The sequence below is a fragment of the Uranotaenia lowii genome, chromosome 2 (assembly GCF_029784155.1).
Source record: "Uranotaenia lowii strain MFRU-FL chromosome 2, ASM2978415v1, whole genome shotgun sequence".
Lineage (NCBI taxonomy): Eukaryota > Metazoa > Arthropoda > Insecta > Diptera > Culicidae > Uranotaenia > Uranotaenia lowii.
The window spans coordinates 207142116-207718831 of NC_073692.1; the positions used below are offsets into that span (position 1 = coordinate 207142116).

Genomic DNA, 576716 nt, shown 5'->3' on the forward strand with positions numbered 1-576716 from the left:
AACAAATGATTTCTAAGGATTTTTACGTTGATCACTCTTCATGATAATCAATGGAATAGTTGTGTCAAAAAATAGAAAAATTGAAATGTAGCTCAAATAAATTTTTCATAATATTATAAAATGGGTGATTTCGGTTCCAAGGTGATGTGTTTTTTGATAACTTTAAAAACTATTAATGAAACTTTTGACATCTAAAACAACTTATCATTCTCATCATAAGTACAAATTAAATTTGAATATACTACTCTACGATAGATCATTCATTTTGATAAGTGAGATAATCTTCAAAAGAGGTCGTGTGCATATGTTTACAAGCCTATGATATTGGAATTTCATTAGATAACACATGGACAAGATGAAAAATACATTGTTATCATTTGAAGATTATATAAAAAGACTAGATTTATTCAAGCTTCCCAAAAAAATAAAAGGTTGATGAGGTTGCCAGAATTTTTCCGGACGTCCGGACCGAAAAAATCTGGGCAATTTTCTGACACAATCCGCGTAGTTGATTTCAATACCAAAAATACCCAATCCGGGCAATATCCGAGCAAATTTGGTACAAACCACGGAATTATTCAGTAGAAATCAAGAAGAGAACACTTCAAATATTTTTTTCATCAAACCTCATCAGCGGATGTATTTTAGACTTTAAAAACAAGTCAGGATGAAACTTGCCATTAAAAATTCCTTTTTGAACGTTAAAATGGAAAATTGTAAAAATTCAATTTAATTTTTTTTTATGTTTTACAAATAAAATGAATTAATCCGGGTGAAATCCGGGCTTTTTCCAACGAAATCCGGTCAACCGGGCCGGACCGGATTTCCCTCAAATTTTGTGTCAAATATTCGGACAAATCCGGATAAATCTGAGCAATCTGGAAACCTTAGTTTAAAATTTTGTTCTTGATTCGATGAATAGGCATTCAAGGGACATTATTTTAGCAAACCTAACAAGGTTTTCAATAATGTTAAAACGATAAACTTTGTTAAAAATCCAATTAAAACTTCTAAAAGGCTAACAAAACTAACAAAGCTTAAATGGCAAAACATGGTCAAATTTGTTAAAATGATGAATGAAAAGCTTTCAAAATTTCGAAACTTAAATCAGTTTTTATTCATCTTTTATGCGAGCCCGAGCAAGGCCGGGTAAATCAGCTAGTCTAATATATAAAGATGAGTTGGACTATATATGTTTGTTTGTTTGTATGCACCTTATACAAATCGACACCGCTTAACCGATCAGCCTGAAATTTGGTACAGAGTTGTAGTTGGAACAGGGTAAGGTTTTAGTAATAGTTCTGAGACCCTCCCACCTAAGAAAAGAGACCCTCCCATACAACTTTCGTTTTATTCCCACAAATCAAAAGTCATGGCACCCATTTTGGCAAACCGATTATTTTTCCTTTGGCGGGGTTTTTTTCACCATCACTATAGGCCGGGCATTAGAAGCGACCATCCAGAGTTCACGTGTACTGAAAGCAATCAAAGCTTGCTGAGCATTTAAAATTTGAAAGGGGAAATTTTGGCGGGTGTTTTTATTCCTTCTTCTGTTCAAAGCACGTGGTACTGGTACGAGATATTCGGATGCAATATTGAGCCTACATTTTTGATAGAAAAATACAACTGTTAGAAATATTTGGAATAGAATTGTAGAACTTTTCAAAGTGTTCCGTACCACCCTAGGGGCGGCTTTGAGAGTCTTCAATCATATATAGTGAACAGTGAATTTACTTTTTTAGCTGAATAACTATTTGGACAGAGTTCTGAAAACTAATCAAACGATTTTCGTAAATTAAAGCTTTTTAGAACCAACTATTTTAATATTCCTGGAGTTTCCATAGAAAAAGAAAAGTTACCTTTTAAGATTTAGAGTTATAAGGCTGCGATTCAACGCATTGATAGCCATCTGGGAAATCAAACGGAGGATTCGAAAATTTATTCTGATCTGAGGGTTTTTAGTTTTATACAATTCAATTTCATTGGGCAATCTACAACATTTGAGTTATTATTCGTCATCAATGTGTTCAATTCCTCCATCCAATTCTAACCATCTTTACATTTATCACTGTTAGTGTTCACAATAATAATTAATGGGATAAAGCTGGAACAAAAATCAATTTCCCCTTTTGCCCCCCCCCCCCCCTCCCCTCTCGAAATCTCCAAAAAAAAACGAAGGGGATAATAAATAAAATTTGAAGTATTTTAAGTAAATTTCGAAATATAAAAATCAAATATCCTAAAGATTACAACACCAAAAAATAATGGAAAGACTGGAATTATTTCACCTTTTAAACTCTTGATTCATAGGTTTTGTGCAATGATATAGTATAAAATTTTGTTGCATACAAGGTTCCGTGCAATTTATTATTAATTTGTGTTTAGCATTATGTTTTATTATATTTGCTGCGGCCTAATTGTGGTCAAAAAAAGAAAAAATTAAATAGAACTCAAATAAAACCTTTATCATAACATTATAAAATGGGTGATATTGGTTTAGAGATGATTTGTTTTCGATTACTTCAAAAACTATAAGAAGAAATTTCAAAATTCAAAAAACCTTATCATAAAACAATGTGAAATAAAACAGCGAAAAAAACACACATTCATTTGGAAACATGCAAAAAGAGCCTTCAACAAGATTCGGAAGTTCTTTTTATAGAAGTTTCTTAGTAAATTAAACGTAAATATACCACTTAACGGGGAGATCATCCATGTTGAAAAATGGGATTTTCATTAGATGGGGGATGGGAAAGATAAAAAACAGTTTTCTCATTCGAAAATAAAAAATATATTGCCATATCTATTCAAGTGTCATAAAAAATGGTGGATAAATAATGTTTTTCGTGATAGAACTAATAAGCATACAAGGGAAATTATTTAAAAATTTTATTAAAGAAAACCTCATAACTATAAGTTTTTCAATAATATAAAAACGATAAACACAGTTAATAATCCCTATCAAAATTTAAAAAAAAAACTAACAACTTACAATAATGAATATGAAGCTTTCAAAATTTCAAAAAGTCAAACGACTCATTTTGATTTATATTTTTGTGAACCCGAGCAAGGCCGGGTAAAATCAGCTAGTCTTATATATAAAGATGAGTTGGACTATATATGTTTGTTTGTTTGTATGCACCTTATACAAATCCAAACCGCTTAACCGATCAGCCTGAAATTTGGTACAGTTATGTGTTTGAACCATGGTAAGGTTTTAGTAATAGTTTTGAGCCCCCCCCACCTAAGGAAAGGGACCCTCCCATACAACTTTCGTTTTTTCTCCCACGAACCAAAAGTCATGGCACCCATTTTGTTGTCGATTTTCGGTTCCTTTGGCGGGGTTATTTTCACCATCACCATGGGCTCCAGAGTTCACGTGTACTGATGGCAAATCAAAGCTTGCTGAGCATTAAAAATTTGAGAGATAAAATTTTGGCGGGTGTTTTTTTGTCCTCCTACTATTCAAAGCACGTGGTACCGGTACGAGATATTGGGATACAAAATATGCCTACATTTTGAATTGAAAAATACAACTAGCCTGTTAGGAATATATTGACTTGAATTGTAGTGGCTTTCGAAGTGCTTTTTACCGTCTCTGGGGGGCTTTGAGGGTCTACAAAAACATATAGTGAACAATAAATTGATTTTTAAGCGGAATAACTATTTTTACTGAGTGTTGAAAAACTTATGTACCGATTTTCATAAATTCCAGCTTTCCCCAGCTTCAGCCATTTTCATATATTTGGGAATTTTCATAGTTAAAGATAAATTTATTAGATTCAGAGTTATAAGTCCAAGGCTATGATTTTAACGCTTCCACAGCCTTCGAGGAATTCAAACGGAGGTTTAGAATATTGATTAGGAAATTAAATCCAAGGTTAATACAATTCAATTTCATTGGCCAATTTCTAACTTTTGAGCCATTTTCGGTCATCAATGTGACTTGACAGCATTGAACACTTTTCGAAATAATTAATGGGATGATTATGTCCAACAATGGAAACATTGAAGTATAACTCAAATTAAATCTATTTCTTAAAATTATAATGGTCTCTTCGGTTCAGAGATAGTTTGTTTTCGATAACTTCAAAAAAACTATATGTAAAACTTTCAAATTTAAAAACAAGTACTCATAGAGCAGTGTGATTTTAAAAAGCACACATACTATTGAAAACATGCAAAGTGAGTTTTAAACATGGTTCAACAATATTCTAAAGTCTTTTTTGAAAATTTCTTAGTAAATAAAACTTGAATATACCATTGTACAGGGAGATCAGCCAGTTTGAAAAGTGGGATGATCTTCAAAAAAAAAAAAGAATTTTATCAAGTGAAAGTTTAATAAACAGTTTCATCAGCTGAAGATAAAAAAAAATCAGGTAAAAGCTATTCAAGCTCCCTTCGAAATGGTGGGTGGAAAAAATGTTTGTTTAGATAGGGTAAACAAGCATTCAAGGGAAATAATTTTGAGTTACTTTGAACACAAACCTCATAACTATATTCAAAATTATGAACACGAGAAAAACAATAAATAATCTCATTCTAAACTTAAAAAAGACTAACAAAATTTACAAAGCTAACATGGCCTAAAATTGGCAAAATTTCTTATATCTTATGATGAATACAAAGCTTCCCAAGTTTTGAGAACTCCAACGACCAATTTTGATTTTTATTTTATGCAAACCCGAGCAAGGCCGGGTAAAATCAGCTTGTTCCTTATAAAGGATGGACAAAATATTTTTCAAAACTCTTCATTTTGCATAATAAAACTTTACAGATAGTAATAACGTATTTTTAGTTTTAAATGTGCATAAAAACATAAAATTATAGGTGGCCTAAGATGTGTGGCCCACGATTCCCCACAAGCTATGATTTACAAATTGGTTGCGTTATTGATGTTTCATCAAAAATTCCTTTTCCACGTGAAAGAACATGACAAAATAAAGATCATACGCGTATAAGCATATTTTTGTTATGAACTTTAGGTTCCCCATCGAAGCATGTAGCTTGTGCTTTTTTAATTACGTAAGTAAATTTTTCTAACTTTTTAAAGCTTGATAAAGAAAAGAAGCATATGAGTCAACAACATATAGAAAAATTTGCTTACGCAAAGTGACGACGATAATAGTTGGTTTGAGATTTTTATCTCAACACACATCTGAGATATTCGAAGTGGCCACGTTTCCCCATGGCCCACGTTACCCCACTCTTCTCTACTATTTAAATTTCTTACTGTAAAGGGAATTCCAATATTTGTATCCTTTTGTTTGAAGAACATTCCCAAAATTTTGAAAATTCAAGGGTATACCGACGAGGAAAAATTCTAAATTTTCACAAAAAATTCGATCGTGTTCGTGTTTTTTGAAACAGGTTTTTCTCGCTTGGTGAGGGGTGGTCACTCTGATCAACCCCCTTCTCCCCCCATCACGGTGTCTCTGGGAGAAAACTTTATTTTTCACTCTGTTGTGTTGTGAGCCTACTTGGTTGAATCATTCAACTGAATCAAAGCAATCGAAAGATTCCTTTTAATTGAACCACGGTAAATGAAAAGTCGATACGTTTTCGAAAACGTTCACTGAAGAAGGTGGTAAGTTGCTATCGAAATACCGGTATATGAACTTTTCATTTACCGTGGTTGAATTAAAAGCAATCTTTCGATTGCTTTGATTCAGTTTATTTTTCATAAGTTAGCATCGCTAATTTTTGCACCATTCGAAAGATGGTACTTTCCTCCTTCATTTAAATCCAAATTCGAAATGAAATAATCCATCGGAGGATCTTGAATAAGGTTGCCAGAATTTTTTCAGCACGTATTTGGGCCGGACCAACCGGATAATTTTATATAAAAACCTGGTAAAATCCGGGCATTTGATTTCAAAAGTGACGATCATAAATTCGGGCAATATCCGGGCAAATTTTCTCAAAACCCAGAAATTACTCAACAAAAATCAAGAAAAAAATTGAAAAAAAAAGTTTTTTTCATCAAAGCTCATGTACAGATTTTGAAACATATTTTAGGTTTTTGGAAGCCTTTCGTGATTGTTTTTATAAACCATGCACAGAATATTTCGTTATTGAGGCGGTCTTTGTTTTTTGTTTTGTTTGATTTGTCAAATAAAGTGAATATAAAATAAATCCGGGCATCCGGGCCGGGCCGGACTGTTCCCCAATTTTGTATCTGGCAATCTGACAACCTTAGTCTAGAACATTTTTTTAAAAGATTTTCAAAGACAAAATGATACTAATAAATGCGAAAACGCTTGTCTTACCTCTAGCATTAATTCAACTCTATATGTCAACAACATGATCTAACAGGAAAATTCCCTGGCTACAACTTTGTAGAAGACATCAAAGTGATTCAAAATGAGATAAAAGGGTCAGAATGTCACAATCAGTTGGTTAATGATTGTAGAGTATTTAAATTTTCAGAACGGTTAATTTACACTTAAAATCAATCTTTTACATAAATTTGATCAGGATAATCTTAAGTCAGGAGCATTTATGGGGTTTTATAATCCCGGAACAAATATCAAATTCTGTTTTTGTGAATACGTTTTTTCCCAAAACCCCGAAAGGGGAAATTATCAGAGTTCAAGGTTTTTTAGACCAAAAAAATTCTTCGAAAATTCAAATAGTTGAAAGAGCGAAGCTATAAAAGATGGGATTGAATCACCTGTTGTTTAGGATTTTTTTTTTCAAATTTTCGATCTAAACTATATCGATTTTTCGATTTTGTGCAATGTAGATTGTATATCAGTTTGTTGCATGTTAGGTTTTGTCCAATTTTATTCCAATTTATTGAAATTTTAAATAAGGTTTTATTACTCCCCTCATGAAGTTTCAACTCCCAGTGACAAAAGAAGGATTTAATATTTGTTCCAAGCTTATAAAAAAATGATGACACGTGCTTTACTTTAAAATGTTGTTGCTATTTCATACTTTGAGCAATGTTATAACTTGAATATGTGCAAACCACTGCAATTAATTCTCAGCGTGACACGATGTTACCTTTTTGTTTCCATAAAAAGTCTAGTAAGTAAAAAGTAAGAAAATGACTTTCTAGGGGAAAGTAATGCAGAAATCCACAGACAATTGTTTGCCTGTTCCCTACTAAATACCAGATAGAAACCCGTATTTTTTTTATTTCATCTAGGAATTTAAAAAAAAATCGTTAATTTGAACAAACGCAAAACTTTTAGAAAACGAAAGTGAAAATTTTTCTTTTTCCTTTTGATAAAAGACATTAGCTTCAGTTCGTGTACTTTTGACAAAAATGAACAATCATGAATTTTCGCTTAAAATCTTAAATTCGATCACATTTTTACATACCCGAATGCCTCCAAAAAACGCTAACTTATGCAAACAAATATGAACAAAAGGTTGAAATTTATTTTTGGTTCTATATATGCCACTTTACCATTCTTGTGATACGTCGTTTCTAAGGTTTAACAATAGATTAACAGTGAAAAGTATAAAAACCTTCATAAACCATCAAAAGAATGAAAGATTTTCAACAAACTTATTTTATTTTGTGTTAACAGATCTGATCGGGGTACGAAAAACACGTGCTCTTTTTGCTCCCATATGTGTTTTCGTTGCCTTTTGGGTCATCAAGCATCAGTGTTAAAAATTGATATGATTGATTCCTGAGTTAGCCAACGTGTTTCAATTTTGTATGGAAATTTGTATGGAAGAAGAAAGTTTTGGACATTAAATCATCCAGAAAATGCAAATAAGCTTGAAATGAAGTTGGTCTTTGATTTTATGTTTGAACTATTCTTAAGCTTCGAGTTTTGCTAACAGAACAAGCAGCTAAGCATTTCATGGAAAAAGTTATATCCATTTCAAAATAAAAAAAAAATCCTTTCAAAAGTACTTAAAAATGACCCACTTTGCTTGCTAGAGCTTCTAATAATTTCATGAAATGTTTTTGCAAGAGTAATATAAATAAATAAATTCCCTGGCTATGCGAAGCAGTTTTTTGAGATTTTTTTTTCTCATCCTACCCTTACGCAGCTTTCAAATAAGCTAAAATAAAAAAAAATATAATAATAATTAAGATAAATCGCCGAGAATATTTGTTTGAAAGTTCGTAAGCACTGAAAATTTCGCGGTGCGAACCACGCGAGATCAACCCTGTCCGAATCTAACATTTCAAATAGTTGATTCGTGCTCGAGCAAAAGTTAAGTATGTGCTGAACTGCCGCTATTCGCAAGACTGTCCCATGTGCATTTTCGTCATTTTTCAGTTTACCTCGAAAATCGTTCAAATACAGTTAGTTCATCAATTTAGACTAAAAACTTTCATAACTTTGTTCTCAACATATATGAAAAAAATACCAAGTCATGTCTGTCCCATATGAAATATACCCGCAAAGCTGTCCCATATGTCTATTTATACAGAATGCTTCAAAATTGCTCCTCTAATTTAAGTTAATTTTACAAATATTCATACAATGTGTGTGACAAATTAAGCATTCATTGAAATTGCGAAACTTAGACTAGATAAAACAGTACAGTAAAGTTAAAAATAACAATCTCCATAATTTTTACAAGCTTATTTTAGCCTAATGGGTTAATTCCATCAAACTGTTCTTTTTTTTAAATTTCGCATGAAGCTTATTGAATTGTTCTTTGTAAAACATGGAAAATAGTCAGCTACAAAGCCATATTTTCTAGGATTTTGTCATGCTGTTACTTGATGCTTGGACTTTCATAAAATCTATGAAAAAATATACGAGTACCTGGTAGCACACGCTTGAGTCATATTGAATTGATTTTTCTCATCAAATATTTGCAGCCGAGATACTTTACTGTTTCTGATTCAGCATTAATTTAATTTGAAGGTATTTATACACCCTTATTCTTGTTTACGGCGTATCTGACTTTCGTTCGAACGGATACTTTCGATCGAATTCGAAAGAGCTATTCTTGTTTTCGTTCGAATGCGATACGTTCGTCGTTGGTGTTACCCGATGAACTTCGAATTTTCTAAGCAGCCCTTGGCAGGCAAATGACAGCTCTTGGCGTAAATATTTATTTTTTTCATTTGTGGAAATTTGTTCATCGAGCAACGAACGGAAAAAAATCAGATTTTACGACAGAAAAAGTGAATTTTAGAGGTGTGCTGGATGATTCCTTCCAGGTTGTGCTTATTTGGTGAATTAATGGACAATGATACAACATTAGCAGTGGCTGTGGATAATACCAGCAACAAATTTTGCTCGTCAACATAATGGAAAGCAGCAGCAACAAGCACCATCCGACATCGATGCTGTTCGTTCAGCTGTGACCTGTGTCCTCGATGGTCTCCGATCACAAAAATACACCCTTAATGCCCGACTGTAAAAATGATGGCTCTGCCGCTATTTGTATGCTGTTCTGTTAAAAACACCTCTGCCGAAAAAATAATTGATACACCGTTTAAATAAAAAAAATGTTGTAACATTCATGATAGAAATTTCTTTCAATTAAATCCTCACTTTTTTCCGAATATGAAATTTGGAGATTTTCCCATAAAACTTATTTTCAACCGTTCTCAACTTCAAAAACGCTCCCGGTTCGCAACATCTGACTTGCGTTTGTTGAGCAGTAGTAAAAATACACTGTATCAAAAAATTGTCCGTACAGCACGTACCTTGAGATCCGAACAATCAAAAAGTGCACTTTTTTAGTCAATAAAAATACTACAATTACATCATTCGCTGCAGAAACTAATCCTTTTTGTAGATCAGTATTAAAAATGTTGATGAATTAAACCTCAAAAATTATCAAATTCATTTTGTATAGAAAGTCCCAAAAACGATATCAAAAAATTGTCCGTACACTGAGGCCTTTGTCAAATATTAGTCAAGTAAACATTTATATGTCAGTCTGTCAAACGCAGAAACGTGAGTTGAATCTCAGCAAAGACGATTTCCAGTGGTCTGAGCGATAAATACGGTAAAATGAACTTTATCTAGCATAAATCAGTAGATTTTCGTGTTTCCGGATGTCAACGGTTATTTTTTTGTGAAAAGCAGACATTTTCATGTTTATTAAATCCACAAAAATTAACAAGAAAATGTCTGCTACTCACAAAAAAATACCCGTTGACATCCGGAAACTGATTGCTGACCTGAAAAATGATGGTAAAAGCTGGTCCTAAATTGCAGGTATAGTAAAACGGCCACGAGCGTCGGTTCTGTATGTCCTTCAGAACTTTAAGAAGACTAACTTCCTGGAGACCACTCCAGGAAGAGGCCGCAAACTGAAGCGTACGGATCGTCACCATCGCATCATTGTCAGGGAAATCAGTCAGAATCCTAAAATCAATGCCCTGAAACTAGCAGACAGCCTGAAGAATTTTGAAAACATACAGGTTAATCCTCAAACGGTACGGAACATACTTCATGAGAAAAAAATACCGAAGTCGTGATGCTCTGAAGAAGCCGTTTATATCTGCTAAAAATAAGAAAAAACGGCTGGAATACGCTCAAAAGTATGTCCTGGAACCGGAAGAGTTCCGGCAGAGCGTCATATTCACTGACGAAAGCAAATTTAATATTTTAGGGTATGACGGACATGTAAGAGTATGGCGTAATCCAAATACTGAATTGGATCCGAAAAATTTGCAACCGACAGTTAAGCACGGGGGTGGCCATGTAATGGTGTGGGGTGCTTTCAGCGCAAATGGCACCGGAAACTTGACATTCATTGATGGAGAAAAATCAATAGATTTATCAGTCATATTACGCGTCTACAGGAATATAAATATGATTGTTTCAGATACGATCAAACCAACCATCAGCTTATGCGATTAGTCTCCAGGGAGTTAGTCTTCTTAAAGTTCTGAAGGACATACTGAACCGACGATCATGGCCGTTTTACTATTCTATGCGTAATTCGAAGACAAGTAAATAAATAAATTTCGGACAAGCTTTTATCGTCATTCTTCAGGTCAACAATCAGTTTCCGGATGTCAACGGGTATTTTTTTTTTTTTTGTGAGGAGCAGACATTTTCGTGTTAATTTAATCCACAAATTGTTGAAATCTACTGATTTATGCTAGATAAAGTTCATTTTACCGTATTTATCGCTCATACCACTGGAAATTGTCTTTGCTGAGATTCAATTCGCATTTCTGCGTTTGACAGACTGACACATAACTGTTTACTTGACTAATATTTGACAAAGGCCTCAGTGTACGGACAATTTTTTGACATCGTTTTTGGGACTTTCTATACAAAATGAATTTGATTATTTTTAAGGTTTAATTCAAAAACATTTATAATACTGATCTACAAAAAGGATTAGTTTCTGCAGCGAATGATGTAATTGTAGTATTTTTATTGACTAAAAAAGTGCACTTTTTGATTGTTTGGATCTCAAGGTCCGTGCTGTACGGACAATTTTTTGATACAGTGTACGTTCGATCGAAAACGAGAATGCCATCATTCGTTCGAACGAACAATGTTCGAAAGATCGAACTGTTCTCATTCGTTCGAACGAAAACAAGAATGCAAAATTGCAAAACTTTCGAACGAATGTCATTCGATCGAAAACGAGAATAAGGGTGATAGTCTTTCTAAAAGATAATCGACCGAAAAACTTTCCAAAATATGATGGTACAGGTTGTTTTATTCATGGAACGTTGTTATTCATTTTATTTTAGACCCACTAAATTCTTACGATAAACTTTCTTTATCTTTGACTATCTAAACATGTCATTAACATCATTTCAAACTTATTATTATCAGTAAACAACCAGTAAAGTGAATAATATAGCGCGGATAGAGAAAATCAAATGATCAACTGACAAAAGAAAAGCCAAATATGGGACAGCTTTGCGGGTATATTTAATCCGCATGCGAAATATACTCGCATTATTTTCTCTTCCGCATCAACAACTTTCAAATCAAAAACACATTGGACGAAATTCTACAACAATTATCTTAATATCTGTGAAGAAAGAAGTAGAAAAGATAAAGTTTCAACCGAGAAATCCACGAAAGTTAATAAAAATCTTCAAAGCCGTTTTCTCGGTTCATTGTTTTTGCATATGGGACAGACTTGCCGGCAGTGGCAGTGAACATGCTTCTTAAAAATTTCTACCCGTTCATTTTCAATATCTGTAATTTTCTTCTTATCTTCTTCTATCCATCTATAATTTTAAGTTCTTGAAATGTGAAATATGAGAACATAACATTTACCGATAAGGCCGTTAAAATGGGAGTTGTAAAAATTTAAGAACTTCTAATTTTCATACAGAGCCTGCATCGGTCAACAACAAGAACAAATGGTCAAGGGTTAAGCCTTGTTTAGGGTTACCATATCCTTCAACGCCAAAAAGAGTACGTTGAAATCATAATTCAAAATATTTGGGAGAAACCAGGAGATTTAAATTCAAATAGTGACAATTAGTTGCTAGTTATGTGACTTACCTGGCAATTATGACTTTTCAAAAATACTTTTACTAATTGAAAGTTATCGTTTTTAGTTTTTGTTCATTTTCTTGCAGATTTTTAGTGGAAAGTCAAAGGGTCGTTGGATTATTCGAAGAGATAGAGATAAGAACATAGCAAACATGAAAAAATATTGCATTTCTAAAAGAGTTCAAATTGCTGTTGTGCTCTGTGCTAACTGCTTGGGCACTAATTGCATATTCAAAGGCGCTGATTGCCTGCACAGTTTATTTCGATGCCTGGGAGAAGCTTTTCTTAAGCGATTATAAAACTTTTGAAGCTGTTGTATTTGACTTATAGAAAAGAACTGCTGATGAAATAGCAAACTTGATTTAAACGAAAAATTTAGATTTTAGTCGATTTGTGATGCTTTTCATTTTGAAAACACAACAAAGCAGAAAAACCTGAAATACCGTGCCATGAATGCATAAAGTGTTGCATTTCTTCCAGACTTCATGTACATTTATAGGACTGGAAGAAAAAAATTCGTTTTTCTGATAAAATGTCTTTCAACAATAAAGAGTACATTCCGCAAGATTTTACCAAAAGAAGAGTACGCTCATTTCTCGATCGAAAAAGAGTGTATGTACTCTCAAAAGAGTACGTATGGTAACCCTAGTTAAAGGGGCCCCTAAGAGTAAGCATTGCAGAATTCGGGCTGAGCAAATCAGGATCACTTATTTTAAACCGCAAAAGCTGAGCTAATATTTCCAATTTTTACTCACAAAATGAGGACAAATGTTCTCTAGCTAGTAGAAAAAAAAACCAAGAAAGTGAGAAAAATGACCTGAATTTTTTTTTAATAACGCGAACAAATCCTACAAAATACGAACTTGTTTTAACAATATTCTGGCAATAGGGCTTAACTTTACTTTGAAAATCCAGGCATGTTTTTTTCAACCAACCCTCCATACTCTTCCATACCAACAAATCTCCATTAACCCCCTGGTAAAAAGGACCCTACAGTTCTCAGCACATTTGGCACAAACACTTTGAACATCATTCTATTAAAAAAAAAGAATTTTCTTCTATTTATTTTAGGGTCCTGACTTAATAAGTCAGGACCCTAAAATAAATAGAAGAAAGTTCGAATAACACACCTATTTGAAATGCTTTTTTTTTTAATAGAATGATGTTCAAAGTGTTTGTTCCAAACATGTAGGGTTCTTTTTACCAGGGGCTCAATGTAGCCTTTTGGTATGGAGGAGTGAGGTAGGCCGCTAGAAAAAAAAATTACGGAATTTATGATCAAAGTCATCATGATTTCAGATTAGTTCCTTCTGAATGTTGTTGCCCCCATGAGTGTCCCAATCTAATCCAGGAAAGTGTGTGATTACTACCTACTTTTGCAAACACGAGGGACAGTCATCGGTTGACGATTGAAGATGCAAGATGCACGCACTGTTGACGTTCAAATTATCGCTACACGTCCTGTTTGATTCGCTTCAGTAGGCTAACGTAAAGCAAGATTTGCATGGCCAGACCCCAGACGACTAATCCTAGAATATCGTAGCCCCAGGCAAGTTCTGGCATGGCTACCAGTTTAAGGAATTTCTTTAGAGTGAAATAGCAGAACGTTTCCGGGCAGGGGACACTCTGGCGTCCGAAGCCATAGAAGATGTGAACCGCCGATTCGAAGCTGTACCGGACAAAGGAAAGATAGGACAGCGGCTTCATGTACCAGGCCATTTGGTCCAACACGATGAAGAATCCGGAAAACAAAGTGGTCAGAATAATCACGAGAATGGCGTGCAGGATGGCCTCATTGACGGGGAAAAGTGCTCCCAGGGCCAAGCCGAGGACCAGCGTTATCCAACCGGAAAGGATGGCCGTTGCCCAGATGGCTAGAACTCGGTACCAATCCAACGGTTGCGAGGTTAGATAGTAGATGATAAAGATGGCTGCTGACGTGGAGAAAATCTAGATTGGGGGCGAGAGAAAGCGGTCCGATGTCAGTGAGCGTTCTATCAGTATGTGTTGTTAATTGGCGAAAATTCGTGCACTGACTTACCAATGAGGGCATTTCGACGAGCAGTTTCGAGATGTAGTAAGGCGTCAGTGCGTACCAGTTGTTTTTGTGCTCCCGAATGAAGGCTGCTGACTCGAGGGGATCTGTAAAATATACATAGGTACATAAACATCGATTTCATCTTTTAAGTTTGTTACCCTTTAAACGCATTATCATTTAGTTTTTTTTAAAGAATTTCTTGCAAAAACAAGGTTCCATGTTATGTTCATCATTTATTTCAAAACTTCAATTTATATATCTCAATAAAACGTAGTAGTACAGTGCAGTTTGACAAAAATGGTACCTACAAATTATTAGAACAGATTTCAATTAATTTAACAGCATAATTAAACGCAAAACTATTTGGATTCAGCCCTCTCAAATTTGTCAAACTTAACAAACTTAAGTTTTGGATTCTCAAAAAAAAATTTTTTTTTTTCGTAGACCTAGAGTAAAAAAAGAAAAACAAATGAGAATTAAGTTTATTGAGAACACAAAGAAAGTTAAATACAAAGTTAAAGAAAAGGTAAAAAAATTTGAATTCCGGTTACAATGGTTTTTAAAGTGGCTTCCAGAGGACACAAAGTGCAACTTGGAATTTTTGGAAAAGCTTAAAGATTTGAAGGGGTCCATAAATTATAAAAATAAGTTTGAATCGATATGACTATTCGAAAGATCGGGTAGTGGATTAAATAGAAATGATCAAAGTTTCAACATATGTATGAATTGATGTGCTCTTCAATATTCCACGTCATCTTAATAAAATTTCGAAGAAAATTTGAAACTGTTGAGCTGTAAACTTTTAAGCTTGTTTTTTTTAATGCTTTATTGCTTCTTGAAGTAACAAAGCAATATGATAGAAATATTGCGAAAAAATGTAAAAATTTGTTGTAAGATGTTTTTATATTTATTAATTTATTTATTTATTAACTGTTTTCTAGCAGTTGGATGAGTCTGAAGACTGTTGTCAACTGCTCAAATCGGAGATTTACGGATGTGCACGTGAATAACAGTGCGGAAGTGGATGACCGGCTGGTGGTGTTCATATTTCTGCTTTGCAACAGGTGTAGGATTGGGTAGGGTAGGGAATGGTAGGATGTTAAGAATGTAAAGCTAGAGGATAATTTGCTATGCTTTTTGCTCCCAAGAGTCCTTGTAAGTAGGTTTTGCCGCGCCTACGTTGCTTTGCTTTTGTGATTGTCTTGGGAGTGCTATGCATATAATTAATTTTGTTACGGCGAAGCAAAGAGACATCGAGCCCCTCGGATTAACCAAACTATCTTTATACTGTAAGGCTTCGACAAGGCAGGTAGATGCCTCTAAGCTGAGTTTTCTTAAGGTGAGTTGAAGAGAAGAGATTCCAGATTTTTCTTGAATGTGTCTATATTCCTGAATTCTTTATTGTCAACGGAAGTGAATTAAATAAATTCATTCCACGATGTACTAAGCTGCCCAGCAAATATTTAAGGAGGTATATCGCAGGAACAACAGAATTATTCAAACAATTATACCAGATGAAAAGATTGTATTAAACTTACCAAAATAGCATATAGCTACAAAAGTGGAGGCGATATATCTACAATGACAAGCCCCACAAAGTGCAAAATAAACGATTTTGCAGTCCGGTATCTCACCACGATGCCAACTCATCAGTTGGTATGATCCACGCTATAGCTCTATAGGTGAGATTTTCTTTTTACGAACCAGTCATAGAAAGAAAGGGAAAGATCGGATAGAGTTTAAATCGATGGACTGCCCATTTATCGTAAATCAGTTCACTCAAATCGTAAATGTCGAACTAGCATATTCCCAGCTTTTTGCAGACATATTTACGAATTGACTATACCGTTATCCGACTCAACTACTTTTGGGCAAAGCTTGTCGTAAATAAATGATTAAAATCATTCAATACCAACTTGTTTATGCTTTTAAGTTTAAAGTCTCTCTAATCAAACAATCAATCAATCAATCAATCAATCAACTTGTTTACGATGATTATTGAAAATGTCTTAATATTCGATTTGAATTATCATTTCTTTTTTTTTGTGTTTTATGCAAATTGTGTTCTTGATCTAGCAATAAAAAATCACGTTTCCAGCGCTTCTCGTATTCCTAGCATGGATGTTGTTAATATAAATAATTTCTAGGTTTGACTTAAGGAGATTTTTAGAGATTTTATAAAGAAAACGTTTAAAATATAACGTATCAAATTTATTAAGCATTTCTAGAGGAAGCGGTTTTGAATTGTATAACAGTCTAGTGGAAAATAATCTGGGTAACCTTCTCCCAAATTTTATAGCGATATTTTGACGATTTTTCAGGTCAGGTCTGAGGTCAGGTTTAAGGTTGCTTTTTTTTAGCACGTATACGGGTCGGTTAAATCTGGGCTATTTTAACTAAAAACCTGGCAAAATCCGGGCAATTGATTTCACAAAATTCCGACCAAAAATCCGGGCAAATCAGGTCGAAGCTCAGGAAATACTTTACAAAAATCAAGAAACAAAACTTGAAAAAAAAATTTTTTCATCAAAGCTGACGAGCTGTATTTTAAATCATATTTTGGGTTTCCAAGAATATTTCAAGACTATTTTTTTAAGAATTGCTTAAAAAATATCGTTTTGGACGCAAGAATAAAAAAAAAAATTACAAAACAATTAGTTTTTTTTTCGTTTGATTTGGTAAATAAAGCTAATAAATCCGGGCAAAATTCAGGCTATTATTAATGAAATCCGGGAAACAGGACCGGACCGGACTTTTTCAAAATTTTATATTAAAAATGCGGCAAATCCGGAAAAAACGTGCAATCTGGCTTACCTGAGCGTTAATATTTACACGGTTAGATACAATAACCTAATTTAACATAAATTTTTAATCTTCTTAAAGATTTTTTTTTATTGAAACATTATTTTGTATAAACATAACTAGATATGGGCGCTTAGATTGATTTACTTTATAAACCGTCAATTGACAATAATTATAAGGTTTATTTGTTTATTTGGTTACATCTTAACGGGTCACATGTTGATCCCAATGATTCAATGTATACAAAGATTATATATTAAAACGATTCTAGCTCTACTCCACCACAACTTTATTTAAACTTCGCTCTACTTGAACTTACAACTTAGAAACTTGAATCAATACTAACTCACAAATTATTAGACTCTGTATTTATATGATAATGGAATGTTCTGGAAACTACGGAATTATACCACTGAATTAAGTATAGACTATTCTAGATTCTTCTAAGGAATTATAATAACTTTCTAAAAACATCAGAAAATACAATGATATGGAATGGAACATTCTGGAACCTTCTATGGTAGAACATGCTAAATAGTAATGGAATATTCTGTAACTTTCTATAATGGAACGTATTGGTATACGCTGGAACATAGTCAATTTGGATTTTGTGGTCAACAATTCCCCACCATTTATGAAAATAAAAAAAAAAACTTTTTTTAAAATCAGACAGAACTCAGGGAAATGAATTTATTTAAAAAATTAAAACATTGCCTAATAATACTTCAAAAATGTAGAAAACCTTCCATTTGATTTTTTTTCTATTTATCTATATATATAAAAAGCAATTTCTGTATGCTTGTTTGTTTGTTTGTTTGTTTGTTTGTTTGTTTGTTTGTTTGTCCTCTATAGACTCAGCCGTCTTAAGAGCTAGAGGTCTGAAATTTGGCATGGATGCTCATTAGGACCAGTAAAGATGAAAAATATTTTCGGATTTTCGAATGACCCCTTTTGAAGGGGGTCGTCCATACAACACAAATATTGTTTTCGCGATATTGACGTTACTTATCGTCGGATTGTGTTGAAAATTTGCACATGGATGTTTTAAAAGACGAGCAATTGATTTCAGGTGTTAAATTTTGCGTAAGGGGTCAGCCAAAGGGGTCGTCCAAATTAACTGTTCGCTGTTTTTGCGATATTGACGTTATTTTACATCGTATTCAGATGAAAATTGGTACACGATCGTTTTGAGCGACGTGCAATCGATGTGAGGTATCAAATTTAGTGTAAGGGGTCGGCAAAAGGGGTCGTCCATATTAAATTTTCAGTATCTTCGTGATATTGTCGTTTTTATACATCGGATTGAGATAAAAATTTGCACATAGCAGTTATAAGGGACAACCAACTGATTTTACTTATCCAAACTAAAATCAGGGGTCGGCCAAAGGGGTCGTCCATATTACCTATTCACTGTTAATGCGATATTGTCGTTATTATACATCGGGTTCAGATGAAAATTTGTACACAAGAGTTTTGAAGGATGAGCAATGAATTTCAGGTATTAAATTCAGTGTAAGGGGCCGGCGAAGAGGGTCGCCCATATTAAACTTCCAATATTTTTAAAATTTCGTCGTTATTTGACATCGGATTTTGATGAAAATTTGCACACGGTAGTTTTCAGGGAAGGGCAATCGATTTCAGATGTCCAATGTTTTGGCAGGGGTCGACAAAAGGGGTCGTCCATATTAATTAATTTTTCACCGTTTTTAGCAATATTGACGTTATTATGCAATGGATTGCTTTGAAAATTTCCACACGAGGGTTTTGAGGGAAGGGCAATCTATTTCAGATATCAAAGATTGTACAAGAGGCCACCGTTAGGAGTTAAACTTTTTGGCAACAAATGCGTTGTTATGCAACTGTCGAGTCAAAATTTATACACGGGGTTTTTTGGCACAGTCAATTGATTCCTGAATTCAAATTTAGTAGCAGACGACAGAAAAAGTGATCGTCCAATAGTTTTGCGATTATTACTGAACAATGAATTCGGAAGTGCATCTGGAAAATGCTTGGAAAATGCTTGGAAATTGACTTTCATACAAACTGTTCATGACATATTCCAAGTTGAAAGCGAAACGGAGTTCGTATGGGATCAGCTAGTCTTTTATAATGAAGAAGCTATGAAGCAAAGAAAAAAAATAGGCCATGATACCCTACACTCCCCCAATTATTCCATATATTTGTATATGGAATATAATTGATTAATTGTAAGATTTTTTGTATTCAATGGAGTTGTTTTAAAAGCTATCAAATCAGTCGCAAATGAGTGAATGCCCGTCAGAAAAATGGAAAGTTTTGAATTTTACGGGGAAACTTTTAAATTTTCTAACAAGATGAAAATAGATCATCTTTTGATAATTCATAATTTATAAAAATCAAATTATTGATACTGAAGATAAGATACTGAAAATAAAGATTTCAAGAGTGCAAACAAAATTTGAAGAAAAGCTTGAAATTACGTGACGTGAATTCAGTTCACAAAGCGGTTCTGTTTAAACTGAGTGAACTCACGTCACAACTTTAAAGAGGCATAACATTGTTATTTGTTGTTGATATAGAATGCAACGTATTTCAAATTGTGGGTATCGTAAAACGGGGTTACTTTGACCAACAATAAATTTTTCCACATTATCATCAATAACCCTGTCTATAGTTTGAAGTTTTGAAAACTGTTTTTAACATTTGAAAGCCTGTTAATTGAGTATCAAAAAGGCAAAATTTGGTTTGTATTTTATATATTTTTTTCTTTTATTTCAAAATCTTAAAACATCTAATTTTTCCAAGGCTCACAAACAAACAGCTCTCTTGATGATACCAAAAAGCATATAACAAACGTGTTGTTGAATGTGAAAAAGCAACTTTTTTTTCATTGTATATGCATAGTTATAGTGCTATTTTCATAGTCGTTTAATGATAATTTTATTTTTATAAAATAAGGACATTTTCCAAGATTACGCCCGTATTAATTGGAAAAAATCGATAGGAACCCTATCAAATGGTTAACTTTGAAGAAAAAAATTAAAATGGAAATAGTGGGAGGGCCTAGGAGATGAGTGGCCAACATTTTCAGGTGGCGGGCCAAATTTTAGAAATGTGTCTACACTTTTTTCTACTATCATTCAAATATGTTTTAAACATACCGTAAACTTGGAAAACTTTGACCACTTTTTTCATTCCTTTTTGAGTATGGCTGTGTGGTAGCAGCCTAAAGAATACTGCCACTGGGATACTGGTTCATGTCGTACGAGGCGACTTATCCAGTACTTCCCAGATACGTTTATCTCATATTTCTGTCTATTGGAAATCAATGAGGCTGTATCTGGGAGGGGGAGAAAATAGGTCAAGGTCAATTATTGCATGCAGAGTTCAGATGTTTTTAAAGTTCAAAACATTGGAATGAAATGTTTTGAATCTGATTCAGTTTTAAATTCTTGCTAGTATTTTTGAACTTTTGTACGTATTTTCTCTCTAGAAGAGTGCCAATGGTGCATATGTAGTACATGCATTTGCACAATCATTATTCTTCCATATTTTCTTGTTTTGCCAATTTGGAATTTGATTTTTCATTTAACTGATCTCTTTGCTCTCCTAGTAACTCTGTTCAATAAAATCACAAGTGTTCAAATGTGAATCGCAAACGCATCGCTTACGGTCCCATTGCTTTTGGCTATCTGTTAATATTAACCGATTTGAAATCATAGAAAAATATGATCTAAATTACATCAGTTATATCTGTTACATCAAGCGCAAAATTAGTGTATTTTCCTTATAATGGACAAGTGTTCAGTCCCTTCTATCTTTGGATTGGTAACAGAATTTTGTGGAGGTAAATGTCATTTAAAGATTTTTTATTTTTAAAATTGCGTCATGGTTATTCAATCATTCAAGCCGTACAAATATCGTTTCCATGGAAAAAATGTTAAAAAAAATTTCTTTTAGGTTACCAAAAGGCTTTAAAATTCCCATTAAATCAAGCTTTTGATCAAAACTTGTATCGCATGTCGACAGTCATATCTGTTCCACCTAATATACACATGTCACTACTCTTGTACTGACACATATTCCCTTAGCTTTAGAATAGTTATAGTGTTAAGAAGAGTCAAAGCTCCTCTAATGTCGCACTCTGATATTTCGATATCATACGTCAATCCTGGTTCTGGAATTCACTGCTACAGCTTCGTGGAGTGTTAATATCGCTTGTTTCGAAATTTGTCGTCACAGAAACTCATTGTAGTCGTCTAACCAGAGCGCTAACTGGTCAGTTAAATAAAAATATATAAATACAAAACTTTGTTTTCTGAATATCCTGTATGGTTAAGCTATGATTAAGAGGTACTATTGTACCTATATTTACCTTCCACATAGTGTGTACATGTCCCTCTTTTGCCCGACTACATTTCCTTAATGTATGTCAGAATTTAACAAGTTAGGTTAATAAAAGTCCTTATTTCCAATATTATAATTAAAAGCTTTATTGCTTAAAAATCCCTATGTGGTTAGGCTGAATGCCAACTTTGCCATTATAAAATCGTTTATTAGCCCTCATTGTAGCATCCTGGTTAAAACATTTTCTGATCATTGTAAACTCAAACCTCCTGAATTTTGTAGCTGTGAATCAAAAATGTATGATTCATTTCAGCTCATATATGCCTGTTTTTCGTTTGCTAGGAAGCTTTTAGGTACTCTCGCCTATCCTGTTATAAGTGTATCTAATTCAAAGAATTTAAACTAAAATAACAATCTATCATTTTTCACCCAATGTGGTTATAAGCTTCAATGCTTCAAAATCCCTAACTGGATCGGCATTATGCCCTGAATATTTGTTTATTTTCTAATCCTTTTATGGTTTTCAGGTTTCTCAGGTATATGATGAAATCTGTGAAAAAAAAGGCTAGGCACAATTTTCCCGTTTGTTTGGACGTTTTAACGTGCTGCTTTAAGCCTACCCCTTTTCTGATACCTTAAACTTGGAAAACTTTGACCACTTTTATCATTCGTTTTTTAAATATTTTTGAAGGGATTGCATTTTCGTAATACCTACAAACTTTAAAACACTTACTGAGGTGAGGAGTTTAAAACGTGATCAATGACTGCAGTACCTTCAAACGACATTGGTTGTTATGATTAAATGTTTGTTACAAAACCAGACTTCGAGTTTCGGGGTAACTTTGAACACTATGGTTTTTACGTACCTCAACATCTTCAAAGTTATTGCCATTTAGCACAGAAGGCATAAAATTAATAACAGTAATTTTTGTTAGAACTGAACTGATTTTAAAAGGTTTTTTTTTCAAAAAACATTTACTATCAAAAGATGGACAATGTTGCTGCATTCATCTAGGGAAAAAAATTATAAACATTTCTCAATGTCTATTGGCCTAAAAAAACTAATGGAATTTTTCCTTTTTGCAACTCCCTAGGTCCTCGCACTGCCCCCATTTTCTTTTTTTCTTCAATTTGAACCATTTGATGGGGTTTTAGCCATTTTTACTAAACGGGACTCATAACAATAATAACACTCAAACTAAACATTAGCAAATGAAGAAGAGTTAAACTTTCTCATAAAACAACCCATTTGCTCCTAAATGCTTAAATTTGATCAGGAGGTTGTTTGTGAGCCTTCGAAAAACCAGATATTTTAAGATTTTAAAATTACATTTTAAGTACTCAAAATCAAAAATTTTCTAATAATAACCACATTTAGCTTATATGTTACTCAATATATAGACTATCAAACGCAGTAAACAGTTTTCAGATATTTCAACTATTTACTTTCATAATGATGATTATCTGAAAAAATTTCATGCTGATCAAAGTTCCCCCAGTTTACGGTATTTAATTAAATTATGAAAAAGCATTTAAAGTTATGAAAATATTCCAGAACTTTAAGGAAATTGACTCATGGTATAACTATTACTTAATTTCAACATGAAAAATGACTTGAATCGAAACATCAAAAGAGATATCTAGGATTGCTAGCGATTTTTCCAAATTTTCCCGGATTTCTCGATGAAAAATAAGGATTTTCCTGAGTTTTATTACATTAGTTTTCAATATGCATACATCTTAGCTATTTCCTCGTAAAACTCCGCCGGATGTTCTACTTGAAATTCCACAACGTTTAATTCAATATGCGAAACTTTTCCTCTTGTAAAGTGGTCTACCACCATCACTGCTGTACGTGTCAAGATTGAACTTGTTACACATTTTCACCTTGGTTGAGTAGTTAAGGTTACTCGGTCCTTTGCAACGTGGAGACAGGCAGGCTACCCGACGGGGTGCAAAAATTTTAAGAGTTTTGAGCAAATGAGATCCGCAGCTCTATTTTGAAATTTTAATAATTTTAGACTTCTTTTGAGTCATACCATAAAAGAGAGAATATTGGCTCCTGAAAACTTTCCCAGAGTTGTACTTAAATGTACATAGGGTGAGTGCTCCTACTTTGGGCCTAGAGCCTACTTTGGTCCTAAAATACCGAAAATCGGAAATAATTAATTTTGTTTGCAAAGATTCAAGACGCCTGAATGTAAATAATGAACTTTTATTCTTCCTTTATCCTACCATACCGCTTTTTGCCATAAAAAGTAATTCCAATAAAATTTTCATCGTTTTAAAGAAAGAACTTTCTCTTTAGTGGTAAACCAGACAGCTTAATTAGTGGGAAACCTTTAGAGAAATTAGAGAGATTAAGAATAACTCACATTATTTAATAGGCCAAGCCGTATTTTAAAGGAAAACTACCATTGCTATGATGAATATAAACTATACTATCGATTTTCCTTAAGATAATTGAAAATCATTGGAAAACCCGGAAAATAGGTATAGGGTCCAAATATAGGACACTTTCGGCCATGATGTTCCTTTCGTAGACCTACAAAAATAAAATATTTAATTAGATTTTTGATTTTTTTTCGAGAAATCTTACTTTTTACTGGTATTTTAGATCTAGGTCCAATGAAGGGTACAAGGCCAGTACCAAAATAGTAACAGTGGGTTCAAAGTAGGAAATTTTGGGCATCCATATCTTTGTGAATCTATCAAAAACGGCAAAACCAAATATGAAAATTTTCATTGAAACTTACAGAGAAGACCATTAACTACGAATGAGTTTTCTAAAAACCACAAAACACCCATCCATGTATGAGAAAAACATGGGTTTATATAAACCACCGCTTAAAGGGTCCAAAGTAGGGCAATTAACCCTAAATAGCTAAAAATAATCGAAAATGTATAACGCAAAGAAAAGACTACTTCCAAAAGCCGTGGTGGCTAATCAATGTATTAAAACTCCATAAAGTTAATATAATACAAAACAGGATAGCTTGCGACGATTAGGAAATAAACTATTCATCAGATTATCTTATCAAATGGAATAAACGTAAGCTTTAATTAAAAATCATTCACCCTCAAACTTTTATTTAACAAAAATTATCTTGACTGAAGATTTGACTTCGTATGTACTGCCATGTAAATATCTTTAAAAACATAAAAAAATGTTCCTAGGGGCTTGTGATATAGCTCAGTTAGCAAGTCAGTTGCTTTCTGAGCCGATGTCCGTGAGTTCGAGCCCAAGAGTAAACATCGATCACAGTTGTACCGGATAAGTTTTTCAATGACTTGTCCGCCAACTTCATCGTTGATATAAGTCGCGAATGACATGAAGATGTTAAAACGACTATAATCGAAACAAAAAAAAAATAAAAAAATGTTTTTTCAATTAGTTCACAAAATTTAAAACTTTCAGATAACTTGAAATAAGGCAAGGCGACGAATCAAAATATCAAAAATAACTCTTTCACAAATTTTGTTTCCTTTTTGATATACAAAATCAAAATCTTTAAAACTATGCGTATGCAAGTCTTTGAGTAAAAATATTTTTTTTCAAAGATGTAAAAATGTTCTAACCTACCTACCTAAGGGTCCAGCGCCGATTGACCGGCGCATAGGGCTGAGATAAAAGATCTCCACTGCTGGCGATCCGGAGCCAGCGTCTTCACTTGCTGCCAGCCAAGGTTCTCGTCAACTGTGCGGATTTCAGCGGCTAGACTTCGCCGCCACGAGCTTTTGGGCCTGCCTCTTCTTCGATGCCCATCTGGATTCCAGTCAAGCGCCTCTCTGCAAATCTCGTTTTCATCTCTTCGCAGCGTGTGCCCAATCCATCTCCACTTACGTTCCCGAATCTCGATTTCTAGCCCCTTTTGATGACACCGGCGATGAAGTTCAACGTTTGAGATCCAGTTGCCAGGCCACCAAGCGCGGATGATGCTCCGCAGGCAGCGATTTACAAAAACTTGCAGTTTTCGCGTCGTCACCGCATATGTGCACCAAGTTTCACACCCGTACAGCAATACGGATTTGACGTTTGAGTTGAAGATTCGGATCTTAGTTCGTAGAGAGATCTGGCGTGACCGCCAGATGTTTCGGAGACTCGCAAACGCAAATCGGGCTTTTCTGATCCGGGTTTCGATGTCCTTCTTGGTACCACCATCAGGCGTAATCTGGCTACCAAGATACTGGAAGCACTCCACTGTCTCAACCTGTTGTCCAGCTACCACGAAATTGGAACGATTTTCTGTATTGATTTCCATCGACTTGGTCTTTCCGACATTGATTTTGAGACCTGCTGCCTTGGAGCTTTCGGTGAGGTCGTCGAGTTTGCTCTGCATGTCTTGTTGTGTTTGGGCGAGCAAAACAATATCGTCTGCCAGGTCAAGGTCGTTCAGTTGCTCCATGGTTGAAGGATTCCACGGCAATCCTCGGTTTGGTCTACAGTCAATCGATCCAGTCAAGATCTCATCCATTACGATGAGAAAAAGCAGCGGTGACAAAATACATCCTTGTCTCACTCCAGCAGTTACCGGGATTGGTTCGGACAAGACACCGTCGTGCAAGACCTTGCACGAAAATGCCTCGTACTGTGCTTCGATGAGATGGACTAGTTTCTCTGGGACCCCTCGTCGTCTAAGAGCAGCCCAGATGTTTTCGTGGTTCAGTCGGTCAAATGCTTTTTCGAAATCAACGAACACCAGCAGAAGAGAGTCCTGGAATTCGTTGATTTGTTCCAGTATTATTCGTAGCGTTGTGATGTGGTCCACACATGATCGTCCGGATCGGAATCCAGCTTGTTGCCGTCGGAGTGTAGCGTCGATTTTCTCCTGGATCCTGTTCAGGATCACTTTGCAGAGTACTTTAAGGGTTGTACAGATCAAAGTTATGCCACGCCAGTTACCGCACTCTGTTAGGTCTCCTTTCTTTGGGACCTTTACGAGGATACCCTGCATCCAGTCGGCCGGGAATGTTGCAGTATCCCAAATGTCAGCGAAAAGACGGTGCAACATTTGTGCTGACAAGGCAGGGTCGGCTTTGAGCATTTCAGCAGGAATGCAATCGATTCCAGGCGCTTTGTTGGATTTCATGTCCTTGATTGCCGCTTCTATTTCAGCCAGCGTGGGCGCTTCCGAGTTGACGCCATTAATGCGACTTACTGTGGGCGCCTCGAGCTGCGGGTTCTGTTGGCCATTGCTATTTGTAACTCGGAAAAGTTGATCAAAATGCTCAGTCCAACGCTTGAGCTGATCTGTTCGATCTGTCAGCAGCTGACCTGCTCGGTTTTTCAGCGGCATTCTTGCATTAGTCCTTGCACCACTAAGGCGGCGAGAAATATCATATAATAATCGGATATCTCCAATGGCGGCGGCTCTTTCTCCCTCTTCGGCTAGGGAGTTTGTCCAGGCTCTCTTGTCTCGTCTACAAGCTCGTTTAACTGCCTTTTCCAGCTCCGCATATCGTAAGCGGGCGGCTGCTTTGGCTGACCCGGTACATGCCTGCTCAATTCCGACTTTCGCCTTTCTCCGATCATCGATCATCCTCCAGGTTTCATCCGACATCCATTCACTTCGTCTTCCACAAACTTTACCGAGAGTACCATGGCTCGTCGTGATAAAGGCATTCTTGATTCCACACCACTGTTCTTCGACTGTTCCGTCTGTCGGCAGTTCCGAGGCTCGGGATTCTAGCTGTTCAACGTATGCCCTTTTCACCTCTGGATTCTCCAACCGGCGGACGTCGTATCGACACCCAACTTTCTCCTCGCGCCGTTGGGCACGCGCAACTCTCAGTCGTATCTCGCCAAGGACGAGGTGATGGTCAGATGCAATGTCTGCGCTTCGTTTGTTGCGGACATCAAGAAGGCTCCTTCTCCATTTTCGACTAATGCAGATGTGGTCAATTTGATTTTCTGTTCGGCCATCTCGGGATACCCAAGTGACCTTATGTGCTGGTCGATGGGGGAAGAGCGATCCACCGATCACCATGTTGTTATTGCCACAAAATTCTACAAACAGCTCTCCGTTTTCGCTCATCTGTCCTAGACCATGGCGCCCCATGATGCGCTCAAAGTCCTGATTATCGGAGCCAATCTTTGCGTTGAAGTCGTCTAAGTGGATTTGTATGTCACCCTTCGGAATTCTCTCAACCACGCTGTTCAATTGACTGTAAAACTGCTCTTTCTCCTGCAAATCGGCAACGTCAGTTGGCGCATAACACTGGACCATTGTAAGGTTTCTAACCCGTGTTCTGAATCTGGCTACGATTATTCTTTCGTTTATCGGTTCCCATCTTATGAGGGCCGCATGGGCCTGCGGGCTTAACAGGAAACCAACTCCTCGTTCCCGAGTAGCATGTTCTCCTCGTATGCCAGAGTAAAGCAGTACTTGCCCGGACTGTGTCTTGTGTTCTCCAGTGTTAGGCCAACGGACTTCGCTCAGTCCCAATATCTCTAGCTTGAGGCGGCTAGCTTCTCTAGCAAGTTGAGCCAGCTTTCCTGGCTGGGCAAGGGTCAAAACATTCCAAGTTCCAATTCTAGTCCGTGTTTTCATGCTAAAAGTCGTTACCAAAGTTCCAATTCGGTTATTTCTTCTCTCAGTTTCTGTAACAATACAAGGTATCAGGAGCAGTAGGTTGTTAGCCTAAAGTCCCTATCCCGCGATGGGGCTGCCATCTTGGACTTAGCTGGCGGGAGCCGCATTTCATAAATTCAGCCGCTTGCTGCAAGACAGACGCTGTTTGAGCCGCCCCTGACCTGGAGAACAGACGCTCGGTTGTTGTTGCACGCCGCCCCTGACCTGGGGAACAGACGCGTGCGGCCACCTTCTCAGTCTGCATGCGACCAAAGCATCCACCGGGGTTGGGTACCCGATCTCCGCTTAGGTTACTCGCACCCCAGCCGGCACCGCGGGGAGGTAGAGATAGGAGTTGTGAATAAGAGGTGATATGACCACTATGGGGTCTCGTGTTGCACATTATCCACCGTTTACCAGCCGTAAAAATGTTCTCATGCTTTTTAAAGAAAAAATAAAGCCTGGATGATTTTAAACTGAATTTTGTTCAAATCAGTTCTTTGACACGTCTGTGATTAATTTGCTGTAAACTTTCAAAAATTCTGATGAAAAACATTTTTATGCATTGAAGAAGCTTTGTTTACATCAAATTTAGTTAAAGTTAAACTCAAAAATTTCTGAAATTCTTAATAGGATTTTTATCATTTGTAGGAAAATTCCGAAAAAATTACAATGTTTGGGGCTTTGTGCTGAAAATCGCCGTTTTTTATGGTTTCCTGGTGAAGGAATACTTCACCTCATCCAAATTTGTTTTTGAAGCCTTCGAGACCAAATTGATATTTTTCCTTTAAATGGGTATTCCATCACATTTCGTGGTGTTCCATTTGTTTGTTCAAATTTTAAAGACTGAATGCTCGAAATAAATTCGAAGATTTCAATTTAAATTTTCAATCTACCAAAGGTTCACAAATATTATGATCTTGCTCTGTTTTATAAGTATAGAGATTTCTTCATTATATTCAAACTTGTGAAAGCCCCGCGGGCCACAAATTTGCATTCGCGGTCCAAATGTGGCCCGCGGGCCACGGTTTGGCCACCTATGACTTAGGAGAATGTGTGAAGGTAAAATTTCATTTGGATTTTGAAGCTAAACTATTTAGCCATTGTTACGATTTTGCCCCTAAATGTATGCAGCATCATTGTTCTTTTTATGATTATACATGGTTTCAAAAGCAAACGTTAAAAAGCAAGAATAAATTGATAAACTAGCAAATGTAAATATTATGAAGGTGTTTTGTATCCTTTATGATCAATAAAACTCGATAAAATCGTCAAAATAGAGATTTATAAATGTTACCCATCAAATTCTGAACAGAGACAAAATCGATTTTTAAATTAAATTTAAAGTAGTCGAATAAATTTCTGCCACAATGTTTTATGTTCATAGGAGTCCAGTACTGGTTTTAAAATATGAAACATGCTACATTCCTTTTAACAGAAAAAATAATCGAAAAATATTGAAAAAAAAAACTGAATAATCTTACCTCGGATTACGGTAATTATTTCGTTTAAAAAGTGTTCTCAGACATCATCATTCTTTTTTTTTTTTTTGAAAACAGAAAATTGAAGTTATGTGTACTGCAGTCAAAAATGACCAACTCTTGCTTGAATTCAGGTCACAAAAGTAATCGACCGCATCACAAAAACATTAAATTCTTTCACACAACATTCATTTCAAATGAAATTTTATTTGTGACCGTTTACTACTATTTTTTTCATTCTACAGTAAATTGATTGACCTCTAGAATAATAACAGCTCAGAAACGTTCGGAAAAGTTTCACAACTTAACGCTCATTGCACAGAAAGCGAGAATTCCTGGGAAATCAACTGACATTTTACCAGATTCCCGTAATGAAAAATGGGAATGGTAAAGATGGGCGTTTTTAATCCAGAATCGAACACTCTTCCGTTTATATCATTGAAAGCTTGTAATCATAAGCTGTAGGCATCAAAAACGGAAAGCTGTTCAATTTTATTTGTAAAGCTCCCTCTAATTACTAAGATGACAGTTTTTTGCCACTGCTTTTATATGATCAGTAATGCCTGATTGACTCTTGCAAGTTTTAGGTCAAATTTACCCCGTCATTGTGCCCGCCATGCTTTATCCACATACTGACTTTCCGAAATATTATTTCCCGTTGCAAAACATAAATTAGGGTTTTTCAATAAATCTCTTAATGAGTCTAAAGTAGGACAACCAGAAATTAAATCTGTCAAGTTTGTGTACCATCCAAAGGTCTTTTTGATTTTTTCCTAAAATATTCCTGCTGTGATAAACTATAGATACTCACATGTCAGAATTGCGGCAAACAACGTCACAAAGTATATCAGAAACATAATAACCACTATTATCGATGTATTGGACAGCAATTTGGCAGCACTGCTCCCAACGTCATAAAATGTTACTCCCACTAGGAGCGCTGTCGCTATACACACCAACGTTCGCGCCTTCAAGTTGTACTGGAAAAGACACGCTTTATCTTGAATCATGCTAATTAATTTGCTTCAGATGCCAATCGTTTACCGAATCTCGTAAGGCACACCGAAAGGAACGTCTCAGCAAAACTCCAAGCTGTTGCCACGAACTAAGCATAAAGGATTGTTGTTCTTCAATGATGGCTCCCCGAGATGTCTCTATTGCTTCTACGAAATAACTTTTGTTGTTGTTATTTTGCAATTCCATTAGCATCTGCAGCCGTTCATCTTCAAAATCTAAACTGGCCACTTCCAGTGCTGGAATTAAGTTTTGATGAATAAATTTATTCAGCAAAGTTTAATACCTGGAGCCTACCAAAGTCAGCAGGATTGTGCGATAACGGACATTCGAGCTGGGCTGTCTTGAATGTTTCAATCATTTGATCCAGTGGCCCACAGTAGAGTTCTCTTCCTCTTGTCAGAATAAACATATCCTGGAATAACTGCAAAAGCTTCGATCCAGGTTGATGGATCACGCAAATGATCGCACGATTTTGCTGCGTGGTTAGCCGTTGAACGTAGCTTAGCACTTGATAAGAAGAAACCGTATCAAGTCCACTGGTCGGTTCGTCCAGCAGTAGCACCTTGGGATCCGAGACCAATTCCACGCCGATGGATAGGCGCTTCAATTCGCCTCCCGAGAGATTCTTCACCAAAGTTTGGCAACACTTTTCGAGCCCGATAACTTCGAGAAGTTCCCGACAGATCTGCTGCTTTTCGGGCTTGGAAATTTTCGGGGACAGTTTAAAATCGGCGGCAAAGGCCATACTTTCTTCGACCGTCAAGTTCATCCAGAGACATGCTTCCTGAGGGGTGTAAGAGATCAGCTTCCGTTGTTGTTTTGAAGTAACCGGAACTCCGTTGAGCCTCAATTGACCGGTGACACCAACCTTCCTGAATCAAATTGATAAGGTTTAGTGAAAAGGATGAATAACCCCTGACAATATAATCACACCGATGGCCGCTCAACACGTTCAAAAGGCTTGATTTTCCTGCACCAGACGGTCCCAAAATACAGGTCAGCCTCCCGGATGTGAAGGATCCGGAAACATTTGTCAGAATTTGTTCACCTTGAAATGATAACAAAAGCTGCAATAATCCTTCCAAATATTTTTTTATGATTAGTTACCATTTTTCGAACTGTGATAACAAAGATCGTGGAACGAAAGCGTAAAATTATCCGATTCTTCCATCGTCTTATCCTGACTCAAAAAAAAAGTTGCTGACTCGCCGTCCGCGTCCGCGTGATTAGAAGTTTAGTTCCGTACTGAGCACAAATTAAATCAGTGTGTTCTAACCCGTCTCATTTTCCGCATTCGGGGTGATAAGAACTACAAACGACGTACACATGCACATGGTTCAGAATTCGAGTCGAAAGTCATTATCATTTTGAAAATACCTACTAGCCCAGTTTTAGTGAGTCAGGTCATCGTAGGGTCTAGTACTTCAATGCAATACTTATTGATCGGTTGAAGAAGAACGTTCAGTGAGACGACTGTTATTAGTCACGCCTCTTGTGTAGGCGACGGCGTGGAAATTTGAATAGAAATTACACGTTGCACGACAAGTACCATTTTATGCCTAAGGCAACCGTAAACTCATTTAGTAATTGTTGTATTGGAACTTTGATCTCTCATGGTTCAAAGTTCTTAGGGGGTGTCGAGGATCGCTATTGAATGAAAAAAAATGTATAATGTGCCCTGCATTGAAATCTACCTGATGCAAAATAAAACGCTGAAAACTGGGAAGTGCCTTAAATTTTACTTAAAAGTTGCGATTTGGTGTTATCGACAAATAAAAAAAAATGGATGAAAATGTTTTTTTCGAAACTTCAAAAGATATTTGAGATTCTTAGTTAAGCGATTCAGGCCATTTATCTACTCTTTCAAATAAAGGTCGAAGAAATCTTTAAAAAATCTTTAATTTCACAACATTTGTAAGTCAATTTGTCACGAATTTCAGAAATTTCTCTAAGAGTTTCCAGAATTTTAAAATTTTTCAGGCATTATAAAAAACTCTTTCTAATCATTTTTGATTTTTCTTTTTAAACGTTATTTTGCTGTGTAAGATGGATAAACTAACACTAAATTCGAGCTTTCTCAAGTAGGGGAGTAGCGGGCTATTTGCCGGCCTGTGCAGAGGGGGTGGGGGGTTCCGAAATTTAAGGTCAGCTAGGAATAATAACAATACCAAAAATGCACAACAAATAAGCAAATTGATTTCTTACCCCACATTTTTAAGGATTTTCAACGACTGTCAGTTTTGATTTTTTAAGTGAAATCGACTGTAGTAAAAAAGTCACCAAAAACCAATCTAATCAGTCGCTCCATTCATAAATAAAACCATTTTTTTACTCATGTATGATTAAGCTTGCCAGATTGCCCGGTTTTATCCGGGTTTGCCCGGATATTTGATGCAAAATTTCGAGAAAGTCCGGTCCGGCCCGGTTGTCCGGATATCGTGAAAAAAGTCCGGATATTGCCCGGATTTTTTCACAATTTTCACAAAGAAACCAAAAAAAAAATCTAAGTTTTTGCGAAAGTTTCAGCAAAATCGATTAACGGTATGGAAATTTTCAACGGTTGTTTCAAATAATTACGCTGATTTACTTATTAAATATTCAAGTGTTCCAAAAAGTTTTTTGAAGTCTGCAATTACATTAATAAAATATTTATTTCATTTTTTTTGTATTTTTTCTTTGCTTTTATATATAATAACACCTAAATTTTGCCCGGTTTTTGGATTTGAAAAATTGAAATCCATGCCCGAATTTTGCCAGGTTTTTTTTGAAAAAATGCCCGGAATTGCTAGGCCCGGATGGGTGTGGAAAAAATTCTGGCAACCTTAACCTAGCTTAAGCTTGCCAGATTGCCCGGTTTTATCCGGGTTTGCCCGGATATTTGATGCAAAATTTCGAGATAGTCCGGTCCGGCCCGGTTGCCCGGATATCGTGAAAAAAGTCCGGATATTGCCCGGATTTTTTCACATTTTTGACAAAGAAACCAAAAAAAATCAAAGTTTTTGAGTAAGTTTCAGCAAAATCGATTAACGGTATGGAAATTTTCAACGGTTGTTTCAAATAATTACGCTGATTTACTTATTAAATATTTAAGTGTTCCAAAAAGTTTTTAGAAGTCTTCAATTACATTAATAAAATATTAATTTAATTTTTTTTGCATTTTTTCTTTGCTTTTATATATAATACCACCTAAATTTTGCCCGGTTTTTGCCCGGTTTTTGGATTTGAAAAATTGAAATCCATGCCCGGATTTTGCCAGGTTTTTTTGAAAAAATGCCCGGAATTGTTAGGCCCGGATGGGAGTGGAAATAATTCTGGCAACCTTATGTATGATCATCACAAATGCTAGAAAAAATAATAGTTTAACTGATACGATTCAAAATAATCAGAATCAACGTTTAAAATTATTGCGAATTCCGATACATTATTGATAAATTATTCAGTGATAATCCTTATTCTAAACTAGAAATTTGCTAGAAAATAAATTTTTAGAAGTCTAGTTTACAAACTTGAACTAAATTTTTCAGAAACAGCAAAAATAGAGTTCGAATTAAATTTCGAATAAAACCAGAATTTAAAAGAAATCAAAACCCAATTGAAAAATAAATTTCAGAATTCCATTCGTCATTGAAAGTTTAAACTGACAATGTTAAAGTTTGATAAAGGACATTCTTTGAGTGTTCAATAAGGAACTGACAGAAATGTAAATATGAAATTCCCAGTTTTGTTAATTATTGAAAGAACGAAGCATATACTAATTTTCTTTGCATTGCACATAAAAGCTTAGCTTTACAGCTGCTACTTCGAATCATTTTCCGAACTTTATATGAATTATAAAAAAAAAGGTTAATTCAAGAAAGATGATTGAAAATAATAAAAAAACACAGTCAAACATTATTCATTTTTGAGCGCGATTTTTAAGCTCTAAATGTTTTGCCATCGTCTTTTGGAATATTGATTCCAAGGACAAAGTGTAGAAATTTTATTTTTCGTACCGAAAATTCAGATTTATAGGATTCCAAGATGATTATCTTTTCCCAAAACAAAAATTCAGGATGGAAATACAAAGACAAACTTACTATAAATACTATAATTTTTTATAAAGTCTTACTTAAAAAAATCGAAAAAACTGAAAAAAGATTCTTTAAAATTTGGTAAATTTATTTGGAAATTAGAACTGAATATGAAAATGGAACAGATTAGTTTTTTAACAATTCAGAAGGAAATTTTTCAATAAATATATCTTGACGTTTTAAAAAAATACGTAAAGAATAAAATTGATTACTCAAGGAAACAGCATTTTGGAGCCTACGATTGAGAAAAAATGGTAGGTAGATTTTAGCGTCCTGAACTCCTGAAACTTTTGTCAGATTTTGTCTGTCATTTTTAGTTTTGGAAAAATGATCTTTATGAGTTTTAAAATAAAGTTTGGTTGAATTTTGAGTTAAATCAATTATTGATAACTGATGAAAATCTACATTAAATAAATAAAACTGATCCTGAATTTATTTTTTAAACTTATTTAATTAGGGAATAATGTCCTGATGAATAAAATAATAACTGATTTTGAAAATTCAACAGTTTAAAATACAAATTAAAACTATCATAACTCGTATTACTGACATTAGTAAAGAAAATTTGAAAAACAGATTTTATTGCATTCAACAAATTTTCGAAATCCTGCAAAACGGTTTGATGTTTGGTTCATAAGATATCTAAAATTCAATCTGATCAAACTCTTAAAAAAAATCGGAAAAACTCCCGGATTTTACAAAATGGAGTGAATTTTTTCACTGAGTAGGAAAGTTGATTATAAGTTTAAAAACTTTATTTAACATTTTAAAGGTTTTGACAAAAAATGTAGAAATTTTTAAAATGATTTTTACCTATTTTCAAAAGTTATTTTAAAACTAAAAGCTTTTAGAAAAAAAATTGAATATTTGAATTAAGGGCTCCCAAATTAACCATAATAATTTTTTGATTTCTTTGCACCTTGAAAAAATGTGAATTTTGTGGCCTTGTGTAATTTATCAAAACCCCTTTGAATGGGAATATTTCATTCTAGCATAAAATTTGCAACGACAGAAACGATTTTCGAGCAATCAACGATATTGGTAATAAAGTAATAGATGCTAGGTTTTAGATTTTATTTTTGCTTATTCTATTGACCATTGTGAGTATTTAATACCTATCACATGGCTATAAACTTTTGATAAGTCAAATAATAATCATAATCGATGCATGAATTTTGAAGTTAATACGGTTGGTTACAAATTCTGAACTTATTTTTTTACACTTCTTGAAATAAACCCATTCTTGAGTAGGGTTTTTGTGTGTCACGATTTGAGTTTCAATACCAAAGGTTTATTAAATCGCAACTCTAAACTTACAATAAAAATAAGTTTCAATTCGTGAAGGTCATATAATGTCGTAAAATGAAAAGTCTTTGGCCAAGAGTGATTTAGGAAAAACTTCTAATTTTCTGATATGTTTGTATAAACTTATTTTTGAACACCTTTTTTGATCAAAAAATTTCTGGATACTAAAGTAAATTCATTTCAAGGTCTGAAAATTTTACATGAAAAACGCACGGCCTTGGCTATATGCGCCTATCAAGCAGAATACTGATTTAATCAAATATTACATCAAATATTTGTACAAAAACTATAAACACATGTGCAGGCATCTGTTTTCGAGAAAACGAATTTATTATAGCTGATGTCTAAAATGCCGAACCTCAAACCGTGCGGGCTAAATGCGCCTTCTTATATTTTGTGCAAAATCCCTGTTTTTGGGAAATATTTCATTATTATTTCAGTTCATCCAAAAGAAAAACTTTATATGTTAATTAGCAGTTGCTGCACGTTTCAATCTAAAATCTTTCGAGAGGACCCTTCTCCAAACACTTCCTCTAAGTTTTCTACTCTGAAAAATCTGATATTTTTATAATCTGTATTTCTGTTTCATTTTTATAAAATTTAAATTGTATCGAACGTTAAGTTCTTTGGTTTCAGAGATTGTTCTTTGAATGTTTTGAATGATTTTCTTCAAAAAGTGGCAAATAATGGTTAGTCGTTTATTTTTTCACTATTAAATTGAATAATTGGTTTGATATTTATCATCTTCTACTCTTATCAAAACATGTTATATTTGAAACTCTAATTCTATATTTATTGTTTAATTCTTCATTAATAAAATTTTTTCGTTTCTTCTAATTGAAAATAAAGGCACCGCATTTTGAGGTTAGATAAGGAACGAAGAAAAATTTCAGGACCTGCAACCTTCTACAATTCTAACGTTTGCTATGCTGTTGTGTTGCAATGAACGATTTTTTGACTAACTCCTCTTAATCAGAATTTGCGTTGAAATCAAGTGCACAAAAATCAATGTGAAATCGATAAAGTTGTTAATTCAAAGCACTTCCATATGACTCCATCAATTGGTTTTGGGAAACAACGTTATTCCAGCATTCTTTCGCGCACGGAGCATTGCATTATTTATCAGTTGGTGTCCAAATGCTAGTCGATGTGGCGTTAAATTTTTGGAACATTTTCTCAAAACTTGAGACGGATCTAAAAAGTTTCTTAAATATTTTTATTTCAGGAGATCTAAATAATGTTTAAGATTATCATGTTACGAAAAGTTTCTTGGTTATTTTGATGATATCATTTATACCTCAAAACGCCTTGATTCCGAAAACCTCCTCTAGAAATAATCTGACGTTGGGCAGCCTGTCAATGTCGCTGAAATTTGGCATACATTTTTTGCCAGAAAACTGTAAAATACAGAAGATTAAAGAACGAAAAAATTTTGAATCATATGAACGATAACGTTATTCGTATTTTCTTACCATATTAAACTCTTTGTCCACAGTTCACTACGGAATCGGCCACAGATTATTGTCCACAGTTCTTTGGATCCAAAAGCTGCTGCACCGAAACGGAGGTGGGAATTTAAGGAAAAACACTTTTTCACTTCCCGGATACTTTATTGTGTAATAAGGACGGAACACATATCTATTGCTTCTATTGCCACCCCCCTCCCCCCATCGAAATTTCCAAAAAATCAGAAGGGGAATAAATAAAGTTTGAAATAGGTAACTAAAATTTCGAAGTATTTATCAAATATCAAAAAGATTACAAAACCAAAAAACAAATGGTGGAAGATGGGTGTTTTAGTTGTCTTGATTTTATTGAATTTCTAAATAAAAATTTACTTGATTTATAAATTTTGTGCAATGATGTAGTGTGCAATTCGGCTGTATACAAGCTTTTGTGCAATTTATTCCAATTTAATATTTTTTGCATTAATGTTTTATTAATCTCCAAACCCCACTCCTCTCGGCTCCCCCCCTCCCCACCCTAACGATGTTCCAACTCCGAGTGACACAAAGAGGATTTGAAATTTGTTCCATCCTAATACACTCTGGTAAAGTGCTTTTCCCTATCACAAGACCTTTACAGTCACTATTTATAAAGAAAATCGACGTTTTTAGGGAGATTGAAAAACGGTGTAGGGGAGATGAGGGCATAACGAGAACCCGGGGCATAGTAAGCACTCCTCTTTTCTGCAAATGTACATATTTTCTTATATAAATTTTAATGAGGATTAGTTTCGTACTCCCTGTGTTGTGAATTTTTCAGCAAAAAAGAAATCTCCCTATCATCTTTAAAGAAATGTTTAAGAAAAACCAACTACATTATCAAGTGACGAAAATATTATAACTTTTGAGCACCAGTAAATAAACTCTTATGATCGTTAAATAATATTGATCTATAATGTACGCACTGCTACACACATTGTTCCTCAACTTTCACCATTATTAAATTTTAGATATTTCACTAGAATCAATTTTAAAACGCTTTTTTACTTTAACTTGTTGACTCGGGGCGAACAGAGGACTTTTGACCGGGTCACGATGAGCGTTTTCTGCCGTAGAATCTAGCAGCGAATTCAACTCGATGAAGTCAACTGCTTGAATAGTTTACATCTGACGATTTAGCCTGTTAGCAAGATGTCAGAGAGGTAATCAGCAGACTCGAGTTCGATTCCTGGCCGAGTTGTTTTTTTTTTCATTTATCATTCATGATCGATTAATTTGATTAATACATTATACGACTAGTAGCATCATCCGCCAAGCGAAACACCAGAAACATAATGTATGAGTGGGTGTGAATTGTTTGTATTCTTCAAACACACATACAATGTTTCGGCAAAAACTCAAACAATATTTTCATCGAAGAAATCTAAACTCTTAAGAAAAATCGTAAAGCAGACATTGCTTAACCCACATCCGCATTAGATTTCATTACACTTATCAGCACTAGGAGTGTCAATTTGACACCACAAGCTCAAATCGTTATAACTTTTGGTGTGTTAAACTGATTTAAACAAAACTTTCATCAAAAGAAACCTTGTAATGCCAGTAAAATATGTTTAGAACATTATATACAGCTAAAGTTACAAGTTTTCTCGTTATTCAGCATGAAACAAAAAAAAACCGAAAAAACATGCCACCCGAAAACTGCTGTAGTTCATATATAACACGTCCAAAAAAATATTTGCCTTATGCATTATTTCTTCTCTCGGCTTCGCTCTCTGCCCGAATCACCACCCACCGTACCTACTCGGAGAGCAAACAAACACGTTTTGCTGGACGCGCTGCTTGTAGTTCTAGAAATTCAGGAATGATTTTACGTTTATAATTTTCATATTTTTGTGAATTCTCACAGCATGAATTGTTGCCCCTCACTAGAATGTAGATTAAATTCCCTTTTCAATGGATATAGTTTTGATTGCTTCAAACGGCGAGAAAGCACTGAAAATCCGGGTACAACCTGACGGAGGACCACAAAAACAGATGAAATTTCAGTTAGTGAAAAAATCGCACAAAGTAGCCAACTTTGAAAAATTCCAGTAAATTCAATTTTTGTTGCATCGAAAATCTAAAGACAGCAAAATGTTAGAATTTCAATAAAGTTTGTAGTCATATTTTTGCTAAAACTCTACCATCGCTCAAACAGTATTTACTAGCAATCGAATGAAAAGTAGGTTTTTAAGACCACTTTTTTGAACTTTTTGTGACCATTTCATTAAAAAAATATATAAAAAAATATTTCTTGTCTTCATGATGTAGGCATTAACTACAGCTTTCATATGCATAAGGCAAATATATTTTTGGACGTGTAACATATGAACTACAGAAGTTTTCGTGAGGCATGTTTTTTCGTATTTTTTTCTCTTTCATGCTGAATAACGAGAAAACTTGTAACTTTAGCTGTATATAATGTTCTAAACATATTTTACTGACATCACAAGGTTTCTATTGATATAAGTTTTATATGAAGTTCATAATAATTCAAACGACTTAAATAGATTTTACTTTTGTGGTGTCAAAATGACACTCAAAGTCGGAAAAGTGAGTTTTTTTTTGTCCAGGCTTCCATAGTTCGTTCATTAAAAAAAGAAAAGATGCAATATTGAAGAACTTTTGGATTCATTTAGGGTCCCCGAAGAAATTTTTGTATTTTGAAGCTTCTGAAAAAAGTTACAAGCCCTCTAACTTGCAATGGTGTCAAAATGACACCCTAATGCGGATGAGGGTTAAACCATTTCTTAAGGAAAAACACATGTATCAAACTAATCTACGCTACGATTGACGAAATAAATAAATAAATATTATTTGTTGTTGCTTTGTTTGATGGATCTATGACTCACCGTTTAGTTCAAAATGCATCGATCATGAAAGGTAAATGAAAAAAAAAACCACTACGGTCAAAAATCGAACTCGAGTCATCTAATTATCTCTCCGGCACCTTACCGCTAGGCCAAAGCTAGGAATCTGAGGAAAAAAGCTTAAATCTGTCAAAACGAGGGGAAAAAAAGGGAAATCTGATAGATGTGCTCCATACGGTTTCAATAGCGTTGCCGCTATTTTCTTCAGATTTAAGCTTTCGTCTCCTATGCTTTCAAGGCAAAAAAAAGCTTAAATCTGAGGAAAAAAAAACTTAAAAACGAGATCCACGAGCACATATTTAAAAGATGTTGGTCACACGATACATAGACAAATCGTGTTACGTTGCAGGGATCTGTCTGCAGCGCCGAGTGATGTTTAGATGTGAATGGGGAATGATTATTTACGCATATAGAATAAAAGTCAAACAACTATCCACTACAAAGATCAAAATTTCATTTGACATTTTCTTGCTCTCCGATCAAACGATTGCGCTCTCCATGATTGTCATGAACGATGTGCTGTAGTAGATGTCAGCGGAAAAGTTCAAACGATGGTGACCACAACCCCCTGGCAACTTGACGTTTCCCATACTAATCGCGTGTGCCAGTTTTTCTGGTTCTCTGGTTCTGTCAAAATCTCATTTTCACACAACAAACATATCGAGAGGGTGGATAATGAAATGTTCGATAAATTAAGGTTTCAAAAATATTTTTTTTATAGAAAAAAAAAGTTTTTGAAAACAATGATAAAGAATCACCTATTAAGCGGAAAAGGAGTTGATGAATGTCAGCGTTTCAAATGGCTTTTCCCAACAAACATTTTTGCTGATTAAAAACGCCAATTCTCTGATCGTATACTGTTTTGAGGTGCTGATTGCTGTTTCAGCTTTCTGGCTGAAGAAAGAAATATTTCAGCGTTGTTTCAGCGTATAAGGAAGTTTTATTTCAGCCAATAGAAAGTAGGGGAAAATTGGCTGAAGAATAACTCGTTCAGCCTTTGTCCAACCATTTTTGACACCTTCAAATTTGACAGCCGTCAGGATAGCTTCGAAAACGTCTTTCAGCAATATCAAACTTTTTGTTATTCATGATGAATCAAAATAATTATCTTTTGAATCGTTCTAATGATTCGAAATTTCTCATTTTGCATGATAAAATGGCCTTGCCGGGAAATTTACATTTTATTCTCGTAGCAATTTCAATTTTTTCATATGAAATTGACCTTGGTTGAGAAATATTTTGGTCGCTTAAGAGCGACACTTTCTGCTTCTTCTCAGAATGCATGGTTGGTTCTGCCTTCTGCGGCATGAGACCAACAAGTCGTAGGTTGAGTTCGAGACAAGTTCAAATGAAGAAAATATAACACGGGAGGGGAAAATAAGCTGGCAAACATCGGACATACATCGGTCAACATTCTTTTTGTTTTTTTTTTTTTGTTGCTCCGTCAATTGACGTTTCATGTGGTTTCATGTCATCTTCGCTGATTAATTTCTCCAGATCTCGATGTTTAAGGGCTGAACAGCAGCTTCTCTCTGAATTTGGGTTGCCTTCTTCGAGCAAGATAGCTGATTTAAAATTAGAACTAAACAATGTTTCAGCGGTTGTTCAGCAAAAAATGTTTGTTGGGTTATTTATGAAATACACAAGCAAATTTTAATTCAAAAATCTTTGTAATTGGTTTATTGCATAGTAAATTTTAAAAACAACATTTTATTCATTTCTAAACAATATTTACTTTGTTAGTTTTTTTTTCGAAGAGATTCTTTAGAATCATTATATTGCTTAGCGAAGGATTCCATCCGAAACTTCAAATAAAAACCAACACATAATTTCAACAACAAGTTTCGATGGTTAACTAAAGCATCTTGATCCTGTTCGGCTAATCCTCTAAAACATCCCGTGCATCATTTGAAACCCGTGTCAGAGTTCGATTCATTATGATACCATAATAGTATGCTAAGTTTATACTTTGATGATTTTGTTCTACAATTTTTACCTCCAACTCGGTTATTCTGCACACCTTTAACACATCGGCATTAACTTTTAATCTGCCAATAAAACTATTGAAAAGTTCATTTCTGCAATCTTCCCATTTGATGGTACGAACTATTTTTTTTTAAATTAAACTTGCCGAAAGTTCATCTGTACGTCACTTGTGCAAATGCAAAGCCATCACCTCAACTCGTTTCCGCTTTCATTCTCAGTGTTTACTATCTCAACATATTTGTTAAACTAATATTTCATAACATTCAGCTGGATAAAATTTTACCGTAATAAACTTAAGGAAATAGCGGAACTATTTCAAACCGCGTTATGTTTAACGAAAGAAACTCATTACTCTATCTGGTGACGCCTTGTAACAAAAACACAACGGATTCGGATGAAAGATGGCCATTTTGTAATCTTTGCTATAAACAGAAATTTTATTAAGTTGGAACCGAGAATGGAACACAAATAGATTGAAATAAAATTACTAATTTCATTGACAACTATTTTAAAATTTAATTATAAAGTTATTTATTTTTCTTTTTTTGCATCACTTTTGATTATGTGCCCTTTTAAAATGGTATTTCGTCAGTTGAATTGCATCCAAGGATGCCGAAACAAAATCAAGTGGTTTCAATGGAAAATGATCGTTGCCGCTGCTAGGGACGACCCAGGATGCATGAAAATAAACGTGACTAGTGCGACATCTACAATTTTGAAGACGGCACAGCAAACTCGACTAAACTGTCAAGTTGCCAGGGGGTTGGGTGACCACAAGACTGGATAAGAGCCGATTGGTTGTGGAATCGGAGCAAGGCCAGGAGCGAAGCAAGAGGAACACTTATTTACTGTTGGCGACGATTCATCGTTATTTTCTCTGGTAAACTATTCACATTGGTAAATTTTCACTTTCTTCTTCTCCTTAGTCGATGAGCAACGCTGGTTGTTGCTTTCTTCTGGTGGCCTTGATGCAGTCCACTGCTGGCTGGCTCTCTTCTTGAGCCGCTCTCGACTCTCTCGTGACGATGTTGCTCGCTCGACAATTGGAATTAAACTCACTCCGCGTTTTTTTTTTCGAGGAAGTTTAACTGCCAAGGTCATTCTTCCCTATCACTCCGCGTGGACGCAAGACGCAACTGCTTGCTTTTATAGCTCTCGCTACTTGGGCGTCGCACAACGGGTTTTCTCCTTTCTCTCGGTTTCTCCCATTCTTCAGTCCGCTTGGTGGACTGAACAGTAATCTTCGATATTTCTTAACGCATATGTCAACTTGTTTTGAAGTTTTCAAAAAAGTTGTAAAAAGTGGTCTAACTTTCAATACCAAATACTCGAAGACTTTTTTGAATGATGTCAGAGTCAGAAATAATTTTGATTTTCGCCATCCATGAGGATGCATCCGTCGCAGTCGCGGTTTCCATCAGGTGTAACTTTTTTTGAGACAGAACGAATCGTAATGAAATTTTCAGCACTGATAGAAAAAAAAAACATTTCAAAACAAAGTATTGTCAAACATTCTAGATTCGACAACTAGGAGCACTATGGTGTAATAAACAATGCGCCCATATTTAAGATGAACTATGCTTTATAAACGGTTTATTACGGAAATCTCGCGTTAATATACTCAAAATTCAGCGCAAAGTTGAATTTAAGTCTTAAAAAATCTTAGAAATTTCTAATTGTCAAAGGTTCGGAAAATAACTACCTTTGAAAATTCGTCAAAAAATCCGTGTTTCGTAATTTGAAAATCTAAACATGCAAAAATGTCCCAAATAACATCAACCCAATCCTCTATTCCAAATTTATCTGGTGTGAATCAAACAATTTTGTTTATTTATTGATTGAAAAGTACGTTAAAACCTTTTTCACTTTTCTTTACATTTTTTGTAGTCTCGATTTTAAAAAAAATCCTTATGTGAAACGTAAAGCTTATATCTTCAGCTTTCTTGAACACTAATTGAAATTTTTTTAGCATTCCGTAGCTGATCAACAGTGTTTTTTCCGAAGCATGTTTTTATCGGTTTTTTTTTTCTTAGACTTTGAATTACGGAAAACTGAAGTGCTGTAGCTGAACATTGTCGGAGAAACATATTTGAGTTAATTTTGTAAAAATCGGATGAGGAAATAGAGAGATATATTGGTTTTGTTCAGAGTTCAGGAGTACCAAATTGACAATCCAGGGACTATAACGGGTAAAAATTTCAGGGACGGATGAGTGTTAAAAGAAAATGATAGATATCTACTTTTTATTTTTTATGGAAATAACGGTTTTTAATTAATTTTTTGTTTTTCCTATCTTTACAACATCTACATACATACTAAGTAATCACACTCAGGTTTCAATACTATCACTACACAGCATCTTGACGAATCCTTTTCCTAAGGCTCAAATAGATCAGAACGTGTAACAGCAGACATCCCACTGTTAATCCCAGCACATCGAAGCTCCAACTCAACTCCGGCATCCCGAACATTGCCAGAAATTTATTCAAAGTAAAGTAACAAAACATCTCCGGACATTCCAACTCTTCCCTGTCAAATCCGTAGATGGCATTAATGGCACCCTCCAAACTATACCGCGTGTAGGACAGGTACGTAAATGGCTTCAGGAACCAGGGCATATCTTTGAGTGTCACGAAGAACCCGGAAAATAAACTTATCGGTATGATAATCATGATGGCTGCAAAGATGCCGGTCTGCATTGGATAGATCGTGCCGAACCAGAGCCCCATGAGCAGCGTCAGCCATCCGGAGAGCAGAGAGATGATCCAGAGGACGCCAATCCGGAACAGTTCCCATGGCTGTGAGGTTAGGTAGTAGATGATGAAAAACGACGTCGATGTGGAGAAGATCTTTGGGAAGAAGAGAAATTGTTGTCAATAACCACTGAGCTATACGACTTAATTCATCAAATTACCAAAGCCGGCACTTCAACGATAATCTTAGAGATGTAATAAGGGGTCAGATCGTACCAATTGTTTCTGTGCTCACGTACAAAGGTGGCCGATTCCAGTGGAACTGTTGAATGAAAAAAATTATAATTTAATTCAATCTATCTGTTTTCATTATAACAAAACGCTCTAAAACACGCACACGTAAGAATAGCTGAGAAAATACAGGTGAAGCACTGGCTATAGACGGCGATCATCAGCACCGAAGTGTTCGAAAGAACTTTGGCGGCATTGTTACCGGTATCGTAAAATGCTATCCCAATCAACAATCCGGTGACCAGGCATATTAGCGAACGAGCTTTGAAGTTGTACTGTAATTATAGGAGGGTATCATTAGTTATTGATAAAAAAAAATAAACTATCGATATACAGGTAACGTACCAGATCTCGCATCGTACATTTTGTCGTTCGATCGAGTAGGAGGATGATTTGTTGGAAACTGGCGAGTTTTTTACTCTGTTCAATGGAAGAGTTTTCATGTTCATTGGTTACCAAAGGTCTCTCCAGATTTGGTTCTTTGGCGTTCGATATCAGCCGGTCAAGTTTGTCACTTCCATGAACTGATCTAGCCACCTCGAGAGCTGAAACAATATTAATAATTCACTATTTATCAACGAAATTAAAAATTTTATAAAGGCATAAAAAATCGTTCCTGGAAAATGTCGATATAAAAAATCTTCGAGAATTTGATGAAATATATTTTAACGCTTATAATCTTTATCATAAGCATTTGACCATCAAAATAAATTTTAATGAGATTTTTAGAGGGGTCGACTGGATGATTTAATGTTATTGTTTTTCGGCATTTCAATCTTTATTTTCTTGAAACGATGTTTTGAGTGATCATACGTTTCGATGCTGGTTTGCATCTTCCTCAGGGAATTGTATAAATTTTATTGATTTTAAAATTTCTAAATTCAGCGTTCTATTCTTCTACTTACAAACTATCGTTCTGCATTAAATTTCTGTGCTTATGTGAAGCGTATTGCTCATTATTTTCCTTAATCGTCTCTATGTTTTTGAACTTACTGTGGAGAACATATGGATATAAGACATAATAAATTGGGTTGAAACTAAACTTTTTTTTTTTTAATATACACACTTTTGGATTTTTCGTTAGATTTTTCGTAATCGAACTTTTAATCGGTATAATTTTGAAAATGGCTACTGTTTATACAAAAGCCCCTCGACCCGTTCATCAAAACTGTCAGCTACTACACCGCACTACACCACGATTTTGGTGCGATCAACCGAAGTAGTTGATCCTCGGCCGCGATTGTCCAACCATCGTTCGGCATTGATAATTTTTGCGTAGAATTTAGGTTAGAAGAATAAAGAAAACAATAAATTAAGTGGAGTTATTCTTAAATTCAATAAAGTTGTTTTTTCAACGAACTATGGAAAACAAGAAGTTTATATCATTTATATCCGAATTCATAACGGCACTTCGGTTTCAATGACTTAAGGTGGATGTGAGTAGTCAATCAAGCTCAGCTAGCTAAGCTAAGCTAATTCAATAAAGTTGTTTTTTCCTAACTAAAATACGCGAGTGTTATTCCATTTTGGACGGTATGATTTAACGTTACCAACCATAGATCCTATGGTAGGATCTATTCACCAACAACCACATCCCAAGGTACCTTCGATGAAAAGAACCTGGTCGGTTCTTCATCATTATTGGTCCTTCGAGCCGGATGTTGGAGGTATCGGACCCGGAAATTGAACGTTTTTGGAAAAAAATAGGAATTTCTTTCCGCCATTGCCGCGTGGTCGCACGAAAGGATCAGGAAACAAAAAGAATCAACTCACTATACCATCGGACGTTATTGCACCAAATTAACTTTATGCAAATCGCGTGGAACCTTTTATAAGTATCCAATCTTCAATCGGAACTTTCGGATTTGGATTTGGTTCGGAAGCTGATTTTGGAACTCCGCAACCTTGGAGTAAGGTTTTTTGATTTTGAATTTACAAGGCCTTGTTAATTCAAAAAGATTGTGAGTAGTTTTCCAAATTTATACATCAGTTTGCCCGGTGTTTCGCTTTTCGTTTTTTGGTTTATGTATACTGGTGCTGATTGATTCCGAGGACATTGAGAATCGAATATTATCCCCGTATTTAACGCGAAAATAACCTGGCCTAGTTGGAACGTTATTCTCATCACCCGGAGGAGTTCCATTTTGGCGGTTGGCTTGGATCAGCTCAATGGTTGGAGGAACGGTAGCCTGCTTCCCGATATTTATTAAAAACCAAAGGCTCGAATTAATCGGGAGCAGGTGAGTACCACTCCAAACTTTCTTCATCTATGGTGTACGGTGTTACGCCTGGACTATTTTCTTTATTCAAGCTGCTGCGTGACATTGTTTGAGAAAGTTACGGACGGTAACTTGAAACAAATCTACCTCATCGTATCGATTCTAGATCTGGGCAAGAATCTTTACCTAAAATGCTTTTCGGAAATCCGAAATTGGTACTGTTGGTGGGCCGAAGATGATTTTCAGCTACGGCTCTGGTCATCGTTACAACGTTTTAAGCTGCGTGCAAAGACACATTGGTAAAAAAATACAGTTTTGATTTGGAGCAGGTGCGTACCTCTCCAATCTAATTCTATCCCCCCAGGGTGCAAGGGGCGCCACCATACATGAGTTTGCTTCAAAGCGGAAGAGGGCCAAAATTCACAACGGGTGAAATCTGGTGGTCCTAGGATTGGTCAAGCAGTGAACGAAGGTGCATCCACTACTACGATGGTGCGGAGAGGGTTGCTTCAAATGTGGTCAGAACAGCTCAAAAAATTCTCTTGGCTACAGCAATTGTTTGGGTGCAGGACGATTCTGGGCGCAAGGTTCCCGCGAGAGCGCTGTTGGACTCTGGATCAGAATGCAACATTATTTCAACGTCACTTTCCCTGAAGTTACGAATCCAACATGGAAGGGTACAGGTGCAAATCAGTAGGACAGGTTCCTACAAATACAAAGAAGAGAGTGCGAGCTAGGATCCAATCACTTCAATCTGATTTCTCGCAAACGATGGAGTTTTACGGTCTGCCCAAGGTAACAGAGGATCCTCCCACGTCGAACGTTTCTATTTCTACTTGGCGCTTACCAGAAGAAATTAAATTGGCTGATCTTGACTTTTTCAAATCTAATCCTATCGATCTTCTTCTTGATAATGAGTATTTTTTCTGCTTTTTCCCAACAAAGGAACGGATTCAACTGGGTGAAGGACTTCCAATGCTGGTTCACTCAGTTTTCGGATGGCTGGTTACTGGTCGATGTGGTGTAAGCAGTGGAGAGGCTCCTATCTTAATGCCAGTATCGCCACAGAACCGAGAAAACCGGGAAAAAAACGGGAATTTGAAATCGAACCGGGAAAACCGGGAATAAACCGGGAATTCAGACCCAAAACCGGGAAAATTTACAAAATGAAATCAAAATTCAGTTTTGGTTCCAAAATCAGGGATTGAACCCAAAGTTCATAATTAGGAATATTATTTAAATTTCCAGGTAAGAGTTCAACAATTAAAAAAATGTGTGAAAAGAAATTCATAAGTCTAGAAATTTAAAGATAATTCTGATCTCTCTGCAATTCTATTCTATTCTATTTTTATTTATTTGAAGAGAATTTCAACCTTCGTAGTCATTCACCCTCTTTCTCTTCAATAACCTTTGAATTGAAACAAAAACTCAATTTTCACCGGAACCCAGAGTTCAAAACTGTCTCTAAAAATGAGATAAGACATTAAAAAAGTCACTTAAAATTTGTTCAAGTACCGCTAGTTTTTTGAATGATTGTACCATTAAAAAAACTATAAATCATGTGAAAACAAGTGAATTAAAATTAAATTTTGAATGCAGAATTCTTTGTTGCCAACTTGGAAATGTGAAAAGAGTGTTAAACACAAGACATAAATTAAAAATGATCTAAAAATCATCTTGACGCATCACACGGTGTATTTTTTTGTAGCTTTACAAAAACAAATTCGACATCTCTCAAAATTTGCAAAGTTAAATAAGAAACGGTCTCCAATCAAACGCTCTGTTTGAAAAAAAAATCATCCGTATTATATTTTTTTTCAAGTTGATCTTTGAAATTTCACTTTTTTAAATACAGATTGGTGGTCATAATTTATTTGAGAAACTGCAAATTAAACTTTCCAAAGCATGAATATGTAACACAGCAAATTTTTAATTGCAGGCTCGTTTTCCAGTGAAATTTGCAGTAATAAAATTGCTGGAAACGATCAACAAACTGAGTGTCTGGAAAATCAGCAATCGTAAAGTGCTCGCAATCATCAATTGTTTTCAAAAATAACCGGAAATATTTGAATTCTAATTTTATTTCAAATTTCAATGGTTCTCAAACTATGTATAAATCGAAATTGTGTGTGTTCATTATTGGTAAGTGCGCCAAGCCCTGAATATTCCTCCCCCTAACCCTTGATTTAATCGAAATGTTGAGTAAAACAATTTTTGAATCAATATTAATTGAAAAATCATTTGCAATTATATTTTTACCTCGCAACTCCGGCACCGTCATTGTTGAAACGAAAAACAGTCTTCACACGCAGCGAAAAAAAAACTGACGAAACAACTGGTTTGCTGGTTTTTCAGCAATACAGAATAAGTGCTGGAAAAATCAGCAGGACGGGGAATGTTTGCTGGAAATTTCCAGCAATTTTTTTTTTGCTGGAAATCGAGGCCAAATTTACAGTATACGATTCCTGTGAAAATTTTCAAAAACTGAAAATGAACTGATCCGTAACGAAAAATTTCAGTGATCAGTGTTCAAAGTTTTGAAATAATACAGTTAAATTCGAGTTACAACCGATTTTAACTGCAAAATTGTGCATTACAATTTTACTACGCTATAAAAATAAACTTTGATTTTATTACCGTAAATTTAAAACCGTGAGTAAATCTAAATTGAAACAAATGTTATCATTAGAATAAGTCGACTTGGGTTCATTTTTTCTCGGGACTAAAAAGTTTCGTTTTGGTACAAAACTAATCCATGATTTTGAGCAGTATTTACAAGTAACGTAAAATTGAACTTTTAGGTTTGTTTGGGAAAATTGTTTGTTTTATTCTGAAAAATAAACCTCATTTTTGTTTTTTTCTGGAAACAAGCCTGCTTACAGTTTTTGTACCAATTTATAAATTCTTTATACTTAATTTTCCACTGAACAACAGACTTCGTATATTATATGGCAAAAAACTGCAATTGAATTGCGATGTGGCATGGCAATGCAAAACAATTAATTCAACTGAACCATAAGTAATCTCGGATCCACAAAAGAAACAAACATGAGGTTGATTTTTCAAAACAAAATATTTTATTTTCCCATACAAACCTAAAAGTTCAAATTTATTCATGTAAACGTAGCTTAAAAATTCTGCAAGTGAACATGGATGAGTTTCTAACCAATACAAAGCTTTTTACACCCCAGAGTTTGAAAAATTAAAAAATGACCTTTAATCGACTCAGCATTAATGTATTATTCATATTTTTTTATCTCATCCTTTGATATGCTATAATAATCCCCAAAACTGTAATCTCTGGAGTGTTTAGATTGTTGACCATATTTTTTTAAATTTTCGCAATGAGAATTCTTAAGTGAAATCGTGATTTCAAAATTATGCAATGAGAACTTTAGAATTATGATACAACAACAATGTTTGATTAATTGTTTCTGAAAAAGCTACTTTAACAAAGAATTAAAAATGATTTTTTTTTCAATTTATGGGCTTTTTCAAAAAAGAAATTTTTTTTATTGAATTGTAAAAAAAATATTTTTCGTTATAAAACTCGGATGAGAAAACAGAAAACAAATATGTCGAAACATGGTTGGGTCAACTCAGAGTAATTATGATCAAAATTGCTCTGATTTTTGGTGAACATGATTTAAAAACATCCAACAAAAATATTTTTTAAATGCATCATAATAGTGTTGCCAACTTCAGCTTTTCTGTACCCATAACGATTTTGTGTAGGATGTTTTTTCATCATTTTTAGCAGTGATTGAAATCCTCACCAATTTTCTCATCAGAGGCATTCAAAATACACACTTTGAGGCCTCGCATAGCTATACAGGAGACGATACATATACATTCATTCAAACCTCCCCCCATGAGGAGGATCTGCTCTGAGAGACACTATCCGTTTGCTGCCCCGAACGAACTCTCTCAACGTTCGGTTGCTACATGATGCATGAAGAAGACGAGGCACACATACTCATTTACGTTGTTGAATTTGAATAACTCGAGCCGACCGCAAAGGTTGAGGCAACAACAAAAACAACCGAACTTATTGCGTTGCACGGCCCGCAACGTGTGGTGAAAGAGGGGGGAAGAAAAAGAAATGAAAAAACTAGCTGCCTGCGTGCGGTTGCTGTGCAATAATAGCAATAGCAGAAAAACCTCACGCATTCGATCCAGGCACAAACGAGGAGACTCGGGTTTGCTCTGCCTTTTGAATTCGGTTCCCTCAAGGTTGTGACAGGAGATGAGTGAGAGCCATTCGTTTGGTTTTTTGGATTCGCTGCCTCGAATGTATATTGCTTCATGAAGGCGGCCATGTTGAGAGTGTATACATCATCGGTTTTGTCGTTTTCGCTGCCTCAAAGCAACCTTTGCTTCCGAGTAAAGCGTTGAGCGAGAGAAGGTTGATCAATTCATGCTCAGCAAAATTCAATCACTGATTTTTAGAAAAGGTGATAAAAACCTTAAAATAGAATCGAGTTCGTCTAAATGTGTCTAAATCCAAGCCTGGAAAACCTTGAATTTATGACCGGGAAAACCGGGAAAAAACCGGGAATTTCAAAATGAAAAAGTTGTGGTATTCATCAATTTCACAATCCTTGGAAAGATTAATGAGCAAATTTTGGGAAATCGAAGAAGGTCGGTCTTTGTCCAAATATACAAATATCCAAAAGAGCAGACGATGCACACAGGAGTATTTCACCCAAAAACCTGGCCAAAACTCAAATTTTAAATTTCATTGGTTACTTTTATGTCAATGTTTATTTGATTCTTGAATAAATTTAGCACCATGTACCGGTCAGTTTTTTGACATCTGATTTGTTCATAAGCTGTTGCAGCTGTCAAAACTTTAGTATTTTTATGAGATAGAATTTTTCTACAAATCGTTGAATCAGCGCGACTACGTCATGTCAATGAATAAAACTTTCTTAAGTGACTAAAAATAAAAATTTGAAATGGAAAACTTCAATGGAGGGATATTTAATAATTTTAAGTGTAATAGACAAAATTCGATGACTATAGAGACAGTACGCAGTGCTTTGAAAATTCTTCTATTAGTTTTTTGTTTTAAACGTTGATTTTTTTACAAATTAGTGTTTTTGTTTATGTTCCTAGCAAGTCCCGGCAAAATGTTTGATATCATTTGAAAATTGATAACTTCAATAATCATGTGCAAAAGAAAAAACTCGCGCAAACTCGCGCATTTTTGATATTTTTAAGTTTGAAGTTAAAAAATATTGATAGATTTTTTCCACAAAAAAATCTCTAAAGTCTTCGTTTATTTTAAATTAAAGCTCAGTAAAATTTATGTTCTTTTTCGAATATTTTCAAATGTTATTAAACTTTCAAAAACAAATAAAAAAATCTGGATTTTTTTGAATTTTACAACTATTCTAACCTGGATAATCTATCATGTCATATAAATGTTAGAAAATTTCTAATAGAAAATTATGTAAAATTACGAAAACGGTAAAAAATATATTAAATGATCTTAAAAACGTTTGATAAGTCAAAATAAACTATTTTATTGATTTCAAAACTAAAAAAAACTTTTGGCCAACTTTTTCTTCTACGTACTCCTGTGTGCGATGGTCGGTACATAGTTGGTTTGCCGAAATCCCTCGAAGCTGTGGCACGTCTCGGAGATTCAAAATCTGCCGCTTTGAAAAGATTGCTACAGTTAGAACGCCGCACACAGGAGTAAATGCACCTATAAGCGATCAAAATAATTTGCGGACAAACGATAAACGGACATTTGATGTCTTGGTAACATTTTTATATTTTTTGGTGATCTATCAAATTCTCTAAAGAAAAAAGTTATTTTTTCACCTGGAAGGGAGATAAAAAAATATTTCTTAAAATAATTTCTTCACAAAAGTTGTAGATCTTATTATTATAAGAATCTTTGTTGATGACACCGTCAAGATCCCATGAAAATCATAAAAGTTACGAGCATTTTAATATAATACAAGTGATTTTGAATTTTTATTTAATATCTTTACGATTAACAAATTTGGTATATTTGAAAATGTTGTTCAATTTATTGAAACACACATTTTGTGGAACATGCAAAATACATATTTCAACTAAGAAAGGAGATATACTACAAAATATCCAAAATAATGCCTTTTTTCAGTAAATATAACCTCAATAGTTCGAACAAGTTCGTATAATTTTTTTCAATGAGTTTTGTTGGTCAAATTATTGGCTTTCCATTGATATATAAATTTAACATTACTTTTCGATAGATTTTCTGCAAACTAGCAATCAATAATGAGCTTTTTCCTCTAAAAACACTTAAAATTCGAAGAAAAAACCCTCAATTTTTGCTGTCCAGCAATATGGTTACCGTGCAGCAATATGGTTACCGAAATCCAGGGTAAGGTTGATCACTTTCTTCAATATTTTTCGATTATTTTTTCTGTAAAGGGGAATGTGGCATGTTTCATATTTTTAAAACCAGTACTGCACTCCAATGAACGTTAAACATTGTTGCAGAAATTTATAAGACTACTTAAAATTTGGTTTAAAATACGATTTCGTCTCTGTTCAAAATTTGATGCTTTGGGGTAATATTGATCAGTCTCTAATAGAGACTCTCTATTTTGACGGTTTTATCGAGCTTCCTTGATCACAAAGGATACAAAACACCTTCATAATATTTACAAATACTAGTTTATAAATTTTAACTTGATTTTAAACGTTTTCTTTTGAAAGCATTTATAATCGAAAGATAAACAATGATGCTGCATACATTTAGGGGCACAAATTATATTAATCGTTAAATAGTTTTTGCTTCAAAATACGCATGATATTTTACCTTCACACATTCTCGTAGGCCCTACAACTATTTCCATTTTCATTTTTTCTTCAACCATTTGATAGGGTTCCTATTCATTTTTCCAATACGGGATAACTTTTGTAAATTGTCCTTATTTTTTAAATATAAAAAAAATATCACTATAAAAATAGCACAACAACTATACATATACAAAGAAAAGAAGTTGTTCTTTCGCAGTCAACAACCCGTTTGCTTCTAAATGCCTTTTGGTATCATCAGGAGAGCTATTTGTTTGCGAGCCTTTGAAAAAATAGATATTTTACGATTTTTTAATTACATTTTTACTCTTAAATTCAAACTGTAGACTCAGTTATTGATGATCATGTGGAAAAATTTATTGTTGGTCAAAGTTACCCCGGTGATCAAAGTTTCCCCGTTTTACGGTACCAGCCTACTTGAGTCATGATGATCTCTTTTGGAGTATGTGTTTTGCGTTGATTTTTTGACGTTTTCCATTAGATTTAGGTTTGCTCTGTATTTTTGGGTTTTGAGAGAGTTGAAGAAGGATAAATAGGTTTTTTCTTAAAGAACGATTTAGTACGAAAACTTTTAATGTAAAAAACTTAAAATTGAATAGCCATATAGTATCAACCAATTTTTTTAATTTTTTTTTATAATCCTACATTATTGGACAAAAAATCATAGGTAAAAACTAGTCACAACTCCCCCCACTTCCCTCCCACCCATAAGCCGGTTTTTCCTACGGCGCAAATTTAGGTTCCAAACTAACCAGATTCTTGAACAGTTTAAAATATTTTAACCATCTCTGAAAGTAAGTTTCTATTTTGTCACTGAGGCTTTCATTGTACAAATGTAACTAACCATTTTAAAAATTTTCGGACATATTTTCAAAAATTGCTATTGAGCATGAAAAACTATTGATTTATAACACTCCATTTTTTTTTAAGTTTTTTTTTTAATTCATGCATTGAGCTTAAATATCATAGAAAACAGACCCTCCACCCCATGAGCGGTTCCTTCTGCGGCCCTACATCTGAGTAGGTATGTATTCGTCAAATAAGTTGTGTGTCAAAATTATTGAAAAAATTACACCTCCTAATATTCGATCTTTTTTTCTTAAAGCGCATGATTTGGATAGTGTCATTGCGCAAGACCATTTATTTTTGAATATTATTGTTTCTTCGTTATAAGTATTCTCGCTAGATCCGTCTATTTACTGTGCATTCTCAGAAACTATCCTTTAGGAAAATGTAGAAAAACTTCTGCATGATGGCTGCCTGAAAATGTCTACTACGAAGAAATTGTCGTAAAACCGTGCATATTAAGTCATTTTCCATATTGATTAAATATATTTTTTACAATAATTTATAGCATGGTTAAATGGTTTTATAATTATTTGAAATAAAACTAACGCATTTGTCAACTTTGCAAAAATGAGATAATTCCTTGCAACCATGTTGAAAACTAACTTTAACCACAGAGAACAGACGTACAAGCTATCTCACGAAACTTGTGTAAAATTTCCAACGAACATTTTAACCATTTTTTTCCTTTTTGACTTAACCACCAGATGTTTCCAAATAAACCAAAGAGATCTGTGAAAATTTATTTATAACTTTTGAACGGCGCAATAGATGACACTGTTTTAAGTCAAGTTTCATTGTATTTTTTGGGTGTCAGCATTTGAAATTTTACACACTTTTTAAAGATTTTTTGTTCGAGCTTGTACGTCTGTTCTCTGTGCTTTAACATTCTTTGATATGCTATCAAACTATATCCAATAAAATAGGAATATTTGTCCATGAAGAAGCTCCCCTTCACCTGTCAATTCGACCGGTTATGAATATTAAATTTTCCAGTCCTTCCATAAAATGTAGTTTGGGGGAAATGGATTGATCGATGTTGTAAGCTAGTTCTCAAACATTCCGTATAAATTCATCGACGTTAAAAAAAACTGAACGAGTGAAAGCCGATTTTCGGCCAAATGATTTATTTCCGGAATAGCACCAGATTTTATGAATTTTCAAGTCATTTGGCATTAAAAGTGAAACTCTGATTTTCCCGATTTCGTTTGGTTCCCCCTTTGGTAATTTTTTACGGTAGCATTTCGTACCTTTGAATGCTCTGGGGCACCTCCACATCAAGATCGACTGAGCTGAAAAATTTTCACAGGCAAATACGTTTTTGTGCCAATCAACAAAATGTGATCGGTTTTTGATGTTTTTTGTTTCCCATACATCCATTGCCACCCTAATTATACTCACCATAATCCGCTGGATTGTGCGATATCGGACACTCCAGCCCGACTTTTTCGAACGCTTCAACCATCTCATCCAAGGTTCCACCGAACATTTTGCGCCCTTGTGAGAGCACCAACAAGTTGTCGAACAACCGCAGCACCTTGGAGTTGGGCTGATGAATAACGCAACAAATCGCTCTACGCTGCCTCTCGGCTAGACTTTGAACGTAGTTGAGGACCTGATGCGCGACAACAGAGTCCAGCCCTGTGGTTGGTTCATCGAGAAGCATGATTTTGGGATCCGATACAAGTTCTAAGGCTATCGATAGGCGTTTGAACTCGCCACCGGAAAGGTTCTTCACTAGGGTATCCGAACATTTTTCTAGTCCTAAGATGTTTTGAAGGTTTTGGCGGGATTGCTTCTTTTGATGGTGTGTTTGGGTTTTAGAATGTTTGAAATCAGCAGCGAAGCTTAGACTTTCTTTGACTGTAAGATTAAGCCAAAGCGCTACCGTCTGTGGTGTGTACGATATGAGATTCCGCATTTGGCGTTCAGATAAAGGTGACCCATCGAGGAGAATCTGCCCCGATACACAGGCCTTTCTGAAAAAAAGAGTTGCTCGAATTCATCTGTTTTTTTATCCAACATTTCTCTTATCACCAACCTGTAACCACTTAGCACATTCAACAGACTTGATTTGCCGGCTCCAGATGGTCCCAAAATGCACGTAAACTGGCCGGACTTGAGCGATCCCGATACATCATCCAAAATCAAGTTGTTTGGCACATCTGCAATTTGAACTTTGTATCATTGAACACCTTCTGGTCATCGTAAAACAAATTCCATTCATGCGCACCTTTAGCCCTTTTACCGCTCCTCTCCGCACTAAGCTCAAGGTTGTGGAAAGATAGTGTGAACTCACTGCTAGGGCCCGATGCATCACTAGCTAAACTTTTTGCCGCGTCTGCGTTATTCGTCATCGCCAAGCTAAAACTGACTGTGTGCGCACGGTGCGCCGGTTCGGAACCTACAATTGAAGTACGTCCAAGAGCAGCGGCGACGTACTTGATACTGATTACGCTTTGATAGCAATTTACCTCCACAGCCCACTAGGCAGGGAACAGCCAGCAGATGGAAAGGCTGATTAAGGTTGCGTGGACGTCCCGAGCGCAGAGAAGTGCTTAAATGATGTTCAATATGTTATGAATTTCAGAATAAAGTTTGCAATGATCAATATTTTTTTGGTTTCATTTTAATCTTCATAAGACATAACTACCTACATATGTGTAATTGATTTAAGGGAAGTCTCAACATTATTTTTTCAACTTTAGTATATCCTCAGCTTTTGTTCAAATTCATTATTCATTTATTATAGTCAAATACTTTTTTCATTCATGATGATATTACGCTACTAACTAGATTCCTGAAATGAGAGACATTCGTGTCATGAAGTTCCTTCCAATGCCATGTGCCTTAATCGATTATATCTACGCTGATATTAGCACTTCTCACGCTGTGTGCTTGAAAACCTGTTCTTTCGTGATGTTCAGCTCCAACCGTTCTTGTTTCGTTCCCATGAACATTCGAGAGGAAGGTTAGATCTGTATAAAACGATGTAAAAAAACAAAGAAAATATTTGGTTTAACTCACGGATTGGACTATTTTTCAAATTAATGTACTGAGGAACTGAGGGCTACAGAAGAATCTCTTATAACTCGTAAATAAAGAATGCAAACCAGTAAATTCGACACTAGTTTTGAAAAGGGGACTGTTCTTCACCAGAAATACAGCAGCACTTAAATAAATACTACAAGATTTAATGGTAATCTTTAAAAGATCTTCTAAAGCATGATTTCCGGTTCGATAGGGGCAAAATGCACATATGTGAGGATTCAAATGAAACGGGCAATTAGACCTGTTTTATTGATTAAAGGCCCTATAGTGGTCATATCACCTCTTATTCACAACTCATATCTCAACTTCTCCGTGGTGCCGGCTGGGATGAGAGTAACCTAAGCGGAGATCGGGTATCCAACCCCGGTAGATGCTTTGGTCGCATGCAGACTGAGAAGGTGGACGCAAGCGTCTGTTTCCCAGGTCAGGGGGGGCTCAAACTGCGTCTGTCTCGCAGCAAGCGGCTGAATGTATGAAATGCGACTCCTGCCAGCTAAGTCCAAGATGGCAGCCCCATCACGAACCTTATAGGCTAACATCCTACTGTTCCCGATTTATAAAATTGTTACGGAATCCTATAGAAATGACCGACTTGGAACTTTGGCGACGACTTTTAGCATGAAAACACGGACACGAATTGGAACTTGCCCTTGCCCAACAAGGCAACTTGCTAGAGAAGCTAGCCGCCTCAAGCTAGAGATTTTGGGACTGAGCAAAGTCCGTTGGTCTAACACTGGAGAACACAAGACACAATCCAGACTGTACTGCTTTACTCTGGCATACGAGGAGAACACGCTGCTCGGGAACGAGGAGTTGATTTTCTGTTAAGCCCGCAGTTTTACAGAACAGCGTGGTAGAGAAAATTCCGAAGGTTGACACTCAAATCCATTTGGGCGACTTCAACGCAAAGATTGGCTCCGACAATCAGGACCTTGGGCGCATCATGGCCTAGGACAGATGGGCGAAAACGGAGAGCTGTCTGTAGAATTTTGTGACAACAACAACATGGTGATCGGTGGATCGCTCTTGCCCCATCGACCAGCACATGAGGTCACTTGGGTATCCCGAATCGAATTGACCACATCTGCATCAACCGAAAATGGAGAAGGATCAACCTTGATGTCCGCAAAAAACGAGGAAAAAGTCGGGTGTCGATAAGACGTCCGCCGGTTGGAGAAACCAGAGGTGAAAAGGGCATACCTTGAACAGCGTGAATCCCGAGCCTCAGAATTGCCGACAGATGGACCAGTCGAAGAACAGTGGTGTGGAATCAAGAATGCCTTTACCATGACGAGCCATGGTACTCTTGGTAAAGTTTGTGGAAGAAGAAGTGAATGGATGTCGGATGAATCTTGGAGGATGATCGATGATCGGAGAAAGGCGAAAGTCGTAATTGAGCAGGCATGTACCGGGTCAGCCAAAGCAGCCGCCCGCTTACGATATGCGGAGCTGGAAAAGGCAGTTAAACGAGCTTGTACACGAGACAAGAGAGCCTGGACAAACTCCCTAGCCCTAGCCGAAGAGGGAGAAAGAGCCGCCGTCAGAGATATCCGACTATTTTATGACATTTCTCGCTACCTTAGTGGTGCTAGGACTAATTCTAGAATGCCGCTGATAGACCGAGCAGGTCAGTTATTGACCGATCGAACAGATCAGCTCAAATGATGGACTGAGCACTTCGAACAACTCTTCCGAATCGCGAATGGCGATGGCCAACAGAGCCCGCAGCTCGAAGCGCCAACTGTAAGTCGTATTAACACGTTCGTCGCCAAGTCACCCATATTCGGCAGACGGGTGTATTTCCTGGGGGGCTCCGTCACATCAAAAAGCAGGTGACGCTCTCTTACTTGAGTTTACCGCTCAGCTTCGCCACACGTTTCAAATATGGGAGTTCTCCCTCTTTGCATTCTCTCTCTGAAAACTTCGTTCGGCCCGGCTAGAAAAACTACCAAAATGAGCGTGGCGACGAACGTGTTAATGGCGTCAACTCGGAAGCGCCCTCGATGGCTGAAATAGGAGCGGCAATCAAGAACATGAAATCCACCTGGGATCGATAGCATCCCTGCTGAAATGCTGAAAGCCGACTCTGCCCTGCCAGCACAAATTTTGCACCGTCTTTTCGCTAACATCTGGGATACTGCAACATTCCCGGCCGACTGGATGCAGGGTAAAGGTCCCGAAGAAAGGAGACCTGACAGAGTGCGATAACTGCCGCTACACTCCGACGGCAACAAGCTGGATTCCAATCCGGACGATCATGTGAGGACCATATCACAACGCACAGTGGGGATTTTTGATCAAAAAAAGATACCTATTCCTGTGACGATCGCCTAAACTGTACTAAATTTCTTAAAAACTTTCATTTCTTATGCAAAAAACACGAGGAATCGAATGTTCTACACTGCATTCTGATTAAAAGACTATAAACGCCTCATTTTGCCGGATTTTCCCTATTTTTTGGGTGTAAAGGTATAATTATGATTGTAGCAATCTATCTTGCGACAAACAAGTTATATAAACCATATTTATTTACGTAAAAATGTCGGCTGAATCGATAGGGGTACTCCAATTTTTGTTTTTACTACGACAAGTGACTCATTTTGCCTCTTTTCCCTTAAACTGAAGGAATTTTCAAAGAAATGAAGTCATACAAAGTGTAATCCAACAATGGACTTTTGATAGATTTATTCATTGCACGAGAATGAATAAAAATAGCTTAATATCGCCAACTTTCCCTAGCTTTTTCAAATTTGTGCATACATTTCACTGTAACAATCGAGCAATTCACATACTATGCAAAAACCAAGTTATTTAGTGTAAAATTTCGCGCTGAATCGATTGGTGTACACCACTTAGCGTTAAGTTGACGAGAATAGCCATCGATGTCCCATAAAATCGAGCTTAGCGTTAACGAGAAGAACCTCAATCACCCCTGCCCCAAAATAAGGCGATATGTACCAAAATATCGTAGTAACAAATATGAAAGCATCAGAAAATTCACAAAAATGATTGAATCAGATTTTAAACTTAATGCTTAATTGAATGATCAATACCGCTTAATATTAAGTTTACGAGAAAGGTCTCATTTCCTTCAATTTCCCCTGAATTCATTCATAAATTCATGCAATACAATTTAAAATATCCAAATGAGGAAGCACCAGCAAAGGTTATAAAAAATGAAATCAATTTTTAAACTTACTGTTCAATCTAATGATATCGTTTAGAACTCAGTTAATGAGAGCAATCCCAATCACCCCAATTTTCCCTAGAACTATGTCATATAAAAAAAAATTTGTAACAATTGAGAATGCGTCAGAAATTGCTCAAAACTGATTGAATCATGCATCAAACTAATTGTTCAATAGAACCTAGTAGCCCATTAACCTTCTAAGCTTCCTGATGTATTATATGATGCGTACTGTTCAGCGCTCAGTTGATGAAAAGAGCTTCAATCGACCCCATTTTCCCTGAATTCATGAAATTATATTTATTATATTATTTAAATCCTTGAAATAAACGAGATTGGTGCAGGCGCGGTCCTTTAGGTCTTCCATCCCATTCCTTCCATCACCACAATCAATTTCACGTCTTCGTCCTGACTCCAGAAAATGCTTCAGAAAAGAATGTATCGAAGAGCTCTGAAGACCAATAACAGCTCATCCGAACGAAAGTTTCGAGGCTAGAGAGTCTATTTAAGCCAGCAAAACGATATAAAATTTCGTAAGTCACGTCACTCGAGTCGCAGAATAAGCCCCACTATGTCATTTCTGACATCATAAAGGGGCGTTTTGAATTTTTTAATAGTATTTTTTTAAATTTATTTAACATCTATGTAGAAGATTGCTAAACGATTTGTTTTCAATAAAATCTAAAATTCATTTTGGTTTAACTTTTTTTGAATTTTGAACAAATTTTTGAAATTCCGTGGAAATGTAAAAAAAAATCAAGGAGAAAACTTATGTAACTTTTTCTGAGAAGTCAAAATTATTCACTCATTTCATTTACAGTCATCGAGAAAGTTGATCATTTTATCAAAACCAATATTTTCAACAGTTTTTTTCAAAAAAAAACGCACGAGTGCTTTAACACTTCCAAATCAGTTAAAATCACAGCATTATTTTTAATTATTTCTAAAACATCGAAGAAAAAGGAAAATTAAAAAAAAAAAACCGTGAACATAATTTTTCATTTTATTTATTTCATTTACCCTCTATGTTGGAAAATTGTTACTATTCCAAACAAATGATTCAAATTTCTATCCATTCAATTCAGATTTTACGATGTTCTAAATAAAGATAGAATAGAATGAAATTAAGATTTAGAAATGAATTTCTTGAACTACAATTCACAATGAGAAATGAACTTAAGAATTGATTGAAAACAACGTGATATTTTCGAATCATCATTCTGTCTGAAAAATTTAACGGTATAAATAAGTGTTTTAAAATCAGTTTGAAGTTTTTTACCATTATAATCTAAATAAAATCCAAATATTTGTTTCGCGAACGTTTAGTTGCGAAATGAAAATCATTTAAATTTCATTCATTCATTCATCAACAGAAATTAAACGGTGTCCAATATTTTATTCAACAGTTTGTTTTACAGGGACCAAGTAAGGACACTGGCTCCGAATCGTCAACAGTGAAGGTTTTTCAGTAAGCGATTGGCGATTAACGCTTTAAGCTTAAAGCACTGATCAGTGCTTGAAGCGATAACTTTTTCAAAATATATAGCGGTTTCAATTAGCGATCGCTAACTTTAAATGAGTTAGCAATTTTATAAACGACGCTAATTTTTCAGTAAGCGATGCCGAACACTGATAGAAACACAACGCAATGTGTGTATATTATATCCGACGTTTCGACCTTTTACCTTGGGCTTCTTGAAAGCGAAGAACTCTAATCGTTTCAAATGTATTTTGTAGCACTGATTGATTGTTATTACACAAGTCATAGCAATAAAAAAGAGAGCAAATTGTCTAAGCTATAATTATTTTTAATTATGTTGAATTTATATCTAAAAAGAAATCCAATCCAGGAAACAATATGGTTTCATTCAAATATTAGAATTCAGAGGAGAGAATAGGTTCGATAAAGTAGACCCCCTGTGAACCATTTGCCACCAGAGGCAGCACCTGTTCCGCAGCCTCGAAACAGAGTGGGTGCCACGCATGTGTGTGCGTTCGGTCCAGAAGCATTTCTCGTTCAACAACATGTATCAAAACAAGGCTGCAACATCGCCACGGAGGATTCCGATGCAACAAAACAAACCATGTCGGCCGAGTTGTTTTCTGACTGGAATCAGTTGTTTCTTGCTCGTCGGCTCGTTCGGTTGTCTTCGGTCGGATTGTCGGATGCTCGGAGTTTCGGCTAAGGATAGTGATACCCTCTGCTGGATTATTTGTTTGTGTCCTGTTGTCGGGTCCTAAGAAGGGTGGGGGGTTGTGTTTGGAGAAAGAATATTCTTCTTTTGGGTGGACTCGGTTGAGGGTTTGTTTTGGTTTTAGTTTTTGTGTTGGCTTGTCTGGATCTAATGTCAATTCGTTTTGGTAAAAGCGCCCGATGAGTTTGTGCGTGTTTATACTTAATAGTAAAATAATTCTCGGAAGAGCTCAAAGTTCGTGTGAAAAGTTCATCTGTGCTCATCATAAGAATGTTTCGTGTTTACAGTCGATTGTCGACATCCAGTGCAGGCCAAATGATTATTGTTTTGAGTAACACGACGGCGTAGCAGCTAGTGTGGTCAAAATGTATTTCAAGTCGTGCATAAGCCGGAAGATAGTGATCGGATTTATCTGTTTCCTGTTACAAATTGGCCACGGGATTAGCCAGCTGGTCATCAATGTACAAAATCAGGTTTGTCTCTCCCTTCTACTCATAACATAGAATATATTGGCCTCATAAAACATTCGCTACATGTGTGTATACATCGGCCTAAACTTTTGACGTTTCGTCTTGACGACTGATCCATTGATGTTTTGTCTTTCCTTCCTCGCTTCATTCGACGAGAGCGTATTTGTTTTGTTGCGCGACTCCAGGGCAGTGTCGTACCCCTCGTACCGAATGCTAGTCTTCGTCGTCGTAACACCGTAAACAACCAGCTTTGACATGTTTATTATTCCGAGAGCTGTTTTGTCGTTTCTCTTAGCCCCGCGTGCTGATTAGCTTTGGGCTTTATGTTTATTTTAGGACACGGATTGGATGTTTTATTCCAAAGGATATGAATTACTAATCCGGCTTTTGGTATCGATTTTTCCAGCCCGATGGCAACAACGATTAAAGTGAAAAAAGCAAAAGCTGACAGCCCAAACGAGAGACGCGTGTAACTTTGAGGGAAGGAACTACCGCTAGATGGAGACTGATGGCGCTATTAAGCAGCCAAGATCCATCGGTTATCTAGCAAAATCGTACAAATATGCGAGATTAATTCATGTCACATATGGGCAATGAATTTTGTTTTTTTTTTCACTAGCGCCATATCGTCGACGTCTCCATCTTCGTCGTCATGCATCGTCGAGGAGGAAGCTTGAAAAATTTGCGACGCCGTACCGTCGAGGATGAGAGAATGTTACTTTGTCAATCATTAGAATTCAAGACGGCAAGGGGTAGAATTTCTCCCCATCCCCATTTCATTCTCAGGGGGAGGCCGGCAAAAAGGCGGTTGATTGAGTGATTGGTTGTGTGGTTTGGGTTGTTGTAGAGCTTTTATGGTCGGCGCTTCGAGCGAATCGGAAATGATTTTCTCTCAATATTTTCCTATCCATCCCTCCCGTTGGGCCTACATCCTATATCGTTCTGTCAGACAGACAGATAGGCAGCCAGACGTTTTCGTTTCGTTTCAGATTCTTGTTGCCTGTAGGCGGTAAACTTGAACCCTTTTTGATTGAATCCAAATTTAGAGGATATTGTTCATTGATTTTTCGAGATTAGGTGATTTGATGGGGACATTTGATTCGGACGACAGGGAAGCTGATGTGTGGGGATGTGTAAGACGATGAAATATAAGCCTGAAGCAGATCCATTTGAAATGGGCTGATTGAATTTTTAGCTCATTAGTGCAACGGGTAAGTTTTTTTTTTTTTTTTTATTTCTTAGCGGCCCACTACACTCCCCCATACCATAGTTTCGATCAGCTTAAGAAGATTTTTGAAAAATTTAATAGGTTGGAATTTTCAGTCAAGATAACTTTTTTCAAACCTAAATGTACCATTGTTCTTTGAGATATGATAAAACTCTAGCCAAAATAAGCATTCATCTTGATAAGAGGTTGGTGCAATTCTCGACCATTCTTTGGTATTGGGAAAATTTCCGAAACCGTTTGAAAATCTAATTGAACCTCTCTGCTCTGATTTGCGAACTTCTTAGGAAGATTCAAACGTATAAACTGATTAATGACGTATGCATTTTCGATTGCAATTTTCTCATAAGTTAGCTTCCTCAAGACAACAAATTCTACAATAAAACAATCCACATTCACAATCTCACATTCAGAACAACAAGTTTTCAAGCAAAAAACTGGCAGTTTAAAATGAATATAAAAGTGATTTCTTAACAAAACACTAAAACTGGTTTTAGACTCTACCCGGCTTTTTACAAGCAGGATAGCACTGTTTGGCTGTATTTATCATTCAGATGATGAGCTATTGGGAAAAAGTACATATTCTTCATGGAATTCTTGACTAAAATTTTTGTTAGCAGCATAATTACATTAGCAAATTAAAATTACAAATTTTTATTTTTTAAAACAAAGAATTTTTGACAAAAACAAAACTGAAAAAAGATAAATAAAACATTTTTATGTACTTGGATAAACTTTTTTTTTAATTCAAGGTGATTAAACCAGTTATAAGTTATTAGGTTGATCACTAAGCATTGATCATTTTTCAATAAATAAAGTATATTAATTGATTTGAAATGTTCAGCAAATATTGCTTTTTTTATAAAAAGGAAAAATAATTTGCTTCCTTTTTATTTATTAAAAACGAAAAATATTGAAAGTCGTGGTTCGTTAAAAGATTTGAACCGTTTTCTGAGAAAACTCCTTTTTTGTTCGACCCGATGCGATGTTTATTTCGTCATTACTTCCGCTTAACCAAACCACAGCAATTTTTTCTGTACCTATTTTCAATTCATTTTTATCAGATGACGTAAAACAGGGTTTTTTTTCAAGCATGAGTCTCTCTGATTTTAAAAATGTAATTTAAAACTGAAAGGACATCAGATGACTTGTCGTTACTAGGGCGTATGTTACCATAGAGATTTGGTTCCGGTGAAGTATGGTAAAATCATGTCGAGACAGGTCCCAAACAATTTGAAATTTCTTGTTTGAAATTGAAGAAGTTGAAGATCTAATTTGAGCAAAATATCTTTAAAATAGTTGTTTAAAAAACGAGCAAAACATTTTTTGGAAACTTTTTAAAAACATAGGACAAATCTGAACAAAATCTAAGAATAATTCTAAAATATACAAGAGAAAAAAGAAAGAAAATTATTTGAAATTTTAAGTTTTCATTGAATCACAGCATCAGTATTAAAGTTGTATCTGAGGATTAAACAAAAATGTATGTTCATTTTGAATTGTTTTTGAATACAAAACTTTAAAAACTTTTTAGGAAAAATTTAAGTTTTTTCTATGATTTAGAAAATAATCTGAATAATACCGAACAAAATCCGGGAAGTTTTGAACAATTTCTGGGCATCCCGGCCAGTTTTTACTCATTTCGAATCCTTAATTGCATTCAGAGTTAAGTCCGCATATATCCAAGAAAATCGGAAACAAACAATAATCCAAGTATGTGTAAAGCGATACTTACTCGTCAGTATTCTCTTGTACGATCTACAGCGAAAGATAAACGGATACGCCCAAGATGTTTTATTGAATCCATAAGTTTTCGATGGATGTGTAGCTTCTTCATCTTTATTCTTGGATATTTTATAAAATTTCCAAAATCAGTTGAAAATTTTGACCGAATTCGGCCGAATACTCAGCTCAACTATTCGGTAAGCCGAATATTTGGCTTAACGATTTTTGGGCGGTATTCGTCGCCAATTATTCTCTACTTCTGTGGCAAAATGTAGCTCCTGAACTTTTTACGGTGTTTACAAAAAAAAAAAAATTAAAGACATTAGTTAAATATTGTGTTTCTAATAACTTTTTCTTAGACTCTTACAAGTTTGGATGTATCGTTGTAGCTACGGAACAAAACAATACACTTTTTTCCAAAACTAACAGAAAACGCCGATTTACCAAACTTTGAAAAAATATCGAAAAATAATTCTATTATATTAAAACAAGTGGGAATTAGGCACTTGAAGCTCAAACTGAAGAACTAAAAATATTGGCGAACAACAGATTTTCATATTATATAGGAACAGGTTTAATTTTATTTAAGGCATAGAAAATGTACCGAATTGTGAAGAGATTCTACAACCTCCTCTTTGGGTGAAGTGTTTTTCTAAATTTACAACTTGTTAGATGTTTATGTTTCTGACTCATTTTTTTCTCCATATTAAAAAAATAATTTGTCTAACTTAACTAGTAATATTTTGACTTTATATAGAAAAAGGTAATGTTGCAAAGCATGTATACAGAAGGTGTCACCGGGCGCGGTTCGCTTTTTTTGTGTCTCGAGCGTGCACTTGATTTTCAACTGTAAATTGTGTAGTGAAGAGAATTCTATGAACGGCTATATCAAGATGAACTTATTTGGGAGGGAGTAGATATTAAATGTTTCTATGGAAAATATTAGGAACAGTGGAATTAATTCGAAAATCTATGAAACGATTTGGTGCGAGGAGGCAATGAGAAGACTCTTTATTGAAGAGTTTATTTTTACCGCTGGGAGAAGACGAGATGTTTTGTTAGACCGAAACAAGTGGCTTAATTTCGAGTCGAAAAATGGTTATTTCATTAGTTTCTATAAGTGCGAAGTTTGAGGCAAAATTCTTTGATTTCAAGGTATGTAGTTAAAAATTTCAAGCACGTCCATTCAAGCTTGTTGTGACACGTGTGCAAATTTGTTGCCTTGGTAATATGCGGCATGGTCATGGAATTTTCGGAGATTGGAAATAAAATCGGCGCTTGCTTGGATGGCTTTGTCGCTTCAGTGGTTAGAATTGTGAGGTGCGGGTGGGTGGTTTGCGAAAGTGAATCAAAAATAAATGGAACAGGAAACCGAAGGGAATTGTCAGAAAGTGTATCTGAGCTAAGGAAAAAAATGCAGTGAGACGAAATGCATAACATCGGTGAAATAAAAAGGATTTCAGGGTCAGGAATGCTGGAGGTTTAATTTTTGAAAAAATGAAAGACAAGTGGCACACTGGTTCTTGAAAGAAGTGCTCGAAACTATCCTGAAGTTGCTTCGGATTACTAAGTATTCAGCTGTGAAATGTTCTCCATCGATATCAATTGGATTCAGATAGAAGCGGATGTCCAGATGAAGCAGGAAACCAAAGGATGAGGACGTGAATTTTTGGAGGCGTAAGAAATTTGGTGAGATCGTTCTGAATTTTTGTTTTGTTTTGTTCTCTGCTTGCTGCTGATGGTCTGAAAACGACTTTACTGCCATTAATGCAAATGTGGCGGGTAGTAGAAGCTCGAGAAAAGACAGTTTCTTTCAGCGTTGCAACAAAAACAGATTCTCCAATCATTTGTTCAAATTTATTTTAATGGACAATATAACATCATTCAATTGTTCAGTTCGAATTTAAAACAAAAATAATCAAAAAAATATTTGCTACTTTCATAAACCTGAAATTTCAATGCAAGAAAGCCGGAAGAATAAAATTTTTGATAGATTCATTTCAACTAGTTATTAGCTGATTTTCCATAAGTTTTCCAATCGAGTATTAACGTGTTAATTGTTGTTATGTACCGCAGAGTTTGATCAAGATCTAATTATCAATTTAAATTATTTTTTTTAAAAGCTTAAAGATTTTTCGGAGTTTAATATAACGCTTAGATCAAAATTTTGTTTTTGATATAAATTGTCGATTGAATAATTATTTTTTATTATATTCTAAAATTTATTGTTATCGAACTTGATAAATTATTGTGCTTTTATTATCATTTTTTCCATCTTTGTCATGTTTTTCTATCAAAGTTAGCAATACTTAATCAAATTCAAAAATCATTTTCAAATTATTTATTGAAAAACATAGGTACATGGCTTTTGTAGTAAAAATTTACAAGACAGTTTATCATGCGTTAAAGTATTTTTTTAGTTTCTTATGAATTAACATTTGTTTATGAACTTAAGCGATATTGTTTTGAGCTTTTTAAATAAGTAAGTTCATTGAACTTAATTGTGCATTTGTTTTGTAATGTTTTTTTTAAATAAAGTCAATTTTAAAGACAGTTTAGCTAATATTTTTCTTGATATTTTCGAAACAAATAAATTATATAGGTATTTCCTGCCTTTATAACGTGCATATCAAGTACAACTTATCAAATGGAAATTGAATAAAATATTGATAGGTATGTATAGAATTTTTCCATACATATTCACCAACACATTATTATCTTTATTGTTTCATTGTTATATTTACATATAATTGTTATTGTTCTATTGACTTATTATTATTCTTATTGTATTGACATAATATTATTATTGTTATTCTATTGTTTTTCATTATATTGCATTATTATATTTTTTAGAGGGAATACATCTGGGGATAGCCTAAAGAAACTATTGCAAGCGGAGTAGTAGCCAACCATTGCAGGTTTCTGAAGGTTGGATGTCTTCTCTCGACGAACCATCGGCCGTTGAAGCCTTCGGGCCAACCACACAGACATAGGCAGGTCCTTGCTACCGATGGGGGAACCATACATACATACATACATACATACATAAAGGTAATGTTGCAAAGCTGGTTTTTAACAATGGAAATCAGGTTTTGTTACTTTTCCCAAACACATTTTGTATTTTTTTTTTGCTAGAGTCTATAGAAATGAGATAAAAAATATGCAAAAAAAAATCAAATTAATAAAAAATAAAATAAAATCTTTGTTGTATTCGGCAACACTGAAGATTAGTGAAGATAAATAAAATATTTTTTTTATTGGCTAAGGAAGCGCAGATTTCTAAGACTGTTGCTGCTGATTGTTTACTTGGAATTGGCCTTTCGGTGGAAAAATTCGGAATGGCTTAGGAAGAGGATGCTTTTGAGGCAGCTTCTACTGATAAAAAAAGGTGACAAAAGATGGAATGGCTTAGGAACCCCAGGTTTTTAAGGTAGCTTACTTGCTTGCTTACTTACTTAATGATCCCGCGCCGATCCTCCGGTGCATAGGGCCGTGGTAAAAGACCTCCACTGTTGACGATCCGGAGCCAGCGTCTTTACCTGGTCCTAGTCAAGATTCTCGTCGACAGTTCGGATTTCAGCGGCTAGACTTCGCCGCCACGAGTTTCTGGGTCTGCCTCTTCTTCACCATCAGGCGTTATCTGTCTACCAAGATACTGGAAGCACTTTACTTTCTCAACCTGTTTCCCAGCTACCATGAAACTGGAGGGATTTCCTGTGTTGATCTCCATCGACTTGGTCTTTCCGACATTGACTTCCGACAATAACTGACCTGCTCGGTCTTTCAGCGGCATTCTTGCATTAGTCCTTGCACCACTTAAGCGGCGAGGAATGTCATAAAGTAATCGGATATCTCCATTGGCGGCGGCTCTTTCTCCCTCTTCGACTAGGGAGTTTGTCCAGGATCTCTTGTCTCGTCTACAAACTCGTTTAACTGCCTTTTCCGGCTCCGCATGTCGAACTTTACCGAGAGTACCATGGCTCGTTGTGATGAAGGCATTCTTGACTCCACACCACTGTTCTTCGACTGTTCCGCCTGTCGGCAACTCCGAGGCTCGGGATTCTAGCTGTTCAACGTATGCCCTTTTCACCTCTGGATTCTCCAACCGGCGGACGTCGTATCGACACCCGACTTTCTCCTCGTGCCGTTGGACACGCGCAACTCTCAGTCGTATTTCGCCAAGGACGAGGTGAGGGTCAGATGCAATGTCTGCGCTTCGTTTGTTGCGGACATCAAGAAGGCTCCTTCTCCATTTTCGGCTGATGCAGATGTGGTCAATTTGATTTTCTGTTCGGCTATCCCGGGATACCCAAGTGACCTTATCTGCTGTTCGATGGGGGAAGAGCGATCCACCAATCACCATGTTGTTGTTGCCACAAAATTCTACAAACAGCTCTCCGTTTTCGCTCATCTGTCCTAGGCCATGGCGCCCCATGATGCGCTCAAGGTCCTGATTGTCGGAGCCAATCTTTGCGTTGAAGTCGCCCAAATGGATTTGATTGTCACCCTTCGGTCTCTACCACGCTGTTCAGTTGACTGTAAAACTGCTCTTTCTCCTGCAAGTCGGCAACGGAATGTACGTAGTATGAATAATTTAGATAAATTTGATTGCATATTACAAACTATTGATCATTTTAATGTTTGTATCGATGTTATTGTTATTTGTGAAACTTGGCTTGGTAAAGATAACTGTTGTATTTACAACATTCCGGGATATACATCTATTTTCTCTTGCCGTGATCAACCATATGGAGGCCTAGCTATGTATATAAAAACAAATTTGAATTTTAAAACTACTGAAAATATAACTTTTGATGGCTTTCACCGAATAAGTGTCGAAATCTGTACAAGTGGTCAAGTAATTTGTGTTCATGGCGTATATAGACCCCCTGCATTTTCGTTTAACAAGTTTTGTGATCAAATTGAATCTCTTCTAACGTCTGTTGCTGATAATCACTCCTGCTTTATTGTAGGTGATTTAAACGTTCCTGTGAATCTGGTTAATTTGAATACCGTAGCAAAATATAGATCTATCTTAGAATCTTTTGGATACGCTTGTACAAACACATTTCCTACTAGGCCAACAACTCGGAATATTCTAGATCACGTAATATCGAAGCAAATTGACTTAGATCGATTGAAAAATGATACAATCTTTTCTGATGTTAGTGACCATCTACAAATACTCACGTCCTTCAATTTATTAGGTGATAAAAATGTAACAATTCTAAGAAAAGAGATAGTTGACTACGCTAAACTAAACAGCTTATTTGTGAATTATTTAAACAGTATTCAACTACCAGAAAGTGTTGATGAAGGCCTACAAGAAATCACATCAACTTACAATCGCTTTGTGAAAGTTTCTACTCGTACACTTAATAAAAGGGTAAAACTTAAAGGTAATTGCTGTCCGTGGATGACATTTGACCTGTGGACACTCATCAAAATAAAAGATAATTATTTAAAACGATCAAAAAAGCATCCTAATGATAACAATTTGAAAGAGATGTTAATTCATTTAAATAAAAAAGTGAGTGCAAAAAAACAAGAATGTAAAAGGCTCTATTACGAGCGCTTATTAAATAATTCTCCGCATTCTAAGCTCTGGAAAAACATAAATACGCTCTTAGGTAAATCTAAAACGACTTCCTCAATCAACCTTTCAGATGAAAGAGGTGTTATAACCAATAGTACACAGATTTGTGAGAAATTTAACAAACATTTTTCCACAATTGGAAAGAACCTGGCTAAAGAGATTCCAATAGACACTGAAAATGATCATTTGTCTCATATCGCACAGGTAGAAAATACAATCTTCTTACGACCCGCTAATGTAAACGAGGTTCGATTAGTTATTTTTTCACTTAAAAATAAAAAGGGTCATGGACCAGATGGCTTCCCTGTTAATGTCCTAAAAAACAACCATGAAACATTCTCGTACATACTCACACAATATTTTAACCAAATATTAGAGTCAGGAGTTTTCCCGAACTGTCTAAAAATTGCGAAAGTTATCCCTGTTTTTAAGGCTGGCGATTCGCTTGACGTCAATAACTATCGTCCTATCTCGACCTTAAGCGTTTTTAGTAAAGTGTTCGAGAAGCTTCTTGTTAATAGGATTGTAGACTTTCTAAATCAGAACAATATACTCTATAAACTGCAATATGGATTTAGATCAGGCTCGAGCACTCAAATTGCCATCTCAGAATTAGTGGAATCTATCATATGTAAAATAGAGTCAAAAAATGTTGTTGGGGCATTGTTTTTGGATCTCAAAAAAGCTTTCGACACTCTAAATCATGACATATTATTGTCCAAATTGCATAAATACGGGATAAGAGGAACAGCAAATAATATCCTTCGTAGCTACCTAGAAGATCGCAAGCAGTTTGTGGCTATTGAAAATACAAGAAGCGAATTAAGAAATATTGATATCGGTGTACCACAAGGGAGTAATATCGGGCCATTACTTTTCCTCTTATATGTAAATGATTTATGTAACCTTCAACTTAAAGGCACAGCACGTTTATTTGCCGATGATACAGCAATTTTTTATTCAGAAACTTCACCTGATATTATAATTCAGCACATTGAAGACGACCTAAAACTGCTTTCAAAATATTTCAATTCAAACCTACTTTCACTTAATTATACAAAAACCAAATACATGTTGTTTCGTTCTTCACATAAAAAACTGCCTCGTACTAATGACCCAGCTATGAATGGTAATACGATTGAGAGAGTTAGTTGTTTCAAATACTTAGGAATTTACTTAGATGAAACTCTTTCATGGAATCGTCAAATTGAACACCTGGAAAAAAAAATTACTCCTCTTTGCGGTGTTCTTTGGAAACTGAGAAATTTTGTTCCCCAACATGTTCTCTTTAAATTTTATTTTGCGTTTATTCACTCTCATTTGAACTACCTTGTTATGATATGGGGAAGAGCTTCTTTGTCTCACTTACAGAAACTTCAAACGCTCCAGAATAGATGCTTGAAAAACATCTTAAAACTCCCTTTGTTATTCCCTACCTTTCAGCTATACTCTTTAAGAACGCATAACGTTCTTCCAATATCTGAACTCTGTGATTTGCAAACTGTTATATATATCTATGATAATCTACACTCAACTGAAAATATTCAAAACCTCCATTTTACTACGGGGTTGCGAACTCATAACACTCGCCAGTCAGATTTCTTGCAACGAAGCCGATCCACAACATCATTAGGGCAAAAAAGAATTTCGTTTATTGGACCTACTAAATACAACACCTTACCAACTGATATTAAAAACATAACCAATCGTTCCATGTTCAAAACCAAAGTGATACAGCTTTTGAAAGAAAAATTGAACCATTAAAACAGTCGATCATCAACCAGTCTTTGTTTTGCTTACCTTTTGCATATTTGTAGCGTTAATTTCTAATATTATTATTCTTTAAAAAATTGTAGTTTGTATTTTTATCTTATTAAATTATTGAACATAACTTGATAAAATTAGTAAATATAATTAGTATAATAGTAAATATAGTATAATGAATCTCTTCAAAGGAAATTATTTTCCATTGAGATTCATATTGTTGTCAATTTAGTTAAATAATACATTTCCTCGCACGACATTAAACAATTTTGTGTTCTCAGCATGATTAAAATTTGCTCGCGTTAACTTTTATTATTCATTGCTGCCAGACATGCTGAGAACAGTAGCGTCCATTACCAGGGGGCTCAATTGAGCCTTTTGGTGTGGGGGAGTGTGGTGGGCCGCTACATTCTTAAAAAAAAAACGTCAGTTGGCGCATAACACTGGACCATTGTAAGGTTTCTAACCCGTGTTCTAAATCTGGCTACGATTATTCTTTCGTTTATCGGTTCCCATCTAATAAGGGCCGCGTAGGCCTACGGGCTTAACAGGAAACCAACTCCTCGTTCCCGAGTAGCATGTTCTCCTCGTATGCCAGAGTAAAGCAGTACTTGCCCGGACTGTGTCTTGTGTTCTCCAGTGTTAGGCCAACGGACTTCGCTCAGTCCCAATATCTCTAGCTTGAGGCGGCTAGCTTCTCTAGCAAGTTGAGCCAGCTTACCTGGCTGGGCAAGGGTCAAAACATTCCAAGTTCCAATTCTAGTCCGTGTTTTCATGCTAAAAGTAGTTGCCAAAGTTCCAATTCGGTTATTTCTTCTCCCAGTTTCCGTAACAATACAAGATATCAGGAGCAGTAGGTTGTTAGCCAAAGTCCCTATCCCGCGATGGCGCTGCCATCTTGGACTAAGCTGGCGGGAGCCGCATTTCATATAGTGTTTTCGTTTATTGGCAGTGGCAACCTCGTTACCCACGAGTTTTGCCCTAACTGCTGTTATTACGTTCGGTTATTAATTCAGAAGTCCACTAGTTTTGCCCGAGATTTGAACCTCAAGCAGGCGGTTACACCCCGTAAAAATTGTCAGTGTTGGGGGTAAGCATAAGGGTGAGTATAGCAACCATATATTTGCATCGTCCTGGGTAACGATTCTGTTTGTTTATTCAGAAAAAGTTTTGCCCCGCGCGAGTGGAGATAAACGAAAACGGCAATAGATTCAGCCGCTCGCTGCGAGACAGACGCTGTTGAGCCGCCCCTGACCTGGAGAACAGACGTTCGGTTGTTGTTGCACGCCGCCCCTGACCTGGGGAACAGACGCGTGCGGCCACCTTCTCAGTCTGCATGCGACCAAAGCATCCACCGGGGTTGGGTACCCGATCTCCGCTTAGGTTACTCGCATCCCAGCCGGTACCACCGGGAGGTAGAGATAGGAGTTGTGATTTTTTTTAATTGGTTAGCTGGTAAAATTTTAATGCGATTCGATGTGCTTTGACGTTGGACATTGACAAAGTTATGGGCTTTTGAAAAGAGGGAGATAATTTTGTTTTCGAAAAAACTTAAACGTTATCTAACTCGAAAAATAAAAGTCTTAGAAATCTGCAAAAATACATGTTTTTTAATGGTACTGAAACGAACAAAATTTGAAATTTTGGAGAAAATCCGAAGACCCCTGGCGCAAACCCGTCAGATAATAAAAAAACACATATTCCAAAATAAAATTTTGTTTAAGAGAGCAACAAAAGTCAGTAAATAAGAGATGAGATGAAGGATATGCAGGAATTAGAAAAAAAGTAGGATGGAGAGTGCAGATATGGAATATGGAATAAAAATGAAGGATATTTGGGAAATAAGATTCTTTTTAGAGAAAAAAAACCATAGGAAAAACGTTAAAAGTTTTAATTATGAAAAGAAGTTAGAAGGAATGTAGAGATGAGATGAAGGATATGCAGAAAATAAATCAAATTTAATCAAAATAAAATGTAATAATAGTTGTGATAATTATGACAGAGTCCATGTCAAATTCTTGCGCAACCATGATATATACAGTTGGTCTTGATCTTTAAAAAACCAAAACTATAAGACAGCTCTTTGTTTCGATTGAAAAATGTACCTGTTTTCCATGGTATCGAGCCCGAGAATCTCGTCAAGTTTGTGTAGGAGAATATGGAAAAAATATCATACATCTAGATGATTTATCCACAAACATCCATCCTATTTCTGCTAGTTGAAACCCCATCCAAAAAATGTACCCATACATCAAATGTCGTCGCTCGGTGATCTTCAATATTTCATTTACATATCCTGTTGGGAATTTCGTATACTTGTTTTTTTTGCCCTGGATCACCAGCACCAAACCATTAAACAGCCAAGCTTCAGATAGGAACCTTCTGAGCAGCGAGCAGCAACAAAGTAAGTGAACCGATCCGATCCGCCAAGTTCATGCCCAAACCCAAGCCAACATCGTCCGGGACCGGAATTACACTATCGTCAGTCGGGGAAGTAATCCTTTGCTACCCAATGTTCCGGTTTTTTTTTGCTTCTGCTTAGCTCCACACCCAAACGCCAACGAAGCCAATGAAAGGGATACGACGACGACGGTTGAACCGGAACTTGGGCAACCCCAGCAAGACACAAACGACAAAAATGAATAGAGAGGAAAAAAAGCAAGCTCCGGATATAAATAATAGCACAACAAAAGGCTCCCCGGCTTTAATATTACATTTTTCGCATTCACCGGAGAATGTCCCCGTGGCTAAATCAGGGAGGTCGGGTCCTGGTTTCATGGATGATGGAATAGGCGAGCGGAAACAACAGCAGAAAAAAAATGGTGGAGCCGAAAGGTTTCATAGTCTCAAAAGAAATGACGAAAGTTCTCCTCCGACAAGTGGGGACGCTCAACAACCACGAAAAAAAAACGGTTTTCATCTTTCACACCAAGAAACGAGGGATCAAACACACTTTGGGGCCAACGTTGGGAGTAGGGAATTGAAACTGGGACGTTCGTTTAGAATGAACAAGGCGACAAAAACTAACTCATCGGTAAAGGAAAGGGTGTTGTTGCCTGATGCTGGTGCCAAAGCGTTATCGAACCGGAAGTTGTTAAAATGTCTTGGCAAAGATGTAAATGTCTCGGGAAGCTCGTATTTAACCGGGTGCCATTTTCTCCTGATAGGACTGGAAGTTCTGAGCTTTTTTCCGCTGTCGAAGAGTTGATACAAACTGGGATGCTGAACATTAGTGGAAGCATTTTTTTTGTTTTGAAAAAAAAAATGAAACTCAACTCATAAGAGCCGTTTTTCACTATCACACGTTAAATGTGTTGTGAAATTTCAATTCCACTAAATAATTAAAGCAACAAAAAACATGTTATGAACAAAACAAATACCATAATGATTTGAGATATCTTTTACACCAATCAATGAACATGATTCTTTGCAGATTAAAATAAAATAATTTCTAAAGAAGAAGTTAGGTTTTATCAATGAAGAAATAAAACCATATATAGAAAGCACACTTTAACGCACCTTTTTAAATATTAAAAATAAATAAAATCAAACTTCTGTAAGAAATTGTTAGAAAAAAACTTAAAATTGTTCAAAAGGAACCATCTGCATCATCAAAAATTTGGCAGAAAATGTCATTTTGTAGCCCATTTGATTTCCCAACTTTCTCCTCAATACACAAAAATGGACCATTCATTCTTCTTAGAATAATGAAGGAAAATGTAACTTATAATTCACTTTTACTTAAATAAAGAAAAGCTTATGTTAGGGTTCTCCCGGATGTTGGATGGTTCCAAATTTACTTATAAAAATTAAAATAAGAGGTCTGTGATGAGATTCCAGATTCTGTATTAAATTTATTGAACTTAATTTTCAGTTTGGATCATCATTGCGACAAAATTCTGATTCAAATATTGGTTTTGCATTTCAAACTTAACTCAGATGCATTTCCCATATTCGAAACTCATCATTTAGGAATACGAAAAAAATATTTAAAATAACGCATGTTCTAGATAAAAAAATTCAAAAAATTACCAATTTTTAAGATTTGGATTCAAAATTTGAGGAGCCTTTAATTCGTATTCAAAATTGGAACTTGATTAAGCTTCATAATGGTGAAACAGTTTCATCAATCGCAATTTTCATTAAGCTTCACAAGTTGAATCACGAATATATAATTGAAGAAAGATATGTATTGAAAACCAAAAATTCAGAATTCAAATTAGAGATTTCTGGTTTTAACACAAATTTCGCCTTTTTATTATTAAGAATCATTTTTATGAATTCAGATTTGAAAATCGTTCTTGAATTTGGAATTTGATTTTTAAACTCAGATATGCAGGATTCAGATTCGGGGGAAAAATTCAAAATCTAGATTAAGCTTCTGTTCATATTTAAGTTTTTTAATCAAGATTAAAATATCAATGTATGCATTTCATTAAGGAATCAAATTATGATCTTGGAATACATGATTATGAAAAGTATTGTTGGTTGAAAAACTTGCACTTAATGTTTAAGTGAAAATTTAGCAGAAAATATATTAAATTGGTTTGATGTTTAACATTATGCATATTGTAGACTCTAAAAAAACATAGTCTAAACTGAAATGTTTGATTTGAAGCAAGTTTACAAGAGCAGATAATAAATGTGATTTAAATCGCAAACGTAATCTGTAACTTTTTTTTCTTATATTTCACCAATGCTTTTATAATGGTTATGCTCGTTGTTAAGCAAAATTAACTTATAAATACAAAATGAAGCTTTCAAAATCTCATATTTATTTTTCAAAATTTCATAAAAAAATCGGGAACTTCCATGACTTATATTAAAAAGTTAAGATTTAAAATAAATAACTATTAAGGTAAAATAAATAGAACCTGAAAAATTAGAAAGAACCCGATAGAATCTAAACATTTTTTAATATTCTTTTTTCACTATCATTAACATTTTTTATCAAAAATTTTTATAGAAAAAAATTGTCATTTAAACCTAACCATTTATCTTAACAGACTGGATTACCATATTTCAAACACCATATTAGGATCCTTATTACTTTCCTTTCAAGGTGTTAAAACATTATAAGGATAATGCTTTTATGAAAAATCAATGTTATCCGGCCATAGACAAGTTCCCCCTTCAAGTTCCAACCAATAATCTAAGTTGATATCATATTTTTAATGCAATTTTTCCAATAAAGGTGGATTCAAAAGTGGAGATTTCCGCTGACAAATGACAAAGCTTGGTGCATTACAAAAAAGGTATAAAATTTTCCCCAAAAAGTCTATCCTCCAATATCTCGGGAAATGTATTTTTTATCCGCAAAAATAATCATTCGGTTATTAGTCACAAGAAAGAGAAAAAAATGAAGTTTGGTTGAAAACTGAGACCCCCGGCGCAAATTGATAGAAAGTAGAAAATATGTTTTTATTTACACTTGAATACTCAATTTAACTTTAGGATTTTAGTATGAAACTTTGTCATTTTCATGAAACCAATAAAAGATATTTCCAGTTGAGTGATTTCACCATCAAAAATTTATAATTAATAATTTATTAAACTTTTTTTTTAATTAAAATTTAAATTTTTCAAAGAACTAAATATTAAAAATAAATCCAAACATTACTTTATATTAGGGATAACTTTTTTTGTGACTCAAAACTTACTTTTATAGAATTTAAATATAATTTTGAATCCTGAATCAAAATAATCAAACTACGAACTCCTGATATTTGAATCCTTGATAAAATTCCAGATAATAATTCCTACATATTAATTACTAACCAAAAAACGTAATTTGTACCAGAACCCTTAAACGAAAATGTGTTATTTGAATTCTGAATTTCTAGATCAATATGAATTCTTTTCAGTTACTTATTCAAAATTCAACTTGTGAATTTAAATAACGATTACGAATATTGACACTGCTTCAATTCTGGATCACCGTTATGAAACTTTCCGAAGTTCCGATTCTGCAGAAGAGTTAAAAATTAAAATTTTTAGTCCAAATCTTAAAATTTTTAAATAATATCAGGAATTTTTCTTTATATTCTGAATCGATGCTTTCCGATTCGAATATGCAAAATGTAACTAATTTAAGTTTGAAATAGGTACAAAACCAAGATTCGAAATTTGATTTTGTGTCAGTGATGAAAAACTGAGATTCAAGAAATAAATTGGATACAAAGTCCAAAATTTGAGTACAGTTATCAAATTTTAGTGTTAATAAGCAGCTCTAAAAACAAAATAAATTTAGTAATTCCAACCTAAGCTTTCCAGATATTTTTCCGCAAGTATCTGGACCGGGCAAATTCGAGCTATTTTTCTAATTATCCGCCAATATTAAAATAGTTCAATCGAAAAAATATTTTTAAATTTTTTTTTTTTAAAAACATCTCAGTAAATTTTAAATCACATTTTACGCTTCCAAAAATTATTTATGTTAATTTTGCTCAAATAACTTAAAGCAAAATACAAAAAAAAATATCGCAATTTAAATTTTTGTTTGCTTTTGCAAATAAAGTGAAACAATTCGGGCGAAACCTGGACAATCTGCCAAGTCTAACCTTATTGGAATTCAGTATTTGGGACTAAATTTCTATCAATCAGTCGAAAAACTATAGTAGAATTGATAACCTGGGATGAGATTTCGAGTTTTTTGTTTCAATTCTGAGTCGAGATCGTTACTCTTGAACCATTTTGATCATTTTTGAATCCTCATGAGGGGTAAGGGGAGGGGTTGGTGGTGTTGGTGTTTAGCCCCCGATTTTTCATTTAGATCTAATTTTCATTTAACTATACGCTTTTGTAAACATTGTCAGATGAAAATTTAATCTTGCCTTATACACAAAAAACTTGTTTACAACTGTTTTAAGGAATATTGAGTTTGCTAGAAAACTTCGCTGAAAAACATACGGTCTAGATTCTGTTTTAAAAATTCACCAAGAATAACAGTCAAGATCTCGACATGTGACTTTGGGTAAAGCTGAGATAATAAAGTGGAAAGTTTCAAAAGGGCTAAACTTTATGTCGAACCATTTTGTTTTTAAGATTACTACTTTTCACATAAGAAAATGTACACGATCTTCCCAAATACTCAAATATGCTAAGTGTCAGAAGGATGCAAGTAACATTGTTGGGATCAGAAGGGTGCAAGTGAATTTTTCACAGGAATTAGTTAGCTTTAACCAAAAATAGCAACTAAACTGTGTTTTTTTAACTTTCAGAAGTATCCTTTTTAAACCTTTTAAGGGTCACCGAATCCCAAATTTTAGTAAGTCGGTCTTTTGTCACTTACATACCTCTGATTCTAAGCGCCTCATTTGTAGGTGGCGATACTTTTAGGGTGTCCCATCATGTCTAAGCACGAGATTTATACAACCCCCATCCGTCCGGATATCGTTACAACAGCTGGTTTCTGCTGTGTGTTGTTGCCAGTGATTGAATTTTGCTGAGCATGAATTGATCAACCATCTCTCGCTCAACGCTTTACTCGGAAGCAATGGTTGCTTTGAGGCAGCGAAAACGACAAAACCGATGATGCATACGCTCTCACATGGCCCGCCTTCACGAAGCAATATATATTCGAGGCAGCGAATCCAAAAAACCAAACGAATGGCTCTCACCAGCCTTGCCAGATCTACGGATTTCTCCGTAGTTCTACGGATTTTGAGCATTTCTACGGAGCTACGGATCGATGCTCGAAATCTACGGGTTTTCAGCATTTCCTACGGATTTTCTACGGATCATCGAATAAATTCAAGGGATTCTGCGGATAAATGAATATTCTACCTGTCGACCAAAAAAAAAAAAGGTCATCAAGTTTTATGCTAAATCAGTATATTTTTCGATTTTTGGAAAATCTACGGACTTGAGTGGTTTTCAATCTGGCAACGCTGGCTCTCACTCATCTCCTGTTACATTCTTGAGGGAACCGAATTCAAAAGGCACAGCAAACCCGAGTCTCCTCGTTTGTGCCTGGATCGAATTCCCGAGGTTTTTCTGCTGTTGCTATTATTGCACAGCAACCGCACGCAAGCAGCTAGTGTATTCGTTTCTTTTTCCTCCCCCCTCCTTGCTTCATACGTTGCGGGCCTATGCAATGCAATAAGTTCGGTTGTTGTCGTTGTTGCCTCATCCTTTGCGGCGAGGTTGAAGATGTTCTCCTCAACGACAGCTATCGGCTTGAGTCCATCAAATTCAATAACGTAAATGAGTATGTGTGCCTCGTCTTCTTCATGCATCATGTAGCAACCGAACGTTGAGAGAGTTCGTTCGGAGCAGCGAACGAATAGTGTCTCTCGGAGCAGATCCTCCTCATGGGGGGAGGTTTGAATGAATGTATATGTATCGTCTCCTGTATTACTATACGAGGCCTCAAAGTGTGTATTTTGAATGCCTCTGATGAGAAAATGGTTGAGGATTTCAATCACTGGTTGTTGCTTACAGTTCAACTTAAAACTCGGTGTATCGTGAGCTTAAGTTTTCATAATTTTCGTGAAAATGAGAAGCATTTTACTTGAAACATTTCCATGAGTCAGCTGGCGAAAATGGAAGAAGCGGTCCGAAATGCGATATGGAAGTATGGAGAGCGAAATTCGTGAACAAAAAAATCTGGACTGAAACCGGGTGGACAAAAATTTGGACCGGAAAGTTATGCGTGCTTACGCCAGTTAGAAGACAGCCTCAGTTCAGGAAATGGCCAAAAAATGGGATCTACTCTCAGCACAGTTCATTATGCCAATTGACAATATTTCTTGTTCGATTTGATAAACATTTTTCAGCCAGCTTACCTCTTATATGAATATCAAATTGAACATCAAGGTCTTGCACGATGGTGTCTTGTCCGAACCAATCCCGGTAACTGCTGGAGTGAGACAAGGATGTATTATATCACCGCTACTTTTCCTCATCGTAATGGATGAGATTCTGACTGGATCGATCGACTGTGCACCGAACCGAGGATTGCCGTGGAATCCTTTAACAATGGAGCAACTGAACGACCTTGACCTGGCTGACGATATTGTTTTGCTCGCCCAAACACAACCGGACATGCAGAGCAAACTCGACGATCTCACCGAAAGTTCCAAGGCAGCAGGTCTCAAAGTCAATGTCGGAAAAACCAAGTCGATGGAGATCAACACAGGAAATCCCTCCAGTTTCATGGTAGCTGGGCAACAAGTTGAGAAAGTGGAGTGCTTCCAGTATCTTGGTAGCCAGATAACGCCTGATGGTGGTACCAGGAAAGACATCGAAACCCGGATCAGAAAGGCCCGATTTGCGTTTGCGAGTCTCCGAAACATCTGGTGGTCACGCCAGATCTCTCTACGAACAAAAATCCGAATCTTCAACTCAAACGTCAAATCCGTATTGCTGTACGGGTGCGAAACTTGGTGCACATATGCGGTGACGACGCGAAAACTGCAAGTATTTGTAAACCGCTGCCTACGGAACATCATCCGCGCTTGGTGGCCTGGCAACTGGATCTCGAATGAGGAACTACATCGCCGGTGTCATCAAAGGGCGCTAGAAATTGAGATTCGGGAACGTAAGTGGAGATGGATTGGGCACACGCTGCGAAAAGATGAAAACGAGATTTGCAGAGAGGCGCTTGACTGGAATCCAGAAGGTCATCGAAGAAGAGGCAGGCCCAGAAACTCGTGGCGGCGAAGCCTAGCCGCTGAAATGCGAACTGTCGACGAGAATCTTGACTGGGACCAGGTGAAGACGCTGGCTCCGGATCGTCAACAGTGGAGGTCTTTTACCACGGCCCTATGCACCGGTGGATAGGCGCGGGATCATTAAGTAAAGTAAGTAAGTCAAAATTAATAAGGTCCCCAGATCTATAAATACATCTCTGATGAACGAAGAAACATGGATAAAATCATATCAATTTGTGATACCCCACTGTTTTAATGTGTTAATTCTCCAAGAGTAATACTATGTTATAGAAATGGATGGATGGTATTCATCGTTGTTAATGAGTCGGGGCGGTCTAACATATTGACGCTTCATTAACAGTGATGAATACCCTCGTAAAGAAGTTAGCTCATTTTTGAAGCCTAATAACTTTTTTTATCTTAACTCCTATCGATATGCAGTCTTCGGATGAAATATTTTTCCTAATTAAGGCTTTAAGAAAAACCGTTTTTGAAAGAAATCGGCCGAAAAGAACTAAAGTTTTTTATGAAAAACTGGTTTTTTAGGTTTGTCTCGAACAAAATGTCTCAAAATCCCATGCAAACTTCAGGCTCGTTGAGCGACCCCTTCCCGTAATCCGATCTGGCTCAAATTTGGCATGAGATCTTGTACTAGGCCTAGGATCAATTTTAGCCTGCAGCGCATAACTTTTTCAAATGTCATTTGGGGCAGTTAAGAATTTTTTAATGGATTTTAAAATGAGTTTGAATATCCATCAACGATAACACATAATTTTAAAGAAAAACAAAAAAATCAAAATTTTTTTCAATGTCAAACGTAAGAATATTCTGATAACGATGATGTTTGTTGGGATTTCTACGGAAAATAGTTAAAACAAAGAATGATGAAAATAATTGAGGCCCTTAGAATCAGAGGGATGAGGTGCCAAAATCACAAACTTTGAGTTAAGTACATACTAATCGATTCTTCATATCTCAATCTACATCTGCTGCAAAACTCTATTTTTTGATAAATTTGCCAACACTTTTTCGATTAAACCAAAACGATGATGTTCCAATTAAAAATTACTTTATCGCACACAGAATTTGTAGCTCTGGTTTCTGAATTATGAAATTTGAAATATGTATGTATAATCAACGATGAATTTCGGATGAATGACGGATCTTTAAATCAAAACTTAACAACTTGGATTCATGATTCGAATTTTAACTGATTAATATTGATTGATATTCTCATTTAATTTTTTTTATCTGCAATTTTGAGAACAAAAACCGCCCTCCTATCCTAAAATTTTGTTTTGTTCCATTTTGAATACTGAGTGAGCCTGAGTTCTAAATACTTGACTTTGGACTTGGCATTTTAATCTAAACTCTAAACTCTGAGTCTGAATTGGCATTCCAACCAGAAAATTTGAATATCGTAAATCAAATTTTAAATTTGAAGTTCTAATACAAATTTTGAAAATTATTCTTATTTACTTTTTAAATTCGCTTTTTTTATTGTGACAGTATCTTAAAGTGATTCGTGGCTCATATATTTTTATTATCTGTATTTTTCTTTTAATTCTTAATTAATAAAGAATGCGGTTTCTCACATTTTCCCCGCATATTCATATGATTTCCCGACTCTCAAAGGTTAAAAATTGAATTTATTTGTGAAAAATAATTTTTTTGAACATATGAGAGATAAGTTCTTCGCGCTTGTCAAAAATTTGTAAATTTGTAAATGTCAAAAATAAGTAAATTAACAAAAAAAAATTTCAATATATTTTGGATTTCGATCACTTTAGAGCACAAAAAGGTATGTGCTGAGCAAAAAATATCGATTTTTCAAGAAGTTATCGACTTTTGCTCACATTTTCTCCATGGAATTTTAATCTCAATTTTATATCGCATTTGAAAAAAACTTTTTTTTGATATGAATGAATTTAAGAACTCAATTGGTTTATAAAGGGGAAAAATGATCCATAAAGAATTTTCGCCGTTTTGATTTGAAATTCCCGTTTTTTCCGGTTCCATTTTCAATTCCCGCTTTTTTTTTTGGTTTTACCGGTTCGCTGGCCACCCTGCATTTTCTTCTTGAATTTTCTAAATTAATTTCGAAGCTCAATTATTGGAGTATTTAAGCTAAAAAAAAGGTAAACTTTTGCTTGGTATTCGATAATTTTTTAATCATGGAACCCACAATTCTTCAAAAAAAAATCCTTAACAGGCTGGAAACGTAGAATACCATCAAAAATACTTGAATTTAACACTTCAACTGATGTTCCATTAAGATTAAAACGCAAAATAAAAAAGTGACCAACATTCCATACTCACCATAAGTGATTCCAAAAACACAATACATGTACCTATAACAAATTCATTTTTTCTCGCCAAGGCATTTCAAACTGAAAACTCCGAAATCAAATGTGCAACCATGGATAACCATTATTCTCAAGCTAAACCATAAAGGGCACGAAAAATTTGATAGCACAATGAACACCTGAACCTGGACTTTACAGAAATTGCTTTAATGTGTCGTTTCCCAGAATTTATAGTAGGCTGCTTTAGAAACACGTCATCTTCGATAGAGTAAAAAAAAATGGCCGCTTCTTCCTGAAGTCATTCCGCAAAAACCGCGCCGCCCGTCGGAAAACTCCACTCAAGAATGGAAAATAAACCATAAAATATGTGATAATATGCTGGGACCAAAATGTGGGCCATCATTTCATTTCATTACACCACCACCAACCAACAAACCAGAACCGGGAGCATCATCGGAAACCGCAAAATTCCCCGGTGGGGCGTGTAAAAACAAAAACAAAAACACCAACAACGGTTTGGCGGCTGCCACGGGAAGCAACATCAACAATGATAACAACATTGGCAGGCACAAAGTACTTGAACGTAAAAATCGCATTATATTTTCGACTTGTTACTCGAATTGGTGCACAGTTTTTTTCCCGGAGGAATTTTTTTCCTCCGGTAGGGCTGCGGGAGTTTGTGAAACAAAGTATCAGTCAATTTGAATATCGGATCGTTTGTTTTTTTTTGTGGAAAAAGGTTTGCTCGTCTTGATCAAGTGATAGTAAAACTGGTATGTGTAGGGATGAGATGAAGAATATGCAAAAAATAATATTTTTTTAAATATATAAAATTAAATGAAAGTTGAATTCGACATCACTTCTTCTTCTTCTTCTTCTTCTTCTTCTTCTTCAAACACCAACCTGGCCAAAGCTTGTAGGCATCCTAAAAAGTGAAACACTTGCGTTCGTCAGTTTTCTTTTCAACGTAGTATCTGATACTACTACGGCCAGGCCAACCGTGTGATGAAATCAAAAAAGATACAGGAACGAGGGAAAGATGAAGCGTGGAGTTTCCTGCCAAACGCTTCTTATGATTATACAGTGAGCGAAACAAGAATAGTACCACTATGTGTTTTGCTTGTTAAAATATGACTGATTGAAAATCACCTAAATTTTCTTCTACAATTTATTTTGAATTGTTAAATGGATAAATCAAGCATAAGTTCACGTTTTTTGGAAGGAGCATGCACAAATATTTAGAAATTTGTGTCTAAAAAAGAGTAAATATCGCAGCACTTTGACTTGGAAAAATCTTAGTTTTCTATCCGACCTTCATGATGAATTTAAGAAAGAACATCAAGCATTGTAAAAAATCTATTCCAACCTTGGCCTATTTACGCTGGAGGGTAGAAAATTTCAATAAAAGATCATCCTTTCCTGTCAAGTGAACCCGACAGCATCAACCATTTCCCATCCATTGATAAGATGCTACGGCACATTTTTGCACCAAACAGAGACGGCAAAGATGATCCTTGGCTGTAATCTATCCGGGCCAAAGAAGTTGGAAAAAATAGTAGTAGAACCCACTATTATTTCTTCTTCTGCATTTGCACGGATGTGGTTTAACGAGAAAGTCAAGCAGAAGCAGCAGCGGAAGATGATGTTTCTATTTTTCCACTGCTGCTGAATCATCATCAACTTTCGGGATGGCACTAGGAAAGCATTGTCTGTGGCGGCTCAAGCGAGATGTGCCAGAAAAAAATCAACAAAAATAAATAGCCGCAAAGATTACTCAAGCCGCCAACTGGCTTCTACCCTCAAGGAACGTCAGAAAGAAATGGAAGCTAACAGGATGTGGTTTTGTTTGGGGAGGCCCTTGAAGTTGTTATTTTCCGCTGCAGCAAAATATGATGAGCCGAGTTTGTGTTTGTGTCTATGTTTAAGTATGTGTGTGTGTGTCTAGGAAAGCTGAGATGGGGGAAAAGCATTCGGGATTCTTTTTGATGGATCTGTAATAAGATAGTTTTGTGCTGTACTGAGATAAGCTCGTTACCGGACTGTGCTCTATGTGAGATTTGTTATTTCTGGGAGTTTTGATTTGATTCTAGATTTGATTGCACCAGGAAGCTTTTCATTCATCAGTTCAAAGGAACCATAAAAATTGTTTGTTAGTTTATTCCGAGGAATCAACTTATCTTACAAGAATATCATGAGATATGAGTTTTAAAACTGCTTCTGAAGACGTTTAATTTTCACAGCACGTAAATGTCGAAGAAAAGTTGAATCGAGTCAAGATTTTATGTAGTAATGCTTGGCTCAATGTTTATTTAGATTTTTTTGTGGAATTAAATTTTGAATGTAATGATTTTTTTCAGTGCATGAACTTCAATGAACTTTAATGTTTGACTGAACCTGAACATACTTTTGATGCTACATTCATGTTTGGTTTGAAATGATAGTAGCGAGGCAATCCCCTTGAGAAAAATGAACCTGTCATTTTTTAACAACACAATGTTCAAAACCATATGTTCATATGCAGCAACATGAACCGGAAATTAGTTCGCTTTGGACAAAGAAACTGCAATCTGCAAACTGCAAAATGTTACTAGCCAGAGCACGATATTTCAAAAAGGCAAGAGCATCTATTCGATGACAACAGCCTACGATGTGTAGAGATGAGATGAAAGATATACATAAAATAAATCAAATTTAATAATAATAAATTAAAATAATAGTTATATTTGGCAACACTGAAGATAAACTTAAATCAAGGCGGGTAAAGCTTCAGGTGTGTTCTTATACCAATGCACGGAATCGTCCATCTTGTAACAGGCAATCGTAATCGTAGGTATGGTAGACGAACAATTCGCTGTCAAAAAACGCTCCGTCTCCACCACCAACCAATGAGAAACTTTTGGTACCCCTTGCCTACTTTTCCTCAATATGCACCCACCCTACTGACCCACCCTGACTTAAATAAAATAAATTTCTAAAGCCTAGTCCACACTAGGAGACGGTTCGTCTCGAGACGGTCTCAGCGTCTCCCATTTTCTTCGGGAGACACAGAGACCGTCTCAGGTTTCCAACAACAACAACAACAGACAACAAAGTTCGTCTCATAACAAAAATCGCAGTTCATGTTGCCTAGTGTGGACTAGGCTTAAGGCAACGTTTGTTATTTTGGCAAAACAAGGCCTACCAAACAAAACAAAGTCAGTTTGAGTGAATCTCTGAGATGAAATTCATAAGAATCGTAAGCAGGCCCCGGTAAATAAGACGTAGACGAGGGAAAAGCGCAGATTGTTAAGGCCCCGGTAAATAAGAAGGAGAGATTTGAAAGCGCAGATTGTTTAGGCTGCTGCTGATTTTTTATTTCGATTTGGCCTCCCGGTGGAAATCGACGGAGTAGGATTAGGAAGCGCAGATTTTTAAGACTGTTGCTATGATCGAATATTTTGATTTGACCATCCGGTGGAAAAATATGGAATTGGTTTAAAAAGCGCCGATTTTTAAGGCTGCTGCTGTTGATTGTTAGTTTTGATTTGGCCATCTGGTGGAAATAACGGAATGGCTTAGGAAGCGCAGATTATTACAGCAGCTTCAGCTGATTGTTTGTTTTGATTTGGCATCCGGTGGAAAAGGACGGGTTGGCTTAGTAAGCGCCGATTTTAAATAAGGCTGCTGCTGCTGATTGTTTGTTTTGGTTAGCCTTCCGGTGGAAAAATGACAAAAATGGCAAAAATGAAAAAAATGACTAAACTGACAAAACTGACAAAACTGACAAAAATGACAAAAATGACAAAAATGACAAAAATGACAAAAATAACAAAAATGACAAAAATGACAAAAATGACAAAAATGACAAAAATGACAAAAATGACAAAAATGACAAAAATGACAAAAATGACAAAAATGACAAAAATGACAAAAATGACAAAAATGACAAAAATGACAAAAATGACAAAAATGACAAAAATGACAAAAATGACAAAAATGACAAAAATGACAAAAATGACAAAAATGACAAAAATGACAAAAATGACAAAAATGATAAAAATGACAAAAATGACAAAAATGACAAAAATGACAAAAATAACAAAAATGACAAAAATGACAAATATGACAAAAATGAAAAAAAATGACAAAAATGACAAAAATGACAAAAATGACAAAAATGACAAAAGTGACAAAAATGACAAAAATGACAAAAATGACAAAAATGACAAAAATGACAAAAATGACAAAAATGACAAAATGACAAAATGACAAAAATGACAAAAATGACAAAAATGACAAAAATGACAAAAATGACAAAAATGACAAAAATGACAAAAATGACAAAAATGACAAAAATGACAAAAATGACAAAAATTACAAAAATTACAAAAATTACAAAAATGACAAAAATGACAAAAATGACAAAAATGACAAAAATGATAAAAATGACAAAAATGACAAAAATGACAAAAATGACAAAAATGACAAATATGACAAAAATGACAAAAATGACAAAAATGACAAAAATGACAAAAATGACAAAAATGACAAAAATGACAAAAATGACAAAAATGACAAATATGACAAAAATGACAAAAATGACAAAAATGACAAAAATGACAAAAATCACAAAAATCACAAAAATGACAAAAATGACAAAAATGACAAAAATGACAAAAATGACAAAAATGACAAAAATGACAAAAATGACAAAAATGACAAAAATGACAAAAATGACAAAAATGACAAAAAAAACAAAAATGACAAAAATGACAAAAATGACAAAAATGACAAAAATGACAAAAATGACAAAAATGACAAAAATGACAAAAATGACAAAAATGACCAAAATGATAAAAATGACCAAAATGACAAAAATGACAAAAATGACAAAAATGACATAAATGACAAAAATGACAAAAATGACAAAAATGACAAAAATGACAAAAATGACAAAAATGACAAAAATGACAAAAATGACAAAAATGACAAAAATGACAAAAATGACAAAAATGACAAAAATGACAAAAATGACAAAAATGACAAAAATGACAAAAATGACAAAAATGACAAAAATGACAAAAATGACAAAAATGACAAAAATGACAAAAATGACAAAAATGACAAAAATGACAAAAATGACAAAATTGACAAAAATGAAAAAAATGACAAAAATGACAAAAATGACAAAAATGACAAAAGTGACAAAAATGACAAAAATGACAAAAATGACAAAAATGACAAAAATGACAAAAATGACAAAAATGACAAAAATGACAAAAATGACAAAAATGACAAAAATGACAAAAAATGACAAAAATGACAAAAATGACAAAAATGACAAAAATGACAAAAATGACAAAAATGACAAAAATGACAAAAATGACAAAAATGACAAAAATGACAAAAATGACAAAAATGACAAAAATGACAAAAATGACAAAAATGACAAAAATGACCAAAATGATAAAAATGACCAAAATGACAAAAATGACAAAAATGACAAAAATGACAAAAATGACAAAAATGACAAAAATGACAAAAATGACAAAAATGACAAAAATGACAAAAATGACAAAAATGACAAAAATGACAAAAATGACAAAAATGACAAAAATGACAAAAATGACAAAAATGACAAAAATGACAAAAATGACAAAAATGACAAAAATGACAAAAATGACAAAAATGACAAAAATGACAAAAATGACAAAAATGACAAAAATGACAAAAATGACAAAAATGACAAAAATGACAAAAATGACAAAAATGACAAAAATGACAAAAATGACAAAAATGACAAAAATGATAAAAATGACCAAAATGACCAAAATGACAAAAATGACAAAAATGACAAAAATGACAAAAATGACAAAAATGACAAAAATGACAAAAATGACAAAAATGACAAAAATGACAAAAATGACAAAAATGACAAAAATGACAAAAATGACAAAAATGACAAAAATGACAAAAATGACAAAAATGACAAAAATGACAAAAATGACAAAAATGATAAAAATGACCAAAATGACCAAAATGACCAAAATGACTAAAATGACAAAAATGACAAAAATGACAAAAATGACAAAAATGACAAAAATGACAAAAATGACAAAAATGACAAAAATGACAAAAATGACAAAAATGACAAAAATGACAAAAATGACAAAAATGACAAAAATGACAAAAATGACAAAAATGACAAAAATGACAAAAATGACAAAAATGACAAAAATGACAAAAATGACAAAAATGACAAAAATGACAAAAATGACAAAAATGACAAAAATGACAAAAATGACAAAAATGACAAAAATGACAAAAATGACAAAAATGACAAAAATGACAAAAATGACAAAAATGACAAAAATGACAAAAATGACAAAAATGACAAAAATGACAAAAATGACAAAAATGACAAAAATGACAAAAATGACAAAAATGACAAAAATGACAAAAATGACAAAAATGACAAAAACGACAAAAATGACAAAGAAGACAAATAAGACAAATAAGACAAAAATGACAAAAATGACAAAAATGACAAAAATGACAAAAATGACAAAAATTACAAAAATGACAAAAATGACAAAAATGACAAAAATGACAAAAATGACAAAAATGACAAAAATGACAAAAATGACAAAAATGACAAAAATGACAAAAATGACAAAAATGACAAAAATGACAAAAATGACAAAAATGACAAAAATGACAAAAATGACAAAAATGACAAAAATGACAAAAATGACAAAAATGACAAAAATGACAAAAATGACAAAAATGACAAAAATGACAAAAATGACAAAAATGACAAAAATGACAAAAATGACAAAAATGACAAAAATGACAAAAATGACAAAAATGACAAAAATGACAAAAATGACAAAAATGACAAAAATGACAAAAATGACAAAAATGACAAAAATGACAAAAATGACAAAAAATTACAAAAATTACAAAAATTACAAAAATTACAAAAATTACAAAAATGACAAAAATGACAAAAATTACAAAAATTACAAAAATCACAAAGATTACAAAAATTACAAAATTTACAAATTGACAAAAATTAGAAAAATTTCAAAAATTACAAAAATTATAAAAATTACAAAAATTACAAAAATTACAAAAATTACAAAAATTACAAAAATTACAAAAATAACAAAAAAATCAAAAATTACAAAAATTATAAAAATTACAAAAATTACAAACATTACAAAAATTACAAAAATTACAAAAATTACAAAAATTACAAAAATTACAAAAATTACAAAAATTACAAAAATTACAAAAATTACAAAAATTACAAAAATTACAAAAATCACAAAAATTACAAAAATTACAAAAATTACAAAAATTACAAAAATTACAAAAATTACAAAAATTACAAAAATTACAAAAATTACAAAAATTACAAAAATTACAAAAATTACAAAAATTACAAAAATTACAAAAATTACAAAAATTACAAAAATTTCAAAAATTACAAAACTTACAAAAATTACAAAAATTACAAAAATTACAAAAATTACAAAAATTACAAAAATTACAAAAATTACAAAAATTACAAAAATTACAAAAATTACAAAAATGACAAAAATGACAAAAATGACAAAAATGACAAAAATGACAAAAATGACAAAAATGACAAAAATGACAAAAATGACAAAAATGACAAAAATGACAAAAATGACAAAAATGACAAAAATGACAAAAATGACAAAAATGACAAAAATGACAAAAATGACAAAAATGACAAAAATGACAAAAATGACAAAAATGACAAAAATGACAAAAATGACAAAAATGACAAAAATGACAAAAATGACAAAAATGACAAAAATGACAAAAATGACAAAAATGACAAAAATGACAAAAATGACAAAAATGACAAAAATGACAAAAATGACAAAAATGACAAAAATGACAAAAATGACAAAAATGACAAAAATGACAAAAATGACAAAAATGACAAAAATGACAAAAATGACAAAAATGACAAAAATGACAAAAATGACAAAAATGACAAAAATGACAAAAATGACAAAAATGACAAAAATGACAAAAATGACAAAAATGACAAAAATGACAAAAATGAAAAAATGAAAAAATGACAAAAATGACAAAAATGACAAAAATGACAAAAATGACAAAAATGACAAAAATGACAAAAATGACAAAAATGACAAAAATGACAAAAATGACAAAAATGACAAAAATGACAAAAATGACAAAAATGACAAAAATGACAAAAATGACAAAAATGACAAAAATGACAAAAATGACAAAAATGACAAAAATGACAAAAATGACAAAAATGACAAAAATGACAAAAATGACAAAAATGACAAAAATGACAAAAATGACAAAAATGACAAAAATGACAAAAATGACAAAAATGACAAAACTGACAAACATTACAAAAATTACAAAAATTACAAAAATTATAAAAATTACAAAAATTACAAAAATTATAAAAATTACAAAAATTACAAAAATGACAAAAATGACAAAAATTACAAAAATTACAAAAATTACAAAAATTACAAAAATTACAAAAATTACAAAAATTACAAAAATTACAAAAATTACAAAAATTATAAAAATTACAAAAATTAAAAAAATTACAAAAATTACAAAAATTACAAAAAATATTAAAATTACAAAAATTACAAAAATTACAAAAATTACAAAAATTACAAAAATTACAAAAATTACAAAAATTACAAAAATTACAAAAATTACAAAAATTACAAAAATTACAAAAATTACAAAAATTACAAAAATTACAAAAAATTACAAAGATTACAAAAATTACAAAAATTACAAATTGACAAAAATTAGAAAAATTTCAAAAATTACAAAAATTATAAAAATTACAAAAATGACAAAAATTACAAAAATTACAAAAATTACAAAAATAACAAAAATTACAAAATTTACAAAAATTACAAAAATGACAAAAATGACAAAAATGACAAAAATGACAAAAATGACAAAAATGACAAAAATGACAAAAATGACAAAAATGACAAAAATGACAAAAATGACAAAAATGACAAAAATGACAAAAATGACAAAAATGACAAAAATGACAAAAATGACAAAAATGACAAAAATGACAAAAATGACAAAAATGACAAAAATGACAAAAATGACAAAAATGACAAAAATGACAAAAATGACAAAAATGACAAAAATGACAAAAATGACAAAAATGACAAAAATGACAAAAATGACAAAAATGACAAAAATGACAAAAATGACAAAAATGACAAAAATGACAAAAATGACAAAAATGACAAAAATGACAAAAATGACAAAAATGACAAAAATGACAAAAATGACAAAAATGACAAAAATGACAAAAATGACAAAAATGACAAAAATGACAAAAATGACAAAAATGACAAAAATGACAAAAATGACAAAAATGACAAAAATGACAAAAATGACAAAAATGACAAAAATGACAAAAATGACAAAAATGACAAAAATGACAAAAATGACAAAAATGACAAAAATGACAAAAATGACAAAAATGACAAAAATGACAAAAATGACAAAAATGACAAAAATGACAAAAATGACAAAAATGACAAAAATGACAAAAATGACAAAAATGACAAAAATGACAAAAATGATAAAAATGACAAAAATGACAAAAATGACAAAAATGACAAAAATGACAAAAATGACAAAAATGACAAAAATGACAAAAATGACAAAAATGACAAAAATGACAAAAATGACAAAAATGACAAAAATGACAAAAATGACAAAAATGACAAAAATGACAAAAATGACAAAAATGACAAAAGTGACAAAAATGACAAAAATGACAAAAATGACAAAAATGACAAAAATGACAAAAATGACAAAAATGACAAAAATGACAAAAATGACAAAAATGACAAAAATGACAAAAATGACAAAAATGACAAAAATGACAAAAATGACAAAAATGACAAAAATGACAAAAATGACAAAAATGACAAAAATGACAAAAATGACAAAAATGACAAAAATGACAAAAATGACAAAAATGACAAAAATGACAAAAATGACAAAAATGACAAAAATGACAAAAATGACAAAAATGACAAAAATGATAAAAATGACCAAAATGACCAAAATGACAAAAATGACAAAAATGACAAAAATGACAAAAATGACAAAAATGACAAAAATGACAAAAATGACAAAAATGACAAAAATGACAAAAATGACAAAAATGACAAAAATGACAAAAATGACAAAAATGACAAAAATGACAAAAATGACAAAAATGACAAAAATGACAAAAATGACAAAAATGACAAAAATGACAAAAATGACAAAAATGACAAAAATGACAAAAATGACAAAAATGACAAAAATGACAAAAATGATAAAAATGACAAAAATGACAAAAATGACAAAAATAACAAAAATGACAAAAATGACAAATATGACAAAAATGAAAAAAAATGACAAAAATGACAAAAATGACAAAAATGACAAAAATGACAAAAGTGACAAAAATGACAAAAATGACAAAAATGACAAAAATGACAAAAATGACAAAAATGACAAAAATGACAAAATGACAAAATGACAAAAATGACAAAAATGACAAAAATGACAAAAATGACAAAAATGACAAAAATGACAAAAATGACAAAAATGACAAAAATGACAAAAATGACAAAAATGACAAAAATGACAAAAATGACAAAAATGACAAAAACGACAAAAATGACAAAGAAGACAAATAAGACAAATAAGACAAAAATGACAAAAATGACAAAAATGACAAAAATGACAAAAATGACAAAAATTACAAAAATGACAAAAATGACAAAAATGACAAAAATGACAAAAATGACAAAAATGACAAAAATGACAAAAATGACAAAAATGACAAAAATGACAAAAATGACAAAAATGACAAAAATGACAAAAATGACAAAAATGACAAAAATGACAAAAATGACAAAAATGACAAAAATGACAAAAATGACAAAAATGACAAAAATGACAAAAATGACAAAAATGACAAAAATGACAAAAATGACAAAAATGACAAAAATGACAAAAATGACAAAAATGACAAAAATGACAAAAATGACAAAAATGACAAAAATGACAAAAATGACAAAAATGACAAAAATGACAAAAATGACAAAAATGACAAAAATGACAAAAATGACAAAAATGACAAAAATGACAAAAAATTACAAAAATTACAAAAATTACAAAAATTACAAAAATTACAAAAATGACAAAAATGACAAAAATTACAAAAATTACAAAAATCACAAAGATTACAAAAATTACAAAATTTACAAATTGACAAAAATTAGAAAAATTTCAAAAATTACAAAAATTATAAAAATTACAAAAATTACAAAAATTACAAAAATTACAAAAATTACAAAAATTACAAAAATAACAAAAAAATCAAAAATTACAAAAATTATAAAAATTACAAAAATTACAAACATTACAAAAATTACAAAAATTACAAAAATTACAAAAATTACAAAAATTACAAAAATTACAAAAATTACAAAAATTACAAAAATTACAAAAATTACAAAAATTACAAAAATCACAAAAATTACAAAAATTACAAAAATTACAAAAATTACAAAAATTACAAAAATTACAAAAATTACAAAAATTACAAAAATTACAAAAATTACAAAAATTACAAAAATTACAAAAATTACAAAAATTTCAAAAATTACAAAACTTACAAAAATTACAAAAATTACAAAAATTACAAAAATTACAAAAATTACAAAAATTACAAAAATTACAAAAATTACAAAAATTACAAAAATTACAAAAATGACAAAAATGACAAAAATGACAAAAATGACAAAAATGACAAAAATGACAAAAATGACAAAAATGACAAAAATGACAAAAATGACAAAAATGACAAAAATGACAAAAATGACAAAAATGACAAAAATGACAAAAATGACAAAAATGACAAAAATGACAAAAATGACAAAAATGACAAAAATGACAAAAATGACAAAAATGACAAAAATGACAAAAATGACAAAAATGACAAAAATGACAAAAATGACAAAAATGACAAAAATGACAAAAATGACAAAAATGACAAAAATGACAAAAATGACAAAAATGACAAAAATGACAAAAATGACAAAAATGACAAAAATGACAAAAATGACAAAAATGACAAAAATGACAAAAATGACAAAAATGACAAAAATGACAAAAATGACAAAAATGACAAAAATGACAAAAATGACAAAAATGACAAAAATGACAAAAATGACAAAAATGACAAAAATGACAAAAATGACAAAAATGACAAAAATGACAAAAATGAAAAAATGAAAAAATGACAAAAATGACAAAAATGACAAAAATGACAAAAATGACAAAAATGACAAAAATGACAAAAATGACAAAAATGACAAAAATGACAAAAATGACAAAAATGACAAAAATGACAAAAATGACAAAAATGACAAAAATGACAAAAATGACAAAAATGACAAAAATGACAAAAATGACAAAAATGACAAAAATGACAAAAATGACAAAAATGACAAAAATGACAAAAATGACAAAAATGACAAAAATGACAAAAATGACAAAAATGACAAAAATGACAAAAATGACAAAAATGACAAAACTGACAAACATTACAAAAATTACAAAAATTACAAAAATTATAAAAATTACAAAAATTACAAAAATTATAAAAATTACAAAAATTACAAAAATGACAAAAATGACAAAAATTACAAAAATTACAAAAATTACAAAAATTACAAAAATTACAAAAATTACAAAAATTACAAAAATTACAAAAATTACAAAAATTATAAAAATTACAAAAATTAAAAAAATTACAAAAATTACAAAAATTACAAAAAATATTAAAATTACAAAAATTACAAAAATTACAAAAATTACAAAAATTACAAAAATTACAAAAATTACAAAAATTACAAAAATTACAAAAATTACAAAAATTACAAAAATTACAAAAATTACAAAAATTACAAAAATTACAAAAAATTACAAAGATTACAAAAATTACAAAAATTACAAATTGACAAAAATTAGAAAAATTTCAAAAATTACAAAAATTATAAAAATTACAAAAATGACAAAAATTACAAAAATTACAAAAATTACAAAAATAACAAAAATTACAAAATTTACAAAAATTACAAAAATGACAAAAATGACAAAAATGACAAAAATGACAAAAATGACAAAAATGACAAAAATGACAAAAATGACAAAAATGACAAAAATGACAAAAATGACAAAAATGACAAAAATGACAAAAATGACAAAAATGACAAAAATGACAAAAATGACAAAAATGACAAAAATGACAAAAATGACAAAAATGACAAAAATGACAAAAATGACAAAAATGACAAAAATGACAAAAATGACAAAAATGACAAAAATGACAAAAATGACAAAAATGACAAAAATGACAAAAATGACAAAAATGACAAAAATGACAAAAATGACAAAAATGACAAAAATGACAAAAATGACAAAAATGACAAAAATGACAAAAATGACAAAAATGACAAAAATGACAAAAATGACAAAAATGACAAAAATGACAAAAATGACAAAAATGACAAAAATGACAAAAATGACAAAAATGACAAAAATGACAAAAATGACAAAAATGACAAAAATGACAAAAATGACAAAAATGACAAAAATGACAAAAATGACAAAAATGACAAAAATGACAAAAATGACAAAAATGACAAAAATGACAAAAATGACAAAAATGACAAAAATGACAAAAATGACAAAAATGACAAAAATGACAAAAATGACAAAAATGACAAAAATGACAAAAATGACAAAAATGACAAAAATGACAAAAATGACAAAAATGACAAAAATGACAAAAATGACAAAAATGACAAAAATGACAAAAATGACAAAAATGACAAAAATGACAAAAATGACAAAAATGACAAAAATGACAAAAATGACAAAAATGACAAAAATGACAAAAATGACAAAAATGACAAAAATGACAAAAATGACAAAAATGACAAAAATGACAAAAATGACAAAAATGACAAAAATGACAAAAATGACAAAAATGACAAAAATGACAAAAATGACAAAAATGACAAAAATGACAAAAATGACAAAAATGACAAAAATGACAAAAATGACAAAAATGACAAAAATGACAAAAATGACAAAAATGACAAAAATGACAAAAATGACAAAAATGACAAAAATGACAAAAATGACAAAAATGACAAAAATGACAAAAATGACAAAAATGACAAAAATGACAAAAATGACAAAAATGACAAAAATGACAAAAATGACAAAAATGACAAAAATGACAAAAATGACAAAAATGACAAAAATGACAAAAATGACAAAAATGACAAAAATGACAAAAATGACAAAAATGACAAAAATGACAAAAATGACAAAAATGACAAAAATGACAAAAATGACAAAAATGACAAAAATGACAAAAATGACAAAAATGACAAAAATGACAAAAATGACAAAAATGACAAAAATGACAAAAATGACAAAAATGACAAAAATGACAAAAATGACAAAAATGACAAAAATGACAAAAATGACAAAAATGACAAAAATGACAAAAATGACAAAAATGACAAAAATGACAAAAATGACAAAAATGACAAAAATGACAAAAATGACAAAAATGACAAAAATGACAAAAATGACAAAAATGACAAAAATGACAAAAATGACAAAAATGACAAAAATGACAAAAATGACAAAAATGACAAAAATGACAAAAATGACAAAAATGACAAAAATGACAAAAATGACAAAAATGACAAAAATGACAAAAATGACAAAAATGACAAAAATGACAAAAATGACAAAAATGACAAAAATGACAAAAATGACAAAAATGACAAAAATGACAAAAATGACAAAAATGACAAAAATGACAAAAATGACAAAAATGACAAAAATGACAAAAATGACAAAAATGACAAAAATGACAAAAATGACAAAAATGACAAAAATGACAAAAATGACAAAAATGACAAAAATGACAAAAATGACAAAAATGACAAAAATGACAAAAATGACAAAAATGACAAAAATGACAAAAATGACAAAAATGACAAAAATGACAAAAATGACAAAAATGACAAAAATGACAAAAATGACAAAAATGACAAAAATGACAAAAATGACAAAAATGACAAAAATGACAAAAATGACAAAAATGACAAAAATGACAAAAATGACAAAAATGACAAAAATGACAAAAATGACAAAAATGACAAAAATGACAAAAATGACAAAAATGACAAAAATGACAAAAATGAAAAAATGACAAAAATGACAAAAATGACAAAAATGACAAAAATGACAAAAATGACAAAAATGACAAAAATGACAAAAATGACAAAAATGACAAAAATGACAAAAATGACAAAAATGACAAAACTGACAAAAATGACAAAAATGACAAAAATGACAAAAATGACAAAAATGACAAAAATGACAAAAATGACAAAAATGACAAAAATGACAAAAATGACAAAAATGACAAAAATGACAAAAATGACAAAAATGACAAAAATGACAAAAATGACAAAAATGACAAAAATGACAAAAATGACAAAAATGACAAAAATGACAAAAATGACAAAAATGACAAAAATGACAAATATGACAAAAATGACAAAAATGACAAAAATGACAAAACTGACAAAAATTACAAAAATTACAAAAATTACAAAAATTATAAAAATTACAAAAATTACAAAAATTATAAAAATTACAAAAATTACAAAAATTACAAAAATTACAAAAATTACAAAAATTACAAAAATTACAAAAATGACAAAAATTACAAAAATTACAAAAATTACAAAAATTACAAAAATTATAAAAATAACAAAAATTACAAAAATTAAAAAAATTACAAAAATTACAAAAATTACAAAAAATATTAAAATTACAAAAATTACAAAAATTACAAAAATTACAAAAATTACAAAAATTACAAAAATTACAAAAATTACAAAAATTACAAAAATTACAAAAAATTACAAAGATTACAAAAATTACAAAAATTACAAATTGACAAAAATTAGAAAAATTTCAAAAATTACAAAAATTATAAAAATTACAAAAATGACAAAAATTACAAAAATTACAAAAATTAAAAAAATTAAAAAAATTACAAAAATAACAAAAATTACAAAATTTACAAAAATTACAAAAATTACAAAAATTACAAAAATGACAAAAATGACAAAAATGACAAAAATGACAAAAATGACAAAAATGACAAAAATGACAAAAATGACAAAAATGACAAAAATGACAAAAATGACAAAAATGACAAAAATGACAAAAATGACAAAAATGACAAAAATGACAAAAATGACAAAAATGACAAAAATGACAAAAATGACAAAATTGACAAAAATGAAAAAAATGACAAAAATGACAAAAATGACAAAAATGACAAAAGTGACAAAAATGACAAAAATGACAAAAATGACAAAAATGACAAAAATGACAAAAATGACAAAAATGACAAAAATGACAAAAATGACAAAAATGACAAAAATGACAAAAATGACAAAAAATGACAAAAATGACAAAAATGACAAAAATGACAAAAATGACAAAAATGACAAAAATGACAAAAATGACAAAAATGACAAAAATGACAAAAATGACAAAAATGACAAAAATGACAAAAATGACAAAAATGACAAAAATGACAAAAATGACAAAAATGACAAAAATGACAAAAATGACAAAAATGACAAAAATGACAAAAATTACCAAAATTACCAAAATGACAAAAATGACAAAAATGACAAAAATGACAAAAATGACAAAAATGACAAAAATGACAAAAATGACAAAAATGACAAAAATGACAAAAATGACAAAAATGACAAAAGTGACAAAAGTGACAAAAATGACAAAAATGACAAAAATGACAAAAATGACAAAAATGACAAAAATGACAAAAATGACAAAAATGACAAAAATGACAAAAATGACAAAAATGACAAAAATGACAAAAATGACAAAAAATGACAAAAAATGACAAAAAATGACGAAAATGACAAAAATGACAAAAAAGACAAAAATGACAAAAATGACAAACATGACTAAAACGACAATATCGACAAAAACGACAAAAACGACAAAAATGACAAAAATGACAAAAGTGACAAAAATGACAAAATTTTTTGTAATCTTTTTGAAATTTGTTACTGAAAATGATTATTTTTTTTTATAATTTCCAATTTCCTTTGGTTGCTCCGTTCATGAATTTTAGAGTCAAAAATCGAAATTTCAAGAGTTAGAAGGCATTCCAAAATCTAACCCGATGGACATGAAATTTTGCACAGGATTTAGAAAAAATCTATAGAATGAATATGATCCATTTTCGGAATGCGACATGACCCTTTTTGCTGCCACCCTGATTTATGATGATCATGATGGACATGTGAAATGAAGCACTTCAAAATCAAAACGGAATGGTTTATGTGAATCGCCAGAGCAATTCACATTTGCTGAATTGGTTATCACGTTTAAATTAATGAACGCTGAACACGCAAACTGAGGCGTTGCTAGTCCAAGCACTCAATTTGATAAAAGATTAAGCTGATTAAAAGATCAACAGCACAATCCCACGCAGGGACTTAATCAGCAAACGCAAAATTCTGCACGAGGAAATAAATTGCATTCGAAGGATTTTGCCGCCTAATCACACCTTCAGCAGATGAGAACACAAAGAAAAACACGTCTAACATACATCAATACACAAGCCCTCCCCCGAAGAGGAAAGTTCTTAACGCCTTAATTAAGTCTGGGACTGTTTGGTGTCCCCGAGATCACGAATTTTCGGCTTCCCCCTCCTCGGTGGGGAGACAGAACATTGGCGTCTCTTCTAAATGGTATCGTATACATACATACCTTGCACAGAAATACAGAACAAGAAGTTGCTGAATGACGGCAGCGCCCATCCTCATCAAGAAAAGTTCAAGTGACAAGGTGAAATACCATTGCCTTTTTTCGAAGTGGAACCGGGAGTCGGAACTTCGAGACTCTCCCCTCCTCTTTTTTTTTGCCTTTTTTCGTCCGTGTTGGGAGTATTTTGTCGTCTCTATGAATCACGCCCTTGAAAATCTTCTCATAAACCGTGCCGAAATACGATTTCTTTCCGGCTCCTCTCGGTTCATTCCAGTTTTTTTTTCCTTCAGACAAACTTTTATTTACTGGAAAAGTGAGGAAAACGTTTGGCAACAGCAAGGACCTATGTATGGCCTTGAATTCTTTCCATACAGAATATGTGGGGAAAACGATAGCTGGTTGCCTAGGAGAGTAAAGATTTTTCAAAAGTTTTTCCTCTAGGGCTCTTGAAGTTGTGTTGGAATAGAAATTTAACACCTCCTGGATAGCTCCGTAACAGCACCTTCAAGCTAGCGTTCAGAATGTGTTTGAAAATTGTTGAACCGAACTGAAACTGAATGTTTGCATTTAAGATCCCGTTCAGAAAATATCCGATATCCGACAGAAACGCTCTTTGCACTTTTACTTCTTTGGTTCTGAGAACCACGTAGTCTTCACATTATTATGGCACAAACAATTAGTTCACAATTTCTTGGATATGGTCAGTTAAATTTCGGTGACCTTAGAAGACTTAAAATAATAAGTCGCGTTTAAATCAATCTACTATCATCACAGGTGGATTTTTTTTCGAAAGTCAGTCATTGATCTTGTGAATGCTAGATGTGTCTGAGTTAATCTCTGAGTTCAGAATCACAAGAATCGTAAAATCACGACAATGGCGTAGCAGTTAGTAAGATGAGCATAAATAAGCAAGACTGATGCTCAGTGTGTTTATAAATGGTACCAGATCCGGGAAATAAGACGAAGAGGCTGGAATAGCGCAAATTGCCTAGGCTGCTGCTTTGATTGTTCGTTCCTCCGGTAAATAAGACGGAGAGACTAGAAAGCGCAGATTGTTAAGGCATCTGCTGGTTGTTTGTTTTGATTTTGCCTCCCAGTGGAAAAAGACGGAATTAGCTTGGGAAGCCCGTGGTTTTTCAGGACTGTTGCTGCTAATTGTTTGTATTGATTTGGCATTTCGGTGGAAAAATTACGGTATGGGATTGGAAAGCGCTCGTTTTTTTAGGGCTGTTGCTGCTGATTTTTCATTTTGATTCGGCCTTCCGATGAAAATTTTGATGATTTGTAATGATTTAGTTGGAAAAAATACGGAATCGGCATTATAGGCTTAAATTTTAAAGGCTGCTGATACTGAATATTTGTTTTGATTTGGCCTTCTAGTGGAAAAAGACGGAATTGGCATAGGAACCGTAAATTTTTAAGGCTACTGCTGCTGATTGTTTGTGTTAATTTGGCCTTCCGGTGAAAAAAACGGAATTGACTTAGAAATCGCAAATTTTCAAGGCTGCAGCTGCTGATTGTATTGATTTGGACTTCCGGTGGAAAAGACGGAATTGTTATAGGAAGCGTAACTTTTTTAGGCTGCTGCTGCTGATTGTTTGTATTAATTTGGCCTTCCGGTGGAAAAAGAAGGAATTGGCTAAGGAAGCGCAAATTTTTAAGGCTGCTGCTGCTGTTTGTTTTCTTGATTTACCCTTCATATGGAAAAGACGGAATTGGCTTGGGAAAAACAGAGTTGGCTTAGGAAGTGCAGATGATAAAGGTTCATGCTGATTGTTTATTTCGATTTGACCTTCCGATGAAAAACGACAGAATGGCTTAAGATGCGCAGAATTTTAAGACTGTTGCTGCTGAATATTTGTTTTGATTTGGCCTTCTAGTGGAAAAATACGGACCGAGCTTAGGAAGCGTAATTTTTTAAGGCTGCTGCTGCTGATTGTTTGTGTTAATTTGGCCTTTCGATGAAAAAAGATGGAATTGACTAAGGAAGCGCAACTTTTCAAGGCTGCAACTGCTGATTGTATTTCTTGATTTGGTCTTCCGGTAGAAAAGACGGAGTGGGCTTAGATATTGCTTCTGCAGGGTGCTTCTGATTGTTTGTGTTAATTGGGTTTTCCGGTGAAAAAAGATAGAATTGTCTTAGAAAGCGCAGATTTTTAAGGCTGATGCTGCTGATTGTTTCGATTTGGTCTTTTGGTTGGGCAGGCTGTTTCTAAGAATACTTTCGGATTATTCCGATTCTGGTAAACAGAGACAGAGCGTCCAGAAAAATACAAATTTTTTTTCCAAAGTGTGTTTTTAAATTTAAGCATTTTTGACTGCTTATTTGAAAGCTATTTACTGTAGAACAGTGTTCCGAAAATCTCTCAAGAAAAGCAATCAGGATTGGTTTCCATCTAGAAAATGTCTTCTTTGATTACTGCGATACGCACGTGGTTAGTGTTAAGGTCGTACGTTTTTCAAAAATTAACACAAACTAGATACAAAAAAATCAACCGAGCGGCATCGTGTGCTCCCTTTGCTAGTCGTAACGTGGTCAATCGGAGGTGATCGACATACTTGTTGATACATTTTGAGCGTCGCTCACTGACTGCTTCACAAACTTTTAGCCCAAACTTTTAGCATCATTGTCGCTCATGTTTGTTATTGATTGACAATTATGAACATTTCATAAGGAAAATTTGAAGAAATGCCAGGATTGCATGTTCACAAATCGTGTTGCATGGAGTCAGCACTTCATTGCGGTTAGGTTGTAGTGATTGGTACCTTCTGCGCAAAGCGAAAAGTAAACAATCATCTGATAGCATTTCTAGCTTTATTACATTAGCATGAGCGTTGTAGACCGCATCATTCTATAAAAAAGTTCATTCCGAGCGTAGTTCTGGATACGGTTTGTTAGCTGAAACGGTCTTGTGCTGCGCAAACTGCTACGTCATTCGTTAGGTGAAATTCATGACAACAAATACGGTAAAAAAATATTTATCACTGGTTAGATCTTTAAAAACAACACGTTGATTGATTTTTTACGATTTTCCAGGGCGTCCAATCCTACCAGCATACATAAAGCTCGATATTCCGGCATTTCGTCATGCCAACCAAGGTTCCTTAGTGCGTATCTCGGAAATCTTTTTTGGACTCGTTTTATTCTGTTTTTTTTGTAGGGGAACTGGGTATAAAATGCGCAGTCGGGACAAGATGCGCCACCATCAGTATTTCACTAAACAAACATTGTTCAACATTTCTGAAAATGCCAGTTTGTTTTTACACTTTAATGCTTTTATAAACATTTGTGGACCTTCTAAGTTTTCTATTTTGCGTAAATTTGACGAAAAACGAAAACAAAATTTTTTGGGAGTATTTCTTGCAATTTTTCAACTTTTCTCGTAATGATTTGGGGCATCTATCAGCAAACATTTACCTGGCATCTGTTCCAATGATTAACATTGGTCTTGACAATAATCACACATCGAAAAATTTCTTTATTCAATTTTTTTATGTTATTTTAAGCGATTTTTTATAAACATGTCTAGACAGGGCAAAACGCGCCATATCCGTTTATCTTTAAGCATGTCTCATATTTGTTTAAATTTATATGCAGTTTTAATCACAACAATTTGAAGGTTATTTATATGTTGAATTGGAAAACGTAACTTGAATATAAACGAATTTATTTGAAATTCCTAAATTTAATATAGATTTAATTAACTATTCACAAGAACGTCAGTATATCTGGCAGCACTGCGCGTACAAATACATTTTTCCATCTGTGAAGTAGCAAAGAAGTGTTTTTACCTGGCAAACACTTTCGGATGCCTTAACACATTAACACTTATTAATCGTTGAACGGCGCGTTTGGGTATACACATATGTGCACTTTGCCCCAAACGAAATGGAAATCATACTTTAGAAACTCTTTCATAATTTAACGATTAAGACGTATATAATTGGTATAAGTGTTACTGTTTGTATATTTCCGGTGAAGAACAGTCCCCTTTTCAAAACTATTGTCGAATTTACTGGATTGCATTCTTCATTTACGAGTAATGAAAGATTCTTCTTAACGTGTGCGTCTAACCCCCCCTTCCTCTACATTGTAGTATGGCTGCCACACTATACTAGCGTATTCGATGACAGTTCGAATAAGACCAACATAAATCGGAGCAATGGTGTAAGGTTTTTTCAGCTCGTGACAAATCCTACTTACCATACCGTACATGGAGTTTGCTTTGGCAACGACTTGTTAGATATGTTTTGAAAAACTGAGTTCCACATCCAACTCAACGCCTAGGTGCTTCACCGACGATTTTCTAGCAATGATACTGCTACTTTTCGAAACGATATTCATGCAAGATGTTATTCATCTTCCGAGAAAAGGTTATCGTGCTACATTTTGAGGCTTTAATTTTCAATCCAAACGGGCTGCAGCACTCAGAAAACCTATATACCGCGTTTTGTAGAGTCAAGCAATCCCTTCAGTTTCGAACTGGGAAGAACATTTTCAGATCATCTGCGTATATCAAAACATGCACGTCACGCAACACTCTGGGAAACTCGTTCATTACAGTGATGAAAAGAAGGGGTCCCAAGTGACTTCCTTGTGGTACACCACTGTTAACCGAGAATACGCTGGATCTCGCATTCCCAAGCTTCACGAATTGTACTTTTTCTGTTAGGTATGAACCAATCCTCTGCATGCAAGTACCGGGAACTCCATTTTTACATAAAACTGACAGGAGAGCATTAATGTTCATCACGTCAAAAGCCTTTGACATGTCGGTATACATGGTATCAACTCGTGATCCCTACATCATCCATTTAGTTGTTCGAGAAACGAATTCCGCCAAGTTCGTCACTGTTGAACGTTTTATCAAAAAGCCGTGCTGAAAATCTGACATCTCTCTGAAAATCTGACATGGGTACATTTGATCGTAGAGTATGCTTTCGAATAGTTTGAGAATCGCAGAGAGAATTGCTACCCCACGGTAGTTATCAGCAGGCTGTTTTGAACCATTCTTATGAATCGGGAAAATGTGTGAGATCTTCCATAATTTTGGAAACCGACCTTCACGAATTGAAGCTGAAAATAGCAATTGCAAAGGCACTTCGATGCCGATTACGCACTTTTTGAGGAATGGATTTAGAATTCCATCAGGACCACTTCCTTTGGATTCATCGAGCTCTCAATTCAGGAATAATTTCGGTTGCGGCTTGGAATCGTAGTTCTGTATTTAAATCGTTAACGCTGTTAATACAGCGAAAATGTTCGACGGATAATTCTGAAGGCTCATTTAAAGTATTTACTTTTTTATTCGTTTACATACGTGATACATTGGGCTCTATGCAAAGTGTTGAAGCATTGGCCGCAAATCGGTAAGCAGTTTTATCCAGCTGAGTTTTACTTCTACGATACTTATTGTATTTTTTTTATCTTTATGAAGACGAATTATTTTCGCGTTGAACCATTCCGGATATTTGGTTCGATTCGATTGTATGGATAAAGTGACTTATTTGTTCAAAAGTGTAGCCTTACCATTTTTTTTTCAAACTAATTTTCTAGAGCTGCATCGATTCACAGAACAAATTTGTCAGAGACCGCAAGTTTCTAAGCCCAACATATAAAAAATCCAAAATCGTTTGATACTTTTTTTGTTCAATGGTTTATTACAAATGTATGTTCATTAGGTTGCTGCAAGCTTTGAATGGAAATTCTTAATTCATAAATTTGTACACCTCTTATAGCTTTTTTGGGTGTTTTTACTACCAGAAATAGCTATAAAAATTATGGAAGCAACTCATTCAGTCCAGAATTGACGCAACAAGTTGAAAATGAAGGAAATTTGTAAGAGAAAACAAAATTTTCATTTTAAAACGACTAGAGATGTACTGTAACTTCCAAAAATGTAATTTTGAATGTTCAATATTCCGTTATTCTTGCACTACATTTCATGCGAACAAGCCACAATCTTAACTTCCGCTTCAGAAAAAATGTTGTTCAAATTTTTTTTTCAAAATTTATTTTTTAAATTTTAGCACTTTTAATAGCTGTTCAACCTAAGGATGAAAATAAGAAGATCGTAAGTAGCAAAAAAAATGGCTATTCAATGAGCTTGTTGATTTATAAAACCTTGGCAAAAACATTTCATGAAATTGTTGAAAACTCTAGCAAGCAAAGTTTGCCGTTTTAAACACATTTCAGTGGATTAAGATTTTTAATTTTGCAATGACTCTTTTTATGATACACTTAGCTGTACTACATGTGCAGATTGAAAAGTGCCTTTCTTCTGACAACGATGCTGGTAATTTTTTAGCTTTTCTAGAATAATTTCTGGAAATCATACCCATTTTTTGGTAACCAGATGTTTCCCAGCGCTTTCAAAAGTAAACTACCCTTTGATGTTGGTTGAAATGGCAGGATAAAAAAGGCCTTTGAAATAAGATTATTCTTTCATTCATATCTAAACACTTCTATTAAGCGTAGAAATGCTGTAATATTGTTTTCAAACACATCGCTGCTTCAAAATATGGGAAAAAAATGAAACTTTGAATGGCGAAAACGATGTCACAATTTACTCAACAAATCAGTTCGAACCATATTAGCTTAGCTTAGCTTAGCTTGGTTGACTACTCACATCCACCTTAAACTATGAAATTCGAAAATGCTTCATATTAAGTTTTTATTTTGTTAATTAAAACAAATCATATTTTTATACGGCATTCAACAACTTTACTATTAAAATCACTTTAATGCATTTCGAACTCCACAGTCGCAGGCGTGGCTCAGTAGAACAAGTTCCACATTGCCAATGGTTGCTACTCCGTGATTGACCGAGGCCATCAATTTTGTACAAAGGTCAAAAGAATGGTACTTGAGATTAGTAGCTCATTCTCATTGTACAAAACTGATGCTCTCTCTTTGATCGTCAATAACGGCGCCGGCCACGTCCTAGTAGTCAATAGATAGTTGGGAAAAATAGAGAAAGGGATGAAAGGTATAACTTTGCGCTTTAGGACCGAGGTCACCTCTGCATCCTAGCAAATAATTTTGTTAAGGAGAGTGGGCAAAAGGATATGATCTGGAGACACTTTTGACTGTGTTGTGATCTTAAAAAATGAACCAAATATACTCCTGTACTCATATTGTTTGTGTAAAACGCCAACTATAAACCAATTTAGCTATAAACCACTTCTAACATATTAACTAAGAAAAGATTGGATTTAAACGCATCGTTTGAATATTAGAATTCATCACTATTATTTGCAACATTTTGAAGCACTTTAAAGAAAAATGAAATTTTCGAAATTTTTTGTATAAAAATCGTATATTTTTCATGTAGCAGAGAAAACTGTTTTTAACTAATGGCTAACTTTCGCATAACTTTATCGTTTTTTCAAGCCCGCTACAATTTTAAGTAAAAAAAACTAAATAAGGTCTTCTTCATCGCGATAATTTGAAATATTTAATGAAATCTGGACACATGGGAAAAATTTGAATAATATTGCTTTAAAACAGTTGTATTCAATAACAACCCAGTTTATTTACTTGAACTATCTACCAGTTGAATTAAAATTTAGATACGCCAAGATATAAGAGGTAAATAGGATACCATCATACCTCTACTTTTACAGTTTTAAGATGCGATTTAAACAATTCGAAGCTTTCCTGAAACACCATTCGAAGATTATCTACGAAAAAAATCCTAGCAAAACCTGGTTACAAACAACACCAAAGTTGTGATTATTGTTCATTTGAGAATAATAAAACAAACATTCGAGGTTGCTACCGTGTGACACATTTGAAGTAATCCACAAAAATTACAAAAGATTTCTAGTGTTTAAGTCCCTATACGCTGGCCATATTGAACCTACATTGAACCTAGAAAATAAACTATCATTTGTTATAGGCAAAACCTTACATTGAAAGCGAAGCGATAATTAAAATAAATAACAGCTATCGTGTTTTAAAGCGGCCTCATGTTTATGACATGTACTCAAACGTTTACAAATCTTACGTTAAGTTTTTGCCAAAAAAAATCATATCAGCAGGTATTTAAATTTTTAATCACGAACGGAAATCAAAATTTTTAAAATCGAAATTTTACTCAAATGGATTTACACTGCAAAATAAACTAAAGTATAAATAGAAAGTATAAATAGAGTAAAATAAAGGAACGGGCTCACCAAAAATGCCAATCCTATAGGATCTATAGATGAAAAGGAGTCCGCGGTTCCGCAAAACAGCTATTTTAATCTGGAGGGGGAGATTGTTTGCTTTCCGGGAGATCCGTTTCCGTTACTCGATTTGTTAGTTCCGTCAATTTTCCGGGATTTGAATTTTTCTCTAATTTTTCGATGACAGAAAAAACCTGTCCTCCTCACTCAGCCACAGCCTACCAAGTCTCCGTGCTACTACCTCAACAAATCAGTTCGAACCATATTGTTGATGAACTTCTAAATGAGAAATTTGCACTGTTTGCATTTCGAATTGGTCATAAAATGTAGAATAAAATAATTCTTCAGCTTCGGTCAACAACGAAACACCAGCTTTCACAATAGTGAAAACACCGTAATCAAAACCATTCTGATTCCAAAGTGTGCATTTTCAATTCCACCGGGGGGTCACATCGAAAGCCACCCTCAGGGCGTGTGGATGTGGCCACATTTTAAAATCCGCTTCCGATGTCCTGCTGCTTCGGAGTGGAACGGGTAGATTAAATTTCCTAACCCCCAACTGTCTCCAGAATAAATAATTTGCTTAACCTGCTTCAGATGACGTCGCTCTGTGGAAGGACAACACAAAATAGTTTTCCGACAACCATGATGCCGCCATTTTGGAACGGAAAAATAAAAAAAAAACAACAGAAGAAGAGCGTCATGACAAGTCGGCGGCACAAAAGCGCAAAGAAATCTTTTCAAACGTTCAGCTTGTTTAATTTCATGACTGACAGGAAGGACGACGGCGACGACGATGTTGCTACCAACTAACTTTGGAAACGAGCCCATCATAATGTTTGTCAACGGGCCAGAAACATGTCACTCACAAGAATGCTGCCAAGCTCGGGACGACGACTCAAAAGAAAATTATTGCATTTGAAAGTTGGCAAAACTGGGGCACCGGCAAAGAACTTTCTGGATGAGTTTTATGGAAGAACAACAATTACGTCATCGAAGAAACAATTAGTTTCTTTAAAAACTTGTAACGATGCGATGATTTAAAAAAAATAGTAAGTTTCATCCTGATTTTTTATGCAGGGAAACTACTCTTGATGAAAAACTATGAATTCATGCTCAATCTCTATAAATCGCATTGGAAAAATTTCTTATTTAGACTCAATTTCAAAACAGAACGATCTCAACCTGTGAAATTCGCCTATCTCAAATTAGCACTTTCCCAAATCTCGTTTGAAAACGCCAAACAGAATTTCCCCTGTCAACATCTCGTGCCAATGAATTATGCTTAACGTATCTAATTAGTCTGACTAAAACCGGGCTTGTTCTATTTTTGGATGCCACGGCGCGATTGTTTCGAAAAGCCTTGGTTTGTACTAATACCCGATACGTTTATGGAAGGTATATTTGGAGGGATTGTCAAGCGAAAAAAAGGGAAAACAAATGTCGTGCCCAACAACTAAAGGGGGCTTCGTGCCACACGACGACGGATGAATCGGAATTAGAATCGTGAAGAAAAAAAATTGCTTTGAGGCTAGGCTTATTAGATAGAAAACATCACGTGCCATTCGGTCATTTAGATGCAACCTCCAGCGAAATTTAAGTACCGTGCTGTTGAAGTTTTCAAATTTTATCGCTGATGGAATACGAAAGGCCGCGGGAGTTGATTAATGTAGCGTAAAGTTTCGTTGAGTTACGACAGTTTGACATTAGTTGTAATAAAAAATAATAAAAAAAATATGCAGAAGTATTCCTAAGCTGGAAAGTGTGACATACGGAACACATTTTTTTTTAACAAAAATCAAAACATGAACTTTGAGGAAAATTTGTGTTCATCAAGTATTTCAACAAGCCATGAGATATTTTTTTATTACATGCTAAAGAAAATAAGAGAAAATTACTGGTCTCTTTTTTGAACGAAACATAACTCTCTGAAAAATTGTAAATATATATAGTGAAATAGTTAAAAAATAGCAATAAACATTAAGCAGGGTGAAAACTTGTGTTTAACACCATATGTATATAAGGGTGTCCCAAAATTGCAAAATATCTGGAAATCTGGGGGCTCACGCCCCAAATGGTAGATTAGACTGTGGAGAAAAAACTTTTGAATGGAGCCAACTAAAAAAATCATGTTTTGAGGTTCCGCAAACGCGACCTTTGAAAAAAGTTCAAGTTTTAAAGATTTGATTTTAAATGAATTGTGGATCCAAACATTTTCACAATACTCATATATTTTATATTTTTTTTCATTTTGTTTGGATTAAATACAACACGTAAAAAAAGAAAAAAAAATAACCAAACTTGTATCAAAATTTAAAATCAGCATTCTATTTTCCAGATAAAATATTTTTCTGTCCAAAAATTTGGTATTCAACTGACCAAAAGGCGTACCTAGTCTTGATTCCTATTTTCTTGAATAATCATTTTTGCCTTTGATATCTTTACATGCAAGTTGAATAGGTCTAAGAAAGGATATGTAAGCACTAGCTCCTCTATATACAACCAAGCGGATCATGTTACTATTCGATCACGAAGGTTTATCAAATACATCCCCAGCTGTTATCAATGATAAAGAAATTGTAGCACATTGCCAAAACTTAAATAGAATGCGAAGCGCATCTAAACTTAACACAATTCATTAAAATTTAGTAGCAAGAAATTATACTATCATTTTAGGAACCGAAACAAGCAGGGATGATAGTATAAAAAGCGAAGAAATTTTTGGATCGTGTTATAATGTCTACAGAGATGACTGAAATTTCAATTCGTCTGACAAGAAATCAGGCGGAGGCGTTGTAGTAGCAATAAGCTCTGCTTTTGATTCTGAGCTTATTGAAATAACTATGCACAAAGAATTTGAGCAGGTGCGGGCAAATGCTCAAATCTTCAAGGAAACCCATATTTCTGGATCGATCTACTTTCCTCCAGAATATGCCAGTAAAGAATATTTTCAAAAGTTTCTACTGAGCATTACAGAATTATTCAAAAGCTTCCAACCCGAATTGATTTCAATCAATCGAATCTGCAATTTATACCCGATGAAGATAATGAAGCAATCCTCTTACCCATTTTTGCAGATAATGAAACATTACAATTTCTATTCGACAATCTTGCTATCTTATGTCTTCATCAAATAAATCATGTGAAAAACGCCTGCAGTCGCTATCTCGATTTACTGCTTAAAAATTTGACTGATGACTTTTGTGTTTTGGAGGCTACTAATCCAATTTGGAAAAATGAGATCTTTCATACAGCAATCGAGCTTTCAATAACATGTTCTGACAACAAAGGAATACCATAATACGAATATTAGTAGACCCTTGACTTTTTCCATGTATATTACACGATGATTAAAACTGAATTACAATCAGTTAATTGGCAATCATAATTTCAAAGCTTCAACGAAACTGTCAATCAGGTAGATTTTTTTTATAAAATTCTTAGTAATATCTTGAGTAAATATGTCCCAATAAAAATAAAGCGACGAACGAATAATAACAGAAATCCACCATGGTTTTTAAAAGAGCTCAAGCATCTTAGAAATAAAAAGCAGAAAGCGCATAAAAACTGGAAGAAGACGCCATCGCTAGCTAAAAGTTTAGAATATCGAGAAGCATGCAACCAACTAGCCAATTATGTATTAATACCTCCTTCGAAGAATATAATAGGAAAACAGAGAAAAACATAAAATCCAACCCAAGAAACTCCTTCAAGTATGTAAGTTCTAAATTGAAAAGTAATAATTTTCCATCTCGTATGCACTTGAACAGCGCTAACGGTAATAATTCTCATGAAATATGTAATTTGCTTGCCAATTTCTTCCAAGCAAGGCTGATAAATTTCAGTCAATTTCTTTCGACCCGACCAACGTCTAGTAGTCAATGTAATCGAAAGAATATCAAAGTCATCTACGAGTTGAATGACCAAGCTACAATGTCGGTCAGGCAGCAGTGTCAATATTAAATGACATTTTTACACTCCACTCGCACCACAAATACGATCATCTTTCTATTTCATTTTCTGACTGTTTTGGGAGGGATTTTACGTTATAAGTTGCGCTACAGTTGAAAAAATGTTGCTGTTGGCCGTAAGAAGAAAAAAGTCGTAGCAAGCATGATGTCGTTCATTCAACTTGGTCATGACATTGTAAGCACATGTCGCTGACCAAAAATCAGTATCGCATGACATAGACATGCAAAGCAGTATCAAAGTCGGCTGACATTGGCTGTCTGACACTGATAATTTGCAGCTCTGCTTCCAAGGCTTTAACACTAGTGTTTCGGAAGCCGATCGCGATACTGCGTTTTTCGATTATCTTTCCGATTCAGCTTCATTGACTGTGGTAGATTCAATCACTCTTAAGCAAATACACAAATCAATTGGATACAATCCCTGGATAGCTCCAAAGTACCCGGGCTTTATGGAATTCCTCTATTACTTTAAAAAAATCTTGTAAATGAACTTAGTATGCCCCTGTTTTTTCTGTTCAACTCATCGTTGAAATCCGGTGTTTTTCCTCAAGTATGGAAAGAATCTTTTCTTGAACCTATTTTCAAGTCGGGGAAAAAGTCTGATATTCAAACTACCGGGGTATAGCAATCTTATCGTGCATACCGAAACTTTTTGAAGCAATAGTGAATGAAAAAATATATAATCAATTGAAAACACTCATAGCTGAAAAGCAACATGGATTTTTAAAAGGACGATCTACAACGACTAATTAACTTGAATTCGTTTCTTATAATATCCACTCCATGGATCAAGGAATTTCCGTTCAGACTTCAGTAAAGCTTTTGATAGAATCGACATCCCTTTGTAAATGTCTAAACTACATAAAAACGGATTCAGTGCACAACTGCTGAAATGGATTGAGTCGTATTTGACAAACCGTACACAAATTGTTAGATTCAATGGTTCACTTTCGAAAAGCATCTCCGTTACATCTGGTGTGCCTCAAGGCTCCCATCTCGGTCCCTTATTATTTATCTTGTACGTCAATGACATTACTTATCTACTGAATCAGCTAAACGTGCTTATCGTCTGCATATAAGGCTATGATCATTTAGTATCCGGGCAGTTACAAACGCTTGTATTTTAAAAACTATTCATTTGATCGAAAAACTTTCTATGGAGGAAATGAAGGTGTTAATATGACATTTAATGTAAAAATATAAAAAAAATTATTTATCAATGATTTCAAGAAATAATCTCACTTTTTCATAAAATCTCTTTTTTATCTTTGCACACTTGTGTCAGTCATGTATTGATCTATTATTTTTACCACAGAAGTAAAAACTTTGCAAAATCATGATATTTTTCACAAACTCACCTGGAAAAAGCAATTGGAATCTGGTTGGAACATTTTCATGAGTAGGCATCTCGAGAAATTTGATCTCTTAAATCCGGTTTTAACATAAAGTTCTTCGTCCATCAGGACACATCTGTCGCATTGCTTAAAAACCGGTTGCACATATTGCAATCTAAGGAACTGTTCACTATTAGTTATTTACTTGGTGTCTACTAGTCAGACAACACTTTTTGACTGACGGAAATGGATTAATTGCATTATTTAAAGGGTCTGCATTCAGTTATCCCCAATAATCATAGACTTTTTACCATATTTAAGATCAAAGATTCCATTCCGATGCTTGATTTTAACTTCTTGTGGATTTTAGAGTGGCTCCTTATACTTCTTAACCATTCGGTCCAAAAAAGAATCAGAAAAAAATCAACAGTTTATGAGTTTTCAAGTCGAAAATGAAGTATTTTCGAGGCGCAAAATGCGCAAAAGGCGCAAATTTGTGCAAAATTATTTTTACCATGTCTTTTTGCATCGTAAATATCTCAAACACAGATTAACTTAAAAATCTGGCAAAAATAGGCAAGATAGTCCTTTTCATAACCAACACAACGCTGCTAAAGTTTTGCATATCCAAGCTCTAATAACGTAGTTATCACCGAAATAAAGTGCCCGGATACTAAATGATCATAGCCTTACGATATGAAGCTTTACATGAAAGTTAATAACGAAGAAGATTTCAGAGTGTTTCAAAATGAAATAAATATTTTTTACAAATGGTGAAGTAAAAATCTTCTTGAACTAAACGTGAAAAATGTTCACATATTGTGTTTACAAGGAAAAAATATCCGTCATATGAAATTGTTACATTAGGAAATGAGCATGTGGAGAGAATCAATAAGATAAGAGATCTAGGTATTATATTGGACTTAAAACTTACATTTGTAGATCACTATAACTCAGTAATTCAGAAATCAAATAGTATGCTTGGCTTCATAAAACGTTTTAGTTATAATTTTCGAGACCCATATACAATAAAAACATTGTACACAGCTTATGTTCGATCCATATTTGAGTACTGTAGCGTAGTGTGGTCCCCCTTCCAAATTTCTCTTAAAAACCGTTTAGAATCCATTCAAAAACAATTTGTTCTATTTGCTTTACGAAATCTAGGAAGGTCTCAGACTCAATTACCAAGCTACGAATCTCTTTCGTAAACGACATAATTAAATAATCAGCGCGTTCAGTCTACTTATCTACTAAATCAGTTAAAATTTTATTGTCCGTGTCGGCAGTTGAGAACCAGAAATCCGTTTATTTTAACCTCTGCTCGAACTGATTATGGAAAAATTAGTCCAATCAATTGTCTAATGCAGAATTATAATAAAAACTACCAGAACTTATATTATACTATGTCTACACAGCAGCTAAAAAGTGCATTTTACGGCAACAGGCACAGCACAACCTAACATTGTAGTATGTAAGTTAATTTTAAAATTGTAACTCCTAGGTTTAAGAATATATATGTAGCCTACGATGTTTGGCGAAATAAATCAATAAATGATTATTGTGTGTAATTTATGTTGCAACACACGAGATCTGATTTACTCGAAAATATTATTCCAAAACACCTTTTTAACAATATATACGATATTTTTTTGATAAATTCGCTATTTATTTTGAATATTTCTGTTTATGCTAATTAAATTTCAAAGCATTTTGATGTATTTATTTATTTATTTATTAAGTCAAACTATGTAGACTACAATACTTAAAACTACTTAAAACTAATGTAAGCTATTGTTTTGTTGTTCTATGAAGTTGTTTTTAAATGCCTTTTTTTATTGTGTTTTGCTCATCGCTACGTCTATAATTTCATTTTGTAATTTGTATTTGTACATAATTTGATTAATAGGTTGATGTTTTGCATAGTCTTTGTCGTAAAGTTAAATGTAGAACAAATGTTTATTTCTTAATGGACGGGAGGATGCGTAAAAATTTAGTTTTCAAAGCAATTCAGGACTGTCTATTCTTTGTGTAACAACATCATTTACAAATACAATTTGGGAAAATTCTCTGTGTTTACTGAGAGGTTCTATATCAATAAGCTTACAACGAGATTCATACGATGGCAGAGGAAAAGTGGTCCAATTGATTTTACGTAGCGCATATAACAAAAAATGTTTTTGAACTGATTCGAGACATTGCTCGTGAATATCTGAATAAGGTCAATACTCCAATATCGAATGAACATAGGATATATAAAGTGATTTTACGGTGTACGGATCTTGAAAGTGTTTGCTGAAACGTTTTACATATCCTAGCATGCAATTTGCTTTATTGATGATATTGTTTCGATTTCGGATTAAGGGGGGCAATAGGGGCAATTTCCTTGCCCCCTTCCGGCTCAGGGGGGACCCTGAAATATAACAACTAAAGGGGCCGCCGTGAAATAATATCTAGAATAGTTTTTCTCTTACAAGGGGCTCCCCCTTATTTCTAAATGAAGTCGATTTGTTTTACGAGCTTTATGTAGTTGGTTCTAAAAAAAAAGAAAAAAAATATTTTTAAAATGCTAACTTCTGTTAAATTCGGTGGATTTCAGCATTTCACCCAGCAAACATGAAATAGTATCAGACATGATAACTTAAGTCGTTAAATGGTGTTGCGAATCGCATTTCCAACTGCATAGTGAAAAGATCGTATAAAATGTCGTTTGGAGTCAGTTTTAATCGGATATGATAAAGTCGAAATGATTTTGCTCCCGAGTGAGTTTCAAGTGAGAAAATCATCGTCATGTTCTCTCTGCAGCTGACAGTGCATCCAAATGGCTAAAAACCAGATGGCAATGAGAGAACTGGAAAATATTGTCGCTGAAAACGATTTGATGGCTATGACAGCAAATCCTTGCGCTCTTTCGTATTCTTCCGATAGGTACGAATAAGATGTCGGATAGCGCCCAATTGGTATTTAGAAAGAAATTAATTTTAGGAAGAAATTAAATTTATGCAAGTATATTTCCTCCACTTTGGTAGGTAAATGCTGTTTTTTTTTCAACTTTGATTCAATAATGTATATGGAACGTATATCAGAACAGCATAGGAATAAAGCTACAAAAATGTTTGCTGGTTCAGTAAATTTCAAGAATTCATTTTCCGGCAATTATAAATAGAGGGGATCCAACATAAGTTTAGACAGATATCCCGGATCTTTCGGTAGAAAAAAACTGGCTTAAAAAAGAGATGTCCAATTGTTGCTTTTCTTTGCTGTATCTCGTCTTTCAATCGATCGATTTTCTCAACGAAAATTCATGTTTTCCTCGTTAATTTGATTATCATTTCCATAGAACACTCTTGGTCTCTCAAATATCTGAGTTCTTAAGTATTTTGGAATGATGATTATGATGATTAAAATGATCCTATTTCTAAATTGCTTAAACCTTGAGGACTCAAAAGCTTCATTTTGTTCAAAGCTCATCCATGATATTTTTTTAAGAATGATTAAGTAACGAATACATGAGGAAATTTGATTTTTCAGAATAAAATATTCGATTTTCCCATACAAACATGGGCAAATCGAATATTTCATTCTGAAAAATCGACATCAATTTTGAGAGGTATGTAATCAATTCAACTGACATCACTGCTTGTGTGTGGCTGCGTATTCAATGACTTCTATGCAAGCAAAACCTCGCTTGGCACCAGCAGTGATGTCAGTTTGATTGATTGTTTTTTCAGTGCAAAAACTACAATGGTTTTCAGCAGAAAGTTTCCTCAACAGAATTTTTAATTAGGCACCAAAACCATCAGCAGGCTCCGTTCCATAGACGTAATAACAATTATGTTAATTTTTCTAACAAAACATTCAATTTTTCTATACAAATTTTAAAGATAAAATTTACTCATGCGAACATTACCTAAAAATTCAGCTAAAAATCATGGATGAGTTTTAACCAAAACGGAGATATTAAGACCCGATGGTTTGCAAAAATCAAAAACGACCCTATATCGACTAAATCTAGTTTACTAAGGAAGGATGTTTCTTTTTGTGCTTGTATCTTGGTTTATGGTCATTATTAATTTTTTTCTTAAAAAAATAACTTAGACTATCGTTTTTTAAACCAAAACCTTTCATAAAATAATCATAAAACAACAGATTTTAGCTAAAAAGCTTGTGAAGCTTTAACAGCAAATTTGTTCACCAACCCTATACGAATTTTCATCGTTGCTTTGGGATTTTCGGTAACCTAACTTTATCAAACTGTTTATCAAAAACAACTTCCAACCAAGTCCGATTCGGAATCAAGCAAACATATTTACATTGTGTGTGTATTGGTGTGAATCAAATAAACTCGGCGGCATTGATCTGGCTGATTGAAAGTCTGAAATTTAATTTCGAATGATTGGGGCTCATTCAGCTAGCAGCATTCGACCAGGGACACTTCCAGAGACCCCTCCGGGAAAATCAATTCCAACAATGGCACCCTGCCAACACAGATGGCTCACTGGAGATTGTTCCAGAATCACTCGATAGATCAAACACTACCGAGTAGACCCATCACGCCATCTGTGTATATATCTGTATGTGTGTGTGTGTTTGTATGTGTCCGATTGCGTGCGTTTGTGCGTGTGCATGTGTCTGAGTCAACGTTCAACCCGAAAATTGACCCTGTCATATAGCTGTCATCACTTCAAGCTTTAGAAAATCTTTGGCGCCCCCATTCTGTTGTTGTTACACGAGACGCTATTGTGAACGGATGAAAGAAAACATTGTGCTTCCGGTCGCTTTTCTGACCCCGACCTCGACTGACTGGCTGTCGTCATTGATGGCGTTGAATGGTGTCAGCAACCCCTCCGTCATTCACATGTATGTATGTCTGTATGACAGAGATGAGGCACGCATCCATTTAGCCGCTCGCTAAATCTCGGGGATGATTTTCTCCATTTGATGAATCCGATCTCGGGCAAAAGTTGTAATCTTTTTCGCAGCTCTTTGTGTAAGATATCATAGATGAGGAGGAGTTTTTTTTAATCTTTCTCTGGCCTTTTTGAACCTTTTTTTTTTATAAAGGAAAACAATTTCATCAAAAGCGCAAATAATCTTTAAGGATCCCTTTGAAGTTGATTCAAAGAATAGTTAAACATCTGAGTGAGAATCCTAAACCGTCTGCTAGGAAATACAACTTTTCACCTTAAAAAATCTTAAGCATTGACAAAAAACAAATTTTAGTCAAGAAAAATGCAGTACCAGATAACGAAATATTTCAAAACACTTTTAAAGGGTAAAGAGACTAATTTTTATCTTGTATTGAAATTTGTACAATATCAGCTATTTACGAAAGTTATTTTTTCCGATTTGATTTAATTAATTAATTTTTACTACGCCATGAACTTGAAACACAAAAAGCATCAAAATTAGGTCTTGGATCCTTATCCTGATTTGGAGCTTCACACTTATCCTGTTTCGTAATCAGTCAAAGTTCTTATTCCAATCCTAATTTAAAATCTTATTTTGACTCTGATCCGGTACAAGATCAAAGTCGTAATTCGAAACCTGATCTTGATTCCGATCCTTTTCCTAAACCTAATCCAGTTTCCTAGAAAGTTGATCCCTAATCTGGAAAAGTGTCCCTGAGCAGTGATCCTAGATCCTGATCCCGAATCAAATTGCGGATTTTGATTTTGAATACTTGAAATAGTGGATCTTGATCCTGGATTCAGCTGCCATAATCAGCGCCCATATACAAATGTTAATCCTGGATCCTGATCCTGATGGTGATCGTGTTTCTGATCTTGGAAAAAGATCCAGATCCTGTATCGAGGTTCCTAATCTCTATTTTGCTTCTGGATCCTGATTATGATTGTGAATCGTGATTCCAAACCCTTTATAACGGTCTCGAATCCTGATTCTAGATCCTGGATCTAGAACCAGGACCGATATTTTGAGCTCGGATATTTTCGAATCATTATCCCGAGACACGAATCTTGATCTTGAATTCTGGATCCTAGATCCTGATCGTATATCTTAAACCCTGATCCGGATCATGAACCTTAATCCTGGAACCTGATCCTGGACCTTGAACAGATTTTATTAGCTACCTTGGATACTGATCCCGGAAAAATTTTCACACATTATTTTGATTGTGTAAGGAATCATTCCGAAAAATAGACGTATTATTCAATTCAACAATCAAAATGAAATGTTGAGGTTGTCAATGGTTTAAAGAAAACAGTATTTTGTTTCTAGATTTTTTAATTGCTGTATATTTAACCTTGGATCAAAAATCTCAGTTAGTTTACATATTCATTTAAATTGTGGCGATTCTGATTAACAATAGAGGAGATGGGTATTTAGCGGTTCAGAAGACTCAGATCAGAGTTAACCTCAACTTAATGATCACAACTTTCTCGCACTTTTCAATGACCTTAGGCCCAACTATTCCAGATCTAATCTGATCCGAAGATTATATTTAAGGAAAACAGTGAATTTTTATTCAAAAACGCATGTGAACACTTTGAAATAACGATAAAAATTGCCTATTCACTCTCGTATCAGCCTAAACCTTCATCTGTCAGTCTGTTACACGATCGTCGATCGTCGATGAGCATGATCATTCTCGATCAACCGAGGGGTTCGACTTGGCGCTGCAAACAGTTTCCCCAGGAGTGCGGTCAAACTCCGCTTTACGCTGAAAGCCAACGTCGAGTAATGCCAATTTTACCGCTGGTATTTCGTGGATACCATGAGAAGTTTGAACCGTAGCTTTCCGGACTTTGGCCATCCTTGGATGGTATCGTTCCTATGATCCTACCTTTAGGCAAACAGTTGCGGGGAGCATCAGGATCTGCAATCACTACAATATCACCCAGTTGAATCGGTCGAGCTAGTGCATTTTGATCTTCTTTTTAAGCATGGCAGATAGTCGTTTAGCCAGTGGCGCCAAAAAATATATGCTAGTAATTGGGACGTGTGCCAATACTTTTTCAATGCTTTCGCGCTGTCGTCAAAGAGTGCGAGGGTGTTAATTCCATCTGAAAATCCGAGAATGAAGTGATTCGGAGTTAACACAGCTGCATCTTCATCTTCGTTTGATACATATGTCAGGGGCCTAGAATTCAAAGTGCCTACAATTGTGGCTTTGAACCATCTGCTGCTTGATGTTATATCGGGAACACCTTTCCACTTCGTCCCATCGTAGGCAAAATTTTCCTTGGACGGGACCCAATTCCACTCGTTGATGTCAGTCAATTCTAGGATTTTACTTACTCGTGTTACCACAAACGGACTATACCGTCGGTGATTCGACTTAAGCCAGCATAGAAGATTGCGGGAATCAGTCCAGTAGAAACGCTTGTGAATGGGGATGGAAAAGTTTTTAGTTACAATAGTGGCAAGTCTAAATCCCAGCAGACCTGCCTGTAACTTCGACCTGGGTATAGTCAGAAATTTTAATGGCGATACTCGATGAATCTCGTAGACCTCCTTGGCAATTCGGATAGCATCCTCTTTCATCTCAACTCTTACTAGTGCATCATCTACGTCAGGGGTTTTCAGATCGTGCTCCGCGGAGCACTTGGTGCTCCGCGAAGCTTTTGAAAGTGCTCCGCGACGTACGCAACGAAAATCATAAACCAACTTTGAAAAACTCAGATATTTTTTGATCGATTCATTTTTATCGAAGCATGAGAAGAAAAAAATTCACAGGGCAAACGGTTTTGTTTTTGTTTTTACTGGCGGCTTAAGCCCTGTTGGCAAAGAATGGTGGATTGTTAAAATGCCCAGCTTTGATCGAACAACGTTGTGTTGCAGGACTGAGCGTGCAAAACACTCAATGGACAGGCTGTTCTTGCGCAGTACTTAGTGAGCTACCGATTGGAAAAGCTGGAGAAGCGCATCCTATTGCTGAAAAATTATTCAAACCTTGAATTCAAGAAGTCGTCCGTATCGTGGTTGATGATAAAACAGTGGAATTGATAAATTCGATTCCCATATCTGACCATACGGATTCTTGGGGAATTTGTGACATGGCTGAAGATGTTGGAAGCATTTTAGTTTCTCGATTGGGAACTTCAAAATTCGATATGCAGTTTGACGAATCCACAGATGTAGCAGGACTAGCAATTCTGATGATATACATTCGCTATCAAGGTTCTGAAGGTTTCGATGAAGATTTGTTCCTTTTCAAAACGTTGCCAACTTCCACGACGGGGGCTGAAATTTTCAAGCATATTGATGATTATGTTACGGACAACAATATTCCATGGGGAAATTGCATTGATGTATGTACGGACGGCGCAAAAGCTGTAGTTGGAAATACTGTTGGAGTCGTTGCCAAGATCAAAGAAAAGACCAAAAGTTGCGGTAGTTGTCATTACATCTCTCATCGACATGCACACGGTATGAAGAAACTATCATCATCTTTGAAGGAAGTCTTGGACGAAAGCGTAAAAATAATCAAATTTATTAAGGCTCGACCGAAAAATTCAAGGTTGTTCAAGGCGTTGTGCGAAGAGATGGGTAGCCAACATTCCACGCTACAAGTTCATACCGAAAATCTCTGATTATCTCGTGGAAAAACGTTGTCTCGCCTGTTTGAATCAGAATCGGATATCGGACGTTAGAGCGTTTTTGAGCTACAATAATTTTGCATTGGGGGTACGATTGAATGATGTTGTATTCCTGATGATGTTTATATTCCTTGGTGTAAACTTAAACTAACAGGCCCACGTGTCTAATGAAGTCATTTACAAATACAATTACAATGTTTTGCCGCAGGATTTGGTGAGCAGCTTACAGCAATATTTCCTCTGAGAATGACATAAAATTTTAAAAAAATCGAAGACATTAAATGCGAAGAACTGTCTTTTTATAGGTTAAAGAAACCAGAATCATTAACATCGCAAGAATATGAATGCTTGATCGGAATCGGAATCGGATTCAAAGCTTCAGGAAAGATTTATATCCCAAACGTCGCTGGAGGAGTATTGGTGTCAACTGAAAAATAAATTTCAAATTTTTTCCGATAAAGCAAAACTTATTCTTCTGCCGTTTCCACAACTTATCTATGTGAGACTGGATTTTCCAAGAATCCGCAACAAAGACAAAATACCGATCCCGACTTAACGCGGAACCAGACGTCCGGCTACAACTGACACAAATTTAACCAAACTTGTTAGAGAAGACTGAGTCGATTTGGGGTCATTTTTGAATTTCTCAAACCCTGGGGTCCTAAAAGCTTCGTTTTGGCTCAAAACACATCCTTGATTTTTTGCAGAATTTTTAAGTAACGTTTATATGAATAAATTTGGACTTTTAGGTACTTCATATCTTATTTGACAAAAAAGTTATTGGCTGTTTAACAGGGGTACGTCTTTCGGCATCGATAAACAATAAATTCAATAGACACCACTGCTGGGTGCCTTGCGAGGTATTGCATAACTTCTTTTGATGCAATACTTCGCGGGGCACAAGCAGTGGTGTCAGTTTGTCAGTTTGTCAGTGTCAGTCACCCCAGGGTTTGAGAAAATCAAAAATGACCCCAAATCGACTCAGTCTATTGTTACAGCTTGAAAAATCGAAAAAAACCTATTTGTTCTATTGAAATCATTAATTTTTGATGAGAAATATTTTGTTGATAAAATCAAGACTATTCAAAGAGTAGCCATTCATTACTGATGTTATTGACTACGATGACAAGACACATCTTATTTAAAAGATAAATACTATCAAGTTTTCAAAACTCGGGTTTTACATTCTTTCAAAAATGTAGGTGCTCCGCCGAAAATTTTGGTTTTAAAAAGTGCTCCGCCGAGTAAATGATCTGAAAACCTCTGATCTACGTAATGTCGATTGATTATAACATCGACAGCTTCAGGAAAACGGGTTTGAAACTACTGCGCATTATGCCGAACGTCATAACACGCATGATATACTCACTGGGAATGGAGAATGATCTATTGTCTTTCCAAAGAAATCTTTGGCACTGATGTCTTATATTCCCGAAATTTAAGAAGAGCCGAGAAAAGAGAATTTAAATTGTCCGGACCTTTCAATAAGACAGAGTTCAAAGAAATGCCGTGGCTTTTTGCAGCGGCATCCCATACCATGCGAAGTTTCTCTGGCTTATTCGGGTTTACCACCGGGAATATGGGTAGGTACCACACTCTGAGATACTTGGCTGCAATTCGTTTTGGGTCAATTTTCGTATGTAACCTTTTTCGAGTTAACCTTTTATCTGCGTTTCCATGGATATAGCCAAATTTACGTCCTTAGTCAATCTCCGAAGCGCCATGAACCTGCTGTTTGAAAGCCTCACATTTTCGTACTTCCAAAGAAGTCCAACTCCAAACCTTCCTTTTACTGGTCTGATTTTGGCACACAACTGTTCAAGATCTTTTTGGTCCTCAGATGATAACAGGGTTTTTGTTTGAGTTACACCCACGCTGTCTAAGGAGAAATAATCTTTCACCACCTTGTGTAAAGCTTCGTCGATGCTACACTCGCACTTGGGTAGGAAATGAATATTGACGAACGAACTTGCTGGCTTTTTGTCCGTGCAGCTTCCAAAAACGATCCAACCCAACCTTGATTGCGATCGGCTGGTTGAGACTACCCTTTCGGATTTTAGTAGCATTACCAAGATGCGCGTGATTCAAATCGATTACAATTCGTGGGGTCGCACGGTCATAACATTCGAAAGGAATATTCTTAAGATGCAAATATTTTTTCTTCATATCATCTGCTATTAAGGATTGGTTGGGAAATTTTAACTCTCGAACGGTTCACTTTGGACAAGGTGTGGGATTTTCCAATGGGTTTTCCTTTGCCTGAAATTCGTAGGTTTACGATTTTAGACCGTTCTTCATACCGACGATTGTCTCCCGTCCACCTTAAGCAGAGTGAGTGTTGTGGGCCTTGCAATTCCAGTTGATCGGCTAGGGTTTCTTCGATCAGAGTTATTTTTGACCCGTCGTCCAGAAATGCAAATGTTTATACCACTGCCTTTGGACCGTAAAGCGTCAACGGAACGATTCTGAACGGAATCTCGTTGAATTACGATTGATAAAAATTGCAAATTTTTTCATGTACTTCTGCGGCGTGGACCTCGAGCTTCGTATGCATCAACTGGTGATGCTTACATGTATAGATGCAACTCCTTCACTGCAGCCCATTTCGCTTCGTAGCTCATTTCAATGAATCGTTGACATTTGGATACTGTTGAGCAGGTTCCTTTACAGATGCTACACTTCTTGCTCTTGTTCTCCAGTGGACGACGATCACGTTGGGAGAATTCCTCAGAATATTGCAATTCGCCTCGCGGCTCGTAACTGGAATGAACGTTCAGATATTTTTCACCTTTTCGTGACTTCCGGCTGGTGGGCGCTGTGATAAGTATCGAAGACGCTTCCTCCGCCAAGGCATACAGCCACGAGCTCAAATCCGAAAGTTTTGGAGATGTAAAATTTCGAGCGTGTCTTGTCCACTCTAGTTGATGTTTTGTAGGAAGTTTGTTTAGAGAAATCATACATGAAATCGCTCACCTTACAAGCGTCGACAGTGGCGCAAAGATTTTCAACGGATAGCGCAAAGCTGACGAGAGTCTCCAAACGATCCATGTCCGGTGTCGGTAGCGTTCTTATTTTCATCTTGATGGCCTTCACAATTGTTTCGGGTTTCCCAAAGAGCATTTTGAGAATCGACAACACCTTTGCTACGTTCGTCGGGTGCAATAGGTGACACCTTACGGCATCTAAAGCTCGACCCTTGAGGCACTTCCTGAGGCGAAGCATATTTTCCTCGTTGGTAAAGCCGCACATGGCAGTTGACGAGATGAAGGTACAAAAGAACAATGGCCAATCCTCAGGATGCCCGTTAAACTCCGGCAAGTCCTTGGAAACTACTTGCCTGGATGCAAGCTGGCTACGATTCAGAATGAACGAATCTAATTGACCGTGATTCTCAGATGATCTGCTTTGATCGATTTGGGCACACGGAGACGATTTTTGTTCCGGACGGAAAACTTGTAGTGCGCTTTCATACGAGTGATGGTTGCCAGAACCGTGAACAGCTTGTTTCTCCAGTGGACTCATTTTGCTGGGTGTTCGGGTAGGCCAATTGAACCCGACATCTAACCTCCGGTTGATGCCTATCAGCGTTCCTGTTCCCCCCATACTCCTCCATGCCATCAAGTCACTGTCGTATTCTACCGGTTCCGCGTACAGATCCTTCGCGGTCAGAATGAACTTTAGCTTGTTCATCACCACATAAGCTTCCTGCGTCGTTGATCTGAAGAAGCATATACTTTTCTTGCAGATACTCTTCCTCTTACTGAGCCACACAGCCAAAATTTGATTTGGGAAAAAAAAAAATCAAAATATCAAAACATTTATTGCTCAAAAATTATATGAACCATTTTGAACTCAAAGATTTAAGATAGATGTGAATAGCCAAACGAGCTTAGCTAAGCTTTTGAATAAGTCCTTCAAATCATGTTCTTTAAACTTAAAATCTTTGAAAACAAATTTTATGATACATACTTCTAATGTTCAGAGCATATTAACAATAAAGTTTTTTTATTGGCAATTTTTTTAAATTCAAAAAATTAACAATCAAAATATTTAATTCAAAATCAAAATCTTGGGCTTGCGATCCATGCTATTTTTTTTTCTAAATTCTCAATTTTATCAAAAACTTTAACTTTTGATTCTTCTAGGATTGTTCAAATAGAATTTTAAATAGAACTAGCTTTTGTTTCTGAGCTCTGAATTATAGATACAGTAAAATTTCAAATTAAAAAAATGAGTTAAAGTTATGCAATGTTATCAGCATTCTTTATTTCAGAACTTGGTTTCTAAAACAGATAAGTTATTTTTTTTTAATCTGATTTCGAAATTTAATTTTAAACGACAGATCTCATTTTGAATCGTTACTTATGGGTTCAATTTAAAAATCCAAACCTTTCTAGCATTTAAATTTTGAACCAAAATACCAGAAAAATTCGAAATTGAATGACGAAAAAAATGTTTTTACTTCTTGATTTTGCCAGTGAAATTTAGAACTCGTTTAGATTTGGAATGTTGAAGGCAGTCTCAAAGCTCCCTCATGATTGAAACTCATTTGTATCAGTTACTTTTTCAAAGTTTATGAAAGGCACTTCGTTGGGATCTGTACTACCTTCCCGCGAAAAATCGTTGGAAAACCTAGTAAAGTTATGCTTGATTCTATAATGAAGTATACATTTTAGGTTATTATTTTAAAATAATTGATCAACATGAGCGATGAAAGCAAGCGTTTACAAAAAGTTATCATCATCAATCTACTTAAAATTAATCTGTAAAGTTGAGGACATCGATATTGGTGAACTTTTTGGAGGTTTGTTTAGAGTGTTTAAATTTAGTCATTTGCTAAGTATGCTCGTTTCCAACAATTTTCTTCAAACAGATTCTTTTATCCTTCGTCGAAACTGTGTAATAATACAATATCCCCCGCAGTAAGAATTCCACTCCTTCGAGAAGCTTTGGCTCTTGATTTTCTCGCCATGGGATTTCGTTAAGTTTTGCTTAGTTAACGGTAGGTACGTCCAGTCTCGAGGTGGAAAGAGGTTAATTCCACTTTCATCGTTGTCGCCAGCAGCCGGAAATTAGCGATGCGAAAATTATTCGCCAGCACTTTGAGCGCTTGGCGGTGTTTGTTGGCCTTTTCACCATTCTGTGGTTTTCAATTAGCTACCTCAAAAATGAGGGCGACTTTTTCATGCTTTTAGAACTACTGTTGGATTCAACGCATAAAACAAATTGAATTTGGTTTAACCTAAGATTGTCAGAATTTTTTCAGCTCGTGTCCGAGCCGGACAAATTCGGGCTATTATATTTAAACACCTGGCAAAATCCGGGCATTTGATTTAAAAATTGTAGATAAAAAATCCGAGAAATATCCGGGCAAATTTGATCTAAGCCCAGGAACAACTCAACAAAAATTAAAAAAAAAATTGTTTTTTTTTTCTATCAAAACCCATCCAAAGATTTTGTATCGTATTTTTGGCTTCCAAAAAACCTGTCATGGTTATTTTTATAATACTTACTCAAAAAATTCCGTTTAAGGCGCATGAATAAAAAAATAAACAACACAATTTGTTTTTTTTAGAGGAATCTTAAAATCAAATATTACAGCTGACTTCATAAAATCAAACTAATAATGGTTTTTTTTTTACTTTGTTTCAGGTTCGTGTTTACAATAATGCACAAATTAGTTTGGTATAGTTCGTAAGTATAATTATTAATACTGAATAAAGATTTCAAAACTGTTGCTTAAATTTTATTGTTTTCAAATCATTGATTTTTGTTAACTGACAGCTCATCAAATACTTTATCGTTTTTCATTTCCCATTGAAAGGAAAACACTTCAAATCGATCGACAAAAATTTGTAATGACAATCAACGGGCCAGTCTGCATCAATGTCTTTTCCACGAATCGGTTCTTTAATTTCAATTTAATTACAGAGTATTGAAAATCAATACAACATCAGCAGGTGACTCCCGACTTCGCCGAATGCAATTTCCTTCCTATTAAGTTAATTATTCGACATTCGTCGTCGATAAATCCTTTTTACCCCGGAAAGCGATTCAGTTCCAATTTAACATCGAAAAGCATCCCCGTGAAGTGTTTCCCTTGTTCTGATTCGTTTTCGGCGGTTTTCGGTAGATTTCTCGGGCTTCCTGATGGAGTACATGAACTAATTTTTTACTTCTGTGAATTATAAAAAAAATTATAAATTTAAACATTATTATCAGTTGTATTACCTGTAGTTTCCAAAGTTGATTTTAGAAACTTGTCTCGTTTTTTTAAACAATAACAAAAGACAATTCTTGGAAAAGATACCTTTAATTTCCCCATCCAGATGAGAGGGCTTTTCAAATGAATAATGAGCTCGTTTTGCTCTGTGGATCGATATATTTTAATGAACCGAATAATAACAACAGCAAGCAGCAAGAGCAACAACACCAACGCCATCAACAACCGCCCGGTGAGTGTCTTGTAGCTTAAATAAAAGCTCTTTCTCGCCACGGCGTTGGGTAAAATTACTGGCTACTTGCGGGAAAAACGACGAACGCGAGACGGGAAGCTCTTACTCCTGAAAGTCGGCTGCCGGCAGTTTTTTTTATATTGCAATTAATTTACCAAGGCACTCGGTGGGTGGTGATGGTATGGCGCTGACTTTTTTACTATCCCGGGTGGTGTTGAGTACTTGACGAATTTTTAACCATGGTTTCGAGAGGATGTTTCATCGAAATGATCCGTTTTTCGAATTTGCTTACTTATTACTTTCAATAGATTTACGAAATTCAAATACTAGATTTGATGCTGTTCTCTTTACATGGCGACCGTCAAAGTGTGAAATTTTAATTGTTTTTTTTTATATTTCCTATATACATTAATCGACCAAAACTTGAGGAGGATCACAGCAAGCTATGCTCGGGACCAAACGTGTTTTTCAATCGATGTGTTGTTTTCCGGATTTTGCTCTTTTGCTGGCTATGAAAAATATCGTAGAGCTGACTAGAACCTATATATCAACTATCTGAAATTTTTAAAGAATGGTAGGGTTAGTTGCCCTACTTTGGACCCTTTAAGCGGTGGTTTATAAATAATCACACTTTTCTCATAAATAAACGGGAGCTTTCTATCTTTAAAGAAATTTATTTATAGTTCATTATCTTATCATCAAGTTTCAATGAGAATTTTCAACATAGGTTTCGCCTTTATTGAAAGATTTGCATAGATATTGATGATCAAAATTTCCTTCTTTGAACCTACTGTTCCAATTTTGGTTCTGTACTGGTACCTTCAATTGGACCTATATCTAAAATTCTTATAAAATATATGATTTTTCGAAAATTAATAAACAAATTCATCAAAAGTGTAATCTTTAATTAAATATTACCAAACCAAATATTACAGCTTTTTAACGGCTAAAAAAACTTACATTTCTGTCATGAATATTTAAACACTTTTACTCCCCGTCAGCTCTATCAGCAGAATAATAGCTCAAACTTTTATATGTCTTCTAACTTAAGTTAATTTGCGTAAAGCTAACAAAAAATGTAAGAAATGTTCAATATTGGTTCTGAATTATGCCCCAATTATGCCCCAAGTCTCCTATATTTGGACCCTTTACAAATTTTCCGGGTTTTCCATTGATTTTCATTTATTTTAGGAAAATTAGGTAGTCTGGTTCATATTCTCCATAGTGAAAGTAATAACCCTTCAAATATTGGCTCGGACACTGAAAAAACGTGATTTTTCCTTATTTCCTCTCATTTCTCAAAACGCACCCCACTAATTGAGCTGTCTAATATACCACTGAATAGGAGGCACATTTTTGAAAACGTTGAAAATTTTATGAGAAAGACTTTTTAAGGCAAAAAGCGGCATGGAAGGATTCAGGAAGAATAAGAGTTCATTGTGCACTTGGCAGCATCTTTATCCTTTGCAAGCAAAATGAATTATTTACAATTTTCGGTATTTTAGGACTAAAGTAGGCTCTAGGACCAAAGTAGGAGCACTCACCCTACTTAGTAGAGATATGTATTTCGTGGCATGGATAGAGAAGAAATCAGAAGATTGATAAATTCAAAGGGGATCCTCTATTTCACACGAAAGCCAAGCTGGGAGGACAAGGAAAACCGAATGGGAATTGATACTTAGAAAGGGAATTTGTGGATTCCTCATGCTCTGGGAAATGCTCACAATTGATGAAAAGCAAAGTATCTAAAAGTTTAAAATACTTTTTTTTTGTTTCGATTACAGTCGTTTGACCATATTTATGGCATTCGCGACTAAATCAACGTTGCAGTTGGCGGATCGTTATTGAAAAACTTATTCGGTACAACTGTGTTCAATGTTTACTCTTGGGCTCGAACTTGCGGACATCGGCTCAGGAGACAACAGACTCGCCAACTGAGGTATATTACATGCCCCAAGTTTAAAATACGTTTTTTTTAAATTGAACATATTTTTTGATAAAGGTATAGAATCAAAATTTGACGGAAGTGTAACCGAAAGCGTAATTGGAGTTTTCTGCATCCTTTTGTAGTACCTTTTTCTTCATTTTTGGACTACAGAGTAATGAATAAAAACTTCGTTTAAACATACCTAGCGATTTTTATGGGAATCATATTGACCAATTCGATCTCAAAGTTATTTGATTTTTTTTTTATTTCATAGATTTAAACCTTTTTGAAAAGACTTTTGTAAAAATATTCGAATGAACTAAGGCAAATTCCCTTTTCTTTCTACTGTTCTGCTTGAACAATTGTAAATGGTTTCAATAGCGTAATTTTCCATGTTCTGCATATTAATCGAATTCCGTGTTCAAATATTTGTGGTTATTCATCAGCAAAGGGTAATCATTTGGAAGAGTATTGTTATTTGCAATGAAATCTTTCAAATGTGTTTTCCAGAGGATTTCATGGAAGTTCTAATTATGTTATTTCTGCAATGTAGATAGTATATAAGCTTGTTGCAAGCCAGCTTTTGTTCATTTTTTCCAGTTTATTGAAAATTTGAATAAATTTTTATTTTAAACTCCTCAACCTTACCCCCTCCCCCTCTCCATGATGTTTCATCTCCAAATGACAAAATATAGATTTGAAATTTGTTCCGGCCTTATTAAAAAAGATGGCACCTGCTTGACTTGTAAATTGTGTTACTTATTTCATACTTTGAGGAATGTTACATTTTGAATATGTGCCTAACCCTGGCAAATATATGTTGACCAAATTTTTTTTAGGAATTTGATACCGCTGTTTTAAATACTGTTCATGACATCATTATATATGTTTTCATAGAAGTAAGAAAATAACATTCCAGGGGAAAGCTAAAAATGCAGAAATCCAGAGTAAAATGTTTGCAGTGTTCCATACTCTCAGATAAAAACCCTTTTTTTTATCTAGGAAAGTTGAAAAATAAATCATCAATTGAACTAATGCAAAATTTTTAGAAAATGAAATAAATAATTCGCAGAAAATCTGATGACTTTAGATCTGACAACTAAAAGTGAAATGAGATTTTGTAATCTTCTTTTTCCGTTTTATCAAAAAATCAATGAAAAACATAAGGTTCAGTTCGTGTACTTTTGACAAAAATGAACAATCTTTAATTTTTTGCATGAAAACTTAAATTCGACCACATTTTTACATACACGAGTACTTTCAAAAACACTAATTTATGCAATCAAACATAAACAATAAGTTTTTTAAATTTTTATTTATGACATCTTGTGATCATGTGATCATGTCGTTTATGCCATCATCAATTGTCATCAATGACATCCTTGTGATACCCGTGTCTAAGGTTTTACAATCAATTAAAAGTGAAATGTATGAAAACCATCAAAAATCATCAAAAAGGATGAAAGATTTTCAACAAATATGTTTGGTTTTGAAATCAAAGTGAATTGTTTAAAAATTTGGGCTTAAGTGTCAGAAGTAAATCTAATTTGTTTCGAAGTCTCGAATGTTTGTTCATGAAGTATTCACACTAACTTAGCTCAAAATATAAACAACTAAATTTTCAAAAAAAAAATAGGAAACATTTTTTCCAGAATAAAATCCTACAAATGATCTTTACTTCAGATTATCCTGAACATGAAAGATGAAAGATTGATTTTTTAATGTAAATAAACCACCTAAACATCCATAGACTCTTCAATAGATAACTAAGCTCGTAGAATACTAGTCTTAGTACAATACAATCAGTGGTGAGATGTTTTATAATCACTATGTTTGTCACATTAATTCTCTTTTTTCTTAATTTATATCACTTTGCTGTCTTCTAAAAAATTGTAGCCAGCGAAATTTTCTATTAGATCATGTTATTGACATATAGAGTTGGATTTACGCTAAAAGTAAGACAGAAGTTTTTACAGTGATTAGTATGATTTTGTCTTTGAAAAAAAAACAGGTTAAAAAATCTTCAAAAAAAAAAATAAAATATTCTAGACCCCTCGATGGATTATTTCAAATTTGGGCTCAAATGAAAGGGGAAAGTCCTACATTTCGAATGGTGCAAACATTAGCGATGCTAATTTTCGAAAAATAAAGATTTCTCCCAGAGAACCCGAGCCCAACGTAAGGACTATCCCATCAAGCAAACGTATGGTACTGTTGGCTACGTTTCTTTCTCCCTGTGTTACAGTTGTCTCTGCGTTCAATACTGCACGATGGGCCCGGCCTTGTTTTAATGAACAGTAAATGTGCTTTAACTATTTTCCGGGATGCTGACAAGATCTGTCCGTGTATGTATCATAAGCATAAGCAAGCATCAAGCGAGAAAAACTTGCGTATAATGAGGAAGTCTGTACTGCAACGTACGAAATATTGTTTACCATTTCAATAAAATGCCAAATAGTTGCGTAGTTAAAGCAATCAATTGAAATCAACATATTTTCCTTAAATTAGTTGAAAGTAATGATTTTTCCCAGGTTCCAGTGTTGGAATAACGTTCAATTTTATTCAATGCCTCAAATTTATAACAAGATTGAAGCTACCCACTGCAGGAGCTTTCACTAAACTGTCACTGTTAAAACTGTACAAATCTCTAGCGTTCTGTTCTAAGATCGTCACACAAAATTAACTGCTTACACTGCAGTAATCCCTAGATTCAAAGAACGAATTGGCTTTGCATATTATATCGCAAAAAAGTTGACAGAACAGTCAATAAGGCATAAACAGTAGACTTAGTCGATTTCAATTTCTCAAACCTCAAATTCAAAGATAAGTTTCGGTTCTAAACTCATCAACGATTTTTTGCAAAACTTTAAAGTTTATTCATAGTTCCGGTGGCAATTAAGATTCCGCCAGTCAGACCCGTGCAAAAGACTTGTCCATGAGGGAGTGCCCAAGTAACAATTTAAGCTTTATTATGGTCAGCAAAATGTCGTTTGGACCATAGCATTAATCTTCATAAAAAGCTAAAGTACATTCTATAACATCACCTGGACTCTAATAAAGCCAAAATTAGGCTATTTGGCCCTAGGAACGTCATCATGACCAATCATTGTTAGTCATCAATATTGGTCACCAAAGCTTTTAAAAAGCTATTATAAAACATGTTAGAAATTTTTGTTTTTTTCGGTTCTGTCAGTTCTCGGAGTTTTTTTTTTGTTTTTTCCAGCAACCGTAATGGTTGATGAATGATGATTGCATTATTCAGATATAAATCTGGTAAAATTAATAGCTAAAAAACCAATGTTTTACCCATATAATGAGCGTCTTTTCTACTGCCAGTCAAGATTTTAGGTAAAATGTATATGAAATAGTATCTTAAAATAAATGCGCCTCGTCAAATCTGATGGTCAATCATGATGGGATTGATGGAAAAAAGGCCTGAAAAAATATTTTCCAATGCTGGCATTGTGAATCCATCAACATGGCGTCATTTTGTACCCTTCGATTTTGCAACCAACATGGCGTGAGTCAATTCATAGTTTTATTATGGTTTAATGATGACCCCAAAAAAAGCTACGATTTGACGTTTCTCTCGCAAGCAAACCAATTACACGCTAAGGTTGAGTTGCTCATTTCTGAGTTGTTAATCATTAGTACAGTAAATGAGGACAGACTTTTTGAATAAAAAGGGATTGGTTTTCAATGACCCGTGGAATAAATCATGAGTTGAAGTCAAATTTCGTTGTCTGACGCCATCTTGAAATCCAAGATGGCGGCTTCCGCTGAACTTTAAAATGGTGTAAATGACTTGAAATCGCATGAAACCCCAACAAAATGGGTATCGGGTGAAAGTGCTAAACGAGTGGAAGTCGAATTTCGCTATCCGACGCCATCTTGAAATCCAAGATGGCGGCATCCGCTCAACTTTTAATGCTTAATGCTGACAAAAAGTCGCATTAAACCACCACTATACGAGTATTGAATGAAAAGGCTAAGCTAGAAGATGTCGATTTTTTTCTTTCCGACGCCATCTTGGAATCCAAGATGGCAGCTTCCACTGAATTTAAAATGCTGTTAATCAATGAAAATCGCTTGAACACAACTTTTTTTCACGTAATACTACATTAAAACTACTATTTTAAAACAATTTAGATCATTTTAAATCACTTTTATTATTTTTTCATTATGTTTCTAATGCATTTAGAACTTTTCTTGTTTTGTTTATAGTTTTTGATTTTTTTTTTGCCATTTATGTAATTCTTTTATTCCTATCATGCTATTATGTCTAAATTTTATTGGTCTTATTCTAGCGAAAACTATAAGGTTATGTTGTTTCTGTTAACCGTCTGATTTTGGCACATGTGCCAAATTCGATGTTTCCAAAATCGAATGTTGCCAAAAACGAACGGGGTCTGTATTGTGGTAGTTTTTGTGGGATTTTCAGTCACTTACAGATTTTTAGAGAAACGCGAAAAGAGATATTTGACTTCTATCATTTAGCCTTAGCACCCAATACAATATATTTGGGAGTTTCATGCTATTTCCATTCATTTACAGTATTTTTAAGTTCAGTTGAAGCCACCATCCTGGATTTCAAGATTGCGTCAGAATGCAAAAATAAACTTTTTATAGCTTATCCCAATTGACAAATATCCATATTTTGGAGGTTTCATGCGATATTCAATGATTTAGAGCATTTTTTAAGTTTATAGAAAGCTGCCATCTTGGATTTCAAGATGGCGTAAGATAGCAATATTCGACTTCTACTCGTAAACCCCTTCACCCACTACCAATTTGGGTTTCATGTTTCATGTCATTTTAAGTCATTCACTACATTTTAAAGTTTAGCGGAAGCCGCCATCTTGGATTTCAAGATGGCGTAAGATAGCGTAATTCAACTTCTACCGGTTGATTTCTTTTAACTTATACCCCTATAATATGGGTTTTATGCGATTTTCAGTCATTTACAGTATTTTTAAGTTGAGTGGTAGCCGCCATCTTGGATTTAAGATGGCGACGGGCAACGAAATTTGACTTTACTTTCACCTTATAACCATATTATTACTTTCACCTTATAACCATATTGTGAAGGTTTCACGTTATTTTCAGTAATTTTCAGCTTTGAAAATAAAAGAGGAAGCCGCCATCTTGAATTAATGATGGCGTCAAGCAACAATTTTTTTTCCTACTATTTGGGCCCTTTCACTCAATACTCATATTGTAAAGATATTCATACCACTTTCGGTGATTTCAAGTTTTCAAAGATGTATTTTTTTAATTTAAACTCAAAACCAACACGCATAACTTACCAAAAATGTGTAAAAATGGGAGTTCCAATTCAAATATGTGCTATCTAATCTGAGCGTGTCCTGTTTTGACATTTTGATCGAGAACTGTCACTAAGTTTTATGGCGGTTTAATAATCAGGCACTGAGTGCTATTATAGAACATGCAAAAGAAAGCTTGGAGCAAACTTCTAAGTTTGTGTTTTATTATAGTTTTAAAAAAGCATTCATAACTCTTTCAAAATAACTAAAACAGTATGTTTAATAAAAGTTTTATTAGCGTTTTCAAAACCATCTGCAAACATATGGTCGAAAAAAAATATAAGCATTCTGCATGACCATAATAAAACCGTCATAAAACGAGCTGCACAAAAAAATGCTGTAATTAAACCATAATAAAACTTCCTAATGCTAGTTGGCATAATCTGTGTTACTTGGGTGGTTTCGAAATATGAATTTAGCTAAAAATAATTAGAATACACAATAAATTAAGACATGGATTTCTAACACCATTTGATAAATTTTCGAAAATGATGTTCCGTATTCTGACCCAGTAATTTTCTTCAAAAGCATTTCTAAGCAGTCTAGTTTTAAAATATATATATTTCAAATATTTTTAAAATACAGATTAAAAAAAAATAATTTTAAAATAATTATCCGATCTGCTGACAAATTAACCAGGATTAATTGCAAAATGATATTAATTTATATTTATTACTATCTGACCCAGCGTGCTTTGCTACACCTTACAAAATCGAATGATATTTTCAAATTTATTCAAATTTTATTGTTTTGTTGGCATTATTTTAAATCAAATTATAACATAATTCATAAGCAACCGCTATAAAATGAGAGCTGCAGCTGGAGTTTCAGATTACAACAGAAAAATAACTAAAACTAATATTCTGAATCTTGATCTATAAATTTGTGTTAAAGATCTGATAATTTTAATCTGTTTCTTCAAGCCTAGCTCTAAAATAGGAGGGTCTCAAATTAATCGTACGCAAAAAATTCAACTGATAAAATATGGTTGTTTTTGCTTGATATGTTCTGGATTTATGCTGAAAAACTTATAAGAGTTTCCCCTTCGGTTGAATGGAGATCGTGATCTTTAATAATCATACCCATTTTTTTCGTTCCCAAAAATCTCTTGTATCAAGTAGTGTTCCATTAGTTGATAAGTTTAAAATCTTTACAACAAAATTTATAAGGAACCCCTTTCTTTCTTCTCCTCTCTACACTGTAAAGTGTAAGGGTCTATAACAATCGTAGAAACATATCTCGTAACCAAGTACCTTTCCATGCCATATTTATTTTAATTTGTTCACTTCGTTAGCATAAATTGAGAACTTATGCTAACAAAATTGTATTGGGCTCACTTCTCTCCTCCTATGTACATACTCACTGAGAGCAGGGGGGTGTGTCAGATAATCATAGAATCATAACCAAATGATTTTCCATTGTAAATATTGTCCATTTCTCGGATTTTGTAAAAAAAAAGTTAAATGTAAGCTTTCCTGTTCCCTCCCTTTATTCCAAATTCTATCATCCCACTGCAAGAAAGGAATTATTTGACATAAAAAAATTTCTCGTATTGAAATACCATCCCATGCCAAATTTGGTTTTATTTGCGTTCTAAATTCTTGAGTTATGCATAAACTTGAAAGGAAGTATCATCCCCCTTCCATACTCCCCATTGAATGGAGATGTGAGAACTTTTTGGGGCTTAAATTTATAATAGAAACAACATTTATCGTATCCAAATATCCTCACATGCCAAATATGGTTAAATTTGCTTGATCAGCTCTCGAGTTATACTGAAAATTGTAAGGGAGACCATTCCTCCCCCTTTTCACCCACGTATTTGAAGGAGTGAGGGATATCGTTCCATGCCAAATTTGGTTCCATTTGCTGTTGTAGTTCTTGAGTTATGCAACAAAAATTGTATGAAACTTCCCTTGTTATAAGACAGCGATGTAGTTCGATTTATAATTTATTCTTTTGGAATAAATTTAAAATTCCTAAAATAAACAAAGGTTAATACAAGCCAGGTTTGTTTTACGTTAAACTTACTGTAAGTGATCGGCCGTCACACAACTAAGTAGAAAATGTCGTATCAGCAAATAAGTAAAAGCGATCTATAACGGTTTGAGGTTAGAATTGAATGGGTGCATTCTAGTACACTTTTTGTTACCTTACCGTTTACTTTTTATGTTTAAACGCCTGATTGCTTGATCACTATCTTTATGCTGAATTACTGCGAGTATACTGATAGTAGAATTTAATGTTAGTTTCCCCTTTGGGTGGTAATTTAAATATTCTTACCGATCGATGCTTTTATCTGTTGCAGAAGGCAACCAACGTGGAGTAGAGTAGTAGGAGTAATTAGCCTGGCTAGATACCGTCAACTGGGGCAACATGCAACAATTTTGAATTTCATTGGCTTCTAAAAACTTTATGTTCACAGTTAATCATACCTTTTATGCATTAAAAGTTTCAAGGTTGACGAGACATCAAATTGGCGTTGTCAGAAAAATTATTGGTTTCTTCAGATATTTTTAATTTTCTAAAAACATGCGATTTTCATCCTCCTCAGAAAATGGGGTAACTTGCAACAAACTATGTTTTTGATAAGAAATCTTATGAAAACGTATGAAAATGTATAGTTTTTGATAAATTTTCGATAAATTCAAGATCATTACGCATGAAAACACCATTTGCAGTGATTTTTTGTTTTGTGAAAACTTATTTTCACATTTTTTCTGAAAATTAGGATGCTGCATACATTTAGGGGTAAAACAATAGTACTAAAAATTGAAAAAAGCCGAAATCATGAAAAAAAATGTTTGGATGAAAGAAATTTCAGTGTTGACAAACGCGTGGTGCAAAACAATCATATTCCAGCATTTGGATATGAGATTTATAAGGTGTGGCTTTGATTTGCATTTTGTTGCTTTTTACCCCACACTGGTAACTGAATTATAAAAATATTTATTTAAAAAAATTGAGTGATTTTTCGAAAACTATTTTTACAACAATAGTGTTGGTATAGGATGAGGAAACCAGTATAAAGTTTGTAGGTTTTTCAACATCAATTTTCCCTTATCTAGTCCCTGAAATTTCATCTAAGTTGGATTCATTTCTCTACAAAAAAAAAATGTACATTTATTGTTCGATTTTTTAAATTTAATATAAAAATCAAAAACTTTAAAAAACTATCTCAGGATGCTAAAAATTATATCATCATCATGCTGTAATCATTAAAAGATATCTTTATCACATTACATTAAATTAAAAATTGAATCAGTGTGGTGTTATCTAAATGTTGCATCCAACCCCGCTGTTGCATGATGCCCCGTTTGACGGTATACAAATTCTTGTTACATAATATTCCAATGATAGTTCTAAATAATTCATGTAATACCTTCGAATATAAACCAACGCAATTATAGGGATATAATTAATTTACCCGTCTTTAAGCGTGAAATGGAACTTTTTACTTCGATTTCTTCTTCTAACATAATACGAAAACGTTTCCACTGTCACAGATGACAGCGCATTTGACAGAGTTTTTATAGGGGAGTGATGTATTCGGAGCACTAGTTGGCACTCGTAACATCCCTCCCTCTATTCTTTCTCCCCGCTGGAAGAAGGAAGGGGTCTCAAAAAATTATTAGAACATGTCACGCTCCCAAATATCCGCCCATGCCAAATTGGGTTCCATTTGCTTGATTAGTTTTTGAGTTATGTAAAAAATTAAAAAGAGAGCTCTCCCCCCTTTATACCTCCCTAAGAGGGATAATCATTGAAATATTTTTCGTATCCAAATACCTTCCCATGCCAAGTTTGGTTCCATTTCCTTTATTAGTTTTTGAGTTATGTTAAAAATATGAAAGAGCCTCCCCCCCTTTCAACTGCCAAGAGGGGGAGGGGGGTCTCAAATAATCATTGAAATATTTATCGTGTCGAAATACCTTCCCATGCCTAATTTGGTTCCAATATCATGATTAGTTATGTTTTTAGAACACCAAAAATTCAGAATTGAAAAGCTAAGATAAACTTCTCAAAAATGTTTCTAAAATATAATTAGTTTGACTTTAAAATTCGGTAAAATAATTTAAAAATTAGAAAAAACTGTTCTAAAAAATTCGATAAATTCAATTGAAATCTGAAACAAAGTATGAAGATTAAAACATTATTTTTAACCATTAACCATTTAAGAAAGATTTCATTTCAATGAACACGTTTTACTAAAAAAAACTTACTTGTTAAATTTAGTTGATAACTCAAAGAAGAAGCATTTTTGTGCTTATGTTTAAATGATTGATTTGGTAGATTCATGCGTTCTAAATTCGAATCTTTTAGTTTTGGTGACACGGAGTTTTAAAATGTGTCTGTTTTGAGTGAAATCAATCATTGATTAATGATAACTGATTAACTTTCAAACCTATTATGAAGAAAAATCTGACTCTGATTTATTTATTATAGTTCATTAAATTAAGGAATGATATTCTGATTATGATGATGCATGATTTAAAAAAGTAAAATTCAACAGTTTTTAAAAATTTGAGAAATATTATTGGCCACAAGTTTTTTTTTAATTTCTGCAGAAAGTTGAAAAAAAACCTTTATTTCATCTAATAAATTAATTGAAACCTGAAAAACGATAAGATTTATGCTTAAAAAATATTTAAATTGCATTTGGTTTAAAACTTGATGATGGCCAGTGAACATATGAGGTCCTTAGAGCCAAAGAGGTATAAGTGCATAGAAGTTTTTTTTCGAGAAAACACGCTTTAAAGTTGTTGTGTTTGGTCAATTTCCATATATTTTTCGTAAATTGGTATTTTTCTTTCGAACGTAAAAGTATGTAAATAAAATTTTAAAAATATGAAAAAATCATCGAATATATTTTGAAATATGAAGAATCGTTTGGCATCATTAACTCAAAATCGACCATTTTGTCACTTATACCCCTTTGGTTCTGAAAGCCTCATATATAAAACTTCTATAACTTTTTTCGCGAAACTCAAATAACGAAAATCGAAGATTGATTTAAAACCTTAATTTCAAAATCTCATGTTTTTGTTGTAAAGTTTTGTCAAAAGTGCAGAAAATTATTGAATGTGATTTACCTATTTTCCAGTGTCATTTCAATAACAAAAGCTGATAGAAGTATTGTATGTTTAGATTCATTGCACCAAAATTAGTCAAAATTACCATTTAAATTAATTGCAATTTAAAAAAATGTAAAATTTGTGGACTTTTGTAATTTATCAAAACCTTTTTAAATGTTCTATTGATTATTCAAAAGAACAAAAAATACGAAATAAAATTGAGACTGAAATTGGTTTTCTTGAAAAATACTAACATCAGCATAGCATTTGTATTTAATTAATTTTTTTTTTCAATTTTTTTTTTTTTTATTATAATGATAGAGGATATCAGATATGAATTTTTGTCCGCTTATTCTGTTGCTCATCGTGAGAGGTGAAATTAATTTTAAAGTCGAAATGGTTCGTTTCAGACTCTGTTCTTGTTTAGTTACACTTTTTAATAAAAACCCATTCTACAGACGAGGTAGGGTTTTTGTATGTCAAGTTTTGAGCTCCAATACAAAAGGTTTATTGAATTGTAACTGAAAATAAGTTTCAATTCGTGAACGTCATAAACAGGGTCCGGCAATTGAAGTGCTACATTGAAATAAACATATAAATTGATCAAAACAATTACTTTTTATTTCAAATTCATTTAATTTCTCTCGAAAACAAATTAATTTTTCAAATTCCACTTGTAAATTTCGACTTGTTCACCCTTAAGTTTAACCACTCACCGCAGACGGTCGAGGAATGCATCGTATGAGGCCCGCAGGTATTCTTGTGGAATTATATCCCAGGCTGCCACGAAATGTTGCATCAGGACCTCCACAGCTTCATGTTTCTTAGAGCAGACTTCGGTTTCCATCATACTTCAAACAGCGAAGTCCATAGGGTTCAGGTCTGGCGAACTCGCCGGCCACTCGGAGCTCGAAATGAACCCTGGAAAATGTAGCGCAATCCAAAGTTGGGGTTTCTTCGCTTTGTAAGCCGACGACGAGTCCTGTTGGAAAACCCGATTCCTGGAACCAAAATGTCGACGTGCCCACGGTCCTTCAGGAACAAAAACCAGCGGAGTCCGGCCATCACGAGGGATTTCTGCCCAAACCATCACCGATGCCGGTTTCTGTGGCCGGTGGCCGTCAGCAAGTCGGCTTGGCTTCGTAATCTGTCTGGCAACCAAACTCCGTCGTTCTGCTTATTCACGAACTGCTGTATGATGAAGAGTTTCTCGTCGGTAAACACGATATTCTTAAGCCTACCTTCCGCGGCCCTCTACAGCAGCGCCTTCGCTCTTTTTACCCGTTCTTGTTTCTGCTTCACCGTAAGGTCTGCAACCTTTTGGATCTTTTAGGGCTTGGTCTGAAGTTTATTTTTCAGGATCCGACGAAGACTTCGATCCGATATGTTGAGATCCTCTGCCAATTTAGTGGCACTACGACGAGGATTTCTCTTAGGGCGCTTCTTGACGATGGCAGGTGTCACCACAGTAGGTCGGCGTCCCCCACCATACCGTTTTTTAGCACTTCCGGTCTCCAGGTATCTTTTAACTATACGGTATACAAAACTTCTGCACACACTTATATCGGACAGCTCACGGACTATGTCCTTCTGCCGTTTGCCAGCTAGGAACAAGGCAACCACAGCGCTACGTTTCTGATCGAGATCCATTTTTCCGGATAACATCTGATTACAAAAGTAACACTTACATCCAATGATAGCTAAGACTTAATGCAACAAAGCGACGAGGGGCCGTTCAATACTGTTTCGTGTGCAACGAAATAATTACTGTTGAAGTAATGTAGCAGTTCAATTGCCGGACCCTGTAGTGTCGTAAAATGAAATGTTTCAAGCCTAGATTGACTTAAGTTTAAATTCCGCCGGAGGCGAGCCAAATTTATAACTTGCTTGTTAATACTTATTTATAAACATTTTTTAATATCAATTAATTTCCCGTCACTACGGTACTACGGTGAATATTTAAAAAACGTGAAAAAAAATCTTCATGAAAGGTTATACCCTTAAAAAATCCCCGCCGCCAGTGAATGTATGTTGAGTAAAAATTAGTGCTATTATATGTTTAACTTCAAGAAATGGATAATATACACAAAAAATTGCCCAGAAACAGCTTCAAATGACAATATTAAATACAGACAAATAGAAAATAGTAAAAGAAAAACCATTCACTTCCGAATCTCGACCCACCCTAGTAGAAGTGAATTCGACTGATGAAAGGAAAACATGTACACACAGAATTAATTATGTCGCTCTCATGCCGTTCTTTTGGCCCAAAACGGAGAAGGAAAAAGCAGCAAGTGCTCCACCACCAATTTGGCCGGCCTGATGCCGATGGCCATCAAATTCACCGACGAGAAGGAAAGCAAGCAAGGACCAAAACATGTTCGTTCAGCGTGCAGTTTACTCGACAAACTCTCCTGTTCCTCCGTACTTTCCTCTTCCTCTTGGAACTACACCGCTTTCGGTGGTTGTTGTTTGCATGTGTTTGTGTATTTATTTGTTTGTTTTGGCTGGAGTTTATGGGGTTTCCATAAAAGTCGAGAAATCCTGGCCCTAGTGATGGGAAATTTTTTACTGCCCTTTCTTTCGTCCTGCTTTCTGGCCTCACTGCACTAGCCAGAAAGACAGAGTTGTTTGATGGTGGGTCGTATCTTTTTTATGTGTGCTGCAGCTTATAAATGAGTTGTTGTTTTTTTTTTCATTAAATTATATGATGCAAACAGTTGACGATTAAAAGCGCACTAATAAATACGGTTGAAGTAAATTGATCAAGTCACGTGTTTTTAATTTGAACAAGCGGTCATCAGTAGACACATTCTTCTGAAAAAAATAATCAATGTCAATGGGGAGCTTGAACATTTTGGAATTTTACGTCCACGAGCTTAAATACTAAATTCAGCAAAAGAAGACATTAATTGAGGACATTTGGCGAAATTTTCGACATTTTCGAAATCCTTCCCTTTCAAGGTCTTTTCTGGTAGCCTAAGAATTATCAGAAATGGTAAATTTGGTAAGATTTTTTTCAATCATTGAAAAACTGGAAAATTAAAAAAAAAACTATTCATAAAACAAGGCTTTGTACCTAAATATCTTTATTTTACTATATTTTAGAAATTGTTATAATAAACATAACCGTCTACCTACCAACAATTTTAAATTGTTTCTTCAAACCGGTAGCAATGACTGACCATTTCAATGCCTCCATTATCCGGAAAGAAATAATACTCAAAGCCATCATCATTGGAGGTCAATCACTTTAATGGCCGTCGTCAAACAGTCTAATGCCAACGCAGGAGAAACCCGGCTGGCCAGCCACATTGGCTTTCGGATCGGATCACCGATTTTGCCGATGCAGCCATCTAATCCCCCATTCCCAGAGACCAACCACGTCAGCTGAAGCCGCCATGTAATTGTGCAATCAAGCATGTGAATGCAGACCACTACTCTGCTTTCCCCCCTGCATCCTCATATCACTTTTCCCAAGCTCAAACGGCTACGTTATTCTGGACCAGGCTCATGGAAAAGGAGTATCAACACTCACTCTCACTCGCTTTCTGGTATACTGAACAGAACACATTCTACACGTTCCGTACATTATGGGGGCAGCAAAATGGTTCCGTAGGACGGCAGCTGGCACGTTGTCGTTTGTGGTTTTCCATCCGTCGGGGCTTCTGGAAGCTTCCTTCCCAGTAACACAACTAGTAGTTCTACATATTACGATTTGACTTTCCGCTACCTTGCTAGCTAGCTAACTCCTGCTTTCGACGATAATAGTCGAGCAGGATTGAACATTGATAAGAGCAAATGCATCGGTAATGGTGGCTAGTAATCATAAATTGTAGTGCCACGTGCTATCATTAAAGGTATAGGAGGGAAGAAATATTCAAATTTCGGGAACAGACCTAATAGCTGTAATATGGGATCAATAGCATGATTGTTAGGTAATCGTTTTAATGTTTGATACTTTCTCTGTTATCAAAAATTCATTGAAAGTTGTTTTTTTCCGCTGCTTTTCAATACCTTAAGCATATTTCATGAATGTTATTGTATATCAAATTATTCACAGGTGAGTAAGAGTTAAAAGATACACACGAACGTCTACTCTCTGGAACCACTTTTGAAATCGTTCTTGGGCTAGTAGTCATGCTAGTGTTCTTCATTTTAGAAATTTAATTCAATAATTTGCTAGCGGCATAAATAGCTTATTTTTATTGAAAATTTTACTGTTGAAACTGAAACTGTTCAAAGTTTGTTCCGGCTGAGTATCGAATATTAATAAATCTATCGTCTGATTTGCACATGATGAATTCAGCTTTGGAAGATTTTTCTCATATTAACATGAATTATATTATCCGGGCAAGCCCATCGTTGACTGCATGCCAAGTGTTGATTTCATCACACATCTTCAAAATGCTTTTAAAAGTACACCTACAGCACCATTCATAATTCGATACAAATGGGATGCCTGCGCATTGAAACTTCAACTATGATCTTTCATAAAATTTTACTCTGAATATTTTTTTGTTCATGTTTTCTTCAAATGATAAATCAACATACAAGCAATTGTTTCCCAAAATTTGACATCTCCATTTGTGACTTGAGGTACAGAAATTCCACTAATTTTTTTCTTTTAACATTCGATTTGAAATATCTTTGAAATCACGCAACGCTGTTGAAATTTTTGGAAGTTCACAGAAATAATCTGTGTTGAATTTTTGAAAAGTTGTATCGGTTGGCTACAAAATAACGCCCGGTACAATATTTCACCTTTGGTTAAAAATGCAATTTTCATAGAATTTTCGATGATTGTTTTCAAATGAATAATAATAGAATAATATAGTAATATTTTTAATTAAATCAATTATGAAAATTTTCTTTCTTCATCATGAGATTCTGTTTTAAAATCATTAACGAATCATTTTTTTCATTTTTCATTTTCGTTATTACTGTAGCCAGAAATTCACAGACTGTTTGGTAGAACGAAAACATATTGTTTTCGTGATCCTTCCAAAATTCTATTCTATACTTGAATATTTCAGTTCAAATAAAAAATGTTTTTAAAAATTATCATGGTAACTACCATTCAGAGAGACAGACTTCGAAGAAACATCGTTCAAGAAGAAACGTTCAGATTGGTGTGATGAATGATGATGAAATAGTGAGTGTTTTGAATATTGATACTTCACTCTATGATGGCGATGATACACTCTCAAAAATAGCGATTTGAAATAAAAAACGATTAGATTATTTCCAATACCTTGACGATGAAAGGTTTTGAACCATTATCACTCAGACAGAACAAAACCGTTTGCCTATTTAGAAATAATCCAAGAAATGGAAACTGCTTGAAGAATCTTGAACTTCAAGTGTAAATTTATCAATTTATTAAAAAAAAACTATTTGTTCTTTAGTTGCAATAACATTCACTTTTAAACGAGGCAAAATGATTGGTATCTTATTCATTTTTTATCTTAACATAATTTTATAAACAAAATTTGAACGGATAATCGAGTCAAAATACGCGGATAATTTAATCAAGGATAATCGTGGCACCAGATAGTCGAGACCGCCTGTACTGAACTTTGTTTTTGAAAACTGGTATCAATTTAAGGAATTATTTAAGATTTTAAATCTTTATCAGTTCAAAATTTTAATTCGTTTTCGGGATTCCAACTAAGATTTTAAAATTTTAATTTTGAGTTTGAAATGATGAAGCTTCTTGCTTTTTAAAATTTTTTATTCTGCACAATTATTTGAGACATGAACTCTGCATTGCATTTTTGTGGTTCACAAGTATATTTCTAGAGAAAAAAATTTATTTTTATTTTGACTTAGACTTTTTCAACTGAAACTTAATTGTAAGGATGAATGTTTTATCAGGATTGAGCTTTCGAGTTTAATCAAACGATCTGCAGTTTTATTTTGCGTTTTTAAAGCAGAGATATAGCTTGTGTTTAGAATATGTAAATAAACTAGATTATTTTTAAAAACTGCTACTGATTTATCTTTGACTAAAATGAACAAAAATTGGGGGCTCCCTTGAAAACTGCCCTGGGCCCCCAATGGCTTCATCCGGCCCTGTCACCAATGTTTTTCACTTTTCAATGGTCTACGATTGACCAGTCTCGTTTCGATTGGAGTATGTGTGCCAAATTTGGTGGAAATCTGTTAGAAAACCTTTTCCGCACATATAGGGTGTCCCATTATCAGGGTGGCCACAGAACCGGGAAAGCCGGGAGAAAAACCCGGGGATTGAAAATCGTACCGAGAAAACCGGGAAAAAACGGGAATTTAGAACCAAAACCGGGAAAATTTACAAAAGGAAACCAAAATTTAGTTTTAGTTCCAAGATCGATGATTCAACCCAAAATTCAAAATTATTATTAAAATTTCTATGTCAGAAACCGGGAAAAAAAGATGAAACTTACATACCCTTACACAAAAACTAGAAAAGACTCTAGAGGCAAAAGAAATAGCACTCGCTTCTTTTTTAGACATTAAAGGGGCATTCGACAACGCATCTCACACTTCAATCGAAACAGCTATGAAAAGACGTGGGTGCCACTCAGCAATTGTTAACTGGACTAGTGCCATGTTAATAAACAGAACCATTTATGCAAGCTTGGGAGGACTTACAATCAAAGCCACACCAACGAAGGTATGTCCCCAAGGCGGGGTTCTATCACCGTTGTTGTGGTCCTTGATAGTGGACGACCTCCTAATCAAACTTGTATCCATGGGATTCGAAGTTATTGGCTGTGTAGACGACGTAGTTATTATAGTTCGGGGAAAACATGAGAATGTGTTGTCTAATAGAATGCAAACTGCACTCAACTACGCACTATTTTGGTGCAGGGATGAGGGATTGAACATAAACCCTTCCAAAACTACTGTGATAGCAAATTACAGCCCAGAAAAAACTAGCGAAGCTCCAAAGACCAGCAACGCTAGCTATAACTGGCGCAAAACAAAGCACACCGAATGAGGCTCTAAATGCACTACTAAATATTCTGCCTCTACATCAATTCATTGAGTTAGAGGCGGAACGTAGTGCCTTGAGACTCTCCAAGCACAAAACTCTTTATGAAGGAGATCTTACAGGACACCTCAAAATCCTAAAGAAATTTAAATTAAACTCACTTGTTGTGAAAAATGATGACTGAATGGAGCCCATTTTTAACCTAGACATACCTTACAATTTAACTATCAATGATAGGGACGTGTGGGAGTCAGGTGGACATGCGGTTCCTCCCAGATCGACTGGGGCAGGGGTCTTCGGACCTAGACTCAGGATCTCAATTCCTATGGGAAACTGACCAACAGTATTCCAAGCTGAAATTCAAGCAAATCTAGAATGCACTTTAGCCTGTTTGAAAAGGGGATACAGATACACAAACATCTGCATGTTCTCTGACAGCCAGGCTGCTCTCCGAGCACTAAGTACGTTCATCACATGTTACTCCAAACTAGTATGGGAGTGTATAGTTGCACTAGTTAAGAAACCTGGCCATACGGAGCAGAGTATTTTTATTCTGGGTACCAGGCCACTGCGATATCCTAGGGAACGAAGAAGCAGACCAACTAGCTAGGGAAGGATCTCAGGGCCTGGTAATTGGACCTGAACCTTTCTGCGGAGTATCGAGGAGTGCCTTGAATATGGAACTCAAAAACTGGGAAAGCACCACTATTGTCTCCAATTGGAGAACAGCAGAGGGAGCAGCTCAGGCGAAAAGATTCATTGAACCAAGCGCACGACTCTCCAAAAACATGTTGAACCTAGGTAAGCATGAGTTTAGTACTTACACAGGTCTCTTGATCGGACATTGTCCAACAAAACAACACCTCAAACGGATAAACATTATTCAAAACGATGAGTGCCAGTTCTGCGGGCTCGAAAAAGAAACTGCAGAGCATCTTCTATGCAACTGCTGCGCCCTCCTAAAGAGGAGAGAGCGTGTACTTGGGGCAAAGTTAATAAGCGCACAAGAAATATGGTTGCATATCAGCCCTAAGAAGGTTATATCATAAATCTTTGATATCATACCCGATTGGGATAAAATGCTTAGTCAGCAATCAACTGTCACTTCAACCCATAGTGCAGGTGAGCCTGATAGCATATATTAACGCGGGGTAATTACCACAATAGATCAACTACTGGTCGCAGTAGACACAAGAAAAAAAACCTACTGCTCGAATGCTATTTCTCGTATCAAGTTAGCGATTGTTGGTGCGATGATGGGTTGATAGATAAGTTGCTGTAATGTACTCGATTTGAGGTTTAGCAACCATTGGTAGGCATGGTCTAAGACCAAACCCACCGGGCGTTGCTATTTCGGTCGGTATTTAAGATGTTTTGATAGGTTGCGATTTTAACTACTTACTGATTTTCGCACCCATTGTTGCCATCCAGGTTGGTATTTGTGTTTGTTTATTTTCTCCGGCTGCGTTGCTACCGGGTTGCTACATAAATGCATCCTGTAACAACCTACTGCTCGAATGCTATTTCTCGAATCAAGTTAGCGACTGTTGGTGCGATGATGGGTTGATAGATATGTTACTGAATGTACTCGATTCGAGGTTTAGCAACCATTGGTGGGCTTGGTCTAAGGCAATACTTCGGCAGGGGGTGTCTAATTTACGCATATGCAACACTCGCCAAGAAGTACATATTTAAATTAAATATCATCCATACCACCCAAGATCATCTTCACGTTGTGGTCCCATCGGCTACGCTGATTGTTTTGCGTAGTTCATTTCATAGCTTCGGACTCTTTGAGCTTTGTAAAGTTAACCTACGTTATCCTACGTCAATCGCAATTTGCGTCAGTCTCCAACTCCTTAGCAAAGCAGTCATTATCCGGGCGAGCCCATCACTGACTGCCTGCCATGTGTTGATGTCATCACACATCTTCTGCAACATGTTGTCCGCTGTTGTTTCTGGTCCGCAGGCGGCGAGTATGTTGGCACGTTCCTCTTCAAATCTTGGACAATAGAATACCACGTGTTCGGGTGTCTCGTCCACGTCACCAGATGGATGTTAGGCAGCTCAGCGAGGCCGCATGTCGGAACCTTATGGTGATGCTTCATGAAGCATCCATGACCAGTCAGGAATTGCGTCATGCTTTCTCTCCATCTACTCCTTGATGTTTGGAATCAAACGATGGGTCCACCTTCCTCTTTCTGAGCTGTCCCACAGTTGGCCATGGAGCTATCTCTGGCTCGTGTTCTTACGTTTTGCGTGCCTCTATTTTCGTACCAACAAAACCGAGATGGACAAGACTCCCACTACAACGCATGCAGCTTCCGACGAAACGGTGCGATATGCACTGATGACCCGCAAATTCATTCGCCTTTTTACACTGTTCAGCTTCTGCTGGTTACACTGGATGTTAAGACCAGGCCGCCCCTCCATACCGAAGGATTGACGAAACTACACTTGAAATTATCCTTCGCTGACTACTTCGGATCCCCGAGTTGTTCGCCATTATCCTCGTGACTCACGAGTCGTGAGTGCGACTGTTGCTGTTGCCTTCTTCTTGCATACATACTAAATGTGGTTTTTAAATCTGAGCCGGTCGTCAATCATCACACCCAAATATTTAAGCTCACGCATCACGTATGACATCAGGGCCTTCTCGATTTTGTAGTGAGCATACTGCAAACTTTTGGAGTGCATCCAGCTCTCTACCGCTTCTACAGCCTCTGAAGCTCTTAGTTGGACGATTTTTTGTTGAGTAACCCGTCGCTAGTAGCACGACGTCGTCCGCGAGACCAACCAACTTTACTCCCTCTGGCAGGCTCAATGTCAGCACCTCATCAAACGTGATATTCCACAGAACCGGGCCCAATATCGACCCTTGCGGTACTCCAGCTGTAACATCCATTTCCTGAAATCCTTCGCTCGTCATGTATAGAAGTTTGCGGTTATGGAAATAGCTTTTCACTAATTTGCAGAGATATTTCGATACCTTCATTTTTTAAGCGAAGAAGCAATCGCTGCCCAGCTGACACTATTGAAGGCGTTACGCGCGTCCAATGTTACTGACGCACAAAATCGGTCCCCTCTTCTCGTCTTGAGTCTAGCTAATAAAGCCGTTTCGATGACAGGTCGAAAGGCGTCGACTGTGCATCACACGATAACGAATCGCAAAGTGGTCACTATGAGTGTAGTCGTCGCTCATCCTACAATTACTTGTCCACCTGGGACTAGCAAATGTGATATCTATAATGGATTCACGTCCCTCTCTATGGTTGGTTCTAGTATTACCTACGTTCGCCAGGTCCACATTCAGCCTTGCAAGTGCTTCAAGAAGACTCTGTCCTCTGGCGTTCGTAAGGGAACTACCCCCCGCGATAATAACGGGACTTCGGCCTGTGAGCAACTCGACTATCCTATCCATCGTAGCGCTAAACTTCTCCAAGGTCCACCTCGGTGGAGCGTAGCAGCTGCAGAAAAAGATCCCATTGACTTTGGTTATCACGAAGCCTTCCTCATTCGATGTGACCACTTCTTGTATGGGAAACTTTCCTGTCACCCCTATTGCGTCCAGATTGGCACTATCGGTCACCCAATTTGTGCCATTCAGGGCTCTACAATAGGGGTCTGCTACTAACGCTATGTCTAGCTTCTCTTCCACTGCAATTTGTCGCAGAAGCTGTTGTGCTTCGTGACAGTGGTTAAGGTTGATTTGAATTACTTCCAAGCCCTTGGTATCGCTGCTAGCGCCTTTTGGTAGGCAGAACACCTTGGGTTGCCAGTTACATGGTCACCAGTGCAAAAAAGGCACTTCGCCGGCTTACTGCAGCTAGCCGTTATGTGACCGGATTCTCCGCACCCCCAGCATAATCCTCGTCTGTCAACTCCCTTGAAGTCAAACGACTTGTGGTTGTACTCCATGCATCGAAAGCATACCTCTGGTTGCTGGGAGATGGTTATCTGACAAACTGACCATCCCACCTTTAGCCGCCTGCACACGAGTGCTGCGTTGGCTGCTACCACTGTAAGCCTCACACTTGCAACCTGTGTTCCGGATTTGGGAGGACCCTGTCTCAATCGGATCGAGATCTGATCTTCGCCGATCTTACACTGATCGACTAGCGCTGTCCTGACTTCATCTTCTGTCGTAATTTCGTCGAGGTTTTTGATACGGATGGTTACTTCGTGACATAGCGCACGCATCTCCGCCTTCTCGCCTAGAACTTACTTCGCTAGCACCTTGAAGTTTGAAGGATGCATTTTTTGTTACTGAACTTCGTTTCAACTCGAGGATCATCTCACCGGAACGAGTACGACGGATCCTCCTCAAGTTTTCATCTAGTCCAGCAAGCTTGTCGTCGGTCCGCATCTGACAAAGCACGTCCGCGTACGTGCCCTCTGGCGCCTTAACTATGATAGTTTCATCTTTTCCCCCTTACGTGATTCCGCTGCTTTTTGGGTTTGGGGTTTGTTTTCGTAGCTTTCTTTTTACGGTGTTTAAGCGTCACTGTTTGCCATTCGGAGGGCGCTCCCTCTTTGGGTCTGTCGTCCTTGCCTTTCAGTTGACCAGGGTCCTGTCGAACCATCGGGTCTCGGACCCTCTTCTTTAGGGTGCCAGGTCTTGGATCACCTGGTGACCCTCGTTTCCTCTTTACACTCTTAAAGCTTTTCGGAGTAGTAAGCTCATTCCTCACCGTTTGAACGAAGGCATCGATCCGTTTCGGGCGACTGACATTCGCCTTAGAGGGTTTCTCCGCCTCTGTTCCTCTACTAGTAGCGCTGCCATTTGGCGCTCTTACCATCTCTAGGACTGCTTTGTTTGCCTCTGTAAAAAGAGCCATAGCCTTTACAAGCTTGTCCTTGACCTCCTTATGAATGTTTTGCTTGCTCAAAACCAAGCTAGTCAAAGCCTTCATTTCTGTCATCGCTTCCTTCATTGCCTTCGGCATAGGAACTTCCTTCTTCTCTGGAGAGCTGACAGGCTCTCTTCCTTCTTCCGCTATGGAGCCTTCTGGAGTTTCTACCAGTTGGACAGCAAGCTGCCGAGCTGGAGATCGCTGTAGACTCCTGCCACCGAACGGATTAGGGCTTGCATCCTTCTCCGCACTCTCCTCCTTCTTTCTTTTATCATTATTAGTATTAATTTTAGTATTTTGAATCATTTATGAATCCCACGAGTAGCTAGGGAAATATACGGTCGACTGCGTCAGTGCCCTGCTTTAGCGCAGCAAGGACTGCGCAATACTGTGGGGTTTGTCCCGGTGCCCCACAGGCTACCGTTATCGACTGACACATTTACAACCCGCCAGCCTTCCACCTCATAAGCACGGTCTTATGCATGGGACCGTTTTAGCGCTCCCATGAGCAGCACACCTTGGGCACCTTGGGTTGTTTCTTTCCAATTGGTCCAGTAGGGTAATCCAGTTCCGTTTGCCATTGTCGTCATCGAGAGGGGGGTTGCTGGATTTAGTCGCCCTTTACGACATGGGCCAGTGTCCCAGGGGTAGTATTCTTGGGCCGATATCCCACGGCTTTCAAACTGAAGCGTTGTTCTGTCTCTATGCAATGTTGCAATAGAGCCGTTTTTCCTTTGAGAACAGAAATTACGTGTTGCTTCCTTGGGGTATTGTTGATGGCATATTCAGTCAGTAGTTGATTCAATTTGTTGATATTACTTGCGTGGCCTCCTATGCGTGTTTTCAACGTGTTGGTGCTATATCCAACATATTTCGCTGGGCAATCGTTGCACGAAATGCAGTAATCAACGTTTTTTTTTCATATCTGGCAAAATTGAGTCTTTAGTTCTACTGAAAAGTTGGCTTGAAAGGTGCTTCCATTCTGGATGAAAGCCGTCGGGAGTCAGCATTGCTCATACTGGAAGTTTGTCACATCATCAACACAGATGCAACAGTGGATAAGAGATCCGATGTTGACCATCTGAGCTCTACATGTTCCGGGATCCACGGCAGGGACTCACAGTCAGTCCACGATATTTTTACGCTTTTCCGGGAATATACTTCTCATTTTCACGAAAATAATAAAAAGTAAAACATAAACATAAAGAAAAGTAGATACAAGAAATGTTGTAAATGATTGGAACTATTTTAGTTTGCGACCTTCCTAACCATTTGAAACGTTCAAAGGAACCGTCCATTTAACAAGCTACTCACCCCTGATTCAGAGAGTTTCGACACGAACGTGCGTATGGTTAAATGAAAATCCTTTTAAAAGCATCTCGCGGTATCAGGTAAACGACATCGGTTTCAATCCAATCCATCTACCATCATGCACACTGTATAATCCCATTTAGATTCTCTCTTTACTGCTCAATTTGACGCGGTATCGAAAGTCCCCAACTTATTACAGATTGATGGTTCAGTAATCGAGTCCGGCTGCTCACTTAGCACAACACCTACCCAATATATACATAAGTAGACGTCCCGACGCTCACTCACTCACTAAACAGCACCGCAAGCGTCGTCTGGTGTGGCTCAGTTAAAGTTTAAAACCAAATTACCACCATCGAATAACAGCATCATCGTCGTTCGTGTCGAATCCTGTCCTGATCATCCTGATGCCGTGTATCTCACACCCTTTGGACCGATTCCATCACACAGGTCAGAGCCAATTGATGGCTGCTTGCTGGTATTTAAGCTCTCTCATCAGAGTGAGGAAGAGTACACCGAATGCAGGAGGTACCCACACAGAGCTTAAGCCAACATCCTCACTACTAATGGATGGGATTTGAACCTCACCGGATCTGGTGCTTCGCAAAGTACACGTTTTAACCGTTCGACATAATAAACACCAGCTCTTCCGCCATCGGCGTCGTCGTTCTAGGCGTCATCATCATAACCATCATCATTATCGTCGTCGTCATCGGGCGTCCGCAGCCAATATTATAGTCATCGCCATCATCATCAACATTTAAAGGCTTCACAAACCGGCGGCAGCAGCAAGCAGCTTTTTACTCGACATCGCTCGACCGGAATGGATTGGATTAGATGGTTTTCCCCGAATGATGGGGATGTGGCCTTGATTAGGCATTCATTCCATTTGAAGGATTCATTCCGGCGGAATAATCTATGATAACGGCGGTATTAGCTAGTTTGATCGGAGTGAATCCTTCCATTATTGTTTTGTAGAGAATTGAGGTAGGTTGAAATTTTTTTTAAATTTAGCCGTAGATAACCATAATTTTATGTAGTGTGTAAAAACTTTTCATGAAAATTTATTTTTACAACCTTGAACGAACATGTGCTTTCACTTTATTGCTCCTTATCATCTTTAGCGAGTTTTTCAAATGATCTTTTCTCACAAGGATATTCTTTTATATGATACTAGCTGACCCGGTGTGCTTTCTAAGTTTTTTAATATCATAATCACCAATGAAACTTTGCCACAGAAGTAAAAATCTTTGGTTTCAAAATAAACCAACTAAGTTAATCGTTACAAACAAACATTTTATCAAATGTAAACGTTGGCGTTCACTGTTTTCAATAATTCATTTTGAAACACAAAACAACTGGATCGAAAGTGTTTTATTTTTATCTCCGTTATCTGGGTATTCTACCAAATGCCATCACTTCAGCACTTCCCACATCTGGCTGTCAGACAACTATTTCCGGAAGCAGAGCGGTCCAACCAAAAAGGGAACCAGTAGTCAGTAGAAGAGGAAAACTTTCACCCGAAAGCGGTTTTGCTCCATAAATCATAATCCTTCCACACTTTCGTTTCCGTTTTTGAGACTTTTGGCGGGATCCACCATCGGAAAGCATCCACCCACAAAAAGAACAAAAATTTTATAGACGACTGTGAAAAAAAACCACACGCAGTCAGAAGAATCGAAGACCGGAAGTCAGCTAGCCAGAGGCATGGGAGAAACATGGTGGGTGCAAATCGACTAGCTACAGCCACATATGTAGCTAAGTGTGTGTGTGTGAACAGGGACATGGAATGTGGTTTAGCTCCCATGCCATGTCCGGGTGCTGTTTTTCCCATGTGAATTCCGGAACCGATCACATCATAACTTTCCGACAAGCAGCAAACGAGCGGCTGTGGTCAGGACCGCACTTCCGTCCGAGCATAGATTCTGCGTGATGTTCCACGGGATTACGGTTACTGATCCGCCGCGGGACTTGGGAAGAGCTTTCAATAGAAATCTTACCAAAAAATTCACAATTTAAATAAAACTTATAAGTAGGTACTGAAAAAATACTTCTAAGTGAAAGAATTCTGAAACCTTTCAGAAAGAACCTCAGTGATAATTCAAAATCTTTATCAGAGCTTTGGGAGCATTTTTTCTTCTTGTATTTACCGAAGGCAAGATAGAGTTAAGAAATGAATGAAGTCGTGTTTGGAGTCTATCTGTTGAAACTAAAATTTTTTTCGTAATCCTTTTTATGAGCGAGAAAGTTTTTAATAATTGCCACGATAAGTGCCCCTAATCTGGAAGGTGCTGTAGTAAGTCTGTTGGAAGATTCCCATAATTGTGTGACCTGTAAAAGATCAGATTCCGCTCAGAGCATGGTTGCCTGCGATCAATGCTAACAATGGTAGCATTACAGCTGTACAGGACTGGATGCCTCGGTACTGCTGCTAACCGAGCAGTCGATTTGGATAGAGAGGCACCAGAGAACTCTTCTGAAACTACCACAGTGCGACTGAACGAAAGTGTTATGCTGGTTGTCGAACCGAAGCGAGTATCTGCGATCGCCATTCCGGCCGTCCACAGTGCTAAGCAGCTTATCAACGTGCCCGGAGCTGGCTCAATCATCTCTTTGGGGACTAATGCTCGTCTCCGGCTTAAGCAGCTAGAATAACAGAAGCTTTTGGAAGACCGGATCCGTGAAGAAAAGGCAGAACGAGAACGGATGTTCCTGGCTCAGAAGCACGAGCTGGAAGCAGAGATAGCTCAAGATGAATCGCGTGGTGGAAGTGAATGCAGCTTCGGAAATCGCAAAGTACGTAATGTGACCCACTGGGTTAGCCAACAGCGTGAACACGTACATTCTTCAACTCCAATACAACAGAATGCAGAACATAGAATCAGTGATCTTTAACCGTGATGATCGTCGACGACAACGACCAGCAGTTCCCACCGGTCAACAGGATCTACCGAACACTGAGGCACAACTACCCAGCGTATTTGAAAGGAACCCTCCCCCAGCTCAAGCTCAGACGCCAGCAAGTCAGAACCTAGTTCCACCTGTGTCTGATATTCCGGTACATCCGACTGCGATGTTTCAGCCAGCTAACGCCGGCTTGAGTTTTCCTCAAGACCCAATATTTTGTGCAAATAATGCTGCCTATCCCGCACTCGGTCCCGGGTACATGTTTCCGTATAACCAAGGCCAACCTCAACTTCAACTACCGATGAATTATCCGGTCAGCGGTCAATATCCGCCAACTTCAACGTTGAACCCCACGAAGACCATGTGTGATATCCAACTGCTATATCCGATAGCTTTTACTATTTAGTGAGGTCAGACGGATGGAAGTAAAACGCTTCTATTAGTTTCAGGCTTCAAAGTACAACTGTCTTTATTAGTGTATCTCGTAGTGAGAGAAGTGTAATTCAAGTGGTACAATTGGGGTTCTTATGATAATTTCAATTCTCTCTCACATCTTCCCCTTTAAGATTGTATAATAAAAAAATATAGCTTATATACTATTTTCCTTATTATCTAGTTGATGCTTTTTTAAATAATAATTCGAGGTTCAAGATGTCATGCTTTTTTCCGGTTGTTCTGTTTGACCGCCTAAGAGTAAGGGGTTCTACATCTGCTACAACACTTTCATTTTTGTTTTTTTGATGTAGTAATACTTTCATCTGTTTCATTTGATCGTCTTGTTTAGCAAAAGAAGCATCATTGGCATTTTTGAGGATAAAAGAGTTATTACAATTTTTTTTAATTGGTTTACATGGGCTTTTTTGGTTGATCCTTCGAACTGTATGAGATACGTCATTTTTGAGTTTTTTTTTATGATTTCGGCTTCAATGCTGAATGTTTTCCCATTAATTTTGTGCGTATAAATCACTTTTTCGTTCTTTTTGAATTGCTTTTTAGTATCATCATGCTTAATATTTTCGTTAGGATTCAGTCCTGATAGAATTGTTCGAGGGAGAAATGCAAAAATTTTGTTATTTGGAATTATTTGATCTTCTGTAGTTGGAGTTTGATGATGTTCGTGCAGGAAACTTCGAATTCTATTGTCTATCTGAAAAGAGGAAATATTTTCGGTTTCAGTCATTAATTTATCTAGGACTTGTTTCGTAGTTTGAACAGCTCTTTCTGCGAGTCCGTTACTCGCTGGGTGGTAAGGAGGAGAAGTTATATGATAAACGTTTCGAGCTTTACGAAAGTTTTTGAATTGTTGACTGTTAAATGGCGGCCCATTGTCACTAACGATGATATTTGCAAAACCAAAAGTTGAAAATATATCGTCGAGTGCTTGCGCGACGTGTTGTGCGGTAGTTAGTGACATTCTTTTAATTTCGATCCACCGCGAAAAAGCATCTATTAAAATTAAAAAGTTTCTGTTATATTTGTGGAAAAAGTCGATATGAACTCTTTCAAATGGTTTTTTTGTTTCTGGCCAGTTTCCGTAGATTTTAGAACTTCTATCGATATTAAGAATTTGGCACTTAGAACAGTTGGAAACATAGTTTTCGATATCCGATCCCATTCCTTCCCAATAAAGATATAGGCGAGAAAGCTGTTTCATTTTTAAAGATCCGCGATGATTTGCATGCAAAAGTTGAAGAGCGGGTGGTTTCAGAGTTGTCGGAATAACTATGCGTTCTCAAAAAAGGAGACAACCTGCTTCTAAATCCAGTTCATGCCTTTTTCCAAAGTAGTTCTTTAGTAATTTACCTGTTACATGGCTGGGCCACCCGTTAAGAGTGTACTGTTTAACCAAAGAAAGTAAAGGATCTTGGGATGTCTTTTCGCTTATTAGATTTGTATTAATTTTTGAAGTATTTTCACTTATTAACCCTCATCCGCATTAGGGTGTCATTTTGACACCATTGCAAGTTTGAAGGATTGTAACTTTTTTCAGAAGCTTCAAAATACAAAAATTTCTTCGGGGACCCTAAATGAATTCAAAAGTTCTTCAATATTGCATCTTTTTTTTTTTATGGACGAACCCTGGAAGCCTGGACAAAAAAACTCCCTTTTCCGACTTTTGGTGTCATTTTGACACCACATAAGTAAAATCTATTTAAGTCGTTTGAATTATTATGAACTTCATATAAAACTTATATCAATAGAAACCTTGTAATGTCAGTAAAATATGTTTAGAACATTATATACAGCTAAAGTTACAAGTTTTCTCGTTATTCAGCATGAAAGAAAAAAAATCCGAAAAAACATGCCTCACGAAAACTGCTGTAGTTCATATGTTACACGTCCAAAAAAATATTTGCCTTATGCGTATGAAAGCTGAAGTTAATGCCTACATCATGAAGACAAGAAATGTTTTTTAAATTTTTTTTAATGAAATGGTCACAAAAAGTTAAAAAAAGTGGTCTAAAAAACCTACTTTCCATTCGATTGCTAGTAAATACTGTTTGAGCGATGGTAGAGTTTCGGTACGGTACCATCGCTCAAACAGTATTTACTAGCAATCGAATGAAAAGTAGGTTTTTTAGACCACTTTTTTGAACTTTTTGTGACCATTTCATAAAAAAAAATTTCAAAAAATATTTCTTGACTTCATGATGTAGGCATTAACTTCAGTTTTCATATGCATAATGCAAATATTTTTTTGGACGTGTAACATATGATCTACAGCAGTTTTCGTGAGGCATGTTTTTTCGGATTTTTTTTCTTTCATGCTAAATAACGAGAAAACTTGTAACTTTAGCTGTATATAATGTTCTAAACATATTTTACTGACATTACAAGGTTTTTTTATGTAAGTTTTGTTTAAATCGGTCTAACACGCCAAAAGTTATAACGATTTGAGCTTGTGGTGTCAAATTGACACCACAAGTGCTGATTAGGGTAATGAAATCTAATGCGGATGAGGGTTAAGTAGTTAATATTGGTCATTGAACTACGTATGTTCTCATCCAAATCTTTTTCGCACAACTCTTGATCTAATGGGAGCCTTGACAGACAGTCAGCGACAAAATTTTCTGATCCTGGTTTATAAATTATGTTATAGTCAAAAATGGATAATCTGATAAAATATCTTTGTAACCTATTCGCGATTACCATCGGTCCTCCTTTTTTGTTGCAGAAAACGCCAATAAGTGGTTTATGATCAGTAAAAATAGAGACTTTTTGACCTAGTACATATTTATAGAATTTTTCCATCGAAAAAACTATAGGCAGAGCTTCCCTATGCAAAATTGGATAACTTTTCTCCGCTTTTGTAAGCCTACGCGATGTAAAGAAAACCGGAAATTCTTTGCCGTCTATAAGATGACTCAAAACTCCCGAAATTCCTTCATCGCTGGCATCGCACGTCACGATTATAGGTTTTGATGGATCGAAAGGGGTTAGTATTTTGGCACTGCAAATCGCTTCTTTACTTTTCTCGAATGCTTTTTGGCAATTGGTGTCCCAATTCCAAATTTTGTCTTTGCATAGCAAATTATGCAGAGGAGCTAAAACAACATTGAGTTTTGGAATGAATTTCATATAGAACGTTATCATTCCGAGAAACGCCTTTAGCTGTTTTTGGCAAGTTGGCACTGGCACGGCCCTAATTGCCCTCACCTTCTCCGGATTTGGCGACACACCTGCCTCCGATAAGATGTGACCTAAATATCTCACTTTAGGAACGAACCACTAGCATTTCTCGGCATTGACTTTAACGTTATATCGAACAAGCCTTTCTAGAACGACTTCGATCCTCTTCAAAAGCTCCACATCGGACTCTGCCCAAATCAAAATATCATCAATGTAGCTTTGTGCATTGGAAACTCCGGTTAAAATTTTATCGATCGCGGATTGAAAAAGGCTAGCTGCAGGTTTCACATCGAAAGGTAATCGCTTGTAGGTGTAAACTCCCATATGGGTGTTAATAGCTAAAAGCTTTTTTGTGCGCTCTGAGACTATCAATTGCTGGTAAGCTCCTCTCAAATCAATCACGGCGAAAGATTTGGCTTTGCTTTTATTGGTAATGAGATCTTCTATGGTGGGTAAGGGGTAATGATGTGTTTTGATATAAGGATTGATTGTCTTTGAGCCATCCATACATATGCGTATGTCTGATTTGTCAGGTTTATCCACTACTACTATGGGCGACGCTCAATCTGTGTACTCTGTTTTCTCTAGTATTCCCTTACTAACTAAAGCTTTCAAATGGTTCGCTACCTTCTCCCTATGCTTGTATGCGACTGTATACGGTTTGTGTACTATACACACTTAATCTTTTCTCCTGTGGTCGGGAGGATTTCGTCCTGTATTTTCAACAGCTGAAATTACAGGACGATTTCAGGACAGAAAATCACTACAGGAAAACAACTGTCAAATTGTCCTGTAGGCTTGCAACGGCTTTCTCCTGTGATTTGCAAGGAAATTCTTGGGACTATTCTGTAGGCTCAGGACTATTTACTTTCTATGTTTACATTGAATTGAATAATGCAAAAAAATACAAAAATATTACTATTTTGAATCACTATAGAACATTTATTAATCTTAATGAGAAGTAGTTAAGTTAATAAAATAACGACGTCGCTGCTGATCTTAGCATTTCATGATGTTGGACGGCATTTTAGCTGAAAACAAACAACAAAAATGTCAATGTTTATATTTCATTTAATTTAGAATAAAATTACCAGGTTCTGCACTACCAAGGGTACATTGACACGAAATAAGCCATACAATTAGGCTCCTGTGAGACTCCGTCGGTTGATCCTTCAAAAACAATGTTCCATGCGCACGACTTGCAGCCACACGCACTTCTTTAGCTTTACGACTGCTACTGAGAAAGGTAAAATTATACGGAACGTTATGCGTAAGATAGAAAAGGATGAACTATAAAAAATGCGACAGAAAACTTTTGATAGCTGGAGTTTTCCCGTCATACAGGACAATATTCAGAGTGCCTGTGCATTCGTGAATATTATGTCCCGGATATCAGGAGAAATCAAGTGTCCCAAGATTCGGGAGGGTTCCCATACGAACTTCGAATAAATTCATCCATGCCCCTGTGGTTCAGAGAGTCAATATCCTGAGGGGAAAACTTGCAATCTAAGTGTGTAGGTACCGCGTTCTCGCTCATTTGAATATCCACCACAATATCTTTGATGGGCTGAGAAAGATCGTCATCGAAAGCTCTAGAATACTTTTTTTTAAGTTTACCAACTGTGCTCTCGATCCAAAATTCTCTAGAGTTTACGTGTTCAACTTTGTTAAGAGAGAAAGCGTTCCGCCAGTGTGGCCAAATTACGTTTAACCAATCTCTACCTAAAAGAGAAATGAATGGTTTTGAAGAATCTATAATTACAAGAGGTAATTGAACAGTTTTATTCCTAATTTTTAAAGCAACTTGAATTTTTCCTAAAACCGAAACTTTTCCTCCTGATACAACATAAAATTTTTAGTTAACTTACTTATTCTACAGTTTTTGAACTTTTCTTTGAATGTTTCTAAAGAACAAATTGATGCACATGCACCCGTATCGCACTCCATCAACAGATCAACATTGTTTACATTTAATTCTACAAACACTGGGGTTGTATCGGTTTTCGGCTCACCTATCAAAACATTGTTGATCAAATTGTTGTCATCAACCTCTACATTCGCATCATCTGCCGACATTTCTTCAGACGACTCCTCGTCCTCTAAATTTGATCGAAGCTCTTCCATAGCAGCAGTCAACTGATTTATCCTCTCTTGAAAAAATCGCTTTCTGCCCCCTCGCCCCTTGGGAGGTTTGTTGTTCCTTGGTTTTTTTGCCTTCGGGAATGGACACGAGTAAGAAATGTGCCCCTTTCCGTAGCAATTGTAGCACACCGTTTGGCTTGTGTTGCCCTCTCCGTCTCGTTCACGGTACCTGCTGACGTCGCCTTGTAAGTTACCAGCACTCAACTTACTCGGTCGTAAAAAGCTTCCTGTTCGGGTCACGAAAGCTCGGCTTGGCCCCACGTAGTTGACGTTGTCTACCTCAGATCGGGCCATTTTCCGCGCCTCTGCTGCCGCCACCTCGATCGTTTTCGCCTTCTCCAACAGTTGGGAAAGATCCAACTCCACACTGCTCTCTTTGATCATGGCTTCGCGTGTTCTGTCGTTTCTAATTCCCGCCACAAATACCGTTTGCACCAAGGTTGCCTCGGTCTCCGTACTTACACCGCAGTGTTCAATAATGTTCTGTAGCTCGATCGCATAGTCATCCAGCGATTCTCCTTTTTCTTGTTTACGTGTTATCACTTTGTAACGTTCCGCGAACACGTTTTTCTTAACTTCGTGCAATTGCTTGAATTTAGCCACTATCTCACCGTATGTTTTCATAACTATTTTCGCCGGTTTAAAACTGCCAATTATTCGATCGGCGGTTTCCTGGCCGACGCTGGTTATGAATTCCAGAGCCTTTTCGTCCTCAGGTGTTCTGTTCAGAGCAAAATATATCTCAACGGTTCGTAGATAGGAGTTAACATTGAGGCCTGGAACGAACACCGGGAATTTTCCCTTCACTCGATTCTCTGCCACCACTGATGGCTTGACATCGCTACGACCGTCATTTTCCGAGTTATTTGGCATTTTAATATTCGCGTTTCTAACCGTTTAAATCCTCGTCGCCAGTATGCTATATCCGATAGCTTTTACTATTTAGTGAGGTCAGACGGATGGAAGTAAAACGCTTCTATTAGCTTCAGGCTTCAAAGTACAACTGTCTTTAATACCCAGACAACCAGAAGTCGTATTTTCTTTTACAGATTACATCGTATAGAATGTTATTTATACTCATTTTCGTATATCTGCACCTACAATGTGCGATCCATGCATATTCTTTATCGTATTTAAAAGCATTGCATGATTTTATCACGACAAGAAGAGAGACTCGTATTTATGTACATATGAACTCGACCTTTGTGTACGACAATTCGCAAAAAATCCGTGAAACGACCGATATACGGTGATCAGCCGTGACTGAGAGATTTTGTCGTGCTATGCATAAAATAATTCGAAACAAAAAACGTATATAACTGCATTGATTCGTAATAATGTGCATGCAATCGTATACCTTTGCAAAATAATGTGCATGTCTGATTTTCGTAAAACGTATTTGCTGGCAATCGTAAAAGAATACAAAAAAGTTCAATAAAATCGTTTATGATAATGGGACATCGATGATTGGAATCGTATTAAAGGATGCTTCAAAATGTTGGTCTATTTTTAGATCATCGATGACGTGATCTACGATTTAAAAGATTTAAATTATAGAAATATACGATTTGCTTTTGGTTTAATATCTTTGAAGAAAATCCCCTTGAATTCATATATTCCAGATAGCGTCGAGGAACCATCATGAGCTGCTGATCGTATGGTCAGGGGATCAAGTCCAGGTACTAACAATAACTTCATGAACGTTGAAAAAAATCAGCAATCAGGCAAAAATAAATTTGTACAATATAAACTTGAATTTGACAGCAAAAAAAGCATTGCTTCCTTATTATTTTTGGGAATGAATAAACCAATTGGTTTAAAGTACAAAAAAAAAATCTTATTTTTATTCAACTGACAGAAAATGAGAGCCCTGCACTCAAGTCGCAAAAGACGACAAAATAAGTCGTCAAACTTTCCATATTGTTACGAAAAATGTCGGATATTACAACCTCAATCATCTATATGATGATGTAAATTGTCATAGTATATTCCAAAAAGAATCAGGGTAGCCGTAAATGATGCGCATGGCAAGTCGTGCAAATCGTAAGTCAATACAATCCAAATCAAGAATATGTTTGCTTATGTACCTATATGGCCTCCAAAATGATACGTATATACTGGTTTTGCTACATTATATACGATATGTTTACACGTATATTTGACCATATATTTGCGTTGCAAATTCGAAATACCCACCAAATGGTTGTCTGGGTAGTGTCTCTCGTAGTGAGAGAAGTGTAATTCAAGTGGTACAATTGGGGTTCTTATGATAATTTCAATTCTCTCTCACACCAACCAGCTGAAAATTTTTCTAGGCTACAAAAAAGTCTGGTCGGCAGTGCTCGCGAGAGGGTGCTAAGTATTTTAACAATTTCCGATGCGATTCCTGAAATTATCAGTGTATTACGTAACGAATGCGGTAGGCCGGATCTTTTGATCCATTGTTTGTTGACCAGAACACGTAAGACGGCACAACCCAACATAAACAAATTGGATACACTTGAAGCATTTGGTAGAGAAGTGAGAAATCTTGTGACTTATATGCAATCAGCGAAGCTGCACTTTTATCTGGCAGACCCTCTTCTTCTCGCAGAGCTCGTATCCAAGTTACCATCAGATCTACTCCTCCAGTGGGGTCATAAGCTTGCGGATATACAGGAACCGACACTGACTGATTTCAGCTCCTTTATTTCATCCCTTCGAACTGCAGTATGCAGGGTAACGATGCCTAAAGAGTTAGGGTCAGATGACCGATATTCAAGAGGAACAACGAAGAAAGAAAAAGCTGGTTTTTTAGCATCCATTCCAGTAATGATCGTCCTTCGTCTAGAGAAGAGCCGGTAAAGGTAAAATCGGAACCAAAACCCTGTCTAATGTGTAAAAGTAATGGTCACAAGATAAAAAGTTGTATGAAGTTCGAAGAATTGTCTCTCGAAGAAAAATATAAATTTGTTGCTGCCAATGGCATGTGCAAACGCTGTTTATTTCCTCATGGTAAATAGCCTTGCCGCACCAAACAACCTTGCGGGATCAACAGCTGTAGGGGAACATGCCCTATTATGCGCCACCTAAGCGAATCACTGATTTTCTATGTATTCCACGTACAAATTGTGTTAAAAATGGGTGCAATAGTTGAAGAAAATTGTTTTCTACAAATGCCTATGATTTTTTATTGCTTAAATTGCTATAGTTGATTTAAAAACTTGATTTTTTAAAACCATATTCAAAGCCACAGAACAAAACTGTGTTGCAAATACGCGCCGCTGTGTATTCAATACGCGCCTAGCAGCCGAACACCCGAAAGCAGCCAAAGACCGAAAACACACCAATACTTACAGACACTTTGACTGAAAAGAAAATCAAAATGAACTAATCAAAATTTTAAAAAAATTAAAAGTAGATTTTTTGGGGTGAATTAACGCTCAAAATATGGTTTTAGACTTTTTGTTCATTTTCAATGAAAATTGGCCTTTTTGAAAAATTAAGGCTATTTTCAGCCTACTACGATTGGCGCGTTATAACGAGCGCATGGGCCGTTATAGAACATACCCATAAAAAGCATCAGGTATCAGGTCGTTTTTCTCTGCTTGGTGACACCTTATTGAAAGTGTTTTAAAATTTAGATCGAAATGAAGAAAAACCTAAATTGTGAAATTATCACGACACAGGGCCATTTTAAGGAAAAATTCATACTTGCCATGATCAATCACAGTATTTAAAACAAATTGGTAATATATTGCTGGCTTAAAATGTTTCAGATTCTTCAAAACAAGGGTGGCGCGTATTAGCCACATGGGGCGTTATATGAACTTTTCCCCTACGGAAGCTCACCATAAACTTCTCCACCCGGTGCCGGAAAATCCATCGAATGGCAGAGAACAATCAGGTCCAACACATTCAGTAGCAGCACATCGTGACCATCGAAACCATGGTGTAACGCTGTTCAAACGTAACTACGTTCGCCTTCCTGGACGACGGCTCTGATTTGACACTCGTAGAGGATCATTTGATCGATCAACTGGGCCTAACTGGGGAGACAAGTACCCTCTGCCTGCAGTGAACCATCCAAGTTACCCGAAAAGAGAATTCCTCGCGCCGAGTGGATCTGGGTATTTCCGGAGTTGGTAACGCCAACATCTTCCAAATGTCGAATGTGCGATCAGTCTCGAATCTCGACCTACCGATGCAAAGCCTAAACTACAATGAACTGATACAGCGTTATACTCATCTCAACGGCCAACCTATCAGCAGCTATCAGTTGGCCACACCGAGGTTCCGTTGTCGAGGAATCGACAACGCTAAACTTAATCTTGCGTTGAAGAAAAGAGAGCGGGGCGACGGAGAACCAATCGGAGCCAAGTTCCGTCTTGGTTGGACTAAATTCGGAGGAAGACGACTTTTCGAAACGAGCGGCAGTATTTCCGTCCACACTTGTGAGTGCGGTGGAAACGAAAAGTTCACGATTTGGTTCAGCAGTATTTTGAGGCGGACAACATGCTGCTCTCTGGAATCAACATTCCGGAATCAGAAGAGGATCAGCGAGCAAGACGAATACAGGAAACCACGACGATACGCACTTCTTCCGGTAAATTTAAAACAGGATTGCTGTGGAAAAGTGACTGACCTATTTTTCCCGATAACTACGCTATGACAGTGCAACGCCACGGTTGCTTCGAGAGACGTCTGCTGAAAGATCCAGAGTTGAAGGCGAAGGTTTATCACCAGATAGCTGAGTATTTAAGAAACGGATACATCCATAAAGCCACCTCTGATGAATTGTGTAACGCCGATAAAACCAAGGTTTGGTACCTGCCCATAAGCGTCGTTCGAAATCCTCGCAAGCCAGCAAAAATTCGTGTTGTCTGGGATGCGGCAGCCAGCTCGGGTGGAATTTCCTTGAATTCTCAGCTTCTCAAAGGACCAGATCTGTTGACACCTTTATTGACAGTCCTGAGTAAATTCCGTCAAAAGCAGTTCGCTATTGCAGGTGAAATAAGGAAAATGTTCCACCAGCTTATTATTCGTCCCGAGGATAGGCACTTGCAGCGATTTTTGTACAGGACAGATCCAAAAGGGAAACTCGATACTTATGTTATATGGATGTCGCTACCTTCGGGCGACATGTTCGGCATGTTCAGCTCAATTTTGCAAGAACAAAAATGCTTGGAAACACAAGGAGAAATATCCAGACGCGGCCGCTGCAATCGTTAGTAATACCTACGTGGATGATTTTCTCTATAGTCGTGATACTGCTGCCGAATCTGCAAAGTTAGCACTCGAAGTAACCCTTGTAAATAAAGCAGCCGGATTCGATATTCCCAGTTGGCAAATGGGTTGGGGTAACTGAAACAGATGATGTGGAAAACTTTACGATCGAGAAAACAACAATAGCAGAACGTGTCTTGGGCATGATGTGGGCCCCTTGTGACGACATTTTTCCATCTCTGCCAACTTTCGTCCCGACTTACATCCTCTACTGTCTGATGAAATCCGTCCATCAAAACGACGAGTTTTACAAGTGGTCATGAGCCTGTTTGATCCGCTGGGTATCGTCGCTTGCTTTACGATCCATGGTAAAATCTTAATATCGATCCGTTTGGCGTTCCGGAGTGCAGTGGGACGATCCAATCTGCGATGAAGAGTATGGTATGTGGCAGCGTTGGATCAGGCTGGCCCCGAATCTAGATAAGGTAAAAATCCCGCGGTGCTACTTTCCAGGCTACCGCCCAAGTAGTTACGAGTCATTAAAACTCCATGTCTCTGTGGACGCGAGCGAGTTAGCCTATTGTGCAGTCGCTTACTTCAGGATTGTGGATGACGATATTCCTCGATGCGCTTTAGTAGCTGGAAAAACTAAAGTCAACCAATTTCGCCCCCAATCAATTCCTCGCAACTAATTATGCTCTGCGGTGCTTGGTTCCAGATTAATGAAGTCCATAGTCGAATATCACTCTCTGAAGATCTGCCGAAAATTTTTGTGGACGGATTCCCTGACAGTCATGGCCTGGTTGCCTGCTGATCCCCGGGAATACCAACAATTTGTTGGGTTTCGTGTAGCTGAGATATTGGCACTTACGGCAGTAGACGATTGGTATTAGGTTCCATCTAACCTCAATATTGCGGACCATGGTTGTCCATTCCTCCCCGAGCGGCTTGAAAAGTGCTACTCAGTGAACTTTTCGTTCTGAAACACTTGCCCTGCTCTGTTAAGACGCCAGGCGCACACCCAATCTAGGAGCAAAGAAGGCTTCGCCAGGGTGAGAGCAAGAGAAAAAAAAATCATCACATTATGTGTAGGGGAGCAGCGCTAAAGCAACTCAGTAGGTTTTGTTCGTTCCCAACAAGAAAAGGAAGAAGAAGAAGCAATATCGTTTCGTGCTGTTTATTTGCCTACTATGGTAGGAAGAGAAGGAAAAAATTGCTCTTCAGTTGTGTGTTTCGGGATTTCTCCTTCACACACAGCAGCGTTGCTACATATTGGGGCACCGGTTTTGCTCGGCACACGGCTTCGGTTGTACTCGGAAACGAGTGTAGAGCATTTCGGAAGGAAGTGTGGTGCTCTACAAATCGTTGAAGATAACGGTGCGATTTACACAGCGCACTGTCTGATTTGAGAAGTGCGGACCAACCATGTTGCGGACCACGGTACTAAATGGGGAGATGGTCCTAGTTTCGAACCTGACAGTCTTTGGTACAACGGACCTGAGTTCCTCCTTCTGCCGTCCGAAGAATGGCCGAAAAGAAGCAACCCTCCGAAGCTCCAGCAGATGAATTACGAACCGTACACCTTCATCGTCTGAAAACTGAATATTGTATAACGTATATTAGTAAAATTTCGCAATGCGATCAATTGATCAAAAAACTCGCTTACCTCTACCATTTTATTCATCGTAGTCGCACCAAGAACCGTACTAATACCGATTTAAAATTCGTCGTTCTTAATCAAGCGGATTATGTCGCAGCTGAAGCGGCTCTATGGCGAGTAGTTCAACAAGAAGAGTTCTTCGAATTTAATGTTCTTCGGTCAATGAGCAGAATCGATCCTGAAGCTTCGTACTATTCCTTTAATTTTCGAAACCCAGTAATTGTGCCAAAAGACCACCCTGCTACCAATGTTTCACGAACAACCATTCGGCATTGAATTTCAATCCGCCCTCTGCTCCACATATTGGTGGCGTCTGGGAGCGAAAGGTGAGATCCGTGAAAAAAGCCTTTAAAACTTTATCACACAATCAGAAACTCGACGACGAAGCGCTCAAGGCACTACTTTCCGAAGCCGAAATGATTGTGAACTCTCATCCACTCACCTTTGTCCCTCTGGAGAAGCCGGAAGACGAAGTCTTAACTCCAAACAACTTTCTGTGGTTAACCTCTGGGGAAGATAGCAGACCACCTAGAGTGCCATCGGAAGATTCAATTTCTCTGCGATCTAACTGGAAACTGGTTCAGCAACTGGTCAACCAGTTCTGGAAGCGATGGATCCAATCCAACCTACCAACGATTGCTTGCTGGACGAGATGGTTCGAGGAAACCCGCCCAGTCGGTCGGGGATCTTGTAGTCATCGTCGACGAATCGGTACACAACGGATGGCTGCGTGGGAGAGTAGTTAAATCGTATCCTGGAAGAGATGGTCAAGTTCATAAAGTACACGTGAAGACTTGTGATGGCAGTATCTTTCAGAGGCCAACGGTCTAGGTGGCACTTCTAGACGTGCAGGAGAATAGTAAGATCGAATGACTACGACGTTACGGGTTGGGCTATCAGCACGTCTGGCAACAAGGGCAGTGAAAACCGACGTCGACGCCGACGCTACCACGAGAGTGCAATGATTAAGAGAAGTATTACTAAGGAGAACGTTTCCGGTATAAGTTAGAAGAAAGTGGCAAGCGAAATTTGTAACAGATAGGAGTGATTTAGCAATAATTTCTGATTATTCCAAGTTAGTATTACTTATATTAAATTCATTTATCCTTATTGTATTTTGAAACACTCGTAAAATTTTTTTAAACTCAATAGCGAACGATCTATACTTACAAGTCCCACAAAAACCAAGATATCACGAAAGGCAAGTGGCATTATTGTATGCTTACGAAGAAAACTTATTTGTAAGTACATCCATTACATCGATTATAACTAATTACACCACAATAAATATTACAGTCGAGTCGCTCATAAAATGGACTAGGAGAAAGTTTTTCATTTCAACACTATCGAATCTACATAAGATAAATTGTTGAGTATGTCGATACACTGCAACACAAACATTTTAAACAAAGGGACCTCAAAGAATATTCAGTAGTCTGCATTAGTTCAAATATTTATAAGTATTCATATCATTTAGTTTCATATACTTTCTTTTTTCTGACGGTCGCCTTGTTAGAGTATATGAGTATCCATGAGTTTCTCGATAAAATTAGTTATTGAATAGATATAGTAATTTCATGATAACCAGCGGTCAAGATCCTTTCAGACGATAAATATATCTTTTTAAGCTCTAAGGATCAATTAAACTCATAACATACATTTTTGAAAACTTCTTCTTAAAAAAAATTAAGAGTTTATTATTGCTTTGAAATAACGGTATTATGAAGTTCATATTCTACCCTAAGAATTGACATATTGAAATAAATATTTTTATCATAGTTTTTTCATGAAAGAAACATTTTAAAGTGATAAAAACATATTACAATTCCCTTTTTCAATTTTAAAAATACAGTTCAATAACTCAAAAAATAAAATTATTAAAATTTGTTGAGATAGCAACATTGTTGTTTTGTTTTATTTGGCACATTTTTCTAGAACATTTCTAGAACATTTGACATTCCTGTTTCGAGATAAAGTGAAGGAATCAAGTATCCATAGGGATAAATTATCCTCATTCTCCTCTACACTATTCTCTATCAAACTTGGGGAACAGTTTTTTACGTTATTCAAATATATCTACATACATGATTTGACAAATGTGGAAATTGTTGAAACGTGCTCCACATTATCTCGTCACATATCTGAGCAACGCTTTCCAAATCCGGTAAAGTGCTTTAAAACAACGCACACAAAACTGCATCCTTGATTCTGTCTGCAAATGGAACAGATAAACTCGCTTATTCGATGGAAGCCATTAAGCTTTAATCTTGCCACTTTCGAAAGATTCCGAATCCGGATCCCGGAACTAGTACACTTAGATACACAGACCGCAGCAGCACAGTTCCTGCCAGGATAATTTTCACTCCATGAAACACCATTTTCCGGGATCCAATATCGCTTTTCCAAGTATCAAGAAGGCGTCGACAAGGATGACGACGCCAACGACGACGGCGACGTTAACGTCGACTATGGCAAGTTGTGCATCAGCCACCGAGTTTGTGGAAGAGCTGGTGGGTGTTCCGACTTCGGCGCGAGACTTTTACGCGTAGAATTACATTTTCCAGCCATTCTCTAGCGTTCCCATCATATCGTTTCCCTCACATTTGGTTGGTAAAGATAAACGGATCGTTGAGGAAGGATTTTTTACCCCTACTAGACATACTTGCTCGTTAAACTTTGCGAGTAAGCTATCGAGCAGGAAATCATCGCGAACTGCATGAAATGATGGCAATGATTAGGGCGTTAGTGATGAATATGATGATGATGAGCTTGATTTTCGATGAGTTTGCTTCCGAAAGTTCAATTCAGTTGCCCCATTTACCGTGGTGGTTGTTGATGGGCCATAGCCATTAGTTAAAATGTGCTGATGATCCAATCCATAAACAACACTGATAATTTAAAAAAAATGTATTCGTTCGAAACGTAATGTAATGAAAGGTAATTCGTTTCAAAAAATAGCATCTTTCGTGATAGAAGACAACTTCTCTAAGACATTGACAGAGGAGGTTTGGGCCTTATTGATCCGGAACAGAAATGCAAAGCATTGTTTATGACAAACAAAGTTATTGGAAATACCGAAGAAAATTATATTTTGAGCTTTAGAAATTTAGAGAGGTTTACAAGAAATGGTAATTGAACCCAGGAATTTAAAAGACAATTCGTTGATGGAAACAACCAAGCAACTTCATAGAGCTTTGATTTATGAAAACATTTTTAAGCTTAAAATAGAAGAAATACACCCACAAGTACCATGGACCTGTTTTGGTAACTATCCTTTTCTGTCCTTTTAGATTGATCAAAAATATATTTTCTGATAAATGATTTAATAACGACTTAATAAAATTACGTGACTACGGCATTGGCATTGATAATGCACTTTGTGATGTTTGCCTTGAACTAGACTCAAATATACATCGAGTTGAAACTTGTAGCTCTAATAAAGATGTAAAAAAATGAGTCAACATGATTCTCAGAAAACGGTTTAGAGTAATCTAATATGTAAACATTATTAACATATTACTAACCGATTCACAAATCCTCATCTGGTTGGTAGCTCACTACGTATCATTTTATCTAGATAGTTTTCCCGATTTTCATTTGTACATGATCCAGAAAAGCGTTCGGGATTTAAGGTGATTTCACAGGAAATTAGTCATAAAGTATTTTGATTATAATTTGAATATATGTTAGGATAAGGTTGCTAGCTTGCTTGGTTTTATCCCGGTTTGCCCGGATATTTAATACAAAAATTGGGAACAGTCTGGCCCGTTTGCCCGGATTTTGCCACTTAAAAAAAATATAAACTTAAACTTTAAAAAAATTGTTTAGTAAAAATTTATTATTTATGCCTCCAAAACGAATTTTTTTAACAAGTTTTATAAATTTAACTATGAAAGGTTTTTTAGAAGCCTAAAATACAATATGAAATATGTCAATAAGTTGTGTCGGAAAAAAAATTGTTTTCAATTTTTCACTTGATTTATGTTGAGTTTTTGCCAGGTTTTTATATCAAATTGTCCGGATACGTATCGAAAAAATTCTGGCAACCTTATGTTAGGACAAATGTAGTAAAAAAATCAAAATGTATATAATCCAATGTAACCGAAATGTGTAAAAAGTTGTTGTGATTAATACATTTAAAAAAAAAGTATTAATCTAACATAACGATCCAGCATCAGAATCAGTTTTAGGTTCAGCATCATGATCAGGAATCATTCCAGGGTGAGAACCAAATGAAGAATATGGTAAGAGGGAAGACGATAAATATACACTCAGAGGAAATCTTATTATAAATTTCATAAGATACATCTTATGAACCACTTTTTTGCGTCCAAACTAATTTTTCATAAGAGTCTTATGAAATTCTTTCAATTTTCATACGATGTTCTTATGAAAAATAGAAGAAACGGCATTGTGAAAAATTGATGAACACATTCATTCATAGCATCAGTTTTTTTTCATCATCTAACAGTACGAAGCAATCGCCAGTTCATAGTTATTATAGTTTTCCTTCAATGTTATTGTTATCTCCGGAATGGTAAGTTCGATTTGATGTTTTTGGTGTGAACGTTGAATATATTAGTAAACCAAAATACATTATTTGTTTACTTTTCAGCAAGCTGATCGGCAAAAAACGAAAGGTCGAAGATTAAGATGCGGCAAAAAAAACTTTGATGGAGCCGTCTGTTGATGCGCTGCTGATGGTGACCATGAAGGATTTAATTTTAAACAAATTTGGCAAACAATAAAGTGAATGTTTTCAGCATGAAATATCGAGATTTTTTCTTATTAGAAAGTGATTTACTGTAACAACCTCTCATTGAAGTAGGCGTTCATCTTCAGAATTCATTCGCGTCATAAGACAATCTTATGAATTTCATTAATTTTTCTTATGGCGCCACTTCATAAGAGAATCTTATGGCATACTTAATAGTATTTTTCTGAGTGTAGGATTCGTTTATAGAATCTGGATCAGGATCATGGATCTCGACAAGGTACCATGATCAGAAGCAGGAAAGTTTGTGCGTCCATGCATGGGATTCTATTCTGATAATATATCTTTTCAGCAGTGATGATATACACTTCCCAAGCAACATTTTTAATCTTTTTTTTGATCATCGCTCCACATTATCACTTTTTTACTTCAGCTATGCTACCTAATCTAGTTCCTTACAACCCATTCTTCATCAAATTTGCCAAAAAAACAGGCAAAACGAGGCATATTTTCCAAAATCAAGAAAATTTAACATTTTTCAATGTGCAAAGAATTTAAAACGAAATTTTAACTTATTTGTGTAAATATGCAGTTTTTCTATCAGCTTTTGATATTGAAAAAACTTTTGAAAATAGGTGAATATTATTTAAGAAAGCTCTCTAAAATAAAGGTTCCAAATCAATTATCAACTTTTTCCAAGCCTTCAAGTAATTCTGAGTTCTGCGAAAAAGGTAAGGAGGTTTTCTATTTGTTTACTTTTCCTCATTTAATGTATTTTTAAAGAAGTTTTAAACCAAATTGAATTTTAGATTATTTTTAAAACAAAAATCTAATCGGTTTGCCGAATTCAACAAATTTTTTGAATGAAATCAAGGTTTTTATTCACTTTCTGCACTGCCGTTCTAAGCAAGATTGTCCCATGTGGAAAAACGTGCAAACGAGAAAAACGCGATTGAAATATAAGCTATATTTCCAATTTTTCTCTCAAACTTAAAATTCATCGACAGTTTTTTCGTAGTGAACAGTTCAAGTTGATCATTTTACAATGTTTTCTGCCAAAAAAATACATTTCCTGCAAAAAAAAACAGCAAATTAGAGCCAAAAATTCTCCGTGTGACACTTTTGCGTAGAATCAGAACGCATGCCGATGCTAGTTCTACGAAAGACTGTCACACGGCTACAATTTTTCTATCATTTTAATAGCTTGCGTAGTTTATTTTTTCCCAAAAACTCATGATAAACCGTAATTTGAGAAATACTTTCCTCTTTGTTTATAAAAATGTATAGTTGAGTATGAATCTTGTAAGTAGTGCCTACCGAAAAGTGTTTAGTGAAAATTTCTCTGAATAAAACACTCAAGGCTTTTCGCTCCTCCTCTGCCTTCTATTTTAGTGTTCTTTTCAGTGAATAACATTAAATTCAACAGTTTGAACTCATCTTAAGACAATTTTTTGATAAAATTTGCATTTTTCATAGAATTTTCTCTAGTGTGACATTCTTGCGTAAGACTATCAACATGTCAGTGGTTGTCTACCTTGATGAAAATTTCGCATAAGTTCAGAACAAAATATACTTGTATGTGTTTTTATTCAAAAGTTAACACGAAAAGAGACCGTTTCCAGCAAAAAATGAAAATGACCCAAAAGTCACATGGGACTTTCTTGCTTAAAACGGCAGTGCAGTAATGTCAAAAATTCTTACACCTTATCATACTTTTCAATTTTTTTTCAAAAAACTGTTGAATTTTACTTTTTTAGATCATGCATCACCATCATCAAAATGTTATTCCTTAATTGAATGAAATATAATAAACAAAATCCGAACCCAATTTTTTCTTAAATGTTTGTTTGATAATTTAATCAGTTATCAATGATTAATAACACTTAAAACTGACACATTTTTAAAACCCATATCACCAAAACTAAATGTGATAGTCAAAATTTGACAGAAGATGCAAGTTTGGGACGCTAAAGTCTCAATTTAACAAATAAGTTTTTATAATAAAAAGACGTGTTTAGTGAAAAAAAAATCCTTCTTAAAAGGTAAAAAACTTGTCTTTTAATCATCATATTTTATTTTAAGTTTCAAGTGAATTTACCGCATTCCATAGTATCTACAGTATTATTTCAAAGTCTTAAATAAGTTTACCGACTTTCGAAGTTAAACAATTCCAAATTTTAGGAATATTTTTGATGAATTTTTCTATGTTTTTCAATTCTGAATTTTTGGTGTTCAATAAACATTAACCTTTTTTTCCCAATCTAAAATTAACATTTTGAATCGCGATTTTTTTTCCAATTCGAAACATTACAGAGGATTATTTAAATCAACGCTTCAGTTGAAAATGAAAAAAAAATTAAGATGAATAATAAATAACAATTATTATTATTTTCCTAACAATTTATCATGGTAAATTTTTACCCTGATCTCACTCTTATTTTTTGAATTTATTTTGTTTCTTAACTGTGTGTTTGGAAAAATTTATTTCAAAATTCAAAACTAGACTGCTTAGAAATTATTTTGAAGCAAGTTTCCAGTTCAGAATTGGCGATTTGCAGCTTAAAACGACACTCAGAGGGCACTGCGATCAAAATGATGATGTTAGAAGCTCTAATGTCAGAACACATATTATTTTTCCAAAACAAAGTTCAAATTTTCAAAATTTCGGTCTCAAATATATTTAATATTGGATTTGAAAACACAATAAGGTAAGAAAAAGTGAATTATGTTGATCTGTTCAAAATTAAACCTTAATCTTATTTTAGTATCTGTCTTCCTGTGGTAATCGTGTTTCCAGTGAAGGAATTTGGAAGCAAGGTTATTTAAAGGGACCAACTTTTTGAAGAAACAACTCAAACAAAATGTTCTTGTTCGAAGCATTTCAGAGGCGCTGATTTCATCACTGGTATTCTTGAACAAAGATAAAATTCTTAAAAACTTTTTTGGTATTTCTGGAACGTTCACTTGTAGATATCCACCAAATTTACAAGAAAATATTTGTTTGGACGAAAAAAAAAGCACTCGGATTGCAAGAAATTGCGTGTGTGAACGAACAACTTATTTTGCTTTCCCAAACTCTAACGGCAACTGGCTACCCACCCACTGGAAACCCAAAAATTCAAACGAGGAGATGAAAATTTTTAATTTATTCAAATCATTCAATTTTATGTTGAACATTTTATAACAAATGAGATTTTCTAAGGAAGTTATTTAAATTTTGAAACCAAATTTCAGAAATAAACTAAGAATCCAAAGGGGCCATGCGTATTTGAAATCAGTTATGCAAGTTCAAAAAAAATTCAAAATAAGGTGACAAGTTCAAACAAATAAAAAATGAATAAAAAATACCCAAAATATGACAATTTCAATCAAGTTTTTGGAGGAAGAGCGATCAGATTTTTTTTTTATTTTGGATCATTATTCGAATGATATTTTAGGATCTTGAACCTTAAAAATCTCTGAATGAAACATGGATCCGTTTAATCGTCATGTCACTAAGTCTTTTTTACGATTTTAATGGCCAATTACTAGTCTATTCTTCATAATGGAGATTCTTCTGCGTTTTATGATATCCTCTCTAGTTCTAAATGAAACGTTCTTTTAAACGTTGTCCGATATAAAATCACGTTGGTTTTTTGATAAAAAGGGACCAAATTGTCAAAAAAAAATCAATTTCTTCTGAAGAAGAATCTCCTTGATTCCGATTCAAAATATCGATGGATTATTATAAGAAAAATCGCGAAAACCCCTATTTATAAATGCAAAAACCATTGAAACTACTAAATTGAAGATTTTCTAAAAATATTCAGTCATTTTCATTATCTGAAATTTAGTAGGTTTTCCAGAAATCTCAATTTTAGAAGCCATTTGTATTCACAGTCGTGTTAAAAAACAGCTATCGTCACCCTTTTGTTAGTTCTATATGTGAAATCCAGTTGGCATTGCAAGTCAAACAGCTTTGCTGCAAATCGCCAATAGGAACACGGAAAATAAAAAAAAGGTAAAATTTACCTTTTTGCGAGGTGAATTTTTTCCACCCCTCTTTCGAGGTAAATTTTACCTTTTTTTCATTCACCTAGCAAAAAGGTAGATTTTACCATTTTCTCATTCACCTAGCAAAATAGTAAATAATACCGTTTTCTCATTCACTGATTTAAAAGGTAAATGCTTGTTTGTTTGATTGGTTTCTTCAATAATAATTAATTTAAAAAAAAAACACAATTCATGAAAAAATTGGTATTTATTTGAAATAAATAGGGACTGTTACCTAATATTTATTTTTGAAATATATCACCGTGTTCTTTAAAAATTGTTGAGGCAAGTCCTTTGTTCGCCAAGCTTGTCAGGTCCGGCTTTTCCGGAATAATATCTGAAGGCTGACGGGAATACAACACGAAGCTCTGTGGGCCGATCTGAAACAAAAGCAAAGTATTATGTAGAGAACCAGCACAACTAAATGAAATCTAAGAAAACACTTACCATTACTTGTTCCTAAACGGCAAAACAGCTTAACCTCAATAAACGGATTCGTCAAATAGTTACTTTTTTTCGAGATGATTTGTACCGTTTTGTTTAGCTCAATCCAGGTCAACTTCACCTCGCTACGAGGTAAGTTTTACCTTATTTGGATTTACCTTTCTTTCTAGGTGGATTATACTTTTTGATTCAGCTCAATTCAGGTGAACTTCACCTCGCTACGAGGTGAAATTTACCTTTTTTGGATTCACATTTTTTCTCGGTGAATTGTACCTTTTTTCATTCTTCGTTTCAGGTATATTTTACCTCGCTGTGAGGTGAGTTTCACCTCGAATAGGTAGAAGTTACCTTTTTAGCTTTTGCGAGCATTCACCTTTGCTGTCTCGGTAAATTTTACCTTTTTATTATTTTCCGTGAAACATTATTTTGAAAAATTGATCAATGACTATCCGAGAATATCATTGATTTGAAATTTTCATTGTGATTTGATCTGGAAGTTTCGCATTTATTTTATCAGTAAAATATATATTTTTTTGAATTTGTGCGACGATTATAAGTAAAAAAAATGATGTTAGAAATCCCTTTCCTTATTCATAGTATGGGAGAGTGGGGAATCATGGGCCATTTTTTATCGTTGTTCCATAACTTTTTTATTGTAAAAGATAAAATGAAAATAAAAAATGATATTGTTTTCCACATTTTCAAGGTATTATAAGGTATTTTTTTACTCTGTTGTGGTATGAGCCTACTTGGTTGAATGATTCGACTGAATCAAAGCAATCGAAAGATTCCTTTTAATTTTAATTTAATTTTCCTAGTAGTAGCTTACCTAACCGGGACAATATAAGGGAGGGAAACGATACACATTCATCAATCGAAAACGTTTACTGAAGAAGGTAGTAACGTGCTATCGAAATACTGGTATATGAACTTTTCATTTACCGTGGTTGAATTAAAAGGAATCTTTCGATTGCTTTGATTCAGTATTTTTTTAATTTTTTTTTAAAATTCATATTCCCCAAATTCTGACTGTTTGAAGAAAAGCAATATTTTTTGGATTTTCAAAAATGGTGGGGAATCGTGGGCCACCAAATCCAAATTGACCAAAAATTAATAAAAAGCAATTTCAGATGACGAAATTAAAAAGAGAGCTGTGTATGATCGCATAGATTCCAAAATCTGGCTCGCGAACGTGTTGGCAAAATTTCTTATATAGGATGGACAAAATATTTTTCATAACTCTTCATTTGGCATAAGCAAACTTTGCAGATAGGTAAAACGTATTTAAAGTTCTGAATGTGAATAAAAACATAAAAATATAGGTGATTCAAGATGTGTGGCCCACGATTCCCCACAAGCTATGATTTGCCAATTGGTTGCGTTTGAGTTGATGTTTCATCAAAAATTCCTTTTCCAAGTGAAAGATCATGAAAAAACTAAGATCATAGGCGTATGAGCATATTTTTGTTATGCACTTTAGGTTCTCCATCGATGCAATTAGCGGGTGTTTTTTTTAATTAAGTAAGTAAATTTTTCTAACTTTTTTTAGCTTGATAAATAAAAGAAGCATATGATGCGTATTTCAGTCAACAACATATAGGAATAAATGCTCACGCAAAGCGCCGACGATGACAGTTGGTTTGAGATTTTTATCTTAACACATATCTGATATATTAAAAGTGGCCCACGATACCCCACTCTCCCCTACATTTTTGGTATTGAAATTTTTATTTAAAATTTCTTTATTATAGAGTTTTTCAGCTTTCATTTGGTTCATCTCTTGGTATAATTATTATGATTTTCAGATTATCAGACTTTTTTTAAGGACATCACTAATGGAAATAACGGTTCTGTAGACGCCTTAACTAACACAACAGAGGAGATAAAATTCTATTCATCTGTTTTATTGAAGATTCGTTTGATGTTCTCAACATTTAACTACAAAAACAATTATAATTGAGAATTTTTTCGTTTTTAAAAATCAGGACAATCAGAGCATTTTGAAGACAAATTTTCAAAAATCAGGGCAATTCGAGAGTTTTTGAAAAATAAGGATGGTCTCTCGAAAGTCAGGACAAATCCTGAAAAATCAAAACATCTCTGGCATCTCCTGTTTGGATAACGGCTTCTTTTCTTTTAAACGTTCCATGATAAAACTGTGTTAGATCTCAGATTTCTCCTCAACACAATGCGTAATAAATTTTCTCTGAGAAGGGAATTCTTTTCATCAGCGGATATGAATGCATTTGCTCACTCTTTTGTGTTGACAATCTCACTCTCGATTGCTGTGCAATTTATCTCTTCCCGCACAGCTTGGTGGGGAGCAGACCAAAGAACTTGCACACTCTTTCACTGGACAAGCTGATCTGAGGAGTTTTGCCATCTATGAACGCCTATAAGTGTTTAATGGCCAATTTACAAGAAGTTCAGAAAAGCTATTTTAAATCCAATTTGATAATATTCGAGTTATTAAAAGGCTGTACTAAGATTTATTCCAGATAATATCTTCCATGATTTAGTTTCATGTTTATGTTTTATTGAGAAATACTTCTTCATAATTACTTTAAAAATATGAAAACTAAATTCTCTTAAAAACTTGCCACAGAACGAGAAATCTAAACGCACGCTTCTTTTTCATTCTATAGAACTTTTTCATTCTATAGAATATCAGACGCCTTTTTTCAAACTTTATTTTTGAGACTTGACTTTTAATAACGAACTAAGATAAAGCGCTGGTACGATATTCATGATTTTTTTTCTCACTCATGAAACCTATGTTTCACAAGTTAAAAATGTAAATTTAAAGGTAAATTTTTGAATATGAATTCTTATCTCTATTTTATCAGTTTTTTGTAGAACTCTGCAAATGCGGTGCTGAGGGTCAGTTTTAAAAGGGTTTGTCTGTAATTTTAATTTTTTTTTTAATGAACTAATGCAAATTTGTTCCTTAACCAAGCTCTCGGAGGGGGGAAGTTCAGTTGCTTAGCCAAAATAACTCATCTGCTGTGATATGACTAAGTGACGCATATCCATTTTTTTCGATTCTGACTTTTTGACGCTATTGTGTGCGTTTTCCTATGAGCTTTCAAATGTTTTCAAAAAATCCAGCAAATATCAAACAGTGTTTAAGAAAATCAAGAAAAACGAATCGCCAAAAGTGCGATTTATACGCCGAAGTGAAGTATATCCATGCGTAAGGTTGCCAGAATTTTTTCCACTCACATCCGGGCCTAGCAATTTCGGGCATTTTTTTAAAAAAACCTGGCAAAATCCGGGCATGGATTTCAATTTTACAAATCCAAAAACCGGGCAATAACCGGGCAAAATTTAGGTGTTATTATATATAAAAGCAAAGAAAAAATGCAAAAAAAATGAAATTAATATTTTATTAATGTAATTGCAGGCTTCCAAAAACTTTTTGGAACACTTAAATATTTAAAGGTTTATAAAAGTAAATCAGCGAAATTATTTGAAACAACCGTTGAAAATGTCCATACCGTTAATAAATTTGGCTGAAACTTACTCAAAAACTTAGATTTTTTTTGTTTCTTTGTGAAAATTGTGAAAAAATCCGGGCAATATCCGGACTTTTTTCACGATATCCGGGCTGTCGGGCCGGACCGGACTTTCTCGAAATTTCGCATCAAATATCCGGGCAAACCCGGATAAAACCGGGCAATCTGGCAAGCTTATCCATGCGATTTTGATAGCAATACAAAACAACTTCAATAGCCCGTATAATTTTTAAGCGACATTCTTCAGATTTGGAAAAAATCAATTTTTAACATGACGATTTTTTCAAAATAAAAAGGGAAGCCCTCCCCCACCCCACCCTGAGAAAGAAGGGGTCTAAAACAAAGAATTTTTCGAATCTGTTTGGTAAATAAAATTTGAATGCAAATATTAACAAACAACAATAAAACTTATTTTTAAAAGATTAACGTAGTTTTTTTTTCCAGAAACAATTTGTTTGTGTGATGAAATCAAAAGCATTATTTATTTTTAAACCTGTGCTCTCCAGGCCCATGCAAAAAAAAAATTATCAAGGATATCATCAAAAAAAAAACAAGAATTATAAGTTAAAACTCCTCAAAAAAATTTTTTTTAATCGAGTTTTCCCCAAAAATCTTTCTTATTATCTGGCATTAGTGGACAAAGTTTCTTTAAAATCGTTTTGTTTCTCAACCTCTATTCCTCTGTTTTCATTTCTAAAGTGAATAAGAGATTTAAGGTCAAAGTCCGAATGCGATACTTCTGTGAGTTGTTTCACTGTGAATAATAAAAATCGCTTCCAATCTCCAAACAAGATTTATAATGAAACGAAAAAGATTCTCTGACGAATTTCACCTCTTTGATTTCGGCCAGTTTTGGTCGCTGGAAACCCTATTTTTAACACCATATAGTTCTTCCTTACTCGAATACAATTTAAGAAGATCCAACGCACTGACCATTTTAACTGAAGAACGAAATTTGTTCCAGTTGCACGATGAAACTATGGATAAACGTCACTCCGAGGGAGAATCGTCAAATCAAAACAAACGTTTATACAATGAACTGACGCATATCCATTTGAAGCAATTGTACGTGTTTTACGCAAAATAAAGATTTGTGTTTCAGAAGGCTGCATTTGTCAGAAATTCTACAGATCACAATAAAGAGAAAATAGAGAAAATCGCTTTTATTCACTAAAATCAAAAAATGGTTTATGCGTCACTTCGGCGTAACACGGCAGTTATGTCATTCTTATATCTATTACTTCTGATGACATGAACAAGTCGGAACCGAATAAAGTTTTACAATTTATCGGTTTGGGTGCTTCGTTTTTGGCAATGAATCGAATCTGCCCAGACATAGAAAAACTTTCTTCTTGAAAATCTTACATCTCCGATAAACTCACTGGCACATTAACTTATGTGTAGAAATTGTTGAAACTCTTCAACATATTTCTATTTCTAGTTTTTTAATGATACCCACTTCTTTCTAGCCCACTATGCGATATTAATCCTTAGTGGTGTTTTTGAAACTTCATATTTAAAAACTAACAGTTTTTATAAAAATTACAAAAATGATGGTTAAAACCTTCAGTTTATGATTACGCATCTTAACAAATTTGTGTTTTCGTTCTATTAAATCCTGTTTGTATCCCACTGTCGATGGCAAAAAGAGGAAGCCGGAATAATGGCATCACTTCGGAAAAGCTTTTTTCTCAAATCCACTGTAAAGCAACAGCAATGATGGTGGTTTCCATCGCATTTTGTACCCATTAGGTTTCTCGCAAAGCTCGGTGTTGTCACAATTCCGCACGGAAGACTTCCCAATGCATTCGACAATCTGAACCGCACAAGTTGGAAAGGAAGCAGCGAGTAAGTAGAAGGAAGCAGAATGAGTGCAATGCATTCAAACAACTACCCATAGTAGGAATACTGTTACCATTGCAATGCAATGCATTGTCGTCGCCATCATCTTCCTCATCATCGACGTCGTCGTCGTCGTTTTCTCTATTTGGCGTCGTCGTCGTCATAAGAAAGACACACACAAACACTGCAACAGGATCAGTGCCGGATCAAATCTTTCTCTGCCGGTGCTTTCAAATTCGAAATTGCAGGATAATGGTCCTGGACTGGAGGTTTTTGAAGTGTTGCACAGTAGAGTTGAAGTATACTTTCCTTCTACTCCAGAAGAACATGCTTATTTTCCCAGCTGGATAGGACCACAAAATGAATATTCAATTTTGCGCACTGTAACTTCGAGAAAGAGCCCTGGATTTCATCGTTTGGAAACAACAATGCGACGTGTTTAGATAGTGTCGTCTCGGTGAGTGTTTCTGTTCAGAATCTAGCCTTACAGCGTTTACGGACTTGAAATTCTCGCTCATGTTGTTGTTTTTTTAACACTGTTTAATAGCAAATTTTCGGACGGACTAAGTTTTCAGACAAACATTACCATTTTTTGAAAAAAAAAACACCATTTTAAATCTTGTTCATATATCAAGGTAAAACTTTCCTTGCTGAATTTGACCCATTTTTTCAAAGACAAGAAAACGTTGCTATGGGGCCAAACATTCCACCATGAGAAAAAAAAGTATCTTTTTTTGTTTCAATTAAAGTCGTTTCGCCATCTTAATGGCATTCGCGACTCTATATCAACGTTGCAGTTGGCGGACAGTAATTGAAAGACTCATTCGGTACAATTGTGCTCGATGTTCACTCTTGGGCTCCTACTCGCAGACATCGGCATTGGAGGCAACAGATTTGCCAACTGAGCTATATCACAATGGACTGAGTTGATTGGGGTCATTTTCGATTTTCTCAAGCCTTGGCGTCTTAAAGCTTTGTTTTGGGCCAAAACTCATCCTTGATTTTTTTCAGAATTTTTAAGCAACGTTTACATGAGTAAATTAGTTTTTCCGATGCTTTTTCCATTCCCCTCTACACATAGTATACATACACAGCAAGCACAGCTGATTTTTGCTTTTTCCCCCTGGTTTTCTGGTTTTCCAGCTAAATTTCCAACTATAAGAATTGCTGGGAACAATCAGCAAACTCAATTTCTGGAAAACCAGCAATCTGAAAAAAAATTTTTTGGAAACCTACAAATGTTCGGAGCAAGTAAAAAATTATTTATCAGTCGTTATCGTTCAAATTTTCTAAATTTACAACCTTTAAATTCTTTTGTTAGATATAACGATCTTTATTTATATCAGACACACGTAATTTGAGGAATCTTCACATCAACACATGAATAACACATGTTCCAATTTTGACAGATCGATTTCTAGGTTTTCAGCAATGCAGATCAAGTGCTGGAATACTCAGCAAGATGGAGATTGTTTGCTGGTTTCCAGCAAAATTTGGATAGCTGGACGCTTCCAGCATTTTTTATGCTGAAAATTGAGGCGTAAATTCACTGTGTAATAAAATGCACGGTATGTATGTAAAATCTACAAGAATGGTAAATTGCTAAAATTACCTAAATTGTCAAAATAGACCACATTGACTAAATTGTCGGGACTGCGAAAACTGACGGAATTGCAAGAATGGTCGAATATTAGAAAATTGACAAGATTTGCAAAATTTACAAAATCAACAAAATATACTGTATTGACGAAATTGAACAAAATTTTAAAAAAATTAAAACTCGAAGAAATTGATAAAATTTTAAATTGACAAAATTTACAAAATTTAGACAAAAATGTTTAGTATGACAGAAATGACAAGACAAAAATGATAAAAATGACTTTATTGAAAGATTAAAAAAAAATGATCAAAATTTATCAAATTGAAAAAATTACAATTTTGGTGAAATTTAGAAAAAAAAACAATATTTTGGTCCATATTGGGTTTTTTTTTGACAAAATTGGAAAATTTGATAGATTGGAAAAACTGAACATTTGATGACAAAATTTAAAATAAAATGGAAAAAATGACAAAAGCATAGCTATCATAGGGTACACACAAAATGCATTGGCTGAGACACAAGATATAACTGATAATCAAGAACAACGCAAGATGTCAAAATAAGTATCTTGATTCAATATTCATTCCAAGTGCTGCTATTGAAGATCAGTTTGGTGCCATGATGCACACCGTGACAAGTCAATGTAATCATAGAAGGGATTATCTGAAACAGCATAAATAACTTTTAAGGTGCAGAGAACATTCGACCCATAAAGCTGTTTCAGAAAGGTTTTGGAAGGGATTTAGGATTGACGAAATATGTACATAAAAGTAATTAAAATAAAATCTCACCAAAGTCCATTGATACGCAATGTGGGAAGGAGGCAGCATGTTTTAATTTGTATTTGATGGTCTTGTTGTTCTTATGGTGATCATCCATGCACCCTCTAGTCACTGTTGCTTGATAATCCAAGTGCTACTGAATCACTTTTCAGGACTTGAGTGCATCTTTTCTTCTGCAGATATTTTGTTTAACACAATCGTTACTTCTATCCAACCAAAAATTACAAAAAAAGCTCCAAAACAGAAAAAAATCATTGTATTTTGAAGAGAAAAAATACAAATGAGAAAATCGCGACCTCGAAAAAAACACGTCCGTTCTCTTGCATGGCTTGCTGTGACCTCCCAGAAAAGTCTCAGGAGCCACAACTGTCACGAAAACCATAAATACAAGCTTTAGGAATAACAAGTATTAATTCTTTTCCGTAGGGCATTGGTACTCCGTCTAACTAGTTTAGCTTCCTATTTCCAAGGAGTATTTAAGGTTTTCGTGGCAGTAGTGGCTCCTGAGACTTTTCAATGGAGCCGTAATCGTGATCGCTGACTGTGGTAAGATTCTTAACATTGATTTTGATCCATGAAAAAAAAATGCTATCCTCACCGACAAAAAGCTGAATTTCGGGCCTAGCAATGTGTGAACCGCATCATAACGCTGCGAAAAAACTGGAACAAATCAATGAATTCACGGAGTCTTTTTTGTGGGATAATCACAGTCGAATAGGAATCGTCAACGAGAATTTTAATTGGCATCAAGTGAAGACGCTTATGCGGCCCAATGCGTTGCAGAACCGGCTTTAGAACCTTAAATAAGTAGTGGCTCCAGAGATTTATCAACAGACGATTCAATGTTGCCCTCAACACGTCGCATTGCACACTGGTACAGAACATGAATCTAGCGGAACAAAATTAAAAACGTTCAGTGGTCGGAAAGATAAGTTTTTAGTATCTTCGGAAACATTGTTCAGTTTAACAAGGCGCATAGTTCGATATAGTATTTAAAGCCAAGGGGCCCACCAATCTATTTATCTAAGGGTCCGAGAATCGAGATTTTCACTGCTGGCGATTCGGAGCAAGAGTTTTCTAGGCGACCTCATCTCTTTGCAGCGTGTGCCCAAATAATAAAAAAACAACCGACCGAGCCCACTGTGGAGCAGAGAACACAGATACATCAAGATCAATGGGAAATAAGGAGCGTGGACACCAGTGCCATTCGCTTCAAGGGGCAATGTGATCGTTATTTTTGCTCCAAAAATGTATGAACGAAAAAAAAAATACAAGATAGTTCAGAACCTACCAATTGAATATTTATTTTCAAGGTTTTTTAAGATAAAAGTTTTTGGTAGTATTGTAGTCAGATATACTTGAACCGATAAACAGCACTGAACGAGAAACCGGGAGATACGAATAGCGCTATCTGGCGACAGAAATGGAAGTATTACACTGATGATGATTTTTTTCGGAGCTTTGATCGGCGATGCCAGGTGCCCTGATTTTCCATTGACAATTGCTAAAAGTGTGGTGTAGCATATCGAAAAGGCGGCAGTAAAATGAGTACTTTTTTAATAAATAATAATTATGAACAGCGCAAATTCTTACAATTCCTAAAATGTTATCCAAACCCTTAAACATCGCGATAGTTATATTACTATCGATTTAGCACAAAGTTTAAAAAAAAGAATGAATGAAAAGGGAATGTTATAAGACTCAAAAACGTTAAGGTCAAGCATTCGTAATAAATAACTAATTTATTATAACTTCATAAATAGCTAAAAATACATTGAATAACGACATCCACGATAAAATCTGCCAGCACAGATTTCGACTTTTTACATTGAGAATTTCCGCCAGCATTTCACAAGTAAACAAACAAACTAAATATTCTTAATCAAACATTTGCGCCTTTTAGTTTCTTCTAATCGAATTCCATAAAATTTATTTTATCTCTGTCTTCCTTTTGAGTTTTTAACAACCATCCGTTATGTCATACAATACGGCAAATCAAATAAGCGGAAGATTAATAAAAATACAAAAAAAATAGCTTAGAGACGAAAATTAAATCTAAATAAAGTAAAACAAAAATGGAAATTCAAAAATGATTATTTTTAGTTATTCCTAGTTATATTTAAATAGTTTTTTTTCGTGTTTTGGATAATCATTTTTTTTGTAATAGTAGAGATTTAAGGAATAATAAAAATGTTTCATTTCAAAACCAACATACATGATATGCCATTCGGAACCTGAGATAAATTTTTATTAATTTCGTCACATTCCATGGCGGGAACTGGATTTTTTCTTCTTGCTAATAACAAATCACATGAGTTTAATGTGCACTCTATTTTCGTGTTAATTTAAAGTAAATGTACTGAAATTTATTTTTCTCCTCATTAATCGTTTCTGTGCAGCTTTTTCAGCTTTGATTTTTCATTTATGTAGATGTTTGAAATATTTCGCATTTTTTTTCAAATTTATCTCAGGACAATTGGTTTAAATTTGGAAGAAAAAACAATTCTTTTTCACACATTTGTCTCTCTTAATAAAAAAAATCAATTTGTGCCCTATCAAAATGTTTATCTAGAACTGTCGCAATGCTGATCAGGGATGCCGCCCGAGCATATTTTCATCACATTTTTGTTTAGTTTACGTACACCGAAAAAAATTAAATTTCGCTTATTTGTGAAAAGAATTCGAAATTCGCACCACCAACTTACACTTCTTTCAAGTTTTTCGGAAACTTTAAAACATTTAACAAGTCCCTAAGGCATAAATCCTAGTCCATTATTAGAGTACATGGATATTAATTGTTAGGCTTTTGTTTTTTTGGAGCTCTGGAACTTCGGAAACGATTTTTTAACCAATTCATTAATTATAAACATTTAAAAAGAGATTTTTGTTATGCCTAAGCTATTAGTTAGCAAAAAATTCATAAACAGCTTAGCAGTTTTTTCTATTCTGACCGATTGAATTTAAAATCTTTTTCTTAAAAAACACTTTATGCCGATTCAAATCTATTTTTTAATAATAATCAAATAAGGAAGGGAATTAGAAGTTATTACTCCGCTCCATATTTTGTTCAGAAATATTTACAAGTATGGAATGGAGATAAGGAGGTTAAAGAACCTATTTTGTTGTTTGTTTGTTGATTCACTAAAAATTTTATGGTGCCTCAATAGAAATAATGAATTTTATTTATTATAACTGGCATCCCTGATCAAATCTTTTTTTTGTTTCGATTATAGTCGTTTTATTATATGTTATATGATTTTAATCGCCGTAATTTATATGATCATAATTTTGGGTTGCTACGTTTTTGCTCGTTTGAAGTGTGCGTAAAAACACGCTCTCAAACCACTGGGCTCGCTATACATGGGAATTCTCTTTCTGAGTTTCTCAGGTATAGTTAGCTAGTGAAGAGCAAAGGCGGGAGCAATCCATGGGAGCTTTTCATCAACATGCCCTCTAGCCTAAAATTTCAACACCTATCAAGCTTTCTCCTATTGGCGCACTAATGCCTGTCTATCCACCTTTCTTTCAAATTTCTATAAAATAAATTCTCTCTAGTTTTCATTCCGCCGCACATGCCATTAAAATTATAATCATATAGTCGTTTTACCATCTTTATGGCATTTACGACTTCATCAACGGTGCAGTTGGCGGATCGTTATTGAAAAACTTATCCGGTACAGCTGTGTTCGATGTTTGCTCTTGGGCTCGAACTCGCAGACATCGGCTCAGGAGACAACAGATTTGCCAACTGAGCTATATCACAAGCCACGCTTAACACATTTGATTTTCACTTAATCCACACAACTTATTATTCTTATGAATTTGAGCGTTATTAGTGTTGGAAAACGTAAATCCAATTCAAAACCACTTCTATTGAAAAATTTCTCATAAACGAAAAAAAAAATAAATCTAAAACAACGTTAAATAATTGGGTAACGTGTTTTGTGACGCCTAACCTTAACAAAAGCGTGGCAGGTACCTTCATACTGTGTTCAATGATTTATGCACATCTTATCCAGGCTTTCATTCAAACGTCTCGACAAGGAGGGTACAAAAATCCACTTGAGTAACACTCTCTTGCTCGGTCGCAAAGTTGGTAAAGAGAATGAAAAAAGTAGGGAGAATAAAATAGTAAGATCGGCAAACCGAGAACAAAGATTTCACGACACAAAAACACTTGTTGTTTGTAAAGTTTTTCGGTGCCTTTTTTCTTCTTTTCCTTGTTTTCAGGCTAGTTGCTTTTCTTTGAAAGCTCCCCCCTCCCCCCAATATTGGTGCAAAAGAAGGAAACAAGAATGAAAGAAAATTTCATCCGCCATTTTCCCCCCTCCCACCTTTAGCCCATGGCCATTGTGGAAAGTTGTGAATTCTTTTGTTGCTGCCTGTTATTGCTTTATAGTATTGTCATTGTAGCTGACATTAAGTATTCATGAAGCAGTTTTTCCATCGGGTGGGACACATACCCGGAAAGTAAGATGCAGAAAGTTTGAATTCGATTTCCCATTTTATGTGGCAGCGAACAACCAGCGAGAAGAAACGCGCGATGGATTTCTTAATGTGACAGACGGTAACAAGATTACTCATAACTTTTCGATAGGAAAAAAAAAGTCCAGTGAGGGAAGAAAAATGGCACTGAAACGAATTAGCCGGAAGTTGTCAGATTAGATCAATGAGAAATGGAAATTTGTTTGTTAGGAAGAATGTTTAATGCCCATTGGCATGAATAATCGATTGAATTACTTTGAGTAAATGATTTCTATTTAAATACATTGTTACAATTTCAGCCAACAAAATAAGTATTCGAGTTTTGCATCAAAATAGAAAATTTAAACTTCTTTAATGTGAAGATTAAATTTTCAGTTTCAACTTCAACTGTTGAGCTTATTATGGGGACACGAAACGAGAATATATGTATATCATGACAGGTATCAGTGCGTGAAGCCTAAAAGCTGCTACTGATCCAAAGGTTGTATTTTTGTGTCACAAGAAAAACAAAACGTAGAACACGTTAGGATGGCAACTTTTTTTTTGCTGAGTCGTGTTTCTTAGACCGAGGGGATGTTTTACAAATCCTTCGTAGGGTAAGTGGAGTCATATTTTATTCGGAGCTGTCAGACGTTTTGAGAGCATTCTTTTTCTTTTATTGGAGAGCTTATCAGAATTTTATAACGCTACCCACTTGGTTTGTGGAACTTAGCAATACTATAAGGGATGAACATGAGATTTAAAAAAAACTGAGTTCTTTATTAAAAATTGATCATTCTCGTGATATAGTGACAAAATACTGTTTTAGATTTATTGATTATTATTTTTTTCCTTAGTATTCCGTCTCACAACATAACTTGGTTCGGCTATAAAGGTATTGAATCAAATCACATTCACTCAGGAGAAACAAGGGATGAGTAAAGCGCGGTCCGCGGGCCACATGCGTCCCTCGAAAGGCTCGGCCTTTTTTTTCAAATTTCATTTTTTTTTTTACTTTTTAACGCGACAGATTGAAAATTATTATAAAATACTAGTCCATACAAGACCTAAACAATTAAATGCCAATAACTTGATCAAATATGCATTTGACTTACAATTATTCAAATGGTAAACTTTTTTTCGAGAGTTTTGAGCATTTATTGTGTTCTTTCTAAAGCAAAAGTGTAATATAAATAATTTTCAAAAAATATAATTAGTTATTTTATTCTGATTTCATTTTCTTCCTATAACTCAACTAGAACATTAAAATTCACAATACAGCAAACAAAAAAATTGGAAGGGTAGAGAAGATCACAGGCTTTTCTAAGCCCATTGCTCAAATACTGTCAGAAAAAAACTATTGACAAAATAACCATTTTCGTTTTTGAATATTAAGTGTTCTTATCGACATGATCGACATGAGATTCTAATCGACTTCAATCGACATGAGTTCTCGACAAAAATAATAGCTGTTTGATTGAGGAAGTCTGGAACGACTATTTTCAGAAATTTCTTTCAGAAATCATGCCAAACATCGTAAAATTGAGTTACTTTACTTTAAAATCAGCTGTCCACATTATCAAAGTAAGATTAGCTTTAGAAATGCTATCCCAATGGTATCTTAATTAAATTTAAAAATTCATTTAATATATAACAAAAAAACGTAATATTTGATGAAACTTGTTGAAAAATCTGTAAAATTATGATTTTTTTAAATGTGTAAAGTTTTTAAATCTGCAAAATTATGATATTTTCTAATTAAAAAATATTTTTTTCATCGTTTGTTTGAAAAGAAGTTACCTTTCCAATAAAATAAAAGGGAAGCAAATGGTGGCTATTAAGAAAATGAAAAATATGGATAAGCTTTCAATATAATGTAAAATCCTCCGAAGGCGATAAAGTAACTAATCGTTATTTAGTCAGCCGCTCAGGTGGTTTTTCTAAGCGAAAATAGTGGAGAATTTTACCTGGTATGCATGACATCACGATTGAGAACTGTAATTTTCACAAAATTTGCTTTTTTTGTAATTTAGACAATTTTCCTCAACGTCAAATTCAAACGGAGTTGTAAATAAAAAAGCAGCGGTTTCTTCGTTTGTAGCGAAATAAAAGACTTCGAATAAAATTCAATTATTGAAAAATTTAAATAAACGTTTTTGAAAAAGACGAATTTTAGTGAATAAATTTTGCTAAAGATAAAAAATCTAACGTTTAAGCGTTAGAGAGTGATTTGAAAATAATGTTTTTCTTACTGTTACTTATCACTGTGTTAAAGCTCCTGAAGACTTTGAAGTTATGTTTTTTTTAAACGGCTTGTCAAAGTAAAAATCAATCAATAAATTGAATTATTTAAAAATTTTAATTAAAAGCAATGAAGATTAAGTTATATACCATATCAATTTTCGCTGGATTTGTCCTTTTAAGAAATTGTGTTGAAAGTTCCTTCAAACTTTGTAGATAAATTATGCGCAAATTTATATTCTTCGAACACTACCCATAAAGATTATATTTTTTTTTAAATTTTTGAATTTTTAATTGAAATTTACCAATTTAAAATTTAAACTGGCCCGTTGGTTCAAAAGATTGCTCACCCTGTTATAAACTCAAAACTCATAGACGGTAAGTTTTGTAGAAGGACTTAAAGAAAAAAATACAGTATCGCTCATTTTTGCAGGGACAGAAAGAAGAGTTTTTCCCCATTAATTTCCACCAAAAAATCAAATATTTAGTCGATGACCCAAATACAAAACTTTTTTTTAATTTTCTTTTTAAAAACTTCAAAAAATACATAAATTTGAAGTGTTTCATAATTTCATAGGTGCTTATTCTCTTAGCATCTATCTTTTGCATCAAGCAAATGTGATGCGATAATCTGATATTTTTTTCTCTTACTTTTTTTTTTAAATTTGTTGAATAAAGTTTTTTTTAAGAAATGGAAGGCTCTTTTTTAAAAAAGGAACTAAGTTTTATCCACCAGATTCTTAAACAAATTCAAAGATTTTCACCATCGATTAAAGCGAATTTAGCTCACCTTTTAATTTGAGGACCAATTTTCTAAAGTAACGATTTAAAACGAAAACTTTAAACGTAAAAGTTCTGATAAATGTAGTAGGGGAGAGTGGAGTATCGTGGGCCATGGGGAAACGTGGGCCACTTTGAATATCTCAGATGTGAGTTGAGATAAAAATCTCAGACCAACTGTCATCGTCGTTGCTTTGCGTGTGCATATATTCCTATATGTTGTTGACTGAAAAACGCATCATATGCTTCTTTTATTTATCAAGCTAAAAAAGTTAGAAAAATTTACTTACATAATTAAAAAAACACCCGCTAATTTCATAGATGGGGAACCTAAACTGCATAATAAAAATATGCTCATATGCTTATGATCTTACTTTTGTCATGATCTTTCACGTTTAAAAGGAATTTTTGATGAAACATCAATAAGCCACACAAACGCAACCAATTTGCAAATCATAGCTTGTGGGGAATCGTGGGCCACATATCTTGAATCACCTATATTTTTATGTTTTTATACACATTCAGAACTTAAAATACTTTTCACCTATCTACAAAGTTTTCTTATGCCAAATGATGAGTTATGAAAAATATTTTGTCCATCCTATATAAGAAATTTTGCCCAAACGTTCGCGAGCCAGGTTTTGGAATCTATGCGATCATTCACAGCTCTCGTTTTTATTTCATCATCTGAAATTGCTTTTAAATAACGAAATGGATTAGGAAATAACAGTTTTGGGTCAACTCAAATACTTTGCATGTTATTTGGTCAATTTGTATTTGGTGGCCCATGATTCCCCACCATTTTTCAAAATCCAAAAAATATTGCTTTTTTTCAAACAGTCAGAATTTGGGGAAAATAACTTATTGAAAAATTTAAAAAAAAATCCTTATGATACCTTGAAAATGTAGAAAACCATACCATTTTTTATTTTCATTTTATCTTTTATTATAAAGAAGTTATGGAACAACGGAAAAAAGTGGCCCATGATTCCCCACTCTCCCATAATATTATGAAATTTTATTTTATTTTTTTTTTGTATTCATGCATTTTTGGGCAATAAATCATAGGTAAAAATCAGTCACCAAACCACCCACCTCCCCCCCCCCCCCCCCACGAGTCAGTTCATCCTACAGCCCTGCCAGGTATAATAAGAATTTTCTAAAAAATTTGAAATCAAATATTAAAAAAAAATATTTTTAGAAAATAGAAATTTAAAATCTTTTTGGGCGTTGAAATTTTTTTTATGTTTCGGAATTACAAAAACTGCAATAAAAACTTAATAAATAAAATTTAAAAAAATAACATTTCTGTTCGTTGCGTTGGGATAATTTTACAGATAAAAATTTATAAATATTGACTACAAATCCTCAGAAAAAAAAGCGTAAAGAAGCTCACCGACCAAACATTTTAATTTAGCCTGAAAAGACTCAGAAAAGGCTAAATTTCCCTTTACTTTTTTTTTCTTTAAACGTCTTCTATAAACACATCGTGCATACAGATCTTTTTAAACATTAAGAAAAACGATTCCAGAAGTTTTAAACTAACGAAAGCTAGGAAAAAAATTTCAATACAGGATTTCTTTCATCCGCAGTAAATTTTGGAACAATTTTAATTATTTTTTATACTTTGATTGTTTTAACTCAAATAGTTTATCACTACTTTCACATATGTTTACGTTTATCTTATTATTGAATGAAAATCGTTTAAGAAAAAATAAAGATAGCACAAACAAACAAAATGCTTAGTGCCTATATTTCAATAACTAAGTTGGGAAGATTTTCACATCCTAAATTCGAATCATCCGTCAGATTTTGACTATCCTTTCTAGTTTTGGTAATATAACGTGTAGAAATTTTCAAAGTTGATCAGTTTTGAGAAAAATGAAACGTGAGAACTACAAACTGATTTTGAATTCATTTATTCTTCTCCAATCAATCAAGGATTCAGATTTTGTCTAGATTTTTTTTCTTTATTTTCTAATTGGCATTTCAGTTTTTAGGAAGAAAATTACAGAATTTTACAATTTGCCCGACGTTTCGGCCTAGATTCGGTCTAGATTTTTTAGTTTCAGAAATTTATTTAAATTCGAATAGCTAAGATTACAATTTTCTCTGATATCATCCAACAAAATCTTTGGGTATTAAATATTGTAGATTTTAACCCATTTAATAACTTTGTTGAAGACTGCAAAAAGATTTGATAAACTGTTTGTGAAATATCAAAGATCTTATTTGAAATCTTCCTTAAAATTTTATCAAAATACAAATTTTTTAGTAGAGTTGACCAAAATTGACAAAAAGAAAATTTCAATAACTTTTATCTCAGAATTCAAAATTACTCATGTTCTTCGGGAAAATGAATCATTGATTTAAAACCTTCATTTCCATAATCTTCGCTATGTTACGTTAATAGTTTTGTCAGAAAAGTGCCCAACGTTGATGCTTTTTTACCTATTTTCATAAGTTATCTCGGAAACAGAGTTGATGGAAAAACTAAATGTAAATTCCATCAGCGCATCCCAATTATTCAAAATGAGCTTTAAATGCATTGGATTTTTGAAAAATTACAATTTTGTTGCCTTGAGTAATTCATACTTTTTAATGGAAGTTATTTGAAATTGATCGAAATTTGATGATTAGTAGGTATCGTATAAAAATTGATTAAAATTTAACGTAACTCTGGTAATATGTTTGCATTGAAGTGTTCTAAGCTTCAAAGACTATAAATTTTTTTTTCTTCTTTTTTCAGGTATTTGAATCGATAACTATTGGATCACCAATTGAAGGTTTGGAGTAATATGACAATCCATGTTTTCGTATAAAATTCACATTTCCAATTTTGTACATACTAAGCTCAGACAGAAAGCAAAGCGCTGATGTGATTTGGCGGATAAACTCGCGTGAGTCGGGTTTATGTGTACTGTACGTGTAAGCATACTGGGTTCGATTCCCAGAATCGGCAAGAAACCTTTTGAGTTTGAATTCAATTAGTTGCCGACAGGTAAGATGTGTTTCCACTAGAGATGTACCGAATAGTGGTATTCGGCGAACGGCCGAATACCGAATATTGACCTTTTCAACTATTCGGCCAAACGAATATTCAGCCGAATATTCGGCCGAATATTCGGTCGAATATCCTGTTGAGTTTTCAATAGAAATATTTCTATTTCTACTTCTATTTCTAATAGAAATCTTCTATTTCTGCCACCTTAATGCCCCTCATGTTTTTAAGTCAATTATTCCCAACCAGATGTATCAGATCTTTTTTAAGTAGAGGTCTCTTTGATTTTCAAAATGTCACCATTAGCTGAAAGGACATCAGATGACTTGTCGCTTCTAGGACGTTTATCACAAGAGTGATTGGATTCCAGTTAAATCTAGTACAAAACATGTCAAAACTGGTGCCAAGCCTTTTGGAATTACTTTTTTTTATATCGCATTAGATGAATGTCTAATTTTTGCTAAATGTCATCAAAATAGTAGTCAAAAAGTACGATAATCTTTACCCTAAAGCATACAATACTTTCTGCGATATATATCCACACGGTCGAATCTGAACAATTTTTTGAAAAACTTGTAAAAAAAAGACAAAATTTGAACAGAAACTAGGCCTTATTCTCAAACATACAAGAGCAAAAAGAAACAAAATTACTTGAAATCTTTCATCGAATTACAACAGCAGTGTTCAAATCGTATCCAACGGAGGGAACTTTAAAAAATCGGTTTTGTAACACAAAATTTAAAAAAATAAAAAAGCCTTTGAATTTTTTTCTATTTGATTTATCAAAAAAAAAACAGAATGAACCCGGATAAAATCGGGAAAGTTTAAAAAATAAGTGGCCATCCCGGTCAGACTTAACTTTTTTCGAATTCCTTATTTTGTTTATGGCAGGCATGTCAAACTGGGGGTTTGCGGGCCGCATGCGGCCCGCGGCCTTGATCAATGCGGCCCGCGTAGCCCCGTCTTAAATTGTCACAAAAAAAACACCACTGATTTTTATGTAAAATATTGCTGCAAAAAAACTAAAGTTGAATGTAAGGTTTTCAACTTAATGCAAATGTTTTTCGATGTTAAAATGTGTTGCTCTGAACCACAGTTTGAGGTGATTCCCGTTTCCGTGTAAGATTGTGTGTAAACATTCATAGCGTAAACAATATAAATATCTTCCAAGTATTTTGGTTCTATTATTTTTATTTTACCGAAGGAACAACAGACATATTGTGATATTTTTTTTTTTTTTTTAATTGAGGATGTGAAGTAAGCGTGAATATCATCATTATTCATTGTATAAAAGAACATCCTAAATAATCAAAAATTTTCCGTGATTAAATTTGTGATTAAAATTGTAAAATGAAAAAAAAATAATTGTGTTTTAAAAAAATATCTTCAGCTACTGTTCATAAAATTATCTTTTTCTATAATCTGACCAATGAACTGCTCTTTGCACAATTTTTTTTTGACTTCTATTCGAATTCAGAGGTCGATTTTAAATTTGAAACTTGACGTCGATAAATAAAGTTAAGTTTTTTGTAAACAATTGCTATCACAATATGAGGCCCTCAGAGCCAAAGGGGTATAAGTGCAAAAAAGCTACTTTCGAGATAGCACGCTTCAAAATTTCTTTGTTGTGCGATTTTCCATATAATTTTTGGGAAGTTGGAGTGTTTGTCCGTTCAAAAAAGTATGAAGATAAAATTATAAAAATCTGAAATAAGCACTGAATAAGGATGTTAATACAACTAGTGCTGCAAATCTGCTTGCGAAAATAAAGGAGACCTAGCAATTTCAAATTTGCTCATTTTTAATGTATTATTCACCAAGAGACATTATGCGCAAAGCAATTAAAGTTTCAAAATGTGTTAAAACCAGTTTAGATACTGTAAATTTTATCCGTTCCCGTGGCTTGAATCATCGCCAATTTTCGACATTTTCGGAAGACATTTTACATGGATTCGATTGTGTTTCTTACTACACAGAAGTACGCTGGCTTTCCTGCCACAAAATATTAAAAAGATTTTTTTTTGCTACGAGAGGAAATAATATTATTTTTGGAAATGAAAGGTGAACCTGTTGAACATTTTCAAGCTGACGAATGGGTTCAGGATTCGGCATTTGCCGTTGATCTTACTGGCCATCTGCAAGATTTGAACTTAAAACTTCAAGGGAAAAAAAATATCATAACTGCTTGTGATGATGTAAAAACTTTCAAGCGAAGTTACTGTTATGGATGAACCAAATTTCCAAAGAAAACCTTGTGCACTTTTCTACGTGTCAAGAACTGAAAAGATCAAATGAGGCTGCATCATTTGGTAAATACGTACTTCACCTAGAATCGTTACTAGATGCATTCAAAAGCCGTTTTCATTACTTTCATTAATACGAGCACGAATTTTCGTTGTTTGTATCTCCATTTTCGTTTGCTCCTGAAAATGCTGCTGATAATTTGCAACTAGAGTTGATAGAGCGGCAGTGCAATTCTTTATTAAAAGCAAAATACATTGAAGTGGCTGTAGCAAAATTTTACAGCTATTTGCCTGAACGCTACGTTGAGTTACGGAAATTTGTTGCCAGAATTCTTGCTATGTTTGCAAGTACCTATCTATGTGAGGAGTTTTTTTTCCATAATGAAAGCTACAAAAACTTCTCATCGTTCGAGATTATCTGATACAAATTTATCATCAATAATGAAAGTGTCAGTGACAAATTAACTTCAACCTGTTATTAATAAACTAGTATCTCAGAAAAGATGTCTAGCATCAGAAATCAGGACAATAGATATGATGCATTAAAATATAAGAATGTTAAACATTAAAAGCTTTAATAAAAACTTAACGCAAAATTTCATTCCAAGTTTACTTATAACTATATTCCATTGTATCGTATCTAATCTCCGCGAAACTAATAGATATGTTATGTTTTCTAACTGATTTTGGCTGCGGCCCTCTACGTCATAGAATTTTTTTAATGCGGCCCGCATACCTAAACGAGTTTGACATGCCTGGTTTATGGGCATGCCTGAATAAATCAAGAAAATTTGGAATAAACGATAATCAAAGTATAAAGCTATCTACAGTGAAAAATACACGGACACATCCAAAATGTTGTCTGAAATAATAAGTTTTTTATGATTTTGAAGCTTTGTCAACATTTTTTTGGATAATTAATAAATTATCCAACATCAGTTGAAAAAATTGACAAGTCTCTTCTTGTGTAAATTTAAAAAAATAAATATTCGGCCTATTCGGCCTATTCGGCCGAATACCTAGCTCAACTATTCGGTGAGCCGAATATTCGGCTTAACGGTTTTTTGGCGGTATTCGGCGCCGAATATTCGGCCGACCGAATATTCGGTACATCTCTAGTTTCCACTAAATATTCATATACAGTACCGTTCATAATCGTATAGAAATTGGAAGCACGCGCACAGTGCACACACTTCGATTTTGAACTTCTATAACTTTTTACTCTGATAATATTTTTTAATCAAATTTTCTGCTTAACATAGATCAATTATCACAAAATTATATGCCAAAATTTGAGCTTCTTAAGATTGTTTGGCCTAAGATACACTTATTATACGAAAATCACACTTTTTGGACTTTTACCATTCAAACTTCAATATCTCAGAAAATACAAAATTAGGCTACGTTTCAAATTGAAGTTAATGATTGTTGAAATATAAAGTTAGCATGTCTAAAAATTTGAAAAATTCTCTCGATGGGATCAAAAGTAACGCGAGGTACAATATTTCAAGCATGAACCTAAAAAAGAAATTTCTATTAAATTTTGACTTAGGAAGCGCAGATTTTAAGGCTGCTTTTGCTGATTGTTTTTTTTTTTTATTTGGTCTCCAAATTAAAAAAGTCGGCTTAGGAAGCGCAGATTTCGGAAGCTGCTGCTATGATCGTTTGATTTGATTTAGTCTGTCTTTGTAGAAAGACGGAATTGGCTTAAGAAGTGCGGATTTTGAAGACAGATGTTGCTGAATGTTTGTTTTGATTGTGCCTGCCGGTGGAAAAAGACGGAATTTTCTTAAGAAGCGCTGATGTTGAGGATTTTTGGTCCAAATAAACAATCAGCAGCAGCAGTAGCTTCAGTAAATTTGCACTTCTTAAGCCATTCCGTTATTTCTAACGGAGGTCCAAATCTAAATAAACAATCAGCAGAACAGTCTTTAAAATATGTATATCCTTCATCTTATCTCTTCATTCCTCGATGGATTTTTACCGTGAATAGTGCGTGAATAGGGGAAGTCTTCTCTATAAGTGGCAAATTTCAAAGATGCCAAAAAAAAAAGAAACCGTGTTATGTTTGTTTATTTCACCAGTGCTAAATGTTATTTCTTCTCAGATAGGATATATGTTTCTTTAGTGACCGAACACGAAACAGTGCTATTTTTCTTACTTTTCACTGATATCAGAAATTTTCAGACCCCAGAGGTTTGTATAAAGAATTTCAATACATATTAATAGATGATATGTGATTAACTGAATCTAGTTTCAGTTAAACAATTTTGAATATAATTTTCAGCACAATCAACATTCTTGATTGCATTCTTCCCATAATTCTACAGTTTTAATCAGTTTCTCTTCAGTCGAAAAATTATTCGCTTGAGACACTCTAAAAACTCACGATCTGATGATTATAAGTGATGGATAACTTTAACAATGTTGTCGGAAAATATGAATCCAGATAGAATCTAGACGATAGAAGTTATTGAAACACATAAGTGTACTTTTATGTATTTATGTACTGCAGATGCAGACCTAATAGGGGAGATGAGGGCATAACGAGCACCCAGGGCATAATGAGCACTCCTTTTTTCTACATAAGTACGTATTTTCGTAAAAAAATTTTCATAAGGATTTGTTGCATACTATCCATAGTATTAATTTTTCACCAAAAAAGAAATATCCTTCTCATCTTTACAGAAATATAAAATAATAACCAGCAAGGTTCTCTAGTGACGAAAATATTATAATTTTTGAGCACCACCAAATAAGCTTTTATGACCTTTAAATCATTTTGATCTGAGATGTACGCACTGCAACATGATCTACACATTGGTTCTCAATTTTCAACACCATAAAATTTTTGATTTTTCACTTTAATCAATTTTAAAACGCTTTTTCACTTTAATTTGTTCACTAGAGGCGAACAGAGCACTTTCAATGAAGGCATAATGAGCATTTTCTGCCGGGGAATCTAGCAGCGAATTCGACTCGATGAAGTCAACTGAATAATAGAGCTACAGCTTGGCTTGTTTCGTCTGTCGATTTAACCTATTGGTAAGGTGGCCGGAGAGGTAATCAGTAGACTCGAGTTCGATTCCAGTTCGAGGGGATTTTTTTTTTGCACATACCATTCATGATTGATTTTTTTTATTGTTACATTATACGGCTAATAGCATCAAAGCATCATCCGTCAAACAAAACACCAGCAACATAATGTATGAGCATGTGTTCATTCTTTGAATTCTACAAACAGACCCAGATTATTTTGTTATTGCTTTGTTTGATGAATCTACGCCTCTCCGTTTAGTGCAATCATGATCATGAATGATAAATGAAAAAAAAAATCACCTCGACCAGGAATCGAACCCGAGCGTACTGATTGCCTCTCCGACATCCAACCAATAGGCCAAATCGTCAAGTTAAGCTGTAGCATTATTATTCAGTTGACTTCATCGAGTCGAATTCGCTGCTAGATTCCCCGGCTGAAAATGCTCATTATGCCTTCATTAATGGTGCTCATACTGCCTCGGGGGGTTTCTCATTATGCCTCTACAGTGACTGGTTTTCAGCTTTTGGCAAAATTTTTTAAAATGCATTTTTAAACGTTTTTATCTACTTTTTCAAGTTTCATCCAATTAGGCAATAGACTATTTGAGTGTCTGAACACGAAACAATGATGTAATTCACACATAACAGCTGTTCTCTATGGTTAAATAAGCGTTTTTCTTAAGGTGGCCATTATGCCCCCATCTCCCCTAGATAAGAATAAAACCATATATTCAATCAAATTTTATTAGTTGACTTGGCAAGCTAATAAGGATTTGTATTGTATAATGTATTTGTGATAAATGTAATATTAAGTAAATACTATGAAAATCGAAAAGTTCAAGAAATTTTTGACGGTTGCCATGCTCAGAAATGTCATCGTTCACAACACTGATGAGCTCCTGATACCACTGCACACCTGATCATCTAAACACAAAAACTTAGATTTAATAAAATTTTAATAAAAACTTACTTAATAAAAACTTTTTTAATAAAAACTTAGAAAATATGCATAGATAAGTTTTAGTTTTGCGTCAAATATCTTCTGAGTGTTATAATTCAAAAAAATATATATAAAGAAGACATCTCAAGTACACAAATGCTGCAAGAAAAAAAAATGTTCCAAGTTTTCTAAATTCTCTAAAGCATGACATAGGGGAGATAAGGGCATTAAGATGCCACGATCAGGAGTTGAACTCAAGTTTTCTGATTTTCTCTCCGACACTTTACCAATAGACCAAATCGTCAGATGAATCAAGCCAAGCTATACCGTCAAACGGGGCATCATGCAAAAGCAGGGTTAGATGCAACATTTGTACACCACAACACTCATTCAAGTTTTATTTCAAAATACTCTAATAAAGTTATCATTGAATGACAACAAATTTATGATGACATAGTTTTTAACCTCGTGAAAGTGTATTTAAAAGTTTTTGATTCTCATAAAAAATTTAAAAAATCAAGCAATAGATGTACAATTTTTTACATTTTTAGATGACGTGAAAAACTTTACCTAGTGTGACGGATTGGCTTAATGATATCACCTACAAACTTGATATTGCTTTCATTATCCTATACCGACACTGTTGGTGTAGAAATATTTTTCGGACAATCACCATTTTTTTTTAAATAAATATTTTTATAATTCAGTTAGCTGTCTGGGGCAAAATGCAACAACATGCAAATCAGAACTAAATCTCATAAATCGCGTTTCTTTATGCTGGGATATGATTGTTTTTCATTATGCGTTTGTTAACATTAAAATTTCATCCATCCATTTATTTATTTTCATGATTTAAACTAATAGAATATTTTCTAATATTTTTACCCCAGAATGTATGCAGCAGATTAACACTTTTTTCTTAAAAACATTTTTGACAGAAAAAATGTAAAATTTAATTCGAACAAAACAAAAAATTACTGCAATTGGTGCTTTATGTATTATGACATCACAATTGTTTCAAATACTATAAGTTTTCAAACGTTTTCATTTGATTTTTCATTATTTACAGATTTTGTTGCAACTTACCCCTTTTTCTTAGTAGGGTGAAAATGGTATGTTTTTATAAATTTAAATCTGTTTTCTATGGTTAAATAAGCGTTTTCCTTAAGTGACCAATATGTCCTTATCTCCACTAACTGGCTGAACCCGTAAACTGTTTAAGAACATCCATAATATACAAACAAGCAATTCCTATACTTTGTAAAAGAATTTTTTTAATCCTTTGGTAACTATTGTATTTCCTCTTCTTCGATCAAAGTTTTACTTCGATTTTTAGTTTGAACCTGAAAATCTTTCCTTCTAAGCTCATCCCACAACCAAAAATTCTTCCCAGCACAGGAAACGACCTGGCCAATCGATAGTATTCGTATTGCTGGGCTCACCATATCTCAAAGTGAACGTGTTCACCAATAAATCACAATCAATCACCTTTCCGCACTGCATTCGTTACTGGCGGCAGCAGCTTACTCCAGCATACTTTCCAATCCTGAGCAACCATCAATCTTTTCCGAACACAGAAGGTCATCAGATTCGTAAATAGAAACTCGAAGCAAGGATTTGAAATGTGAACTATAACATCGATTCATCAATTCAGTGCTGCAATACCTGGTAACATGTGTTTTTCATTTGAAAAGTCTTAAAAAGCCAGACAGCATTTCTAACTGGAAAACTTGCACCCATTGGGCATTCAAGCGAAAAAGCTCCAAATGCCAGAACCATGGCCCGTTTTTAACTTCTGTGGAACCAAAGCCAAACCAATTGACAAAGTTTTGGAGACACTTTTAGGAAACCATTCGGAATCAGAGGGGGTGTATTTAAGGAAATTTCAATAACAAAAATATGGCTCAAAATTGCTGTTGGAAAAGGTTAAATTCACTTTATTATTATTTTATATTGCAAAACTGAAACGAATAGTATCTTGGAAATCTCAAAGCTTTTGGAAAGCTCTGGATGCCAATATAAACTTTGAATTTGAAAATGAAGAATTAGGGAAAATTTATAAATGAGGGCATTAATTATTTTTCCATTTCCCCCCCTTTAAAAAAATTTGTTTCGTGTCCCACCATTCATGCAATTAATACTTAATAAAGGAAGCAGCGAAACGAGAACTATGACATTAAGATCAACTCATTCGCATCAATAAGTTTTAAGTGTGCTCATTGCCCTTTTATTAAAAAACGGAAGTCTTTTATCGGTACCATATAGGGTTGAATGTATGACATCACTTAGTCTAGCCAGAAAGGAATCCTAAAATCGGTCCCCATGTTCAATTTGTCTGTGCATGATGTCGTCTTTTGCGTTTCGTTCTAAATATATACTTTACAAACACCACCTACACAAGTCTATCACACATGTTTTATCTGTTGTTGTTGATGTTAAAAATTTATTGGCAACAGTTTTGTGTTCATAGACCAGCTCTATGTATGAGCATCTAGCCCGTATGACAGGAAAGGGGACATAGTTAAAAATTCAAATGATTGGTCAATGAAGTTGTTCATTTTCTCTATGTGGTCCATGACCGTCTCGATTGGTTTTAGGTTGGTAGGACCTATTTAGTATGTTTGTCTAGGTTTTCTGGTCGGAGCTAATATTGATGAGACATGAGATTTTACCGAGGAATGTGTTTGATGAACATTCGTTGCTGGCAAATAGACTGATTGTCTATTCTGAGAACATGAACAGACATTTAAAAATTTACATACAGTACGCGACAAAATAGACTACGCACGTGCTATCAAAGTGTTCTTATAACTTTTTTCACATAAGCAATATCAATTAAAAATATCATATTCCAGCATTTAAAAGGCGAATCTTTGATTTGGATTTTAATGCAATTTAGCCCTGACTGATAACGGAATTAAAAAAATATTTATTTTAAAAAAATTGGTGGAAAATTGTCTGGAAAATATGTTTACACCAAAAGTCTAGGACAATATAATCAAAATACAGTTTGTAGGTGATATCATTAAGTCAATCCGTCATACTGGGTAAAGTTTTTTACGGCATTGAAAAATGTGACCATTGGAACATCTATTGATCGATCTTTATAATTTTCTATGAGAATAAAAAAATTTAAAAAACTTTCTCACGATATGAGAAACTATGTCATCATTATTTTGGTATCATTTGAGGATTATTTTGAAACATTATATTAAAATTAAAAATTTAAAAAGTTGTTTAAGTAATTAGAACAAAAACATCATCAGCATGGTAGAGTTGAAGTTGAAAAGACAGACATTTCTCTAGAATAAAGAACGGTCTTGAAGTTGGTAATTGTTGTGATATTATAAAGATGTAATACTATATTGTATCGGAAACTGAAAACATATAATTTTTATTCTCGTCAAGTCTTATAATCATGTAAGGTTACAATAGTGATTGATATGTCGGATTATCCATCCGTTATATTGACAACACTTCTCTAATGATTTCCTAACTGTTCACCTGGCATCTATTCCAGTGAACACTACAAATTCAATCTTCGTCGATTCTTAGAACAATAGCGAATTAACGTCCTCTCTCACTTATTGTTTACATTTGCCACGCGGTTTGTTAGTCTATATTACGTGCACTATCATAATCAGATTCATTAACGTTACCCACGTGATGTTCTTCAATTGAATCTTCATCGTCAACCACGATGACTTCGGGCTCGTCTTCAACATTCTCGTTACCCACGAGATGCTCATCTTCGTTACCCACGAAGTTCTCAGATGCTTCTGAACTTTTGCTGGAGGTTCGGGTTCTATTGATGGCGTATTTTGGCTTGCTGGTTGCGAAATTGTAGAAATCATCAAAGACTACGCTACGGTGTATCTCTACTGTACGCGAGGACTTGTTGTATGAGCTGTAGCCGTTGTTTGCGTAACCCGCAAAGATTAGCTTCTTTGTCTTTGGATCCAATTTCTGCCTCATCTCTTAAGGTACTAGAGCAGTGGTTTTCAAAGTGGTCCCTACCGCCCACTTGGGGGCGTTGAGAGTTTCAAGGGGGCGGTGTGCTCAATTTTAAAATTTGGGGGTCGTTGGAAGGGCTCAGGGGGGCGATGAGGTCGTAATTCACAATTTCACTAATCACAGAACAACGTAGATTAGGAATAATAACGAGTGGGTTCGATGCAAAACAATGAAATTACGTTTCAGAACATGAGGTTCAAGACTGAAATATCCATAATTTCACAGAGCTGCAAGCTATTTTTTCCAGAATCTGAATAGTTTTTTCTTTAAAATGTATCTAAAGATTTATTTAAATTGTTACAGATTTTGTTTTTTTTTTTTTTAAATATATCTTTATTAGTACCAATTCATCATTACATTTATATTACATTAATACATTAAATCAGGTGTTCAGTTCAATAATGAACTTTCAGATCCCTATAGTTTAATAATCACTAAAATTTATTTATTCGACTTAAATTTGCTGAGCACAATCAAGCATTTTTATAAAGGAGAACATCCTGTAGTGAAAAAAAAATATTTTAAACTAAAAACTAAAGCTATCCTAAAATTAAACTAATTGTAGAGAGAGCGAATCTCTGCGATGGAAGACTGCATCGATTTGCCTCTGAAGTTGGAGATGATTTTGTTGGCCATCTCTTCGATAGATTCAATGCCTGCAATCCGATGAAGATCTTCAGTGCTGTGCCAAGGTGGAAGCCGCAAAATCATTTTCAGAACCTTGTTCTGAATCCTCTGGATGGCTTTCTTCCTCGTCGCGCAGCAGCTAGACCAAATCGGAACTGCATACATTATCGCTGGTCGGAAGACTTGCTTGTAAATAAGCATCTTATTCTTCAGGCAAAGTCGGGATTTCCTGTTGATGAGAGAATAAAGAGATTTAGTGTATCTAAATGTAATAAAGATTGAATATCTTCAATGTGATTCTTAAAAGAAAGATTCCGATCAAGTGTGAGTCCCAAGTACTTCACGTGATCAGACCATTCTAAAGAAACCCCATTATAAGTTATGGAATGATTTTCATTAGGTTTTAAAAAATTTGCTCTTGGCTTATGGGGAAATAAAATAAGTTGAGTTTTGGAAGCGTTAGGAGAAATTTTCCACATTTTCAAGTAATTCAAAAAGGAATTTAAATTTTGTTGCAATCTACTGCGTACCACCCGTAAATTTCGACCTTTGGCTGAAAGCAAAGTATCGTCAGCAAATAATCTTCTACCTTTTCCTTCTGGGACATCAGGAAGATCAGAAGTAAAAATATTGTATAAAATAGGCCCAAGTATACTGCCCTGAGGGACCCCAGCTCTAATGGGTATCCTTTCAGAGCATGAATTTTGATAGCTTACTTGCAAAGTTCGGCTAGTCAAATAATTTTGAATAATTTTGGTGAGATATACAGGAAAATCAAATCGAGCTAATTTAGCTACTAAACCTTTGTGCCAAACACTGTCAAAAGCTTTTTCAATATCAAGAAGAGCAACACCAGTTGAATAACCCTCAGATTTGCTAGCGTTAATCATATTAGTTACACTCAAAAGTTGATGTGTAGTAGAATGTCCATGACGAAAACCAAATTGTTCATCAGGGAAAATAGAATTCTGATTAATGTGAATCATCATTCTATTCAAAATAACTCTCTCAAATAATTTACTTAAAGAAGGAAGCAAACTGATTGGTCGATAACTTGAAGGCTCTGAAGCACTTTTTCCAGGTTTCAAAATTGGAGTTACTTTGGCATTTTTCCATTTATTGGGAAAATAAGCCAAGTGAAAACATTTATTGAAGATTTTAACTAAAAAATTTAAAGTGCTTTCAGGCAACTTTTTAATAAGAATATAGAAAATCCCATCTTCCCCCGGGGCTTTCATATTTTTAAATTTTTTGAAAATCAATTTAAGTTCATCAATATTTGTCTCACAAGAACTTTCAAACACAATTTGCTTAGAAAGAATATCATCAAATTCTAGGGAAATTTGAGCATCAATTGGACTTACAACGTTTAAATTAAAATCATGAGCAGACTCAAATTGTTGGGCTAATTTTTGAGCTTTTTCTGAATTAGTTAAAAGAAGTTTATCCCCATCTTTCAAAGTAGGAATTGGCTTCTGGGGCTTTTTTAGAATTTTAGTTAATTTCCAAAATGGCTTTGAGTAGGGTTTTATATCCTCTACTGCTTTAGCAAAATTTTCATTACGAATGAAATTTAAACGACGTTTGATCTCTTTTTGAAGGTCGCAATAAATGAATTTCAAATAAGGATCCCTAGTTCGTTGAAATTGGCGTCGACGAATGTTTTTCAGTCGTATCAAAAACTGAAGATCATCATCAATTAAAGGTTGATTAAATTTATGTTTAACTTTAGGTATTGAAGCGGCTCTAGCATTGACTATTGAAGTTGTCAAATTTTCTACAGCCAAATCAATATCTTCTATTGAATTCAATGGAACGTTTACATCTAAATTACGTTCAATAAAATTCATATATCGCTCCCAGTTAGCCTTTTGAAAATTAAAAGTTGATTTTAAAGGGTTTTCAATGGGACTTTGGGATAAAGAAAATGTTACTGGAAGGTGGTCTGAATCGAGGTCCGCATGAGTAACTAATTGACTACAATGCTCGCCTAAATCCGTTAGAACCAAATCAATTGTGGAGGGATTTCTAATTGAAGAAAAACAAGTATGCCCATTAGGATATTCAACAGTATAATAACCTGCAGAGCAGTCATTAAACAAAATATTCCCATTTGAATTTGATGAAATATTATTCCAAGATCGGTGTTTTGCATTAAAGTCACCAATAATAAAAAAATTAGATTTATTTCTGGTGAGTTTTTGTAAATCTCCCTTCAAAAAATTTTTCTGTTCACCGCTACATTGAAAAGGCAAATATGCGGCAACAATTATAATTTTCCCCATAGAAGTTTCTAATTCAATTCCAATTGTTTCTAAGACTTTTGTATTGAAAGAAGGAAGAAGTCTAAATTTGAGACGACTAATGATGACAATAGCTACACCCCCACCTTGTCGATCAAGTCGATCATTTCGTAAAATTTTAAAGAAAGCATTGCTTTTCAAGTTATTGTCTGGCTTTAAAAAAGTTTCAGTGATGGCAGCAATATGTATGTTTTGAGTTTTCAAAAATAAAAAGAACTCGTCTTGGTTAGCCAGCAAAGATCTAGCGTTCCAATTCATAATATTCAAACATCTATTTGGATCCATGAGGGAATCGTAAAGTCATAATAATTTTGTTAGCATAATTAAAAGAAGTTTGGAAAGCTTCAAACATTGAATTTGCTTTCAACATAAGTTGCATCATTTCCATTAAATTTTGATGCAAAAATTTTAATTTTTCCTCAGTAATCTCACCCAAATCAACAAAATTGTTAGAATCAGAAGAGGAAGGAGAAGAAAAAGTATTTGAATTTCGGGGATTTTCCCAAGCCTTTGCATGAACGTTGAGACTTGGTTTTTTCCCATTTTTATTAGTTAAACCTGAAGAGGGCAACCCATTTTCAACCACCTCTGAGAACGATAAACAACGAGTCTGTGGCGCAGAATCAGCCCAGGTAACATTAAAATCACTTCGGGTATTACCCAGCCGTGATTCCAATGTAGGCCGAGGCTGACTGCGAACAGGCAGGTTGTTTGCCGGTCTGACGTGTGTAGACGAAAAAGAGGAAGGAGGAGAAGAAACTTTTCTGGAAACTTTGGGGTTTTTCCTAGAAGCAACAATTTTTGCCCTAACGGGACAATCTAGAGAATTCGAGGAATGATTACCTGCGCAATTCGCACATTTAAAAAATTCAGTTTTTGGCTTATCACCACCAAAAAGGCATTTAGATTTTTCATGATCGAATGAGCCGCAAAACATGCATCTGGCATTCATTCTACAATTTTTAGTGCCATGACAAAAAGCTTGACAACGACGACATTGCGTAATATTTTGTAAAAAATTGGTATGGGATTTACGAAAAGGTTCAAATTTTACTCGACAATGAAACATAAGACGAGCCTTTTCCAAAATTTTCAAATTATTAACCTGATCCTTTTTAAAATGGATCAAATAAAGTTCAGGAGCAAAACCAACACTACTGGTATTATTCGTGTTGGTTCTTTTCCTCATTTGAATTACTTGAATTGGAGAAAAACCTAACAAAGAATTTAATTCATTTGTGATCTCATCCGGTGTCTGATCGCCGGTGAGACCACGAAGTACAACTTTAAAAGGACGATCATCTCTAGTGTGGTACGTAAAAAATTGGTGTTTTTTATTATTCAAATAATTTAAAATTTTTTGAAAATCATTAAAAGATTCCGCCAATATACGAGCAGTTCCCCTTCGACCGATCTGAAAAGAAATCTTCACATCCTTGACGGAAGTGACGATTTCTTTTCGAAAGGCATTGAAGTCAGGAATCGTGACCGTTATTGGTGGAATCTTTTCGTTTTTAAGAGTATAAGAAGAAGAAGAAGGTTTCTTAGTACTCTTGTCAGAATTAAATATGAATATTTCCTCATCACCGATGTTATGAAGGACATCGAATGAATTGGAAATTTCAACTTTTTTGGCAGATGGCCCTGGATTAGGTTCAGCAATCCGTTTTCTTCCGGCCCTTGAGCCGGCCGAAGACTTCCCCATGCTGGAAAGAAAAGAGAAAATATGAATAAAAGAAAATGAAAATAATTTTAGCACTGAAAAGTGCTGATTGAAATACAGGTAAGGAAAAAATAAATAATGTAAAATGTTCCTGCAGGTACACAGCAACGATACGATGCTCCGGCGTACGTGTTGACGGCTCAACGGTACAGATGGAAGTGATGTTACAGATTTTGTAATTTTGCGTTTTGATCTTGTTTTGTAAAATTATTATGGATAAATACTGAAAAAGATTAGTTTTTGATGGCAAAGCTAGATAATCTCAAAATGTATTGTCTCATAAAATCTGCTAAACAGAAAATAAAAATTCGAAAAATCAGTGTAAAAAGGTGTTATCTGTGATTTGATGATAAATTTGTTGGAAAGAAAATATGGAAGAATTTTTGGAGGTAAGTGTTTTTTTTTATTTTAAGTTATTATTTGTTCATCTTTATTTCATTTGATTAAAAAAATCTATTGTGCCACTTTTAACCTCTCCGGTTATTACTAACATTGCCGGAATTCAGTTATTAGAATCTTATTTAAATTTTAAGACCCGTTAATGCTGCCTAACTGTGAACAGGATTGAAATGCAGATAACAAGAAATAAATCTATTTTTTATGTTATTTCACCGGCTTGACAGTAATTCATTTGTATTCAATAATGTAAATAATATAGAATTGAATAAAGATATATTTTTTACCAAAGTTCAAGTTTGATTAGATAGATATGGAAAATATGATTTGATATCAAAACAAACTTATCAATCAGTTCAAGTATTTTTCCAGGAAATTTTACATAGAGTTAAGTCTTTACTGGAGGTTTGAAGCAATTTTCCGACACGTATCCGGTCCGGAAAATCCATATAAAACCTGGCTAAATCCGGGCATTTGATGTCAAAATTGACGACCAAAATCCGGGCAATATCCGGGCAAATTTTATCAAAACCCAGAAATCACTCAACAAAAATAAAAAATAGAAAAACAAATATTTTCATCAAATTTCTTACACAGATGTTAAATAAACCTTAGGTATGTATATGATTTTTTTTATAAAACTTGCTGAAAAATTTCGTTAGGTGTAAATGAAAAATTTTTACAACACAATTTGTTTTTTTTTGTTTGATTTGCCAAAAAATTGTGAATGAATCCGGGCAACATCCAGGAATATTTTAATATAATCCGGGCAACCGGTTTGGACTGGACTGTTTTTATGAAATTTTTTATAAAATATCCGGGAAAACCCTGATAAAACCGCAAAATCTGGCAACCTTACCTTGGAGCCAAAAGGGTATAAGTGCAAAAAAGTTCATTTTCAGAAAACACGGGTTTGAGTTGTTATGTTTAGTAATTTTCCATAAACTTTTCGAAAATTTGCATTTTTCCTTCGAACAAAATTGTATGTAAATAAAATTCTAAAAATCTGAAAAATAACGAAATAAAGTTTGAAGTTTGAAATATGAAGCATCGTCTGACATTATTAAATACCCTACCCCTAATATACCCTACCCCTTTGCCTCTGAGGGGCTCATATAAATTTGAATGAATTTTATTTTAAGTTTTACAACAACATAAAGCCAAAAGCTAAAGGTTTAACACGTTCGTCGCCCAAAATAAATCTCGGAGGGTAAGCGGAGCGGAGTAAAGCAAGAAAGCTCCAGATTTTCAACGCGTGGCAAAACTGAGCGGCTATCTTGCGTAAGACCCGTTTATTCCCATGGCGACAAAACTGTTAACAACGATCCAGATTATAATTTTTTTTTAAGATTTTATAAAAATTTGCCCAGGGGGGGCGTTAAGCTTGAAATTTTTTGCAAAAGGGGGCGGTGGGTGAAAAAAGTTTGAAAACCACTGTACTAGAGTATATATATTGCAGCCAAAAATGCGTAGATTGCTCAAGTCAGGCTTCTTGCCATATCACATTTCGAATGGCGTCTTGTTACCCACACAAGCTTGTGTGGGCGGTCGATTTGTGAGATAGGCTGCGCAGAACACAGCTTCTCCGCGTAACGATTTCGGAAGATCGCATTCATAGAGTATTGCTCGTACTTTCTCCATTAACGTTCTGTTGATTCTTTCACTCACGCTATTCTGCTGAGGAGTATACGGTACTGTTAGAATCAATTGGACGCCTTTTGCCATGCAAAATTCATGAATATCTCGTCCAACGTAATCAGCGAACACGCTTCTCGCTTTTCGTAGAGGCCTTGGCAACAATCTTTGCCTGACCGACGTCTTTCTTCCGGGTTCCGTCAATCTGCGGAGGAGCCAACTTAAGAATTCCGCTAGCCTGCGGAGATGCGACCTTCGAAGTTGTGCTCGAATGCGAGGCTGCCACGCCTGCAACCGTAGATCTGAGCTGCTTGCGACCTGTACTTAACTGCCTCGCCAGGAATGGTGACGATGAGCCGCACCGTTCTAGCCGCTGCTTTGCGTTCGGCAGCTGCACGTAGAGGACCAAAAGTGCTAACCGCCTGGACGCACGCCTTTTCTGTCTGCTTGCGCTTCACGTGGGCCAACATTGTGTGAGCGCTGCCTTTGTCACGCCTGGAACCGTTATTCTTGGCCACCTTCAGCTTGGGACAGCGCGAATTGAAGTGACCCTTCTCGCCGCACCAGAAGCACCGACTGTCTCCTTTCATCAGCGCGATCCGCAAAGCATGGTTGGTTACAGCTGACTCTCCTCGATATTGGTTTAAAGAAGTGCTGGTGTTTTGGAGGAGCTCAGAATCAAGAAACAACTGCATGATATCGACCTTGAGTTGAGCTCCTCTGGTGGCAGAACAGCCAGCGCACCCTGAATGTGGCTGTAGCCTGGCGGTATTGCTAGCAGCAACGAGTGGACCTTCTCGCCTCTGCTCAGGTTTGCTCCCATCCGGTCCATCTCCCGTATGATGAGGTCGTACTCATAAAAGAGTGACGACAGTGAGTCGAACCTCTTCATAGGGAAATTGTTCAATCGCTCTAGCATTGCGAAGATCGCGCTGGTCCCCTTTATCAGGTAGGAGTCGCAGAGGATTCCCAAGGCGTCCTTGACAAAATCGACCCCAACAATTTTGTTCAGGACATCGTTGTTGACAACCATCACTAGTTCGTCCATCGCAACTCCTCCTGTTCCATCCGCCTCTGGAACCTAACAGCTCTGGCGGCTTCCTCCTCGGCATTCTCCAACGGCAGCGAGTCCGCCTCCTCCGTCGGAATACCCCACGCCAAACCAGCCTCGGCCTGAGGTAGCTGCTGGCCTCCAAAGGTTGGTTGACCACCAACAGCTGGTTGACCACTAGCTCCGCCTACTGCGATGCACCCTTCGAACTTCGGGTTCGACATCGCAATTCAAAAATAGCAGTAGAGATAATTAAATAGAGAGCTACAGCCAGTTAACCACTGAGCCCATAACTTGTTGTGAAATCAAAAAGATGTAATACTATATTGTATCGGAAACTGATAACATAATCATTTTTATCCTCGTCAAGTCTTTTATCAAGTAAGGTTACAGTAGAGATTGATAGGTCGGATTATCTATCCGTTATATTGACAACACTTCTCTAATGATTTCCTAACTGTTCACCTGGCACCTATTCCAGTGAATACTACAAATTCACTCTTCGTCGATTCTTAGAACAATAGCGAATTGACGTTCTCTCTCACTTGCGCCTCTCTGTTATTGGAAATCAATGAGGCTGTATCTGGGCGGGGGAGAAAATAGGTCAAGGTCAATAATTGCATGCAGAGTTCAGAAGTTTTTCAAGTTCAAAACATTGGAAGAAAATGTTTTGAATCTGAATCAGTTTTAAATTCTTGCAAATATTTTTTTAACCTTTGTACGTATTTTCTCTCGAGAAGGGTATGCCAATAGTGCATATGTAGTACATGCATTTGCACAAGCAGTATTCTTCCATATTTTCTCGTTTCACCAATTTGGAATATGATTTTTCATTTAACTAATCTCTTTGCTCTCCTAGTAACTCCGTTCAATAAAATCTCTTCATAAGTGTTCAAATGTGAATCGCAAACGCATCGCTTACGGTCCCATTGCTTTTGGCTATTTGTTAATATTAACCGATTTGAAATCATAGAAGAATATGATCTAAATTACATCAGTTAAGGCTATGATCATTTAGTATCCGGGCACTTTATTTCGGTGATAGCTACGTTAATAGAGCTTGGATATGCAAAACTTTAGTAGCGTTGTGTTGGTTATGAAAAGGACTATCTCGCCTATTTTTGATAGATTTTTAAGTTAACGTGTGTTTGAGATATTTACGATGCAAAAAGACATGGTAAAAATAATTTTGCACAAATTGGCTCCTTTTACGCGTTTTGCGCCTCGAAAATTCTTCATTGTTGACTTGAAAGCTCATGAACTGTTGGTTTTTTCTGATTTTTTTTCGAATCAAATGGTTAAGAAGTATAAGGAGCCACTCTAGGATCCACATGATGTTCAAACCAACCATCGGGGTGCAACTCTTGATCTTAAATATGGTAAAAAGTCTATGGTTATTGACGATAACTGAATGCAGACTCTTAAATAATGCATAAAATCCATTTCCGGCAGAAAAAAAGTGTTGCCTGCCTAAGCAGACACCAAGTAAATAACTTATAATTATCAGTTCCAAAGATCGCAATCTATGCATCCGGTTTTTACGCAATATGACAGATGTGTTCTGATGGACAATAAAATTTATGTTAAAACCGGATTTAAGAAATCAAATTCTTGGAGATGCCTACTTATGAAAAAGTTCCAACCAGATTCCAATTGCTTTTTCCAGGTGAGTTTGTGTAAAATATCATGATTTTGCAAAGGTTTTGCTTCTGTGGTAAAAAAAAATAAATCAATATATGATTAAAAAAAGTGTGCAAAGATAAAAAAGAGATTTTATGAAAAAGTTAGAGTATTTCTTAAAATCATTGATAAATATTTTTTTTTATATTTTTACATTAAATGTCATATTAACACCTTCACTTCCTTCATAGAAAGTTTTTCGATCAAATGAATAGTTTTTGAAATACACACGTTTGTAACTGCCCGGATACTAAATGATCATAGCCTTATATCTGTTACGTCAAGCGCAAAATTAGTGTATTTTCCTTATAATGGACAAGTATTCAGTCCCTTCTATCTTTGGATTGGTAACAGAATTTTGTGGAGGTTAATGTCCGTTCATATAAAGATATTTAATTGCTAAAATTGCGTCATGGTTATTCAATCATTGAAGCCGTACAAATATCGTTTCCGTGGAAAAAAATTTCAAAAAAATATTTTTTTTTTTAGGTTGCCAAAAGGCTTTAATATTTCCTATTAAATCAAGTTTTTGATCAAAACTTGTATCGCATGTCGACAGTCATATCTGTTTCACCTAATATATGTCACTTCTTTTGTATTCACACATGTTCCCTTAGCTTTAGAATGGTTATAGTGTTCGTCAGAACAGAAGAGTCAAAGCTCTTTTAATATCGTACCCTGATATTTCGTATCATACGTCAATCCTGGTTCTGGAATTCACTGCTACAGCTTCGTGCAGTGTTAATATCGCTTGTTTCAAATTTGGCGTCACAGAAGCTCATTGTAGTCGTCTAACCAGAGCGCTAACTGGTCAGTTAAATAAAAATATATAATATTAAGACTTTGTTCTCTGAATCTCCTGTATGGTTAAGCTATGATTCAAAGGTACTATTGTACCTATATTTACCTTCCACTTAGTGTGTACATGTCCCTCTTTTGCCCGACTTCATTTTTTAATGTATGTCAGAATTTAACAAAATAAGTTAAAAAAAGTCCTTATTTCTAATATTATGATTAAAAAAAAGCTTCATTGCTTAAAAATCCCAATGTGGATAGGCTAAATGCCAACTTTGCCATTATAAAATCGTTTATTTGCCCTCATTGTAGCATCCTGGTTAGAACATTTTCTGATCATTGTAAACTCAATAATGTATGATTCTTTTTAGCTCATATATGCCTGTTTTTCGTTTGCTAGAAAGCTTTTATGTACTCTCGCCTATCCTGTTATAAGGGTATCTAATTCTAAGAATTTAAACTAAAATAACAATCTGTCATTTTTCACCCAATGTGGTTATAAGCTTCAATGCTTCAAAATCCCTACGTGGATCGGCTTTATGCCCTAAATATTTATTTATTTTCTAACCCTTTTATGGTTTTCAGGTTTCTCAGGTATATGATGAAATCTGTAAAAAAAAGGCTAGGCACAATTTTCCCGTTTGTTTGGATAACGTGCCGCTATCAAGCCTACCCCTTTTCTGATACCTGATACCTGAAGGTTACAGTAGAGATTGATAGGTCGGATTATCTATCCGTTATATTGACAACACTTCTCTAATGATTTCCTAACTGTTCACCTGGCACCTATTCCAGTGAATACTACAAATTCACTCTTCGTCGATTCTTAGAACAATAGCGAATTGACGTTCTCTCTCACTTGCGCCTCTCTGTTATTGTTTACATTTGCCACGCGGTTCGTCAGTCTATTTTAATCGCCGCGGAGTAAACACGTTCGATCGTCGCGAGTGAGTTTCAACAGTAATCTTCATGCGTTAGTTTGAAATTTCAACTGTTAGCGGCTAAATTTTCATAATTTTTTTAAGAGGGGCGGCGAGGTTGAAAATTAAGCAAAAGAGGGTGATGAGTGAAATCAGTTTGGAAATCATTGATCTCCATGTTGGCTATCTATTTAGTAAGAAAAAAATTGTAATTTTTTTGGCGTCTCAAAATAGATCCGAAAGGAAAAGTGGTCAAAAAAAGATGGCGGTTTTGAACAAAGATCGTGATTATCCTGGCTCGAAAAATAAAATTTCTCTTAACCAGCTATAAATATAAGCTGATTCAAAGATTTATTTTAAGAAAAAAAAACTACTAGCCTGTTAGGAATACATTGACTAGAACAATGAAATTGATACATTAATGTGTGTGAACTCCCTCTCACCTTTTCTTGGTACAAAAGATTACCCAGTCATTTTCTCCGAATCCTAATGCTCTACATCATACATGAACAATCACCCAGCTCGAAGAGTAAGTTGTAGCAGCTTACAATAAATTGTCTTGCCACTCACGCTCCAGCAAAAAACACCGGTAGGTACGGATTAGACCCGGCAGCATGCATTAGAACTTTCACCTTCGTTTTGAAAATTTTTCCCATACTCATCCCACGAAATTCAAGTTCCCAAAGAAAAACGCTGATATCAGGAACGCTCTGCACCATCGGAGTGTGACGAAAATTTGTCTTCCTTGAGTTCAACCGTCTTTTATACCACTTGAACTGGTGTGAAGGGGGGAGTGGGGGGAGGGGTTATCATTAAAAAATTGTTCTAAGATATGTATGCCTCGACTAGATTCCGTCGTCATTTCTGTCTTCATTCGCGGATTGTGGCCATTTTATCATCATCAATTACGGTTGCTCTTGAATGAATGTTTGTGTGCCACTTATCGGGAGCATAACCGAACGTAGGAAGCGGCAGTAGGAAGAAGAAGAAAGCTTCAATGACCTAATCTTAGTATAGAATCTTTGCATTGAGTGGGGAGCCTGGTAAGGGGGGATGATGACGACGATGCTCTCGAGTGAGAATGATTGAGGCGATGTGATAACAAGGCCGACTTTATCCCCCCGGTAACTCGAACGTATGTTACGGTATCATTTATAATGTCACCTCAGGTCTCCTCACCTTAGATCCGACCCTCTCCCCCCTACGCACCCTAATGTGAGAACAGGTGAGGTCGGATTTGTGTCGGAACAGGAAGATCGATGTGTGCCAAGTTTATCAAAGCATTAGTAAGGGGTGGCGGCCATATTTCCGGAAAGCTTTGGCAAATGAATTTTAAATTAAGATTAAAGTGATTCCATCGCCTAGCTTAACGACAATTATTTGTCACACACAAGTCAGATGATTTCTGGTTTCTAATGGGGATTGCCTAGCCTAGCACGGAAGATTGGTGGTTATGGTATTTTTTTTCTTTTTGCGCCTTTTGGATTGATGGCGGAGGATTTATTACGATTTGATGGGCGATGTGTCGTGAGAGAGTGATTGTGTTGAGCAAAGAAAAAATTCTTAACACCTCTATAAGTAAAATTCTTCGAACGTATATTTAACGTGTAAACTGAAGCGATACATTGATTTAAAAAAAATTCAAAAGATTTGTAAAAAGAATCATGGATGTTGTGTAGGGTCTTATTTTTTCACATCCAAATTGTTTAGAAACTCCGATGATGCTTAAGTGTTGTACACCATTGGTTTGACAGAATTATAAGAATATAAGACCTTTAGCTTTTGTTGATGTGGCGTTTCAAGAACTTTAAATTTAGCAGTTTTGGTCAGTGATAACAGTTTTACAGAAAGAACACTTCAAAACCAATAAGTTATTTTGAATAAATTTGATGTCCTTAGTTCAAACCAGGTTCCAGTTTTCGTGTGGATATCAAAGTGTATGAGTGTATGAGTAAAAAATTTACTGAATATGAAGAAGATTCAATGGATTAAATCAAAACATAAGGCTTTGATCGTTTAGAATCCGGGAAGTTACAAATGTGTGTATTTTTTAAACTATTCATTTGTTCGAAAAACTTTCTATGGAGGAAATGAAGGTGTTAATATGACATTTAATGTAAAAATATAAAAAAATATATCTATCAATGATTTTATGAAATACTCTAAGTTTTTCATAAAATCTCTTTTTTATCTTTGCACACTTTTTCCAGTCATATATTGATTTATTTTTTTTTACCACAAAAGCAAAACCTTTGCAAAATCATGATATTTTACACAAACTCACCTGGAAAAAACAACTGGAATCCGGTTGGAACCTTTTCATGAGTAGGCATCTCACAGAATTTGATCTCTTAAATCCGGATTTAACATATTTTTTTTGTCCATCAAACACATCTGTCATATTGCGTTAAACACGAACTGCGATCTTTTGAACTGATCATTATTAGTTATTTACTTGGTGTCTACTAGTCAGGCAACACTTTTTGCCTGCCGGAAATGGATTTTTTGAATTATTTAAGGAGTCTGCGTTCAGTTATTCCCAATAACCATAGACTTTTTACCATATTTAAGATCAAGGGTTGCATTCCGATGGTTGGTTTGAACTTCGTGTGGATCCTAGAGTGGCTTCTTACACTTCTTAACCATTTGGTCCGAAAAAAAATCAGAAAAAATCAACAGTTCATGTGAAAGTCAACAAAGAAAAATTTTCGAGGCGCAAAATGCGTAAAAGGAGCAAATTTGTGCAAAATTATTTTTACCATGTTTTTTTGCATCGTAAATATCTCAAACACACGTTAACTTAAAAATCTACCAAAAATAGGCATGATAGCCCTTTTCCTAACCAACACAACGCTACTAAAGTTTTGCATATCCGAGCTCTATTAACTCACCTTTTTTCGGTAGTACAAAGAATTTAAGTGCTGGTTTTGACTTGTTTGGAAGGGTCAATCCAATTATGCTGTTAGTTTTTCTCTATCTCTCTATAAAAAAAAATATTTTAAGCGTTCAAATTAAAAGTTTCAAATAAAACAACTTTTTCGAATGCTTTAATAGTTTTGACTTCTAAGGAAACTCGATATGATATACACTATCTGATTAAAGATGCGAAGCTATCCAAATATTTGTTCTGCAATGATTTTTGGCATAACTGCTGCAAGTTTCCGTGTTGTATAAACCTAATTGTATCTTCAATTTCAGGCTACGAATATTTCTGGTGCTCTAACACTCATTGCGAAATTTTTATAAGTTGAATTGATAAAAGAGTCTACGGAATTTTTAATTAATTACTTTGAACTTTATTTATTTCTTCATTCTGGATATTCAAGAAAACCCATGGAGGGTGCAAAAAATAGAACATTTTGATATTTGATTTGACCTCATATGATTATAAATGTTCTTGAAAAAAGCTACAATCTTATATATAAAAATGAATGCGTTTTTTGTAACACCATCACGTATGAATGGTCTGTCGGAATGAAGTGAAATTTTGTATCCGAGAGTTTTTCAGGCCAGAGATGGTTTGTATGATAGTTTCGTGATTACTACTTTTTATGGAATGGGGGCTCCTATACAAAATCAATCATAAACGGTACAAAATTTGAACAACATGAAGACGATTTTCATGAAAACTTATTCACGAGCACGAAGAAGTTAAAGAACTGTAAATATGTTCCAACGATTTATTAAGTAACGGGTAAAACGAAGTTTACCGGGTCAGCTAGTAGTTCTATAAAACCGTTTTTTTGTTTCTGCATAAAAGTTTTCTAGAGCTTTCTAAAGCACTTTCAAAAATTAAAACCTCAAGCATGTTCCACAAGAAATCTTTATAGCTGCAAAAAAATTTACAGTCAAAATTTATCGCTTTACATCCCTTTTATAAGAATTAAAAGGCTTTTAAGGCCCTGATATCAAAACTGTGGCTAAAGTTTTATTTATTCAAAAGTTCATTTTAAGTATATTCATTTTGATTTTTTCAACCATCATCCGTCCTAGAAAGTTTTACCCGTTAGAGTTCCTGGAGTGTCAATTTGACTCTCCTTACTTGAACCGCTATATCTCTCTTGTTTCTCAACTGATTCGATTTTTTTCTCCCATATTCAGCTTCAACACTTCAGCTTTCCGATATCAAAGTCCAAAAAAAAATCCGAAAAACATGCTTCGCAAAAAAATGTTGATCTTTTTAGAATTTGCTTTGTCTAATACTTAAGCTGTGAAATGAGAACTAATATAGCAAAAAATAGTAAACGGACCTTTTATCTTTGGATTTTGCTAGATTTTTGCCTAGGGTTATGGTACCCTGAATCAAAGATCAAATCTTCTTTAATAAATGATCAAGTCTCCTTTAACTTAAAAATTATCACTATTTTTTGTGTAACAAAAATGCTTCTAGTTCATCCACAGGTTCATGTATCAATTTAACTTTTGGAGCATATAAAATATAAATTAGACGCTGTCAGTTGCTCAATTTTTCCAAATATATAATGAAAATAAGAAAAGGGGATCAAGTATCCCCATTCTTCCCTATGTTGCGCATAAGGTTAGTGGAGAATGGTGATACTTGATCCCCTTTTCTTATTTTCATCATCGTCGTCTTCTGTATTTCTGACAGCGTGTAATTTCAAGCTACAAAAAATAAAACGATACATGAACCCGTGGATGATCTAGTGGCGTTTTCGCGAGACAAAAAAATTGCGAGACATTCCTTGACAACTAAAACCAGGAGAGACTTGAGGGGTTTAGTGAATCAACTTGGATTGAACTGCACCTTCCTCTATAAAAATCAATGCATGTAATTTCAAAGTAACAAAATGTTTGAGCTTTCTAAATAAACATTTAAGCTGTCCTCTGGAATAAAAAATATATTAAACTTATATGTCAATTGCCAAAGGGGGCAATCAGTAACGCCATCCGCCATCCATCATCGCAAGTTCTTGACTGACAAGACAGATGAACTCCAGCATGACCTTGCGAAGGGAAAGGGGTATTTTTGGTTGGTACTTTCGATTGCATTTTATTTCCTGGGTGAGCAGTACGGTAGAACAGCGAAATGCCATGACAGTGAAGAATGGATTGGTTTTTGAGTTTTCTTGCAGCGTTTTTGTTGTTTGTATAAAAATTCAATTTCAAACTTATTTATTGCTATCAAGTATTTTCGACTACATAGATAACCTAGATTCTTATTGAGGTTTTATTAAATATGCAATTTTTTATGTATTTTTTTTCAGGGAGGCGAAGTTGTGCAGGAGACAATAACGTCCAGCGTAAACGATGATACGTGCACGCTGGAATTTCAGCGTAGTGACGGCACACTCATAACGAAGCTGATAGACTTCCGAAACGTAAGTTTTTTTTTTTTAATTTAACTTATCTGAAGAAGTCTGAAGTGTCAGGATATTTTATGAAACATATGAAATCCTTCTTGATGGATTTGTTCTGGGAAAATGGATTTATGGTTGGGTATTGTATTGAAAAATATTTTATCACCGTACCGTGAGGTTGGGCTTGTGATATAGCTCAGTTGACAAGTCTTTTGTCTCCTGAGCCGATGTCCGCGAGTTCGAGCCCAAGAGTAAACATCGAACACAGTTGTACCGGATAAGTTTTTCAATATCGATCCGCCAACTGTAACGTTGATAAAGTCGCGAATGCCATAAAGATGGTAAAACGACTATAATCGAAACAAAAAAAAACCGTACCGTGACGTAATTTATAAAAATCAACAAATCTCACTACAATGCACTGTTTAGAGGTGGTTTTAATCTAGGAATATGACCAACATCAAAAGTCATCAAGTAACAAAAATCGTAACAGTGTTCATAATTACCCCATAGACAAGGGGGTAATTATGAACAAACGTTCTACGCCCACAAGATGAAACTTAAAAATTAGAAAAAGAAATCCTAGAATGAAGAAGGGAACTAAGAATTTATTTTTGGTTACTTTCCAGAATTTTAAAATTGAAGAGCTACTTGTTTGGGCTGATTGTATAAAAAACTGAGTAATTTTGTTCAGAATTACCCATCCTAGCAATAATTGTTTTCTCAAGATTTCTAAAATAATTTTTTTGCAAAATTATCTACAAATAAACACAATTTCTATCGTTGTCTGCACAATTGCAATCATTTGTTCCACAACTTGTCGAGGGTTATGTGAACTAACTATCTATAGTATTTATTCTCATTACAAGATAAGTCAGCATAACTAATAAGTAGAGTAAAGAGTTAAAAAACGAAGCCTGCCCGGCAAACCTTTTTGTAGCTATATTTTTATGCCGTTTTAATATACGTTCCATATATGTTTATTATAGAATAACCGTATGAAATTTAAAAAAAAACAGTATTTACCTTCCAAAGTGAAGGCAAAATACATACATAAATTTCTTTTGTTTCTAAAACAATGAAAACTATACCAATCGGGCATTATCCGACACCCTTCAAATCGTTGCCTTGCCAGCGATAATATTTTCCAATTCTCTCATTGGTCAATGTAACTCAATTCCATCTGCTTTTTAGCCTTCTGGATGCACTGGTTGCCGAGAGAACAGGTCGATGATTTTCTCACTGGCAACCCGCGCGAGATCAAAGTATTTCAATTAACATACATGGCGGACTTTCTATCATATCCGACTTAAACTGACTTCATACGACATTTTATACGATCTTTTCACTATGGAGTTGGAATTGCGATTCGTAACACCTTTGTAAACGACTTAATTTATTATTTCTGATACGACGTCATTTTTGCTTGGTAGAGAGAAGTGAGTTTGTAGTAGAATAGATGGTAGAAAGAAGAAAAAAAGAGAATATATTCTTGAAAGTACAGAGTAGAGAGTCACGAAAAATGAGTAGAATATAATAAATACAGTAGAATGTGAAGAGTAGAAAATAGGAGTTGAGAGTAAAGAGAAGATATAAAGTTTACAGAATAAATTATGGGAAAGTTCAATTTTGTAAGTGGACTGCGAATAAATAATAGAGTTTAGAAAATATAAATTAAAGGTCGACAAAAAGAGGAGAGAGTACAGTAACAGAGAGGAGTTACTAGAGAATATAGAGCAGTATGTAAAGAGTAAGCAGGTGAGATGTGAAGTAAAGTGTAGAGAGTACCGAATAGAGATAAGAGAGTAGCAGTGTTCGGCATCGCTAACTTGAAACTTAGCGCTTCTTATAAGAGCGCTAACTGAGTCAACGTTAGTAATCGCTTATTTTAACCGATAAATGTGCAGAAATAGTTAGCGCTACTATCTAAAGCGCTAATTGCTAAAGTTAATTGATGACTGTTTATGATCAGTAAATAAACTGAACAATTATGTTTTTTTTTATGCATTGTCAATTCTTTGTTGTAGTTTTTTATTTCATTTTTCCTACAGCAGAGAAAATGTGCAGTTATGGGTAATTCGGGTTGAATGATCAAAATCTGCGAAATTGAACTTCAGCCCTCTGGTATTTCATTCTGTCACCTTATCACAAAGCCGACTTGTCAGTTAGTTAGGGTGAGGCTATAGCTCTGTAACTGAGTGTTGTCAAATTGTCATTTCTCAAGCCTGTGAAAGGAAGAAAGGAATAGACCCGATTAAGTGTCGATTGAAGGACCACTACGAATTGGCCTAGTGATAAGCTTACGGTCAAAAAGCTTGGGATTCAGGAGCTCGATTATCGGTCGGGATAAGCAAAAATTCAAGGTTGGTTACATCAATCGTCAAACAAAGCACCAGAGAAAAAAAACCTAAAAGAATTTTAAGACAATTTTCTTCAAATAAGACCGAATTTCGAACATATCAAAAACTGTTCATTGACATTCCAAACCACTCCCGGACTATCAATTGGCTCAATTATAATTTCTCTACAAAATTTTGGACCGAAATGGTCGCTGAAAGACCCTGCGGAAGTTACGAAACGACTGTGGAAGAAAACATTTTCCAATAAAAATTTTGAGCTTTCCAATTTCATCCAGACCTCTTCAAAATTGTAAAATTGGTTGAACATCATTTACAGTCGAAGCTGGTCATTTTACTTAAACTAAACGATGTTGTTTCGGATGATTTATTTTATTTTATTTTTTAACGATTTTTTTAAGCGTATTGAACAATAAAATTAATCCATTGCAATTTGAGAATTATTTCTTTAGTGTTTTGTTTGGCGAATGGTATGACTCGCCGTATAGTATTCAAGCAAAATAATTTATCATTACCATTAGTAATTTCAGATACCTACAAGATAAAAAAAATTCACCCTACTGAGATTCGAACTTCAGTCCTCTTACTTCTCTTATCGACACCTTTCCACGAGGTCAGCTAGTCATTTAAAGAGATGTTGATCTAAGAGTATGCTCCAATCAGTAGCTACCCGTGAGCTTAAAACAATTTTATGAGAGTTAACAGTCTCTATTAGCGAAATCAAATATTAGCAGATCTTTCTAATGCGCTAGCTCATTCAAAACTTAGCGATAAAATGAAAACGCTAACGAAAAGTTAGCGAACCAAAAAGCAATTAGCGAATTAGCGTTTTTGTGCCGAACACGGGGAGTAGAAAGTAGAATGTAGAGAGTAAAGAAAAAAGCATAAGGAGTTAAGACTTTAAGAGTAGTGAGAAGAGAGAAGACAACATAGTGGGGAGATAATGAAGAATAGTAGAGAGTAAAAGGTAAAAAGGAGAGATTACAGCAACATACAGTAGATTAGATATAATGTGATATTATTCGATACTTCAATGGATTAATTTTTTACCTATTCGATTTAGCTTATTTAGGAGGATTTAGGATATCCTCAACCAAGAATATCTGGCAAATCGGAATAGACCAGTGCTGCCAATAATGGCGTTGAAAGGATGAATGAGATAAAAAAATCCAAACGTGCAGCAAGATAGCGCTTTCTGTAAGCGCAGCCATTCCGTTCGTTGCCCTGAGGGGGTTCCATTTTGTAGAATTAGTTGTAGAGGTAAAAAAAAACTGCGAGAACTCTTGTAGATAGACTGCCGTGTTTTTGGAAGAAAAAAAAGTTGATGTTTAGAGTTTTTGGCAAAGTTAGCTGCAGGGAAGTGTCTGCATGGATAATGCGGACGCTTTTCTTTCCCGATGGAGTGTTATGTTTGGATGTTTATTGTTTAAATTTATGTTACGTCTCCCTGTTACGAGGAGAAGAAAAAGTTTTCTTCTGAATCATCACGGAAAATTCAGTAGAATTCTGATGTTCTTCGTACTAAAACAAGCAACTTGACTAACATCTATTGTTTTGTGTAGAAGTGGGTATAAAAGTGTAGTTTAAAAAATTTGTTCTTCAAAAATTTAGCAATCTTTCAGCTTTTGGAACGTTGAGAAATTTTTCTTCTGAAGTGACGAAATTAATTCAAATTGAAAGCTGCATCTAAGGAATCAATGCATTCAATTCTGAATTCTCTAAACTCAATTTTATTGAATTGATGTTGACACCTTTTCTCCATCACTGTTCCGAGATGATACCGAGTGCTGACAAACCTGCCACTCACCTTTTCTCCCCAAAAGCAATTTAAATTATATTTACCAACTCTGTGTACCGACCGTAGAGAGGTGTTGCATTTCATGGGTCTCCTTAACCACTTCTCGCTAATGGCATCGAGGAAAAATATCAAGAAGACCACATCAAACTGTCCATTTTCACACCCACTTTTGTCCAACTTCCATTCTTCATCGACTCCACCTCACTGACTGGTCTTCCTTAAAAATGTTTCGACTTGCTGGCGGTCCCTTTTTCCTTATCGCCGGAATTGAACTTTTCCCCCTTTCAACAATCCCGCTCCCAACTCCCGCTTCCTGTTGTTGACAGTTTTTCAGCAACGAGAACTAAGTTGGTGACAAACCTCGAAGAAGACCCTCCGGGGGGTAATTAAAAAGGATTCCAAATTTCCAAACGGTCGCGGCAACCATCATCATCCTCCTCTTTCAGCAACCATCCCAAAACGAAGGACCTAAGCAAGGGACAGCTTAACGGCCGGAGATCGAGAACAGTTTGATTAGCTTAATTTAATTAATTCCGCACACTACTGACTGGTTGAAATGGGTTTTTGCCCGCTGCTCTCCCTTCTTGGTGACTTTCTTCCTTCTTTCAATCTTGCACTTCAAAGTTGTACCAACATTAAGTGGCTAGAGACAGAGAGGTCGTGGGAAAGGTCTTCTGAACTTTGATGACCCCTCGTCGGGTTGTATTCGAAAAACTGACTCATCGGACTGTTTATTTTTTTCGATGCAAAATATTGATTTCAGTTAAATTTTCAACAAACTGGTTAATTTTGCTTAACAATGCTAAATTTAACTCAGACCTATGGTTATGGTTATGAAGCCGAAAGAATCGCGATGACTTTTCGTTTTAAAAAAAACCCGAAAAATAATTTTTTGAAATGGAGGAAGGCTGGCTACTGGCTCAATTAAAAAAAAAACAAAATCCCTGCAATACTGTGAAAACACTACTTCTACTGTACTCAGTCATGAATTTCACGAGGATGGCATTGGGCTGGGAAGAATGACAGCTTGCTGTTAAATTCCTTTAAAAAAAAGAGGATGGTATAGTGTTATAATTAAAACCAATAAAATTAAACTTCTACTCTTGACTTTTGTGTTGTCAAAAATTCAAGATCAAACATATTTTTGAAATCCTTTTTAATTGTTTTGACGCTTGAGAAACTAGATTTAAATAGTTAAGTTGATACGTTAAGTTTCTGATAGAACTCAACGCATCCCGCAAAGGCTTCGTGCCGCAAGCCGAAATGTGCCGGGATAAGGACGGGGGTATCCTGACGGACAATCGTGAGGTGATCAAAAGGTGGAAGCAGCACTTCGATGAACACCTGAACGGCGCACATGCAGGAAATCAAGACGATGGAGGAAGGTACATCGCCGGCGTAGCCAACGACGAAGAGGAGCCACTCCCAACGATGAGTGAAGTTAAGGAAGCCATTCGCAAGCTGAATAGAAACAAGTCGGCTGGGAAGGATGGCATCGCAGCTGAACTCATCTCAAAATGGGCCCGGACAGGTTGGCCGATTGCCTACACCGGTTGATAATCCGGATCTGGAACATAGAACAGCTACCGGAGGAATGGAAGGAGGGGGTTATATGCCCCATCTACAAGAAGGGCGTCAAATTGTACTGTGAGAACTACCAAGCGATCACCGTCCTCAATGCCGCCTACAAAGTGCTGTCCCGAATCCTACTCCGCCGCCTAACGCCACTAGCAAACAGTGTCGGGGGAAGTCATCAGGCCGGCTTCATGGAGGGACGGTCAACGATGGACCAGATATTCACATTACGGCAAATCCTCCAAAAATGCCGGGAACACCAAGTCCCTACGCACCATCTATTCATCGACTTCAAAGCCGCATACGACACGATCGACCGTAACGAGCTATGGAAAATCATGGACGAGAACGGCTTTTCCGGGAAGCTGATCAGACTGATCAAGGCGACGATGGATGGAACGCAGTGCTGTGTGCGGATTTCGGGTGAATTGTCGAGTTCATTCGAATCGCACAGGGGGCTTCGACAAGGTGATGGTCTATCCTGAATGATGTTCAACGTGGCGCTAGAAGGTGTTATTCGACGAGCGGTGGGAGAAATGCGGGGCACGATTTTCAACAGATCCAGTCAACTTAACTGCTTTGCCGATGACATTGATATAGTCGGCAGATCATCTGCGGCGGTAGAGGAGATCTACCGCAAACTGAAACGCGAAGCAGGAAGGATCGGGTTAATCATCAATACGTCCAAGACGAAGTATATGCTGGCCTGCGGATCCGAGATCGACCGAGCCCGCTTGTCCAGTAATAACAAGGTCACGGTCGACGAGCTGAGGATAATTGATGACTTTGTCTATCTCGAATCACTGGTGACCGCAGACAATGAAACCAGCCGTGAGATCCGACGGCGAATTATCAGTGGAAGTCGTGCCTACTATGGACTCCACAAGCAACTGCGGTCGAGAAGACTTAGCCCTCGCACGAAGTGTAACCTGTATATGACGCTCATTAGACCGGTTGTTCTCTACGGGCACGAGACTTGGATATTGCTCGAGGAGGACCTGCGTACACTCGGAGCTGCGTACTTTGGCGGCGTACAGGAGAACGGAGTGTGGAGGCGAAGGATTAACCACGAGCTCGCGCGACTCTACGGCGAACCCAGTATCCAGAAGGTGGTGAAAGCTGGCCGGATACGCTGGGCAGGCATGTTGCGAGAATGCCGGATGACTGTCCTGCAAAACAGGTGTTCGCTACGAATCCGGTAGGAACAAGACGAGCGGGGGCGCAACGAGCGAGGTGGTTAGACCAAGTGGAGCGTGATCTGGCGAACGTGGGGTGCCCGAGAAATTGGAGAACGGTTGCCATGAATCGAGTGAATTTTAGGAATTATGTTCGTCAAGTTATGTTGTAAGACGGAATACTATGTAAATAAATAAGTTAAGTTGATAGAAAATAGCTACATACTTTTTCTAACAGCTTTGTTTCCCTTAAAAATTGTCCTTAAATTAAAATATAAACAACTTCGAATGCACACATTCAAGAACAAAATTTGAAAGTGAGCCTTTTAAAAAGAAGTCGAAGGAAGTTTTAGGCCAGAAACACAGTGTATGCGATTGGTAACCATTTTTTAATCCTCTGTTTTATGACTTACTAGCTGAACCCGTACGAACTTCGTTTCGCTTTAAATCATCGTCAAAATGAGTTTAGAAAATAAATTCGAACATTCTTTCGACAATTTTGGGGAAAAAATTCAACAGTGTTTAAAGTCGCTACTATTACTATTACTTGAAATTCAAATTAAACTGTTGATTGGCTTTTTATTAAAATTTATGTGAGAGTGTTTTCTTCTCGATCGGTTGCAAAATCTAGACATTATGGCAGAAACATGTACTATTTGTTTGTGTGCACGACTCTTTTGCTTGACCTTCACACTTAAATTGGTATCAATTAACTGCCTCCAACAAAATTATTGCACAAAAGACTGAACTTTCAATGAAACCCTCTTTTTCTGTCCCATGGCCCGAAATTCGATAATTGAAACCAATTTCACGTTCCTCAAAACTCCCTTGTGCCATTTTTTCTTTTCAAATTATATGTAAAATTACGTCAGGACATTTTTCGAGGTGTTAAAGGTGTCAAGTGATCAGTGAATATAGACGCCCCTTTCGCCGACCTTTGACACGGAACATGCTACCTGGATTCAATTGCTCATAGTTAATAACCCTCATCTGAACATTTTCATCTCAATCCGATGCATTATCACGACAATATCGCGAAAACAGTGAGCAACTAACATGGACGGCCTTTTTTTACCACGATTCAAAACTTGACACCTGTAATCAATTATCTTTTCTGTTAAACTCCCATGTGCCAATTTTCATTACAATTCTATGCTCAATCAAGAGAATATCGTAAAAACAGTGAACAGATAATAACCCCTTTTGCCGACCCCTGAGTCAAGATTTGAAACCTGAAAGCAAAAGAGCGTCCCTCAAAACTCCTATGCGGAAATTTTCATCTCAATCCAATGAAGAATAACGTCAAAATCGCAAAAACATTAAAGTTGGGTATGGACGACTCCTTCTGATCCGTAATTCGAAACTTGAAATCGATTGCTCGTCTTTCAAAACACTCATGTGCAAATTTTCATTACAATCCAGTGTATAATAACAAAAATATCGCAAAAACATTAATCAGTGAATATGGACGACCCCTTTGGCCGACCCCTGACCCTAAATTTGATAACTGTAATCGATTGCTCGTCTCTCAAAACACTCATGTGCAAATTTTCATCACAATCCAATGTAAAATAAAGCCAACATCGCAAAAACATTAATCAGTGGATATGGACGACCCCTTTTGCCGACCTCAAACCCTAAATTTGATAACTGTAATCGATTGCTCGTCTCTCAAAACACTCATGTGTAAATTTTCATCACAATCCAATGCATAATAACGCCAATATCGCAAAAACATTAATCAGTTGATATGGACGACCCCTTTGGCCGACCCCTGACCGTACATTTGATAACTGTAATCGATTGCTCGTCTTTCAAAACACTCATGTGCAAATTTTCATCACAATCCGACGGAAAATAACGTCAATAACGTGAAAACAATATATGTCTTGTATGGACGACCCCCTTCAGAAGGGGTCGTCCAAAAATCTAAAAACATTTTTCATCATTCCTGGTCCTAATGAGCATCCATGCCAAATTTCAGATCTCTAGCTCTTAAGACGGCTGAGTCTATAGAGGACAAACAAACAAACAAACAAACAAACAAACAAACAAACATACAGATAATTGCTTTTTATATATATAGATATATATAAAAAGCAATTATCTGTATGTTTGTTTGTTTGTTTGTTTGTTTGTTTGTTTGTTTGTCCTCTATAGACTCAGCCGTCTTAAGAGCTAGAGGTCTGAAATTTGGCATGGATACTCATTAGGTCCAGGAAGGATGAAAAATATTTTCAGATTTTTGGATGATCCCTTCTGAAGGGGGTCGTCCATACAACACAAATATGGATTTCGCGATATTGACGTTATTTTTTGTCGGATCGTGTTGAAAATTTGCACTTGAGTATTTTGAAAGACGAGAAATCGATTGCAGTTATCAAATTTAGGGTCAGGGGTCGGCCAAAGGGGTCGTCCATATCAACTGATGAATGTTTTTGCAATATTGGCGTTATTATACACCAGATTGTGATGAAAATTTGCACATGAGTGTTTTGAGAGACGAGATATCGATTACAGTTATCAAATTTAGGGTCAGGGGTCGGCCAAAGGGGTCGTCCATATTCACTGATTAATGTTTTTGCGATATTGGCGTTATTGTACATCGGATTGTGATGAAAATTTGCACATGAGTGTTTTGAGAGACGAGCAATCGATTACAGTTATCAAATTTAGGGTTAGGGGTCGGCAAAAGGGGTCGGCAAAAGGGGTCGTCCATATCAACTGATTAATGTTTTTGCGATATTGGCTTTATTTTACATTGGAGCGTGATGAAAATTTGCACATGAGTGTTTTGAGAGACGAACAATCGATTACAGTTATCAAATTTTGGGTCAGGGGTCGGCCAAAGGGGTCGTCCATATCCACTGATTAATGTTTTTGCGATATTGGCTTTATTATAGTTCGTATTGTGATGAAAATTAGCACATGAGTGTTTTGAGGGACGAACAATCGATTACAGTTATCAAATTTAGGGTCAGGGGTCGGCCAAAGGGGTCGTCCATATTCACTGATTAATGTTTTTGCGATTTTGACGTTATTCTACATTGGATTGAGATGAAAATTTCCGCATAGGAGTTTTGAGGGACTGTCTTTTGCTTTCAGGTTTCAAATCTTGACTCAGGGGTCGGCAAAAGGCAATCTGTTCACTGTTTTTACAATATTCTCTTGATTGAGCATAGAATTGTAATGAAAGTTGACACATGGGAGTTTAACAGAAAAGATAATTGATTTCAGGTGTCAAGTTTTGAATCGTGGTCAAAAAAAAAGGTCGTCCATGTCAGTTGCTCACTGTTTTCGCGATATTGTCGTGATCATGCATCGGAGATGAGATGAGATGAAAATGTTCAGATGAGGGTTATAAACTATGAGCAATTGACTCCAGGTAGCATGTTCCGTGTCAAAGGTCGACGAAAAGGGCGTCTATATTCACTGTTCACTGTTTTCAAGTTCCTGACGTAATTTTACACATAATTCGAATAGAAAAAATGGCACAAGGGAGTTTTGAGGAACGTAAAGTTGGTTTCAATTATCGAATTTCGGGCCATGGGACAGAAAAAGAGGGTTTCATTGAAAGTTCAGTGTTTTGTGCAATAATTTTGTTTGAGGCAGTTAATTGATACCAATTTAAGTGTGAAGGTCAAGCAAAAGAGTCGTGCACATAAAGAAATAGTACATGTTTCTGCCATAATGTCTAGATTTTGCAACCGATCGAGAAGAAAACACTCTCACATAAATTTTAATAAATAGCCAATCAATCTTTTAATTTTAATTTCAAGTAAAAGTAATAGTAGCAAATTTAAACACTGTTGAATTTTTTCCCCAAAATTGTCGAAAGAATGTTTCGAATTCATTTTCTAAACTCATTTCTACGTACCAATGATTTAAAGCGAAACGAAGTTCGTACGGGATCAGCTAGTGACTTATAAACTGTGACATTAAAAAAAGCAATATGTATAGCCAATTTTTCCTGAGTAAAACATCAAGTTTTCTCGAATAAATCGCCAAGTTTTCAGGAACCTTTAAAATGTCATTATTTCTTTCGCTCCACAAAAACACTTCTCATTCATCTAGGGCAGTGGTCAGCAATCAGCGGCTCTTCGGATGTAAAGCTACGGCTCTTTAGCTCACGGCGCTAATATGATTTATTTGACTAAAACCGATTAAAAAAAATATTGCCTAATTGATATTTGAGTTTGACGTCCAAAGCAGATTTTTTATACCGACTACAGATTTTCAAAAGTCCAGAAGGACTACGATGGCCATCGCTTAAGAAACATATCAAAAGGCCCAAATACCAAAATTCCTCAATTTGATTGGAGATAATTTTTTTTTATTGACTCTAATTTTGAACAAAAATAAATATTAATGACTATATTTTCCATTAACCCTCTAATAGATAGCATTTTTCACAAACAACAATAATTAATATGAAATAATGGAATAAAACGCGTCAGTGTTTTCAATTCTTTTTTTTTTTTCATTTCAATTTTAAGAGATAAAAGAAAATAATTCTTTTGAAAACTATTTTGAGATTTAAAGATAAAAATTTAAAAAACCATACAAAAACTGTTTCAATCCTTTTCTTTCGTGTTATTTGAACTGAAGAAAATTATTATACTGGGTAAGAATTTAGTAAACCTGTCCATTAGACTGCCCCAAATTCGTATGGAAAATTCAAAACCTGTGAAATGTTATGCGCTGCAGGCTAAAATTGATCCTAGGCCTAGTACAAGATCTCATGCCAAATTTGGGCCCGATCGGATCACGGGAAGGGGTCGCTCATCGAGCCTGAAGTTTGTATGGGATTTTGTGACATTTTGTTCGGGAGAAACATGAAAAACCAGTTTTTCATCAATAACTTTGGTTCCCGTCGGCCGATTTCTTTCGAAAATGATTTTTCATAAAGCCCAAATTATGAAAAACATTTCATCCGAAGACTGCATATCGATAAGAGTTAAGACAAAAAAGTTATTAGGCTTCCAAAATGGGCTAACTTTTTTAAGGATGGTATTCATCACTGTAAATGAGTCGGGGCGGTCGAACTTATTGACGCCTCATTAGCAGTGATGAATACCACCGTAAAAAAAGTTAGCCCATTTTGGAAGTCTAATAACTTTTTTGTCTTAAATCTTATCGATATGCAGTGTTCGGATGAAATGTTTTTCATAATTTGAGCTTTAAGAAAACCCGTTTTTGAAAGATATTGGCCGACGGGAACCAAAATTATTGATGAAAAACTGTTTTTTCATGTTTCTCCCGAACAAAATGTCACAAAATCCCATACAAACTTCAGGCTCGATGAGCGACCCCCTCCCGTGATCCGATCGGGCCCAAAATTGGCATGAGATCTTGTACTAGGCCTAGGATCAATTTTAGCCTGCAGCGCATAACTTTTTCTAAAGTCGGGTCATTTGGGGCACTCTACTGTCCATTTTAAAATATCATGCATTAAAAAAAGAAGTGATAAGAAGTGCAAACTTTCAATTTACTTATTAATTAATTAGAATCAAGAATCCAGAATTTACAAGTTTAACAGTATTTTAAAATTAAAAAAACCGTGACAGGCCCTAATTCTGCGCATTTTATAATTTTAAGACAGTTATTTCTAAAATTTAGGAGAAAAAAATGTATCGACTGTACAAGGCGATTGATGAACTAAGTTTGTTCAAATTTTTAGTTGATTTTAAAATTGGTATTATTGTTTTCGATCTTTCAAATGCGTAGAATGAGGGTCTTAACTGCACAAAATTAATGTCGTTTTCGGTAAGTGTTTACATACATCAGCTCTTATAAGTTTATTTTAATTTGTCATATAAAAATTTCTTAAAAATTAACTCAAAAAATTAATGCGAACTACGAAACTTAAGCCAGATATATGAAACATTGGAAATCGAATCTCATAGTTGAATTCTCGAACTGAAACACGAATTCTTGAATCATAGGCCAAAATTTGGAACAAAGTTTCAGTGACAAATATTGAATTTGTGTCTAAGAATAAATATTATTTCATTTTGAGGCTTATTATTTTCAAATACCTAATACTCCAACTTTTTCAACTCAAATTTGAAATCTTAATTCATAACTCTATATCAAAAATTGTGAAATAGCCTATGAATAGAACCAACCATTCCTTCAAAGAGCGATAATTCGCTCACAGGGATGGTTTTACATTTTATGAAAAAAAAATTTAAATGAATTGTGAAACTGTTTTGATAGAGTTTTGTGCATGTTGGAGAAGAGGCTTGGAAGAAGCTTAACTCTAGTGGGCTTTCCCCCATCCGAGGAAAAAAAATAAATAAATAAAAAAAATACTGAGTTATCATGCCAGAAGAACACCTTGAGCGTACTGATCAGATATTTTTTGACCTTAGCTTTCCATTAAGTTCACGAAATAGTTTAATTTTTCATTCAGTTTCCAAAAATGCCCAGCAGATGCCCAAAAATTCTATCTTGGTTATGCGTGAAATTTTGCAGCCGCATACGCTAGAAGGTAGAAAGGTATAAAAAATTAAAAATGACTTGTATAAAAATGACATAAGTCGCCTGAAGCATGATTTTAGAAGACCAAATTTATCGAACACATGAATTGAATCTTACTTAACCTCACATTTCTGAAACATTTATATGCTTCGTTAAGATTAAAAAAATGTCAGATTATATCACTTTCAACAGGGTTATAAATTGTTTCTTACTCATGAAACACATCTTCCAATTTATTTTATTCTATTTATTTCAATTTATTTATACCTACAAGTACGTAATTTTAAAAAGAATTTTTGGTTTTTTATGACTTTAAAGATTGTTTTCTACGGAAACGATACACTTAGTTTTGTCGCGAAAACAATAATGCGGCTCTATCAATCTCTGAAATTTTGGCTCTCAAAAGATTGCCAACCACTGATCTAGGGGATTCCGTATCGCACAATTTTTTGGAGCATATACATTTTGAATGGCATACTGTCACAAACTGTAAAACACAATGAGATTTTAAATGGTTTTAAAAATATTGAAACAAGGGAAGGAAATCAAGTCACCTCACTTTTACCTACCAAGTGAATTTTCTTAAATCGATCAGGTAAAAAATACTTTCAACACAATTTAAACAGCATAAATATGAACCCGTTGAGAGTCGTCGAGAGTCGTCTACGGATATATGTATCTTCATTGACCTCTGAGCTATTTATGCTGGAAAAGCCAAATTGTTTTTCAAAAGTTTTTAATGTTTAATTGTTAAATAAAGCCTAAATCATCTTAAATCAAGACGCATTAAAACGAGTTTATCTCGGAGCTATGTAAACGAAATTAAAATGTTATGTACTCAAAATGTAGGTCTTTCATTGACCTTGAAAGGAAAAATAGCAAAAAAAAAAAAAATTCCGATGTGATTTTGATGAAATCTCGAACTTTTCGGAGAATACAACTCATCATTGTTTGGACACCCTATTTGCTGACCTCAGCGGCCATTTTGTTAAACCATCTCTTCATCTCTGTTGCATCCGAGTCGTCCTACCATTCTTCTTCATCTTCTGCTTGAAAATTACCCAAAATTTTTCGATAGGGCAGAATTGAGGGCAGTTGGGTGTGTTGATGTCCTTTTCGACAAAATCTACGTTTTCTCAGGCACTCTTCCTTTTACATTTTAGAGTCCATCCCAGCAAACATGAAATCGTATCAGAAATGATAACTTGAGTCGTTAATAATGGTGTGGCGAATCGCAATTCCAACTCCATAATGAAAAGATTGTATAAAATGTCGTCTGAAGTAAGTTTAAATCCGATGTGATAGAAAGTCCGCCATGTTTGTAAATTTTGAAAAGATTTTGCTACTGCGCGGGCTTTAAGTGAGAAAATTATCGTCACGTTCTCTCTGCAATCAGCATTACATCCAGATAGATGGGGGGGAGATGGGGGCATAATGGCCACCTTAAGGTAAACGGTTATTTAACCATAGAAAATAGCTATAATATGGAGGTTACATTATTGTTTCGTGTTCAGACACTTGAAAAGCCTATTCCCCAACGGGCTGAAACGTGAAAAACTAGATGAAAACGTTAAAAAATGCCCTTTAAAGTTTTTTGCCAAAAGCTGTAATGAGAACCCCCCCCTGAGGCAGTATGAGCACCATTAATCAGGGCAAGATGTGCGTTTTCTGCCGGGGAATCTAGCAGCGAATTCAATTCGATGAAGTCAGGTGAGTCGGAGATTCATCAAAAAAGCAATAACAAAATAATCTAGGTCTGTTTGTAGAATACAAACAATTCACGCACGCTCATACATTATGTGCTTTGTTCGGAGGATGATGCTACTAGCCGTATAATGTAACAATAAAAAAATCGATCATGAATTGTAAATGGAAAAAAATCACCTTGAACAGAAATCTAAAGATAGTCTTTTGGTTACCACTCCGACACCTTATCAATAGGCTAAATCGTCGGATGAAAACTAGTCAAGGTGTGGCGCTATAAATCAATTTTAATTCGCTGCTAGATTCTACGGCAGAAAATGCTCATTATGCCTCGGTAATATGGTGCTCTAAATGCCCCTAGTCAACAAATTTAAGTAAAAACATGTTTTAAAATTGATAAATGTTAAAAATCAAAAATTTTATGATGGTAAAAATTGAGAAACAATGTGTACATCATGTTGCAGTGCGTACATTATTGATCAAGGTTATTTTAAGATCATAAGAGCTTATTTCGTGGTGCTCAAAAATTAAAATATTTTCGTAACTTGAGAACCAAGCTAGTTTTTTTTTTAAATATCTCTGTAAAGATGATAAGGAGATTCCTTTTTTTGTGAAAAATTAATACTATAGGAAGTACGAAACAAATCCTCATGAAAATTTATTTAAGAAAATACGTTCTTTCGTAGAAAAGAGTAGTGCTCATTATACCCTGGGTGCTCGTTATGCCCTCATCTCCCCTAGCCAAAAATAAGATGCGATGTAATGTTGACCAATGGGAAAACTGGAAAATATTGTCGCTGAAAACGATTTGAAGACTATGAGAGCAAAATCTTGCGCCCTCCTGTATTCTTCCGATAGGTACGAATAAGGTGTCGTATAACGCCCAATTGTTATAGTTTTCCGTCGTTTTACAAAAAATAAAATTAAATGTATGTATGTATATTGCCCTCCACTTTGGTAGATAAATGCTGTTTTTCAACTTTCATACGAATATTCTATAATGTATATGGAACGTATATACATACATATATCAAAACAGCATTAGAATGTAGCTAAAAAAAAATGGAGTTTTTCGTCCGCAGCTGCAAATACCTTGCCAGATCAAACACTTTCTTGCAAACTTATCGGCAAAAACGAATTGCACTTACAGGGGACATCACTCCGACCAGTTGCTTTATAAAATTTTTGGCCAGGAAGCTGCCCAAATTTCATCTTCACGTACGTTTCGTCATCCATGATGATGCATCCGTCGTACTTCGTTAGAACCTTATTGTATAACTTCCAGGCACGTCCTTGGGCTGCTACATTCTGCTTCAATGTCCGGTTTGGTTGCTTACTGTCCCGATAAGATTGTATTCCTTCGCGTAGATGAATCCTTCTGACGATGCACCGGTCGGCATTGAATTTCTTGATGATGTCGTAGTCCGACTGTCCTGCATGGATTTGCCTTGATCGCTCTCAACACTTTCAAATGTACTTTACGATCCTTAGTTCCACTATGACGCCTGATATGAACCTGTCGATCGATAGTATGCAACTCACGGAAACGTTTGAGAACGCTGCACATCGATCTTGCAGCCACAGTCCGTGACTGCGACCATTTTTAATGATTTCGCGGTTTTTCAACCCGTGTAACTTTTTTGAAAAAAAAAAAAACGAATAGTAATGAAATTTTCAGCACTGAAAGTGGAAACATTTCAAAACAAAGTACTGTTAAAACATTCCGTAGATTTTCCGATTGACAATTTCAATCAAAAATAACAATAAACAGCACGTTTACATATTATCCATCGTTTCGGCCTTTGGTCTTGGCCTTCTTCTAAGGAGAATCTACAATTTTATTATATTTTTGTGAAAATTAATTAATATCTAATAAACTACTTTTATAGATATGGTGTTGCACTTACTAGGTATTGTACTGTAGATCTGGCTATGGGTGTGGGACTAGATGGGAGCTTTTGCTACGTTTTGCTTGCTCAGTCATCATCATATCATCATGAACAATCACCTATAAGTTTAAGCAACCAAACTGATATACTCCAACAATTGTAAACTCATATTCAACACACACAGTATAATCTTACCATCCAAACACAAACCAATATCTGTACTCCATTCCCAACCATATATTTCACCAATACCAAAACATGCCAAACGTAAACAATTCCAAAAATAAAAACAACAAAACAGTTAAGAGTAGGCTTACAAAAAATAGTAGACAGCTAGTACAAGTGAAACACTAATTAAAATGTGTTAAACCCCATTTCGCAAAAAACCGTAAGTTACCATATTTATCTCTCCGCTCCTAAAAATCATAACACACAGTATACCAACAGCAGAACCACCGTAGCAAAAGCTCCCATCTAGTCCCACACCCACACGCTCATTTTCTTATAACCATTTATGGTTCTTAAATAACCATTTTATGATGTTTACTTCAAAATCGCCAATATGGTTATTTTTCAATAATTTTTCTAGAAAGAATTTTAACCATTTTGGTAGTTTTCGAGTATAATCCATAAATTGGTTGAATAATCGGATATCGCCATTTTGAAAGCGATTTAAACTGCAGCCGGGCGCCCAAGCAAATTTTTTCTTCCGCGGAACAGCATCCAGTTTCCTGAAAAATCGGTTCTGGAAATCGTGCAAACTTCGGATTTGTAGAAGATGGAGAAAGGTGAGTGATTTATTCCAATTATTTGTCGATCCCAACATCATGAACAAAGTAAAATTTCAGAGTTCGCTCGTAGCGCTCGTGGGGGAATTTTACTCCTGCTACCAGATTATTCGGCTGCTGTTGGCGTTTGCTTGAAGCTAGGTGGCAGTCATAATATACAAAAAGGCTCAAATTACTATAATGGGGTATATTTTATAAGTATTAAGTACAAAAACAATAAAATTAATGTTCTGATAACTCTTATTGTTTCAATTCCTTCAACAATTGCAATCAAATCGCACAAAACAACCCCTACGGTTGAAAAATAACCACTTTTGAATTTCTACGGTAATCTTCCATGCGGTTAAAAAACAACCATATTTCTACTTCTCCCCGAAAAGTCATTTTATGGGTTCTCATGGAGAACTCATAAAATGGCATTTCCCGGGAAAAGGTCAAAAATGGTTATTTTTGAATAATAAATGGTTTAATAGTTTCTAGCGTGCATAGCCAGATCTACAGTACAATACCTAGTAAGTGCAACACCATATTTATAAAAGTAGTTTATTAGATATTAATTAATTTTCACAAAAATATAATAAAGAAGAAGAAGGCCAAGACCAAAGGCCGAAACGTCGGATTATATGTAAACGTGCTGTTTATTGTTATTTTTGACTGAAATTGCCAATCGGAAAATCTACGAAAATCAACCAGTCGTTAAAACATTCCAGAACCGATAACTAAGAGCACTATGGTATAATATACAGTGCGTCCAAATTTAAGAAGATCCATGCTTTAATATACAATCCAGCGTCCAGATTCAAGATGAACTATGCTTTAGTGACATCGAGGGAAGCCACTAAAGCTGGGTGATTATCAGACTTTCAATTTCTCTAAAGAGAATCACCGACGTGCTCGGTAGAGATTCTCTGAAACGCACCGCAGAGATTTTTAGCTGAACCTCCTTAAGCGGTCCACAGACTACATAACATTTGTACAAATGCGATGAAATTCGATGAAATTTTGTCGCTGTAAACACGATTTGCATAGTGTATGGCACCCCAAGCAACATTTTAGGTTTTATAATCGGCTACAAGACCAACTTTAAGTTTCATAAGAGGCCTGGAGAATATTTTAAAACAATCAGTGTTACTTGGGCACTGCTTGAATGAGCGCCCAAACGGTTAGAGTAAAATCGGTCGGAGTCGAAATATTTTTTACAAATTATCCTCCCAGCCGGGGTGGAGATGGTTTTTTGTTGTTGCTGTTGCTGTTTTCGCCAGCAATCTATTGTGTTCACGTGAAATATGTTTGTATCGTGTGTGGGCGAGCATAGAAGCAAACAATCGTCGTGTAATCATCGAATTGGTACAGACCATTTGTGTAGTCTATGGCCCGCTTTAGAGATTATTTTCCGTTCTCTGTCTTTCACGGTAGAGAATGGCATCTCTGATGACGAGAAACAATTGTGACGAGAGGAGCGGAAGCTAAATCAGTCGGATTCCTGAAGCCTTCGTTTATGAAGCAGAGGTCTAGCATACGGCCGTTTTAGTTTTCGAAGCTGTTGATCTAGCGAAGAGTCCAGGAAAAGGTTGGAAGGAGCCGAAAAATAGGAACGCATAGGATCTGGGCACCATTTCAAGCCAGTATGTTGATATCATCGATTTTACACGTTCATCGCCATGGGACCCATATTCGTGTGACGGGTCTATTTCCTGGGGAGCATCGTCACATCAAAAAGCGGGTGACGCTCTCTTACTGAAGTTATCCGCTCAGTTTAGCCACACGTTGCAAATCAAGAAGTGATCCCCCTTTATTTTCTCGCTCCGAGAATTTCTTTGGGCCCGGCTAGTAAAACTACCAGAATGAGCGTGACGACAAACGTGTTAAAATATGTCATCTTTGAGAGGCAGCGCGAGAAGGACTCAGCTACAATCAGATCACTAGGACGACCAGGGGGCATGTATACTATGCATAAGTACAGTTTCCGGTCATCGAGATCAATGCGGGCTCAAAGCAGTTCCAAATCGTTCCAATAACTGTCTTCGATAAGCTGAGCTGAGAGTCTGGACCCGACAGCAAGTAAAACTCCGCCTCCAGTTGTCTTTTTGCTGTTCAGGAGACTTCAATCACGATTAAACACTGCATAGTCTGGGCCGATAGTATGACTGGATAAGGTGCGGTCGTTTAGCCATCCCAGCTAACATGAAATCGTAATAGATATGATAATTTAAATCGTATAAGATGACATTTGCAATCAGTATCGTTGAAAGGAACTGCACTGGGTTATATGCTGTCGATTTTAAATGTATAACAAATAATATTCGACTCATATATGATTTATTCTAATCCGTACATTTGAAATCAGATAAATGTTTATTGATATCGCAAATGTGTCGTTAATATGTTGTTGGAATATTCGATTTACGAGTTCAACACTAAGCTGTTGGAAATTAAAGTTCAGTCATGATATATAGATTCATTTCAAATCACAATACTAGAATTAACGAATGCTTGGTCAAGAATCATATTAAACTTCTGAATAGAGCTAGCTGTCTACATTTACAGTCTAGTATAAATCAAATTTTCGCAGGCAGCCGTAGTGTTTCATTCAAATTGCTTTTAAAAAAATGGTTCCAACACCACCGTTGAAATATTTTGATTTGATAAAAAAAGCCAAAGTAACAAAAATGAAAAAAAGTGGAACTTATAGCCGTCTGCTCCAAAAATATAGAAAACTGTGGAATGAAAGCAAAAGTCAAAAAAACATTCCGGAAAATCCTGTAATCCAAGAAGGCGTTTCAACATCAAGTCAAGGCAGACAAAATAATGTGTTGTGCAGTGCTGGTAACATCAGACTAAATATAAATATTATTAACTGTTTTAACGAAACGTTAAAAAAACAGATCCAGTAACGATCTCAGTCGACGAAAAAAACTTTTACTCCGAAGCTCCCGTAATACAAGGTAAAAATATTGTATTTACTTCAATTTAAGTGCTTAAATAATTCCTGAATTCCTTCCAGATACCCGTCATTCATTAATTTCATCGCTACGGGAATGGACATCTAATTACGGAATAACACAAACTGCACTAAAAACATTGATCTGTGTGCTGAATACACATCTAGCATTGAACCTCCCAAAAGACCCCCGTTCGTTCATGAAAACTCCTGCCAATCTGGACATAATAACAATGGGAAGAAACGGTAGTTATTGGCACCAAGGAGTTGAAGCATGTTTGAGAAGAAATTTTCAACAATTAAAGGATTCGACTACCATTTCACTCAACATCAATATAGACGGACTTCCAATTTTCAATAGCTCACAAAAAAATTTTTGGCCCATATTGTGCAATATTTATGAGTATCCACAAAAACCTCCTATGGTAGTTGGTGTTTACTATGGACCGGAGCATAAGCCGGATGATGTGAATGAATTCATGACACCATTTATCAATGATTTAATCCCATTATTAGAAAATGGTATGCTGATCAACGGGAACAAATTATCGATTAAGATAAGGTGCTTTATATGCGATACGCCAGCACGATGTTTTTTAAAATCAGTTGTGAATTTCAACGGAATCTATGGATGCGTAAAATGCACAACCAGAGAGAAATATTCACATGATTCCAGAACTGTAATATTTCCGAATTCCAGAGCTGAAAAACGAACGGACGACATGTTTCGAGCAAAAGCCTATATTAATCATCAACGTGGAGAAACCCCCTTGGTCAAATTGCCGATCGATACGATTTTTTTTTTTTTTTTTTTTGTAGCGGCCCACCACACTCCCCCACACCAAAAGGCTCAATTGAGCCCCCTGGTAATGGACGCTACTGTTCTCAGCATGTCTGGCAGCAATGAATAATAAAAGTTAACGCGAGCAAATTTTAATCATGCTGAGAACACAAAATTGTTTAATGTCGTGCGAGGAAATGTATTATTTAACTAAATTGACAACAATATGAATCTCAATGGAAAATAATTTCCTTTGAAGAGATTCATTATACTATATTTACTATTATACTAATTATATTTACTAATTTTATCAAGTTATGTTCAATAATTTAATAAGATAAAAATACAAACTACAATTTTTTAAAGAATAATAATATTAGAAATTAACGCTACAAATATGCAAAAGGTAAGCAAAACAAAGACTGGTTGATGATCGACTGTTTTAATGGTTCAATTTTTCTTTCAAAAGCTGTATCACTTTGGTTTTGAACATGGAACGATTGGTTATGTTTTTAATATCAGTTGGTAAGGTGTTGTATTTAGTAGGTCCAATAAACGAAATTCTTTTTTGCCCTAATGATGTTGTGGATCGGCTTCGTTGCAAGAAATCTGACTGGCGAGTGTTATGAGTTCGCAACCCCGTAGTAAAATGGAGGTTTTGAATATTTTCAGTTGAGTGTAGATTATCATAGATATATATAACAGTTTGCAAATCACAGAGTTCAGATATTGGAAGAACGTTATGCGTTCTTAAAGAGTATAGCTGAAAGGTAGGGAATAACAAAGGGAGTTTTAAGATGTTTTTCAAGCATCTATTCTGGAGCGTTTGAAGTTTCTGTAAGTGAGACAAAGAAGCTCTTCCCCATATCATAACAAGGTAGTTCAAATGAGAGTGAATAAACGCAAAATAAAATTTAAAGAGAACATGTTGGGGAACAAAATTTCTCAGTTTCCAAAGAACACCGCAAAGAGGAGTAATTTTTTTTTCCAGGTGTTCAATTTGACGATTCCATGAAAGAGTTTCATCTAAGTAAATTCCTAAGTATTTGAAACAACTAACTCTCTCAATCGTATTACCATTCATAGCTGGGTCATTAGTACGAGGCAGTTTTTTATGTGAAGAACGAAACAACATGTATTTGGTTTTTGTATAATTAAGTGAAAGTAGGTTTGAATTGAAATATTTTGAAAGCAGTTTTAGGTCGTCTTCAATGTGCTGAATTATAATATCAGGTGAAGTTTCTGAATAAAAAATTGCTGTATCATCGGCAAATAAACGTGCTGTGCCTTTAAGTTGAAGGTTACATAAATCATTTACATATAAGAGGAAAAGTAATGGCCCGATATTACTCCCTTGTGGTACACCGATATCAATATTTCTTAATTCGCTTCTTGTATTTTCAATAGCCACAAACTGCTTGCGATCTTCTAGGTAGCTACGAAGGATATTATTTGCTGTTCCTCTTATCCCGTATTTATGCAATTTGGACAATAATATGTCATGATTTAGAGTGTCGAAAGCTTTTTTGAGATCCAAAAACAATGCCCCAACAACATTTTTTGACTCTATTTTACATATGATAGATTCCACTAATTCTGAGATGGCAATTTGAGTGCTCGAGCCTGATCTAAATCCATATTGCAGTTTATAGAGTATATTGTTCTGATTTAGAAAGTCTACAATCCTATTAACAAGAAGCTTCTCGAACACTTTACTAAAAACGCTTAAGGTCGAGATAGGACGATAGTTATTGACGTCAAGCGAATCGCCAGCCTTAAAAACAGGGATAACTTTCGCAATTTTTAGACAGTTCGGGAAAACTCCTGACTCTAATATTTGGTTAAAATATTGTGTGAGTATGTACGAGAATGTTTCATGGTTGTTTTTTAGGACATTAACAGGGAAGCCATCTGGTCCATGACCCTTTTTATTTTTAAGTGAAAAAATAACTAATCGAACCTCGTTTACATTAGCGGGTCGTAAGAAGATTGTATTTTCTACCTGTGCGATATGAGACAAATGATCATTTTCAGTGTCTATTGGAATCTCTTTAGCCAGGTTCTTTCCAATTGTGGAAAAATGTTTGTTAAATTTCTCACAAATCTGTGTACTATTGGTTATAACACCTCTTTCATCTGAAAGGTTGATTGAGGAAGTCGTTTTAGATTTACCTAAGAGCGTATTTATGTTTTTCCAGAGCTTAGAATGCGGAGAATTATTTAATAAGCGCTCGTAATAGAGCCTTTTACATTCTTGTTTTTTTGCACTCACTTTTTTATTTAAATGAATTAACATCTCTTTCAAATTGTTATCATTAGGATGCTTTTTTGATCGTTTTAAATAATTATCTTTTATTTTGATGAGTGTCCACAGGTCAAATGTCATCCACGGACAGCAATTACCTTTAAGTTTTACCCTTTTATTAAGTGTACGAGTAGAAACTTTCACAAAGCGATTGTAAGTTGATGTGATTTCTTGTAGGCCTTCATCAACACTTTCTGGTAGTTGAATACTGTTTAAATAATTCACAAATAAGCTGTTTAGTTTAGCGTAGTCAACTATCTCTTTTCTTAGAATTGTTACATTTTTATCACCTAATAAATTGAAGGACGTGAGTATTTGTAGATGGTCACTAACATCAGAAAAGATTGTATCATTTTTCAATCGATCTAAGTCAATTTGCTTCGATATTACGTGATCTAGAATATTCCGAGTTGTTGGCCTAGTAGGAAATGTGTTTGTACAAGCGTATCCAAAAGATTCTAAGATAGATCTATATTTTGCTACGGTATTCAAATTAACCAGATTCACAGGAACGTTTAAATCACCTACAATAAAGCAGGAGTGATTATCAGCAACAGACGTTAGAAGAGATTCAATTTGATCACAAAACTTGTTAAACGAAAATGCAGGGGGTCTATATACGCCATGAACACAAATTACTTGACCACTTGTACAGATTTCGACACTTATTCGGTGAAAGCCATCAAAAGTTATATTTTCAGTAGTTTTAAAATTCAAATTTGTTTTTATATACATAGCTAGGCCTCCATATGGTTGATCACGGCAAGAGAAAATAGATGTATATCCCGGAATGTTGTAAATACAACAGTTATCTTTACCAAGCCAAGTTTCACAAATAACAATAACATCGATACAAACATTAAAATGATCAATAGTTTGTAATATGCAATCAAATTTATCTAAATTATTCATACTACGTACATTCCATTGCAAAATTCTAAAGGATCTTGAATCATTATTAAAACTACTTAAATTAAAATCTTCTACATTTTCGTGGTATCTATTAATTAAACTATCCATTGAATAAAATATATAAAAGTTTCAAACAGTTGTAGATTTAAGATCTTATTTTGATCGTGGATCAGCATTGTTCCTTTTTCGTTTGGGTGAAGGACTTTCATTTGGAATCGTAGATGTGTTATTTCCTTGCTGAGTGACATGCATGCTCATATAACGATTCATTTCGAGTTTAGTTTTAATTATATCAGGTTTTGAATTTTCTGTTTGTTTGACCAGAATGGCACCATTTCTTCCGGGCCAGATGTATTTGGCTCCAATTAAATCTTGATATTCGCGCAATTCAGTTAGAATTTCCATAGATAAGGGCGTCAATTCATCCCTTATTGTGACGTTAAGCGCTTTACCATCAACTACTAATAAAGGATCTATTGAAGAAGAGGCAAGTTTCCCAAAAAATTTTTTTTTACTAAAAATTTCTTCTTTTATGACTGTATCTTTTAATAAAACTTTGATCGGTGGACACTTTTCATTGGGTTTGTTCGAGGATATTAACCTAACAGCGTTTAAAATGGACTCAGTTTTAAGCTCGTAGCCAAAAGTGCCACATGTTTTGCGTACAAGTTCTTGTGTATTTTCTCCATTTTTGTATGGCATTCCGAAGATCATGAGGTTTTTAGAAACAGCTTCCCGGTTAAATCGGTCGAGGTTTACTTCTAATTTAAGGACCTGATTAGAAAGATTTGAATGCTTAGATTTGAGGTCAGTTACTTCTTTTTCAAGAGCATCGTTTCGGAGTTTTATGTCTTTGAAATCAGTCTGAATTTCAACGAATTTCGTGGACAAAAATTCCTGCGAAGCCTCTATCGCAGTAGTAACTGATCTCATATCTGTTTTGATTGAGGTCAATTCATGTGAAACCACATTATAAACGGTCGATTCAATTTTAGTATGGATATTTTCGATAATAGTTTCATGATCTTTCCGTAAACTTATTATTTTGGCGTAAATACATGCACAGTTGGCATCGCAAAAGTATTGCTGCGCTTTCATTTTGCGAGCTGCACTGCCAATCAAATTTTTGCACCGAAGATGAACGCTCTTGAAACAATATGCACAAGTAAGTATTTTATCAAGATTATTTTCAGTATTATTACACTCTATACAGATAACTTCGTCATCACATTCCATGTTCGCCATCGCCATAATACAACGATTAAAAGCTAAAAGGAACTAACTCGTTTGATGAAACGCACAACTAAAGCTAGAAATTATTAAAATTAAGAAATAAGAGACTTATAAATTTATTTTTAATAAATGCACAACTAAAACTAGGATTATTTAAGAAAACAACACAATAAATATTAAAAAGGAAAGACTGTTATGAAAAGAGGAACAAAAATTTAATTAAAAAAACCCTAAGCTATCTTAAATTATATGTATGTACGGAGATGAGAACTATTTAATTAAAAGCGTTATTTAAAAGGGTTCAATGTCAAAATCGCAACTCAAATTAAATTTTAAGGACAAAGACAAACCTAAATAATGTGTGTGTACGAAATTAAAGATAATGTAATTTAAAGCGCTTGAAATAAAAAAAAAATTGATTACATAATATTAAACGCACAAAAAAAAATCTAATAAAAATCTAATTTTAAAACAAAAGAAAAATCATTGCTTTCCAAAAAGAACAATTTTCAAGTTTATGTTGCACTGTGTACGACTATCAAGAATACAAGTGACGAGTCACCATTAAAACCAGCACACGCTAGTTCCAACAATGTGTGCTACTGACGGAAGCAACAATACTTTCGTACCTACTCATGTGCGCTGGCTGCGTTTGCCTAATCTTCACCGCTAGCGATCGAGATTGACTAACAAGCTAGCAAGTGTAAGAAACACAACCCTTTGAAGTGCGCTAATAACAGAGACACACACTTTCGCACTACTTGCAAGTGCCCCGAGGTTGGCCAAATACTACACCGCTCAGCGACGAGATTTACTAACAGCTGAGCAAATGATAGAACCACAAGAAGTTGAACAGCGGCAGTTTTTTTTACTCAGATAGACCGACAAACGGTGGACGCATGCAGATACGGTTGAGATATATGCTTGGTCAACGATTTGTTGCTGTGCAATATACTCTTGAGAATGTTAGTTGTGAAAAGTAATAAGAAAGAAAGTTCACTTTACTCACCAACCTAGAGGAGTGACTTTCAAAACACAGCTCACTACACGAATGCTTGGGGTATGTTTTTTTTTTACGTGTTACGGCACAAAGGAAAACTCAATTTTAACACATTTAGGACAATTTAAAGTAGAAAATCATAGTACGGTTTTGCACACTGAACACTAAATAACGCCACTTAAACTCATCACAGATTAAAAAATACGTATTTCTAGTAAATATTTCAATAAAACTGCGGGACAATAAAACAAGACGGTCGATCAAAAACCAGCGCTGCCAGAAGAGGGATTGAGGACATCGTAGTGGCAGACTCGCTTCACTTGCTTGAATTAGGAATAATGCGGAAACTATTGACTACGTGGAACACCGGAAAAATGACAAACCGTGCTAAATGGAGCACAAGTCAGAAAGGAGAAATTTCTAGTTTTCTGGAACAGGTTCGATTTCCCATTGAAATCCATAGAAGAATGCGTCCTTTGAATCACATATCACTTTGGAAAGGATTAGAATTCAGAAATTTTCTAAATTATGTTTCCATCGCTTTTCTTGAAGAGTACCTTTCTCCAAAATACTACGAACATTTCCTTCTTTTATTCTGTGCTGTTCGTATTTGTTCATCGCCAAGATACAAACATGCCCTACCGATTGCTCGGAATCTTTTTCAAGATTTCATAAGCCAGTTTAAAGCTTTGTATGGAGTAGAATATGTTACAAGCAACGTTCATAACCTGAGTCATATTGTGGATGAAGTTGAACGATTTGGTGTTTTGTCAACACTTACAACATATCCATTTGAGAATGCGTTGAAATCTTTAAAAAGAAAAATAACAACCGGTCCCAATCCGCTTGCACAAATTGCAAAGCGTATTTTGGAATCAAACGAAATTCAAAACAAGTTCCAGGATAGTAGCGAATCTATAAAATCATATCCTTGTAGCAATAACGGGAATTTGGAGTTCGCCAATTTCACTTTAGGTAATTCGTTCAACGATCAATGGTTTTTATCAAGAAATTCCGAAATTGTTCAGATGACTTCTTGCTTGCAGAGTGGATCAGATCTGTATGTCAAAGGAAAAGTAGTTTATAAAAAGCAGCAACATTTTGTCAAGCCGCTAAATTCTGCATTTATTGATATTTATTCAACTGCAAGTTTGTGTAACGACACTACTCATGAAAAGCTTTTCAAAACAGATCAGATAATGTGTAAACTAGTTCCAATCAATTTTAGAACCAAAATACTATTTATACCTCTTATACACACGATTCAATAAAACACATAAGAATCACCAATAATTGAAAAAAGTAATTAAATTCTATGTTCAAGATAGTGAAGTTCATTTATTTGATTATCTGATTATTATTACACTTTTCTCAATAAATTCATACTGATTAATTTTTGAAGAGGACATTTTTAAAATAATTCATTATCAAAAAACATTGAGGGTGAAAAAAAATCAATGTATACAAAGAATAAAAAATAAATGATTAAAGTTAAAAAAAATTATTGCTCATCCGAAGATAGTTCAACTTCTTCAAAACTTTCTTCATTTGAATCATGTCCATCGGTCTCCTCAGATATATCCTTACTATTTCCATGGGTCAATGGGTTTTCGGCGGCTTTATCAGAAGAATTAGTTTTTTTAACGCGGTTTGGCCTAACAGCGGATTTTCTCAACATTTTTGATTCAGCCCTTGCCTTGCTGTATCGGAACAATTTTGTTCTGAAGAAACTCTCCAATTTTTGCATGGTATATGTTGGATCTCCAATCGAGGTTATATCGAAAATCAATTTAATGATATTCCCGAACTCACGGAATCCTCGAGAAGACTTGCCGCCTCGGCTAACTCCGGTCCACGTGAACAAATTCCAAAAAGTTCGGCAAAAAAACATATCCGCAATAAAATATACTGCATTATCACCTTTCTCATGGTATGAGTTTGGAATGATTACCTTAGCCGAGTATTCCAACTGAAAATAAAATAATGTGAGACCTTAGTTTTAAAGAAAAGAAAAGGTTTTGAATAAAATCTGACAAAAAAAATTAAAAAATAGAATTACATATTTGTTCCGTAAGGTTTCGTCCGACAATGCAGTATTCCATTCAACTAACTGAATCTCGTTCTCAATCGGTTTATGCAGTTCTACAGAGCTCGAGTTCTCTGGTCTCTGGTTTTTGTTCATTTCAGAAAGTGAACTCATCCTTTCAAAATTTTTCTGGAAACAAGCTTCGACTACCTTCTCAATTGTTGTTTCGATGTGTGCTTTTAAGTTTTCGATAATTTGAACAATTCTGTCATCTTGAAAAGATATAATAAATATTATGTTATGAAATATATATTATTTTTCGGCTTACCTGAACTGGGCGTTTGATTCAATGTTGTTGAAGTTTGGGGAGCTACATAGAATATTTCATTCTGTGAATACATAACACCATCTACAATTAAATGAAAAACAAAAGTTAAGATGAAAAAGGACGGCAGATTGAATATTAATTTATAAATACCTTGTGACATAGGCGAGTTGGGTCCTTCTACTATCAATTGGGTCTTCACATCATTTGCTCCGAAATGTTCCACCAAAGGCTGGATGGAACAGTTAGCAGGTGACTGAGATATATCCTGGTAGGACACAATTTGATTTGACGAACCGGGATATGCTTCGAACGTTGTTATGTGGGACGGCAGGTTATTTGAAATCATGTTCCCGGTCGCTTCCTCAACTTCTATCTCTGTTATGATTTCCCCTGCTGGCTGTTCAATTTCAAGAATATTCGGCCCAGCTTTTTGATGACAAACCACATCATTGGTTTTCAAAGAATCTGTTGTAAGATGAAGAATTAATCTAAAGCTCAATAAAAATGAAAAATAAACTTACCAACGAACTGCTTGTTGTAATCAACTGGGGGAATTTTTTTAGCCTTACACGGCTTGCTGGCTTTAAGTTTCTTGCGTTTCGTCTCTATGTCGGACACATCCGTGTTCGTCAGAGCAAGAGTCGCTGCCTCCGCCGACGCCAAGTTCCTGAATTTTTTATGAATTATTACAGGAATGTCCTTAGTGACACCGTAGTATGCCATTCCGCTGATTCTTAAAGCCTCCACTTTTTCATTGGATAATTTGGGCCACTTCAAAATGTGGCGCTGAATCCACGAAGATGGGACGCACATCACTTTGAACTGCGATGCTTCAATGAATTGGACAACCGTATACATTTTCGTTTAGAATTCAATTTGAACCGTACCGTAGCTTCCAAATATCCCAATTGACTGTTTTCAAATAACTTTCAGTGGTGCCAGACAATCGTTTTGTTATTTTTTCAAATTAACCAATTCGATAAAAATTTTCAAAAATCTTTCATACATATTGAATAAAAGGTTTGGATTTTTTTAATAACAATATTTTAGAAGAAACCCGTATGAAATTAAAATATCCAGTAAATTCTCAGAGCGAATTCAATCCGTTTTTTAAGCCTTTTAAGGATACACGTATTTCGTCAATCTGGCAGCCTTCATTACAAATGCAATTCATATTGTGGATAGCAGTCGCATATTATAAAGTCGCAATTGTATATCACCTACATTAGGGAATTCATTTCGTTAAAATATACTTACTATCATTTATTAATACTGTTGAATCGTATACGATTCTTGAACGGTTTATATCTACATAAAAATGTAGCTATGTAGGAACGATCTATTTATAGAATTGCCGAAAAAAAAGTTATGGGCTATCCATAAACTATGATATTTTTTCAAATAAACCATTTTCCTCTGTGCTACTAAATCCATCCAACATCCCATACTTAAGAAAATATCAATTGATAAATATAACTTTAAATGATTTTAGCAAGCGGTACATTTAATGTAATAAGCTAACCAAGGCATCATTGTGGTAATACTTTTCGGCCCCGGATCTATGCCATTAGCGCGAAGTATTTTTAGTCCACTGAGCTCGGCGCAGTTGTACATAACCATGGTTCGTTATATTTATTAATGAAATTTAAGAAAGAATGGATTTGTTGTACGAAATGAATTTATACATATGGGAAACTTGAAGCTTTTTTGAAAAGCTTAAGACTCGCATATCTATAAAATCACTTCGCATTGACAAATTTCAAATTTAGGTATCTAACTGATAATAGCAATATTAAAACTGGCTTAATAGAGATATTATAAACGTATGCATTCCATGACACAGATCTACGAAAAATGCATACCAATAATTGGAGAACAAAAAACCTTAATTTTCAAATAGTTGCAATTTATGCAAACAAAAGGTTGTTTCTTGGAACGATAAAAAACTTAAAAAAATTTACTTACAGTTATTGCTAAAGCTGCGGCAATTTATGGTGGTACTGCTTCTGGATTCCAGTTAAAGGTCATCATGTTCTTCTTTGTTCAATTATCACAGATTGACCCTTCGATAGAGTATTGAACTAAAAATAAAAGTTGTGAGAAATTTTGCGAAAACTTAAATATAAACCTTGATCTGCAACCGTTAGGTTACAATTATTTGTTAGCATTTTTTCCACAATGGTTTTAGGTGCCTCAATTTTGAAACAGGATTTCCGACCAGCAGCATCTCCGTAGTAAAAAAACTTTTCCATATCACACAAAATACTTATTTTCATAACTTTTGTCCTTCAACTTAATTATTTTCATTCCTGTTGTTCTGTTTCTTTTCAAATTTTTCGAGCATTCAGTTGTGTAAATAAAAATTTTCCAACGGCTACTATTTTTTTCTGAAAAGGTTACTTTGAAATAAACTTTTCTTGAGCGTACAAATTTCAAAAGTTGTTCACGGAGTGATGAAATTTCATTAGGAATTATGTACGTATGAGCGTGGAGATGTTTGATGTTTTGTTTCATGAACAAATCGATTTCGATGAAAATGTGTCAATTTATTTGATCATATACACTCAGTTACATATATTTTATAAAAAGAACCATCAGTTAAAAAAAGAAATACTGAACTTGCACTTTTAGCAATTGTAAAATCGAATATATCCAGAATATAAGAAATCCGATGATTAAATTCAATTCAATGTTGCATTGTTTATGGACGGCCATCACTCTATATTTGAGTGGTTCTTGAAACGGGTTGAATTGATTGCTCCAAGTGACAGAATATGTTGAGCTCAAGTTCGAGTATTACGAATTGGTGATGTGCCATAGTGGTAGAATCTTCGGCAGCTAACTCAGAGGACCGGAGTTCGAATCTCGAAAGGTAATTATATATGTGATAATATAGAATAAACCACAACAAACACACAGTGTAGGACGTTTCTATATGAGGGCCAAAGTTTATTTTTATTTTTGATCAAAACAATGTCGTATATCGTGATAAAATATCATGCTATTCGGGTTTGAAACTATCGTAAACTCGTACAAATCGAATCCTATGTCTTTGCAATTTTGAAATAAAGCAAATGACATCTTATCGTATATATATTTTAATGGAAGATAAACTAAATCGTACATTCAATGTTGGAAATTTCTTTTCATATTTATATCGCCTCCATTTCTGTAGCTATATGCTCTTTTCGTAAGTTTTATACGATCATTTAATGTGGTATATTCATATGTTTAACTCAACTGTTTCAGAAATATACCTACAAAAATGTTTGCTGGGATATTTATGTAAAGGCGGTGATTTCGTAGCAGGAACATGACGTGGCATGGAGGAAGTCAACCAAACAGGAATTGATACTGCCGACGTTCTGGTAGTAAACGTAGATCGACTCAGATGTATCGGATGCAGAACAAGAAAGAACCCGGCTCACATTTTTGTAGCTATATTTCTATGCTGTTTTGATATACGTTCCATAAACATTATAAAATGATCGCATGAAAGTTGAAAAACAGCATTTATCTACCAAAGTAGAGGCAATATACATACAAACATCAATTTCATTTCTTTCTTAAGCGATGAAAACTACACAAATTGGGCGTTATGCGACACCTTATTAGTATCTATAGGAAGAATGCAAGAAAACGCAAGATTTTGCTCCCATAATCTTCAAATCGTTGCCAGCGACAATATTTTCTAGATCTTTCATTGGTCAATATTACCCTATTTCCATCTGATTTTTAGCCCTCTGGATGCAGTGCTGATTTCAGAGAGAACATGAAGTTGATTTTCTCACTTGAACCCAGTGCGGGAGCGAAATCATTTCAAAATTTACAAACATGGCGGACTTTCTATCACATCCGATTTAAACTGACTTCAGACGACATTTTATACGATCTTTTCACCATGCAGTTGGAATCGCAATTCGAAAAACCATTGTAAACGACTCAAGTTATCATTTCTGATACGAATTCATGTTTGCTGGGAAGAACTATGAAAATTCAAAGTTCTCGCTTTATATCTTGATCACCTGAATTATAACTGCATTATAAATGTTTCATGTTGAAAGTGAGTCCCGCAAATCAAATATTGTTGAGCCTTTTTAATTTTACATAGAAAATGGTCAATCATTTAGTTTGAAGGTCCAACTTATTTTTTAATTTGTTTTGTAACTTTTGGATGTGCTTCTTACAATAATTTGATTTGAAGATTTTGAAGAAGAAAATAAAATAAGTTGAACTGAGCTATCTTATGTATATGCCAATTCTACAGCTTAATTTAAAATAAATGGTTTCTGGTAAAATTGCAAAGTGAATCTGGCATCTTAGCTTCTACTGCTATTGCTACTGGTCAAGTCCTCGGCGGGAGCAAATCCCGACAAAGGGTTCGGATGAAAAAGATGGAAATGCAAAACAGGTTCAGCCAAAGACAAGACATAAAACGGATTCGCCTCACTCATCGACTCCCCCTTCAAAAACCACCCACCCACACCCACAAATAAACACCATCATAATTTCCGTCGCTTACCGTTGCCTTGGTTTGGTTGCGGGTACCTCATCTTGGCTTGTCATCTTGAAAGAAGAAGTCGCCGGAATTGTCCGAAGGACACCGGTAAAGGGATGTTTTATTCAAATATTTCTGGGGACGACGCTTTCGGAAGTGGTGGTTATTTGCATAAGGACGAAGGCGGTCCCCAAGTCTCCTCCTAGCGTCCTTCTCGGTGTCTTGCGATGCGGGCGGGACTCGATGTGATTTAATGGATTTCATTCGTCCAGTTTTCTCCTGGAAGTCTGGCTAAGAATTCCCTTCTTCTTCCTTCAGGGGGTGGACCGAAATGCGGCACTGTCAAGCCAGGAGCGATAATGGTAAAGTGGTGTTATCAATTTTAAATGAGAGTCTTCTACTCGAGAGCTCAGTGTCTTTGAGGATGACCTGTAAGTACTTTTACGCACTTGTGTCCTGGCTCCCGGCCTGAGGGATAAAGGCGGGATTTTGTGATCCAAACGACGACGACTACGACCCACTCTAGCTACTGATCCAGAAGATGAATCTGGAAAAACCTATTCCTTTGAACTGTTTTATTTCTAGAGCTTAATTTTCCGGCGAGTCCTTGGGATAAGCTGGTTCTAGAAATAGAGCAGCTTTGGAAATTGTTTGCCTTTCTAATTAGATGATAGCTGAAGCTGATGGCTTGCCGGTCTAACGGTTGAGATCTATCAACACGTTTAAACTATTAGCTATCCTAGCGTAATGGAGATGTTAATCCGGGAAGCGATTTATGTAAGGATTATACAAATGGCAGTTTGGTTACTTATCAGCTAAATCAATTTTGAAAGCTTTAATTATTTTTTTAAATAAAAAAAAAATGTAGCGGTGTATCCAGATTTATACGAGCAAGTTCACTGGTGTTAGAAGTTGGAAGAAAGTGGTAGAAATGTTGACACTTCAAGCACATTTTGAAAATTTAACAATGTCAAATTTATTTTTTCATGATCTGCGGCAGTCCATTTTTTTACAACACTTTTTCTATTTTCGCATGCTGTGATGTAAGAATAGTTGAATTCATATCAAATACGCCTAAAATAGAAACAGTGTTGTAATGAAATTTGACGGCAGCAGATCTTGAAAACTGTTTAGCATTGTAAAATTTTCATAATGTGCTACAAGTGTCAAAATTTCTACCACTTTCTTCCAACACGAGTGAAATTTCTGTTAACAAACATTCAGTATCAACAAAGTTCAAACAGGAGTTGGAGTGTGTTTTGTTTGATGTTTTCAAAAATCGGTCATGGAAAATCATCAGCATACATACGTAAGTAGTGAACCTATATGTAAGAGAAGCGACGTCTGAAACACCAAATTACAATCGATACAAAAGAATTGTCTAAATCGATTTCAATCGATCCGAGTTTTTGTCGTGGAGCTTTAGCTTTTTAATTAAAAACTCAACCAAGGAGAGTATTTTGATTGCTGTTGTAGTTCAAGCAATAATTTCAATGCTCGTCAAATGAATTCATGATTGGGAGCAATTTTTATCACTGCTCTAGTGGATCGCGTTCGTAGTTAGAAAACTATGTGTTTGTTAACAAAATTTAAGTCATTCATACCGTTTATCGCAATTCACCGGGTATCAAATTCAATGTTGTTTTGTAGGATTTACTGAGCGTTCAGTTTAGAGCTTGAACATTGAGCAACGAAACAGTATTGAGATTTTTTTTGCCAAGCTTCCGGCGATGTGGCCAGATATTTTATTTTAAGAGGGAACAGATGTCGCTTCTCTTAAATGCAGGTTCACTATACGCAAGGAAAATCCTTCTATAATTACTGCGATGCGTACCAACGAAAAAAGCATCACTGGCATCGGAAGAAAAGAGCTCTTCTTGTATCCCGAAATAGCCTGTATGATATCATTTCTATGATTTTTAAAAATAAGTATAACCTGAACGATCTTTTTTAGAAGTAGGAGTATATGGTAACTTATAAATTAAAGTTAAGAATAGGTCAATTTTAAATAAATGCCCAACCATGTGTTTCAAATAATTTAAAGTTTGTCCGGATTGACCTCTGAAGTGAAAAATAAACGAGAATGTTGAAAACTTAATTGGGTTAAATTACAATCGCTGGAGTAAAATACGATGCGATAACGTAGGGTCCAATAATCGGTCGAATTACCCCTTGATTTTTTAAATTTTGATAGTTATGACAATTTAAAAAAAAAATGTCAATAATTTCAATTTCTTGGTTTGGATTTTTTTGCCAATTAAGTTTTGTTTTAAATACTGTAATTTTTCAATTAGGTAATTATTACAATTTTGTAAATTTAATTTGAATTCTATCACCTTTGTAACTGCATGATTTTTTGTAAATATTGACTGATTTAAGAAAAAAACAACAACAAAAACTGGCAAAATTAGAAAAACTGACAAGAATTCGAAAAAAAACAGACATAAAAATAAAAAAGTTACAAAATTTAAATAAATGATAAAATTGACTCAATAGAAAAATTTACATCAACGACAAAACAAAAATTATGACTATGACAGAATCATCCAAATTTAAAAATTGACAAAAAATTAATAAAGATTTGATAAATTCTTAAAATTGTTTAAATTACAAAAAAAAAAATTACATAATTGACCAAATTAAAAAAAAAAAGAAAAAAATGCTTATGCATTTTATCTTTTTTTTTAATTTGGCCAATTATGTCATTTTTTTATTTAAAAAAAATGACATAACTAGCCAAGTTAAAAAAAATGCTTATAACTTTTATCTTTTTTTTTTTTATTTGGCCAATTATGTAATTTTTTTATTTTAAACAATAAAAAAATGACATAATAGGCCAAATTTAAAAAAAAAAAATAAAAGTGACAAAACTGACAAAATTTACCTTATTGAAAAAATAAACTCATTTAATAAATCCAAAAATTATGTCGTTTTTCTTATTTGAGTCATTTCTGTCATTAGGTTTTTTTTTTAAATAATTTTTGCAATTTTTGTAAATTTTGTTAATTTTGTAATTTTTCAAACTTTTGCGATTTTTGTTATTTTTATAATTTTTGTCATTTTTGTCATTTTTGTCATTTTTGTCATTTTTGTCATTTTTGTCATTTTTGTCATTTTTGTCATTTTTGTCATTTTTGTCATTTTTGTCATTTTTGTCAATTTTGTCATTTTTGTCATTTTTGTTATTTTTGTCAATTTTATCATTTTAGTAATTTTTTTCATTTTTGCCATTTCTGTAATTTTTATCATTTTGGTCATTTTGATAATTTTTTTCATTCTTGTCATTTTTGTCATTTTTGTCATTTTTGTCATTTTTGTCATTTTTGTCATTTTTGTCATTTTTGTCATTTTTGTCATTTTGATAATTTTTTTCATTCTTGTCATTTTTGTCACTTTTGTCATTTTTGTCATTTCTGTCATTTTTGTCATTTTTGTCATTTTTGTCATTTTTGTCATTTTTGTCATTTTTGTCATTTTTGTCATTTTTGTCATTTTTGTCATTTTTGTCATTTTTGTAATTTTTGTAATTTTTGTAATTTTTGTAATGTTTGGTCATTTTTGTCATTTTTGTCATTTTTGTCATTTTTGTCATTTTTGTCATTTTTGTCATTTTTGTCATTTTTGTCATTTTTGTCATTTTTGTCATTTTTGTCATTTTTGTCATTTTTGTTATTTTTGTCATTTTTGTCGTTTTTGTCATTTTTGTCTTTTTTGTCATTTTTGTCATTTTTGTCATTTTTGTCATTTTTGTCATTTTTGTCATTTTTGTCATTTTTGTCATTTTTGTCATTTTTGTCATTTTTGTCATTTTTGTCATTTTTGTCATTTTTGTCATTTTTTGTCATTTTTGTCATTTTTGTCATTTTTGTCATTTTTGTCATTTTTGTCATTTTTGTCATTTTTGTCATTTTTGTCATTTTTGTCATTTTTGTCATTTTTGTCATTTTTGTAATTTTTGTAATTTTTGTAATGTTTGGTCATTTTTGTCATTTTTGTCATTTTTGTCATTTTTGTCATTTTTGTCATTTTTGTCATTTTTGTCATTTTTGTCATTTTTGTCATTTTTGTCATTTTTGTCATTTTTGTCATTTTTGTTATTTTTGTCATTTTTGTCATTTTTGTCGTTTTTGTCATTTTTGTCTTTTTTGTCATTTTTGTCATTTTTGTCATTTTTGTCATTTTTGTCATTTTTGTCATTTTTGTCATTTTTGTCATTTCTGTCATTTTTGTCATTTTTGTCATTTTTGTCATTTTTGTCATTTTTGTCATTTTTGTCATTTTTGTCATTTTTGTCATTTTTGTCATTTTTGTCATTTTTGTCATTTTTGTCATTTTTGTCATTTTTGTCATTTTTGTCATTTTTGTCATTTTTGTCATTTTTGTCATTTTTGTCATTTTTGTCATTTTTGTCATTTTTGTCATTTTTGTCATTTTTGTCATTTTTGTCATTTTTGTCATTTTTGTCATTTTTGTCATTTTTGTCATTTTTGTCATTTTTGTCACTTTTGTCATTTTTGTCATTTTTGTCATTTTTGTCATTTTTAGTCATTTTTGTCATTTTTGTCATTTTTGTCATTTTTGTCATTTTTGTCATTTTTGTCATTTTTGTCATTTTTGTCATTTTTGTCATTTTTGTCATTTTTGTCATTTTTGTCATTTTTGTCATTTTTGTCATTTTTGTCATTTTTGTCATTTTTGTCATTTTTGTCATTTTTGTCATTTTTGTCATTTTTGTCATTTTTGTCATTTTTGTCATTTTTGTCATTTTTGTCATTTTTGTCATTTTTGTCATTTTTGTCATTTTTGTTATTTTTGTCATTTTTGTCGTTTTTGTCATTTTTGTCTTTTTTGTCATTTTTGTCATTTTTGTCATTTTTGTCATTTTTGTCATTTTTGTCATTTTTGTCATTTTTGTCATTTTTGTCATTTTTGTCATTTTTGTCATTTTTGTCATTTTTGTCATTTTTGTCATTTTTGTCATTTTTGTCATTTTTGTCATTTTTGTCATTTTTGTCATTTTTGTCATTTTTGTCATTTTTGTCATTTTTGTCATTTTTGTCATTTTTGTCATTTTTGTCATTTTTGTCATTTTTGTCATTTTTGTCATTTTTGTCATTTTTGTCATTTTTGTCATTTTTGTCATTTTTGTCATTTTTGTCATTTTTGTCATTTTTGTCATTTTTGTCATTTTTGTCATTTTTGTCTTTTTTGTCATTTTTGTCATTTTTGTCATTTTTGTTATTTTTGTTATTTTTGTCATTTTTGTCATTTTTGTCAGTTTTATCAATTTTTTCCATTTTAAAAAAAAAAAATTTTACCCATTTTATAGTTTTGTCATTTTTATTAAACTAGCTGACCCGGTAGACTACACTTTACCTTTAGTTTAATAAATCGTTTTAAATGCTCAATTTCATTCACACGTCCTTAACTTCTTCGTACTCATTTATTTATGCTAATCAAAATCGTCTTAAAATTGTTCGTGTTATGTCATAATTATAGTTCTTTTTTTATGGAACTTCTCTTCCTAAAACAAATGAGAATCTCAAAAATTTTAGTTTCAAAACCATTATAAAAAACATCTCTGACCCTCGGATACCCTTCGTTCCGACTATCTGTTTATCGTGATGATGTTACAAAGAAAACGTTCCTATTTTCATGTACGAGATTTGTCAATGTTTTCAAATTTGTAGATTTTTAAATTTTTGTTATTTTTATCATTTGGTCAATTATGTTAATTTTGTTATTTTTGACGGTTTTGTCATTTTTTTTTTAAAAAAATTTCTCATGCAAATTTAGTCAATTTGGAAATAAATATTTATTTATTAAATCGAAACAGTTTTAAGTATTGTAATCCATACTAAAAACTGCTTAGAACTAATGTAAGCTATTATTTTTGTCGATTTCACATTTTCACAATTTTCTAAATTATGGTTTTTGGCAATTTTAAGTTTTTAGCAAATGGGTCGTTTTTGTTATATTTTTTTATAATCTGTCACTTTTTTGTGAAGTTTTTAGATTGAGATTTAATTTAACATTATGCAATAGAGTGAATTATGATCGGGCCTTAACATTATCAAACAATGTTCGATTCGAGATGCCAGAAGAATCTTTAACGTTTTGTTATTAGGAAAAAATGAAAACGAAAAGGTGGAAATTTTTGATGAATTTATTTTTTTTAACAATGGCTTTTTTTTCAGAGATCTCTAAAAAAGCAAAAAGAAACAATGTGTGGATCTTCTTTTCCAATTTAAATTTTTTTTTTTGGGAAAAATATTGATAACTGCTAGACGGTACATTGAGTTTGAAAAATCTGATGATTTTCTTGCCATTGAAAACATATGGGAGAGTGGGGAATCACGGGCTACTTTTTTCTATGCTCCATAACTTATTTACTATGAAAGATAAAATGAGAAAAATTAATGGTATGGTTTTTGTACATTTCTAACGTTTCATAAAGCTATTTTTTTTTAATTTTTAATAAGCTATGTTCACCAAGTTCTGACTGTTAAAAAACAGCAATATTTTTTTGGATTTTGAAAAATAATGGGGAATCGTAAGCCACCAAATCCAAATTATCATACAAAGTTGACACGAAACTGTTATTTGAAATTTGAAATGAAATTGAAAAGAGAGTTATGTATGATCGAATACTCTACATATACCATACATAATGTAGGCCACAATGATTTGCAAATTGGTTGCGTTTGTGTGAATTATTAATGATTCATCAAAAATTCCTTTACCACATGACAGAACACGACAAAACTAAGATCATAAGAGAATGAGAATATTTTGGTAATGAACTTTAGGTTCCCCAACGATGCAATTAGCGGGTGTTTGTTTAGTTATCTAAATATTTTTTTTTTTAGCTTGATAAATAATGCGTATTTAAGTCAACAGCATAAAGACAAATATGCTTACCAGTTGGATTGAGATTTTTATCTCAATACACATCTCAGATATTCAGAGTGGCCAGGCGCGGTCCTATGGGGGGGGGGGGTGATCGGGGTGATCACCCCCCCCCCCCCAAGCGGCAAAAAACCGTTACGAAATACTCGCAAACGCTGGATTTCATATGAAAACTAAGAACTTTTCCTAGTAGATGTACTTTCGAATTCTCAAATTTTTCCACTCCGTTTGTTCAATAAAAGAATTTAATATCACTTAATAGCCTAAAATTGAAAAAAAAGTCGGTCCGCCAAACTAAAACAGCTGTAACTGGCAGTTCCCTGGAACGAATTTCACCAAATAACTTTTTTTGGGGTACTTGCAGCGTTGAATTAGAATTTGCTGACCATATACGCTACCGGCCATAAGTTTGGGATCACCCCCTCAAAAACTTGAAAATTTGTTTGGCCATATCTCAGTCATCTTATGACATAAATATTGCATTTCTTTTGATCTCATTCTAAAGTCGATGATCAAAACCTTTTTCGTATGTTTTTGGCAAAATGTATTTGTTAACTAAATATGACTTAAACTTGGCTTAAAGTTGGAAAATTTCCAAAAAACTGCACTTTATATTTAAACCCGATCAGTTCAGGGTTGGGTGGACCGAATTTAAAAATTCGCATTGCATTTGAATCTATTTTCATAAATATCAAAACAATTTTTGTTTTAATTTTGTGCTATCGATCAAAAGTTTGGGCTCACCCCTCAGTATGGTGATACGGCCAAAAGTTTGGGATTATGCGAAACATGCAATTTAATTTCGTGCGTTTCTCTGTCATCAAGCAACGTATCGCTAATCTGAAAAGTTATATTTAATGCTCATGAGTTGTTTTCGCTTTTTGGATATTTAGTAAAAATGTTTTTTCAGACTAACTTCGTTGAAACTTTAGCTATAGTTTGATCATTTTTTGATAATGTTCACCAAATAGTCGGTATGTTCAATAAATAACTGCGAACTTGTTTCGATCATAACTTTATTATTTTACGAGTTATTGCAGATCGGTTTGGCTAAATGTTTGAACATATCTCGATCCCTTTTAGAAATAAACAGACTTGAGCCTTTAAGTGTTAAATTGCCTTTGGGGCCGTTCAGATACCACGTGGACAGAAAAAGAAGTTTTTTACCCCCTTCTCCCTATCCGTGCATAAGTGTGGACATTTGGCAACCCCTACCCCCCTCCACCAGATTTCCACCTGGGCACAGATTCGATTTTTGATGCCTACATCTAATACTACATTTCCGATTTTTACAGAATGCATCTCTATTTGAGATTTTCAAAAGCCCACATTTTTTCTGAATTGAAGATATCAAGACTGTCTAGACAATTTTAATTTATAAGATAGATAATGTAAATGTACTGTACTTTGATTATATTTGCCTCGACGCAAAAATGCAAAAATGATCGATTTTGATTTATTGATTTTTAAAATTTTAACTAACATACTTTTACGTTTTTAATACAAATTTTAGATAAATATATAGAAAATGGCCAAACACATCAAATTAAAAATGTGTTTTCTCTAAATTAGTTTCTTTTCTTTTTTTTAATTAACACTAGAAGGACCGGCAAATTGCATATACCTATTCGGACCGTGACCAGTCAAAATGACTGGTAAAGGGGAAATTTTTTATATCATAATATTTTTTACTTTTTTCTTTTAAAATTGTTTTGTTATTTATTCGATATCATTTTTGTTATAAAATAGAAATATTTTTTCACCATGGGTGCACGGAATCACCTCATTTTCGCATAGTTGACGAATGCGTGTATGTCATAAAATGAATATTTCAAATAATTATCAAAAAATTAAAACTTATTATCAATCTAATTATAAAATCATGTTAGACGGCTATGGGTATTGACTATGGGTGCACGGTTTCACTTCAATTTCGTTTTAGTAGATATTTTCTAGCATCCATCGCTCTGAAATTTTACAACACGTTGCCTTTAAATCAGTCTTCCGAAAATCACTCGGAAGAAACGCTCATGATAGGTTTCTAGTTGGAAACATTCAAAGCCGATTGCTGCTGCCTGTTGTTCCCTAGAGAATCGGCAGAGCGACAATGCGAAGTCAATGTAAACAAGATTCAAAAGCGAGAGCGGACTCGCATCTAAGTCGATCTCTCAAGCTCACTACCTGGTGTATCAGAAGTGATTGAGACACTGACTGATACAAGATCCAATTCGAAAATCCACTCACTCACTCACTCAAACTCAATCAATGCGGCCTTGCATCGGTTCATACTGCCTGCTTATTTTCTGGCAAAGCGGCAGAAACACATGTTCATACGTACTGCCTGCGTGTTTGAATGACTATTTTAATCCTCCCCAACAACAGCAACAACAAAGCAAGATGTACCAGGCAGACAGCATTCGATCATCGATCAGTAAACGAGTGAGTGAGTGAGTGATTGAGCAAGAAAAGTTATTGACTGAAAAATGAAACTGAAAATCAGGTAGCTCCTCACTCAGTTGAGAATTCCAACTGGAGAAGAAACGTCTCTCTTTCAAATTTTATTTCTTTGATTCTCGGAGCAGCGCTGTCGAACACAATCTTTGCCCCACTGGGAGATAAACCAACCGACAATTTAGGTTTTGCTTTCGCTGTTGAAAACGTTTCAGTGTCTCTCATGAGAATTGAGTGATATTCGGAACACTGCTTTAAATTATACCTGATATTGTAGTTTTTGAAGCATATTTTTTCTATAAGTAGAGCAATTTACCATGGGTGCATGGATTCACCGCTATTCATCCAAAATCAATTTTTTGCATGCTAAAGGTAACAAAAAAAAACTTTTATAGATTCAAATAAAAATTTGTGTTATATATATGGTTTTTCACTATGAGTGCACGGATTCACCGCGTTTTATTCAAATATTGGACTATTTAAAAATTTTATAAGCATTTTTACAAATCTTAACTAAACCAAAGTCGAAACCATGTCTTTCATGTTGAGCCATAATGATTTAAATAACGATTTTTATTTAAAGTTCCGTTTTTTTATTCCTGGAAAAGAAATATTTCAATTTTATCTTTCAAGTTGAAATAATAAATTTATTTATTTATTATTACAAAACAGGTTTTTGCAATCGTACATTTATCTGATAAGATCTGATCAACATCCAAGAAATTGGAAAACGGTTACCATGGACCGAGTGAGTTTTAAGGATTATATGCATCAAGGTATGTCGTGCGACGGAAAACAGTGAAAATAAAAATAATGAATCAACATTGTGAAATGTACATGTCGATTTGTTTTTCCTTAAAAGTTTTTCGATTGACAAATACCTATCATATCAACTCAACAACAACAAATACCTATCATATCTAACTCAAAAATATGTTGTGTTCTGAAGCAAGTTGAAAACTATTTCACTCTATATAATTTACAACGGCGAATTTGCAGCCATTCCGTGCACCCATGTTGAAATATCCGCATTCGATGTGGTCATCTAGGCTGGCGCAAGTCTGGTCTAGGTATGCCAGGCGTACTGGGTTCGATTCCTTGTATCGGCAAGAAAATTCTTGGGTTCAAACTCCATAAGTTGCCGACAGTTAAGATGTGTTTCCTCTTATAATAAGAATGTTCAATCAGTTGCCAGCTGGCCAGGTATATACACGGGTGGCGGAATACCTGTAAGTGAACTTGCATTGGAAATTTGTCGAGCCTAATAATCTAAGAATGCATGTGAATACATACTTGGGCAGTAACTGCGGTGAATCCGTGCACCCATGGTGGATAACCAACATATAAGAATATATCGTGCACCCATGTTGAAATATCATTTCAATTATTCAGTTTCATAGCTGATGTCTTCAAATTTGAATAAATAAGTACTCAATTCATAATAATTTTACTCATTCTAGTTTAGTATAGAACATATTTATCACCTAAAACTACTCGATTACTTGAATGGGCATGTATTAAATCTAACATAACTTTTACAAATCTTGATGAAATTTCGCCAAACTTTGACAGAAAGTTCGATTATAGTTGAGCAACAAAACAGACCAAAAAAATTGGGAGTCAAGTGCTTGGAGCGACACACAGCGGTCAATCCGAGAACTTTTTCTTCAAATCTTCACGACTTCGCATCGAAAATCAATAATTTCATAACGAATGACACACTTCTGCCCACCATAAATCAACTAGGACTCATTGTCTTGAATGTAGCTTGCAAATGAAACCAAAAGCAAGCGAAAAAATTTTATCTTGTTTGAGTTATAGGGTTGTGAGTTTTACCAGCCATTTTGACTGGTCACGGTCCGAGTGTCCATGGCGAAATTTTTCTCGCTTATTAAAAGAGCTAGTGAAATAAAAAATACACAGTTTTGTAGAGATTCAAAATTCATGAAAAGTCGTATTTTTTGCGAATTTTTAAAGCGAAGTATGCAAAAGATATTCAACAAACAAAGTGTCCAACCAGTCATTTTGACTGGTGCGGTCTTTCTAGTGTTAATTATTTATTTTTCTTTCACAGGCTAATTTATTGTGATATTTTACGTCTTTCATTAGCTTTTATGCACTTACCCCTTTGGCTCGAAGGGCCGCATACATTTTGAGCCGTTATCAATTAAACAATTTTAATAATGATCAATAGTTTTTATAAAAAATTCCATTCATTAATTTAAAACTTTCAAAATAAGGTTAATCAAGAAAGAAATGGTTACGATACAGTTGTTCGGAGACCAAATTAATATTAAAATTCAAAAATAAATACCAATATTTTTAAATTGCGACCCAGAGATGGGTCTTGACTCAAACATTCAGTCAGCGAAACTTTTTTTTTTTTTTTTTTTTTGTAGAGAAATGAATCCAACTTAGATGAAATTTCAGGGACTAGATAAGAGAAAATCGATGTTGAAACACAAGGCGAATTTTTTTCGCATGTGTTTCAACATCGATTTTCTCTTATCTAGTCCCTGAAATTTCATCTAAGTTGGATTCATTTCTCTACAAAAAAAAAATAAATACCAATTATGGGGATTTTATGGTAATAAAAAATTACATTAAAAATGTGAAACTTTGATTATTGGTTGAAACTTGATATCAGTTATGCTTTTCACATGCTTTGATTAGTACTTTTGCTCCAAAGCTGTTAAAGGCTTGCGTTACCTGCGTGTGTATGTGAGTGCAGTTGTTCACGCATTGTTTGTTTTCTATGAAATTCTATGAAATTTATTTTTATCAATTCTATCATCACTTTTAAAATATTACTCACAATGGTATTCGATTATGCATACGGAACTTTTAAAAATATTTTAAGCCTATTTACGATTTTTCATGTTCATGCTATTTATTTCAAGAATATTCGTTTCACCGAATACTTGAAAAGGACCAATAGTCGGTATTCGGCCGTTCGCACTATTCGGTACATCATTAATGATCTCTATTAAATTTTCTAAAAATACTGGATATACTACTTCTGAAACTAGAGGTGATGGATAAAATCTGAAATCGAGTTCAGAAATTTATTTTCAAAATCAGTTTTAAAGCACAAGCTCCAAAAACCTGCCTATATTTTAATTTTTCCCAGGTGAGAGAAACTATTCTGTCATCCCCGACTATTTTCTCGGAAACAATGTAATCGCTCAAGTTGAACATTCGGAAAACATTTTTCTAATTTTTGACCAACAAGGATTTCAGGATTCACACCAATTATATCGCCTATACTGTTTTCATCTACATAAAAATATTTAAAATTTTGATTAGAAATCCAGCTTAATAATTTAAGTTAAAAAATCCACTCTGAATCTGAAAGTTTTGTTATTTCAATTGCCATTGATTATGACTTTTCACTGAAATACTGAAATATTAACTTTCAAAAATCAACTCTTTATTCAATATGTTTTTATTGAATTAAAACATTACAAAAAAAGTTAGAAAATATTGAGAGCGTAAAGAAAAAATGCGGCTTTTCACTTTTTTCATAAGTAATTCGTTGCAAATTAGCTACTTTTTCTTTGGATTCTGTTTCAACAAAATTAAAAATTTAGTATGAGAGCTTAAAATTTAAGAAAAAACAAATAAAAATGAAGCTCCAAAAGAATTGATGATCTTTTTTTAGAATTAAATTAATATTTAAAAATTTAAGAATTTGAACAAGAATTAAAAATAATTTGATACTTTCAAACAAAGATTCAGCAAAATACTTCAGAAAAATAATTAAATATTCAGTTTTTTATTCATAGCAATTATTAACAAACACAATTGTTTTAAAATTGTTGCAAATTGAGAATCACTAAAATTTTGATCAGGGTCTTACCCTGATATGAAGATTCCCAGTAAAAATATAGTGGATAACTTGAAGATTTTTTTTGACATTTTCTTCTACGAAAATGTGTGTTTTATTTTCATTTTTGAAATGACATTTATATCGAAAAACTCTTTAAAGAATTCTTAAAGTTATAATTTTTAAACTACCAAATGTAAAAATTACGAAAACAATCTTTTTATCAACACTTTTTCGCAGTGAACATTTTGGATTCACAGATTGTTTTAGAAAAGGATATCGAAATAAGAATATTGAGGAAATTTGTTTATAGTTTTCACTATTTTTCTCCAATTTCAAATTTTTAAAATTACAAACCTACAAGAACCAAGCCTACAAAATACAAGTCTTATTTGCAACTGCAAACTCAAACCCCCCCCCCCCCCTTGCTCCACTCTGTTTCTCGAAATAAACGTTTTTTCGCCAGTTATTAACGATCCTTCTTATTGACTGATTTTTGAAAATTTGAAAAATCACCCCCCCCCCCCCCCCCAAGAGCCAACTCTAGGACCGCCCCTGAGAGTGGCCAACGTTACCCCACTCTCCCCTATCTGTTTTCTGTTAACCAAAGCAACATATTTTTATGTTTTGTCTAAAATCAACGCAGTATTTGAGCTGTAAAAAGATTTTGAATGATTCAATTTTTTAATGATTTATTCAAGTGCCTCGTATTCTATTTATGAAAATTCACTTCTAAAATGTCTGCTCTTGTTTGAGAACTGTTTGCACATTTTTCGTAAATTTTTGTAATCAATTAAATATAAAAAGACTCATGAATTCAATCTAATCCTGCACAACTAATCTGGAGTTCCAGTTGCTATCAAAAAAGCTGATTTTTTTTGTGTAAGCTCGGTAATTTTTTTCATGCTTTAAACGAAGTTTCGGAAAATGTAATGATGATTTAACATGTTATCAGGATAATTGAACACGATTCAAAGTTTCGATAGCCAATATTTCAAAACGCTCAGAGCATTTATCGAAACACAGATTTTGATTTCCCAACATGTTCACGAAAATCGCGCGCCACTCCGGTTGTGTTTTCACGTTACCTTTGCATTGCGTTGATGCCGTATCATTTCACTCACTTGTTCATTTCAGTGAATGAGTGTTGACACATGCTCGGTCCGGGGATCGCTCCGTTAAACTCATTAATTCAAACGTTTGGCAAACATTCGCTCCATTCCAGCACTCAACGACGACTTGGTTTTTCTTCTGGTTCTGTTTACCGTCATCAGCACGAAAGTTAGTTTTTGGTGGAAGGAAAATGGGAAAGCGTAATTTTTCTGGGTAATGTTAGGACACACAGAAACCCAACATTGCGACCGGGTGGTTGGTACCGAAAGTAATTGAATGAAGGAAAAAAGGAAGTGGATACAAACACGAAACCTAACATAGCTACGCCGCAAGTGTTGACATCGCTCACCAAGTTGTCATTTCGGCCCTGGTTGTAGATAGCAATTCGATGGTTAGTTTTAGAGGGATATCAACTAAAAATGGTCTAACAAAAAAAAAATTATGCCATTACATAGTGGAGGCAGCTTATCCACTATTTTAAACTATCAAGATAATTTCCTTAACCAATTTTTCTTATCTAAGCGACATCGAAAAGCGAAAGAAGAAACTTTGTCAAGCATTAACTAAGCTATTCATTATTGCCCCAACCAAGGGGATTCCTTTTTCAATATGCATAGACACTGGTACTAAAGTCAGATAGCGTTGCAAAAAAAGAGAACGGAAGCGCCAGTCTTTTTGCTCCTTTTTCCTGTCTGCCGCCTGCCTTGCCAACGTTGGAATGGAAGGCTTCGCGGTGCCCCATAAAGTATGCAAAATGCTCATAACACGTACACACAGCCAGGCAAACACAAGTTTTGTGAAATGAGGGAAACCTAGGAAGAACCCCGACTACTGTGACGGTCGCCACATTGCCGCCACGCCACGTCATGTCACCAACAACCAACCATGTGATGCTTTTACTCAGGAAGTGTTAAAAATAATGTACGACTGTTTTTGCTGCTTCGTCGTTTGGGTGTTTTTAATTCAGTTTTTTTCTCTTTATTATTCTATCTGAATCAGACGCTCTGGTGACACTTTTTTTGCCTTTTTGGAGTTTTTTAGGGATCCGGGTCTTTAATGGAAACCTAGGAAACCCCAGTCTTTAATGCATGGCCAAATGACGCTAGACTGGAACAGTTGTAGTTTCATTTTATATTGCAGAGGCAATGACCTTATTCTGCGCCTCGCCGCATGAGCTGACGAAAGTCGAGTCACCTTACCGTAACTCTAGTCGCCTCAAACCGATAAAGCTTAGTTCATTTAGAAATGGAACTGTTACAACCACCAAACCATTAGTTTGATCGAAATGCCTTCTTTGGAGGAAATAAAGGTAATCTTATGATAATTCATGGAAAAATTTCCATTTTTTTTTAAATATTTTTTATAAGAAATATGTCTAATTATTTCTTGGTAACTTTCATCGACCAGCGCACACTTTTTTAAGTCATGATATTGTTCAGTTTTTTCCACTCATACTTCGTAAAATCTGTACTGTGAGTTGCTGCATCCTTTCCCTTCAATTTCCGCTACTTTTGGGTTAAATACTCCTTTATTGAAAAAAAGAGGGCAGTTTACAATTTTAAACAATCTTCTGGATGGGCTTCCCACCACGTGCCAGTGATTGATCGAAGAAAATAGATTCTTTGTTGGGATTTTTCTTTCAGATACTTAATGTGGGCTCTCCAAGTACACTTGGAATCAACCAAACCCCAAGATACTTAAAACATCTCGATTGAGTGATCGTCCTGCCTAGGAGTTGAAGCTTAAGTTGAGCAGGTCTATGTTTCTTAGAGAAAATAACCATCTCCGTTTTCTGTGGAGACAACTCAATTCTTAGCCCCAAAGCCCAGGATGACAATCTGCTAAAGTATCTTTAAGTAACGTTTACATGAGTAAATTTGAACTTTTAGGTTTGTATGGAATTGAATATTTTTCGTTTCTTCTGTGGAACCGAGCCTGCAAATAGATTTTGTGCCAATTTATAAATTCTCTAAAGGAAATTTTCCGCTGAACAATTTTGTTGAAGACCATAACTTCGTATTTTATTGAACAAAAAAAAATTTGCGAAAAAGTTAAAATTTACCTTTTTGCTAGGTGAATGAATAGAAGGTAATATTTACCGAGAAAGCTGAGTGGAAAAAACCATCTCGCATAAAAGTAAATTTTTCCTTTTTTTTTATTTTTCCGTGTAGGAATTACTTTTTGTTTGAAAGTTGGGTGGCACCATGATGAATCTGTATGGTGGTCTCACTTTGTCAAAAAGTAGACTAGGGTTGGATCCGGTGGTGGGGGCGAAACGCTGCAGAAAATTTGACAGCTGGCTGACTGGGATGCCAGTTGCTTTGATTTTTTTATGTGTGAGTTTTGCCAATCACCAAGATATTGCTCAGACCAAGATTTGAACCAATAGACGACGGGGCCAGCTTTGTCGGTAGTGATGAGTAAAATTAATTATTCATTATTTTTTTAAAAAATTATGCTTATCAACACTATTTTCTTCCAAGAGCTGTCTGGAAGCAGCAGAAAGTCATCGAATCAGATGGTAACATGGCGAGGCATGACATTCCATCGTCCGAAAAGCGGCTGGCCTTCCTGCAGGAGCATCCGATCTTCATCAAGATGAAACAGCTGACCCGTCTGTTGCCATCACTGCTCCAGAAGATAAGATCGAGTTATTCGGATCTGATGGGTATCATTTGGGAGAACCAGATGGAGTTTCTGGCCCTTTTCAATTTAAATAAACTAAAAGGGGCATCCATTTATTACGTAACGCTCCTAGGGGGGGGGGGGGAGGGAGTAAGCTCGGACGTTACGAATTGTGACATAGGGGAGGGGGGAGGTATGCTCAACGGTACGTAACGATTTTCTTCTTTGGAATTTTTTATTGTAATCGCACCTATTTTGACATCATGCGAGGGGCAGGGAAATGATGAGCAAACCAAATTTGTTAAATTTGGCCTAGACTAGAAGCTAGCCTTCAAATCTTCTAAGCCAGCGGGGATGAGATCGAATTGGAAAACCGAATATAAGACCCCGAAGAGCTCAATTCCACTTTATCGATTTCAAAAATGCAAGGATTATAAATTCCGACGAATACTACTAAGTGAAGTATTTTTTGCATAGCAAGTTGTGCTCCTTGAGCAAAATAAAATAAATAAAGATCATCAGCTATCAAGCACAGAGCAACTCGGAATTAAAGACAAACAAGAAGTACGTTTATCATTAAGTCTGTTTAATGAAGTCTTTCGAAATAGGTCGAAACAAGTATAAACGAATCGACAGTTGATCACATGTCTCTTTCCAATTAACTTCGATCGATTTCTACCAGGTATCCTGCTGCTGAGCTTGATATGTTTTGACAAGTTGCAGCTTGCTTCATTGAACAACGACCTGACTTGTTTCGACCAAAGTTTTTAACAACTACCAGTTGACAGAAACCAGTGGAAACCAATTTTTACTTTCGCTTGCACGAAGCTATTAGGCCGGAACAAATTTCAAACCCTTCTTTTGTCACTCGGAGTTGAAACATCGCGAGGGGGGGGGGACAATAAAAAATAATGCGAAAAACAAATAAATTGGAATAAATTGCACGAAAGCTTGTATGCAAACCAATTGCATACTATATTATTGCATAAAACCTATAAATCAAGTATTTTTTTATCGAAAAATTCAATAAAATCAAGAATACAAAATGTGAATAAACTTCCATCTTTCAAAATTTGGTTCTTGGTCTTGTAATCTTTCGGATATTTCAATTTTTGTTTGAAATTTACTTAAAATACTTCAAACTTTTTTTATTCCCCCCTTCGGGATTTTGGAAATTTCGAAAGGGGGGGGTGACAAAAGAAGAAATTGATATTTGTTCCAGCCTTATTAAATATTAAGAAGCGATCTGGACAATTACATGGTTCTGAGTAGGCCTTGGCCGAGTGCGGGCGCGTTTTTCTGTCATTTTGTTGCTTGCGTTGTCTTTCGGTTTTTCTAAATAAGTTTGAAAAATTAAAAGATGTGGAGTTTACAAAGTGTTATAATTCAATAGCTTAACTCTATTACAGGGGAATTGTGGGGGGTTGGATAGGTCATCAAACGATAAAAAAACTGATATACAATGGATTGTGGGTTCAAGCCAGCCGGAGTAACTCGGCAAATTTAGAATCATGAGAAGGTTACTTAGGTAACTTTTCAGGATTCCTTATTTGTGTCGAACAGTTGGAAGGGCGTGAGATGAGTCAAACGTATCCCAAACCAGTGGTAACGGACCCTTTGGTTGTGTTGCAAATATTGTTGATGAGTTAAGCATAATCAATATTTGAATGTGCAATCGAGACTTCCCGTACCGACTCGGGTCGAAAGACCTATCAGCCACTGGTGGGTTCTCATACATACATACATACATACATACATAGAAGCGATCTGGACAATTACATATTAACTTAATTTTTATTGTTGTATGATTTTTGATAAACATTATGAAAAATTATGTTAAAACTCTTTTTTAACATTTGAACATAAAAATTAAAAAATATGAGGGGGGGAAGGTTATCAGCATTACGTAATTTTTAGAGAGGGGTGCGTCGCAGCGTTACGATTTTTGACATACAGAGGGGGGAAGTGATCGAAAAAGTGCATTTTTGCGTTACGTAATTAACGGATGCTGCCAAACCCAATTTCGTTTTAAATCTTTTGATCTTTGGTTGACGATAAGCTTGTGCACAAACATACATACCTAGACTTTTTTTTCCAAATTTCTCTGATTTTTTTTTTATCTCAAACACCTGACATCCCTGGACTTCCTTTTTCGTAACACTTCAGCCAGCTGGCATTTGAAACCACCATACTAGATTAATCATGGGTGGCACTTTCTTACTGGGATAGCATTTCTTCAAATCGAATGTTGCAAAAATGCGCACTGTTGCAAAAATTATCCAACAAACGAAATCGAGTGTTCAGTCAGTATGGTCAGTGCTAAAAGTGAGTTGAATCAGTTTTCTCGAAACTGTATAGATTTTTATACAGAATAGAGTAACGTCAGTGTGGTTCCCGGAATTAAATACTTTAAATACCCCAAAACAGATTCAAAATAGGGTAAAATTTGGATTGCCAAACGCATCTGTTGTTTTTTTTGTTTCGATAATAGTCGTTTTAACATCTTTATATCATTCGCGACTTATATCAACGAAGCAGTTGGCGGACAGTCATTGAAAAACTTATCCGGAACAACTGTGATCGATGTTTTCTCTTGGGCTCGAACTCACGGACATCGGCGCAGGAAGCAGCTGACTTGCCAACTAAGCTATATCACAAGCCTTAAGGTAGTATAAGAGTAATTGTTGTTGTCATACTACAGATTTAGAATCAATTTGAACAAGGATTATGCTGAAAACTCTGCATTTTGTGCCTAACCATAACCTATTAATGTTACCAAGGATTTTTTGGTAACATTAATAATGAGATTCCCGAGCTGTAGATATCATTTTGAGGATTATCAAAAAATTGCGCCTGCTTGCAATAAAGAGACGCCATGTTGCCCATATACGTGTTTCACTCGTTTCATGTTACTTCTCCCTGCTGGTTCTTGACTGAATCTGGTACGAAAATGTTTGTTTTCTTCAGCCCCTTGCAACAAACTTCTATCTTCTCAACGCTAATCAGAGGTGCCATGTGGGCGGATTTTTCAGGGTTTGTCCTGATTTTTAAGATACCGTGCTGATTTTTTAAAAACGCTTGAATTGTCCTAATTGTTGGAAAATAATCTGTGAAATGTCCTGATTAAAAAAAAAAATCTTAGTTATAACTGTATTTATAGTTAATTGATGAGAACATTAAACAAATCTTTGAAAAACCGTTAAAAAAATGATAATCTTTGGTTCAGATGCCATTTAAATCAGTGAATCAAAAATCGCCTACTAATAAATGATAATGATATTGCCCCACTACAATTTTTCATGACAATATAAAATGTATCTTTGTCGTTGTCGCACGCTCGACACAGTAATGACAAATTTTGATGCTCATGGATCCCGACATTTTTTCTTTCGTTTGTATCGTTTGAAATATATAAGGATAAGCGGTTGGCAGATACCGCAAAGTTCTTGACCTCAAGATAAAGGGTATCTGTTCTGGAACGAACAAATCATCATGGGCCGCACTGTAGAGTCAAAAGGGCCCAGTAATAACATGGCGATGCTGCGCGCATTAACGGCGATAATGCGCGCCAAAATCAACGGCTTTTCCTTGGCAACGAAGAGGGTTTTCCGGAGGGTCCAGCCGAAGTCAGCCCAAAGCTCGGCCTCTTTTTCCAACCAACCACCAACGGAGACGGATTACGGTAACAACTCGGAGGCCCGAGCGGCCAACTCAGAGGCCAGCATGGCCAATAGTCAGTTTTTGTCAGAAGTACTTTTGAATGTCTGAATTGTTTAAGTCTAAGTTGTTTAAAGTCAATATACAGTCCACCAATTTTGTAATGTTTTTAATCAATAAATATCTGATGCTATCGATCCTGCCATCAGGGGCGATCCTAAACAGTATCTATAGAAGAAGCAGATCGAGACTTGCGGCATATTAGAAGAAAGCACTTAGCCTAAAGATGAAGGAAATTTATAGGAGAAGCATTTCGGGGACACTGGGTCGGAGCCATGGCCAATCTGGCATGTTCCGGAACTAAATATGTCAAAGTTATCGGATTGAGACGTACGGCATATGAGAATAAAGCTGGGCCTTAACTTTCTTCTAATATGCCGCAAGTCTCGATCCGATATGTTTGACATTTTTCGTTCCGGAACCGACCAGATTGGCCATGACCCAGTGTCCCCGAATTGCTTCTTAGATAGATACCCTTTATCTTCTAATATGCGGCACGTCTCAAATCTATAACCATGCTTGTCCAACACCTCGCAAACAGAACAGAGCAGAGAACGAATTACACTTTTATCATTTCGGTTTCCGAGTCCACTGCTCAGCCGATCAACGTTCACAAATCTTTTTGCCGAGTGCGCCCGATTGCGGTTGCTCTGACGGTCGGGTGGACGTCGCTCGCTCTAAAGAAAAGAGAAGGAGCTGGCTAGAAAATTGTGCTCTAGCGACGCTGCTGAGTAGCTCAGTGTATCAAGCCAGAAAGATTTCAATGCAGGAATGTTTTCTTCAGAAAAGCCGTTATGCAGAGCGGAACAGAGCATCAGTCGAAGAGGTCCAATGTAGGTTTATGTATGAACTATTTTTGTAGGTAGCCAGGTAGGGCACTTCCTGACAAGTTGTTTAAAAAACATGGGGAAAACCGGGTAAATAATCTGAAATTTTCCATTCTAAAAACCGAGCAATATCCGTCCAAATCTGAGGAAATTCCAGACATTTATCTAGTGAAGAAAAACGACTTACATTTTTTTGTCGCAATACATCAGCAGTGTTAAATTTATGTTTAAAGCATACGAAGGAAAGTTTTGGTTTGTTTTTTTATGCAACAAACTTTCACAAATCCAATTTTCAACAAACAATTTTAAACTGAATTCGATTTTCTTGTTTCATTTTCCAAATAATGTGGATAAAACTGGGCAAAATCCAAGTAGTTTTTTCACAATATCCGGGCATCCGCAAACTGCTGTATACTTAGGTTTATGTACTTTAAATATCGTACGTGGGTAGCATTAATTTACAAAAGCAGCAATTCGCAAAGTAACATTTACTAAAATTATCCAAAAATCTTTGTCTATTATACAAACCGTAAAAATTATGCAGGGACCTGGGACAAATTTTAGTAATAAAACTGCAAAACTTTCACAAATCGTAAAATTTAGGATTTATCTTGCTTTACCGCTACGCTTTTGATATTTTTCGACCGAAGAAAGCTTTTGTAGCTAATCATTGGTCCTGGTGCAGAACATCGATGTAAGGGAACTCGCTCAGGAATGACCAGATAGGTGTTTTGGGCATAGTTGTTAATTCGCATATTTTGATATAAAATTTAAAGTCGAGACATTTAAAAATAGCGCGATAATAACAATAACTTTTTGTAAAGTATTTTTCAAGTATTTTATTAAATTTAACAGTATCTCCTTGGGTACAGATTGTAGAACTTTGACATATTAAACAAAGTTGTGTATTTTATTGAGATAAATAACTTTGTAGAAAAAACTTAAGCTCTAAAATGCTTAACAAGAAAGTTTTGATTTATATCTCGCTATTGGTGGACTTCTAAACTTTATTTTTCATATCATATGCCAAGCATGTCTATAACTTCGACATTTTTCGTTCCGGCACCGGCCAGATCGGCCATGGGCATGACCCAGTGTCCCTGAATCGCTTCTCCTATGATTTTTTCACCGCGGTGTACTGATTTTTGACAAGAATGGCACCTCTGCCGCTAATCCCTCAACTATGAGTTCGACTGGGCAATCGCAAAACTAAGTTCTGATAAGCATACTCAATGCTTAGTTCGTCAGCCAAACTCAAATTTACCTTTTTTATTCGAGGGTTGTTTATTTTCAGGGAATCAAATTTGTTGTACCCGGATGTTGCTAATCCGGTGCATTGCATTGCAATTACAGAGCGGTAGAAAGTTTTGACACTCCCGGTTAAAGAAAATTTTCGGATGTTTCTTCCCACGGGAAGTAAATAACATCCGGAAGTTCCCGGACATTCCAAGCCGCTCACCATATGATGACAATGAAGGACAGAATTTTACGCTGACACGGTGGACATTCCATAATTATGAAGTTCCTTCATAGTCTTCCGGTAATCGTTCCAGAACGACAAAATTTTGCATCATGTTCGTTGGTTGCTGTTTCGGTTCGAAGTGAACTTGCTAAGTGTTTTCAGCCCAACAAAGATAGATCAACTTTAGTTCATAAGGTCGAACTCAGCTTTGCTCCCTTGCCGAAGAAGAAAAAAGGGATCAATTTTGAGTTCGCAGTTCGAACTCCGTTTTGAACCATCGCAAGGAGGAAAAAAGGCACTTAACTTTAGGTTCATAGAATCGAACTATGTTTTGAACCTCGGTCATACTTAATTATGAGTTAAAATAAAGGAGCGTGCACCTCAGCGTATAAAAAAGCAAAAAAAAAAACGATTATGTTAACGACTATGTAATAAGATAGGAAATTACGGATTCGAAGAAATTGTGCAGCAGAAAATTTCCTTAAAGGAATAAATAAAGTTTAGATGTGCTTTATGCGCTTCTTTTAAAATAATTTTGATTCGTTCTGTCCAAAAATTTCTTCTCCATTTGTTTTTTCTATTCCATTCTAAAACTTGACGCCTTGATGGCCGTCTTTTTCTTTAAGAACCGCTTAATAATTTTCTACACTTGTGTTTTTTTGACTTTTGATCAAATCCAGAGTTCATAACCAACACTTCCAAAATTATTTGTTTCACTTATATTAGTTTGGCAGCAGGGTTAAAATTATTATAAGTATACAGACAACTTACCGATACCAAAACCAATCTAGAGTTCGGATTCATTCACCAGAAAACTTGTTTATGATGATGCGTGCCGTTGACAAAACAATATGATTCCGACAGTTTTCCACGGTTCGTGTGGTGCAGTTGTTTATCACTGGTTTATCCAATCAAGAACAGGTTGATTCCACAAAAACAAGTAGAACAGAACCGGGAGTAAGTTGCAATAAATCAGTGTTAATTGAAAATCACATTTTCCTTTTTTTTCGCGACCTGGAAAACATCAACCGGCGAGAGAACGATATTAAAAAGTGGGAGCAACGCAATTTCTGATTTGTATAATCAAATATTTTCCCAACAAACGAAATCGGGGGAAGAAAAAACAACAAACAGCAGCAACATTCGAAAAAGAAGAGTTATGACCACGTGTGACGTGTGGGAGGAAATGACACGTTCCCAGCCGATATGTTTCAGTTTATTCATTGGGATGTTGTTATTATTTCTTTTTCAATGTTGCTATTTGCTTTCGTTTGGCTGCAATGCATGCAGTCGGCAGCAATTTCATTATTCGGGGTTCGGGAGCTCTTATCGAATGAACATAAAATGTGGTGATATATGAATGCAAAATTTGCACATCACGAGTCCTATTGATTACCTTCGGGCCAATAATCAACAACATTTCTTTTTCCACTTTTAACATACCGGGTGCATTTTCATTCGGTAACATGGAATTCTGGAAGGCATTTTTGTTTGAACCTGTTTGGAAAAATAATTTCGATTTTTCAATTATCGGAATTGGTTTCGGTTTGAATGTAGATTTAACAAGCAATTTTTTTTTACTTTAAATCTAAATTAATCGTGCGATCCAAACCTTCTACGTATATCTTAAGGAAACATTCTCAAGAACATAGAATATCTCTTAAAGTGAACCCGATCTATCGAACCGTGTAATCTTACGGCAAACATAATTCACAAACCCCCGTAATCCGACGGCAGAGTCTGATGGTTCCCAATTTGCTTCCAGAAGCTTAGAGCCAGGATTAGGGGCCAGGGTGTTTTGTAAGCATTCTCAACCCGACCAGCTAGTTATACTAGACATCTTGCACGGCAGGAAAGTTTGTCGGGCGAATTAGTTTTCGGTAGCACACCGACCGTAATCACTTGCTTCATCCTTGTTTCAGCAAAAATTATACGAAGAGTGACTGGTGAATCGGAGCAACGTTGCTGCAAGTAACTGGTAGTTATTTAGTGTACATCAGAACAGGAGCTTAAAGTGCACAGTAGGGTGGCAGACAAATGGGTCATGTCAAAAACGTTTAGAAGTTTCGATTTTTCGACCCTCAAAAATCACCAAAGGGGGGACCAAAATAAATCGAAAAAAAATCGAAATTTCACGCCAAATGACTTAAAAATAAGTAAAACTTCGTAATCTTGAAAAAAAATTCTTGGTCAAAATCGACTTGAAAAATTTAAAAATCACCAAAGGGGGGGAGGGTGCAAAGTAAATTCGGGAATTCTAAGTTTTAATTTTGATTGATATAAGTCCCAGAAGTGCGATTTTTTGGAATATTTTGTTTGCGAGATTCCACCAGATCTCGACTTTTAATGCATTTCTCAGTCATTTGGCATCAAAATTGATTTTTCGATTTTTTGGATTTCCTTTGATCCCCTTTGGTGACTAATTTTAAAAATTTATATGTTGATTTTTGAAAAAAAAAAAACTTTTTCGACTCTATTGTGTCGTGAGCCTACTTGGTTGAATGATTCAACTGAATCAAAGCCATCGAAAAATTCCTTTTAATTCAACCACCGTGGTTGAATTAAAAAGAATCTTTCGATTGCTTTGATTCAACTTTTTCGAGACAACACCAGATTTTGAGTTTTAATGTGCATCAAAATTTCCCTTAGTGATTTTTGAGGGTCAAAAAACCGAAGCTTTGAGCGCTTTGAGGCATCTCTAAATCAAGTCCAATTGAGCTGAAATTTTGCACAGGTTAGTTTTTCGGGCCAATCTACAAAATGTGTACGGTCGGTTTCCAAAATTCGATCACGAATTTTTCCCATACATCTATTGCCACCCTAGTTACTGCTGGGCTCCGGAGAGCTTTCTGGGGAACCGGAAAAAGCAACTCGCAGCAATACCAGAAGCAAAAATAAACAAACAAAAAACAACAAGCTGGGTACACTTCTACCGAGTATTCGAAATGTACCAAAACGACCACCAGCTGTGACGTGAGGTTTATGGCTTATTGAAATTTCCTGCGCTGTGCTGGTTGTGGTGAAAAGCCTCCCGGGAAAGCCTCGGGAATCAATAAAGTAACGCGTTTCTACGCATGACTTTATTAAAAATTTACGACGGGAGCCTGTGTCAATTATTTCAAAAGTTTTTTTTTTTAAATTCAACAAAGGTTTAAGATTGGAAATATTGTGCTACGCGGACTTGGTCGTACTAAATATCATAACAAAATTCACTTGAATTAAAAAAAAACTTCGTTGATGTGCGTGCGGATACATTTTGTCAGTGGCATTTGGCTGCTGTGTCATTTCGGGCGAAATTTTAACATGTCCAATTGATATTGTTTTTCTTTGATAACAGTTGAAAAAAGTTAAAAAAAAAAGCTAACCTAATTGACTGACCAAAATTTTCAATGTAGAATTGGGCGCTGAATTCAAAAATGAAATTCTAAAAAATAGCAGTAGAAAAGTTTTTGAGTTATGCTCCAAATAAATTTAGGGGAGATAAGGGTGGCCACCTTAAGAAAAACGCTTATTTAACCATGAGTTACATCATTGTTTCGTGTTCAGACTCTAAAAAAAATCTATTTCCTAACTGGCTGATACTTGAAAAAGTGGATAAAAACGTTTAAAAATGCATTTTTAAACTTTTTTGCCGAAAGTTGTAAACCAGTCACGTTAGGGGCATAATTAGAACCCTCCCTGGGGCAGTATAAGCTACATTAATCGGGGCACGATGAGCGTTTTCTGTCGGGATATCTAGCAGCGAATTCAACACGATGAAGTCAACTGAATAATAGAGCTATAGCTTGACTGGTTTCATCTTATGGTAGTGACGTGTTGGGTAGCGGCGCGCGTGTTCTTTTTTCGAGGAAAAAAAATTCAAATCGAATTGTGCTACAATTTGCGATTCTTTTTGGGTTGAGTTCGGTTCTACCAAGGATCGGGTGAAAGGTGTAAATTCTTCGAAATAGTCCAATATTTGTTGGAATGTCTTGCTCCAGGAAGGAAGAATGGTGTATGGAAATAAATTGTTTTTATACGGAGAAAGAGGAGAAATGAGTGATAGTGTGTTGCCGCTGATACAGAGGAATAAAGAAAGTTTTCAATTGAATGGATTCTAGAGGTTTGTGAAGGGAAAGTGGATGTTTTGAAGTGGTGAAAAATATAAAAAGGTGGAGTTCTGAACTAATAAGCGTGTATCAACATGTTTCCTGAGGAGGCGCCGGCGAGAGAGACAGCTGAATTCGGTGAAAATTTCCAATTATATCTTCTTGCTTGTCTGTTTCGATGTTTGCTTTATTGCAGCGAAAGATTTTTTTAGGCATGGAGCATAACATCACCTATATAACATTTAAAAGCTATTTAAATGCACTTTTTGTAGACCAGATCTAATGAAATTTCATTCGTTTTTAATGATCAACTTTTAATCATTTTGGTTACATAGTGTAAAGTGACCTCAATTTATAGTCAATTTTGCATTCCACTGTATTGTATCACATACAATCATTTTCATCTGATGATTATTAATTGTATTGCCTACTTTAGTGATTTCCCTTTAGAGAGCATATTCCATTTTAAAATCAGAAATGGTATGGAAGATTAAAGAGAGTAGGTTGCTGCTGATGTTATTGATACCTTTTCCCTTTGGAACGTTTTCAGTTTTCGGTGCTAGCGACGGGTTTGGATTTTATCGCAGCAATCGCTGACTTTTTAAATTTGCCATCGGATAGCGTAAACTTTTTCGTTAAGTTTCCTTCGGAGATTGCTCAAATGCGTTTTCGTGAACTGCGGGTGCGAGGTGCGGGTGTGTTGTCAGCTAGTTTTTTGTCCTATATAACACGAGTAGAAATGATGATATTTAATTGAAAATTCCAATTGATTCGTTCCATTATTTTCTTTTTTTTTGGTATCATAAAGTGAATGATTTTGATGATGAATGATATTAAAATTTACATATCTTCAAATCTAGGATTTCAGAAGAATATTCCGTAACCGCTGTCATAGACATGAGTATATTTATCTTACCGTTGTTTGTACTTTACTTTGTTGGATTATTTTCATCGCATAGTTCAGTCAATTTTAAAGAATGTTGCAGCAATGATTACTCGTGTCTGATATAATGTAGTCAAAATTAAGCGCAGTAATCATCCAATCAAGTGCAGATATTTATGATCATAAATTTGAACTGAAACTTTTTGAAACACAAATTTTGTAAAAAAAAAGTTTTTTCATGTACAGTCCCCCCACAATCATTAGTCACTTAACGTATCATTTCACCACAAAATGTTCGTTCATTCGGGTGTTAGTGGACCAAACATCAAGCTTTGCATGAATTTCAGTAACATTCCCTCTTTGATTTCAAACATAATTTTGTTTCCAATTTTGTTGAAAAATAAAATAATTTACCGAAACAATCAACGTTTTTCAAAACCACAATTATGGGTCAAAATTGAAGCTTGTAACAATTATTAGTCATATTGCCCACAATTATTAGTCACATAGAAGTCCATGGCAACACCCGAATATCAACATGAAAATCAACAAGTTTCTGGCAAACATTCAGGTGCATTCTTTGCTAGTATACGTTCAAGGGGCAATTGGGTTGAGCTAGCAACCAAGAAATGTTTTGTTTTGCTTGCGAAAAAGTGACCCATGATTGTGTGGAACTTGGTGGATTCTGTAACAATTATGGGTCACTTTTATTTTGCTAAATATTATTGAATTTTCGCATTTCATTCGCTCAGTTTTATTTGGAAAATGTAAACTCTTCTTTTGTGCTTATATGGGACCAATTCATTTGGTTGGAATCTTTGAAATACCCGCATAAGGGGCTTAACGGTTTGAGATGTCAACCTTATAACATTGGAATTTTATGCGATAGTTCCACAGCTTATAGTTCACCTTTGATAAAAAGTATTCAAACAGCAATTATACTGTTTTCAAACGCACAAATAATATTTTTAATGCATTTTAATGATATTGTCGATAAACTAAAAATAATAATATAATATAATTTCTTTTGGTTTAGTAGATATCAGCAGTTCTAATGATCGGTGACTAATAATTGTGTGTGACCCATGATTGTGGGGGGACTGTAGTATTTATTCCGTGTTCTAAGCGACACCAGATAATTGATAATTGTACAAAACTAGGTTGTCCTACTTGAACTCAAGAATTGAAAAGGTTGAAAAAAAATTAATATCTTTCTGTTAAACGATGTACGGAAATCACATTTCGTTATATCTGATCTTTCAGCAAAACAGAGGCACTTAATGAATATTATTCGATGGATTCGGTCCAGTTAAAAAAAATAGTAGATAATTTTGAAAATGGAGCTTAAAAGTAGTAAAGCGATTAATAAATTAACATAATTTAATTTTCAAATGCTTCAAAAAAAGCTGTTAAGCTGTTTTTTTAATGTGTGAGAAATTTTAAACAAAAAAAAAATTATTTCTTTTACATGAATCTTTTTTGAACTAGTTTATAAATTACATAAAATTTACTGGAAAAAGGGGTTTTAAACTAATTATTCACGTTTAGGGTTACATAACAGAAAGTATTGGTGTGAAATATGTGAATGTAAGATTTCAATTTCATCTCTTAAAAAAATTGATATCATTGTTTTTGTAGTTCTAGATTTTTTTGCATGGTTCTGTGATGAATTGTAATAATATAAAAATTATTTATTTTAGATCAGGTGGAAATCAGTATGGATATAGGTAAGCTTCAAGTGTCTTGAGGTAAGATTGGTAAGAAGGTACGATTATTTCACTATATGTTCAATTATTGCATTTATAGAATATATTATATAAGAACGTACAAACAGTTGCCAGCTGGACAGGTATCTACACGTATGCGGAATACCTGTCGTAGATTCTTAACTCTTAATATGTTATGAATTTTATACGGTTGCGAAACTGTTTGCTCGTTCTACAAATAAGACATACACCTACACGAAACATTTTCATTTCATGACAGTTCACACGAAGCCATGGTGTCGGGTATGTGATGATTTGCATTGAAGATTGGCCGAACTAAAAATCTAAAGGATGCAAGTTAGCGCATACGTTGGCAAAACTGCGGTGAATCCGTGCACCCATGGTGGATTATCTACATACATACATACATACATATAGCTTGACTCGTTTCATCTGATGATTTGGCCTCTAATTATCTCTCCGACACCTTACCTTCGCCCCGAGTCAACAAATTTAAGTAAAAACGCGTTTTAAATGTGATAAAGGTAAACAATCAAAAATTTAATGATGGTGAAAATCGAAAAACAATGTGTACATAATGTTGCAGTGCGTGCATTATAGATCAAGATAATTTAAATGTCATAATTGCTCAAATATTATAATATTCTCGTCACTTGAGAACCTAGGAACCTATTATAGGAAGTACGAAACAAATCCTCATGAAAATTTATTTAAAAAAATACGTAGGCTTTAGTAGGAAAAAGAAGTGCTTATTATGTCTCGGGTGCTCGTTATGCCCTTATATCCTCTATTTGGAAAAATAAAAAGCATTTATTCTTAGATTAAAATAAATTCTCGTTTTTTTGAATATTGTAGGTGAATATATGTTAGGACAGGCCAAGACTCGCCGTTATTTTAACGAATTCTCGCGCGGTTATGCGGACATCTATTCTCCGAAGTTCACTTGAGCTTATTTGGTCTAAGTAGTACCACAGAGAACCAGAGTTCGGGCTTGGGTCCCCAACCGTGTGTAAAAATACCAACCGTGATTTCAAAATAAACAACGCCATTTTTGCAACTTAGCTAAGAGCCACCAGATGTCGTTACCGGTACTTTTATTTTTTCCATTTTTTCTACACGCTCAGACAATAGCATCTTTAACGGGTGAAAAATGCACTCAAAGCCAAATGTATTTTTGTCACCCAATCGGGTATGAAAATAATTATTGTATGTTTTTCGGTTTTTGGCTGTGTTTGTTTTGTCAACATAAAAAAATACTACATCAAGCCTAAACTAAGAAAAAGTCATAATTTAGAAAATAATTCCATGATGAACAAAAATTTCAAAATTCGTTCAGTATTATTTTTTTTCACAAAATTGTTATCTCGGTAGTATTGGTAAAAAATTGGCGCATTTTGTTATCGGATATCTGTAATGAGTGTAATGGAAGGGAGGAATATTTGAAGAATTTATTAAACTTTGATATCGAGTTGCTTTCAAATGCCTTTTTCTTTTCCCTTAAATTCTTAGGAAGTGTCCGGGTAACCTCCATGCTATTAATACTCTGATCCGACTAAGAGGCAAAATTCGGTATTTGGAAAACTATTCCAATTTTCGAATATTTTCGGAAGTATGTACTGAAGTCCTATCCTGGCGCAGGAATGGCGCGATGTTAACGTGTTATAATTTTGCAGTGTTCGAACGAAGATGGGCGGTGAAACTTTCAATTGATTATATTTGAAATTTATTTATTTATTATTTATTATTTATTATAATTGAATTCATCGAACATAAATGTTTAAATGAAAAGGTTTAGTTACAATCAAATTAGTAAAACAATTTGGACTGACGAATTCGACGAATAAATCGGCTGGATGATTCTTCGAACTGATGCAGGTGCTCAGCATCCTGAAACATACGCATCATTGCACTGAGTGGTTCATTGTAGCCATACGATGTTCGGTGGATTTGATGTGACAGCAACGAATTAAATCGCAGAGTTCTCGATGGGGCACTGAGGTTTATCATCCTTAGAAGATTTGGCGATTGAACTTCTCCATTCATAATCTTAACAACGAAAGAAGCCTGTTGAGTCTTTCGACGACATTCGAGGGTTTCGAGACCCAAAAGCTGACACCGATCTGAATATGCTGGAAGATCTTCGGGATGACGCCAAGGCAGGTGTCGCAAGGCGAATCTGACAAACCGCTTCTGTACACGTTCAATCCTCAAGATCCAACTTAGTTGATACGGAGCCCAAACTACAGCAGCATGCTCAGTTATAGATCTGACGAGGGCGCAGAACAGTGATTTTAAGCACAAAGGATCTTTGAACTCACGTGACACTTTGGTGATGAAGCCGAGCTGACGATTCGCTTTGTTGATAACTGAAGAGCGTTGACTGTTGAAAGTGAGCTGCGCATCAAGGATCACGCCAAGATCATCCACTTCAAAGACCCTTTTCAAAAACTGGCTGCCGATACTATAGTCATAAGGGATCGGTGTCTTATTCCGGTGAAAAGTTATCACAGAGCATTTTGAAACACTGACTGTTAGTTTGTTCAGTCTACACCATTCATCAAACTGGTTCAGCAGAGATTGGAGGCGAATGCAATCAGCAGTACATTCCACTGGCAGAAATATTTTAAGGTCATCAGCGTAACCAATTTTCGTTCCGTCTTCTAGGCTTGTAATCAAATCGTTAAAAAATAGCGCAAATAATAATGGCCCCAAATTACTCCCTTGAGGGACGCCAGATCGATTGGTAAAAGGATATGAAATGCTAGTGCCGTACTTGATCCTTATGCAGCGCTCGGTAAGAAAGGATTTCAGCCAAGCAATCATGTTGTCATGAATGCCAAGCTTGGCAAGCTTAGCGAGCAAAATCTTATGGTCAATTGCGTCAAAAGTGGCTTTGATATCTGTATACACCGCATCGACTTGTTTTTTATTTTCCAACTGATTGAGGCAAAACGACGTGTATTCTATGAGGTTAGTACTCACCGATCTACCAGGCATGAAACCATGCTGTTCAGGTGCGATGTACTGCGATGAAGCGCGTAAAAGGGCTTGACCAACAATTATTTCAAAGAGCTTAGACCCTGCAGACAAACTGGTGATACCACGATATTGCTTAACGTCTCGACGATCGCCATTTTTGTACACCGGAAACATAAACGAATTTTTCCATTTGTCTGGAAATTTTCTTTGCTGGAATGATCTGTTGTAGATTTTAGCCAGAGGCAAGGAAAGAGCTTCGATGCAGCGACGATAGATAACAGCTGGAATCCCATCAGGTCCAGGAGCAAATGAGCTTTTAAGCTTTTTCGCAGAGCGCTCGATAAGATCTTGATTAATTTCAAAAGTATTCAAGTCAAAAACATCGACAGGTACATGATTGATGGCTTCACTGCACTCTCTTTCGGATGAGACGGTGTTCAAAAAAACTGACTTGAAATGCTCTGCAAATAAGTTGCAACAGGTATCTGGGGAGTTACCGACCGCATCATTGTAGAAAACGGAAGTAGGTAAACAGCTCGTTTTACGTTTTGCGTTTACGAAGGTCCAAAAACTTCGCGGGTTACTGCGTAAACTAGATTGTAAGCGTAGGACGTGAAGCTTATACAACGATGCGTTTAGTCTACGGTAAGCGCCGCTTGCTGCTTTGAACTGTTGTTGAAAATCCTCTGTTCGATTTTTTCTCAGTCTGCGAAGACAAGCATTTTTTTCCCGTCGTAGTTGCCGCAAGGTGGGCGTGCTCCAAGCGGGTGTCATAGGCGCTTTAAATCTGGGAACGTGCGAATTCAACCAGGTACAGATCAAGTTGCAGAACGATTGTGTCATAGCATCAACTGATGAGTCTCCGAAAACTGCATCCCAGTCAATACTGTTCAAGTATTGAAAGAGCAACGAAAAGTCCGTTTTCCGGAAATTTAAAGGCCTATGCCTAGGTTCGGAGGTGTTTCGAGAACCGTAATTGGTAGACATAGCAGCAGGTAAATCGAAGACGATGGGTGGGTGATGTATGTCTATCGGTACGAGCACATCGGGAGCATTTCTAGTTACAATTAGTTCCTCACTTGAGCCAAAAACAAGATCCAGTATCCGTCCGAGATGATTGCTGATAGCGTTGAATTGATTCAGATTGAGCGAATTCATTCCATCGATCAATGAGGCGGCGGAAGCACTGATAGGTGTAACATTCAATAGTTTTGCACCTGCACCTGCTTCCTGCTTCGTTATGAGTGAAATTTATTTTAATAATCTGATCCTAACAGAAAATTTTAGTTTATTTATCCAATCGAGGAGTATCATCAATTAACACATCATACAGAAATCCTGCGGCAAATGTAAACTTAACTATTTTTGAAATTATAATTCACATTAAACCAGACACATAATTGAACTGTTATATTACCTTACTCGTCTAACAATTGAATAATGTTTGCTGTTTTTCCCCAAACAAAATCAGTGGCTCAATTCAAAACGAGTACCAAAGGCAACATTGCCAAAAACAAGATTTCGTTTAAAAAGCAGTTCCTGCTGCAAATTTCATTATGTTACTTTTTTTACACCCCAAAAAAAAGAAAACTAGCTGAATTCTGTTTTGGTGCGACCTGGAAGTAAATTTTGGGTTATTTATGTTCTGAGTGTTCTCAACTGTTGACAAACAAAACCAACAACAACAGCTGAGTCACTTAGCTAAGAGCCACTAGATGGTGCTGTTTTTAGGCCAATTTTAACGGTTTTAAAATGGCCGACGATTCAAATTCTTACACACGGATTCGACACATATTTGTTCGGGGCACGTTCTCTGGTTCTCTGTGGTAGTACAGTATAGATTAACCGTTCACTTTCCACTATATTAAACTTTCAAGCCACTTTCCGGTTAAATGAAGTTGGGCTTTGTGTAGGGAAAACAACTGCAAAGAGCTAGAAAAGTGTTTTGAATTTTCAAAACAATTGTCAATTTTAATTTTAAATTTAAACAGAAGTAACAAAATTTCAACAGTTTCTGTACCAAACAAGTGAAAAATCTGTTTTTGATGTACATATTATCTCCAACAGTTGAAATTTTTAAAATCCATCTGCATGTTGCAAATATTGATGATTATGATCATTATTAAAACAGTTCAACGAATTTTTGAAGTTTAGAAAATTTAAATTTAGGTTATTGTAAAAAGGATAGGAAAAACGTGATTATTTAAAAATTCTCAAAATATACAGCAACCAACCACTAAAAGTTGGGTAGGTTTGGCTTCCCACACCATTTTGAAAAATATTCGAAATCATTATTCTACAGCTTCAAACTCAGTGTTAGGAGTTTCAGTAGGGAATTTTAGGAGCATAGGAGGTGTAAGACAAAATCATCACCCGCAATGCTGACCAAGCCTCTCCCAGGGTTTACCTTCCCCAAATTTCCCGTTGTTCGTTAGGCACCGCCTGATATGGTGCCCAAATTTGCTCTCCAAATTCGAGAATGCTACGCACAAGAGCCCAATATAGTGATTTCAGACTGTAGAAGTACCGTAAACTGGGGGAATTTTGATCAGCGGGGTAACTTTGATCAACATGAAATTTTTGCAGATAATCATCATTAACTAAGTATAAAGTAAAAATATCTGAAAACTCTTTACTACGTTTGAAAGCCTGTAAATTAAGTTACAAATAAGCTAAGTTTGGGTTTTATTAGGAGATTGTATAACTTAAAATATAATTTTAAAATCTTAAAATATTTGGTTTTTTGAAGGCTCACAAACAAACATCTCCCCTGATCAAATTTAAGCATTTAGGAGCAAATGGGTTGTGAAAATTCAACTGTTTTTCTTGGTTCAGGTTAAGTTTAAGTGTTATTTTTATGGTCATTTGATGATAATTTTTGAATATTGAAAAAAAAAACGGTAATTTTCCATTAAAAAGCCTGTAGAGGAAAAATGGCTTAAAACCCTATAAAAAGGTAAAGTTTGAAAAAAAAACGTGGGAACAGTACGAGGACTTAGGAAATTGCATGAAGTTAAAATTTAATTTGTTTTCGAGGCCAAAAAATATTGAGAAATGTTTATAATTTTTGCCCCTGAATGTATGCAGCAAAATTGTCCATCTTTCGAGTATATTTGTTTTTGATAGAAAACGTTGAAAAATTCAATTGAGTCCAAACAAAAAATTACTGTTATCGATGTTTTTAGCCTTCTATGCTAAATGGCATCAAAACAATAAATTTGAAGACGTTGAGATACGTAAAAACCATAGTGATCAAAGTTACCCCGAAACACGATATCTGGTTTTGTAACAAACATTTAATTATGACTACAAATGTCGTTTGAATTTACTGCAATCCATGATCATGTTTAAAACTCCTCACCTCAGTAAGGGTTTTAATGCTTTTAGGTTTTACGAAAAAGCAACCCTTTCCAAAATATTCTAAAATGAATAAAAAAGTGATCAAAGTTCCCCCAGTTTACGGTAACTAAAAAATTGCATGTTCCGTCGTATGAAGCCAAGATCCGCGAAACTTTTGGCTAGTGTCGAGGAAATATGCTGGTAGAAGTTGAGCTTGTTGTCTAAAGTGATACCAAGGTCCTTGACGACCGAAGTGCGATTCAAGTTAGTCGTTGACATTTTGTACTCGAAAGTGATGGAACTTCGTTGTCGAGTGAACGTCATGACGTCCACTAGAATATCTCATTTAAGTCTATTCCAATCGAAAACTGTGGAAATTTGAGGTATTGTACAGCTAAACACAAAAATAGGTGAAAAAAACCATTTTTTTGCAAGGTTTCCTTAAATTATTATTTTTGCAAGTTAAGTACACAACATAGAGCTTAACAATGTTCTACAAAGTTAATGTTAAAGGTATAATGAACAACTTTGTAGAAGAAACTATGCCTATATCTTGCTTCTGAAAAAAGTTAGATTTTGGCGCCACCATGCGGAGAAAAATAGAACTAATTCAAATCCATCAATAGATAGCGCAAATATAGTCGAGTAACTTTGTAGAAGACACCAATGAGCTACAACGAAGCCTCTGGCCTGCAGTCAATTTTGACCGCAAAAGTGTGGTTTCTGGCCCACTGTGCGTCATGGTAGTACATTTGGTAGTATTCGGAGTCATGCCGTGTTGATGTCACCAATCAAGCAGACTGCCAATGTCCTTTTGCAGAGCGCAGCAATCAACTAACGAAGAAACTGATCGGAAAATTTTGAGGTCGTCGGCGTACATCAGTTTTTCTAACTCAAGAGAAGCATTCAAATAAATGATGAAGTGGAGGAATATCAGAGGTCCCAGGTGACTTCCCTTAGGCACTCCTGAGGTAATTTTGAAAGGTGTCAAGTAAACAGTCGTACGAAAACAGTTCGGGCTACGAGATACGAGGTTATCCAATTGCAGAGCCAATCAGGAAACCCCAACCGCCGCAATTTTTCAACAGCCAAATCATGCGATACCTTGCCGAAAGCCTTACTCAGATCTACGTACACGGCATCAACTTGTTAACGTTTATCAAGCCTGTCAACTAATTTCGATACGTACTCTCTTCCATATTCAGGGCAATACAGGCTTCTCTAGCCATTGGTTGAAGATTATCGAGACAGGGACGGGCAAAGACTCGGCACATTTGTTTCTCCAAGAGCGGTGGGATGCCATCAGGACCTGTACCTTTCGTTTCGTCAAATGAAGCCATCTTATGAAACACATCATTCGTAGAAAAATTCAGCATACTGGTTGAAATTTCGATTCTGCAAACTACTCAAGAAGGATTCTGACAAAGACGGTGAGTTATTACTTAACATACTCTGAAAGAATAACGAGAATAGATTTGCAGCAGCATACGGTGTCTCGACGGTGGTTTCGTTGTATTTGATGACTTGCGGTACACCCTGAGTACCCTTACATTTTCTGATGTAAAACCAAAATGATGCAGGATCAGAACGGATCTTAAGTCTCTACGACTTTTCTATTGATTATTATTTTTAATTTTAGATTTTTACTTTTAATAAAAAAAATTATGATGAGATTGGTCATTTTAATTGATTTTATTCAACTTAAACGTAAAAAAACCAGTTTCACATGAATTTTCAAGTAAAATAAAGGAGATAGCATCACAGAAATCCATCACAGAGTGTTCGAGTAAAATCATAGAAACACAGATTTTTTTCGGCAACCTTGCCGCTGGTCATTCGCCTAAAGATCTCAGGATCTCAGAGAGCCAAGATAGACAAAGTCTGACAATCTCCAGCTCGTCGTCGTCGATCGTGACCTTGATATTATTGGACAAGTGGGCTCGGTCGGTCTCGGATACTTCGTCTTGGACGTATTAATCATTAATCACATCTTTCCTGCTTCGCGTTTCAGTTTGTGGTAGATGTCCACCACCGCCGCAGATGATCTGCCGAATATTTATATCAATGTCGTCGGCAAAACAGATACACTGCCGGCCAAAAGTTTGGGATCACCCACTAAAAAACATGCAAATTTTGATCGTTCATATCTCAGCCGTCTTAGGACATATTGAAAATCTTCTGATCTTATTTGAAAGATAATGCGCAATAGCTATCTCGGAAGTATTTGGCCCAAATATAATGTTTTAGTTTTGAACTTAAAACTTAACCTAAAGTTATAACATTTTCAAAAAATCGCACTCAATATTCAAAGCCGATTATCTCGGGATAGGGTGGACCAAATCTCAAAATTTGAGTGGCATTAGAATTCCTGTTCCTTACTTCTCAAAACACAATCAAAAAAAAATTGAGAAAAAAATCAAGAATGTATTTTTAATTAATAAAATAGACACTTGAGTTATCGTCCAAAAGTTTGGGATCACCTCTTTGTATGGTGAGTTTGGGATCATTCTTAAAAAAACATGCAAATTTATTTTATTCATATCTTTCTCATCTCAAATCGTATTGCAGATCTGAAGGGTTCATTTGGAAGCTTAGGAATTGTTGGTTTTTAATAAATTCATTCAAAAATTATATTTTAAGGTGAGAACTATAAAAAAATCTGGGAACTTTCAAAAAAACAATAAATTTCAGGTGATTTTTTTATGGTTATCACTTCAAAATATTATTTTTGAATGAATTTATTAAAAAACAACAATTCCTTAGCTTCCAAATGAACCCTTCAGATCTGCAATACGATGTTAGATGAGAAAGATATGAATAAAATAAATTTGCATGTTTTTATAAGAATGTTCTCAAACTCTCCATACAAAGGGGTGATCCCAAACTTTTGGACGATAACTCAAGTGTCTATTTTATTAATTAAAAATACGTTTTTGAATTTTTTCACAAAATTTTTTGATTGTATTTTGAGAAGTAAAGAATAAGGATTCTAATGCCACTCAAATTTTGAGATTTGGTCCACCCTATCCCGAGATGATCGGCTTTGAATATTGAGTGCGATTTTTTGAAAATGTTATAACTTTAGGTTAAGTTTTAAGTTCAAAACTAAAACATTATTTTTGGGCCAAATACCACCGAGATAGCTATTGCTCATTATCTTTCAAATGAGATCAGAAGATTTTCAATATGTCCTAAGACGGCTGAGATATGAACGATCAAAATTTGCATGTTTTTTAGTGGGTGATCCCAAACTTTTGGCTGGCAGTGTAAGTTGACTGGATTTATGTATTGAAAATGCTCCGCATTTCACCCACCATTCGTCCAATAACATCTTCTAGCGCCACGTTGAACATCATGCAGGATAGACCATCGCCTTGTTGAAGAACTCTGCGTGATTTGTATGACAATTGATCCGAAATCCGCACACAGCACAGCGTTCCATCCATCGTTGACCATCGTCCATGGTTTTCCATAGCCACGGTCGATCGTGTCGAATGCGGCTCTGAATTCGATGAAAAGATGGTGCGTAGGGAGTTGTGTTCACGGAATTTTTGGAGGATTTGCCATAATCTGAAGATCTGATTCGTCGTAGACCGTCGTTCTATGAAAATGGCTTGCTGAATTTCCATGAATTTGTTTGCTTGTGGCGTTAGGCAGCGGAGTAGGATTCGGGACAGCACTTTGAGGCGGCATTTAGGACAGTGGTCGCTCGGTAGTTCTCACAGTTCAATTTGTCGCCGTTTTTGTTGATGAAGCATATAATTCTCTCCTTCCACTCCTCTGGTAGCTGTCCTGTGTCCTAGATCCGGACCATTAACCGGTGTAGGCAATCGGCCATCTTGTCCGGGCCCATTTTGATAAGTTCAGCTGCGATGCCGTCCTTTCCAGCCGATTTGTTGCTATTCAGCTGACGAATGGCTTCCTTAACTTCACTCATCGTTGGAAGTGGCTCCTCTTCGTCGTTGGCTACGCCGGCGATTTAGTTTCCTCCACCGTCATGGTCTCTTGCATGTGCACCGTTCAGGTGTTCATCGAAGTGCTGCTTCCACCTTTTTATCTCCTCACGATTGTCCGTCAGGATGCGTCCGTCCTTGTCCCGGCACATTTTGCCTTGCGGCACGAAGGCTTTGCAGAATGCCTTGAGTTTCTGATAGAACTTTCGTATTTCCAGGGAACGATGTCACTGTTCAAGATCCTCGAGCTCCTCCTACTCCAGGTGGCACTTTTTTTCTTGGAAAATGCGGACTAACTGCATCTTCCACTGTCGGTGATTTTCCACGTTTCGACGGGTGCTACTTTGCACTACTGACGCCAGCGCGGCGTGTTCTTCGTCCATCACCCTCCTACACTCCGGCACTGCCGGCAGCGCTGCTTCGACCGATTGCGCATAGTCTGCCGCGACCTCAGGTTGCTTCAGTCGCACCGAGGCGGGCGCCGGTTGCGTGTGTTATTCACTACGGAGAGTTTTCATCTTCAGGCCGTTTTCGTTGGTCAGCTAGTGCGCACTGAACCTTCCAATTGTCGGTTTAAATTCCTCCTCCTGGCCGACCTGAGCATTGAAATCCCCGATGACGATCTTGATATCATGTTTTGGGCAACGGTCGTATTCACGCTCCAGCTGCGCGTAAAATTCGTCTTTGTCGTCACCGGTACTTCCGAGGTGGGGGCTGTGCACGTTGATGATGCTGATGTTGAAGAACCGGCCCTTGATTCTCAACCTGCACATTCGTGAGTTGATCGGCCACCACCCGATCACGCGCTTTTGCATCTTTCCCATCACTATAAAAGCTGTGCCAAGCTCGTGTGTGTTGCCGCAGCTCTGGTAGATGGCACGACCATCTGGGTACGTTCGTACCGTGGAGCCCTCCCAGCATACCTCCTGCAGCGCTACGATGTCGAATTTGCGGCTCCTCAATTCGTTGGAGAGCACGTGGGTACTGCCCACAAAATTTAGAGATCAGCAGTTCCATGTTCCAAGTTTCCAATCGCTAGTCCCTTTTCGTCGCGTGGGTCTTTGCCAGTTTCCATCCGAAAATTGTTGTTCGTTGTTCGTTGCTTATGTTTTTTGTAGTCACGGGCTTGCAAGGCCCGCAGCTAACCCCACTATCTCGCAGGAGGACCGTCGTGATGTTACTGTTTTGAGTCCCGAACACCACCAGGACGTTGTTGCACTCCGCACGCCGCCCCTGACATGGAGAACAGACGCGTATGAAGCCCCCTGACTCAGTCTGCATGCGACCAAAGCATCCACCGGGGTTGAGTACCCGATCTCCGCTAAGGTTGCTCGCACCCCAGCTAGCACAACGGGGAAGTAGAGAATCGAAGCTGCAGATAAGAGGTGATATGACCACTACCCGAAGGTTGGGTGTATGGGGTCTCGAGTTGCATATTGTCTACCGTTCGCTAGCCAAATTTTAAATTTATGATATTAAATATCAATGCAAAATATAAGGACAAAATGAAATTAAAAGTTCAGAGATTGGTCAATTTTTAAAGTTTAAATCCTTATTAGCGATTATCGTAATTTGTTACATAAGTTGTACTTTAAACTTCGTATACGGAGATTTTTTTAGTATCCAAAATCGATAATTTGGTATCTGTCGACCTTCTGAATCCTCAACTATGCTGTCGGATGAATAGAGCCCATAACTCGAATAGCTCGAAGAACTCACACACTTCACATACACGTAATATCATTATCATCAAAATTATTGTACACTCATCACCACAAAATGTAAAATAATGCAATCATCAGTAGCTTAAAATAGACATTTTCTAAAATTAGAATAAATTCAGAACCAGTAAAGAACAGTCGCTAAATGTAACCTTTCGTTTAAATGTACGTAGTAGAGTCAATGAGTGTTTTCTCTTGAGTGAAAGTTTGTCATTTGTAAAGATCAGTGTTGTTATTTGGGCCCGGAAACCGAATCTGAGAAAAAATTCCCGTCCAAGGAAGGCGAGCTAGCCCCAACCCCAACCTGAGGGACTCCTATTTTCGTCCAGCCAAGAGAGCGCCTCGTCAGCCAACCTAGAATCCCGTACTTGCCCAAGCCGAATACAGTCCACCGAAGGTACGACCCCGCGGAACCGCAGAACCAACTCAAGGTACGATCCCACCTCAAACATTGGTCCTTCGAGCCGGATGCTATTTAGAGCACCACCAATTGCTAACCAACGCAAGGAGGGCATAAATCCAACCGCCATCACACTGCATTGAAGCCAAGCAACCAACCCAAGCCAGCGTAAGTACCCATCGTAAATCACCATACCCAAACAACACCATCAACTTCAAGTAAATCATAGTTTACCGAAGGACTTACGAGCCAGCTGTTATCGACACTTCTTCAGTTAAGTTTCGTTTAATTCTACTGATCATCACCAAGATTCTTCGGAAGGTCGAAATCCCTTCGATCGCCATCAACGTTTGCTGAAGTCAACAAGGCCCATTCCATCCCGTTCATCCCACCCGAGGCGACTGGTTTCTTCAATTCAGAACTATTACTGGTTCTTAGAGGTTAATAACAACAAGGAATAGTCTATGTTCTGCCGTTGCTTTGGTTTGTTTTGATCACTAGGGGTATATTTCAAACCAACAACAATATCACAACCCAGTGCATCGTTGCATAGCGCATCGGTGCACTTTCGTCATCTTCTGCCCAACTGTTTGCACTAATACTAACACACCAAAACCCAACCAATACGCCATTCAATGAGCCAACCTTTGGGCCACCGCCCATCTTGATTCAATCCCAGAATCTTTCTGGAATTATCGCTCTGTATCCTAGAAAACCGACCACTTAGAAACCACTAGACTTACCTACCAATAATTGAGCTCCTAGTGCCATTGGTACTTCTAGAGTACTTTCGCTCTACCATTTTGCACGGAACGTTCGCGAGGTAAATTTTCGAACCGCACACCGCATGTTTTTCAATCACTGCACCGATCCGATTTCCAACCGGACCTAAAACTAACTGAATGATCGCATGCCCTATCGAACACATGTATTGGTGAATCCACTGACATCGATCGAACTTGATCTTGACATTGAATTTGACTTTCAATGGTGAGATGAGATCGATGAGATTGGATCGAGGGGTGAATTGATGTAAAATTTTGTTGCCCTACTTTTTTGTTGGAATTCTAAATCGACACTGCTCAACGATTGTTCATAGCTATAGAGGAGCGCCTAAATAATTTCTCAAAAGTAAGTTTAAGCTCTACTCCGAGGTCATATTGAGCTTTTTAAAACCATCGCAGACTACGCAGATACAATACGAAACATAACATCCGTGCAACAAATCGCTTCAAGAGTCGAGAAAATGGACGAACTTTGGGAGAAGGTGAACGAAACCATCGAAGACATCGAGAATCACGACGATTACAACTCAGACACAAGTGAGACAATAAACGGATTTATTGTCGTTATTTCTTTCATAACTCTAAAGGAGTAGTTGGCCTACTTTGGTGTCTTTAGATGAAAGTTGCATCTTCACGGCTATGCAATAGTATTTTTTGCAGAATATTCGGTGATGCAGTCGGTACCATCCAAAGCTTATTTACAATTTTTCATATTAAAGGTCATTACCTTATATGTTTTGAATATTTTATTTCGAAAGTTGATAAAATTTCAATGCGTTTTGATGTGCTATTTTATGATTTTTGGTAAAAACTAACAGAGTAATGAAGCTTTGAAATATGGCTAGAGATCTGAAAAAATACATGCGTTTTTAAGTCATAAAAATAAACCAAATTTTCAATTTTGGAAAAGATCTGAAAACCTCCAGCGCAAATTGTCAGATAATAATAAAAAATCCCATACCTTAATTTGTTCACACACAACCAGAGCGGCAAATTATCAGTGTCTGGCAGCCAATATCAGCCGACTTTGATACTGCTTTGCATGTCTATGTCATGCGATACTGATTTTTGGTCAGCAACATAAGCTTACAATGTCATGACCAAGTTGAATGAACGACATCATGCTTGCTACGACTTTTTTCTTCTTACGGCCAACAGCTACATTTTTCCAACTGTTGCGCAATTTATAACGCATTAAGAGATAAGAAAATATTTCATTCACATAGTTTAATTTACTGGTGATTCTCCGGGTGAACTTATACAAATTTAATGCCATTACCATATCTCAAAGTCAATACATCATCGATCCGAATTGAAATTTCCTTAGTTTCCTGATGATAAAATTGATTCAATTTTTTTCTAAATAAACAGTGTCAACCTCTTATTCATTATTCGAAACATTCCTGTGTATTTTTAAGCATTGAAGCTCTATAGACTTCCAAAATATGAGGCAAAGAAGAGGAAAAAATCAAAGAGTTTTCAAAAAGGCAATTAGCATAGGAAACAGTTTGGAATTTTTTTTATATTAATATTATAACATAATCCATTTTTAGTTGCTTTCCGTCTTCAACCATTAAAGACCTTTTGCAAACTCTTTGCTTCAACAGGGATCAAAATTAGGAAAAAGAGCTAGTTTATCAAGGAAGAAATTGGGTGGTATTGATTTGCTTCCAATATATTACTCTATTCATTTTTATTGGACGTTTATGAAATGCCTCATAGAAATAGGAGTTTCCTTAGGAAATGTCTAGGAGCGTAGGAGGTGTAGGACAATCATGATCGCACCATTTACCAAAATAGATCCAGATCTTTACCTTTAACCAACTAACACAACCCCTTCCTTGGATACTTGAATATGGATTCGCAGACGTATAGACGGTTTCCATAGTTTGTGATACTAACCTATCTTTGGTTCTGACTATTTCAATTTTTTTTGGGTATGCAGGAGCGAGAGGTTGCCAGTTGAACTTAAAGAGTATCTTACTAACAACCCAAGCAACCAAAAGTCCCATAAAACAGGTACAAACACGCTTACTCAGCCCTATCATTGATATGAAGTTCGTTCTATGCAGCTCAAAATTAAAGTTCTTATTGATACTTTCAAGTTCCAAAACAAGTCTTAATGATTTTCTATTCAGCTTCCAGCGGCCTCTTAATTCAGCTTCCGAAAAATCGCAAAATGAGCAAAAAAATCTCTCTCTATCTCAACTGAACCGTTGACTTCGGTTCATATCACCTTCTCTTGATTATTTACTGTGATCTGTACCGATGCCGCCATGATGCCACGCGCCGGATTTCAAACTCAACAAATTGCTCAATTGCTTCTTTCCTACGTTTCCTACATATATCGCATCAGAATGGTCACTCAAGTACAAAATTACTTATTGAAAAAAACTTGCCCGGCTTGGGGATCAAACCCCGACCTTCATGGTGAGAATCGAACACGCTACCACGAGACCACGCCTAGATGTTGTTATGACTGAAACTAAAACTCGAAGAGGTGATTTGATTTTGAAAGCACAGAAGAGGTGATTTGATTTTGAAAGCACATCAATGCACTTTTTGTGACTTATCAATACCCGTTTGAGAACTTTTGTGCCCTTTATGTGACTTAAGTCCCGTATAACGTACGTATAGATCACTTTTGCAACTTTCAAGTTCGTTAATGAGTACATATAGTTCACTAAAGGGAATTGGGCAGTTGATTCTCTTTGTCAGCCAATATGTAACTTTCAATGCCTTCATTCGAGTAAATATGTGACTTTTGGTTGCTTGGCAATCCTTCCCTTCCCCTCATTGACTACTAGGACGTGGTCGGCGCCGTTATTAATCATATAAAAAAGGGAGAGCATTAGCTTTGTATAATGAGAACGGCTGCTAATCCCAAGCACCATTCTTTTGGACTTTGTGCAAAATTGATGGCCTCGATTAATCACGGAGTAGCAACCATTGGCGACGTGGAACTTGTTCTGCTTAGCCACGCCAGCGATCATGGAATTCGAAATGTTTAGTTTGAAGTTAAGCTAAGCTAAGCTGTTGCGCAATTTATAACTCGTAGATGACATTGATATTCTTTCGATAACATTGACTACTAGACGTTTGATTGGGTCGAACGAAATTGACTGAAATTTATCAGCCTTGCACACAACCTTTCTGCATGTAATTCCTAAGAAAATTTTTCTTTTTCCACATCAGCAAAGTCTGCATTCATCATCCAAAACTCCCTAAATGGTGGAGCCAGATGGGAACTCAACTTCGAAACCCCAAGTCAAATCTACCGGGAGGTGGTGGAACCCAGTTCTGTTTATTTTATCCGTTGTTTCACTTTCCATTGACAACCTTCTACACTGTTGTCGGTATTTATCTTGCCGAAGCACCACCAAAAACACCCACTTGGTACAAGTTTACTCCCTGCAGTGGGCTCAACCGCTGTGTGTTTAACATTTGCGCTATTTACCTGTCTACCATTCCTACTTTTGTGTCGTTTTTCCTCTGCCATTGGGTCCACAGGAAATATATTTTATTGTTCTGGCTCAGCACCCGGGTTCATTAAAATTGAAATAATACTCCTGGGGTGTTTCCGGACTGATGCTGCCGGAAATAATGAATGAAAATTTTGGAAATGAGGGGTGTTAGGCATGTTTTGAAGTATCGGTTACTAACAACTTTGGGGACGGATGTGTTTGTTTAGTGTTATTTCCTGAAAATTTCTTTGTTTAGAATCCAAACTTCTTCGATATATCAACTGGTACTGTTTTGGATTGTAAAACAGATTCATTTATGAGTTTCAGCCTATTGGACGCTCAATCTATTGTAACAATCGTTTGATGACAGGTGATATTCGTTTTATGAGTCATGCATCACGAGTCTGACTCGTGTTTCATTTATGAAATTCGTTAAACATAAATGATATAAAGTTGCGAATGCCATAAACATGGTAAAAAGACTTAAATCGAAACAAAAAAAATTATTGTTCCAGAAACGGAATATCACGTGTCAGATTCGTAATTTTTTTCAAGTAAAATCTCTGTCACGAGTCGGACTCGTGGTGACAGATCAAATGACTAAAATAATGAATTTGAAAAAAAAAAAATCACGAGTCAGACTAAAGTTTTTGCTAGTTTTGAAATGAAAACCCTTCATTACGTGTCATACTAGTGGTATTACAAAAATATTGAATTTAAATATTTGAAGTTGGACGTCTTTTTCAGTCTATTTGTCAGAACGATTTTCTCCAAATCCAACCTGCTTATACACGTTTGTTTTCGAAACAGGTTCGCATGGCGAAAAATGCCTATTTTTCCGGTTCTTGGCCCGGTAAACGAAGTTATTCCTTAACTTTTAATGGCTTTTGTGGAATATCTTTCCTGAAAAAAGAGGAAGCATTTAGTGGAACGCAATGTGCCCAGATAGCGACTGCTTCCGAAGTCCTATAATGATGCGGCTCGCATCGCGTCGCGTCTGTGTGAGTGGGTCATAAAATTAGAAAAATTACTCAATTCTCTTGTTGATGTTAAACTTTTATGGGCAATCTCGGGAAACCGGAATCCTTAGAACAACGAAAAATAAAATGAAACAGCAAAAAAAACCTTCATTTCCGAAACAGATTCGAGCGAGGCAGCTAGGCGGGTGATTATCTTTTTTTTTTCGGAGCCATAAACTTCCAACATTGTAAATTGGACCGTTTTCGGCAGACACCCACAACAACTTTTCGCTATTCATTTTCCAAAAGCCGGCTACGTCGCCAGGAGAGACCTTCAACGGGAGGCAACACCGGAAATTAATTATTTAAAGGTACACACCGGGGTCAGGGCCAACAGATCTGTCCCCGGAACTTGTTGCGCCGACGAACCAATTACCTTCTCATGAAAAATTCCTTGGACACATTTTACGCTCCATTTAAATGTGCAACAATTGTTTGATGGAAACTTTGCTGCCTGGCATACAAAATCCACAACAACCATATTTGGCACCCTCTGTATGAGTGTAGATTTTTATTTCACCCTTTTCCCAACTTTTGGGTGATCAACTTTCAGTTTTGGGAAGAATTCAAGCCAGAACAACGCCAGGGTCCATTGGCAAAATAATTTTAATTATTCATAGCCAATTTAAAACTATTACAGAAGGTAAGAATGGAAATTGTTTCGGAATGGCTAGTCCCAGTGAGGGAAGGATCGTTCGTGGTTTTGTTTCGGTTTTTCGTACATGAAGAGAGATGAAGGAAGAAAAATTTTAACCATGAATGAAAATTTGCAGAATCGTTGCGAAAATATAAACAGTCATGATAATTTGATGTTGATGATTTTATCTCACTGAATAAAATTTTCTTTTCTTTCCTTTTCAGGTAAGTTTTTCTGTATGTAAATCTCATCAATATACCTCAAAAGTCGGGTAAGTAAAGTTAAGTAGTTCAAAAACGAGGGATTTTTTTGAAAAATATTTGGTTATGAGTGGGTACCTGTGTTTCAATAGCTTATTTTAAAAGATTTTGGTGTCCTGAGCTCGAATCTTTTGTCTAATTTTGTGTATCACCTCTACTTTAGGTCTACTTTTAAAACTTTATGACATAAGACATAATACATAGGACATAAGACATGAGACATAAGCCATAAGACAGAAGACATAAAACAGCAGACATAAGACATAAGACATAAGACATAAGACAGAAGACATAAGACATAAGACATAAAACATAAGACATAAGACATAAGACATAAGACATAAGACATAAGACATAAGACATAAGACATAAGACATTAGACATAAGACATAAGACATAAGACATAAGACAGAAGACAGAAGATAGAAGTCAGAAGACAGAAAACAGAAAACAAAAAAACAGAAGACACAAGACAGAGGACAGAAGACAGAAGACAGAAGACAGAAGACAGAAGACAGAAGACAGAAGACAGAAGACAGAAGACAGAAGACAGAAGACAGAAGACAGAAGACAGAAGACAGAAGACAGAAGACAGAAGACAGAAGACAGAAGACAGAAGACAGAAGACAGAAGACAGAAGACAGAAGACAGAAGACAGAAGACAGAAGACAGAAGACAGAAGACAGAAGACAGAAGACAGAAGACAGAAGACAGAAGACAGAAGACAGAAGACAGAAGACAGAAGACAGAAGACAGAAGACAGAAGACAGAAGACAGAAGACAGAAGACAGAAGACAGAAGACAGAAGACAGAAGACACAAGACAGAAGACAGAAGACAGAAGACAGAAGACAGAAGACAGAAGACAGAAGACAGAAGACAGAAGACAGAAGACAGAAGACAGAAGACAGAAGACAGAAGACAGAAGACAGAAGACAGAAGACAGAAGACAGAAGAAAGAAGACAGAAGACAGAAGACAGAAGACAGAAGACAGAAGACAGAAGACAGAAGACAGAAGACAGAAGACAGAAGACAGAAGACAGAAGACAGAAGACAGAAGACAGAAGACAGAAGACAGAAGACAGAAGACAGAAGACAGAAGACAGAAGACAGAAGACAGAAGACAGAAGACAGAAGACAGAAGACAGAAGACAGAAGACAGAAGACAGAAGACAGAAGACAGAAGACAGAAGACAGAAGACAGAAGACAGAAGACAGAAGACAGAAGACAGAAGACAGAAGACAGAAGACAGAAGACAGAAGACAGAAGACAGAAGACAGAAGACAGAAGACAGAAGACAAAAGACAGAAGACAGAAGACAGAAGACAGAAGACAGAAGACAGAAGACAGAAGACAGAAGACAGAAGACAGAAGACAGAAAACAGAAGACAGAAGACAGAAGACAGAAGACAGAAGACAGAAGACAGAAGACAGAAGACAGAAGACAGAAGACAGAAGACATAAGACATAAGACATAAGACATAAGACATAAGACGTAAGACATGAGACATAAGACATAAGACATAAGACATAAGACATAAGACATAAGACATAAGACATAAGACATAAAACATAAGACATAAGACATAAGACATAAGACATAAGACATAAGACATGAGACATAAGACATAAGACATAAGACATAAGACATAAGACAGAAGACAGAAGACAGAAGACAGAAGACAGAAGACAGAAGACAGAAGACAGAAGACAGAAGACAGAAGACAGAAGACAGAAGACAGAAGACAGAAGACAGAAGACAGAAGACAGAAGACAGAATACAGAAGACAAAAGACAGAAGACATAAGACATAAGACATAAGACATAAGACGTAAGACATAAGACATGAGACATAAGACATAAGACATAAGACATAAGACATAAGACATAAGACATAAAACATAAGACATAAGACATAAGACATAAGACATAAGACATAAGACATAAGACATGAGACATGAGACATAAGACATAAGACATAAGACATAAGACATAAGACATTAGACATTAGACATTAGACATAAGACATAAGACATAAGACAGAAGATAGAAGTCAGAAGACAGAAAACAGAAAACAAAAAAACAGAAGACACAAGACAGAAGACAGAAGACAGAAGACAGAAGACAGAAGACAGAAGACAGAAGACAGAAGACAGAAGACAGAAGACAGAAGACAGAAGACAGAAGACAGAAGACAGAAGACAGAAGACAGAAGACAGAAGACAGAAGACAGAAGACAGAAGACAGAAGACAGAAGACAGAAGACAGAAGACAGAAGACAGAAGACAGAAGACAGAAGACAGAAGACAGAAGACAGAAGACAGAAGACAGAAGACAGAAGACAGAAGACAGAAGACAGAAGACAGAAGACAGAAGACAGAAGACAGAAGACAGAAGACAGAAGACAGAAGACAGAAGACAGAAGACAGAAGACAGAAGACAGAAGACAGAAGACAGAAGACAGAAGACAGAAGACAGAAGACAGAAGACAGAAGACAGAAGACAGAAGACAGAAGACAGAAGACAGAAGACAGAAGACAGAAGACAGAAGACAGAAGACAGAAGACAGAAGACAGAAGACAGAAGACAGAAGACAGAAGACAGAAGACAGAAGACAGAAGACAGAAGACAGAAGACAGAAGACAGAAGACAGAAGACAGAAGACAGAAGACAGAAGACAGAAGACATAAGACATGAGACATAAGACATAAGACATAAGACATAAGACATAAGACATAAGACATAAAACATAAGACATAAGACATAAGACATAAGACATAAGACATGAGACATGAGACATAAGACATAAGACATAAGACAGAAGACAGAAGACAGAAGACAGAAGACAGAAGACAGAAGACAGAAGACAGAAGACAGAAGACAGAAGACAGGAGACAGAAGACAGAAGACAGAAGACAGAAGACAGAAGACAGAAGACAGAAGACAGAAGACAGAAGACAGAAGACAGAAGACAGAAGACAGAAGACAGAAGACAGAAGACAGAAGACAGAAGACAGAAGACAGAAGACAGAAGACAGAAGACAGAAGACAGAAGACAGAAGACAGAAGACAGAAGACAGAAGACAGAAGACAGAAGACAGAAGACAGAAGACAGAAGACAGAAGACAGAAGACAGAAGACAGAAGACAGAAGACAGAAGACAGAAGACAGAAGACAGAAGACAGAAGACAGAAGACAGAAGACAGAAGACAGAAGACAGAAGACAGAAGACAGAAGACAGAAGACAGAAGACAGAAGACAGAAGACAGAAGACAGAAGACAGAAGACAGAAGACAGAAGACAGAAGACAGAAGACAGAAGACAGAAGACAGAAGACAGAAGACAGAAGACAGAAGACAGAAGACAGAAGACAGAAGACAGAAGACAGAAGACAGAAGACAGAAGACAGAAGACAGAAGACAGAAGACAGAAGACAGAAGACAGAAGACAGAAGACAGAAGACAGAAGACAGAAGACAGAAGACAGAAGACATAAGACATAAGATATAAGACATAAGACATAAGACATAAGACATAAGGCATAAGATATGACATTAAACTGAGTCGAATTGGGGTCCTTTTGAAATTTTTCAAACCCTGAGGTCTTAAAGCTTGATTTTGGTTCAAAACTCATCCGTGATTTTTTTACGAATTTTTAAGTAACGTTTATATGAGTAAATTTGTACTTTAGGCTTGTATGGGGAAATTGAATATTTTGTGCAGAAAAATCAAAATCTTTTTCGTTTCTTCTGTGGAACCGAGGCTTTAGTGCCAATTTATAAATTCTCCAAAGGAAATTTTTCGTTACACATCTTTGTCGAAGATCACAACTTTGTATCATATTAGGCAAAAAATATATTAACTGTTTGACTTTTTGTTTGGCATTGATAAACAATAAATTAAATTGACATCACTGCTTGTGCCTCGCGAAGTATGGCATGAAAAGTAGTCATGCAATACCTCGGTAGGTACCCAGCAGTGATGTCAATTGTATTTATTGTTTATCAATGCCAAAAGACACACCCTTGTTAAAGAGCTAATAACTTTTTTGCCTAACAAGATACAAAGTTAAGGTCTTTCACAAAGTTCTTTAACGTAAATTTTCTTCGGAGAGCTTTTAAGTTGGCACGAAAACCAAAAACAGGCTCTGTTCCACAGAAAAAACTAAAATGAGGTTGATTTTTCAGTTCAAAATATTCAATTTTCTCATACAAACCTAAAAGTGCAAATTTACTCATGTAAACGTTACTTAAAAATTCTGCAGTAAATCATGGATCAGTTTTGAACCAAAACGAAACTTTTTAGACTCCAGAGTTTGAGAAATTCAAAAATTGACCACAAATCGACTCAGTCTGATAAGACATGATACTAAGATCTAAATTTTCAGGATTCCAGGTCTCGTGTCTCTAGTCTGATGTTTGAAATTTAAAATCTCAGGGCTCAGTTTTCAGCTTGTACTTGTCACTTTTGATGACCATGATCAAAAGCCGTCTAAAAAGTTTACAGACTTAGTTAACTTTTTTAATGTACTTCGTTAAACATTCTAACGTCCCATTAAAGATAAAAAGAAAACATTTTTTTCTGCACCAGCTCACGTGTACAAACATTCAACCGTCGCCGTCCGAACACAGAAAGTTTAAAAGCTTCTCAGAAAGCATCGCACCAATGGCAATGGCTGTCCCTTCCAAAAGTCAAAACCGGAAACCCTAGTGGCGAAAGTTCATAGAAAACAATTTTCGCTTCATAAAATTGCCACTCAGCTCCGAACGATGAAATTCACTCTCACTTCTGTGGGCATTGGGTTTTTGAAGCTCTGACTTGGTTCGTCTTCGGCTGGAAGACACAAGTCTGAAGGCTATTTCTGGTTGGGCGAACAAATTTTCGTTTTATTTGTGGAATTGAAGAAGCTGTAGGAGTGAAAGAAAAAAAAAGAACTGGCGTCGAATACCCTGGAGGAGATTCGAAATCAACGTATTTCGGGTATCTCGATTAAGGCCAAATGCCTATTTTCGGCTTACGATGGCCACGTGCAGGGAATTGAAATGTGACTTTTTTTTGCTGTTGGTTTTCAAAAAATCTGGCCAACGCTTGTCCATTTACTGGTTACAGTCGGAAATATATTCAAATGAACTTAGTTCAACAAAAAAAAGGAGCAAATTGAAAAATTTCCATTTGCCAAAAAAAAAAACTTTCAATATGCTTCTTGTTTATTGAATCGGCTTAGTCCCTAATGGAAAATTAAAAGCAAAACTATAAAAGCCGCTTAAGGTGTAAATCGGTGTCTGGTAAAAAGAACGATTCCTGTTATTGGTCTTCCGAATTCGAAAACACAGCTTCCTGAATTTTACTTCAATTTCGATAAAGTTGAAGATTATTACTTAAAACATCAACCAACTGGAAAAAAAGCCTAAGACTACGTACGTCACATGAAAATTTCCAGTTAAAGTCCATTTTCCGCCCAAGTCAATTTTACCCACAAACAATGTCCAGTTGATTGAGCATCGTGATGGATTCATTCAAAAATCTCACTTCACTTTCCTACTGACCGTGGAAAAACAATACCGAGAGGCCCATTTCATTGATGAAGTGAAGTGAGCCATTTTCTCATCCACCCATTCCACCCATAGAAAGTGATTTGGTCCCAGAGGGGGAGTTGAGGTTTGCAGACGGAGTGCTTTTCAGTTTTCGACCCCCAATTTTCGAGCGGGATAAGTCTGATTGCAGCAGACCGGGAGGCAAAAAAAGTTTCTACATTCAGTTTCGCCAGCGGCAACAAGGATGACAATGCCAAAAATCCATTTGTGGTCAGTTGGGCCAGGTGTCTCAGGTATGTGTTCCTTGTGTCCAGTCTGATGGTAGCAACAAAACTCTCATGTGATTGGAAAGCGTCAGTAAAGCTGATTCTAAAAAATTGATTTTTTTCTATTAGAAACTTATACGAAAACTTTGGATGATTTTTACAAGCTTTAAAAGGGAGCCAACAAAGACACAGTTTATATTCTATGTTAGTTTGTTTAGCAGGAAGAAATAACTAGACTGGGACATGTACTAGCACTAAGACAAGGAAAAGGACAAAGAGTAGAACACAAGGACTAAGACATGATTAAGATTGTGACTTGGAATAGAACTTGGATTAGGACTAGGACTAGGAATAAGATTAGAACTAGGAACGGGACTAGGATTAGGACTAGTATTAAGACTAGGATTAGGACTAGGATTTGGAGTAATATTAGGACTAGGACTATGACTAATTCTATGACTTGGGCTAGGACTAGAACCAGGACTAGGAGACTAGGACTAGGACTATGACTAGGACTAGGACTAGGACTTTTTTTCAGTTGGTAACCACAGGTGGTAAATCCCGGTTTACGGATTGTATTCCAAGGCACGGCGAGCCACCGCGTCCCCCAGTTTGCTACTCTGGATCCATGAGTACAATGGGAAGACTCATGATATACTCCGTGTATACCCCCTACTCCCTAAACTCCACCTGGGGCCGCAGACCTGGTTCCCACCTCGAACAGTTTAGTACACTATGCTTCAATAGTGAGAGGTCTATTCGCGCTAATGCGTTCCAAGGCAATACTCATTAACGAGACCACTTTAAGCAAAACCTCTCCTTCTTACGACTCGACGCCTGAACTCTCCTCTAACGACTGGAGAACCCACATCTCCTCGCAGCGACTCGAGATTCCCACACAAACCTCTCCTCTTCGCGACTTGAGGCCTGATCTCTCCTCATACGACTCGAGATCCGACCCCTCCTCGCATCGACTCGAGGTTTACCTCTCCTCTGCACGATTCAAAGCCCGATCTATCCTCTAACGACTTGAAATCTGACCTCTCCTCGTAATGACTCGAGGTGACCACTTGTACTCCTCCTCGTGCTGATAAGGGGCCTGATCCCTCCTCTTACGACTCGAGACCCGACCCCTTATCATAAAGACTCGGGGTTGACCACACAAACCTCTCCGCCTGAAGGTTTGAGGCCTGACCTCTCCTCTAACGACTCGAGGCCCGACCTCTTATCTTCAGGGTTCGAGGTTTGCCACCTTGCCCGTCGTGTGCCTGATCGAGAGCAGCTTATCCTAGACTCGCGCCTGTCACGGCACACGCGCGGGACTTAACGCAACGACTCGGATGATTCTCGACGAAGACGTCATCCTATTCCGACTCGAATGGCGTCGAGAGCTACTCTACCCATGGGTATTCCCCGAACGTGGAATAACCCTTTCCCAGCGATTTCCACAGCGAAGAAGGTCAAGTCTTATCCCCGCAGCTTCTGTCGTTGAGAACCGCCCTACTCGGATACTCCCCGAAGGTGGAGCATCCTACGCCCGAACGCGGCGCACCCACGGCATCCGCTACGCAGAAGGTATTGTCTTATCTTTGTAGCTTCAAACCGTGGGGACGGACGCACTCTACTCGACAGCCCCCCGTCGATGGGGTCAGTCTACTCCGACCGTTTGTCCGGTCTTCTTTATCCCCCTTGGCTGGCAACCCTAGGATTTTTGGCCCGCGGATTTTCCTGCCCGTTGTGTGCCAGATCGAGAGCAGCTCGTCCTGGACTCGCGCCTGTCACGGCACACGTTCGGGACTTGAAACGCTACGACTCGGATGTTTCCCGACGGTGACGACATCCTACACCAACTCGAGAGGCTCGCACAGCATCGAGAGCCTCTCTACCCGTGGGTGTCCCCCGACAGTGGTTAACCCTCTTCCCTCGAGATCCGCTACGAGGAAGGTAAAGTCTTATCTCCGCAGTTTCCCCCTTAGGAAGTGGCACTACTCGGATACCCCCCGTCATTGGGGTATCCTACACACGTTCGCTGCGCACCCCTGACCTCCACTACGCAGAAGATGATGCCTTGCAGCTTTTAGTACTGCCCATGACCGATAGGCATCACTCCATGGACAGTTGTTGGCGTCACGGCATAACTGCTTGAAACGTGCCCTCTTACTTGCGTTGATGGGCCTGCGGAAGGCCGATCTCAAGCTTGCGAAGAGTGGCCTACGCTCCGTTCTCTCTTCCCGCAATTCTTTTTCTGTCGTGGTTTTTGACCCGGATGGTCACTTCCTTACAGAGGGCGCGTACCTCAGCCTTGTCGCCTAGGGCTTCGGTCGCCTTAGCCGTAAGGGTCCCGCTGGAGTTTCCCGCGCCACGCTTTAGTTCTAGGATCATCTCGCCGATGCGTGTCCGACGGATTCTCCAAACTTTTTCGCAGCGATCGGTAAGGTCCTCATTAGTACGCATCTGTCGCAGGACATCTGCGTACGTACCTTGACGACAATCGCCTCTCCCCTCTCCCTGACGCGACGTTTTCGTCGTTGGGGTCGGGCTTTGGATTTTTTTCGTCTTCTTCCCCTTTTGCGCGATACCGTTTGCCATCCTGTATTTGCACTCGTCGGCTCACCTCCGTTCTCTGCAGGGCCTTCCGCCCGCTTGGAAGCGCTGGCCGCAGGATCCTGCCGGACAGACGAATCCTCCGCTCTTTTCTTAGGGTCACCGGGTCGGAGTTCCCCGGGAGACCCTCTCTTACGTTTACTGTTGCCAGCAAACGCAAGGACGCCCTCTGTTTGGGCAAAGGCATTGACCTTCTTCGGGTGGATGGTGTCCGCCCTCAGAGGGGTCTCTGCCGGCCCTCGCTCTTTTGGTGCGATGAAAAGCTGCATCACCCTGGCTAGCTTCTCGCGTATTTCCTTGTGGATGTTGGACTTCCCCTTCACACATTCCACAAGGTCAGCGATACCAACAATGGCCGAGACCAACTGTACTGGAGCTCCCGGATCTTGGAGTTCCGGGGAGCTCAGTAGGTCCTCCAGCACTTTCTGTACTTCTTCGTATGGGTCCGCTCGAACATCGCTCGGTGTTACCACCGACGTCGCCGTCGGGTCCACCGGGTTGGCAGATTGCCTAACCGGCGAACACCTAAGGCCACTCCCGCCAAACGGCTCTCGCCTTTATCCGTTCCATTATCCGTCCACTGCGCCAGTGACCTGCTTAGCGCAGCAAAGACTGGGATACTTTGGGGTGTGTGCCGGTAACCCACATGCAACCGTTAGAAACTGGCGTGACTTAACGACCCGCCAGCCTTCCAGGTACATCGGCACGGTTAAGCTTCACACCTTCACCAAATGAAGTCGATTTCCAAAGTGTTTCCATTGCCATGATCAGTGTTTGATAGGGAGGGTCTTCATAAGGAGGGGTGGGGGGGGGGTGTAGTTCTCTCGGCCGTACATCTGCATAAAGCAGACACGTTTCCACTCTGCACCACGGGGAGCTGGAACTACTTCGCAGAGCGGACTAGGACTAGGACTAGGACTAAGACTAGGGCCAGAACTAGGACTAGGACTAAGACTAGGACTAGGACTAGGACTTGGACTAGGACTAGGACTAGAACTAGGACTGCAACTTGGACTAGGACCAGGACTAGGACTAGGGCTAGGGCTAGAACTAAGACTACGACTAGAACTAAGACTAGGACTAGGACTAGGACTAGGACTAGGACTAGGACTAGGACTAGGACTAGGACTAGGACTAGGACTAGGACTAGAACTAGGACTAGGACTAGGACTAGGACTAGGACTAGGACTAGGACTGGGATTTGGACTAGGACCAGGACTAGGACTAGGACTAGGGCTAGGACTAGAACTAAAACTAGGACTAGAACTAAAACTAGGACTAGGACTAGGACTAGGACTAGGACTAGGACTAGGACTAAGACTAGGACTATGACTAGGACTAGGACTAGGACTAGGACTAGGACTAGGATTGGGACTAGGACTAGGGCTAGGACTAGAACTAAGACTAGGACTAGAACTAAGACTAGGACTAGGACTAGGACTAGGACTAGGACTAGGACTATGACTAGGACTAGGACTAGGACTAGGACTAGGACTAGGACTAGGACTAGGACTAGGATTGGGACTAGGACTAGGGCTAGGACTAGAACTAAGACTAGGACCAGAACTAAGACTAGGACTAGGACTAGGACTAGGACCAGGACTAGGACTAGGGCTAGGACTAGGACTAGGGCTAGGACTAGAACTAAGACTAGGACTAAGACTAGGACTAGGACTAAGACTTTGACTTGGACTAGGACTAGGACTTGGACTGGGATTTGGACTAGGACTATGGCTAGGACTAGAACTAAGACTAGGACTAGAACAAAGACTTGGACTATTCCAGAAACAAGAAAAAACAATGACAAGGAATTCTGAAACGAAACATGTCATTTTCTTAGGTCAACTTTCTTTTCCAATGGAGGTATCAAAACTTAAATGGAGTCGGTCTTCAAATCACTTGTCAGATTGACACCAAATTTTGAACAATGCTAGATAGTTTCATTGAAATTTTCAAGATCATGTTCACAAAAAATTGCGTGTTTTCGACTACAGACCCTGTATTTATTTAAAGGTAGCGTAAGGAGTTAACGACCATTTTTAAGATAATGGACATTTTTACTGAAACTCTTAGAGCAACCCTGGAATATTTTTTTTTCGGATAACATGAAATAAGGTGTGTATTTGAAAAAAATGCAACACTTTATTTGGTGAATAACTTTTGAGTGCATCGTTATAAAATACTGACTGATTTGCAGTTTCCACTGATCGTCAGCCTTCTCAAGTACACTACATCAAATTTTAAATTTTTTCTCCTAGTTTATCTCTGGAATATCCAGGTTAGACTTGTCAACGAAAAGATTCTGGCTGGAAACCTGCCAGGTGCCCGCTAAAGAGTTTGTTTTGCTGTCCATCACGACATTTTTCAAAATTTCTTCTCGCTAGCTGTCCAAATATTTTGCGCACGATTTAACCACCGTATTTTGTTTATTTTTCCGGTGGTTGAACCAGTTTGAAAAATTGATCTTTTTATCCCAATCCCTTTTGCAATTTTCGGATTGCGCTTGATAAAATCACTCACATTGCTTAAATTCATGGAATCAATCATCTTAACTTTTATTCAAATTTTAGCTCACTGTTAGATCCTCTAGGTTTACTTAAACGATTGACCATGAGAAATTTGATCAAAAAGTGGATTTCCAGCTGTTTCGGTGTCTTCCACAGGGACATACCTGGATTTTCGACGATCCTGCCCAAAATTTTAGTCAGTTTGCTTCCTCATTTGACGCTATCTTAAAAACCACTTGAGGGATCGTTAACAAAATTTCCGCATGTTAACATTCCTAAATTATGTAGCTTAACTGAAAACTTTATCAATTGCCAACCATGCATTCAACATGGAGTTATCCATTGTATATCCACAAAACAAAGAGTTGCATTTTTTTTCTTAAACACTCCTTAAATGGGGATAAATTTAGTTTCTATTTTTATCAAATATCGTTTTTCTATTTGTACCGATAAGGTGTAATTAGTATTTAGCGAACTCTTCTACCTTCAAAAATAAATCCATATTACGCTCCATTCTCCTTACAACAATAAACGATAATCTCGTCTCGATGCACCGTGCGGCGGCCACCGGAAGGAAATAACTAATCAACAAGTCAGCAATCAAAATGATAATATCAACCGATCAACCGTAAATTTAGTGCCAAACCGTGAAGTTTAGTCAGGGCCCATCAGGGTGCGTTGAATTTCCTCTCGCGAAGTAACTGGCTACATAAATGTATGTATGCCAACTTTGAAAGAGCTCAACTTTTCTTCCCAACGTTTCCATATTGGCGGAGGAATAGCAGAGTGCAATATCCAGGATAGTGCCATGGAAGCAGAAGCAGCGAAATATCCGCCGACAACATACCCTGCAGCAGCCATTTGCTAAGCCGGTGACTTGGGATGAACTTCCCTGTGCTGGGGCTTGTTGAAATTTGATTTAGTTTTTTTTTTTTTGCTTTAAGGATGGTTCAAATTTTCACTTAAGAAATCCCAAAAAAAAATAGGTAGGATGTACCCAAAAAATTTTTTATCAAGGTTTACTTGGTGCATTTCCCAGACTTAAAATTTTGGAATCAATATCAACATGTCCTTCCACCGATTCTGTCTCAGTAAGGGGAGAAAATTGTGTTCTACCAATTTCTGTGAAAAAAGAAGGTCTCCCCAGACCGGATGTTGTTACCTTTCCTTCCGTTCAACCTGTTTCTTTTTCCACTCTGTCATTTATTCTGTGCATGTTTAAAGAGTTGCTCATGGTGGGATTCTTGTTGTAGCTACATATACAGTTTTTTTCCGTTTTTTTTTGTTATCCTATCCTGTCTGCTTTCCCTTGCAACAACTTCCAAACAACCTATTCGCTATCATAAAATATGCAATCAAGCTGATGTTAATACACGAACAATTTTCCGGTTTGAATTTAGTCAAGTCTTGTTTTGCGATGCTTCTTTCTTTACTCGTATAAGCTAAAAGGAGGTACAAAAAACCATATGCCAACTCACAGTTCTGCGCTGCAGTGCCAAAGTTTTGCTTCCTAACGAGAGGAAAAATAGCTTTGGCAAAAGGTGCCAAATACTGGTGGATTCACAAACAAGTTGATAGTTTGAGCCAACCGGAATAGAAATTTGAAGGAAAAAAAACGAAAAAATCGTTTTGATTTCACTTTGATTTGCGTTGAGAAGTGGGAGTTTTTTCTGGTTGAATTTTCAGTCTCGAGTTTTCATCGGTGGGTGTTTTCTGTGAACATTTCAGTCGGGTGCTTCTCGATAGTGAGTAGGTGAGAACTTTGGCAGATGTTGGTTGTGTTCGTCAACCTACAGAAGTGAACTTCTATTTTCGGAGCAGTTGAGATTTTAGATGAACATGAAACGGTGTTGTACGGATTGATAACTGGGAATCAGTTTCGTGAATCGAAATGTTGGCTTTCGTTTCGATCATTCGAAAGTCGCTTCGATGCTACTGATATGGGCTGAGTTTAACCACATCAGATGATTTGGGAACGTTGTTGGAGTTTGGAACTTTTCAATCATAAGACAATCATTGGTTTTGAAATAAAAATACAATGAATATTTCGTATTTCTCGAAAAAGGCTTTGAACCAAATGAGAGGTTAGTCCCTGCCGGTGAGCCGTAATATTTCTTTTGAGAAATTTATGATATTCACGGATTATGTTCTCTCTTTCTTTCTTTGACATCTCATGATCCTTTAATACTTCCCAACACCTTTGGAAATGTGATCATTCTCAGGTACGAAGATGTACCTACCTATTCAAAATATTGGATTTGAAAATTTCGCATTAGTGATCAAGATTTACGATTTTGTAAAATTTATCAACTGAATTCTGAATCAGTATTCAGTATTTTATTCACAGTACGTAAATCATTAATCTAAAACAAAACGCGAGATAGAAATTTTGTTCAGAATTTACTTACATTTTAAATTATTACTTCATTCTTATCGTTGATTTGAAGTCAGTAAATAAAAAAAGGATATTTCGTTTTAATACTCGGGATTTTCAAGGAGGCCACGAAACCGGGAAAACCGGGAAAACCTGGGAACTGAAAATCGCAACAGGAAAATCGTATAAAACGGGATTTCAGATCCAAAACAAGGAAAAATACGAATGAAAACTAAAATTCAATTTTGGTTCCAAGATCTTTATTTTCTCATTGGCATTTTTGGCTTTTTTTTTCGCCACGAACAGTCTTCGGGCGCGGACGCGTTTGCATTTTGCTCCGCATTTAATTTTGTATATTTTTTTTTCTTACGAACCGACAACGTCGCGAGTTCTTGACCGTTCAAAGTAGTGTATCCCGTTGAACAATTATTTTACAAACATGCCGTGCGGTGTTATTTCGTGCAGCATTAACGACGACCGCTTTCTCTGGAAGTGCGAATTCTGCAATAAAAAATACCATGCTGCCTGTGTCGGAGTTCAAAGACAACGGGAGCATATTATCTCCGCATTTATGGTACCAATGTGTGCCGACTGCCAACCAACTTTACGGAAGGAAGTGGACGTAAGAAAGTTGCTTTATCAACAGGAGCAACTAGTGGATGCAATCCATTCACAAACGGACACTAACCATCGCATCGCTGCTGATCTAAAAAAATTCTGCTTAGTCTCAGAATTATTCGACAGCATCGAGCACTTGCTCAACGATGTAAAAGAAACGTTGGCAAATGTAAATAAAAACAACTCAAACATGTGCAGCGCGGTCGGAAAGCACATGAAGGCGTATGACTCACAGTTGAATATGACAATGACACACATCAACGAGTCAAACTCAACTACTTCAGCCAACATAATTAAGCATTTGGACGAACGGCTAAATTGCCTTAGGAACGACCTTGCAACACCAATGAAGGAAGCGGAGCAGGAAATTCCCCAAGGGACGGACAGCAGCATTCTTCATATACTTGAGGAGGTAAAATTAGTGTCAGAAGCTATTTCCAACTTCCAGATGAAATCTCAAGAAGTCATAATACCTCATCAGACGCTGGAAAAAGAATTAGCTGAAGTCAGCCAAAAAAGCGCTCTTCCTAAAAATGACCATACATCCCCTGGATGGAGATTTTTGGGCAACAAATGGCACTGGAAGCTTGACTGGACACAATTTGATGCTAAACAACGCTCTCGTAGACTCCAAGAAAAAGCTGCTGAAAAATCTCGTCGAAAGAAACGTAACCAAAAACGACAAAATTATGCCAATGACAAACAAAATTACTACAACAACAACAAAAGCAACAACAAAAACAGCCAGAACAACAACAATATCAACAGCTACTACAACACGAACAACAAAAGCAACAACAATATCAAGCACAACGTTACTCACATCAATAACAGGAACAACAACAATAACAACAACAGCAACAGAAACAAAAACCATAGAAACAGCAGCAACCATCCACAACTACCACTAGACAAAAACTTACTGGCTATGGCGAAAACACAATTTTCTGGTCCACCATCATCCATCGAACATCCTATTGCGGGCCTTTCAACGACCACATCAAAAGCACGGTTCATCAGCTTCAAAAAAGGAGAGACAATCAACGCAGATCACTCTAACGTCATGAGGCATAAAGACCACGAATCCAAGGAATTAAACAATTCATTACCACAAATCAATGACGGCAGCCAATTCGAACTAGATCCTTTACGTCCTCCCATTGTCCGCCTCACTGAACAATCGTTGGAAGGAGACGGTCGTTTTTTGAAGGCAAGACTACGTGACCCAAAAATCATGAAAGTGGTCCGTATGTAGGGGAGAGGTAGGCTATATGCGCATATTAAGGAAAACCCTCATTTTCTCCCATATTCCGATAGATAGGAGTTTGAAAACTATATGCACATGAGCGGACATCTGTTTTCTATACGTTAGAGCATTTTTTCTGTTAAAATCTCTTACAGTTTTTGTGGAAATAATTTTATAATAAAAGAAGTCAAAATAGCCGATTTTCGAAACCGGCGGGCTAAATGCGCATATTTATGTTTTAAGCTATATTTCATTTACACTTGCAATATTTTGAAATTATTTAATTGAAAATGGTAGAAACGGATGTTAAGCATACGTCAAGGCTGAAATTTTAGTGAAATGTTTTACATTACTAGTTTTTTTTGCATGAACATAGTTAAGTATGCCATATGGTCATATTTCATGGTAATATTTTGTTCATATTGTATTTCTATCAGATCAGTATGAAGTTCTTCTTTTTTCGCTGTAAGATCGTGATTTGAGCGTACATTTAATGTTTAAATGGAAGAAAGTAAAAAATTTATAAGAATAATCTATTTTTCTTGATATAGGCATTTAACCTGCCTTGATATGGGCATTCAGAACCTGTCTGTTATTCCAATATCTTATCATTTACAACTTTGCCAAAAGCTTCAATTTGTTGAAATTCCGATTTCCAGATGAATGAGAAAGAAAAACAATTAAAATTTTTGTTCACAGAATCTGTACGCACAATAATTAAAGTTCAATATATTATAACAAAACTGACAAAAATCTTGTTTGAATTTTTAAATTTTTTCGACTTTATATAACAATTTAATTTTTTGATGCCATGTGTTAAAAGCGTATTACCCTCAAACTGCACTGATTAGATATGATGAATCTTTAGCCATATCGTCAATCGGCTGTATGCGCATATTACCCAACATGCGCATTTAGGAACACTTCCCCCTATCTTGCATTCCTAAAGGACCAGCCGGCAACTGTCTGTATTGAAGGAATGACGTCGACGAGCATCAAAATGATGCTAGCATCGGAGGGCCTACCTACTGCTCCTGACCACCTGCAGCGCATCTTTACAGAAGTACATCAGGAGTTCGGGGTGGGCGCGGCAGACGCTGTTGCTGATCTACAATCCTATCAGCGATTTTTGACCAGCGAGCGGACTCATCGTCTACAACAACTTCGCGAAAGCACCAATAAGTTCCACACTCTCCCTTCAAATTTTCGCAAGTAAGGACGCCTTCTACGGAAGTAGAATTAGATACAAACACTTTTGAAGCAGATGCACATTCAAAAAATTCTTCCGAAAGACAGAGTGCGACTGAAATTTTGATTTATTGTCAAAATTTCAATCGCATGAAAAGCTCAGCCAAAATGAAGGATATTTATAAAAATGTGTTAAGCTCGTCCTTCTCAGTCATTCTAGCAACTGAGACTAGCTGGGATGAAAGCGTTCGCAGTGAAGAAATTTTTGGAAGTGCATTTAACGTATTCAGAGACGACAGAAATTTTCAATTGTCTCAGAAGAAGTCAGGTGGCGGAGTTCTTATAGCCATTTCTAATAGCTTTAATTCTGAAATAATTCCAACCCAAAAATTCAATGAATTTGAGCAGGTTTGGGTGAAGGCACACATAGCAGGTGAAACACACGTGTTTGCCTCAGTGTATTTTCCACCAGACCATGCTCATAAAAATACTTATGAAAAATTCCTTATCACTGCAGAAGAGGTAATATCTCATCTATGTGCTGAGGTTAAAATTCATATCTATGGGGATTTCAATCAACGCCACGCTGACTTCATCGAGGACTCTGAAAATGAAAGCATATTACTCCCAGTCGTTGGGGATAATGAAACTTTGCAATTCATTTTTGACAAAATTTCTAATTTGGGATTGAATCAAATTAATCACATAAAAAACCAGCAAAATTGCTATTTGGACCTTTTACTAACAAACATTTATGAAGATTTTTGCGTTATTGAAGCGCAAAACCCTTTATGGAAAAACGAGGCGTTTCACACGGCGATTGAATATTCCATATTTATACATGAACATCAAAGACCCAACGATTGCGAATATGAAGAAGTCTTTGAATACCAATCTGCAAATTATGAAAACATTAAGAATAGATTAAACAGTGTCAATTGGCAAGAAATTTTTAGGAACGAAGGAAATGTCGAAACTGCTGCTGACGTCTTTTACAAAATTTTATTTGGAATTATCTCACAAGAAACACCATTGAAGAAAAGAAGACGTCACCGAAACTCTAAGTACCCGGTCTGGTTCAACAGACAAATCATGAGCTTAAAGAATCGGAAACAAAAAGCGCACAAATTTTACAAAAAACACAATACTAATGAAAATTTAGCATCGTATTTGAACTTATGCGATCAACTGAACTTGGTCATTAGCAATGCACTTGAAGAATATAATGAGAAAACTGAGCTTGAAATAAAGACTTGTCCAAAGAAATTTTTCAACTACGTGAAAACGAAGTTGAAATCTGGGAATTTTCCGTCAAGAATGCAGCTTGACGAACATGTCGGTGATAACTCGGAGCAAATTTGCAATCTTTTTGCAAATTTCTTTCAAGAAATTTATACGACATTTAATGAAGAAGATCGTGATCGCGATTATTTTTCATTTTTTCCAGAATTCTCAAGGGACATTAGCATTAATCAAGTTCATGTGCAGGATATTCTGCAAGGACTAAAAAATCTAGAGGCTTCGAAAGGTCCAGGACCAGACGGGATACCTCCTGTATTCATGAAAAGTTTGGCAATGGAACTGACAGCTCCATTGTTTTGGCTTTTCAATATGTCATTGGAATCAGGAAATTTTCCTAAAATTTGGAAAAGCTCATTTTTAGTGCCTATTTTCAAATCTGGTCGAAAGTCTGACATTCGAAATTATCGCGGGATAGCCATTATCTCTTGCATTCCCAAGCTTTTTGAAGCAATTATAAACGAAAAATTATTTTCCCAAATTAAGAACCGAATAACTGACAGGCAACATGGCTTTTTCAAAGGCCGTTCAACCTCAACTAATTTAATTGAATTTATAGACTTTTCATTGAATGCAATGGATAATGGCAACCATGTGAAGGCTCTTTATACAGACTTTAGTAAGGTATTTGATCGCATAGACATACCAATGCTTCTTTTCAAATTACAAAAAATTGGAATAAAATCTAAACTCCTGAAATGGCTTGAATCATACCTGACGAATCGCCAACAAATAATAAATTTCAATGGAAAGAAATCGCTCCCTATTCAAGTCACTTCAGGAGTTCCGCAAGGATCTCATTTAGGACCTCTACTTTTCATACTTTATGTAAACGACATTTCCTTTATTCTCAAAAATCTCAAAATGCTCATTTATGCCGACGACATGAAGCTCTATTTGGAAATAAGAAATGAAGAAGACATCAGCATATTCCAGAATGAAATTCACATTTTCTACCAGTGGTGCAAAAAAAGCCTTCTGAAGCTCAATGTAAAAAAATGCAATTTAATATCATTTAGCAGAAAAAGAACAACACCAAACATCACAATTACATTAGGAGATCAGAATGTAGAAAAATGTGAACGAGTTAGGGATTTAGGAATTATCTTAGACTCTAAACTTACTTTCACAGACCATTACAATACTATCATCCATAGGGCAAATAACATGCTGGGCTTTATTAAGCGCTTTTGCTTTAATTTTCAAGACCCATACACAATAAAAACACTATATATTGCCTATGTAAGGTCTTTACTGGAATATTGCAGCGTTGTTTGGTCCCCTTATTCAATTTCACACGAAGAAAGAATAGAATCAGTACAAAAGCAATTTCTACTATATGCTCTTCGTAAATTAGGTTGGACATCATTTCCACTTCCATCATATAAAGCGCGCTGCATGCTCATTGACATACAAACACTAAAAGAACGCCGTGAATATGCAATGGTTTCATTTGTAAACGATATTGTTTCGCAGCGTATTGACTCAAAAGAAATTCTATCAAAATTAAACTTTTATACACCTTCTCGGCAACTCCGAAATCGAAATTTATTTTTCATTAATCACTATCGCACAAACTACGCGAAAAACGGGCCAATAAATCGCATGATGGCCTCTTACAATCAACACTGCGAAACCATTGACTTTACAATGTCTCGGCAAAAACTCAAACAATATTTTAATCGAAGAAATCTAAACTCTTAAGGAGAAATTGTAAAGCAGACACTGCTTAAACCTATTCTTAAGGAAATTCACATGTATCAAACTATGTAGTCTACGTTACGGTTGACGAAATAAATAAACTAAACTAAACTAAACTAAACTAAACATTTTAGTCATTAGGAAGCGAATTACAGAATTTTACAATTTGGCTGACGTTTCGTCCTTTGATCTTGGCCTTCTTCGAGGGATAAATTGTATTATACTGTATATGTTCCTGACTGTAAACTGTGTGAAGAGAATTCCTGTCAGATTTTTACCTATTTTAAATAAATTTTCTTAACTGTTGTATTTTATGTGGACACATTTCTCGAAGCTTACTTGTAAAAATGGTGTGAATTTGTTTTTTTTTTTAATTTTTTTTATGCTAAAAAATAGTGAACCTTCATATAAGAGAAGCGACATCTGATCCCTCTTAAAATAAAATATGTGGCAACATCGCCGAAGTCTTGGACAAAAAAATCCCCAGCACTGTTTTCTGGCTCAATGTTCAAGCTCTAAAGTGAACGCTCCTTCAATGCAACAAAACGACATTGAACTCGATGCCCGAAGGATCGCGATAAACGGTATGAATGACTTGAATTTCGTTAATAATCAGTTAGTTTTCTAACTAGAAACACGATTCACCAAAGCATTGACAAAAATTGCAACTAATCATAAATTCATATGACCAGCTAAAAAATTATCTGTTTGAACTATAACAACAATCACAATACCTTCCTTGGCTGAGTTTTCAATAAGAAAGGTAAAAGCTCTGCGACAAAATGCTCGGATCGATTGGAATCGATTTTGACAGTTCTTTTGCTCGATTGGAATTTTGTGTTTAAGATGTCACTTCTCTTATATACAGGTTCACTACTAAAAAAGAATAAAAAAATTGAAAGTAAAAAACAAATCCACACCATTTTATAAGTAGGCTACTAGAAATGCGTCCACATAAAATACTACAGTTTTTATTTAATTACGACCTCTGTGATTAAGATACTTCATTAAAATAAGTTAAAATCCTACAGGAATTCTCCTCACACAATTTACACTCAGGAACATTTACAGTATAATCCAAATTATCCCTTGAAGAAGGCCAAGAAGGTCAACGTCGGGCAAATTGTAAAACTCTGTAATTTGCTTCCTAATGACTAAAATGCCAATTCGAAAATAAAAAAAAACCAAACAATATCAGTCGTTAAAAGCTACCAAAAAAAAGGTTTCAAGATAAGGAATTAGTATTCAATATTCATAACAATTATTTAAATTTCCTCGTCATTTTGTGGGAAGAAATATTATATTTTGAAATTTAAAAATTACAGCAAATTTTACATCTCTGACCTCCTATCCTCCTATCAAAAGCACTGTTTGGGGAAAATTCTTCAAGAGGTCTGAAACTATTATTTTAAAGCTTTTTTTCTAAATTCACTAGTTTCGATTCAAATTATTGCTATAATTTATTCAGAAAACTTTAAAACCTTTTGAAGCTTCATTGTGTTACGATACTACTTAAAAATTCCAAGAAAATATAGAAAATGTCAAGGAACAGATCAGGTTAGAAACCTGATCCTTGGATTTTTTAAAAGAAACTTGAAATCTACTCGAAAAAGCCATAGCAACACTCTTTTGCATTTCCAATATCTTTGTGGGGTTGTAGGGTGTGTTTATAAATAAAAAATACATGTATTAAATGTTAAATTATTGTACTATGTTAACAAAAAAATCAAAATTATTGCTTGTTTTTCTTTTTTTCGATTACACTAGGCAACAAAATTCTCATTTTTCTTGACTTAGTTGAGATGGCTGAATTCAAATATGAACATTGTTTTTTTATCCGCTGAATTAAGGCTGGAACAAATATCAATTTCATATTTTGGCTAACCCAACCCCCCCCCCCCCGTTCCCCCCCCCCCGTTTCGACATTTCCGATAAATCCGATTAATAAGGTTTGAAGTATTTTATATAAATTGATGTAAAAAATTCAACCCCCCTTCGCGATGTTCACACTCTGAGTGACAAAAGAAGGATTTGAAATTTGTTCCGGCCTTATTGATATTCAAAAGCTTACCTTTGAAAGGAGGTAAAACCCCATTTTTATGTATGTTGTATGTTGGTTATCCACCATGGATGCACGGATTCACCACAGTTTCTGTCCAAGTATGTGCTAACATAAGGTTACCAGATTGCCCGATTTTATCCTGGTTTGCCCGGATATTTAATACAAAATTTGACAAAATTCCGGCTCGGCCCGTTTGTCCGGATAACATTGAAAAAAGCCCGGATTTTTCCCGAGCAAGTTTTATAAAAATAACCATGAGAAGTTCTTTGGAAGCCTAAAATACGATTTAAAAACAGCTGATAAAAAAAATCTGTTTATTCATTTTTTTTTCTTGAATATGTTTAGCAATTCCTGGATTTTGATCAAATTTGCCCTGATATTGCCAGTATTTTTGGTCGACATTTTGGAATCAAATGCCCGGATTTGCCAGGTTTTTAGACAACATAGCCCGGATTTCCCGGCTCGGGTACGTGCTGAAAAAATTCTGGCAACCGTATAACATGCATTTCAAATTTATTAAGTTTGACAAATCTCCAATGCAATGCGTTCACTATACCCGAACCCCGTATGAAATTTCAACAAAAATGTTAATGAACATAAATTTTCTATACTGAAAGCTCAGAAATGTTTTTTTGGTGACATCAGAAATATTTCATTTTTTTTAACTTTTTGATTTTTTTTTTTTAAATTTTCCAAGCATCGTTTCTATGAAACTAGAGTAGCTAGGCAAAATCTTAATACTTGATCAAATGGAATTGGATTTTCTAACAGTTTTTCTTTTTAATGATTATTTTGATTTGAGTAATTTGAAATTTTCTAACGCAAAATCATCAAAGCTAAAGATTTTATACAAAATCTTACAAATGGTTAGAATTCAGAACGACAAAACCTTTAGATTTTGTCTTCATTATGAAGAGGTTGTTTCCAAGCAAACATTACACAACCGGAATATTTATGTTATAATAAATTTCAAATTTGGGTAAGTGTTTGGCCCGGAAATTCGGTACAGCTTTACTCTGAATTGAAGAAAATGATCTCTGCTTTCTAAAATGATATATACAAGATTTTTTTTTGAAGTTCAAATTCATGGATTTTAATACTTAAATTCGAGTTTTAACCACTTTGAAACAAAACCATGAAAGTTTTTTATTTCTATTGGTTTATGAATCTTCTGCACCTTCATTTGGCGCAACCCCTCATAGTGTAGTTTTGATGCGTTTTCGGATAAGACTACCCTTTTAACATCAAATCAAATGCTTGCACACTCGGTGGGGATGTGAGCAATAACTTGTGGTAAGAAAAATAGCATGCAAGGGGGAAACAATTGAATGAAAGACAACTTTTTATTGTTTTTTCAAACATAGCTGTTTTTTTTATATTTTCGACATAACTAATTATTCCAAATTTATATTTACTTTAGAAAAACATAATGTCACTAAATTTTGGTCATTTTAACTGCAGTCTGTTTTGCCGCCGGTAGTAGGATGAAAAAATCTGGTAAGAGTTAAATTTTTTATTGTTTGATACGTTGATTATTTCAAATATTCTTACCATTGCCTTAGGTGTCTAGGCACGATTAATTTTCTTCTGCTTGCTTCTGCAGACCTCCTACCGCAAACTACGGTGAATACAAATGCCGCTTTTCATTTGGACATACCGTGCCTCCTGTTTCAAAGTCCACACAAAACGGTTGAAATTTAGACAAGCTCTAAAACTACTCGTCTTGAGGCGTATCCGGGCTGATCGAAATTATGTGTAATATTGACCCGACAAAATGACCCGTTATTTGACAAATAATGCAGGTTTGCATAAACGGGTAAATTTTGCAATTTTTAAGTGTTCCGCCAAATAAGTGAGTGATTTGATATTGATCGTGTGCATCTTGACATCTTACACACAAAAAAAGCATAGTAAAACTACTAAATCCGTGGTTTAAATGAACAACAGGCAACCATATTTTACCATGCGCTGGATTTGGCTGTGCATAGTAAATTCGACTGCGTTTTAGTAAAATTGTCAATGAAATGATGCATTGTTTTACTTCGTGCCTAGTAAAATTGATATGTTTCATGATGAAACTACACAGCAAAAATAATTCGTGTAATTTTAGATCGGAAACGATGAACGAAAACGGAACATCGTTTTTGATCTAAAATTCTATCACGGCGTGTAAATTTAGATCGAAAGCGATGCACGAAAATGGAACGGATTATTGTCGTGTAAAAATACACTGCGATGTAAAATTTTAGAATTTATTCTGGATATTTGCATTTTTTAGTAAATATTCAGGTTTCAAATATTAAAAGCCTTTATGAAAAATACAAAGATGCAACGATTGTTTTTATTAGACATTTTATTTTCAAACCAAGCACTTTCAGTAAAAAAAATTCACACATAATGGGCAGCGCCGGAAGTTGCAGCAAACGTTGAAAAAGATTTCCACATGGTCAGTGTCACCATATGTCGGATTTCTGTTCCGGCCAATCCGGATCCACGTAACTGTAAAAAAAAGAAAGAAAAACTGTTCATTTCGAAATATTTTGTTTTTATTCTGTATTTCACTTCATTTACCTTCATCTGTTTGGAATTCCGTAGCTTTCTCGGGCCTTTTTGATTCATATGCCGCTTTCACCAAACAGCAAATCTTGCTCGTACGGTGCCTGTATGGAGCCTTGAAGTTAGAACCTCTGCGATCTTACGACGTGGGCTTTCACTTTTTACTTTTCCCACAGAGAATAGACGTACAAGCTCGAACAAAAATTCTTCAAAAAGTGTGCAAAATTTCAAATGCTGACATCCAAAAAATACGTTGAAAATTGACTGAAAACAGTGCCATCTATTGCGCCGTTCAAAAGTTAGAAATCAAATTTTCAAGAGCTCAGTTTTCGGAAAGGCGTAATCGTATATAATCGACATTAATAATTTAACTAATGTCGCTCTAAAATAGACGGTTTCAATTAATGTCTAGATAAATGCAATAAGAGTTACCTTTGACAGGGCAGAATTTCACTTCCTTTATTTTATACGGAATTTAAAATAAAAGAAAGTTGTTCCAATCATTGAAAAAATTCAATGAGTAAACTTGAATTCATTCCTTTATTTTTGCACCACTGAGTTAGACTAACAGTTCTTCAATAAGTGGTTGCACTTCATGAACGGTTATCGTCAAAGTATGAATCGGATATATTCAGTCAATAAGGAAAAATCTTGACGATTAGTCTTATCCATCAGAACTAATTCAAGACATCTCAAAGCGAGTTACTTTCAAGTATCACTTTTGCATTCCACTGTCCAAAATTTAGCACTTCTATAGTTTGAACGAAACAGCGATTAACTTTTAAGATATTTCTTTCATTATGAAAACGAACAAAAGTGTTACAAAACAAAATTTTCTGGAAACATGCCAAACAGTTCATACGACCTGTTCAAAACTGACCAAAATTTGGTTTTTTTTCTCAGTTTGGTTTTGACAGTTCTCTTTGGTGTTGTTTTGGGTAATCACCTGAGATTCCGGCTGCTTGTGGTTCGCACTCACGTCCAATTCCTCCGTCGACGATGACTGGTTCCAGCTGCTGGTGGTTCGGATCGGTTTCAGGCAAAGAGGTTCACTTATTTCCACGGGAACAAAACTTGGCGATGTTGCCTCCACGAGTGTAAAATTATTGTGTGTCATGTTTCTCTAACTTTGACATTTCTCATTTCAGGGATGCCAGTATGACAGAATTCATGGTAAGTACCAAGGTAAGTAGGTATTTAAGGTAAGTGTACACGGAAAGTATAATGTAGGTGAAATATTAATTTTGTTCCAAGGTGAGTATAATTCTAGGTGAGGTAATGTGTAATTCATTAATAATTCAATTTTCTTATTTTAGGTTTAACTATTTTGTGTAGGTAATGTATGCCGCAACATGCCGGCCGCCGTTGAAACCATCCGTTTCAACAGACCACGTCGTTGATCGATGTTGATGCTGATGGACCCTCGCCGTTACTGGTCTCAATTGGTAGGACTGCGACCTCCGTGATCGCTCGCTTGTATTCGCCAGACGCCGTTTTGACCACCACAACGCGTACTCGTCCGTCGGAACCGGTGATGGTTTGGATGATTCGACCAAGAGGCCATTGCAGTGGAGGGTAGTTGTCGAGCTTCAGTAGCACCAGTTGACCTTGTTGAACGTCCGAAGTTTGGCGTCTCCACTTACTGCGTTGATGAAGCTGGCTTACATAGTCCCTCGACCAGGAGCGCCACAGATCTTGAACCGAACGTTGCATGTCCTGCAGACGGGTGATTCGACTAGACGACAGATGAAGAAGGTCGGGCTCGGGAATTGAGACGAGCGGTTCTCCAATGAGGAAGTGACCAGGAGTAAGCGATGAGAGGTCGTCCGGAGTGTCGGTTAAAGGAATGAGTGGGCGAGAGTTCAATACAGATTCAATCTGTGCAACGATGGTCAGGAGTTGGTCCATTGAGAAAGCCTTTTGTCCCATTATGCGACGAAAATGATACTTAAAGGACTTCACTCCGGCTTCCCAGAGGCCACCAAAGTGTGGTGAGCGGGCCGGGATGAAGCGAAAGATGATGCCGTGTCCTGCGCAGAATTCGCCCCATTCCTTCGACTTGAATTGTTGCTGGAACTCCTTCCGAAGTCGACGCAATTCGCGATCCGCCCCGACGAAAGCGGTTGCATTGTCACAGTGCAGTTCGAGAACGCGGCCACGACTGGCGACAAAACGTTTGACGGCGTTAATGCACGCGACGGTCGACAAGTCAGCGACGACTTCGAGATGCACGGCCTTCACCACCAAGCAGACGAATAACGCAACGTAAACTTTAACCGACGCACCTTTCCCAAAAAGCGGACGAACGAAAAACGGCCCACAGTAGTCCATTCCTGAATAGGTAAAAGCTCGGGCTGGTTTTAGACGTACTGATGGTAGTGGTGCCATGATTTGGTTTGTAGTTGTAGGATTGCACCTGAAGCAGATTACGCACTGGCGTACAATCTTCCGAGCTAACTCTCGACCCCGTAGTGGCCAAAAACGTTGGCGAATTGTTGCAAGGAGAAGTGAAGGTCCTCCATGAAGTGTCTGCAGATGAATCGATCTAGCAATCAACAAGCTCAGTTGATGATTTGCCGGCAACAAAATTGGATGTCGAGTATCGAACGGTGCATTCAAATTTTTTAAAACGTCCATCAATCCGAAGAATTCCGAATTCATCCATCATAATATTCAGATTTTTGAGTGGCGATTTCGAGGCGAGTGAGACAGCATTGCCAGACTTGGTGTGGCTATGTAAACGGACTTCCGTGGGAAATTCCTGGTGCTGTGCAATTCGAATAAGGGACTTGAGTGTAATGTCTACTTCTTCAGGCGACAAGGATGATGGAATACGCTCATTTTCCGGAAGTTTGCAGTTTTTTCGAAAGCGATAACAGTAGGAAACGACTCGTAATAACTTTGCTAGCTCCGAAAATCGAGTGAAGATGTTGAAGTTTTCTTCTATTGCGTGAAGAGAAACCATTGGACGCATTTCCACTTCCAGTTCGGGTTTAAATGGTATCGATACAACGCCTTCCGGCCACATTTCGACGGGGGAGGAAAGAAATTCTGGACCATGCCACCACAGCTTGTCGTTCAGGATCTGGCTTGCGAGCATTCCTCGGGAAATACGATCAGCAGGGTTCAATTCCGTCGATATGTGCCTCCATTGGGAACCCTTTGTTAGACGTTGAATCTCTGCAACTCGATTGGAGACGAAAACTTTCCAACAGTTAGATCGGGAATTGATCCAGTGAAGAACCACTGTTGAATCCGTCCAAAATGTTACTGATCCGGTGATTCTTGTGTTTGTTAGCAGATTGTGAACTAATTGGCTGCCAAGAAGAGCTGCGCACAGCTCCAAGCGAGGAATAGATTGACCACGAAGTGGAGCGACTCGAGATTTTGATGTGAGAAGATGCGAGTGGAATTGGCCTTGTTCGTCAGATGATACAATGTAGATGCAGCAACCGTAACCTTTCTGCGACGCATCGCAAAAACAGTGGATCGTGTATTGTTGTAGAGTGTTCCGCAAAACTCTTCGAGGGATTTGTAACGATGACAGCTCCTTAATGTCGCTACGATATTTCCTCCACCATAGTGCCGACTCTTCTGCAAGCTCAGAATCCCACGATAGATCAGCCTCCCAGAGGGTTTGGACGAACATCTTTGCGTTAACGACTACAGGCCCCAGGAGTCCAAGGGGATCAAACAGCTGAGACATCTCCGAAACCACAATGCGCTTAGTAACAATTTCAAGCTCTGAGAGAGCAGGGATCTTGAATTTGAAGACATCCTCCTGGGGAAACCATAACAAACCCAAGGTTTTGACTGCTTGAGAACGATCGAGTTCTAGTTGTGTTGATGTCTCCCAGAACTCTTCCGGAACGCCGCTGAGAACTGTTTTGTAGTTTGACGCCCATTTTCGCAGAACAAATCCAGCCGACTTCAACATTTCCATTAGTTGCTTGCAGGTTTCTGTCATCGTGTCGTGGTCGTCGTGTCCAGAAATTATGTCGTCTACGTATGTGCCCTTTTGAATCACAGGTACGGCAAGCGGATACCGACTTCCCTCGTCGATAGCGAGTTGGTTAAGCACACGAGCAGCGTGAAATGGCGAACTTGCAAGACCGTAGGTAACAGTTTTCAACTGGTAGGTGCTGATTGGGTCAGTTGGGCTTCTGCGCCAAAGAATTTGCTGGAATTTCCGGTCATCAGGGTGGACCCAAATCTGCCGGAACATTTTCTCTGCATCGGCGGTAATGGCGAACAATGGCAGGCGAAAATTAACGACAGTAGAGAAAAGAGCTGGCTGAACTGTTGGTCCGGTGTAGAGAGCGTCGTTGAGCGACAGAGTGGCTGCTCCACGACAGGAACCGTCGAATACCACGCGTGTTTTGGTGGTCGTACTTTCTGGACGTTGGATGGCATGGTGAGGAAGAAAAAACTGTGGGCTACGCGGCGCGTCGCGAATCAACTCCATGTGACCCAAACTCTCGTACTCTGCCATGAAAGCTGAATAGCTGTGATGCAAATCTTGGTTGGCAGCGAATCTCTTTTCCATTTGCTGGAATCTTCGAAGAGCAGCGGTGTATGAATCGCCAAGCATCGAGACCTTCTCTTCCTTGAGTGGAAGGCGAACGATATAACGACCTGTATCGTCACGGGAAACGGTAGTTTTGAAGTGATCTTCGCAGTGTTGTTCGTCAGGAGTGAGAGCCTTACCGTCATCGAAGTATCGAGGCTATCGTCAACGCAGATGTGGCATGCTTGCAGTTCTCTAAGCTCTGCATTTGGCTGCTTCAATGTGCCACAAACGATGTATCCGAGGACCGTTTTCTGTAGCGTCGGAAATTCGGAACCAAGGGAAAACTGCTGGTGTTGAAGAAGGTCGAAGAACAGAGCAGCTCCAATGATGATATCAACACCTTGGCTAATGTTGAACTGCGGATCTGCAAGCGGTAGATGTTTTGGAATCTTCCAGCGAGAGGTGTCAAAGTGATGGCTGGGTAAAGAGACGGTAAGCTTTGGCAGTACGAGACAGTCTACCTGGGTAGCGAAAGTTTCAAAACGTGAAGCAATGGCTAACGTAACACCATAGCGAACGTTGACGATGGATTGCCCTATTCCACTAACTGGTGAATTGAGTTTGTTCCGCTTCAAACGTAGTTTCTGACAGAGGGCTTCCGAAATGAAGCTAGGTTGAGAACCACTATCGAGCAATGCTCTGGCAAAAACGTATTTATTATCTGCATCTCTCACTTTTATCACTGCTGTTGACAAGATAACTATTGACTGCTGTAGTTGGCTGTTTATTTCCGCACTTTGGCAGGCGGTAGAGGGAGGATTATCAACGGAAACGACCGACGGCGTTGGGAAAGGATCGACACGCGACGATAACGGAAACGACGGATCAGGTGGTGAGGCAGACGAATTTTGTTCGGACAGATTGCTTTCGGCAAAATTCGGTACGAGATGCGACATTTGGCACGAATGCGACGAAGTTGCTTCAGCGGAATTGTGAACTGGCACAGGTCGATTAGTAGATGCTGCTGGTTGTGAACCAGAAGCCGACGGAAATGGAGGCAGGTGTAGCAACGAGTGATGCCTCTTCGAACAACTTTTACAGGATCCGCTGGAGCAATTTCTGGCTTGATGTGTTCCCTTTAGACAGTTTATGCAAAGGCCATTCTTTTTGACAAGTTCAAAACGGAGTTGAGGAGAAAGTGCTCGAAATTGTTCACACTGGAACAGGAAATGCGCTTGCTTACAACAGGCACACCTGGGCGCATTATCAGAGACGACATGTGAAACAATTGATCTGGATTTCGTTTGCTTATTCTCGGATTGGGTAGTTGCCGATTGGGAGAGCTTTAGGGTTTGTACTATTCGCGATCTTCTGTGGATAAACTCGAGAAGTTGATGGTATTGAGGGTATTCGTCAAAGGCTGATACTAATGTTTCCCACTCGCGAAGTGTTGCAGCATCAAGACATTGGCTCAATCGTTCGATAAGAAATGAATTCCAGTGGTTCTCAGCGCCTTCGAGTTTATCCAACAGAGATACATGGCGATCAAATTCGTCCGCAAGATCTGCAAGCCCCTGCGCAGACTCTTTTTTCAAAGAAGGAACGGAAAGTAAGGCAGACATGTGTCTCTTTATTAACAGGTTAGGTTTCTCATAACGTTCTTTCAATAGATTCCACGCTACCAAATAATTGTTGGCAGTAATCTCAAGCGCAGAAATAATTCGAGCTGCTTCACCAGAAATTGTGGCTCGTAAATAGTGCATTTTCTGTACCGCTGATAATTGCACACTTGAGTGAATGAGAGAGACGTAAAGATCGCGAAAGGATACCCAATCATCGAGATTTCCGGAAAATTCCTTTAATTTAATTTCAGGTAAACGAACACTTGAAGAAATGGGCACAGTTGATGATGCAGCAGGGATTGAGGTAGGTAAGGGTGGTGGGGCAGGAATCTTACTTTGCAATGATGCAATGGAGACATCTGGTGGCCCAGCCAAAAAACAAAAATCGATTCTAAACGATCGTTGGAAAGATTAAACAAGTTTCGTGAGCTAGTTTGTACGTCTGTTCTCTGTGCTTTTACTATCATCATCTCGAGTAAAAACAAATAAACTTAAGCCATGAATGAAAGGTAAACAATGAGACTGTCATAATTTACATCTTTTTTGATGTAAAATTATCTCCCAAAGTTGCTTTCTAGATCATGCAGTGTAAATTTATAGCATCGAATTTAATTTTACACTTTTTATTTTAAAGCGATGAAAAATAGACCAAAAATAGTTTAAAATTACATCTTTTTTCAATTACACTAGGGAAAAAATAGATGCCACACGTTTTAGATTGCGTATACTTTTATAAATTTTTTGCTGTGTAGTATGTGTTATGATAAAGATTAGGAGAAGCAAGGAGCTTGATTGAAATAGTAAAATTACTATGTATGTTTGTTTGTTTATTTCCATGCATGCATTATTACATAATTAAAAACATTAAAATTCACACTTCCGACACACGTCGGTCAATGTTAGTGTGTTCTCCCGATGCTCTGGAAAGATTTTCAAAGTTATGAAACTTGAAATAAGCTCAATACTGGTTTGTTTACTCACGGGTTTGATGATTAATGATCCTGAATTAGTATAAACAACGGGAATGTTTACTAAAGTAAAATTATCATACGCACTGATGTTTTTGAGTCAAATATGTTCTGTTCTCAAAAGTACCATAGTACCGTAGTATTTTGTTGATATGAATTGGTGCCACAATGTCTAAATTACTATGCGGACGCTAGTTCTAATAGAAATTATAATGAAATCATCCTGACCATAGTATTCTCGACAACAAACATTGACAGTTATCGAAAATTACCAGGTACATAGTAATTTCAATAATGATTCATGTGCACTTTTACAAAATTGATGTTATAATTTGCGCATAAATGGTAAAATTATCATGACAACATCTTTGGAATAGAAACGCAATTTTTTCCGTGTATAAGATGCGGTTGACAATCGTTTTTTCCACTTCAAACAATGCACGTGAATATGGTTTTCCATTAAAAAAAAACACGTTTTTGTAAAATATTGCTCCACGAACTCATTGAACATTACAGTTTGAAGGTTCACTTCCGATAACTTTTAGTTGGTATAAATAATCCGTTGTGAGTTTTAAAGGCGTAATACACTAAGTCTTTTTTACGCGGTTTGATTTTGCTACGTTTTTCTTAACGGCTTTTTTTTTGTCATGGGGACGGTTCTTCTACACGGCTCTCGCGGATCAATACGTTTTTGAGTGATAATATTCGAAGTGCTATTTGTTAGGGATGGATTTTATACGCGTCAAAAAAAATCTTCTGTAATCCGAAATAGTCAGGAGAATTTTCTTAACAGCTAACTTGACATCCCCTCTTAGTTTGAAATGAAACAGTGAATTTACATTGACATGATACATATTTCATTATTATTTTTAATATCTTATACTTTCATGTGCTTTTAGAATCTCCAAAGCAGTAAATTATAGACTTTGGAAAATCTTTATCGTTTTAAAACTCGGGCTTGCGTTCTTCGGAAAAAAGTAGCGTCAACTGGGGTAGTTATAAGCAGCTACTGTTCCTATAACTGTTTATGAATACCTCGTTCATTCATGTTTACCCCGGTGAATACACTTTAAAGATTCATATGACGTACTTACTTTTAATGTTGGCAATATTTCTAAAGGAATGCTATATCTGAACACTCTGTCTATTTAAGTATTTCAAAACTATTCTCGTACGTAGCCGTTTCGGGCAATTCTAGGAATTTTTTTATGGAAAATCTATCAAAAACCAGGCAATTGATTTAAAATTTTCCATTCCAAAAACCGGGCAACTCTGAGCAAATTCCAGACAATAATCCAAAAAATTATTTGAAATTAATTTTATTTCGAAGCACATTTATTTCTGAGAAACAAATCGGTTGAGAAAAAAGAGAGGTATAGCGGTTTTAGTCAGAAGTGTCCAATTGACACTGCGAGAACTCTAACGGGTAAAAAATTCTGGGGAGAATGAGGGTTAACTAACCAAACAATGCCTTAAAACAAGTGTATTAAATACCCCGTAAGTATCTTGAGTTAAAATAGGGAAATTAAGAACTGAACCAGTTAGATCAATTTTTATCAAAAAATTATATTACACCTGAAGAAACGTCTACAAATGAATGTTAGAACGGTTGAAAACAACATTTTAACTGATTTCAGAGACATGTTGTTGTATTAAAAACTGGTAGTTTATAACTGCAACTTTTAAAAAAAATAGAATTTCACAATTGCATATTTTTTGGTTCCTGCTATGGCCTTTACGCCGACTGATTGATTTGAAAGTCATTTTAAGTTTTTTGAGAGCATGATTCAAACACATCCATTAAACATATGTTTTAAATGCATTGAAGTGTTGTAAACTTCAGTTCAGAGTTTTCTGCCGGGGAATCTAGCAGCGAATTCAACTCGATGAAGTCAGGTGAGTTGTAGATTCATCAAACAAAGCAATAACGAAATAATCTAGGTATATCTAGGTAGAATACAAACAATTCACACACGCTCATACATTATGTTTCTGGTGCTTTGTTTGGCGGATGATGCTAATAGCCGTATAATGTAACAATCAAAAAAATCGATCATGAATAGTAAATGGAAAAAAATCACCTCGTACAGAAATCGAACTCTAGTCTTTTGATTACCTCTCCGACACCTTACCAATAGTCCTCAGTTGTGGCTCTATAAATCAATTTTAATTCGCTACTAGATTCTACGGCAGAAAATGCTCATCGTGCCTCGATCAATGTTGCTCTATATGCCCCGAGTCAACAAATTTAAGTAAAAACGTGTTTTAACCCTTTAATGCATAGTGTTGTTTTAAAACAACACTTATTATATCAAATTTATCTCTAAAACGCATTGATATGCACGGAATATTCCTTCACTAAAGTTGTGCTAAGATTACAGGAAATCAGCTCAGGATGTTGTTTAAACTGATTTTCCAATCATATGTGAGTTTTTTGAGAATATATGTATAAAAGTTGATTTTTTTTCACTGTTGTTTTAAAACGACATTATGCATTAAAGGGTTAAAATTGATAAAAGTGAAAAATCATAAATTTGATGATGGTAAAAATTTAGAAACAATGTGTACATCAAGGTGTTTTTAAGATCATAAGAGCTTATTTCGTGACGCTCAAAAATTATAATATTTTCGTTACTTGAGAACCGAGCTGATTTTTTTTAAATATCTCTGTAAAAATGACAAGGAGATTCCTGTTTTTGTGAAAAATTAATGCTACAGGAAGTACGAAACAAATCCTCATGAAAATTTATTTAAGAAAATACGCACTTTTGTTGAAAAGAGTAGTGCTAATTATGCCTTGGCTGCTCGTTATGCCCTTATCTCCCCTAACGATTTTATATAAGACGTTTAAGGAAGGTTGGAAAATATTATGAAAACTATATAATAGAATAAAACAGAATGTCTAAGTGTTTAATGACATAAAAGTAATATAAAAACAAAATCGATTCAATAAGTCGAACATTTTGCTAGATTTCGACGAAATCAGACAATAAAAACCTTGAATTTATGATCGGGAAAACGAGAATTTCAAAAAGAAAAAGTTGTGACCACCCTGTTTTTCTCAAAAGTTAACAGCATTAAAAAATTGAGCGTAAAACACGGGATCTTGAGGGCATTCTGTCCCATTTTTAACGATTGTTTGTTAAATTTGTGAGAAGTAAGCGAAATATAACAAAATTTGTGTAGTCATCCGTAAGTGCATACGATTGGAAAAACGAAAATCTACAGTTTTTTTTACCAAAAAACCTTATATGATAACCATTAAAAATTACAAGTTTCACGAAGATTCGATAAATCCTTCTATTTCTGAAAATTCAAGTCGTTCTAGTGAACTTTTCACCAAAGAAATTATAGAAAAGCTTGTTTGCTATTATGAAAATGAAGATGCAAAACCTCATTCGAAACTGATAATATGGCATGGGCCATCTTACCCCGCGGGTGCGTCTTGCATAGTTTTCCCCTACGAATGCTCTCACATTCTGGAAAACATACATGCAAGAAAAAGAAAAGCAAAGGAAAAAAGTTGTTTTGGTCACTTTACCTTTTTATTGATTGACAGATAAATTTAATAATGAGCAGTGAATAAAAAATTGAGGCTTTAGTTTCATAAGGTTACAGACAATTCACTTTTATAAACTTAAATGTGTCTGTTATTGTAAAATTCTTTTAATCTTATAAAATGATATGATGTTCTAAGATTGGTATTTAAAAATTAAGTTTAAGATTGCAAATATCACACGAATTCTGGATGCATACACTTTTTGAACATTCAAATTTTGAGGAATAATTGAAAAAAAACATTATAATTAGTACTGCTGAATATTACTTATTCTGAATTTAAGATTGTAAAATCGAGGAATGAACGGCGTACTTTGCGAAGAAATAATTTTATATCATAAACTTATACCGCATGATCGAAAAACACAGTTTTTGCATAAAACTCTCATATCAATTCAAGCAAAATTTATGTGCGTTGACACATTTTTTGATCACCTAGTGTACTGAAGTAATCGAATTTTGCAGTAAACCCTCTTCCTGGCTGCGGCTGGATTCTCTTACGAAAATTGCTTTCCAGCGAAGAAAATTGAGCATGGCGTATCGACTTACCCGGGGTGCGTTCATTTTTTTTCCTCGATGTTGTATCTTGTTGCAACCATAAAAACATACAAGTAAACACACAACGAGCGAGATAGGAAATTCGATGCCTTGTCTGGAATTCGTCGGTTTACTCTCCCGCCATAGGCTCCAGTCACGAAATCCTTCCGGCAGTATAATGACAAATTTTAGGCTTGTGGATGAGAAAAAAATGCTATCCCGACCGGTATGATCTATTTAAATTTACGAAAAAAAAACTTTTTGCTACTTTTATCACTCACTGGGTATTTTTGGCAAAGTTGGTTGAAATGAACGAAATTGAAATCTGTTCTTGATATCCTTTTTCAACTTTTAAAATACTATTAACTTAATATGTAGTTTTATTCAGAATTTTGTTCGGGTTATGCTGCGGAAAAACTGCCTGCTAAGCAAACATGTTCGATCATCGCGTTCCCCTCTCAGCTGATGCTGACAGGCTGATACGTACGTACTACATGTTTGTTAGAGTAACTGGAACTGGAAACAGTCATGTATTATGGATGGTACGTGCCAAGAACGGGGGCCTGCTTTTTTATCCCAAACCAAGACTTTTTTTTTCATCTCATGTTCCATACGTTAAATTGCGTATTTTTATGTTGTCTTCGTGTGTTTTTTGCCGGCACTCTCCCCGACAACCAATTTATGCTGAGTTGGAAGTTTTTTGTTACTTATTTTTTCTTCAACTGTTAACCAGTTAACATTTTCTGGGAAAAAATAAGGCCAACAAATTTTATTCCTTACACCCGGCAAAAGTAAAGATTATTACTTAATTAATCTTTATAGACTACTAGCTGATTTACCCGGCCTTGCTCGGGTTTGCATAAAATACAAATCAAAATGAGTCGTTTGACTTTACGAAATTTTGGTAGCTTTGTATTCAATATGTTTTATATATTTATTATGAGAAAATTTTACCCATGTTGTGCCATGTATGTAAGCTTTGAAAGTTTTGTTAGTGTTTTTCAAGTTTTGAATGAGAATATTTACTGTGTTTTCCTTTTTCATAATTTTGAAACACTTTAGTTATGAGGTTCGTATTCATAGAAATTATTAATAATTTCCCATGAATGCTATTTTATTTCATCACGAAAAACATTTTATACTCACCCTCTCTGAAAGGAGGCTTGAATAGCCTTGGCCTTTTTTTATCTTCAAATAATTAAACTATATTTTTATCTTTCCCACCCCCCATCTAATGAAATCTCTTTTGGAGATGATCTCTTCGGACGCTATATACCAAATGCTCCCCCGTATGGTATATTCAAGTTTTATTTGCCCAGAAAATTCTAAGAAGGCTTCTGAAACTTGCCGCAGCTCGTGGCATAGAGGATGGTCTTCAAGTCTTCCAAGCCAACGGTCATGAGTTCGAATCCCAGTCACGGCATACACAGTAAACTTTTGTGGTTCGGTCGTTTGAGCATGTATGTGTACTTTTCGTTGTTTTTTCCACACCGCTTTATGATTAGTTTTTTTTTAATGTTCCAAGTTCCACTAATAGTTTTTTGAAGTGATGTAAAAGAAACTTTCTCGGAAATCAAATCGCCCATTTTATGATGTTATGAAAAAAGATTTTTTTTCAATTTTTTCATTCTTGGAAAAAAATCTCATTAATTATTGTGAAGAGTGATAAAGTAAAAATTCTTGGAAATAATTTGTTTGAATTCGCAGTACTTAACGGTTTAAGTTTTCGCATAATTGGATGGTAAAATTGAACACATTGATGATCAACATTTATATTAAAGTTGTGTATTGACCGATGAAATTGAATTGTATAAAACTTAAAACCTCATACTTAATTTCAAATAAAGTTTCTTGCGTTGGATTTGGTTTTTTTTTTCAGATAATGCACGTTAAATTTTTATGTCCTCCATTTAGATTTCTCGACGCCTTTCAAAGCGTTGAAATAACAACTCTCAACTTATAACTTTGAATTAAATTATTTTATCTTTCCCTATGAGCAATTCTAAAAAATACGAAAATGATTGGTTCTAAAAAGCTTGATTTTAAGAAAATAGCTTAATATGTTTTCAGCACTCAATCCAAATTCATTATGGAGATAAATAATTGCATCCATACTTCACACATTGTATATTCTCATAGACTCCAAAGCCCTGCAGCAGTGGTAGGAAGCACTTTGAAAACCACTACAATTCAAGTCAATACATACTTTACAGGTTAGTTGTATTTTTCAATCTGGAATGTTAGCTCATTATTGCATCCAAATTCTTGTATCTACCGGTACCACGTGCTTTCAGTAGTAGAAGGTACAAAAAACACCCGCCAAAATTTACCCTTTCAAATCTTTAACGCTCAGCAAGCTTTGATTTGCTTTCCAGTACACGTGAACTCTGGATAGTCGTTTCTTACGTCCGGCCCATGGTGATGGTGAAAACAACCCGCCAAAAGAAACGAAAATCGGCTGCCAAATGGGTGCCATGACTTTTGATTTGTGGCAATAAAAACGAAAGTTGTATGGGAGGGTCCCTTTTCTCAGGTGGGAGGGGCTCAGAACTATCACTAAAACCTTACCCTGGTCCAAATACATCTCTGTACCAAATTTCAGGCTGATCGGTTAAGCGGTGTCGATTTGTATAAGGTGCATACAAACAAACAAACATATATAGTCCAACTCATCTTTATATATTAGATTCAAATTTTTCAACATATTTGATGTCAATTTCTATCTGAGATTGAATATTATCAAAACAGTTATAATATCTGATGGATCTTACATTTATTTTACCAAAACACAGCTCAAATATATTGTCAATAGTAGGATGCTATATACAATAATGATATAATATAATAATGTTTATCAATAAAACAAACTGTGCGAAATTTAAATTTGATTGGACAACTCTAAGGCGACCCTCAAACGCCTTGAAGTTGAAAAATTTATGTAAAAGGTAATAATATCCCCAAAAAAAATTATAATTAATTCTTGCAACCCTGTAAAAATTATAAATATAAGTCCAAAAGAAGATTTTAATCTTAGAAACAACTTTTTAGAAGACAACAAGAAGTTTTAGACTAAGTTAAAAAAGTTATAGACCTTTTTGTTTATATTTTTCCATATAAATATTTTGTATGGGGATGTTTAACACTAAACGTACCGGAGGCGGTCAAATGACGGTTTTTGAACTTTAAACGATGATTACGCCTTATATAATTGTTTTTTCGCAAATTTAACGACAGGACTATTTTTGTTTTTGAAATGCAAGTATTTTTGCGTTTTTAATTTTTTTTTTAAGTGTTACGGTTTTCGAATAACGTATGTGGTATACCTATTCATACCGCGAGCGGTCAAATGACGGCAAACACCGTTTTCGCTAAAACTCCCTTGTTTCTCAACCGATTTCTACCAAACTTATAGTTTTGAAAAGCTTATAACTCGACTCAAATATGTTTCTCATACAATTTTCAGCTACAATCAATAACTTTAAAGTTATTTACAGTACAAGAAAAATTTTATGAAAAAACATGCTTCAGGAAAAAGGTTGTAAATCAGCTATTAAGTGCTCGAAAAAAATTTCACTTAGTGTCTTAGAAAGCTGAAATTAGAAGCTATATGTTGCACATAAGGAAAAAAATTTTGAAAATTTTCTAAGATCATGGCCACAAAAAATGTAAAAAAGTTGTGTAAAACCCGTACTTTTCAATCAATCAACCGCCAAAGCTGTTCCTGTTACAGTAGAAAATTTTGAAAAAGTGAATTGAAAAGTAGACGTAATTTGTCACATTTTGGCATCTTTAGATTTTTTGAAATTTGGAGTACATAATTTATGACGACTTTTCAAAGGTAGCTGTTTTTCGAACTTTTTATCAATTTGGATTTTCTAAGACAATTCCTACACCTAAGCTCAGCTTTGCACTGGATTTTGAGTACGTTAACGTAAGGTTTAGGCGGTAAAACTATATGCAAAAGAAAGCTTATTTCATACCGGTTCTAGTGATGTAACTGCATTGGCGGTGCAATGCTTGGCAAAAATATGATAAATAAAACAGTGAACTAGTTTCTGAATTTTGAGAAGTCAGCACAAATTCTTGCTTGGCAGACGGGCGCAGTGGGTAGTAATATCTCAAAGCTATTTTGCACACGAAGACGGATGAAAAGAAACGAAAAAACAAACAAGCATTAGCTCAAATTTTCTAGTTTTACTTTCAGAAATATATTTATTATATTTTTGTAAAGCATTGCACCGCCAATGCAGTTACATCACTAGAACCGGCATGAAATTTGCTTTCTTTTGCATATAGTTTTATTGCCTAAACCAGGGGTGAGCAACCTTTTTAACCAACGGGCCAATTTAAATCTGAAATCTTGTCGGCGGGCCGCACTTAAAATATTTTTTTTGTGTGAAAATTATCAGAGCTTCACATCATTTTTCATAATTACAAAATTTGGCAAAAACAAAACTGAAAAAGGAAACATAAAACGAATTCACGTGTTCAAAAACAGTAATTCCACAAGGCATTATAAATAGGTACCCGATATCGAAAAAATACCCTGCTAAATCTTAATCATTTTTAAATTCTCTCAATTTTTCAATAGTACCAAATGGCGAACATTCGTTCTTACAACATTCTTGTTTAAACCGAAGATACTATTCATCATCACTTCCATTTAAAAATTTTCTGGAGATTATCACAGTAATAACTAAGAGTGTGAAAAATATATTTTTAAATAAATCACAGTCTTCTTATCGCTGGACGTTGAATCGCTATTTGACTTTCTATTTTTTTTCCACAATTAAAACTTGTCCTCAAAGCCTAGATTTTTTTCCTACACACGTGAAAAACTCCATTTTTTTAATTGAAGTCCTGTATTGCATCTTTGCATTCATATGTTGAGCAAGGTTGTCGAAATCACAGAAAAATGTTCAACTTCACATATTTTTAAGCAACTATCTTCAAAAGTACATTGTTGATTTTAGAACTTTTATTCCCATTTTTTCATTTTTAATCTTATTTAGATATCATTGCGAAAGGATTTCTTAAGTTATATTTTGACTCTGGTAATGTGGATAGCGAATTATAAGTGAAATAACTCAATGTATCGATGTTTGGGATAAATTTTCTATCAAATTTATGAAAAAAGCATCACAGATAATCGTTATTTTTGTGGGTGATGCCGAGTGATTCATGTTGATAAACTATCTAAAAATCGTTCACCCAGGCTTTATTATTCAATTTACGTATTTTTCGTCAATATTCAGAAATCGAAATTATATCACAAGTTTTTGGTTTAATTTTTTAGCCAGTATTTAAGTGCTAACAGAACAAGCTTTTTCCGAATTAGATGGCATAATTTAAAAAAAAATATCTGCTGAGCATATTTTTTATCATTTAACTTTATTTTTTGTAATGACTTCACAAAACCGGCTTCGAAATTCCATTGATCATGTGTGGGTTCCCATTTTTGGCTGTTCTTCCGACTCACTTTAATGGATTTTGGTCTCAAAGTGGTAGGAGTTAGATAATATGGAAAAAAGGATACTGAATAAAAAAAACACTCCAATATTACGTATATAAACAATAAACAATATTGCATTTAAGCCTTGTATAGAACACAAAGAACGCTTAAAATGCCAGTATAAAGTAAACAATCTGAAAATTTTCTAACTATCCATTGTAGAAAAGACTTAAGGCATAAACATTTGAAAAAAGCTTCGCGGTCCGCACAAAAGGGTCTCGCGGGCCACATGCGGCCCGCGGGCCCCGGGTTGCTCACCCCTGGCCTAAACTATACGTTAACGTACTCAAAATCCAGTGCAAAGCTGTATTTGGGTGTAGGGATTGTCTCAGAAAATCCAGATTTTTAAAAAGTTCGCAAAACAACTACCTTTCAAAAGCCGTCAAAAATTATGTATTTAGTATTTTAAAAATCTAAAGTTGCCAAAATGTGACAAATTACGTCTACTTTTCAATTCACTTTTTCAAAATTTTCTACTGTAACAGGAACAGCTTTGGCGGTTGGTTGATTGAAAAGTACGGGTTTTACACCCCTTTTGTACATTTTTTGTGGCCATGATCTTAGAAAATTTTTAAAACAATTTTCCATATGTGCAACATATAGCTTCTAACTTCAGTTTTCTCAGGCACTAAGTGAAATTTTTTTCGAGCACTTAATAACTGATTTACAACCTTTGTCCTGAAGCATGTTTTTTCATAAAATTTTTCTTGTACTGTAAATAACTTTAAAGTTATTGATTGTAGCTGAAAATTGTATGAGAAACATATTTGAGTCGAGTTATAAGCTTTTCAAAACTATAAGTTTGGTAGAAATCGGTTGAGAAACAAGGGAGTTTTAGCGAAAACGGTGTTTGCCGTCATTTGACCGCTCGCGGTATGAATAGGTATATACAAAGTGTCGGTATGTTTAGTGTTAAGAAATCAATTACTAAACAAAAGTAGCGTTGCAACTTTTCTCGTTCACCGTTCACCGTAGTAATGAAAAATAACTTGTTCTTAAAAGGTGTTTGACTTTTATTCAATTTAATGAATTGTTCAGGACACAATAAAACATTAACAAATTTAAACTAATTTTTAATTGTAAATTTCGATTTGCAATTCAATCAACCTTTAGTATCGAAACTCTAAACTCGACATACAAAAACTATACCTTGTCTTCAGATGGTGATATGCAATATTCTTCGAAAACCCAATTTCAGTCTCTATTTTATTCCGTGCTCTTGTTTCTATTTTTAAATGCTTAACATCACATTCAAAACGGCTTTGGTTAATTACAAATGGTCACAAAATTGATATCCTTCCAAGATGCAAACAATTAAAAGCTAACTTTGACTAATTCTGGTGAATCTAAATATGCTATTTTTCTATCGGCATAAGCTATAGTTAAATTATTTAAGAAATTCCTGCACTTTTTAGATTTTTTTAAACAATAATTTAACATTTTAAAATGAAAGTAGTAAATCAATAATCAACTTACTCAAGACTTCAAGAAGTTTTGAGTTCTGAGAAAAAAGTGATAGAAGTTTTCAATTTCAAGGTTACTTTTCCCCATTCGATGAATTTTTAAAAAAGTTAGAAACCAAATGTAACTTGAGGTTATTTTAAAGCATGAATCTAACCTTTTTGTAGGTTTCAATAATTTTTCAAATGAAATCAAGTTTTTTTTTAAATTTATGCAGTAATGTCAGAAATACTTGTAATGACATCTTTCCCAGTTTGTAAAAACTGTAGAATTTTACATTTTTAGATCATCCATCATCAAAATCATCATCAAAGAGTGTAACAAACAAATTTAGAATCAGATTTTTCTTAAATGTAGATTTGGTAATTAATCAGTTATCTATGATTAATTTCAATGAAAACTTACACATTTTAAAACTTATCAACTCCATCTCACCAAAACTAAAGGTGATAGACCAATTTGGCAAACATTCGAGTTCAGGACGCTAAAATCTACCAAATCAATCATTAAAACATAATAATAATAATAATAATCCATTAACATAAGATATGTACAATCTTTGTGAAGTGTTACATTTGGGTTTGCATTGTTTTGATTTCAATTTAATTGTTTCTGATATGATATGAGGTGGAGTTACAAAATTAATAGTTCTAGAGTTTCTGACTGGAACAAATAGACTTTTAATGTAATGTGGACCTCCTCTAGTAACTATTCTATGGACCAAAACGCACAACCTATGTTCATAAAAGTTGTATAATACCGATCAGCATTTTTTGAAGATTAGAAACATTTGAAAATCTAGATAGAACATAGACGTAATGGACACATGAGTTCAAAGCAACTCGAAGTCTGTCCATGGAATAGATAAAATCTCCGTATTTAAACAATGGATAAATGTAGCATTTGAACAGTTTTAATTTAGTATTAATATCGAGGTCCCTAGTGGTAAGATTAAGCCTTTTTAAGGATCCAGAGATTCTGCTACATTGTTTGTATACTTGCCTTTTCCATGACAGTTCATGATCAAAGATTACGCCAAGATTTTCCGCATAATCGGAGAAAATAATTTCAGAGTCTGCCAATTTAAGTCTCTGAAGATCTGAACCTCTATTCCATCTACTAAAAACAGAGCTTTAGTTTTTGCGGGGTTTATAGGTAGAAGGTTTAAGTAGAACCATTCATTAACTTTTAGTAAATCATAATTGATTTTATCACAAACATCACTTAGGGGCACTGATTTGTCAAAGCAGAAATATATTTGCACGTCATCAGCAAACATTTGAACATTGCAAAATTTATGAACTGTAGGAAGATCATTTATAAAGAGTGAAAAAAGAAGTGGATCTAGAATTGATCCTTGAGGAACTCCTGACTCAATGGGCATTAGGACAGACAAACAGCTATCAAGAAATACAGCCTGTTCACGACCCTGCAGGTATGATTTGATCATTTTCGCTGCGGGTCCAGAAAAATAAAATTTAGAAATTAATTTTTCGATGAGCTTCTTGTGGGCACCCTGTCGAACGCTTCAGCAAAATCTATTAATAGGAGAACTGCTAACCCTTTTTTATCATGAGAAACGGCAATATCATTATACACTTAAATCAAGGTAGTTTCTGTGCTATGATGAGCTCTAAATCCAGATTGACTATTGCTTATAAGATTATTCTCATTAAGTTTGCCGATTTGTTAAACGCCGCGTGCCACAAGTCAACTGAGTGCACTCCGTTCGAACTACAGTTTGGAAAGAAACTGAAAATTTCCAACGGATGGCGAAGAGATAATCGATTTGGACGTGGTTCGCGCGACCTTACTACTGAAGTCCAAAAGAAGAAATCGTCGATATCCAAACCCATCCCCAAGGTTCCAAGAAGGCGAAATGGTTCTAGTGAAAGCCAATCCTGTTTCGTCGGAACAGGAGGGTGAAATAAAAAAGTTTTTCATGGTGTATGAGGGGCCGTATCAAATAGCCAAGGTGTTACATGAGGACGTATATTGCTTGGTTCATCCTCAAAACAAAAAAGAGCGTCGGCGGTTTCATATCAATCTTTTGAAACCGTATTACGATCGCTCAGAAAACTAAATCTACGTGAATCCGCGAGTGGTAAACCCGAAAAAAATCACGTAACCGTCAAATGTGCCTTCGCAAGTTTTCGCTGGAAGGGGGTGCTGTAACGAACTACCCTAAATCGTTAAAGAAATTTAAGAAGAAAGAGAAAGGCAGAAAGGAAGGAGAAGATCAAGAGGATGATTAATTAAACTTTAACCGGGTAAGTGAACGGTAGAAGTCGGCGGTTTGATTATGAATAGTATTCGGGAGATTCGGCGAAGTTATTGAGTTTCGCGTCTCGGAAGAACGCATATAGTGGCCGGGTTTTAGATTGAGGGGTCATAGATATAGTTCAAAAGTTGTTGTTTGATCAGCTTTTCGAATATTTTTGAGATGGAACTTAGAAGAGTAATTGGTCTTAAATTAGTAATATCGTGATTATTGGATTTTTTTGGAATTGGTATAGCCTTAACTTTTTTCCATTGAAATGAAAATTAAGATGTTCTAATAATGGTATTAAAAAGATGGTTTAATATCGGAAGTATATAGGGAAGAGCAATTTTTACAAGTTTAATAGGGATATTATCGAGTCAAGTAGCGTTGGATTCAATAGAGGCAATTGCATTCACTATTTCTTATTCATAAATCGGTTTGAATTGGAAACCGGTTGAAGTATGTTGGATAAGGATTTCTTCACTATTATCAGGTATAAAATTTGAACAAAAGTAGTCATTTACACATAAGGTTGAAAAATTAAAACTGGATAAAATTTTTTCTTCTTTACTCAGACCAAATGCTTTTAAATTATTCCAAAACTTTTTTGCGGGTAAATAATGTTTAATTTAAGCTTGTCGTGTTGAATTTTAGCTCTTGAAATTAGGATATTGACTTTATTGCGCAACCTTTTGAATAACAGTTTGTCGCTTTCAGATTTTGTTCGTTTCCATGTTCTATAAGCTTGATCTCTGTTGATCATAGCTACTTCAATGTCACGATGGAACCATGCATTTTTTCGATGTTTTCTTAGTTTCAAAGGAAAAAGGAATCGCGAAGAGATTGTAAAAAAGAATTCAAAATTTCGACAAGTACCTACATATCAATGTGGTGGAAAGAAGGTGATGAAGAAACACGCACACTAATACAGAACTCGTTATTCAAGAAGTAAAAAGATAAACAAAGCCTACGTCACTTGCCAGGATGTTTATGTATCCTAGGCGAGAATCGTAAACAGCAGTTGGCAATGATTTTTTTCTCTATAGTTTTCGCTGTTGGTTGTTTGTTTGGAAATGCAACTGACGTCACAAATTGTCATGGTTTCAATGTTTACAAAAAAAAACTTTTACTAACACTTAGCACGGGATTTCCATCGCCACCTGAGATGTGTATACAGGTTGCCTACATATGTCCGAATCATCGATGCTGAAAAAAAAGTTCCAATTCGTATCGTTCAGATATTGGGAAAGTCTACTATGATCATAATTAATGTAGTCGCGGAAACAAAAACAATCACAATGATTCTATTTAGAGAAATTGAGGGCTGATAAAATTAAATCGTGGTTAGATACTAGATACACCGGGTTCAGAAATTTAACTTAATTTGTAGATGCTTTCTGTCGAAACCGTCAGTAAAAGATCAAGTAGTGAAGAACCAAAGTTATGGAAAAAAGTTGGTTCCCTATTAACATTTGTAAAATTTGAACAAGACAAGGTATCCTTAAAGATTTCAATTCTCGAAGATCGTTTTAAAAGTTCACAGTTAAAGTCTTCAATAAAAAAAACGAGCTATTATAGTATATCGTATATTGCTGAAAATGATCTTGAAGTAACTGGGCACAATCTTGCCCCAGTGGATTATAATAGACTCCGAAAAACAATCAACTATCGTTACAATATAATTCAATCAATATAAACTCAGTGTTACCACTTCCACTGCACGACTTTGAGATAATTTTGAATCTCAAACGGCTTTTAACATATATACAGATTCCACCGCCGTTTCTGTTTCGGTCATTACGAATAAGACTAAAACCATCAATACCAATAGCTTAATCATGGACCGTTTCGTTTAACCAAGTTTCTGTCATGAACAAAAAACATCGACTTTGTTACCTATAATGAAATATTTAAGTTCATTCAATTTGGTCATACGGCGTGCACAAATACTTTGCACGTTAATGTAAGCTGTGTTCAATTTATCCTCACTTAAAACAGCGTTAAATACAGCTTTCGGAATACAGAAATTCTCTGAGGCACCGTGAACTAAATGCTCATCCATTTGATAAAAATAGGGTGAAAGAAACGAAACATAGACGTTAAACGTGTTTATTGAAATAAAAATCATTCTTAAATGTTAAAATTTTAAGTTGTTCGTTAACTTGTTGTTAGGTTGTTTTAATTTTCAAAAACATTCACTGAATTTTTCAGTGCAGTTTTCTTTTTAAATTTTCGAATAAATTTACCAAATTTTGAAGTCAATTTTTTGGCTTTTTTTTTATAAGTTTGTCTTTAATTTTCAATCATGAATTTTTGTGTTTTTAAAACATAAGCCTTTGAATCTAAATTTGAATAAGAAAAACATAGATTTTACCTTCTGTTATTTTCAGTACCCAATATTTTAATTGAACGTGACAAATTTTAAACTTTAAAACCTGCTTTTGAAAATTTTTAAACCTTTTATTTATTCATATTATATTAAATCATACTTTTCGAAGCGATCATAATTTTTTAATGAATCTTTAGAAGTAAGAAAAATGATTGAACTTTTAAGCTAAACTTTTAATGCGCAAAGTTAACTAAATTTGTATTCCCTTTGAGCTTACAATATGTATGTATGTATGTATGTATGAGAACTCACCAGTGGCTGATAGGTCTTTCGACCCGAGGCGGTACGGGAAGTCTCGATCGCACATTCAAATATTGTACTTAACTCATCAACAATAATTGCAGCACAACCAAGGGGTCCGTTACCACTGGCTTGGGACAGGTTGGACTCATCTTACTCCCTTTAAACTGCCCGAAACAAATGAAGAATCCTAGAAAGGTACCGAAGCTACCTTCTCAAGATCCCAAATTTGCCGAGATACTCCGGCTGGCTTGAACCCACAATCCATTGTATATCAGTTTTCCGATCGTTTGATGTCCTGTCCAATCCCCCCACTAAACCCCATAATAGAGTTAAGCTATTTTAATATACAATCAAAAAAATAGTCACATATTTTAACTCATATTTTATCTCTTACCTTGTTACAATTTGCCATTCCCTTGCATCGTTGTACTTACCGCTGTACCACTATAATGGAAGATGCACTTTAGAAAGCGGCTGACTAATTAATAAGAAAAATTACAATGTAGGATTTATGAAATTGTTATCAACTTTCCTATATTAAATATGATACAAAAAGAAATATTTTAAAAGGAATCAATAGAATACTTAGCTTTGCAGCACCAGTTATTTCGACATCCCTTGTAAATTTATTAGTTTAAATATGAACCAAACGATGGTTAATCTTCAATCATTAATCACAAATTCTTTTTCAACATGATGCTTCTCTATTCGTTCAGATTAGTTTTGCATACCGGAAATCGCAGCAAGCCACGAATGGATACGCGTTTGAATGTTGAATCACAAGCTTTTTACAAACAGCAACAAGCTTTTGATGTTGGGGGAAATGTATAGACATTTTTTTATCACTGATTTTTTGGAACACACTAAAGACACACATTTCTTCATAATTACTCCTTTTCAAATTCTTTTGAACGGATTGACATGACAGATGAAAACTGACTTAACTCGATCAAATCGACATTTGAAATTTGTTTAAATAATTATTGGCTGTTTTCAAATTTTCTTCCTTTAAAAGTCCTTTTAACCAAAGCACGAAACACTGATGAGTTATGACTTCCTTCTTCAAAATCTTAAAAATCACAGAAGCTCTTCCATAAACTTATTTTTCCAACCACCAGCAGCCACCCGTCTGGGACTCTAAATGAAGCTTCATATCAATGATATTAAAATGCATACCTCGGCCCTCCGGTTATCACTGACGAATTCTAATGAATGATGAATTCCGGTCCCCAGATATTCGGTTGTTGCAATTTTCGTTCGTTTCAATTTCATTAAATGTATTCAAACTTTTTCAAACAAAATATTCGCGGACGAAAAAAAAAACGCGTGCGACTCGCACAAGGCATCGCCTACTCCCTCCCTTTGAGCTTACAATATTTACAAAAAAACTTGGTATTCCTTATATTTACATGACATGATATGAACATTGTCAGGATAATTGAACATGATGTATAAAAAATTATATAGGGAAAACAGTTTATTTTTTATGTTCAAAATAATGAACGTTTTTTGTCTTTTATTTTTATAACTGATTGAGTTTTTTTTTTGTAGAAAAAGGTTCATCTCCCATTTTGATCATTTGTGATAATTTTTTTCATTAATTAATTATAATACGGTGGAATTTTGCAATGAACCCTTCAATTGAAAATGAAGAAAATGAATGTAAATTAAAATGAAGAATGGTTATTTATTCTTATTTCATTTCATTTCAATCAACTATTATCATTTTCCTTTTAAATTTTAAAAATAGATTATTTTGACCTGATCTGATTTTTTTTTGGAACTCAGTTTTTTTAAATGTATTTTAGAATTTAGAATTTATTTCGAAGCTAAACTCTAGTTCATAAAAAGGAAAATCATTTAAATAAAAATTTCAATGACTTACCGGAAATAGTATTGATTTAAAAGTTGACATTATTTTTTTTTCCTGTTGGGGAGAGAGTCCACTGCGACCATTAAGTTGATCTATTGTGGTTTACCCCGCGTAATTATTTTTACTTTGCTATGCTACTTGACACACCTGCACTATTGGTTGGAGTTGCAGTTGTTTACCGGTAGCACTACGAGCACACACATAACTAGGTAGGATCTCCAAGTGCAATCTAAGTTCCCTTGAAAAGATCCATCCACATGCATGTGCTGCATCATTGAGGCGTACAATTCCAAGGTATACACGGCTAGCATTTCGCTAATGCTAAAACTGCCAACCTTCATCATACTATGTGTGCCAGGTTATGTCACGACCGGGATTCGATCTCATGATCATTGGCTTAGAAGACAAGGATGCTATCCTCTAGGCCACGATCTGCTGGCTAAGTTGACACTATCATTAAGATTTGTTTTGAAAATTTCGATCTATTTTATCAGTAGAATTTTCCATTTTTTTTTTTTTGAGTTTGTATGATTATCAGAAAGATAAGAAAATCATGAAGATCGCACGATATTTAAACTTCTGAAGCGAAAAAAAGTTTCAGAGGTTTCTGTATTGTTTCGATTTTTTTCTTAAGATTTTGAAAAACTTCATAGCCTAAAGGAATCTTAGCTTAAACATAAAATATAAACATTGCAGTTATATGATGATAATGTTATATGATCAAAATACAAATTGTGGCATTGTGGCAGTTAAGAAATTTTCAAAACATTCAGACTTTCAACTTTATTTTTGGGATGTTCAAATTAAACAATCGAGTACATAAACTACTTTTGAATAAATTTCTTTCAGCTGTCTAGAGAATGTATATCTAAACAGCGTTCCAGTTTATACTTTATAAAAGAAAATAAAAGAAAAGAGTATCCACATCAATACTAATTGGACTCCATGTAAACATTCGTTCTAAAGAGAAAAAACTTCTAGCATAGTTGAAGTCAAAATTGATTGACAGTCTTCCAACAGCTGCACCTGGGAGCAATTTTTCTTCACTTTCGTCCAAAAATCCGGAAGAATTGTTGCTTGTTGTGTGAAGCTAGAAGTTCCCACCCTTTCAAAAGTGTGCATCAGCACCGAGTTGAATAAGGAGGTTTTTTTTCATCTGGGGTTTTCCATACTTTCAGCGTAGGGTGGAAGTATTTTTCAATTTCTTAGAGTCAAAATTTGACCGAAAGACCAAAGAATCGTTTTTATGTATTATTTCACTGGACGTGAAAGTTTTTAAGATTGTTTAAATTAAGTTTGAATTATGAATACGTAGGAGTTTTTGACTCCCCAAGATTAAAAATTTAATTAGAGTTTATAGTGATAGGGCAAAGGTCTGTTGTCCTATCACTTTAAACTTAAATTATTTTTTTTCGAAAGTTCACAAGTTCTAAGCATTCTTTATTCATACTTTATTCAAAAAATCTATGAAACTTTCTTTTTTCTCACGTTCTGTGGAACAACATTCGGAAAAATCATTCCTTCAATTTCCCCAAACACTGCACACATTTCTCATGGTGACATTTTTCCCCTGTTTTTTTCTCCCATTTCTCAACGCAGGAAGTCCAAGTCCTCAAAGCGCTCGTTCTCGGCGAGGAAGAACGTGGTCAAAGTCAGTACCAGGTGATGTGCTTCGTGACCAAATTTCAGAAAGGAGATTTCATCACTGCCGATGCGATGGCAAAATTGCGACAGGTAAGTTGGTTTTGCACTTGTTTGTATCTACTTAGGTATCTATGAATGATGGTGGTATAGTTGAATGAACGTCGTCGTCGTATGCTTGTAGCATTCGTGGGTGAACATTTCCTTTGTTAGTCATGGGGAAGTGTTTGGGCACCACATTCACATTGGACCATCATCCTCGAGACAAGGATCCCATGATTGGAACCAACGAATCTGAGAGGATGCTGCCGTACATCAATCGTGTCAATTCGGTCATTTGGAAACATAACTATGCAAATGAACATTTGATGCATGCATCCGGGATCCACCTTAACGGTGTTCGAGAATCAAATGCCTTGCAATTGAACCCTGTGGAACGATTCGAAACTTGAACACTTTATCTTTGAGAAATGACACTTTTCTTTGAAGAAAAAAATGGAACCCGAAAAAGTCTTCACGTAGAAGCAAATATCAACCTATCCTCAGAAGCAAGAAAGGAACGTGAATTATCTCATGTCATCGCATACAGCCCGGAGCGGCTGCCTTATTAAAAAAGTTTTCCCCTTTTTTGAGAATTTTTATATCATGGGAAGTCTATTAGAAATATCTGCGAGTTTTTTTTTCCTTATTTGTCAGCCTAGGGGTTCATCGAATTTGCCTCACCATGTGGCTTCCCGAAAAAAACTTGAGAACACTCTTAGAATTTTCCGAAAAGTAATTGATAAAGTTTTGAACACGCGGAGAGAGAATAAAATGTGAAACGATGTTAAGTTTTTTCCCCAGCTCCTTAAATATTTTGAAAGACATATTGGCAGACTCACATACTCAATAACGGAAAAAAAATTCTTGTTTCCAGAAAAACCCCAGCACAATCCGAACGCCGGAGGAGGACCGGGGCAAGGAAAACTACACGATGACGGGCTGGGTGCAGCTGGATCGGGCTTATCCGATTTCCCGGCACATTTCCCCGCTCTGTCTGGAGGCACCGGAAGCCACCTATGCCCGGGACGTGGACCTGAAGGCGTGGGCCGAACTGCCAGGTGAGAGACATTACTTGTTTTCTACTGTTTTTTTTTTTTTTTAATAAGAATTTTTAGTCTAAATGGGACAATAATTTTAGTTTAGGAAATTGTAGCTCTTTTCCCAATTCAAATATTCTAAAACCATAAAATAACTCTAAACGAGAAAAATCTCTGAGTAAAGTTATTCAAATCAACCTTTGTAAACTAGTATTGCATATTCATATTTTTCAAACCTAACTCCCGTCTCTCATTCTTGATCCAATCATTTATTTACCAGTACTGGAATGGAAGGTTGACGTAAATTGGCACATTTTCACATCCTAGATTGTCAAAATACAAAACACAGAATAAAGTTGCTGTTTTTTTTAAAACTTTTTTCAATTTGCAATTTCTCAGATTTTCTTGCACTGAAACTGAATTTTGCACTGCATTTTGAGAAAAAAAATTAACATATAGATAATTTCCCCAACTAAGTTCGTTTACAAAAATATGAAAAATAAAAATGTGAAATAAATAATTTCATAATATTCTTAAGTAAGCGCAAACTAGTGCTAGCAGCTGCTTGTTCGTTCCGAAATTGGGTGGAACTTGGCTTAGGTGATTCGTACCAGTAGATTATTTTGGCGTTGAACGTTGCCTACACTCTTTTCAATCTGCACCAAAAACGCTGAACCTACCTAACTTTTTCTAATTTCGATACCGACGCACAACAAATCCATGAAAAAGTACTTTCCTTTAGTGAAAATGGACAGAAAAGCAACTGGACATAATTTAAGACGCCGCACGAGCTTACGAACTGAATTATAGTACCTTTTTAACTCCAAATTCCCCTATATTTTGTAAACAATCCAGAAAAAAATTATTTTGACTTTAAAACTTTGAACAAAAATAGACCTATTTTGTGAATTTTGTTCTGAGAATTCAAATAGAGGCTGTTCGAGCCACCGCACACTTCGGAAATTGGAGTTATGGCTGTTTTTACCCTCAATTCCCCTATATTTTTCAATTATTTGAGAAAAAAGTATGTTCGGCCTTCCAAGTTTTGATCCAAATGGGACGTATCATGTGTGATTTTTTCCGAGGAATCCAATGAAGGCTGTTTAAGCCACCGAAGAAAAATGGTGTTATGGCTGATTTTTCCCTCAATTCCCCAACATTTTTCAATTATTTAAGAAAAAAGAATTTTCGGACTTGAAAATTTTGAGCCAAATAAGACTTATCTTATGTGGTTTTTTTTTTTTCGAGGAATCCAACGAAGCCTGTTTGAGCCGCCGCACGGATTTAAAACTGGAACTATGGATGTTTTACCCTCCATTTCCTAACATTCTTCAAATATTTCAGAAAATTGAAAATTTTGAATCAAATGGGAAGAATCTTGTGTGATTTTTTTCGAAGAATCCAACGAAGCCTGGAGTTATTGCTGTTTTACACTCAATTTCTTAATAAATAGAAACATGTAGAGCAATTGAGGATAAAAACAGCCATAACTCCAGTTTCCAATCCGTGGGTTGGCTCAAACAGCCTTCATTCGATTTCTCGAAAAAAAAATCATATCAGATACGTTCCATTTCGTTCAAAGTTTTCAAGTCCGATCATGCTTTTTCTGACTATTTGAAAAATGTAAGAGAATTGAAGGTAAAACAGCCATAACTCCTGTTTTCAATGCGTGCGGAAGCTTAAATTCGCTTCATTGGATTCCTTGGAAAAATCAAACAAGATTCGTCTCATTTTGTTCAAAGTTGCAAAGTCTGAACTTGCTTTTTCTAAACTTTATAAAAAAATGTTGGGAAATTGAAGGTAAAACAGTTTCTCTCCAGAATCCAATCCGTGCGGTGGCTCAATTCGTTGGATTCCTCGAAAAAAAAAATCACACAAGATGCGTTCAATTTCGTTCAAAATTTTCAAGTCCGAACATGCTTTTTTCTAAAATAATTGAAAAATGTAGGGGAATTCAGAGTAAAACAGCCATAACTCCATTTTCCGAAGCGTGCGGTGGCTTAAACAACCTTCATTGGATTCTTTTCAAAAATTAACAAAAGATTCCCCCCATTCGGTTCAAAATTTGGAATTCCGAACAAGTCTTTTTCCAAAATAATTGGAAAGCACAGGGGGATTGAGGGTAAAAACAGCCATAACTCCGAAACGTGTGGTAGTTCAAACAGCCTCCATTCGATTTCGTAGAAAAAAAATGCACAAGATAGGCCTATTTTTGTTCAAATGTTTCAATTTTAATTTAGTTTTTTTTCTGGATTGTTTACAGAATATAGGGGAATTAGGGATAAAAAATCACTATAACTCCGTTTGTAAGCTCGTGCGGCCTCTAAAACTACGTCAAATCGGTTCTCTGAAAAATTTCACTAAAGGAAAGTACCTTTTCATAGATTTGTTTCGTGTAGGAGGGAAGATATTGAATTTCTTCGCGGTTTACACACTTTTTTCCCATTGTGCAACGGGTGAGCGAAAACAGACAAAAATTGAAACGTCCGCGTAAATTTTCTGGATATACTCTTAGTTTCATATTTTTATAAAGCATCGCAACGCTTATGTTATTACACCACCAGAATTGGTATGAAATTGTCTTTCTGGCAAATATAAATTTATTACGGAAGTTTCGCGTGAATATACTCAAAATCCAGTACAAAGTTGTTTTTAAGTGCAAGAAAATCTGAAACAATTACAAATTGACAAACATTCGAAAAACAGCTACCTTTGAAAATTCTGTGCTTCGTATTTTGACAATCTAAAAATGCAAAAATGTGCAAAATAACGTCGACTTTCCAAAATTGATCCATTGTGATTTCAACACGGTTGTTTGACGGTTTGACGGTTTGTTGATTGTACGGATTTACACCACTTTTTTAACATTTTTTTGTGGTCATGATCTTTAAAAAAAACTCATAAAACATATCCTCATGTGAAATGTATAGCTTCTAACTTCAGCTTTCTTGGACAGTAAGAGAAATTTTTAATGGAGCATTCCGTAGCTGAATCACAATCTTTTTTCCGAAGCATGTTTTTCGGTTTTTTTTTCTTTGATTTGAAATAACGGAAAACTAAAGCGTTGTAGCTAAATGATGTTTGAAAAATAAATTTCAATTACTAAATGTGGTTTCCAAACTATAAATATTGTAAAAATCGGTTGAGAAACAAGAGATATAAAGTGGTTTTAGGCAAGGAGTGTCAGATTGACACTCAAGGTCTGAATAGAGTTACAAGCCGCCAAACTTCCAATAGTTTAATATTGACACTCAAGAGCAGATAATGGTTTATCAAGGAGTGTCAAATTGACACTAAGGTCTGATTAGGGAGTTTTTGTCTGGTCTTTCAGGGTGCGTCAAAAAAAAAGTAATAATGTTAAATTTAAAGATTTCATCAACTCATTGAGGGTTCCAGATTTTTTTGTTTTTGATGCGCCTGAATAAAGAATCATGCTGTCAAACTTCCAATCGTCACGTAGCATGTTTCCAATTTTTTTATGGATTGTGTAACAAGTTTATTTATCCTGGCCATAACTTCGATCAATTAGTCGGAAAACTGAAAACTCCCTCGCTCAATAGTCTATCTCCTTTCGATTGGCGCTCCGGCTTGCGTGGCTTCACCCACAAATCCGACTCTACTCCAATAATGAATTTCTTTGGAGGTGGAATTATAGATATAAGATTTTATGCCGGACTGGTACTAAAAAGCTTTCAAATAAGTGGTTCATTGTTCTCCCAGCGCAACTGAACTTTTATGTTTGTATGTTTGAATGGAAAAATTGAATTTTTTGTACTGAAAAATCAACATCATTTTAGATTCTTCTGTAGAACCGAGCCTTCTTATGATTTCTGTGCCAATTAAAAAAATCTTCAAAGAAAACTTTCCGTTGAACAACTTTGTCTAGGACCGAAACTTTGTATGTAATTCTGCGAAAAAGTTATTAGTAACAAGGATAACAAAGATTGTATTTCGGTGGCAAATTGATGTTTAACACACAATGAGTACATTTTACTCATTGCGTTTTACAGGACAATTTGCGACCAAAATACAATTTTTGAACAGTCATAACTTTTTTGTTTTAAGTCCAATCCAGTCTTTAGATGAAATGTTAATCTTAATCGAAATTTTAATAAAATCAACATAACTAAGCAATCGGTTGGTAAAGAAAAAAAAATCTTGATGAAAAGCCAGTTTTTATGCATCTTCAGAACACAATGTCTCAGAATCCCTTTCACACTTGAGATTCAGTGCAACCCTTTTCCGTTGTTAATTTCAGCTCAAATTTGGCATATAGCTTTCTGATGATTTCTTTAAACCATCCAAGTCTCTTTTTTTTGCAAGTGTTCTGATTTTATTGTAGGTATTTATTAAGACGAATTCGATAAATTAAATAAAATACCCAAGTAACCAAAAGTCGCATAGATACTTAATCTTTTGCATTAAAAGTTCACATTTGGCTGAATAAAAGGTACTCGAGAGAAATGACATAAGTGCTTGATTTGGATTTCTGAACGAGCATAAAAAGTTTAAACAAGTAGCAAAGAACATTTTTGTGCGTTCCAAGTAACTTAAAAACTCCAGAATCCAATTAGGCTTATCGTGCTTCGTTACGAACTTCTTACGAATTTTTTGGTTCAATACATACATTCTTACGAAATTTTTGGTTCCATGCAGAACTTGTTACGAACTTTTTGGTTCCATTAGGAACTTCTATAGAACTTCAATGCAAACGTTAGCGTTTAGATTTTTCCTAAGAGTGAATAACAGAATATCAGAGTTTCGAATATACGAACAACAAATTAAATCACAAACAAATCAACTGTGTTAATCGAAATGAGAAAATGACATATATCTTATATGTATTTCACATTGTTTTTCAATTTTAACAAGATTCATATCTAACAATCCGAAACAACAAAACACATCTTAACGATCACAATCCGATTTTTCTTCTTGCACCTAGAGCGACCCAATTACTGGCTTGTATCGACGGTAGCTTCTCGCATCTATAAGCATTTTTTTCTTCAATCTGGGTTCGAAATTTCTCTATCCCTTTTCTATAGTTGTCCGCAAATTTTCATTGTCGTGATTGGGGAAACCCTTGACGAACAATGAAGCGCTTTCCATTTTTGAAACTAAAATAAGAAACAGATAGAAAAAAAAATTATTCACAAAAAAATAACTTTAAACATTAACAACACTCACGTTCAATTTCAATATCTCCTAGTTTGTTTTGAAAAAAGTTGATACATCCTTTGATGAATAGGTACGAATGTTTACATTTTAAAATATCGCCTGCTTTGAAAAGTCGATAATTCCAAGTTTATTTCATATTGATGTTTAAAATAACAGCAATCTAAGCATTGGCCATGGTACAGAGGTAGCATGTTCAGTTCTCACCTCGTTGGTTCAGGTTCAAATCCTCAAGCATGCAAATTTTTCAAGTAAGTATAAAACTCATTCACAGTTAAAGCAACATCAAATTAAAATAAATAGGTATAGAATCCAAAGCAAAAAAAGCAATGATTTTTTTTTTCATTAACCCTTTTTTTTCGAGGTCTCATGTGGAGGCTGAATAGCCTTCTACTCAGCTTCAACTATGTACTTTAAAAATATCGACAAGAACTCAAATTTAAAGCTGAGTAGAATGCTATTCATTCGTTAAACAAAGCTGACTAAGCTTCACACGATGATACAAACAACATACTTCGTTCAGCAAAGTTTATGTGCACAAAAATCCGAATCTTTTGATGGCATTGATTGGTATCAAAAATGTTTTACGCTTGGTACACATTTTAGTCAGTTGAATACAAATTTTGGGTAAAAAATTTTTTTTTTCTTAAAAATAGCTGGCTTATTTTCAGTTTTGATACGAATTCGGTTCATTTTTTTATTTTTTACGTGTAGTATTCAACCCAAACAAAATTACAAAAATATAAAATATATAAAATTTGTGAAAATTTTTGGACCCAGAATTTATGAAAAATCAAATATTTTGAAAGTGGACTTTTTTCAAACATCGCCGTTGCGGAACCTCTAAACATGATTTTTTTAGTCGGTCCCATACAAACGTTTGTTCTGCACATCGTAATCTACCATTTGAAGGGTGAACCCCCAGATTCCTAGAAAATATGCAACTTTGGGACACCCACATGTTCGTTCAGCGTGTCCTGGGTGAAGAAAGGTGCACTCCGCTTCCCGCACGTGCAGATGGCTTGCCAAACCATGAATTTATTCGCAAATTTAGACATTTTCAGAGTGCGGACATGCTCCGGAACGCTGAACTTATCCTAGGCCGTGAAAACAGGTTGCCAGGTATCTGTTTGAAGTCGGCCTTCACATAGGGTGAGTGCTCCTACTTTGGACCTAGAGCCTACTTTAGTCCTAAAATGCCGGAAATAGAAAAAAAATCATTTTGTTGGCATAGGATAAAGATACTCTCATGCACACAATGAACTCTAATTCTTCCTGAATCCTACCATACCGCTTTTTGCCATAAAAAGTCTTTCTCATAGAATTTTCAACGTTTTTAAAAATGTGCCTCCTCATCAGTGGTGAATCAGACAGCTCAATTAGTGAGGCGTGTTTTGAGATACTAGAGTGAATAAGGAAAAAAACACGTTTTCTTTCTGTCCAAGCCAAAAAAAGGGGGGAAATAACTTTCACTGAGAAGAATATGAACCATACTTCCTAATTTTCCTAAAATAAATGAAAATCAATGAAAAACCCGGAAAATTTGCAATGGGTCCAAAAGTAGGAGACTTTTACTTTGATGTTCCATTTTTAGACCTAACATCACCAAAATTTTGTTTCTATACCAACAAATCAACAAAAGTGCAAATTATTAATTGGGGCAAAATTCAGAACCTTTGTTAAACATTTCTAACATTTTTTTTCAGCTTTACGCAATAAACTACAAGTAAGTTAACACAAAAAAGTTTCAGCTGTTGTTCTGCTGATAGGGCTGACGGGGAGTGAAAGAGTTTGAAATATTATTAACAGGAATTTATGTATTTTTGATCGATAAAAAGTTTTAATACTTCTGTATGATAATATTTGATTGAAGATAGCATTTTTAATGATTGTAGTTATATATTTTCGGAAAATCATACTTTTGTTGGGAATTTTTGTTCTAGGCCCAATGAAAGGCACCAGTTCAGTACCAAAATAGGAACAGTAGGTTCAAAGATCATGAACTATAAATAAACTTCCTGAAAGATATAAACCTCTCGTCCATTCATGAGAAAAACATGATTATTTAAAAACCACCGCTTAATGGGTCCAAAGTAGGGCAACTAACCCTATGTTTCGTCGTCCATGTTGTACGGAATACTTTTTCCTTCACTTTTGGCCTTGCGATCGAAAGTCAATCGTTCTTCGATTGACTTTTCACGATTCCCAACGTTTTAGCAATTGAACGATGCGAGAGATCCTTGTTCTCGTGATGAATGCGCAAGATTTTATCACGCACGAGCAGTTCTTTCGACTTCATTTCCGCGAGTTATGATCACAGGACTTGCAGGATGTAAATAATGCACTATCAACTAAATCCACATATATTTTTATAAATTCTACCCAACGGTTAAACAGTTTGAACAATTCCATAGTATGGCAATTTCATCGTGGACACCCTTTAATCGGCGGTGGCAGAAGAACTATGACAATAAACTTTCGTTTGTTAACCTACTCAGATGGTGCACTGGGTAAGATATCGGACTGGCAAGCCGAGATGAGATGTTGCAGTGAGCTGGGGAGCTCGAGTCCTTATGTCAGTAGTGCTTTTTCAATCATATCATCTTTAGTACAGTACACTTTTAACCCTTTGTAAGGGTTTACCCGGATATTTGATGCAAAATTTCAAGAAAGTCCGGTCCAGCCCGGTTGCCCGGATATCGTGAAAAAAGTCCGGATATTGCCCGGATTTTTTAACAATTTTCACAAAGAAACTAAAAAAAAATCAAAGTTTTTGAGTACGTTTCAGCAAAATCGATTATCGGTATGGAAATTTTCAACGGTTGTTTCAAATAATTTCGCTGATTTTCTTTTATAAAACTTTAAATATTTAAGTGTTCCAAAAAGTTGTTGGAAGTCTGCAATTACATTAATAAAATATTAATTTCAATTTTTTTTGCATTTTTTCTTTGCTTTAGTATATAATAACACCTAAATTTGCCCGGTTTTTGCCCGGTTTTTGAATATGAAAAATTGAAATCCATGCCCGGATTTTGCCAGGCTTTTTTGAAAAAATGCTCGGAATTGCTAGGCCCGGATGGTAGTGAAAAAAATTCTGGCAACCTTACTTTAATGCATAGTGTTGTTTTAAAACAACACTAATCAAAATCCAAATATCTCGAAACCGCGTGGATATTTTTGAGTGATGTATTCACAAAAAATATTCTAGAGATTAAAAGAAATTAGCCCATGGTGTTTTTATTACGATATTTTAATGTATGCGTGAGATATCGAACAAAATTTGCGGAAAAATTGCAAAAATCGAATTTATTAATTTTTTTGAAAAAAGTGTTTTTTGGAAAACTGCTGTTATTTCATCAGGTTTGCAAATTCAAACAATTTTTTTTATCTCAATCAATCACAAACACCTTCCTGCACCTAATTAACAAGGTTTTGAAGAAATGAGCAAATCCGTATTGAAATTAACTAAGAATTTCGAAAAATATTTTTCAACTTTGATGGGTCATAACTTTTATAATACTCAAAATAACAACTTCAAACCTCTTGAGTTTTGTTTGTCGAATTAAAATGTTATTATTTCACTTAATCAATAACTGCAATTCTCATTTAAAAAAAGTCATGCATTCAAGGGTTAAGCACATTTTCGGTACAGAGATTTGCTAAATAGGCATTGGATTTTTGCAACATCTTCTATGCTGTTTTGTAAGGCTAAGCAGAATGCCGTGGATTTGCGATATCCGCTTCTCCAATTTCTCATCTTTGTGATTGAAGTGCATATGATGTTATTGATAATACTGTTGATGTTTATTGGGTCCCAACTGAATAGCTCGCTGAGGTTTCCCATCTAACAGAAATGTGTGTATTAAAAATCATATTTTAAAAGTAGAAAATATGTACTGGCCCTGTTTTGGTGGTCAGGAAATGTTATCAATGGCAAAACGAGATTAATAAATTGTGTTATTGAGTTTCAACCTACAGGTTCCTCATAATAAAGCAACCGAAATAACTTTATTTTGGTTGGTTTTTATTCAGGAACCTATACAACAGTTTGCATCGTTCGTCATGTGCAACTTTATGATGCCATAAAAGGAACAAACTGACCTGGTATTTTGGCCATTCGGAGACAATATAAAATGTAGGTATACGATAGTTGTTAACCGTTGGCGTACTTACCTTCCTAAACATTTCGAACCACTTGCCACTCCATAGTCCTAGTTTTGGAAGTTGCAAATTTGAAGTGAAAAGCTTTCCGACATGAATAAAATATGCATCCAGACAGACGAGGGAAAAAGTCAGGAGCAAGTAAAAATTCGATGCCAGACCAGTGAAGTAAAAAGACTACGACCCTAACTGAAAATGTCAGTTTTACCGCATATGCGGGCGAATATTTGTTGGTAGAGTGAGTGAGTGAGTGAGTGGGCGAAAGACGTACGACGTGATCCGGGCTCATACTTTATGGGTTCGCGTTCCCCGGCCGAGGAACCCACCAAAAAGTTGGGTTGGATATGGGTGGCCCCGAAAAGCGGATGAACACAAAGCTAATGTTGTTGCGCCATGTCGTCTTCCGTTTGGCTGGCTGGCTGGCTGGGATGCTTCCTTCCTTTTCGGTTCCAGCACTCAATGATGGCTGCTTAACATGTAATATGTAGGTGGTACGCTCCGAGAGGAAAAAATAAAATAAAAACATGACTTGAGTGATTGTGGCTCGTAAAGGGGAAAAGTTTTGATGGCACTCGGTGGCCAATTTCAGGAACCCCCCGCAGACGGATATATAATCATTGTGAATGGGCTGCAACTTCTCCAACTTTACTAGTCAAATAATAGTTATTATGCTGGCTGGTCGTGTTGGGGATAACTTTCGAGTGAGCTGAGCATCCTGGTCTAGCTGCGGTTTATCTTCCGGTAGTTTTATCGACAGTATAAATAAAGACATCAATTCAGGTTCTTCAGCCTATGTTTTATTTAACAATTGACATACAGTTCGTTAACAGTATATCCATCGCTGGATTCAATATTTAGGGGGCTCAAGGTAATTCAAGCTTATAAAAACTCTGTGAAATTCTTAGAGCGCTACAACATGAGCAAATGTTGTCTCCAGCAAAACGACAGTTTTTGAGATAACATTACCGTAGACTCCACATTCATGTGACGATTCATAAGCGCGTTATGATTTTTTGAATGTTGAAATGTCAGGGTGTGTCGAAAATAGCAGTATTCTGGTTGACACTTGTGTGAATGAATTCATACAAGAAAGATGTTTTCAATGCATTTATAATGTGGAATCAAAATGAGCGCATTTTTCCCTCAGAAAGCAAACTTGTGTCTGGAAGCGTTCGGTAGTTATAAGGAATTTTTTAGCAAAACTTTCATTTTCAAAAACAACTCAATATGTTTCGACGCTGATGATAACGCCCACCGATCTTTTACACAGCAGTTGATCATATAATTTACGAGCTCTTCGGCTTCTTGGATTTTTGAAAACTGTTTTCTACGTTTGAAAGCCTATTAATTGAGTATCAAATAGGCGAAATTTGGTTTGTATTTGATTTTTTTTTCTGTTAGTAGAAATGTATTGCCACTAAATGTATGCACCATTATTGTTCTTTTTTTAATTATAAAAGTTTTTGAAAGAAAACATTAAAATGCAAGGTAAAATTGATGAACTAGCATTTGTCAATATTATGAAAGTGTTTTGTTTCCTTAACGATCAGGAAAACTCGATAAAACCGTCGAAATAAAGACTGATCTTTGTTACCCCAAACATCAAATTCTGAACAGATGCGAAATCGATTTTTAAATAAAATTTAAAATAGTCTAATAAATTTCTGCTACCATGTTTTACGTTCATAGGAATCCAGTACTGGTTTAAAAAATATGAAACACTAGCTGACTCGGCAAACTTCATTGAGCCTGAATTTTTGAGAATTTTGAGAAGTGGATACCCTTGTGTCAGAAAAAAATCCAGAATTATAGTTCAATATACAAATAAGTTACGCTAACTTTTGGTTAGCGAACTTATTTTCTTCCGGTAGCTTAGGAACGCCTAATCTATCAAGTTTCGGTTTAGTTTAGCCATCATTCCTATTCAAAAACTCCTATCTGATCAAGTATTATAAAATTGCTGAAGATTGATTTGAACAGAAAATGGATCTTTTTTGCTGGAGTCGTCATAAACTGAGTTTTTTTTTCGATTTGTGTAACGTCTGTATTTAAATACATTGAAGTTTTCTTTGAGCATGATCGTCAGAATAGAAAAATTTAAAAATTAATTAGACAAAACCAGAACATTTAAAGAATAATTTAATTTTTAGTTTTTTGTTTTCATTATTTCGAATGTCGTTTTTTCGGACTTTGTACTAAATCACTAATTGAATCTAATTGTGAATTGACAGAGCTGAGTTTGACAAATATATAACAATTCAGAAAAGTCACTATTCATCTCATTTTACAGCAACACTTTTCTAATCAATAATGTTTGAAAATGTCTTTAAAATTTGTGTCATCATTATCTTTTTTCAATTTTCAGTTGGGGATTGACAAATTGCGCTATAAATTAGGAAATTAAAAAAAAAGAATTTAAACTGTCATGTTTTTGGATTACTTTGCTCTCTTAGCATTTGAAACCTTGAATAAAGGCAAATCTATTTTGATTAGTTGGAATAAAAATTCAAAACAATCACAAATTGTTTAAAATTTTAGCTTATGATCGTAAAATAAGAAACTGTAATCCAACAGTTTAGTTTAATTCTGAATTTTATTGTTAATTTATATCAATATTCTGAATTTGGCTTTATGAATCTGGATTTTTAGTTATATTTGAACGTGAATTTAAAACCTGACTTTCTTTGATCTAGATTTTTTTTTGTTGATCGAGTTCAAATTTTTATATTCTTAAACTCACTTGTACTTGTTAGATTGTTTTTTTGATCTGATTTCTGGTACGAAACTTTTTTTTTGTATTTTTGTGTATTGGTTAAGATTTTTCTCTATGCTTAAATGTTTCGAAATTTTAGGTGGCATGCTTTTTACTTAAATGTTTAATTTTTATATTCTTTCAAGTTTGATGACATTTTTGATTACGACCCTTTTTTCTGACTTTTTAAACTGAGAGTTGGATCTAATATCAAGTTAAAGTCGTATATAGCTAAACTTTGGAAAAGTTCCTTTTAACCACTGAGAATAAAAGGTAGTGTGCATTTTTCAATGTTTCCTTATCCTCCAATCCGTTCTTATGATAGTGATGCAATTTACTTGGAATCACAAAATTGATAACATTCAATTCTCAAACTGACAGGATAAATTCCTAACATCTTGTAAAAATCAACCAAAAATAAACGAAGGTGATTTTTTATCAGTTATATTATGACTTTCTATTGGTGTTATCAAAACTCATCAAAAATGATTTGGTAATGGTAATGTTTTAAGTTTATCGAAAATTTTACATCCATATTGCTTGAGTTGTTAAAAGAATATGACATTTCAAAAAAAAAAATTAACGGTGCACGAACAATCATGTTAGAAAATATTAGAATTGCCTTGATTCTGATGCAAAAAAAAACAAATTTCGTAAATATGCTTCTTACCGGCTAGTTGCAGCACCACATAGGGACAATCATATCCAAGTATCCATTTTACTGGTGCCACGTGAAAAGTACACTGGCTATGAAAATGGGCGCCAAAACTTCCCATAGATAAATGGATGAACATTAGTAAGCCTTGATTGCTTTTGGCGGCCTCCTACTCTGGGTGATTTGAAAGAAAAAAGAATGGAAATTGGGTGCCATGACTTTTATTTGAGCCTATTTTAGATAACGTTTTCTGTTTTTTTAAGCTTGATTTCCAAATAAACTCACAATTTTGAATTTGGCCAAAGTTGTAACAATTTAAGTCGATTGACTTTTTATCACTTCACCGTCGTTTTTGCGTAATGGCACGATACCAGATCCAACTTAAACAAAGTAGGATCAATTGAAGGATCAATTGAAGTGCTTTTTAAAGAAAATGGTCGCATTTGGAGGCAGTTTTTTTTAGTATTTAAGCCAGACAGACTGAGTAATTTGCAGTTTCCACAGATCGTCGGCCTTCTCAAATACTAGACATTCTATTTTAAATTTTGTCTCCTTGTTTATCGCCGGAATATACAGGCGAGACTTGTCAACGAAATACCTATCAGACAGGAAAGCACTATCTCTTCTTTTAAGTCAGCTTTCAGCTTTCTCTTTTGAATGATTTCTTAGTGCGTGACAGAATAGTGCAGATTAGAAATTATTAACTCACTTGTTACAATCAAATTATATTTCCTTGACCCTAACTATGATTTTATATCGATGGGCTGACGTTTAATCAATAAAGGACAATTAAAATTACATTACAATTCTGGTTGAAATCCTGCCAGGTGATCGCTAAAAAGTTCGTTTTGACCCCCGTATTTTGTAAATTTTACCAGTGGGCAATTTTTCTACCTTGTTGAAATAAAGTCAGGCCTATTTATAAGTCGGCTAGATGAACCAGTCAGAAAAATTTGCCGTTTTTTACCACTTCCTCTATTCATATTTTCGGATTGAGCTTGAAAAAACCTCTCACATTCCTCTCACTTCATGGAATCAATCATCTTCACTTTTATTAAAACTTAAGCTCACTATTGGATCCTTTAGGACTTCTTCAACGATTTATCGTGTTAATTTTTGTCGCATAGTTGATTTTCAACTAGTTTTGGGTCTCCCACTGAAACTTTTCTGGAGTATTCTCGATTCTGCTTAAAAATTTTGTCAATGAACTTCAGTATTGGACGCTATCTCAAAAACTACTTAAAAGATTATCACAATTTTGGACACCTACATACATATTACATTACTACGTAGCTTTACTGAAAATTTCACTAATTTTCATTGATGCATTCATAAGTTGTTCACAAATCAAAGTGTTGCATTTTTTTTTTCAAATACACTCCTTAATCATCATTTGTAAAAGAAACTAAATATTCTTCTGCAACTCTGGTTCAAATTTTGATTTTGCATTTCATAAAAAAAATTATTCATAATTTTTGAAACCCAAATGCATTTTCAGCCATTGTGAGGGTTTCATGTGATTTTCAGTCATTGACGGCATTTTTTAGTTCAGTGGAAGCCGCCATCTTGGATTTCAAGATGGCGTCAGAAAGCGAAATTCGACTTTTTCTAGTTTGGCCCTTTCACCCACTATCCATATTGTAGAGGTTTCATGGGATTTCAGTGGTTAACAGCATTTTAAACTTAAGCGGAAGCCGCTATCTTGGGTTTCAAGATAGCGTCAGTGTTGTGGCCATGAAAAGCCATAGGACTGTAGGATGGAGGGGCCTTGGCAAAACTACCACTGCTTGCCTTTTCCCCCTCAGGGATAAGGCTTTGACAACCCCTGGTGGTTGCCAAACAGTGGAGGCAGGTCCGCAGACTGTCTGCCTGGAGGCCAAGGCCGGGACAATGTGAGCGCTCGGGAAAACTACCACTGATGGTCCGCTCCCCTCGTGGGATTGGACCTGAAGAGACAACCACGCATGGTTGTCCCATCAGTGGAGGCAGGTCCTCATGACGCTGCCTGGCGGCCGAGGCTCGGCTCGGCTTTATCTATATACACTTCCGCCCTTCTTGGCGGTTTGATTACGACTGACTCCCGGCGCATCAAAGAATGCGCCCTTAAATAGGCTGACGAGCAAGCACACAAGCACGTGCTCGCGCCAAATGGAACCTCCTATAACTTTCCATCCGCAAACATCTCGCTTTCAGTGAGAGCAACCGTTTCGCTCTCTCGGTGCGTTGCTCTCGCGTCTATTCTCATTTCTCAGTCCGCTTGTCGGACTGAACAGTCAGAAAGCGAAATTCGACTTCTTCTAGTTTAGCCCATCCATCCAATGCCATATTGTGCGGCGTTCATGCTATTTTCAATAATTAAAAGCATTCTAAAGAAAGGTTGCCGGATAAAAATCTGTGTTTCTGACAAAAAAAAAATCTCGAATTCTGTGATTGGAACCTAAAATTCGGTGGCGATTTTCTGTGACGCTATTTTTATGATTTTTTCTGGAAAATCATGTTGAACATCAACAAATTAGGATTTTTTACAGTTTTATAAAAACAATGAATTAAGATTATCTTGTTTTCATATTTTCATAAATGAGAATCGAAAATAAAAAGTCAAAAGAGACATAAATACCTATTCCTTATTTCTACAAAATTTTAAAAATCTGTGAACTTTGTAAAAATTTAAAATTAAACTGTGATCTGTGAAACAGATTCTGTGACGAAATTTTGCTCAAAATTCTGTGATAATACAGATTTTTCTGTGATTTCGGCAACCTAGTTCTAAAGATGGCGCCAGACAACGAAATTCGACTTCAACTCATGGTATCATATACCTACTGTACTTATAATTAACAACTCATAAATGAGGAACTCATCCTACGTGTGTCATTGCTTGGCTTGCTCGAAAAATGTCAAATTGTAGCTATTTATATTGCTTTCATAAAACCACTATAAAACTGATTAGCCATTTATCTGGCCATAATAAAGTTATTAAACATTGAATTGACTTGCGCAATGTTGGCTGAGAAATAGTAGGGCAAAAAATGGTGCCATAATGATGGATTCACAATGTCAAGTTTTTGAAAATATTTTTTCAGGCCTATTTTTCGTCAATTTCATCATGTTTGATTTCCATAACATTTTTACTATTATATTAATTCAAAAAAAATTCGCTCAATATTTTTAATTTTTTTCAAGTAAAAATGAATATTTCATTGGATTTTCCTTATTCTGAAGATTTGACGAGGTTCATTCATTTTAAGTTACTATTTTATACACATTTCACCTTAAGCCTTGACTGGAAGTAGAAAAGATGCTCATAATATAATATGGTTGAAACATTGCTTTTTTGTTATTAATTTAACCAGATCATATCTCAACTAAGCAATCACCATTAATCAACCATCATGGCTGCTGGAAAAAAACTCGGAAAACTCACGAAATCGAGAAAAAAAATGCTAACATATTTTAAAAAAGTTTTGTAAAAGCTTGCTAAAAAAGCGAATCAAAAGTTACAAATGTAATTAAAGTGTTTGGGGAACGTTTGTCGATAGCCAGGAAGTCTGGATCGGGGGGAAATCGAAAACCGGAAGCCGCTGAGACGACAATGACAGTCTCTCTCCGAGATGCCGCAAATAAGCTGGGTGTATCGTCTAAAACCGTGCATCGAGCCAAAAATCGAGCCGGACTACCGACTTACGAGAAGGTAGTGACTCCAAATCGCGATGATAAACAAAATACGACGGCCAAAGTGCGATCCCGGAGGCTGTAAACGACGATGCTGACGAAGTTTGACTGCGGATGGACGACGAAACCTACGTCAAAGCCGACTACAAGCAGCTTCCGGGACAGAAGTTTTATACGGCAAAAGGAAGGGAAAAGGTAGCAGATATTTTCAAGCACATGACACTGTCAAAGTTCGCGAAGAAATATCTGGTTTTGCAAGACATCTGTACCTGTGGCTTGAAAAGCAGCATTTTCATAGCTTCCGGGACTTTCAACCAAGAAATTTATGTGAAAGAGTGTTTGAATAAAAGTCTGCTGCCTTTCCTGAAGAAACACGGTTGTTCCGTACTGTTTTGGCCGGATTTGGCATCTTGCCATTACGGTTAAAAGGCCATGGAGTGGTACGCCGCCAACAACGTGCATGTGGTTCCCAAGGACAAGAACTCTCCCAACACGCCAGAGCTCCGCCCAATTGAGAAATACTGGGCTATTGTCAAGCGGAACCTAACGAAGACCAAGAAAACTGCTAAGGACGAGCAGTAGTTCAAGGCAAACTGGCTTTCTGTGGCGAAGAAGGAGGACAAGGTGGCTGTACAAAATCTGATGGCAGGGGTTAAGCGTAAGGCCCGGTGATTCGGATTTGGAAAAGCGGAAGCCTAACTGAATATTTTTCCTGGGTTTTATACTTATTAAACTTGAAAAAGAAATTTATTTTGATTTTTTATATAAACGATTTCACCGATTTACACGCGTTTTCCCTAATTTTGACCGTATCACCCTTTAAACGTTACTTAATAAACCAACTTCATGAACATACACAAAATCACGAGTTGTATTTCTTTCGAGTACAGTCCTTCTGCAGCTATGGAGGGTATTTTTCAATTTCAATTTCTGAAGTGCTTCTGTTCAAAATTGTTTGATTTTTTTTGGCTTGTTATATAGCTCAGTTGACTGAAAGCACTTGCCTCCTGAGCCGATGACCATGAGTTTGAGTTCAAAGTAATCATCGAACTTATTTGGCCCTGATAAGTTTTTCAATAACTGGCCGGCAACTGAGTTATTTATATAAAGTCGTAAATAAAACAATGATTGTAAAATTCAATAGATGTTAAAATAAATTGCTTGAATGTTTACATGAAAAAGTGATGATGAAAATTTACTCTGCGCGTTTTCTTCAATCAGACACAGGGAAAATCACATTCAATAAAAAACCTAAAACCAGACAAATTAGCTGAAAGTTTTCAAAAGAAGGTATCTAATTTGATTGAAAATGAACAAAATGAATACAAAGAAAAAAAAACTTCAAAAAGGTACCGGAAAACGGTGACAACAAGACAAATTTAGGTGCCTACTCAAGAGAACGAATTTACGATCTACTTCAGCAGACCAGCGAAAGCAATCGTTTTTTTTTTTCGGCTATTGGTCTAACTACAGAAAAAAAAACAACATCACAGGAAAGGTTCCGTCTTTCACGAAAAACCGGCGACAGCAGCATTTGAGTGACATTTACGACTTCTATCGTAAGGAACTTTGGCCTCATCAATTATGAATGGAATTAGAAATCGATTCTTTTTCTCTTTCCTTCGCCGACAAGCCAGGAATTCCGTCTGGTGTTGGGGGTTGACGGTTGTTCTTTTATGTTTGCGAATTTGTGCAACAGACAGGCAAAAGCAGCCCCCAACAGCACACATTTCCTTCCGGCTGGTCGTCAGAAAGCGGAAATTGAGGGCGGTGCAATTGGGTAGGTGGCTTGTTACGTAAGGAGAGGTTCCGGTTTTCCACACCATGAGCGCGCGTGGGCTGACTACGTTAATAAGAATCAAATTAGCAGCTTGATGTGGCCTCGATTGGATTAGGCTGGCGGAATTCGTGACTTGGGGTCAATTAGCTCCAAGTTGTTTGTCTTTTTCGGTTTTCCGAGCAAACTTTCGGCTAATGAAGATGGAAGGGCTCTGCTTTGGGGATAATGTTCCTGGTTGTTATTACCTTTGTCAAGCCGTACGAGCCGTAATAAACTTACATCACTTAGTTTGCTGATCAAATGAATTGCGTTTATCCAAGCAAAAAGGGAAAAAAAAACTTTTCCCTGCATGGAGAAAAAAAAGAAATTAGGAGTAGATAATTCGTTTGATTCTTATATTAAAGAGCTTTTTCACAGTTTTTTATTCTTCTTTTTCTTTCAAACATATTAAACATTTTACTTACACATACATTTGAAACATTGTTAAATCAAGCTTTTTATACATCTTGAAAAACAAATCTTCTCAAAGGTCGAGGTGTGCAAAAATGAGACATATAATTTTTATTAACTATAGATGATAATCTCTAAAGGCTTGTCAAAATAAACATATATGGTATTTATCAGTTCTTCATGTGCATCATGTTACTTCATAAGCTTACAATCAGCTTCGAACTTTTAAAATCTCATTCAAATAGTATAAATTATATAAATTATATAAATATTTAAAAAGACTCCAAAGTATTGAAAATTTCAGAGGCCAGCATTAAAACGCTATTCGTTAATTGGTCCTGAACCAATTTTGTGAGTATATTTATTTTTAAACATAATTTTTGAAGAACTGATGGATAAAACAGCATTCATTTTTTTTTAATTATTATTTTTAAAATCTAGCTTCTCGCTATTAAGCAATGCTTTGCCAAATAGAGTCATCAGCATTCTTGCTTATAAATAATTGCACCTAGTGGAGTTTGTATATACATAACATCTTTAGAAATCTCACGAGAAAATAAACTTGTCAACAAAAAAGTAGACTTATCTGCGATAAGCCATTTAACAACAGACACTTTAAAAACAGCATGTATCAGCAATCTTCCTTTACCAAACGCATTTGATGGAGTTTGTTCATCTGCTAGTACAATCTTTTAGTGAAAAAAGTGAAAACACTGAGAAATTTCAATTTTCAGTGAAATTTTTCTTAAAAATCGTGGCTCCAGAGAGTAAATTTTTGCTTTTAAGAAAATATGCCATTGATTGATCTTAATTGATTATTTCACATTTTTGAATGATGGTGGATACAGACATTCCAAGAAACATTGGAATATGCAAGAACGTATTTAATTACTCAGATAAAATAATAAAGATAAACAGAGACAAAACAATGTCATCGGGTGACTTTGAACTTCTCGTAACCCTATACAATGTTGGCTTTTGCTCTTCGATTATTTGAAAATCTCAAGACTCTTATTCTTCTACCCAAATGAAAACTTCTTAGACTGCACGGAATGTAAAATTTCAAATTTGAAATACCACTGCAAAGTTTCGAAGATCCAGTGCATACTGGCAAAATGTAAATAACCCAAGGATGAAAAGAATAATTTTTATCCAGAAGTTTCATCAATATGTTTACAATTAGAAGAAAAACCATTACACGTTGTTATAAATTAATTAGTTTTTTTTATATAGACACTAATATTTCCACCTAGAATGAGGTACCCGAGCAGACTTTGATGCCTAAATCGATAACAAACGGTGACCAAAATGAGCTACCGTTAACAAAATGATGCAAATGAAGCATAATTGAGCAAAATTAGTTTCATTCAAGTATCATAATTATGATGTCAAACATACACTTAAATAAAGCATCGATTGCTGAAAGAAATCACTATCAGTTGTCGATTTCTCTACGATAGCTGTACAAGGCATCAGTTTGGTTCATTTATTTTCATAGAGTAAAAAAAGTGAGATTCTAATGATGTTGATTTTTCCGACATGGCAGAATTAGGTATCTTTGAGGTATTGTTGCACAGAGAACAACATTTCATGGAGTATATTTTAAAAATTAATGTTGAAAGGATTTGGCGTATATCTAAGCTAGGCTCTAGGCTAGTTTTTTTTTTTTCATTAATGATGAAATTTAAAAATGGTTTGAAAAGTTTGCTTGAAAATATCCTCCATGAGAATCAAGTTTTCGATTTTCTGCGAAACAGAATCGAGTATTGAACTCGTGAGGTGTCAGAAACAAAGCTAAGCAAAACTTTTCCTTAATTATTGAAGCAAATAATGATAAAAACTATTCACGTTCGTCCTAATCATCCTCTTGTCATCCTCCTGAATCTTTTAGAAGAAGATTTTAACTTTATCACAGTTTCTATTAGGTTCTCGATTCATTAGATCTATTGCAAAGCGGTCTGCCTACATTCAATCAACTTTACTTAAAACAAAATTGATAATTTCTTTGAAAATATTGTCTAGGCTACCGACAGTAACCTGGAGGATATTGTTCAAGTCTTCTAAGCCAGCGGACATGAGATAGAATCTCGGTCACGGTATAAAGTGTTAAGTAAATTAGATTTCTTCAAAGCAATATACATTTTCATTGAGGTTCTGAATTTGTTTTTTCGTTTAAAAACAAAAAACTGGACTGGGAAAGTTTTTCATTCACGATGACTATTTTTTCAACAACTCTTTTTGAACAAAAATTTTATGGAATCGATCTGCCCTCAATAAACACGCTTGCAAACACAAAACTTCTCTAAGGTTGAGGTGTGTCAAAACAAGACTAGCGAATCTTGTTCGTATTTCAATTTTATATTTGAATTACTTTTAAAGTGTTGAGAGCAGAAATAATTAAAATGTTAAAATTTAATAAAAAAAAAAAGACTTATTCTCATTAATCGTGGCTCCAGACAGAGAATTTCTTACATTAGGAAATTTTACATTAAAATTGGAAGTATGCTCCGGAATCAATACCTTGGCGGCTGAAATCTTTTCTTGGGTTACTTGAAGGCTCTATTCCAAATGACCCGTAAAAATTAACAAATTGAGCAATTCGTTAATTTTTATGGGTCATTTAACGGCACTCAAATTTTGTTTTACGAACAGAAGTTGAATAAACTGTGAAATCGGGAAAAAAGCGCGTACGTACTTATTTGCTCAGATAAACTAAGAATTTCGAAAAGCGGCAAAATGCTTATCAAGTGAAAGCCAGCTGTGTTAAATGTTTTAGGATTTTTTTTATTATTATTAACAATTTTGAGAAAGAAAATCATCAACCATTTCATGTATTGAAAAACCATGACATGTTGATTGCCTTTTAATTTTAAAAAGCTAGTTTAAATTGATGTACAAATATCTTTACATTTGAAGGATCTCTTGTAAATAACCCAAAATGAAATTTGGATTCACTGCGTATTCGACACTTGCTTTATAGCCAACTAAGCAAAGTTGCGGAGACATAGACTGTTAAAAATTGAGAGATTTTTAGACGTTCCATTTACGTTGTTACAAATTTACACCTATAGTTTTAAAAAAATAAAATATGGGAAAAAGGGATATGAAGGGAACTTTAAGATAGACTCTTATTTAGCCGTTTACCACATGATGCGAGTAATCACTGAGATAAAATATGACACGAAAAATAAAAGTAAAGCTTAGTTCTTTTAAAAATAGGACATTTTCTTTTTCTTATAGCTCGTTTAATACTAATCGGACGTTCAAAAATTTGACAGCATTTTGCTGCCTGTGAAAAGTACTATCAGAATTTGTGTCAAAATTTTTAATTTAAGCGTTTTTGAGATAATTCCGATGTAAGAAAAAAAGAAAAAAATTGCACAGTTTCCTTCAAAACCCGTCATTATCAAACTGAAAGCTGACAAAATCGCTGAATATTCAAAAAAAAAAAAAAAATACTGTGTGAGAGTGTTGGAAAAGTACGCAACAATGTCAAAAATGTCCACATAGTTCAAATAAAGCATTGAAGATAAGCATATGTCAAGTTTCATCCCAGCATTTTTAATTATGAATAAACGTAAAACTAAGTGTAGGTCGCTGAAATGTCCAAAAAAAATTTTCCGATAAGCTGAAAGTGCTGCCAAGTTAAGACACTACAACCTCAAACAACAATTGTTTAATAGTTCCAGAGCTCGTAAGCTGTATAGCCAGTACCGAGGCTATGAGATGATTTCTGATGGACGACAAAACTTATGAAAAACCCTATTTTAAAACAATTCTAGCATTTGAATCCTATACCTTGTCTGCTTGTGGAAAGTCCCTAGCATATTAAAATATGCATTTGCTGGTTGTTTTGTATAAAATATAATGATTTGCCAAAATTCTGTTCCTGTGAAAAAAACAACAATTTTCAAAACGAAAACTTTGGTTTTCGCTGTTTTTAAAAAAGCCAAAAAAGAGTAATCTTGTATGTACCCTTCGCAATCTACGATTTATACTGACCGATTATTCTTTAAGTTCAATCTCATGATAGTTTTTCTTTGTTATCGTCAGATTTTGCCAGCAGAAAATCCATTGATAAGGCTTTAGAGTGGCTCAAAAATAATTAAGTTTTAATAATTTCAAAACAGCTGTATCCACGAAAAGTACCAGAAAATGACGGAGGAGGATGTAGCCACCAAAAGTACAGATTAGACGAAGTATAAGTTTGAAAAACTTACACATATCATGACTGAAAAAAGTGTGCGCCGGCCGATGGAAGACACTAAGAATAAAGTAGAAATATTTATTACAAAGACTATAAAATTTTTTTTTATTTTTTTCATGATTTATCATAAGATTACCTTCATTTCCTCCATAGAAAGTATTTCGATCAAACGAATGGTTTTTGAGGTACACGCATTCGTAACTGTCCCATTTCTAAAAGAACTAAGCTTTATTTGTTCGATCTTTTGAAATTAAACTTAAACTTTTTTTATCATAACATGACTGGTTTTTAACTTTGTTGAGAATTAAAAGTACAAAAATTCAAGCTTTATGCAGGTTTAATATTGTTATGTTTGTAAAATTTATGATTTTTATCATTTAAACTATGAATCTTAGCTCTAGTTGTATGAATTTTTATAACTCATTGGTCATCGTTAAACCACACATACATAAACTATGAATCTAAGCTCTAGTCATCATCTCAAGAGAGAATTGAAGATCTCAAAAACAATATGATAAAGTTTTTCTTACGTATGAACTGATTTCATAATAAAACAACCCTAGTTTTTGTTTTTTCCCAAAAAAAATTAATCACAAATATTTTTATAAAACTACAGCATTGATGTATGGAAGTTATCAATTTCTTACGTTTTTATGAAATTATACGAAAATTTTGCCTGTAAAACTGGCGTTTTGCTAAAAAAAAATCTTCTTCAGATTTCTATAACCCAGGTTTGATTAATCAAAATATACCATAAACAGAGAACAAATGTGATTGTAATTTCACACCAAATACAAGAATATACTGCCTCACCTCCTTCTTAAATGTTTATTATAACCCTGAGGCAAGTGACTGTTTATTAATTTTTTATATTTTAAATTAAATTTGATTTAAAATAATAATTTGCTGAATGATTTCATAAAATTTCGTAAACACCAAAAAACTTTCTTTGAAACAATACAAATGGTAAGGCTTTGACTAAACTTATCATCGGATTGAGCATCGGATTGTGAATCTCTTATAACATACATGTGCTATCTAAACTGCAAAGAATACTGTCAAAATAAAATTTCTTGAATTTTAAATAACTCATTCTCGTTTACTTACATCATATACAGTTGCGTTAAAAAACAGAAATCGCGTGAAGCTGCGCACTATCTTCCTACTTTGACAAGCTGCCATTTCTCTCTCGGTTGATATTTTTCATGACATTTTCGAACAGTTTAGTTCAACTATATAACTTTCGACTGTTCCAGAAATTATAAGCACACTTTCAAAATAATAAAAAAATATTATTTTATTAAATTTTATTTATTTTTTTGGCACATTGTATCATTATTTCTTTCCTTCCCAACACTGTACTTAAATGTACTCTTATTTGATGAAAATCTTTAATCATAAGCCATACTTCGCACTTTTCCTCGAACATGACTCATAAGCTTCTGCACAATTACTTTGCCCATTATTTTTATAACTTCTGGCCAACCCTTTATAAATTTTCCGATGTCATCAATTGGTTTAATGTATTTTCGTAGCTTTGCTTTGGTCAAAGCTTAAAAAGTTTTGATTGGCCGTGCCTCAGGACAATTTGGTGGATTCGTGTTTTTTGGCACAAAACAGACATTTTGGCTTTTGTACCACCTTAGTGTGTCTTTGGCGCAATGACAGGATGCCAAATCGGGCCAAAATATGAAGGGTCCATCATGCTGCTTGATCATCGGCAATAAACGCTTCTGGAGGCAATTCTTCATATAGTTCTGGATGTTCATTGTTTCCGATGTGACGTACGGGCTAGATATTTTTCCGCACTCGCAAATTGCCTGCCACACTATCACTTCGCCAAATTTTTCGGTGAAAACGGCATTTTCCGTTTCGGGGATATCCTTGTACTTGCGAACAACGAAGTATTGTGGCTCAGGAAGGATTTGATAGTCCAATTTTACATACGTTTCATCGTCCAAGATAATGCACCCCGAAATTTTGAAAAATACTCAATCATACAGTTTCTGGGCTCCTGGTTTGACAGAAGCGATTTGATTTGGGTTCCTTTTAGGTTTTTTCTGCTAAATACCGGTAGGTCTTGAGCCCAAGTCGCTCTTTAGAACGCATCACGTTAGACGTCGAAGTCCCGACTTTTCTCGCCTCATCCCAAACGGAAGCCGACGGGTTCTGTTTGTAGGCATCCCTGACCTTTTTGTCGATAGCAGGACTTACAGGACCAGATTTTCGACCACTCCTCGGTTCATCTTCAAATGTACAATGTTCACCATATTTTTTAATAGCTGTCCGTATCGCTCCTACGCTCACTTCCTCTTCTTTGCCCAATTTTCTCAATGAGATTCCACTCTCAGTACACCACTCGTACCCGATACTTTTTCTCTTCTCCGGAGTTAGACCCCGCATTTTGAAACGTAATTACAAACTAAATGTTTTTTGATGTTATCACGTTCAGAAAGGTGTAAACAAAAGGACGCAACCAGTAGAACTCGAAAAAAATATTCGATTCAAAATGACCGTTAACATTAGGTGTGCCTTTTTTTCTCGAGTTTTTTCCTTGATTTGTGTTGAGTAATTCCTGGACATGAACCAAATTTGGCCGGATATTGCACGGATTTTTGGTCGACATGTTAGAAAGGCTTCTCAGAAATTTGGAATTGTTTCACTAAATTGGCTGTATCTTTGACAAATTTGCATTGAAAAATCTTGGTTCAAAGATGAAAAAATGTTTGATCTAGTACCAAATCAAGTTTTGTCAAAAACGATTCATGCGATCAAAAATGATGCCGGGTGGAAAATGAGGTTCATAATCGCCAAACAGACGATTTCATACTTTTTGGACGGATGCTTGTATGGAAAACATCGTAATGTTTTCTTGGATTTTTCTATCGCAAAATCACAGTTTATCACAAAGAATGTTTTAAATTGATAGAAACTTCATTCCTGCTGTGTTTAGAAATAGAAATTATCCCAACAGAACTGGTTTGTTTGTTTGTTGTTGAATTATAGAGACTTTAAATTAAACGTTCATTCATCTCTTAGTTAACTAAACTTTATCGAGCATGTCGATTTCTTTTAGAAATGTGATCACTAAGTTTTCCATTTCTGTGTCGTTGCACAACATAGTTCTTATAGATGTTGGTAGCTGCAATCTTTTTCTTATATCGTCATATTGACGACAATTCAGCAGGAGATGTTCCACGTCCAGTCGCATGTCAACAGAACTGGTATTTAAACACAAGAGCGAATATAACACTCGCTTTAATTGTGTATCAAATTTGTTTATTTATCAGTATATTTAGCAGGTCATTTCTGAAATTCTGTTCTTCTTATTTTAAACTCCGTTGAAATATTTGATAAATTTTGATTTTCTGAAAGAAAAAACCAAGAATATATGGACTACGTTGTATTCCACACAAACATCCGTCCAAAAAAGAATTAAATCGTCTGTTGGGCAATAGTGAACCTCATTTACTACTCGGCACCATTTTTGGTCGCGTTAATCGATTTTGACGAATTTTGGCCTGGTACAAGATCGAACATTTTTACATTTTTAGTAGACCAAATTTCAGGATTTTTCAACGAAAATTGTCAAAGATACAGCCAATTTAGTGAATCAATTCTAAATTTCCCTTTTTACGGGAATAACTTTATCTTTATTTTCAGTCATTGTAAAGACTTCAAATTTTGTAGAGTGTTAATTGGATAATTGAACTAGATTGTCTGAAAGTTCCATGACAAAATATCAACCGAGAGAGAAATGACAGCTTGTCAAAAATGGAAGAGAGAGCGCAGCTTCACGCGATTTCATTTTGAACGCAACTTTAGATCAACTTTAATTGAGAATAAGAAATCTATAGCGACTTGATAACCTGCTGATTAGATGGCGTTTTATTTAGTCTAATGAAACCCTGGCCAAAAGTGTTTAGAGTTCAGACACTTTCAAAGCATTCTATCGATTCTAACTTTTAGGAAAAACGAGATTATAATTCAAAATTGATTAAAATTTTGATACATTATTTATTCAGTTTTATTCATGCCATTATGGCTATCAGTTTGCTTCGGATTTCTTATACAATAGTTTTGAATCATTTTTACCCCTGAATGTATGCATAATATTTCACACTTTTCGAATACAGTAAGGTTTTTTTTACACTGATATACGTACCGCGTAAAAACAAACCGTGCAAAAAAAAAAACCGTGTTAATTCTCGAAAACCGTGTAAAAAAGACCATTCAAATCCTGCAGCTTTGAAATTTGAAACAATAAGACATGTAACTTGGCATTTAAGACCTGAGACCTGAGACTTGAGACTTGAGACCTTAGACTTGAGAATGTAGACTAGAGACATGAGACCTGAGATCTGAGACCTGAGACTTGAGACTTTAGACATGACACCTGAGACCTGAGTCCAGGGACCTGAGATCTGAGACATGAGACCTGAGACCTGAAGAATGAGACCAAAGACATGGGACATTTGACCTGAGACTAGAAACCTAAGACATAGAACACGAGACCTGAGATTTAAGACTTAAGGCATGACACGTGAGACCTGATACATGAGACATGAGACCTGAAAGAAGAGACATGAATTATTAGAAATTCGACATTTGACATTGGACCTGCGACCTGCGACCTGAGACATGAGACATAAGACATGAGATCTGAGCCATTAGACAAGAGCCATGAAACATTAGACCTGAGACATGAGACTTTAGACCTTAGACAAGCTACTAGTGTTAGTACCGCGAGAAATTAGTTTAGCTTCGAAAAACATTGACTATACGTGGAGTTCTATAGAACTGGTTTCTCATGTTGCCCACAGTGGTCCATCTAGTAGCAGTAGCCAGAAAAACTGCATACTGGAACCAGCATCAGCCCAATGTAGGCCCGTTGATTGATTTTAATAATTTATGATTTCATCGGTTTTTCATTCGCTATGCTACTGAAATTAATAAAACCGAATTGATAAATCATCCAATATGTGTTCTTTCTCGACGAAGAACACGTAAATACTAAGTTTGTTGATACATTAACATGAATTACTCCAGTTTTAATAAATTTTACCTAATATTTGTATGGTGGCTTAGGGTTACCAGATCCCGCAACTCCATAAAGAGTACATCGAGATCATTTACCCAAAAAGTCAGGAGAAAAGATACAAATTCAGTTTTCTGAGCTCCCAGCCATCAGGTTGATACAAGATCCCTTTAATTATCGAGCTTTGCGTCCGGATGGTATGCAAAACAGAAGGAAAAGGATGTATGTACATATTTCGTATTATGAGAGGAAGCCTTTAATAGATTTGTTGAAATGTTCGACAACACCAGTATTCGGATTAATATGCGCATAAAACTTGCTTCTCCTCTACACTTTTACAGTTAATTTTTCAATCTCGTTCGAAGATTGCAAATGTTTCAAAAATAAAGCTAAATATTTAAAGAAATTACAACGCATTAAATCTAGAAAAAAATAATTCTAAGATTGAACAACAATCGTTAATTGGAATAGAAAATCATAGATTTTGAAATCCCAAAAGCTCAAGAAAAACATACCGCCACCCCCTTGCCCCTCCCTTTGCTCTTTTGGGTTGTATACACACAAATTTTTCACACAGTTCTTAAAATTGATCTTTATGAAATAATTAATTTCAATGTATTTATAACAAATCATGTAGTGTGCTTCTAGAAATTTCCACCCCTAAAAAGTGTCTATTTCAGCAATTGGGAATAGATTTATATCGGGGAATCGAAAAGTTACGTACTTTATGCAAATATAATTTCGAATGATCTTCCAATCGATCATACGCCTCAAATCTTCAAGTACGCTTATTCAAAACTTCCCGAACTGTATCCAATTTTTAAAAAAAACCTATCAACTACCACAAACTGAATTTATAGGAAAAATCATACTCATTGCAAATACTCCTCCCGGGGCAACGCAGAACGCACTAGCGAGCGCTGTAGTTCAATCTGGAACCATAAAAATGACACTTAAAAGACCGCAGCGGGGAAATAGATCGTAATAAAAAATATATAGGGATATGATATTTTCCGATTATGCTTCATCGGAATCAACGATCCACAAACGCAACCACGCTACGCTAGAAAGCATCTGACATAGTCCTGGGAAGGGAGTGGGATCGGAAGAAAGCCATTGAAAAGCCTGTGGCTATGAACGTTTAACCCTTTGCCACTTCTTTCATTTTAAATATTTTTGTGAGATAAATTTCTTAAAAATACTGTTGAACAAAATTTCAGTTGGAACGAATCTAGGATCAAAATCTAACGTCAAAATTGTTTTGTGTAAAATTGATATTCTTGACAGTAAAGGGTTGGGTGAGACCGACAACGGATTAGACACGTATTTTTTTTTCACCTCCTCCGGTTGCGTTGGTTGGTTTGTCTGGGAACTTTGTCTGCTGCAGGGATGAGTGGCAATAACATCCCTCTCTGATACAGGAGAGTTCCATATATTTATTCAAACGTAGAGCTTGAAAGATATTCTAGAAATTGCTTCCGTTGGCGTAAAAAAAGGAAAAAAACCCGGATCGATGATAACGAAGTCGTTCGTTATGAATTTCGTTTTTGCTGCTTCTGTGTATGAATATACTACCTTGCTTTGTTCAGCAGATTCTAGAACTCAGCTGGAAATTGATTGCAATTTAGCTTCTATTCTGCCTTCAGTTTCCGGGTTTACATGCTCAAGATAGAAAGTTTATTTCTTTGGAAAATTGAAAAATAAATTTGGCTTGTCATCTAGAGTAGATTCTATTTGTAACATTAACATTATAGAGCTCCTTTCTCTCAAAGTTCTAAAAACTAAGCCTCCATAAATCCTATTGATCATATTATCACATTAATTTCAAAGAAATATATAATTTTTGCTGCTAAAATGGTCTATTATTCATTCATAGGCATAGGAGGGATGAAATGCAGATTTTGAATGGAGTTAGTTGATGGAAACAGTATACTTAGATCAATATCTCTACATTTATTTAAATTAATCTTTATTATATATTGCCTTTAACTTTTATAATTTAAACTAGTTGACCCACTTTTGCTTGCTACACCTTTCAAAAATAAATTAAATTTGATAAAATGATTGAAATTAAGTTGTATTTCATAAGCAGCATTTCAAACCAAATTTCAAAATAATTTAGAAGCATTGATCAAAATGAGTTTTTTTTATTAACACTTTACCCTTCTTATCTTCCGCAGGATCCTCCATATCGATTCTGGAATCGGCGGTTAAACCGTTCCCGACGACCAACACCGGCGGCAGCAGTCCGGCTTCGTCCCGCTGCAGCGACGTGTCCGCCATCTGGGCTCCCTGCATCTGCTCCCTGGAGATGTGCATCGGATGGTATCCTTGTGGCCTGAAGTACTGCAAGGGCAAACCGGACAACAATCCGCTGCTGAACGGCGGCGCTGGAGGAACTTCCAGCTATCGCTGTGGCATCAAAACTTGCCGCAAGTGCCATCAATACTCGTACTACGTGCGGGAAAAGCAGCAGTGCCTGTGGGATGAATGACGACCGCGTCGAACGGAATTGCCGACATGGATCAGCATAAGGATCGGGGGGAAGGATCAACACAATCGAACGACAACGACGACAACCCCGAAGAAGGAGGACCCCGACGACGAGATGAACGACGTCAAAAACTCTACAACAACAACAACTAGCATTAAGCCTTACGATTATAAGTCTAACGAATCTAGCATAAGTCCTGGCCGGAAAGTCCGACCGGAAACAGTCAAACAACAAAAACCGCGAACCGGAACAATCAGTGAATTTAGTTTTATACTTCGAGATGATAGGAAACCGGTAACGATCGCGGATACAGAGTCCGAAGGTAGGAGCGATCGGTTCTGGATCGTCCGGAATCGGATGTTTCCGCCGACGGATATCTTAGAGCTCGGTGCAGCTTTTGTGTCGCCGAGGGTGTATGAGAAGATCAATAAAATTATTTTATAGCACAAATGAGAATCTGATATGTGTATGTTTTAATTCTGAATCCGAACTATCTGTTGTTGGTTTCGGTAAGTAATTTTGGTCACGTTTCTTTCGGTAGCGAAAATAGAATCGATACTCGCACTCCTTGACAATCTGAACTACCTTCTTGTTTATACTGAGTCAAGGTGAAAAGAAAGTCAGAGGGCATAAAATTAAAAAATGAGAAAAAAAACCTTTCGCTTAGAGTACGTTTGAGGAAGCTGTACATGAAAATACTGTCGCAATATGAAGTAGGCAGGATGATGAACACTAAGAAGAGAGAAGTTTCAAATTACTTCGATGTTATGTTCATTGGCTTGTATGACTTCGTCATAATTACCGTTTTTTTATTAATAAACCTGACTTAGGAACATTTTATGTGACTGGAACTACAGGGTGGCAACGTGAAAGTTGTTTATTTCATGAAACTCAAACCAGTTTTCATCTCTCTTCGGAATCGTTTTCAACATCATCTTTAAATAGTAAATAACAAACTAAGAACCTACTGAAATAAAAAAAACACCTTGGGATTTGATATCGGCCCGTAGACGCTTTCCAAAGCGCAAGCTGCTCACACGACTTAGTTCGGCATTTCGTCTCAATTTTTCAACAAACGTTTTTAAATGTGTCCAGTTGACAGCAACAGTTTTTCTTTATTAATTCTCAAAGTTTTCGTCTTACGACATAATTTTTTGAACGGTCTATGGCAACCGTTCTCCAATTTCTCGGACATCCCACATTCGCCAGATCACGCCCCACTTGGTCTAACCACCTTGGTTATTGCGCTTCTGCTCGTCTCGTCCCTACCGGATTCGTAGCGAACACCTGTTTTGCAGGACACTTGTCCGACATTCTCGCAACATGTCCCGCCCAGCGTATCCGTCCAGCCTTCACCACCTTCTGGATACTTGGTTCGCCGTAGAGTCGCGCGAGCTCGTGGTTCATCCTTCGCCTCCACACTCCGTTCTCCTGCACGCCGCCAAAGATGGTTCTTAACACTGTGCGCAGGTCCTCCTCGACCAATATATATTCACGTCTCGTGCCCGTAGAGGAAAACCGGTCTAATGAACGTTGTGTACGGGTTACACTTCGTGCGAGGGTTCAGTCGCTTGTGGAGTCCATAGTAGGCACGACTTCCGTTGATAATTCCTCCGGGTCTCACGGCTGGTGTCATTGTCTGCGGTCACCAGTGAGCCGACCCAGCAAACATTTAAGAGGGTATATCGCAGGAACAACAGAATTAATCAAACGAATATACCAGATAAAAAGATTGTATTAAACTTACCAAAATAGCATATAGCTATAAAAGTGGAGGCGATATATCTACAATGACAAGATTTTAACGATTCGATTTCCCCACAAAAAGCAAAATATACGATTTGAAGTAATTTGAATAAAAAGAAAAAAAAAATTCCCCGACCGAGATTTAAACTCCAGCCTCCGAGTTGTCTGTCTGGTATCTTACCACGATGCCAACTCATCAGTTGAAATGATTTGCGCTATAGCTCTATATGTAAGATTTTCTGTTCACGAACCGGTCAAAGGAAGAAAGAAGGAAGGATCTCCCATTTATCGTAAATCAATTCACTCAAATCGTAAATGTCGAATTAGCATATTCTCAACTATTTGGAGACATATTTACGAATTGACAAAACTGCTATCCGATTCAACTTTTTTTGGGCAAAGCTTGTCGTGAATGAATGATAGAAAATCACTCAATACCAACTTGTTTTCGATGGTTATTGAAAATGTCCAAATATTCGATTTGGATTATCATTTCTATTACGATTTCATGTTAGCTGGGGAGATAGACAAAGTCTTCGACTATCTCCAGCTCGTCGCCGTCGCCGATCGTGGCCTTGTTTTTACTGGACAGGCGGGTTCGGTTGGTCTCGGATCCGCAGGCCAGCATGTACTTCGTCTCGGACCTATTAATCATCAACCCAATCCTTCCTGCTTCGCGTTTCAGTTTGCGGTAGATCTCCTCCACCGCAGCAGATGATCTGCCGACTATATCAAGGTCATCGGCAAAGCAGATAAGTTGACTGGATCTGTTGAAAATTGTGCCCCGCATTTCGCCCACCGCTAGTCGAATAACACCTTCTAGCGCCACGTTGAACATCATGCAGGATAGACCATCACCTTGTCGAAGCCCCCTGCGCGATTCTAATGAACTCGACAATTCACCCGAAATCCGCACACAGCACTGCGTTCCACCCATCGTCGCCTTGATCAGTCTGATCAGCTTCCCGGAAAAGCCGTTCTCGTCCATGATTTTCCATAGCTCGTTACGGTCGATCGTGTCGTATGCGGCTTTGAAGTCGATGAATAGATGATGCGTAAAGACTTGGTGTTCCCGGCATTTTTGAAGGATTTGCCGTAATGTGAATATCTGGTCCGTCGTAGACCGTCCCTCCATGAAGCCCGTATGATGACTTCCCACGAATCTGTTTGCTTGTGGCGTTAGGCAGCGGAGTAGGATTCGTGACAACACTTTGTAGGCGGCATTGAGGACAGTGATCGCTCGGTAGTTCTTACAGTCCAATTTGTCGCCTTTCTTGTAGATAGGGCATATTACCCCCTCCTTCCACTCCTCCAGTAGCTGTTCTATGTCCCAATCGGCCAACTTGTCCGGGCCCATTTTGATGAGTTCAGCTGCGATACCATCCTTCTCAGCCGACTTGTTTCTATTCAGCTGGCGAATGGCTTCCTTAACTTAACTCATCGTTGGGAGTGGCTCCTCTACGTCGTTGGCTATGCTGACGATGTACCTTCCCCCACCGTCTTGATCTTCGCATGTACGCCGTTCAGGTGTTCATCGAAGTGCTGCTTCCACCTTTTGATCACCTCACGATTGTCCGTCAGGATGCCCCCGTTCTTATCCTGGCGCATTTGGGCTTGCGGCACGAGACTTTTGCGGGATGCGTTGATTTTCTGATAGAACTTTCGTGTTTCTCGGAAACGATGCAGCTGCTCTAGCTCCTCGAGCTCCTCCTCCTCCAGGTGGCGCTTTTTCTCCTGGAAAATTCGGACTCGCTGCCTCTTCCGCTGTCGGTGATTTTCCATATTTCGATGGATGCCTCTTTGCACTACTGCTGCCCGCACGGCATTCTCTTCGTCCATCACCCTCCTACAATCCTCGTCGAACCAGTCGTTCCGTCGAATTCGCTCCACATTACCGATTATGTTCTCCGCAGCACTGTTGATGGCTGTCTTGGGATACCATCCAACAGTCCTCGAGAGGGGCTTCGTCAAGCTCGCTATCTGCCGGCAGCGCTGCTTCGACCGATTGCGCGTAGTCTGCCGCGACCTCAGGTTGCTTCAGTCGTGCGCTATTTAACCGAGGGGGGCGCCGGTTTCGTGTGTTGTTCACTTCGGAGAGTTTTGGGCGCATCTTCACCATCACCAGATAGTGATCTGACTCGATGTTGGCGCCTCGACAGGATCTGACGTCGATGATGTCCGAGAAGTGCCGGCTGTCAATCAAAACGTGGTCGATTTGTGATTGCGTTTGGTACGGTGATCTCCAGGTCAACTTATGTGGGAGGCGGTGCTGGAAAAAGGTACTACGTACGGCCATTCGTTGGAAGGCGGCGAAATCAATAAGTCTGAGGACGTTTTCGTTGGTCAGCTGCTGCGCACTGAACCTTCTAATTGTCGGTTTGAATTCCCCCTCCTGGCCGACCTGAGCGTTAAAATCCTCGATGACGATCGTGATACCATGTTTTGGGCAACGGTCGTGTTCACGCTCCAGCTGCGCGTAAAATTCATCTTTGTCGTCACCGGTACTTCCAAGGTGAGGCTGTGCACGTTGATGTTGCTGATGTTGAAGAACCGGCCCTTGATTCTCAACCGGCACATTCGTGAGTTGATCGGCCACCACCCGATCACGCGCTTTTGCATGTTTCCCATTACTATAAAAGCTGTTCCAAGCTCGTGTGTGTTGCCGCAGCTCTGGTAGATGGCACGACGATCTGGGTACGTTCGTTGCGTGGAGCCCTTCCAACATACCTCCTGCAGCGCTACGATGTCGAATTTGCGGCTCTTCAATTCCTTGGAGAGCTCGTGGGTATTGCCCACAAAATTTAGAGATCGGCAGTTTCATGTTCCATGTTCCAAGTTTCCAATCGCTAGTTCCTTTTCGTCGCGTGGGTCTTTGCCGATTTCCATCCGAAATTTGTTGTTTGTTGTTCGTTGCTTATGTTTTTTTGTAGTCACGGGCTCGCAAGGCCCGCAGCTAACCCCACTATCTCGCAGAAGGACCGTCGTGATGTTGCTGTTTTGGGTCCCGAACACCACCAGGACGTTGTTGCACTCCGCACGCCCTCCCTGACATGGTTCGGTTACCTGTCCGGGGTAAGATGCAACAAAATGCAGAACAAACAGACACCTTTGAAATCTCCTTCCCATATGTCGGAGAATGATTGCTTTGCATCACACAATTGTCAACATTGAAGTTGTATTCATCTAAACCTTTATTTTTATTATTTTAGCTAGTAGAATTTTTTGGAGTATTTTTAACCCCTAAGTGTAGGCAGCATCATATGTTCAGAACAAATCTAAAAGTTTGTTTTAGCAGAACCAAAAATTGCAGTTGTTGTTTTCATGCGTAATGGCCTTTATGGCACCACAATTTTATCAAAATATGCTAATTAATCGCCGAAAATCAATTTATTCATATACTAATATTCATATGTTTTTATTAGATTTTTCATTAAAAGCAAATTTTGTTGCAAGTTACCCCTTTTTTTCAAATACAGTGGAAATCACATGTTTTTAGAAAATTAAAAATGACTGAACAAATAATAAAATTTTTTTGACTACGTCAATTTGATGTCCCATTAACCTTAAAATTTTTGATTCATAAGGGGTATTATTAATTATGAACAGGGTTGGCATAATTCAACGGTCAACGGTAAAATGGTCCTTCAAACTCATTTGACTGCTCCGTAACGACCAGTCAATTCGTTTGCCAGTCATTCATTCCCCAGTCATTTGAAGCTAAAATAATAACCTAGTCAAGCAATCGCATTTCAACGACCGATGACGAAAAAGAAACGCATTTATTATTATTGTTACTCTTGCCAGCAAGCCGAAGACGACCGAAGACGAAAAAGAAACGCATTTATTATTATTGTTGCTCCTGTCAGCAAGCCCGTTTTCAGTTTTTTATTGCTATTGTTGCTCTCTGCCAGCAAGTCGTTCAATTAGTTGTACCTGCCGGCAGCAGCCGATCGAGGATGTGTAAGAGCTTCGCCAGTCGCATGACGGAGAAATGTTGATTGTTGTCGTGCTTTATCCGTCATGCGAGTAGTGAGGCTCCGTCAATTGAGTAAGGTGCCGATCGTTTGATGAAAAAAAAACTAGTCGGGTCAAGCGTGACGGGCGAAATTTACCAACCCTGATTATGAACATAATTTTTTAGAAGGTATTGAAGTTGAAAAGTGTTGCATGTTGCTCCAGTTGACGGTATTTTTTTTAAATTTTAATTAAAATAACATTAAAAATCATCCTGTTGAAATGAAAGCTGCAATACAATGATGATTAATTCAAATTTTTAAATGTTTTTTTTTCTGTTTTCATTATCTGATCGAAAAATAGTTTTCTAATAATTGTTTTGTACCTGAAATTAAGACTCTGTATTTATTTATACATAAGTATCTAAATTCTACTAAAATAAATGTTTTACTCGTAAACAATTTATCTTCCATGCCAAAGTTGGTTCCATTTGCTTGATCAGTTTCTAAGTCCTCAATAACAACAATATTATGATCCCTTGTTATATTATGAAAATGAATGAATACATTTCTCGTAGCCTTATCTAAACCAAATTTGCTTCAAAAATGTATGGGTGCTCCCCGCTTTCTTTTTTAACTCCCCACAGAAAAAAAGGGAGGAGTCTTAAATAATCATTTCGTATTTCCTAATACTGTCTAAGTCAGAAGGACTAAAACCTAGAGCAATCCCCCCCAGTTCTTGGTCTAGAGCCACGAGAACTGATCCGGGGTGGGCACTACATCGACCTCTTTTTCGGCGACTTGACTGGCTCTCGACGGCAACGGAGGCCTTCGAGGGCGGTCTTGGGCAAGGCAAGGACTCCACTAGATCGCAATCAAACACCGGTCTTTCAGTTTTTATATGTATATTGTTATAAATGATGTTAAGTGTAAGCCGGCTGGAACGCTGCTTCGACGATGGTGGACGATGGTGGTTGATGGCTGGGTTGCTTGGCTGGACAAACGGTGGACAATTTGGCGATCACGTGGACGGTCAGGTGGCCGAGTGGGTGTTTGAAGGCTGGCCTGGTGGATCAATGAAACTGCAGATGGCCGAACCTAACCTTAACTCAACCTACTGTGGGCTGCACCTGCGGTTAGTTCGGATGGGGTTTGGCTTGGCTGCTTTGTGGCTCGATTGAGCTAATCCCGCACTGCTTGGTTGCTTCCCGACAAGATGGCTGAAGCACCTTCACACACCTGGCTTAACCCGGCTTGGCTCGAATTTGAGCAAGTTAATTAAATGGGTCCTAGGAAAAATGGTCCATTAGCACGGCGTAAGGATCAGATTTCATCTCGTTTGGTTCTACCTCATTTCTTCGTGATAATCTTCGCAAGAATCTTTCCACTGGTCAAATAACTTTATAAGTATGCACTTATCTGTACTGCACTGACCGAGATACGAACGTGGAAAGACTTAGTCAGATTCATGTATTTGCCGGCAGACCTTAGTTTTTTCCTCTTTTTTTGTTCTTTTTAGCCTTTTCCGTTAGTGTGTCCAACCTTACATTTTACCTGTGTCCAACATTTTCCAATGAAAAACCTTTTAGCTTGTTCCTTGTTTTGTCTTGTGTTTCTGTACGTGTTGTGAGATTTGCCTGCATGTAATTTAAAGTGACCGTTAGGAGCACCTAGCTAGCTCAACCTAATTTCTTTCTATTAACAATATTTTTCTTTCCTCAATCAATTCATTCAATACTTTATTTGATATTTGATTCACGACTAAATAACTTAACGTTAAGCGACACATATTTATTTAAACTGAAATGTGTACTAATGTTTCGTTACACGTCTTCATATATCGCTTGCCTACATTCAGGATTATCAAAGCTTCGCAACGTGGGGTGCGTTCACCTCTCGTTCGCTTTTCCTGAGTGTTTCTAGGAAGGTGGTAAGGGGCAAAACGCTCAACCGGTAACATTCCATAAACTCTCTCGTGCCAAATTAGGCCCCAATTGTTTAAAAATTAAAGCCCTCCTCTTCCCTATTTATCAACCAAATGGAAAGAGGTAGAGTTCCCAAATAATTGAAGAAAAAAATCCTTTATCAAAATAAAAACTTCAGACCCGATAAGCGATCCCTTCCCGTGGTATGATCTGGTCCAATTTTGGCATTGCACCTTGTACTAGGCCTTTAATCAATTTTAGCCTGCAGCGCAACATATTTCGTAAGTTTTAAATGTCATTGTCACTTAATATGACCTCAACTTAGCTTAAAGTTGGAACATTTCCAAAAATGCTTTTTTTCTCTTATTTCATCAACATGGCCAAAACTTGAAAGAATCCTGGAAAATGGAAAGACTTGCGTCCATCATTTTTCTTTTCAACGTTGTATCTGTTACTTATTGAATGCAGTGCATACACAACTACGGCTAGGCCAATAGACTGAGTCGATTTGGGGTCATTTTTGAATTTCTTAAACCCTGGTTCTGCCTAATAAGATACTAAGTTACGGTCTTCAACATAGTTGTTCAGCGGGAAATTTCCTTCAGAAAATTTATAAATTGGCACAAAAACCATCAGCTGGCTCGGTTCCACGGAAGAAACAAAAATGATGGTGATTTTTCAGTACAAAATATTCAATTTTCCCATACAAACCTAAAAGTTCAAATTTACTCATGTAAACGTTACTTAAAAATTCTGCAAAAATCATGGATGTGTTTTGGACCAAAACTAAGGTTTTAAGACCCCAGGGTTCGAGAAATTCAAAAATGACCCCATATCGACTCAGTCTACTGGGCCAACCATGTGATGAAAAGATACAGCATCAAGGAGAGGAATGCAACGTGGAGTTTCCTACCAAATGCTTCATATGAATTTTAAAATATTTACATGTACGATTATTGTTAACTCTTGAAGTTAATACTTATTTGAATGATAGCCAGACAAGGAATGAATCTTTATTATGATCTTTCCATCTTATATGCTGTATGACATCTGATTCTGAGTTGCTGCGATAAGGATAAATGCATTCTGTGTTGCTATGATCAGATTGCTAGGCGATGGAAGCGCTGACGAATTTGGGTGATGGTTTTGCACTAGTGCAAGTGGGATGCAGCTATGATTTCACCCAACTTTTGACAGTTCTAAAGGGGTTTTTCTTAAGGAGAGAAGGAATAACTTTTCGCGTCCATCGCCCATTATGTACATACACTGCCGGCCAAAAGTTTGGGATCACCCACTAAAAAACATGCAAATTTTGATCGTTCATATCTCAGCCGTCTTAGGACATATTGAAAATCTTCTGATCTCATTTGAAAGATAATGAGCAATAGCTATCTCGGAGGTATTTTGCCCAAATATAATGTTTTAGTTTTGAACTTTAAACTTAACCTAAAGTTATAACATTTTCAAAAAATCGCACTCAATATTCAAAGCCGATCATCTCGGGATAGGGTGGACCAAATCTCAAAATTTGAGTGGCATTAGAATTCCTGTTCTTTGCTTCTCAAAACACAATCAAAAAATTTTTTGAAAAAAATCAAAAACGTATTTTTAAATTATAAAATAGACACTTGAGTTGTCGTCCAAAAGTTTGGGATCACCTCTTTGTATGGTGAGTTTGGGATCATTCTTATAAAAACATGCAAATTTATTTTATTCATATCTTTCTCATCTAACATCGTTATGCAGATCTGAAAGGTTCATTTGGAAGCTAAGGAATTGTTATTTTTTAATAAATTCATTCAAAAATAATATTTTGAAGTGATAACCATAAAAAAATCACCTGAAATTTATTGTTTTTTTGAAAGTTCCCAGATTTTTTTTATAGTTCTCACCTTAAAATATAATTTTTCAATGAATTTATTAAAAAACAACAATTCCTAAGCTTCCAAATGAACCCTTCAGATCTGCAATACGATGTTAGATGAGAAAGATATGAATAAAATAAATTTGCATGTTTTTATAAGAATGATCCCAAACTCACCATACAAAGAGGTGATCCCAAACTTTTGGACGACAACTCAAGTGTCTATTTTATTAATTAAAAATGCGTTTTTGAATTTTTTCAAAAATTTTTTTGATTGTGTTTTGAGAAGTAAAGAACAGGAATTCTAATGCCACTCAAATTTTGAGATTTGGTCCACCCTATCCCGAGATGATCGGCTTTGAATATTGAGTGCGATTTTTTGAAAATGTTATAACTTTAGGTTAAGTTTAAAGTTCAAAACTAAAACATTATATTTGGGCAAAATACCTCCGAGATAGCTATTGCTCATTATCTTTCAAATGAGATCAGAAGATTTTCAATATGTCCTAAGACGGCTGAGATATGAACGATCAAAATTTGCATGTTTTTTAGTGGGTGATCCCAAACTTTTGGCCGGCAGTGTATATGATAAGTTGTTGGTATGTTTAATTTCAAGTGCTAAAATTAAAGATAATCTAAAATAATGAATTGATCTCACCAAAAACTGCGAAAGTTGACACAGATACAAACATGTTGATTTAATTGATGCCATCTGGAACCCTTTTCTAGCTACAAAGTATTAAATAATTACACGTTATAACCCGCAAATAATTGGAACAAGATATTTCTACTAAATTTACATGACTTATGACGTAATGTAAATTCCCGAAACGAGAAAAAATGACATTGTGAATTAACATGACCATAACTATGAAACCGTTCCGGCTCATTGTTTCTTTTTAGTTTTTGAATTATTATTTTATCAATTTCTAGCCATCAGCCTTGTAACAAAGCATGACAACGATTAAAAAGATATTCAAAATGGTTTACCCAACTGAAATCCACGAGCTCCAGATTTTGAACGGCATTTTCTTAGCGCATCAAATCGAACTTCCTTCTTACCAGTCGGCCGTTCGGTGTTTGTTTGTGAAACGATTCTGCTACAGGGTGTATCTGAATTTTTTTTGTAGTTCCGTTTATACTTTTTATTATCGATTTTGGTTGATATTTTTCGGTGAAAATTAAGTCAAAATTGTTAGAATAAAAGTTTTACACAATTTTCCGTCACTTTTAACTACACTAGAAGCACTTACAATTGTTTCGCCGTGTGCTTTCCTAACGGCTGTCTAACTTACTTTGAGTCAGATTTTGAATCGCTTCTAGTAGCTTGCGTTTTGCGTTCTTGGTGACGTCGTGCAGTCGGTTTTTGTCGTCGTGTTTGGGGTCGTCGTTTTCGAATTCTTTCTTGAGAACTGTGGCGTCGCTCTTAGTTTTTTGATTATTGAGCTGTATATTTTAGAGATCTCGATAGCGTCTTGTTTTATGTTTACTGTATTTCCTTTTTTTCAGTTTTATATGTAATGTTTCAGCATTACTACTTTTTGGATGGATGATTTTGAAAACATTTTGTTCATTTCTTTCTCAAAACATAGCACGTATCCAGTATGTTTTTTTAAATAATATTACTTGTGATTTGTTCGTTGTACATTAAATTATTCTTTGCAAAATGATGGAATGTGTGGAAGGGTTAATGGAACTTGTCATTTGTTTGTTTGAATATTGAACGGTTCTCAACGATTCACTTGCTTATAAATATATGAACCTGATTTTATCTGAATATAAAGAATATAAAGAAAAAAAGCTTTCTTGTGCTGAAATTTTGGTAACGACAAATTGAGAACATTGTTGACCTTATTCTGCAATATTTTATTTAAATTGTAAGTATGACTTCTTTTTGTGCCATTCATTTTTAATAGTAAGATTTCATATTCAGCTTATCGGTTAGAGCTATTCTTATACTAAAAAAATTAATTAGGACAAGAGGTGAACTGTAGCTTTGAACAAAATATCACTTCTATCCAATAAAGTTTATGAAATTTAATCGAGTAATATGAAAAAAAATTCTAAAAAGGCAATAAAACACAATTTATATATGTTGTGAGCAGTTTCAAAAGCATTTCCCTTTTTATTTTTATAAAAATCGGCAAACAATTAGACACACCCTGTGTGCGACTGCAACGTTTTTGATTCCAAACATCGTTTCAAGCAAAAGTCATGTAAAAATACAACAAATTGTTCCAAATGAGAAACGCATGGCTTTTTTCAGGGCTGCTTTATAATATACAACACATATGACTGAATTTTTCATGAATCAAACTTTACATGAAATGTAAAGCTCAGATTTTTTTTTTCATATGATGGTATTTCCTTCGGACTTCAGTGAACCGCTAAATTTCGTTGGTTATAGCCTTTGGTGATGATATTAACTAAATTTTCACAAAATGTCTTCTCCGGCTATCCAAGTTGAGATTTCTTTTTATCTTTTACTGAACCATATATTTCTTCAAATGGCGCTTGTGCCCAACTCGTAACTATCACATGAATGATTTTTCTGGCGAACTGTTAACATTTGTACCGTAATCCGGGGTAATATTGATCACTTTTTTCAATATATTTCGATTATTTTTTCTGTTGAAGGGAATGTGGCATGTTTTATATTTTTAAAACCAGTACTGGTTTCCTGTGGACGTAAAACATGGATGCAGAAATTTATTAGACCTCTTTAAATTTGATTTAAAAATCGTTTTCTTCTCTGTTCAGAATTTGATGCTTTGGGGTGACATTGATCAGTCTCTATTCTGATGGTTTTTAAGGAGTTTTCTTGATCATAAAGGATACAAAACACCTTCATAATATTTACAAATGCTAGTTCATCAATTTAACCTTGATTTTTATCGTTTTATTTAAAAAATAATTATAATCGTAAAAAGAACTATGATGCTGCCTACATTAAGGGGCAAAAATAATTATAATGGCTAAATAATTTAAACTTCAAAATACAAATGAAATTTTACCTTCACACATTTCCCTAAGCCCTCCCACTATTTCCATTTTCATTTTTTCTTCAAAGTTAACGATTTTATAGGGTTCCTATCCATTTGTCCAATACGGGCTTACTTTTGGAAAATGTCCTTATTTTTCTAATATCAAAAATTTATCATTAAATTACTATAAAAATAACACTATGACTGTTCATATACAAAGAAAAAAAGTTGTACTTTCACATTAAACAACACGTTTGCTTCTAAATGCTTTTTGGTATCATCAGGAGAGCTGTTTGTTTGCAAGCCTTGAAAAAATTGATATCTTCAGATTTTAAAATTAGATTTTGTACTAACAGAAAAAAAATTCAAATACAAACCAAATTGAGCCTATTTGATACTCAATTAATAGGCTTTCAAACGTAGAAAACAGTTTTCAAAAATTCAAACTATAGTCTGAGTTATTGATGATAATGTGGAAAAGGTTATTGTTGGTCAAATTTATCCCGGTGATCAAAGTTACCCCGTTTTACGGTACTTCATTTGGTTTTTAAATTTTATTTTTCAATCCATGTACCTACTATTAAATTTGCAGCGCCGAAAAAAACGCGCATCTCATTTTTTAAATGAGATAAAAACAAATGCAATATGGCATAAGATGTCTAAGATATGACCGTACAAAATTTTCATATTTTTTAGGGGATGATGCCAAACTTCTGGCCTGCAGTTAACAGGATTTTAAGAGCTACAAAACCGAACCGTTTATTGATTGTTTATCACAACAACATTTAACGTTCGTGGGAAAGGCCGTATCGCTTAATTCTGACTGAGAGTGGCTCCAGAGAGTAAAATAAGGAAAAATTGTCACAAAAAAATTAACACATTGATTTCAAGTAGTAGAATTTGGACAAATACAGATAATATTTTCGGAAAAAATGGCAAGAAAGGGTGAAATGATATAGTAATATAGTAATGAACGAATAGATTAAAAGCTAACATAACAACAAACATTGAATTAATTAATGGGATAGTAAATCCTTTTTTCGACAACGGTTCTTGTTTGTTGAAAAAAAATTAAACTCGTTTTAAATAACTTTATAAGATATTTGTTTTAAAAGAAACAGGAAAAGAAAGGTCGAAAAAAAATTCTGGATGATGTTATCTTATGCTAGTTCCCAAGAAGCGATCACAGGTGGTGAAATTTCAACTCAAAATTCCCAACAATTCGAAGCCTCAGTTTCACAGACAATAAGTTATACTATTCTTGTGAGATTCGGATTGTCCTACTACCAAATTTTCCGCGAATAGGTCCAGATAAACCCAAGTAACCATAAACATTAAGCCATAACCCTTAATCAGCATTAAATCTACATTTCTAATGCAAGTGAGCATTATATCATCATTCATAATGCTTTTTAGTTTTGTATAAGTTTTATTAATGCATAGAAGCAATAAAAAAAATTAGCACCAATGATAACAATATATGCACATAAAGAGCTACCATATAAAGTTAATAAGCATTAAGACTGTAGCACTAAACCCTAGTAACCATAAGGTTTTAGCCCTAACCCTTAATCAGCATTAAATCAACATTTTTAATTCAAGTAAGCATTATATCAACATTCATAATGCTTTTTAGTTGTAAATCAGCTTTATTAATGCATAGAAGCAATAAAAAAAGTGGTGTGACCCGAGTAGTACTTGAAGTACGGGTTTTTTCACCTACCTTATTAGCATCAAGAGTGGTCGAAATGGTAAAGGCGCAAGGAAAGATAAAGGCTGCTGCGAGATCCTTGGTTCGAGACTCAGGTTATTCATAATTCAATTATAATCACTTCTCATTTCATAGAACCCTTCATTAAGCAGGCACAATCCTTCATTCAGCAGGTTGATTGATATTGTAGATAATGATTTTATATTTTGAATTTCCGTTTCACATCAATCACGATCCATAAATTAAAAAATTAAAAGGTGTTCTAAGTATGCATTGTTAATGCTCTTATACGGCTGGCGAAAAATGACGTTTTGATGGTGCTCCAATTCAGCATTTGTAATTCTTATTAAAGGCTATGTCGTGATAGCATTTATTCAGCCCGCTATTTTGCCTTTTTAGCATTTAATCTGCACCATATGCGCATATAGCGCAAAACAAGCATTAGTTCAGTGTTCTATATGGAAAAATAGTGTTGCTTAAGGGCTTTGTTTTAGTGCTTATGGTTACTTGGGAAGTGACCTGTCCCCTGGTATATTTTTACCCAGTTTATCCTTCCCCTCCAGATTACTCAGAACACAAAATAAGTTACACACTGGAATAGGTGTTATGTAATAATGTGAAATTCATATCGTAAATTAAAAAAAAAGTCGATTTAAAATTCAGCATGAATTTTGATCCCAATGTTCAAAAATTACCAGTTTTGATTGTAACATTTTATTTTAAATGCAAGTAAAAAGAGTGGCTCCAGAGAAAATTATTTAAAACCAACTTAATATCTCAAGAATCAGATAAATGTCACAAATCTCTTGATATTTACTAAATAACTGAAACATATTGATGAATCTTCTTCCGCTAAAACTTCTAATCGGTTTTCATAGCGAAGTGATCTCATTGACCTAATTTGGAACATCCTCATCAACGTTTAGTTTTATTTCTCTCCACCCTCCATGCTTGCATTTTATTAGCATACTTAATCGGAAAGCTTAACCAACTTTCAATGTTTTTCCTTAGCCAAACTTTCGCAAAGCCGCTAAACTGCAGTTCGTCTTTTAAGGTTGCTATAACAGTAGATATGTTCGCAGCACTTTTCCTCGCAGCAACCGAAAATCCAAAATGCACCAACTTTGATAAGTAAGCGCCAAAATCTGGTCTAAGTAACTTTCTACTGATAGCGCATCACCATCATCATCGCCGCCATTGCAGCAATTCATTCACGACGGTAAGCCTCCGAGTTGGTGGAAGCCGAAAGTGAGGGGGAAGAAGAAACACTGGGAAAGGTAATGACTTTTTAGCAACTTATCCCAAAATTGGCGCCGCCCTAAAGTATGCAATCCATTTCACACTCACCCGAAAATCCACTTCCAGTCATTTTAACTTCAGAAAATCAGAAAACCAACACTGGAGGCGCTCGCTCGTTCCGGAGACAGCAAAAGTCGTCGGGATTCCGCTTCCCACTCTTGCCCGTTTTTACTCAGGAAGATACCTTGCTAGGATAATGTGGTGCTGAATGGTAAAAGTTACAGGAATCGTCGGGTTTATCTTTGGCGAGGCGAATCCTCCACCATCCAAAGTCGTTTTTGTCGGCAAATGTTCCCATTACCTACTTTTTCTAATGGCCAAAGTTTCGTCTGGTTTTTTGGTGAAGCTTCCGCGTGTCATGTGAATATATAATTCACTGAGTAAAGAATACGAGATTTTATCGTCTGGAAAATACTAACATAAGGAATTCCTAGTTCAATCAAGAAATCTATAACAAATATAAAAAAATATTAAATTGATTATTCCTGATTAAAAAATCTCATAAAAAAATAAATTCTGAATTTAAAATCAGAATTTGAATCTGAATTTTAATTCATCACTTGATCACTATTTAAGATCTATTCTTAATATGAATTCTTATTATTTTCTTATAATGATTCGTTTGTTGTAGGAATTGAAAAAGTTCGGTTTCAAACAGTTATAGAAATCTAGGCATTATTTCTTCGTAAGCTGTTTGAAAAATAAACACTTTCTTAAGCCGCTTTTATCATAATCATCTTCATTGTTTGTCAAGCGTCTTGTTTCAAATTCTGCCAGTTGACGAAAAACTTTTCAAAGTTTCATTTCAATCCAAACAGTCGGAAATGATCTTTCCCTTTTTTCCCAATTCTCGGCATGGATGTTAATTTGTTTCGAGCTAAACTTTCTTGGAAGAAACAGCTTCATCTCTAGCGATTTTATTGTTCTTCGAATTCATTACTCGTGGAACATTCTTCTTCATTTTATGACAACAAAACATCGGGAGAGAAAGTTTTGCGTCTTTTGTCGCTTCACAAAAAGCGACTAGCAAACTTCATTAATGTTCTTGTAAATAACAGGAATAATCATTACCGGCTTTATCTTACAACCTCCAGTGGAGGTACACTATCGCAGGCTTTTCCCGACTCATAAAATGAAGAAAAAAAATTATCTGATTAAAGTTTGAATATGAAAAAAAAATCGAAATAATTTTTATAAGAATTTTGATTGGATAATTAGGACATGATTTGGACATTTGAAACAAATAATCAACTCTAAGTTAAGTCGAATTATATCCAGTTCAAAGCCTTTCCCGAGGTCTCAACCCAAACTGCTAAAAGCGGAAGATCGTAACCCTCAAAACCAGAAAACCAAACAATCACATTTCCTTATCACTTTGGATGCAATATTGTGTTCCATTTTGTTTAGTGGTAGGTCGTAAAAACCTGAGAAGAGAAGTGGTGGGCCCAGCTTCCTGTAAGATCTTTGCCATTGCGCAACTAATGGGAGAGAGAGCTTTCATCCGGATTGCTGGCCCATTCATACGAATGCATTGCATCCGTACGTGTGAGTGTGGGCGATTTCGGCTCGATTGAACCGGATTGAACAACTTTTGCCTTCTGGAACCAATTGAAAGTGTTTTGCCGTTGCCGCCACCATCGCTCTGTGATGACTGCCGGTGGCGCTAGCTAGACGAATGCAGAAAGTTCGGCTTCCATTAGGCGAATTTATCTAAACGGATGCTGCAGCCTTGCTTATCGGAGTGGGTTTATCGCACTTTTTTTTTATAAACATTTCTAAAATATTTCTTTTTTCAAACTCAAATTATGACAAATATTTTATGGTTGACCGCATTTCGACCAGAGTAATGAGAGAAAGATGTAGGGGAGAATGAGGATACTTGATCCCTGGGGATACTTGATTCCTTAGCTATATCTCGAAACTGGAATGACTTACAAGGATCAAATGTTCTAGAAAAATGTGCTTAATGGAGCAAAACAACTATGCCATAAGCTCAAAAAGCTCAAATTTTAACAAAATAACTTTATGAGTTATTGAACTTAGTTTGAACAATTTCACAAAATGCGACTTGAAGATCTTTTTTATCACTTTAAAATGTTTCTTACATGAAAAAATTAAAACAAAAATATATATTCCAAGGCATAAATCGTAAGAGTGTAAGATGAACTTCACAATACCATATTTTCAAAGCAACGGTAAACTCTCAACATTTTTCAAATAAAAATTTCTTAAATGTGCATAAAGGGTTCAATTGATCCCTAGAGTTCAAAAAGTATTTTTTGCTTCTAAATAGATCGTGACCATTGTTGATTACAAGATTAAGATTATTTATCCAAAAACTGATATGTATACAATCATTGTCTGGCAAAAAGAGCTAAGGAAGTTTATTTTTATATTATGAAAAAAGCGCCTTAAAGTATGCAATGTAACTAGGGTTGAGACATAGTTTTTAAATTTTCTTCTTCTTACATTAATAAATTGTAGAATGAGAAAAAACTTGACCAAAATAGTCCATTGACAATCTTTTTTGAAATTTTGTTTGATTTTTTCCAAGGACTAGGGCCCTCGTAATGAAGGTTCAAGTCGCTTCCAATAAAGGATCAAGTCTCCCTTAACTTCCAAAATATCGCTTTTTTTTTACTTCCACGAAATTGCTTCTAGCTCATCTACGGGTTCATCTATCGTTCCAACTTCTGGAGCTTATAAACTTGAAATTACACGCTGTCAGAAAGTACAAAAGACGGCGAGTTGATAATTTTTTCTAAAAAGATATGATAAAAATAAGAAAAGGGGATCAAGTATCCCCAATATCATGGTTCAATTTTTAATCAACAATCTGGCTGAAAGAAGGCCTCCAAAATTCACTTAGACGCGTCTCTTCAGCCTTCAATCGTTATGATTCAGAGAAGTTATTCAGAATATCACTAAACGTCAATTGACGGATCAATAACAAAAAAATACCGTAAAACGGGGTAACATTGTTCATCGGGGTAGCTTTGATCAACAAGAAATTTGTCCACATAATCATCAATAACTAAGTCTGAAGTTGAAATATCTTAAAACTATTTTCTACGTTTGAAAACCTTCATGTTGAGTTTCAAATTGGGAAAAACTTTGTTTGTTTTTGAAAATTTCAAATGTAAGTAAAAATGTCATTTCCAAATCTTGAAATTTCTGTTATTTCGAAGGCTTGCAAACAAACACCCTTCCTGATGAAATCAAAGCGCTTAGAAGCAAACATGTTGATTCATGTGTGAGTTCGTCTTTTTTCCTTAGTAAATGTATAGTTTTGGTGTAGCTTTTTTTGTATATTGAGGTAAATTTTTGATATTTTAAAAGTAAGCCAATTTGGGACAAAGAGCTAGAAACCCTATCAAATGGTAAAGTTTGAAGAAAAAAATTCACAGGGGGAAAGGGCGAGAGCCTAGGGAATTGAATGAAGACAAAATTTCATTCGTATTTGCGATTAAAATTTTATAAGTAATGTTAGAAAATTTAGCCCCTTAATTCATGCAGCATCATGGTCCATCTTTCGATTTTAATTTTGGTTCGGCCTTAACACACGAACTGCCTTAGTTTATCAATAACTAGCATTTGTAAATATTATGAAGGTGTTTTGTATCCTTTATGATCAAGAAAACTCCGTCAAATTAGAGACTCATCAATGTTACCCCAAAATATCAAATTCTAAACAAGGACGAAATCGATTTTTAAATGCAGTTTGAAGAAGTCTAATAAATTTCTGCAACCATGTTTCACGTTGATAGGAGTCCAGTACTGGTTTAAGCAATATGAAACATGTCACATTCTCCTTAAGAGGAAGAATAATCGAGAAATTTTGGAAAAAGTGATCAATCCTACCCCGTTTTACGGTACATACTATTCAATTATAAAAAACTGCTTTGGGGCGAAAAGGTCAATTTAGTTTTATGATAACAAGTAGTTAGCTGGTGATTAAGATTTCATATAAGGTACACCGGGGCAAGTGCAAACGGATTTCAACTTAGTTCAACTTTCACATGTCCTAGAAAAAAGTGTGTATCCTAGAACATGTCCTAGAAATGTTTCATAATTTTTCTGCTTTCACTTGAATAGCAGTCCCAAACAATCACCTTTCAACGAAAAATCGGATATGAATGCCTATTTTTGTAGCCAAAAGATGCAAAACAAAAAAAACACTGTTCATCTTTAGAACGTACTTGAATTCGTGTGTAATCAAGCAGTGCAGTGTTTTTGGTGAAGAATTTAAAGAAAGTTTAGTTAATCTGTGTCAGATTGTTTTTTTGGGCCTGAAAAATAATTTTTAGAAGTAGAATTTTTTTTTGTTACAGAGAAAAGTTGATCGTATGCACTTGGCCTGAGTTTGCAGTTGCCCGGTGTACCTTAGATTTTCAGAACTGAAATTTTAATTTATTCTCAATGCAGATTCGAGTTTGGAAAGCTGTCCAACTTTAATTTGTTATTCTGAAATCCTAGTTTTGGAAATTTTTTATTTAAATTTCAGGCATCTATTCACTTTTTTAAACCGGTTATTTATTGAGTAGGACTTCCAGAATTTTCTGAACGTATCCAGGCCGAGCAAATCCGGGAATTGGGTTTCTAAATTTTAAACTCAAAACCAGGTTATTTCCGGGCATATCCAGCCAAAATCTAGGTTTTTTTTGTCATAAAAAGGCAAGAGAAAAGCTAATAAATAAACACCCAAAAAATAATTTTTAACACCGCACAAAAGCAGCGTTCAAATCTTATCTCAAGGTTTCCAAAATCTTCGCTTTATTTCGCTCAAACAAGATGGAAATTTGAAATTTCGTGAAAATTCTGAATAATCCTACAAAAAATTAACCGGGCCTTTTTCCTCGATATCCGGGACCTGGAATCTTCCAGCATTTTTTTTTTTTTTGAAGAAAATCTGGGCAAATCTCGGGTAAACCGGGCAATCTGGAATGCTGATGAGGTATTGATATCCAGATACATTAAAATTACCGATTTAAGTAGATATGATAGGATTAAGGTGGTTTTTCCAATATTTTTATGTTTCTACGCAACAAAGTTGTGAATATTTTTCGAAAATGTTGATTAATTTTTAATAAGATTTTAGAAATTTCAACTGATTAATTTTCATAGAGAACAAAAAGTGATTGCGAGTGTTAAAAATAAAAAATTGAGAGGGTTACGTTCTTTTATATCAAAACAGAAGCTGTCTAAGAAAACTTTATTGTAGCTTAGCTTAGCTTAGTTGACTACTCATATCCACCTTAAATCATTGAACTTGAAGTGCTTAGATATGATATTTTATTTAAAACTTCAGGTAAAATATTTGATAAAACTTTGTTCAACTTACGCACTTCATATTCCATGATCGCTGGCGTGGCTAAGCAGAACAAGTTCTACCTCGCCAATGGTTGCTACTCCGTGATTGATCGAGGCCATCAGCTTTGTTCAAAGGCCAAAAGAATGGTGCTTGGGACTAGCAGTTCATTCACAATGCACAAAACTCATGCTCTCCCTTTGAAAATGATCAATAACGGCGCCGGCCACGTCCTAGTAGTCAATGAGGAATGGAGGAAGGATTGTTAGTAGGATACTTCAAAGAATCAATTAACAACTTTTTGTCCCTTTATATTTCAAAGATTAATTTAGAAAAATTCAGGAACAAAAGAAAGTCAATATCTCCAACTATAGAAACCGTCTATACGTCTGTGAATCTATATTGAAATATCCCAGGAAAGGGTTGTGTTAAAAGGGGAAAGGTTAAAGATCAGGATCCATTTTGGTCAATGGTGCGATCGAGTTTTCCTACACCTCCTATGCTCCTAGATTTTTCCTAAGGAAACTCCTATTTCTATCTTTGAGGCAGTGATAAAAGGATTCAAAGTAAAGTGAAAAATGTGTATAAATTTTCTTTAAGCTATCTTGTTTTCCTAATTGTAGTTCCTGATACACTGATGTGTTTTAAAAAACGACCTTTTAGATTGAACATACTTCTATCAAGCCTCCAAGAATATTTATAAGGAGATATTTAAAATATTAAAGTTTTGTTAATGGATGAAGTGAATCTCCTTTTTTTCCTTTTAATTTTTAAATTGTTATGGAGGTTGTGATAACTGAATAAGATCGTTTTCGCAAACTCATCAGTTCAATTCGACTCTTTGCCTCAGTTTGTTTTCGCGATTGCATGAAAATTTATGAATTCATGATTTATGAAAATTCATAAAAGAATTTAACATTTGAATGTATTCGGAGGAACTGGAAGATGGAATATACTCACTTATGATATTAATGGTGAAAACAAATTTGAATAATAATCTTCCAAATATATAGTTCTTTAGATTTCTTGCTTTAAAAATACTAAGCCGATGAAATTCTACTTGTTTTAATACGGTCGAGATTCAACTGAAAATATTAAACTATCAAAAAATTATGTTACTACTCAAAATTGATGGTGGTTTTGATAGCTTAGCTTAGCTTAGCTTAATTGACTACTAACATCCACCTTTAAACATTGAACCCGAAATGCTTTATTTAAATTTCTTAGTAATAAATTAATAATGAACAATTCCGTTCAATTTTTTCAATAGGCTTTTGAACTCTTTAGTGGTTAAATGCATTTCGAATCCCATGATCGCAGGCGTGGCTCAGTAGAACGAATTCCACATCGCCAATGGTTGCTACTCCGTGATTGACCGAGGCCACCGATTTTGTTCAAAGGTCAAATGAAAGGTGTCTGGGACTGACAGCACATTCACAATGCCCAAAACTGATGCTCTCTCTTTAATCATCAATAACGGCGCCGGCCACGTCCTACTAGTCAATAGATAGATTGGAAAAGAGAGAAAGGGATGAAAGAACAATGTCGCGCTTTAGGACCGAGGTTACCTCTGCATCCTAGCAAAAAAATTTGGGTTGGAGCGTTGGGTGAAAGGATATGATAAGGAGACACTTTTGACTAGTGTACCGATTTAGGTTTTCTACAATAAATTTTCTATGTTTCCTGGTAAAATTTCAAAATTTACTGTAAAATGATTATAGAGATCTTGACCCCAATATAAAATCCTCATAAATTTCTCAAACAAAACTATCGATGCTTGTCTGATCAATAAAGGAAATTACTTGTATGTATTCATAAAAAGTTCTCAGTTGAACTAGGAATATTTTTTTTTTATAGAAAATGAACACAAACACATACAGGATCTCAATGAAACATGATGTTTCCTCGAAGAGATTCCTTTTTTCTTAACTCTAAGCGTACATCTTTCGAGGATATGATGGCTAGCATCTTACAAATGCTAAAACCACCAACCCACCGAAAGTGTACTATGTATGCCGTGACCGGGATTCGATCTCACACCCCCTGGCTTAGAAGACTTGAAGGCTGTCCACTACGCCACGGGCGGCGGCTTTTTTAAATAACAAAATCAATGAATTAACATTTACTATCTTTTTATAAAAATGTTTTTAATTCAATTGAGTATTCGACATTTAGTTTATTTGTAAGATTGTTTAGTTTTGAAAAAAACATCATTAAAAGAAATATCAAGCTAACATTCATTGGAGCTTTTTTTTTATCAAGTATAAAGAAATTCTTATAAACCATTCCATGTAAACTGTAACATGAAAAGAACAATGCTTTTAATTACTACAAGCCTTTTTGTAGGACAATACAAATTTTTTATCTGGGAAAGTAATTGCTTTTCTTGAAGGTTTTGTTTCACAATTTTTAAACATTGATTTACTGATTGACTACAATTTGCATTAATTTATTGAATCGAACTAAGAAATGATTTATCATTTTCTATTCTATCCTCTTTCCTTTCTTAAAATAGAAAAATTGAGTTATGTTTGCTATCTTATCACTTCGTTATTAAAAAAAAAACATTGATCTAGAATTTATTGAGAAGCTTTTTCAAGAATTAATAAAATTTAAAATTCTTTCGTTCCACATTTGTTGACCAGTGAATTGTGTGGATGTTCCACGTTTGAAAATTATAGGATTAAAATCACATTTTACGAAATTTCACATCATATTCTAATGCTGCTAAAGCTTCATCTTAGTCTAATAATCTCTTTTTCACAGATGAACGAAATTTTCTATCTAGATTCAGAAACCGCGTACTATTTCCTCAAAAATATTACGTTAGCTTTTCGAATTTTTCAATACTCTATTTGAGATATTTTCTACAGCAACTTTATTTTCATATTTACATGTATGCAACATTATATTTTCGTAAGACAATTCACCGTTTTTAAACAAGAGTGGAATTTCCTTGGATTGTGTTTTCGAAAATTTTGTTTTTGGCAAATGCCTAAGATAAATTCCTATCATGGTTGATCAAAACGCGAGTACTTGCTTTTTAATCTTTAAATGATAATTTTATCGAAAATAAAATACGGATCAATCATCCTTTTAAAGGGCCCCTCGTTTGCTATGGGCGGTTGAATTTACGTAATATGCAGGAATTTCTTCCTACCTAAACTACCTTTACCTTAAACACGAACTTAGTTTTTATCGTTATTTAGCTTTCAAAAGTTCGAATTAAGTGCTACATACCCGGATAAACAATTCACATCAATACGCAATCTTCAAATCTTATTTGAGTAAGCAATGCTTTAGTTGCTAAATTATGATCAGAAAGACCTTAAAGGTCTTATAATTTGCTCAGATGGATTTGCTTGAAATACCACTGTTCTAAAGAACGCAGAAAAAAAACATACTTTATGAATGAATATCTGGGTGCGAAAAAGATCAAGAACCGAATTTTAATTAACTACATATTCCCATGTTGTGAATAGGAAATTATGAGAACACTAATCAAAAGATACTTAGCTTCGGTAAGTTGTAGAATGGATCGGATTTTTAAGACGTCCGGTATCAACCCTGCTTGCAATCCATTGTCGCTTGAACTTCGTCCGTACGTCGAACAAAGTAGTGCTAATGACCGGCTGGGATTGTTTCTTGATGTAAAACATGAAGACTGGGCTCAACTTACGTAATCTGAGATAAAGACGCTTGAAATTCAATGGTAAAATCAAAACTGGAGCCATTTTCGATAAATATCCACATTTTCACAAATCCACATTTCCACAAATCCAAATTTCGAGAAAAATTTTAAGAGTCCGATTTTTTTTTCGTCCGTCCGTCCCGAAACACGCCTCAAAATTGATGGTGGTTTTGATAATAGAATAACTCATATTAAGCTGAAACCAGAAAATTGTCTTTTTCAAAATGTGAAATTTCATAGATATTCATGATAGATATACTCTGATAGTATACTTTAAGTATTTTAATATTTGTGATAAATTGTGGGATAGTGAGAGCCCTTAACATCGTACTAGTAGGTTTCTTGGTAAACTACGAACAATAAAAAAACGAAACTAAACAAAAAATACTGACTTTGGGGCATTCTTTTGATCGATTTGTTTTTAAACACCTCGAAGCCTATGCTCTATTCCAGTATTCCAGAATTCTGTATGAAATATTGGACCATTCCAACCAGTACACAGCAAGAACACCTTTTGTGCCTTTTTCAAATGGTCGTATGCTGAAGTCTCAATTTTCTATCTCCTAATAAAACTTTTGAGACCTCTGATACACTTAGATTGAATGGAAAATAAATCATTACCTGTCATTACCATCACTTTGCTTAAAAGATGTATACCATCCCGAACGATGTGACAGAACAAGAATCTCGACTTTTATAACATTTGTACTTCTAGAAAAATGTGGATGAACTTAAAATTTTCATAAAATTTGATAAGTGCATTGCATACTTTAAACGCAATGAAATATTTTCAAACCTTGCGTTTAATCCTAAGACAATTTGGCGTATAATTCTGTACTTTCTCGGTTTTGAAACGATAAACATAATTTCGAACATAATGTTCTGCTACTCAAAATTGAGGCTAGGATCAAACAAATTTTAAAATAAACACTCACAACAGCATAAATGATTACACTCAATTAGTGTGATACAAAGGCAAAATATGAAAAACCCGACTTAGCTTGGCTTTTACTGCAACACATGCATCAACATTCTGGCTCTCTTGCTAGTAGAGCACACCGGTGGTTGTCCGGAGGACAAAGGACTAGCCCTCCTCTCCCAAGGTATTTTTCGCATGACTTCACACTCTAAAAAGCACTTCAGCATAAATCAAACACCAAAATAACAGCTTTTCAAAACAATTTCATGAAAACAAAACAATTAAAAACTTTCACTAGCGAACGAAACACCAAATTATGAATTTCGTTTTTTGACAAGCAAAAAAAAAACGCGTCTTGATTTTATGATGTTACTTGATTTCTAAAAATTCATATTGTATACAAAACGAATCATGAATGATTAGAATGCTTTCTTGTCTAAGAAATAATCAAATTACTGAATTCTGAAAGTAATTTCTGGATTATTATAAAAATAACATGAAATTTTATTCATTCAGCAAACGATTGTTGCGAAACACATGGCTTCTATATAACTTTTTCTAAATAAACATTTTTGTATAATGAAGTGACATTAAATATACATATAAGGTACGTATTTAAATATCTAGAAATAATATTTTATAATTGGGCTACCCACGGAATTATCTCACTTTTGATTATAACAAAATTAACCCTAACCGACTCCAGCACCTGGGAGACTCAAGACATGTTTGAAGTCATCCGAACAAGATGGGAGATCCGCGACCCGGCCGGGGCAATCAAAACTGTTCACCCACAGCCCCCATCGTCTTGTGTTGGCTAATCTCTAGAAACCAATCAAAGTAGGCTGGACGATTTCGCAGCACCTCCTACATGAATGATTTATACACAAGCACACGTTTCAGACTTTCGACGTAATCGAACATACAAAATAAAATATTAGACTATGCCAAGTTCAAACTTCAAAATATATATTAATGTTGAAAATATGATGTCTGCAAATAAATAAAACATTGAACACTGAAAAGAGCACTTTTTCAATGACCAGCATATTTCAATCCTTCAGTTAAAATTTTTCAACTGAAATTGTAAAAATATACATATGCCCATATAATAGCTACTATTATTAAATCAAGCACAAAAAAAAATTTACTGTAAGTGATATCAATTCAGAAAAATAAAACATTATTTGTGATATCACTTGAAACAAAATATAAACTTTTCTTTCATTCTTTGAACAAAACTGAATCATGCTATTTTTGAATTCAAACACGTTTTTCTCTCAGCGGCTGAGTTGACGAAATGAATGTAAACATGTTCAACAAAAAGTATGGGTAGTCAATTAAGAATTCCTATAAATGCCTAATAAATACAGAAAAAATGTCATGGATGTAGAAATTGTACTTAGCTGTGGTGCTGTTTCTCGTTCGTCTGATGCACATCGGACCCACATCCTCCGTACAGGCTGATGATAATGATGATTCTTTTTCAACACAAATTCATCATAATCTTCATAAAGTTTTCTACACGCACAGATGTTTCGTCACTATTTTATCTCGCAATTTTCACAATCAAACCATATGGAACTTCACAATTTAATTTTTCAGAAATTTCGAGCGATAAAATTTTATTTTTCAGAGCTCCTGCAAAACACGTCACCTCTCAACCGCTGACTACTTTGATCTCTGTCTAAGAAAAACTTTATTGTAAATGATAAATTTTGATTTTCTTGAGTTTGTGTTCGATTGATTAAAAAATTAAACACGTATTAGAAATAAATAATATGATTTAAGTTTTGTTGTTTAAAAATAACAGTTGTTCTTTGCATTTACGGTTCAAGATAAATTAAAAATTGATCTCTATGCTGATGTTTCAAAAATAAAAATGCTATTTTGTCATTTGGTCCTTTACGCTTGATCCTACAGCGGATGTAATTTTAAAATGTCCTTCTGAACCTATGTACCAGGTCACTAGACTCAATTATCGCTTTTGCACGATTGTATAAATATTTAATAATATATAATATGAAACATTTACAAAATTTTTGATTAACTTCTTCCAATAATGTATACTGTAGTCTGTAGAGAGGCTTTTTGCTTCAGAAAGACTAATTTTCATCGCCCCGCAGACTTCACGATAGATTCCGTGTTCTGCGGCATAAGACCAACAAGCTGGAGATTTGAAGTTCAGGACAGTTAACACTTTCCTTCCAACGAGGTTTTCAACGTTTTAAAAATAGAAATATGGATTTACAACTAAAGTTATAGAACAAAATATGCACAACTTAAAGCTTCTTTAATGATCCATTCGATAAATTTGGGTTTTGAGGTGGATTATGTATGCAGTATGCCCCATTGGGAAGATAACAGAACATAGGGTGTAAATGAAAAACAAGAAATAATTGCATAAAAACATAGAATTTCATGCGAGCTGTGCTAAGTTGTGCATCACCATGGGAAGGAAAAGGTTTAAACGAAAAAAAAAACACAGAGGGTGGGGAGGGGGGTGGTGTGGGTGGTAGAGGAAAAAGTCTGCCAAACATCGGGGATTCATTGGTCGTTTTATGGTTTCTTTTTTTCGGTCGTTGCATCAATTGACGTTCAAATTTTGCTGATTTATTTGTAAAAATCAAAATGATTAAGAGCTGAAAACACGTTTCTTAGTGAAATTTGGTGACCTTCTCTCAGCCATATAGCTGATTAAAAACTTTACCACGATATTTTACAGCGATTTCTCAGCAAAAAAAAACTGGCGAACTTGAATTGTATAACGGTTAGAAGCAATTAGTAAAAATTCCCAGGTCCCTCGTCCTAACCAATGTCCCCCATCTGCCAAAACTCAGCGACAACATCATCGCTCGACCAGAATACTGGCAACCCTTCTTCGATGACGTTTCCGGAGCGAACGAGAAAAGGCGTCGAAAGAAAAGGGGTAAATTGTGGTCGTCGATCTGCTCGGATGTGCAAACTCGTCCGTCGACCCATCTCCTCCAAAACAATCAGCCTTCGTGTCATCGAACAAAAGCTCCGTCCTCAGACCAGTCCGGTCTCCAAAGGCTTCTCTGGAAGACAACCAATGGGCCCAGCCATCCTACGGCCCCATCCGGTCCAAGCTTCAAGAACCCCCGACCACACCAAGATCTCGGTCTACCAGAGTCATTGCTCCGAAGGTCCGGGCTATTACTCTGCCCCTAGTTCCGGCCCTGCGCTCCGTGGAGATAAGCTTGGTGCGCCTTCAATCGAGTCATCGGGAGGAGGAACTACCCTGCAATCCCTATAGATCCAGCAGTGTATTACCGGTCCGGAAAGCAGGAACCGGTGGTAGTTCGGACTCGGAAAGTACCCACCCGTGACGCAGGTATCACCACGTGCGTCCATGGGCCAGGCATTCTCCGGGAAGACCACACGACCGTCACTAAAGACCCAACAGTCAACACGTCAACGTTCATGGCCATCGACATCGCTCGAGATCCCCTCCAAGCCGGCAAGTAACAATAATTTTGAAAATGGGGCCAACCCTTCCTTCTAAAATATTACCCAGAATAAATTGTTAAAAATGTATTCGTCGCTTGGTTATTACACGTCCGAAACCCCTTGTGCATTTTGGTCCTAGTTCTACCAGTTGACTGAAAGTAACGTTACTGAGATAACGAGTGACTGAGGTAGCCGTCGCGTCGTTACAACATCAGGAAATCAGGAAGCATGATCAGTCAGGATTTGCGTCATGTACAAATCCACTTCGCCATGCTTTCACTCTATTCCTTGAAGTTTGGGATCAAACGATGGGTTCACCTTCCTCTTTCTGAGCTGTCCCCCCACTCCCTGGCTCGTGTTCTCACGTTTTGCATGCCTCTATTTTCGTAGCAATAGGAGTGCTCTACCAACAACATCGAGATGGGCCTGACTCCCGCTACAACGCATGCAAAGTACGACGGAACGGTGCGGTATGCACTGATGACCCGCAAATTCATTCTTCTCTGTACACTGTTGAGCTTCTGCTGGTTACACTGTATGTTGAGGCCAGACTCCAGGCCGCCCCTCCATATCGAAGGATTGACCAAAACCACACTTGAAATGACCCTCGGCTGACTGCTTCCGATGCCCGAGTTATTCGTCATTATCCTCGTTTGTGCGGCCGTTGCTGTTGCCGCCTTCTTATACACATACCTACTCAATGTGGCTTTTAATGCTGAGCCGGTCGTCAATTACATTCACACATTTAAGCTTGCGCTTTGATTCGATAGCGCATGATCCAACTGTAATCCCGCCTGTTTGCAATAAAACTAGGTTTGACATCGGGACCATCTCGGTTTTGTAGTGAGCCAATTGCAAACTTTTGGAGTGCATACAGCGAGCGCTTCACCCTCCCTCGTTATTTTCCTCAGTTTGTTGGGGTACATTTCAGTGGTGCGCCTTCACTTATTTTTGCCATGACAATACTTTAGGCATCACCCCAAAGACAAAGTTTCCTCAAACATGCATTTTTACCTTCTTTTATTGCCTTCAAGCTCATTTTTTAAACCATTTTTGGTTAAAAAGAAAAACCATTTTGTGCCTTTTGCACATAACTGCCTACATGGTTATTTTTAAAGAATTTTTCCATCAAGAATTTTAACCATTTTGATAATTTTCGAGCATAAACCGAAAAATGGTTGAATAATTTGATGTATTGCTTTTTTGAAAGTGGTGCAGCCGGACGCCATTTAATAATTTCTTTTCTTCTACGTAACTGAGTACAGTTTTCCAAAAAGTAGATCCCTATAAATTGAGGAGGCATCGAATTTGTGGGAAACGGGGACAGGTTAGCGATTTATAATGAATTTTAGTCGATCTTTATCGAAAAAAGAGAGTCATAAAATGGCATAGCACGGAAAAAGGTAAAATATAGTTATTTTTTAATAAAAATTGTTGTATAAGAACGAGCGTACTGCTGAGGCCTCTTTTCGCATTTTTAATAGCGGCCTGCACTCGTCTCTCTCCGTTTGAGTTCGTGCTTTCTGCATGTTTCGCATAGCTAACGCGAAAGCAGTTGGCGGCACGCAAATTGACAATTTTCTTAGTTCATCAATAACTGGTGGATGTAGGTTCCTGCATTTAGCTCTCCTCGTCATTACTGCGTCACAAGAACGTGTGAGTACCTACTTTCGTCAGGTTTTCCGACAACAAGTTGTATAAGTTTCGGTTCCGTTCGGTCCTGTCAAATTGTTTTGACTTCCAGCGTTGTATACCTACTATTGCTTCCTCCGCTAACACCTTGAAAGATGCACTTTTTTTGCCGAACTTTGTATCAACTCGACGGTGTCTTGTCCGATCCAATCCCGGTAACTGCTGGAGTGAGACAGGGATGTATCTTATCACCGCTACATTTTCTAATCGTAATGGATGAGATTCTGACTGGATCGATCGACTGTGCACCGAACCGAGGATTGCCGTGGAATTCTTCAACAATGGAGCAACTGAACGACCTTGACCTGACTGACGATATTGTTTTGCTCGCCCAAACACAACCGGATATGCAGAGCAAACTCGACGACCTCATCGATAGTTCCAAGGCAGCTTGAGACCTGCTCAATGTCAATGTCAGAAAGACCAAGTCGATGGAGATCAACACAGGAAACCCCTCCAGTTTCATGGTAGCTGGGCAACAGGTTGAGAAAGTAGAGTGCTCAAATCCGTATTGTTGTACGGGTGCGAAACTCGGTGCACATATGCGGTAAAGACCCGAAAACTGCAAGTATTTGTGAACCGCTGCCTGCGGAATATCATTCGCGTTTGGTGGTCTAGCAACTGGATCTCAAATGAGGAACTACATCGCCGGTGTCATCAAAGGGCGCTAGAAATCGAGATTCGGGAACGTAAGTGGAGATGGATCGGGCACACGCTGCGAAGAGATGAGAACGAGATTTGTAGAGAGGCGCTTGAATGGAATCCAGACGGACATCTAAGAAGAGGCAAACCGCCGCTGAGACACGAACTGTAGACGAGAGTCTTGACTGAGACCGTTGGTTCCGGATCGTCAACAGTGGAGGTCTTTTACCACGACCCTATGCACCGGAGGATCGGCACGGGAACATTAAGTAAATAAGTTCGTATCAACTCGAGAATCATCTCGCCAGAACGCGTCACTGTACAGGCCCCTAGCCAATTGGAACCCTACCTACTTACCTAAGGGTCCGGCACCGATTGACCGACGCATAGGGCTGAGATAAAAGATCTCCACTGCTGGCGATCTGGAGCCAGCGTTTGCACTTGCTGCCAGCCAAGGTTCTCGTCAATTGTGCGGATTTCAGCGGCTAGACTACACCGCCACGAGCTTTTGGGCCTGACTCTTCTTCGATGCCAATCTGGATTCAGGTCAAGCGCCTCTCTGCAAATCTCGTTCTCATCTCTTCGCAGCGTGTGCCCGATCCATCTCCACTTACGTTCCCGAATCTCGATTTCTAGCGCCCTTTGATGACACCGGCGATGGAGTTCAACGTTTGAGATTCAGTTGCCAGGTTACCAAGCGCGGATGGTGTTCCGTAGGCAGCGATTCACAAAAAATTGCAGTTTTCGCGTCGTCACCGCTTATGTGTACCAAGTTTCACACCCGTACAACGATACGGATTTGACGTTTGAGTTGAAGATTCGGATCTTAGTTCGTAGAGAGATCTGGCGTGAGCGCCAGATGTTGCGGAGACTTGCAAACGCAAATCGCGCTTTTCTGATCCGGGTTTCGATGTCCTTCTTGGTACCATTATCAGGCGTAATCTGGCTACCAAGATACTGGAAGCACTCCACTGTCTCAACCTGTTGTCCAGCTACCACTAAATTCGCCAATTGGAAGGCAAGGGCAAACCATCGGGTTTCGTGCCAATCCCACGAATAGCTAGAGAAATATACGGTCGAATGCACCAGTGGCCTGCTTTAGCGCAGCAAGGTCTGCTATAGTGTGGGGTTTGTCCTGGTGCCCCATAGACTACCATTTTCGTCTGATACATTTACAACATGCCAGCCTTCCACCTCATAAACAGGGGCTTATGCATGGAACCGTTTCAGAGCTCCCATGAGCAGCACACCTTGGGCACCTTGGATTATTTATTTCCAATGCGTCGGTACTCTACGGCGGATTGGGATAAAGGCAAGGCGAGTTTCCGTGTCTCCTTAGAGCAAATCCAATGTGGTTTATCTATAGCTGGGGTCAACTTAAAAACTTTAGTGTTAGTTCGTTGTATCCATACAGTTGTTTATGAACGATTGTGACGATACACGACGCATGTACGCATCCTCATATACATACGCCCTAAACTCCACCTGGGGCTTCAATCCAATCCGGTAACTGCCCTGAGGCAATACTTCAAAGGTCATACTTGTGCATAAGCACTACAAATGGAACACCCACTAAACTACGCTGATGATCTAGCCAGTGCTGCAAATAATCAGTTTCAGCTTTCAATTTTCAATTGAATTTACTGCAGTGTACGCTCAGTTCATTTCCATCCGCATTCATCAGATAATGAACAGAAAGCTCAATCCCGAAAGCACTCTGCATACTCATTCACGAATCGGCAACATCGGAGTTCAGTATACATTCAGGCTCTTTGCAGGTTCATGAGATTATCCAATCTTCATTTTCAGTATCAAGCAAACATTGCTGAAAGTGAAAAAAGCTTGATTCGATTATCATTAATTCTAGTTGAATGGTGACAAAGCTTGTTCGATGCACTAGACTTGCGGAAATTGAATTATTACTGCTGAGATTCCTATTTTTTAAGGATTTTGATAAGGAAAAAACGTGATAATGTGTAGAGGTGGGAAGGTTGAGAAATAAGTGTTCGGATTGGCGAGAAGAACGCTGGCGAGGGAGCGTGTGGGACGAATGTGGGGGACAAAATAACGACAACATGTAACAAAACTAAGACACAAATATGACAAAAATTTGGCAATAAAATTACAAAACATGACAAATGTGGTAAAGTATGACAAAATTATAACAAAAAAAAGTACAAAAATCTGACAAATATGACTTAAATTTTACAATATAATAGAAAAAACCAACGCAACTCTGTCGAAAATATGACAAATGTGATAAAAATATGACAATTTTTTTTAACAAAAATGACAAAATTAAGAAAAATATAACGACTAACAAAAGTGTGACAAATATAACAAAAATATGACGAAATATTGGCAAAAAAAACTCAAAAATAAGACAAGCGTGGTAAAAATATGACGAATATATAACAATAAATTTATAATTAAAATAACAAAAAAAAAATTAAATTGAAGGGACAAAAATGTCGTCAAACTATATAAAATTATGATAAAGTGATAAAAATATGACAAATGTCAAATCTTTCAGATTGTTGTCATTTTTTACCAAATTTGTCATAAGTTTGCCAAGTTTTTTTTTTATTTTATTGTTAATTTTTTGTAATGATTTTGTCATATTTATGTCATCATTTTGTCTAATTTTTAACATATTTGTTATATTTTTGGCTAAGGTTTGTTGAATTTTTGTCATTTTACTATTAAATCGAAGTCATATTTCTGTCTTGATTTTGACATAATTTTGTCATATTTGTCAGATTTTTGTCATGTTTTTGTTATTTTTTGTCATTTTATAATTAATTTTTTTGTCATATTTAGGTCATACTTTTGTCATATTTGTCAGATTTTGGTCATACTAAATATTGTCATAATTTTGTAATTTTTCACTATATTTATTACATTTTGTCAAAATTTTGTCATTTTTTTACCACAATTGACAAGTTTTTGTCATATTTGTCAGATATTCGCCATGTCGTCATCAAGAAATTTATATTCATCTCTCTTCTCATCTCTCTTCGTAGTCTTAGCGAATTTCCAATCGTGTTTTCTTTTCGAATCCCATTTTACAAATTTTTGAAAATGGCAAAAACAAATGCCTACTGAAATTATCAGCAACTTTCGCTGACACTGATTGAATGCTAAAGCTACATTCACTGATCGTATGCAGTGAGTGACAGAAACGCCTAAGCGAAAGACGCTTTCGTAGCAGTCGAGTGAAACAAGTTAGTTCGGGTTTACGAGTAAGCTTTCTACTGACTGATAGACATACTCGCAAAGCTTGCCGTAGGCACGAAAATGACCGAGCCGATCAGATGCTTTTATATTCGTTGACTTTTCTATTCCGTTCATTTCAGTTCAAGCTTTTTACACTGATAGAAAATCACAGTCAATATCATTCGTGCTTTCAGAAAATTTGCAGCACTGGATCTAGCGTTGTAATCTATCGGGAATCTTTCGATTGCGTTGATTCAGAAGAATTATTCAACCAAGTAGGCTCACAACACATATTACAGAGACCGGGATTAGGTTACATATTCCTAATCGCTTTATTTTCCTTTTTTATTTGATTGGTTTTTGTGTATCCTAATTTGAACGTCTAGAAATGAGGGGTTGTATAGTTTTTCAATTCAGGAAAAGACTGAAAATATCATGTATCTGATTTTCACCGATCCTGAGATATCCCATCAAGAGGTACACTTCGGGTCATATACCCTAACCGAAAAGGAAGGTGAAATCACCTTCCAAACTCTGATTAAGGAGACTAGTTACGGATGAGCAATGGATTAATTTATTGGTCTTCTGAATTATTTTACCGATAGAGGGAAAAAGCAATGCCATCTGTCGCATTTTCAAACAAACTGATCGCTGCTAACAGATGGCGGTATAATAAATTGTCAGATTTTTGGGTTGGTCGTATTGGAATTATGAATATAGTTAACAAAATATAAGAATCTTGAAATGAAAATTTTATTCATTATGGTCATAAAAGGGCTAGTTGATTAGATTATAAGCACTAAGATTTTTTTATTCCTAATTAATAATTTATAACATAAACACATAAGATGCGAATTCTTTTTTTATCCTACATCACCTCACGGTAAAATGGAATATTATTAGTTTTTCGAGTAGAAAGAAATGAAGTATGCATTTGCAAAATCGATAAAAAGCGACCAATCATATAAGAAAATCCTCCAGATACAACTGAAATTAAAAAATAAACAAGATAGAGCAAAACTTTTAAATATCAAAAACTTACTGAAAAAATGCACTATTTTTGATATTCAACGAGCAATAATCGAATAATTAGCATAAATTTTTAAACAAATAGTGCTTGATTTTTTAAAAGGTATTTCTAAAATGTTCGGAAATCTCGAATACGTTTTTCTCGATTAGAGCCAACTGCTGATTTCGCCCATATGAAATGTTACGCAGGTCGTTTTCTTTGACATGAGGTTTGACACCTCTAAGCGCTGGTGGCGACATCTCTCTGTAAAATAGCCTCATCCATCGATCCATTAACAGTTCGGTATCGACTAGACAAGAAAGTGTTAATATGGGGCCAAGAAAATTACTGCTAGTTCTGAAAAGTAACAGTAATAATTTCCATTTTATAGAAAAATTTCCTGTCGAAGAAATTTTTCAAAACTTTTAGTAATCATCCATAATAGCCCCACCATGTTCTCGAAGCTAACGAAAAGGGGCGAACCACAGCATACAATGCCGATTAGTTTTAGCTTTTCCAATTAGGTGGTTCTCCGGGCCCTGCAGCAACGGATTTGCCAAAAACCCAAAGATAGCGCACTGCTTCTAAGTCCCAAAAACAACACGAACAACAACAAAATCATGCATAGAACAACCTGGATGACGGTGGATTTCGGGTCGTGGATGGGTGAAATGAGAGGTGATCCAAGGGAAGGAAAGACTATAAAACCGCTCCAGGATCCGGATGGGTAAAACAATCTATAGGACGACGCTCGAAATACAACTGATGCAACTATTTTGTCGAATCGGAAAGATTGTTACTAGACTGTTTTTTTTGTTCTCTATTCTATTTCAGCTTTCAGTGGGGGAACTGGCAGCAACAATGAGTATGAAAGGGGGGAGCAAAAAAGTTTTATTGTGCCCCAATATGTTTGTTCCGATTGGAGTTTTTCTTGTTGGTCGTATATCTTCAAATACCGATAAGCTGTTTTTGCTTTATCGGGGGAGCATTTTGTTCTAAACAAATGCCGTTTTAGAGAGAATCTGGTGAGTTGGTGAACATTAGGAATAGTTCAACTGATGTTTTGTCCGTTTTTAGCAATCGATGCTTGAAGCACTCTGCTAGATGTTTTACCGATAGTGACTAAATGAAATCATTGGAAGTTTAGACTCGTTATAAAATGGAAAAACTTGTTTACATTTATTCTCAAATTAAACTTATATATGCTTAAACCCTTCTTATGCATGGGATTAAAAATCTGACAAAGAACTTTAATAATATTTTTTTATGCCATTTATGGATATCGTTTTTATCGATATTTGTTTCTCAGAACTCACCAACCTTAAATAAGTGTGTGAATAAACTGAAATTGAATTCTCCACACACTTTTTTAAATAAATATAGTTTTGCAAAAAAAAAATCGGATTAAATAATTGTTTTAAAAATAACAATATGAAATAATTATTCAGAAAGCTGTTTTATTTTATCATACAAATATCTCTCATCTCAATTCCACATTTTTTTTCTCGGCAAAAGCTTTCTAAATCTTAAAATTTTATTTATTTTCTTTATATTTTTCATCCCATTCGAAAATACTCTTCGCAACAGCCTTCCCAATCTGTACTTTCCTGTCGTTTTGTCTTTGTTTACCAGAGCCGGAACAATCCGAAAACATTCTTTGCAACAGCTTTCCCTAACTGTGCTTTTCTTGTCACTATGTCTCTGTTTACGAGAGCTGGAATAATTCGATAGTATTCTTAAAAAAAGCCATCCCAACCAGAAGGCCAAATCAAATCAAACAATCAGCTGCAGCAGCCTTAAAAATATGCACTTCCTTAGTCAATTCAATTTTTTCCTCTGGAACGCCAAAACGAAATAAACAATCAGCAGCAGCCTTAAAAATCTGCGCTTCCGAAGCCATTCCGTCTTTTTCCCTTGGAAGGCCAAAAATCTGCACTTCTTTAGCCAATTCCGTCTTTTTCCACCAGAAGGCCAAATCATAACAAACAATCAGCAGCAGCAACATTAAAAATCTGCGCTTCCTAAGCCAATTCCGTCTTTATCTACCAAAAGACAAAATCAAAACAAACAATCAGCAGCAGCCATAAAAATCTGAGCTTCCAAAGCCATTCCGTCTTTTTCAGGGGTCGAAACAATTTTGTTCGTAGCAGCAGTATCTAAAATGTGCGCTCCCTGTGCCAATCCGTCTTTCTACCGGAGGCCAAATTAAAAACAATTTTCAAAAAGCTTTGGTTCTCACTTAAAAAAAGTACTGTTGTGTGTATCTTTCGCAACCTACGATCTTAACTAACCGATTATATTTGAAGTTCAATCTCATGACAGTTTTGCTTTGTTTTTGTCAGATTTGGCCAGCAGACATTCCAGTAAAAAATGTTAATCAAGTAAATAATGAAGTTAATTTAGAAACAGCTGAATCTACAAAATTGCCCTCAGTTTCTTTCAAAAGAAAAGTATTGCGCCAAAAAGTAGAGAAAATTTAAGAAGGGGGATACAGCTACCCAAAATCTTGATTTGACGAAGTATAAGTGGGAAAAAATTGACCAATAACATGACTGAAAAAAGTGTGCATAGGCCGATGGGAGATACCAAGAATAAAAGGAAAATATTTCTAAAAAAAGGTTAATTTTTTTTATAATAATAAAATAAATTTTATTTCTTTCATAGAAAATATTTTGATAAAACGAATGGGCATTCGATAAAATAAATGAACAGTAAAAAACAATATCCGTAATGGGTATTTTAAATTTGTTACAACAAGGACTTGAGTAACAGGATTAATAACTGAAGATGATCATTATAGAATAATTATTAAATTCATGGTAGAACACAGTTTATTTTATCAGCTTGTATAGATTTAAATTGGCATATTCCAAAACCCAATTGGACACATCTCTATTCAACCATTTTGTTCACCCAGATGAAGTTCACAAACAAGAGTTTACAATCGTACTAGCGAAAACTCATTACCCGGAAAAATAAATTGAGCGAATGGCACTGAAGGGCTTCCGCGATTTCGACTATGCATTCTTTTTAATTATGGCTTATGATTTATTCAATGCCGTGGATAAATTGACGTAGGTCTATTATTTATGGACTCTGATTAAAAAAAAACCCCGCCCGGAAAGGTGGATAATTTATGAAACCATTTTGTTGAATGTCGAATGCAATTTGGGACACACCGCTGACTTACTGCGCTGCCGTTGCATAATTCATGATTCGGGAGGGAGGGCAAATTTACTTTTATGCTTATTCCTGCATTACTAGTTGAAATTTTCGTTTTTTATCGGTGGTTGATATTTCAATCCTTTCCTGCCTGACATTTTGTTTACCATTCTTTTGATTTCTATCAGACTTTTGGTCATTGAAGTTTGACCAATTACACATGATTCCTCAGTCACGTGAATTCTGGATCTTCAAGTAAAATCAACTTAATCATCTTTTTTTTTAATAAAATGCACAATTCTGGATTGGGATCACAATGAAAATTGATTCTAAAGCTCAATAAATTTCAATTTGAAACTAATGAATCTCACAGCTTTATTTCGCATAATTGCCAAAATCAGTGTGGGATAATGGCTCTAAAACGGGTCGCCCAAAAGCGACACTCGCGGAAACTTAATTCCAATGGAAATTGAATGCTTTATCGGTACAATTGAGATTGAACGGTGGAACAAAAACAAAAAAGGATCGGACAGGATAGCAAAAAAAGGCCTTATTTATTATCAGGCCGTTTTCAATTTCCACCATCTGTGATCGGCGTAACGCGCTCGTTGTATGCGACAGTTTTCGCGTGAGCTTCGAGATAAAAAAAAAAGTGCCATAAAAATATGGTATCTATCGTACAAAATGTCGTCTGGTACCATACCGGCCAAGGCTCAGTCGCCGTAGCCGGAAGCTTGCCAACTGTAATTGGATTCTGGTTTCAGAACGGTAGGATTGAATTCAAATGAACTGAAATACATTTTATTGTTTGGGTCGGGAAGGTGATGTATGGTGGATGAGAAGGATTCAAAATGAATGGCTGCTAAAAAATCTCCTATACTTTCTGAAGTCAGCATTCATATGTTTCCTTTTCGTTAAATAATAAGCTTCCTTTTTGGATAATCTAAAAAAACATCTGAGAATAATCTATCTCAAAAACCTATCTAATTCTGTTTAAAAGCTAGAGCCTTACGCTGCATAGACTATTGCGTCTTGGGTTGGGGGATATTTGTGAAAGCATTTACGGCGAATAATATCTTCCACTAGTCAAATCCTTGAAAAATAATGCTTTGTTTGACTTCGTGTGATTTTCTAGCAAACCCAATCCGACCACACACAGGGCTCGGTAATCCAGCATTTCCTCTTGCCATCCAAGGTTTCTCAGTGCGTATTTGAAAATTTCTTTTGAACTCTTTCCAATCTGTTAACGTGGATATTGTTGTCAGGTTTCCAAACAATACTAGCGTACTCGATGGTGGTCCGAATTTATCCAACATAAATTAAAACGATTGTGTAAGGGTTATTAAACTCATGGCAGACTCTACTGACCATTCAAAACATAGACTTTACTTTGGCTATGTATTTCGTAAAATTCAATTCATTGTCTATGTCGACTCCAATATCCTTCTGAGAGTACTTTTGTGGAGTTTCGGGAAGCAACAATTCCAATTTTTTAATACGTTTTAGACTGTATTAAATTATTTCTGTAATTTACAAAATTTTAGTTTGTTTTCTCTCTAGCTATAATATAGAATGCTTACGTTTAATGCTTATTTGATGAAACTCCTCCTTATACAGTTCGACTTCAATCTCTGGTGCAATCGTTCTAACCTCCAAACACAAAACTACCTCTGCCTCAGACTCACGTTGGAAATCCTGAACCTGTTGTGATTATATCACTGTTAAGTAAATTTTATATACTTATATTCATTTTCAGCAGATCACCTAATCACCGACGGTCATTCCAGATTAATATCGGAACCTTCTATCTACTTTCTCGTGCTTTAGGAACTACTGTAATTTTGATAATTTTGTGAAAAGAGTTTCACATAACAATGTTCATCTTCTCAACTTACGGTAACGAATTAACTTTCTCGTAACGGGAAAATATATTTTAGAATAAAGTGAAATATGGTTTCGCAATTTATATGACTGCGTTCAACTTTTACTCTTCATTCCTAGCTTAGAAATGGCGCTTAATTTTTAATCTTCATACCTAGCTTTTATAATTATTATTATTATTCTACGGGTTGTATTTTCGAACATGATTGATGCCGGTTTACCGAAATGTCACAGGCCTGCTGTTGAGTTTCGCTGAGATGAGACGTGTCGACTACCTGTCGTGACAACTTTCTTGAAATAATTAAGCTGTTTTCAAGGCGATAGTCATACATGATATTCGTTAGTTTTCGAGAAAACGATATAATACTGCTGTTCGACACGACACTCGATAATTTTGCGGACGATTCGCGGGTGCAATTTACGACTCCGCCGACACGACAAAATAGGGGCACTTGGGAAGTCAAACGGACTGACGGGGTTTTACTCCACTGGCTAAAGGAAACACAATCAACTTTGATTGGTGGATATCTTAAGTTTTATTCAAACCGATAGCGACATCAATTGTCCGGATCGGTGACCGGTGACGCGAGAAGTGTGTTGAATGCTGGCAGCTGACCAGATTTTATCGTCCCTAGCTACCTATCTACCTATCCTGTGGCAATTGTGTAGATCTCGCTCGAGATCAGGAATAATACATTGTGTTGTCTGCCGTACAAATGAGTACATTTTACTCATTGCGTTTTACAGGACAATTTGTAACCAAAATACAATCTTTGAACAGCCATAACTTTTTTGTTTTAAGTCCAATCGAGTTGCAATCTTCAGGTGAAATGTTAGTCTTAATTGAAATTTTAATAAAATCTACATGATCAAGCAATCGATTGGTAAAGAAAAAAATGTATGATGAAAAACCAGATTTTTATGCTCCTAATGTACCATTTGAAGGGTGAGCCCCCAGATTCCCAGAAGTTATGCAATTTTGGGACACCCTAATGTGCACCTAGGGTGGAGTATAGTCTGTGGAAAATTGTTTATAACTAACAAATTTTGTTGTTGTGTCCGGTTTTTTTTTAAATTTTTTTACAAGATGGAAATTTGAAATCCAAACTTAACAGCCGGGTGTTTGCTGACGTGAGTGGTTTCGTCACACTAAAACTAGCTTGGGCTTCGTGCATCCACTCCCGCAGGATTTCTAACCACCAAGGCATGGCCTATTGAGAAACTACCAAGCTTGAATCCCGTCACGACCACCCCGAATGGTATCTCCGCTTCCTTTTGCTGCAGGAATGATTGTAGCTGATTACGTGAGACCTTTTAGGTCCCACCACACGTATGAGTCCAGATTAGGGTTATACCGCACCCTAAGATCGCGTTGCTTTTGAATTGTAGTGTCATGAGGCCCAAGATCTTCCATTAGCTTTTCAAATGTGGTTGACTATCTCGCTCTCTCCGTTCATCATCTTTCCTGATTCGTTGCGACACATTTTACTCACAATGTTTTCAGCGTTCAAATTTTGAAGTTGTTGACGCCTTGAAATGAACCGGGGGCAGATAAAGATAGCATGTTCTGCCGATTTCTTCGTATCTACGCATTCCGGGCAATAAGGCGAGCTGATAAGCTTAAACCTATCAAGGTATTGCTTAAAGCATCCATGACCCGAAAGGAACTGCGTCAGGTAGAAGTTGACCTCTCCATATTTTTTTCCTGTTGGGGAGAGAGTCCACTGCGACCATTAAGTTGATCTATTGTGGTATTACCTCGCGTTATTATTTTTACTTCGCTATGCTACTTGACATACTTGCACTATTGGTTAAAGTTGCAGTTGTTTACAGGTAGCACTACGAGCACACACATATCTAGGTAGGATCTCCAAGTGCCATCTAAGTTCCCTTGAAAAGATCTATCCACATGCATGTGCTGCATCATTGAGGCGTATGATTCCAAGGTATACACGGCTAGCATTTTACCAATGCTTAAACCACCAACCTTCATCATACTATGTGTGCCAGGTTATGTCACGACCGGGATTCGATCTCATGAACGGTGGCTTAGAAGACAAGGATGCTATCCTCTATGCCACGATCTGCTGGCCTCTCCATACTTCCGATTTACCATATGCACCTCTATCGCAGAGCTCCAGGCCGCTCCTCCATATCGTAGTTTTGACAGTGCTACGCTCGAGAGGAGACGTGTCTTGCTCTTCTTTGGATCATGGCAGTTCGGCATAATCCATAATTTATAATAAAATGTTGTGTGCCCTCCAACAGTAATCTCCATGTGCGGCACAACTTTTTATTGGTCTCCCTCCATCCAGATGCCAACCCTTTCTACGGAAACCGTTGCAAGGTCTTTTACCTCCTCGTTTGTTTTGCCGGTGATCATGAGCACGATATCGTCAGCAAATCCGACTATCTGCACGCCTGCTGGTAATTTGAGCGTTTACACCTCATTATACATGGCATTCCAAAGCACAGGTCCGAGTATGGAACCTTGTGGTACAATCGCTGTTAGGGCAGTAGATCGTAACCCAGTTTCGGTTTCGTACGTCAGAACTCGATTTTCGAAGAAGCTTCCTATTATCCTGCAAAGGGTATTGGGAAAAGGTATCTTGTGAAGCGCTTTGGCAATCGCTTCCCTGCTGGCATTGTTGAAGACATTTTTAACGTCGTTTGTCACAATGGCGCAGTGACGAACACCTGTCTGCTTCTTTTTAAATCAGTGCTTCGCGTAGTCTGTCACCATTCGAATGACGTCCACCATAGATCTCTCTTTCCGAAAACCGAACTGTCTGTCCGACAGTCCACTTTCGCCTTCCGTGTTGATAATAAGTCTGTTAAATATTATCCTTTCCAGTAGCTTACCAAGGGTGTCCAGCAGACAAATGGGTCTGTATGATGATGGATGCCCTGGGGGTTTCCCAGGTTTCGGTAGTAGCACCAACTTCGCCGTTTTCCACGAATTGGGAAAAGATTCCTCGTCGAGACACTTTTGTAGCACCGCTCTGAAGGTATCCGGAATGGTCTGTACCGCCACCTTCAGCACTGCATTTGGGATTCCGTCCGGACCAGGGGCCTTATTCACCACAAGTTTCTTAGCGATAGCCACAAGTTCCTCGTTCGTTACTGGCTCGATGTCGTGGGCACTCGCGTTGTACGGGGTAAGTGGCCACTGCGTCGGGCCTTGCTGCGGGAAAATATGTGCAACGATCTCTCTCAGTTTCTCCGGACACTTTTCGGTCGGCGACCTTGGGCCACCGAAACTCGCCAGTGCAACTCTATAGGCTTGGCCCCATGGGTTATCATCTACGCTCTGGCATAACGCTCTGTAGCAATAGTTTCTCTTTCTGGCTTTTATACAGCTTGTACGAAGCTCAGCTATTTCTGAGGTCCACCAGTAAGCTCGTCGTCGCCACCACTTCGGTTTATTCCTTCTGGACATGGTCATGTCGCACACCGCTACCCTCATTTTCGTCAGCTGCTCAGCATTACGGATCTGCGATTCTTCCTGCATGTTAATAGCTTCGGTGCACACTTCCTTATCATAAACTTTGGTCTTCCATCTCCGCTCATGGACTGGCAGTTACCTTACTGACACCGCATTTCGGTCTCCTACGCTGTAACGTATCGCCTGGTGATCGCTGTGCGTATAATCGTCAAACACTCTCCAATTCTTTATTCTATTTATTTTATTCACATAGTATTCCGTCTCACGACATAACTTGACGAACATAATTCCTATAATTCACTCGGTCCATGGCAACCGTTCTCCAATTTCTCGGGCACCCCACGTTATCGAGATCACGCTCCACTTGGTCTAACCACCTCGCTCGTTGCGCCCCCTCGGTCACCAGTGAGCCGAGATAGACAAAGTCTTCGACTATCTCCAGCTCGTCGCCGTCGATCGTGACCTTGTTATTACTGGACAAGCAGGTTCGGTCATTATCGGATCCGCAGGCTAGCATGTACTTCGTCTTGGACGTATTTATCATCAACCCAATCCTTCCTGCTTCGCGTTTCAGTTTGCGGTAGATCTCCTCCACCGCCGCAGATGATCTGCCGACTATATCAATGTCATCGGCAAAGCAGATAAGCAGATAAGCAGACTGGATCTGTTGAAAATCGTGCCCCGCATTTCACCCACCGCTCGTCGAACAACACCTTCTAGCGCCACGTTGAACATCATGCAGGATAGACCATCACCTTCTCGAAGCCCCCTGCGCGATTCGAATGAACTCGACAATTCACCCGAAATCCGCACACAGCACTGCGTTCCATCCATCAACGCCTTGATCTGTCTGATCAGCTTCCCGGAAAAGCTGTTCTCGTCCATGATTTTCCATAGCTCGTTACGGTCGATCGTGCCGTATGCGGCTCTCCAATTCACGCCATTTTTTAAATGATGGGCTCGCAAAGGTGATATCTATCACTGACGTTCTGTCTGGTATTCTTGTGTTCAGTGTTAGAGTGTAAATGAATGTTGTTAATTGTGTGTTCGTTTTGAATTCTAATTTATTTCTAACTGAATATTAAACAACTGCAAAGTGCCGATGTGGTCTTGCGGATAGGCTGGCGTGAGTCTGGTTTTAGTATGCCAGGCGTAGTGGGTTCGATTCCCGGTATCGGCAAGAAAACTTTTGGTTTTGAATCCCATAAGTTGCCGACAGGTAAGATGTTTTTCCTCATATAAATGACTATATAATAAGAATTTTCTATAAGTTGCCAGCTGGCCAGGTATATACACGGATGCCGGAATACCTGTAAGTAAACTCAATTTGGAAAATAAAGAAAAAAAAAACAAATTGTGTTGTAATTTTTTTTTAGACAGAGAAGGACGAAACTGTTTACATCTCCAGAAGCTACAGCTGATCGATGCAACAAGCTGTTGGAACTGGATCATAATGAACTGTTTATTGTAACAAATCTTGCCAAAATCTCCATCTTGAGTTATATTCATTAATTTTAGTATTAAGTCGAATAGCCATTGGTACAGAAGATATATTGTTTTGCTCGTTAAATATTATGTTGAAGTTTTTCGCAATAAATATTAAATTATAGTGTTGCATTTCCTTAAAGAACGTTGTGTTTAATAAATTGTACTAAAACCTGAATCGAACGCCGAGGAATACCACCATACTCCAACCATGGAACCCAACCCCACCTAAGGAACCCCAAACATCGGATTAGTCATACAGTCCACCCACGGTACCCCAGCCCCCCAACAATTGGTTTCGATCAACTTTGAAAATTTACCCAGGTGTCCATATAAATTGTCCAACTACTTTTCTGCTTTCAGCTATATATTTGTTATCCGGTGTAAATATGCTGCATGCATACCAGAACTTCGCAAGTATAAAAATATTCAGAAACCACGATCTTTCAATCATATTGAAGAGTCTTTTTGAATGTAGGTATGGTTATTCCGAAAGAGATGTCTTTTGCTAGTTTCTCGTAGTTCTTACGAATAGTTCTTGACCATATCTATATATATAAAAAGCAATTATCTGTATGTTTGTTTGTTTGTTTGTTTGTCCTCTATAGACTCAGCCGCCTTAAGAGCTAGAGATCTGAAATTTGAAATGGATGCTCATTAGGACCAGGAATGATGAAAAATGTTTTTAGATTTTTGGACGACCCCTTCTGAAGGGGGTCGTCCATACAAGACAAATATTGTTTTCACGTTATTGACGTTATTTTCTCTCGGATTGTGATGAAAATTTGCACATGAGTGTTTTGAGAGACGGCAGATTACAGTTATCAAATTTAGGGTCAGAGGTCGGCCAAAGGGGTCGTCCATATCAACTGATTAATGTGTTTGCCATATTTTCGTTATTAAACACCAGATTGTGATGAAAATAAGCACATGAGTATTTTGAGGGACGAGCAATCGATTTCAAGTTTCGAATTGCTGATCAGAAGTCGGCTGAAGGAGTCGTCCATACTCAACTTTAATGTTTTTGCGATATTGACGTTATTCTACCTTGGATTGAGATGAAAATTGCCACATAGGAGTTTTTAGGGACGCTCTTTTGCTTTCAGGTTTCAAATCTTGACTCAGGGGTTGGCAAAAGGGGTTATTATCTGTTCACTGTTTTTACGATATTCTCTTGATTGAGCATAGAATTGTAATGAAAATTGACACATGGGAGTTTAACAGAAAAGACAATTGATTTCAGGTGTCAAGTTTTGAATCGTGGTCAAAAAAAAAGACCGTCCATGTTAGTTGCTCACTGTTTTCGCGATATTGTCGTGATCATGCATCGGATTGAGATAAAAATGTTCAAATGAGGGTTATAAACTATGAGCAATTGACTCTAGGTGGACTCTAGGCATGTTCCGTGTAAAGGGTCGGCTAAAAGGGCGTCTATATTCACTGTTCACTGTTTTCAAGTTCCTGACGTTATTTTACATATAATTTGAAAAGAAAAAATGGCACGAGGGAGTTTTGAGAAACGTAAAATTGGTTTCAATTTTCGAATTTCGGGCCATGAGACAAAAAAAGAGGGTTTCATTGAATGTTCAGTGTTTTGTGCAATAATTTTGTTGGAGGCAGTTAATTGATACCAATTTAAGTGTGAAGGTCAAGCAAAAGAGTCGTGCACATAAACAAATAGTACATGTTTCTACCATAATGTCTAGGTTTTGCAACCGATCGAGAAGAAAACACTCTCACATAAATTGTAATAAAAAGCCAATCAACTGTGTAATTTGAATTTCAAGTAATTGTAATAGTAGCGACTTTAAACACTGTTGAATTTTTTCCCCAAAATTTTCAAAAGAATGTTTCGAATTCATTTTCTAAACTCATTTTGACGTACCAATGATTTAAAGCGAAACGAAGTTCGTACGGGATCAGCTAGTAGAGGTTATAAAAACACCAAGGTTTTTAAGTTCTGATTCCTCTTTAGATTGAAAGCTAAATTGCCAAGGCCTAACAGTCAGGCAAAACAACATCAAAAATCATCAACAGTAATACACACTCATTTAACGGTACCCCTTAAAGTTGCAAAATTGACCCGTTATTTCGACCCCCATGATCCCCCTCAGTAACGGGTCATTTTATCAGGTCAATTGAAATGCATTTAGAAAAAAGGTAAAAATTATTTAATAAAGTTCTGCCGTTTCCTGAAAAAAAAATTAAAACAAAAACATAACATTTTCAAATAAAACATTCTAATCAATTATCAATTTTCCTCAAGAATTCAAGAAATTTTGAGTTATTGGAAAAAAAGTTATAAAAGCTTTTTATTTCTTTATTTATCTTCACTAAACGATTTTCAATAGAAGTTTTAACCAAATTTAACTTTGGATATTTTTAAAGCAAAATCTGATCGTTTTGAAGGTTTCAACAAATATGTTAAATGAAATCAAGTTTTTTCTAACTTTCTGCAGTAATGTTTTTCCAAATTTTTAAAAACTGTTGAATTATACTTTTAAGATCATGCATCATCATCAAAAAATTAAGGAATAATTTTTGAATGAAGTATAATAATCAAAATCAAAATGGGATTTGTAAAATATATGTTTCAAATGATTGATTTCTCTTAAAACAGATACATTTTAAAACTACATTTCACCGAAACTATATATTAAAGTCCAAATTTGAAGAAAGATTTTTATTCAGGACGATAAAATCTTCCAAATCAGTAATCGAAACATAAGCACCAAAATGCTTCTCCCGTAAGATATCAATTGAATTCTATAAATAGGTTTTCATAATGGTGAGACGTATTTATTGAAAAAAATCCTTCTGTCGTGATTTTACGAATCTCAATTCAGAGATTCACCTAAACACGTCTGTCGCTCACAAGAATAGATCAATGACTGACTTTGTTTTGTTTGTTTGTCAAGTGCTGCCAAAATAGCAAATGTTCTCATAGAAATTTATTTTATTTTATTCATCTACAGTGTTGCCAAATACAACTATTATTTTATTTTATTCCTAATTAAATTTGATTTATTTTCTGTATATTCTTCATCTCATCCCTACATTCCTTCTCACCTCTATTCTTAATTAAAACTTTTCACACATCAACATTTGTTTTTTCTCATTAGTGCAAAATTTTATTTACCAAATATCCTCAATTTTTATTCCATATTCCACATCTTTATTCTCCATCCTAAAAATTTTATTTAATTTCTTCTTATCCTTCATCACATTTCTACATTCCTTCTCAACTCTATTCTCAATAGAATCTTTAATTTACCGACTTTTGTTTTTTTTTAAATAAAAAAATTTATATCCCAAATATCCCTCATCTCAATTCTACATTCCATTCTCTGCAAAAGCTTTTCAAATCTTTTTTTTTTGCTTATTCTTCATTTCATCCGAAAATATTCTTCACAAAAGCCTTCCCAATTTGTGCTTTCTCTGTCGCTCTGCTTTTATTTACCAGAGCCGGAACAATCTGCAAAAAAACATTCTTAGCAACAGCTTTCTCAAACTGTGCTTTCCTTGTTACTCTGTCTCTGTTTACAAGAGCCGGAATAATTCGATAGTATTCTAAGAAACAGCCTGCCCAACCAGAAGGCTTATTTAAAACAAACAATCAGCAGCAGCAGCCTTAAATATCTGCGCTATTTGTGCTTATTCTACCAACCACGCCATTGTCGTGATTTTACGAATCTCAATTCAGAGATTCACCTAAACACGTCGGTCGCTCGCAAGAATAGATCAATGACTGACTTTGTTTTGTTTGTTTGTCAAGTGCTGCCAAAATAGCAAATGTTCTCATAGAAATTTATTTTATTTTATTCATCTATAGTGTTGCCGAATACAACTATTATTTTATTTTATTTATTATATAATGAAATTTGATTTATTTTCTGTATATTCTTCATCTCATCCCTACACTCACATGGTAAAAAGCTTAACTTTTCAAACTTTATATTTAATTTTAATTTTCAAAAGGATTTTTCAAATTTTATAGCATTACAGCTGTTTTTAAATTTTTAAATAAACTACTCAAACTATTTGAAATTAAAGAAAATATCTTCATAAGTTTGTCTATGTTATTTAATTCTGATTTTTTGGGTTCTTAAAACAAAATCTTTCATTTTTTTTCCTAATTAAAAGTTTACATTTCCAATTGCGATTTTTTTTTCAAAATCAAAACAATACAGTGGAATTTTTCAATCAACACTTCAGTTGAAAATGAAGAAAAGAATGCATTAAGATGATTAAGATGGTAACAAATATTATCATTTTCCAAAAATTTAATCATGGTAAATTTTTGACCTGATCTGACATTTATATGAGAATTATCTTTTTTCTTAATCTTTGTTTTGTGAATGTTTCATTCAAATTTTAAAACTGCTTAGAAATCAAATTGAAGGATATTTCAAGTTCAGAAAAAGCAAAATAACTTTGAAAAAATATGAAAATATTATTGATTTGAAACTTTCATTGTGATTAGTTTTGGAAATTTTGATTCATTTTATCAGTAATATTAATTATACTTTGAGTTTGTTGATTATTATGAGTAAGAGAATGATGTTAGAAATCCATTTCCATATTTATTGTGTGTTTTTGGTATTATTTTTATTTTTAGATAAATTTAAATTTCGGAAACGCAAGCACCTCCCCCCCACCCCCTCATTGCTGGGTCCTTCACACGGGCCTGGGTCCTTTGTGAAAAAAGAATTACTTCAAAATTCAGCATTAAATAATAGCTGTAATGCGCGCAAAAATTCATCGGATTTCCTCCGGCACGGAAAGGTTTTTCTGGAGCATTGAGCAACAGTCAACCTATGGCTCGAGATCTTTTCCCAGCCAATCACCATCGGTTATACATCACGGTAATACAAATCAGTGGCCCGTGTGGCGATAGTCAATGTTCCAAAGCGACCAGTGTCAGACTAGTTTTTATCGGAAAAAGGTTATTGTAATTAGTTTAAACTATCGAAGTCCAAAATACAGTACAATAAGTTTCTAATGTTTTGTGGGATTGATTGTGGTTTGATTGAAGAAAGGGTGATGATATCGATCCCTGTTGGCATGGATGATGAATAAAGTGAAACGGATCAATTAGAAAAATTGTTTGTCCATTTCAAATTATACCAATAACTAGAGCTCATAAATGATTATTTAGATGCTATTATCGCTGGCCATGAGAACTATAACAATTCTTCGATTCAGTACATATAGTCCCGAACGGGGCCACATGAAATGTCAATGTCACACTTGTGTGCCCCACTAATGACCATCCATCGGATAGTGTTGGAGGTAGGTACCTGAATACTTCCATGCATATTCACATCCAGAACACACAATCACCCATCAAACACAATAATAATAGAGAAGAAATCTGCAATCAGTGGGAGGAAATACACCGTTCCACCGCCTGGGACCGAAAGAAAAAAAATAAATCAGAAAAGAGCAAAAAAATCAATTCTTTCAACCGAACGAGGTGTTGGGAAGCATCCTGAAAAACTTGAAGCTACCATAACTAAACTATACAGTTAACCGTTCTCATTCCAGATTTACCCTGAGGGAACGGACTCGCGTGGTGGTCTGCATAGAAAGTTCATTCTACATTATGGATGTGCTTTCTCGTCTTCCGGTTGCTTCCAACCAAGTTGTATTGTGGAGCTGATTATTCGAGTGGGGAACATGTGCCAGCCAAGTTGAGGGAGAAGTAGCAGCCAAAGTTGGGGGACGAAGAGAAAAACTTACCAGAGTCAAGGGATTATAATGGAAGAGAATGGTGCTTGAAAATATTATTGTATACTATTACCGTTTCAATGAACTGTGAACATTTCCTGATGACTTTGGCCCCCGTGTATGTTCTGTTCCCACACTATAATAGTCATCCTGCTCACCTCTCTCTATTGATGTAGTGGTCAATTCTGCTAGCCAACCTATTTCCCGTCCGTAGTCGTTCGTATCGTATCTGGGGGTTATGGCCAAAGGGCTGGGCGGGATTGCTTGTTCGGTCATTCCAATCAACCCGGTCAGGGAAGCAGAAAAAATGGCTTTCAGGCTGAAATTAAAGTGGTGAAAAGCCAGAACATAGAAATTTATTTTGTATTCCGAGGCAGTTTTATAAGATTGAATCTGAAAACATTTTGAATTTCTTTTCTTTTTCACCATGCACAAGTGAATCGAAAACTATTGCTCAAATTTTATCAGCTTTAAAGAAACCCCAATGTCGAAAGTCTTCCAACTTAAACCAGTCTTTCAAACTCCTTGAACGAAAACCGGAAATCTTCAAATCATCATCGTGCGAAGACTAATCCGTTTATTTCCGAACCATTAGTGTCTGTTGAAACTTCATGCTGAAAAGCGCCAAGCGCCAATCTCTCACCAGGAAAGTACTCGTTCATGTTCTTACAATGTGTACCGACTTTCTCGATGCCTACACATACGTACCGGAGCTCTTGTTTGATCTTTCGCCTAATGCCGGTAAGCCTCCATCCAGAAAGATAGGAATACTAGGTAGATGTGTGGATGGAAAAAAGAGCTTATTATAAATTCCCATGATGTACAGCCAATTTATATGAATTTTAATGAAGATGGGAACCTAGCAGACAAAATAAGGGTGATTCAAGTGATTGTCTAATTAAAGTGTGTAGTTTTTAAATCAATGATTTTTTCTAAAACTTATGAGTGGAATTCTATGTCTCAAACAACAAAAACATACGCTACTGATAAAATGTTGATTTGTTTTATCAAGGTTAAGTTATTTGGTTTTACTTTTATTGGACTTAATTTTCAAATAAATTTCAAATAAGTAATTTGTTTGTTTGTTTGATCAAATTCTATTTATTTCATTTTGATGAGTGCAGCCAGTATATTATTCTTTTCCAGTTATTAAAGGTGAATGTCATCATACACATTGTCTACGGTCAAGGTTTTCAAAATCTCGAAGGAATTCATTTTTTTATTTGTTTTTATATTATTTATTTAACAATGGTTTTATTAAGGCCTTTTCTATAGCTACCTCAGAATTTTCGTCTTCCTGTTCAGCCTTCTTTCTGGTGAAAGAATTAGATAGAATAAAGAGAGAGGAAGAAGACTAAACGACCAGACAGTTTAAGATATTTGTAGATCGGGTACAATTATTCTGATTCAAAGTTTGCCCAGATATCTCGAATTGGAACACCAGGTAATTTACTTCGGACCCTGAGGGTATCCAGAAGTCAAGCCGATCGATCAAACCGTTCACACGTCCACGCAACAAGATCAATGTCATGATAGTCATGCCCACAAGCAACATTGGTTGTAACTAGATGAATACGAAACAAATTTGCGTCAAGCCGGTAGTGATTTGACATGAGCCGAGAAACCACCCAATATGCCATCATTCCAGCTAGACTGCCAAGCGTTAATTGCTTAAGTCCAAGGTATTGACAAATATTCATTGTAGTAAGTTATTAAAGGGCGAACACGAAATTTTTGCGATACAGTCAACAGGGCATAACTGTTTTACCATTGGGTAGAAATCAACCATATTTTGCACACTTCCTCATTGATGTGTATTGTTTACATGCTGTCAAACTCGAAGTCGTGTTTTTCGATTCAATGAAAATGGAGGTGAATCAACGCAAGTCGAGAAAACAAATTCTTTCCAAACACCTGGAATTTTCTGACCTGTCGCACCGGCAGTTGGGAAAAATATTGAACATTCACCATTCAACCGTCTCCAGAGTGTTGAAGCGGGTCCAGGAGCGGTTGACGTTGAACCACGACAAAAGAGCTAACAAAGGGAGAACAAAAAGACGGAGGGAAAGGTGAAGCGGATGATTAAAGCTAATCCCAACGTCTCAAGCCGTGATTTGGCTATAAAGATCGGCATGTCGCAGAGCTATGTCCAGAATGCTAAGAAGAGAGCTGGACTACATACATACAAGGTAGAGAGCTTCCCAAATAGCGATGAGTGGCAACAATCGACGGCTAAAACTCTGGCACGGAAGCTCTACGAGAAGATGCTGACAAAATATGGCTGCTCTGTGATGGACGAAGAAACGTATATAAAAAGCCAATTTAAGGCAAATTCCGGTCCCACTTCCATCTGTACCGTTGAGCCGTCAACACGTACGCCGGAGCATCGTACCGTTGCTGTGTACCTGCAGGAACATTTTACATTATTTATTTTTTCCTTACCTGTATTTCAATCAGCACTTTTCAGTGCTAAAATTATTTTCATTTTCTTTTATTCATATTTTCTCTTTTCTTTCCAGCATGGGGAAGTCTTCGGCCGGCTCAAGGGCCGGAAGAAAACGGATTGCTGAACCTAATCCAGGGCCATCTGCCAAAAAAGTTGAAATTTCCGATTCATTCGATGTCCTTCATAACATCGGTGATGAGGAAATATTCATATTTAATTCTGATAAGAGTACTAAGAAACCTTCTTCTTCTTCTTATACTCTTAAAAACGAAAAGATTCCACCAATAACGGTCACGATTCCTGACTTCAATGCCTTTCGAAAAGAAATCGTCACTTCCGTCAAGGATGTGAAGATTTCTTTTCAGATCGGTCGAAGGGGAACTGCTCGTATATTGGCGGAATCTTTTAATGATTTTCAAAAAATTTTAAATTATTTGAATAATAAAAAACACCAATTTTTTACGTACGACACTAGAGGTGATCGTCCTTTTAAAATTGTACTTCGTGGTCTCACCGGCGATCAGACACTGGATGAGATCACAACTGAATTAAATTCTTTGTTTGGTTTTTCTCCAATTCAAGTAATTCAAATGAGGAAAAGAACCAACACGAATAATACCAGTAGTGTTGGTTTTGCTCCTGAACTTTATTTGATCCATTTTAAAAAGGATCAGGTTAATAATTTGAAAATTTTGGAAAAGGCTCGTCTTATGTTTCATTGTCGAGTAAAATTTGAACCTTTTCGTAAATCCCATACCAATTTTTTACAAAATATTACGCAATGTCGTCGTTGTCAAGCTTTTTGTCATGGCACTAAAAATTGTAGAATGAATGCCAGATGCATGTTTTGCGGCTCATTCGATCATGAAAAATCTAAATGCCTTTTTGGTGGTGAAAAATTAAAATTTTTGCATCAAAATTTAATGGAAATGATGCAACTTTTGTTGAAAGCAAATTCAATGTTTGAAGCTTTCCAAACTTCTTTTAATTATGCTAACAAAATTATTATGACTTTACGATTCCCTCATGGATCCAAATAGATGTTTAAATATTATGAATTGGAACGCTAGATCTTTGCTGGCTAACCAAGACGAGTTCTTTTTATTTTTGAAAACTCAAAACATACATATTGCTGCCATCACTGAAACTTTTTTAAAGCCAGACAATAACTTGAAAAGCAATGCTTTCTTTAAAATTTTACGAAATGATCGACTTGATCGACAAGGTGGGGGTGTAGCTATTGTCATCAATAGTCGTCTCAAATTTAGACTTCTTCCTTCTTTCAATACAAAAGTCTTAGAAACAATTGGAGTTGAATTAGAAACTTCTATGGGGAAAATTATAATTGTTGCTGCATATTTGCCTTTTCAATGTAGCGGTGAACAGAAAAATTTTTTGAAGGGAGATTTACAAAAACTCACCAGAAATAAATCTAAATTTTTTATTATTGGTGACTTTAATGCAAAACACCGATCTTGGAATAATATTTCATCAAATTCAAATGGGAATATTTTGTTTAATGACTGCTCTGCAGGTTATTATACTGTTGAATATCCTAATGGGCATACTTGTTTCTCTTCAATTAGAAATCCCTCTACAATTGATTTGGTTCTAACGGATTTAGGCGAGCATTGTAGTCAATTAGTTACTCATGCGGACCTCGATTCAGACCACCTTCCAGTAACATTTTCTTTATCCCAAAGTCCCATTGAAAACCCTTTAAAATCAACTTTTAATTTTCAAAAGGCTAACTGGGAGCGATATATGAATTTTATTGAACGTAATTTAGATGTAAACGTTCCATTGAATTCAATAGAAGATATTGATTTGGCTGTAGAAAATTTGACAACTTCAATAGTCAATGCTAGAGCCGCTTCAATACCTAAAGTTAAACATAAATTTAATCAACCTTTAATTGATGATGATCTTCAGTTTTTGATACGACTGAAAAACATTCGTCGACGCCAATTTCAACGAACTAGGGATCCTTATTTGAACTTTATTTATTGCGACCTTCAAAAAGAGATCAAACGTCGTTTAAATTTCATTCGTAATGAAAATTTTGCTAAAGCAGTAGAGGACATAAAACCCTACTCAAAGCCATTTTGGAAATTAACTAAAATTCTAAAAAAGCCCCAGAAGCCAATTCCTACTTTGAAAGATGGGGATAAACTTCTTTTAACTAATTCAGAAAAAGCTCAAAAATTAGCCCAACAATTTGAGTCTGCTCATGATTTTAATTTAAACGTTGTAAGTCCGATTGATGCTCAAATTTCCCTAGAATTTGATGATATTCTTTCTAAGCAAATTGTGTTTGAAAGTTCTTGTGAGACAAATATTGATGAACTTAAATTGATTTTCAAAAAATTTAAAAATATGAAAGCCCCGGGGGAAGATGGGATTTTCTATATTCTTATTAAAAAGTTGCCTGAAAGCACTTTAAATTTTTTAGTTAAAATCTTCAATAAATGTTTTCACTTGGCTTATTTTTCCAATAAATGGAAAAATGCCAAAGTAACTCCAATTTTGAAACCTGGAAAAAGTGCTTCAGAGCCTTCAAGTTATCGACCAATTAGTTTGCTTCCTTCTTTAAGTAAACTATTTGAGAGAGTTATTTTGAATAGAATGATGATTCACATTAATCAGAATTCTATTTTCCCTGATGAACAATTTGGTTTTCGTCATGGACATTCTACTACACATCAACTTTTGAGTGTAACTAATATGATTAACGCTAGCAAATCTGAGGGTTATTCAACTGGTGTTGCTCTTCTTGATATTGAAAAAGCTTTTGACAGTGTTTGGCACAAAGGTTTAGTAGCTAAATTAGCTCGATTTGATTTTCCTGTATATCTCACCAAAATTATTCAAAATTATTTGACTAGCCGAACTTTGCAAGTAAGCTATCAAAATTCATGCTTTGAAAGGATGCCCATTAGAGCTGGTGTCCCTCAGGGTAGTATACTTGGGCCTATTTTATACAATATTTTTACTTCTGATCTTCCTGATATCCCAGAAGGAAAAGGTAGAAGATTATTTGCTGACGATACTTTGCTTTCAGCCAAAGGTCGAAATTTACGGGTGGTACGCAGTAGATTGCAACAAAATTTAAATTCCTTTTTGAATTACTTGAAAATGTGGAAAATTTCTCCTAACGCTTCCAAAACTCAACTTATTTTATTTCCCCATAAGCCAAGAGCAAATTTTTTAAAACCTAATGAAAATCATTCCATAACTTTTAATGGGGTTTTTTTAGAATGGTCTGATCACGTGAAGTACTTGGGACTCACACTTGATCGGAATCTTTCTTTTAAGAATCACATTGAAGATATTCAATCTAAATGTAATAAATACACTAAATCTCTTTATTCTCTCATCAACAGGAAATCCAGGTTGTGTCTGCGAAATAAGATGCTAATCTACAAACAGGTGTTTCGACCAGCGATAATGTATGCAGTTCCGATTTGGTCTAGCTGCTGCGCGACGAGGAAAAAAGCCATCCAGAGGATTCAGAACAAGGTTCTGAAAATGATTTTGCGGCTTCCACCTTGGCACAGCACCGAAGATCTTCATCGGATTGCGGGCATTGAATCGATCGAAGAGGTGGCCAACAAAATCATCTCCAACTTCAGAGGCAAATCGATGCAGTCTTCCATCGCAGAGATTCGTTCTCTTTATAATTAGTTTTATTTTAGGATAATGTTTAGTTTTAAGTTTAAAAATTGTTTGCCATTACAGGATGTTCTCCTACATTAAATACTTGATTGCGCTCAGCAAGTTTAAATCTTATAAATAAATTATTATTATCTAGTTAACTACAGGGCTCTGAACAGTTCATTATTGAGCTGAACACCTAATTAAATGTAATAATGTAATATAAATGTAATGATGAATTGATACAAATAATGACATATTTAAAAAATAAATCCCTAGTATTCCCCTTCTTATTACAATACGAGCATTATACACTCGTTTGAGTAGCTTTCTTCTTTCCTAGCTATCACTCCTATTCCTGTATCTTGGTGATCTCTCCCTGCTATCGCTTCTGCTACGCTGTCTAAAATTCGTTTTTTTTTTAATTTATTTATTGACGGTTTTCTTGGCAGTTGGATTAGTCTGAAGACTGTTGTCAACTGCTAATGCCAGTGCTTCTACAGATGTGTACGTGAAAACACTTTTCCTTTGCTTACTTCCGGGGGATTCTCTGGTTTGCCGGCTAGTGTCTATATTTCACATTTCTACTTTCTACATGGAATAGGGTTGGATAGGATAGGATAATGGAAGGCATAAGGGTTGCAAAGCTCAAGGATAATTTCCTATCCTTTTTCTCCCAAGAGTCCTTGTAAGTAGTTTTACCGCGCCTACATCGCGTTGCATCTGAAAATTGTCTTGGCAGTGCTAAGCAAGAATTAAAAAGTTTTTTCGGCGAAGCAAAGAGGCATCGAACCCCCCGACTAACCAAACTATCTTTGTACCATAAGGCTTTGTCAAGGTGGGTTGATATCTCTAGGCTGAATTGACTTAAGGTGGGTTGAAAAGATATGACTTAAGAGTTTTCTTAAATGTGTCTAAATTTCTGGCATTTTTTATTTCTGTTGGAACTGGAAGCCTTTCTTCCCTTCTACCCAAACGCGCTATAGTTCCTCCACGATTTTCTTCCCCATTCGATCTCCTCGATTTTTCCAAAGCCAACTCGTTGCTCGACAACATCTTTTCAGCTTACGCTGCCGTTAAGTTATCCTCGTTGAACATCCTGCTCTGTAACTGTTAGTCAAAGTTACCAATAACTAGCAAATCCCTGATAAATCTTTTTTTCAAAATTACAAAATTGCATTCTTCCGCCGCCAGTTTCACGGCTAGAATGAAATCAATCAACCTTTTCGTCATATCGTTGACTCCTTGTCCAAAATTCATTGCTAATTATGACCTCAGAATCGGTCTTGTCATAGTATTTCTTTAAAGCTTCATTAATATACTGATAGGAAATGTCCTTGACATCCCTAACCGGAAAAAGTAATTTTACCCGTGAATAAACCTCGGTTCCACAAACAGCCAGAAAAGATGATTTGTACTTGGCTTCTGCGTAATTGTTGTGTATGAATATCCATTCCAGCTGTTCAACATACTGGCAAAAGGATATTGAACCCGGAATGAATTGCTCAGTCGTGGTAGAAAGAGCCATACTTGTTCAAAATGAACAAAGCAAACATTCAAAAATAAATAAATATATTTAGAATCAATTTCAATATATAACACTAAAGACGTCCACAAAAATAAAAAAAAATGAAAAGAAAAAAAATATTTCGATTTAAAATATAAATATAAAGTATATAAATAATATTTTTGGTCAATATGCAAAATCACGATATAAAATTTTACCTAAATGCACAGACCTGAAACCAGATGTTGACCAAACCAGACACAATCCTACGAATAGATTATCAGTAAAAAAAAACATTACTCAAAAAGTAGCAATCAATCCAAATATACGTCACACATCAACAGCCAGCACTTCGAAGCAAAAAGCAACTTAAAATGCTCTTCACCAAAACCCAATATTTCTTCTTTCCTACTTGAACCACACTAATGAAATCTCAAACATTGTTTTTACTTTTACAAAATGGCGGTTTTGCGAATTGCTAATCGATCGCTTGCAATAATAATTTTGATCAAAATGGCCTCAAAATGATGTTTCAGCAAAACTACCATGTAGAATAACTATAATTAAAATCACCAACTTTGCCAATTAATGTCCAATTTTTACCTTGCTTAGCAGTTCTACAAATCGCTCGCCGGGAAATAAAATCGATATTCCAAATTTACCACATCGATCCAAAAAAACGCGCACTTTCTTTTGTCCTCGTCGCCACTATTTTATCTTCACAATTGGGGTTCAATTAAAAGGGGTTTCTTCGGAGATGTAACAAAATATGTTCTTGCTGGTTGATGGTCAAAATCCAAGAGACTGTATTAAACCTTTCATTAAACCTTTTTAGGTTCCCTTAGTCACAAAGCATTTTGTTTTCGAGATTTCCAAAAAGAGAAGAACTCTCCTACTCTCGAGAGGGTTTGGCCCTTTTGATCGAAAGTCGAAAACAATCTTATTGTAAACACAACTCAGCAGACCTTTTTCGTGAACTGTATCAGCCATCGACTCGAGCTTTACTCACTTTCGTTCGAAGGATTGTGATTTCGCATGTTTCGTGCTGTTTTTCGTATGCAGAGACGTTTCTCGAGATAACGACTCGCCCCCAGTACCTACGTTTCTTGGCCCTGATCAAGTTTTTGAATTTACGTTCCAAGGCCAAGAAACGTTGGAACTTCTCTGGCAATCCGAATGTGCGAAATTCAACAAACACCTTGCACTTTTCTCCTCGCGCACCTGAGATATCTGTATCTCACCACGGAGTGGGAGGCCGTTTATATATCGTCGTATTCGTATTCTCATTCCGTCTGACCTGTGCCTAGGGGTTTAACGAGCTTCTCGGTCTGCCTCTTCTTCGATGCCCATCTGGATTCCAGTCAAGCGCCTCTCAGCAAATCTCGTTTTCATTTCTTCTCAGCGTGTGCCCAATCCATCTATACTCACGTTCCCAAATCTAAATTTCTAGCGCCCTCTGCTGACACCGGCGATGAAGTTCCCCGTTTGAGATCCAATTGCCAGGGCACCAAGCGCGAATGATGCTCCGCAGGCTGCGATTCACAAAAACTTGCAGTTTTCGCGTCGTCACCACGTATGTGCACTAAGTTTCGCACTCGTACAACAATACGGGACATTTGAATATAAGATTCGGATTTTAGTTCGTAGAGAGATCTGGCGTGAGTGCCAGATGTTTCGGAGACTCTCAAACGTAAATCGGGCTTTTCTGATCCGGGTTTCTATGTCTTTCTTGGTTCTACCATCAGGTGTAATCTGGCTGCCAAGATACTGGAAGCACTCCACTTTCTCAATCTGTTGTCTAGCTACCACGAAATTGGAACGATTTTCTGTGTTGATTTCCATTGCCTTGGTCTTTCCGACATTGATTTTGGGACCTGCTGCCTTGGAGCTGTCTTGTTGTCTTTGGGCTAGCCAGGCTATCGTCTGCCAGGTCAAGGTCGTTAAGCTGCTCCATTGTCGAAGGATTCTACGGCAATCCTTGGTTTGGTCTACAGTCAATCGATCCAGTCAAGTTCTCATCCATTACGAAGAGAAAAAGCAGCGGTGATAAGATATATCCTTGTCTCACTCCAGCAGTTACCGGGATTGGATCGGACAAGACACCGTCGTGCAAGACCTTGCACGAAAATGCCTCGTACTGTGCTTCGATGAGATGGACTAGTTTCTCTGGGACCCCTCGTCGTCTAAGAGCCGCCCAGATGTTTTCGTTGTTCAATCGGCCGAATGCTTTTTCGAAATCAACGAACACCAGCAGAAGAGAGTCCTGGAATTCGTTGATTTGTTCCAGTATGATTCGTAGCGTTGTGTTGTGGGCCACACAAGATCGCCCGGATCGGAATCCAGCTTCTTGCTGTCGGAGTGTAGAGTCGATTTTCTCCTGGATCCTGTTCAGGATCGTTTGAAGATAACTTTGAGAGTTGTACAGATCAAAGTTATCCCTCGCCAGTTACTGCACGCGATCAGGGTTCCTTTCTTCGGGACATTTACAAGGATACCCTGCATCCAGTCGGCCGGGAATGTTGCAGTATCTCAAATGTCAGCGAACAGACGGTGCAACATTTGTGCTGACAAGGCAGGGTTGGCTTTGAGTATCTCAGCAGGAATGGCGCTTTGTTGGACTTCATGTCTTTGATTGCCGCTTCTATTCCAGCCAGCGGGAGCGCTTCCGAGTTGACGTCATTACTGCGACTTATTGTTGGCGCTTCGAGCAGCGAGTTCTGTTGGCCATCGCTATTTGGAGCTCCGAAGAGTTGTTCAAAATGCTCAGTCCAACGCTTGAGCTGATAGGTTCGATCTGTCAACAGCTGACCTGCTCGGTCTTTCAACGGCATTCTTGCATTAGTCCTTGCACCACTAAGGCGGCGTAAAATATCATAGAGTAAACGGATATCTCCAATGGGGGCGACTCTTTGTCCCTTTTCGGCTATGGAGTTTGTCCAGGTTCTCTTGTCTCGTCTATTTGCCTTTTCCAGCTCCATATATCGTAAGTGGGCGGCTGTTTTGACTGACCCGGTACATACCTGCTTAATTCCGACTTTCGCTTTTCTCCGTTCATCGATCATCCTCAAGGTTTCATCCGACATCCATTCACTTCTTCTCCCACAAACTTTACCGTGAGTTCCATGGTTCTTCGTGATAAACTTTCGCCCCCACTTTCGCCAAGGACGAGTTGATGGTCAGATGCAGTTCTCCGTTTTCGCTTATCAGTCCTAGACCTTGACGCCTCATGATGCGCTAAAAGTCCTGATTTTCGGAGCCAATCTTTGCGTTGAAGTCGCCCAAATGGATTTGAATGTCACTACTTCGGAATTCTCTCAAAAACGTTGTTCTATTGACTGTAAAACTGCTCTTTCTCCTGCAAATCGGCAATGTCAGTTGGTGCATAACACAGGACCATTGTAAGGTTTCTAACCCGTGTTCTAAATCTGTCTACGATTATTCTTTCGTTTATCGGTTCCCATCTAAAGAGGGCCTATGGGCCTGCCTTCCTGAGTAGCATGTTCTCCTCATATGCCAGAGTAAAGCAGTACTTGCCCGGACTGTGTCTTGTGTTCTCCAGTGTTAGCGCAACGAACTACGCTCAGTCCAAGAATTTCTAGTTTAAGACGGTCATCTTTGGCTTGCCTTGTTGGACAAGAGTTAAACGTTCCAAGTTTCAATTGGTGTCCATGTTTTCATGTTAAAAGTCGTCGCTAAAGTTTCAAGTCGGTTATTTCTTTCGGATTCCGTTACAATTTAGCCTAAGGTCCCTATGCCGCAATGAAGCTGCCATCTCGGACTTCGCTGGCGGTAGTCGCATTTCATAAATTCAGCCGCTCGCTGCGAGACAGCCGCTATTTGAGCCACCCCTGACCTGGAGAACAGACGCTTGGTTTTTGTTGCACGCGCTACCAACCTGGAGAACAGACGCATGCGGCCACCTACTCAGTCTGCATGCGACCAAAGCATCCACCGGGGTTGGGTACCCGATCTTTGCTTAGGTTTCTCGCATACCAGCCGGCACCACGGAGAGGTTGAGATATGAGTTGTGAATTAGAGGCTATATGACCACTATGGGGCCACGTGTTGCACACTATTCACCATTTGCCAACCTGCATGCTTCACCAAAACAATATGTTTCAACATTTCTTACGAATTCTCAGACTCGCTACCCATCCTCTTTCCGAGGTCCGATCGTGCCCAAACTTTTCATTTGAGCATCTGATATGTTAATGAATGAGTCCCTCTCATGAAAATGATACAAATTTTTCATAACTTGGGGCGTGTACTTCAAAATGAAGCATTTATATAACGCGTATCCTTAATTTTGAGATCAAAAGTTCTGTGAAGAAAATTAAAATACCAAGATTTTGATACATCAATAATGAAACAAGCTCATAGACTCCTTTTCAATTATTCGATCTTTTCAGATCTTACTTAATATTGAACAGCTAGAACCACAACTAGTTTTCAATTTAACCAGGCGACAATCCCGCATTACAAAATTCTTACAGCATGCTTCCATCTTTACAATCCGTGGGACTAAATGTAGAATAGTTTAATTCACTGGGCTATTTGCAAACCAAAATGGGGGCTGACCTTGTCATCGAGTTCTTCACCGGGAAAGCTTCACCTGACATAACGAATGCTTGACACATCCTATTCTGACACGAATGAATGTGGGTGTATTTATTTGAACCAGAACCTAACTCGGCTTAACTATGTTGGCCAAAGTTTATTTCCAGTCGTACAAGAACAAAGCCTGACGATTCAGATGCTAGAACACAGAAACTTATCCTCATCATTCCTGCGCTGTGTGCGGAGACAAAAAAAAGTGGATATCGTGTACAGAACAACTCACACACGTGCCTTAGTTTCTTCATTCATATGTTTGCCAAGGTATGTATTTCCCTCGGCTTGATTCCTCCACCCACAAGGCTTGGATCCGCACACCTAACCTTCGAGAACGCCGGAATTTGCCTCACCATATCAGTAGGTATGACACAGTTCCTGGGCCGACAAAACCCGGCGGCTGAATTGGTGTATCTTTCCCATTCATAAAACTGGAAGAAAAACACCGTTTACGAGTAATGCTTAAGCTTTTATGGGCCATGCTCAGCGACACCCAATAGGATCCTCCCCTAGCAGCGTCGCGTGTCGTCCAGGGCCGTCTTTCGAAAACAGTAATGACAATTTTAGCGAAAGAATTCCTTTCAATTTCTTCTGCATCGGAGCGAGCTGCTTTGGCACAGACAACGAGACATAAAAGTTTTCATGATTTGTAAGTAAAACAGCATATTTTTAACATATCAAGCCAATAAATACATATAAATCGGAATAATGAAAAAAATCAAGATTTCAAGTGGGTTAGCCTTTATGAATGAAGTTGATTTTAAAATTTTCCAAAGGTAGATGCTTCATGCATTTTAAAACATCACCCATAATGCGAGGTTCGTCGAGAATTGTTTACTGCTAATATATTTTGATACAAGTTTTTGTAAAAAATAAATGCTCTTATAAGGATGGAATTAATAACTATGGCGGGGTACATGAGCCCAAAAATAACTTTTCGTTTCATCAGCTTATTAATGTTTAGAAAAAAAAATTAAATCTAAACTCAAAACAACCATAACAAAAAATTCAAAGTAAGAATTAAAAAAAAAGGACTTTAAAATGTGCTACGTTTCAGTTTGTTATCCACCCCCAAGAGCTAGGTTTTACTGATTATTTTAAATTAAAATGATTTTTTGGGCTTGTGATGGCTCAGTTTGTAAATCAATTAATTCCTGATTGTTATACCAGATAAGTTCTCCAATAACTGTCCGCCAACTGCAACGTTGATATAAAGTCACGTGCTCCATAAGGATGGTGAAACGACTTAAGGTGGGGGGGGGGAGGGGGGAAGGGGCTAACGGGTAAAAACAAACACCATTTTCACGATTTTTTTTCTAGAGCCATCGTTCAAACAAATGTATTCAAATTTTTTGCATTATACAAAGCATTGTTAAAAGAACATTTAGTAATTTTTTCGTAGAAAAATATTGAAAAATGAGCCGGTGACGGAGCACTATCGAGGATGCCTTTAAGAAATCAGGATTTGCGGTGGACACTGTATCTCAGCACAGAATCATCTGAAGTCAAAAAATCAGAGCAAAATATTTTTAATAGATGTTTTTCTGGACCCCAACGTTTTGATTTAACTTAAATTTTTTTTTAAGAAATTTTTGTGGCTGTTTGATGTGAAAACTACGATTTTTCTCGAAAAATTCCGCCATTTTTTATCTGTAAAATCTCCCCAAAGTAAAAAAAAAAGAAAAACGTTGGGGTCTGGTATTTTATATGTAGAAAATATGTTCCAAATTTGAAAAGAATCGGATAAGTAGTTTTCAAATGACGATGTCCACGGACTTTAAAAATGTGCTGTCGAGAAAAACGTGTTTGAAGTTTCTGCTCTTGCTTTCTTGCAATATTAGATAGGAGGAGATAAAGGCCTATAATTTCTACAGTTTTGCTTCAATTGACTTGAAAATTTGGCACAACATTCTTGAAATGTTTTACAATAAGAAAATAAAAAAATCGATTTTTTGAAAGTGTTAGACCCTACTCCCCCCCCCCCCCTTAAAGCCCCCCTTAAGTAAACTGTCCACTTCAAGTTTTCGAAAATAAACTTGGGAAAAGAAACAAATAAAATTACCAATCGAGGAAAAAAAAAACTGTATGGAGTTCATATAAAAATTTTGGAAAAAAAATCTATATCAGGTCCAAAAAATGTTTCAATGGTGTCAATTATGTGATTTGACCATTGAATTCTGTGCCAGTTTTATGTGTCATGAATTTCGTTGAAATCCATATTAACATATTGCGGCCCAAGTAACAATTAAAGGTTTATACCAACCTTCACAGCTAGCTTAAGTCTGTTTCCTAAAACTACTTTATAAGCCAAAGCGCATTCTATGCTTTAGAACAACTACTTTAAAGCTAGACCTTAAAATAAACTCTCTCTTAAGACTACCCACAGCTCTTTTAAAACTACGTCATGGAATTTGATAGGAATTTTTCTGTGGGAGCTTTCTGTTCCGCGTTTTTTCTCGTCTTATCACTTATCCTCCCAAGCATTTGGTGATTGGTGAAGATTCCATAAAAATTATTTCAAAAATATTTTCATTTCCATTTTCAATATATTTTAGCGTGAAACTTTCTGCAACCTCAATTTTTTGGCAAATACAAACGAAATAGCATCAAAACAAAAGCGTGCCTCAAAGAAAATCAAGGTTGACCAAATTTTAAGAATTTCTTTATTCAAAAGTAATAATTTAAGGAAAATGTAAATTTGCTCAAATAATGCAATTTTTGTTTTGCATTGAAATTCATTGCCTATTCAACTAATAGTACCGCGAACATTGTCAATTTTTTTGAAAATGTCTAGTTTTTAGTACAGACCCCGTTCGTTTTTGGCAACATCCGATTTTGGCAAATGTGCCAAAATCGAACGGTTTTTAAAAACGTTTTCTTTATAACAGGACCAACATAATTTAGCTAAATACCAAAAATACGTTTTTACGTTCAGAAATGGTGATAGAATACATCAACAAAAAAAAATTTGAAAAATTTATAAGGTAGGGGAGAGTGGGGTATCTTGGGCCATGGGGAAACGTGGGCCACTTTTAATTTCTCAGATGTGTGTTGAGATAAATATCTCGAACCAACTGTCATCGTCGTTGCTTTGCGTGAGCATATATCCCTATATGTTGTTGACTGAAATCGGCATCATATGCTTCTTTTATTTATCAAGCTAATGAAAGTTAGAAAAATTTACTTACATAATTAAAAAACACCCGCTAATTTCATCGATGGGGAACCTAAAGTGCATAACATAAATATGCTCATAAGCTTATGAACTTAGTTTTGTCTTGAACTTTCACGTGGAAAAGGAATTTTTGATGAAACATCAATAAGTCACACAAACGCATCCAATTTGCAAATCATAGCTTGTGGGGAATCGTGGGCCACACATCTTTAACCACCTATATTTTTAAGTTTTTATAAGTATTCAGGACATAAAATACGTTGTTTCTATCTGTAATGTTTTTTTATGCCAAATGAAGAGTTATGAAAAATATTTTGAAAATCCTACTTGAGGCATTTTGCCAAAACGTTCGGGAGCCAGGTTTTGGAATCTGTTCGATCATACACAGCTCTCCTTTTTGTTTCATCATCTGAAATTGCTTAAAAATAACGAAATGAATTATGAAATCACAGTTTTGGTTCAACTCATAAACTTTGCATGTTATTTAGTCAATTTGGATTTAGTGGCCCACGATTCCCCACCATTTTTCAAAATCCAAAAAATGTTGCTTTTTTTAAAACAGTCGAAATTTAAGGAAAATAATTTATTAAAAATTTAAAAAAAACCTTATGATACCTTGAAAAAGTAGAAAACCATACCATTTTTTATTTTTATTTTATCTTTTATAACAAAGAAGTTATGGAACAACGAAAAAAAGTGGCCCATCATTCCCCACTCTCCCATACTCAAAAATTACAAAAAGTTGAAAATTAAGAAAATCAAAAACAAATACAAATAAAAGACTAAAATGACAAAGTCAACTTAAAAATGATTAAGTACGACAAAAAACAGAAAAAATGAAAAAAAACAAAGATTATAAACAAAACAAAAATAGTGAGAAATGCATAAAAAAAAAATGAGAAATACAACTTATAAAAATGGTCGAAAACTGACTTAAAATAACGTTAATGGTAATAACAATAGTTATTTTGTAAACATAAGAGAAAAAATTAGAGAAAAAAAACCGTTCGATTTTGACATCATTAGATTTTGGCAACACAAAATGTTCGGGCATGTTGCCAAAAACGAACGGGGTCTATATTACAATATTATTTCCAAGCAAGATGGTAATTTTGATTGAATTTCACAATCAACATGAGTTAATATTGAAAATCTTAATGTAGTTGTAAAACAGTTTCAAAATTGTTTTATGCCAGTAAGAAAAATGTTGAAATAAAACAATTTCAATAAATAGTTTTAAAATAGTTTTAAGAGTGCTTAAATCACAGCATCTTTTGACGATACTCTAAATGGAATACAAGCTCATGATGGATTTATTCATTTTTGAGTAAAAGAAGTTTGTCGCAATAAATGAGAACGTTTCGATTTGTCGCTTTGCAAAAGGCATTCTTGCAACTATTTGTTTTGTTTCCTTTTGACTATGAGGATGGTCTATTATCTTCAAATAACAAGTAGATATTTTTATCAAATAACTTCAGACTGTTTTGGAATAGATCATTTTCTGTCATCAAAAGCCTGGCCTCAAAGCTAGATAATAACCAGCATGAATGATTATTATAACCAAACGATTTCTTAAACCGTCAAACGACGATTTGATGAAGCGTAAAAAAACTTTTAGCAAACGATTATAGAAATTCTAAAGAAGTGGCGGACCCCTCGTACGAACGAGATTGGATGTGAATGGTTGAAAAAGACCAATATATTCTTCAGTTTGGGGAAGGGAGAAAACCAATGAAGGACCGCAAAGTTAAGATTGTTTGGAATAAATTACTATTGGAAAATACATAGAGGAGGACTGGCAACTTTGTCCAAAAAAGTTATTTTCCATTTGGTGCAAGAAAAAAATCATAAGTTAGGCTGAATTGGAAACATTAAAAAGTGATTTGTTTGTTCAGTGTAACAACTAAAGGCCCTACAAGTGTTTCAGATATTGTGTTTTCAATGTTATAGTGGTTAAATGGCAGAATTTAGTGCGATTGTGGTGGCTTCAAGAATTTTCGCGGTTTCATTTTTCTCATGTTCCTCAAACATGAGCATATCGGGATGCCAAGTTCATTTTTATGCCAATCGATTATTGAGAGGCTTGAACAGTTTTGAGAACCCCTCGGGAGGCGTTTTGAAATTGGTGGAAAATGAAACATAACGCCTTCACTGGATGAGAAATGCGATGAAGAACAAAATAAAACAAAGCAAGAAACCAAAACATCGGCACCAAAACTTGCAGCTGATTTTTTACGGATCTGGAAGAATTTTCACTGGACTTCGAAAGGATATCCGAAAAACTCGACAAAAGGACTCAGCTAAGTATTTGAATTTTGACATTACCTATTTGGATATCAGTTTGCTCGTATGTCAAAGTTATATGGTACATACATTTGAGAAGCAAAACATTTTAATGAGACCTGTCATCATTATTATAATTGCCGGAATTAATTATCCATAATTTTATCCTATTTCTAAGGATCCAAACAGCCACTCGTTGTGATTAATTAATTTGATAAGTTGTAATGGACAAGTGAATCGGGTGTCAGTAGTTCGCAATTGCAAAGAGTTTCGGGAGAAATAGCCTGACAGTTGAGTGGATGATCGAGTTGTCATGATTTTGTCATACATTGATTCTTTACATATCTCATTTTAAAGCATCATCACACTAAAGAACTGTTTTTTTTTAAATACGCCATCTAAAATATTCCGGTATAGATTTGGTTGGTAGCAGGAAACGGAACTTAAGCATATTTGTGGTAGCATAGCGTTGATGTTTTTTTATTCATATCAGATAGTTTAAGCTCTCAAAATATCACTGAGTTTTTATCCGGAAGAGAACAAAACATAATAATATTAAAAACATCAATTGAGAGCAGTTTTTCTCAACATAACAACATCTAAGACAAAAAACCAAGCTAGCTGAAATGGGTCATTAGCCAGATTTATTTTTGTTGTTACGCTGATTATTTCTTATGATAGAGTAACTTGAGTAAGTTATGTTTGATTGTTAAACACGAGATAAGTGAAAGTATCAACGGCGTCAATCAAACTATCAAGTTTCTATCGTTTAATTTCAAAATTAACTAACTTATGGAAAGACAGAATAAGGTCGTAAATACTAAATATAGATCTGAAACTAAGATTTTCAAAATAATGAAAATTCGTCCATATTGAAAAAAAATATATGGACTGGAAAAATTATTAATGTGAACTTCTGCTTTATTTGTTACTTTATTATATTAACGGAGTTAAAGGAAAAAAAATACTTTTTTTTAAGAGATTTTTATTTATGAAACTATACATGTACCCTTTTTCCGTTCTGGTTTTGTTTCCTAATGTTTTATTTTCTTACAGGTAAAAAAATGAACATTGAATAGGTTTAATCTAAGGTTGCCAGAATTTTTTTCACTACCATCCGGGCCTAGCAATTCCGGGCATTTTTTCAAAAAAACCTGGCAAAATCCGGGCATAGATTTCAATTTTTCAAATCCAAAAACCGGGCAAAAACCGGGCAAAATTTAGGTGTTATTTTTTATAAAAGCAAAGAAAAAATGCAAAAAAATCGAAAATAATATTTTGTTAATGTAATTGCAGACTTCCAACAACTTTTTGGAACACTTAAATATTTAAAGTTTTATAAAAGTAAATCAGCGAAATTATTTGAAACAACCGTTGAAAATTCCATACCGATAATCAATTTTGCTGAAACTTACTCAAAAACTTTGTTTTTTTTTTTGTTTCTTTGTGAAAATTGTGAAAAAATCCGGGCAATATCCGGACTTTTTTCGCGACATCCGGGCAACCGGGCCGGACCGGACTTTCTCGAAATTTTGCATCAAATATCCGGGCAAACCCGGATAAAACCGGGCAATCTGGCAAGCTTAGTTTAATCTGGAAAGGGGTAAAGGGTAAAAGTACGTTGTCCAAGCAAATGAGTCCAAAATTGTAAGAGTGATGATAGAAAAAGTATCGTTGAATTTTGAGTACATTTTTTGAGGATTACATTGAAGGAAGAAAAATTTCAATTTCTATTCCAAATGCGCTTAAAAAGTTGCTTTGAAAAACTGAATTTTGCCGGTTCCAAAAGGGTGATAGTATTAGATAGGGCAATTGCAAACAATGATGACCTTTTTTCAACACAATTAGAGTTTCTGTAAAGAACTGTTTTAACATTGAAGAGTTATGCAAAAATAGTTTTGGAAGAATACAAATGCCCTCTCAAGGTTTTGCGGAAAACGTGAAATGTAAAAGGCGTTCTGTTCGAAAGGTTAAATCACACTAGTATCGAAAACTAAGCATAGGATAAAGGTAGGATTTCAAAATATTCAAATAATTTAGATAGATATCAGCTTTTTTCATGTGCCCATTAATTTTCAAAAGTCGTTTTGAAAATTTATCGTTGCAATAGGTATCACTCTAGTTAGGTTTTAGGTTGACCTCATGTAGGTTTGCGTATTTGAATCACTGATATCAACAACAAGCTTGTTGAATGCTTCGAAGAGAGATTGAAGGAAGTGATTATAGTAATAGTCATATAATCAAACTTAAATAGTGTGATAACAAAGAAAATACCAAAGTCTATGAATAATCGCTTACATTTTCGTCACATAATCATCACTTTATGTTTAATATTTCCTTGATATTTTTGTAATTACCATTTATTGCTATTTTTGTTTAATAGAAAAAGTTATGCCCACTCAAGTATTTGTACTTTTTACCAATAACATGCTTGGTGTTCAAATCACGTTTGAGGCTTTTTTCAAAACTTATTTAAAAAATTACCTATCTTTTGTATGAATGAATGAATCGTTCATGGAAGTATATAAAAATATGTAAACGCGAAAACTTGAATTGAATAATTTTCATATATAATAGCCAAAATTAAACCATGAATTGAAAAATTAAAAAAAAAAAACAATAAACCAAAAACAGGCTAGAACGATTATTTTGAACCAAAAATCTGTTTTACCAGGAAGCTGAGTTAGATATAAGGTGAATATGTTAAACAGTCAGATCCATACACTTGTCAAAAGTGTTTCCAGATCAAATCCCTAAACCCACGCTCCCAAACACAATTTTTTGCTAGGATGCAGAGGTGACCTCGGTCCTAAGGCACAAATTTATTTCTTTCGTCCTTTTCTCTATTTTTCCTCGCTATCAATTGACTACTAGGACGTGGCCGGCGCCGTTATTGACGTAGAAAGAGAGAGCATCAGTTTTGTGCATTGAGGATGAGTTGCTATTTCCAAGCATCATTCTTTTGACCTTTGCACAAAATTGATGGCCTCGGTCAATCACGGAGTAGCAACCATTGGCGATGTGGAATTCGTTCTACTGAGCCACACCAGCGATCGTGGAGTTCAAAATGCTGCAATAACTGCTCGATTAAGCCCTCATTGTAAAACCCAACTCATTTGAAAGTACAAAACTGTCTAATCACTTTTTCACATACATATACCTTAGAAAAGCATTTTGAATTTCACGATTCAAGGTGGATGTGAGTAGTCAATCAAGCTAAGCTAAGCTAAGCTAATTACTATTGGAAAATACATAGTTTTAAGAAACTGTAACATGTAATATACATTGCCTAAATTATGAATACCGGAATGATTGTATTTTGAATATGTTGTTAGGTTATGTAACTGTTAAAAAAATTAAATGGGAAAACTTTTCTGCAAACTGTATGCTAACGGTTTAGGTAACGCTATTATTTATTAATAGTATGCAGCTAGGGCAGGAAGACTGAAGAAAATAAAATCTTTCAAACGTCAAATTTCTCTCATCAATCTCCCGACCAGTGGTTCAAAATTTTACTTTCTTATTTAGTGATTTTCAATAGAACTTTTTTGATGCTGAAAAGCACTTGTTTTGCATTAAACAATTATTGAATTAGGTTTTGTTTCACTCTGGCAAATTCTTGCATGTTCAAACGTATTCAGTCGCTCAAATTTCGTTGAAGTTTTTGAGGCTGATATAAAAATTGTTTGATTAATGGTTGTTCGAAAAATAGCTTAAATAACAGATTTAGATTTTGGGTAGTTCCCATTAACCGAAAAACATCTTTATATAGTTCAAAGTGTATATGTACTACAGCGTTGACCGACTAGTATTGAATAATCTAACTGGTGTATTATACATGAGTTACATGACTCGCTACACGAAACTGATCATCAAAGTTAAAATTTGAACGATTACAAATCTTTTCAACAATTGCTGGATATTTGCCGAACAGTAAAAAAACGATACAGAAAACGAGCGAATTTCAGTCTTCCTCCCCTAGGTATGCAGCATATCGAACTATAATTGTTATTGTTGTAATTGGAAGCGATAAAACGATAAGCTTACGATAATCAGAACTGCGCTACGCTTTGAATAAATCATAAATGGGTTTAAATAAATCGTAAATAAAAATAAATCGACCAACACGAAATTTTATCACCGCAACTTTTTCTAATCGTAATGGATGAGATTCTGACTGGATCGATCGACTGTGCACCGAACCGAGGATTGCCGTGGAATCCTTCAACAATTGAGCAACTGAACGACCTTGACTTGGCTGACGAAATTGTTTTGCTCGCCCAAACGCAACCGGATATGCAGAGCAAACTCGACGACCTCACCGAAAGTTCCAAGGCAGCAGGTCTCAAAGTCAATGTCGGAAAGACCAAGTCGATGGAGATCAACACAGAAAATCCTCCAGTTTCATGGTAGCTGGGCAACAAATTGTGAAAGTGGAGTGCTTTCAGTATCTTGGTAGCCAGATAACGCCTGATGGTGGTACCAGAAAAGACATCGAAACCCGGATCAGAAAGGCCCGATTTGCGTTTGCGAGTCTCCGAAACACCTGGCGGTCACGCCAGATCTGTCTACGAACGAAAATCCGAATCTTCAACTCAAACGTCAAATCCGTATTGCTGTACGGGTGCGAAACTTGGTGCACATATGCGGCAACGACGCGAAAACTGCAAGTATTTGTAAACCGCTGCCTGCGGAATATCATCCGCGCTTGGTGGCCTGGCAACTGGATCTCGAATGAGAAACTACATCGCCGGTGTCATCAAAGGCCGCTAGAAATCGAGATTCGGGAACGTAAGTGGAGATGGATTGGGCACACGCTGCGAAAAGATGAAAACGAGATTTGCAGAGAGGCGCTTGAACGGAATCCAGAAGGGCATCGAAGAAGAGGCAAACCCAGAAACTCGTGGCAGCGAAGCCTAGCTGCTGAAATCCGAACTGTCGACGAGAATCTTGACTGGGACCAGGTGAAGACGCTGGCTCCGGATCGTCAACAGTGGAGGTCTTTTACCACGGCCCTATGCACCGGAGGATCGGCGCGGGATCATTAAGTAAGTAAGTAAGACCAACACGAAAAGGAATAGCAGTTCTAATGAACGGTTAGTTCAATCAAGATCTTTTAATGGTTTATAATAAGGTTACCGGATTGCCCGATTTTATCCGGGTTTGCCCGGATATTTGATATAAAATTTTAGAACAGTCCGGCCCAGCCCGGTTGCCCGGATTTCATTGAAAAATGCCCGAATTTTTCCCGGATATTTTCACTTTATTTGGCAAATAAAACAAAAAAAATCAAATTATGTTGTAAATTTGTTTTATTTAGCCACCAAAACAGTAAATGTTGAGCAGATTTTGCAAAAATAATTATGAAAGGATTTTTCGAAGACTTAAATACGATTTCAAACTTGTATTTGAAATTTGATGAAAAAATTATTTTTTTCAATTCTTTTACCTTGATTTTTTGTGAGTAATTCATAGATTTTGACAAAATTTGCCCGGTTATTGCTCGTATTTTTGGTGTCGATTTAGAAATGAAATGCCCTGATTTTGCCAGGTATCTATATATATAAAAAGCAATTTCTGTATGTTTGTTTGTTTGTTTGTTTGTTTGTTTGTTTGTTTGTTTGTCCTCTATAGACTCAGCCGTCTTAAGAGCTAGAGAGCTGAAATTTTGCATGGATGTTCATTAGGACCAGGAAGGATGAAAAATATTTTCAGATTTTTGGATGACCCCTTCTGAAGGGGGTCGTCCATACAAGACAAATATTGTTTTCGCGATATTGACGTTATTTTTTGTCGGATTGTGTTGAAAATTTGCACATTAGTGTGTTGAAAGACGAGCAATCGATTTCAGGTGTCAAATTTTGTGTAAGGGGACAGCCACAGGGGTCGTCCATATTACCTGTTCGCTGTTTTTGCGATATTGACTTTATTATACATCGTATTCAGATGAAAATTGGTACATGATAGTTTTGAGTGACGTGCAATCGATTTGAGGTATCAAATTTAGTGTAAGGGGCCGGCAAAAGGGGTCGTCCATATTAAATTTTCAGTATCTTAGTGATATTGTCGTTTTTATACATCGGATTGGGATGAAATTTTTCACATAGGAGTTATTAGGGACAAATAACTGATTTCACTTATCCAAACTGAAATCAGGGGTCGGCCAAAGGGGTCGTCCATGTTAACTATTCACTGTTGATGCGATATTTTCGTTATTATACATCGAATTCCGACGAAAATTGATACACGAGAGGTTTGAGAGATGAGCAATGGATTTCAGGTATTCAATTCAGTTTAAGGGGTCTGGCAAAGGGGGTCGTCCATATAAACCTTTCAATATTTTTGCAATATCGTCGTTATTATACATCGTATTGGGATGAAAATTGGCACACGGTAGTTTTCAGGGACGGACAATCGATCTCAGATGTCAAATATTTTGCCAGGGGTCGACGGAAGGGGTCGTCCATATAAATAAATTTTTCACTTTTTTAAGCAATATTGACGTTATTATAAAATGGATTGCTTTGAAAATTTGCACACGGGAGTTTTGAGGGAAGGGCAATCGATTTCAGATATCAAAGTTTATACATATAAGAGCCCCCGACAGGGGTTTAGCTTTTTGGCAATAATTGCGTTGTTATGCAGTGATTTAGTCGAAATTTATACACATGGTTTTTGATTCCTGATTTCATATTTAGTTACAGACGACAGACGAAGTGATCGTCCAATATTTTTGCAATTATTACTTAACAATAAATCTGTAAAATTCTTGGCAATTGACTTTCATACAAACTGTTTATAACATATTCCAAGTTGAAAGCGAAACGGAGTTCGTATGGGATCAGCTAGTTTTATATAAAATTGCCCGGGGCGGATACGTGCTGAAGAAATTCTGGCAACCTTAGTTTATAACATCAAAATTTTGTTTCAGCATTTCGTATCCTCAATTGTTTGGTTGTTTGATTGTTGATTCAACAAAAAAAAACAACTGCTCTGGTCACAGAATCTCCAGTGTCAGGTAATTATTACAATGATTAACGTACTTTCGTAGTTCTAAAATTGTTTTATTTTGATTTTTGTAGGAAAGTGAGAGAAAAATATTGATAAATAAAACAAGTACTTTACTCGGCATTGAATGAAGCGTTTCACTCAAGATTACACTCCATTCGCACTGGAATCAATTGCAATTGTTAGTCTATGGATGCTGTCGTTATATGAACTACAAAAACTCTTTTTTATTTAATTGAAATAGCATAAGGCTATGATCATTTAGAGTCCGGACAGTTGCAAACGTGTGTATTTTTTTACTCTTACTTTATCATAAAATCTTTTTTTATCTTTGCACACTTAGAACTACTAATAAATATTATTCAATCAAGGACAAATTTATTGTCTTATACATACATTTATTATTATCGAATCCCAAAAAACGTTTATTAATAGTTAGTGCTTTTATTCGAACCCTAAGAATTGAGCGATAAATGATGTGGACTGATTTGCGGTTCTTCGGAAATTTGAAAGCGGATGCAAAAAAGTGGTTTTTATTTTTAAGATGAATTTAGCTGTGTGAACTTATATCATTTTGAGAGCCCCTTTTTCTCAGAGCCATCACTCAAAATCCTCTCAAAATAGGTAAATAGGTCATGCTTTCTCAAAAAGAGGTAAAAAAGTTTAAGCGTATATAGGTTCTTCTCGATTGTCAAATCATCTGTCTAAAAAATGTGGATTGGACTTAAAATTGTGCTGTAGCTGATGTAAATCTAGAGTTTGTTTTGATTAAGTCGTAAGAGCCACTTAGCGAGTTTCGAGAAAATCGCTGTGGAAGTTTCGAAATTACTTTTCAATTCTAGTTTTGAAACTGGCGTTCAGAATTGTCTCAAAACTTGATATCCAATCAAAAAATATATAAAGAATATGCCTATGTATTCGATATGAGCATTTATTTTGTTATTACTAGTCAACACGTACTTACAACCTTTTGCATTGATTTTTTGGCGCAAACGTCATTGTGCCAATTGATGAATCATTAAATCTTGTAACGTGTTGCATTAGTCCAAACCATTCGAAGCTGTTTTTGAAACAATCGGAAGCAAACATATAACGCGGAAGCGCTCGATTAAGGGTTCTCTTAATATGTGGTGTGAGCAATTTTCCATCGCAGAAATTTTTCTATTGGATTGGACACTACCGGTTACTACCTGTAACTTCTTCTGCGCTGTAACATTGTTGACCAATTAAGTACAGCGTAAACGAACTTAAAGCTGAAAAACGTGAGAGATTCACCTGTTGTGATAGAAAACAAAAAGTTGAAGTTCCGGCTAGTAAAAAGTAACACTTATTTTACTTACCGATCAACAAATTTGAGCCATTTATTTGAATAAAATAGTTCAAGTTACTCCTTCTAACGATTTTCGTTTGCGTTATTAAACATTTTCACAAAGTTCCAACACTTTCTCAAGCATTTTCTCTTTTGGTCAGCATTTTATTTTTGGTCATAAACACAGATTTTTTTTCGGCAAACATGGTTGTGATGTCACGATAATGGATTTACTTTTTTCGGAAACTTTCTTGACTTCTTACTTCAACAATATTATAGTATTTCTTCAAAACAAGTTTTAAATAACAATGCGCTTCAATAAATGATTTCAATTAAAATGTTTTCAACGAAATAAGAAACCATTTTTTTTCGTATAAACGCGGTTATCTTAAAACGTCTCTAATAAAAAAATAAAATAAAATTGCGCTTGTTGAACATTCGGTTCGAGAATAAACAAACAATCATGTATGTTGTATGTATGTTGGTAATCCACCATGGGTGCACGGATTCACCGCAGTTTCTGCCAAAGTATGTGCTCACATGCATTCTTTAGATTATTATGTTCGACAAATCTCCAATGTAACGCGTACACCATATCCGGACCCCATGGCTTCGTATGAACTGTTATGGAGTGAATGTATTGCGTGTGTTGATGTAGGTATATTTTGGAAGAACGAATCAATCAGGTGGCTAGTTTACTTACAGGTATTCCGGCATCCGTGTATATACCTGGCCAGCTGTCAACTGATTGAACATTCCTATTATATAGTCAGTTATAGAATTAACTACATCTAACCTGTCGGCAACTTAAGGGAATCGAACCCAAAAGTTTTTCTTGCCGATACCGGGAATCGAACCCAGTACGCCTGGCGTACCAATACCAGACTCGCGCCAGCCTATCCGCTAGACCACATCGGCGCTATCGAGAATAAACAAACAATCATAAACATGAAATCCTCATCGATTTTTCAAAAGATTAATTGTGAATCATACAGCAGGTTGTGTTCTGTGATTTGAATAAAAACCTTGCAGGTATTTATCTGTGGTTTGAATAAAACGATCACAAAAAGATCAAGTTCTTCTATATTAAAATGAAAAAAAAAAACGATATAATAGCTTCTACTACATGCTGGCATTATGTTCAAACAAAATAATAAAGTATCCATAAATAAAAATGCAATGAGATTAAAAAAAATCTTTAAACATGGTGAATTTTAAAGATTAACTTTTTCTTTCAAACAAACTCATAAGGCTTTAATGGAAAATAAACTTCTCATAAAGAAAAACTCTCCTTTATTGAAACTTCCATCTCAAAGAATGTTACTAGAAAATCCAAATCGAACCCCGCATTCAGATTAAAATCCACGAAAAGACTTTTAAATGAATAACAAAATTAAAATATGAAGGTAAATACCTACTAGCACAAGGTGGTGCAAAATTGGGGCCAGATTATACTACGGAAAGGGGTCGCGCAACAAACCTGAAATGTGTTTAGAATTACATGAATTTTGGATGAACAAAAAAATAGTTTTTCACCATTAATTTTGGTCTTTATCAACCGATTTTTCCTTTAACTTGAGGGTTTTAAAGGTTTAATTATGAAAAAAGTTCATTTGAAGAACGCATTTCAATTAAAATTATCATAAAACAGTTATAAGGTTTTTTTTTAATTATTTAAAATTAATTTTAAAATCATACCGCTTCGATCAGATCTTGTTGATCGTAAGAATTGGAAAAATTTAAACTGAGACACAAAAAATACGGAAAATAGGGCAAAAAAGTGGTCAATAAGCTTCACATAAGTAATCAATTTTTACGTGATACGATCCGATTAATTTCCTGAAGATGATGCTAAACAGCATCGACGTCGGAATAATCGAAAAATCGTTTTCAAAATTTTTTGACTGAACTGCCGAATAACAAACGCATTATATGTGACAATAGAAAAAAAATGAGCAAATTCTTTTTACTCTGACATTTGATGTGTACTTATAATTTGTCTTTCGAAAATATTTTTAGTTTTTATATTTGATGCATCTATTTATCTGACTCTCTGTGGCCCGACGGGTATTGTAGGTAGATGCCATTATACCGAGAACTCTCAAAACGGAAACGGAACGGCATCACGGGATTATAGTGTGTAGGAACGTTGGTACCTATGTATGTTTTCCCCAACAATAAAAGGAAGTAGCAGATGTTTAGAAGCGATTGCAATTAGAGAAGGAACAATAAAGAGCTCCGGGAGGATCTGATTGTTCTCCGGAATCGGTTGTTGAAGATATTCACCGAACGGCACAAACGACATACTGTGGACACTTGACAGGGCCACCATTCTTAGGATCTGTTTCTTTTTCTAATTGAGGTACGGTGGCAATTCGTTATTTAATTGCAGTCAATAAATATGGCGAAGCTTTTAATTTGTGCATTTTGAGTCAAATTAAAATGAAGTGGGCATAAATGTTTATGCTTTTTATTGCGGAGCATAGCTCTGAGAGGATTGAAGTTCACTAGTTGGTTAAGAATCAGCTGACAAATATAATTAATTGAAACTCCTGATTCTCCATAACACTGTCATTGAAACTTGCTTTATTGAAAACAAAATACTGATTTTAGTTCGACTTATCTCACAAAGCACTCAGAAACAGCGATTCCGTGCTCTACAAGCTATTGAACAGAGAGTGGTTTACGATAGATTCTTTGATGCAACTTTCTAATTCTCCCGCTAAGGTACTCTAGAAGCTTCTCCTAAATCTTAACGTTTTCTGCCTCTCGCAGCTTTTTGATTCGGTTCCTTTTCATATAAAGCAGCATCGATATCACTGCCAGGCAGATGATCAACAACAAGGCTCCACCAACCGTCATCACCTTGACCTTCCGATACGGATAGATGTACATCTCGACTTCGTTACTTCCGCTGGTATAGTTTGTGGTAGACAACGCAAATACCTGGAACGTATACATCTCGTCCTCGTCCAGGTTTTCAACTGTAAATACAAACAGAAAACTTTAGAGCGCACTATAATGAACAGATTATAAACAGTCTTACGAATCAAGCTATTCTCGGGGGTCGTTATGCTTCCGTGAAGTTTATGCTGAGGCTCGATCCACCACCGCAGAATGTAGAACCGCAGTTGATCCAGCCCGAGCTCTGGCGGAAGCCACCGGGCTTCGTAGTTTCCGTGTTTCTTCTCAATCGTGAGGTTCATGGGGGATCCGATTTGGTTAAACTGGAGCAGCGTATCCTGGAACGTTTCCGGTTGTTCGAATTCCTTTGCTGAAATTAAACGAATATAAATTAATTTAACAAATTAAAGTAAGTTGCAAGAACTCACGCTTTGTGAAATATCGGAAGGCCTTGCTGAACATCCCGTCTCCGTAGCTATCCTGGCAAAGTACCATAAACTCGTACTCCTTGGCTGGTTGCAAATTTGTGATAGTAGCCTCCATCGTATGCTTATTGCTAACCTTGAAGGTTCTCCACTCGGGTGCCTCCGCTAGTCGATACCAGATGATGTACTCCAGATATTGCCGGATGTATCCTGGAGCCCACCTTAGTGTGATAGCCGTATCGGTGCTGTTTCCCGTCAGATTGTAAGGTGCTCGTGGTGAAACGTTCTCAATCATGATTTCTGCATCGGCATAGATGGTGGCCGCTTCATTTGTGGCCTGGCAAGCGTAGATCCCTCGATCGGCCTCGACAATGTTTTCGATGGTAATGTTTCCTCCGTTAACCTGATACCTTCCGTGGGGAAGCAGACTTCCGTCTCTCTGAAAACATTAAAGAATTAGAATGGTGAAGTATCCGTTACATCACTCAAAAGTTGCTAAAGTAAAGACGTAAGAGCTACCCGAGGGTATAATTCGATAAGTCAGACCTGGCCAGAATGCTTCATCAACGTGCGACCTACGTCAGGCGGAGGCTTTTGTTCCATCCAAGAACGACTGCCAGATACTTTGGCGAGTGTTTGTCGCTTCCTGGTGGGAAGATATTTTAAGCAGACCTATACAACTTTATAGAAGCCGAGAACATAAATATCTCAGGAATAAGCATTTTTTGTCAGTTTTAAGCTTTTTGCCTTTCTTACAGAAAGGTTTGGTTATCGGTCGATTGGGGAGATCATTAATTATGGGTCTTAGGCATACCTTTATAGGTACCTATCGACTCAGCTCGACGAGTTCTGTTGATGTCTGTGGATTTGTATGTGCCATTTTAAAAATGTCAAGAACGTTTTTGCGAAACTGGGCTGCACAATTAAAATGATTTTAGTCTCAAAAGAATGCATTTTTTTTCTACACAACCCTTTCAAAAACGGGAAAAAAACAAAATAGTTGAAACAAGTTTTTTTACGAAATGCATATTATACAAATTATGGCATAAAAAAAAAGTTGCTAGTGGCGCCTCGAAGCAGCAGCACCAGCAATTATTCGATTATATTGATAAGAATTCGTGCAGGCGTTTGTTTGTTATAAAATAATCGTTGATTTATTTTTGAGTTTCTTTCTCATTCTCTTCCATAGAAGCAAACATTTATTATGTATAGCATTTCTGGAAAAGTAACTTACTTCATATATGCTTGATCTTTGGGTTTTTATCGATTGTAACAAAAAATCGTGTAATTTCTCAGAAATCCTTTTTTATCCCCTATAGTTTATTCCGTTTGATAACTTCATTTAACGAAAATCGTTTACAAAAGTGATTTTTGTAAACATTCTACCGTAATGGATTAGAACACGCAAAACAAATATGTTTTAAATCTGTAAGAAAGGCTCAAATCCACTGCTAAGTGTATTAAATCGGGTTTTTTTAATCAGATTTAAGCTTTCATCTCCACTGCTATCAAGGCACACAAAGCTTGAATCTGATAAAAAAAAAGGTTAAAAACAAGATTCACTAACACTTAGCAAATAGATGTTGGCACACGTACAATGGACAGTTCCATGCAACGTTACACGTTTAATCAATTAAACGTGTGACCAACATCTTCCAGTTTCTATACATATATCTGTTAGTGAATCTTTTTTCAAGCTTTTTTTCTTACATTAAACTTTTTTTGCCTTGAGAGCATTGGAGATGAAAGCTTAAATCTGAAAGAATAAAGCCTAAATCTCAGAAAATTAGCCTCAATCTGGGAGATGTGCTCCACAAGGGTTCAATAGCATTGCACGGACCCGTACAAACAAGTACAAGAAGCGCTGGAAGATCTACTGAGCTCCCGGAACTCCAAGATCCGGGAGCTCCAGTAGAGTTGGTCACGGCCATGGCTGGCATCGCTGACCTTGTGGAATGTGTGAAGGGGAAATCCAACATCCACAAGGAAATACGCGAGAAGCTAACCAGGGTGATGCAGCTCTTCATCGCAGCCAACAAAGCTGTGGTGGAACGGCTTGCGGAGCCCGAGGCCGCCAGGCCAAAAGAGCGAGGGCCGGCAGAGACCCCTCTGAGAGCGGACACCATCCGCCCAAAGAAGGTAAATGCCTTTGCCCAAACAGAGGGCAGCCTTGCGTTTGCTGGCAACAGCAAACGTAAGAGAGGGTCTCCCGGGGAACTCAGACCCGGTGACCCTAAGAAAAGAGCGGAGGATCCGTCTGTCCGGCAGGACCCTGCGGCCAGCGCTTCCAAGCGGGCGGAAGGCCCTGCCGAAAAGGCAGATGAGCCGACGAGCGCAAATACCGGATGGCGGACGGTATCGCGCAAAAGGGGAAGGCCCAAAGGTACGGAGACGGGAAAAGCCAAACCCCAACCCCAACGACGCAAACGTCGCGTCAGGGAGAGGGGCGAGGCGATTGTCGTCAAAGCACCTGAGGGCACGTACGCAGATGTCTTGCGACAGATGCGTACGAACGAAGATCTCGCCGATTTAGGCGAGATAGTTCGGAGGATCCGTCGGACACGCACCGGCGAGATTATCCTCGAACTGAAGCGTGGTGCTGGAAACTCCAGCGGGACCCTTACGGTTAAGGCAGCCGAAGCTCTTGGCGACAAGGCTGAGGTGCGTGCCCTCTGTAAGGAGGTGACCATCCGGGTTAAAAACCTGGATGAAGTCACAACGGAAGACGAACTGCGGGTGGCACTGGTCGAGCAGTGCAAAATCTGCTCTGACCAGATGACGGTTCGTCTGCGGAATGGCCCTCCCAAATCTGGTATGCAGATTGGGCTGGTCAAACTTCCGGTTGCAGCAGCAAACGCCGCACTTAGGTGTGGGCGGCTAAAGGTGGGATGGTCTATCTGTCAGATATCCATCCCCCAGCAACCGGACCGGTGCTTCAAGTGCCTGTTGAACGGTCACAAGTCGTTCGACTGCACTGGGCCAGACAGAAGTGGCATATGCTGGCGCTGCAGCGAAACCGGCCACAAGTCGGCTAACTGCAAAAAGCCTGCTAAATGCCATGTCTGCGCTGGAGACCACGCTGTTGGCAACCCTAGGTGCCCCGCCTACACAAAGGCGCAGGCGGTACCACCCCGGGCGCCAAGAGCATAGAGGTCGTCCAACTTAACCTCAACCACTGCTACACAGCACACCAGCTGTTGCGGCAGATGACAGTTGAGGAAAAGTTGGACATCGCGCTAGTGGCAGACCCATATCGCAGAGCTGCGAATGGCATTAATTGGGCGACTGATGATGCCAAACTGGCCGCGATATGGGTTACAGGTAGTTTCCCCATACAAGAAGTTGTGGCGACGGAAAACGAAGGCATGGTGGTGGCCAAAGTTAACGGGATCTACTTCTGTAGCTGCTATGCTCCCCCAAGATGGTCCTTGGAGAGGTTTGGCACTATGGTTGACAAGATGGTGGATGTGCTAATGGGGAAAAGCCCCATCGTTATTGCTGGCGACTTTAACGCGTGGGCCGATGAATGGGGTAGCCGCCTCACAAACCCCAGAGGTCAAATTCTTTTAGAAGCCCTGGCGAGGCTTAATGTGGATCTGGCCAACGTAGGGAATACCAGTACCTACCAAAGTTGGAACGGGAGCGAGTCAACCATAGATGTCACCTTCGGTAGCCCGGGGTTGGTAAGCGATTGGATGGTGAGCGAGGCCTACACGAATAGCGATCACTTCGCGATTCGCTATCGGCTAGGCTCAAGTACGCGGACAGGTAGACGCGAGTCTCGTACAGGAGAACGCCTCTGGAAGACAACGCAGTTCGACCAGAACGTCTTTGTCGAAGCGTTGCACTGGGAGAGGAACCTGGACAACCTGTCCGCGGAAGAACTGACGAGGGTTCTAGCTCGCGCTTGCGATGCTGCGATGCCGAGAAGGGCCAAGCATAAAAGCACTAGGCCACCCGTCTATTGGTGGACGGAGGAAATTGCGGGTCTGCGTGCCGACTGCCATAGGGCAAGGCGCAGGATGCAGAACGCAAGGACCCAAGAAGAGCGAACGGAGCGTAGGCCACTCTTCACAAGCGCGAGATCGGCCCTCCGCAGGGCCATCAACGCAAGCAAGAGGGCACGTTTCGAACAGTTATGCCGTGACGCCAACGACTGTCCATGGGGTGATGCCTATCGGATAGTCATGGGCAGAACTAAAAGTGGGGGTGCACCACCTGAAACGTGCCCCGATAAACTTAGAGTCATCATCAATGAGCTGTTCCCACAGCACGATGTTACCCGCTGGCCAACAGTCCCGTATGACTGGGACACCAGCGCCGAAGAGAGGATAACGGTGGAAGAACTTCGCGAGATCGCCAAGTCTCTCCAACCGAGGAAGGCCCCCGGACCGGACGGCATTCCGAACGTCGCGGTGAAGGCCGCGATCAGGGAATTACCCGATATGTTCCGAACATCGTTGCAACGATACGTGACGGAACGGGTGTTTCCTGACACGTGGAAACGGCAGAAACTTGTTCTTCTGCCAAAGCCGGGTAAGCGTCCAGGAGACCCATCGGCATATCGGCCGATCTGTCTACTGGATACAGCGGGTAAGGTCCTGGAGAAGGTGATTCAGAACCGACTTCAGAGATACACGGAAAGTGAGGGCGGACTCTCGGGGAAACAGTTTGGTTTCCGTCGAGGTCGCAGCACCGTAGATGCCATCCGCTCGGTCATCGAGGTAGCGGACAGAGCCAGGCTGACCAAGAGGAGAGGGCTCCGCTTTTGCGCGGTTGTCACTCTGGATGTGAAGAACGCCTTCAACAGTGTCAGTTGGACAGCGATTGCGTCGTCGCTCATCCAAATGAGGATCCCGGCATATCTGTATAGGCTTGTGGAAAGTTACTTCCACAATCGCCAACTGCAGTATATAACCGGCGAGGGTTTGCGAACACAAGAGGTTTCGGCGGGTGTTCCACAGGGGTCAATACTCGGCCCGGTCCTGTGGAACATCACTTACGACGAACTCCTACGAACGAGCCTCCCATCGGGAGCCGAACTCGTAGGATTTGCAGATGATGTAGTCCTCTTGGCGAGGGGCTCCTCAACAGCGGAGGTTGAGCTACTGGCCACGGTAGCTATCCAGGAAGTGGAACGCTGGATGCACTCCAAGTGCCTGCGTCTAGCCCACCACAAAACCGAGATGGTGCTTATCACCAACCTGAAATCACCCCAAACAGGTACCATTGCCGTTGGACCGTGCAACATCGTGTCCAAACGCGCAATCAAGTACCTAGGGGTGATGATTGACGACAGACTCAGCTTCACGAGCCATGTCGAACACGTGTGCAAGAGAGCGGCAATGGCCACGGCCGCACTCACACGAATGATGCCGAACTCCTCGGCTATCCAAAGCAGCAAAAGGCGGATCCTTGCAAGTGTGACCACTTCGATCTTGCGGTACGGAGCAGCGGCCTGGAGGCAGGCCTTGGGAGGAAGCTGTAACCTGCAGCGACTTAGCAGCGTTCAGCGGCTGATGAACCTGCGGGTTATCAGCGGATACCGGACCATGTCGTCCGAAGCCGCCTGTGTAGTAGCGGGTGTTATGCCCATCTCGGTTTTGCTAGAGGAGGATGTCTATTGCTACGACAACAGAGACACGCCCAACGTTCGAGATCTCGCCAATGAGGACTCGATGTCCAACTGGCAGCAGCTGTGGGACAGCTCAACGAGAGGAAGGTGGACCCATCGTCTGATCCCGCACATCGGGAGCTGGATCGGAAGAAGGCACGGTGAAGTGGACTTCTATATGACGCAATTCCTGACTGGTCATGGATGCTTCATGAAGTACCACTACCGGTTTGGACATGTGGCTTCGCCACATTGCCCAGATTGTGGTGACGAAGAGGAAACACCCGAACATGTGGTGTTTGTCTGTCCGAGCTTTGCGGCGGTACGTACTTCCATATTTGCCGCCTGTGGGCCTGACACGACAGCAGATAACGTTGTACAGAGGATGTGTGCGGATTCCAACACTTGGCATGCGGTCAGCGATGGGTTCACCCGGATCATGACTGCCCTGCAGAGGAGCTGGAACCAACGGCAGTCCGCGAACGGTGTAGGATGACTCCATCGGCGGGGAGCATCTGAGTAGTGTGCGTCCGATCCCCTGATCGAAGCTACAAAGATAAGGCATCATCTTCTGCGTAGCGGAGGTCAGGGGTGCGCCGCGAACGTGTGTAGGATACCCCAGTGTCGGGGGGTATCCGAGTAGTGCCGCTTCCTAAGAGGGAAACTGCGGGGATAAGACTTTACCTTCCTCGTAGCGGATCTCGAGGGAAGAGGGTTAACCACTGTCGGGGGATACCCACGGGTAGAGAGGCTCTCGACGCCGGGCGAGCCTCTCGAGTCGGTGTAGGATGTCGTCACCGTCGGGAAACATCCGAGTCGTAGCGTTCCAAGTCCCGAATGTGTGCCGTGACAGGCGCGAGTCTAGGATAAGCTGCTCTCGATTTGGCACACAACGGGCAGGAAAATCCGCGGGCCAAAAATCCTAGGGTTGCCAACCAAGGGGGATAAAGAAGACCGGACAACGGTCGGAGTAGACTGACCCCATCGACGGGGGGCTGTCGAGTAGAGTGCGTCCGACCCCACGGTTTGAAGTTACAAAGATAAGACAATACCTTCTGCGTAGCGGATGCCGTGGGTGCGCCGCGTTCGTGTGTAGGATGCTCCACCTTCGGGGAGTATCCGAGTAGAGCGGTTCTCAACGACAGAAGCTGCGGGGATAAGACTTGACCTTCTTCGCAGTGGAAATCGTTGGGAAAGGGTTATTCCACGTTCGGGGAATACCCACGGGTAGAGTGGCTCTCGACGCCGGGCGAGCCATTCGAGTCGGTGTAGGATGACGTCTTCGTCGGGAATCATCCGAGTCGTTGCGTTAAGTCCCGCGCGTGTGCCGTGACAGGCGCGAGTCCAGGATAAGCTGCTCTCGATCTGGCACACGACGGGCAAGGTGGCAAACTTCGAACCCTGAAGATAAGAGGTTGGGCTTCGAGTCGTTAGAGGAGAGGTCAGGCCTCAAACCTTCAGGCGGAGAGGTTTGTGTGGTCAACCCCGAGTCTTTATGATAGGAGGTCGGGTCCCGAGTCGTAAGAGGAGGGATCAGGCCCCTTACCAACAAGAGGAGGGGTACAAGTGGTCACCTCGAGTCATTACGAGGAGAGGTCAGATTTCAAGTCGTTAGAGGAGAGATCGGGCCTTGAATCGTGCAGAGGAGAGGTAAACCTCGAGTCGATGCGAGGAGGGGTCGGATCTCAAGTCGTTAGAGGAGAGATCAGGCCTCAAGTCGCGAAGAGGAGAGGTTTGTGTGGGAATCTCGAGTCATTGCGAGGAGATGTCGGTTCTCAAGTCGTTAGAGGAGAGTTCAGGCGTCGAGTCGTAAGGATGAGAGGTTTTGCTGAAAGTGGTCTCGTTAATGAGTATTGCCTTTGAGCGCATTAGCGCGAATAGACCTCCCACTATTGAAGCATAGTGTACTAAACAGTTCGAGGTGGGAACCAGGTCTGCGGCCCCAGGTGGAGTTTAGGGAGTAGGGGGTATACACGGAGTATATCATGAGTCTGCCCATTGTACCCATGGACCCAGAGTAGCAAACTGGGGGGACGCGGTGGCTCGCCGTGCCTTGGAATACAATCCGTAAACCGGGATTTACCACCTGTGGTTACCAACTAAAAAAAAAAAAAAAAAGCGCCTCTCAACTGGAGAACCGATTTTTATTTTACATTATTAAAAAATAATTTGTACAGCATTAGAATGGCTATTTCTTGAGCTTCATTTTCCATTATAAAATAGTTACCTTTTTTTAGAATTGAGTTTGTTGTCGTTGAAATTTAAGAACTTTAGTATGAAAATTAACTGATTTCAAAAATTACTCTTTATTTCAAACAAAACTTTGTCAAAAAACTAGCTATATAAAAAATTGCAAAATGATTGTAAAAGGCCATTTTTTTAAACATGATATTAGATTAAGAATAACCACAGCAACTTCACGTTCTAGAACCGGTGATAAAGGTATGTATTTTTAAGCGTTGTGACTGCAGATAGTTATCTGTGGCTTGAATAAAAATCTTGCAAAAAGATCATGATCTTCTATATTAGAATGAAAAACCGCGCTTATAGCTTCTATTACTTGCTTACATTATGTTCAAACAAAATAACTAAGTATCCATGGATTAAATGCAAACAAAATTCAAAAATCTTTATACATAGTAAATTTTAAAGATACATTTTTTCCTTCGAACAAATTCATAAGACTTTGATGGAAAATAAATTTCTCATAAAATTGTTTTTGTTTAACTGTCTATTATTGAAACTTCAAACTCAAAGAATATTACTAGAGAATCCAAATCGAGCCCCGTATTCACATTAAATCCCACGAAGAGACTTTTGAAGGTATAACAAAACTATAAAATGAAGGCACTAGCACAAGGTTCCATTCAAAATTAGGGCCAGAGTATATTATGGAAACCTGAAGTTTGTATAGAATTACGTGGATTTTGTTCGGGAAGAACAAAAAAACAGTTTTTCACCAATAAATTTGAACTTTATCAACCGATTTGTCTTTTAACTTGAATGTTTTAAGCTTTAATTATGACAATATTTCATCTGAAGAACGCATTTCGATTAGAATTATCATAAAACAGTCCTGAAGCTTTTAAATAGGTATATGAGCATCGATTAACGATCATTTATATTTTTTTTTGTAATTAACCCACCAGAAGCTAATTTATGAACACAATATCTTTTTTTTACCATAACCCTTATCTAAATGGGGTCTTGGGATACTACAGAGATTCGTTGATTGTAATGAATCGATACTGATCGATACTGAAATTTTCATTAAAATTTGATCGGAGAGAAGAGCAGAAAAATGCGGTTTTGTTAAAAAACTGAAAAGTGGAAAAAGTGGCGCGTTGTGACGTTACGATTTCTTTTGCTTAAATTTGGATAACTATTTGTTCAAGAAAAATTCTTTTGATTTCATATTGTAGCAAATCAAATTGTTAACTTAGGGGTATGTTTTTTTAATGTATGATATGAACGTTGCAAACGTTGTGACCACATGCTGGAATGGGTCATATTTAAAAAATTCAACAAAATGATCAAAATGTAGAAGAAAATAAAAATTGACGAAACTTCCATAATTGACAATATTAACATAATCGTCAAAATTTGAAGAAAAAAATTCAAGTATCACAAAAGACAAAATAGACAAATTGATATGTTTTTCATAGTTGACAAAGTTACAAAATTGACCCAATTGTGAAAATTGACAACAATTTTAAAAATAACAAAAATATTAGAACTTAAAAATGACCATCAATTAAGAAACCATCAGAATGACCAAATTAGTTAGTTGAATGAATTTGAAAAAAAAATGGACAAAATAAACTGCTTTGATAATACATATTGGCAGATTTCTCAAAATGGAATCAATTGGAAAAAAAAATACAAAAGTAAACAAACTGACTAAATTGACAGCATTGATAAAATAGAGGAAATATAACCTACAAGCTGACCCGGTAAACTTCGTTTTACCTTTAAATAAATAAATCGTAATAAATGTTTTATTTCATCTACATGTCCTTAACTTCATCGTGCTCGCGAATCGCTTTTTATGAAAATTGTAACAAAATTAAATTGTACGGCTTGTGTCCCATTTAAAATTCATCATGTATGGGAACCTCCCTTCCATAAAAAGTGAGACTCTTGAAACTATTAAACAAACCATCTCTGACCCCAAAAACCCTCGGACAAGGCTGTGCGAACGGGGGGGGGGGGTGGTTTAGGGGTTTAACCCCCCCTTATGGAGATTTTTGCCAAGTAAAATTTTCAGTACAAGAAATAAATTTACCGGAAATTACTTGATCACAAAAGGTGTTTGAAAATTAGTGTTGACAAATATGTCAGAAATTCGGTTCGCCTCCGGTGGAATTTCGTCATAAATCATTCTCAAGGCCTAAGACATTTCGTTTCACGGCTCTATATGACGTTCACAAATTGAAACTAATCAACTTTAGACTTCGATTTGCAATTCAGTTAATACCTTTTGTATTGAAACTCAAATCTTTACTCACAAAATCCTAACTCGTGTTTAAAATGGGTTTTTACTACGAAGTGTAACTAACCAAGTTTAACATTTGAAACCATCTATTTGAACTTCAAAATTCATTCATAGAATACTAATTTTACACATCACAAGTTGGTAACCATGTGAAAGGTGTTGAACACGCACGATAGTCAAAATCGTATTTTCGATGGCTTTATAACTAACCACTTTGATTGTAAAAAAAGGTAAATGTCATTCCAAATTTTATGCTGATATGAAATATTCCTCAAGAAACCAATTTCAGCCTCAATTGTATTTTGTGTTTCTCATTCTTTTGAATCCCAAACTCCATATCCAAAAAGTTTTTGACAAATTACTCAAGGCCTCGAATTTAACATTTTTTCCCAGGCGCAAATAATTGAAGAGATGATTTTATACAATATGGGTGCCAAAAATCCAAATATGCGATTAGATTTTTATCTAACAGCTTTGTTTTTTAAATCACTTTTATCACAATAGGTGAAAATCATTTAAGAATTTCTTTTTAGATTTTTTTGGCAAATCTGTGAAACATAAAAAGAAAATAAAAATAAATCAATTATCCACTTTTCTCTAGATCGCAACTTATTTTGGTTTCTGCGAAAAAAAAGCTATAGCAGTTTTCTACTTGTTCACGTTACTCCATTTAAATCAAATTTAATTTAAGATATTTGTAGGCGAAAAACAAATGCAGATTTAAACAAATTGGTAAAATTCAATAATATCTTCTTTTTTAAATTTCTTTACTAGAGTCGGACATGCTTGTAATGATATAAAGTCTGCTTCATTTAATATTGGAACAAATTCTTTTACTCATTGTGGCGCTCCTAGTGGACGGATTTGGAAACTTTTTTCACCCACGTGTCGGGAAATTCATTACCTTTCACCATGTATTTATGTCATAGCACCAAACGATAGCATTGTGTAAACAACCGCCATGGAAGCCGAACGGAGAGATCAAATTGTGCACAGTTTTCTTGAAAATCCATTGTTGTCGGCATCGAAGCTAGCTAAACAGCTTAAAATGCCCAGAAATACCGTATGGCGTGTTATCAAGCAGTACAAGGAAACATTGACGACGGCTCGGAAGCCACATTCGAAGCGTCGGAGTGGAACTGTCGACCGGAAACTGCGTGGGAAAGTCATCAAGGCCGTCAAGAGGAATCCCAATCTTTCAGACCGCGATTTGGCCAATAAGTTCCAGGCCGCTCACAGTACGGTGCGACGAATTCGTCTCCGGGAAGGAGTAAGGTCATTCCGAGCCAGCAAACAGCCAAATCGGACGCTGAAGCAGAACAATGTGGCCAGAATCCGTGCTCGAAAGCTGTACGACCAAGTGCTGACCAAGTTCGACGGATGTATTCTGATGGACTATGAGACCTACGTGAAGGCGGACTTTGGGCAAATCCCAGGTCAAAAATTTTATTTGGCGACGGCTCGGGGGGATGTACCTGCAAAATTTAAGTTCGTGTTTGCGGATAAATTCGCCCGCAAGTACATGATTTGGCAGGGGATATGCAGTTGTGGACAGAAAACCAAAGTCTTTCTCACTGACAAGACAATGACATCAGAAGTCTACAAAAAAGAGTGCCTACAGAAACGGATTCTGCCGTTTATTCGTGCCCACGACCGTCCAGTAATGTTTTGGCCGGACCTCGCAAGCTGCCATTACAGCAAAACGGTTATGGAATGGTACGCAACGAACGGGGTCAGCGTAATACCGAAGGACCTCAACCCCCCAAACTGCCCCCAGTTCCGGCCGATAGAGAAATACTGGGCAATCACGAAGCGGAGGCTTAAGGCAAAGGGAAAACTTGCTAGGAACATGACTCAAATGAAGAACTGGTGGAATCGAATCGCCAAAACGGTGGACGAAAAGGGTGTGCGCCGCCTAATGTGCCGTATTACGGGAAAAGTACGAGAATTTCTTCGAAACAGCAATGAATAATTTTTTTAATTTTTTTTTATGAAAGAGTAAAGAAAATGCTACATTTATATGAAAAACAAATTATGAATTCGTTAATAAATGACTGAACTACACGCAATTGTTTGTGTTCCAATATTAAATGAAGCAGACTTTACATATTCCAAGTTTTAAAACTGTAGAATTTAACTTTTTTAGATCATGCATTATCATCATCATCAACATTATTATTCCTAAATAAATTAAATGTAATAAGCAAATAAGGAATCATTTTTTTCAGTTTCATAAGTTATATTATAAATGAATGATTTCACTTAAAACTGCTTCATGTTTAAACTTATAAACTTCATATCATCGATACTAGAAACGTATCTTTTTTAACGTCTTATTATGTTTTATAAATCACCAAATTTTAAAGTTTTTTTTTACTTAAGTCAAACATTTTTAATTTCTTTGATTATAATTTAAATAAGTTTCTCATTGTTTTTCAATTCTGAATTTTTGTTTTCTGAAAACATAATAGGCCTAAAAATCTAATTTTTTAAAAAGAAAACTTAGTTTTCTCTAAATATATGAAGTAATATTGTTAACTTCAGAAATGCAACAAGCTATTTCAGTCTTTTAGGTTGATAACTGAACGAAATAAAAAATGATGTTTTCTTTGATTTTGATCACTGGTACTCTTGAAATATAATTGATATTCTTCTTTGTATTCAATTAAATTTAATCATCAAGTAGGTATGTGTGTGTTTCGAATAAAATCTCTAAAGTTCGAAATGGTTTTTTTTTTCCTTATCAAGATTTCACAATTTAAATGGTGATTAAATATTTCTTCGAATTTAAAATATTACAGCGGAATTTTTCAATCAATCCATCAATTGAAAATGAATGAAAGGAATGTTAATTAAAACAAATAATAAACAAAAGTTTTTTAGTTTTGCTGAACCCTTTTAAATCATGATTAAATTCTTATCTTATCTGAAATTTATATTAGAATTCAGATTTAGTTTCTTTTTAAATCTGGGTTAAATTGATGAATTTTTTTTCTATTATTCATATGCCGGAAGCTTTAAACTCTGTTTTTCTTCAAAATTTTAAATCGCATTCGTTTTCTGTGTTTTCTGTGATGTTAGATTCGTTAACTTGATTGCTTCGTATTTATTTTTAAGCAAACGTCTAGTTCAGAATAAGGAACATTATTTTCAATAATCTAAGGATGATTTGCCGGACAGAGCACTGATTCAAAACTTTGAAAATCTTGATTTTGAATTTCGAATTTTGAAAACCCCCCCATGAACGGGTCCTTCACACGGGCCTGCCCTCGGATACCAAATTTTACTTCATTCTGACCGACAGTTTATACGTAATGGTGTTACAAAGAAAAAGCCTCCATTTTTATATAAGAAGATGTGAAGAAGAGATAATTTAGTATGGGGACCCCCCTTCCATAAAAAGTGAGATTCTTGAAACTATTATACAAACCAACTCTGACCCCAAAAACCCTCGGATACCAAACTTCACTTCATTCCGACCGACCACTCATACTTGATGAAAGAAAACGCCTACATTTTTATATATAAGATTGGAAAAATTTAAAAAAATCACAACATCGGCAAACTTGGTAAAACCAATAAAATAGACAAAATATTAAATTAAATGAGATACAGTGAAGCAAAGCAATGAATGGATGTTTTTGTCTGAATTTTTTTTAATCAAATTTTCTGAAATAGTGGTCAAAATTTCCGTTGAATGCTCGCGCATTTATGCACCTTAGTATAAATTTATTCTTAACAATTACAATTATTGTAAAATCGGTTTAATACAATAAGACTGTCTAAAGTTGTTTGCATTTTTTAAAGTGATTCTTTTTTGGTACTCTTTTCATAGCCAGCTACGGCTAATTTACTTAAACATATTGAACCAGTTTTTAAATGTTGAGAAACAAGTATAAATTACGTGCCCAATAAATCTGACATCATACAAATTCTATGGCAAGTGAAACGACTACAAACTACGAATAAAATTAAAGACGACATCAGTTTTAACGGAAACTTTGCAAACGGCATGGGAAGATTTGAAAAATGCCAAACAAATTTCTCATAGAACAACGCCCGTGCGTATATTTTTTTTTGAATCTATCCATACACGGGGCGGTTGGGTAACTCGAGAGCAAAACAAATCCTAGCCATCCTACCTAACCAACAAGTGCTGAACTTTGGGAGTGGTTGCAACAAGATGTACCTAAATCCCAAATTGTACAAGTCTCGATTTTCCCCGATCACGGTGTGTTACAACTTGCGATCGGGTTCAATCGTGTGCAAGAGTGACACTCACTCTACGCGAGCGACGCGTACGTAGGAATTTATTCTAGTCCGAGCATAGAGAGTAGCATTCTTCTCGGAGCTGCATCACTCCCAAAATGTTGCATGTAGGTATTCAACCATCATCATGCCAACTCGATTCAGCTGCCGACGGGATTGAGTTCGCTCTTGGTTTGTAACATACCGAGATCTTGCGACGTTGCGACGTTGCGTTGATCGAATCAAAATCATTTCGTTTCCATCGCTGTTCGTGGGTTGATCGACCACCACGCACCGATCACGCGCATCGTCATCTTCCTCATCACTATTAAAGGTCTTCCTAGCTCGTGTGTGTTTCCGCAGCTCTGGTAGATGGCATGACCCTCTTGGAACGTTCGTACCCTGGAGCCCTTCCTCCATACCTCCTGCAGCGCTACGATTTCGAATTTACCTACCTACCTAAGGGCCCGGCGCCGATTGACCGACGCATAGGGCTAAAAGATCTCCATTGCTGGCGATCCAGAGCCAGCGTCTTCACTTGCTGCCAGCCAAGGTTCTCGTCAACTGTGCGGATTTCAGCGGCTAGACTTCGCCGCCACGAGCTTTTGGGCCTGCCTCTTCTTCGATGCCCATCTGGATTCCAGTCAAGCGCTTCTCTGCAAATCTCGTTTTCATCTCTTCGCAGCGTGTGCCCAGTCCATCTCCACTTACGTTCCCGAATCTCAATTTCTAGCGCCTTTTGATGACACCGGCGATGAAGTTCAACGTTTGAGATCCAGTTGCCAGGCCACCAAGCGCGGATGATGTTCCGCAGGCAGCAATTCACAAAAACTTGCAGTTTTCGCGTCGTCACCGCATATGTGCACCAAGCAATGTTGGAAAATTTCGACACAACACGATGACATTGAAATAAAAAATTCTCTTGATCAAAATATTCTGCCGACTACTAAATTCTTTCTTTTTTCAGGGTACCTAGTTTGATTTACAAACGGTTCATTATCATGTTTGTTTTGGTATTTTTTCCATATATTTCATCATCAAAGAACGTGCACCGACAGAGTTCAGCTATCACTGTCATGTTGATGTTTTCCCTTCTGAATGTTCATCTGTGCGTTTCTCAGTTCATCACTGAAATTTTGAACTCTTAATATCAACTGTCATTTTTTTTTTTTGAAATTTTCACTAAGTCAATGTTGATGCCGCATGTGTTTGGATTGCTGACGGAAGTTTCTCCATGAATACATTATGCATTTTCAGGTTTGTTGTACACTAAGTTTATGTAGGTACAGTTCTAATTTTCATATTTTTCAGCAGTTCAACGCAAAAAATGATTCCACAGGACCAAGAACTTAATGCACATATTTTTCGGTGCAATGTACGGAAAGCGGTATCCCTAGCAAACTATAGCTGAATAAAATGGGCATAATGATAGTAGGTAGAATTTGTAACCGTCCATATTTGTACGTTCACTCGTTTATTTGAAATTCCTCAATTTTCTTAAAATTATTATTTATAAATATAAGGTGAAATCATACTTCTACCGAGTAAGCTAATTAGGGTAGTTTTAAGAATAAAAGCCAACAAACAAATTAAAATTGCAATCTAAAATTTATTAAAAACAAAACAAATAATAACAAAAACCAAAAAGGATTGAAAAAGTTAAGAGTAGGTTGTGGCACAACGTCTTTTTCAAATTTAAAAATACAATACACTGCTAGGTTTTGTAGACAGTAGCAATAACACCACACTCTCCACAAAACACCACAGAACTTTACCAAAGTGGTATAATATTGCCCTATGATAAAAGTTTATCAAAAAAAAAGGGAAAAACGGAGTTGGAAAAAGGAGACTTCCGCTGGATCTTCCACTTCGTTTCGGGCCAGCAAAGAAGCAACACTTACGTTCCAAAAAAGTGTTTCGGAAATCTTAGCTTCGAACTAAGCGTAGTTCCGGGAGTGCCTAGTTTTTGTAGTGGCCTCTTTTACAAAGAAGCTCGTACTTAATCCTGTGGTAGCGTAAAATTTCTACCAGGAAAAGCGCGAATCCGAACTTTAGTCCAGAAGAAGGCTGAGGTGGAACACCTCATTTTCGGAAATCCCGAAAGAGCGTCCAACAACATACGCTCTAGCATACCTCGTGGTTGGAAGTTCCGACAAAGAGCGACACAACAACATCCGCTCCGACGGCCCCGCGGTCAGACGTCCCGGAAGCCGGTGTGGGATCCCCCATTGGTGGCCGAACCGTGAAATCCAGGCTCCGAAGACGTGGGGAAACAGTTGGGAAAACCGAATCCAAAATTCCGACGGCCTCGTGGTTTCGGAGTCCGACTGAAGGATCCGGTCCCGGATCCGAGCGAATCCAAGCAGACCAAAACCTTCCGATCGGTACCTCGGGTGTTCCAAGCTGACGGTCATCGGCAGCAGCAGGCCCAGACACTAACACCACACACATAAAAAGTAAGTTCTTCATGTTCAACCTTAGCTAGGGACGTTAGGGCATGTTAGGGATTGAAGTGCCGAATAAAAACCATAAAATTCGGTAACTAAGTGTGATTTCTACCTCCTCTTATCAGTTTCTTAATTACGGCAAGCTTGAGCCGACCCTGGGAATCTTGGGGAATCTCTTGTGACTGAGCGGGCGTAACGGAAGGAGAGTTACAAATTATAAGTAATTTTTTAAACGGTTGTTTTACAATTTTTCAAAAATCGTTTTCTTTGTAACATTGTTCCATTTCGTTGTGTTTGTGTTCATTTTTTTAACGTCTGAAGACTTTCCTTAACCTAGATTTTAGGAAGGTGTGATTCGATCCCTGGACATCTGGCTCATGAACCAGACACGTTCGCCATTAGGCTAAACGACCACCCCTCTATTTAAAGTGTCTTCAGAACATTTGCTGGTCCAAACATGCTCCTTAATTTGAAAACATAAAAATTTTGTCAAAGTCTACTATAAAAACTTAATATTATAATCTTTGTTGTTTCCAGAGATGGAGCTTCATTTTCTTCTACAAATTTGTAGAATACGCAAAAATATGAAACTTTGTTGAAAACATCAAAAATATCTTTGTTCGGAGCAAAGTTATAGAGATTGTATTTTCAAAGTTATTTCAAAGTTTCCTTAAAGTATTTTTTTTTACTTAACTGTTGTTAGATAAGGATTTACATGTAAAAATTGTATGAAACATTTATTGAGGCATTTAAATCACAGGTTTTGCACTAGATTTCAACATTATATGTTTTGATCAAGCCTCGAGCGTTTATTGCAAAAACGTGCAAGCTTAAATTAAATTTAATAAATCACATTGAAGCTTGAACCAAGTGCAACAAATTGATGTTTCGATGTTGCCGTCATTTGTTTCCACGCGCTCATATTTAAACACAACAAGCATATGTTTGTTGTGTTCTGCGTGTTTTCATACAAAAATTATTTTCCCCTGTATTTTGCCCTCCTGCGTAGCACCAGAATCAATTTTTGTATAGAAACGCAGCAAACACAGCTTAAATGTGATCTATTAGTTTCAACAAAATTTCCACGTATGGCTCCACTCGATTATCCCAAAGGTAAGCCTTAAACCCTGGTTTAATAGGTTGGACCTGAGTCGGGATTTTATTCGTATATTTTCCCGTCTCATGTCCAATCATTATTCCTTAGACGCGGTACTCTATCGTTTTGATATTGCTGGCAGCAATTTGTGTGGTTGTGGCAAAGGTTACCACGACATTGAGCATATTGTTTGGTCGTGTGAGGTCCATCTTGTAGCCAGAACGAATTTTATAGACTCCCTTAGGGCCCGAGGAAAACCACCTAACGTTCCAGTGAGAGATGTACTAGCTGTGCTAGATTTGGACTACATGTTTGAAATCTACCTTTTTCTAAAAGCTATCGATCTTCGCCTATAACTCTATTTTATTTTCATATTTCACTTTCTATCTTCTTTTTCTTCTAAAAAAGTGCTAAGCTAAGAAAACGGTTGTAAAAACAAGAAAGCGAGTTTGGCTCCTTAAAACTTAATTGTATGAGCCGTTTCAAATAAAGAATTACTAAAAAAAAAAAAATCCACGTACTTAGATCAGCAATTAAAGGGTGTGTCACATTCAATTGCATCACGGAAAAATCGCTGTAGAAATTTAATTCTTAGGAATTATAGCTTCAGCTTTTGCTTATTATCAGATAAGAGTAAATAGATCACGTTGGCCATGCTTCACTGTCAATTTTTCGTTAATATGGAAAAAGAGCGTCATGAATTAATCTTGCGCACTCATTTCGAGAATTCGGAGTTATCACATCGGGACATCGGAAAGATGCTGGGAATCGTCCAATCCACGGTCAGCAGAGTACTAAAACGATACTTCGAGAACCTAACCGTCGACCGGAAGGCGAAGGACGGAAAAAAGGATGCTCAGTCAGTGAAAAAGAACACAAGCACGTAGTTAAGCAGTTTAGACGTGTCAAGTTCATTCGTCCAGCGGACCAAGCAGCGGGAGAGCCTGCGTACATACAAGGTTCAGAAGGCTCAAACCGCGACGAAAGGTAAAACATGGTGGGGAAGACGCGAACCCGGAAGCTGCACACCGAAATGCTGGCGAAGCCGCATTGCCTGGTAATGGACGACGAAACCTACGTCAAAGCGAACTTTCGTCAGCTGCCGGGCCTGTTGTTCATCACCGCAGCGGACAAATTCAGCGTTCCGGAGGAGATTCGCAAGCAGAAAATATCCAAGTTTGCCAAAAGAACATGGTGCGGCAAGCGATCTGCTCTTATGGATAGCGAAGCGTCCCCTCCATGACGACCGGCACGGTAAACGGGCAGGTTTACCTTAAGGAGTTCCTACAGCAGACGGGCTTGGGTTTGAAGTATAAATATAAAGAAAATGCCAAAAGTTGTTTAATAGTTTTTATTTTACTGCCTAAAATGTTCAAAAGGATCGGTCTACTGGACAAATTTCTACAGCGTTTTTTCCGTGATGCAATTTGATGTGACACACACTTTATATACCAAGGCTTTCTTTCCGTCGTTCAGACATGGGACCTTATATATTTTCTCTCAGAAACCGTTTTGATTTGTGAGAACCGTGTTTAAGTATTGTTCTATTAGAATAAACCGTATAAAATAAAGCCGTGTTTGGAATACGAAAGCAAAACCAACCCGTATAAGAAAGACTTTAGTGTAGTTTAAACAAATAACGGAAGTTCAACAACCTTCTTGAATATTGTTCAGGAAAATAAAGCATGGATCACCATGAATCTGGACGCACTGTTTATTATACCATTGCGCTCCTAGTTGTTGGATCTGGAATGTTTTGACAGTACTTTGTTCGGAAATGTGTCCTCTATCAGTGCTGAAAATTTCATTACGATTCGTTTTGTTCCAAAAAAGTTACACGTGATGGAAGCCGCGAGATGAAAATAAATTTTGGACACTCACGTTAAAAACCAACGTGGTCGGGTTAAAAAAATCGCGAAATCGTTAAAAATGCTCAAATCAACCGTGTGCAGCGTTCTCAAACGTTTCCGTGAGATGCATACTATCAATCGGCAGGTTCATACCAAGCGTTATAGTGGGCCTAAGAATCAGAAACTGCATTTGAAGGTGTTGAGAACGATCAAGGCAAACACAGGGTAGTCGGACTACGACATCGCCAAGAAATTCAACGTCGACCGGTACACCGTCAGAAGGATTAGTCTCCGCGAAGGAATACGATCCTATCGGGCTAATAAGCAACCAAACCGGACATTGAAGCAGAATTTAGTAGCCAAAGGACGTGCCCGGAAGTTATACAACGAGATTCCATCGAAGTACGACGGATGCATCCTCATGGATGACGAAACGTACGCGAAGATGGATTTTGGGCAGCTTCCTAGCAAAAAAAATTATAAAGCCACTGCAGTGGTGCACTGCACTGGTCAGGGTGATGTCCCCGCCAAGTTCAAATTCGTTTTTGCCGATAAGTTGGCAAGAAAGTGTTTGATCTGGCAAGGTATTTGCAGCCGCGGACGAAAAACCCCGGTTTTTGTGAAAAACAAGACCATGGACTCCGAAATGTACAAGGAGGAGTGCCTTAAAAAATGTTTTTTTTTTGTACAATAGATCTCACAAAAGACCAGTAAAGTTTTCGCCAGATTTGGCATGCTGCCACTACAGCTAGGAGGTACTATAGTGGTATTCGGCCAACGAGTGGATTTTGTTGAAAAGGACATCAACCCACTCAACTGCCCTCAATTCCACCCTAGGGAAAAGTTTGGGCAATTGTCAAGCAGAAGATGAAGAAGAATGGTAGGACGACTAGGGAAGCAACAGAGATGAAGAGATTGTGGAACAAAATGGCCGCTGAGGTCAGTGAATACGGTGTCCAAACTTTGATGAGTGGTTCTAGACGAAAAGTTCGAAATTTTATCAAAAAAAACATCGAAATATTTTTTTTCTTATTTTTCCTTTGAAGTGCAATAAAAACCCTACATTTTGATTATAAAACATTTTCTTTTCGTTTACATAGCTCCGAGAAAGACCCGTTTTCACGCGTCCAGATTTGTAGTGATCCATGCTTTATTATTTCCCAATACAGCTTACCTTGATCCAGCTGATCTGTGGCGTATGCATCCCGTCCCGGTCCTTCGCATCACAGTGCATCTCTACCGATGATCCTATCTTGGTCACGTACAGCAATTTCGGTTTCAAGGTAAACTTCGGTGGCTTCTGAACAACCACCTGGATAATCGGCGACGGTCCATCCGTTCCCAGATCGTTGTATGGGGTGCACGAGTACTTTCCGGCATGGGAGTCATCGACCTTCTCGAAGTAGATGCTTCCGTTGCGTTTGTAGTACACACCCTGAAATGCAGTATTTGTCGGTCTGAGAATGTTGTCCTCTGGTTCCTCGCTTACCTGCACGTTGTATGGATCAAACAAGAAACCATCCTTCTCCCAGCGTAGATTTGTCAACGGCGGGTTGGACCGGAAGTGACAATCCAACACCGCCGGATCACCAAACGGTAGATAGACTTCCTTCGGGGCATATATTACTTTAGCTTTGTCTGTAATCATAGATGTAGATATCGTTAATTCGAGTCAAAAGTGACGGATTTTCCGTAAGACTTACACTGAACATTCAAAAACGCCGTAGCATCTTGCGTATCGTTGAGGACGTTACGTACCACGCATTTGTAGAACCCAAGATCGCTCATCTGTGTAGGATTAATAGTCAGACTTCCATCGGGGCCAAAGGTCGATCGGTGTATTAGGTCGTACATCTCCAGAAGCGAGACATTGTCCTTATACCATTCGATAAACATGGTTTCAATATTCTGAGCTACACAATGGAAGAAGGCAGCATCACCTTCCATTACGGTTGAATTTACCGGGGGTATTTTCAAAAGTGTGCCACCTGCAAAAACAAAACAAAATTGAGTAATCAAACCCACTCAGGATGACATTTTTCAATTACGTTACCCAGCACTGATATGTGGAACCAGGTTCCGTTGTTCCGTTTGTTGGGGACTCGATTCGGGAAGATCACCTTGCATTCATACCATCCGTTGTCACTCTCACGAATCGAGGTTAAGTTGAGGGAAGCTTTGCCATAAACGGCATCGTTGTTCAGCAACGTTACCCGGCCGATAAACGATCCGTAGGAATTTAGGACACCATCGTACAGAGTGAATACGGGTTTGTTCTGAAAAATAATAAAATTGAAAAAAAAAACTTGGTTAAAGTATAAGCACATGTCTGTGGTATAATTAATAGTTTTGTTTTTTCAAGTGACTTGAAGAATCGTTTTGCTTTAAATCTAATTCAATAAGTGAAGTTATCCTTTGACACGTTCAGGGCTGATTTGCATTTAGCCTATGTGAACAAAACTAGTAGTCCCGTGTCTCTCTATCCTCACAGAGAAAATTAATTCCGGCTTTAAATGCGCAGCTGGATTCCCCTTGTGTACATTTGGCATCATTCCCTTCGTGTAACGTTTCGATATAGAACAAAAACCATTAAGTTGTACACAGTACCAGATCATTTTATTTGTCATCCTTAAGGGGGGGGGGGGGGTAGGATCTAACGGGAAAAAAAACACCATTTTCACGTTTTTTTTTTCTAGAGCTATCGTTTAAACAAATGTATTCAAATTTTTTGCGTTATACAAAGCATTGTTAAAAGAACAGTTAGTAATTTTTTCGTAAAAAAAATATTGAAAAATGAGCCGGTGACGGAGCACTTTCGAGGATTCCTTTTAGAAAACAGGATTTGCGGTGGACACTGTATCTCAGCACAGAATCAGCTGAAGTCAAAAAATCAGAGCAAAATATTTTTAATAGATGTTTTTCTGGACCCCAACGTTTTTATTTAACTTAAAAAAAATGTTATGAAATTTTTGTGGCTGTTTGAAGTAAAAACTACGATTTTTCACGAAAAAAAAAAGAAAAATGTTGGGGTCTGGTATTTTATATGTAGAAAATATGTTCCAAATTTGAAAAGAATCGGATAAGTAGTCAAATGACGATGTCCACGGAATTTAAAAATGTGCTTACGAGAAAAACGCGTTTGAAGTTTCTGCTCTTGCTTTCTTGCAGTATTAGATAGATGCAGTTTTGCTTCAATTGACTTGAAAATTTGACACAACATTCTTGAAATGTTTTACAATAAGAATATAAAAAATTAAAAAAATCGATTTTTTGAAAGTGTTAATACCCGTGAGGAAATCAAAAAGATTATCGAAAAAGATTATTCGGACCTCTCAAATATTCCAGCTCAACAGCATGATTACAAAATGAGACTGAAGTTGACATCCGATATCCCTATAAGATTTGCTCCTCGTCGAATGTTCTATTCTGATAGAAAAGATGTTGATAACATAATCGATAATTTGCTGGCTGAGGGTATTATTCAGCCCAGTAATTCGCCATATTCGTTTCCAATCGTTTTGCGTCAAAAAAAGTCGGGAGAGAAGCGCTTGTGTGTTGATAATCGAGCTTCAAATAAAATCACAGTTCGCGATAGTTACCCAATTCCAATACATTACTGTACAGGATTTGAAAAACGGAATCCGTCAGGTGAACGTCGCTTCAGATTCCATTTTGTATTCTTCCTTTGTGACGCCGGGAAGGCAATAAGAGTACCAGAAAGTGCCTTTCGGATTGAGAAATGCACCTGCAGTATTTCAGCGATTCATCTACAGAGTGTTGGACCCCTTCATCATAGAAGAGTCAGTTTTGCTCTACTTGGATGACGTAACTTTGGTGTCCTATACTATTTAACATCACTTAAAACTTCTTCACTTGCTGAATTCAGGTTGGAGGTTAAATTAAAGAACTGTTTATGTGGTTACACCGAGATTGATTTACTTTGATTCACCGTTATTACGAAGGGTATCCGTACTAATGGATCGCATTTGAAGGCAATTAAATCAAAGTCATTGCCGATAGATTCAAAGCAGGTATCGAAGGCTCTCGGATTATTTTTATATTTTCGTCGATTCGTCGTTTTCTTTTCGTCTATTGCAAAACCATTGCGCGAGTTATGTAAACCGGACGCAATATTCGTTTTCAATGAAAGTTGTGTGAAGTCTTTTAACACACTTCGATACAATTTAGTATCTGCGCCTGTCTTGGCTCTATACAGTCCTGAAAGGGATACTGAGTTACATTACGATGCTAGCACTGATGGTTTTGGAGGCATACTGCTACTTCTCGCAGCGAGCAAGCCCTGCTGAAACTCGTTACCACAGTTTTGAACTGGAAACACTTGCCATCATTTACTCACTTAGGAAATTTCGTATTTATTTGGAGGGTATTCCGTTTCGAATTGTAACAGATTATAATTATGTCACGATGACTGTTAACCGTGCTAATATGAATAGGAAAATCGCTCGTTGGGTTATTGAACTGGAAAATTTCCATTACACCTTCCAGAAGTGGTAAATTGATGAGTCACATTGACGCATTGAGTAGGCTTTCTTCAGTTAGTATAAGCCAAAGATCTCTAAGTATCAAGATAGCCGGGCTGTTGTTTTTTCGAACAAATTGTTGGCGACGCGTACATAATGTTTATGGTGCTGCCGCTCTGCGAGATGGGATCCAAGCTTTGCAGCTTTCCACTCAAGCATAGCAGCTTTGCATTCAAGCTTTGAGTAAAGGTCATCACATCAATCAAGCGTCACTTCACTCACACAATGTGTATGTTTTTATTGTTTACGATTATATAATTTGCACTGGTGCATGTGTGTGCATGAAAAATGTATAAACTCGAGCTAGGATCTTAACCCGTCAACCTTTGTTTGGCGCTAGTGTTTTATCGCCAGAATTTCGTTGAAGCCGGTAGCACCTGCATAAGCTCAATCGACGATTCTACTCAAGTTGTTTCTGCCATTGATCCTGGAGATATAACCTTTCAGGAAGATGGTCTGGTGTATCGTTCTTCTGATGGTGATAAGAATTTACTCTATGTGCCAAAAGAAATGAAGACCAACGTTATACGACATGCTGATGAGAAGATTGGTTACATGGGTGTGACTAAATGCATTGAACAGATAAAGATGAACTATTGGTTTCCCAATATTTATGAAGGAAAAGGTGAATAAGTTTATTCAAAACTGTATTCGATGTATAATGTATTCCTTCCCTCCAACTAGTAACCAAAAAACTTTGCCCATTATCCCAAAAATCCCTTGAGATTTGCACTTTGCATATTGACCACTTTGGACCGTTGCCATCCATTATTTCAAAAAGAAAGTAAATATCTACTCGCCGTCTTGGATGCTTTTACAAAGTATGTTAAGCTGTATGCTGTTAACTCTACCAGTACCAAGAGGTATGTGCGTGTCTTGAAAAGTACTTTGAACATTACAGTCGCCCAGGGATCATCAGTGATCTAGGAACTTGTTTTACGTCTCTTGAATTCTACTCTTCCCTTCTAGAATGTCAAAGTTGGGACTGCGTCCAGGGGTGTTATACTCCTCAAAACAGCGCAATGTGCTCTAAAAGCACATTGTGAGCTCAAGCTTTCTAGAACTGCGCGCACGGCGATAGAATATCTACTGCTCGCTCTCTTACTGCGCGCCGATAGTCGAATTTTCTGAGAGGTTCCTTACAATGATGAAAAACACAATGAGCTGATCCACTCTGCTCAATGTGCTGCTCAATGTGAACTCTGGCTTTAGAAATTCGCCAAGCACTCTTCTTCGTTTTATTTTTCCTTCCCATCAAAAGAAAATAAAAACGATCATCGTTCATCCAGTCCGGCACGAAGGCACACCGGCTGCTTGCAAGGAAGAAAATAACTCATAAACAAGCAACATCAACAACACAAACGAAATTCGGTCGGGCTCGGCCTATCGGCTGCCAAGCAGCGATGCCACGGAAATCTGTACCATCAGTGTATTTAATTCTGGGACACGTATGGACGAAGATCAGACTCATTTATGATACAGATTTTTTTGTGGCAACGGTGTACGGCAGCCGGTAGGCCGAGCCCGCCCAAATTTCAGCTGTGTTGTTGCTGTTGCTTGTTTATTGGGAAATAATTCGCTTTCGTTTGTTGAATTCAGCGTTGTGGTGGTATACTGGTACACATTGTGCAGCTCAATGTGCTGAGGGCTACCGCTGCGCAGCTCAGTGATTTGCTTCGATGTGGCACATTGATGGACAGCTAGCTCAGGCAGTGCTCAGTTTTGCTCTCTCAATGCGCTATGGAAAAAATGCACATTGAGCTCATTGTGTGAGCAAATAACACCCCTGACTGCGTCTGCTCAAGCCAAGATTATCCAGAATTCCTGGAAGAAAACCTAGTTATTAACAGGGACTTAGCTTCGTTGAAGGAAAACGCTGCAGAACATATACAAACTTTGCAGGAGAAAAACTTGACTTACTTCCACAACAAACTTTATTCTGCTATGAGTTTTGAAGTGGGCGAATATGTTGTTATGAAGAATGTTGATTCGACTCTCGGTACAAACAAGAAGTTTCTTCCGAAGTATAAAGGACCTTATCGAATTCATAAAGTTCTGCCAAGTGATCGGTATGTCATTAGGGATATTGAAAACGCACAGACTTCGAAAATTCCATATGATGGTGTCATTGAAGCTTCTAGATTAAAACGGTGCGTGGGCTGATTGGCGGGACTGCTACAATGATATTGAAGAATAAGTTGCACAAATACGGATCAGGAAGGGTTGTTACACTTCAACTGTCATTGTTTGTAATTCTTACCCTTTGAACCTTTCCTTGAAATTATGACCTACTCACCCCGAGAAGTCCACGGGTAAACGGCTTCCCTTACACATAAATATAATCTCCAAAGTACAAATGTGAAATGTCCTTATCGAGACGATCAGATGCCAGGATGGCCAAGTTATAATGATCTATTTGGCCTAGCTGACCTTACCAGAATGAGTGTGTTGAATTGAGTGTGTGAGTTACGAATGATCGTAGGTTTTGAGTGTGAAAAAATTGAGTGACTGAGAACTTTCTGCAGTGTGCTAGAAAAAGAAAAACCGGTCAGTGTCTAACTTCCAGTCAAACGAAATGTACGAAAAATAAAAAAAAAAAAGTGTTCCGAAAATCAAATACGGCTTACGTTCCGTTCCGTTTAGAAAATTTTTATCGTCTACAGTTTTTTTTATTTTTATCACCTAAACTTACTCAAATAACTCTGATGGTATTGTATTAAATTTCACATAACTTTAACAAATTTTGATGAAAGTTCACCAAATTTTAATGGAATGTTTGATGATAGTTGGGCATCATAACAGAACAATAAAATTGGGAGCCAAGTGCTTAGAGCGCCATACAACGGTAAATCCTAGAACTTTTTCACAAATGTTCATAACTTTGCTTTGAAAATGATTAATTTTCTAATGAATAACACACTTCTGCTCACCAAAAATCCACTCGGACTCATCATTTTGAATGTATATTGAGTATATTCTGCCGTTCCACGCAAAACTGCCCCATGTGACTTTTGGGTAATTTTCACTTTTTTGCTGGAAACGGTCTCTTTTAGTGTTAACTTTCGAATCAGAAACAAACAAGTACATATACTTTGTTCTGAACTTATACGAAATTTTCATCAAGGTGCATGTCTCTATGTTAAAAGTTCTACGCATGAATGTCATGCATGAATGTCACGCATGAGTGAAAATTCTATGAAAAATGTAAACTTTATCCAAAAATTCACTTAATATGAGTTCCAACTGTTGAGTATAATATTATTCACTAACACTAAAATTCGAAAACACTAAAATAGAGCGTAGGGGAGGAGCGAGGAGCCTTGCGTGATTTTTTCAGTGAAATTTTCACCAACACTTTTCAGTAAGCACTACTTACAGGATCGATTCTGAACTATACATTTTTATAAACAAAGAGGAACATATTTCTTAAATTACGGTTTAACTGGATTTTTTGGGAAAAATAGAAACTATACGAGCCTTTAAAATGATAGAAAAAGTGTAGCCGTGTGACATTTTTTCGTAGAACTACCATCGGTATGCGTTCTAATTCTACGCAAAATTGTCACACGATACATTTTTGGCTCTTATTTTCCGTTTGTTGAAGGAAATGTATTTTTTTTGGCAGAAAACATTGTAAAATGATTAATTTGAACTGTTCACTACGAAAAAGCTGTCGGTGAATTTTTAGTTTGAGAGAAAAATTGGAAATATAGCTGAAATTTCAATCGCGTTTTTCCCGTTTGCACGTTTTTCACATGGGACAGTTTTGCTTTGAACGGCAGAATAGGGCTGTGAAATCTATCAGCCGTTTGACTGGTCACGGTTCGAGTGTCCATGGCGAAATTCATTTCGCTTATGAATAGAGCTAGTTTTATATAAAAATACACAGAATTGAAAAGATTCAAAATTCATAAAAAGTCGTATTTTTGTGATTTTTTTTTAAAGAAATATATAAAAAAAACCAACAAACAAAGTGTCAAACCAGTCATTTTGACCGGTGCGGTCTTTCTAGTGTTAAGCGATTTTTGCCGTACTGCGATGCTTGTCATACCCTTGAACTAAACTTTCGTTTGATCAGCCAAAACAACATATTTTCTTAAAGAAAATCGTTGAATTTGAAGCTCATACATCACACTTGCGAATGCATACTATATCCGTTCCAAGCAAAATTGCCCCATTTGAAAAAACGTGCATCCATTTCCAATTTTTCTCTCAAAATAAATATTCACCGACAGTTTTTTCGTAGTGAACAGTTCAAGTCAATCAGTTTACAATGTTTTTTTGCGAAAAAAAAAATTTCTACAACAAACGGAAAATTAGAGCCAAAAATGCTTCGTGTGACACTTTTCCGTAGAATCAGAACTCAAACATTAGCTCTAGGAAAAACGAAAAACTGTCACACGGCTTCACTTTGTACATCACTTTGAAAGCTCATATTGATTTTATTTTTCCCAAAAAATCAAGTTGGACCGAGGTTGCCAAAAAAAATACTGTTTTTTGTAAAAAAAAATCAGAATTTCTGTGATTTTTCCCAAAAAATTTTCAAAAATGATGCAAATTTCATAATATTTATTAAAAAAAAGGACTTGACAAATTGCGTCTATTTTACATTTTACTTGAGACAAAACAGTTAATATAAGCAATTTAAAATATTTTTTTTCCAATTCTAAGTTAGAAATCTAACATTTTGACTGAGATATAAAAAAGAGTCTTGAAAATAAGAACAAAATTAAAATAATCTGTTCAATCTCTGAATATTTCCAAAATAATGTGTCCTGTACACAGATTCTGTTATGAAAATTTGCTCAAAATTCTGTGAAGATTTTCTTGCCCACAACTAGTTCTTCAAACAAAACCTTGTTTCTTAATCTAGTGTTTCAATTGTATTGGAACAGAAGAATCAATAAATTAATAATTAAGAAGGCTGTTTTCAAAAATGTTATTCATCCTCCAAAAGTCTAAGGTATTTTTTCAATTAGCAGATGTTTCATTGAATGGTAACTTTGTGCTAAAAAATCACTCAATTAACAGAAAAAAAAAGATAAATCCTGAAGAAATTTAAGTCGACTGAAACTTTCAAATCTGTTTAGGTTTTCAGTTTTTTTTAAATTGTTTGTTCTAAGCAGAAAGATTAATCCTCTGTGGATTTTTTATGAGACATCTCATTTCGTTGTGTGAAAATTTAATTATTTTTTTTGCATTATTTTGTTTATTTATGGGCGCATTATTTCGAACAACAATATCCATTTTTACGTTCAAAGTTGCTAAACTATCGTCTTCAATGATCCATTTCGTTACAGTAGGGCACCAAATTAAAACAATAAATCAAACGAAATCTCTGTGAAAATCAAGTGAACAATTTATTCCATATGTTCCTATCTTCGCAGACTATCTATTCAATTAGATAGGCATTTCTGGCTGAGCGCATTCCTTGGGCGAATTTTATGTGGGTTGAACGAAATCCGCCATTCCAGTTCAGCTGAAGCTCCCATCATCATCATCATCATCAGCTGCTGCTGCTTCCATGCCAGATTTGATCTGCCGGAAGTGTGTCGTGCTTTCCCGACCCATCATCGAGTTTGTGAGCTCTCTAATTCGAGTTTGTAAATAAGCGTGACCATTTGTCCGGTAGCAGCCAGCAGAAAGCAATGATGTTACTTTAGAACATAAATTATTTGCATACGCATACATCGTATGGTCGGGGCGGCTTTCACGCATCACATACGGCAATGCATTCACTGAACATATAATTTACCACAACAACCATTCACCGCAACCACCCTCGGGCAGCCAGCCAGCCAGCCAAAGAGCAATGTGACAACAATGTTTGTCATAATGCTCTATTCATGAAATTATGCTAAAATCAATTGCGTATAACTTACGAGGGGGATGATCTGGCGCCCGGCTGAATTATCACACTCTTGGAATTTCATGAACATAAATTCCAGATGCATTAGTTTCAAGGGCTTACTAGCTATGATATTTACCAATGAAATACACTCGATACTAAATAAAAGTAGGTATCATCTCAGTTAAATTTTCAATCAAAGTTGTTGTACAATGAAACTTTACATTCGCTGTGCATACAGCTAAACTTAAAGTGAACTTATGTTTAAACTTCCGGAAAGTTGTGATTAAGCCGCAACGTTATGCGTATTATTTATGAACATTTGAAAGGTATTCCAGGAAATTCCAAAGCGTAGTAATTGGACACTAACATTTTTTAAACACCGGCAAAATAGAAATCCGAGTAAATTTTGAAACATAATTTCGCAGTAACAGCAGACCTAATTTGCTTGTACCATTAGTGGTAAATTTGCACTCGGATGCAAAACGAGAAGGACTATCGGTTCAAAAATAATCATGATTTTGGCACCTTCATCATAATTATCTGGAAAACTGGTCGATCGTATTTAGAAACGAGTAAATTATTATTCAAATGATAGCCCGAGCAGACTCTGATACCTGAATCGATAGCCAAAAGTTACCAAAATGAGCTATTAATGCCAAAATGATAGCGCAATTTATAAGCGCATTTTTCCGATATTTCCGATAGCAAAAAAAGGATTGATTGAAGCATCTATATGGCGAAAGATGACCAGACCAATACCTTAATAAGGCGTTGAGACCAAAATAAAAGCACTATTTGGTTTTGTTTTTTTTTCCAATAGTAAAACGAGGTATCATTAAGTTTTTATTCATCATGATGGAGAAAAAATGTGAGCTCAAAATTATAGCATGATTTGATATTCAGTTTTCTGTGATAAAAATCAGATTCAATAAGGTGTAAAAATTAAATCGAACTGAAAACAAACAGCAAATTTGTTCGTTACCAGAATAGTGCACGCATTTTGTGTGTTAATTTAGCAGTCATTGCAAAAAGAGGCATAATTAAGGTATCATTATTTTAAAAACTGAAATTACACCTATACAAACCTTCTTACTTCTATTCAACTATTTCTAATAAATGAGTCACAGCTACGGTTACGGTCCTCTTTCCTACTCACCTAGGGAATCGAATAGATTCGTCACATGGTCATTTTTGGGACATGGGTTGAATTGAAATTTTTTTTAACGTCTACTTTCATGAAATTATAATGCGAAATTTTTAAATAGGTTTTAATTTACGGTGTTTAAAATTTTATGGAAGTATATCATACCAAAAAATTGCACCATTATACCCTCAAAGGTCGTTTTTAAATGTAAGCTACACTTTTGCATCATTAAAGTGTCAGTGAAACCTACACTTGGGATTATCGAGATGTCCGTGTCTGAAAAGTGAGACTCAAATGTTGATATTGTACCACCTTCATTCGAGCAAAATGACACTCAATTTGGCTTTCAATGCATGGTAGCAAAATTAGGTATAATTTTGTCATAACAGTCTGCTCGAGGAAAAGGTGTTTTTTCTAGAGATCAAATTGATTCCAAACAAGTTGGTCTTTTGAAATGATATGTAAAGTGAGACGTAATTTAAATTTAAACTCAATTAATTTAAAATCAGCATACAACTTCATTTTACCAAAGATCAAGACACTAACAGATCAATGTAAACATACAGTTGCGTTTTAAAAAGAATGCAATCGCGTTAAGGGGGGGGGGGGGGGGGGGGGGGTAGGGTCTAACGGGTATAAAAAAAACACCATTTTCACGATTTTTTTCTAGAGCTCTCGTTCAAACAAATGTATTCCAATTTTTTGCATTATACAAAGCATTGTTAAAAGAACATTTAGTAATTTTTTCGTAGAAAAATATTGAAAAATGATCCGGTGACGGAGCACTTTCGAGGATGCCTTTTAGAAAACAGGATTTGCGGTGGACACTGTATCTCAGCACAGAATCATCTGAAGTCAAAAAATCAGAGCAAAATATTTTTAATAGATGTTTTTCTAGACCCCAACGTTTTTATTTAACTTAAAAAAATTTTTATGAAATTTTTGTGGCTGTTTGAAGTAAAAACTACGATTTTTCACGAAAAAATTCGCCATTTTTCACCTGTAAAATCTCCCAAAAGTAAAAAAAAAAGAAAAACGTTGAGGTCTGGTATTTTATATGTAGAATATATGTTCCAAATTTGAAAAGAATCGGATAAGTAGTTTTCAAATGACGATGTCCACGGACTTTAAAAATGTGCTTTCGAAGAAAACGTGTTTGAAGTTTCTGCTCTTGCTTTCTTGCAGTATTAGATAGGAGGAGATAAAGGCCTATAATTTCTACAGTTTTGCTTCAATTGACTTGAAAATTTAACACAACATTCTTGAAATGTTTTACAATAAGAAAATCAAAAAATAAAAAATCGATTTTTTGAAAGTGTTAGACCCTACCCCCCCCTTAAGCTGCGCACCCACTTCCAACTTTGACAAGCTGCCATTTCTCTCTCGGTTTATATTTTTTCATGAAAATTCCACAAAATCTAGTTCAACTATCTAACTAACACTCCACAAAATTTGAAGTCTTTACAATGACGGGAAACAAAGTTACAGCTTTTCCCGTAAAAAAAGGAAATTTGGAATTGCTTCACTAAATTTGCTGTATATTTGACAATTTTCATTGAAAATTCTAGAAATTTGGTTCAAATATGTAAAAATAATTGATCTAATATCAGGCCAAGTTTCGTTAAAATCGATGAACGTGATCAAAAATTGGTGCCGGATTGAAAATGAGGTTCATTATCGCCCAGCAGATTTCATTCTTTTTTGGACGGATTCTTATATGGAAAACATCGTAATCCATGTATTCTTGGTTTTTCTCTCACAAAACCGAAATTTATCACAAAGAATGTTGCAAATTGCTAAAAACTTCATTCTTACTTTGTTTCGAAAGAGAAAATATTTCAACAGGGTTCAAAATAAGAAAAACAGAGTTTCAGAAATGACCTGCTAATTATACCGAAAAACAAAATTGATCCACAATTAACGCGAATATTCTATTCGCTCTTGTGTTTCAATACGAGCTCTGTTAAAACAATTTCTATTTCTAAACAAAGCAAGAATGAAGTTCCTATCAATTTACAACATTCTTTGTAATAAAACTGGTCGTAAATGAATGATAGAAAAAACCAAGAATACATAGATTTCGATGTTTTCCATATAAACATCCGTCCAAAAAAGAATGAAATCGTCTGCTGGGCGATAAAGAACCTCATCTTTAACCCGGCACCATTTTTGATCACGTTAATCGATTTTGACGAAATTTGGCCTGGAAATAGATCAAATATTTTTATATCTTTTAACCAAATTTCAAGATTTTCAATGAAAATTGTCAAAGATACAGCAAATTTAGTGAAGCAATTCCAAATTTCCCTTTTTTACGAGAATAGCTGTAGATTTGTTTCCCGTCATTGTAAAGACTTCAAATTTTGTGGAGTGTTTGTTGGATAGTTGAACTAGATTTTGTAAAATTTTATGAATAAAAAACCGAGAGAGAAATGGCAGCTTGTCAAAGTTGGAAGTGGGTGCGCAGCTTCACGCGATTTCATTCTTTTTGAACGCAACTTTAACATTAAAATCAAGCAAGAGACAGCGAATAACAGTACGACCCAGCAAACATTTAAGGAGGTATATCGCAGGAACAACAGAATTATTCAAACGATTATACCAAATGAAAAGATTGTATTAAACTTACCAAAATAGCGCCAAAAGTAGCTCGAAACGTTTGGACCAACTGGCAAGTATTTTCGTTTTAGTTTTCGCCAAAAAAAGTCGATGAAAACAACAAATAAAGAAATTCATTGCAATGTGCCTTTTTAAACTTTCGTTTCATAAAGTAACAAATTTTCAACAATTAATGTTTGGAAAAATGGAAAATCGTATTTTATTTTGATTTTTTTTCTTGATCTACTCATCATTTTCAACTGTTTAAAATGATTTTTAAGGAAAAATAAAAAATCATGAAACGAAGGGTTAATAAACATTTCAAGTGAAAAATATTAGCATTTCAGAAAAATTTACCACCTTATTGCTTTGATTCATTAGAATTATACAACTATGTAGGCTTACAACACATAACAGAGTTGCCACCTAACAAAAAAGACTATGTCTATCCCTTATCCGACGAACAATTCACGAAAAATGTCCATCGGGGGATCTAGCAAAACTTATTTCATGATTTACTAGCATTATGCACGCATAAATATTTCTTTCATTTTTTTTCATGATTATGCTTAAACAGCCAAATATTAAAATTGTATAAACACTACCAAATAAAAGGTTTAAATCCTGAAAATTTAACAAAATCGTAAATATGGATAGAAAATATCGATACAATCAATAAAAACAACTGACAAGTTACAGACTACATTGTAGTTGATTCCCAATTTATTATAATAAGGATAAATTCTCTATGTTTGAATGCCGTTTTGAGTTGAGTTAAGAAAGTTACTATTTGAATGTTGAATTGTATTGTGTTATTTTTTCCTGAAAATTCGAGCTAAAAATGTTAATAAAAATTTTGCCTGAAAAGTTTTTGTTTTTTTTTTTGTTTGCTGCCAGACATGTTGAGAACAGAAAGCGTCCATTACCAGGGGGCTCATATGAGCTTTTTGGTGTGGGGGAGTGTGGTGGGCCGCTTTATATGTGTAAAAAAGGCCGCATATAAGCAGCATAACAGCATTTCAGTGCCTGTTGGCTGTATAGAATGTTTACTAAAGCCTATTGGGCCTGTGACATCCAAATGACAGATAAGCCCTAAATGAGCTATGAGAGTAAATGCCAGTGCCTTTAACCGGCTTTGTGCATGACATTACTAAAAAAAAGAATCCACAGGAATCAACAAAGCGCATAAAAATCTCAGACTGATTTAGGCAATTCAACCAACTAATAAAATGGTAATCGAATTAAAAACGAAGTTCCAGACGATCCAGCGGCTCTGGGAGATGAAACCTGAGCCGTCAAGCGAAAGCAACCGGAGGATCTCCCTCGAGCTTTTGAAGATCCGTGCACCGTGAAGCAGGCGCCCGCGACAGGAATGTCCCCCGATGGAAATCAGCACTGTGCCTCATAAGTGCTTCAATCAAAATTCTCATCTGAAATGTTAGTTTGTTGCTGATGGTAGAGTTGTAATATTTGAATAACCAAGTGAATTGTGCTGTGTAATTGATGTGAAAAAATATGTATATTGTGATGAAGAAAAATCATTGTGTATCAGGAAAAAAAATTAAATAAATCTGAAATTTTTACACTAATTCAAGCTGGATGTTTTCTTTCTCCGTCAAATACCATAACAAGTTATAATTTATAACTTTTATATTGCAGTGCCGGTTATATCGTTTAGGCCCCCGGTAAGCATTTCAATTTAAGTAAACCAATTTAGAACCAATTTACTTAGACTGATAAAAGCATGGAATAGTGCAAGGAGAAAGGGCGCTGATAAATCCAATGCACTGGTAAGCCTATGAGTTCAAATCCCGATTCTTCACAAATATGTCTCATTCGGCAAAAAAAAAACCACTGGAGAAGCATGAGTGAGAGAGATAGAGGAAACAAACAGCATGGAGGGAAAAAGATAAAACATTACCATTTTTTCATTGTTTACATTTTCATCCGGTTGGTTGTACCAAAGATATCTTATTCTACCCACTGGATTAATATTTTGACATTTCCCCACAGGCTGTATATCGGCCGAAATACACGCCAAAACCGGCTTTTGGGCAGCCCTTAAGTCGAATATAGAGCTTTTAGGCTTTGTGGGACTGTTTCTATATCCGGATATACGGCCAAATAAAGGCCATTTTATACGGCTTATTGGTTACCTGGGTATGGTTGCTACACTCACCCTTATGCTCCCCCAAAACTGACAACTTGAACGGGTTGCAACCGCCTGCTTGAGGTTCAAACCTCGGGCAAAACTGGTGGACTTCTGAATTAATAAACGAACACAATGACAGGTTGCCTTCACTAATAAACGATTTTTCTTGATTTTTTGTTGAAGAATTTCTGAATCTTGACAAAATTTGCCCGGATATTGCCCGGTTTTATGGTAGTTAATTTGAAATCGAATGCCCGGATTTTGCCCGGTTTTTATATAAAAATTGCCTGGTTTGTCCGGCCCGGATACGTGCTGAAAAAATTCTGGCAACCTTAGTCATGCATCATTCTACTGGGGAGCTCGAGTCTTTATGACTACTATAGCTTCTTCAATCATATCAGCACCAACATTTGAAAAGGATATTAAAGGAAAAGTAAACAAACCCCGTTTTCAGTGGACTCAAGTTGCCCAGTATAAACTCTATGTTTGGGCAGACCATTTCGAATGTGTAGGGAAAGACATCTTGTCTTATTGATAACCGGAACTAAAAGGAATTTTTATTTGGTTTTCATCATTAAATACATTTTTTCGCGCCTAAACATACAAAAGACTTACAAAACAATAAAAAACTAGCAACATTAAGCGCATAAAATTATAGCAATGGTTCAAGGCGTTCTCTATGAACAACAAAGTTAAACTAATTTAGAATAACCAGTTATGACAAGATCGATCACTCTACTAATCACAAAAACCGTTTTTAGTTTATCAGTTTCCAATTCATTTAAAATGCTATTTAGGCAAAGGATCTAAATCATATATAGCCATAATATGAAATTATCTTCACACAAATTGGATTAAACACCCTTTACTCCACAAGGAAGCAAACGGTCTGGATGCAAAAATTTAAAAGGGAAAAATGCGAAATGCTATTCACTCACTGATAAATCATTTCACAAATCATTTATCCGGATCAGTCTGGATAACGTGAAAGAGGGTGAAATCACACTTGTTGTTTTCTCAATTAGTTTGGTGTCAGCCATGTACAAACTACGTCGAAGAAATTATACGGCTGAATAGTTGTGACGAATCGGATGTAAATTGGTCATTATTCAAAGTTAAAACATCAACCTAATAATTTATTATAGTTTTTATTTTCTAGATTTCGGATTTAGCTCGCTGATTGCTGGCGGTGCCAATGGAGGAATTTTTTGGCAGAAATGGAAGATGAGTTTCTCAAAAAACCGAAAAAATTATCAAAATCTTCAATTTAATGAATAAAAATACTTTTAAAAACCACCAGCATTTCATTGGGTTCCAGTCGTGCTTAAAAATAGCGGCCCTCTTCCATATTTCTTCATTTTACATTTTTTTCTTTCCAAGCGCTTTATTATTTCACACATTTTCCCGTTTTCAACGCTTTATGCATAATGTGTGAAACGCAAACATTTCTTTTCCTTACAGGGTGTTTTACATTAATGTGCAGCAGTACCTTCACACATTTAATGTGTTGGTCTACTTATTTTCAAAATGTGTAAAATTTCACACACTAATGTGTGAGATGTTTTGTCAGTGCTCCCTCCTAAAGAAAGACCCATAAACGATTGTCAGAAAATAGGAGAAATTTTATTTCCATTTCACTCACACACATGAGACATACAGTACAAAGCAAAGGATGTATAAACCTTTAGACGAAATTTACGAAATTCATACTCCAGCTAGGTTCTATTAGCCATTGCGAGCTACACTGTATCAAAAACTTGTCCATACAGCAAGTACTTTGAAATCCAAACAATCATAAAGTGCACTTTTTCAGTCAATAAAAATACTACAAATACATCATTTGCTGCAGAAACTAGTCCTTTTTGTAGATCAGTATTAAAAATGTTTATGAATTAAACCTTAAAAATAATCCAATTCATTTTGTATAGAAAGTCCCAAAAACGACGTCAAAAAATTGTCCGTACACTGAGGCCTTTGTCAAATATTAGTCAAGTAAACAGTTATTTGTCAGTCTGTCAAACGCAGAAACATGAGTTGAATCTCAGCAATGACAATTTCCAGTGGTCTGAGCGATAAATAAGGTAAAATGAACTTTATTTTGCATAAATCAGTAGATTTCAACAATTTGTAGATTAAATTAACAAGAAAATGTCTGCTCCTCACAAAAAAATATCCGTTGACATCCGGAAACTGATTGTTGACTTGAAGAATGACGGTAGAAACGCTTGTCCGAAATTTATTTTTTTACTTATCTTCGAATTACGCATAGAAATAGTAAAACGGCCATGATCGTCGGTTCAGTATGTCCTTCAGAACTTCAAGAAGACTAACTCCCTGGAGACTAACCGTATAAGCTGATGGTTAGTTTTATCGTATTTTCGGGTCAGAACCAAACAATCATATTTATTTTCCTGTAGACGCGTAATAAGACTGATAAATCTATTTATTTTTCTCCGTGAATGAATGTCAAGTTTCCGGTGCCATTTGCGCTGAAAGCATACCACACCATTACATGGCCACCACCGTGCTTAACTGTCGGTCACAAATTTTTCGGATCCAATTCAGTATCTGGATTACGCCATACTCTTACATGTCTTCAGACCCAAAAAAAAAATTAAATTAGCTTTCGTCAGTGAATATGACGTGAATATGCCAGAACTCTTCCGGTTCCAGGACATACTTTTGAGCGTATTCCAGCCGCTTTTTCTTATTTTTAGCAGATATAAACGGCTTCTTCAGAGCAACACGACCTCGGTATTTTTTCTCATGAAGTATGTTCCGTACCGTTTGAGGATTAACCTGTATGTTTTCAATATTCTTCAGGCTGTCTGCTAGCTTCGGGGCTCTGATTTTAGGATTCTGACTGATTTCCCTGACAATGATGCTTCAGTTCACGGCCTCTTCCTGGAGTGGTCTCCAGGGAGTTAGTCTTCTTAAAATTCTGAAGGACATACTGAACCGACGATCTTGGCCGTTTTACTATACCTGTAATTTCGGACAAGCTTTTACCGTCATTCTTCAGGACAGCAATCAGTTTCCGGATGTCAACGGGTATTTTTTTGTGGGGAGCAGACATTTTCTTGTTAATTTTTGTGGATTTAATTAACAGAAAAATGTCTGCTTTTCACAAAAATATACCCGTTGACATTCGGAAACACGAAAATCTACTGATTTATGCTAGATAAAGTTCATTTTACCGTATTTATCGCTCAGACCACTGGAAATTGTCATTGCTGAGATTCAACTCACGTTTCTGCGTTTGACGGACTGACAAATAACTGTTTACTTGACTAATATTTGACAAAGGCCTCAGTGTACGGACAATTTTTTGACGTCGTTTTTGGGACTTTCTATACAAAATGAATTGGATTATTTTTAAGGTTTAATTCATAAACATTTTTAATACTGATCTACAAAAAGGACTAGTTTCTGCAGCAAATGATGTATTTGTAGTATTTTTATTGACTGAAAAAGTGCACTTTATGATTGTTTGGATTTCAAGGTACTTGCTGTACGGACAATTTTTTGATACAGTGTAAATGTTAATGAAAACATAGTTTTATCGATAGAAACATATTAAGAGTGCTCCTACGCACCGTTTGTATGTATGTATGTTGATAATGTTGAAATAATGGTTGAAATTTTGATTTGTCCTACTCCCATATTCCATACCAGCACCATAGCTTTGTGTGAACTGTTATGAAGTGTATATTTTACTTGTAATGTAAAGATATACTTGGAAGAACAATTTAAACGAATACGCAATCAGTTCAAAATCTATTACGTGCTTAATATTAAACATTTACTACAGGCATTCCGGCATCAGTGTATATACCTGGCCAGTTGGCATCCGAATAAACGGTCTCATTTAATGAATTGAAATCATTATATTAAAATGAAATTAAAAAAAAGAACAATCTCACCAAGTTGTAGGCATTGGTTCCTACTCTTTTCCATACGCGGGATCCAATCGGCAACTGTTCTGCTTGAAGCCAACAATTTTCTGCACAAGCCAATGCACATATCTTCTAACCCGGTGAATGCTCCTACGCACCGTTTGGACCATATAAATACTCATGAAAATTTGTTTAAAAAAATACGTACTTTTGTAGAAAAAAAGAAGTGCTTATTATGCCCTGGGTGCTCGTTATGCCATTATCTCCCCTACATTTTTAAGCACACATTCGGCACAGAGATTTGCTAAACATTTAGACATTGGATTTTTGCAACCTCTTCTATGGGTGTAGATGTAATAACCTCCTTGGGCCCGGAATTTTTTTAATCTTCTATAATTTCAAACGATTCAAAACTCGTTTCAAAATTAAATTTCCAATTACTAAATTACAAATTCTTAGAATAAGAGGTGGGTATATTTTTTTTCAAAAAATATTCAAAATGCTCTGTAAATCTTAATTTTGTATTCAGTAAATAGTCATAATATGTTGATAGAGCACTATGTTTCCCTTGTTTATTCAAGTAAATTCCTGCTAATGCTGTAGCAGGCGCTGTGCTTGAATTCACCAACGCTCGGAAAAGCCTTTGTTTTACTGCATGTAAAGCCTACCCAACTCCCACTCAATGAACTTAGTTCGTTCGCATTTCCATAGAGCCGGTTCTGATAATCTCGTGTGAGAGTAGGTATTTAAGTTGGTATCTATAGGTACGTGATGTGTGGATGTGGAGCTCTGGTAGCTGCAGGGACTTCCAAGTTAGACAACTCGCCGCTGCCATGTAGGAATGTATGTAACACGATGCTGGTGATACCTCCCGGAACACCCGTTTTTCCGATGGACTCGATTGGTGGCGGGGGGAAGGATGCTGAAGGTGGGTGGCTGGCCGGGCGTGGAGGAGAAAATGTGTCATGCTGCTGACAGTTTCAATTTATTTCATCCATCCACTCCGTTTGGGAGGATTTTCGGTATTATTATTGGCAGAGGGTGGGAAACATTTGGTTATTGCGATATATCGTGGGTGTAATGGAGCTAGAATGTGTTTACCACCATCCATGTACGGGGTTTAGTTTAGTTGAAGTGACCACAGGCACGTTACATGTAACACATTACGGTCGATGGCAGGTTCGGTCATTTCGAAAACGCCTTCAATGGACACCAATTGAGGGCCATTTACGAATAATCCGTCGTCGTTTTCTCCAGAAGTGTTTTTGTGGGATTGATTTATTAGTGTTGATCATTTAATTAGTCTCCGCCCATTGAAACATGTGTAATTGGAGGGGAATACATTTAAAGAGAAACATCGTGTTGAAAACACACTTTGAACCACAATTGTTGGATGTTGTTGCTTCAGATTAAAGAAAAACTAAATACGCTTAAACATCTTACTTTAAAACGTTTTGTAGCGATAAGGGAAATCAAACGATAAGCGTTTCAAATTTGTAGAAGCAGATGTACATATAAAACATTACGAAACTCAAAATCAAGAATATGGAGTTAAGAATAAAACATTTAGATTTTGGACATAGAATATTTAGTTTCTTATTGATATCCGAAAGAGCAAAGAAAAACGTTTAAGTATTGATCCCACTGGATTTTGTTCTCTTTCGTTTTGACTGATATTACCACTTTTATAGTGCGTGCAGACCGTGGTTTTCCACTACCCGGCTTACGTGGACATGGTCCAACAAGCAGAGAACGTTGAAGAACGAAGCAGAAACAGTCGATAGATGGCATCCTACAGCCGCCGCAATTTGCTTGGAAGATTTTTAGCAAGAAAAATCTGGTCACTACCTCCTTTTTGTACAACGTGCCGATATAGCGCAATAGGACTTTTGCTACACACACATACAAGAGGTTTGTTGGGCACACATTAGAGATTTTTGGTCACAATTCCACTGAAGTTCAACTGAAATGTTGATTTTTTTCTTAAATCTATGCGATTTGTGTCTTAGAAACAGAATTAAAGGAGCATACGGTCAAAATTTGGTCAATATCAACTAAAGGTATTTCTTTCAATTTTGCATTTAAAAAACCTGAACACCCCTCAATTTGAAGGTGTGTGTGTGTGTAGAATGTTGCTCCAATTTTGATTAAAGTGTTGTTTTGTAATTAAAGTGTTTGGGGAACGTCAGGAAGTCTGGATCGGGGGGAAATCGAAAACCGGAAGCCGCTGAGACGAGAAAAAGAGTTGCCGGTAGTTTCAAGCGAAACCCTAACCTCTCTCACCGAGATGCCGCAAATAAGCTGGGTGTATCGTCTACAACCCATCAAGCCAAAAAACGAGCCGGACTATCGACTTACAAGAAGGTAGTGACTCCAAATCGCGATGATAAACAAAATACGACGGCCAAAGCGCGACCCCGGAGGCTGTACACGACGATGCTGACGAAGTTTGACTGCGTAGTAATGGACGACGAATGTCAAAGCTGACTACAAGCAGCTTCCGGGACAGGAGTTTTATACGGCAAAAGGAAGGGGAAAGGTAGCAGATATTTTCAAGAACATGAAACTGTCAAAGTTCGCGAAAAAATATCTGGTTTGGCAAGCCATCTGTACCTGTGGCTTGAAAAGCAGCATTTTCATAGCTTCCGGGACTGTCATCCAAAAAATTTACGTGAAAGAGTGTTTGAATAAACGTCTGCTGCCTTTCCTGAAGAATCACGGTTGTTCCGTACTGTTTTGGCCGGATTTGGCATCTTGCCATTACGGTAAAAAGGCCATGGAGTGGTACGCCGCCAACAACGTGCAGGTGGTTCCCAAGGACAAGAACCCTCCCAACATGCCGGATTTCCGCCCAATTGCGAAATACTGGGCTATTGTCAAGCGGAACCTAAAGAAGACAAAAAAAAACTGCTAAGGACGAGCAGCAGTTCAAGGCAAACTGGTTTTCTGCGGCGAAGAAGGTGGGCAAGGTGGCTGTACAAAATCTGATGGAAGGGGTTAAGCGTAAGGCCCGGCAATTCGAATTTGAAAAAGCGGAAGCCTAACTGAATATTTTTCCTGAATTTTATAAAAATTAAAATTGAAAAAGAAATTTAATTTGATTTTTCAAATAAACGATTTCACCGATTTACACGCGTTTTCCCTTGACCAAATTTTGACCGTATCACCGTTTATCGAAAGAAATAACATTTTCCTTTCGATCCGCATTCAATTCACAAGCAGCTGTCACGTTTGTTTACCCCAACGGCTCTCTAACATACATACACTGAGCAAAAGCCCTATACTGGTAATACTACTGCTGCTTTGTTTAAGTTAATTGACAGCTAAAAGTCAAAGCTAATACACCCACAAAAATCGTCAAAAGCAACTCAAACCCGACTTCTAAAGTTTTTCGTTTTTTATGGGTCATACTGTATCTATGTGTCAATTTTTATCATTGACTTCTTCCTTGCTTTTAATTCAGAGAACATGGAACATTCCTTAGTTTTTGTTTGTTTTATTTTGGCACTCAGCAAAAACAACCAATTAAAATTGTGCATTTCTAAGAATTAATTAGGCGCTACGAACACGGGATGCTCCTTCAACGCTCATCCTCCCCGACACAATGCGATGAATCCACTACAAAAGGAAATGATAACAGATCGGATTCGTCGATATAGTCGAGTATGGTCGTCGACCTTACAATGGATCGATGAAAGACATTAATAGTGCAATGGTAACATGAATTTTAACCAGCTGACCCGGTAAACTTCGTTTTACCTGTTACTAAATAAATCGGTAGAAAAAGTAATTCATCTACACATCTTTTACTTCTTCGTGCTCATGAATCAGTTTTCATGAAAACCGTCTTGAAATTGTTCGAGAGGTATCATATTTCTAGTTGATTTTGTATGGGAGCCTCCCTTCCATATAAGGCAAGATTCTTGAAACTATTATACAAACGTATCCGTTTACACGTGATGGTGTTACAAAGAAAACGCCTCCATTTTTATATATAAGATTTTAGGAATCATTCCAACACTAGCAAGTGAGATGCAACCTATTACCTGTGTTAGACAGGACAGGAGTGATTGAAAGTTCTTCCTAGTTTTGCTAATCGAGTTTCTGCATACGATTGCTAGCAAATTCCAGAGGGCGACATTTTAAAAGGGATGCAAAGAGCAAAGAAGCATTTACTTAGTTGAAGTTAAGCACAGACAAACAGACAGGACCCTCTTAAGAAAATCCTCTCAATTTTTAGCAAGATTGATTATACTGCCATCTGTTGCCGACATTGCCCACCAATCGGTTCGACTTATAAAAATGAATCAGGGTCACCTTCGACAATTTGAATTTTCTCCCAAAAACGTAAACAACCTAATTATCATTTGTATTTGTATAGAAATATAGTGTTACCGATCTTTCTGTTTTAAAAGCTAAATCATGATTTATATTTCAGGAATTATTGAAGTTGATGTACTGCTCTTAACGAGTTTTTTAAGTGACTCCATATGAATAACTCGATGGTAGAACTGATCTTTGAAATTCTCAAGCATTAAGGAATTGGTAGCGATTTGTTATTCTCAGTTCATCTTCTCAAAATGCTCCACCGAGGCTCTGAAAACTAATTTATTCTTTCTGATTTTCTCCAATTTACATCAAGGAAAATTGATGAAAGTATCGATGCTGCAGAATCGAAGATTCTGCAGCTTCGATACTTTTATTTTTGTTTTATTGGAATAATTGGAGTTTTCCGAGCATTTATAATCAAATCCGGTCGACATTCAGAATATGGTCGACATTCAGAATATGGAAGTTCAGCTTTCAGAAACAGGAGGGGTTGAAATATGAAATAGGGGAACGAAATAAAGACAATTATTTCTAAAAAAAATAATTTATCTAAACAAAGATCTTCAAAAGTCGGCTTATCAGAACCTGAATCTGCTACAACATGCTATTTTCGGGCATTAAATCCAACTGGACCATTCAGACTTTAAAGGGTGATACGGTCAAAATTTGGTCAAGGGAAAACGCGTGTAAATCGGTGAAATCGTTTATTTAAAAAATCAAATTAAATTTCTTTTTCAAGTTTAATTAGGAATTCAGGAAAAATATTCAGTTAGGCTTCCGCTTTTCCAAATCCGAATTGCCGAGCCTTACGCTTAACCCCTACCATCAGATTTTGTACAGCCACCTTTTCCACCTTCTTCGCCGCAGAAAGCCAGTTTGCCTTGAACTGCTGCTCGTCCTTAGCAGTTTTTTTGGTCTTCTTTAGGTTCCGCTTGACAATAACCACCTGCACGTTGTTAGCGGCGTACCCTCCATGGTCTTTTTACCGTAATGGCGAGATGCCAAATCCGACCAAAACGGTACGGAACAATCGTGGAAAGGCAGCAGACGTTTATTCAAACACTCTTTCACGTAAATTTTTTGGATGACAGTCCCGGAAGCTATGAAAATGCTGCTTTTCAAGCCACAGGTACAGATGGCTTGCCAAACCAGATATTTTTTCGCGAACTTTGACAGTTTCATGTTCTTGAAAATATCTGCTACCTTTCCCCTTCCTTTTGCCGTATAAAACTCCTGTCCCGGAAGCTGCTTGTAGTCAGCTTTGACATTCGTCGTCCATTACCACGCAGTCAAACTTCGTCAGCATCGTCGTGTACAGCCTCCGGGGTCGCGCTTTGGCCGTCGTATTTTGTTTATCATCGCGATTTGGAGTCACTACCTTCTTGTAAGTCGATAGTCCGGCTCGTTTTTTGGCTCGATGCACGGTTGTAGACGATACACCCAGCTTATTTGCGGCATCTCGGAGAGAGAGGTTAGGGTTTCGCTTGAAACTACCGGCAACTCTCTTTGTCGTCTCAGTGGCTCCGGTTTTCGATTTCCCCCCGATCCAGACTTCCTGGCTGTCGACAAACGTTCCCCAAACACTTTAATTACATTTGTAACGGTTAATTTGGCAACTTTTAACGATTTTGCCAGCTTTGCGTGCGAGTAGCTCGAGCAAAATTTTGATACGCTGCTTTTCTTCCTTGGACGGCATTTTGACAACTGAAGAGTGAATTCCAAAATCAAAATAGGAGCAACATTCTACACACACCTTCAAAATGAGTGGTGTTCAGGTTTTATAAATGCAAAATTGAAAGAAATACGTCAAGTTGATATTGGCCAAATTTTGACCGTACCACCCATTTGTTAAATTTAATTAAATCTCATTTATTTCAACTAAATTTATAAAGTTCTGAATGAATTAAGCTTATAAGACCTATTTATCATATTATTTTCATTTACAAATAGTTCTGCTCCGGAAATTGGTTTTCCGAAATTATTTTTTAAAACAAATGAATCTCATCCAAATCAAATATTTAAAAAAAGCTAAGATTTGTTTGTCATGAATCTTTAAAGAAATTTAATATTATTTCCTCATTATGAATTTTCGTTACTTGGTTAAGTTAACCTGCGCTTTTAAGTTTACCGCAAATACGTAATATGTATAATATGTTATAAAACTGATAAAACAGATATAAAAATATTAATTTTAAAGTAAAATTGTCTGTTGTAGTGGTTCATTTTTTTTTAAATTATTTCAGCCATCAGTATGCCGAGCTTTTATAGAGCATGAGAATATGAGGAAAACTGTCGTTCAAAAATATCCCATGATTTACCATAAAAATGGCGATAATATAAAAAAAAAATAGTCGTTATTGAACCCTTAAAAACCATAATGTTTACTTAAAGCTACTAATAAAACTGATACACGATTACTAAATAACTTTTTCGTCTTATAAAAGTGTTTGGAATTTAAAAGGGCAGCATGAATGGGATTTTATAAAGCGACAAAGTTATGTAGCTATTTTTAAGTCTTTCCTATAAATCTTCATTAGGCATGATGAGTTTTTTTAAATCTTTTTAAGGAATGTTATAAATAGAAAAGATCTAGAGGCCCTCTAGATCATATTTTCGAAAGAAGAATCAAACTTTCAAATAGTTTCACTTGAGATTTCAACTTTAGTTTCACTTCAACAACACTACACTTTCTTAGCCAATAATAAAGAATTCCGTTTCAGCTCTATTTTCCAGACGTTCGGAGAGGTGAATTCGGTTCTTTTTTATGCTCAGGAGAAGCGGAAATACAAATTTAATCAGTTTTTCACCGAAAAACATTCTTTTGTTGACATTTTGGTCGATGGCCCAACGACTAACTTTTGTATACCGTTTGTCCGACCGAATAACTTTTATGAAACTTTTATAGCCTATAAAAGCTTTCGTTTCTTATAAATGGTTTGTAGACGCCACAGTATGTTATTTAGTTGCCTGTTAATAACCTAAACGACTTGTAATGACCTTATAAGAACACGAATGCTACGAATAAGTTTAAAAGGGCTTGTATAGATCAAAAAAGGTTTATAGGATGGTATTTTAAACCATTTGCATATCGATTATCATTTACAAATATATTAATGTTTTATAAGGCCCTCAAAGATCAAAATAAAAACCAAATCAAATAAATTTATTGTTGTTATATAAGTTGGACATATTATACGCGTATAAATGTCCTGGAGGCCAGTTGTTAAAAGGTTGTCCATAAATGCTTTTTAAAACAATAAAAGATATTATACATTGTTAAAAAACTATCGTGAAAGAATTATAAAACGAAACTGGATTTTAAGTGTTCGTTGTTTTATTCGAGAACGCAAACAATCACTAGTGAGCGATTCAAACGCAAGGAATGCGTTTTCTGATTCTGAAATGAAAAATTATTTATAATTTTGTAGATCAAAGTTAGATTACTAATTCAATTTGAATCTTCGGAGCGGTGTTGAATAACAGATCGGTTACAAAATTTACGTTTTTCAATATCATAATTCGTAATCAAGCTTCTGATGTATCCAAACAAAACGCATTCCGTGGGTCAAAAAAGTGCATCCAACCCTAGCTCTGGAATACATGCGTCACTCGAGCGCAGCATCCAGAAGCCGGCAAACCGTGTGCGGATAAAACAATAAATCCCATAATAGATTTGACCTTAAACCCGGCCTGTCGGTTATTAGAGCAATGCGACACACCGTAAAATGTATATTATCACGTGTACTACTAGTTGTTTTATGGGCACTAAACTCCCAGTTAGCTCACAGCCGATTCCATGTAAAAACAAGTAGGTAGCTAAGTAGATGAGTACTCTGGAGACAAGCTACTCGGTATCTATGTATCTAGTAAAAGATTCGCTTATGGCTATCAACTAGCGGTTTCAGTTACTTTCTACAGACAGCTGGGCAAAGTGTGGCTTATGCAACATACTCTCTTCAGTTTAAAGTGCATCACACTCGATTTGTGAACGAACCACCCTCGCTCTCCATATTCCTACTGATGTTGAGAATGATGATGATGATGATGATGATGATGATGGCGATGGAAAAATCTATCTTGTGTATTAAAGTTTTCCCATAGTTTGTAACCCACTCGATGTCAATTCATCTCTGTCAACTTTGTGTTTATGGGTAAGCACAGTGATTGACATGCTTGCTTTCACTTTACAGTTGCATTTATGGTTGGGTGATATTGATAGCATAGAACTGTAAACATACCCATGTTGGAGAGTTATTTTTCTGATATAATTTAAAAACTCTTACAAAACATTATACGGTTGTTTGAAAATGAAAATGTTTGAATATTCACAGTATTTGATTTGGTTCGTTTGGTTACAACTTATAGTCGATCTATGGATAACTGCGGTACTGAGAATTTTTGTTTTTTTTTTTTATTTTGCTCAAGATAAAACATTGCTTTGTTCGCCAAATTGGTAGTTTCACCAGTTCCAAAACAACTGGCTGACAGACTGATAGCTACTAGGTAATTACATTTTGCAAAACGATGAATTGACACAGATACGCCCCCGCTGTCGTGCATTTGAGGAAGCATCTTGGCCCACGGAGAGCATCACGACATCGCGTGGGTGGACCAACCGGCGACCACGGAAAGAATCTATCTATTCCGGACTATTGCTGGGCTTCAGTTGACTGCGGGACAATAGGTAATTGAACAAGAACGACGACGTTTGACAGACGATGGACGGTTTCATTCTTTTAGGCGGAACATTTTTTGCAATATCATCTGAGGGACCTGAGGGAAGCTATTATTGGTTGGTGGAAGCTATGAAGAAAATTGGGAATAATGACCCGAAATGGGTGCTGTCATAATTGAGGTGGTTAACAATAATTTTAATTATCGCGAACGGCCTACTTTCACCGTTCAACATTAGCCAATGGGAAAATTGTTCATTGTTCGAATGTTCAATAAGTTTATAATTGAAATTGAATTTAAAACAATTTAATCTGGCAGTGATAATTTGTCTGTGTTAATAAAAACATATGTTCTAGATCAATCAATTTAAAATAAATATTAAATTCGTCGCAGATGAAGAGAAAATTGAATTTAACAAAAAGTAAAGTTCAAAACCAATATGACAAGCTCAAATGCAACAATGGTACCTACCAATAACACCAAGTAACAGCATTTTTTATGCCTATGTTAGATCAACTGATTTTGGAAGATTTGTACGTCCTGAATTCGAATGTTTTTAAAATTATGTTTATCATCTCCAGGCCCGTGTAAAGAACCTGTTAATGTGGTTGAGAGGGGGGGGTCCGAAAATCATATTAAGTTGGAAATAATAACTATACCAAAAATCTTATTTATAAAAATGGAGGCGATTTCCTTTTAACACCATCACGTATAAACGAATGGTCGGGATGAAATGAAATTTTGTATCCGAGGGTTTTTTGGGTCAGAGATTATGATAATAGATTAAAAAAACGCACTTTTTATAGAAGGGAAGGCCCTCATACAAAATCAACTTTAAATGGGACACAAGTCGAACAATTTTGTTACGTTTTTCATAAAAATTGATTCACGAGCACGAAGAAGTTGGGGACATGTAGACGACATAAAAAATCTATAACGATTTTTTATTTAAATGTAAAACTAAGTAAAACTAAGAGGGTCAGCTAGTACACAATAAAAAAGGAAATTAATTTCTAAAACCTCTTTTTTCTCATCACCACACAAAAAAAACTTTACTGACACGATTCGAAACATATCAGAATCAAAGTTTCAAATCAATGCTATTTCCGGTAATTATTAAAAATTTTTTTGGATAGTTAGTTTGAAATTTTTGGGCATAAGAATCAGTGCAAAGAAATAGAATACATAAAATATAACACCAGGTTATAAAATAAATTAAATCCGTACTTTGAAATGAATTTCAGATCAGGTCAGTAATTAACCATGATCAGGGCCGGATTAACCCATCGGGGGGCCCTCATAATTCGCTTTTTTTTTGTTCAAAGGCTATCCTGGAGAATACAAAACATTTTAAACGTGTTAATGAGCTGGAGATATGTTCAGTATACTGTCTTCAAATAGCCATGTTGTCTGCGTAGAAGATAATTTCTGGTGTTTTTAAATAAAAATTGTTAATTAATCACGTGCAAACACTGTGGAAGAGTTTAGAAATTTCTCAAAAATGAAAGCTTTGATTTGAGCTGCAAAATGCAAAATTTAATTCTCAATTTGTTTAATACCCTTATCACAAAATAATTAAATTAAAATTCCATAGATATACAGATATAAGAGTATAAGAATTCAAACAGGTTATATTCAGAACCACGATTCAGTTTCTCAAATCAAAATCATAATTTCAAATAAAGTTTTGAGAAACAAAATTAAATAAAAAAGGGATTCAAAGCTACAATCTGAGCCAAAGCAGCAATTGCACCAAACATGAATTCCAAATTTCTATCTTTGAAATAAATAAAAAACCTTTTCATGAGATGTTCATGAATATGATTATCAACAGATAAAAAAATGTAATCAAATTTATATTCTAAATGTGAAAAAAGTTTCATTCGATGCCGTTAAATCCAAAGGGGTATAAGTGCAAAAATATTCGTTTGAAAAAAAATCAGAATGTAGATTATATGTTTAAAACACAGAATGCGTTTATTTAGTACCTTAAACAAAGATCCCGAGTTGTCAAAATTCAGAAAAACCTTGAAATTGAACTTCAGTAACTGAAGATACATCACAAGACTTGAAAATATCAATGAATTGATTCTGGAAAAAGATAAGATTAAAAAACCAAGAAATATTCATGTTGAGGGCATCACTCAATGATATAAGCAACTTGACTATGAGATCGTTTTTATTGTAATTTGAGAATGATAATTTTGAAATTGATATGCTGAATTCAGGATATTACCTTTTGTTAAATCAGTTGAAAATGTTTCAATACGAATTTCAAGTCTAATAAAAAAAGAAAAAAGAAGAAAATTCAAAAAATAAACTGTGTTTTGTCGATTGCTCCAATTTAAGAAACTACGTTTTTTTAAAATTTATTATCAAAAATTGGTAGGGAAAAGTGTTGACAACTAATAAACCTAGAGAAATTTAAATAGTAATGATTAAAAAGTGAAAAGTTATAGTAATTATTATTAATCGGGGTATTAATACCCGGTATCATCCCGCATACTGCACGGGTAAAATTCTGAAATGCTTATCATCAAGCTTCTCTGTTCCCCCTTTGCACTTTTAAACTGCTAGTTTAGTGCAGTAACGTAATAATAAACATTATTATTGTTCAAGACATTTGTATGTAATGAAAATGTGAAGATGTTTTCCTTTATGAAATTAATTTGCGGCTTTATCGGTGAGGGTTGAAGAATTGAAATGAAAGACGGATAGAAGATCAGAAAAAAAATTCTAAGGTGGTGAAAATTTTTCTTCTGATCTTTTATCCGTCTTTCATTTCAACTCTTTGACCCTCACCGATAAAGCCGCAAATTAATTTCATAAAACAAATTCACGGTGATTTCTCTTCTTAAGTAATAAAACTAGTTTTCCATTATTTTATTTGTTCTGTACAGAATATCCTGAATGACATGTTGCGATGAAAAAAATTGAAAATTTGAGAAGTTCTGATTCATATTCTTTTTAATTTATGACCATTTACAATATTTTTGTCCAGATTTTGGGTTAAAAATTTTGAAATTCAATACCAAGATTTTGATATTCTCAGCCCGCAAAATGCGGGAGAATTCCTACTCTAAGGGGCCCCCTTAACTTATGTAAGAGATAAACTATAGATATTATTTCACGGGGCCCTTTTTAGTTGTTATATTTCAAATTTTCATTTCGATTTTCAGTTTTTGATTTCTTTTCATAGATTTGAAGAAATTGAAGTAGTATGATTAAAGTAATGTTAAAACTTTTTTTGCCCTCAGGGGCCCTCTTAAGCCGGAATATGAAATTTGCTGAAGATTATTTTTTTATGCAGTTTTCTTTGAATTTTTCTTCAAAATGGACATCAGAGATAACGGCTGATAAATTTCCCTAAAAACTCAATAATACACTTTGAGATGTACACTTTCAAATTGATATTCTACATGGTTTTATTTCAATAAAAATAAAATCTCAAAATTGATATAGACAAGAATAATTTGAACTGAAATGGATCCCTTATGGTTAGTAAACTTTGATAATAACATCTCATAATCAAAATTGATTGACACAAAACGTTTTCACTACTGAAAACATTATAAATTATAGAATAAAGACAATAAAAATACATTCTTCCAGTTTAATTTTTAGTTTCGTCAAATTCACGGTGATATTGTTTTTGACCGTGATTAAATCTAAAAACAACTGTTTGAAAAAAATATATCATGTAACAAATTTATTGAAGTCTGCTAAACTATTTGATTTTTGCTTTTCAAAATATCTTAAATTCAATTTCTTTAAAAAATAGTTCAAAATCTAATATTTCACAGAATTGGGAATGGAAACATGTAGAAAAATTTTTATATCTTTTTTCGCAGATGCCAAAACTTCTTGGGGTCTTGGGAAAAGTTGGTATAAACCTTTATTTTCAAATTTTTAAAGTTTTCTTAGAATAGTTTACCTCTTTTTAAAGTAATTTTTACCTATTTTCAAATGTATTAGGGCACCAAATTTAAATTTATTGCACCTTAGACAAATGTGAACTTTGTGGCCTTATGCATTTTATCAAAAATATATAAACGTGGAGTTGAAGAACAAAAAACAGAAAATTGAATTGTGCTGAAATGGAATTCTTGAAGACAAACTTTGTAACTCAATAAAATTTGTAATGATTTAAACGATTTTTTTTATTATAAAAGCGATGATTCAATCTCTGAGAAAAAAGGAAAGAAAAAAAATAAAAGCGATTAGTACTAATGTAATGGATAAACTTATTTCGATACACTCCTTAATAAAAACGAGTTTGGGTTTTTGTGTGTCAAGATTTGAATTTCATTACAAAAAAATTATTTCATCAAACTCTTAAAACCTTATTGAAGAATTGAAATAAATTTTGTCTCTATAAAAATCCATTTTTACTCAAAAATAATAACTGATTTAAACTAAATTTGAGGTTTTAGTTTGAGGTATTGTGTACAACTATTAAGAAAATTTCTGAAAAATGAATTGAATGCATTAAATTGTCATAGTATTTTAAGTTTTATTCACGAATTTGAAACTGCTTTTCAATTAGAAGTAATTGAACAGATAAATCCGTTAAATTTCAATTTTGAAATAAAGTTACCATTTTATCTTAAATGAACACGTTTATCACCATCAACAATATTCTGGAATTTTCAAATCAAAACGCCTTAACATTTTGTATTTGGTAAAGCCGAAACCAACCAAGGTCAATAATTCTCCTATAGTTTTCAAAATACTTCTGAATTGTTGATAGAAATTTAGTTCGAATGTCGAATTTCAATAAGATTAGACTAAGCTTGCCAAAACGCCCAGATTTTGCCCAAGTTTTTGCACTTTATTTGCAAAATCAAACAAAACTTCAAGTTCAGTGTTTGAAATTATGTATTTGTGATTAAATTTTCGAGGAAGATTTACCAAAATTAATGTGAATTAAATTTTGAAATCTTTATAAACGATTTATTTCGATAAACAAAAGTCAAGTGTTTTTCTTCATGATTTTTATTTGATAATTCTGATATTAGCGGATAAAGGAGAAAATGTCCCGGATTGGCACAGCCCGAATACTTGCGAGAAAATATCTGGAAAACTAATATAAGAATTGTTCCGGATTTTGTGATTCAAAATTTGCTTATAAACAATAAAATTCGATGTCTGTGATGAGAATTTAGATTCTGTATCCAGTGTATTGTTACTTCAGTTTGGATCATCAAAAGAAAAAATCCTGATTCGAATCTCGGGTTTACATTTAAAAATTCTATTCTCGAAACTCATAATTTCGAAATTTGAAAAGAAAATATTAAAGATTACAAACCATTTCTAGGATTTGAAATTTTAACTTTTAAATATTATGACGAATTTGAACTGAAGAAAGTTTCATAATGGTGATCCAGAAGTGAAAAGTCTGAAACAGTTTAATCACTCGTAATTTTTATTCAGAATCACATGTTGAATTTCGAATAAATAACTGAAAAAAGAATTCACATTGAAAGCAAAAAATTCAAAATTCAAATGGGAGAACTCTGGCTGAAATTCTGATCTAAATTTCGGTTTTTGGTTCATAATTAGATAAAATTATTATCGGGACCTTTGATGATTCAAATATCGTTTTCAAGTTCGAATTCAAAATTCAGGTTTCGAACTCAGATTCAAAAGGCAGTACTCAGATTTGGAATAAAAAATAAAAATTCAAATTTAGTTCGATGTAAAGTTTTATAATCAAGACTAGCTGACCCGGTAAACTTTGTTGAGCCTGTATTTTTGATTTTTTTTTTATATTTTAGCACTGTTCCTTAGTCAGCCTTCCTTTTGAGTGGATAAAAGCAAGTGGATACCCTTGTGTCAGAAAAAATCCAGAATAATAGTTCAATATACAAATCAGTTGCGCTAGCTTTTGATTAGCGAACTTATTTTCTTCCGGTAACTTAAGAACGCTTAATCTATCAAGTTTCAATTTAGTTTAGCCATCATTCCTATTCAAAAACTCCTATCTGATCAAGTATTTTAAAATTTCTGAAGATTGATTTGAACAGAAAATGGATCTTTTTTGCTGGAGTCGTCATAAACTGAGTTTTTTTTTCGATTTGTGTTTACCTCTGTATTTAAATACATTGAAGTTTTCTTTAAGCATGATCGTCAGAATAGAAAAATAAAAAATGAATTGGACAAAACCAGAACATTTAAAGAATCATGAAAATAAACTTAATTTTTAATTTTTTTTTTCATAATTTCAAATGTCGTTTTTTCGAACTTTGTACTGAATACACTAATTGAATCTTATTGTGAATTGACAGAGCTGAGTTTGACAAATATTTAACAATTCAGGAAACGTCACTATTCATCTCATTTAACAGCAACACTATTCTTATCAATATAATGTTTGAAAATGTCTTTAAAATTTGTGTCATCATTATCTTTTTTTCAATTTATTTAAACTGTCATGTTTTTGGATTACTTTTCTCTTAGCATTTGAAACCTTGAATGAAGGCAAATCTATTTTCAGTATTTGGAATAAAAATTCAAAACAATCACAAATTATTTAAAATTTTAGTTGATGTTCGTTAGATAAGAAACTGTAATCCAAACAGTTTAATTTAATTCTGAATTTTATTATTAATTTATGAATCTGGATTTTCAGTTAACGTAAATTTAAAAGCTGATTTTCTTTGATCTTGATTTTATTTTCGTTGATCGAGTTCAAGTGTGTATCTTATTAAACTCACTTGTGCTTGATAGATTGTTTTTTTGATCTGATATCTGGTACGAAACTTTTTCTTGTATTTTTGTGTATTGGTTCAGATTTTTCTCCATTCATAAATGTTTCGAATTTTTAGGTGGCATGCTTTTTACTTAAATGTTAAATTTTTATATTCTTTCAAGTTTGATGATATTTTTGATTACGATCCTTTTTTTGACTTTTGAAACTGAGAGTTGGATCTAATATCAAGTTGAAGTCCTGTATAGCTAAACTTTGGAAATGTTCCTTTTAACCACTGAGCATAAAAGTTAGTGTGCTTTTTTCAATGTTTCCTGATCCTTCAATTCGTTCTTATGATATTTATGCAATTTACTTGAAATCGCCAAATTGATAACATTCAATTCTCAAACTGACTGGATAAATTCCTAACATCTTATAAAAATCAACCAAAAATAAATAAAGGTGATTTTTTATCAGTTTTATGACTTTCTATTGGTGTTATCAAAACTAGTCAAAAATGATTTGGCAATGGTAGTGTTTGGAGTCGATCGAAAATTTTACATCCATATTGCTTGAGTTGCTAAAAGAATATGACATTTCAAAAAAATTAACGGTGCACGAACAATCATCTAAGAAAGTATTAGAATTGCCTTAATTCTGATGCAACAAAAAACAAGGGTGGAATTATGAATCCTATTCGATTCGAGTTACCCGTTTCAAGTTGAACTCGAATCGAAATAGCATCAGTATTACGAATCTCGTTCGAGTTCTAAATTTTCACGTACTAGATTTCGAGTAAATCGGGTAGTAGATCATCTCAAAATGTTCCATTCGAATCGAGATCGGTAAGGCGTCGTACACAAATTACGTAACGCAAAAAATCTAGAATTTAGACCCCCTCCCCTCCCTATGTAACAATAAGTAACGTTTGATAGGACCCCCCTTCTATAGTTACGTAACGCCAAATACCCCCCCCCCCCCCATATTCAATTTTTAAATTAAAATAAAAGTACACAAAAGTTTATTTGATGCATTTTTATTCTGTCCGTTCTTATACTAGGGGAGGAGCGGGCTATATGCGCCTATTAAGCAGAACACTGATTTAATAAAATATCACGTCGAATATGTGTACAAAAACTATATACACGTGTGCAGGCATCTGTTTTCTATACAATGGAGTAATTTTTATGTTAAAATTTTCTTCTATTTTCAAGAAAACGATTTTATTGTAAGTGTTGCCTAAAATGCCGAACCTCAAACCGTGCGGGCTAAATGCGCCTATTTATGTTTTGAACAAAATTTCTGTTTTTTGGGCAATTTTTCCGTATAATTTCATTGAAACTGCTAGAAAGTAATAATTTCCGTACGACAAAGCTGAAGTTTTATAAAAATCTATGTACATTATAATTTTTTGGAATAAAACAAAAGTTATGGTTGCCATACTATGGAGGCAGTTCATCCATGAGAAAAACTTTATCAAATTTGTCTTTAGATCTTCAATTCATTCTTAAGATGTCATTCAGATCTTAGATTTGAAGGTTCAGTGATAAAAATCATTTATTTATTCTATTTAACCTGTTATTTTAGGATGGAGGCATTTTACAAACATGATGGGGGCATACAAAAACACTCTATTGTTCCACTAAATAATCATTATTAAACGTTCACAAAAGCTGAAATATGTTTAATTTCTTAAGTTCATTTTAGTAAGAAACAAAAACCATCTTAGTTTTTGTTTGAAACTTCTTTACGTATAATTTTTAAAAGTCGAAATATTACATCAAAATGTATCAAAACCTTGTATGATTTTTTAATTTTTTTTGAGTTTATAAATTCATAAAATTCTTTCTTGCCTTATGTTCTAAGCGTATCACCCTCAAAATGCATTGGTCAGATAAGCTGTCTAGTCAGCCATTTCGTCAAACAGCCGTAGGGTCATTTAACCCGATAGGCCCATTTAGGAAACCTTTCTCCTACAGTGAAAAATATCATTAAAAAAAAAATTAAAAAAACGGCAGCCCACTTCGTTTCATTAGCACAGCAGGCACACAAACACATAGTAAACGGTTTTTCTGAATCAAACTTTATTTACAAAATACTTAACCACCATTGACGCTTTCGAACAATGGGTGCCTAGATTTGCTCGCCAAAAAAAGAAAATTATAACTCTTTTATTTATATTTTTTTCATTAATTTGTTACGTAACTGAACCAAGTACCCCCCCCCCCTCCCCCCTATGTTACAGCAAGTAACGCAGACTCAACCCCCCCCCCTACATGCGTTACGTAATTTGTGTACGACGCCTAATGCCAAAGTTGGTCGAATCGAACGAAACTCGATTGTTTCGAGTTCCATAATCCCGCCCCAAATTTCGTAAATATGCTTCTTACCGGCTAGTTGCAGCACCCCATAGGGACAATTATATCCAAGTATCCATTTTACTGGTGCCACGTGAAAAGTACACTGGCAATGAAAATAGGCGCCTAAACTTCCTAGAGATAGATGGATGAACATTAGTAAGCCTTGATTGCTTTTGGCGCCTTCCTACTCTGGGTGATCCGGATGAAAAAAAATGGAAATTGGGTGCCATGACTTTTATTTGATACGAATAAAAACATAAAATTAATTTTCAAATTTCACAAAAACATTTTCGAAATTATCTTCGCGTGAAGACGAACACAACAAAAAAAACGCATGCAAATTGGATGATCCAGTGAAGAGTTTTGCGTGTTCGTACATTTCTGCCTCTCTCCCTGTTTTATATATACAGATGGCATTAGTTTTAAAGTCTAGATTGTTACTCTTCATTAATCTTACTGTATCATCATAATTTGGTTCTGAATTTTAAATTTTGAGCGTAGAGTAGAACACCTCGCTTGCTGTTCTGGATCCTCAAGGGGGGGGGGGGGTTAATCCCCCAACCCTCTCTCCCCCCCCCCTCGTTCCTACGGCCATGGTGATATCATAAACTTGCGGCATACTGCAGGTTGAACCTCTTTCACTTGAATGATTTTGAATTAAGTTTATAATGTTGTACAAGTACATAAAAATTAAAATCTATTTTAAATTTCATGAATTTTTTGAAGGTTTTGAAAAGCACACCGGATCAGCAAGGCTACATCATGTGAAATTCTGGAGGAAATTTTATATTAGTTTACCCTGACTGACTGGCTGCTTGGTAGCAATTTCGGCAAAAGAGAATCAGAATTTACTAGAATCTAATTCATTCATTGATGAAGATTCTGCAAGTGACAAGTCACCTAATGTTCTCTCATGTGTATTGTAAAGTTGAGGAATGACAAAACTCATTCGGAGCTTCTGGGATGAGTTTTCTTCACTTATCACAAAATATGTCCTGGAATCCTCACACTACAGCTACAGCTTTCGCTACGTTCGGTATTATGACTACTTTTATTGGTTTCATTTTCAAATATAGATATTCAAATCGAAATAGAAATTTTTACATCCAATTTCATTTTGAAATTTAAATCAGTCTCAAAGTTTTAACAAACGAAAAAAAAAATAATTATTTTAAAAATCGGTTAAATCGGTTAAGATCGAGATTTCACTTTTGAACAACTTACATCCTTATTCCAATGCAGCACATACGGGATCGGATCATTTTTGGGAAAATCCACTGGACAGTTGAACACCACATAGGATCCAACTTTAGCTTCCAAGTAAACCGGAGGTCGATCTTCCAGATATCCTAGCGCTCCAGGAACACTGAAAATCACTCCAACAAGGACAATAATGGTGAACGCCATCGTTGGCGCCCAAACTTCTGCCCGTAACTTCATATCGAGGGTTGTACACTATTTCCTATCGCTAGTATCGATTTGATCGTTTCGTCACTTGAACACACTTTTCATCTGGTGATAGACTGCAGATTTCGGTGAACACTAATTATCGTATGAAGCATTCTTTCGTGGGTGAAAAACAAAAAACCGGCGAATTTTTTTTGGCAGTCAACCTGTTCAACCGGTCGTTATTTAGACTAATCTATGCAGCTTTTGGCACACGCTGTTGTAGTTCGGAAACCACATTACTGTGAACGGCTGCTGTTGCTTTTGCTTTTCTCATCCGTCGTCGTCGGTTCAGGTCGATTAAATTCACGCTACCATTATTCACTTGCGGCTAGTAAACCGGATAAACAAACTCTTTGTTTTGTATCTAACCACTGACTGAAACGAAGCTGAATAGAAATGGACCAACTGTCAATACTTCCTCCCTCGCCTTCATTTAAATAAATTTCATCGGATTCAAAAACATCGCGATCACGGCGTGCGTCTTACCAAACTGGATCCAATTGAAAATTTTAAGCATTGTCACGTACATATGTCCAGCATATGCTCCCAAAATGACTGTCGTTTCTTCGAATGCAATCAGACTTCACAGAGTTCCAAATACTAGAATCACTTGTTAAGGATGCCCAAAGTCGCTGTTACAATTTCCCTCCGATCGCTCACAAACTGCGACGACGACACCGATCACACGACGGATGTTTCAAGTATCGCGGCCCATCATCGACTGACTTTTGGTGTTATCCGAATGATTCGGGTCAGCTGCGCCGCTAACAATTCGCTGCCTGACATCAACAACAACAGCAGTCAAATTGAGTAGCCTCTCACATAAGTAAACTAACACCGTGACAGGCGCAAGGCAGCGCTTCCCAGCATCAGTTAGTTAGCACGGAACCACCCCCGAATCACCATTCACTCATCAAATCTTAGTTATATGGACGGCAAGTACACGATACACTACTGAGCTACCGGGCTAGTTGCGCACCAGAAAAGCAAGCCTAGTAGCACTTAACTTACTCCGGTAAAGTTAGGAATTATCGTCGATCACATGCATGCCTATGTATATATCTATATAGACTCAGTCGCGTTCTGACGATCCATATTAAGTTTGATGCGCATATCATGTCAAGATAAGATATATGAATAAAACCGCGATGACCTGCCCCTTTGGGTCGTTGATTTTTACTGTTGACATTTTGCTTTGGCGTTTTGTAGCTGTTTGACATTTGGAAGAAGGATAATGGGAAAATTCAACAATTTCCTTCGTAATTCCACGCTTAGTGATATTTACTCATCTGCAGCTTTTTATTAGCTAGTTTTAGATTGTTTTCCAAACTAATAATGGGAATTCAATAAATCACCTCAATTGTTTATTTAATAACTATAAGACCAAACTAAAATTCCTTCCTCCGAGAGAAGTTTCGGTTTCAATATGAGAGGTTTGTAATCAGTAAGTTTACTTACTGCTTGGTGGGAAAAGGATCATCAATGACGCGTGTTGGAACGCGTGTCAAGGAAGTGCCTTAGTGAGTGAGGAAGGAGGACCACCCTAAAATTTCCGTGCACAGAGGTAGCCAAACACTTAGGTCAACTCACCGAAATATGGCAAGAGATGGCATTAGTAGTCGTGCGCATCGGAGACGCACTAGCAACGCAGTAACAAATAGGACATGGTGCGAATAATGGTAAGACAACTACAAAGCCGCTAGCTTGCGTATGGGGTCAAAGATCTTGCTCTGAAACGGCCTCCTCCTAATCCAGAGCCAGGCCCCGTTATTGTTATCCTGCCGGGGCACTTCTTTCGGTGTTCTGTAGGCCAGATGCGAGCACCACCGGTGGGAAGTAGGCCACAACCCACGAGACATCCGGATCTGACGCTCGCCTCGTGGACCAACGTACCATCTCCGGACTAAGCCTGGTTCACGCCGTATATGCCACTGGTCATCTCGCATAACCCTAAGGTAGGACAATCAACAACTCTTGAGGGGGGGAGGAAAAGTGTTCCATAAGCCGTGTTCGGAAAATAATAAAGTGGGAATTCAACGGAGCGCATTGAGGTGTTTCCTTGACTCCGAATTTCGAGTGTTGCGGACCCTGAGGCTTGAGAGGGGGGGTTCTTGTTCGACAGAGCAGTTTGGGAGAACCGATGGTCACAGGTTTTATATAAGGCCGGAACAAATTTGAAATCCTTCCTTCCTGCATTAATCCCTCAAGAATTCAGATTGGTCACTTTTTTTAGCAATCTAAACATTTAGTGTGTTCTTTTACAATCGTCAGTGCAATTCATAAATTAAACGTAATATTAGAGTTCCATAATCCAAAATCCATAATAAAGCCACTATAAAGCTATGATCATTATTATCCGGGATCTACATTTCGTTGATAACTACGTTACTAGAGCTCGGATATGCAAAACTTCATCAGCGTAGTGTTGGTTATGAAAAGGACTAAATCTTGCCTATTTTTCAGATTTTTTAGTTCACGTGTGTTTGAGATATGACCGATGAAAAAAGACATGGTAAAAATAATTTTGCGCAATCGCCTCGAACATTCTTCATTGTCGACTTGAAAAATCATAAACTGTTGATTTTTTCTGATTTTTTTTTGGCAAAAATGGTTGAAAAGTATAAGGAGCCACTCTAGGATGCTCACGAAGTTCAAACCAAGCATCGAAGTGGAACCCTTGATTTCAACTGTAAAAAGTCTATGGTTAAGGACGCAGCCCGTGGCGTAGTGGATAGCCTTCAAGTATTCTAAGCCAGCGGGCATAAGATCGAATACATTTAAAGCATGGATCACCTTAAATCTGGACGCACTGTTTATTATACTATAACGCTCCTAGTTCGGATCTGAAATGTTTTGACAGTACTTTGTTTAGGTTGGAATGTTTCCTCTATCAGTGCCTTTGTTTAAAAAAAAGTTACACGTGATGGAAGCCGCAAGACGAAAATTAATTTTGGACATCCACGTGAAAAACCCGACATGGTCGGGTTCAAAAATCGCGAAATCGTTAAAAAACAAATGGCCAAATCAGCCGTGTACAGCGTTTTCAAACGTTTCCGTGAGATGCATAGGGTGATTTGATAATCATTGAACAGCTAAGCACATGATTTTGGTTTTTATGCAGTATTTTGGTTTTAAATCGAATTTGCTCATTTTTTTCTCGATGGTCAACAAGATCCAAAAGTTCAAATGCTCGAAAAAAGTGACATCAAATTTTAAAAAATTATTTAAAACAGGCTGTTTTTGTCCAATAGTTGCACAGGCCAATAAGATTTCGTTCTTTATGTTGTCCGTTTTTTCCAATATTTGTCCAATAGTAGTCTTAAAAGTCTCTCAAAATCTCAGCCACCAGGTAGTCTAAGTAGCAGATTTTGAAACGGAAGCTTCTAGTTCAAATGTAATCCAATTTGGAGCTGACCCCTTTTGCAGGAGGTTGTCCATATGAACCGTCAAACGCTCACTGGGAAAATTTGGACTCATAAAGCCAAAATAATTCGAAGCCACGAGTTTCAGAGCCTAGAATAGTACCTACATATCTTACGTGAAATGTTCTCAAAAATTCAAATCTGCTGTCAAAATAGACTGCTCCCATCTGAGTAGCGTGTTATTCGACCTTGTTTACCCAGTAATCAGCTATTTCTGTATATGTCCTTGCAACATGAAATTTTAAATCATTCTATAAAACGAACTAAAAGGTTTTTTACACGTAAAATATTTTAAAGGGACTATTTGCTGATGAAAGATTATAAGGACAAGATGGGTTTTGCCCTGCGCTGTTTTTAAAAGCCTAAATAGAGTAATCTTGTATGTACCCTTCGCAATCTACGATCTATATTTACCGATGATACTTCAAATTCAATCTCATAATGGTTTTACTTAAGGCATGGATCACTACAAATCTGGACGCGTTAAAACGGGTCTATCTCGGAGCTCTGTAAACGGAAAAAAAAGTTTTATAATCAAAATGTAGGGTTTTTATTGCACTTCAAAGGAAAAATAAGAAAAAAAATATTTCGATGTTTTTTTGATAAAATTTCAAACTTTTCGTCTAGAACCACTCATTAAAGTTTGGACACCCTATTCACTGCCCTCAGCGGCCATTTTGTTCCACAATCTCTTCATCTCTGTTGCTTCCCAAGTCGTCCTACCATTCTTCTTCATCTTCTGCTTGACAATTGCCCAAATTTTTTCGATAGGGCGGAATTGAGGGCAGTTGAGTGGGTTGATGTCCTTTTCAACAAAATCCACCCGTTGGCCGAATACCACTATAGTACCTCCTAGCTGTAGTGGCAGCATGCCAAATCTGGCGAAAACTTTACTGGTCTTTTGTGAGATCTATTGTACGAAAAAAAAATTTTTTTAAGGCACTCCTCCTTGTACATTTCGGAGTCCATGGTCTTGTTTTTCACAAAAACCGGGGTTTTTCGTCCGCAGCTGCAAATACCTTGCCAGATCAAACACTTTCTTGCCAACTTATCGGCAAAAACGGATTCGAACTTGGCGGGGACATCACCCCGACCAGTGCAGTGCACCACTGCAGTGGCTTTATGAATTTTTTGGCCAGGAAGCTGCCCAAAATCCATCTTCGCGTACGTTTCGTCATCCATGAGGATGCATCCGTCGTTGTTCGTTGGAATCTTGTTTTTTAACTTCCGGGCACGTCCTTTGGCTACTAAATTCTGTTTCAATGTCCGGTTTGATTGCTTACTGGCCCTATAGGATCGTATTCCTTCGCGGAGACTAATCCTTCTGACGGTGTACCGGTCGACGTTGAATTTCTTGGCGATGTCGTAGTCCGACTACCCTGTGTTTGCCTTGATCGTTCTCAACACCTTCAAATGCAGTTTCTGATTCTTAGGTCCACGATAACGCTTGGTATGAACCTGCCGATCGATAGTATGCATCTCACGGAAACGTTTGAGAATGCTGCACACGGTTGATTTGAGCATTTTTAACGATTTCGCGATTTTTTTTAACCCGACCACGTCGGTTTTTATCGTGAGTGTCCAAAACTTATTTTCGTCTCGCGGCTTCCATCACGTGTAACTTTTTTGAAACAAAACGAATCGTAATGAAATTTTCAGCACTGATATAGGAAACATTTCCAAATAAAGTACTGTCAAAATATTCCAGATCCAACAACTAGGAGCGCTATGGTATAATAAACAGTGCGTCCAGATTCATGGTGATCCATGCTTTAAGTTCAATTTTGTAATTTTTTGCTTTTCTCTGTTTTTGAAGCATCAGTATAGATATCAAGATTTATTTTATCATTGACCGTAAATGCAAAGAATAACTGTTGTTTTCAAACAACATAAACTAAAATCAAATTATTTACTTACAAGACCCGTGTATATTTTTAAATCGATCGAACACAAAAGTTGAGCTGTAGCTAACAGGTAAAATCAAAGTTTAACATGTTCCAAAAAGTAGTTCTTAGAATGCCTCTGTTTTGTTATTGAACAATGTAACCTTCATCAAATTTTATAATTTAGGCATTTGCAATCACTTTTTAGCCCTCTATGAAGTTGAAATTTCCACAGTCGTATTTGAATTAATCAATCATTTCGAAGAATATTTAAATCACTGACGCGTAACAACATAAAAATATTGGAAAACCCAACTTAATCAAATCCTTTTTATTTGAATTTAAAACGATAATTTAATGTACTATCTAATTATAGACACCTCATAAGTAATCCAGATTGCCCGGATTCAACCGGGCTTGCCCGGATTTTCAAAGAAAAAAAATTGGAAATGGTCCGGTTACCTGAAGGAAAAAGGCCTTACTCCCGGATTATTCACAATTTTTACGAAATTCCAAAATTTTTACTTGTTCTGGCGAAATAATTTCGCATACATCTTCTGGAATTGTGAAATCAGATTTGAAAGCCGCTGATGTGCCTTGGTAAAAAATCAATTTTCGTGTGTTTATTTTTCAGCTTTTTTTCTTGCCTTTTTATGGATAATACCTCGATTTTAGCTTTTAGCGAAAATTTAGAAACCTGAATACGGCCTGGATACGTACAGAAAAAATCTGGAAAGCTTTCTTAATAAATAACAGGTTAAAAAGTGAATAAATACATGAAATTCAAATACAAAGTTCCAAAACTAGGGATTGAGAATAACAAATTTTAGTTCTACAGCTTTTCAAACACAAATCAGCATTGAGAATGAATGGAAATTTCAATTCTGACAATCCATTTGAAAACTTAATCACAGGCTTAACACTTATAATCAATAACTTAATTGATCTTAACACCAAGAAGCAGTTTTTTTTTCAAAATCTAATTACATATGTATTTAAAAAAAAATGTAAATTTCAAGTGTGATACCTGCAGCCAATATTAACCAAAAGCACACAAATTTTGAACGAAGTTTAAGTAACGGACAGATAGATTTTTCATTATTGAGTGAATCACCAATAATTATTAAATTTATGTTATTAAACTTTAGTTTCCTTATAAGTATCCTATCCTAGAACTTTTTACAGTAAAAATATATTCTGTTAGTATTTTACTCGTAAAACCACAGGTTGTTTTTCCAGTAAACCATGCTTTAGCAAGAATTTGCTTATGCTTATGCTTATGCTTATGATACATACACAGCCAGATCTTGTCAGCATCCCGGTGAGTAGTAAAAGTACATTTACTACTCATCTTAACTTGGCCGGGCCCACTGTGCAGTATTGGACGCAGAGACAACTGGAACACAGGGAGGAAGAAACGTGGACAACAGTACCATACGCTTCGAAGGTTACTTAATACTAAGATTTTAACGTTGGAAGCACATATGCTTAAAATTTCTGTGCTCCTTGATGATGGTCCGTGTGGATTCGTCCTTCTGTGGATGGAAATGATTTTTTTTTGGCACCGATATCCAAAACCCATGGTATAAGTAGTATTTTCTTCCGAATTTCCTATGATTTTTATTATTTTTAAATTACGATTTAAGTATTATATTAACGTACATAGTAATAGTGAAAATTCAGAGTTTCGGATATCGATGCACTATCATTTCTGGTCTTTGACCTTGGATATAGCGCCTTTGCTCGCTCTTGAAAAGAAACATTAGAAGAAGAAAAACAAAAAAAAAACATAATTAGTGTTCCCGAATCCCCTTTCCCCTAGGAAAACTTGTTTCAAAATATTTCAATGCCCACCAATCCCTTTGAATAGAGTTAAGCTATTTTGTTTTACATGAATCACTTGAAAAAACTACTGTTTTGATTCAAATGTAATGAAATCAAAAAATACTTATCTTTAAGGGGGGGGTAGGGTCTAACACTTTCAAAAAATCGATTTTTTTATTTTTTTATTTTTTTATTGTAAAACATTTCAAGAATGTTGTGTCAAATTTTCAAGTCAATTGAAGCAAAACTGTAGAAATTATAGGCCTTTATCTCTTTCTATCTAATACTGCAAGAAAGCAAGAGCAGAAACTTCAAACGCGTTTTTCTCGAAAGCACATTTTTAAAGTCCGTGGACATCGTCATTTGAAAACTACTTATCCGATTCTTTTCAAATTTGGAACATGTTTTCTACATATAAAATACCAGACCCCAACGTTATTCTTTTTTGTTTTTTTTACTTTGGGGAGATTTTACAGGTGAAAAATGGTGGATTTTTTCGAGAAAAATCGTAGTTTTTAATTCTAACAGCCACAAAAATTTCATAAAAATTTTTTTAAGTTAAATAAAAACGTTGGGGTCCAGAAAAACATCTATTTAAAATATTTTGCTCTGATTTTTTGACTTCAGATGATTCTGTGCTGAGATACAGTGTCCACCGCAAATCCTGTTTTCTAAAAGGTATCCTCGAAAGTGCTCTGTCACCGGCTCATTTTTCAATATTTTTCTACGAAAAAATTACTAAATGTTCTTTTAACAATGCTTTGTATAATGCAAAAAATTTGAATAAATTTGTTTGAACGATAGCTCTAGAAAAAAATCGTGAAAATGGTGTTTTTTTATACCCGTTAGACCCTACCCCCCCCCTTAAGCCATCATGAGGCTTCAGCAGTTTTTAGCAGATCCACATCACTTAGCAAAAATCTGCATGTTCTTCAGTTAGGTATCAATTTATTACCTATCGCAGCAATCTAGTATTTAATACCAGCCCGCCACCCATGCACGTGCGTGAAAACGGAAAAAAATTGCCACGATTGACCATAAGCAATCTTCAAAGTTCGCTGAATTTTTATTTGAACTACTTTTAACTAATCTCATAACTTTTGATCAGTTTCATCAAACACCACTTTAAAAAAAATCGCATTAAATTTTCCGGTTCAAATTCCCATAGGCCAATTTGTATACACAATTTTAACGCAAATTTTCGCCCTTTAGAGCGGTTACTTTTAAGTTCATCCACTGCGTATCACTTGGGTCATATGTTGGTACAACTTTACTTCACATAACTTTTAATTTTCACTTGATAACACTTTTATCTCCGAAAGTGATTTTTAAAACAGGAGAGAAAAATATCTGCGCGCTTAAACCGTTTTGCTTTTCACTTTAAATTCCACAAACATTTCCTGCTCTCTCCAAGAACACTGAATTCTACAATATTAAAACTAGGAAAACTAAATCACTTTTAACAATCGCAACGTTTTAGTTATTGAGAATTTTCCCATTTGGAAGTTAGGTTTACACAATTATTACAATAATATTTCCACCGACGGAGAACGAAAAAAAACGCGTCCGATGCAGCCAACAAGTCATGGCCTCCTTCAAACCATGCTTTAGCAAGAATTTATGAATAAACTTCATTGTATTTAGGCATGATATGAGTATTAAAGCTTTTTTTATTCGATATTTGCCAACGCATTAATATTGATACAAAATTTGTTACTGAACGGGCAGCACTGAACGCACTTAAGTTGATGACAATTTTCGAACAGGGAAAAGAACGAGAGAAAAGAAAGCGGATTATTCGGCGGGGAAGTCGTGGGACGAAAATAAACAATAACAAAACAACAACAAATTAGCGTTAGGTGTGAAGTTGTTTGGAGCAGAAGAATCTACACTGAAAAAACTGAAAAAACATTATCGCTACGTGAAAATGTACATAGATTTTTGCCACCCCGAAAATCATGTGGAATCTACGTGAATTTCAGGTAGCAAACAAGGCTCGCGCAGCAAACAGAATTCACGTTATTTTCATGTGTGTTGTGGATGAATTCCACTTGAAGCGTACGTGGAAAAGGAATTCATTCTGCTACATGCAATTCACGTAAATTTCATATTGCTTGACAAGTAGCGGGTGTATTATTTAACATCTTGAATTAAAAACATATTTTAATTTCGCAGAGAACTTTTATTATGTCGAATGAAATTCAAAACACATTACACATATTTTTTGATTCCATGGTAACTGTAATTTACCACTTTAACTGCACATTAACACTTCACTAAATTTATCAAAACACCACCGATGGAATGGCAATTGATGAGCCACGGTTTCTGGGCGTCCTAGCGGCCCCAATTCCAAATCCTGTAAAAATAGGCAAAAATGTAAACATCAACGAAAAAACCAAATTCTTATTACTCACGAAAAATCAGCTTTTCCATCACCACAGAATATCTCTATCTTACAGCCCGAACGTTTGGATGCCATATTGAATATTGAAAACTTTCACATAGATGCTACGTGAATGATCCATTCAGAGTTACGTGAATATCACATAGAAATTATCAAACCCGTCTATACTTGGTGGATCACTAAATTTTCACGTAGATCGCATGTGTTTGTGTTTTGACCGCATGCAACCAAGTGAATTTCACGTAAAGATCAAGTGATTTTCTATAAATTTTTAAGTGCTTGACGTAAATCGATCAAAAATTCACGTAATGAGCGCCTACGTGAAAATTTAGGTGAATTCAACGTTTCCTTTTCGGATGAGTGTACTTTTGTAAAGTTTCGTCCTAAACGTACGAGCTTAGGCTTAAAGTGCGAACTTGTTGCAATAGTACACTCAGCCGAAAAGGAAACTTTAAATTCACCTGGATTTTCACGTAGGCGCTCATTACGTGAATTTTCGAATGACTTACACGAACCACTTAGGAGCTATCAAAAATTCACTTGATCCGTACGTGAAATTCATATAGCCGTTTGCTGGCAATGCAAAGACACATCCAATTTACGTGAAAATCCAGTGATCCGCCAAGTACAAAGGGATTTGGTGCATTCTATGTGATGTTCACGTAGCTCTGAATAACGTATTCACGTAAAATCTATGTGAGAAAGTACAGAACATACTCAATATGGCTTCCATTCAATAGTTGGTGCTGGTAGTTAGAAAAATTACGGATGATGGAGGAGCTGATTTTCCGTAAGTAATAAAAATTTTATATTGTGACTGTTGTTTACATGCATCTTTTCCTTTTCAAATAGAACTTGGAATTGGCCAGCTACGACGGACAGACAACCACCAAAAGGATCATCGAACAAATTTTTGCGACAATATTGTGAAGTGAAATAAGTGAAGTGTAGTGTGATGATTAGTCGAAACAATAAAATGTGTGTGCAAAACCAAAACATTTTTATTAATTTGTTAAGAAAGACTCACTACGTTCATATTACAATACAATCTATGTGAAATGCATGTAGCAGAACGAATCCCTATTCACATACGATCTACGTGAACGGTCACATGGAACTCACCTACAACACATGAGAATTATGTGAATTCTGTTTGCTACGCGAGCTCTGTTTGCTACCTGAAATTCACGTAGGTTTCACATGATTTTCAGGGTGGCAAAAATCTATATATATTTTCACGTAGCGGTAATGTGAAAAGTTTTTTCGGTGTACGGAAGTTGTAAGACCGCTTGAGCTAAGGTAGGAGTATTATTAGTGTTCTATGTGCGGTTTGAATAATTTGGAACCTCTTAATTTAGGGCAATATTGCGGAGACGCGCTGGTTTAGAAGCCACCTTAACTAAGTACAACCAGTTGAGAAGAGGTGAGAATTTCATTGAGAAATGTTAAAAACGTTGATTAATTAAGCAATGTTAACCCTCATCCGCATTAGGGTGTCATTTTGACACCATTGCAAGTTTGAAGGCTTGTAACTTTTTTCAGAAGCTTCAAAATACAAAAATTTCTTCGGGGACCCGAAATGAATTCAAAAGTTCCTCAATATTGCATCTTTACTTTTTTTATGGACGAACCCTGGAAGCATGGACAAAAAAACTCACTTTTCCGACTTTGGGTGCCATTTTGTTACCACAAAAGTAAAATCTATTTAAGTCGTTTGAATTATTATGAACTTCATATAAAACTTATATCAATAGAAACCTTGTAATGTCAGTAAAACATGTTTAGAACATTATATACAGCTAAATTTACAAGTATGTTACACGTCCAAAAAAATATTTGCCTTATGCATATGAAAGCTGAAGTTAATGCCTACATCATGAAGACAAGAAATATTTTTTAAATTTTTTTTTTAATGAAATGGTCACAAAAAGTCAAAAAGAAAGTGGTCGTGACTAGCAAACGTAAACTACTATCAATAGAAAATTTTCAACCAAGAAACGTACGACACGCATCGTTATTACGTCTGTCGGCTTCGCTCTCTGCCCGAATCACCACCCACCGTACCTACTCGGAGAGCAAACAAACCCGTTTTGCTGGACGCGCTGCTTGTAGTTAAAGAAATTCAGGAATGATTTTACGTTTATAATTTTCATATTTTTGTGAAATCTCACAGCTTGATTTGTTGCACCTCACTAGAATGTAGATTAAATTTGCTTTCCAATGAATATACTTTTGATTGGTCCAAACAAAGTGAAAGGACTGAAAATCCGGGTACAACCTGACGGTGGACGACAGAAAGAGATGAAATTTCAATTTGTAAAAAAATTGCGCAAAGTAGTGAACTTTGGAAAATTCCAGTAATTTCAATTTTTGTTGCATCAAAAATCAAAAGACAGCGAAATGTTAGAATTTTAATAAAGTTTGTTGTCATATTTTTTCTAAATCTCTACCATCGCTCAAACAGTATTTACTAGCAATCGAATGAAAAGTAGGTTTTTTAGACCACTTTTTTGAACTTTTTGTGACCATTTCATTAAAAAAAATTTTTAAAAAATATTTCTTGTCTTCATGATGTAGGCATTAACTTCAGCTTTCATATGCATAAGGCAAATATTTTTTTTGACGTGTAATATGTGAACTACAGCAGTTTTCGTGATGCATGTTTTTTCGGATTTTTTTTCTTTCATGCTGAATAACGAGAAAACTTGTAACTTTAGCTGTATATAATGTTCTAAACATATTTTACTGACATTACAAGGTTTCTTTTGATGTAAGTTTTGTTTAAATCGGTTTAACACGCCAAAAGTTATAACGATTTAAGCTTGTGGTGTCAAATTGACACTCCTAGTGCTGATTAGGGTAATGAAATCTAATGCGGATGAGGGTTAAAGGTGGCTAGCGTAAGGCAGCTAATACGAATCGAGACAGCAGGATACCAATACCAAGATACCAATCGTAAGATATAGAAACAGAATTTAGTCTTTTCATCAACCATAAAAATCCCTTAGAGAATCCATGTACTTAATGTAGATTTTTAAGAAATATCCAAGACTTAGAAAAAAAAAAACTCAAATGGGATAAAAGTTATTTTCGTAAAACTAATGTTCATTGATCATTCATATATTTTGTTTGCTTTTTTTATTGAAAACAAAAACAATAAATCTTTATCGTGGCTCTTTCAAACTCTGAAATTTTGAAAATTTGGAGTTTTTGGCTCTTCCGACTCAAAAGGTTGCCAACCACTGTTATAGACCCTTACGCAGGCTTCGGATTCATTTGAGAGCAAACACCCACGGAGCTAAAATCTGCTCCCACTCTTTCAGCGGCAAGAAGGAATGAGAAGGAGTGACCACCCAGTAAGCGCTTCCTCTCAGAAATCGCCAGAGCATGCAAAAAATTGAGAGTTGAGTCACCGGACTTAGAATAAAACGGTTAATTTCGGCGACACTCCGAGAACGCAAATATTCTCATTCGGTTTGTCCTGCCGAGATAGAGGCAACGAATACGAATGCGTACATGCGAAATCAGTTTGAATCGTACATTCGTACGGTGTGCTCGCATTTCATCCCCGTCTTTTTTATATGCGTGCTTTCAATTGTAGCAGTCGACTTCTCAGGCAGGCAAACACGCGTCTCGAAGGGAAACATACGATTCGGATACCTGTGTTAAATGCGCAAGCAAAGAGAGCGCAAGCAATCTCTCATTTTTTCCGGAATGGCAACCCGGCGCGAGCAAAACTTGCACGCAAAATGAACAGAATGAACACATGAATGAACTTTTTTTTGAATTGGCAGTTAAGAAAAACTAATTTAATAAAACTAAATTAACGATTTAAACAATGTTAAGCATTTTTGGGTACTAGAAAAAACGCCAACAACTGAACAAAGACCACAAAATCCTTTATAAACGTTCATAACATTCAATTTCCAGGTAAATTCATCATATAAGAACAAACATGACAACATATTGAATTTTTCACTATATTAACTTAATTTGAAAAGTTTGTTCAACAAAAACAAATGCGGCACTAAGCCACTATACTAGGTATGTTGGTTTTGATACTAGAAACAAAACGTAGTACTCAGAATTTTCCCTTACCCCGTGAATTTTCCGGAATTTCCACATAAGTGCGTACATGTCGAAATATTGACTTTTTCACTATATTAACTTAATTTGAAAAGTTTGTTCAACAAAAACAAATGCGGCACTAAGCCACTATACTAGGTATGTTGGTTTTGATACTAGAAACAAAACGTAGTACTCAGAATTTTCCCTTACCCCGTGAAATTTCCGGAATTTCCACATCAGTGCATATATGTCGAAATATTAACTTTTTCACTATATGAACTTAGTTTGAAAAGTTTGTTCAACAAAAAAAAATGCGGCACTAAGCCACTATACTAGGTATGTTGGTTTTGATACTAGAAACAAAACGTAGTACTCAGAATTTTCCCTTACCCCGTGAATTTTCCGGAATTTCCACATCAATGCATATACGTCGAAATATTGACTTTTTCACTATATTAACTTAATTTGAAAAGTTTGTTCAACAAAAACAAATGCGGCACTAAGCCACTATACTAGGTATGTTGGTTTTGATACTAGAAACAAAACGTAGTACTCAGAATTTTCCCTTACCCCGTGAATTTTCCGGAATTTCCACATCAATGCATATACGTCGAAATATTGACTTTTTCACTATATTAACTTAATTTGAAAAGTTTGTTCAACAAAAACAAATGCGGCACTAAGCCACTATACTAGGTATGTTGGTTTTGATACTAGAAACAAAACGTAGTACTCAGAATTTTCCCTTACCCCGTGAATTTTCCGGAATTTCCACATAAGTGCGTACATGTCGAAATATTGACTTTTTCACTATATTAACTTAATTTGAAAAGTTTGTTCAACAAAAACAAATGCGGCACTAAGCCACTATACTGAGTATGTTGGTTTTGATACTAGAAACAAAACGTAGTACTCAGAATTTTCCCTTACCCCGTGAATTTTCCGGAATTTCCACATCAATGCATATACGTCGAAATATTGACTTTTTCACTATATTAACTTAATTTGAAAAGTTTGTTCAACAAAAACAAATACGGCACTAAGCCACTATACTAGGTATGTTGGTTTTGATACTAGAAACAAAACGTAGTACTCAGAATTTTCCCTTACCCCGTGAATTTTCCGGAATTTCCACATAAGTGCGTACATGTCGAAATATTGACTTTTTCACTATATTAACTTAATTTGAAAAGTTTGTTCAACAAAAACAAATGCGGCACTAAGCCACTATACTAGGTATGTTGGTTTTGATACTAGAAACAAAACGTAGTACTCAGAATTTTCCCTTACCCCGTGAATTTTCCGGAATTTCCACATAAGTGCGTACATGTCGAAATATTGACTTTTTCACTATATTAACTTAATTTGAAAAGTTTGTTCAACAAAAACAAATGCGGCACTAAGCCACTATACTAGGTATGTTGGTTTTGATACTAGAAACAAAACGTAGTACTCAGAATTTTCCCTTACCCCGTGAATTTTCCGGAATTTCCACATAAGTGCGTACATGTCGAAATATTGACTTTTTCACTATATTAACTTAATTTGAAAAGTTTGTTCAACAAAAACAAATGCGGCACTAAGCCACTATACTAGGTATGTTGGTTTTGATACTAGAAACAAAACGTAGTACTCAGAATTTTCCCTTACCCCGTGAATTTTCCGGAATTTCCACATCAGTGCATATATGTCGAAATATTAACTTTTTCACTATATTAACTTAGTTTGAAAAGTTTGTTCAACAAAAACAAATGCGGCACTAAGCCACTATACTAGGTATGTTGGTTTTGATACTAGAAACAAAACGTAGTACTCAGAATTTTCCCTTACCCCGTGAATTTTCCGGAATTTCCACATAAGTGCGTACATGTCGAAATATTGACTTTTTCACTATATTAACTTAATTTGAAAAGTTTGTTCAACAAAAACAAATGCGGCACTAAGCCACTATACTGAGTATGTTGGTTTTGATACTAGAAACAAAACGTAGTACTCAGAATTTTCCCTTACCCCGTGAATTTTCCGGAATTTCCACATCAGTGCATATATGTCGAAATATTAACTTTTTCACTATATGAACTTAGTTTGAAAAGTTTGTTCAACAAAAACAAATGCGGCACTAAGCCACTATACTAGGTATGTTGGTTTTGATACTAGAAACAAAACGTAGTACTCAGAATTTTCTCTTACCCCGTGAATTTTCCGGAATTTCCACATAAGTGCGTACATGTCGAAATATTGACTTTTTCACTATATTAACTTAATTTGAAAAGTTTGTTCAACAAAAACAAATGCGGCACTAAGCCACTATACTAGGTATGTTGGTTTTGATACTAGAAATAAAACGTAGTACTCAGAATTTTCCCTTACCCCGTGAATTTTCCGGAATTTCCACATCAATGCATATACGTCGAAATATTGACTTTTTCACTATATTAACTTAATTTGAAAAGTTTGTTCAACAAAAACAAATGCGGCACTAAGCCACTATACTAGGTATGTTGGTTTTGATACTAGAAACAAAACGTAGTACTCAGAATTTTCCCTTACCCCGTGAATTTTCCGGAATTTCCACATAAGTGCGTACATGTCGAAATATTGACTTTTTCACTATATTAACTTAATTTGAAAAGTTTGTTCAACAAAAACAAATGCGGCACTAAGCCACTATACTGAGTATGTTGGTTTTGATACTAGAAACAAAACGTAGTACTCAGAATTTTCCCTTACCCCGTGAATTTTCCGGAATTTCCACATCAGTGCATATATGTCGAAATATTAACTTTTTCACTATATGAACTTAGTTTGAAAAGTTTGTTCAACAAAAACAAATGCGGCACTAAGCCACTATACTAGGTATGTTGGTTTTGATACTAGAAACAAAACGTAGTACTCAGAATTTTCTCTTACCCCGTGAATTTTCCGGAATTTCCACATAAGTGCGTACATGTCGAAATATTGACTTTTTCACTATATTAACTTAATTTGAAAAGTTTGTTCAACAAAAACAAATGCGGCACTAAGCCACTATACTAGGTATGTTGGTTTTGATACTAGAAACAAAACGTTGTACTCAGAATTTTCCCTTACCCCGTGAATTTTCCGGAATTTCCACATCAATGCATATACGTCGAAATATTGACTTTTTCACTATATTAACTTAATTTTAAAAGTTTGTTCAACAAAAACAAATGCGGCACTAAGCCACTATACTAGGTATGTTGGTTTTGATACTAGAAACAAAACGTAGTACTCAGAATTTTCCCTTACCCCGTGAATTTTCCGGAATTTCCACATAAGTGCGTACATGTCGAAATATTGACTTTTTCACTATATTAACTTAATTTGAAAAGTTTGTTCAACAAAAACAAATGCGGCACTAAGCCACTATACTGAGTATGTTGGTTTTGATACTAGAAACAAAACGTAGTACTCAGAAGTGAATTTTCCGGAATTTCCACATCAGTGCATATATGTCGAAATATTAACTTTTTCACTATATGAACTTAGTTTGAAAAGTTTGTTCAACAAAAACAAATGCGGCACTAAGCCACTATACTAGGTATGTTGGTTTTGATACTAGAAACAAAACGTAGTACTCAGAATTTTCTCTTACCCCGTGAATTTTCCGGAATTTCCACATAAGTGCGTACATGTCGAAATATTGACTTTTTCACTATATTAACTTAATTTGAAAAGTTTGTTCAACAAAAACAAATGCGGCACTAAGCCACTATACTAGGTATGTTGGTTTTGATACTAGAAACAAAACGTAGTACTCAGAATTTTCCCTTACCCCGTGAATTTTCCGGAATTTCCACATCAATGCATATACGTCGAAATATTGACTTTTTCACTATATTAACTTAATTTGAAAAGTTTGTTCAACAAAAACAAATGCGGCACTAAGCCACTATACTAGGTATGTTGGTTTTGATACTAGAAACAAAACGTAGTACTCAGAATTTTCCCTTACCCCGTGAATTTTCCGGAATTTCCACATAAGTGCGTACATGTCGAAATATTGACTTTTTCACTATATTAACTTAATTTGAAAAGTTTGTTCAACAAAAACAAATGCGGCACTAAGCCACTATACTGAGTATGTTGGTTTTGATACTAGAAACAAAACGTAGTACTCAGAATTTTCCCTTACCCCGTGAATTTTCCGGAATTTCCACATCAGTGCATATATGTCGAAATATTAACTTTTTCACTATATGAACTTAGTTTGAAAAGTTTGTTCAACAAAAACAAATGCGGCACTAAGCCACTATACTAGGTATGTTGGTTTTGATACTAGAAACAAAACGTAGTACTCAGAATTTTCTCTTACCCCGTGAATTTTCCGGAATTTCCACATAAGTGCGTACATGTCGAAATATTGACTTTTTCACTATATTAACTTAATTTGAAAAGTTTGTTCAACAAAAACAAATGCGGCACTAAGCCACTATACTAGGTATGTTGGTTTTGATACTAGAAACAAAACGTAGTACTCAGAATTTTCCCTTACCCCGTGAATTTTCCGGAATTTCCACATCAATGCATATACGTCGAAATATTGACTTTTTCACTATATTAACTTAATTTTAAAAGTTTGTTCAACAAAAACAAATGCGGCACTAAGCCACTATACTAGGTATGTTGGTTTTGATACTAGAAACAAAACGTAGTACTCAGAATTTTCCCTTACCCCGTGAATTTTCCGGAATTTCCACATCAATGCATATACGTCGAAATATTCACTTTTTCACTATATTAACTCATTTTGAAACGTTGTTCTAACAACTGAATTTAGTTTGATTAAGATACTAGAAATAAAACATAGTTCAGCAGAACGTACTTTTATCTGACGATATTTTCGTTTAAATGCACTTCCAGAAATTCATTGGATTGATTGTTTTTGTGTGCAGTTTTTGAGTGATGTGCTCAGAAATTTGGTCAAAAGTGAGCACTTTTCATGATTAATCCCTCAGTTTCCCAATAACTTGGTATTTAAAATCACAGTGTTGAATTCCTTTGGAATATTGTACACAAGTTTTTTGCTGCATGCAAGTTTGGCTAAAAGGATTCATTTGTAAGCTTCATTTTGTGCTTACACCGAACTAAAAATTACTATCAGTTTTACTTGAACATGTTTGCTTATCGTGAATTAATTAGTGAAGTGATTATTTTGTGAATCCTATTCAAGATAATATTTTATATTTTAATATGATTTTCCCTAATAAAAAAAACTATACATTATAAAAATGACAATTGAAATTTTTGAACATTGAGTGACAATGAGTATGTCGGAATATTGTGTTAGACTAATCTTTGAGCAAGTCTATCACATGTATATAACCTGATAAAATATTTCTAATCACTATCGCCAGTTTTAGTTTTTATGATAACTTTTGTTCTATCATTTCTTACTAATATTTGTAGGGAAGTGCGCCTTAAATCAACTTATTCTTTTATTTATTACATGGATAATTTTGAGATTTATCGTTACGCTGTATAAGGGAAATCAATGATTTTTATTAGAAACAACTTGCATAAGGGGCCGTTCACATACCACGTGGACAACTTAGGGGGAGGGGGGGTGTATGGAAATGTCCACGCTTGTCCACGGAGAGGGGGGTAGGGGTTTGGGTCATGTCCACGTGGACATACTTACTGTTTGAATCTTAAAATTACAAAGCTTTCCAGTTTAAGTTTAAACAATTAAAAACCACTTGAAAGCAAGTAATAAATATGATAATTAAGAAGTTTAAATTTTTTAAAATTGTATTATATCAGGTTATGCTATTTCATTTTTTTTAAATCAGCCATTCCAATAACAAATAAGCAAAAGTAGTGTTTTCTAACTGTCAAATGAGTTTTGGAAAAAAAAACAATTTCAAATATGTCCACGTGGACATCCGGGGAGGGGGGTAGGGGTTTGCCAAATGTCCACGCTTGTCCACGGAGGGGGAGGGGGTGTCAAAAATCTCATTTTTCTGTCCACGTGGTATCTGAACGACCCCTAAAAGTTTCTCATTTCAAATTATTGTACGTTTAAAACAAAACAAAATATTTAGCTTATCCTAAAACTGGATGTTATTCATTTGGTTTGAATGCGAATAAAATTAAAGAAATTTTAAATTTGTGTCACCTATTCCTTATTATTTCTAAACATATTTGCATATTTCGTTATTTTTATTCTGAAGTTTCAAGCTTAATAATATTAAGTTTGAAATATATTGTTATAAATAATTTGAATTTCGATTTTGCTATTGTTTTTGCCATACCGACTCTTCTTTCTTTATAACTATTTTAACTATTTTAACAAATTCTTTGTTATATTTGTTATCTTTGTTATCTTTGTTATTTTTGTTATCTTTGTTATCTTTGTTATCTTTGTTATCTTTGTTATCTTTGTTATCTTTGTTATCTTTGTTATCTTTGTTATCTTTGTTATCTTTGTTATCTTTGTTATCTTTGTTATCTTTGTTATCTTTGTTATCTTTGTTATCTTTGTTATCTTTGTTATCTTTGTTATCTTTGTTATCTTTGTTATCTTTGTTATCTTTGTTATCTTTGTTATCTTTGTTATCTTTGTTATCTTTGTTATCTTTGTTATCTTTGTTATCTTTGTTATCTTTGTTATCTTTGTTATCTTTGTTATCTTTGTTATCTTTGTTATCTTTGTTATCTTTGTTATCTTTGTTATCTTTGTTATCTTTGTTATCTTTGTTATCTTTGTTATCTTTGTTATCGGTTTTCCGTTTTCCGTTTTCCGTTATCCGTTTTCTGTTTTCTGTTTTCTGTTTTCTGTTTTCTGTTTTCTGTTTTCTGTTTTCTGTTTTCTGTTTTCTGTTTTCTGTTTTCTGTTTTCTGTTTTCTGTTTTCTGTTTTCTGTTTTCTGTTTTCTGTTTTCTGTTTTCTGTTTTCTGTTTTCTGTTTTCTGTTTTCTGTTTTCTGTTTTCTGTTTTCTGTTTTCTGTTTTCTGTTTTCTGTTTTCTGTTTTCTGTTTTCTGTTTTCTGTTTTCTGTTTTCTGTTTTCTGTTTTCTGTTTTCTGTTTTCTGTTTTCTGTTTTCTGTTTTCTGTTTTCTGTTTTCTGTTTTCTGTTTTCTGTTTTCTGTTTTCTGTTTTCTGTTTTCTGTTTTCTGTTTTCTGTTTTCTGTTTTCTGTTTTCTGTTTTCTGTTTTCTGTTTTCTGTTTTCTGTTTTCTGTTTTCTGTTTTCTGTTTTCTGTTTTCTGTTTTCTGTTTTCTGTTTTCTGTTTTCTGTTTTCTGTTTTCTGTTTTCTGTTTTCTGTTTTCTGTTTTCTGTTTTCTGTTTTCTGTTTTCTGTTTTCTGTTTTCTGTTTTCTGTTTTCTGTTTTCTGTTTTCTGTTTTCTGTTTTCTGTTTTCTGTTTATCTTTTGTCTTTTGTCTTTTGTCTTTTGTCTTTTGTCTTTTGTCTTTTGTCTTTTGTCTTTTGTCTTTTGTCTTTTGTCTTTTGTCTTTTGTCTTTTGTCTTTTGTCTTTTGTCTTTTGTCTTTTGTCTTTTGTCTTTTGTCTTTTGTCTTTTGTCTTTGTCTTTTGTCTTTTGTCTTTTGTCTTTTGTCTTTGAATTTAAGAATTTAAGAATTTAAGAATTTAAGAATTTAGGAATTTAAGAATTTAAGAATTTGAGAATTTGAGAATTTAAGAATTTTAGAATTTTAGAATTTTAGAATTTTAGAATTTTAGAATTTTAGAATTTTAGAATTTTAGAATTTTAGAATTTTAGAATTTTAGAATTTTAGAATTTTAGAATTTTAGAATTTTAGAATTTTAGAATTTTAGAATTTTAGAATTTTAGAATTTTAGAATTTTAGAATTTTAGAATTTTAGAATTTTAGAATTTTAGAATTTTAGAATTTTAGAATTTTAGAATTTTAGAATTTTAGAATTTTAGAATTTTAGAATTTTAGAATTTTAGAATTTTAGAATTTTAGAATTTTAGAATTTTAGAATTTTAGAATTTTAGAATTTTAGAATTTTAGAATTTTAGAATTTTAGAATTTTAGAATTTTAGAATTTTAGAATTTTAGAATTTTAGAATTTTAGAATTTTAGAATTTTAGAATTTTAGAATTTTAGAATTTTAGAATTTTAGAATTTTAGAATTTTAGAATTTTAGAATTTTAGAATTTTAGAATTTTAGAATTTTAGAATTTTAGAATTTTAGAATTTTAGAATTTTAGAATTTTAGAATTTTAGAATTTTAGAATTTTAGAATTTTAGAATTTTAGAATTTTAGAATTTTAGAATTTTAGAATTTTAGAATTTTAGAATTTTAGAATTTTAGAATTTTAGAATTTTAGAATTTTAGAATTTTAGAATTTTAGAATTTTAGAATTTTAGATTTTAAGAATTTTAGAATTTTAGAATTTTAGAATTTTAGAATTTTAGAATTTAAGAATTTTAGAATTTTAGAATTTTAGAATTTTAGAATTTTAGAATTTTAGAATTTTAGAATTTTAGAATTTTAGAATTTTAGAATTTTAGAATTTTAGAATTTTAGAATTTTAGAATTTTAGAATTTTAGAATTTTAGAATTTTAGAATTTTAGAATTTTAGAATTTTAGAATTTTAGAATTTTAGAATTTTAGAATTTTAGAATTTTAGAATTTTAGAATTTTAGAATTTTAGAATTTTAGTATTTTAGCATTTTAGAATTTTAGAATTTTAGAATTTTAGAATTTTAGAATTTTAGAATTTTAGAATTTTAGAATTTTAGAATCTTAGGATTTTAGAATTTAGGATTTTAAAGTTTTTTAATTTTACAATTTCAAAATTTTAAAATTTTTAAATTTCAGAACGAAATAATTTTAGAATTTTAGAACTATTATTTCTTAAGTTTTATATGCCTATTTGTTTTTTTTTTTTTCATTTTACTGATTTTTACTATCATAATTAAAGAGGCTTTAAGTTTTTAATTTTGGAATGAAGGATTCAAAAACCTGGAAATCCTAGAAATAAACAACACCACTTTATATTATAGAAAGATGAAATTTATTTTTTATCTACATTTTCATAACTGATTGAATGAAGAATGTTACTTATTAATTCAAGCACGTTCTGTTATTAATAAAAATCTCAATAGACAGTTACTATAGAATATACTCATTTCAATTTCCTGTGAAATCTGGCGCATATGTTTCCAATTGTCATCATTAAATAAAGGTTTCTTAGATGCTAATTATATAAATCCATGCTGTGAAACATGAAATTTCAACATGAGCACTATTTTCAGTGAACAGAAAGTTGTGTTGGGTTCATCTGAGCTGTCATAACATTATTTTGAGTTCATCCTATTTCATCGAGTTCATCAAATTGTCTATTTTACTGCAAGAAGTGAATGTTTATGTAGCAACTTTTAAAGAAAATTTTATTATTTGAAAAATATCCTTACATCTAAAGTTAACAATGAAATGGACGAGGCGCCGATCGAAAGAGCGTATAAACGGTTGTTTGTTTGCGATCTACGAAAGGTGTCTGCTATGGTAAGTGAATTTTGATTGCAATTTAATAGTGTTTCTTCCGCTCCAAATACTCACCTACTATCTTTAATTCTAGCTTGCTGATATGACCTTGATGGTCGAAATCGCGTCCGAAGACACCGCTGAAGCCGAAAACGATCGACCCATATTTTGTGAATGTTAATCAGAAATGCTTGTGCCCAAGATTTTATTGAAAAAGTAATTGGCGCATCTGGCCGAAAAAACACCAAAAAGGTTAGATTAAATTATTTAAATGTGAAAATTATGTTATTGAATAATTGTGAAATATGAAGTGAAAATAAATTTCTCGAATCTTAAGCAATTATTCCGTGTTATGAATCTTTTGAGTACAATTTTATATAGACTATTTCTTGTTGTTAATTTCTGTACATGAAGAAATTTTTTCCTGAAATTGATGTTTCATTTTATGATAAATTTCCATTCTTTAATAAGTTAGAAAAAAGGTGAATGGTTAAGAGTTTTTCCAAAAATTATGTAGAATCAAGAATTTAAGTTGAGATGATTTGCTTAACAATCACCAAAAAAAAACAGTTTTTTACTTCTTAAGGATTAAGTATTCATAGGTAATGAAACATTCCTAATAATTTCGATACGAAATTGGCTAATTTCAAAACGTAAACAAACGGAATGAACTAATGAACGTTTTGTTTACAAATCAACGAAATGAGACGATAGAGAGGCTAATTACGCTCTCTTTACTTGCGTATTTTACTCTGGTCACTCATTGTGAGCTTTTCAAGGCGCGTCGTTGCTGAAAAAAGTGTAAAAAAAACATCTAGGCGTTTAAATGAAGTACCTACATCTGGGCGTTTAATAATCGGTGTCAAGTCAATTGAAAGGTGAAGCTGTTTTCTACACTACATAATATGAAATTTTAGAATAATAAAGAAAAAAGCACATTTAAAATCTTGGATTACGACAATCGTCGAAATCGTTATAATAATCCAAAGCAATTTTTTTCACTTATCTCTACGTGCTTCAAAAGGCAATGAAAATCCCAACATAAAATAATAAACAATAGATAAAATTATTTTATATTCATAATTTTAACAGTGTTTATATGAAGAGAAAAAAATCGAAATTTACTTCCAAGTACACTTATGTAAAATTTCCGAAAAATTTAGAGTACTACGTTTTGTATTCATGAATATAATCAATATACCTAGTGAAGAGGCTTGTTGAATTTTTTATTTGAAGTTCATAGAAAGAAAAAAACGCTTTTTGGACATGTATGCACTTATGTGGAAATTCCGGAAAATTTACGGGGCAAGGGAAAATTTTAAGTACATACTAGGTTATGTTTTTAGTATCAAAACGAACATACCAAGTACAGTGACTAAGTGCCACATTTGGTTCTGATAAACAAATTCTTCAAATTTAGTTAGTTTCGTCAACTGAAGTAACATGCAACACTTTTCAACATCAATGGTTTCTCAAAAATTGTATTGACAGCTGATCATACCGCTTATCCATCAAAAATTTTAAAAGTTGGTGGGATATAAAAAGATGTAATCATTTTTTTTTCTTATTATTTAAATTTTCTTAAACATGCGATTTTTATACCTTTCTCAGAAAAAGGGGTTGAATGCAGCAAACTTTCTTTTGAATAAAAAATAAAATGAATACTTTTAAAAATTAATAGATTTAGATAAGCTTGTGGTGCTATAAATGCCCATGCCCAATGCCAAACACCAATTGCATTAAATTTGGTTTTGTTTGGATTTTTCAACAATAATGCTTTAGAATACTACAATAAATTCTACTAGCTGAAATCATAAAAATAAATTTTTGAATGGTTGGAATTTTTATGTTAACAAACGTGACGTGTGACGTGACGTGACGGTTAACAACCATATGTCCATGAATCAATATGATTTAAATTTATTTGCATCTTAACCCAGACTGGTAAGTGAATTAAAATTTTTTTTCAATATTGGTGACTGTTTGAAAAATATTTTTACACCAAGAGTGTTAGTAATAGAGAGTTTGATATTACTAGGCCAATTTTCATACGGGGAAAATTTTAAAACGGCATCGAAAAATGTTTCAACTTCTTTATCTTTTTCTCGATTTTTTAAATTTTCTCTGAGAACCAAAAACATTACAAACTAGCTTAAGATGTAAAAGATTGTGTCATCATCATTTTGTAACCATTAAATGACAACTCGATTGCATTATTATTGAAAACAAAATTGAATAAGAGCTGTGATATACAAATGTTGCCTCTAGCCCCTTATGATGCCTGTTTATTGGTATTGTGAAAAAAAAAAACGCTTTTCGACATGTATACTCGAATTGTAGAAATTTAAATAAAAAAACATGTTCTAGAATAAAAATGAATTCCAATTTTTTATTTTGATTGTGTTGTAAGGTCTCTATTGCACTATGTTATGAAATGTTTTGGTCCTTTGGAGATTGCATAATTATTTTTTTTCTAATTTTATTTATGCACAAATGAAGAAAAAATCAGTTTTAAAAAGGTCTAGTTGGTAGTTATTGAGGGTTGAACTGATTGTCATGATTTTTATCCAACCGTTATACTACATTCAGTTCTTATGTAGAACAATTAACATCAATAAATGGTTGTTAACTCGATTTACTTAAAAGTGCTTAAATGTCAATTGATTATGGTTTTGTATAAAAATTTGTGTTTTGATTACTTTATTGTAACAAGGATCTTAAACTGCATCGACTTGAACATTTCCATGGAAGACTTTGAACTAATTTTACAGTTTTCCAAATTTGAGTAGGGAAAATCCATTATTTTTCGAACTTTGATGGCCTATTTTATATAAAAATTACCCGAAAATCCAACTTTTTCTGCACCGATCATGAAGAGCAAGAGTTATTCTAGAAAAACAAGTTTTAAAAGTGGAAAGTTTCTCGCAAATTCTTCGAATTATCAACGAAAAAGGCAAATTTTCCATGTAGTTTGACAGATTTATCGTGATTATGACGACACAGTCTGTACCAATACTAGAGCAGGGCTGCCTTGGCACTACCTTCTTTAAATATTCCTTGGATTTTTTCTTCATGTTTTACTTTTTCATCATTTTGGAGCATAATTCATTTATTGACATTTTGGAAAAGTAAACAAACATTAGCTAAGAATGAACCACTTGCGTTCAAGTAAGCGAAAAGAGACATTTGAGAGGCAGTTAACGCTCTCTTAGCCTGCTCAATCAACAAACACCACTCACCCCGAGTTCCTCGGGCGTCGCGGCATGGGAAAATCAAAACGTTCCACCCACTTTTGGGGAAATTTCGGAAAACTTTCAGGTTAAGGGAAAATTATGATACCAACCTTTTTCTAAAAGATTCGAAATCAACACAGTTGCTTATTGCGAATTTTTGTTGTTGAACAAACTTCAAATTATGCTGGAATATTGAAAAATCTAACATTTCGTTCACTATGCACTTATTGGGAAATTCCGGGAAATTCACGAGTCCAGGAGATAATCTTAGTACCTACTAGATTTGTTTCTAGTATCAAAACCAACATATCTAGTATAGTGGCTTAGTGCTGCATTTGGTTTTGTTGAACAAACTTTTCGAATTATATTAATATAGTGAAAAATTCAATATAATGACATATATGCATTTATATGGAAATTCAGAAAAAAAACACGGGGTAAGGGAAAATTCTAAGTACTATGTTTTGTTTATAGCACCAAAACCAACATACCTAGTATAGTGGTTGAGTGCCGTTTTTTTCTGTTGAACGAATTTTTCAAATTCAGTTGCAATTGTGAAAAATTCAATATTTCAACATATGTACCCTTATGAGGAAAATCCGGAAAATTCATGGGATAAGGGAAAATTCTGAGTACAACGTTTTGTTTATAGTATTAAAACTCACATATCTATCTAGTATATTGGTTTAGTGCCCCATTTGTTTTTCTTGAATAAACTTTTCAAATTAAATTTCTTTAATGAAAAATTAAAAACAGCCTCAAGAAGAATGTTACATACATGTTACCTAATGCATACTGCAGCATTGTTGGACAAACTTTTCAAATTAATCTTGTAAAGTGTACAATTCAAAATTTCGACATACATATATAGATTTACGTGGAAATTCCTTAAAACTCATATGGTATGGAAAGATTCTGGGTACTATTTTTTTCAGAATCCAAAAGATCATTAGGGGCCGTTCAGATATAACGTGGACAGAAAACTGAAATTTTTTACCCTCTCCTTCCCCAACGTGGACAAGCGTGGACATTTAGCAAACCCCTAACTTCTCCCCGGATGTCCACGTGGACAGATTTGAGATTGTTTTTATTTTCTAAATTTGACAGAAAACACTACTTCTTGCTTTTTTTTTTGTTGAAATGGTTGATTTTGAGAAAAACGAAAAAGCATTTCCTGATATAAAATAATTATATAAATTTTAAATTTCTAAACTATCATATATATCACTTGCCTTCTAGTGGCTACTAGTTGTTTGAACTTAAACTGGAAAGCTTTGCAATTTATGATTTTGATTTAAACATCTTAATATTTTAGTGGACTAAGTGGACATGACCAAAACTCCTACTCCCCTCTCCGTGGACAAGCGTGGACATTTCCATACACCCCCCTTTCCATAAGTTGTCCACGTGGTATGTGAACGGCCCCTTATCGGTTTAAACAATTGGTGCTACATTTGATTTTGTTGATAATTTTTTTTTGTGCGCATGCACTTCGGTAGTAATTTTAGAACAAGTTTTTATTGCCAGAAGCCTTGCTTAAATATACTTTTGATGAGTAAGTGCTGTATTTTGTTTCTTTGAACAGATGTTTGGTTCAAATTTTAAAGTGTTCAATAATAAAATAACAGTTTATTTATATAGATATAAAAAAAAAATCACCAATGTTGAAGTTTTAAAACGAATGCTTTCATACAGCATTTAAAATTCTTAATTATTTTATGGAATAATATGATAACCAGAGTATTAAGCATCATTTTTACATGAGCAACGTTTTAATTTAAGAATATGACATGTTTGTTCCCTTGCATGTTTATGTTATGTAGGTTAACAGCGAATTTTTAGATTATAACTTTATTTGCTAACTCAAATTATTCACTTTAAATTTCCCAATTATGAGTATAACAAGTTAGACGTGAGCCAAAATTGCTTGCAAGTATTCTTTAAGCCGTGCTGCCAAAGAGACAAAATTGGTCACTCATTTTGCTTGCGCGAATCACTCACTGCTTGCGCATTTAACAGCAGTCGATTCGGATTGTGTTCGTGTGTTTCTCTGGAGGGCGTGTCTTAGATTATTTCGTGGCACTCACCCAAGGCAGAGAGAAACACACCATACGCGTGCCTTGGTTGAGTGCCACGAAATAATCTAAGACACACCCTCCAAAGAAACACACGAACACAATCCGAATCGTATGTTTCCCTTCGAGCGAGACGCGCGTTTGCCAGCCTGAAAAGTCGACTGCTACGATTTAAAGCATGCACCCAAATCAAACTGATTTCGCATGCACGCATTCGTATTCGTTGCCTCTAGGTATCTCGGCAGGACAAACTGAATGAGAATATATTTGCGTTCTTGGAGTGTCACCGAGATTAACCGTTTATTCTGAGTTCGGTGACTCAACTCTCAATTTTTTGCATGCTCTGTCGATTTCTGAGAGGACGCGCTTACTGAGTAGAGAGTTCTTTTTGCATCTCGCTCCCCTCTGAAATGAGAAATGAGCGCTCTACGGGAGTAGCTCTCTAGGAGAACGCTTATGAGGCAAACATTATGTGCTGGGAATCTGACTAGCCCGTATTCATTTCTTTTAGTTCGCGCCGGCGGTGTCATTTACTTACTTACTTACTTACTTAATGTTCCCGCGCCGATCCTCCAGTGCATAGGGCCGTGGTAAAAGACCTCCACTGTTGACGATCCGGAGCCAGCGTCTCCACGAGTTTCTGGGTCTGCCTCTTCTCCGATGTCCTGCTGGATTCCATTCAAGCGCTTCTCTATAAATCTCATTCCCATCTCTTCGCAACGTGTGCCCAAAAATATTTCTATGATTTTTTGAGACCCTTCCCTCCTTCCAGTAGAGTGATATAAAGGGAGGAGTGGGGGGGGGAGAGGGGGCTTCTTTTATAATTTTTTACTTTACCCAAAAACTAATTAAGCAAATGGAACAAAATTTTTACGTTAACGAATTAACATTTACGTTAACGAATCTCGATTTCTAGCGCCTTTTGATGACACCGGCGATGTAGTTCCTCATTCGAGATCCAGTTGCCAGGCCACCAAGCGCGGATGATATTTCACAGGCAGCGGTTTACAAATACTTGCAGTTTTCGCGTTGTTACCGCATATGTGCACCAAGTTTCGCACCCGTAAAGCAATACGGATTTGACATTTGAGTTGAAGATTCGGATTTTCGTTTGTAGAGAGATCTGGCGTGACCGCCAGATGTTTCGGAGACTCGCAAACGCAAATCGGGCCTTTCTGATCCGGGTTTCGATTTCTTTCCTGGTACCACCATCAGGCGTTATCTGGCTACCAAGATACTGAAAGCAATCCACTTTCTCAACTTGTTGCCCAGCTACCATGAAACTGGAGGGATTTCCTGTGTTGATTTCCATCGACTTGGTCTTTCCGACATTGACTTTGAGACCTGCTGCCTTGGAACTTTCGGTGTGGTCGTCGAGTTTGCTCTGTATATCCGGTTGTGTTTGGGCGAGCAAAACAATATCGTTTGCCAGGTCAAGGTCGAACAGTTGCTCCATTGTTGATTCCACGGCAATCCTCGGTTCGGTGCACAGTCGATCGATCCAGTCAGAATCTCATCCATTACGATAAGAAAAAGTAGCGGTGATAAGATAAATACATCCTTGTCTCACTACAGCAGTTACCGGGATTGGTTCGGACAAGACACCGTCGTGCAAGACTTTGCACGAAAATGCCTTGTACTGTGCTTCGATGAGATGGACTAGTTTATCTGGGACCCCTCGTCGTCTAAGAGCAGCACAGATGTTTTCGCAACATTTGTGCTGACAAGGCAGGGTCGGCTTTCAGCATTTCAGCAGGGATGCAATCGATCCCAGGTGCTTTGTTGGATTTCATGTTTTTGATTGCCGCTTCTATTTCCGCCAGCGAGAGCGCTTCCGAGTTGACGCCATTTATGCGGCTTACTGTTGGCGCTTCGAGCTGCGGGTTCTGTCGCTATTCATGACTCGGAAGAGTTGTTCAAAGTGCTCAGTCCATCGTTTGAGCTGATCTGTTCGATCAGTCAATAACTGCCCTGCTCGGTCTTTAAGCGGCATTCTAGCATTAGTCCTTGCACTAAGGCGGCAAGAAATTCCATAAACATGTCTCTATGGAATTCTGAAACAACATATTTTAATCATTTAGAAAAAATAGAATTGTAAAAATATTCATTCGATGCGGTTTTATGACAATTTTAATTAACTCCGCCTAAAGGTGGGGTTGAGCACAATAGGGCTGAAGAACTTATAGAACAAAATAATGGTAGAGTATTAATATCAGATAGAAAACAAGACCGTAAAAACAAATTTTAAACCACGTTTAGAAAACAGGAAAAATCTTTCATGAAATTTATTTTTTGTAAAAGTTGCAGAATAGCATTACAAGTTCGAAACTCAAGTTCCAACTCTCATAGAGTTATTTCCCAATGAAGTTGAAATTTAAATTAAAAATGATGCTCTTGATATATTAACATACATAAGCTAACTTTATAATTTCCATTAATTTTAAAATGTGTAGAGAATCCCACCGGGTCATCTAGTATTTTATAAAAACTCATGAGCCACACCCAGGCGAAAAATATAAGAAAAAATTTCAATTTGCATTCCTTACCACATTTTGATAAGTTAGTGTAACAAATCACTTTCCCCTCTTATTTTATCATGAAAAAATTACGAATGTGTCTGTCATTTTGACCTGTTTAAACCGTAGGATATATGTAATTCCGTTTTCAAAAAAGTTATTTAGTCGAGTATTCACCATAGTTTCATATGATTATAACTTTTATAATTCGATTACTCAAAAAATAAAAATCATCTGTCGACCAGAATGCTCATCCTAACATTCACATGAATCGAGCTCTGTAAAGAATTATTTGAAAAAAAACGGAACCGGCAACATCTTGCTCTAAGCAGAGTATGCATATCATATGCATAATTAATTTAACTCTTTCTCGTCTCGGTGCTGTTCAGTAGTTTCATTAATATGAATGGGAAATGAATCAAGTGTTAGAGAGCAATGTTCATTGTATTCTAGTTTTCATATTTCGACCGTTTCCATTCACATCTGCACTATTCCCCTTGAGACGATCAACTTTAATTTAAATTGTTCTATTAAGATAGAGCACTCGGTGCGAAGATTCTCGCTTCATTTGCGTTCTATCTAGGTAATTAAAGATTTCTCCACACTGGCCCAACGAACGGGGTCAATCATCATTTTACAATATGCTTCGGGATCAACGATTCGACGCACGGGCATGAGTCATTAATTTCCTGAATCATGGAACGAACCCATTTTGGGGCCAGAGAAAATATAAAAACTCTGTTGGAATTTAAGCCACACATGTCATGAACGAGCTCAAATATTGACCGATTAACGCTGAGAAAGAGCCGGCTCGGAATTCCGATCGGGAGTATTTTTCGATGACACAATGCCACCATGGCGCATAATTTATTCCATTCGCTCCACCCACCTCGGATGGCATGGATTGCAGCCTGGGTGCTCTTAATTGATGTATGATGTACCTCGGAGGCAGAATCATCGGCACATTCTTCTTTCACGCTCTGACACGTGTCAATTCCGTAAGTGACAAGTTAAAATTTATTGAATTCTCACCCTGCTGTCGCCCGGCTCGAGAAAGGGTAGGCATTCAAGCGAGATATGCGAGCTTTGAAAAAAAGGGATAAACTATATCTACCCACCCTCCCGACAGACCCAGAAGTAATATTGAATGCCAAGCTTTCACATGAAAATTCAAAGATTGAATGGTGGAAAACTGTCAGGAAGAGATTTATACATAGAATTTTCTGTAGTTGGTAGGGACATGGCCGTAGGAACGGGGGGATGGGTTTGGATGTTGAACTTCCCATGAGTGTCCAAAAATGCCAAGCAAATTGTTTTTCTCTAATCTCAAATTACAAATTCCTAATTAAATTTTGATGAACGATTTAAATGATTCAAGTGTAACCATCTTGACTAAGAACTAAAGCCAAAACCTCGAAATCTTATCCAAGGTCAATAATTCTACAACAATTTTGAAAAAAAAATAAGCTAAACTTTATTTGCAAAGCATATAAATTTTCAATTTAGTCATTGAAATTATGTATTTGCGTCTTATATTATTAAGTAAATTTTATAAAAATGAATCTGAATAATTATTTAAGAGCTTAAAATGTAATTTTTAATTTACTGATGTATTTCGATAAGCAAAAGTTAAGTGTAATTCTTCATGATTTTTATTCAATAACTTTGATATTGGCAGATATTTGAGAAAATATCCCAGATTTGCACAGCCCGGGTAATTTCGGAAAAATATTTGGAAAGCTAAGGTTATCTCAGTTAGTTTAGCATAGTTCCGGGTTTTGTGGTTCCGAATTTGCTTACAAACATTCAAATTCGATGTCTTTTATAAGAATTTTTATTTCGTATCCAGTTTATTGTTACTAAACTTCAGTTTGGATCATCATTGGGAAAATCCTGGTTCGATTCTCGGTTATGCATTTCAGACTTTTATATTCTAAACTCATCATTTCGGAATATGAAAAGAAAATATTTAAAATTACAAACGATTTCTAAGATTTAAAATTTTTACTTTTGGAACCAAAGAAAGTTTTAAAATGGTGATCCAGATTTGAAAAATCTAAAACAGTTTCACCATTCTAAATTTTCATTCAGATTCATATGTCAAATTTCGAATAAATAATTGAAGAATGAATTCACATTGAAAGTCAAAAATTCAGAGTCCAAATGAGATATTTCTGGATGAAATTCTGATACAAATTTCGCTATATTCTAATTATTAGTAAGAATTATTATCTGGAACTTAGATTCCAAAATTGTTTTCAAAATCGTAATTCAGATTTCGAACTCAGGTTTAAAAGGAAGATTTGGAATCAAAATTAAAAATTTAGATTCAGCTCGAAGTTAGGGGAGAGTGGAGTAACGTGGGACACTCTGGATATCTCAGCTGTGTGTTGAGATAAAAACTGCCATCATGCGTAAGCATGTTTTTCTATGTATATGTTTTTGACTTATGTACGTATCATAAGCTTCTTTTATTTAACTAGCCTAGAAAAATGTACTAACATAATTAAAAAAGCACCCGTAAAATTGCATTTGTGGAAACCTAAAGTACATATCAAAATTTTCTCATATGCTTATGATCTTAGTTTTGTCATGATCTTTCACGTGGAAAAGGAATTTTTGATGAAACATCGATAAGTCACACAAACACAACCAATTTGCAAATCATTGCTTGTGGGGAATCGTGGGTAACATTTTGTGGTGGATCTTGGGCTACCTATATTTTGGTGTTTTTATACACATTCAGAACTTAAAATACGTTATAACTATATGTTAAGTTTGCTAATGCCAAATGAAAAGTTATGAAAAATGTGTTGTCCATCTTTTCTAATGCGACAGACACGAACATAAATCTAATATAAGGATTTTTATCGAAACGTTCGCGAGCCAGGTTTTAGAGCTATTCGATCATACACAACTCTCTATTCTAATTCCTCATCTGAGATTGCTAATAACTAAATGAATTATGAAATTTCAGTTTTGGGTCAACTTATAAACGTTGAATGTTACCAAGTCAATTTGGATTTAGTGGCTCACGTTTCCCCATAGTTTTTCAAAATCCAAAAAAACACTTTTTTTAAACAGTCAGAACTCGGGAAATAAATGTGCTCTAAAAAATGTCTAATGATACCTTAAAAATGTAGAAAACCTTTGCATTTATTTTTTTTCTTTTTATCTTTTATAATAAAGATAATATGAAGCTAAAAAAAATGGCCCATGATACCCCACTCTCCCCTAAGTTTAATATTCAAGATTAAAATATCATTGGGATAATTTAATTAAAGATTCAAATTACAGACGATCCCAGTTTCATCATTTTGATTCTGGATTCGAAATTAAAATCAAAGTTCTATGAAGTCTCAGAACACAAACAAATAATTTTTTTTAATGTTATGGGATTCTCATAATGAAATAAAAAATATTTTTTTGTGGTAAAAGAACTTTTCAAAATTAAATTTACTTGAAAACACATTTTACTGTTTTTTTGTTTAACATTATTTATATTGCAGATACTTCTTAAAACAGTTTCTGTTGCACGACGGTTTAATCAACCAATTTTATTATTATCTCCTTTACGAAAAAATATAAAATTCCTAAAAATATAGGTTTGACTTTAGAAATATGCTTGTTTGTTACAATTTGATTTGACTTACAGTCAGTGATTAACCGTCACACAACTGCAGTGAGTCTTGAACTCAATTTACTTGTGCAGAATGTAGGTATCTGTAACAGTTTGAGGTTATGTTAAAGGGTTTCTATTAGGGAAAGTGCCAAGTGACCTCACCGTAGAATGATTATAGTATGTTTGTTCAATTATCCTACGTTTGTCCGTAGTGCACCATAAATAATGACGAGAACTGGGGGATAATAGTAAAGTTATAAGCTAGTCATTACCGTGGCTTCGACACGTTCTTACCCATCAAAGTATATGAGGTCTAATTGTGAAAGACGGAATACGGTATCTTAGCATCAGTTCGCGCGCAATTATCTAAGAAATTAAAGATTCATAAATCTACAGTTCATATACGTTAGTTATCTTCACTGAATACCTCCTGTACTATACGGTAATACGTTGTTAAACTTGCTTATCGATAACTCGAAGATCACTCGACCACGTTTTAACTAAAATGTAATGATTCCACTCTAACTGGTCCTCAAGCTCTTTCTCTTTCTGTTTAGATACTAATAATATTTTGCTAGCTTAACTGTCAGGTCAGGGATCTGACGAATGTTGACACTTAGTGTTGCAGTTGATAGGGGAGCGATGGGTTCGATGTTGGATTGGCGCATGCAACAGTTTCAAACTCAAAACTTTAATTTGATTGGAGTTTACAAGAGTAGAAAATAACTCTGATTTGAACCCTAAACTTTCTTACTTTTATTTATTTGTAAATATTTGATAAATTGCTACCAATGCCTAAAATGGTCATGCTTATTGTGGAGTTTCGGGAAGCAACAATTCCAATTTTTTAATACGTTTAGACTAGAGATGTACCGAATAGTGGTATTCGGCGAACGGCCGAATACCGAATATTGACCTTTTCAACTGTTCGGCCAAACAAATATTCGGCCGAATATTTGGCCGAATATTCGATCGAACATTCTATTGAGTTTTAAGGAAAAAAAACCAAAGCGATTATTTCAATGCTTTCTATTTCTTCCATATTAATGCCCCTCATGTTTTTTTGTCGATTATTATCGGGTGATGTATAACAAGATATTTTTTAAGTAGTCTTTTTGATTTTTAAATTGTCACCGATAACTGAAAAGACAACAGATGACTAGTCGCTTTTTGGGCGTTTATCACCAAAGAGATTGCGTTCCTCTGAAATCTGGGATAAAACATGTCGGAACAGGTGCCAAGCTATTTGAAATTGCTTCTCTGATATTGAATTAGATGAAGGTCAAATTTGAGCTAAATATCTTCAAAAAAGTTGTTGAAAAGATAGATAATCTTTAACTTTAAGCATACCATATTTTTAACCACACGTATCCACACAATCATTCATTCAGGACGATTTTTGAAAAAAAAAATTAAAAAGCGAAATATTTATGTATACCTACTTTGAAATTTATGTGTAATAATAATGTGTAAATAAATCAACAATTACAATAACAATTACAAATTTTTGAAAACTCATTATTGAACACAAAATCTAAAAAATTTTAAAAGAGGAATTTGAAAAACTTACAAGTCTGTAGTAGATATTCGGCCGAATACTTAGCTCAACTATTCGGTGAGCCGAATATTCGGCCTAACGGTTTTTTTGCGGTATTCGGCCGACCGAATATTCGGTACATCTCTAGTTTAGACTGTATTTAAATATTTCAGAAAGTTAACAACTCCTGGATCCGACCTACAACTCTTCTACTTGACCTTCCTAACCTCCAAACACGATTTTGTATCAATTAAAGCACTATCAGAGAACCTGTTATGATGATCACTTTTTGAATACGTTTTTATAATATTTTTATCATTACGAATTCACCTTAGACCTTTCTGTTGTCGTGCCTACGTGCCTTTTAGAATAACTGTGAATTTTAAAATCGTGTTTAATTAAAAAGTCACATTTAGCAATATTTATCATCCTGTTAACTTACAGTTTCCAAATGCTTATGTAACGACTTAAATATAACATGCTCAGAAACTTTGATTCCTAGATTGATCTTTGATTCATTACTTGTAACAAATGGCGCAAAACTCCAAATGTATAGCTTCTAATTTTTCACCTGCTATGATTATTGTTATTTTTTACGTGCTGCATTTTCAAAGATTTTAATTGATGCTGCTCTTGCGTTGCGGAGTTTGATTTTTGAGCAATAAAATTTTATCAAACTGCTTGATTTCTTCATTAACATTCATTAGTATGATGCAAAATGATGAAACATAGATTTGAGACGGAATTTGAATCCAAAAAAAACAGGCTTCAAATTCAAAAATACTAATGTCTTTAAATAGTCATCAAGTAAAGTTTTAAGTCATAGATGGAAAATGATGAAAATGGACCTAAATAAACCTGGAAAATCAATATTGAGACTCAATTTGGTTTTAACTGCAAGATAGTACAGTCATCTACGACTTGAAACTTGAAAAGGTGTGGTTTTTTTTTAAATTCAAGTTTTGGAATTTCAATCTGTTTTTTCTTATTCAAAATAAACCCAGAACGTTTGTGTCATCATTTCACTTCATATTAATGAAGAAATTATGTAGTTTGGTAAAGAATTCTAACTCCTATATAAAATTCCTTACTTCTAGAAGAACATCTCTTAAAACCCTCTTTTAAAACCTTTGGAATTCTAGAAAACTACTAAGAATGCAGTTATCTATAGATACAAATAGTCCGTAGAAGCACTTTTACACAGTAAATTTTTAGGAAAAAAAGCTAGTTTTTATTGAAAAACACAAGTGGAACAATTTTTATTTCATACCCTTTTTTCATATTATTGGTCCTCCATTTTGCTACGTCCAAAAAAAAAGTAAACTTATGCTTTATTTATCCGTTAAACCATCCAGAACGAACTGTAGAAGAAAATTTTGGTGAATTTCAATCATTCATATTTTAACAAGCAAAACACATAATGGTACTATTCTTATTTCGGTCACTGTATATACATAGATGACGACTTGACTTAAACTTTTTTAAATAATCATGATTCTTAATCTTAAAATGGATTTTTTACGTGGATTTTCGAATTACGGGTTTTTTACGCGGATTTTCGAATTGACGAGGTTTTTTTACGCGGATTTCCGAATTAACGCGATTTTTTTTTACGCGAATTTTCGAATTAACGCGGTTTTTTTTACGCGGTACGAAAAACCGCGTAAAAAAACCTCAGTGTACATACATAGATGACGACTTGGCTTTATCAATGAAATACAAAACACGTCTAAATGTGGGGGTGGGCGCATTGTTAACCTTCGTTTTGCTCAAAACTCTTCGAGGTTGTTCGATACACCCTTAGCAACGTTGAATAATAAATTTTTTGAACAAAAATAAATTCTGAGACTATAAAATAAACTATTTTTGACTGGTTTAAAAGCTGTTCTCTGCTGTGGCATTTGACAATTTTTATCAGTGCATATTTGTGGATAAACATGTTTTCAAACACTTACCTCGAAAAAATGTAAAACCACCATTTTAAATAATCTCCGTAAAAAGGCAGAATTGAGAGTAAGAGTGTTGATTTTAAGCTTCAACTAAACATTTCAGAATTTAATTGTTACAGCCTAAGAAGTATCCCAGCAAAACACAAAAAAGTTGCTTGAATGTTCGGAGATAAAACTCGTAATTTGCTAACTGGTACCGAAAGTAACAGTGAAATAAGAGATTATCACTATTCGTGAACCGTGAGCGGGTTAAGTCTTTTGCTAATTCAAAAAGTGTTCAATTGGATTGGGACTTTTATCTTTAGATATGATTAGAAGCAATTAATTAAGACTTCTGGTGACTTTTGTTAATGGAAGCCTGTTATAGTGACAAAGCGAGATTTTTTTTATGTCAAACATTTATAAAGAATTAACACTCTTTGCTTTAAAAAAAATCGAAATAGTACCTATTGGTATTTCTACAAACCGATAATAATTTTGTTATTCTTACACAAATATGAGGCGTTCGGAGCCAGAAGGGTATAAGTGCATAAAGCTTATTTCGGAAAAAACTTTTTAACGAAACGCTTTTTTTCGAAAATTGGTTTTTTTCAATCGAATGTAAATGTATGTTAATAAAATTCTGAAAATCCGAAAAAATCATCAATATAGTTTGAAATGTTTGACATCGTTAACTAAAAATCGACCATTTTGTCACTTATACCCCTTTGGCTCTGAGAGCCTCATATCTTAATTTGAGGAAAAAAAAGTGCACCAATTGTACAAGCCGATAGTTTGAGCTACATTTGTTCCGTTTTTTAGTTGATTTTAAAATTGATATTTTTATTTTAGATCTTTTTAAATGCGTAGAATTAGGGTCTTTGCTGAGCAGAATAGGGCTGTTTACGATTAAATGGATTGAGATTTTGGCATGAAGTTAAAGCAAAGTAAGAACTTTCCTATACTTGGTGAGGAAAAAGAATGGATCATGGGGAGTTTAACCCCTAAACCCCCATTTGATGGTCCAGGAAAAGTAAGCTTAAGCAAGGTTTCCAAGTCTATACTCACAAATATTAATTCCTTATCAAATTTTAGTCAAATTGTGAGCCGGCTCGGTTGCCGGGATTTCATTGAAAGATGCCCGGATTGGGCTGGCTTTATTCACTTTATTTAGCTAATTTAAAAAAAAACAAATTGGGTTGTTAAAGGCTCCAAACGAAATTTTTATGGCTAGTTTATAAAAATAATTATGAAAAGTTTTCTTTTGAAAGCCTTGAAAACGATTTTGAACCTGTCGATAAATTTTGATAATTTTTTTTTCAAATTTTTCTTCTTGATTTTTGTTGAGTAATTTCTGAGTTTTGACAAAGTTTGCCCAAATATTGCCTGGATTTTGGTCGTCAATTTTGAAATCAAATGCCTGGATTTAGCCAAGATTTTATATAAAATTGCCCGGATTTGTCCGGCCCGAATAGGTGCTGAAAAAAATCTAACAACTTAGATTAAACTCATCTTGGAAGTTCTGGTTCAAAATTCAAAGTTGTAACTGTATCCAGCTTTTGATTTTTGATTTTCAGGTCGAATCATCATTTGAAATTCTAAATGAAAGGGGTTTTGAAATTCTTGTTCAAATTTGATATTGCACTTCATTTCATTTAAGTATATTTGTATTGTAAAAAAATATTTAAATCATTAAAAAAATTAAAAAAGAAAATTAAAATTATTGTTCCTTATGTTTATTGATTTTTTTTTTTTTTAAATGTTCCCGAATTCAAAGATTTAATTAAATAAAAAAGTTTCTGTAGAGTAATTATTTTATATTATTAGAAATAAAATGTTAATCGTTCTAAAAAATATCTAGTTTTTTAAGAAATAAATTCAATTTAGTTTCATTTATTGCTTTCATTATTCATCTAAAAAACTTATTATTTGCCATGCCGCAAAGTGTCATGATACGTCCCAAAAAACAATCATTCAACATTTGATTTATGATTTTCGAAACGTATGCTTATTCAATGTTTAAAAAATAACTTTCCGAATAAGATTTAAAAAAAAAGATAATATTACACATTCAGATTCAAAGTTTTTTAATTAATTCTTTTGCTAAATTTATGCATTACAAAGCTTTTTTAATGACGATCCAGAACTGAAAAATTAAAACTGACACATTCATTGAATTTTCTGGCTGAAGTTTGAAATTTTGATCTGGAATTTAGATTAAAAATCGTTTCTTCATAAATTTCAGAAATCGTATTGAAAGTCGGAAACAGATTCAAAATTAAAATTTTGAATCAGGTTTAGAATTCTAATTCAGAGTTAAAATTATAAAAAAATATATTCAGATTTATCTAGTAAATGAACTCTATAACCAAGATAAAGACAAATATCAAGAGAGCTATTTTGTTAAGGACTTCAAATCGCAAGAGATATCAAAATGTTAATATTAATTGTTATTAAAATTTTAGCTTTTCGAATTTTTGATCTTAGTGATTTTTTTGCACTATTTAGCTGTAAATTTAAAACTATTCAGTAGAATTCGAATGTACTCTTAAAGTTTTGTAATAGAATATTTGCTGATAACAAAAACCTGTAATTTAAAAGTAAAAATGTACAGGAAATTCCATATTTTCTTGGTGTTTTGTTTTAAATTATTTATATTGCAATAGTTTTTTCGCAGCCAAATTTCCAAAATGAGCTCAATCTACCAGATTTTGAGCAAATTCAAATTCACTGTAAAAGTTAGAGATTAAAGTTTTGCGGTTCAAATCCATTTAACGCAAGTTTGATAAAAATTTAAGACTTCAGCTTGAAATTTGGCTCTTGATTAAAAATAAATTTCATATTTTATTCATTGTATCAGAGAAGAGGTAGGTTTAATAACGGCACGTTATTCAAACATACGGCAAAATGGTGCCTTTTTTCCAAAGATACTATAGTTTTTTTTCCAATTTTTGTGCTTTAACTTTTTTCTGCAATCGATTGCTAGGAAAATTTGAATGACTTGATAAAATATGCACTTATCTGCATTTGGTTTTCATTCATTCATATTGTTGAATTTTTTCTGGCATTTTAAACATTTATTATGTTCTGTTCGAGGCATAAATGCAAAATTGTTTATTGGCATAACGTAATAGTTTTTTTTCTTCAGGATATATATTTCCTATTTATTTAACTCCTACCACTTTGAAAAGCGAAATCCATTAAAGTGATTCGGAAGAGCAATCAGAAATCGGTAGCTGCACATGATTAAAAGAATTTCGAAGTCCGTTAGTAAAGTTATTATTAGCGTTTCAATCAAAAATAAAGTTGAATGATAAACTTTTTTTTAAATTATTCTGTCCAATTTGGAAGAAAAGCTAGTTCTGTTAGCATTCAAATACTGAAGAAAATATTCAAACAAAAACCTAGTGAAATATTTATTTTATTTTTGAATACGAAAATAACGAAAGTTTAAAAATAAAGTCTGGGTGAACGATTTAGAATTTTTATCAACATGAATCAGCCAGCATCAAAGTTGCCGACTAAAATTGTTAGTATATAAAAATGAATGTTTGTCTGTTTGTCTGTTCCCTATAAACTCGAGAACTACTGAACCAATTAATTTGAAATTTGGTATGTAAGAGTTTTTGGAGTCGGAGATGGTTTCTAAAATACTTTCAAACCGCTCCACCTTAAAGAAAGGGGGCTGCCATATAAAATCAATAAAAATATGATACAATTCGAACAATTTCCGAAAACTACTGAACCGATCAACGTGAAATCTTGTGTGTAGCCGTTTTCAAGACCGGAAATGGTTTCTATATTTCTTTTAAACCCTTGCAAATTCAGAAAAGGAGAGGCTCCCACACAAAATAAACAAAAATTGTCAAAATTTTGACAATCTTCGAAGAACTTTTTTTTTTAAATTGATAAACGTAAGCGTTTTGACATAACATGATGATGTATCGAATTGACAAACAAGTTGAGTTATGTTAAAATTTAATTTAAAACGAAGTTTTTATTGATTATGATAACTTTAACGAACTTAATTTTTTCCATGGAAGGGGTAGCAAAGCACACCGGGTCAGCTAGTTCTCGATAAAAAAAAACAATTAAATTCTGAAATTCTGAAATTCTGTGATTCAACTCAATAGGTCTTTGACGGATTTTTTCAGAGTTTGAAAGAAAATCAATAACAAACATTGATAAATTGAGTCATTTCACTTATAATTCGTATTCCACTTTTCCAAAGTTTTATTATAGCTCTAGAAATTCTATCCAAATGATATCTAAATAAGATTAAAAATTATACAAATCTTGAAAAACAAAATTCTAGAATCAAGAATGTAGTTTTGAAGATAGTTGTGTAAAATATGTGAAATTTAATAGTTTTCTGTTATTTTCACAACCTTGCTCTACATCACAATGCAATGACACAAAACAAATTGGAATTTGAAAAACGAGTTTTTTACCGTTTGTAGGAAAAACAATCTAGGCTTTGAGGACAATTTTGAATTGTGGAGAAAATCACAGAAAATCAAGACTGTGATTTTTTTAAACATATATTTTTCACAATTTTATTGGTAAGCTCCGGAAGATTTTTACCATAGGTTTTGTAAAGAAAGTTGTAAGATGGAATGTTCACCAAGAAACATTTAATAATTGAGAGAATTCAAAAAATAACAAAGATACTCTTTACTCTTTTAATATCGGCTATTTAAAAAGTTGTATTGAATTTCTGTTTTAAACACGTGTCTGTTTTCCTTCTTCAGATCTTTTTTGCCAAAAAATTACGTGAAGCTCTGCTAATTAAAAAAACATCTCAAGTGCGGCCCGTCGACAAGATTTCAAATTTAAATTGTCCCGTTGGTTCAAAAGGTTGCTTACCACCGCATTAAAGGAACTTTCAAATTAATCATAAAAAATGCTAACAAATATTTTTATAAGATTTTTTTAATCATGCATTCAAACCCCTATGCGGTGGCTCTTTTTAAAGCCCTGCAAGCCTCATTGCCTTAATGTACCGGAAGTGCTGAAAAATTACTATTTACAACAAATAACTGTTTCAGAACATTTAATCGAAATAGTTTTGTCTTTTAGAATTGGTATAATTTATAAAAATTGTTACGGGATAACAGTAGCATCTTTCAAAGTTTTAAAATAATTCAGCTGAAAAGAAAGGTAAGAGAATTTTTTAAAGCGCTTCGGAGTTCCATTTTTTATCCCAGGAGCTGACAGGTGCAGTAGTTTTTATCACCTTGTGCCCTTACTTTTCACGTCCCCAAGCAAGCTATAGCTGGCGTTGCCTTTGCAAAATCCTTTGGTCGCCGGAAGCTGTGAGGTGATAATATCTAAGGATGTCTGCAAATTATCTTCTCACGGAAAGACGACAACGACGAGCGACGACGCCAGGAAGCGTTGGGATGTAATTTGAATAATTTGCACGTTAAGTACTGAGCTGCTAGACTAATTGTTTCTGGTTTTGTGGTTTTGTTTGCTTTTTTCCGACACCGAGCTGCTTTGAGAGAAGTTCATTTTTTGTCATTGTGGCTTGGTGCCACTTTTAACCGGGAGCTGAGCTTGAAAATAATATTCGTGTAACTTTGAACTTTAAAAGCCCAACGCAAAATACCTGAACTAAGTTCCATGAAGAAGAGAAAAACTTTCCGCACATTTACACGCATAATCTGTGTGTAATCACTAAACGATCGTTTTGCAAAATTCATTTGTGTTATTTTAATTTCGGTTAACGGGTCTGCTGGTGAAGGTTTGGAATAGAGACAAAAGTTTTTAATTGGATTTCCCAGAAATCCAGAGCAGCCAAACCGAGAAGAAAATGTTTTTCTTTAGTGATAGCTCTGGTATCGCTATTTTTTCGAAATGGTGAAGTAAGACAAAAACCGTTTTAAAAAAATGCTTTTTTCAAGTATGGTAAAATGAAAAAAAATATTATGATTTATTGGAATTTATTATCATTATGGAGTAGATCTTTATGATTCATGACGGCTCCAGAGAAATGTCTCTGGAGCCACTTCTGTCTCGAACATTAAACTCTCCATTCACCAAAAAACAAAACGTTTTCACGCAGGATGTTGTACCTAATAGTTATCAAAGTAAAATTTCATCTTATTTCTCAAAGGTCTCTATCGATCATCTGCAAATACGCCTTCATCGATCCTAATCAATTACGGCACATTTTTTCCTCCTTAACATCATCAAAGTACCGGCTAAACAAGCCGAAAAATTCCTCAACTTAGTCAGCCACATCTGTAAGCGAAGGGTTCACCGCATCCAATGAAATATCGGGCCCATAAATAAGAGACCATATGTGCGGGTGAGTGTGCAAGTTGAGATAAATTGTTATCGCTTCATCTTGGCCGGGCAGAAGAAATCTGCCCATTTCGTTCAGGAGAAAAAACCTTCTTTTATCCGGCACCTACCTACATGGGTAAAAATCGAAAGTTCAAACCCATTTCCGATCTTATGTTTCCGGGATACACCAGGAAAAGCCTTCTCCATTAGAATTACTGAGGGAGAAAAGCACAGTTTTTCACCACCTCATTGAACCCCAATTGGATTGGGATTTAGGTTCTCCAGTTGCCCGGCCTAAGAAACAAGACAGAAAAAAATACCGGTCAAACGGGTTGAGTCCTGCCTATGTAGGAAACAAAAGTAGGTACCTGCCTACCCGGAAAAAAGCCTCAATGCAACGAAACAATATGGTCCGGCTACAATAATCTATGGTGGTCTGCTTTCGGCACCGAGTCTTGATTTGAGAGGGCAAAAACGAACCGACCGACATCCGAAACCTTTTGTGGCTTTCGTAATTTTTTGTTTTCTTGCAGCGAAATCTGGCCCGAAATAAGAATCGGCAGTAGAAAATCGATGGAAAGCTCAAGTGAAGATTTTTTT

General features: G+C 35.6%; 4 protein-coding genes across 5 annotated transcripts; 1 reads left to right on the top strand and 3 right to left on the bottom strand.

Annotated features, from left to right (window-relative positions):
• Nucleotides 1-13842: 13842 nt before the first annotated feature.
• Nucleotides 13843-31995, bottom strand: LOC129745794 (ATP-binding cassette sub-family G member 1-like). Its single transcript, XM_055739139.1, has 7 exons — nucleotides 31757-31995; nucleotides 31583-31697; nucleotides 30944-31521; nucleotides 30677-30885; nucleotides 30444-30612; nucleotides 14455-14555; nucleotides 13843-14363 (listed from the first exon to the last, which is right to left on the bottom strand). The coding sequence occupies exons 1-7, from the start codon at nucleotides 31818-31820 to the stop codon at nucleotides 13866-13868; spliced, it is 1734 nt and encodes a 577-aa protein (XP_055595114.1). The 5' UTR covers nucleotides 31821-31995; the 3' UTR covers nucleotides 13843-13865.
• A 12659-nt stretch (nucleotides 31996-44654) lies between these two features.
• Nucleotides 44655-57669, bottom strand: LOC129747024 (ATP-binding cassette sub-family G member 1-like). Its single transcript, XM_055741037.1, has 7 exons — nucleotides 57472-57669; nucleotides 57280-57403; nucleotides 56640-57217; nucleotides 45697-45896; nucleotides 45458-45626; nucleotides 45282-45382; nucleotides 44655-45216 (listed from the first exon to the last, which is right to left on the bottom strand). Exons 1-7 carry the CDS (start codon nucleotides 57593-57595, stop codon nucleotides 44716-44718), a joined length of 1797 nt encoding a protein of 598 aa, XP_055597012.1. The 5' UTR covers nucleotides 57596-57669; the 3' UTR covers nucleotides 44655-44715.
• A 5938-nt stretch (nucleotides 57670-63607) lies between these two features.
• Nucleotides 63608-392399, top strand: LOC129745496 (out at first protein). The gene is made up of 5 exons (XM_055738603.1): nucleotides 63608-64144; nucleotides 227878-227991; nucleotides 360439-360573; nucleotides 361397-361580; nucleotides 391630-392399. Exons 1-5 carry the CDS (start codon nucleotides 64037-64039, stop codon nucleotides 391941-391943), a joined length of 855 nt encoding a protein of 284 aa, XP_055594578.1. The 5' UTR covers nucleotides 63608-64036; the 3' UTR covers nucleotides 391944-392399.
• Nucleotides 392400-471625: 79226 nt separating this feature from the next.
• Nucleotides 471626-532569, bottom strand: LOC129744527 (protein borderless). 2 transcript variants are annotated; one of them, XM_055737097.1, is made up of 8 exons: nucleotides 531609-532569; nucleotides 494202-494424; nucleotides 493852-494136; nucleotides 493638-493786; nucleotides 493323-493583; nucleotides 472402-472837; nucleotides 472116-472343; nucleotides 471626-472053 (listed from the first exon to the last, which is right to left on the bottom strand). In XM_055737097.1, exons 1-8 carry the CDS (start codon nucleotides 531822-531824, stop codon nucleotides 471815-471817), a joined length of 2037 nt encoding a protein of 678 aa, XP_055593072.1. In that variant the 5' UTR covers nucleotides 531825-532569; the 3' UTR covers nucleotides 471626-471814. The 2 variants fall into 2 exon arrangements, with proteins under 2 accessions (XP_055593072.1, XP_055593071.1); XM_055737096.1 differs by having other exon boundaries at nucleotides 493323-493786.
• Nucleotides 532570-576716: the final 44147 nt, after the last annotated feature.

Bases quoted from the DNA above. Each gene is read 5' to 3' on its own strand.
- LOC129745794 (XM_055739139.1), bottom strand. From the start codon at position 31,820: ATGGAAGAATCGGATAATTTTACGCTTTCGTTCCACGATCTTTGTTAT. The intron at 31,698-31,756 runs GTAACTAATCAT...TATCATTTCAAG, and splicing joins TTATCACAGTTCGAAAAATG to GTGAACAAATTCTGACAAAT. The intron at 14,364-14,454 runs GTAAGTCAGTGC...CCCCCAATCTAG, and splicing joins TCGTCGAAATGCCCTCATTG to ATTTTCTCCACGTCAGCAGC.
- LOC129747024 (XM_055741037.1), bottom strand. From the start codon at position 57,595: ATGACGAATAACGCAGACGCGGCAAAAAGTTTAGCTAGTGATGCATCG. The intron at 45,897-56,639 runs GTGAGTATAATT...ATATTGTTTCAG, and splicing joins GCACAATCCAGCGGATTATG to CTCTCGAGGTGGCTAGATCA. The intron at 45,627-45,696 runs GTACGTTACCTG...CTATAATTACAG, and splicing joins AATGTACGATGCGAGATCTG to TACAACTTCAAAGCTCGTTC.
- LOC129745496 (XM_055738603.1), top strand. From the start codon at position 64,037: ATGTATTTCAAGTCGTGCATAAGCCGGAAGATAGTGATCGGATTTATC. The intron at 227,992-360,438 runs GTAAGTTTTTTT...TTCTCAACGCAG, and splicing joins AGCTGATAGACTTCCGAAAC to GAAGTCCAAGTCCTCAAAGC. The intron at 360,574-361,396 runs GTAAGTTGGTTT...TCTTGTTTCCAG, and splicing joins CGATGGCAAAATTGCGACAG to AAAAACCCCAGCACAATCCG.
- LOC129744527 (XM_055737096.1), bottom strand. From the start codon at position 531,824: ATGAAGTTACGGGCAGAAGTTTGGGCGCCAACGATGGCGTTCACCATT. The intron at 494,425-531,608 runs GTAAGTTGTTCA...ATTATTTTTCAG, and splicing joins TGCTGCATTGGAATAAGGAT to AACAAACCCGTATTCACTCT. The intron at 472,054-472,115 runs GTAAGACTGTTT...TTGTATTTACAG, and splicing joins CCCCGAGAATAGCTTGATTC to TTGAAAACCTGGACGAGGAC.